Here is a 568,641-nt window from a genome sequence, read left to right on the forward strand (position 1 = left end):
GTTGGTTTGGGGCCCATTGTCCTAAGTGTAAAAATGTAACCCGTTCCGGCTGGTTTGCCAGACCAACTCTTGGACAGCAGGAGATGGAATTTTAACAAAAACCGTTAAGTCAGATCTTTTCATGAGTCTGACTTAGCAACTGCCAGCAGGAATTCCCTTCTTCCCTTTGGATGTACATGTTCTCCGGGGGTAACTTTCCATCCACGACGAAGCTAAAACAAAGCACGGACATACTCAGAGTCGAACCCCGGGATCGCCGGACCCCAGAGCTAGTCCAGTTTGTAACCGGGTCCATTTACTAGAAACCCCTGTTCCCTTCAAGTGGGCGAACCGCACGGCACGTGGGTCACCCCGCGATACGATCCGATCCGAGGCGCTCGGCCGCCTGTCCGCCGGCGCCCGCGTCGCCAGGCGATTGACGACGAGCGGCTGTGAACCGCCAAGCGCCTGACCCTGATTTCCCTCCCGTCGCTTGTGTTCCGTCCCGCTCATTTCCATAACGCCCACAATCTACAAAGGTACATGACCCCCCATCTGAATGGCGGACTCAAGTCGTTACTGATGAGGGTCGGGGTGCCCAGGCCCGGGCCCCCCGATTCCCTCCAGCCCGCCCGTCCGCCGCCAGGCCGCCCTGAAAACCAGCGCTCGACGGTCTGAACCGCCGCCCTGGGCTGGCACGCTCCGCGCGGGGCACCGCCCGGCCTCTCCCGTCCCCGCGGCGCCCCAACACCGCCCGCCCGCCCGATTCCCGGAGCAGGGCGGGGCTCGGCGGGGACACCCCGTGACTCCAGGCCCCGAGGCCTGCGCAGGCGCACTGGCAACGCGTCGCGTCGCTGCGAGAATCGCGGGCTCCCGCGAGGCGCGGGTTTCCGGGGAAAGAGGGTGGCCCGAGGGGGACGTCACTGCCCGGAAGGCGGGGGCGCGGGGAGGGCGGGCGGCCCAACGCTTTCCCTGGCGCGCCGGCCACGCCCCGGGCACCGGCCCTCGCGGTAGAATCGCAGCGGGGGGCCCCGGAGGAGCGCGGGGGCGGGGCGAGAACGAGGGGCGGAGGGCGGGGGCCGGGGCGGGGCGGGGCGAGCGCTAGGAGCGGGGCGGGGCGAGCGCTGGGAGCGGGCGGGGCGGGGGCGCAGGCGGCGGTGCTGGGGCGCAGGGGGCGGTGCTGGGGCGCAGGGGGCGGTGCTGGGGCGCAGGGGCGGTGCTGGGGCGCGGCCTGCGCCCGGAGCTCACAACGACGGCCGCGGCCCCGCGCTGCCAGGAGCGCTCCGGCCGGTGAATGGCGAGGCCAGCCACCGGCGGCGGAGGATGTTCGCCCCGCTGGTTGTGACGACACTGGTCCTGGTCGCCCGGGCGCCGTGGGTGTTGCCCGCAGCCGCAGGTGAGAGACGAGGGGTCCCCGCGCGGGTTCCGGGGTGGGCGGCGGCGGCGCGGGAAGCCACGGCCCCGGGAGGTGGTCGGTGCGGGACAGACGCCCTCCTGGGAGACCCCTGGTCGCCCGCAGCCACAGCGCTCGGGTGGAAACCGACCGACGGGCTGGAAAGTGACACTGAGAGCGCGGTGGCGAAGCTCCGTCCGGCCGCTTTCCCGGCCCCCCCCCCCCGGCCGCTCCCCCACGCGCGCCCTCGCCCCCGCGCGTCCTGCTGTCGAGGGCCCGCGGGTGGGGCGCGTCCCTGTGGGAAGTCGGGCGCCGGCGGAGCCGCGCGCTGCTCCCGGGACCTTCCCCTTCGCTTAGAAAACGGCGCTTCCCACGCGGGCCGGGGCGAGGGTCACGGGCTCCCTGCCGCGAGGTTCCTAAGGTCGAAAACGACGTGACCCCGAGGCGGAGCCCCGCGCGGCTTTCTGCCGTCCTTCCTGCGGGACTCGCTGGGCGGGGCGGCTGCGGCTGCGGCGCGCGGGTCCCGGGGCCTCCGCGGAGCTCGGCCGCCTGGCTGCCCGCGCGAGGACCGCGCCCCGCGTGGCCCCGGCGCGCGACTGCGCAGGGCCTGCCGCGGACGTGGGGGCGGGGGCGGCGCGAGGCGGCGGCGGGGTCTCGGCGCAGCCCCCGCGATTCCTTCGAAGCCTTGGGTTGGTTCATGGAAATTTGCGTTCAGCTCGTGTTTGCTTTAATGCAAGAAGTTCTCCAGCTTTCACGTAAAATTAACATTCGAGGGGGATGTGCACTGAGATCTGTAATGTGGTTTTATTGCGCTCCTAACTATGTGCCAGGCACTGCTCTTGGTATTTTAAAGCTATGAACTTCCTTTAGCTTTCAAAATAGCCACTGGGACCCATATCCTCATGAGACAGTTGAGCAAACAAAGGCGCTGAGAGGTTAGGTAGCTGAGAGGTTAGGTAGCTGGCCCGAGGCCAGAACAGCTGGCCAGTGGCTGTGTGAAGTCAGACCCTGGAAATCTGGCCTCAGAGCCCACCTTTCAATTAACCTACTTCCCCCCCCCAAAGGAATACTAACCATCGAAAGTAAATGAAACATTAACCCTAACTTGAGATCACAGTGTTGCTCTTTCAAGTATTCATACTTTTAACCTAGTGAATGCCCAGCTGGGGCCCTAGCCAAAGAAAACTATCCAAAATATGGGAGGAGATTTGTGTTTGTATGGATGTATGTGGTTTGGATATACGTCGGACTTACTGTGCCAGATTGTCGATGTGAAATGTGAAAGGTTGGAAGCAACCAGTTGTATAGCTAAAGGATTGGGTGTAAGCGCCCATTTATATAGTTTCCATGCTAAAAGGGTGAAATAAACTATTATCTAAAGGATATTGCTAATGTTAATAGAACAAAACCTGTGAAATCTAAAATTCTGGCTAATAATTCCATTTCCAAGTCTCTGTCCGTGTGTCAGTCAGTTCGCTGTTGATCTCTCATATAGCCCGGATGCCTCTCACTCCAGGGTGTCCTTCCTTTAGCAGAAGGATTGCATCCCCAAGGGAATCCCTGGTTGCACCCGTCAGATTTTCTCATCCTGTCTCAAGGCTCAGAATTGTAGAATTAGAATTTTCCAGACTGGATACTACAAATGTCATCAGATCTTTTGTTAACCTCTATAAACCCGGTCACCACCCTTTAGTTGCATGGAATCTATGAAATTCCAACCAGTAGGGTGGGAAGTAAGTTTAGAGGAGTGAGACAGGGGGCTGACTCTGTTCGTGGATGAAGTCTCGGAGAATATGAGTGTGAAACAGAAAATAGAGGGGGGGACACTCAGTGAGTACCTCCCCAAGTTAAAAAAAAAAAAAAAAATCAGATGTTTTCTCCAGTGTCCCCCCTTTTGACTCCATGCCATAGTATCTCCAGCTGGAACGCAGAGGAAGCAGTCCCAGTACAGAAAGTGTTCTACACAACGACCCTTGTGGTTGGAAAATTCTGCAGGGAGGTAAGGTGCTTCCCCTGAGGCGGCAGTCAAGGCTAGAATATTGTAGGAACCAGAAATAAATTTAAAAGCTGGTCGTTTAAAAATAGTTTATCTCAGTGAAAAACAGCACCTTAGGGATATTGAGGAAGTTCCTGCGAGCCCAGCATTATGCTAAGAACGCGGAAAGGTGCAGATTAACAGGCAGCTACCCTGACCCCGCCCTTCAGGCACTTACAGCTCCTTGGAGATTTGTGTTTAACACAAAGAAGCAGTTTTTAAAAAGGCACTTTATTCACCCAGCTCTGAGAGCCCGCTGGCTGACAGGCGGTGCCTTCCTAATATTTCGTCGCTGCGGTGTGGAAGCGAGCTGTGCTGGCGCCTCAAGGTCAGCAGGAGCTGCGGTGCTTGAGGAAGGTTTTCTAGAAGCCGTCAGACTTGAGCTGGGTCGTGCAGGATTTGGGTGGTCAGAAAAGAGGAGAAATGCGATTGCAGTTGTCAGGAGGGAAAGATGGTGGAAGAGAGAAAGCAGACCTCTAGACAGAGGTCCTTAAACCAGACTTGATTTTCCAGTTCCCGTAGGGCCTGGCTGACATAGTAAACATTCGTGCCTCTGTCTCTCGATTTTGTGCAGGGATTATTCACTTCCTGCAACGAGCTGTCAGCTTTGCAATCGCATCTGCTCAGTTCTCTGTCAGGGTGTAGGAAGCATGTAGTGTCTGTCTCTGAACGTAGAATGTGAAACCAACTGGAGGCTGTTGAACAGTTGAACCCTGTATCCTTTACGTCAGTGTGACTTCCAGTCCAAAGATTCTGTTTTTATGCAGAGAATACTTTTTTCAATTAAAAGACAATGCCTACTTTTCCCCCCTTTGTTTTCCCACCTTTATTGGGACATAATTGACATATAACACTTTCCATAGATTAAAAAAACTCAGTCTTTTCCGAGATGCAGAGATGTAAATAACTAGCAGCCTGCCTGTGCTGAGAGCAGTCACTAGGTGTTCTTAGATTTTTTTATACACCTAACTTTGTTATATGTAAATGTATTCATGCTTTAATCAGTGATGTGAAGGGAAGACTGACATTTTTTTAAATATCTGTAGTATGCCCTGGCCAGCTTGCCTCAGGGGTTAGAGCGTTGGCCTGCAGGTCACAGGTTCGATCCCCAGCCCTGATCAGGGTGAGTGCAGGAGGCAACCAATCGATGTCTGTCTGTCTCTCTCTCTCTCTTTTTCTTCCCCTCCTCCCTCCCTCCCACTCTCTCCAAAAATCAATGGAAAATATCCTTGGCTGAGAATTAAAATATATATATGTGTGTGTGTATCTGTAACTTTTCTTTTCTGGCACCTTTACCAGGGAGAACACGCCTGAAACCTCCGCAAGATGTAGACGTCGACATCGTGGATGAGACCTTCACGCTGAGGTGGAATGGGAGCCTCGCCTCCGCTGGGAGCGTGACCTTCTCAGCAGATTACCAAATGTACGCAGCTATGCTCACTGACCCGCCGGCATCACCGGAGGAGCTTTTATCATGTTAACCTCATCATTTCTTTTCAGATTTGTGAAGCATTTTGTTTTTTTTCACTTTTTAAAGAAATTTCATGTCTACATAATATTTATAACTTCGTTTCTGCAAATAGAGACTTAGTCGAATTCACCTTTGGGCACTGATGCGAACGGGGTTTGGGGGATGGTGATGGCAGGAGGTCAGTCCACAGCCACTCCTCCTCTGTTCCGGGGGCATCGCTCCTTTGACTAGAAGCCCGGGTCTGAGCTGGAGCATCGCAGGGACCTGAGGAATCAGAGCTCAGGAAGCGCAGTGCTTTGCTCTGGGCGTTGGCCTGTTGGCTGACCTGCTCCCTGCCCAAGAAAGAGCAGGTGATTGGCGATGAAGACCCAGGCGTAGGGCCTCCCGGACCAGAATCCGCCCTTCACCCAGGCCACTCTGCTCCTTCTCCAGTTGGTGGTCAATAAAATGGAGATTAGTAATCTCACAGCTTTAGTACATTTTTTAAAAAAATTTTTAATTGATTTTTGGGGAGGGGGAAGAGAGAAGAACATTGATGTGAGAGTAAAACACTGGTTGCTGCCTCCTGCAGAGGAGCGCCTCAGGAGTGTTGATGTTGAATTACGGTATCATCAACACCAGTTCTAGACTTAGAGCTCAGGTAGGTCAAGTGGAGGAGGTAACCGGCCAGGAATAACGCTAGTGTGTATTTCTGGTAATTTTTAAAACGGTTTCCTTTTTGAAAAATAAGGTATTGAATTTGGTCAGCTCCGAAATGATTTGGATATCACCCCTAGTTTCTGTTGTCATAAAGCATCTTTAAAATGAAGTCTACAATACCACCCAAAAAATCAGCTAATGCTAGAGCTGTGCATTCAGCGTGACAAAGATGCCTCTCAGAGCATAGTTTCCCTGCGTTCAGGGAGGCGGGGCTTACGAGGCAAGCGTTTTGAAATCACATGTTTGTTTTCTGCCCTCACCTGCACTCAGCCTCCCTCCGCCTCTGTAGCAACAGGTTCTTTCTGTTTGAGGCACTGGCGACAATTGATTTCTTCATGCGTTGGAAGAATCTGATATTAATCACTTAACCTTTTCGGTTGACTACATCCACTGTGAGGAATTTATTAGTGAATGTTACTTTAAGTTCTTTGTTTCTAGCAATGTGATAGAAAGAATGCGGGGATCAGCAGGCAGGGGGTGTCTGGGTTTTGAGGAGGGCAGAGGAGATTCTCAGGCCGTATTGGTTCTGAGGTCTTACGGCCAACGGACCTGCTCAGAGGAGGAGACCAGAAGGGACCACCAGCTCCAGTCCCCAGGTTCTCAGTAAGGAACAGGAGATCCAGAAATACAGAGTGGTTGGCCAGAAGTCACACGGCTATTTTTAACAAAGTCCACTTTTACCTTGTGGGTAATTCTTTCTTTGCTTCTTTGAAATCCTAAGGCAACCCCCCACAAGATTATAGAACCGTATTACAGAGTAATCATGTCAGAGTTCATGCCTTCCGTGATAATAACTTGGCATTATCAGGGTGAGAAATGCATTGAAGAAGTGGGATGTTACACAACACGTGAGCAGGCCAGTGCCCCGGGCAGGAGTAACTGGGTAAAGTGGCCCCGCAGCGTTGGTAACGGGGCCCCCAGGCCTCTGTTCGCGAGCAGAGCGCGGCCGGCTCGTCTGTGTTTTCCGTTTGCTCAGCTGTTCACTTGCTTCCTCACTCAGACCCGGGACGGTGGATAACTGGACGGAACTGCCTGGGTGTCAGCACGTTACTGGTACCGAGTGCGACTTCTCTTCGCTCGAGATGAACGTCTATGAGCAAATCAAACTGCGAGTAAGAGCGGAAGAGGGACACAGCACCTCCCCGTGGCACGAGCTGGAGCCCTTCATCCCGTTTGAGCGAGGTGAGGCGCTGCGGGCGGGTCACGCCGTGTCCTTCGTTAAATGTCGCCAGACGGCGCCCTCCCAAGCCGCCCGCCGCGTGGCCAGCAGCCCCCCTCTTAAAGCAGAGCTTCACTCCCGCCTGTCCCCTTCCTCTCCCCTGGCCCGACTCCTCTGCTTTCCCTGCAGTCTGCTGCTCCAGGCCTGGTCGCGGGACCCTCTCAGGAGGCCTGTCCCCTCGTAGCAGTCGCATAACACTCGGGGAGGCTTCCTCGCCTTTTTCATTGCGTTCTCGTGAGTGCCCGCTGGCACCTTTCAGGCGCTGCCTGGTGTATGGTTTGGTGACTGACGGCAGGAGGCGGCGTGAGATACATTTTGCCCTCCCCTAGTTAGCCAACGTTAAGGAGATCTGAACACAGTGTGAAACAGCGCTGCTCTTCTCGCTAAGTGTGTGGTTGGTTGGTTGGTTTGGGGAAAAACAGTTATTTTTTATAACAAGTATTTGTCATAGTGGTTTTATCATTTTTAAGAAATATTTTAAATTTTTACCAGTTTTAATATTTAATACGCTAAGTATTGAAAGACATAACCCATGTAAAGAAAAGCTCCTTGGGACCCTCAGTTTCTTTAAAGGGAGCCTGAGAGCGGAACGCCTGAGAGCCCCCGCGCTGTGCGGAACGCCCAGGGCTCCCTGCACCTCCCTGCTTCTCCCTCACCCTCTTCGCCCTCTGCGTTCGGGCTTCGTTCCTCATCACTGCGCTAAAACCACTCTTCGAGGTCACCAGTGACCTCCACGATGCCAAGTGGGTTCCCAGTCCCCTCTGGGTCCGTCCCTCTGTGGCGTCGCTGTGCTCATGGCTCCCTTTCCTGGAAGCCCTCGCCTCTGCATCTCGAGGGCGCTGCTCTCGCTGGGGCGCCTGCTCACCCAGACCCTCCAGTGCTGGACTCTCAGGGCCCAGGCGTCGGCCTCATCTGCACTCGCCCCGTGGTCAGCGGCGGCTGTCACCGCCCAGAGTGCAGTCTCCCGCCCTGTTCCTTCCCTGCACCCTAGGCTTGTGCCACCAGTTCTGTGGTCAGCCTCTCTACTCGGATGTCCAAAGTCATCTCCGATCTTCCCCCTCAAAACTGGCTTGTCTGTGGTTTTGTCCGTCCCTGTTAATGGCGCCACCTACTTCTTTGCTCAGGCCAAGAGCCTTGGAGTCCTCCTCGACTTCTCTTTTCCTGACATCTTTCATTCAGTTGGTCAACAGATTCTGAGCGTTCACTTTCAGAGCGGATCCTGGTTCCGATGCCACGTTCACTCCCTCTGCTCACCTTCCCTGGGCCACTGTCGTTTGTCATTGGACTGCTTCCTGCCATAGCTGCTGCTTGCCTTCGCGCTTCCTCAGGCCTTGACCGGGGTGCCCTCATGGTACTCACTCCTCCAGTCGCCGACCTCAGGTTCCTTAGGACCTGGCCGCAAGCCACCTCTCTGACCTCATGGTCCGTCCGCCCCCGTCACTCCAGGCCCTCCTGGCTCTTGAACCTGGTGAGCACCTGCCCACCGTAGGGGCCTCGCACCCTAGCACCCCAGCCTGGGACACACTTTCCCCCGGGAGAGCCGCATGACTGGCTCCCTCGTTCCAGTCGGGTCTCAGCTCCAGGTCTTGAGGCTTCCCTGACTGACTTCGCTCAAACAGCTCTCGCTCATTCTCTGGCCCTTCATGAACTTCATGTTTCCTCGTAGCACGCCTGACACACACGTGTATGTTTGCAGAGGGCCTGCCGTGCCCCCCAGGAGAGTGATCTCACGAGGGATGGTCCGTCTCACCCTGTCAGGCACAGGCTGAGCAGTCAGAATTATTTGTGGAGTGTGCGGCATTGTGTTAGTGAAGATACACAGTAGATGTTTTGATTTTCACAGCTCAGATTGGTCCTCCAAAAGTCCATTTAGAAGCTGAAGACAAGGCAATAATAATAAACATCTCTCCTCCCGGAGCAAAAGACAGCATCATGTGGGAACAGGACGTTCTGAGCTTTGTGTACAGCGTGGTCAGCTGGAGGAGCCCGTCAGGGGTGCAGGTGAGCGTGGTCTTCGTCTGTGTTTGACGTGGGAAGAAAATGACACGCGTTAATCCTGAAACGTGGCTGTGTGCCCCTCTAAAGAGCAGACTTCTGTTTTTTATTACAGATGAGGAATGAAACTGTTTATCCCAGTTTTAAAATCTACAGACTCTCACCAGAGACGACGTACTGTGTGAAAGTTAAGGCGGGCCTGCCCCTGGAGAGGAACGCAGCGACCTTCAGCCCCGTGCACTGCGTGAACACCACAGGTGGGGGGGTGTCCAGAGGCCACACCTGAGCACGCCCCTGGCGATCTGTTCACTGTGGCGTTTTCCCGTAGTCGCCGAAGTTTATATGATGGTTTAGTCGACACTAAAACGAAAGCACTTACGTAAGCAAAAAAGCTGTTCAGAATCCACAAAAAGGGGGAGGTTGTTGCTGGAAGAACAGTTAGTCTTCCAAAAACTATACCTTTATAGGTGAAGTGTTGAAACATGAAAACATCCAGTGGGTTTATTTAATCAGTCACATCTTGCCCATGATATCAAGGGTAGGAGCTTAGGTGTGTTTATCTTAATTATAGTAGCATACTTTGTTTATTTTTGTTGTGGCTTTTTTTGCTTTTTAACCTTCACCTGAGGATGTTCTTTCTGTTGCTTTTCAGAGAGAGAGAGAGAGGGAGGGACACCGACATAAGGGAGACACGTCGATTGGTTGCCTCCTGCATGCACCCCGACCGGGGCCTAGGAAAGCCTGCAACTGAGGTACATGCCCTTGGCCAGAATCCAACCCAGGACCCTTCAGTCCGCTCTAACCACTGAGCAACACCAGCCATGGAAATATGCTTTGTTTACTAAGTTAAACCATTGGGAAGGGTATGAAGGGAGGTTTTTCTCTCCTGCCTCCTTCCCCGATTCCGTTCGTTGGGGAGCAGCGTTGCTGGGCTCGTATCCGCGTGAACACAGACTTGCCTTTGTCCTGTTTGGTGTTTTCAATTCTAAAAATAGGATCCTGCTAGATAGCGTTTGCAGCCCTTCATTTCCGCCATCGTGTGGAGGACCTCGTATGTCAGCATGTGCACCTGGGTCTCCTGTGTTCCAAGTGGCTACATCGCGTGGCGCCCTGCACACGTGGATGCAGCGTGGCTGGCTGAGCCACATCGCCACAGCGTGGCCTTGGTCTTGCCAGTGCAGCTAAGCGTTCTTGCCACAGTCTTGCCTCACGAGAGTAATACGTATGCTTTTTTGTGTGTTCTGTCTTCCAGTTGAAAATAAACTGCCTTCTCCAGAAAACGTGCAAGTCGCTTTGAAAGGTCAGGACTTTGTCCTTACGTGGGATTACACACGCGAAGACGTGACTTTCCAAGCCCAGTTGCTGAGGTGAGTTCTGTCCCATGTGTTTGTTCCCCGCGCACAGTGTATTTAGCGGCCAGGGCCTCGGGCTGCTTTCCCCTGCTGTGGCGCCTGCCGGCCCGTGAGAGCAGCCACGATTGTTGGAAACGGGGCATTTCACTCCAGCTCCGGCTCTGCTGGGACAGCCGATGACACAGAGCTGGTCCCGTAACCTCTCCGGGCCTCCGTGTCTTCACCTGTTGTAAGGCGGGGGTGTTCTGATGACATGTAGTGTCCTTACCGGTTCTTCTTCTTGAAGAAGAGCTGTGATTCTGGTTTCGGGTGTTATCTCCTCGGCTGGAATGCTGGGCTCAGACCCTGACCTTCCCTCAGAGCTCATTCCTCTGTGAGGCTCGAGCCCAGGCCCTGTGGCCGGTCCGCTCAAGGTGGCTCCCCGTTTCCTTTATCATTTCAGTGGTTTTGGCAAACCTCTTGGCGATTACTCCAGTGGGAATTGAAGGAAGCTGGGAAGAACGGTGTTGTGGGTGGTTGAGCGGAGACTAGTCAAGTAGGGGCACAGCCTGGCCTGCAGGGTGGGAGACTCAGATGCGTGGAGTGGACAGAGGAGGGCGCCCTGGGCAGGGCTGCAGCCCTGGGGCAGCTCGGATTGAAGCCACGGGAGATGAGGTGGGGTAAGGAGAGGGGTTAGTTTTCTCTTGCTCTATAACAAACTGCCACAAACTCAGCAGCTTAAAAACACCGTCTACTGTCTTTCAGTGCCTCCTCTCAGGAGGCCGTGTTGGTGGTGTTTGCGAGTCTTCATGGTCCACACGCTCCCACCACGGCCACTGTCACCTAACGTGACGTCCCTGAGCGTGGACTCGGGAAGGGATGCCCGATGGCTCCCATGGCGCAGTATTCCCACATCTGCCTGCAATAAGTAAAATAAGACAAGCTGAGTTTTGAGTATTTGTTACTGTTCTTTTTTATACAATTTATTTATTTGCAAGTTTATAGAATTTAATTTTTAACGACAGCCATGTTTAGCAGCTGGCTCGCAGCATCCCTGGAAATTGCAGTTGTTCCAGCACAGGTCCGAGCCAGCTCCGCACACCACCTGCATCTCCCGTGGAGACAAGCTCTTGCCCACGTAGTGCCATTTCCCGGGGGGCTGTTTATCTTCACAGCCTAGCCCCTAACAGAATGTCTGGCCTGTTACAGGGACTCAATAAAAATGTTTATTAAATCAATGTGTTTGGAATTTTAAAAGTAAAACTTTTTTTTTTTTTTTTGGTGTTAAAAGTGCCTATTTAAAAAAGATACCTGGTAGCTATTCAGAAAAATGGGCACAAATACAGGACTGTGAACATGTGACAAGGACCCAGTGTGTTCTCCCGCGAAGTCTTCACTCGAAAGGAATTTACTTCGTCCGCGTGCGAGCGTCCCGTGGAAACAGCACGTCCTACTGGTCTGAGGAGGAGAAATTTGACGTTGAAAGGCTAAGTAAGCCGGCCGTTTTCACTTGAGGTCGTGGCCCTCAGCCTGGCGCGGAGCCGCCCCCGTCCCTGTCTGAGTTAACGCCCTGCCTCTGCGCGTCTTTCTAGCTGTCATCCCCCCTCCGGTCGTGACCCTGAAGCCCGCGGGCGGCAACGCGCTGCGCGTCCACCTGGGCGCCCAGGACCGGTCCGCCTTCCAGCACTACCCGCTGACTTACGAAGTTAGTTTTTGGGAAAACACGTCAGATGTGGAGGTAAAAAGACCAGTGTAATTTTCTAATTTAGAGTTATAATTGGGTTAAAAAAAAAAAAAGCTGGAAAACTTGTAGACTTTAAGACGAGGTGGACACGCCGTCCCCCCAAAAGCACGCCCGCGCCATTGCCTTCGTCTCCTTCCCCACAGGCGCATCTCCCGACCCCCTAGGGGCCCCGCGAGACCTGCAGACCCCCGACCGTCCCCTAGGCGCCTTTTAGAGAAAAGTCAGGCTTCCCCGTGCGCCGATAGCAGCCCCTCCTCCGCTCGTGTCTTTCCTGTAACGTTTCTAGAGGGCCAGAGCCGCCTGCCTCGGCCTTCCCGTCGCTGCTTCTATCCTAGGCCCTCCCTGTTTCACTGTCCCCAGCTTTAATAAAAGTCCTCTCAAAGTAAAAAAGTAAAGACTGTGATTAATTCATGTGTTTACAATATGAAAAACATTGGCATTTTTCCATGTTTTGCACGGCAGTTATAATTCACCTGCATCGGGGCCCAGGTGGTTTTCAAAATTCAGAGCCCTGAGCCCATTCCTGCTCAGTCAGAATCTCTGCGGGTAGAACGCAGGAATTCCAGTTTGTTTTGTTATTTTAATTGACGTTTTGGAGAGAGAGGAAGAGAGAGAGAGAAACATGGATTCATTCTTCTATGTGCCCTGACCAGAGATCGAACTCACAACCTTGTCACAGTGGAATGACGCTCTAACCAACTGAGCTGCCCAGCCGGCCAGGGCAGGAATTTGCGTTTTTAACATGGTTTCCTGTAGCCACCTAAGCCGCTGTTTCTCAGCACTGTTACTGTGGATTGGACCTCTGTTGCGGGAGCTGTCCTCCACCTCGTGGGATGCTCCGCCTCTACCCTCTGGGTACCAGAGCTCCATCCCGGTGTGCCGACCGAGAATACCTCCAGACATGCCAGACACCCCCTGGGGCCGGGCACCTCAAAGGGGCAAAAACTGGTTGTGAGGGGCCAGAAGAATCTGAGCTCTGACAATGGTGTGTGGCCTCCGGGGGAAAGATGTGCTCCCCGCAGAGTCTCAGCCCTCCCTGTTCAGCTCCAGCATGGGGATGGGCCAGAAAACATCATCTGAAAAGGCTCTTTGTGAGGGCAGTATTGAAAAGGGGTTCACAAGCACTGGCTTAAACACTGAAATTCAAAAACACTGGCAGAGATCATCCACATCAGGCAATCCACATTATCCCTGGGTCGCTTTTTCCTGTGGAATTACAAGCAACGACTCAACCTTTAAAAATGTTAATGCCATTGTGTTGGTAAATTCTTTAACTTCATTTTCTGTTGGAAATCTAAGAAAATTCTAATTACATGGCTGCTTTCATTTTAACTGCCTGAACACACTAACCATAGCATAATTTAGCCCAGTAAAGATTATGGTCAGTTCTCAGTTGTCCCTAAATTTGTGTTTCAAGCGACCAAATCGTCTGGCCTTTGGCGAGGTGTGTTACCTCCCAGAGACTGTTTCCTCCTCTCCGAGGTGGGGTTGTCATAGTCGTTAGGTTTATGGGAGAGTGTTTATAAGATTTAAAATGAGGCAATATGAAATAATGCCTAGCACGTTGCTTGACAAGTGGTATTCAGTAGCTTTTAGTTACCATTCTACCCTGTGCTGGGTAATTCATCAATAATTACAATACTAACAGCAGCTCATATTTAGTGAAAACTTATTATATTATCAGTTATGTGCTAAGAGAAATTTATATGAACTATCTCAATCATTCTTCAAAACAACCCCGCCAGACAGTACGATCGATTAAATTACTGTCCGGCAAGTACTTGGGATGGAGTTTTTGCCGCTATGTCTCTGGCTGGGCTTCGGACAGTGGCGTGTGTGTGGATGTGAGGTGAGCAAGGCCCTAAGCGCGTGCGCCTGGCTTAGCGTGGCTCTGCGTCTCCCGCCCGCCCAAGGAGTGCCCGCTCCACGGGGCTCTGGTGCAGGGAGCGTGAGCGCGGACCTGACCCTGAGCCACAGCCCGCGACCCACGCGGGTGAGGAGGGGGATGTGTGGGGGCCGGGGGGCTCTGTGGCACTGCCCGCTGTTCTGTCTCGGAACACACTGCGGTGGCAGGGCCTGGCAGCTACAGACGGGAGCGGCAACTGCCCTCACGGTAACCCATCTGACGCAGGCCCGGAAAAGGCCGCAGAGCCGCACGTGACTAAACACAGGCGGGCTGAGGCCGGAGCCCCTGCCCTGCGCCGTTTCGGCCACTGAGCAGGGGTAACGCAGCGGCAGCGAAACCAGACCCGCGTGTGCTCACTGAGATGGGGCAGAGCTGCCTTAAAACAGTCGTGATGCTTTTTGGCCGCAGCGTCTTTAACTTCTGACTTGGCTGTAATGCGCTGTCCAGGACGAACTTACGTTTCCTAAGCCTCCAGCGGCTGGGCTTGGGGGGCTAACCTCAGGCTGAATGTTCTACGGAATTCAGAAAGCGGACTCCCCCGTCCGATTCCGCGAGTGCTGATCGGTGGTGTACTTGCATTTCCCAGAGGACAATTACGGAGAACGGAGCCGACTTCCTGATTCCGCACCTGAAGCTGCTGACCGTGTACTGCGTGAAGGCCCGAGCGCTCCTGGAGGACAGCGCGTGGAGCAGGCGCAGCGTGTTCAGCAGCCCCGTGTGCGAGGAGACGGGCCCAGGTCAGCACCTGTCCCGCATGTGTTTAAAAACAGCTCAGTTCATCGAAACCGCCCAGGGCCCCATTCTCCCTGCAGACAGACGCGGAGACGATGCTCTTCGTGAACCCCCCCGAGTTAAAAGCGACCTCCGAGCTCAGGCTCTCAGTTTTAGAAAACACCTGACACTCCAGGTCACTGTGTTTCGAATGCTTTATATTCCACCCAGTAGCCACGTAATTAATGTCCTGTAATTATTACCCTTTAGCCTTAAATGAGACTTTAAAATTTTTTCCGCCCGGCCGGGCGTGGCTCAGCGGTTGAGCGTCGACCTGGGATCCAGGAGATCGGGGTTCGATTCCCGGTCAGGGCACAGGCCCGGGTTGCGGGCTCGATCCCCAGTTGGCGTGCAGGAGGCAGCCGATCAGTGACTCTCATCGTTGATGTTTCTCTCTCTCTCTCTCTCTTCCTCTCTCTGAAATCAATACAGATATATTAAAAAAAAATAAAATAAAATTTTTCCCATGCTCCTTAATATAGTTGTGCTGTGGAAATCAGTTAGTTCTGCTGCGAACTGGGTTTTTCGTGGGAATAGCTTAGTCTGTCTGGGTTTTCATTTCTGGCGTAAGCCTGTAGGTGCCTTGTTACCAGCGTCTGTCCCTGTGCCGGCCACATAGCGACACAGCTTGTGGGGACCTTTGTCACACTGTACCCGTCACCAGGGCCTCTGACAAACGCCATTCCCAATGGCTGCTGTGGCTCAGTGCCACCAGAGATGCTTCTGAGGATATTATTTAATAGGCTTTTTTATCATTTAATAGGCTCCTTCACGCGGCTGTATTTCTTTTATACAAACTCTCCGTGCTTTGGACTCGTTTGTGTCGGAACGTGACTTGACGCTAGGCCTCATGCATTTGTTTTCAGGAAATGCTCCCAGAACCTGGCTGTTAGCCGTGATTGGCGCCGTGCTCGCTGTCCCTCTTGTCGTTTACACTGTGATCCTCCTCGTGAGACTGGTCAACTACGTGTGCTTCCCGTCCAGTAAACCTCCTGCCACCATCGACGAGGTCAGTGCCTTCGCTTTGCCTACGGCTGGGTTTCCCTTAAAACGAATGGGAACTATATTTGATTTCAAGAGAATAGTCACATTTTTTGCTATTTAGAAAATTCTAATACAGACGGACTTAGGTGCTTCCCTTCAAGTTCCCGTAAGTTAACTCCGGGGCGGCTGTTGAACGGGAGGTAACGTGGAAGAGTGAGGCTTGTACTCAGCCTGTTTCCTGGCCGTCCAGCCGCCGCAGCATCTGTTTCAGAAGTCTGCGCGTTCACGGAGAGTAAAAGCTGTCGTCAGAGCAGAAACTGTCTTCCACGGGGTGCTGTGGATGGCCTCACGGAAAGCGAAATAGCAAAACAGGAGTGTCCTTCCCCGGCCCCTCTCAGTTCGGGGTTTTGGACGCTCCTGTGAGGTCAGGGTATTTGATGAACGCACGAAAGGGTGAAGACGGGAGCCTAGACTGCCCGGGGGCCTGCTCCGAGAGGACAGTCAGAGCTCAGGCTCTGGAGCCGGAGAGACGGCAGGTGAACCGCGCCGAGCTGGGGTGCGTTTGCACTTGCAGCCCTGTGAGCTCGGCGCCCCTCCCGGCTGCGAGGGGGCCCAGTAGTTCCTCCCACGAAGCCGTGAGCGGCAGAGATAACCAGAGAGGCCGGGCCCCTGGTTCCTGTTTCGCTCTTTACGTCCCTCAGTTTTTAACGTCACCCTATATACTCTAAGACTCACAGCTGGTATTTAAAGAACTTAAACCAGCTGGTGACAGCTATTCCTAGTTGAACAGGGAAAATTTATCATTTGTGCTTCTGGATCTTTGTGGGTTGGATATAAAGTTTCTATTATTTCACAATGAAATGTCCACAGTCCCAGGGCTCTGGCTGGCCGGCCTCTCCGGCCTCTGCCCCCGTAGCACCTCCCGTCTTTCTTGGGTCCCCTTCGTACACCTACCAAAAACAATACCAGATACGTGTGGCCTCACTAACGAGGGTTTTATTCTGAGCATGGTCATGCTCTCAGCGGACTTTCTAATATGAAACTAAAGCTGTTAGAACTGGAAAAGTGATTTCTATTATTTTAGGTAATTTGTTTATATTCTTTTCTTTTTTTAAATTAGTATTTCCCTGAAGAGCCACTGAAGAATCTACTGCTTTCCACTTCTGTGGAACAAGTTGAAAAATGTTTTATAATCGAAAATGTAGACATTGTCTCTATAGGAGAAGCCAGTCGAGTCAGTGAAGATCCCAAAATATACAATTCCCAGACTAGCCAGGACTCGGGAAACTACTCCAATGAAGATGAGAACAGCGGCAGTCACGCGAGCGAGGAGCTGGGGCGGCGGGAAACGGTGACTGATGCGCTCTGAGTGCCGCGCAACGCGCTGCGAGCTGAGCCGCTGCTGCTCCCGGCGACGCCCGCAGGATGCTCCCTTGTTGGAAAAGAAGAAACACCCTCGGGTCCCAGGCCCCAAGAGGACGGGCGAGCACTTCACCTGTTTACAAAGGAAGTTCCAGGGACCAGGACAGCCCTCCCGCGCCTCCCCATTGCCGTGTCCTGAACGGCCAGTCGCTGGGCCCGGCCCAGGGGCCGTCCCTGTGGCGAGAGCTCGGGGCGGCCTGGGCTCCTGTCCGTTCCAGCTTCACGGTGCTGTGTGTGTGACTCGTTCTCCAGTCCCAGAGACAGGGCCGTATTTTTCAGGAGATGGTCAGGACCTTTGGTCGTTTCTTCTGATGCTGAAGCAGACCCTAGGACAGTTCTTTAGAGAAGCCGAATAGCACTGCCACCGGGAAGTCCTCTGAAAGAATAGCTTACTCTAGAGAACACCCTGCCCCGGCCGCTGGCTCAGTGGGTTGGAGCTTTGTCCTGTGCCCGAAGGTCACTGGTGTGATCCACAGTCAGGCCACGTGCCCCAGTCGGGCTTGATCCCCAATGGGGGGCGTGCGGGAGGCAGCCGATCGATGTTTCGCTCTCACGTGGATGTTTCTCTCTCTCCCTGTCCTTTCCTCTCTCTCTAAAAATCAACTTTAAAAAATTTTTTAGAGAATATCCACAGATGCCAGAAATGTGATACTGAAATTTTTCAGAGGATTCTGTCCATTCACCCGAGGAATGCCGGCTTCTGCATCACGGTTGCCTGTCCTTACACAGTTCGGGTTTAAAACCAGGTGATCTTTACGAAGCAGTGTGAGTTCCTGATTCACACCTCATTAGAACAGTAGCTGCTGATGAGAATTTGCAATCACTAAGGTTATAGAGAAAAGGGAAACTAATTAGAGAAGCTGCTCAGAGTTTTTAAGGTAGGGGAGCATGTAGAGTTTAGGAACAGCGTATGAAGGAGCCTTGGGACCAGGAGACTCTGCTGGTAACAAGTGGAGTAATTCAGAAGGAAGGACGCAGGGGACCGCAGTGAAAACTGCTCTTCCTGACACACTGCGGGGCTGTTTGCTTCATGGCTGCTCCGTGTCGCTTGGTGCCAGGCCAGCTTCTCTGCACTGTCCCTCCCTCTCTGCCAGCACATACTAGGTACAGTGCCAGTTGTTTAATATCCAGGAGAGGGGAAAATGTAACTGGGAGGAACATCTATTGTAAAAATTATGTAATGCTTTTAAAAGGCACCTACAGCTTATCGTTATAACGCTTGACATTTGGGAGTATTCATGGAGATCTTTCATAGGCAGAGAGTCTGGAAATTCTAGGGCAAAATTGTCAATGTCACCAGCGGCAGCAGGGACCAGGCAAAGGAGATGAAGCTGCCTAGAGCCTGCTGGGGCGTGTGCACGACGTAGGGCCAGTCTTCTTACCCAGGAGTCTTCCCAGGTAGCAGCTCCCCCCGGGCAGGGCCGTGACTCTCCCCACGACCTTGGCACATCTGCCGCTCCTCAGTCCAAGCTTCTGCAGGTGTCGGGACGAGGGAGGCGGGGACCCCCTCTGAGAGTTCCCTGCTGGGGAATCCCCACAGTGGCCCAAACGCTCACCTTTTGATCTCTGACCAGAGGCGTTTAGTGGCCTCTGTAGGGTGGAGGTTGGGAACATGCATGACCCCATCACCACGGGCATCCGTGGTGCCCCAGGCCAGAGGCCTGTCTAGCACGCAGGCGCTGGGCTTACCAGAAAGCTGCTTCAGAGCACATCCCTCAAAAGAGGGAAGCCTCAACGTCACAGTTAAGACCCCAGTGCGGTTAGGTCCCTAAGACGCGTGGGAGCTCGGCTTCAAGTTAAAGACCCTCCGCAGTTCTCGAGACACAGGCGCCTGGGCGGCACCAGCAGACAGCGTCCCCTGGCGTCTGCCTGCCTTCGGACGGGCCACTGCAGCGCCCCCCCTCCCCCGCCCGCGCCCGCTTGGCCCCGTGCTTGCTGCAAGCTGGCGGGTTTCTCCCGAAGCACCCTGCGCGTAGGAGCACAGTCACCTGCCTCGAAATCGCAATGTTGAGAGTTCTGGGAGAGGCTGGAATCCAGGGATTTATGTGGAAGGTTTATGTCGTCGTAGCCACAACTAACGCTGTGTTGGCACGTAATGTAGGTTAATGTGTGTAAATGGTGGCACAGCTCTGTGAACGCACCGTGCACACTTAAGCCCACGTGTTCACCCTCACACCCACGTGTGCATGCCCATCCGGGGGGCCCAGGTCCACTGCAGGGCCAGGAAGCTTAGGTATAGATCCAGTTAGAAATCAGCAGTGCTGTTCAAAACTTCAGCATCTGGCCAGACCTACAAAATATTTTAAAAATACAACCTAGAGCTGCCTCTTTCCTCAGCTGCGTGGCCTCGACAGCAGTGCCCGGGAGCTCTGGAGAACTTGGAGACATGCCCACCTACCCCCCATCCCCGTAACCCGACTGCCTGGTGTGTCGTGCGTTTGCTTTGTCTGGCGTCTGTCTGCCCCATGAGGCCGGTGCTCCGAGTGCAGGGCCTGCACATGGACGGTCTGCAGGAAAGTGACTGAGTGAAGGAAGTAGAAGACCTGAAGCCACTGCAGGTCTCTGACAATGTCTGTGTCTACTGACTTGTGGAAGGAAGGACGTATTAATGTTTTCAGGGTTTCTATACAAAAATCTGTATCAGTAATTTTTTTTTTTTTTTTTTTTTTTTGCCTTAAACCCTGTTGGTGTAAATAGTTTTATATAATAAAACTGGGGCAAAAGTCTTCGATTTTGTTGTGCTTGAATTTAATAAACTTTTAGTCACCAAAGGTGCTGCAACTGGGACCTTCCCAAGGTTTTCACAGTAGAGGGGCTGAAGCCTGAGCCTAACACCCCGAGGCCCAGCGCCGCGCGTCCCGAGGGAGCCCTCCTCGCCCTGGGCAAGGGGCCCAGCTGCCGTCCACCGCGGGCTCGGCGGGCTCGGCGGGCTCGGCGGAGCGCAGGCCTGCGAGGTGGGTGCGGTGCCTGCTCGGTGCCAGGAACTCGGCTGCTTTCCGTTGCAAACATGCCCTCCCAGAACCGGCTCTTCGAAGGAGGCCCCGGCCCCACCCACGTGAGAGCCCATCTCCACCATCTAGACTTGAGTCGGAGGCTGAACACGATGGGCATTCGGCTGGGGGCCCTTCCCTGTTAGTGTTTTCAATGAGCTTTCTCAGCTTTTATTCCAAACTGGACAGGGAGGCAAATATTTAATAAGTTCATCTCTGAAGCCCAAGAAACGCCCTGCTCCTGACCAGCGGTGCCAAGTGCCCGTAACGGGCCGTGGTCCTCCCTCCCTCTTCCCGGGTGCAGATGCGCATGGACGTTGCTGGCGGGGTGTTTTTATTGCGGGGGAAATGGGAACACTGCGCACCCGGCCTGGGGGGGAGGGAGAGGCCATTCGGGGTCTCGCAGCCGCCGCAGTTTCCCACCCTTGGGCCGGGCCCGCAGCTCGCGGTCAGCACAGCACCCTGGGGACCAAGAGGGGCCGCAGGCGACGGGGGAAGGCGGCGGGGCAGGTACTCTGCTTCGAAAGAAAAGGGGGGTCGAGAAGGGGGAAGGAGGAAAAGTGTTCCTCTCAAAAGCCGGTGCGAGTGAAGCGTTTCCCCTCCCAGCCGCTCTCCCGGCCCTGCCCATCCCGCAGGCACCCCGGGTCCACGGGAGGGAGGGGAGGGGAAGGGGCGCGGGGGCGTGGAGCAGCTTCCTCTCCCGCTGGTAGAGAGGTGAGACTGTTCCCAGTTTTTATAACGCTTCAGTCCTCTGGAGTTTTACTTACAAAAACATGATCATGAATTTTATAGGATAAAATACACCGCCCACCCCGAAACCTGCCCTAAAGGCCTCCACGTGGACACACGTGGAAGCGTTCGTGCCCAGCGCCCGTGAGCGCTGGTCTGGCACACTCCCTCGGGGAGGCTTTGTGGCCTTTGCCCACACGCACCCGCTAGGTGGCGAGCTCCCCGAAAGCAAGGCCTCTCTTCTCTCTGCAACTGGCTCTTGGCAAGCGGTTAATAAGGGGGCATTGAAGGGAATACATTAGCCAGATTCGCCACTAGGGGGGACAAGTCCCCTGCTGAGATTCTCCACTAGCTGGTATTTAGAAAACGACTCCTAAATGGCTGTCAGGAGGAAACATGCCGGCTGTGTGCAGAGTCGCTGGATTTAGCCAATGAAAACACAGGATGCCCAGTTAAATTGGAATTAAATTTGAATTTCAAGTAAGTATTGTTTTAGTTTAACTGTGTGCCAAATATTGCATGGGACATGTTTATACTAAAAATATTTTTTGTTGTGTAATGCTTTGAATACTCTGTCATTTTACTCACAGAAAAAGATGATTATGAATTTTTTAGTATAAAAGTCTATCATTCCCTCTTTGAAACCTTCTAAGTGATTTCTACCACATCAACATGCAGATGTCATCCCTGTGCCCCGTCTGTAATTTCAGATAAACAACAAAGAACTTTTTAGTTTATGTCCCTTCCAATATCTGGGGCATACTTATACTAAAAATAGTATTCATTTGTTTACCTGAAATTCACAATCAGCTGGATATCCTGTATTATAACTGCAGCCCTGATGACGTTAAGCTTCAAAAGGACTATGAGACTCTCCCAAATCCACAAACCAGCACAACGCTTTATACAGAAATTTATACCAGCTGCATTACACATAACGTGCTTTATTACCATTTCAAACAGTAAGAGAGTTAATGTTACAAACATTATACAGGGTGGGGCAAAAGCAGGTTTATAGTGGTTCATATGGAAAACAATAATGAATAACACAGAATAAACTCTGTGTTTCACATACAACTGTAAACCTAATTTTGCCCCACCCTGTATAACCAGAAAAATAAATTCTAATTTGAGGCCACGGAGAAGGCTTGGGGGGGCATCTCCACCCTGCGGGTACGGGCCTCCCTGAGGAGTCCGACCGGCTGCCAGCAGGTCCCCTGGCTCAGATCACTGCCTACTTCATACCAAGGTGCTTCCATGCTAGTGAGTCCCAGTTTGGATTTCTGAACCAGAGGGCTTGCAGGTCTGTAATATAATAACTTTGTGCCTTTTTTTTTATATCTATATTTATATCTATCTGTGTGTGTGTGTGTGTGTATATATATATATATATATATATATATATATATATATATATATATGTCTTTATTGATTTCAGAGAGAGGAGGGAGAGGGAGAGAGAGATTTTAGAAACATCAGTGATGAGAGTCATTGACCGGCTGCCTCCTGCACGCCCCCCACCGGGGATCGAGCCCGCAACCCGGGCAGGTGCCCTGACCGGGAATCAAACCGCCATCTCCTGGGTCCCAGGTGTATCTTTCTCCATCCAGGGAGGGTGGGGATTTTTTTTAAAGCTCCTCAGTCCATCCTGCAGGGTGGTCAGGGTGAGAACCACCAGACCAAACGCTCTAAGGAGCAAAGGAGACCGTTGTTTGTCATCAGATCGGTTTATTTAGCAGAATGTGTGTCAAAACTTGAGAAATGTCCAGACCCCTGTAACGGAGAAGTTTCTTTGGCACCTCCCAGTGTTGGCGAATATTTTGTTACAATATTCCTGAGGTATGTGTGAATTTAAAACTAAACGTAATCTTCAACCACAAAACCAAATCCGACTTATAAATTATAGTCAAAACTGCAAAATTAAATAATAAACTAAGGCCAAAAAAACCATTAATTCAATATTCAGAATACTGTTGTTTTGTTGAAATTAAATTGCCGCCGCAGAATGGGTCCAGTCAGAGTGCAGGATCTTCTGCGTTCGGCTTGGCTCACCTACCACACCCCGCAGCGAACCCGTGGAGTCATCTCTTCTCTAAAAAATCAGACTGTGATGAATCTCTGATCACACAGTACATGGTTAATACCATTTGACCACATCTGGATGAAACAGATCATATTTAAGTCTGTCTCTGTTCATGTCCCATTTCCCGGAGACGATCAAAGGAGACCCTAAACCCAAGCACACAGTAGGTTCACTCTTCCGACTCCAGAATATGCTTATATTCACCTTTTAAAGATTACCATCTAAGTGAAAGCCAGGTTTTAAATTTCTGTAAGCGAGTTAATAGGCCCACGAATAAATCTTAAATTGGAAAAACACTGGCTCGGAACATACTTTTTTAATGGCATGCCTCAGTTCTTTCCAGCGGGCTCCGCGCGAATCCTTAGCATCCTTACCTTCAGAAAACACCCGCTCAAGGTGCGGTTATGCCGGGAGCATCCTGAAGTTCTGCTTGTCAACATCTCACTTTGAGCAATGAAATCAAAATAAGACTAGGGCTGGTCACCTCGCCTGACTCAGATGGTCTGGCTGTTGGTTTTACTGAGCAAGATAAAAGCAGTCGAGCAAACACTTGGCCAGCACCTTCTCTGCTACAACTTCCTCTGCCTTTTAACGAGCAGGACTTCGGAGTAACCGAGTCATGGAGAAGGAAGGGCCACATCCACGGTAACAAGCTTGGGGGATGGAAAGCAGGGGGTCCTGACTCTGAGACCAGCTGGACCGGAAAGGAGACAGCCCTGGCGCCAGGGCGTGGCCGCTGCCCCGAATCCCCGCTGGCTGAGCTGGCTCACTGAACCCCGACTCCCCGCCTACTGCCACCTGTTGAACGGGCGCTGAAGATGGGGAGCAGTCGGAGGGATGACTAACGCTGCAAGTGCCTCCGCCCCCACCCGAGGCCAGGGAGCGGCCAGGGAGCGGCCAGGCCACACAGGGCTCTCCCTTGAGGTTGTGGCTATGGTGCAATGTGGGGACAGGGTCTGCAATCACGTCTTCCGTCTGTGTCCACTGAACCCAACAAATGGATCATAAATGGCCTATGAGGTCTCGTCTTTCTACAGGTCACGGTGACACGGGCTTTGTTCCACGGACTCAAGTGGAAAAGATTTGCTAAGGCGTGAATGGAATGTTTACCTTTCATCTTAACTACTTCACTCAGGGGCCTTATGAAACAATGCTAAGCCTTTTATAAGACAAAAAGGAGGAAATTACTTTTCCCACAATTATAGGCAGATTAGTTTGTTAGGTATGCTCTAGAATTCTCTGGAAGCCCAGCCGGCGCGGCTCGAGGTTGCATCCACCCTGGGATCCAGGAGATCAAGTTCGATGCCGGCTCGGGGCACGTGCCCGGACTGCAGGCTCGACCCCCAGCAGGCGGCCTGCAGGAGGCAGCCGGTCCATGACTCTCTTCATGGTTTTTATCTCTCTCTCTCCCTCTCCCTTCCTCAATTTGAAATCAATAAAAATCTATTTTAAAAAATAAAATTCTCTTAAAATTTTCTTCTCAACAAGCCAAGAAACTGAGTGTCTCCGCATGTTTTCCTTGGAGGGTTCGTTTTAGGCCCAATTTTGATGTTACGGAAAATCTCGCTACTTGCATCTGACGGACGTCTGTTCAGTCACGTGAGGACTTTGTTGAAGGTTTGCTGCACTTTCTGACCGCAGGGCATGACCAGAGGCGCAGGGGACAACTGCCTCGTAGAGGAGAAACGCCAGCCAGGTCCCTAACGGGCACCCTCGGGCCCCCCCTTGCTCCCAATCACACGGCCCACCTGAGGTCCCGTCCCCCCCCGGAAGAGGTGCCCTGCGTCTCCAGCACGGCTGGGAGCAGGGAGAGCCTCGGAGAGCTCACCTAACCTCCCGCTTTTCTGAACATACACAGGAGGGCAGAAGGACTCCGGTACATCCCGTGACTGTCCCGCTGCTAAACCACAATTCAGCACAACTCTTCAGGCTGTTTCGGGGGCAGGACCTCAGCCACCTCCTCTGCCCGCCTGGGTTTCTCTCTGTACATCACACCAAGTTACACGGGCCCCTTTCTGTTGCTCAGAGCTCTTTCCGTCTCAGGGGTCTCTCCCCCAACTGTGGCCCCGCTGCGCCTCCTCACCAGCGCTCACCGATGGCCGCTTTTAGGTCACCTCCCCAGAGACCAACGGTCATCTCTTCTATTACCCAATAATGTTCCAGCAGAGATTAATGAAAGAAAATCCTCCATGAAAAAGTTTCTATTTCCAGAATGTTACATGAAAGGCAGGCCAACAGATTTAGCAAAGCGGCAGGGCACAAAACCCATACACGAAAGCCGGCCACAAACCTGCACACCAACAGCGAGCGGCCTGAAAAGGAATTTAAGAGAACGGCCCGCCGACCATAGCACGGAAAACAGTAAAGCAGGAGCCCAGCCGAAGAGGCCAACGACTCGCGCGCTGAAGGCTGCGAGCCTCGGCCGAAGGAAGCTGAAGGAGACACAAGTAAATGAAAAGGGATCCTGTGTTCATGGGTTGGAAGACAATGTGGGGTTTAAAAGTCCTTTACTATCCACAGTGACCTACAGATTCGGTTCCGTCCCATCGAAACCCCCAATGGATCTTTGTGGAACCAGCGGCGGCTGGGGCGGCTCAGTCGGCCGAGCGCTGCCCCTCGCACCCGGAGGCCGCCGGTTCGATCCCAGTCGGGGACCGTGCCCAGGCTATGGTTTGGCCACCAGCCGATTGATGTTTCTCTCTTCTGCTCTCCCTTCCTCTCTAAAGATCAACAAAAACAGATTGTAAAAAAAGAAAATGTCAAACAACTTATAAAAAAAGAAATTAAACTGGAAGAAACCTCAAGAGTGACTGTTGCCAGGGGCTAAGGGGAGGGGGAAATGGGGAGCTGAGTTTCAGTTTTGCAAGAGTCCTGGAGATCTATTGCCCGACAATAAATATGGCAACACACTGAGCTGTGCACTTAAAAATGGTTAAGATAATAATTTTATGCTGTGTTACCATGTTTTTAAAAAAGAATTATCTATGGGGTTTTTTAAAAGTCTGTAATGAATTGTTTTGGAAACGAAAAAAAAATCAGGATTTGTGTGTGTATGTTTCTTTTTTATTCAAAAGACTCAGCCGTTTTACAGTCCGGTTGCCCGTGTTTTGGCTTTGGCTGTTGAAGAGCCAACCTTCACATCTTTACACGTTTCTCATGGGGGGTTCTTTGCCTTTTGTTTCTTTCTGACAGAGAGAGTCAAGAGCCAGCTTGGGTGTTTTCCATTATCTTACTAAAAACACTGGGAAAACATCTGAGTCACTTCCAAAGTGAGGCCACGTGAGTAGGAAGGAAACACACTTAGAGAGCCCGAGATGAAAGGCTGGTGACGGAAAAACAGGTGTCAGGATTTTAATAAAAAATAAATGTAGGGCAGACTTACAGTCACAGCTTCATCGCTGGTTCCTGGTACATCATTTCCTCACTTCTCTAAGGGGGAGGGAGTCTGTTCTCTTCCCCGCCCTTATTTTAGCTGCAGGAAACTCAAGGACTGAGACATTTTATTATGCGCTTTTATCACGTTCCGGTCTCTTTGGAAGCCAGCAAGCGATTAGTCACCGGCTCTTGCAGACGGGAGTGCAGCAGGACTTCCTCCTTGCCCTGCACACGGATGGAGGGCGCGGCCTTGCCGGTCGCTTTAAACATTAGCCTGCACGCCCCCTGAAAGACTGTATAAGCCCCACACGCCCTCACGCATTTTCATGGGCCACTAAAATAGTCCCTGATGAGCTTAAATAGCTGCAGAGGAGGTTACTCTCCAGAAGGTTGTCAATGGTAACAGTTAAAAACAAACGGGCCTTATCACCCCTGTAAACGCAACCAGTGGGACCTGAGGCCCCAGCAACTGACCCCCCCACTTCAGAAAGACAGAAGCTCGTCTTTATCGGGTCTGAAGTTTGTATCCGTCCTTCCCCCTGAATTCATGTTCTTTTCCCAAAGATGTTTATCTTAATGGAATATATTTATTGATCACCGATTGTATATCGTTGCAACAAAAACATGGATAAATTGATATGCTATTTTGTTTTTTATTTTCTAGACATTAAAATAAACAACAACAACAAAGCCTCAGGGCTGAGAAGCAGGCTTGTAATGTGTCTTTTGCTTTACCGAGAGACGGGTCACGTGTCCACAGAGACTGCAACTCTGGCCGCAAAGCGCTGCAATACATTCGCCGGCTTCCTCCTCAGGATCAGATATTCATACGGCTCGGGACACGTAAATGGATTCATGACATTTTGCCAGACAAAGAGGTGCCCTCCCTGTAGAAGTGTTGCCTTCTACCAGGAATGCTGCAAGGGGGGAGAATCCAATGAGTGAGCAGGGAAGTTAAAAATTTAAAAGCAAGAACTTTCCTCTGGATTGAACTATCCTTGCAATGATTAGCAGTATACACTCGATCAAAACATAAATATTTCACGACTTTTGATAAATCATTTTTATGCATAAGAGGTAAAATTTCATTAGAAACGCATCTCTTATGGAAGTGGGTGGCGTTTCTTCATTTCCTGGAGTGAACGAATGTTGCTTCCCAGGTTGAGACAGGGCCAGACACTTCCCTGGGCCTGTTTTCCGTATTTTGGGGTGGAGCTTGGAGTTGGAGGAATTCCTGGAAGGAGTATGGATGTGTCACTGCCACCTGAGTTGTGAATTCTCTCCAAGTTATAAGTCAAAAGCTACTCTGAACTTTCATCAGAATTATTTCTGCTCGGATGCTAAGCATTCACACCTACCACCATCACAAAAAGAGAAGCCTTATGCAACTCTGATGGAGGAACCCATCACCCTCTGTGGAGAGTTTGCGCCAAAAAGTCAGTCCTGAGATGGTCACGCCTTAGATCCAGTTACCAGCTTGCAGGAACACGGGAGAAAGAAGTGAGCTGCGGAAGGAAGCAGATGTGGTTCACAAACCCTGGCCTGCGCACAGGTGACCTGGTTTCATTAACACATCGGCTGCAAGGGAAAGGAGAGAGAGATCGTCCACTTTCAACTTTGGCTTAAACAAGCAAACTTCAGAGAAAGAGAGAGGGAAGTTTATGACAGGCATGGGACAATTAAAAATTTAAGCACTAACTGCCCTTTTATTATATGAATTATTAATTTATTTTAGGTAATGATATCATGGTTCCTTGTATTTTGAAGACACATAATACAGAAACATTTATAGATGATGTAATATGATATCTGGGATTTAATTCAAAATAAGACTGGGCAGATTAAACATGGCAGTGGACTGAGTGGAAGCTACACTGACACTCTCCAGGGAACAAACTGGAATTATAACTAAACTATAGAAAAACCATCCTGAATAATCAACTGCAACTGAAGACAAGCTGTAGAGCACCCTCATAACCAAGGGGGAAAAGGGGAGACCCCATAGAGACTGGTAGGAAGTGCGGAGGCGAGAGGGCCAGCTGGGCTCCCACAGGCAGCAGCTGAAGGCCTGGAGGGAGATCTCAGCTGTGGGGGCTCCCCCTGAGGACTCTGGGGCCTAAACCCCAGGCTGGGTTTCCCAGCCCAGAGCACCGGAACTAGAAAGGTGCCACATAACATCTGTCTGTGAAAAGCAGCAGGTTTCTGTCTGCCAGGGAGAGACGGCTAGAAATGCAGGCCCCCTCTTAAAGAGCCAACACAAAGTTTCTTGTGCAGCCACTCACCTTGGGCTCCAGAAGAGGGAGGGCAGAGTGGCCTGGAGCTGTGTAAGGAGAATCCAGGGATGCTGGGTCTGAGAATAGAGCTCAGAGAGCACCCCTCTGGATTCCTGGGCCGAGTCATTCCCCCACACTGCAGAGGCAGACACTTACCTTCCAAGCAGCTTTTGCCCGAGGGGGAAGCAATTGCTCCACCCTGCTGGAAAGTCTCTCCCTCCACCCTGTGGAGTTTCTACAGCCCGAGGCTCATTAAGAGAATCAAATTAATCAGCCTGCAGGCAGAGATAGACCTCAGAATACTTTGAGTCTTTGCCTGATCTGCTTCTGGACCCAGGCCTTAGAAAAGCAGACTTTGGTGTGCATCTTTGGTCCTGTCCAAATGCACCCAACCCTAATAGAGGGGACCTCAAGTCGTGGGTTCTTGATAACTCCAAATAAGGTACTCAAAGCCAGTCACAAATAACGTCTGACATTGGCCTGCACCAGAGACCTTCCAAAAAGACTGAGAGTCCTAGCAGGCCTACCTAACACATAGAAACAAACCCAAACAGGCAGACAAAATGGGGAGTCAAAAAAACCAAGCCCCAAATGAAAGAACAAGAGAAGTCTCCAGGAAAAGAGCTAAATGAAATGGAGATAAGCAATCTGTCAGATACAGAGTTCAGAATACTGATTGTAAGAATGCTCAACAGCATGAAAAAAGATATGGAAACTATGAAGGAAATGAAGCATGACTTAGCAGAAATAAAGAATACATTGGGCCCGGCCAGGCGTGGCTCAGCGGTTAAGCATCGACCTAGGATCCAGGCGATCAGGGTTCGATTCCAGGTCAGGGCACATGCCCGGGTTGCAGGCTGCAGCCGATCAATGACTCTCTCATCATTGATGTTTCTATCTCTCTCTCTCCCTCTCCTTTCCTCTCTCTGAAGTCATAAAGATATATTTAAAAAAAAAAAAAAGAACACATTGGAAGGATTAATCAGCAGATTACAGGAAGCCGAGGATCAGATCAGTGAATAAGAAGACAGGGTAGAAAAAAATCACTCAATCAGAGATCCAAAAAGAAAAAACAATTAAAAAACTGGAGAACAGTCTAAGGGAGCTGTTTGACAACATGAAACATAACAATATTCACATCCTAGGAATACCAGAAGAGGTTGAAAGTAAGCAAGGGTTAGAGAACCTGTTTGAAGAAATAATGTCAGAAAACTTCCCTAACCTGGTGAAGGAAAAAATCACACAAATTCAGAAGGCACAGAGAGTCCCAAGCAAGAAGAACCCAAAGAGGCCCACGCCCAGACACATCATAATTAAAATGCCAAAAATTCAAGACAAGGAGAGAATATTAAAGGCAGCAAGAGAAAAACAATCTGTTACCTACAAAGGAGCTCCCATAAGGCTGTCAGCTGACTTCTCATCAGAAACTCTACAGGCCAGAAGGGAATGGCATGAAGGACTCAAGGTAATGAAAGCAAGGATTGAAACCAAAACTGCTCTATCCAACAAGAATATCATTCAAAATACATGGTGAAATAAAGAGCTTTCCAGACACAAAAAGGCTAAAGGAGTTTATCACCACCAAACCAGCATTGTAGGAAATGTTAAAGGGACAGCTGTAATAATAAGAAGAAAAAGAGAGAGAAACACAGGCATAAAGAATTAAAATGGCAATAAATAAGGACCTATCGGTAATAACCTAAGCACTTTAAGGGAGAGATCAACAGCAATATAGTCATAGCCGTGGACTTTAACACCCCACTGACTTCACTGGATAGATCTTCCAGACAGAAAGTCAACACAGAAACAGTGACTAAATGGCACACTAGATCAGATGGGTTTAACTGATATTTACAGAACATTTTATCCCAAAGCTGCAGAATATACATTCCTCTCAAGTGCACATGGGTCATTCTCAAAGACAGACCACATGTTGGGACACAAAACAAGTCTCTACAATTCAAGAAGACTGAAATCATATCAAGCATTTCAGATCACAAGGGCATGAAATTAGAAATCAACTACAGTAAAAACACTCAAAAACATTCAAACACATGGAGGCTAAATAGCATGTTATTAAACAATGAATGAGTTACCAATAAGATCAAGAAAGAAATCAGAAACTTCCTGGAAACAAATGAAAATGAACACACAGCGCCCATCAGAAGTGAACAGTTTATTCCCTCAGCTGCTGAGTGTGGCCAGGACACACCCTGGAGGGTACTTTCGGGGAGTGCCTTGCCGAGGAGCTGCCTCGCCCACACTCAGGGTTGCCCACCTTGGGACACCTCTAAGGATCCTCCCAGCTGCAGGGCTCCCTTGCACAGAATTGATCCTGAGCGCATTCCCACCACACCTCCTGCAAGCCAGCCTCCTCTCAGAGCCAGCTTCCCAGGAACCCACTCCGCAACTAAGGGAAACAGGATTGGCCACGGCGTGATTGTTCTCGAAGCTGGGCGTGGGAGGCAGCGTTCAGAGATGGCCCACAAGGTCTCCACTCCTGGCGTAATGCCCTGCATGATCCCCAGGTCTGAGACTATGGTGGATTCTACTCCCATGAGTAGGTCGTATTCTTTAGCACAGTGGACCTTGAGGTAGGGGGATGTTCCTGGTGGGCCTGGACTTTATGAGCAGAGTTTTATCAGGCTGGTCACAGAAGAGTAAGTCAGAAAGGAGTCGGCACACATTGCAGGCTTGAAGACCGAGGGGGCCACATGGAGTGTGCATGGCCTGCAGCCACAGGCTGACAGTCAGTGTGGAAATAAGGGCCAGGTCCTCAGTCCTACGATGAGGACCTGAATTCTGCCAACAACAGAATAAGCTTCATGGAGGATTTTTTTTTTTCCTCCCAGAGCCTCCAGACAAGAACTCAGTCCAACCTACACCTTGATTTCAACACTGTGGCATGTGGAGCGGAGAACCTAGCCATGCCCGCGTGGTGTGGGCGACAGACCTGCAGGCTTAGAAATGGGGAGAATTCATCTCAGATGACCAGTTCCTTTCCGGGTTCACGTACACATTTACCCCGAGCAAGAAGTGTTCATTTGACTTCATTAAAATCATATCTAGCCCGGCTGGGTGTGGCTCAGCGGTTGAGCATTGACCTAGGATCCAGGCGATCAGGGTTCGATTCCCTGTCACAGCACATGCCCGGGTTGCGGGCTGCAGCCGATCAATGACTCTCATCATTGATGTTTATCTCTCTCTCTCCCTCTCCCTTCCTCTCTGAAATCAATAGATATATTTTTTTTTTAAATCATAGCTATATGGAAAATAATAGCTGAGTTTTGTTTTTTTGAGAGGAGTGGAATTGGCACAATGTAGCATTTCCTTCACGTTTGTTTTTCTCTAACACTACACTGGGCTGTACCCTGAGCGCCCCCCGGCCCTGCACTGGCCGTGACGGGCATCCACTTCCTCTAACCCACGTCTTTGTGACGATAACCATCAAGAAGTATGTGAACTGAAGCTGGGTCTTCCTACTTCTGTGGTTGTTTGTCACTTCAGGGAAAGGAAGTTGAAAAACCGAAGGCCGAGAGCCTTGGCTCGTCCTGCCAACCGCCTGTGCCCCGGTGCGCCCACGCCGTGCGGCTCCCTCCACCACCAAGCTCAGGGGCGTCGCCTTAGACACATCACAGGCTTGGGACACACGGTGCCCTCCCGCCGTGTCCTCCGTGTTAAACAGGTCTGTGGAGAAGCGTGACTGCCCCTGATTCTCTGTGGGCCCGTTGGCCCATTGGCCTGCTAACCCACTTCCTCAAATGTATGTGTCCTGCCCTTTATTTAGAAAATTTCCCCTCGATGAAGCAGCCTGTGTCGAGTTACACTTCCCCTAACGCGGGACAGCGCAGCTTCTCTCGTGTGGACCTTAAAAAGCAAAAGCTCAGTAGCCACCAGAGCGAATGAATTGCCGGCTGCGCCTTCTAGGGCCTGAGGATGGTGGTTCAGAATCGCCATCGCGCGTTCCTCTCTCCCCAGCGCCCGAGCCAGGCCATTCGCATTCGGGCACCAGTGAAAGAAAGCGGGGCTTCGAGGCCCGGAGGCCGCTGAGCCCCGCTCTGCACCCGCCGCTGGGTGAGCGGGGCGCCCCCGCACCCGTCCGCCCGCCGCTGGGTGAACGGGGCGCCCCCGCACCCGTCTGCCCGCCGCTGGGTCAGTGGGGCGCCCCCGCGCACCTGTCCACCTGCCGCTCAGGGCTCTGCCGCCACCACAGATACAATGTAACATGTCAGAGTAACACATGGGATGTCGCTGCTACCAGCAGTTTCCACAGTAGTTCATGGTTCCAGGGTTCTCTAGACTTTAGAATCATGTGCTTCAGACACATTCCCTTCTTTTGGAAAGTCTTCCATTATAAGATGAGAGAGGCTGATGCTGATCTGAAATCAAATCAACCACGGCCATCCTCAGGCTTCCCCATCGCAACGAACAGCAACTGCTTCCTTCCAGGTGCCGAGACCAAGCACCCTCCCCGCCACCATGCCTCACCCAACATCTGTCAGGAAGTCCTGTCCGCACTGCCACCAAAATACCTCGAACCTGACCACCTTTCCCACCTCCACAGCTGCCACCTGGTCCAAGCCGCCATCATCTCTTGGTAGATGGTTGCAACTGCTTACAAGCCAGCTGGCCGTCCCGTTTCCTCCAGCCATTTCCCTCTTCAATCATTTTAGGGAACCCTTCCGTAATGGAAGGCAGATGGCAATAGTCTGACCCCAACCCCTCCTGTGGCTCCCTTCTCAAAGTAAAATCCCGAACCCTTCCAGTGGTCCGTGAGGCACCTCATCGCCTCTCTGAATTCCTACCCGCCTCACTGCCTCAGGGCCTTTGCACTTGCCAGTTGCTCTGCCTGGAGTGCACTCTCCCCATACTTATCCCCATGGCTCGCACAGGTTTTCATGCAAACGTGATTTTCTCAGGGAGGCCTGTGGTGCTCACTCTCTTGAATTGCACTCCCCCCCCACGCACACACACATTTTCCCCTCTTTCCCTGATTTATCTTTCTCTTTAGAGAAAAACAACTTTTTAACTTTTGTATCTTGTATATTTTCTGTCACCCCCCCCCCACTAGAATGTTAAGTTCCACATGAGCCGGTATTTTTGGGGTTTTTCTTTTAATCTCTTTGAGTCAGTAGCCCCAAAGCTTAGAAAGTGCCTGGCGCACAGTAGGTGCTCAATAACAATTAATGATTAAACGAATGAACGAGCAAACAAGTGAATGATTTATTCACCATATCCCAATGTGGTAAGAAAAGCAGAACGTGTTAAGCCCTGTCTGTTGACTTGGCATGACGTGACAGGGAGCCACGCGCAGGACGGGGCACAGCAGGCGGGGAAGCTAGGCCGTCACAGCGGTCTCAGCGCGCTACGTGCCTTCGAAAGCTGTGGCAAATGTGGGCAGCATGGCACTGTCAGCCTCCAGACCTCACCGCTCTGACAAAAATGTTAAGCGTTTAATGAGCTCGCGTTAAAAATTCAATTTTGACTCTCCAATCTGGGTGTTGTGAACTGCATGTCTGTGTCCCCCAAATTCACGTATTGAAACCATCCCCCCCCAGGTGATTGTACTAGGAGTTGGGGCTTTTAGAAGATAATTAGGTTAGAGCAGGTCCTGAGGGTGGAGCTCTCACAGGTGGGGTTAGTGCCCTTCTAAGGGCCAGCAGAGAGCGTGCCCCTCCCTTTGCCACATGAGGACACAGTGAGGATCTGGCAGTGTGCAACCAGAAGGGGTCCCTCACCAAAACTCCACAGTGCTGACCCCCTCATCTTGGGCTTCTAGCCCCCAGAACTATGAGCTTTAATAAACGTACTCTCAGAAGCCACCTGGACTTGTGCTGTGAAACCTTTCCTACCCGAAGTCAAGAACCCACACACTGCCCGGCCGGCGTGGCTCAGCGGTTGAGCATCGGCCTGGGATCCAGGAGATTGAGGTTCGATTCCGGGTCAGGGCACAGGCCCAGGTTGCGGGCTCCATCCCCAGTGGCTTGCATACAGGAGGCAGCCGAGCAACGAATCTCTCATCATTGATGTTTCTCTCTCTCTCTCTCTCTCTCCCCCTCCCCTTCTTCTCTCTGAAATCAATAAAGATGTATTTTAATAAAAGAACCCACACACTGCCGGTGGGCCCTAGGTGGACCCACCCCTGGCCCAGACCCCGTCCAGTGACACTGTGAAGGTGACTTGGTGGACACACACTCTGAGTGGAGCCGGACATGCCAGAGATGCTGGTACAGGGCCAAGTCGTCTGTTCTCATACACTTACTATTTATCCAGTCACTTCACCACGCTCGCTGATACTCAAAGAACTTTCAGCTGAGTCTCCTGAGTGTTTCAAAACAGTGGTTCTCAAAATGTGGTCCCAGAAACCCTCTCAGGGTGTCTGCAAGGGCAAAACGACTTTCATTATAGCACCAAGAGGTCATTTGCCTCTTTCACATTCATTTTGTAATGAGCGTGCTGTGGAATTTCCCAGTGACGGCACTGGGTGCGATCGAGCACCTACTGGGTGCAGGGCCGGCAGAGGGGCCCAGCCGTCTTCCCGTGGGCCAGAGGGTCAGGGGCTGTGCCAGTGCCAAAGAACAGCTCTTTTCTCACCAAATGCTTTTGGTTTGGGAAAGTACAATTACTTTTCATAAACTTACGTTGTGCTAACTTGTAAATTAGTTTGTTAATTTTTAATGAATTAATAAGTAAATATTTTAAACTTTTTTCTGTCTTAATTTCTAACATGGTAAATATCAATAGCTATACACATAAAACCCTCATAAACAAAAGTCGTTTGGTATCCTCTGTAAATTTTAAGAGGGCAAAGGGGTCCTGAGGCCCAAGGGTTTAAGAACTGCTGTTCTAGGAAAAAGTATGGTACTGTATGCAAATAGTGCTAATTTTGTTTCTTGTTTCCAATAATGATGCCTCTTTTTCACTTTTCTTAGCCAGAACTCCCAGGTCCTCATTCTACAATTGCTGCGAGGGAGGAGGGAGCTAATTTGGGCTGATGGGCAGCCTTCTAAGGTTTCCCCGAGAGCTCATGTTCCCCAGCTGGGTCCTGGTCTAGGAAATGTTGGCAGGTGCTCCCACCTAACAGTGGCTTGGGATGCCCGGCTCTGAATGTCTTGAGATAAAGACTTTGCTTTTGGTATTAAAAATAATACTTTTTTTTAATTGCTAGTGACTATAGGATTTTCAGCAAATCTTTCTACCTCTCTGAACCTCTGTATTTCTCATCTGTAAGCGAGGCTGTTGGACTGAATCGGTGCTTCTAACCTTGGTTGGTTGACATGAAAATCACCTGTGAAATCAAGGCGGGAAAACTTTCCTTGTAGAAGAATTCCAGCCACTAAAGGCAACATTAGCACGGGAATCGTAAAATAAGCATTTTGCAGAATAACTGATTCAGGAAAGTCTCCCCATGGATGTTCAAGCTATTCAGTGAAAAGTCAGGGAGCAGAACATTTGCACTGTGACAACCTACTGCTCCGCCGATTGCTTACTAATTCCAAAGGGGAAAACGGACAGACCTGCCTTAACTGCACGGTCACCAAATGGGACCCTGGCACGGTGGAATCAGCGACATGATGTGAAACTATGAACTATCCTTGCCTAAATGTGTAACCAAGAGGCCGATCCAAGTCTTGAGGGGCATAAAGCTTAACAATGTTGGGAGCCCTGCTTTAAGAAAAAGAGTACACAATAGTCACACAAGCAAACACTCACATAGAATAAGAAAATAAAATTACAAGTTACAAATCTCGAAAAGGGGGTCATATACTATGGACATCACAAAGCCCAGGGAAATGATGTCGTATTTGCTTTAAATAACGGCCTGACACACCTCTGTGACACTTTTCCCTCCACTTCTGTTGTCTGACCCCTTGAGTAATATCATTTCCGCAGAAGAGACGTTCTCAACAGCCAAGGCAGGGGTCCCCACCACCCACCCCCTTGACTCCGAGGCTCTGGGCACGAGCCTGGCCACCGCTAGTCTTTACACAGGCCCAGGTGTTGCTAAGGTGCAGCCGGAGCTGAGGACAACCAGACGGGCCATCTCCGGGCCTCCCGGGTCCCCCGCTACGACTTCTGCTGTAACACAACAGAATGGAAAACAGAGCCTGGCAACAGACAGGAAACCAAAACTCCAGGGCGACAACCAGCTCTGTGACCCAGAAGATCCACATTTGGGACAAAGGGACAAAGGGTGGGGAGAGCGCCTGGGCAGTGCGGCCTCCCCCGGGCTGTCTGCCTAGATTCTCTCCTTCAGGAAGGGCTGGTCTTAAGGCAGCAACAAACCCGGGGATGATGGGCCCACGGGGTTAAATCGCATGGCCCTGTGGGGCACATGGGTGGAATGGGTGACCCCAAAAGTGATGGTCTGAGCCTGTCAGCAGTCCCCCCCCATCGCTCCTCCTCCCAGATGCCTGCATCCCTTAACTATCTCCTTTCTCCACGGATTTGCGGGTTCTGGACCCTTCGCACAGAGGGTCACATGCCGTGTGACCCAGACTGGCTTCCTCCGTTGAGCAGAGGCCTTCAAGGCTCGTCCCTGCTGTAGCAGGTGCCAGCGCCTCGTTTTTTATTGCCAAATAATTTCCGGCAGTTTGCTATCTACTCACAAGCTGATGGCTAATTGGGGTGTTTCCACTTCCAGTGATGAAGGTATTAGCTGCCCACTTTTTTTTTCTTTTAATCCCTACCCAAGGATATGTTTTTATTGATTTGAGAGAGAGGAAGGGAGAGCGAGAGAGACACATTGGTGTGAGAGAGAAACATTGATTGGTCGCCTCCCATAGGTGCCCCGACCGGGGATCTAACCCCCAACCTTCTGGTGCAGCTGAGCCACCCGGCCAGGGCTCAGCTGCCCACTTTGGATTCTCCTGAAGGCCCCCCCAGTGTGCAGGCGGCATGTCCTTCACAGCGGACCCAGGCTAAGGCTCCCCTTCAGCAACTTGGGCCCCGGGCCCACGGTTCAGATCCTGTCGGTCCTCACCCCTGCAGACACCCAAGGCCCCACGTCTTTCTTCCATCAGCCTCAGACGAGCTCTCCGCACTCCATCCATCCCCACAAACTCCATTAACACTGAACTTCACGAGTGAAGAGCCCCAGCCCCTCCTTCTCCGTCTCCTCGGTATCTCTGCAAGTTAGTCGGTCTATTTCCATCTCCCAGACTGAGGTGTCCCCTAAGCCCCAGGCCCGCGTCCAGCCAAAAGTGTCCTGCCCAGCCCCCACTGCGGCCACCGGCACGGTCCTTGAAAGGTTGCCTTGCGTCCGTGTAGCTGAAGGGACCACTGCTGATGTTGGCCCGTTGACCTCAAAGTGGACCTCAAAGCAAACACTTCCACTCCGGCAGGAGGAAATGCCACAGCCTTAATCTAGTGCTGACCCCACCTCCCAAAGTTAAGATCCAGCCTCCTCCCGGGCCCATGCAGCCCTGTTCCACACCCCTCGCTCCCCACTCCCTCTCCCCCGGATCCCCAACAACCCCCGACCCGCCTTCTGTGTCTGTGAATTTACCTGCTCTGGGCATTTCACGTAAGTGGAATCATACAATGGATGACTTTGCACTGGCTTCTTTCTCTCCACGTTCCCAAGGTTCATCCATGCCACAGCCTGTGTCAGTGCTTCTTCCCTTTTCACGGCTGAATACTATTCCATTGTGCGGGTAGACCCCGCGTGTTTATGCGCAGCTGTTATGTTTCTTAAAGATCTGAACTGAGCTCAGACTTGCCCCCAGCCCCTCCCGGAAACAAGGTGGACCTCAGCAAATGCTCGTTCCTGCTGCTGTTTTTAGCCCCACAAGTAAAATATTAATATGTTCTCGTGATAAAACAAATACACTTCAAACAACACTCATCAAGTGAGGAAGCCCCGGGGACCCGAACAGGCTCCAGCAGTTACGAAGCAGGCGCCAGGTCCGCTCGCGGGACACAGAGAGCTGGGCGATGGCCGTCAGGTCGTCCGCATCTTTAACCCCTCCGCCGCTCACCCCTGCTCCCTTAAGCATGCCCAGGTCTCCCTCCACTTAAATAGCAAACACAGCTCTCCTTTGGCCCACCACTTCCTCGGCACACGGCCCGCGCGCTTCGTCACCGCCTGGGCTTCCTCTCGCCCCCGCGCTGCTTAGTCCCTCCCGGCTCTGCGCTCTGACGGCCGCTGCTGTCCCAGCCGCCACGCCCGGGCTTCCACCGGGCCCCTCCGGTCCTTCTCTGCAGTGGCTGACCCTGCTGGCCAGCCCACCCCTGAGAACGGTCCCATCCCTCACCCCCCCCCCCCCCGCCTCGTCCTGGCACCAGGCTTTCTCTTCTCTCCCCTTGCTTGATCGCGGGACCCTGGAGGCAGAAGCTGCATCGTCACGACGCCCTTTGGAATGTCACAGGCCTTATCAGCGCTCAGTAAATATCTGTTGATGTGGAGTCACTCGAGCTGTTTGTGTACATATGCTCCCACGAGACGGGTCCCCGGCCCCTGCTCCCCGCTCTGGACGCGCCCAGTCTCGGTGACGTGACCGAGACCTCGCACTTGCCCCCTGGCCGGTGCGGCTCGGTGGATTGGGCGTTGTCCCGTGCACCGAGAGGTCACCAGTTCGCTTCCCCATCACGGCACATGCCGGGGTTGTGGGCTCAATCCCCAGTAGGGGGCGTGCAGGAGGCAGCCCATCGGGGTTTCTCTCCCTCCCTCTCTCTCTCTCTCTAAAAATTAATAAAGACATATTTTTTTAAAAAAGAAAAAGAAAGAAAGCCCTCGCTGTTTTGGCTCAGTGGTTAGAGCATCGGCCTGTGGACGGAAGGGTCTCGAGTTCGATTCCCAGTCAAGGGCACGTACCTGGGTTGCAGGCTTGACCCCCGGCCCTGGTGGGGGCGTGTGCAGGAGGCAACCAAGAGATGTGTCTCCCACATCGATGTTTCTCTCTCTCTCTTCATTCCACTTCCTCAGTAAACATCAATGGGAAATACATCCTCGGGTGAAGATTAACAAACAGAGGCCTCTCACCTGCTCTCCCGTGGGGCCTCGGCGTGTGCCGAGGACTCCGCTCCTTCAGGGCCTGACTCCTTGGCACCCCAGGGGGTTTGGGGCAGGAGAGAGCGTGGGCCTGGCTCCGAGGGGCGCGGCGGGCTCGGCGGCAGCCGGGGACGTGCGCAGAGGCTTCGAGGAATGGCTTCCTGAGCTCCGCCTCCTCCTCACTGCTTATTGCTACTTTCGCACTTAGCTCAGTAACCCTTTGATACTGTGTGGTTATAACAGAATAACCACATGTCGCTCCGTCGGGGAAGGATTCGAAGGGCTGTCACCGCTGGTAAAAGTGTCTTCTCACCTCAACCACACCGGCGGCGCGGGAGCCAGATGGCTATTTCCACTGAGTGGGTGGCGCGCAATCTGGGCGGGCGCAGGCTCCAGGTTCGCCACCCGCCCGACTCTGGGCCGCGAATCTCCCCTACCGACCCCTTTCCTGTTCGTTCTAAACCAGCCTCGACGGACCCAGCTCGCGAGGGCCGTCCGATGGCCGCCGGGAAGTCCAGGCTGTGTGCCCGAGTGTGCCCAGGGCCGCCCCAGGCCGCGGCCTTGCCTCCCTGCGCCCTCTGGCCCTTCCCTGGCTTCAGCGGCACTGTTTCCAGGAGGACAGCCCTGCGGAGCAGGCGCCTGGGGCAGGTGCTGGTCACCAGCGTCCTGTCCGGCAGCTCTTCAGGGCCACGGCCCCCTTCTCCTCCCCAGCGAGGAGCCCAGACCCTGTCAGGAGGTCTGTCTTCCCCAGGGGCCTGGCACCCCGGGTCTCTCCATGGCCCCCCAGCCCACTCCAGGCCTGAGGACGGAAGAGCAGCTGTTTCCTGGGCGCACTGGGGTGGTTCCCGGAGCGAGCCACCATGCCCTGGGCCACCAGCTGGGAGACGGGCTCTGCTCCACCAGGGGCCATCGCTCTCACTGTCCCCTGTCCCTCCGGGGACTGCCGAACCCCTCACTGGGACTGATTTCCAGGCCGTTCTCTGCGCTGCTGACGGTGAAACGGGCCTGAGTTACACTGAAATATGTCCCACGGGGTCCCCCATGCCAGCCCCATGTCTTAGCACCTTTTCGGGGGTCCATCCCTTTCCGGGGGACACAGGACTCTTCAGGGTTTTATACTCCGCACGGCCGTGGTGGCCCCGAGAGCTAAGGAACCGGTAGCTGGCAGCCACGCCGCCCCCGAGGTCCTGTCGCGAGCCTGGCGGAGGGATGGGCACCCGCGCACACTTCCAGCCCAGCCACCTTCCTCGGGGGGCACGGAAGCCACCACCCTTGTCCCCACTACACCCAACACACCGCCCACTGTGGCTGCCCTGCTGAGTTTATAAATACCAGAGCTCCTCTGTGTCCCTTATTTTTAGGTGTCTGGAAACAACGTGTCAGGACACAGGCTCGCCGGCACCGTGTGCGATGGCAGGTGTCCCGGGCCACCGGGCTGAAAAGCAAATGCGTTGTTTAGAATCAGCACCGCTCGCCTCACCTGAACCCACAGAAAGGCCCTCCTTCCACGGATGCGGTGGTTCCCCCGCCCCCATAACCACCGGCCTCTGTCCCCTCATCCGAACGCGCTGGCTTCTTCCGGAATCAGTGTTTCCCAAACTGTATTCTTTGATTTCAAAAAAATGCCGGTTGCCTCTCACTTTTGAAAGGCCTTTTATTTTTAAGTTAATAGCTTTAACATGAAGGAGATAAACAGCAATTTAATTTGTGGGCTAGAAACAGTCTCTTCCGTTTTGCCTTTGCCCTGATGTGGGCACAGTTGAGTTGTGGGTGGGAGGTGAGGGAGGGGAATGCTTGTGACGGGACAGCCGGTAGGTTAGAAAGGTGGGGGCCTCCTTCCCCCTGGTTGGGAGGGTGCAGTGGGTGGGGCCAGGCCCTTGAGTGGCAGGCGGAGGGGAAAGGACCTGGATGCGGAGGCCTAGGTCCTCTGAGAGCGCAAGCAGCGGGCTCAGGAAGGCGGGTCCACCCCAGGGACGATTCCTGAGCACCTCGGCTCGCTTACAGCGGGGTCAGCACCAGCCGGGCATCCCCGGAGGCCTGGAAGGTTGCACACGGAGCCCGGTGTGATTTGATTGACATAGCAAAAGTGATTCAGTGGTTCTTGTTCTGAGGTTGTGCACCCACCAGCGTGGCTCCCCTTTCAACAGATGCGCTCCTGCTGCTGAAAAGGCTTATCTGGGTCCCACGTGCAGGATGCCTCCAGTCATCCGTTTTGCTCACTACTCTTCTCTCTGGCTCCCTGCTCAAAAGACGCTCTTTTCTTGTAGATAAGTATTAAATTGATAGAGTCCAAGGGTGTGTTGAAGCTTAAATTTAGCTACAGTGCTTTGGTCTGGGCCGTATCTCAAACTTCTAGAATGATGCCCGGACATCGTGGGGATTGAGCCCGCACCCGAGGTACTTGCCCTTGACTGGAATCGAACCTGAGACCCTTCAGTCCGCCAGCAGACTCTCTAACCACTGAGCCGACCCGGCCAGGGCCTCCTTGCCATCTTACAGGTGCTAAGAATTTGGGGGTTTCAAGACGTAAACTGTGGTTACTTCTCAGCTATAAGATTATGAGGGAGTTTTTTCTCAGTATTACTTTTCTGTATTTTATAGATTCACCCACACTGAGCACGTGTTATCAGTATAACAAGGAACATAGCAGTCACGAAAGCGTGTGTGTGTGTTCGTTAAGTTTAGAAGTCCCGAATCAATGGAAATTCTCTTCTAAGGCCGCTCACATGCTCAGGGCCCAGCCAAGGCCGAAGCGGCCGCTGTGGGAGCAGAAGTCAGACTGGAGGCAAACGCAGGTCTTGTAAACACCTGTCCTTAGGGCAGACACGACCGCAGAGGGGCAATAGCCAGGTTTTTTGTTTGGTTGCTAGGAAGCTGTGTTTAGTGCCTATGTGGGCCTTTTAGACTACACAGGGACACACTGCCCCCCTACAGCACACTCTGTCTTAATTTCCTAGGCGCGTGTATTTGCCCCAGGGCTGTAATTTTTTATCTGATATTTTTGTACCATGTACTCTTGTTTCATTACTGGTTTTTGCGTTAAAAATGAATACGCACGTTTGGTACAGACAGCCAGGCGGTACATTTATTATTCTCAGCTGCCTTAGGTCTCTAAGAAACGGGAGGCAGCCTTAGCTTTTCCCACGAGCGAGCAGAGGAGTTGAGCTGGGTGCTCACGGCCCCGCCCCACAGCCGGTGCGCTGGTCCAGGTGATGGACAGCGTGACAGCCCCCCAGCTTCCCCCGGGGGCCTCAGTTCCCCCAGAGGTCTTGTCAAGGGGAATGTGACCCCGGACGAAAGTTGTCTATGGAGAGCGGGGAGTTCAGTGAAGAAGCTGCCGTCCTGTAACCTTTCCCTTCCCTGCTGAGACCACGGAAACCATACTCGCTCTCGGCCCTGTTCCTGGCACAGGGCTCCCGACGCCCTCGTAGTTCCCCGGGTGATGTGAGCCCTGGGAGCATCTTTTGTTCTAATATTTGGCCTTTGACCCTGGTTCCTGGTTCAGAGCTCCTGACACCCCTGTAATTTCCTGGGTGACAGGAGTGTCTTTTGTTCTGATGAGGTGACTCTGGGTGGGCTCCTAGATGGGGGCTGGTCCTCACAAAGTCCACGCCACGATCAGAAGCTCGGGATCTCCAGCCCACCCCCACTCCTTTGAGAAGGGAGGAGGGGGGTTAATGATTGGCCCGGCTCCGTGAAGCCTTTATAAAACCCCAGTAGCATGGGGTCTGGAGAGCTTCCAAGCCGGTGAGCGCACCCAGGTGCCGGGAGGACGGCGTTCCCAAGTCCACGGGGACAGAAGCTCCCGGCTCGGGCCCTCCCAGCCCTCGCCCTGTGTACCTTTATCTGGCCGTTCATCTGTACCTTTATCAGGTCCTCAGTAAACTGTAATGTGAGTCAGTGTTTCCCCAAGGTCTGGGAGCCGCTCCAACAAATGGATTGAACCCTGAGGGGGGTAATGGGAACCTCCGATATGTAGCTAAGTCACACAGAACTGTGGGGAAGCAGGCGACCTGCTATGTGTAATTGACATCTGAAGTGGGGGGCAGTCTGGTGGGACTGAGCCCCTAGCCTGTGGGGTCTGACATGACCTCCAGGTAGATGGGGTCAGAATTGGGCCCAACTGTGGGACACCCAGCTGGTGTCATGGAGAGGTGCTTGGTGTGGGGAGAACCCACACAATGGTGACCAGCAGTGTCAGAAATGTGTGGATGTGCCTGTGTGACAGACAAACACAGCAGGGAAGGACTGTGTTTTTCCCGACACACCTACCAGTAGATGGCTAGCCAGCAACACCCAGGTCACGGTCCAGCTAGTGCCTTTTTACAATCAGAAAGCCAGAGCCTTGCTCATGAGTGAGTTTATATAGATCACTCAAGGGTTACAGAAAATTCTCCACCTGCCCGCACCCCCAAAACAATGGTAATTCTTCTCCCCCTCCTTTTAAGTTGGCTTTTACACCAGCCAAGTCGACAGAGCACTGAATTTATCAAGGAAGAATGGATAGCGGCCCCAGCAAGCCCAGCCCCGTGAGGGCTGTGGCCTGTGGGTTTTGAGGGACAGGGCCCTGGAGGTGTGTGTGCTGGGTGAGGGGTCAGTGCAAGACTGAAGTGGTGTGAGAGCCCAAGGTTGAGGTGCTGAGCACAACCACCCACCTGTCTGGTGTCAGTCGGGGCCGCCCCTGTGAAGGGTGGACTAATGGCCCCAAAGATGTCTGTGCCCTAATCCCCAAAACCTGTGGCTATGTCGCCTTGCTAGGCCGAACGACTTTGTGGGTGTGATTAGGTAAAGGGCCTTGTGAGGGGGAGATTCTCCCGGATGATCCAGGTGCGCCCAATGTACGCATGAGGGTCCCTGTAAGGGGGGGGCCAAGGGTCAGGAAAGGCGACGTGTGCATCGATGGGTGAGCGGATAGAAGATGTGGTGCGTATGTGCCACGGAGTATCACTCGGCCAAGGAGGGAGGGAATGCTGCCATTTGCAGCAACGCGGATGAACGTGCAGAGTTACACTCTGCAAAACGAGTCAAAGAAAAACAAATGCTGTAGAGTCTCGCTTACGTGTGAAATCTTTAAAACGCACACCGAAAACACCACCACCCGAACGTTACTATACCATCAGTTACGTCTCAGTTTTTAAAAAAAGAGTAAAGGGGATATGACGACAGAAGCAGACGGGAGAGATGGAGAGTAGGAGACAGCAGGCGGCTGCTTGAGGACAGAGGAAGCACGCCCATGCACATGCACACATGCACACCACACACACAAGCACGCACACCACTCACGTGCACACACGCATGCACACACACACACACACACAGGGTAAGGAAGCAGGCAGCCTCTGAAACCGGAAAAGGCCAGGAAGCAGATCCTCCCTAGGTCTGCAGAAGGAAGGCAGGCCTGCCAGCCCAGTTTGGGTTTCCGACCCAGGACCGTAAGATAGTACATTTCTGTTTTAAGCCACTAAGTCTGTGGTAATGCGTTACAGCAGCCAGCCAGAGAAAACGCCGCAGCCCCAGGAACAGGGCCCGGGAGGCCTCCACAGGGCACAGTGTTGGGCAGGGCCACTGAGTCGCTGTCTCTAAGCTAAGGGCTCCCAGCCAGGCCCCCTCATCACCGGGGGTCCTTCATGGAGGAAGTGAAGGTCCCCAGTCGGTCTCAACACTTCATGGAGCCCAGAGAAGGCTTCCTGGATGAGTTAAAATATCTAGTTTCCCTACTGATGGCTGGAATTGGGCCCCTCGGTGGTAATGTGGTTCTGCCACCAGAAATGCTGACTGGCACTTTCTAAGCGGTTGTAAAACAGGAACAGAACTCCCTGACTTGATTCACTCGGGTGTCCTGTGTGGCAATGCCAATAGATTTCCAAAATGTCACCGTTGCTGTTTCCCAAACCACCTGCATGAGAGGAGAGGAGCGTCCATCGGCTGGAACCCCCGGGGAACGTTCTCACGTGGGCCCTAGAAGCTGTTGTGAACTCTCACGTGTAGCGGTGACAGAGAGCAAGACCCCGGTCTCGGTCTGCTCCAGCTGCCATAACAAAAGCCAACCTGGGCGGCTTAGACAACGCACGGTTCTCTCTCACAGTGCTGGGGCTGGAAGTCGGGGATCAGGGTGCCAGCAGGGCCGGGTTCTGGCAAGGGCCCTCTCCCTGGCTTGCAGGAAGGCCACTAATCCCATCATGAGAGCCCCACACTCAGGACCCATCTAACCCTGGTGGCCTCCCAAAGGCCCCCCCTCCAAACACCACCACTGTGGGGGCTGGGGCTTTCCCATACGAATTTGGAGGGAACACATTCAGTCCACAACAGCTCTCCCACACACACACGCACACGCACACACGCGCGGGAGCCCCTGTTCTCCCAAGTAGATGAATCTACAGTATACACAAGAGGCCCCAGTACACACTGTCCAAACACAAATAGTAAAGGGAATCACAACAAACAAGATAAGAATGTATCTAAAAAGTATTCGTATATGTGTTTGCAAAGGCAGTTAGAATAAAACATATTTTCAACTTTGTGTTTGTAGGACGTGTAGCATTAAGTGCTGTTTGTTGTATAGGGCTGGTTTCCCTCAAAACATTCTTCAACCCTCGGGGTCTGAAGGAACTCCCGATGGCCCGCGGAGGTGAGATGTCCCGTGGTTTTGGGCTCAGAGGAGGTGTGTAGAGGAAGGAGGCTTAGCACAGGCTGTGAGGGAGCCGGGGCGCCGGAATTTTCTGGAAGGAGGAGTACTCACAAGGCTGAAAATTCCCTGAATATAGCAAGAGTGTCTGAAAGGTGCCAGGCAGGGAGAAAGCAGGCCACACAGCACCTTCCCCCCTTCCACGGCCTGCGCCCAGGGTGGAGGGAGCCGTACAGCCCGCAGATGGCCCGGCGCCCGTTCTTATCGGAGGGAGAGGGCTTGGCAGTGACTCATGGGCTGACGCCCCCGCCTCGCCTGTGCTATCTGTTCCTGAACCGCTGACACCCATGTCCAACCTGCCAGGGTTTCCTGTAAGTCCCCCAGAGGGCAAATTTAAACACAAGAAGATAATGGCACGATCTTAATTTTTCTGGAAAACGGGGATCGATTTGCATTCCTCTGATTACAAAACGCTAGAGGCTTCATTACACGAGTCCTGCCCCAGGACCCACGGAGGAGCCTCCAGCCCACCCCTTCTGGTTCCCACGGGAGCTCCCCAAGGCCCTTCACCCTGTCCCCGGAGGTGCTGGGGCTTTGCCAGGGGCCTCTCAGGGTCAAGACTGTCACAGCTTTTCATTTACCTGAAGTGGAGGCGTGTCTTCTCTTTTTCAAGGGGCTAAAGGACCAGTAAAATTTCCTCCTTTCCGCTAGGCTCCCTTTTCCCGGCCACGTTGCAGTCGGGCATGTGTCTCTGTTTTCTGCAGGAGTGACCCGCAGAATGTAGTATTTCCCACTCCTGCAGGGTCCCTCACAGCAGGGAGGGCAGGAGAACCGAGTATGTCATTTGGGAATGAGGGCTGAGGCTTTATGGTGGCCCTGCGGGGGAAGGAGAAATGTTGGGAGACGGAAGAGAGAAGACAGGGCCCAGGCTCCAAGGACCTGCGATGAATTCGCCCTTTACTTGGGTGCCAATCCCTCTGACCTCGCAGCCGGCATTTCTTGGAAGAGAGGATTCCAAGTAACGAATCCAGCTCCGCTGAGCAGCGCTCTAGGGCCTGCTGGGTCCAGAGCTCTGCTTGAATGTGGGGGGACACTCGCCCCCTACCCTTGGAGGCATCGTGTCAGCGGAGATCAGTGCTGATTGAGACCTTGTCAGACACTAGAAGACGGTGCTGGGGAGGCGAGAGTTCTCAGGAAGTGGAAGCTCGGCAGGAGGCTGAGTTTTAGAATCTAGGCTGTGGGTGTGGGGAGGCGAAGCCGGCGAGAGGTGAGCGGAGCAGGGAACACAGGTGGGGCGGGTGCGTGGGAAGAGGCGGGTGCACGTGACTTTCCGAAGCACATCTTCAACAAGACTGGCAGCAGGGTCTTGTTGGGGAGCCACGGGAAGAATGCGGCGGGGTGAGAAGCGTGGTCTGAGGTGCAGGGGCTTCGGAGCTGCTTGGGGCTGGCCGGGAGCCCCCCCCCCCCCCAGCAACTGGCTGTGTGATTTGGGGGCAAGATCGGCCAGCTTTAGATGAGAGAAGCAGAACCACCAGGCCACAGTGCGCACGCGTGTTCGTGTGTGTGTGTGTGTGTGAGGCTGATACAGGGATTTGACCTTAGGCGACTGCGGGGAGTGGGCCAAAGTCTGTGTGGGCCGGTGTCTGGGACTGGAGCCTGAATTCTCAGGTCAGGAGGAAAAGGTGGCCGGGAGGCCGAGAATGCAGGGACAGGTGGAACCGGTAGCTGAGCTGGAGCCCCTGGGTCCCTCCCCAGCTCCAAGCCTCCAACTTGGACGGCGGCATGGGGCATTCTGCGGGAAGCTAAACACGCACCTGGCCCGGGAGTCAGGGAAGCTGCAGCAGAGGAGCCTTGGGCCGGCTGCAGTCCCTGCCACCCGGGTGCCAGCAGGTAAGTCACAACGTTGTGACCCCAAGGCTCATGCCCTGCCCAGACCTCTCGAGCACAGAAGAATAGGGTTGCACCTTGACTTCACCTCCCAAATCTGTACAAACACATGTCTCCCGGCCCATGCCGACTCGGAGCTCTGCTGGGGGGAGAATTCTAGGAAGTGCAGTGATAGCCTAAATGGGCACAGTGCAAATCCACCACAGGAAAAGCTACTTCAACTTCCAGCCTCAGTCTCATCTGTGAAATGGGCATTATAACCCCCTAACTGTAGGCCTGAGTGATGCACCCCTGGCTGTCACCCAATGTTGGCTTTTCTCTGCTCCCCTGAATTGCCTCCCAAGGGAGATGAGGGGAGCACTCTAGGTTATTAGCATGAGGACAATACTTACAGACGATCAATTGGTTGGAAATGGAAAGGGCTGAGATGACTCGGGTTTTGTAAGGGTTAAGTCTGTACTATGTGGGAGCCCTTTTTATATATATAAAAAACACGCAGCTAAGAATATATAAAATAAAGCGTTTGTTTAGAATGAGAAAATAAATCACAAAGTACAAATTTTTTAAAGCCGCCCAAAATTCAGAAATGTAAAATATTTATAGGCCTGGTCAGGTGTCTCAGTTGGTTAGAGAATCATCTCAAACACCGAAAGCCTTCGGGTTCAATTCCCGGTCAGGGCACATACCTAGGTTTTGGGTTCGATCTCCGGCTGGGGAGTGTTGGAGGCAGCCGATCGATGTTTCTCTCTCACATCCATCTCTCTCTCACCCCGCCCCCCGCCTTTCCTCTCTCCCTAAAATCAATAATAAGTGAGGCTCAAAAAATAAAAAAATTAAAAATGCACATCAGTTCATTACATCACACCTGACAAAGCTCATAGCTAAGACTCTTTCACCTTCGTTCTTTGCTGTAATCTTTGTCTCTACATAGGACCACCTTTTGTAACGTGCTCTCCAGAAAGTTAATTCAGTCTCTCCTCTGGATCGACTTACTGAAATGTGTTCTTCATATTGCTGGTTTAGAACTTTCTTTTAACTTCACAACTTGTTGTTGATATATAATGTCAAGACATTTGTCAAAAAATAAAATAAAATAAAATAAAATAAAATAAAATAAAGTAAAGTAAGGTAAGGTAAAATAAAATAATAAAATAAAATAAAATAAAATAAAATAAAATAAAATAAAATAAAATAAAATAAAATAAAATAAAATAAAATAAAATAAAATGGCACAGCCACACCAACCTTGCCCAAGGAAGTATGTTAGAGGGGAAGTTGAGGGGAAGGAGACAGGTCCCAACAACTGGGCTTAAAATCTCTTACTTTGCAAATTTCACAAAAGCATATGACCATGTGAGCACAGGGCCGGGCCCCCTCCAGAGCTGCCAGGGAGATTGTGCAAGTGAAGGAGGGCCCCTGCGGTTTCGGCTTCCAAGTTTCACAGTGACTCTGCTCCAAAATGGAGAAGCTGGGGGCCGGGGGGCATGTAAAGGTTAAATTCAGTAACGCAGGGACCGCATGAGGCGGGTTGGGATGGCACCAGCACCACCCACCCAGCTGACTCATCGGGCTCCCCGCAGACCCGGGCACTGGATGCCAGGCATCTTTCAGGAAAAACTTGGACGGGATCGGTTCCCTGTCCCCGGCAGGGCAGGGACCTTGGCAGAAGGCTTGGCTTCAAATGCCCTGCAGCCAGGAGGCGCGGGAAAATGGAAACGCCAACCACCAGGAACTGGCCTTCCTGCCCCGGCCTGTTCGGCTCAGTGGTTAGAACGTCAGCCTGCAGACCGCAGGGTTGCGGGTTCGACTCCAGTCAAGGGCACATACCTGGGTTCAGGGTTCAGATCCTGAGCCCCAGTCAGGGAGGAGGCAATGAATCAGTGTGTCTCTCTCACATCAATGTTTCTCTCTCCCTCTCCCCCCTTCCCTCCCTCCCTTCCACTCTCTCTAAAAAATCAATGGGAAAAATATCCTCAGGTGAGGATTACTGAAAAGAGAGGGAGAGAGAGGGAGAGAGAACTGGCCTTTCCATGATGAGCTGCTTTGGAGTCGGGGACAGTGACTTGCTTTGGGGATATTGTGTCTTTGAGGGGACAACAGGACCCCCATCCAAGTAACAAAGTCCTCTCAGGGCCCCCGAGGGCTTCTGTGGGGACAGCTGCAGCCCCCCAGGTCCTAGCAGAGAAGCCCCTGAGGCAGGAGAGGGGGCACCACCCCCCTCAAAGGCCACAGGCTTCACTGTCCCTGCCCCTGAAAGCGCGACATCAAAGGAGGTCACAAGCCCTCCCTGGCCTGGGCTTCGACAAGACATATTTGTTTCCTGATTTATTATAAAAGTAAAATACGTGCACTGGTGGGGCGCAGACAGCCCTTAGCCTCGGGCACCCCCCCAGGGGCTCGAGGGCGCCCCCCGCCCGCCGTGGTCGCTGAGCACGAACCTGTCCCGAGGCCTCCCTGCGCGTCCTGAGGCCGCACCCGCTGTGTCATCACCTGCTGCGACCAGGGGGCAGCGCAGAGGAGCCCACCTGCAAGGAAATGCCCGGAAAGGCCGGGAGCCCCGGGGCAGCGCGCGTGGGGCCCACGCCGCGGCCAGCACCCCGGCGGGGCGCCCTTCCCTGCGCGGGCTCCCTGCGCCGCGTCCCGAGGGGGTCGCGGCCCATCCGGGTGGCACCCAAGTAGCTGCCGCGCGCCCGGCTCCCGGGGTGCCCCCCCCCCCCCCGCCCCGGCGGTTGTGCAACCGGAGGCGGGCCCCCTCCCCGCGCGGCCCGCCCCAGAGCCCCTCCTTCCTCACCCGGACCTTTGTCACTAGCCCCTCAAAACCTGTTCTCAGAGAAGGGTTTAGGGGCCGTTAAGGAAAAACGTTTAACTGAAGGACGGGCGCTCGCCCCGGGCGACCCCAGGGGTCGGGGAGGAAAGGGGGGCGCGGCCGGGATCGGGGGCCAGCCCGGGCCTCGGGCTTCCCCAGGTCTCCCCGGAAGGGTCGCCAGTCCCCGCGGGCTCCCCCCGCGCCCCCCCGCCCCCCCCCGTGCGCCCCCCGCCCCCCGCGGCCCCGCGCCAGGCCCAGGCTGCGGGCTGCGGCGCCCGGGAGCCGCGCGAGGGCCCGCGGCGGGCGGGGGGCGGGGAAAGTCCCGGGCGCGAGGGGCGGGAAGGGGCGGGGCCGCGCTGCGCTCCCGGCCGCGGCCGCGCCTGAGCCGCCGGCGGACCCCGCGCCCGGCCGGGCCGCACCCTGAGCCGCTGCGGAGCGCGGGCCGCGAGCCGGGCCATGCGGCCGCCCGCGCTCCTGTGGCTGCTGCTGCTGCGTCTCGGCGCCGCCGCGCCCCCGGCAGGTAAGCGGGCGCCCGGGCCGCGCGGGGCTTCGCCGCGGGGGGGCGCGGGGGCTGCGGGCGGCACTGGCGGCCCCGGGGGAGCCGTGGGCGCCGGGGTCCCCGACGCTGCCGCCCTGGGGCCCTGGCTGCCCCCGCGCCCGTGACGCGGCGCGGCCGCCTCCCGCGTCCCCAGGAGGGACAAAGGAAGAAGGAACCGGCCCGGCGGCCGGGGCTCCTCCTGCCCCGGGGGACCTGCCGCGGGCGGTGACCTCGGCCCGGGCGCGTTGGGTACTGGGTGTGACATCCTGGGGCAGGTAGTGGGGCAAGACCCAGAAATCCCCGGATCCCCGGGGGGGGCGGGGGGGCAGCCGAGCCAGACTGACCGGCCCTGCGCCCAGACAGACAGCCCCGCACCTGGCTCGGCCCCTCCACACCTGACCCCCACCGGCCGTGGTAGGAGCCAAATATAAACAGTTTTAGGAAAAGAAAGGAGAAGGGGCGGGTGCAGGTGGGAGAGCTGCTGTGTCTGCGTTTCGCTGGGCTGTTTCCCGGGAGGGCCTGGTGTCCTAGGCTGGTAGCACTTACAGAGTCTCAAGACTTTAGAGGTTGTTCAGGTTTCTTTCTTCCAGCAGCATCTCTGGCAAAGGCCCTTAGATTCCAAAGGTCCTTGATAAGAGGAGCCTCGCCTACAAGGCCTGTCCTCGAGCCCAGGGGATTTCCTCGGGGAGTCTGCCAGTTGGGTCTGACTCCTGGCTCCACCCCTTCCCAGCTTCAAGTCCTGAGCAGCGGAGGTCCGTCTGCACCTCCCTGGGCCTCCTTCAGATGAGATTTGGGGGACATTTGGGGACTGACAAAATGTTGATAATTGCCCGAGCTGGGTGACCGGCAAGTGGTGGCGCTTTAGGCTCTAGAGCTGCTGCTGACTAGTGGCGGTCTGGGAACTGTTCCTGACTGTCCCCTGAGCCCAGAGGTTGAGAGAAGTATTGGAAACTGCAATCTGACGTTGCGACAATTACATAATAAACGGGTAGTAGAAAAAATTCCTACACTTTTCCACCATTTGCAAGTGTCCTTTAGTAATCATGAAATTGTTTTTATGGTCAGAGAGAAAAAAAAAATAAGAGGATTGGAAACAAAATTTTTAAAGGGAGACTTACAGTCTCTCCCCCTTAGAGCTGTTTCAGGGATTATATGTGTCAAATATTGGCCCCGACCCAGTCTGTGGTGACACTTTAAGGGGTGGCTAGAAAACTAATCAGCATCATTAAAGTGCAATAAGTCAGCTGACTCTCTAGTAATTTAGTTACTAAAGCGTTGAAGTAGTTAGGCTTCTGTTTGTAACTGCTGTAGCTGCTGCCGAATTTTCCAGTGGATTGGGTCGGTACGTGTGCCACGAAATTTTATTACCGTGATTTGCCAACTTGAATATACAGGGCTCCTAACGTGCTTAGAAAGACAGTAAATCCCCAACGACATAAAAACCATGCAAGTGAGTTTATGTCCAGTAACTCCCGTTTGGCCATAATTTCAACAGTGGAAACTGCTAATTAGCTGGGATGTTTTGGGCAAACTCCATAAGTGGTGGTAATGATGAGCCTGTATGGGACCACTCTCCTAGGTCAGCCAGGGTGCTGCGTGCTTCATTTACATTCTCTTAATTTTTCCAACCATTCTTTTGAAGTAGGTAACAGCCCCTTTTCCTCTCAAAGAAACACAACCATCGTGTTTTTTGGGAGAGACAGATGGTCTGTGTAAATAAGCCCACGTCCAGCGTTTACTTAAAGGGAGCCACTTCCTGGTTATCGCTGGGGATTCGGAGGACGCGTTTTGACTTCTCCCCTGCAGGGTGCTGGGGTGGGCTCCCTGACAGTCATCAGAATGATATCCAGATCCTGAACGCTTTTCCGTTGTCGAGATGAGCGATGAACTTTAATGACAACGGTACTTTGTTAGCTGTGTGCGATGTGTGCTAGACCGTGCTGGTAAGACTCAGGATGGCCTATTCTTAAAGCTCTATAACATCTCAAACCCCTGGTAGATCGGAGGGGGCGGGTTGGGGTAGGAAGGCGGAACCGAAGGAGCTGGGGCCATGAGGTGCAGAAGACACACTTGCCACCCAGGTTCTCTCTTCTTACTATGAACAATTTAGGAACCATTGCCCTCGCTGCCATTACCCCCGTTTTACAGATGAGACAAGCGAGGCACAAAGAGGTTAACCCTTTGCGGTCATATTAAATTTGGACATGGGTGTCGTACTGGTCGGAATTAATTTCCATTGAAAGAGCAGTGATACATAACATGCAAGATTATGAAGGATAAACAAGAGAAATTATGAACTGATACATGAATGGAGTTAAGATTCGTACGGTTCCTTGCTGTGGTGGCTGAGAGCAGACATACGACCAGAATGGTAAAAAAGCTTTGGTGGCTGAGAGTAGACAAACGACCGCAAAGGATAAACAACTTGCCCGAGCTCCCACCGGGCGTGTGCGGCTTTGAGCCCAGGAAGTCTGGTTCTGGGACCCCCTGGCATAGGCAATGCAGAGACAGGGCATGGGTCCTGGGCGGGGTGCGCAGGAAGCAGCTCTGACAAGGGGGCACCTGAGCAGAGACCTGGAGGGAGTGAGGTGCAGAGCCTGGCACGATGGGAGAAAAGGCCCAGGTGAAGGGAGGTGTGAGGCGCTATGTCCAGCATCTCCCAGAAACAAGGGGACCCCGGGGGCTGAATACAGCGAGCGAGGCCCAGGGAGGCCGGGCCGGGAGGTGCCGCGATGACTCGACGAGCCCGTGGTTAGTGACAGCGCCGGCGCTTCTTTGGAAACGCGCAGCTCTCGCCACATTTCTCCTCCGAATGTGGTGAGACGGGGGATTCCAAGAAGCCCCACGACAGAACAAACCTCGGTCCCCTCTCCACACCTCAGTCAGAACGAAAGTTGAAGAAAGTGGGAGACTTTCTGGACATGAAGCTGTCACGGGGCGGCCGCCCGGTCCCGGTGTCGGTGGGGGTGGAATCCCTTTCTGCACCGCTGGGCCCCTCGGGGCTTCCCGTCTTGGGAGACGGGTCCCAGGCCAAGGAGGAGGCAGAGGGGACCCCTGCGGACTCCTCCAGGCACGGAGGTGGACAGGCAGAGTAACGGTCCCCAGAGACGTCCGCATCCTAAGCCCCGAGCCTGTGACTGTTCCTTTATGTGGCAGGTGGGACTTTGCAGATGTGGTCAAGTTACGGATCTTGGGATGGGAAGGCAACCCTGGAGTGCTGGGCTCCGTGTGCCCAATATACTCACGAGGGTCCTTGAAAGGTGGGAGAGCCGGACCCGCGAGATGGCAGCATACGGTGGGGGCAGGGGACCCGGGCCAGAGGCGGAGAGCAGCTGCTGGATGCTGGAAAAGGCAGGGGACCATTTCTCCCTTAGAGCCTCCGGAAGGAACCAGCCCGGTGAGGCCCGTTTTGAACTTCTGGCCTCCAGAACTGAGAGAGCGTAGATCTGGGTTGTTGGTGGTGATTTATTTCAGCATCGATTAAAAAGTGATGGAGCCAGTAAAAGGAGGTCTCTGAGAGTCTCCGATGGGCACTCACCCCTGGGGCGAGGCACAGCCCTCCCTGGAGCAGGACTGCTGTGCTCAGTTCAGCTGGGGGACCACCTGGGCGCAGCACCCCCCCCACACCCCGGGAGCAGATGGGTCTGCCTTGGCCCCGGCTTCCAGGAGGCCTGGCGTGAACTGGGACAAGTGTTGCTGGTTCAGTAATGACCTGGAGTGAAGCTCAGCTGAAGCTCGTAGCCATGGAGACGACTCCGCGTAAACTAGTGGATGGGACTCCGGGGTGATGCAGTTTTCAGAGGCAGCCAGCGGTCAGTCAGCCCTTGAGTACATGAATATGTGGGCTTGGAATTTCCTGCTTTGAGTTATGGAGCATTTTTAAACTTGTCTTCCTGCCACCTGGGCGTCTCTCCTTAATCTTTCCATCTCAGAGAAAGTCTGTCATTATCGGGCTTTCTTCGGTGAGGGTAGGCTCTGAGCCACCAGTCTCTGGCCGGGTTCCTGCCTGGGGGGTGGAACTGTGACTTCCAGGTCACCCCAAGGAGGGGTTCTGGTCTTTGTGGTGGTGGTTCCCTGGGGCGTGTGCGGTTCACCAGTGGTCGGTCGTGTGCATGAGAATCACCTGGGAATCAGGTGGAAGATGCAGGTTTCCTGGCCTGGGGTGGCCTGAGAACCTGCAGCTCAGAGACGGTGACGCTGGGCCCTTCACAAGCGCAGCAGCTCTGAGGGAGCCCCAGGACCGGTCTCACCTTCCCACATGCCCTTGGGCTGGGGGGGGGGGGGGGGGGTTAGTGGTTTACCACACACTGCCTTGGTACTGAGTCAGGGGCTAATGCATGTCACATGGCCACCGACTGAATCTGCACCCCAGCCTGTGGGGTGTTCCATTGCTTATCCCTCTTCCTGAAGAGGAAACTGAGGCCTGCCTGTTAGGTCCCCTGCCCGGCCATCGCTCTCAGTAACGATGGGCCAGGCGTTCCGGGCCGGCCAGACTCCAGAGCCCAGGGCCTGCTCGCCAGAGATGGCAGCCCCACGCCCTCTTTCCCACAGACCGTGTCGACGGTGCCACCTTTAGTCACGGGTGGGGTTGGGGACGTGCCCGGGAGATCGGGTAATGCCATTTCTGTACTGGGACAAAACCTGAGCTGTGTAAATGGGTTGGCAGCGTGCATTTTAGTAAGTGTGTAATTGATTTGTGTCCTTTGCCGCTCCCTCTCTCTCTCCTGCCTCTTCCCCCTTCTATTCTGCGTCCCTTTCAAGACCCTCCTTCCCAGCTGCCTGCTCCTCAGAACCCGACGATTCACCTGTACAACGCCAAGCAGGCTCTGAGCTGGGAGCCGGTGTCCCTGAGCAACGAGACAGGGCCAGTGGTGTACCAGGTGCAGTTCAAATTGTAAGCCGATGTTTCTGTGGGTCCTTCCCGGGAGCTGTGGGGGGCTTGTGGATCCCCAGGCCAGTTGCCTGTTGCTGCCTCTTGGCAGGATTGTAAGCAAATCCATGGGAAGCACACCTTTCTCTTGTACTTTAAAACCTCCAAGGACAAGCCCAGCCGGTGTTGCTCAGTGGTTGAGCGTCAACCTATGAAACAGGAGGTCACGGTTCCATTCCTGGTCGGGGCACATGCCCGGGTTGCGGGCTTGATCCGCAGTAGGGGGGTGCAGGAGGCAGCCGATCAATGATTCATCGTTGATGTTTCTCTCTCTCTCCCGCTCTCCCTTCCTCTGTCTCTGAAATCAGTAAAAACATATTACAAAAAAATCTCCCTGGACAGTGATTTCACAACCTCCCGCTTATCACTCATCAGAGAGCTCCGCTGTCTGACCACACAGCTTCTCAGTTCGGTGGAAACTGATGTTCTCCTGCTAAGGGTAACATGCTAAGTGAAAGGAGCTGATCACAAGGGATCACACAGTTATGATCCCGTTTAATATGAACTGTCCAGAATAAGCAAATCCATAGAGATAAAAAGTAGGTTAGTGGTTGCGTAGGCCTTGGGGGGTTGGAGAGAACAGGGAGGGACTGCCAGTGGGTGCAGGGGTGTTTGGGGGAATGGTGAAAATGTCCTAAGATTGATTGTGGTGGTTGTATAGCCCTGTGGGATACACTGAAAGCCACTGAATCCTGCGTTTTAAATGGGTGGGTTATGTGGTGTGTGAATTATATCTGAATACAGCTGCTTTTAAAAAATCAGCTCTGAAGAAACTGCTGTATACCATGGACTAGAAAATTCTGGGCAGTGAAATCCTCTCTTTCATTCTAGCCCTAAAAGCAAGTGGTCTGACATCGATGGGAGTTCCACCAAGCCCGTCGAGGTGAACTGTTCGAAGATCACCAAGACAGAGTGTAACTTCACCCCGACCAGCCTCTCCAAGGGCTTCCTGCCCTATTTCAACATCTCTCTACGTGTGCGAGCTGAGCTGCAGGACCGCACCTCCCCCTGGGCCCTGGTGCCTTGGTTCCAGCACTATCGGAACGGTAAGAGCTGGGGTGCAGAACGGCCCGCGTCGTCCCCAGGTCCCCTTCGCTTCCCTCTTCACCCAGCTGTACTGGCTCCGTGTGCCTGGGTCCTGCCTCTCACCCTAAGTAACCAGCAAAGAGGTGGGCTCGGAGGTCAAACCCAGGTATTGGCTGCGGACGCTGGTGCTCAGGGCGTGAAATTCGCTTAGACCCGGGGCTGGGAAACTACAGCCTGCAGGCCAAGTCCGGCCTGTTCCCGTAACAAGGCTTTATGGGAACGTAGCCACGCCGTCTCCTAATGCATTGTTTGCGGTTGCTCTCGGGCCGCCACCTAAGTGGTTGCACCGGGGACCATGCAGCCTGCAAAGCCTGCATTTGCTCAAAAGTTTGCTGACTCCGTGCTGGGCGGACGCCAGCATGTTGGCTGCGCTCATCGCCCTTCCCTGTGTTGGCACAACTTCTTTTATGTTCTGGAAAGACTTTAATTCCGCCCTGAACAGTGCCGGCCACATAGTAGATACTCGGTGAATATTTGTTGAGTGACTGAATGAAACGCGTGCTCCCAGAAACTGAAAGGGGCCCAAGAATCGTCAGATCCCAGCTTGTATGTGTGTTCCTTCAAGGATTTTATTTTATTTTTTAATCTTCACCCAAGGATATTTTTCAGTTGCTTTTTCAGAGAGAGAGGAAGAGGGAAACATCCATGTGAGAGACACATCGATTGGTCGCCTCCCGCACGCACCCTGATGGGGGCCGGGGATCGAGCCTGCACCCCGAAGTACATGCCCCCTGAAGGGTATGAACCCCAGGACCCTTCAGTCCAAGGGCCGACGCTCTAACCACTGAGCCAAGCCAGCTAGGGCTGTTTATGTTTTTTAAAGGGGGTGCTATCGTTCAGAGATCCCTACTGGCGTGTTTACAGATAAGATGATGTAATAGCTGAGATTCAAGCGAAATTATCCAGAGAGTGGGCGGGGCCGGGGCAAGGTGGATGGGGGGGGCAGGAGGAACACACTCCCCACGACACGATGGTGAATTTGAAGTTGGGTGACCAGTTGTGAGCCTTTGTTGCGATCCTCTCTGCTTTCTGTGTCCGAAATTTCCTGTAATCGAAGCTGAGAAAATCGTGGTGCGCGGAGGTGACGCAGACACAGAAACAGCAGACGCGCAGTCCCTGCAGGCCAGTTGATGCTATGGACAAGTCTTTTGTTCCCGAGTGGAAAGCCGTCACCCTGCGAGCAATAAAGTGTCACCCAAGTGAGAATTAGTTTAAAAGAAAAGCAGCCATGGTGGTTACCGACCGCTGCCCGGAAGAAAGCGGAGGCAACAGAAGCAGGACCTGTCGTGAGAGTTGTTGGTCCCGTGTCAGCGGCTTGTCCTCCAGCCTGAGCTGGGCAGCAGTGGCCTTGGTTAGTGGCTGGCGGCCTGTCACGCCTGCCCCTTCACGTGGTATTGCCCGACCCCGTCGCCGCTGTCTCCGCTCACGGCGGAGTTGGGATGAGTGACCAGCTGGGATGGTTCACCCAGCGCTTGGGGACGTGAGGACCTGGCGTCACGCAGACCTGGGTCCAGATCCCACCTCCGCCACTTGCAGGCTGTTACGCTGGGCTTCCGTTCCCTCTTCTGGGACGTGGGGGGGCCACCTCCTGTTGCTCCCTCTGTGTGGACACACAGAAGTCCGTTGCCGCCTGGTTTGTAGAGGTCATTCAGGACACGGGAGCTGCTGTCCACGGTCAGTGCCCCCGAGTCGTCAGTGCGCTGAGAGAAGGCAGGTTGTCCCTCGAGAGATGAGCTTGTCAGGTCCGTACAGATTCCGGATCCGGGGCTCGCTGCAGAAAGACAGGTTTTGGGGGCTGACATTGCAGCGACTAAGTGCTTAGTCACAGCTGGCTTCCGTGCCCCACGCCACTCCTGAGGGTAAGTCACAGGAAAGCCTAGAGACTATGCCCTGGGGCGGTGGCCCTGGGGCTGGGCCCTGTGGGTCACAGGCTCCCCAGGCTCCAGCCACTTCACTGTGAAAAGGGGAACTTGGGAGTGTGTGTGGTAGGGTCCCTGAAAGAGTTCTTTGTCACTCGTGGCCAATCCTCTCACGTCCTCTGGCTGGCGGCGGGCCAGCCTCTGCCCGGTCTCCGTCTGGATCAGTTCCTCCAACAGAACAGACGAGCTCCAGGGCACAGGCGTCCAGGAGAGGGGCGAGACCGTACGCCAGACTTGGCCTGGGGGAGACGTGGAGTCAGGCCATGGCCACGAGCCCAGAGCCGCTCCCAGGCCAGCTCGGAGGGCCCAGCCTGCACCGTGGCCCGGGCTCCCCGCGTCACTGTAGCGTAAATGCCTGCTTGATGACGCAGCGCTGCTCACTGTAGCTGCGTGAGTCACGGCTCTCGCTGGCCTGTGGACGCATGGAAAGCCTTCACAGGTAGACTTCTGGTGGCAGCATTTCTCGGGTGTGACAGTTCAGTACCGTAGACAGTAAGCTGGGAGACGGATGGTTTGGAAGGGTTGTGACCACCGCTTTTTGTTCATTTACATAGAAATATGACAAAATACAAGGTGTCCCAAAAAATGTGTAGACACGCCTTAAATCATTATAAAGGCAGCGCTTATTAAAATTCATTTCATTTTCACAATTGAGCTATCAGCTGTTAAAGTGTGTATACATTTTTGGGGGACACCCTGTGTATAGTAGGTAAGGCCTAACGAGATCTTTTCCCCTCACATGAAAGTGTGACATTTGGTTGACCTTCCTGTGTGTCTCTCGAACCCAGCAGCCTGTCAGCTGGAAAACCAGGCGGCATTGCCGACGGCCAGCATGGCCCCCGGCTGGGACACTGCCTTCCAGCTGGGATGGCCGGCCGTCCTGGTTGGAAGCCGTGTCTCTGGGCTCTGCTGAGTGCAGGGGCTCTCGTCACTGGCCGTGTCCCTGTGGGGCTCTGGAAGTGTCCTTGTGGAGTGATAAGAGGTCCTGGCTCTTGTGGCTTTTAAGCCAAGGAGGCTCCTGTACCTGCCTGACATGGGTCTTCTCCTCTTGCATCTGAGCTGCCTCCTGGGGGCCCAGAGAGGCTTTGTCTGGGCTGCTATGTAGACGGTGCGGGGCCCCCTCCCTCCAGTGAAGGCAGAAGTCCCTGTGCCAGATGGTGGCCCCAATGGGCTGTCCTCCCTGTGGCCTCACAGTCAGCCTCGTGCCGGAGCAGCCTCTCGGGGCCTCGTGTGCCCGAATGCGGCCGCACTGCATGGGAAATGTGTATTTGCGCATACAGGCCATATGTGTAACAGACGTTTTCTGTATATTCACGTCATATATAATACGCTGTAACAGGTGTATATATACCGTATATGTGTGTGTGTATATATTTACATAGTTTTGTTTTTATTTGTGATTGCATTTCAGTGACCATCGGGCCTCCAGAAAACATCTGGGTGACGCCAGAGGAAGGCTCCTTGATCATCCAGTTGTCCGCTCCCTTTGACGTCCTGTCCTCCGAGGCCACGTTTTTGTATTATGTCTATTACTGGGAAAAGGCAGGGGAGCAACAGGCAAGAGCATTTTTTTTTTTTTAATGTTGATTTTCTTTTCTTGGAGTTTCTGATACAACTTTAAAATGGCCCTGGCCAGTGTTGCTCAGTGGTTAGAGCATCCGCCTCAGCACCAAAGGGTCTCGGGTTCGATTCCCGGTCAAGGGCATGCACCCCGGTTGCAGGTTCAGTCCCCAGGCCCCTGGTCGGGATGCGTGCAGGAGGCAGCCAGTCGATGATGTTTTCGATGATGTCTCTCTCTCATCGACGTTTCTATCTGTTCCTCTCCCCCTCTCTCTAAAAATCAATGAAAACATATTAAAAGAGGAGAGAGGGAAGCAGCTTGTCTGTCTATTGGGGTCATTTACATGGGACGGTTGGTGTTTTTTCCATAGGTCAGAGGTCCCTTCAGGAGCAACTTCATTGTGTTGAAGGATCTGAAGCCCCTGAAAGTGTACTGTTTACAAGTCCAGGCACAGCTGTCCTGGACGTTATTACCGGTCCTTAGATCCGGGCATTTAAGCAACATTTCTTGTCACGAAACAGCAGCAGATGGTAAGATGTGCCTTCCTGTGCCCTTTTGGAGCTGGGAAAAGAGTGCTCCTGAGACAGGGAAACCGGGGAGCACGTGTTAGGTGAAGGGTGCTGGGAGGGGGAGACCCGGCGGGGAGGCGTGAGAAGGGCGCGCGTGCTGACGCCCAGCAGCCAGCGCTCCGTTTCGGGGCCGCCTCACTCGCTACCGACCGGGCACGGGGGGGGGGGGGGAGGGGGGACACACACCCCTGAAACAGCGGGCAGAAGGGAACTGCCCGATGTCTGTGCCCCGTGGGGCTCGTCCCCCCGTTCACTCTGTGTTATCCCCTTAGCCTCCACCAAGCCCCAGCAAGCGGTCCTGATCGCCGTGGGGACCTTCCTGTCGCTGGTGGGGCTGGCAGGGGCCTGTTTCTTCCTGATCCTGAAGTACAGAGTCCTGATCAAGCACTGGTTCCACTCCCCGCCGGGCATCCCGGTGCAGATAGAGGAGGTACGTGTGCGCGCGTCCTCGTGGGAGGCATGTCTCGCCCCACGCCCCCGCTAGCACCGCACAGGACAGCAGGGGGCAGAGCTGGGGACACAGAGGTTCGAGTTAAAAGTAGTGCAGGGTTCTCTCTGTCCCGTGTGCACAGCAGCCTGATTCATAACAGCCAAGGGGGGGAAACAGCCCAGTGCCTGTCGGAGGGTGAGCGGATAAACAAATGGGATGCACTCTGCACACACGGCGGAACATTATTCAGCCTCGAAAAGGAGATTCCAACACCTGCAGGCCGAGTGGATGAGCCTTGAGGGCATTATGCTCAGTGAAATCAGCCCGTGGCAAAAAGACAAAAGCCATGTGGCCCCACTTGCCTGAGGTACAATAGTCAGGTTGGTAGGGACAGTGGAGAATGGTGGCTGCAGGGGCCGGGAGGGACCCAGCAGTTGCTGTTCTGAGTCTGAAGTCTCAGTTACGCAGGATGAGTGAGCGCCAGCACCCGCTGTCAGCACCCGCCGTAGTCAGGACCGCATTTGCGTTGCTCACGTCAGTTAGGAGGGCACAACTCGTTAGGTGTTCCTACCACAAAAAACAAAAAACCCTCAAACCTTGCCCGGTTAATAGTCTCGGGGGTCTGGGAGTTCTCCTGCGTCCGTGGTCCCCCTGCAGCAGAGCCACCCCGGTCAGTCAGGTTGCTGCTAGTTGTCCCTCTGGGGTTTGAAGCTAAAACCTGAAGTCTTTCGGTTCACTTTCCTGGGAAAGTGTGAAAATCATCTCTCAGAGGCCACTGATGTTACGTGAAAATAACGGATCCGATTTCACTTACATTTTTGAGGTTCCTGAGGGCCCATGAGCTGTTCCCTAGTTGGCCAGCTCCAAGTGCCAGCGTTTCCAAGCGCCAGGCACTGGCTCCTCTGCACCCTGGTGAGCTTGAGGCTGAGCCTGAAGCAGAGGCGGGCAGGAGAAAGGACAGTTGGGCACTGAGAAGTGTCACTTTCCAGCCTGTCACTTTCTCCACTCTGTCCTCAGGGCCCAGCCATTAACCGCCGGCTGCCAGCCAGCAAGCCCGCTCTCTGTCCCCACTGTTGCTGACCGAGGTCCCGTTACTCCTTCACTGAGAACTAGAATTGGAGACCTTTAGGATGAGTCACCCACAGGCCTGCGCCCAGGGCAGCAAGGCAGGGCAGGCTTTTCCCAAGAGTGACGGTGGTTGGGCCCTGGCTGGTGTCAGAGCTGTGAGGCAACAGGCTGGGCAGTGGTCAGGGTTTAGAAGTTGTTTCCTTGGTGGACAAATAGGAAGTTACCTAAGACATGATGGTACCAACTAAAATGAAAGTCTAAGGTCTGGCGTTTTGAGCTGGTAAACTAATCACGGTGTTGGTTTTCAACCTTTCCCAGTATTTAAAGGACCCGGCTCAGCCCATCCTGGAGGCCCTGGACAGTGACAGCTCGCCTAAGGAGGATGTCTGGGACTCTGTGTCCGTCGTCTCGTTGCCACAGAAGGAGTAGAAGATGCTCTCCAAAGCACTTTGAACTAAAGCACTGGTCTGCCCCAGCCTGTGGGAGCAGGACTCTGAGCCGCCGGCACTGCTGTTCCCACCAGGACTTCCCGAGCCCGGGGCCGTCCCTGCCTGGAGACACAGCAGGCCCCCTGGGGAAGAAATGTTTGTTTGTTGTTTTTTTTACGAACTTTCTAATCATACAGTTTTCTAGAAGGATTCTACAAAGACATCCCCCCAAAATGAAGGTTTCTCTTAAACACTAAAAAGGAATGAAATTATGTTAGCCAAATGGCTCTGGCGCCCTGCTGGTGTGCTGTTCATCGTTGGTTGGACCTGGCTGACGGGACCGGCCCCTCTCCTTGACACTCACAAGTGAGCTGAGGCTCCCTGGGTAGATTTCGTCACTTGTCCTATCAGGGACACTGAGTGGCCCTTCACATCCCATCTCTCAGCTTAAAATGTGATTCATCCTGTAAATATTTTCATAGTAATTTAACTGTTTTTCCAAACTAGAAATAAAAGACTGAAACAACTCTTTAAAAAGTCTATGTGAGGCTTTTCCTCTCCACTTCGCCACCTTATTTTGGCCTATATTCTGCAAAGTTTCATGTTTTTTGAATTAGTGTATCTAAACTTTGGTTTAGTAACACCCCAGCAGAGCTAAGTTGGCCTTGTGGTCACTCAGCAAGTGACTTCCTACGTGGGCCACCTGAATCCTTGAAAAGGTGTACTGGGGATTTCAGAAGCTCCATCAGCCTCGTTTCATGTAACAGTCACATGGGCTGACCGAGGCAGGGCTTGTGGGCAGTAACACGAATCAGCTGGTGACAGTAACACCCGGCACTCAAATCTGCTGACTGCAAGTTCTGATGGGCTCTCTTTTTCCGAGGACATGGGCTAAAACTCATTTATATGACTCTTAGAATTTAGGAAATGGATGTGTAGCTTCACCAACACCCTCGCCACACACACACGCAACCAAAGCAACACAGTGGCTATAAAGTCTGCTTTAGAAAGAAGCCCCTGCTGGCAGCCTGACCTTCACAATGGGAAGAAGACAGCCAACTACAGGTATATTCCCTTTCTCTCTCTCCCCCTCCCCCCCCTTGCTCTCCCTCTCCCTCTCCTTCCGTCTCTCCCTCAGTTGGGGGTCTGTGCTGCTGGTGGGGAATTGGCTCTTGGGCCGACTTTCTGACAGCACGGTGTATTGTGCCATCCAGGGTGACAGGAGATAAAAGGACACCCACCCACAGCGCGCACCCAGACAAGTCCTGTGAGGCATCTACTTGATCTCTGAGGTGCACCTTGAGTTGGCACCGGTTTAGAGGAAGAGTTAGCTGGTTAGGTTAAGGACCTGCCTGGGATTAAGAAACTCCAGGTAGAAGAGCTCCCCCTGCTGGGTTGGGGGTGCAGCCTGTGGGGAGAGAGAGCAGGTTAAGAGTTTGAGCCCAGCAGAAAGGGGGATAGGTCAATTCTGCCGGAAAGTCAGAAATGTTTAAAGTAATGCCCTGTGTGCCGCCTTGTGTAAAAGGGGGTACAGCTTGCTGGGCAGGCAGGCTGGCTCTGGGGACCCGGTCCTGACAAGGCTGGATTGGGTTCGGATGGAACTGAGCTAGTGTCCTGGGGCAGCAGGTTGCAGTGGCTCAGTCTCAGAAAGGCCCTTCTTAGTTGAAGGCAGTGGTTTAAGTTGGTGACAGACTCAGAGACCAAGCCAAGGACCAGCACTGGGTCCAGGCACCCTTCCAGGGCCAGGCTCTCCAAGGTTATTGCCTTACAGGGGAAGGGCCGACACACCAAACCGGGCTCACCAAGACTCCTGCAGACCCTCCGCCATCCTAACCCAGTAACTCCACCATCCCCAGTAGGTGTGGGGCTGGCCTATTAAACAGGAGGGGAAAGGACAGGATTTTTTTGAGTAAGATACTTTTTTTTTTATAGTATTTTTCAATGCTGTAAAGCACGTTCATGTGGCAAGTGCTTAGTGCTGGGTTGGTGTTGACTTCCTGCTTTTGGTATCTGATTTAGGGGAAACAAACAGGCATATTTAAGGGTAGAAAGGCCTCACATGAGAGCATATTGTCAAACACCTCAGGAAAAAAAAAATCTACTAAAGATAATGTAGTAAAAAGGTGACATTTGGGGAATCTCAAGGTTATTCAGGAATTCTCTGCACATAAATCTGAGGTTATTTCAAAATAAAGACTTAGTCTCCTGACTTCATAACAGGAGGTAATTCACTTAACATTGTCCTGAATCACTCTCTGGCATGTGGATTAGGAAGTTGGAAATGAGCTGTAATGCCACTGTTCCCGAGAGGTCTCCGGTCTCTGTCTGGACTTCGGGCGGGAGCAGCCCAGATGCCCCAGGTCAGAGGTGGGCTGCTGTCTGCACTGGCGTCCAGCAAGGGTCTGGGAAGCCTGCCCTGCCAACCCACCTGCAGAAATTTAAGACAGCCTATTTGCTACAGCTGAAAGAATTGAGGAGGCATAGAGTGTCGCCTGAAACCCTATGTAAAACGATTTAACCTGCTACAAAAAAGCAAGCACTGGAAGGTTCCAAACAAAAAACCAGATATAACTTTTTTTTTAAGGTGGCACGGCACCTTGTGACAAAAGGTGAGAAAGCCATCCCATGGGGAAGGCAACAACCCTTCAGGCAGGGCCATGGGAAGGGGGGGGGACACATCTACTGGTCACTGTGCTGCTCGCAATTCCAAACACCACAAATGGGCAAAGAGCTTCAGGGCCACGTAGCTAACAAGGGGCAGTGCCAGATTTAGGGAAAAGTAAACCCACCTAAACAGAAATGGGTAGAGCCCCAAGAATCCCAGCTCCCAAACCAGGGATGTCTAGCACGTGAGGCTGGCCACGGGCTTTCCCTGAGGCCGGTGGCATCCACACCTAAGCTCCCTCCCCTCTTAATTCCCTGCGTCCTGCCTGTCCTTCTAAAGCCACCATAGCAGCCGCTTCCCCAAGTTCTATTTCTCAGTGCTCCTCCCGGGGGCGGGGGGGGCATTTCCAAGTCTCGGGTGTGGAAAACATGCCATAACGGACACCTACAGGAAGCTCTCACAAAAGACTTTAAGGGAAAAAATGTTTAACCCTGTTCAGCCGGTGTCCCAGCTTCCTGACCACGGCCCTTTTCCTGGAGGAACTGGGGTCTAGAGCAGCCGGGGAAGCGCAGGGGTTCCCGTGGGGGGGGGGAGCCTGAGTCACCATCCCTGCCCCATCAGCCTGGGGCAGGGGTCTGACCCTCCCCAGACAAACATTCCCCCTCCACTCTGTGTGAAGGGGGCAGGACTACGCAGGGGACACAAAGTTGCCGGTAAGTGTCTGTGGTCGCAGTAGAGCAGCAAAGGGCCTTACGAAACGGGGCCTTACGACAGGAAGGCGTCGCCTGCATCTTGCACCTTCCACGTCTTCTGGCGCGGGGCGGGCTAGCACACGGTCTGTGGCAGCCTCGGGGATCGCGCAGGTCCTTCCCACACAACCACACCATTCCCCCAACTTTACCACGGGGCCTGGGCCTGGGCCCGTCTGCGGACTCACAGCCCGTCCTGTTGAAGGTGGCCCACAGGGCCTGAGGGGTTTCCCGCAGTGGAGGCCAGTCTCGCAGGCCAGCATTGTGTCATCAGTGTCGTGGGGGGTGGGGGGACAGTCACGGCGCTAGAACATGAACGCTACCAGGTACGGGAGACTCCTTTCCATGCGGGACCAGGTCGGGACAAGCCTGGGGAGGTGCTGTCAGGATGAGCATGGGCGCCGCTCGGTCTGCAGGGGGTCGGCTGCCAGCAGTCCCCATTCTCGCAGGTCCAGCTGGCGGGCAGGTCACGGAACAGCCCCCTCCACTCCTTTCGTAAAGACAAACGGCTTCTTTGATGGAGTCCATTTGAACAGTTAAAAAATGAACAGCTCACCAATTTTTTAGAGTTTGCTTTCTCCAATAGATTTAATAACAGGATGTGCGAGGAGTAATTATTTATTGCAACAGGTCACAGGAGAATGGAAAAGGTCGTTAGTCTTACAGTGCGTTGGAAGCAAGACAATTTCACTGACATTCTGCGGGAAAAGCGACACCAAAGAAGAGCATTAAACAGGACGGCGCCTGGCCGGGGCCCAGCGGTCAGCGCCGCCTCGCGGTGCGCCCCTGGTGGGGGGGAGCCACGGGAGGCCCGCGGTCGGGGCTGCGGGTGATGCCACTGTCATCCTGCCTCTCGCGAAGGCTCCATCAAATCCCTCACCCTAAGCCGCAGAACCAAGGAAACCAACAGCAGCAATAAAGGCCCAGCGAGCCATGGAAAGCTCGCAGGAACAGGCCCAGGGCAAAGGCGTGTTTCGAACCCAGCAAAGGAGGTGTTTGGACGATGAACTTTCAGGGTAAAGACCTATCTGCAGGAAGTGCTCCCCCAAAGCTCGAGAGCTGGGGCAGAGGCCTGCAGTGGGAACTAAGCGGATGAAACTCCTAATTTTTCACCAGGTGGCGAGAATTCCCTTTGAAAAAAGGGCTTTATCATGAAACTAATTATTCCACTTTTGTCACGTGGCTCATGCAGTTGTCTCGGATTTGCGAGGAGCTGAATCTGCAGTCAGAGAGCGGTCGAGAGAACCCAGGAGACGGAGCCTCTGAGCTGCTTTTATGAGACGCCTGCTGCGGAGCCGCCCCCCAGTCTCTCCACGGCAACCACACAAAACCCGGCTTTCCTCCCGAGCACCACCCCTCCTCGAACACAGTCACAGTGAAGGAGCTGTTCCTAAAAGAGGCTCTCAAACGAGTCCTTCGGGCATTTAAAAAATCTTCATATAAAAGTACGCTTCTTTAATACACAAGAACAAACATGTTTCCTTTAAAAAAATCTCATTTTTAAGACAAAATAAATTACCACTTGCTGAAATACCCTTCTTAATGGCTCGGGCTTATTTCAGATACACGGAGCTGTGCTTTCTCGAACATCTCCGGAATTTGGAGATGCTGAAACAAAGTCGCTAACTCTACAATGACATGATGCAGCCCTGGCTCAGGAGCCAGGCGAGCCCTAAGTCGGGAATGAGAGACTGGCACTCACCATCCATCTGCATGGTCTTATGTACATATTAACAATCTATTCATTAAAAAACAAACAGAAAACTCATAAAACTATTTCCAAATTCAGAGCATAAAAGTGGAAAGAAACACAACATTTAATGTACAGTCTGTTCCATTTGGCAATGTGTAAACTATATTAAAAGATAAAAAAACGTATCTACAAATAGAACGTGACAGAGGAAAGTGTGACTTAGGAGGTGATCTCAGGTCCACAGCTCTTCAGTTCTCCCAAATTTGTAGATAAGAGTGCTATAAAATAGTAAAATAAACCATGAGGAAAAGCACACGCAACGGGCATCAGAAAACTCACTTTCTAACGTGCGTGGGAGACCCGACGCCTCTGCCTCGGCTCCTACAGTGCAGACTGCGGGCGTGTCTGCTCTGCCCTGCCCAGCAGCCGGCTGGCCCTGCCGGCCAGCGTAGCTGACAGCTGCCCTAAAGCCTGGAAGTTGTGGGACGGGAACTTGGGGGGGCTCCCTTCGCAGGGCCTGTGTCTGAGCTGCGGCGACTGAAGCATCCGACGGCCGCCCAGGCTGCAGCCCCGCTCACTCCACAGGTCGGCGCTGCGCAGCGAGTGCCGCCGGCGCTGGGGACGCGACCGAGCCAGAACCAGACGGGTGCGCGCTGATGGAGCCAAGAGTCTACTGAGGGAGACCGTCAGGTCCCCGCTGCAGAAAAAACGCTATAAAGGCGGGTACGTGGTCCCAAGAGAGCGAAACGGAGGGTCTGACCTAGTGAGAGGCCAAGGCTTTCCTGAGCCAGCGGTGGCTGAACTGAGCTGCAAAACAAGAGCCGGGATTGTCCCGCAAAGTGCGGGGGCAGGAGTGAGACGGGGCACCCTGGGGCCGGGCGCTGGCTGTGGATCGGAAACATCAGCCGCGCAAGGGGGACAGAAGGGACCCAGACACGTGCTTTAGACACCGGGCCTCGCTGGCACATAGGCCATAGTGTGTGTGAGTGGAAGCAGCAGCCTGGGTCTCTCCGGGGAGCAGTGACGCCTGAGCATCGGGCGCCAGGTACCGCCTGGTGCTTCAGTCAGCACCTTGCTGACCGGCTATTTCGAGCCAGAACTCGCCCGTGCGACTGGCTACTTTTCCGCTCTTTTAAAACTCTACGTTGCTTTCAGACCTTAAAATGACTGAAATTAACGTAAGTGCAGACGCGAGTTGTCTCGTGACCCGTCAGCGAGTTAAGGTAATAAAGAGGGAGCAGGCTCTTGCGCAGCAGAAGGCCCGCCTTCCATGCACTGAAACTAATCTAAGGGATTCACACGCGTCCCATCGCACATGCTGCTCTTACAAGAAAGGTGACATTTCTGCAGGTGTTCTAAGTGTGGTGAAGGAATCAGGCAACTTACCTTAAAAATATAAGTGCATTTTGAAAGAACACCGCCAGCCCTGGGTAAACATCAGTATCTGCACAAAGCACAACAGGAGGTTACAGAAGGCCCTGGCGGCGACAGTGAGCGCCTCCTGGGACGCGCTCGGCGCCTCGCACAGCACTGCTGCGACTCCTTAACTCTAAGGCGCCAACAGTGAACCTGAAATAAGAAAATGCTCGTCTCATTTGCCCAAAACGAAGGGCGGCTCTCACTCTGGATAGGAGAGAGTGAACTTGCCCTGGCCGGTTTGGCTCAGTGGGCAGGGCGTGGGCCCGCGGACTGAGGGTCCCAGGGTCCATTCTGGCCAAGGGCACGTACCTCGGTTGCAGGCTCCATCCCCGGCCCCGGTCAGGGCACCTGCTGGAGGCAACCAGCTGATGTCTCTCTCTCACATCGATGTTTCTCTCTCTGCCCCCCTTCCACTCTCTCTGAAAATGCAATGGAAAAAATACCCTCGGGTGAAGATTTTAAAAAAAAAGACAACAAACTTATTAGGTTTTCTTTTTGTCTAAGTAACTGCTATGGTTCTAGCTATGGTAACACTGGGTATAAATATTACATAGCAAACCCAGCCAGCTATGGACCAGCATCCACAATCAAATGCAGCCACATTCACTGGAAGACGGATTAAGTGGAACGAAGACTATAATGAGCCCACGTCTCTTAGGTCTGGTGTTGCTGCCAAACTGGTAACGAGAAGAGTGGCTGTGAGCACTCTGGGGTTTCAGAGCCGTGCAGGAGGGACTGGGGACCCGCACGGCTTTCTCGCTTTACTGCCACGCCCTCAGGAATGGGCCCCTAGCGCAGAGCCTGCTGCCCGGGGCAAGGGAGGACGTCAGGAGCTCTGGAGGCGGCTTCGCGTCCCAGCCGCCCTCCCGCTGACTGACCGCCCTGCACCTTCACACGGACTCGCAGCGTCAGGGGGCCTGAGAATGAAACTAACCGACTCCAGGGGGAGAAACAGACCAGGCCGAACATACAGGGCACATCTGAATGTCCCCTATGAGCAAAGGAGGAGCAGATACTTACTCTGGGTAACATATGCACCAAAAAGGATCCACATGGAAGCAATGAGTGACCCGAACATCAGCATGAAACCAATGAAGAGCCAGACTCGAGCACCTGCGTGAAGAACAGGCGCGTGAGCTTGCCTTCGGCAGCTGTCCCAGGAAGGCGAAGCCCTAGAAACGCTGCTAGCCTAACGCTGCTGTGCGCGCACCTGCTGTAACGGGTCGGGAACGAAGATTTTAAAAAACTAAAAGGGAAGTGACCCTTCTCCTGGCTAGAGACCTAATAGCTAACTGAACTAAGCTAGGCAAGCTCCACGAGTAATTATTTGACTAGGTCGATGAGTTAAACCCTACCTGAAAATTTACCCTGCTGTATATATCATCAAAGTGACCGCCTATTAGAACCAGCAGATGTCGCTCAGCCGGCCGTCGCCGCGCAGGAGCGAGGCCGCGAGTGCGTCAGGGCCGGTGTTCAACGCCTGCCGTCAGAGACGGTGCGACACGGGGGCAAGCCCACCGAACAGCCCGCCCTCGATGTCTGAAGCCCCCAGAGCCCGCACTGGGTGCCCCGCCCAGAAACACGCAGCTGCGCAGGGAACAGTCATGGACTCAGCGAGGCTAGAAGCACGGACTCTGGATCCAGACACCCGGGGCAAATACAAGTCCTGCCTTTAAGCTAAAAATTCAGGTAAGTTACGATGACATTTTCCAAAGAAAATAGTTCCCAGTAACATTAGCCTTTAAAGAAAAATCATCACATTAATTATCCTGTGCTCTCTGCACGTTTCACTCGCTAATACGTGCTTCTCGGTCTGTGCTCTCCCCCAGTCCCGACCCCACCTGCCGAGGCCGGGGCACAAGGCTTGGGCACACGTGTACACACGTGCGCGCACACACACACACACACACACACACACGTGCACTTTTAACTTAGGCTTGCCTGTCCTTTGTCACCGGCCCCCTAGAGGAGCGTGTGCGTGCTGGGGACCTGCCGAACACCGTGCCTGGACTTAGCCACATTGTGCTGTGCACTTAAAACGTGCTCGGAGCAGATCACATGCGAAGGGCTCTGACCACCAAAAACAAATTTTAATTAAAACTCTTTTTAAAAAGCTAAGCTCTTCAGAGTTCCTTTATTTGGTGTAAAGTGTTATGACTCTTACTTTATCACTCCTTTTATATGAAATTCTCGAAAGGGCCACGCTATAGGGAGAGAAGGCAGGTGGGTGTGGCGGGGGGGCAGGATTAAGCACAAGGGGTGCGAGGGAACTTTCTGGAGGAAAATGCTCTCACCGTGATGTGGTGGCAGTGACACACGCCATACGTTTGTCAAAACTCACCACACCGTACACTTTAAATCAGTGAGTCTTATTTTATATTTTATATAAATTATGCTCAATCAAGCTGACACATACGCATGACTACACCAGACAGAGACCAAAGGCTCCTCGCCTAGAAAGAGCACCGCAGGGTGGCTGGCGACCGGGCGCAGAGCCGGACGGTCAGAGCTCAATGCAGAGCTCAGTCGGGCTCCACCGCTCCCTCGCTTGTGAATTCGGACGAGTCACTTAAGCTCTTTGTGCGTCGGTTCCTTGGTCTAACAGTGGGGACAGTGAGAGCCCCTGCCTCGTGGGAGCATGGTGACAGGTGAGTCAGTGTGTGTAAAGCATTCGGGACAGTCTCTGGCTCACACTAAGTTTTCTGTAAGTATTTCCTAATATCCCTAATCATCTTTCAAAATCCCCACCTAATCTCCAAAACCCTACCCCAAATTCCAGCCAAGCCACAAGTGCCCCGCCCGGGCCTCGGAGGCTGGAAACAGAGCTTCCCGCCCGCGCTTCCCCCGGAGCGCGACTCCGCGGAACAGGCTCCCGGGCTCCGGCGAACGTGTCACACCCGAGGAAAGGGAAAGCAGCGCTGAGTGGCGATCCAAAGGAACTCACGCTCCAAAAGGACGCTTTCTAGGTGGACACACAGCACGTTCCCTGAGGCTGCGCTGGTGCAGCCTGCGGGTGGCGACCGGGCCAGCAGGGCGGCCAGGGACCGCCGCCGAGTCTGAGTCCCTGGGGCCCTCGCTGCGCTCCGCGTCCGCAGGCGGCGCTGCTGGTCATCCCCGGGGTGTGAGACCCACCCGCCACCAGCCCGGCGGAGCAGCCTGGAGCCCACACCACCGGTTCTGCGCGGGAACCGTTTCTCTGTACCCTCTGGGCAGTATTACCTGACACAAAGGGCCACTCCCAGCAGAAACTTCCACTTTCTTAAGGATTCAAATAACACTAAAACTTTCTTTAAAGTCAACTTTTACACGCTCCGCGCGATCGCTGCCAGTCCTCGGGAAGGCTCCCTAGAGGCCGCTCTGCCTGCTGGGGGCCCTCGTGGGCCTTTACCTGATCTTCCCAAACAGCCGCTTTCGTAGCTGTCGCCTCTCACCTGAGCATTGGACACGGCGTTTATCCTGGAACGACACACAATCATCCATGAGCTCCCGTGGGGCTGAAATGGTCACGGGCTTTACTTACCATGCAGAAGGCAGGCATTCCCGACCGGAGTCAGCACCTGAGGAACCGAACATTCCTGCCAACTTAACACCCTGGCCGAGGCAAGTGCTCGGCTAGTCTTTCCTAAGTACGCCCAGGAAACACCCTTAATTTTAAGAGATTACATTACTGGGCCCCAGAGACTAGGAGAGGGCCATTCTTCTGGTTTCTCTGCCTGGTGTACATTTATATGGGCGACTCAGTGTGTGTCGGCCCATTTACGGTTCTCGCTACAGGAGTTTCAAGGTTTCTCTTTGTGCTGAGCGATTTTCTCTGATCCACTTGGAGAGCAGTCAGACCCTTTATTCCACTGTTGCAGTGTAAGTGCTTCTGTGGCAGGGATCGCCTTTTCTTAGCACCCTGAACGAACGTAAGTACTTCCATCTTCTACACTTTAAACTTTTAAAAAATTCCTGACAGAAGAAAATTCTAAAAATCTTCATGTCTAGCATATTTTTTAATTATCAAAAGACATCCATGCCCTGGCTGCTGTGATTAGAGTGTTCATCCCATAGACAAAGGGGCTTGGGTTCGATTCCCAGTCAGGGCACCAAATTCTTACCATCAAACTGATGGGTTATTATTTATAAATCAAGTTTGATGGAGTGATTACTATCTACAGTGGCTCAACATTTAAGTTAAGGGGAAAACTTTTACTTTGTAAATAATATAAAATAAAAACTTTAAAATAAATTTTTTTAAAAAGACATCCATGAAAAGCTTTCAAACTCTTTTATGAGGTGAGATAACAGATAAACCTGAAAATGACTTAATAAAAAAAAAGCTGCCCTGGCCAGTTTGGCTCAGTGGTTAGAGCGTCGGCCTTCAGATTCGATTTTGGCCAAGGGCACACATATCTCGGTTGCAGGTTTGGCTCCAGTTGGGGCAAGTGCAGGAGGTAACCAATGTTTCTTTCTCTCCCCCCCCTTCCATTCTCTCTGAAAAGCACTGGAAAAAATATCCTTGGGTGAGGATTTAAAGTAATAATAATAATAAATTAAATAAACAATAAAAAAATTTAAAAAGCTATTTCCCTCTTATTTGAGACCGATTCTGCACCTCTCCCCCCCCCCCCCCCCGCCAAATACTGGCAAACACAGTGAAGGAACCCATTTTTAAAAACAACCCTCCATGGTGAAAGTAGAGGGTAAGACAATGCTCACTACTAAAAACCTGGAAATGTAACATATCTCATTAACTCTGAGATGCACTGATTTTTAAAATTCACCATTACTTTTTAAACTGTCAAGAAAGAAAAAATGTTATCAACTGTAATTATAAGATACCATGGACTATAAAAAGCACCCTGATATTCGGAGATATTAAAATATAAAAAATAACCTTGGGACTAATAAAATACGGTAAATAACCTGTTTAGCCAAATCTGAGGAGGAAAATCACAGGCCGACCTTCCCAGGCGCTGCGACGCTCCCTGACTGAACTCAGCAGCCAGTCCTCGTTTTCACAGCTCAACAAAATGGGGATGTATTTATTTATTTACTTATTTAGCAGTTAAAGAGGAACCCATCAATTAACTTAAAAAGTTATTCCAGGTAGCAGACAGCATGAACCCTTCAGGAAAACTCCGTTTTTAGGACCTCCCGGTACTCACATGAAGAAGGCCAGCGTGGAGAACACCCCGCAGGTGTGGAAGGCGTGGTTCAGCTGCCCCGGCGCGGGGTACACCACGGCCGCGTCGATCATGACCCACCAGCCTGTGAAAAACTGGAGAGCGCCTGCGTCAGCGAAGCAGCGCGGGCCCGGCCCGGCTCACAGCTGCTCTGGGACGTCCCTCTTTCTCTACAGGCCACATGTGTGGAAGGGAAGGTAGTTCTACGTCGAGTTTTGGATGTTGGAAAATAAAAAATAAGAACGCTTGTTTACGTAGCCCTCGTAGCATGGGGCACGGGCCTAACCCGTGAGATCTGTGCAAGATCCTGAAGCTCCGCTCTCAGCGCGAGACGAAAACGGGGTGGCCGGGGACGGGCCGTCTGCTCTGCCACCCAAAGCCCGACTCTCAGCCGACTTCCCACACCCTGCTTCCCCACCCCGGGGTGTTTCACCCTCTCTGAAGATCCTCCCTTGATTGATATGCCCCCTGCTTCTGCTTCCACGAGTGAGCTGTCCGCGCCCACGTCTCCAAAGCTATTTAACCCACTACGGGATTCACTGTGTAACCTGATTGAACGTAAGTTTGCAAACTGTAATGCTTTTATGTGAACTAAGCTGAATGCACTTAAATTAGACAAGTTGCTAATGAATTTCATAAACAAATTAAGTGCAGATGAGACGACCATAAAGAGCGAGAAAAACTTAGAAACACCTGAAAGAATTCTGTGTGCAGGATGCTTCACTGTTACTTTTAGGTCCTGCTGTGCTTAATTTATTTTTTTCTACTGGACTTTAGGTATAGAACTATATACTGAAAGAGATGAATTTTTTAAATGTAATAAAAACTGAAATATGCTTCAAAAAATGCAGTTGGGCCCAGCTAGTGCGGCTCAGCGTCGATCCCCGGTCAGGGCACAGGCCCGGGGTTGCGGGCTCCAGCCAGTCGGGGGCCTGCGGGAGGCAGCCGGTCAGTGACTCTCATCACCGATGTTTCTCTCTCTCTCTCTCTCTCTCTCCCTTCCTCTCTCTGAAATCAATAAAAACATATATTTTTTAAGAAAAGGTTTTACAAAGTCAGATGAACCCAGGACCTACCTACCCCATTCTGTTCTGTAACAGCATCTAGAGCTGTGGTCATTATTTATACAAACAGCAAAATAAACAGCTCTGAATGGGCAGTCACAGCTCAAAGAAACCGCGTTAACTTTTGGGGTGAGAGGTGACGCCTAAGAGTGCCCGGGGCCCCCACTCACCAGCACGCCTGCTACCACGGAAGCCACCGTGTTCCTCCTCTCGCCCCAGTCGACGCACTCGCACTCCGGCCAGCGGACGTTATCCAGGAAGCCGGCCATCGCCACCCCGCGCGCACGGGCTTCTCATTCAACACTGTGCTCCACAACTGCAAAGACAAGAAGGGAAATATTTTTAAGAAATGAAATGTCTCATTCCTCTCTTAAGGCTTTAACACAAATTTACTTTAGGTCCAAAACTACTACAGTTAAGAAGAAAAATTAAACGAATCTCCACTGAGATGTACGCAGGACTGTGCCGGGACACGTGGGCAGGACTGTGCAGGGACACGGGGGCAGGACTGTGCCGGGACACGTGGGCAGGACTGTGCCGGGACACGGGGGCAGGACTGTGCCGGGACATGCAGGCAGGACTGTGCTGGGACATGCGGGCAGGACTGTGCCGGGACACAAGGGGCAGGGCTCTGCCGGGACATGCGGGCAGGACTGTGCCGGGACATGCGGGCAGGACTATGCCGGGACATGCGGGCAGGACTGTTCCGGGACACGGGGGCAGGACTGTGTCGGAACACGGGGGCAGGACTGTGTTGGGACACCAGGGCAGGGCTGTGTTGGGACACCAGGGCAGGGCTGTGCCGGGACACGGGGGCAGGACTGTGTTGGGACACCAGGGCAGGGCTGTGCCGGGACACCAGGGCAGGGCTGTGCCGGGACACGGGGGCAGGACTGTGTTGGGACACCAGGGCAGGGCTGTGTTGGGACACCAGGGCAGGGCTGTGCCGGGACACGGGGGCAGGACTGTGTTGGGACACCGGGGCAGGACTGTGCCGGGACACCAGGGCAGGGCTGTGCCGGGACACGGGGGCAGGACTGTGTTGGGACACCAGGGCAGGGCTGTGTTGGGACACCAGGGCAGGGCTGTGCCGGGACACGAGGGGACTCACTACTTGCTATAAGGGAGCATGACAGTTTCACACGTCTGCAAATTCCATGGCGCTTCTCCCACTGAGAGGTGCACCGACGCCCCTCTCCCTGCCTGCGCCCAGTAACAAGGGCCTGGGGCTGAGCTGCAGAGAAGTGAAGCTATAGAACCCCCGCCCTGCAACCCCAGACGCATCACAAAAGGCGACGCTGTTTGCAGCTGGTCCTCCGAGTGACGTAAAACATCCAAGGCCACAGTGCTGCGAGGAGACCGCGTGCAGGCCTCCGGCCCCAGCTCCAGGTACGGTCCCAGCCAACGGCCAGGATCACTGGCAGACGTGAGCAGACCCTGCTAGCGGAGGCCACTCCGGCCCAGCATCGGCCCGGACTCCAAGCCGTCCCCGAGGCCCCAGGTGTGTGGAGTCGAGACACATCCTCCTGGCTGTGCCCTTACAAACCCTGACCCGCGGACACCAGAGCAGAATAAAAGGCTGTTCCGGAGCTACCTTAAGGCAGCAGCAGAGAACAGAATTCTATTCAACAAGAGAGAATGAACTGACACACAGAGCCACACGGAAAAAAATCTCAAAAACATAATTTAAGTGAAAGGAGGCAGACACAAAGCGCGTACACTGTCCGATTCCATGGAAATGAGCCTGAGGAGAGCGAGCTAACCAGGGTCCCCCACAGGGCCCAGGGCTGCGTATGGGAGCTTGTGGGGTGAAGGAAATGTTCTACACCTTGGCCAGGAGAGGGGTTATGCAGATGCACACTTGTCAAAAGTTAAGTGTACACGTAAGATCTGTGTATTTTATAGCATGTAAAAGTTTACCCACATTGAAGTCTTGGCCTGCATGCATTACGGGCACATTTTATCAGGACATTCTGCAGACATGGAAATGAACAGTTTTCAAAGATTAAATATTAACTGGCTAAAAGTAAGTATAAGGAAGGTCACCGTGAACTTAAGACAACATCTGAAGTTTAAAACAAGTCTTATTTCCTCTTATAAAATGAACTTCCCCTATACTAACCTATTAAGTAGTTCTACAGCTATTTATAATAAACATACATAGCTATTTCCACACACTGATCCCTGCTGGGCTCAAGTTGGAGGGTCAAAGAAACATCAAAGTAATACAAATAATTACTATGAAGGAAACGCTAACATTTTAAAACATACTGAAATTTAAAAGCTGAGCAAAGTTAATTAGATTAAGAGGAAGCGAAAGGGGCAGAGCAGGGGAAGTGCATTATCTACACGCCCTGAGGCCCCTCAGGCTCCCACAAGGAAGAATTCGCTGGCCCCAGAGAACCAGGGTGCAGCGGGGTTCGGAATGGGTCTGGAGACAGGTAAGGGCAGATCACAGTGCAGACTGACACAGGCCGGGGGGCCTTGGGGCTCCGCTGTGGTTTGTGATGAGAATCGGCCGAGGGACCTGAAGGAGAAAGGAGCTGAGGCCCCAGCCCAGTCCCCAGGGCGGCGCTTAGGCAGGAGGTGAGGGAGAGCGGAGGCCGACTTGCCTGCGGGTTTCGTGGTTGGCGTTTGCCGAGGGATGAGCGTGTTTTATCACGGCGCGGTCCTCACCGAATGGAAACTGACAGCAGATACAAACCCTGGCTCCCCAGCTGAAAGTGGAAACACACACACACAACCTTTAATCCAAGACAACGGGCCTCTGGAGGCTCACTGAAGGCTGCAACCAGTCGGAGAAAATCTGAACGTTCACTCATAGACTCAATGTTAAAGTAAAATAGCTTACTTAATGCAGACCAAAAAAAAAATCTGCGTTGGAAAAACATTTAATGGCATGAAGAAATGGCAATGACTAAGTGAAAAAAAGCAGGCTGTTAAAACTGTACCAAAGCATTATTTCCTTTTTAAAAAAGAATTACTCTACGTATCTAAGCAGAGACATATGTAAGAATGCTGCAGGACCAATACCGGTGCCCTCACAGATAATCATACACACGGCGAGGGCCTCGGGCTTGTCTCGCTTTTCCTTAACGATCCTCACAGTCCGCTGCACGGAGCATGAACTACAGCTTCTTAAATATGACGTTTTAAAAAGTGACTGTAATTAGCGCAATGAGCTGTGATGCTTCTTACCCATTGAGAAACCTCTTGGATAATGTGCTATGTGACTGCTTTTAATAAATTTACGAAGATTTTTTTAGGTCAAGGAAATTATTGGTATGTTCTCCCACAAAACGGACCCTGGGACCGATTTTTTAAAAAGCCAAGATTACTGAACTGAATTAAGGATTACTGGTCTGGCCCACAGACCTTCTCATTCGGCAGCTATCATCCCTGATAGAGGTAACTCCTCATGAAAGAAAATCTGAAATGTCCTTTTTAGAGGACATTTTAAGTGATTCAAATGTCAAACTTTCATTTCCCAAAACTCAGCTTACATAGGGAACCAAAGGACACTTTCAGAAGCAAAGGAGAAACCACCAGACGCTTGAACATACACGCGTGGTCGGAGCAACCCCACCTGCACCCAAGTCCCAAGCACGTCCAATTCAGAAATCTTTCCTTTAGCCAAACTTCTGTGCTACCATCTGTTTGTTCGCCCATCTCTTTGCTGGGTGTTAAATGTTACTAGTGTTGGACACTGAGTATATAAAAATGATTAAGACAATCAATGTAGAGAATAGTCTAGTTATAGACATTGTCCGAAGAACAAATAACTACATTACGACACGTGCTATATACATATATACCAGCGATTTTTCAGCCAATGGCAGCAAGAATTTTTAAAACATGCAACACCTGACTCTTCAGTCAGGGGCAATGACCTCTTTTCCCTGAGACTGTCAAGTTAAAAAATAACAGCCAGCACAACAATAGCCGTCCAGTGTAATAAGTCAAAGTTATACCTCATTTTTTTCTGTCTGGTCAACAAAAAATGTATCTTCTGGTTTGCCACAGAATTTTAGTAATTAGTTTATGTGTGCCATGAGACAAAAAAGGTTAAAAATCAATGGCATATACTGTGGGCTATAAAACAAAAATGCTATAATAAAAATATGAAGAAACCGTTATAGGACACTACGTGCTGGGAGGAGTTTAGGAAGAACAAACTTTGCTGGGTTTTGAAGCATAAAGAGGAGTTTGACAGATGAAAAAGAAGGAATAAAATATGCAAAATTATGTGGGCTCCGAAGAATAGGACAGGGTTTAAGGTATTTGAACGACAGATGGTGATGAACCTGTTTGGGACAAGATCATAAGAGTCTTCAGCCCACTCAAGTCTGAACTGTGCCCTCTGAGGCAGGGATGAGCAGGCTTTCTGTGAAGAGCTACAGTGCAGCCCCGCGGGCGCGGCGCGGCTGGTTGGAGGGCAGTCCCATCGCGGTTCGATTCCCGGCCGGGTGCACCCGGGAGGCAGCCGATTGATGTGTCTCTCTCACGTCCATGTTTCTGTCTCTCCCTCTCCCCCATCCTCCCTCTCTAAAAAAATCAATTAAATAAATATAAATAAATAAAAATTAAAAAGAACCACATGGCATACATTTCCAGTTTTGCAGACCAACCGACCTGTCACAGCCACTCCACTCTGCCGTGTAGCATGAAAGCAACCGTGACACACGAGCACCGGAGCGAGTGTGACTTACAAAGGAGGCGGGACGCTCGGCGGCCCTGCAGGCCCGCTCCAGGCTGTGGGCGCGGGGAGGGGGGCCCATCAGCACCCGCGGGGCTCCAGAGGGTGCTCGCCGCCCTCCTTCCCCACAGGCAGAGGGGGGGCTGCGCTGGGGCCGCTGGCGCGGGCTGAAGAGCGAGCTTTGGGTGAGGGAACAGTGACGCAGTCCCGGGGGCAGGGAGCAGCTGCGTCAGCCTCACTCCGGCCGCCCGGCGCCACCGGGACAGAGCCACTACAGGAGGGGGCACAGGACCTTCAGCGCAACGCACCTGCTGTGACTGAGGACGCCAGGTGGCGAAGGGCGCGGACACGGACACGGGCATGGACACGGACACAGACACGGACACGGACACAGGCAGCAACCACTGGGAGAGGGGCTAAGGCAGGAGGACAAATTAGAGGCGCCCAGTACTTGGGTGGCAGCTGAACCGTGGACGGGCCCTGACTCCCTCCGGGCCGCACTGGGGTGGCAGCTGCCACCGTGCCGCGTCTCCTTGGCACACGCTAACTGCCCGGCGCGTCCCCCGGGAGCCCGGGGCTGCGGGGAAACAAAGATGAACAGAACTCAGCCCTCAGCAGCGGGAGATGAACAAACAAGCAGAGAAAGCAACTAACACCTTTGTGAGATTAAATTCCAATGTGTGTCACTTAAAAAAATCTGTTATAAAAAATCAGAAGCTGAACAAAATAGAAGGATCAGTCCAGGTATTAGGTCTAGGCAGGCAGAGCCAAGCAAGCTGACAGAAAGGAAACAAAAAGGAAACCCGCATCTTCCCCACCACTGCTCCGGTCACAGCTGTTAGTCAGGGGCCTACAGGGTACAGACCACCCGCGCCACACCCAGGCACCCTCCGTGGGCCGTCCACGGAGCCCTCGGCGCGCCAAGGCGGCCGCTCTGACCGCCCACGTTACTGAGAGGGCTGGGGAAAGGTTAACTTGCCAAGGTCACACCGCCAGCCGGAGGGCGGCCAAGGCCCCGCCTTCTGATCTGATTCCAGAGTCTGGGCTCACGGCCGCTATTGCCCTGCACTGCCGCCCACCCCACAGCCTCACGGGGGCTCCCGTTTCAGTTCAAGCAGAGACGCTATTTTCCCACCACCCGCAGGGAAGAGAGCAGGAGGAACAGCCCCAATGCAGAGGAGCCCGGTGTCACCTGGAAGCCGAGGAGCGGCCCGGTGGGGGCCACTGCGTGGTGACTGCTGCAGGCGCAAGCCTGGCCAAGGAGTCTGGAGGACAGGTTTTCCCCTGGGCTGCTATAAACCCGGGTCCTAGGCTCTCACACTGGGAATATTTTATAGGCCTAAATCCAAGTGCATGAATCATTCAGACAGCTAAATACTTCTGGAAAAGATACTTTACATACTTAATCTCAGGGAATGCTTATTCGCCTTCTGACTTGTGAGTTACACAGAACAAGAATAAAATGCAGGTAAGGACCACCAATTTTGGCAGAAGATTTAAATCTAAAAGTCAAAGTAAAGGACAGGGGGCATAGATTTTTAAAGACTTTAATTTTAGAACTATATGACTTCCCTCAGTAATATCCTTAACAACTTTTATTCAAAATGTGGGTTATTTGGTAAATTCCCCCCTCTACTGCTTCTCTATGTAACTGATTCACAGATTTAAGTACCCGGTCCCAGTCCAGCTGGTGTTGCTCAGTGGTTGTGCGTCGGCCGACCCAGGCACCAAGAGGCTGCCAGTTAGATTTCTGGTCAGGGCACATGCCCGGGTTGCAGGCTCGATCCCCAGTAGGGGGCGTGCGGGAGGCCACCGATCAATGACTCTCTCATCATCGGTGTTTCTCTCTCTCTCTCCCCCTCCCTTCCTCTCTCTGAAATCAATAAAGAGAAATTAAAATATATATATATAGGACACGAGCTGTTGTTCCCCTGTCCTAGCTCAGGAAACTGGCAGCCAGACACTTTCCTTCCAGACAGGAAGGTGGAAAACTATTCAGAGAAAGAAAACTTAAAACAAATCATGATAATCTCAGAGATAAGAGAACACAGTGCACCTATTAAACAAGAATCGGATGCTATGCGCCTTCTTGGCCTTTTGGCTAAGATCAGGGAAGAACAGGGTGCTGTGGTAAGAAACGTTCAGACTAAAAAGTAGCCTTTGGAAATTAAAAATGTGGTCATGGAAATTTTTTAAAAAATCCAAATACATGGGCTGGGAAATAAAAGTTAAGAAAATCTAGCAGTAAGTAGCAAGGTGGAAACCAGAAGAAAACAAGTAAGAAAGTTAGAAGATCTTTAAAAGGTTTACATCTAAATAGCAGGTGTTTCAGGACAGACTACAAAGAAAACAGCAGGGAGAAACATAACAAAATAGTTCAAGAAACTTCCCCAGAACAGAGGTTTTAAAGGGCCTGTCCAATACTCAACCTGATGGGTGAAAACAGACCCACGCTAAGACACATCATTTTCAATTTTAAAACACTCCGAAGTGTAGATTCTTTACGTTTGCAGAGAGAGAGAAAAAAATAAGTCCCATACAAAGGAATTCTCAGCAGCAGCACCAGAGGCAAGATGACCACGGGGCAACAAGGTCACAATGCTGAAGGGAAATTATTTCCAACTAAAATTCTATTACCAGCCATAATATCAATCAAGTATCACGGCAGATTCAAAACACAGTCGGACAGGCAAAGTCTCCCAAAAATGTTACTCTTGTCAGGAGCTGCTGGAGTTTGAGTGCTACCAGGTCAATAAAGAGGGCACAGGAAAGACCCAGCACAGGAGAGCTACGGAGAGGCCGCTGTGCCCCCGGCGAGGAGGGTGAGCGGCCGGACAGGCGCCCCTGTCCCAGCTGCCGCAGCAGCTTTCTCCCTCGGGGACTGAGCGCCCTGAACTGGCCCAGATTCCCGCCCGCCTCAGCTGGGCTGGCCTGACCGCGGTCCTGGGCTGAGGCCGCGCCCTCTCCTTGAAGCCCTGCAGCCTGTGTCAGCAGGGGACCGTCGCTTCCTGCACAGGAGGGGTCTGCCTCGACCCACCCTGCTAACTGCAGGCAGGCCCGGGGAGCGAGCGGCCCACCTCGCCGACCACATGCTCCCCTGGACCAGGGTCCTGCTGTCCTTGCAGAGCGTGGTCCTCACTGGCGCCCTCCGGGTGCCCTGATGGTGGTGAACCTCGTTTCCCGGGACCCACTCCTATCGCTGCCCACGGACTCCCTCAGAAAGGGCCCCGTAAACAGGCAGGGAAGCCCAAGCCATTCTGTTCTGCTCAACTTTTCCTGGAAGCCTCCATCTAATGGTGACAATACAGTCCTTTCCTCACGGTCAGGTTTGGGCCTACAATTAGGAAACAAAATTTTAATCTCACATTTAAAAAGCTCTAGCATGTTCTATTAAGCCTGTTTGGATCTCATCTGCGATGGGGGGGGGGGGGGGGCGCGAGAATTTTATTACCACAGTTTATTTAATGAAAAACCCAATGTTAATAAAGGCACAGTTTATAGTCCTGTAAGGTTTGAGTTTAACTGCAAAAATTAATATGATGTTTAGATTTTATAGCCTGGTAGAAAAAATTAATCCCAAAGATATGACTTTGTTGCTCTTTGGAACAGTAGCCAATTATATGTAACTCAGCAATTTTATTGAGACATTTCTTTCCCTATGTACTACATAAATACCTAATCCTTAAATCCTCTTAAAGCCAGCTCTCCGAGGCACCCTCAATAACGGGGAAAGCTTTGAAACATGCTCGCTACCTACTTGTACGAGAATTTTGTTTTTAATACCACTCTTTCAAAACAAAGTATACTATTTAGGATGCGTGTGTATGTGTGTGTGCACATTTATGTACATATGTGTAAATGTATATGTACTTATACATTAATGTGCAAAGATTTTTTTTCAATCCTTACCTGAGGATATGTTTTCACTGATTTTAGAGAGAGAGGAAGAGGGGAGAGAGAGAAACACAGACGTGAGACACATGGATCTGCTGCCTCCTGTACAAGCCCTGGGACGGAACCCACAGCCTAGGAATGTGCCCTGACCAGGACTCAGATCCACAGCCTGCTTGTGTACCCGACGACGCTTCGACCAGCTGAGCCACCCAGCCAGGGCTGTGAAGCTAATTTTAAAAAGAGAAAGATTAACAGAAAAAACCAGGATAGAGGCTGCTTCTGGAAGAAAGATGCAAATGTTCTGCTTCTTAATCTGTGGTAGATACGGTGATGATCATCATAATAGTATTCTTTAAATAAAATATGTGTATCTGTTCTACACATTTCTTTTGTACCTGAGACACATTTTGCAATAAAGGAAACATTTAAAAAGAGAACATGAGCCCGGCCAGTGTGGCTCAGTGGTTGGTGGCCGACCCATGAATGAGGAGGCTGTGGTTCCATTTCCAGTAGGGCCCACGCCCAGGTTCTGGGTTCGATCCCCAGTAGGGGGCGTGCAGGAGGCAGCCAAACCATGTTTCTCTGTCTTCCTTCCTCTCTCTAAAAATCAATAAATAAAAAATTTAAAAAGAGAGAACAAGAAGTTCTCTCCCTGTGGACATGCGAGTGGATGACCACAGACGGTATCACACAGGACATGTCGGCGAGTGTTTTCTCTCCCCGAAGGCCCCCTCGTTTATTCTTGCCAAGACAATCAATGAGTCAGGATAACTTTAAGTCAACACCACATGGTAACAAAGTTAATAAATTTGCCATTATTTAACCTGGTCCTCAAATTTTTCTTTTCTTTTTTCTTTTTTTAAAATCCTCACTGGAGGATATTTTTTCCATTGCTGTTCAGAGAGACTAGAAGGGAGAGAGAGAGAGAGAGAGATTGAAACATCAATGTGAGAGCGACACATCGATTGGTTGCCTCCTGCTCCAGCTGGGCCAGGGACCGAGCCTGCAACCGAGGTCGTGCCCTTGGCGGAAATCGAACCAGGGACCCTGCAGTTAGACGGCCGACACTTTAACCACTGAGCCAAACAGGCTAGGGCCTCAAGATTTTCTTGATTCAATCTCTAAATATAAAAGGTTACACAGCTTCTAAGAAATTGCATTCAGATCAAACAGAATTAGCTCCTGCCTTTAAATTGTTATAAAAAGATTCCTGGTGAAAAGAACATTACGTTTTTACTGATCTGTTAAAATTATCTACTTGAAACTTATTGTATAATGCCAAAAGGATTTACAGGCAAGGCTTTTAAGGGCTAACACCCAGAAACCACCAAAATGTCCATCAACAAGGGGCTGATAAATATATTGAGAGTACTCCAAAAAATGGCATCTTAAAAACGAGGTAGGTCCACAGGACTGATACAAAAACGCGTCCTTATATTAAGCCAGGTGCCCAACAGTATTATGATATGACCCCCTTCTAGGGAGTGGAATTCAGTATGAAAAGGGGCAAAGCGAAGAAATAAGGAATTCTAACTTTTTACTTGATGTACTTCTAGGCTGCATACAGTTCTTACTTGAAATTCTTCTGTGATGTTAAAAGAAATTTACGACCTGAACATATGGCTGTAATCCGTTAAAAGGAGCAAATAAAGATAAAACGGAAGGATACATTAATTTTTATCTTGGATCCAGAAGTGCGGTCAGGCGAGCCCGGCGGGCCGAGGCTGCCCGGCGGCCGGCGGGGGGCGGGGGGGGGGGGCGCGCCTCCGCAGGGCACAGCTCCGCCCTCTCCCTGCTCCCGGGAAACCTGCTTTTCCAGAGGCATCGACGCTCGGAATAAATTCTGATTTTCACTTTAAGAAGGAGGAGCCACTAGGCTGTACACTTGAAACTAATACAAGTAATAGTGAATGTAAACTGTAATTAAAAAAAGAGAGAGAAGGCAGAGTCTTGCAACATTGTTACCGGTAAGAATGTTTAACGTTTCTTCTACGTCTGAAACCTACGCAGGTTTGAAAGAAGAGAAGGCGACTGAGGAGCGACTGCAGATGATGGGAGAGAAGCGACTGCAGATGACGGGAAAGCGGCGCCGAGCCTGGGAGCAGGAGCCAAGGGAACAGTTCGGAGACGGGTCGAGTTCGGCAGGCGGGTCTGGGACAGGAGGTGGCCACTGCGAAGGGAGAAACTCACGCCTTTGAGGAGCGTAACGCTGATGACAGTCATTCCGGTCGGAGGCTTGAATTCCCCCGACACACACACGCACACGCTAGGCTTATAGGTCACATATCTACCTTTCACGTCCATTGACTCAGAGGCCAACTTATGGGTGAAGATGAAACGGTCCCCGCCGCACACCTGCCATCCCCAGCGGCAAACCTGCGCCGCGACCTCTCCGAAAGGACACCCAGCACGCCGAGACGCCGGCTCTAGAGATCGCCGATCCCCTCTCCTGACGCCACGCAGACCGAGTCGGAAAAGTTCCTCCACGCTGACAACGAGCCCAGCAAAGGTTCAGAGCAACCGGGAGGGACCACGGAGCCCCGAGCCGGCCCCGGACGCCCCGTGCGGGCCGGGGAAGCTGGCGGGCTCGACCCGCGAACCCTCCCAGAGCCCGCGGGGCAGCAGTCCTCGGGTCAGGGCGCGTCACGCCACGGCCGGCCGGGGGGGTGGGGGGGGCCGTGGCAGGGCCGGGGGTGGGGCGGCGGGGGCCCCAGTCCCGCAGGCCCGCTCCGCCCGGAGCCGCCGCACCCCGCAGGCCGGGCCCGCGGCCGGGGGCGCCTCCCCGTGCGCTCGCTCCCCGGAGACCCGCCGACCGCACTCACCGGCTCCGCGACGCCCACGTCGACCCCAGGGGCGCGCAGAGGGGAGGGGGCTGCACCGCGGCCGCGCGGGCTCGACTCCGCTTCGCTTCAACCCCGGAGCCGCGAGCCGAGGGCCGGCGCGGGGGGAGCGCCGCGGGGCGAGGCGGGGCGGGGGGGAGCGCCGCGGGGCGGGGCGCCGTGCGCACAGCAGCGACCAATCGGCGCGCAGCAAGTGGCCGTTTGGGGGCGGGGCGGGGATCGGGGGCGGGGCGTGACTCTAGTGGGCGGGGCGGGGCGAGGACTGGGAGCCGGGCCTCTGCGCGTAGCCGGCGGGACTCCGCGCGCGGCGCGATCCGCAGCCTCTCGGGCGGGCGCCTCCAGGGCTGCTGGGCGGCCGCGGCCGGGCTCCAGGCGGTCAGGTGCAGCGCCGGCGGGATCACGTGCGTGGGGAGCCCCACACCAGAAGGCGGGGCTCTCTTCGCCTTTCCGGGGCGACCCGCCCAGAGTAGGGCAGGGGCTCCAGCTGGTCCTAGGAGCCCCAGGTCTGCACAGATGCCCTTTGCAGTCCCCGCGCTCGTTTATGGGGCCTAGAAAGGTGAAGTCACTGGTCCAGGACTACTAACTAGTACTGTAACCCGAGGTGTCCGACACAGCACACCTGCCCTGACGCTTTTCCCGGCCATCCACCCGGATTTTTAGCTTTCTTATAGTCAGGTCTCTTCCTACTTTAAAGACACAGGCATCTAGGTCCCCTCCTAACCCCCTGGAGGGGCGACTTATGAACGAGGTCACGGTTCGATTCCCCATTCAGGGCACATGCCCCTGGTGCGGGATTGACCCCCAGTATGGGGCGTGCAGGAGGCAGCCCATCAATGACTCTCACTGATGTTTCTATTTCTCTCTCCCTCTCCCTTCCTCTCTCTGAAATCAACAAAAACATATGTTTTTTAAAAAGACTAATATTACACTTGAAGGGTAGTAGCACATATGAAATATGTTTATCATTATCATTAGTTCATCAGTAATGCTTATTGATGAAACTGAGATTCACGTACGTCTGCTATATTAGTGATCTATTGCTATATAGCAAATTATCCCCACATTTGGCAACTTAAAACATCAAACTTGTATTCATGATTTTGCACAGTTTCTAAGGGTCAGGAACCGGGGAGCGGCTTAGCTGAGTTATTCCGGCTCAGGATGATCGTGAGTTTGCGGTTCATCTGTCAGCTGGGGCTGCAGGCACCTGAAGGTGTGACTGAGGCTCACCCACCTGGCTGCTGGCTACAGGCCGCAGCTGCTGGGCACGTGCCCCTCCACATGGCTGCCTGGGGCATGGCAGCTGGCTCACCCCAGGTGGGAGACCCCAGAGGGGGAGAGCAGGGACCTTCACCGTCACTTCTGCTGTATCCTACTGGTCACACAGACCAACTCTCATACACTGTGGGAGGGCACTACACAAAACGGTGACTATCAGAAAGGGGGGAAATTGGGGGGTCATCTTGGATGTTGGCTACAACACCCAGTAACTTAGTAATATTTGCTTCTAAATTAAAACAGCTCTCCAGTCTCCTCTGGTACATACTTGCGTTCCACGTAACACGTGCAAACTGCGGTAAGTGGTAGGTGTAGTACTGGTCCAATGCCGTCGGCCATGGTTCCATCAGTAATGTTTTCTAAAATGGGGTACAATTCTTGGTAAAATTCCCAAGAAAATGAAGGCAGTTCTCAGAGTAGCTGCATTTGTGGGAGGGAAAAAAATTAGTGTGTTTAAAATCACGCAAAAATTATGTTGTGTTTATATGTAAATACAATTCCATTCTAGGCTTAGGTGATTACAAGCAGACTTTTCACCCAGGTGAATGTCTGGTGGGACGTTTGGATGTTGGGGAGGATGTGGAGAATTTCCTCTTTTTGGTCCACTGCCCTGCACATTGTGAAACTCCCAGCCTGCCTGGCCCCACCTCCCAAATGCCTGTGGTCCGGGTGAGGTTGGAAATATTTAACAAGAGGGTGACTTGACTTCCCATCAGAATAGATGCCAGCCAGCACAACTTACTGGCCCAAATGGGCTAAATAGAAGCTCTGTCCCTCTAATAGTTGTGGAGATTGCCCCAGATCTCCCAATGTCCTCTAGAGGGCAGTAGCCTCTGCTGAAAACCACCCGGCCGGCCCTGCCCAGCCTCTCCCAGCGCTACACCTCGAAGGATACAGCACTCCTGCGGGCGGAGCTGATTGTACTCGGCTGACAGACTAGAAAGGGAAGTTCAGGAAGGTCACATAACCAGCGAAAGGAAAACCTGGATCTAAATGCAAACCTCCCGAGCTCCCTTCCACTACACCGCATTGCCTGGAGCTCACTGGGATTAGGGGCAGTCAGGGCGGCAGGGACCTCGAGGCAAATAAAGGACAAGAATGACAGTCCAGCCCTGACTGGTGCGGCTCAGTTTGTTGGATGTTGCCCAGGGTGCACGGAAAGGTTTCTGGTTCGATTCCCAGCCAGGGCACTTGCCCAGGTTGCGGGCTCGACCCCCAGTAGAGGGCGTGCAGGAGGCAGCTGATCCATGTTGCGCTCTCACAGCGATGTTTCTTTCTCTCTCCCCACCTCCTCTCTAAAAAAAATTAAAAAATCTCATCGTATATCAGTAACCGTGCTGGATTCTTTACATACATCATCTCACTGAATCCTCACAATTGCCAGTCATTGTTCCTGTTTACACCTGAGGAATCCGCAGCTCAGTGAGCTTTGATACAGGATCGCACACCCACAGAGGGGCAGAGCTGAGCTCAGGCAGTGTCCACATGCCCCGTGGGATACATTCCTGTGTACAGTTCCTGTCTATCTCAAAGCCATGAGAGTCCCATGATCTCCCAGTTCTCAGTAGCAAACAGCAGTCCCCATTCTTGCTGGATGAAGGACCCACAACCGTGAGCAGGTCCCTCATGTAATAATGCTAAGCTTATGGGGGTGCATTTGGATGTGTCTGTCCTGTTGAGACCTGCAGGGAGGACCTGTCACTGAGTGGGGCTGAAGGACATGGCATCAGTCATCTCAGGAAGGTGTGGGTCCTCAAAGAGAAGCCATACTTTTGAAATTGATCTTGGCAGGAAAGAAAATCCCTTAGACGTTACTTGCCTGGGTCTAGATTTGGGTGAGTGGGGGCATTCTTCGGGCACCAGAGGGCTGTCCCAGAGTAGAAGGATGTTGGGCTCTGTCAACGCTGGGCTCAGGCAAACTGGAGAGGGCCACAGGCCAGATGGTCCCATCCCAGGGACTGTCTTCCCTTCCCCTCCATCACTGCTAAGCCTTGAGGAAAGTTGTTTTTGATGTTCTAGGCTGATCTCAATCAGGCCAGAGGAGAAGAGGGAGCCCAGTGTCCTTGACCTGGCACCAGGGTGCTGGTGGCACCAGTAATACCAAGGGAAGTATCTAAGGGTTACACTGAAGGCTGAGGGGCCCATCTACTCCTGTCATTTGCTGATTTCTGATTATCCAGATGCTAGAAAGGTGGGCTCCTTCTAAGGTCTTCAATAAATGCAGACGGAATGAATGGGACACTGTTGAAAGAAAAGGCACTACTTCTAGGAACAGGCAAACCACCACCTGCCATCTGAGGGTACTGGGAATGTCCCAAGAGGTGGCTGAGGCCCAGGGATGGGGACCTAGGCAGTCAGTAGCAGGGAAGTATGTTAGGAAGTAACAGGCCCCAGCCATGGGGACAAGTTACAAGGAACTTTCATCTTCGGGAGGGGCACCCCTGAAGCGAGGCTATGACCCGGCAGAAGGGTGAAGAACATCCATAGTAATGCAATCGTGTACCAAAGGACTGAAAACTGTGGTCTTGAGATACCAAACTGCTGAGGCCAAGCCTCAGGCACACAGACCACAGGCAAAGCCGAGTCATGTAGCTGGGGACAAAGCCACCGCGACAGAGGCTCTCTCCAGGCTCAGGGTGGGGCCGGGGCCCTGGGCCCACAGTCTGAAGAAAGGGGCAGTGAGAAGGCCAGGAACCAGGCAGAGCTTGATGGGGCCAAGCAATGAGTTCAGGAATCTCCATAGATTACTGCTCCCCTGAAAAGCCGACAAAGTTAGGAGGTGAAAAAGCATCAGAGAAGGCCAAGGCTGCGCCAGAGATGTGTCACGTTCCAATCCAGCCAACTCCAATGAACCGGCCCAAATCTTCTGTCTGACCTGAGGCTCAGTTACTTAAATAACTAAATCTGTTTTTACTTGAGTTACCTTCTTAACAACAATGATCTATGTCACAGTTTTGATCTTACCCACATAAAATTTAATGAAAAGACATTTAGGTGGTCAGCCAAAAAGGTGGTTAATTATTAGCTGCTTACACAACAATGGGCCATTGAGTAATCATTAAAATTAACTTTATTAATGTGGACAATGGTTACAAACATAAAGTGTGCTGTGCTGAAATTAAGGACTTACTGGAGTTTTCTGATAGCTTCTTCTTCCCATTATCCAATATGGAAAACGGTTTCCTTCCTCTATGTCCCTGCAACGCAGTTCGGGGTCACACACGGAATTCCCTGTGCAGCAGCACTCACAGAACCGCAGCCTTCTAAAATGTTCTGGAACGGAGCTCTCCTTAGAAAGCCGTGAGTTGTGCTGTTCGCAATTTTGTTTAGAGCAATGCTGTCACTCTAGAAGCCAAATCACTCATTCAACAAAATCCCCACGTATTATAGCAATCAATGTCCCATCATTTAAGCATAAAACGATGCTTAGTTGTACTTTTAACTATCACATACTTTACAAAATAGCTGTTCTTCCGAAATGAGAGCAGCCCATGCCACGCTTCTGCATCGCAGCCACTGCACGGTGCTCTGGACTAGAGGAAACTCACCTGCTCCTGCTGACCGCTCTCCATACCCTTCTAGTTGCCCATCCTGTGGCTAGAGCAAATACGCAAACCCCAGAAAGTCAGATTGTTCTGAACGTGGAGGGGACACAGCCACCCCATGAACGACAAACTCTTGTCATTCGCCAAAGGTGCAGACTGGTGGGAGATGCAGACATCTCGTCATTTACTGAAGGGTTCCTAAGACAGGAAATCAGACCCCTGAGAGGGGAAACGAAGATTTTCATGTGACTGAAAAAGGCTCTGGGGAGTCCCACCCATGACATAGCGAGACCTCAGGCAGATTTATGTAAACCTAACATCTCAACCTCTGAGGACAGATGAAGCCAGGAGTGAAATCTTGTTTCCATTGAGCCCAAGGGTTTTTCACTCCTGAAATGTCAGAAAACACACTCGAAACTCTTTAATAGTGGACAAGGGAGTCTATTCCTAGAATAGCTAAATCAACCAACTTGGCCGATAGATTTTTGCAGCCAATGGATCATGAAGTTAGTCAGGAAAAAGTACAACCCACATATGTATATGTGTATTTTTAATTCAGTACCCACAGAGAAGCCCTTTATAAAAAAGGAGAGTGCAGTAACTCCATAGGCTATTTCCTCACCAGCATTTCCTCCCATGGAGCGTCGCAACAGGCTTATACTACTTTTGAGCTTTAATAACCTCAGGTGTGTAAGTGCAGCAAACTTGCAAAAACATACATCATTTGGAGGTTTACTTGCCTACATCCCATACTGGTTTAGTTTTATGACTTTTAATAACATATTTTTGTTTTTCTGTTGTTGTTTGAGTGCCTGTGTCTGAAGATGGCAAATGGTTGTAAGAGTTTAAAACTGCGCTAAGACGTTTGGAATACCCAGTCTGAGTCCCTCACGGCTGACGAACTCTGAAATGGGTTAAACTGTTTTCTCAGAGGTTCTCTGCTTTCCCTGCTGTACTCCCAGGGCGAAGCTGCTTGAACATACCTGAGGCAGTTTCTTACAGCTTTCTGCCTTACACATTACGGGAGCTGTGATGAGTTTTGTGAAAAGCACTGAGGCACACAGTTCTCAAACTCCTGCGTAACAGCCACAAGTCCCAGCCTCTATGTGTGATGTCACTACAACTGAAAATGATTTGGGGTAGTACTGTGGACACTGAGATGGTCAGATTTTAATAAATTTCCACATATTCGTCCAGTTGAAAAAACCTGTCTTGACTGCAGGTGTTTTCTCCCCTTCTCCCCAATCAACGCTATTTGGGTTTTTATCTGTGACTTGTTTTGTTTTCATATGGGCCTCATATATTTCCTGGGCTCTGGCAATTTCCTTCTGTGCATTGAAATGGACTTTTTGCCTGGTTAGGAGGGGAACAATTAAATTAAAATCATTAATTCGCTTGTTTAGTTTTCTGATGTTTTCCTGAAATTGCTCACAAACTTGGTTCCACTGTTTCTGTTCGGTGGGAGTCATGGGATTCCCAAGTTTTTTCCTGGACACTAAGATTGCCTCTCTGAGCTGATCGATAGTATCCTTTATTTCCTTTTGCATTAGGATCCACTCTGGTTGGTATCCATTATCTATCAATATTCTGTTCAGGTTGTGAGTCATGGGATCAATATATGAACAGCCAGAAAATTTCTTTAGAGGTTTTCCTTTCCCGCTGAGGTTGTCAAAGTCTCCTTTTGCCATTGACTCCTGAATGAGATCCTCCACTAAACGCTCTATTGCTTGAGTTATCTTTTGTTCTTTACTCTGTCTCACGTCTTTAACGGTTAGGCTATCAGGGAAATACTGGCTGTGCAGTTTCTGCTTTTGATATTCCATCACTTGCTCCGCCGCACGGTCCGCTCTAAACTGCCTATACTGCTTCTCCCGCTGGCTCGGAGTTCCAAAGCCAACGCCTTCGAAACTTAAATAATGCCGGTGTTGGGGTGCCGTGTACTTGGTGTTTTCGTCGTCGTCTGCCTCTTCCGCTTTATTCTGTGTGGCCCTTGCTTGTTCCGTCACGTGGGAAAGCACCTTCCTGTAAGCTTCTTCGATCTTTATAAATGTTGCAGAATCGGCAGTGGAGGAGCCACCGTCTGGATGGTACTGCTTGGCAAGCTTACGGAAAGATTCCCTGACGTCCTCCGCAGAGCACCCTTCCTCCAGGCCCAGCAGCCTGTAATATTCTCGCATCTTCTTTTTCGACTTATGAGTTGACATCCTATTTCCAATGACTCCGAGATACGGAAGCATTGTCACTCGGCTAGGAATCACGGCAGCATTTATCAGGCGAGATCTTAGGATGTGAGCCATCGTCACATGCAAGGTGTTCATATTTGTACCCAGAGCTCTTCCTAGCAACGATCTACAAAAGGACAACAAACATAGGGTCGAGAAAGCTGTATGATCTGCTAATTTCATATTTGCAGCAATAAGGACAATGTGGGCAGTTCTTTCTAAGGTACCAAAGTTATTATTATTTTTTTTTGGAGAGAGGAGGAGAGGGAGAGAGAGAGAAATATCCATGAGAGAGAAACATCGACTGGCCGCCTCCTGCTCGCCCTGTGCTGGGGGCCAAGCTGCAGCCTGGGCATGGGCCCTGACCGGGAATGGAGCCGGTGGCCTCCTGGTGCACAGGCCGAGGGGCGAGCCACTGGGCCACACCACCCGCCAGCCTGCCGCAGTTCCTGTCGCTGTATTTCACCAACGTAAGCAGGGGCATGGGAGCTGATGAGGTCCAGCATGAACGCCCTGTGATATAACCCGGGCTCTACTCGCTAGCACACAATTTTGGAGCAGGCGAGTTCTTAGCGATCAACTGATGCAATCTTCTCATTTTAAAAGGACATGTACCCTGGCCGGTGCTGCCTGATGGCTGGAGTGCCCTGCAGCACCCCGACAGGATGGAGTGCCCTGCTGCACCCCGACAGGCTGGAGTGCCCTGTAGCACCCGGACAGGCTGGAATGCCCTGCAGCACCCCGACAGGCTGGAGTGCCCTGCAGCACCCCGAAAGGCTGGAGTGCCCTGCAGCACCCCGAAAGGCTGGAGTGCCCTGCAGCACCCCGACAGGATGGAGTGCCCTGTAGCACCCTGACAGGCTGGAGTGCCCTGCAGCACCCGGACAGGCTGGAATGCCCTGCAGCACCCCGACAGGCTGGAGTGCCCTGCTGCACCCCGAAAGGCTGGAGTGCCCTGCAGCCTCCGGACAGGCTAGAGTGCCCTGCAACACCCCCAAAGGCTGGAGTGCCCTGCTGCACCCCCAAAGGCTGGAGTGCCCTGCTGCACCCCCAAAGGCGGCGGCGGGCTCCATTCCTGGCCAAGGCGCGCCCCTCCGGTCGCGGGTTCGAACCCCGGCTGGGGGGCTGCGCAGGAGGCCACCCACCCGCGTCTCCCCGTCACGTCTGCGGTCCTCTCTCCCCCCAAAATAAACACAAACGTGAAGCCCTGGAGGCTGAGCAGCATGAGCGAGTCCGAGCGCGCGGGTCTCGGGGGCAGCGAGCTGTCCGTCCGTCCGTCTGTCTGTCTGTCTGGCCAACTTCATCTGCACCCCCGCCGCCCGGCGTCTCGCTGCCTCCGTCGTCTCGAGGGGCCGTCCCGTGGACAGACCCACCCGTGACGCGGAGCGCGCAGCCCGCGGGGACGCCGAGACGCGGGGGCACAGGCGGCGCGCGGGACCGGTGCGCGCGTGGCGGCCGCGGGAGGACGCGGCGGTTTAACAAGCCACCGACGCGCGGCCGCCAAGGGCGGGCTGCGGGGACCGCGACCTTCCGCGCGACTGCGGTCAACGCCTTCAGATGCGGTTGGCAGGTGGCGGTCGTGCCAGCGGGGCCGTTGCGGGGGAGCGGTCAGGCCCACGCGGGACCCCCCCCACTCACCTTCACCGACGCGGGGAAGGCGCTGCGGGGCTCCCGCCCCACGCCGCGCTCTGCGCATGCGCGCTCCCCCGCGCGAGGGTCTCCTCCGGACGAGACCACCTGCATTTGTACCCTGAGGGCACTGGCGGGGCGGCGGCGGGCGGGCGCGTGCCCCGTCGGGACGGGCGTCCTACTTACCAGGGGACCCTAGGTCTCTCGCCAACGAATTCTCCCCGAGAGGACGCGGGCAGGACATTTCGGGAGGCCTGGTCCCTCCCCCGGGGCGACCCGGGCCGCCTCCGCCCCCACCTCCGGCGGGAGGTGGTACGGTCGAGGGGGATTGTGGGAGATGTAGTTCGCCCGCCAGTGCGCCGCGCTCTGGCCCCGCCGTGCGCCTGCGCGCCGCCGTGCGCCTGCGCCTTCCGCGAGGGAGGCGGGGACTGAGCCGGTGCCGCAGGAGCGTCCCGGAGGCCGGGAGGCAGGTGCGCGGCGTGTTGCAGGTGCAGGGCGTCCGCGTGGGCTGGGACCCGTGACGTCTTCTTTTTATTTATTTTAAATTTATTGATATTTTGAGAGATAGAAAGAGGAAGGGAGAGAGAAAGAAACGCCGGTTTGTGCCACTTCATTGATGCTCTCGGGGAGCGAGCCTGCAGCCTGGCTCGCGATGCCCTCGCCACCCGAGCTGCCGGGACGCTGCAGGTCTTTGTGTCCGGAGGGCGCGGGCCCTCAGTAACTGGTTTTGGGGAGGGGAAGACGAGTCCGTTTCCCTGAACAGCCCCTTCCCGGCCTGCAGACCGGGTCCCCTGCGCTGCGCAGACGTGACCGAGATCCACGCGGCCAGGAAGGTGCAGGGGCCCCGGGCTGGACCCCGAGCTCCCGCAGTGCAGCCAGGACCGAGGGGGCAGCTGCTGGGGCCTGAGGACACCCCCCAAACGGGGCTCTCCTGGCTTCAAGGGCAGCCACCGTCATGGGGACTTACTATGGGCAGGTGATTTTTTTAAAAAAAGGAAGAAAAAGAAACCTGGGAGTGAGACGTGGGTTGAAAAATCCTGTTTCTTTCCTTTGCTTTTCTCTGCGAGTGTTGTATCTGTAAGAGGGGGGTACCAGTAACCGCTAAGTGTGTATTTAGCTCTGACTTTTTGCCAGGCACTGTGCCAAGCGCTGTGAGGACAGTCTCCCAACCTTGCAACAGCCCTTGGAGATCGATGCTGTTGTTGCCCCCGTTTTACCTATGATGAAATACTTGCATCAGACTCGCTGAGTTTCCGCGAGACTTGCACAATGTGTGTAAACACTTGCACAGGACCGTGTCTGGCACATAAAGAGTGTTTTTTTATGACTGTGTCTCCTAAAAAGAGCCAGAAACAGGGACTAGCTGTTCTACGCTTCAGAGTTACAGACAGTGTAATAATTTGTTCCCTTTTCTGTAGGTGCAGAGAAAAAGCTTTAAATTCTGATCCAGAGGGATTTCCTACAAGCAAACAATGAACATAAAAGAACTCCTGTGTGAAAAAAATAGTGTTTCTACAAGTGTTAACTCGTCTAGTCGACGTCTTAAACACAGCGTAAAAGAAAAAAAAAAGGCATCAACACGGTTTACAAACCGCTCATACTCGTACAGCGCTGTGTATTCCACAAAGCTGTCATCACAAATCCCATTTTGATGTTTGCATCGTATAAGTAAGTACACTTTAGTCCAGGTAGTGTAGTGACTTCTTTAAATTGTTAAATGGCAAGGCTAGGACTAGAATTGTAAGTCCATTTCTCTTTTCAGAGGCTCAGTTATATTTTTATTATTATTTTTTAAAGTATGTTTTTGTTGATTTTAGAGAGAGAGGAAGGGAGAGGGAGAGACATCGATGTGAGGGAGTAACATCCATCGGCTGCCTCCTACATGCCCAGTACTGGGGATCTAGGCCCTGACTGGCCCTGGCTGGGAATTGAACCGGCAACCTCTTGGTGCTTGGACAACACTCAACCAGCTGAGCCACACCGGCCAGGCCAGAGGCTCAGTTTTATAGTGTGATTCTGTACATGTAGAGGGTGAACTGGAATCTGCGGAATTGTCCGTAAAGAGCACTTTCAGCTGCAGGGTGTACGCTAACTGACTTGGGATTATATTCCTCATGTACAAGAAATGTGGATGTAGGCAGTTTCTGGTATTGACTCTGCTACCAAGAGTTGCCGCATTTGCTTTACCACTCGCTCTCTCCACGTAGGTACTTTCTCCCCATAGTCACTTAAAATACTTCAGTATTTCCTCAAAGCAAGGACATTCTCTTACATCACCGTAACACCATTACCAAATTCAGCAGATCTGACAGACACGGTATTATTTAACGTATAGGGTTTTGTTCCAGTTTCACCAGTTGTCCTGAGGCCGTCCTTTAGAGAAACACACAGGATGGAATAGCGTTCCTATAATTCTCAACAGCATTCCTTCAGCTTTAAAAAAAAAAAAAGTCTTTATCGATTTCAGAGAGAGGAAGGGAGAGGGAGAGAGAGACAGAAACATCAATGGTGAGAGAGTCATTGACTGGCTGCCTCCTGCACGCCCCCTGCTGGGGAGGGAGCCCGCAACCCGGGCCTGTGCCCTGACTGGGAATGGAACCGTGATCTCCTGGATCCTAGGTCAACGCTCAACCGCTGAGCCGCACCAGCCAGGCCCATAAGGACTTGTTTTAAATGGAAGCGTGTTGGGTTAGAACAGCGTTTTTCAACCAGTGTGTGCGCAACATTTCTTTTTTTTTTTTTTTTACTGATTTGAAAGAAAAAGAAATACCAACATGTAGAGAAATATTGGTCAGTTGCCTCCTGTACTCGTCCCCACTGGGGATTGAACCCTTGACCTAGATATGTGTCCTGACCAGGAATTGAACCAGCAACCTTTTGGTGCCCAGGACGACTCTCCAGCCACCTGAGCCACACCAGCCAGGGCATGGGCCGCAACAGTTCTTAAGGCATGTAATACCTATTTAGTCAGGAGCACAGGCCCCTTTTCCCCTTAGATTGTCAAACAAGAAAATGGCACCAGCCAACACGGAATTCACATGCCACACAGTTCACCTATTTAAAGGGTACAATTCAATCCAGTGGATCTAAGCAATGTTCATGGGGCGACAGAACTATCAGCACAGTCAATTTTAGAAATTCTCATGTCCCCAAAAGAAACCCTGCACCCTTCAGTCATCGCCCGCAAATACCCCTATCCCCCCAGCCCTGGGCAAGCGCAAACCCAGTGTCTCCGGAGCGGCCTATCCTGGGCCGTCCCTGTAAATGGGATCAACTACGAGGTCACATGGGCCTGGATTCCTCCACTCAGCCTAAGGCTTCGGGTTCATGTCGCAGCGTGTCTGTACCTCACTCCTTTTCATGACCGAGTAATACTCCCTTACACGGCTAGACCACACATTATTAACAACTCAGTAGCTGATGGGCGTTTGGATTGTTTCTACTTAGGAATTTTTAAGTGTTAATTTACAATGGGCGTCAGATAAAGGAAAATGGCCTTATGTTGTAATACAAGGTTTATGGGGCTTGAGAAAGAATCGCTACGAGATTGTCCCTTTTAAGCAAGAGTGGAGGCGGCAAAATTCATGTATTGATTAGTTGGTCAAAAGCAGCCCAGAAGGTAAGAAACCAACTTTAAAAAGAAACCTGGGGTTTTATGAATCTTCCTGGATCTTTTCCTGTTGTACCATCTTCAACTGTGGAGCCGACCTTGGTCTCAGGGCTGCTGACCACGGTACCCGGCGTCATGTGAGAGGCAGTGTGACTCTGACCCCGGCTGAGAGCAGTTGGGTGACCTAAAGGTGGCCAATCAGATAGCCCTACCTGGGACTTTAAGCCTGGACGATCGACCCAGAGACAGGTAGCCAGAGTGTGGTGTTGTTTTTTTAGAAAAGCAAGAATTTACTGGCTGCAGCAAAAACACACTTAGGACAGTGAAACAAGGGCGGGCATAGAAGCTACAGGAGGGCCTGGGCTGGGCTGCTCTGGCTCGCTGGGAAGTCAGAGAAAAGGGGGCCTTGGAGGCAGGTTCCTGGGGTTAGCCCTGGATGACCTGCTGCTGCCCATTGCTCCCCAGGTTCCAAGTCTGTGACGTCCTTTGGAGTTTAGGGGATATGTGCCCATGGAGGGAGAGGGGGAGGGGGATGGCATGGGCATGCCCCTGGAGGGACAGCATCCCGAGTGCGTTTGGTTGTGGGGCAGCCATAGGTTCTGTGCCCACTGGAAGTGGGGCCCTTGCCGGCCTCCCCCTGGGGCATGATTTGGGCTGTGTCTGGCCACTTAGCACAGAAGAGCCAAGAAAAAAAGTAGTGACTAGCAGCACATTATTAAACATAGTATAAGTAAATACTACTATGTTGTACTTCAGTTATTTAAAAGTTTGTAGAGCAGTTAGTAGTAAAAACGTTGCCCTGACCGGGAGGTGCTGTTGGTTGGATTGTCGTCGCGTACACCAAAAGGTTGAGAGTCGACCCCGTCAGGGCACATACCTAGGTTGCAGGTTCAGTCCCTGGTCTGGGTGCATACAGGAGGCAACTGATCGATGTCTCTCACATTGATGTCTCTTTCAGATCAATAAAAACATATCCTTGGGCCTGGCCCGTGTGGCTCAGTTGTTGAGCATCAACTTAGGGTGCAGGAGGTCAGGGTTCGATTCCTGGTCAGGGCACATGCCTGGGTTGTGGGCTCGATCCTCAGTAGGGAGCGTGCAGGAGGCAGCTGATCAATGATCCTTCATCATTGATGTTTCTCTCTCTCCCTTCCCCTCTCTGAAATCAGTAAAGACATTAAAAAAATATAAAAACAAACCGTATCCTCAGGTAAGGATTAGAAGAAAGAGTAAAATAATTGAGAGGGAACATTTAGAGATGGAAATCTCTTAGAAATGAGTAACATTCCTCTTTAAAACATTTGGATCTCACACTGGAATCCTTTCCGATTGTTGTGTGTAACCAGCAGGGCCCATGACCCGTGGGACACGCCCCACACTCCCCCCCGCATCTCTTTCTACCTGAACAGTGTGTGTTTTACTCCTGCTGCCACAAACAAAGACACCTATAATAAAAACGTTTGTGTTTATTACATCAGTAAAATAATGACATGGTTTTACTGTTCTTTTTTTTTTTGCGTTATGAGTTTTTCATAGTTTAAATGACCGTTTCTCTTTGAGTATCATTATAAACACGTTGGACATGTCCACACACAATACTCAGCTCCTCACAAACCAGGCAGTGGGGCACCTTCTGAGTGGACTCTGGTCTGTCAGTGCCGTCCCTGCTATTTTCAAGCGTGTTCCTGGCAACCAGATATTCAGACATATTTTGGGTCTTCCCAAGATATGGCATTAGCTGTCTTGCCTGGAGTCCAGGGTCCTCTTAGTGGAGGTTAGTCTCAAAGCAAGGGCTGGGAAGTTTTATTTCTGAAGTCACAGCTTACACTGGTCAGTGACATCATGGCACTGGCCTCTACTTTTAAAGTATGTGATTTTATCAACAAGCAACATTTCCCCTTAGGTTTTTAACTCTCTGTAAACTTCACAGCAGTGTATGGCGTATATGTAACAGGTGCTTAACGTGGAGAGAACTCTCCAGGACCAGAGCCGATCGTTTCTACAGCAAAGGGACCTGTGTGAAGTGATGCCCTTGGACCTCCCATTTACTTGATGGCAGTGCTGACTACAGTCAACGTGAGGAAACTGTTGTCAGCCAGCTGCCCAGGCCTGGGGAACTCTACCAGTACCAGAGGGGATGTGGGTCAGAAAAAGAGGGTAAGAAAGACTAAGAGCTTTGGGATCTTGTTTGGCTAAAAGTGAGAGGCATTCTGAATGACAAGCCTAATTCTGAACGAGAAGGTCGTGAACAGGTGAAACCTCAAGACCACGGGGGATAATATGTACATGTAACCTCAGTCTCGCTCGTCATGAAGCTCTGTTCACTAAAAAAGGTCAGGCTGAGCACATGATAAAAATCCACCATGCGAACAGCAGGCTTCTTCCCGGAGCTGGGCAGCGTCATTCCTCTTGGACATAACAGAGCCTGCCATCGTCCCCAAGCCGGACAGCCCCACTGGCCACCAGCTGCAGGGCTGCGGGGAAGACCTTATGTTCTGCCAGTTTCACTCTCTCCGACAGAGTGGCAGCAGTGTCGCCCCTCTTCACCGGGACAGCTTCTTGTAAGATGATCTGTCCGGCGTCCACATCTTCCTGAGAAGGAAGCAAAACAGTGAGCAGGGCTTTCCAGCCAGTGCAACTTCCACCCGAACACCGGCGATACTTGGGTAGAAAAAGACATACTCACAGAGACAAAGTGCACGGTGCACCTGGTGACTGTGACGCCCGCGTCCAGGGCCTGCTCGTGGGCGTTTGAGCCCTTGAAAGAAGGGAGCAAGGACGGGTGGATGTTGATCATTTTCCCTGGAAAGTAAAGCACAGGGGTCAGAATGGAAACATGCTGTGCATGGGTAGAGGAGTGTGTGCTTCCTGCCCAGGAACAGGACCAGAGGGGCAGGGTTTCTGTGAGACAGAAAGGAGGCAGAGGGAAATGCAGGTTCTCATCTGAGGAGGCCCTGGGGGGGCGCAAGCTCCTGCTCCGCACAGCTGAACACACTGAGGGACAGGTCCCTACAGTGACTGAGGCTGGACAGGGACGTGATGGTGGGGTGTCCAATGTGGACCTTGGGCTCTTTGAAGAAAATTCAGCTTGTCCCTGGTGCACATGACTAAAAAGACATACAAAGTCCTTGCAGTGTCCATGTGCCTGACTTGAGACCAGTGGCATGTCCACCAGCCAGACTCTGGCTTGGTTAGTCCTGCGCCTCAGTCACCAGGCCCTGCCTGGTTCATATTCTACCACACGCTCTGTGGTTTGTTTCTGGGGAAACAAACTTTGGAGAGAAAACGCATTATTGCCCACACGTGCGCACAGAAAGCACACCAGGATGCAGCCGGAATGTTTGTGGGGAAGGCAGTAGCCCCGGGCGGTTTGTTCTGGGCAACGTCTTCCTCGCCACCTCTGGGAGCCGCCTGCGCTTCCTGAGGAGAGGGTGGGGCACAGCCAGTCACTTTCTTTGGCTTCCAAACAAGTACAAAGGTCTCTCCCGAGCACTGACTCAGACGATGAAGCACTGTCCTTGTGGTGCTGGGGACAAACCTCGGCTGCTAGAAGGGCTGGTTACAGCAGGCAGAGGAAGCTGGCGCAGGGCAGGTCAATAAATCAGCGCCGGGACCCTCTGGGCTCAGGCGCAGGAAACGACACAGTGCCCTGTGCCATAAAACCAGCGTTTCCATAAACACATCCCGGGACTGTTGGGAAGTTAACGGCCCCCCAGCCACTTCCACTCGGTTCCCCAACCTGGTGTCAACCCCGTGCTGCTCACCGTTCCACTTCCTGACAAAGGGGCCGGACAAAATCCTCATGAATCCCGCGAGACAGACGATGTCCGTGGAGAACTCTTCCAGGACTTGGTCAACTGCACTGTCAAATTCCACACGGGTCTGATATGACTTATGATTGATTACCTGGAACAGGAAAACAGAAGCACAGTCTATTTCGATGAATTACCAAAAAAATTTAAAGCTCAGCCTTCACACAGACCAGTTGCTCCCTCTGCCACACGCGGTATGAAGAGGTAAGGAGCCGACGGGGGAAGCAGGAGGGCAGCCCGCACCCACCCCAAGCCCAGGAATCCAGGACAGGAGCCCCGAGCCCCAGGTCCTGGGGGGCGGAAGATAAGTTTAAACAGCCTGCGGGAAAGACACTCTAAGCGACGTACGCGGGTGGGGATGCCGGCTCTCGCTGCTCTGTCCAGCCCGGCCACGCCGGCTCTGTTGGAGACAACGACCACGATGTGGGCAGCACTGCTGGGCTCCTGGGTGCTGTCTATCAGAGCCTGGAGGTTCGAGCCTGAGGAGGGGAAAAGCACAAGCAAGCTCACACCTCTTAAAGAGAGGCCCGTGCCATTTAAACATTTCCAATTACAGCTGCCATTCAGTGTCACATCGGCTCCAGGTGCGCAGCATAGTGGTCGGACACTACAAACCTCACTAAGTGGCCCCGCACGGGTAAGGCGAGCACCCACCTGGCGCCGCTCGTAGGCATCACATTACTGCCCATGCTCCGTGCTGGACGTCACGTCCCCGTGACTATTCCCTAACAGCCACTGCGTACTTCTCAGTCCCCTCACCTTTGCCGCCCAGCCCCCCAACCTGCTGCGAGGTGACATTTGGAAGAGAGCGGTCAAGATTCCTGGGTAAATGTCTTAGAAAATATTGGCAAAATACGTGAGGTGTCTAGGCTCCCTTCCTCCTGGGATTGTGGACACACAGCTTATGGAAACACAGGCGCGCCTGGTCTTAGGATATGTGGTTGCTCTTTCAACAAGAAGCATGGGGGAAATATGTGCACACTTATCATACAGGGAAACACCCTCAGACGAGGGACAGGGCTTGTGGGGTTCAGTCTTCATAAGCTGAGCAAGGCCTTGGGTTCATTAGTGAGTCTTAATGACATTTCTTCATTATAGATCTCCCCGAGTGCCCCAGATGGACCCAGCCAGCGCACCCGCCTCGGCCGCCTGTGCCCGCTGCGCAAAGCCACCCTCTAGTCTGGAGTTTGTTCACTCTGACTACACCACCCAGGCAGGCCTCCCATACTGTTCAAGGCATTTCCTTCCAGCTTCTCCACACTTCTCTACGGTCCACCTGCAGTAACTCAGAACCCATAAAATTTAGGGATACTACGTATTTCTTTGAATATCTTGCTATAAAAAAGAATTGTCACACAGCATAATAAGCATTAATGATATAAAAACAGTGTACTCTCTGTGTCTATGTAATGATACGACTGTTTTTTTATGTAATTCATGAAATGTGATGTTTTTCATCAGGAAATACTGAACTGTGTAATATTTGTTTGCTCTCTTTTAAATTCCTGACAGCAAATCAAGGTAAATGACTGCGCTGTCCCTTGAGCAGGACTACAGCGTTCATTCAAACGTGCTCTGCTCTACAGAAGCAAACAAACCAACCAACCGCGAGGCCTTCACCATAGGCTTCTTGCTCTACCATCAACTTGGGCCTCAAGTATTCTGAAATCTCAGAACAGACTTGTAAAGCCTTCTGGGAATGTAACTCACAGAAATCATCAGATACGCACTTAATATGACTTATGAGAACGTCAATTCACAGCAACGTCACTTACACTTGCGGAAAGCAGTCAGCTCTACCCATCTGAGAGAGTGATACTCTTGTTATCTACTCCTCCATCCCAAGTGTCAGACATAAATTCCACATTCTTCTTCTTATCATTAGCAAGTGAAAAAATCCCTTCTACTATTACAAGACTTTCTACTATTACATGACTACAAAGCCATGATGCAAAAGCAGCGGGATTTTCCATCCTGTTTTTTCTTTCAGAGCCACCTCACACGCTTGAGAAAAGTGGAAAGTGTGAGGCTGCAGAGACGACCCTCCTCCAGGACTCCTCTCTGTGGGCCCGCTCTACTCTGCTGGTGTTCTCACAACCTGAGGGTTTTTGCTGGGGAGGAAGGGGTGAGATGGGGTGGGGAGGAAGGGAAGAGCATTTCTACGGCGCTGCAATAAAGAGGAAGCCACATCTCACCTGTTCCAGATATTAAGACAGCCACTCTTGCCTTTCTCGGTGGGACAGAGAAGTGACTTCTCACGGTGCCATTCTCCACCACCGACCCTCGTATCCGCATGGCTTCAATCAGGTGCCTGACTCTCACCCGAGGGGAACCTTCATTTCAAACACACCCAGAAAAGAAGTAAAGAGCCATGAATTAACAGTGGTGATAGAAAGTATTTCATGAGAACTTTAAAATACTGTATTTTATTCTGACACTAAGATATGCAAGGGCTAGAGTAACAGTATGTGTTACTTTCACATTCCTCACTCATAAAACCTTCCTTAAGGTGAACATATTACCTACTTCAGCCTAAGCCCACGTGGACGTTCTGCTGCCTGCCAGGGTCCTGTCCCCACTCCTCCCATCTCCCATCCACGATGGTGCCAGGAGCTCCTGGCCTCAAGGGCGGGCACACGACCCAGGCAAAGCCATTCAAAGATCTGACACAGGACGTTGGGAAAGAGAGGGCCTCTTTCCTATTGCAAAGTGAGCCCAAGGATGTGGGCTCAAGACATTTTTTCTGATACGTGGAGAACCTGCCTGAAAATGAAACCTACACAATAAAGGAGAGACTCAGATAAAAAAAAAAAATCACAAGTCCTGATACCTGTCAGCCAGTTCTGAGTGGGTTTTCTGCCACTGCCGATTTCTAGCAGTTGTCAGTGTCCCTGTGTAATTCATATACTTGTCGGGGTGCTCGCTCGATACTCCTTGATCTGAGCGGAGCCACAAAACAGCCCAAGACAAGGTCTTCAGGAAGGGACTCCAGGGACCAGAGAGACGATGGAAGAGGGGCAGAGGAGCGGGTACAGGAGTGTGCTAAAACCTGGTTCCCAGTGGGCACTGGTTCCCGCTTCCCTAGGACCCTCAAAGGGGCCAGGTAGACTGTGCCTCAGAACTACTCCCTTCTTTTGTCCCTGAGGTGGGTTCTTTCTCACTAGCTCCCACCCCACTGGTCAAGGCTCCTGCTGCGGGGTGTGGTGCATATGCTACTGCTACGGAGAGGTCTGAGCCCTGCGGCAGAAATGAAGAGGTATGTGGTGTCACGGGCGTGGCTGTTGTCATGTTACAGCTGTGCCCTGTGCCACAGCGATGCTGGGGTGAGAGGTGGACAGAGCGTGCGTGTGAGGCAGGACACAGATACATTCAGGATGATGCACAGAAGAGAATTAAATGAGGAACTGCTACCTTCAGGGCAGGCCACCACCCTGCCAATCACCCAGGCTTCTTCCTGGCGTTGCTGAATGTCCCTCAGAACCTGCTCTGTCAGGTCCTCCGACACCACGAGGGCAGCCCCGACCCCACAATTAAACGTTCTGGCCATCTCTTCTTCAGAGATGTGTCCTTCCTGCTGTAACCACGAGAAGACGGTGGGGATCCTCCAGGTCTGGGCATCTGCAAACAGGCAGGAGTTGTCTGATTAGCCTGTGAGGTTTAGCTGGGCCTTAGCGATGACCAATGCACCACAGGCAGGATGCTAAACCAGGCGCTTGTGTTCGGATTGAAAGGAAGCGCATGCACTAATGAAGTCATGTTACACAAGAGGTTTAAGATAAATATCCTATGTCTGCCTATTTATTTTTAAAAACTTAGACTCAGTTCTATTTTAAGACTGTACTCTCTATTATCGCAAATAATATAACAAAAATTTCTCTGGCTTCTAGTTATGGGATCTGATTTACAAAAACTATACTGAATTAAACACTTCACAATGATGCTCCTAAGAAAAGAAAGCCACTGAACTTAGCTTTTAATTACAAAATGGGGCTGACCATCCACTCCCCTTATTTACTTGGTGCATCTGCGGGATAATTAGTTTTTTAATGCTCTAGAGTTGATATATTTAATTGATTTTTTTCTAGGGAGAGAAACATTGGTTTGTTGTTCTATTTATCTATGCTTCATTGGTTGAGTCTTATATGTGCCCTGACCAGAGATCAAACCTGCAACCTTGGCGTATCGGGACGATGCACTAACCAGCTGAGATACCCGGCCAGGGTTAGAGTTGATAAAATTTTTAAGAGGCGTCATACATCTATGAATTTTCTCCCCTATCAGTTTTTGTTTTGTTTTTTAAATATGTCTTTATTGACTTCAGAGAAAGGAAGGGAGATAAATATCAATGAGAGTCACTGATCAGCTGCCTCCTGCACACCCCCTACGGGGGATCGAGCCCGCAACCCAAGCATGTGCCCTGACCAGGAATCAAACCATGATCTCCTGCATCATCGGTAGATGCTTAACTACCGAGCCATGCTGGCCTGGCAACAACTCCTCTTTTATAAGTCAATTACATGAGAGGGTTTCATGCCTTACAAACACGGCAAATAAAGCAAAAAAAGGTAGGAAGGGGTCAGCCCTGTTCTTTCCCCAAGACAATGATAAGAATTCCCACATATAATCACATGTGCACTAATTACCCACAGGGTTTTTCCCCTAGGGTATTTTTTCTCCTAATGCAGCTCACCTAAATCTACCCCACATTTCGGAGGGAGTACTCTGGGGATGTTCTCTAGCAGCCCTCCGCCGGTGATATGGGCAAAGGCCTTGATGTGTCCTGAACGCAAGACAGGTAACAGGGAGGGGCTGTAGATTCTGGTTGGAGTCAGAAGTAAGTCCCCTGAATATTGGAGAGAGAAGACAAAAACTTAGCAGATGAACATAAAACCAAAGCACATAAAACCCACGGAATGGAAGTAGAGAATGACCGTGACCTTGTACCATAATGCCAGTTCTCTAGTAATGTCCAGACAAGGCCACGGGACACTGTCACTTATTCCACTCTAGGTAATGAGACTAACCCCCTCAGTGGCTGCTCAGACAGTTCCAAGCAGGAGACTGAAACGAAAGCGCACTCACCTAAGGTCTGGTTGCCACAGCCATCGGGCGCTGGAGAGGAGTACTGAAGGGAGGACTTCGCTACAATCTTCCTCACAAGGCTAAATCCGTTGCTGTGCAGACCAGACGAAGCTACTCCGATAACCACGTCCCCTTCAGCAACACTCTCCAGGGGACGCAGTTTCTGGTCCCGCTCCACGGCCCCGACGGCAAAACCGGCCAAGTCATAGTCCCCGGGAGGGTACATGTCCGGCATCTCTGCCGTTTCCCCTCCTGGTGGGAATACAAAAGAGCGAGATTACAGTATTTACACACCTGCCCGGGCAGTAGGGACAGCAGCCACAATTAAACGGGAAGCTACACCCCACACATGCAATAGTGTACTGTTAGCCGCCTAGCAGGACTTTCAACCGAGCACGATTTCAGGGGAAATAGCACTAACTTCCAAAAAGGGCGAGCACACCTCCAAACATCATTCCTTTCATGAGAGGGATCTCAGCTGAATGTAATGTAACTTGCAGAGCAGTTGAGCCTCAGCAATGCTTTCACCTGTACTTGGTCTTTACAATCGCTCCGTTCTAGGTGACAGTACAGGCTGAGAGTGATCAATCAGCCCGTCTAACTCCAAATGTCCCCGCGTAAAACGGACCCCACAGTTCACTTCATGATAATATTGTAAAGACAGGATCTAGGCACACAGACTCCAAATAAGAAACTATTCTAAAAAATGGCTGAAACAATTTTTGGCCTCTGGAACAGACCTGTCCCCAGAAATGGTGACATAAAAGAGGTAATTGTGGTCCTTGTTCAACCTACAGATTTATTTTGTTAAAATTTTTAACCCTCACCTGAGGATATTTTTTCCACTGCTTTTCAGAGACAGTGGAAGGGAGAGAGGGAGGGAGAGAAACATCAGTGTGAGAGAGACACTAATTGGTTACCTCGCACATGCACTCTGACCTGCGCAGGCGACTGAGTCTGCAACCGTGGTCGGTGCCCTGCGCAATAAATGAACCCGGGACCCTTCAGTCTGCAGGCCGACGCTCTAACCAATGAACCAAGTTGGCTAGGGCCCTACACGTTTATTTTGCTCAAAATTCTCATATATTTAAGCAATGTTTCCATAAATCTTGGACACATTTTGTGTTCCTTTGGTGGGAAAATAAGACTCAAAATGCAAAGAACCCACCTGCCTGGGCTGCAGGGCCAGTAAGGAGGGAATGACCCCCACCCTGTCTGTCTGAGAGGCCACTGAGAAAGATGGGATGACAATGGTGCCAAAGGTTAGGGAGACAGGGGAGGCCTGGCCTGTAAAGGGGTATGAATCTGGGAACAAACACGCGAGGAGGGGCTTCAGGACACCAGGGTCTAAGTTCTATTTTATTTGCCTCATCTTGTGATATGTGGTCTCTCACGCTTGCTGTACTGGTACCGATCACACTTACACACAGGGCTGAAGTACAGCAAAGCGGATGCATGATTAAGGAGGGGGAGCATACCGAGGAGGGCACACCCAGCTTTCCCGCATGCCTCTGCGATCCCAGCAACAACAGCTGCAGCTGTACTGAGGTCAAGTTTTCCACAGGAAAAGTAATCGAGGAAGAAGAGGGGCTCTGCTCCTTGGGCCAGGATGTCATTCACACACATTGCAACCAAGTCTTGACCAATGGTGTCATGTTTGTTGCACTGCTGGGCAATCTACACAACAGAACAGCCACGTGAGATTAAGCTCCACATTGTAACTTATCAGTTTAGCAGCAGAGGCTAACAAATATTACCACTTCTGGCTGGCTGCTCTGAACACCTCCAGACGAAAGAACACTAAATTCTGATAGGCGGCTCAGTCCAAAGTATCCCCTTTTAGCCCCTAAGTAACCCTTCCATCTGGATACAGCCTCAGCAATATTGTGTTAAAACACGTAGATATTTTAGTCATATTATAGGGTTATCTGGGATGGTTCTCTTTAGTGCTTGTACATCAAAAGGGGAAAACAGGTACTTGACATAACAGTAAATTCTTTCTATGTTCATACAAGGTCTCTATGTGCAAAGGTGTTTAATTACCTTTAGTTTCGTTCCAACACCATCTGTTCCACTAACCAGGAGAGGGTCTTTGAAACCGGCTGCTTTCAAATCAAAAAGACCAGCAAAACCTCCGAGATCGACATCACAGCCTGTGGGGGAGGAAATTCAAAACCTGATGTGTTTCCACTGACCAGGTGATGGTGAGTCTGCAGAACACTTCCGATGCCTTTCCTGGGAGCACCGCGAGCTTAAAGCACTGACTGAGGAGTAATTAAATATTAAAGGGGCAGACATGTCCTTTCGAGTTTAACATCATAAATGTGTTTCTTAATAACAGAGACAAGGAAGCAGGAGACTGTGGGTCAGCCTGGCACAGAACTGGGTATTAATTTGGAACATTTTTCCTCTGTAAACTACAAAGCTCAAATCAGTCCACAGTGTCTGTCAAAGTCAACGAACTAGGAAAGGATAGGATCTGACTCACCTGGTCTGGAGGTGGCTTTTGCTAAAGGTTTGATTTTCTTGACGAGCAGATTTCCAGCTGCAATGTCTACCCCAGATTCCTTGTAAGTCAGGCCCCTAAAGGATTAAAAACACAAAACAAAACCTAGGACATAACCTAAATGTCAGGGAAAACGATGTACTCTTACGCTATTATGTAAAGCAGAAGATATCCCTCGTGATTCTGGCATCTGCTCACGTGCTGGGCCCCTCCACAGACGTTGCTATAACTGGTCCAGGGCAGGCCTGGAGACTGAAGTGTTTAAACCACCTGCCCAGGGGAGGAGGCTCTGTCATCCCTACTGCAGACTTCTCTAACTGTATTCCCCCATTAGCACTGCTCACAGGCAGCTGGATATACTGACGCTGCGCCACAGCCTTTCTCTGTTCAGTTTGGTATGGGAAGGGAAGGAGCGTCAAAGCAAAGTTGGAAAAGTAAAAATTAGGATTCTAAGAACTCTACAAAGAAATCCCCAAAGAATGAAACCGAGTTCTTGCTGCAACAACAGAGAATTGTAATAGTTTCCTTATAGCTGAAGACAGTTAACAAACAAGATAAAAACTATGAAAAAAGTACAGTGAGGTAACGGCCTCTGGTGCATCACCTTCTCTATCAGGCAAACACCAGGGAGTGGTACATACGTTCAGAGATCAAGTTTGTGAGGAGCACCGTGGATTCGGTAGTCTCGCCCTACAAAAGGTTTAAAAAAACCTTCATCTTTAATTTAAAGAACTCAGACTAGTGTTAAGATTGCAGTCCCTTGAAGTAGGGTTCCACTGGTCATTTCAACGGAATCCACTCATTTTAAAATAAAAAAATAAATTTTTAGCATGGTATTTTAATGTTATTTGTAAAAAAAAAAAAAAAAAAGCCAGTATTTTAAAAACTTGCCTATCAGTAGCAGTACAGCTTGAATTAAGTTGCTAAAAACTTATTTTGTCCTAAAACTTATTTCTCATAGATGAACTCGACAAAGAATAGTAACTGCGATATACAATTAAGAAAACAAAACACCCACACTTGCAATTAAAAGTTTATTGATTTTTACAAAGGAATAGTTGTACATGTCAATAAATGAATCAATAAGGGTGAAAAACCCATCTCAGTGATAGACTTAAACGCAGTGACAAGATGACTGCCAAACATATGGTATCAGCAAGTTAACCTGCAAGAGTGGATGACCAATCTTTTCATTTTGAATTCTTTGACAAAACCAGGAATTAAGATATAACTAAATAGCAATATTTAAATATATGATAGCTCGAGGAATAAAAATCCCTTTCCCTGTCTTTACTGATGAGTAACAAATGGCTGTATATATTTAAAGTGTACAATGCGGAAAAGTCTTTAATACCACTGTGATTTTACTAAACTTCTCAAACAGAAGGAGCTCCCATGAGGTTTTTTTCTATTTCATTTGAATATTGTAAATGGTTTGGATTCAAACTAAATGCAAATCAAAATCAGACCCACCCCACAGGGAGAAGACTACAGAAAGGCTCAGTGCAGGGCTAATGGGATTTTCTGCATAGCTCTATGTGCCAATTTTGAAGCTGTGCTATCAGCACCCGGGTGAGAAATTTACCTGGGCTGCTGGAGGAACGCTATGGCCTGATAGCCAATGTCCTTCCTATAAACGGCTCCCTCAAACTTTATAGCAGCCAGTCCTTTATTGGCTCCTTCGAGGGCTGAGATGAGATCTTCCCGGATGGCTGTCACCGTGAGGACTCGACCTCCGTTGGTCACCACTTTGCCATCTTTCAGGGCTGTACCTGCCTGGAACACCTCCAGCCCTAAAGCCTGAGCCTCGGCAACCCCTGTAAGAGAGCACATTCGACTCACCATCTGCAATGACAGTATTCTACACTGTGAGCTGGTTACTAATTTCCAGAAATTTTCTTTAAAATAAAATCTTTACTTCACTTTAATGAGTCGTCACAAGAATCCTATCAGGAAGGAATGAATGCAATGAATAGTAAACAGACACTTTCTCCTAAGGACAGTCTGTTCTGTGCTATCATAAGTGTCATGTAAGAACTATTATTTCAATGAGGGAGGAAAAAAAGAAGCTAAGCCCTAAAAAGTTTGAGATTTCAAAGTAGAAAGTTATTTTTTCCCAAGTTAAAAAAATCTAAACATCAATGAATAATTCTGGATTTGATGGCGTCTTTTACTTAAAAGTAATTTCTCTTTTATCATAACTACCCAAGTAAAGGTTCCTAGGTTCCTTCCTTCAAGAACCCATAGGACCACTGCCATGCAAAACACTTTCTTAATCTTTCCCCCAATAAAACAACTGTAAAACTTTAAGACAAATGTGATTTAAATTAGATTTTAGATGTAGTCTAAAATCCTTGGCTTGATTTTGTTTTGAATTATTTTTAAAGCTCTCATATATATATAATTTTACACTTAAAACGAACATGCACAGTTTATACAAAGATATAATCCTTAAATTTTTAAAAAAACCATTCTTAAATCCCCAGGTTGTTCTTTACTGTCTCCATTTCTCTTTCATTTTTAAAAATATGTTCCTATTGATTTTTAAAGAGAGGAAGGTAGTCTGTTAATCTATGCCTTCCTCAAAGTGTTTTGAATTCCTAACTGCCCAGGTGCCATGTGTGGGATTCACAGGGCAATGGACTTCTTGTCTGGGCAAGATAGTAAATAGGGTATTTGAATCAAACACACTATTGAAGTACCAAGGGAGGCCACGCCTGCCAGGGACCACGGAGGCCTGCCTTTGGGTTTATGGCACTGGAAGTTACTTGGCATTTTAAACACTGTTCTATTTAACATCATTTAAGTAGTTCCTCACCTTCTGTAAAGAGAAACAGAAGAGAAGGCTATACTTAAGAAAGCATTTGAACTCTGCCATCCAGGTGACTATGGGGTGGGATGCAAATGGGGGATCCACTTGTGATTATTCCGATATTATCCATCTGAAATTTACCTCGCTGATGTAATCACAATAATGTCACTCTAACCCCATAGAGTCCCATCATCTTCCCGGTGCTCAGCGAGGCCCACCTCAGTCTTTCTTTTCCAGAAAGGGAAATGGATTGCAGTTCTTAAAATATAATAATTTTGGACATTTGAACACCCACATTCAACAAGCAACAGGTGAAGAACCCCTTGAAGGCTCTGACAGCCTAAGAACATAGGGAAAGAGCATGGGAGGGAAGCCTGCTGCGGGCCAGGCACCTGCCACACTGAAGTCAATCTCTCACTCCCCAGACTCACCTGTTATCTCCGCACCCTTGGTGTAGTCTCCTGGATACCCCTGACTTGCCATGACAACAGTTACGGCCACACGGTTTTCAAGCCAGACAGGCGGAGATGCGCAGAGCAGGCCATCCAAGGTAGACTGAACCACTTCATAGAGATCACTTTTAAGAAGTGGGAGGATTACCTGGAAAATCATAATCAGCAAGGCAACAGGGAGGAGTTTTAGCTCTTAGACATTTTATTCACTGGGACACCAGTAAAACCTGCACCTCCAGGTGACCCAAGAACAACGTGGGAGGGAGGGGCTCAACACCCACAGTCAAAAATTCCCATATTACTCATGACTCCCCCAAAACTCTAGTCATCCCTCGCTATCCACAGGGTATTGGTTCCAGGACCTCACTGCAGATTCCAAACTTTGGATGCTCAATCCCTTTACATAAGGCTGTGAAGATCAATGCACAGTCAGCCTTCCTCATCTGCGGATGCACAACCACAGACTGAAAACACTGTTTCTAGACGAGGGAGGATGGCTGAAGCAACAGATTCAAAACCCAGGAACAGGGAAGGCTGACTGTGTATTTATTCTTAAAACTCTGCCTGTAAGTGGACTCTACAGTTCAAACTTGTGTTGTCCTGGGTCAACTGTGTTTCTCAAAGGTGATCATTTCAAGGCCTATAAATCCTGAGATTAAAACATGCATCTTCTACAAAGTAACACCTTATACTGTTTTTAATTATTACTCACTTGGCACTCGGGATCACCGAAGCGGCAGTTAAACTCCAGAACTTTTGGGCCATCCTTGGTCAGCATTATACCAGCATAGAGAACACCTTCATTCGAAAGGAAAAAATCTACATTGAAGACACTGTATTGTGACTGACAAAACATAAATGTCTAATACTTGAAAGTATGGAATATCAACAAGCGCCACGACAGTGGTCAACAAAAGGTGGTGAAATAAGAAAATGGGAAGTGTGCCGAAGCGGTGAAGCTGCCCCGTGAACAAAGCCCACAAACATCAGCGTGCACCTGTGTACGGGGAGCCCTCCTGCTGCATGCCGTCCACTGTCCTCTGAAGAATGGCATTTTTAATCTTTAGCAGCAAATCCTTAGAAACCTGGGGCACAAGCAGAAGTATGTAAATGTAACTGGTATTTAAATTAAAAAAAAAAATCTATTGATTTCAGAGAGAGGAAGGGAGAGGGAGAGAGAGAGAAACGTCAATGATGAGAGTCACTGATTGGCTGCCTCCTGCACCACCCCTGCTGGGGAGCGAGCCTGCAGCCCAGGCATGTGCCCTGTCTGGGAATTGAACTGGGATCTCCTGGATCCTAGGTCAATGCTCAAATGCTGAGCCATGCTGGCCGGACTGTAACTGGTATTAAAAAATTATTCTGTGAGCAATACCACGTGGGGCAATGAGAGGGGACAAGGAAAGCTAGTATTTATTTAGTACCAGATATACGGTGAGCACTTTAAATGAATAAACTTTTAAAATCCTCATACTGACCCTATCAAGTCAGTATTTAACTTTACTCTTATGAAATAGGAAAGATGACATCTAAAAGTTAGAAATTACCATAAACTGAAAAGCACTAAGAGCTCTTTGAGAAGACCAAGCAATTCCTCCTGAACTCAGCCGAGCCTCTGGGACGTACCTGAGGTGCAGGACAGTAGGCCCCCATCCCCCCTGTGTTGGGGCCATGATCTCCCTCCAGCAGTCGCTTGTGGTCCTGCGCTGGGGGCATGGGAGCCACGGTCCTTCCATCAGTGAAGCACAGACACTGCACAGGAAAGAAAACGGTCCACTTACCGAAGGTGCCCAGAGTACAAAATTAACTAGTACGTGGAAAGTGAACCCTAACTCTTCCTAGAAGAAGTGTTTTCTTCTTTTAAAGTAAAGTGAGTTAGAACATAAATAACCCTATGCTAACTACATCAAGAATCGGGTTAGGTAAAAAGTCAAGCTACTCTCAAAACATTTCAACCTTTCTCCACTTTACATAATGTTTGATACAGTCCAAGTCCCTTACTGAGACACTGGGGGTGATTAAGAGAGGATACATTTGTTTTTCATTTGCACCCCAAGTGCTAAACATATACAGTCCTCTGTAACTGCTGGTTTACGCTTTCATGTGAAAGCACCGGGGCAGAGCAGGTGTCTGGGGCTCAGAGGTCAGCTGACAGCTCCTCGCACTCTGAGGGCCCAGGTGTGAGTATACTTACAGAAACCTCTTCTCCCTCAAGGAGTTCTTCAATGACAATTGTTTCTCCAGCTGCTCCAAATGCTTTATCCTTATGGTAGATTAAAAAAATAAAAAAGCAAATAGTAAGCTCTTAACATTTACTTCACTGGCTGCTGTCATGTTCTGCCATTTGTACTATGAACCAATACATGGGTATTGTAATTTCTCTTTCCCTTTCTGGAAGCCTCCAAGGGACATGAGTGTTTCCTAATTTTAAAGTGGCAATGACCTGGAGCCAGCACAGGTACAGGTGAAAGGGCTCACAAAGAGCCATTTCACCATTACCATTTAATTCTAATTTTTGATGATGATTATATCTGCTTGCCTACAATAATTATACTAAAGAATGTCTGTGAAAGTAGATTTCTACAAGGAGGGGACACCTACAGCAACCCAGACGGATCATGAAAGAGAAGCAATGTATATTAATTCGATGCTTCACTTCTGAGATGTGGGACACATAGGGCAAAGAATTTTGTCCTCGTGCATGTTTGAGAATGTGTTTGTATTTTCTGCCTTTCGGCAGCAGACAACAAAGGATGCCGCAGGAACGTGCTTCCAAAGAACAAAGCTGTGCAGGGTTTAGCATCGGCATAGGTCTGCCTTAGAGATGGATTATAACACAAAGTCTTATGAAAAATAACTTACCTGTGTGTTTGCTGCATACGTTTTCCTTCTCTTGAGGAACATTTTGTAAACTTAAGAGTAGAAAGCTATAAACTCTATCCAGTGTGACAAGGAAATTATAAATGTTTCCAGAGGAACCAGCTTACCTGCATGATCTCCTGCACGGCTCTGCAGGCCTCTTCTCTGCTCTCTGCCACTATCACCCCTTTCCCGGCGGCGAGGCCGCTGGCCTTCACGACCAGAGCAGGGAAGTCCGCACTGTGGAGAGAGGGTCACCTTCAGCATCCAACAAACCCTTTCAGTTTAAAAATGTAAGCTGCTTTGGGTTTTTATAAGGATATGCTCTAACAACAAGAGGAAAGCAGAAAGGAACAAATGACTGATCTTATCAACACCATTTTGTACTTCCCTCCAGGATCCTTTCCCTATAGATCGCTTTATGGCTGTGATCACACGGCACACATCACATTGGCAAAATCTTTGGAAGAATAAAGCAGTTGTACAGTGGGTACAGAATCATCTTTCAGATACAAAGTAGTGAAACCTACTCTCAAGTAGAAGACATGGCTGTGTAAGAATAAGACCATTTCTCCAAGGACACAGTTTCTCCTGTTGAGTGAGACTGGAGATCTGAAAGGACACTAACAAAGTCCTTACCCAAGGCATGGGGCTACTAGGAAATAACACTCAGTGCTTAAGAGACTCTGTAGGACTCAAGATGAATAAAGAATGAAATTGACTCAACTAAAGGGAAAACATACCCGGTCACAGGGAGAGGTGTCAATAAAAAAGGGCAAAGTCACGCACCTGCCCACATTCATGAACAGGATGTCTGAGTTTGTGATCCAGAGCCGAGCAGTGCTGGCACAAGGCCACCAAGTGATGCTTCCTCACTCTGGTTAACCATTTATAAATGAAACCAATATCCTTTTTTTCTAAGCTGCCACTGTGTATGTCAATTTGGCTGTGAAACCAAGTGTATCTCTTTCCCTAGAAACTATTCAGTAATAAATATAAAATTCATCTCTCTACAAGACAATACAACATTGTACTATACATGCATAGAATCCCATTTTCTTTTGATGTTGGAAAAAGGCAACCAAAATAGAATGAGTCCCCCTGCCCCCCCCCAATTATATTACAATAAACTGGTGACACACAAGTGACCCGGATATTTAACTATGATAATGAAATAATTGCCCTTTGCGGTCGCCCTCTGTCTACCTCATGATGAAGCTGCAGGCCTCTTCAGGTTGGGTGAACGCTCTCCAGCGTGCAGTTGGGATTCCGTGTCGGTCCATAAACTCTTTGGCAAACCTTTTGCTGGACTCCAACTGAGCCGCTTCTGCTGTGGGGCCAAAGCATCGCACACCTGCGGACGCCAGGCTCCCGACAATTCCTGTGGAGGGAAATGAGCAGCCTCCAGTGAGCCAAGGTCTATGGCACCTCTCCATTCTCAAGAAGAATTAGGATTAGACTAAATCCACATTGAGATACAGCAGATGACTGCTGGTAAGATTTTCATGCTGACTATAGACTATGAACAAAAATGCTACTAACGTGTGATTTAAATCCAGCAGAAGTTAGTTGTTATTCTCAACATTTGGGTTATTAAATAGAAACCAGAATAAAAACATAAAAAGTGTTTCCCATGACTGCAGATTTGATTTATCACTCATCACATTTCTGATACCTAAGGAGAAATAAAAGGTCTTTTCCAATGCAGCATCACATTAGAAGCCCTTGTCTCTAAAATGAACTAGATTAGATGCTGTCCAAGCTCCTCTGGCACTGGATATTCTGTAATAAGAAAGAGAAGTGGACTTTACCGGCAGCCAGAGGTGCCTCTGGTCCAACAACTACGAATTCAATGTTCTCATCTTTGCAGAACTGAGCAAGGGCACTGTGATCACTGGTGGAGACAGCTGCAAACAGAAAAAACAAGCCCACCTCAGTTACAAAACACTCTTTAAGTTACTAAGTGTCATACTGGAAACTAAGTGCCATACTTTGTTATGCCTATTAACTTGGTTTTCCGTTACTGGTGCAGAGGAGTTTCCCCATGGACAGTGGGAGCAGAGAAGAGCGCAGCAGGCTACGCAACAGAGCTCAGTTCTCTGCTACTGCTGTAGCTGTTAGACAAACACACCAGGAGGTGTCCCCAAGAGCTACCACGTCCCTTCTCGACTGTGGTGTTTATGCCTCGAGTGCGGACTGTATAGTAAATAAATGTGTATCACAGAATACACTCAGAAACTGGTCTTTGACTGTCACTCATTCAAGATGTACTGAGAACCACTATGTGCTGGGTGCTGGGTGAAGACATTAACACAAACAGGGTCCCTATGCTTAGGATGCTTACATTCCACTGTGGGAAAGTTAGGTAATAAATATTTAAGAAAAAAACAAACCAACTGTGAACAAATTAGGCAAATTTGATATGAGGTGACGGGGGGGCTATTTCTGGTTGAGTCAGGAAGAGTCTCCTTGTGAAGAGAAGCTTAAGCTAAGAACTAAAGGATTTTAAGACTGTGCTCACTTCTCCTACCTACAAAAAGACAGGCAAACCTTCTTTCCTGATGGAGTTCTAAGTCATGAGCAGTGGGATCACCACCCTTAAGTTGGCCGAAGTTTCCAATTAGTCCGCACAGTAGGGCATTTGTGACGTGCAGGTGACAAGGATGGGGTACTGTGCACCCTGGGGTAGTAGCTGCAAACACCCTGGGCCGAGCACAGCCAAGGACCTCGGCTTAGCGGAGGGCGGCAGAGGAGGAGGGCACACCACGCCCGTCTCCGCAAGCGGCAGCAGCCTCACGACACTCCTCGGGGATTTTCACGGGCCGGCCTGCACAACATCCATTGCTTCTAAATGGAACGTGCCAGTTCTTCAATAAACAGATACAACACCTCAGCCCCCATCCTAAGATCCCAGGGAAGCAGACATTTTCTTATGTATTGTTTCATCTTATTTTTGGTCCTGTGTACGCAGTTCTCCTCTCCATACAACACTGTGTGCCACGCAGGGTACCAGGCATAGTGCACACAGTGCAGAACAAGACAGGTGAGCTCCTCGCCCTCACGTAGCTTATATTCAAGGGCTTTATGTTCTAGGGGGGAATGAAGATAGAAGACAGACAAGAGAAGAGTAAAAATAGAATACAGACAATGGTTCATAACTGAAAACAAAATGAGGTGGACCTGCTTTACTCAGAAACTTAGGAAAGACCCTGAGAGGAACCTGTAAGTTGAGTCCTAAATAATGAGGCGCCAGTCATACCAGGGGTGGGAACAAAGACAAAGTCCAAGGCTGCTCTGTTTGGGAAACTGGGAGGATTTCACAGACAGAGCAGTGAACAGGAAAGAAAGGATAGAAAAGATAAGCCTGGAAAGGCAGGCAGAGGCCAGATCACACAGGACTTTGTAAGGAACATCAAGGAGGCTGAGTTTTATTCTAAGTACTATGGGACGCCACTGGTGAGTTTAATGTAACATAAGAACTGGTCATTTTTTTCCAGCTGAAGACGTACAGCTTGAGCTGTATTATGGAGTTAGAATTGCCAGAACTTACATTTAATAGCATTGCTCAACTTTTTATGCGAAAAAATATACATCAAAATGCCTTTAGCCTATATCAGGCACTACTGACTTTTTAATGGATGTGTTTTATAAGGTTTAAAATAATTTAAGGTAAGAAAATGGTATGCTCTGAACAATAGTATACCTTAAATTTACAATATATGGCAAGCATTCAAATTACCACATAAGTTTTAAGGTTAAAGAAAGCACTCAAATCTAAATAGCAACTGACCATACAAAGAGCAGATGTAGCTGCCATCTGTTACAATAACTTATAATTATTAATCATCACTCCCAACTTGAAAACATGATTACCAGCGTTTGAAATCTTCTGAGAGCAAGCAGTGCCTGCATTTCCGGGGGCAACCAACACCTGTTTGACGTGATTGGACTGTGCAAGTTTCCAGGCCAGCGTGTGCTCTCTTCCTCCACTGCCAATTACAAGCACTCGGGCTGCCATGCTGTTTGCAGACAGGACTCCAAGAGGAAAGCGCACGCTGCAGGAAGAAAACCACAGGTGACAGTTCATACTTTAGAAATCACAATTTCTAAATATGACGTATAGCAACAATCCATTTTTGAAAACTTAGGATTCGTAATTTGAGAAATGTGACTGTATTCCTAAAGTACAGGATTTTTAAAAGGAGGCAGACTGGCGAAGGGAGCTAAGTTAAGGAGTGAAATAATGTCTTAACTCTTTATTGGATAAAAAAACAACACAGCCTGACCAGGGTGGCTCAGTGGTTGAGCATCGCCCTAGGATCCAAGACATCCCAGTTTGAGTCCTGGTCAGGGCACATGCCCGGTTGTGGGCTCCACCCCCAGCAGGGGGCGTGCAGGAGGCAACCAATCAAAGACTCATCACTGATGTTTTTATTTCTCTCTCCCTCTGAAATCAATTAAGATATATTAAAAAATTTTTTTAAAAAACCCTGGTGTTTTAAATCCAGACCAGGATTTAAAATAACTGTTTTTAAACCTTGAGGTCGTATAGATAAGACTTTGAGGGTCATAGTCTCGGTCACAACTACTGAACTCTGCCACTGAAGCATGAAAGCAGCCAGCGACAACACATAAGTAAATGAACCTGGCTACGTCCAGTAAAACTTACAAAGGTTTGTAAAGACTAACCATGGCTGTGTTTCAATAACTTTATGTATGGACACTGCAATTTGAGTTTTATACTTTTCACGTGTCGTAAAAACATTCTTCCCTTAATTATTTCCAACCACTTAATGATGCTAAAACCATTCTTATTTGGTGGGCTGTACAAGAACAGGCGGCAGGAAGGATTCTGACCCTTGATTTAAGAAGTTAGTGTAATATGTTAGAAAACTGGTAGAAAAGGCAAAAACCAAATCTGAACAATCTCACATCAGTTCTGGCATTTGATTCTGAGCAGGATGGGGACAACAGCTATCTCTCAACTGAGGTTAGCAGCGAGACCCTGGCATGCTCTATCTCAATTTCTTCACATCTTAGAAGATGGAAGAAAAACTTGCCTCAGGAGGTGAGGATGAACTGCTGTAACATCTATATAAACAGTACAACTTCTGACATTCAGCAGTAGTCAGTGCTACCTTGTTATATTTTATTGCCTACTTTTATCTAAACTGATACTTCAGGGATAGAAATAAATTCCAACAGGAAAAAAAAAAAGCCAAAGAAACAAAAAATGTGTCCCATTAATTTACTAATTTTCAGAAGACAATTATGTAGCAGGCAAACTGATAACAGAAAAAAGAAAACGGCAGTCTTTAACTTCTTATGAGACACTAGGATCACATAATGGCAGTCTTTAACTTCTTATGAGACAGTAGGATCACATATTCAAATAAAAATCTAAGCTGATGATATAAAAAAGTAACACGTTTTGAGCGCTTACTTTGTGCCAAATGCTACATTCCAAGTGGTTACCATGAATTACCCCACTCGACCTTCCCAATTCTATGGGGTGGACACTGTTCCCATCCTGCCTGCACAGGGGAGAAAGCGAGGCATTAGGGTCAGGAACGCGCTGAGGGGCGCAGAGTTGGGGGGGGGGTGGAGCCTGGGTTGCAACACGAGTTTTCCATCGGATACTGTAGCAACGGCAATCACTGAAAACCCGAGAGAGGAAAAAATTACTAAAAATGATCTCCGAGAGGGAAAAGCTATTTTAGTTTAATGGGAATCACAGATCTGCCATGTGAACTGAAACCTCTGAAATACACATCGCTTTAAATTTAGGTGGAACAAGAGGGGGAGCGAAAAATCCACACCACGCGGGGTTCGGAGGCCTCGGCGCCAGTGCCTCGGTTCGGGTTGAAATTCTGTCCCTTACTCGCTGGACACCTTGAGGGACGTAGCCTTCCTGGGCCTCCGTCATCTAAGTGAGGAGCCTAACAAGAGAGCCCGGTAAAGCCTGGGGTTCAGTGCACTTGCTGAGTAATATAAAGTAGAAAGCAATTGGGAAAGTGCCCTCAGCTGCTGCAGACAATGGGTGTATAACAAAAAAGAAAAAGAAAAAATGCAATCTAGGTTTATAACCTAAAATCGCATGAAAATCCAAACAAACCCTGGATCTTAGAAAGCAAGGAAAAGTGATAGATCCGATGCAAACCTCAGTTAAAAGGGGGGGAGAGAAAAAAAGCACATGGCGGACCCCCACCCACGGCATTTAAAAACAAGATGAAAATCCCTACAGCCAAACCCGTTCCTACGGTCTCGTTCAACTCCCGACACGAGGGGCCCGCGCCGGACGCAGACGCGCTTTACGCCGCGGCGGGGACGGCTCGCGCGCCGACCCGGGGGATGCAGCGCCGCGGCCGCCGCACTCACGCGCTCGCTCAGCGCCGCGCCGGAAGCGGGCCGGGGAAGGGGGGAGGGGAGGATCCCGGCGCCGCAGCCCTGGCCCCGCCCACCCGCGGCGGCCTCGCACACCCATTGGCCCGCGCGCCCGCCGTCCCTCCCGCGAGGTAATCCAGTGTGATTTCCTCCGGTTCTCGGGCGCGGCCCGGGGCGTGCGGGGCGCAGCCGCCCATTTTGCGCCTTGACGATATCACACCGTAGCATCCAGTGCCACCCAACGTCTCTGTTCCTTCTCGGGACCCCCCCAGCTCGGAGGAGGGGAGCCCCTGAAACGCTACATCCACTTAGCTAAGCGTGTGTTGCTAATGAGTCGGAACGGAGCCGGCACGGGGAGGTCTCGTGACGCGCCTGGCTACGGACCAAAACACACTAGGCTTTGAAAGCCGGTCGCTGAAGACCTGCCGCCCGTTGCTTAGGCCCCCCGCCCCCCCCCCGATTTAAGATGGCATGGGAGACACGGGGGCAAATCGCGTTCTCCGCGTTGCACCACAGCGGGGGCGGGCGCTAACGACTGCTTTCCCGGATACAGCTCCCTGCTGAAGCAGCTCGGGAATGTTTGGAGACCCCTGTCAAACGCCACGCGGCCCTCTTGCCCCCTTTCCTCACGCAGTTTAATCTCGGGCGTTCAGGGCAGAAAGCCTCTACAGCCCCCCCCAAACGCCGTTGGGGGGGCTGACAAGCTGACAAAAGTCGCCTCGAGAGACGGCTCCTGTAATGGCGCCTGCGTCAGTCACTAACATGGCGGACAGAGTCGTGCGCGGCGCAAACGTCAGCAGCTCTACCCCGGCGGCTCAGAAACAGCGGAGGGGAGCCGGGCCGTGCTCACTGATTGGCCCAACGGCGGAGCGTGCGGATCCGGACGTTCCCACCGAAACCAATCAGGACGGCGACACACGGAATTGGCCGCTGCGCCTCCTCCCGGGGCATTCTGGGAGCCTGGAGGACTAGCGAGGAGGAGTTGAGAGAACGGAGCGGACGCCATGGCGACCAACATCGAGCAGATTTTTAGGTCTTTCGTGGTCAGTAAATTCCGGGAAATTCAACAGGAGCTTTCCAGGTAGGCGCTTCCCAGTCTCTTCTGCTCCCAAGGGGCCGGTAGGGCCCCGCGTAGCCGTCCGTGCCACCTTTATTCAGGGACGCCGTCGTTCCCCGCCTCGGGCCCCGCTACGGCCCCGCCTGGGCCTGGGATCCATTTTCCGCCCCCCCCCCTCCAATCCGCTCCCTTCCCAGCGCGGAACTTCCCTCTTTTCGCCGTAACCCCGACTCCCTCACCCCGAACCGAGCTAAGACGCTCGCCCCTCTCCCGTGTGATGGCCCCCTGCCCTTCCGCGGCGGCGGGCCTGGTGGTGCGCCGGCCACGGCCTAGTTCCTCTTCGGCTCCTCCTCCGCCGCGTCTCCCCTCCCCCCTCTCGGCCTCCGCCGATTTCGCCGGCCGGTGCCTGCGACCGGAAAGGGTCTCTACCGGCCGTTTCTTGAGTAAACTTAAATCCGCTTTGTCTTGCGAGCTTTAGACCATCTCAGGATTGGGATCTTATAATTAGATTATTTGGGCCCTAGGGTGCTGTGCCGGCCACCAGGCAGCATTCTTAGTCGGCTTCGAATTCAAATGAAAACGCCTCCAATTCCTGTTAGCTGCTTTGACAAAATATTGAGATGGAAGGCGACCTTGAGTTACGAGTAATTTCTTAATTTAGGAAGTGGAAAGCGGGCTTTGTGTGTAGATAGAAATTTTTATTTGCTCCCCTTGCCCCAATGGACGTATTTGAACAACATAGTACTTTTGCCACTGCTGGTAGACTTCCATCCTTGGCCCCACAAAATTCAATCGGGAAGAGGTTTGTAAAGAAATAATTGTTTACTCAGAAAGGAAGCTAGCGTGGGTCATGTTGTTCACCGGTTGTCTTAGTGTTTTTGCTTTGCATAACGTAAATGTTTGTTCCGAGTTCAAATGTTTTTTCTAGTTGTATTTTACAAGTTGAGAGCGAGAGCAATTCGTTATGTTACAATCAGCCGAAAACACAGTTGTAAATTAAGTGTTCAAATTAACAGTTATGTGATATATATATATATATACACGTTTATAGTATTGTTAGGATTAAGATTTTTACAGGATATGTTGTTTTTTAAGTGGGAAATAATATCCTCTCATTCAGTTCGTTGCTTTTCAAATTTTTGTTACACGCTCGTGCTTTTAGGATGAAAAGACCTGAGAAGAGGGAATATGTGTTTTTTGAAAACTTGAATAGTTACATGCAATAAGTAGTTGCATTTGCTTATTGTAATGTCTTTTATATCTTTTAAAAGTCAGTTTTTATATTAGGAAGTAATTTTGGTTGTAAAAAATTTAGAAAAAAAAATTGAAAAACCATTACAGTCATTGTTCTTTGTCTTTTTTTCTGTGCATACATAAGCATGTACGTGCTTTGTGAAATGTGATCATCTTGTTTAGTGTTTTTTCACATAGTACATTGTGAACAAGTTTGTCTTTTATCACATCCTCAGTAGTCCTTTGGGATATTGTTCTTGGTTCCATAGAATTCTGTTTTATTGGTGGATGTTTAGGTGGTTCGAAGTGTTCATTTGTTTTCAGTATATGAGATAAATATCCTCATATTAAGATGTTTACTTTCTCATAGACTTTTTTTTAGTTGTACCTTTGTGATTTTAAATCCGTTGCTTTTTTAGTGAGGTAATTATGTGTAAGTGCTTAGAAAAAGTGGAAAATAAAGAGTTCCCAAAGGAAAGTCTAAAAGTCTAAGAAGAATACTAGATGAAGCAATTTATTACTGGAGGAATATTCAGCTTTTCAAGTAACATGTAATACATTATCAGTCTAAAAACATTTTGATTATTTGCCATTTAAGTGAGCTTTGTATCCCATTTTTCCCATCTATTTGTCAGTTTTGGTAAGGAGGCTGACATTTAGATAGTTAAAATAACTTATTTGTTGTAGATGGATGGTGAAGAGTATGAGCTCTGGCTTTGAATACCTGCTTCACCTCTTGATAGCTGTGTGACCTCAGCTAGGTTTCTTGTTTTCTTTGTGCCTCATATTCCTCATTTATAAAATCAGAATAGTAATGTTGATCTTAGAGTTTTGTTAGGATTAAATGAGTTTTAAAACCGTAGAGCCTTGTGATACTAACAGTCAGATGTTAATTTTTATGTGATTCATTGTACTAAACCAAATGTTCCTTAATAACACTTAGTTAACTAGTGATTTTTTTTTCTTGGATTGTTCAGACTTTTTATCAGGTAGTGGGGCATAATTGTTTGATCTATTTTTGTTAGATCTAAAATTTAAGTAGGTTAAGGTGGAGGTGGTGTTGAATTTATTTTTTAAAAACAATTCTGCAAATCACAAAAATAGTAAAAATGACTGGATAAATGACATGGTCTTATGTCTGTTCAGGTTCTTCTGTGTAAAAAAACACAAAACAAATGAACAAACAAAACAAAAACACTCAGATACAGAGAGCGGATTGGCGGTTATGGGAGAGGGTTTGGGGGAGGAAGGAATGTGTGAAGGGCGTCAGTTGTATGGCGGAGGATGGTAACTAGAGTTTTGGTGGTGATCACTTTATAGTGAGTACAGATGTTGAGTTGCAGTGTTGTAACACCTGGAACTTACACATATATACATGCATATACACTAATTTTACTTTAATTAAAAAAATATTTTTCTGGTCACCTATTTGTTTACTGTTGGTATAAGTGAATTGTCACTTGTTTTCCATGAAACTTTTTAATCTCCAGAAATTTAATACTAGGCTTTTTGATAACTGGGTAAAAATTTTATATAAATATATACACATATATATGTGTGTGTGTGTGTGTGTGTATATATATATATATATATAAACTTTTTGTCATTTGATTAACTGATGTACCCTTTTTACTTGATGTTTCTGTGGCTAACTTTATGTTCCTTGATACTGTTGATTGTGATCCATGGACAGGTGTGGCTTTATGGTGGCTATAGCTTCTAATATAACATTAAGTCATATATTTTGGGGGGGGAATTTTTGATTGTGATCTTAATGACTTTTCTTTCCTGAGATAAATATCCAGGTAACCGAAATCCAATTAAATTTATATTTCTGTATTTTATTTTTAAAAAAGATGAGCTTAGAAACCTCTTTTAAAGACTTTTTCTTTAACAGTTCTGAAAACTTTAATTGTGTAAAAATAAAAATGTACCAACTATAGGTAGTGTAAAGGAAGTACTACTGGTAGAAAATATATGAAAAAAAGTGGCGAAATGTGTTAACATAAGATTATTTTAATAATTGAGTTATAAATGTTAATTTATTGTATGGTATAGTAAAAAAATATTAATGAATTTTGATAATTTTTCTTGTCAAGTGGAAGGAGTGAAGGCCAGCTCAATGGTGAAACAAATACACCTATTGAAGGAAACCAGGCAGGTGATGCAGCTGCCTCTGCCAGAAGCCTACCAAATGAAGAAATAGTTCAGAAGATAGAGGAAGTACTCTCTGGGGTCTTAGATACAGAACTACGCTATAAGCCTGGTAAGTTGGAGATAATCAGCCATCTCAAAACTTGAATTTTTAATGCTTAACAGTATTATTGCTCGACTGCATGGTATTTAAAATGTTCAGTAGACCTGAAACTTGAGTAAATTTAAGTGTTAGTCTAAATTGGTTTACTGAAAACTTTGTTTGACGTTGAAATACGAGCAATGATGCACTTGTTTGCTTTGGTGGTGGAATATGACTTTATCTTGTTTGGTTTAGTCTTGGACCTTAGTGCCAGGATTTTGAAAGCTGGTTTTCATTGAACAGTTGTGTAAATGTTCATTTTGAAAGGTACAGGGGCCTGGACCACATTTTTAATGACTTTAAAAATGTCATTGAAAAACCTGGGAGGTTTTATTTTAAAAACCAGGTGTAGAGATTGCTTTGTTTTTACATCCACACCTTTTTAAAGTGCAGTGAATGCAAAGGAATCATTGCTTTGATATTTAGCATTTTTGGAATTGATTAAATAATTGATGCTTAGAAATGAAAGCGTTATGATGAACCACAAAAATTAGAATATCTTCATTTAGTTTTAGAAAATGTGTGATAGGATTTTTCATTTAAAATTTTTTATTATTTTTGGTATAGGGTATGATTAAAAAAAAAAGCATAGACTTTGGCCATACTTAGATTCATCGCTCTAGCAACTTTTTCTTGGTTGAGGTATAACTTCGCTAACTAACAATTTGATGCATAATATACAGTTGGTACAAACTGATTAGTTTCTCTTTGGACTAGGTCTTGTTACATGTTGCTTTATTTTTTTCATAACCTTAATGGTCTAGGTTTCTAACCAGCTTTTTTCTGGGATGACCAAGATTTATCTAATTTGATACTGGCATTAGAGTAAATCCCATCTGGTTATAAAGTGGAATATAAACCACTTTCTCTTCAGATATAAATTGAAATGTTCTTAAATTGCATGTTAAGGGCTGTAAGACTCTTATGTTTTTAGTAGAAACAGTAAAATTATTTCTTAGTAATTTTAGAAGATTATTGTGGGAAAGGATGCTATTTTTATTAGGATATAACATGGTTGTGATAAGGTAAATTCAAGTTCTGTATTGATACCTTACATTTGTTACTCAGACCTTCATACATGTAAGAGCAATCATCAGCATTTAGTGAGGGCTTACTATGTATCAGGCATTATTCAGTGTACTTGGTATATTTCAACTCACCTCGTCCGTTAACTCCGGATGACAGAGTGTTAGTAATTTGGCCCAGTCCATTTATCTAGGGAGTGGTGGATTGATTCAGCATCCAAAAGCAAGCCCCTTGTTCCAGATCCAGTGCCATGTTGCTTTTTGTATAAATAGGGGTTATAAAATACAACAGTTATTTAACCTGCATTTTTTTTTCATTAACAGGAGATAATAAAAATTTTAATACAAACCCATGGGGAATTCACCTAAGCGTGAGAATTCCATGTTGGTGTTTTTTAATAGGAATTCTGACAATTGATAGTATGAAAGATTCATTTCTAAGTGTAGTTTAAAAGTAATTAGCTATAATTTGAGAGCTGCAGAAAATAATTGTTTTAACTTAGTTGAAACATTTAAATGTAATTCTAGAAGTTTTTGTTATAAACTAAGAACTTTTAAAAATGTTTTTGTTGTTTTTTAATCCTCGCCCGATATATTTTTATTGATTTTAGAGAGAGAGGAAGGGCAGGGTAGGGGGCAGAGCAACATCAATGTGAAAGAGAAACATCTATCGGTTGCCTCCTGTGGGCACCTGGACCGGGAATTGAACCTCAACCTTTTGGTGTACGGGACCATTCTCTAACCAACTTGGCCACCTGGGCAGGCCATAAACTAAGAACTTACAGTTAACCCAGACTTTAGTTGTAGAAGTATTGGAAAAGTGTCAACCTTCAGGTAATTGGTTTATGAAAAATAGTTTATTTGGTAACTTTTTATTTAACAAGAAGTTATTCTGTGATGTCTTAACATGGAATGTAAATCTTGGCTTGTTTGATTTGTCTAAACATACTTTGAGGAATGTTTGACAAATAAAATTAATTCCTCTTAATTTCAGACTTGAAGGAGGCCTCCAGAAAAAGTAGATGTGTGTCTGTGCAAACAGACCCTACTGATGAAGTTCCCACCAAAAAGTCAAAGAAGCACAAAAAGCACAAAAATAAAAAGAAGAAAAAGAAGAAAGAAAAGGAAAAAAAGTATAAAAGACAGCCTGAAGAATCTGAATCTAAGCCGAAATCACATCATGAAGAGAACATGGATTTAGAATCGGACTCCTGTTTGAAGTTTGATTCTGAGCCATCAGCAGTGGCACTGGAGCATCCTGTAAGAGCATTTGGGCTATCTGAGACCAGTGAAACTCCTGCAGTTGTGCTAGAACCTCCTATAGTATCAGTGGAGGTATCGCAGCCACACACCTTAGAAACTCTGAAACCAGCTACAAAAACTGCAGAACTGTCAGTTGCATCTACATCAGTAATCTCTGTACAGTCAGAGCAGTCTGTGGCAGTAACGCTGGAACCACCTATGACAAAGATTCTCGATTCTTTTTCAACAGCACCGGTGCCTACTGCAACAGTAGTGCTAAAGTCATCTGAGCCAGTTGTAACAATGTCGGAGTATCAGATGAAGTCTGTGCTGAAACCTTTGGAGAGCACACCTCCAGAGCCATCAAAGATCATGTTGGAGCCTCCAGTAGCAAAAGTGCTAGAGCCATCAGAAATCCTTATGGTATCATCACAGACACCTACTGAGGTACATCCTGAGCCAAGCACATCAACAACAATGGATATTTCAGAGTCTTCTGCAACTGAAGACCTAAGATTGCCAGTGCAGCCTGTAGAAGTACCATCGGAGACTGCAGATTCATCTATGACAAGATCACAGGAGTTGCTGGAGCTGCCCAAGCCCACAGCATTGGAGCTGCCGGAGTCGTCGGTGGCCTCAGCGATGGAGTTGCCGGGGCCACCTGCGACTTCCATGCCGGAGTTGCAGGGGCCCCCAGTGACTCCAGGGCTGGAGTTACCTGGGCCCTCTGCTACCCCGGTGCCAGAGTTGCCAGGGCCCCCTTCTACCCCAGTGCCTGAGTTGCTAGGGCCCCCTGCGACAGCAGTGCCTGAGTTGCCGGGGCCCTCAGTGACATCAGTGCCACAGTTGTCGCAGGAATTGCCAGGGCTTCCAGCACCATCCATGGGCTTGGAGCCACCACAGGAGGTATCAGAGCCACCTGTGATGGCACAGGAGTTGCCAGGGCAGCCTGCGGTAACAGTAGCAATGGAGTTGACGGAGCAACCTGCGACGACGACAGAGTTGGAGCAGCCTGTGGGGATGACAGCGGTGGAACATCCTGGGCAGCCTGAGGTGACAACGGCAACAACGTTGCTGGGGCAGCCTGAGGCAACGATGGTGCTGGAGTTGCCAGGGCAGCCAGTGGCAACAACAGCACTGGAGTTGCCAGGGCAGCCTTCGGTGACTGGGGTGCCAGAGTTGCCAGGGCTGCCTTCGGCAACTAGGGCACTGGAGTTGTCTGGGCAGCCTGTGGCAACTGGGGCACTGGAGTTGCCTGGGCAGCTCATGGCAACTGGGGCACTGGAGTTCTCGGGGCAGTCTGGGGCAGCTGGAGCACTGGAGCTTTTGGGGCAGCCTCTGGCAACAGGGGTTCTGGAGTTGCCAGGGCAGCCTGGGGCGCCAGAGTTGCCTGGGCAGCCTGTGGCAACTGTGGCGCTGGAGATCTCTGTTCAGTCTGTGGTGACAACAACGGAGCTGTCAACGATGACCGTGTCGCAGTCCCTGGAGGTGCCCTCGACGACAGCGCTGGAATCCTATAATACGGTAGCACAGGAGCTGCCTACTACATTAGTGGGGGAGACTTCTATAACAGTAGGAGTGGATCCCTTGATGGCCCAAGAATCCCATATGTTAGCTTCTAACACCATGGAGACCCATATGTTAGCGTCCAACACCATGGACTCCCAGATGCTAGCATCCAACACCATGGACTCCCAGATGCTAGCGTCCAACACCATGGACTCCCAGATGTTAGCGTCCAGCTCCATGGACTCCCAGATGCTGGCGTCCAGTTCCATGGACTCCCAGATGCTGGCGTCCAGCTCCATGGACTCCCAGATGCTGGCGTCCAGCTCCATGGACTCCCAGATGTTAGCGTCTAGCTCCATGGACTCCCAGATGTTAGCAACCAGCTCCATGGACTCCCAGATGTTAGCAACCAGCTCCATGGACTCCCAGATGTTAGCAACCAGCACCATGGACTCCCAGATGTTAGCAACCAGCACCATGGACTCCCAGATGTTAGCAACCAGCACCATGGACTCCCAGATGTTAGCAACTAGCTCTATGGATTCTCAGATGTTAGCATCTGGCGCTATGGACTCTCAGATGTTAGCTTCCGGCACCATGGATGCCCAGATGTTAGCGTCTGGTACTATGGATGCCCAGATGTTAGCATCTAGTACCCAAGATTCTGCTATGTTGGGTTCAAAATCTCCTGATCCCTACAGGTTAGCTCAGGATCCTTATAGGTTAGCTCAGGATCCCTATAGGTTAGGTCATGACCCTTATAGGCTAGGTCATGATGCCTACAGGTTAGGGCAAGACCCTTATAGATTAGGCCATGATCCCTACAGACTAACTCCTGATCCCTATAGGATGTCACCTAGACCTTATAGGATAGCACCTAGGTCCTATAGGGTAGCCCCCAGGCCATACAGGTTAGCACCTAGGCCCCTGATGTTAGCATCTAGACGTTCTATGATGATGTCCTATGCTGCAGAACGTTCCATGATGTCATCTTATGAACGCTCTATGATGTCTTATGAGCGGTCTATGATGTCCCCTATGGCTGAGCGCTCCATGATGTCAGCCTATGAGCGCTCTATGATGTCAGCTTATGAGCGCTCTATGATGTCCCCTATGGCCGAGCGCTCCATGATGTCAGCTTACGAGCGCTCTATGATGTCAGCTTATGAGCGCTCCATGATGTCCCCAATGGCTGACCGATCAATGATGTCCATGGGTGCCGACCGGTCTATGATGTCATCATACTCTGCTGCTGACCGGTCTATGATGTCGTCGTACTCTGCAGCTGACCGAACTATGATGTCATCTTATACTGCTGATCGTTCAATGATGTCTATGGCAGCTGATTCTTACACTGATTCTTACGCTGATACATATACAGAGGCATATATGGTGCCACCCTTGCCTCCTGAAGAGCCTCCAACAATGCCACCATTGCCACCGGAAGAGCCACCCATGACACCACCATTGCCTCCTGAGGAACCACCGGAGGGGTCAGCATTACCCACTGAGCAGTCAGCATTAACAGCTGAAAATACTTGGCCTACTGAGGTGCCAGCATTACCTCCTGAAGAGTCTGTATCCGTGCCTGAACCTCCTGTGAGTCAAAGTGATATTTCAGAGCCTTCAATAGTACCTGCTAATTATTCTGTATCAGCATCAGAGCCTTCAATGTTAGCCTCAGAGGCTGCTGTGACCGTTCCAGAGCCACCGCTGGAGCCAGAGTCTTCGGTTACATCAACACCTATAGAGTCTGCTGCAGTAGCAGAAGAGCATGAAGTTCCAGAGAGACCAGTGACTTATATGGTATCTGAAACTCCCATAATGTCAGCTGAACCAGCTGTGTTAACATCAGAGCCTTCTATTATGTCAGAGGCAGCAGAAACCTTTGATTCCATGAGAGTTCCACGACATGTTGCCTCAGAGGTATCTGTGTCTCTTCTGGAGCCTGCAGTAACTATTCAGGAGCCATCACAGAGCACTCTAGAGCTGCCAGCCATGGCTGTCTCAGGGCTACCCTCTGTGGCTGTCCCGGAGCCCCCAGCTATAGCTGTCCCAGAGCCCCCAGCCGAGGCTGTCCCAGAGCCCCCAGCCGAGGCTGTCCCAGAGACCTCTGCTGAGGTTCTGGAACCCCTGGCTGTGACTGTCCCTGGGCCACTGGCCGTGGCTGTACCAGGGCCACCGGCTGAGAGTGTCCCAGAGACCCTGGCCTTGGTTGAACCAGAGCATATTACCAACCCTGTGCCAGTTGTTTCTGCTCTGGAGCCTGCTGTGCCTGTCCTGGAGCCAGCAGTATCAGTCCTTCAACCTAACATGATTATTTCAGAACCATCTGTTTCTGTCCAAGAGTCCATAGTGACAGTGTCAGAGCCTGCTGTCTCTGTCTCAGAGCACACTCAAGTTATACCAACTGAAATGGCTTTAGAGTCTACACCAGTGATGCTGAAGGCTAGTGTTGTGAAAGGAATAAATTTATCTGATGATCAAAATTTTGCTCCAGAGATTGGCATGCAGGAGGTTCCCGTGCATTCAGCTGAAGAACCACATGCTGAAGGACACCTGAGGAATGACTCTCACGAAAGTGAACATGGTATAAATAGAGACCTTGATATAAGTAATCATTTAATTGCTAAAGAGATGGAATATAGTACAGTATCTGCTGTTGGCACTGGTGCTGTTGAAGAGAAAATTTTGCCTGTCAATGAGACTAAACAATGCCCAGTATTGGATACCTGCCCTAGTGTTGATGAAGCTGATGTGGGAGGAACTCTATATCCTGCTGGTCCCCTTGCTGTTGAACCTGATACATTGGGAACAAGTAAGGGTATTGAATTTGCCACAGCTTCTGTTCTTAGTTCAGTTAGTAAATATGATGAAGTATCTTTAACTACTCCAGATACTGAACATGACATGGTAATTTCCACTAGCCCCAGTGGTGGTAGTGAGGCTGACATAGAGGGACCTTTGCCTGCTAAAGACATTCATCTTGATTTACCATCTAATAACTTCATTAGTAATGATGCAGAAGGACCATTACCTATAAAAGAGAGTGACCAGACATTAGCAGTTGCTCTCAGCCCTAAAGAAAGTAGTGAAGATAAAGAAGTACCTCTCCCTACTAAAGAGACAGTGTCTGAACCTGGGTTTTCTGCCAATATTGACGATATTAACGAAGCAGATTTAGTGAGACCATTACTTCCTAAGGACATGGAACGTCTTACAAGTCTCAGAGCTGGTGTTGAAGGACCTTTACTTGCAAGTGAAGTTGAACGTGACAAATCTGCTACCAGTCCAGTTGTCATGAGTATACCAGAAAGAGCTTCCGAGTCGTCTTCAGAGGAAAAAGATGATTATGAAATTTTTGTAAAAGTTAAGGACACACATGAAAAAAGCAAGAAAAATAAGAACCGTGATAAAGGTGAGAAAGAGAAGAAGAGAGACTCTTCACTAAGATCTCGAAGTAAGCGGTCCAAGTCTTCAGAACACAAATCGCGCAAGCGTACCAGCGAGTCTCGTTCTAGGGCAAGGAAGAGATCATCTAAGTCCAAGTCTCGTCGCTCTCAAACACGTTCACGGTCACGTTCAAGACGCAGGAGGAGGAGCAGCAGGTCAAGATCAAAGTCTAGAGGAAGGCGATCTGTATCAAAAGAGAAGCGCAAAAGATCTCCGAAGCACAGATCCAAGTCCAGGGAAAGAAAAAGAAAAAGATCAAGCTCCAGGGATAATCGGAAAACTGCTAGAGCTCGAAGTCGTACCCCAAGTCGGCGGAGTCGGAGTCACACTCCAAGTCGTCGAAGGAGATCTAGATCGGGGGGGAGAAGGAGCTTTAGCATTTCTCCAAGCCGACGGAGCCGCACCCCAAGCCGACGGAGCCGCACCCCAAGCCGACGGAGCCGCACCCCAAGCCGACGGAGCCGTACCCCAAGCCGACGGAGCCGCACCCCTAGCCGACGGAGCCGCACCCCTAGCCGACGGAGCCGCACCCCTAGCCGACGGAGAAGATCAAGGTCTGTGGTAAGACGACGAAGCTTCAGTATATCACCAGTCAGGCTAAGGCGATCACGAACACCCTTGAGAAGAAGGTTTAGCAGATCTCCCCTCCGCCGTAAACGATCCCGGTCTTCAGAAAGAGGCAGATCACCTAAACGTCTGACAGATTTGAGTAAGTTATTTTAAAATTTAATGGTAGTCTAATAGAGAATGATTTAAATCTGAGTTTTTCCTGCTCTTTGAGTCAAATGGAATATTTTGGATTATTGGTTTAGGATAAATATTTCTCTCAATTTTTATAATTAGCTTAGCTTGTGTTTGGAAAATGGGATAAGTACATTTGTAATTTAAGTTAAAAAGACCTGGAGTGTAGTAGAACCAAAGTTGTCCCATACTTGAGTGTTTTATTTTGCTTGACCCATCTTCCGTAAACAAAAATGGAGAGAAGCCCAGTTGAAGACAAGGCTAGTATATACTCAGATTGTTGTTGTATGCATTCCGACATAAATCTTTACAAATAAGCCTAAGGTTACAGTGTTTCTTTTTAAATCAGTTACATTTCTTAAAATGGCATTATAGGATTGTAAATGTTTGTGAAGGTAGTTCTAATGCTATAATCAGTAGTGGAACTGAGTAGGGAATTTTGCATGTGGGGAGTTACTTACCTGGGGTGACACCAGCAAAATAAAGTGAAATTTATTAAAGTGATTTTAATAATCTGCCTTTCTTCTTTAAAAAAATAAAGTGCTCTAATTTCTCTTGGTTTTAAGAAGCGCACAGGGATGAATAAAGAGTGTTGGATAATGCATGGCTACGTGCAGAAATAATGGGCAATTACTATCCCAGTAGTTGGACATTTCCAAAGTTAGTGTTGTCTAAAGAAAAAGACCCTAACAGAACAATAAAGGAGAATACATTCAATTCAGTTCAACAGAAGGTTTTTGAGTTCTGTTTTTAATTCAGAGTTAGAGGAACAGTATGTAACTCCTGAAGTGATTACAAGTTACTAGAGGACACATGGATAAAATACATAAATGTCTTTTTTGCCAAATAGTTAAACTGCCAAAAAGAGCAGCTTGTTATGGATGATTGCTGTAAGTACTGGTGTAGGTAAGGCACTTTGGAAGCACAGTGGAATGTTAAATTATGACTTAAGGCTTGTTAGAAAAGGTGACACTTGAACTTAGGCTCAAAAGTAGTTTAAAATGTAAAGATTTGAAGGAAAGTAAATTTTTTTTGTTTTTTTATTGAGATACATATTTTTCATTTTTTTTAGAGGGAGGGAGGGAGGGAAGAAAGGAAAGAAAGAAAGAAAGAAAAGAAAAAAGACATCAGTTGGCTCCCTCCTGCATGCCCCCTACTGGGGATTGAGCCAGAAACCCTGACATGTGCCCTGACCAACTGAGCCATAGTGGCCAGGGCCAGAAGGAAAGTAATTTAAGGGCATGATAATTTTGGAAAATAAAGTAGGCTTTGGCAGGTATGTATCTTAGAGTGTTGAAAGGTGATCATTATAGTTGTATAATTTAAATAGTATTTTCTATAGCATTTGAATGGGAAGCTAAAAGACTTTTCTTTTTTAAAAAAATTTTTTATTGATTTCAGAGAGGAAGGGAGAGGCAGAGAGAGAGAAACATCCATGGACTGCCTCCGCATGCCTCCTGCTGGGGATCGAGCCCGAAACCCGTGCATGTGCCCTGACCGAGAATTGTACCAGCGACCTCCTGGTGCATGGTTCAGCCAGTGCTCAGCCACTGAGGAACACCGGCAGGACAGGGCTTAGTTCTTTAAATATGAGGCATTCTCTTAAAAACTTTGAATCAAAGAGTGATTTGATCACAACTGTAAGTTAGGGCAGAAAGTTAATGTTTTCAATTTTGTTAGCATCTGAAATTTTAGATAATACAAAATATAGTCTTTTAGGAAAACTGTTTCTTATATTTTTCCTCTTACAGACAAGGCTCAATTACTTGAAATAGCCAAAGCTAATGCAGCTGCCATGTGTGCTAAGGCTGGTGTTCCTTTACCGCCAAACCTAAAGCCTGCACCTCCACCTACAATAGAAGAGAAAGTTGCTAAAAAGTCAGGAGGAGCTACTATAGAAGAACTAACTGAGGTAAGCTAGACAGAATTTGTTTTCATTCTTAAATGGATTATTCCAGTGATGTTGACTCTGGAGCGTGCCAAAACCCAAATTGTGGGCTGAACTGATAATGGCTGGCACCGAGTGGCCAAAACCCGAAATACAGGTGTGGCAGCGGCAGAAGCTCTGTTTAGCAGGCCATTATCCGGGATGGCTAAGCTCCGCTAGCTAAAAGTTACTTCCCATTACTTTTGCTTTCCAGTTTTAGAAGCCAAACTGACTGAGGAGTGGGACGGTTCGTTTGAATGGAGGAGGTGTTGAGTGAGCAACAACCAGAAGCTCGCCTACAGTTTCGTTTCCATTCACGACGTGTTCACTGATCGCCACGAGTGTACTGCATATACGCAAAGACACAGACAATCTTCAGAAATGATCTTTTGCCACCGGAGCTTGGAAATTAATGAGAATAGCTGGCCATTGCCTGAAAGGAACTTCTTTCGCATCATCATTTCGGGTTTTGGCTGTTTGGTACCAGCCATTGGTGATAATGGCCGGCCATTATCAGTTCTTCCTTGCGGTTCGGGTTTTGGCAGTAACATATATTTTAAACACTTATTTTTGTTCTTCAGAATTTGATCTTTTCAATTGAGGCTTGTTTTTTGCTTTGTTTTATTAATATTATTTTGTTTGTTTTTGGGGTGGGGGGGAGGATGCTGAAATATTGCTGCTAGGATCCAGAAATACCACACTGTTTCATATATTGAAACTTGCTATCGGCTAGCCTTATGCCAGCCTGCCACTGTCAATATATTCTGTTCCCCTTGGTTACAAGCTTAGTATACTCTGTGTTTTTGGCTAAATGAGCTTTTTATCCTATTGTAATATTTTCAATTGATAATGGATGTGACAAATTCTGCTTGTAAAGAGACAAGTCCACCCAAATTTACTCTGACCTTTTTATAAAACCCAGTAACGGAGTCTGTTCCTTGCTTCTCAGGAAGGAATTGACTGTTATGTGTCAGACCTCATCAGGACACCCTCTCCATCATGCCTTATTTTCCATTCCTGAGTTCTGTTCCTTTAGAGGCTCAGCCTACAAGACATTTATGGAGAGATGTTACTATCTAACCCAATTGCAGTGTTTCACATCTTTTATTTTGTCATACCTTTGGGGATCAGAACGTTTCTTAATCTGTTTCATCACTTAGATCTATTACAATATGAATTACTTTTTTTAATTTAAGGACCTAGTAAAGGCTTTTATTGCTTGCTTATCAAACCCAAATTCCTTATCCAAAACCTATGAACACAGTGTTTCCCTATGTTTTTACTCTCTGTCCCTCCTGTTCCTCTTAAGTTTCTTCTCGCTTTTTGCCCACCCCCTAACTAGGGTCACTTCCTTTCCTTTCTCTGCCAGTCCTTGTTCTCACCTGTGAAAACCGGCTTAGAACCAATCAAGGGCTATCCCTTGATTATCAAGTTCTGCCTGACTCTCTTCTCTCCTAAGCTTTTGTTCTCTCAGCACTTATGGACTCAGTTTGTATTATATCAGTTTGCACTTGTTCCTTGTGTTGCTCTGTAAACGCGTTCCTCAGTTATTTCATGTGTATGTATTCTGTCTCCTAAACTAGATTGTAAGCTCCTTGGGAGCAGGGACCATGTCTTCTACCTTTTTTTTTTTTTTTTTTGTATACCCTGGACAGTGCCCAGTACAGTGCTCTGCACATAGTAGGTGCTCAATAAATGTTGTTGACTGACCAGCTCTAGAGTGTGTTTAAATAATAGCCAATAAGCCAAGTTACCTGTCTGTAACCTATCATTGAACATTGTTTTAGTTTTGAAAGTTGATTTTATGTGGTTTTCATTCTTTAAAGAAATTACATTTTATATTTACCTAAATTGTAAGATTTACCTTGTTTGTTTTTACTTTTTAAGAAATGCAAACAGATTGCACAGAGTAAAGAAGATGACGATGTGATAGTGAATAAGCCTCATGTTTCGGATGAAGAGGAAGAAGAGCCTCCTTTTTATCACCATCCCTTTAAACTCAGTGAACCCAAACCCATCTTTTTCAACCTGAATGTGAGTACTGGTGTTTATGGGTGAAACAGCACAGCCTAGGGAGCTATTGAATACTTAAATAAGACTCAGTGGAATTCAGGTTTTAACTTTTGAATTAAATCCTGAGAAATAAGGAACAAAATTAAGAAACTTTATTTTTTCAGATTGCTGCAGCAAAGCCAACTCCTCCAAAAAGCCAGGTAACATTAACAAAAGAATTTCCTGTGTCATCTGGATCTCAGCATCGAAAAAAAGAAGCAGATAGTGTATACGGAGAGTGGGTTCCTGTGGAGAAAAATGGTGAAGAAAACAAAGATGACGACAATGTTTTCAGCAGCAGCCTGCCCTCGGAGGTAAGTAGGAGGAATATTATGTGTTTTCTGTTTTTATACCTGAATCTGCCATTTTGCTGTTATTTTATATCTGATTTGGATTCTGTTTCACTCTTCTTAGGGCCGGGGTAAACGGCAGGGCCGGGTTAAACGACAGATGAAACAACCCGCAGCTTCTCATTTGACAGTAACTCGATGCAATTCACTTTGTGGAACCAAGCCACAAAGTGAAAAGCATCGAATTGCAGAGAACAGTGTTGTCACATCCCTGCCCAACATTGGGCCCTCCTTGCACTTGTGGGAAGGTAGCCCAAGGTACAACTACTTAGCTTCCCGCTTCGCTTCGAGGCTTTATAGCTCTAGATTTTGGTGGTAGCAAATGTACTGGGCGGAGGGATTGAGCGGACAGAGGCAGATCCTCAGGTTCAACACAAGAAGTGGATTGGAAAAGGTCATTGTAGGCTGATGTGAGCATCTTGGATACATAGCCCATTGCCCTTAAATAATGGTTTCTTACTGTTCCTCTGGGATGTTTGTCAGATAGCCTTTAATTTTAATCATTTTCCCTTCCCTGTGCTACCTTGGCCCTTTTGAATTCTTGTGTTTAACCTAATGCTCAGCCTTGGTGTACTCCATTTCCCTTCTCCTTTCTCTCTTTGCTACTATTGAAAGTTGGAGAAGTGGAATTCACACCTTGACATTTCACGAGGCTATAGTTGTATCTTGTCATGATGCAGTAATAACGCCAAGTGTCAAAACAACCCCATTAAAATGCCACCTGATTAAATAATGTGCTGCTAAATATAGTGCACATGAAAACAGCAAGACTGTATATATATGTAAATATATATATATGTATCTTTGTATGTATCTCTGTATCTGTACCTTTGCTGTATCTTTTAATAAACAGTTTACTTTTATTTAACTTGTTGTGCAAAATCACGCTTGGGGGATACGGGAGGGTGGAGATTTACTAGGGTGGGGGGTGGGAGTTTTAAAAATACCATAGACTAGTCATCACCTCTTGCCCTTCATTTCTAAAGCCCAGACATTTGTCCAAGGACTGTACTAGGTATCTGGTGCCCTTACAGTGTGGCAGTCCTTCCCCACTTCCTTTTCTCGGAGTTCTGAGAGATGGAGGTCAGAGACTTGTACTCTTCACTTTCAGCTTCCCTTTATTGGCCATATGATCATCTCCCACTAAACATCTCCATTATTACAAATAAATCAGAAAGTGAACAGAACCCAAATCAGAAACCTTTTTTGACAGTATTTTCCCCAGAGCTATTCACAGGTGACATTGTCACTGTGTGGGGGAGGGTTTTGACCTGTAGCATTTTAAAGGAGAACGAGTTGTGTGCAGTGAAGCTGGTTGACATGGTAACTAGCTGGCACACTACAGTCACCGGTGGTGATCAGTGTTATATAGGGTTCGACAACTGAAGCAAGTTATGCCATCACCAGTGAGGTGGGGGTAGCTGGTTTGGACAGTATTTTAGTGAAACCAGCTGAGTAGCTCAGTTGCTAATCCCCAAATCCGGCTACCTGCACACCTGAACAGGGAAAGGGTAACTGATGTTTGCAACTGACTTAAATCTTGTAGTAGCTGAATATAAACCATGATAAGAGGGTTGAACAGATTTACTTCGAAATTCTGATTCATATGCTTTTAATTATTTCTTGCAGATTATGCATTTAACAGAGTTGGAAACAATTTTGTAGGGAGATTATGTAAGAAATACTTTCTGATGGAATGAAGCCCCCCATATAAATACTACAGAATTCCAAGGGGTTTTCCTGAGAAGATAGTGACCATAACTATTTCAAGTGCTTAGTGAATCATGATGACCATTTCGTTTTGACTGGGAGTTTATATATATAACTTATTTATATGTTTATATTTGAAATTTAGTACTTGGCCAATTTGAGCCTTAACACTGATGGGGAGGGGGGGTGCCTTAGTCTGGGCATCAAAAATGGTTGTCAGAGTTTACTTAAAGTTGAGAAGAATTATTCCAAGGGAATCCCAGATGGAAAGGGTGGATATTCAGATTTTATAGTAAGTAGAAAGGAGTGTTTTATTAAAGCAGGTGGGAAACAGCTGCTGTTCATCAAGCCACACAAACGGAGCTGATCTCCTTTGGTAGAATGTACACAACTCTTTGATATCAGAATTCTAAGCTAGTTGCTTAGAAGATTAGGGTAAACTTTAAGCAAAACAACCCCAAGTTTTAGGAGGAAAAGGGACCAGGGTGTTTTGCCTCAGGTCTCTGTACTTTTATGTAGCAATAATATTAAACACCTAGAGGAAATGTTCACATAAAATGTTTAGTTCTAGTTATTAAGCTGTGTCTTACAGATATGCTGTGTTTTTCAAATTAATGTTATATTTACCAGTGTTTGTGGAATACTATTAGTGACATTTTTTGAGAGCATTGACTCTTGATTCCCTGTTGGGTAAAATTTTTTAAAGTCAGTATTTTAACTGAACAGTATATATATATTTTACCTATTGGTCTTTTTCATTTCAATAAATATAAATGAATTTTGTGGTTCTTTAATTTTGAGCATAAAACATTGAGGCAGAGGTCACAGATTTGATCTCAGTTTTGCTATAATCCTTAATCCCACCCATTTGATCTCAGTTTTGCTATAATCCTTAATCCCACCCATTGTCTTGCACGAGTGCTCTTTGACATAACTATGAGTGGATAGACGTGGATGGATCAACAAATCCATTTCTTATGGATTGTCAACTCATCAGATTGTGTGCTCTACTGCCAAAGCAGCATCTTAGGAAGTAGCCAGCATCATCTGCAGTAAAGACTGACTACAGAATTTTGATCATATTTGTGTGAATTTGATTGATAAGCAATGAAATAAAAAAATGTTGGAAAACTAATATTTAAAAAATTGTTCTCGGGGGCATTAATTTTTAGTTATAAAGTTAGCAAAGGCTTATTGGGTAGAAGATTTAAATGTAATCTCTGACAAAACTTCCTTGGGTTTGCTATGAAATATTTTAGAGGTCCAGAAGTGCCTCTCCATTAAGGTCTAGTGATTACTTACATGTGAAGATAATTTTTTGTCTTAGGCTGTGTGTTTGGTTTTTATTACTGAAGAATATTTCCATATCCCAGTAAAAATCTCAAATGTTTAGAAGCTCTAAATTTAGAAAGTTTTTAGCTGAGTTCTTGGGGCAAGATGAAAATTTCCATTGGAAATTGAACACATAGTCCCTAGCATACTGGAATGTAAGTACAGCCTTGTTTATTCTCTCCTGAGACACAATTAACACTGAATTTTCTTGAGCCATTTAATAGGTAATCTGTTTTTTCTGTTATAATTCATTTTAGGTTAAATGTGCACTAGATTATTTTATTTGATAAAAAGATTCATAACTCACTTCTTAAAACCAATCAAACACATTCACAACTGAGATTCTGTATTTAGTGCAGCTTTTGGTTTTGTAGCTGTCATTTTGTTTTCTATGTGAATTTTTGTATTAATTTTTGCTAACTATTTTTCAATCTTGTTTTATATATAGGTCATGTTTTTTCTTTAGTTCCATTCTAATTAAAATTTTCCTTTTATACTGTCTTAATTCGAGATATCTGCAATTACCTGTGTAGAAAATAATTTTCATTTTATATCCTTTCATTGTCTTTCTAAGAAATATTTAAGATACTTGTTCTATCTGTGTAAACAGTTGGGTTAACAAAAGAGGGAAATAAATTGACTTAGAAGGATTTTTAAATGAGGAAGGTAAAGAATGTACATGATTATATCTTAAGGTCCTGAAATGCATGTTACATGGTCCTAATTATGTTAAATATTTTACTATTCCTGACACCTTTTTAGGTTATAGAAGAAGTAGTAATCTGTTGTGTCAATGAAGTAGAAAGATTAAATAACTCGGACAGGTTTTTATTAATGCGAGAATTGGAATTAGGACACTCTTATGTAGTTTTCATATTTTAGAACAAGTCCTACTGAAAAGGAAATTAAACATTTCTCCTCCCCATTATAATTCCTAGGAAATTATTATACAATCATAATTATACTTTAGATAATTATACATTCGGTAGAAAGTCTAGAGTGTATCAATTGAAATGGCTTAGTGATGACAGCTCGGTATTCTATGGGATTTAAGTTTTCCCCCAGTTTTTAGAAGGGCGCTTCAGCACCATTTTGGTGCCTTTCACACATTCCTTTTTTTGAGCAACATTAAAAGATGGTTAAGGCTCTAAAGCTTCACTGTAAGTATAGTCTACTCTACACTATGTATACACATGTGCCAACATGGTAGTCATTAGCCACTGAAAAACCAGTCCCTTAATTGCACCAGTGACATTTCAAGTGTTCATTAGCTGTCACTGTAGAAAATTCCTTTGGACAGTGCTGATCGATACCTGTGATTTAATTTTTTTAAATATGCTTTTATTGATTTAAGAGAGGAAGGGAGAGGGAGAGATAGAAACATCAGTGATGAGAATTGTAGATCTGCTGCCTTTTGCACGCTCCCTACTGGGAATCAAACTCAAAACCCAGGCATGTGCCCTGACTAGGAATCGAACCATGACCTCAAGGTTGATGGGTTAACATTCAACCACTGAGCTCACTGGCCTGCCTAGGATAGTTTTGATTTTATACTGATATGCAGTGTTTGGCCTAGTCCTTGAATATTAATGCTTTGGGGACTATTTAGTTGGCTTTTTATGCATTATTGTAAATCCTGAGTTGCCTTGAAAACTGGGAAATGTCCTTTTTGATGCAAATGCAAACTCTTAAGGGTCCTTAAGATGTTAAGATAATCCTCATTCATTCTGAGCATATTTCTTCACATTTTAAAAAATATGAAATTAATAGTCGAATTATTGTTAATAAAGTTTTGACATGAATTTGCAGCTCACTTGGTAAGCATGTTGAATAAATGAAAGTGTATAACCTCAGGGAAAAACTAGTTGTAGTTTTATCTAACAAATTTATATTAAGCATCAAGGTTGCTATATTAAAGTTCTTTTCGGAGTGAGATGTAAATTTAACAGAAAATATTACTGAGATTTGAAAGAAGTTTCATCCTGGTATAAATGATGAAGCATTAGGTTACCTGCTTCCACAATAAAGGCTTAAAGAGAAAAGTGTGAAGATGTAAGATGTCTTCAGAAGAATGAATTCACAGATAGGTATATTCAGTTGGTTTCCATTTTGGAAAAATTAGTTTTATTTTAGAAAAGTTGGAGTTTTCAGAGCCATCTTAACTGTGTTTGTGTGGCTAATTTACAGTTGGAAATTGGGGATCTGGGCTTGGGAATCGTTGGTAGATATATTTCCCCCACTATCGCCTGAGTTTAGGCTTTTAGAATAAAAACCTATTACTTATACCTAAACACCATCTAACATTTATAGATAGTCGTGAAATCCAAAGTAATTCTGGTAAGGTTAATAAACAGTACTTAAGATATATTTGGTGGGCCTTTAAAAATTACATCATTAGATGTTTTAGAAAACATCTAAGGCCAAAGGAATATAAATTCTGACCAGGAAGTTCCAGAAGCCAGAATTACACTAGAAATGAAAAGTGAACATATAAAAAGTTCTTTAGTGTGTTAGGTCTGGCTTTCTTATAGGCCCCAGAAATATTCTAATCAGTATGGATAATTTAAGTTGACTTAAGAAATTAAGATCTTCATGAGATCTATAGTTTAATAAACAATATAGAATGGATTCAGTTTAATTTTGCTTTCATTTAAGACAGTATAAGAAAAAATTTTGTTAAAGGAATAGGTGATTCAGCAAGAGAGCTCGGAATGATGGGGTGATTTTAAGGGGTTCTGAAGTTAGGAAAAGAGGTAAGGTTAGTAATCCTTATGCATGAGATAGAATTATTTTCTCTTAGCCATACACTTTTCTCTACTGTGTAGGTCTTAGTTTGAAATGAAGTCTTTTATACACAATATACAATCAAATTACAGGTAGCTTTTTTACTTAACTTTTTTAACAAATTCTTAGCTGTTAATTATTTTACTGTCATACCCATGCAGGTACTTACTACTCATTCTTTGTATGTGACTGTAGGGAAACCTTCCCGTGTCATACAGCATTTTCCAGAAATGAATTTTCTTGCGTGAAATAACAAGAAAATATTAATGGGTTATGTTTTGTTAGAAGAGAAACAAATAATTAACCTTTAAAAGACGGCATTTAAAAGACAGCATCATACAAACTCCATATATTTTCCAGGATCAACTGTACAAATAATGGTTTCTTTCCTTTTGCCTGTAAAAAAGAACGTATATGCTTAGGTTTCTGAGTATTTAACCTTTAAAAGACGGCATTTAAATTCCGTCAGCATTTAAATTCGGCCAGCGGGACCCACTCCTTGCCGGGAACTAAAGTTCCCTTTCATCGGATAAAGGTTAATAACTGGTGAATTGATACAAGTCAACCTGCGCTCTTAATCTTAGAACAAAAAACATCAGATACTCACTCGATGGGTTTTTCCTTCTGTGGTTGAGCCTTCCACAAGCCTGACAAATTGGGAATTTGCTCTAAAGATTACCTTGAAGAATTTTCCTGGACATTATGAAACATTCTTAAGAAGTTAAATCATTAAGTCACCTGCTTAGCATAAGGTTTTTACAGATAGCATATGAACTTTGAAAGGAGGACCTAAGACGTTTCAAACATCTCACTTTAAATGTTTTTTATGTGTCCCCGCCGCTCCCCTTTCCCTGAAACATTTTAACTGGTCATAGATGTACATAAAGTGAAAAAAAGATTCATTTATTTACATAGTATGTTCTTTGATAAAATGGAGCTCTTAACACCAAACTGAAAAAGGCGAGATGATCTGCACTTGAGCCCAGGAGAGCGTGTTGACGCGATGGTTTTCTGCTTGCTCATTCAAGAACCTTGCTTCTTGCTTCTGAAGGTTATGCTCATAAGTAGGGTACAATGAAAACTGCTAATGAGTATAAAATTAATGCTTCAAAAATCGTTTTAAAAATTCCCAGTTTATTGAAAACAACGTTTTTAGTGACGGCTAGAGATTTTTGTTTCTCATGGAATTTTCTATGATTGTAATTTGATTTTGATACAGTAGAAAAGAAGAAGTCAGTCGGATTTTGCTTCCCCTGATACTTTGTCACTTACCTGAAATAATCCTTATCTACTTCCCAGGGTTACTTTACCATTTTGAGTCTTCTGCCTGCTTTCTAAGACTGTTAATATATATAAGACTGTTATTTTGTTTTTGGCATGTAGCAACTAAAGATATGAGCGCTTTTCAGAACTTAGGGGTTCCATTGTAATTTGAGATAATTATGTTTTCTTTCTTAGCCTGTGGACATCTCTACAGCAATGAGTGAGCGGGCTCTTGCTCAGAAAAGACTCAGTGAAAATGCATTTGACCTTGAAGCCATGAGCATGTTAAATCGTGCTCAGGAACGGGTATGTAGCAGTTTTAATATCTAAATGATATTTTCACTAACTAGATTGTTACATAAGCAAAATCTGTGGCATGCTGTTGAAATGTAGGTTTTCGTCTTGAAAATCCAAGGGAAAAGTCTTCATTAGCTTATTTTAAATGAAAGTGATTTGAGGCCTCGTCTTTCATTCAGTAAACGTTTTTTGTGTACTATGTGACAGGAACTGTTTCTTGAGAAAATAAAATAGAAAAGATTTCCTGCCCTCATCAAGTTTATAATCTGGTGTGTATAAAAATAGCTAATTGCCCATAATAGGTCTTTGAGATGTAGGTAGTGTTGTGAGTTCCTGCTTTCTAGCGAAGGAAACTGAGGTAGAGTGGTTGAGTGATGCCCAGGGTCACAAAACTATTAAGCCAGCCTGGGTCGAGAGTCACATGATTTAACAATGGACAGTGTTTCCGTGTACCTTTCTGTGGTAGATCTATCTAGAAACAATAAGTACACATTCATACAGATGGGAAATACATTGCTGTACAGTGTCAGGTATTCAATAAATACACTTTGAATGAATGAAGTTCGCAATAAATGTTGATCAGCGTAGTACACGGTTTTTAAGAAAGCCATTTTATGTGTTTGAGGGAATAATTTTCTGTGTTTCTTGAAGTGTGTATCTAGAATTTGTGTGGATTTTAATACTTCAAAGAGTAATTAATGAAAAACTCAAGGTGTCATGACATTTATTAGGATGCATTTATATGAGATACATAAGCAGATGGCAGGGATCCTCTGCCATCTGAGCTCTTTTCTATATTTTTCATGTATCCTTGTGGTGGTCTGAAGAATGACTGTGAAAACTGCTTTTTAGTTGTTAAATCTGTATCTCAAATCATGTTACTAATGGGATTCATTGAATGTTATTAAACTGCTGCTTTGAAATGTTTAGGAAAACAATTTTAGTTATGTACAAAATCAGTAGATGGTCCTAAAAATGGAATATTTAAGCCTGTTACGCAGCGTTTTCAGAACTAAGTTAAACCATTTCATTTAGTGAATTAAGTTGCTAATACCAGTGGCATTTTAACTAGGTGAGTAGTTTTACTTAGTTAATTGAATTGCCATCATCTCTCCAGATCGACGCCTGGGCTCAGCTGAACTCCATTCCTGGCCAGTTCACGGGGAGCACGGGAGTCCAGGTCCTGACTCAAGAACAGTTGGCCAATACTGGTGCCCAAGCCTGGATTAAAAAGGTACCTGACATAATGCACACACAAAAGTGTTCAAGTAGAAAGTGAAAATTTTTTAGAAAGTATTTTATTAAAAACGCAGGAAGAGGCCAGTGACTAACCAAACCAAAGTTCATGAGTAAATTTGCAGTGTGTATATACTCCAGGATGGACACTGAAGATGGACAGGATTCATGAGACAGTGGCCAGTGTGTAAATGTGGCTCAAGAGCCACCCGGTGTATATCCTGAGGTCATTTCTATTGCTGCTACTGGCCTTTGGGGGGTGGTCTTTTAAAACTGTGTTTTGAATGCTCACAATGTGTCTCAGGTGCTGTTCCGAATACGCCACAGATCCTGTTGGACTACTAATCTTATGATTTCAAAGCGGTGGTTCTCAAATTTTTTCTCATCATGGGATACTTTATTACAGGTTTATTTTTGGTGGATCACTGCCCCCAAGAGCCCTCTACCGCCCTCATTTCCCACTCCTCTCCTCCTCTGCCCTCTTCCCTCAGTGCCCGCGCCCTCCTGTAAGCTCCCTTGTCCCTACCCGTTGCCCCTCTTGTGATCTTCAGCCCAGGTCCCTGTGGTTGTCAGCTGTTGGTACAGCAAGTGGTTGGGAGGCCCCAGTATTAGCACTGCATGTGGTGATTTTGCCATGGGACTGGAAGGCTGGGGAGGGTGGCTGGAGGGTGGGGTGGGCATTGCCAGAGGGTGAGTGGGGTGGGATGGGATGGAGAATACTCTGTGGACCACCACTTAGGCCCTGGTGGCCTTTGGTGGTCCACAGGCTCAATTTGAGAACCACTGATCTCAGGAAAAAAACAGGACATATGAGACCTAGATTGAAGGGAGAGGACGGACGCCTCGTGCTGTGAAGATGTAGGTGCTCCTGGTTTCAGATCCCTGCAGTGAGACCTGGGAACACCACCTACGGCTGCCTCATTGCTGGGGGAGTCTTAGGTGGTTCAGAAGGGCTTCTGGGGAGATGCGTTCTGGTGAAGGGACGTGGCTGGCTTGGACGGGTGGGGGGTTTGTTTCAGGAGTACGGCAGCACAGCAGTGCTGAAATGGGGAGGCCGCGCGGTCTAATGGCTGGGAAGGGTGCTTTACCCCGATGTACTCCTGACTCCTTTGTGATCGTGGGCAAGTAATTATGTGGAATTCAGTCTCCCGAGGGTGACATGAAGGAAGACAAGTCCTTTATTCCTGCCTCTCAGGGTGGTAATCAGTAATGTGATGGGTGCCTGTGGAGAATCGCCGTGAGTGCTAGTGAATGCGAGCTTATTTCTGAAAAAATGAGATTTTGGTTGTTTTTGAACTTTTAATCTCATAACATTTATTTCAATTTTGATAGCATTATTGCTGGTGATCCTCTTATTAACAAAAAAATATAAAACACATTCTCATTTTGCCTGCCATTTTTGGGTGGAAATATACACTCTTAATATGTGTATATTGAGTACACAGATTCATTAAAAAATTACAACACGTAGCTTGCTAAGGGGTTGGTATTGGAAAAAGACGACGAGAATCCAGCAAAACATTTTCGTTTGAATTAATTTTGGACTAATTATTTCAGATATGAAAGTGATTCGTGTAGTAATTTTAAAATCTTTCATCTCATTGGGAAGAATTATAAATTTACATCTATTTAAGTTTTAATTCTTTAAAACTATTTAATACTATTAATCTTGATGCTGAATACTCAGTATTTCAGGAAGTGGGACTTGAAACTTACATGAGTGTTTTAGACACATAATAAATTAGTCGTGTACATTATCAGCCAGAAACTTTTGAATGTGATTCCATTGCAAAATTTTGGTCTAAATTTGTGTATAATGAACTGATTCATAATGCTTCTAAACATCATCGTTAACTTTTAAAAAATGAATCTTTTACAGATTCAGTTGGTTCCCTGTAAACTTTCTCTTAAGTTTTAAAGACTTTCCAGTTTTGTAGGCAGTTGACAGATTTTTAAGTAATTTATATCAATTTAAATATAAATCATTTTGCTAAATTATTGATAAAGCTGTGTTCATCTGACCAAATTTTTAAATAATTACTGAAGAAAGCAATGCTTTCAGGAAAACTATTTGTTACTTAAAGAATATGTGCTACTAATAACAAGGAAGGAACATTTTATTTGTAAAAATGAGGTCAAATATGTAAAAGTTATTAGGCAACAGAAAATTTAACACTTATCTTCACTGTTGTGTATCACAAAACTGTCTACTTGTGTTTAGAAAACTTTTTAAAACGATCATTTGGCTTTTCTCGCCTTGCAACAGCCCGGCACGCGCTTTCTGTTGAGAACTGCTTGGAGTGCCAGCACTCCCCTTACTCTTGCGCAGTTTGTTGCAGTGTATTCTTAGATGATAAAGGAAAGCTTATCTTTTTTTTTTTTTAGTAAAACATTTAAAAATGGTTATTTTTTTAAATGACCTGGAGACTATTGGTTACTGTTATAGTCTCATTAATCATTTTTTTGGTGAACTGTTGAAACAGATGAAAATATCAGAGAATGGAAACAGAATTGGAAACCTGGGTTATTTGGGGATTTGTATTATACTCTGCACAGTTGCCCTTTTTTTTAGGAGTGTTTCCTGGAAAAGAGGGGCCGGTGAACCTGGAAGTAAGTAAAAGTCATTCTAGGCGTGTAGCAACAAGGCAGTTGATACCCAAGCGTCAGCTAACTTTTCTCTCAATACATCAACACTGCATGGCCTGCACCAAATAAGGAACTGAACCAGGGGTATGTTTTTACCTCCACAGCTGCCTCCTTCCATCAGAGCACCTTTTTGAACTTAATGTCTAGTCACACAAATCATTGGCATGTTTTCTCCCTAGCATGTAATTAAAAAGCTGGGGGAAAATAATACACAGTTTAAAACTCAGTAAGCAAGATTTACGAATTTTGGTATTAACTTGTCTATACAGGAAAGTGATTAATGAATACTATTTCTAGAGTCACCAAAATTTTTGACCCCCCTCTATTGATAAGATAATGACTTCTATATATTTTCTGGAGAATATAAATTTGAAATTTAATAAGGGGAAATAAAGAATGACTTGGAGATGTTATGTCATAAAAATAAAAAAATAAAAAATAAAAATAGATATATATAAAGACGAACAGAATTCAGTAGTAGTTTGTTCTATGTACACGGATGCCCTTAGAGGCATCGCATATTTCTTAATGTGTGAAAGTAATTGACTGTTGACCATGCTAATGTATATACTTGTGCATCTTGTGACATTAAGTGCTTTGCTGCTTTGATGGAAATTATGGTTCAGTGGGTTGGATACAAGAGAGATGACTGTTCACAGAATAACCTGTGAACTTTCACCCCTCTGTATGGAAACTTGTTTCAGGGCCAAATCCTTGTAGCTGTCTTCTTGCCCCGGTCAGTGCCAGCCCTACTATTCACAACACTGCTGCTACCGAGGCCTAGGTATGTAAACGTTTAAGGAGTTTTTTAAGTCTTTTAACATCAAGCTAGGTTTTAAAGGAATTCAAATTCAGATTGGTATCATAACAGGGTATTTTATGTGATTGTCTTCCATTTCTTACAGTGTAAGTTGATTTTAAAGAGCTATGGTTTTGCTTCATAGGGATTTTCTAAGTAGAATATTTGTACTTGCTTTATGGTAGAATGGGGATGAAAACTTTGGGTGATAACAGTATGCTTCTTCAGTGTCCAACTATTTCTAAAATGATTTCTGGGCTTTATTTATTAACTAGGTACACCTGGGACAATTAATGACTGTTTTAACATTGCCTTCTTTTTATTTTGCAAGCTAAGAAGAGATACCAGTGAACCTAAATAGTGGACGAAAACAGGAGTGTTCTAATTTTTTTTTTGGAGGGGGCACGAGGGCCACTGTTTTAAAACTGCCATTTATTTGCCTTATGTGATTTTCAAAATACTATTATGTTAATGTGGAAAAAATTAGAACATACACACTACAGTATGTATAAGAAGCATTTAAATTTAATTGCTATAACAGATCTAGAAGTAAAATAAGATTTCTTTTTTAAAAAGTTACACTGATTTAACAGTCAAATTCTAACTGTAAAATGGGGACGTTTTTACCTTTCTTTCTTTGGATAGGATCAGTTCTTAAGAGCAGCCCCGGTAACTGGAGGAATGGGAGCCGTTTTGATGAGAAAAATGGGCTGGAGAGAAGGAGAAGGACTGGGAAAGAACAAAGAGGGGAATAAGGAACCTATCCTGGTGGATTTTAAGACCGACCGAAAAGGTAAGTTTTTTTGGGGAATGTTTTATTATGCCTAAATTCTCACCCGAGGATATTTTTTCCATTGCTTTTCAGAGAGAGTGGGAGAGAGAAACATTGATATGAGAGAGGCATCGGTTGGTTGTCCCCCACTTGAGCCCTGACCAGGGCAGCGGCCCGGGGGAGGGGCTGTTGAGCCTGCAACCGAGGTTCGTGCCCCTTGGCTAGAGTCAAACCCGGGACCCTTCAGTCTACAGGCCAATGCACTAATCATTCAGGCAAACTGGCCAGGGCCATTTTGTTTTATTTAGACAAGGAATATACTGTTTATTTCTAGGATTTTATTTATTTTTCTTTCCCAGATATTTTATCCCACATACTCTCTTTGGTATTAGAGTGCTGTTTTGTCTCCACCTTAAACCCTCTTTTCAGTGGAGTTCTTTCGGGCTGGAGAATAGGAGACCAGCTGCCTACAGTAGTGCTGCCTCTTTGTATTGCCCTGTATTTCTGCCTGTATTTGCTACTGTCCTCTGATGCCTGACATCTGTCTGTATGGCCTGTGTGTAGTTCAGAGACAATAGCCAATTTGTATCTTTTAAAAATAATTTCTTCTCTTAGAATAATGTCCTAAGTATAATCACATGGGAATGTGATGATTGGAGCTTAAGCCTGACTTAAAACTCAAATTTATTTTCCTTATCTTTGTAATCAGATAGAAAGTTCAGTTGAAAGTAATGCAAATAACTTACTCTTTCTTAATGACTATGGAAACCGAATAGCTCCAATTAAATTATATTTATTTAAAAATTGTTTTGCATCAGAATTTCTACATTGTCATCCATACAGAACACTGAGCTGCCATTTGCTTTCAAATTGGCGGGAATATATTGTAATAATGGTACTCAAAAATAGCCTGGAAATAACAGAATCACCCTGTGATGTAGCATTAATTCAGGCTTTAGATTAATTAGGAAAGGGAATTGTGGTAGTTATGTCACATTGCCACCTTATTGCTGTACAAATTGAATAGATTGTGTCATAAAAAGATGGTTTATTTCAAGAAATAATTCCAGGGAGCATTCTCTGGAATTGTACCATGGACTGGGTTTGGGAAAGCATACCAGGAGAACTTGGAGTTGGCGAAACATTGGTTTTGGATTGTAACATAGCTAAACCACTTTGAAAAGGGAGGGTGTGCAGTTATGGTGTGTCTGTCTTCTGAGAACATCTCACATTTGATAATGCAGGGGGGAAAATTAGCCCATTTATCGATAGAGACATCATTTCTCACTTTTTTACGTGTGTGACACCTAAAATCCTCACTTTTTGAGTAACATACTGAGAATCATTTTTTAAGGAATGGGCAGCCTTTAGAAATCACTTGCAGTAAATAGCCATTACTTTCCAAACTTACAAAGAAACATATCTGGAGTAGTTGATAATTATGGCACTTAATTATATACATAGTCACATAGTAAATGCTTGTGTTTTCTGAACATTTTATTAATTTCCAGTACCAAGGTGTATAAATATATAGATTTATATGTTGAAAAAAGCAATAGCCCAGATTGACATAGAAACAAGGGTAAAGGGAATGTGTTATTTTCCTTCGAAGGCATGGATTGTTGTTCCTACGGAGGGAATTGTTTTGTTGTGTTACAGTTTATTTAGTGAACATTGATTTTTGCTTTTTTTAAAGGTCTTGTTGCTGTAGGAGAAAGAGCACAGAAGAGGTCTGGGAACTTCTCTGCTGCAATGAAAGATCTGTCAGGTGAGGGGACACTGGAATTCTTCTTGCCTACGCTTACCTTCAGTTCATAATTGGTTACCACAGATGGTGCAAAAAATGAGTAACTGGTTTTTTTTTTCTCTGCAGGCAAACATCCTGTGTCTGCCTTGATGGAAATCTGTAATAAGAGAAGGTGGCAACCACCTGAATTTCTCTTGGTCCATGATAGTGGCCCTGACCATCGCAAGCATTTTCTCTTTAGGGTAAATATGAATTTATGCATTAATTGTACACATTTATTAGTTTGATGACTTTTAATGTTAGAGGGTAAGGGATAAATATATGATCACAGGATTGATGTAGTGTTTGTGGGTTGGGAGTTGTGTATATGAGGGTAGAGCGATGGGGTTTTTAAACATTTAAGTATGCTTTTTAATACGACTTTTTAAAACCCTATTTTAAAAAATGTTGGAGGGAAAGATGTGGGGAAAATCTTGTGAACAGTTTGTTGCCATCTTCTAGTAGAACATGGGGAATTAATGTAGCAGTTTTATCAGGCCTTTTTTCAATTTGGAGACCTGCTTTTAATTTGCAGTCCCTTTTCCCAAATGATTTGCTATTTCTGGGCTGAGGTTAATTTGACTTACATAGTATGGGTTTTATATTTTAAATTATTTTTCTAGCATTTAGTGAATAAAAAGCTAATAGATATTAAAGTTTGATGCTGTTCTTATTGTATGTTTTTCTTGAATAGGTATTGAGAAATGGAAGCCCTTACCAGCCCAATTGTATGTTTTTCTTGAATAGGTATTGATAAATGGAAGCGCTTACCAGCCCAGCTTTGCCAGCCCTAATAAGAAGCATGCTAAAGCCACAGCAGCTACTGTGGTTCTTCAAGCAATGGGCCTTTTACCAAAGGACCTCATGGCTAATGCCACTTGCTTCAGGAGTGCCTCACGTAGATAGATTGAGGTTTTATATTAATCATTTCAGATAATTTTACTCTGCATCAAAATGTATTTCCTCCTTAATGTTGTAAATATTTGGCAACTTAAGACATTGTGTAAAAAGCAATCTGTACAAACATCTCCTGGCTTTGATTTTTGTACCATGGAAATTGTATTTAACCATACAGGGTTTTGGTATGTTTATATTGTTTACCTTAGTGATGTATTTGTTTAAGTGGCTAACATCTAAACGATTGTTTGAAGGCACCCGTAATCTTCAGTGTGGAATGTTAAATTACGCTTTTATACTGTATTTTGTACTATGATGTAACTCCCCTTATGGCTAGGCTGCTGTAACACTTGCCTATAATCAGTGAAGGGCTGTGCACCTTGTACTAGTTCACAATGGGTTCTGCTGGACAGATACTGGGGCCAGTGTTATTGAGGTAATCAAGCAAGATCTGTTCCACAGGGCTGAAGCCACCATCTCCCCTTAAAATTTTGTAGAAGTTATAAAAAGAAAGTGGTATGTTGTGTGATGACCAGCACTAAGTCCTGCGTTCCCGTCAAAGCCACTTGGGCCATGAGAAGGGAGTCAAAATGAAGTCCTACTAGAATTCTACTGCAGAGGCCAAGTACATTTAGTATGGCAGTGAGTTGTGATATAGTTTTACTTTGATGTGCATTTTGAATTTCAGCTACACCTAGATAGACGTAAAATGATAATTAAAATGCTGTAACCAACTTATCTAATAAAATCGGCACCCAGCCACTATTTTGTTGACTGAGAGAATTTAAGTTTATGTTAATTTTTAGGGTCTTATAGAATATTTCATGTGTATTACAGTGGTATTCATATGCTATGTCTCTAAACTTTATTTTCAAAAGCTTAAGGCCCAAATATAAACTTCTCTGGAATAAATGTGGTGTTTTATTTTCTGGATTATATAGTGAACACATACTTCACTAAATACTATTGTTTCTTTACCCAATGCTTTTGATTTCTAAGCACTTTTATTTAAGAAGATTTGCACTACGCGCACACACACACACACACCCTAAAAGCATATTAAATACTACTTTGCCATGACAGCTGAGCACATTTTACAACTCAACACTAATCTGTTCTACATGGAATACAAAATACCCTTAACGGAATGAACATGCATTAAATACATACACACACGTATTTGAGAATAGAATAATTATACATCAGTAAGAAAGCAACTACGGTCAACTACGCATCAACAATCGGTGCAGTAGATACTGTCTACGTTTGGTTTCTACCTTTACAAGCTAGAACTTGCGTGTCATCCTAGGTAAATCGTTAAATACAGTTTTGCCCGGATGCCATGAGTTACTTGACGTGTTAGCCTCAATTTCCCATTTGAAAGGAAACCCTGATACTGATCCAGTTTCCTATTCAGTTGTAATTAGGTTATAGGGATCTAGAGCTCTCATTCAAGTTATTTAAGGTTTTTAAAAGTTTGACATTTCATATCTGAATGTCTAATCAAAAAAATGGTAAAACCAGAAAATGTTGATTTAAAATCTTAACGCTACTCCTTAGTGCATGTAATAAACGTTAAAGGTTAATGTTTATAAACATCTGAATATCTTAAAAGTTCTATTCCTTTTAACTTCCAAAATGAAGTTTAAAGCCAAAGGTATAAGAATCTTGAATTTCCTTGCCCGAGGCTTTTTTCCTCAGATTCCTTTTAGGCTTACTTTGGTGTTCAGGATCTCCAGCTATAAATGTAGTCACTCATTTCCACATTCCGTAAGGATGACTTCCCCAGCACTGGTGTTTGACTGAGCTGGTCCAGAGTCTTGGGGTGCAATCCACAGTTAGCAAGCTCCTCACGAACAGTGTCCTGTGGGAATTTGTATACCAGTCAGTAAACAGCACATGAGCCTTTCTGAACTCAGTTTTTAATAATTACCATGGGAGTTCTGATACCAATGCCTCGGTCCTCTATTCTTTATCAGTAGAAATTGACCTTAATTTTTGCATAATTTTAATGATAACTTCTAAATAAAAACACCCCAAATTAAAGGCCATATGCCTATACTAACAACGGAGGAATCTGGCACTATTAAGTTTTGGTTGGATCTAAGAGGACAGTGAAAATAACGTGCCTTTTGGGGGGGGGGGGTTCTCAAGTCACTGCTAAGTACAACGGCCTGAATTCATAAAATCATCTCACAAAACCAACTTGCAGAGAGACATGCTCCCTCCCTCTCAGTAATCATAACTGAAGATAAGTAGCAACTTGAAACAAAGGCTGGCCCATCACAAATCACTTCCTCCACCTACTTGGAGGAAACCAGCTGTAACTGTCCAGCTGTCCACTTACCTGACCCAGTACTTGATCCCCTGGTGGGCAGATGTTAAACACAGAGGTCGGCTCGTGTGTATACAGTCCTGCAGAAAACGAGCCGCTCTGTGAAGACTTGAGTAGCATGGTCACAGAATGTAGAGAATGAGGCATGACAGGACCTGTGATCTCCAAACTAAATTGATCTCTGTATCCAGAAACAGCTTGTGTCTTCACATTTACACTTCGTGCCTTCCAAAACATTGAAGGAAAGAAAGCATGGTCATCGTCTCTTCAAGCTTTTGTCCCAAGCTAAATGTGCTCACTACTCATTTGGGTTTTCCTCTCTCTAAGAGTTATGGAAGGAAACTAGTTCATAATGCATCAGAAGAATGTTACATGAATAAAAATGTTTAGTAAATTGTCTCCAGCATCCTCTCCTCCAAATTTCTATATTCTCGAGAGAACTACTTTTTCATTTGGTACTCATTCTGACTTAGTTAATACACTTCCAATATAAAATATTGGGGGGAAAAAAAATTGACTACATTGCTAACATTCAGATATATTTATAATTTTTTCCCAACAATATGGATACACAGGCACACTTGCAGGTACTGCGGGGTTTGGTTCCACACCACCGCAATAAAGCGGGTACACATACCGAGTTGTAATCTTTTTGCTGGTGGAGGGTCTTGCCTTTAATTTGTAAAAAAATGCAACACCTGTGAAGTGCAATAAAATGAGGTCTACCTGTACAGTTATTCTCACGATCGTTTTTGAGATCTATAATTCAATATTCTTGACTATGTTCTTCCATTGGTTAAGAAATGAGACAAGTGCCCTGGCCAGTGTGGCTGTTGGTTGGAGCGTGGTCCGGTACAACAAAAGGTGGTGGGTTTGATTCCCAGTTGGTTCCCGTGTGGAAGGCAACCAATCCATTTTCTCTCTCACATTGACAGTTCGCTCTCTCCCTCTCTCAAAAAGAAAAAAAAAAAAGACAAGCAACTTTTCCTTATGACAAAAAAGATTAACACTAAAATGCTTGCTGCCAATTAGAGTTGGTAAGAAAAAATAATTTTCATATAATTCATATATTTTCATATAACTCCTCTGATACAACTTTACATCAAATAATTTTTGAATGGGACTGGGAGGAAAGAAAAAAAAAGCACCATGTAAAAATGCTAGGAGTTATTAAAATTTCAAGGATATATCCTATCGAAAAAGGAAAAGTACTTTTTAAGAAGCTAGGTTACTTCCAGTCAAGATAGAGTATATGAACAATGTGCTCAACCCCTCCCACAACCACATCAAAATTACAACTCAACTACAGAACCACTGTCATTCAGAACCATCTGAAATCTAGCTGAACAGAAGTCCTACAACTAAGGATATAAAGAAGTCACAGTGAGACTGGCAGGAGGACTGGAGATGCAGAACGGGCTGGTCCCAATCCATGTGTGGCAGATAAAAACTGGGAGGAATATCTTGGCTGCAAAGGTCCCCCCTGAAGATCCAGGGGTCCCAGCCCTACAGCAGGCCCCCAGTCAAGGGGTCCAGTGCCAGGAAGAGAAGTCCCCATAACTTCTGGCTGTGAAAACCAGGGGAGATTGTGGCTAAGTGAGACGGAGGTTGCTGGAGTCCCAGGTATTGCTCTTAAAGTGCCTGTACATAGATTTACTTGACAGGCTCACTCAATCTGAGCTCCGGCACTGGGGAAGCAGCTTAAAAGGCACCAGGGACAAAATGGGGAGGAACTGAACTGTCTTCAGGGAGAGGAGTGGAGGAGCAGCTCTCTAGGGACAGAAGTGCTGGCAGAGGCCATTGTTCCTTTGCTGAACCCTCCCCCACAGAGCCTGCCATCAACCTTTCTATCACTGTTCACCCCACCCTGGATATTTGTCTAAAGAAACAAAAAAACACCCGGCTGGTGTGGCTCAGCGGTTGAGCATTGTGCTATGACCCAGGAGGTCACAGTTTGATTCTGGGTCAGGGAACGTGCCCGGAAGGCTTGATTCCCAGTAGGAGGCGTGCAGGAGGCAGCTGATCAGCGACTCTTTCATCATTGATGTTCCTCTCTCCCTCTCCCTTTTTGAAATCAACAAAAATTAAAAAACAAAACAGAAATAAGAAACCAAAAATAATAGTTCAAAATTTTGTATCCCTATGGTTCATAGCAGCATTAACAGCAGCCAAGATATGGAAATAACCTAAATGTCCATCGACAGACAGATAAGTGATTAAAGACGACTTGGCACATAAACATAATGGAATCACTCAGGTATAAAGAAAGCATAAATCTCGCCATTTGTGACACACGGGTGGACCTAGAGGGTATCATGCTAATAAACGGGACTGAGAAGGACAAATAGCACCTAACTTATATGTGGAATAAAAAAACACCAAAACAATAAAAAAACCAAAACAGAAACAAACACAGATACAGAGAAGAAACTGATGGTTGCAAGATGAGAGAGGGGTTAGGGGGACGGGTCAGAGGGGAAGGGATTAAGATGTACAAACTGCCAGTTATAAAGTCACTGGGATGTAAAGTACAGCCCAGGGGATGCAGTCAATAATATGGTAATAACTGCACGGTGTAAGATGGGTCCTAGACTTATTGGGGTGATCACTTCCTAAGTTACAGAAGTATGTAATCACTATGCTATACACTTGAAACTAATATTGTATATTAACTTTAATTGAAAAACAAAAAAATTATTTAAAAAAAAAAGAACCTAGGTTATGAAGATTAGTGTAGAATTTCTTTTTCTCCCCTTTATTACCTTAAGCATTTGCATTGTGGCACCTCGGAAAGCTGTCGGGGATAAGAGGGTTGGTGGAAGTCCTGCCTGTGGACCTGAAGTAGCCACTAAACTCTTACAGTTGATCAAAAAATTTAGCAATGTAAAAGTGTTTGTTCCCTTCACCAACACAACAGACTCAGGTCTGTGATCCATTTGTACTTCATGTTTCTCTTTGCGCCTGAAAATGACAATCAAGGAAATTGCAAATACAAATCCTTTACCAATGGGAAAAGCAGTTTTCTTGATTCGGAATCACCTGGGACCCCTTTTCTCCATTCCAAACTGGAAACGCTCTTGCTGTCCCATTGTTACTGCTTAAATCAAAATGACTTTTCTTTAATCTGAATTTGCTAGAAATTGACACCTAACAAAGCTTTCCTCTCTAGTCAAAAAAATGTTCTGGCCTGGCTGGCGTGGCTCAGTGGTTGAGCATCGCCCTAGGATCCAGGAGATCGCTGTTCGATTCCTGGTCAGGGCACATGCCCAGGTTGTGGGCTAGATTCCCCAGTAGGGGACATGCAGGAGGCAGCCAATCAATGACCCTCATCATTGATTTTTCTCCCTCTCCCTTCTTCTTTCTGAAATCAATAAAGATATATTTTAAAAAAAGTTCTGTTCCCCTTACAAACTTAACCAAAATGGACTGTTTTCGCTTTTTAAAACACAGCTTGGCCCGGCCAGGCGTGGCTCAGCAGTTAAGCATCGGCCTAGGATCCAGATCATGGTTCGATTCCCTGTCAGGGCACATGCCGGGTTCTAGCTCGATCCCCAGTCGAGGGCCCGCAGGAGGCAGCCGATCAATGACTCTCTCATCATTGATGTTTCTATCTTTCTCTCTCTCTGAAATCAATAAAGATATTTTTTTAAAAAAAGAAAGATTTAAAACATAGCTTCACAACTGTTCATAGTTTACTGGTAGTTAGGGATTTGTTATTTAGTATCATGATGGAGAATTAATTTTAATATGATCTTAAGATAATTTAAAATTATGGTCAAATAAAAGTGCCAGTCAGTATTACATTGCTCACTAACTTAATTCAATGAAGATCAATTCTAGCTCAAGCTAATGAAAGGATACAGCTTGATGGAGAATGTGTCCGGTTTCTTAATCTTGTCTCGCACGCCCATCTCCTCCAGCCAGGAAAAGCTTTCTTCTTCATCTTCATCACTCACCGCTTGCTCCCTAAAAAGAGCTATCGTTAGAGTTCCCATCTCATGAAGCTGTTTCCTCTACAAAACTACTGCATGAGTCGGTAAGTTGCTGGGTGACATAAAAGGTTAATCACATACTCCCCATGTCCCGAGCTTGTTCCAGATGCTTTCTTCTTCTCATGGCCGTTTTCTTTTATTAAAGGCAGAGAAAATTCAATACCTACACGAGAAAAGAAAAATTTAACTGAGTTTTCCTTAGTATATTCAAGAGAATTTAACAGGTGTGCCCTACTTTTAGAGTATGAAATATGAAAATGTGAGTCTTTACACTTGATATATTAAGGCAGTAGCTTTCAATTTGTATTTTATGTTTTCAATTACAGTTTACATTCATTATTATTATTTTTTTTACATACCCACATCTCCTTGAAACAAAAGGTCCAGGAAACAATACATTCTCACTACATGTGGTATTCTTTCATAAAGTAAATGCTGCTCTATTTCATTTTTTAAAATAGTGCTGATTGAACCCAGTAAATATACTTTATGGTCCATTCATAGGTTGACCCAGTTTGAAAACTGCTATTAAAAGGGGTAGGTAATTTGCACTCTAAGGAATTTCTAGAGGAATATATTCAGACAGGGACTTTCCAACCCAGTAAGTGTTTAGAGATCAGTAAGGGGAACACCATTAACTTAAAGCAATATGTAAGGAACAGCTTAAATAACTGCTATAAAAAGGATCAGAAATAAACAAAATATTTCTTAGAATTATATAGCTAAAACTAGTAAAAGACAATTCAACTAATAAAAGATATTTTTAGCTTTCAAGAAAAGAGTTTACGGGGGGGAGGTGAGCGGAGGGGATCAATGGGGGCAGATAAAGGGAACATCTGTAATACTTTCAACAATAAAGTTAAACAAAATAGTTTACTATATAGTGTGCTATTCTCATTTTAACCTATAATTTACCTTCATTTTTCATAGCTTCTCTTATACCTCTAGTTGTAGGAGATATGAGTGCTGTGATTACATCATTTCCTGCTAATCCTGCTGCACGGAACAGGATAGTAAATTGATAGGTACAAACGTAGAAATAGGGGCAAAGTTTTGTCTTCAGTAGGTTATATAGAGAAGTGAAGCTCACAGACCTGTGAAGCAAAAAGTTTTCTTTAGGTAATTAAACATTTAACTCCACATCTAAAATTTAATATTATATGATCCAGTTGGATACTCACCCTGATTTAAAACACAACACAAATAAGACAGATAAAGGTTTTCATTTTTGCCATTACATACAACTTGGCTTTTAAAGAACTGAAACTGGTCATGGGACTCCCTAATGAGTTCTAAATACTTAAACAGTGTTTACTACTTACACGCTAACATTTTTTCTTTAAATAAAATTTCATTGTTAACTTGTTGATAACTTTCTTTGAGCAGCTTCTGCTGAGAAAGGAAGCAGCCACTGACAAGAATCTTAAAGAATTATGTTAATGCGTATTTATCAAACACTTAAATGCATTTCACAACTGCATAAGAAATGAGTAAGAGCTAAAAAGTAAACAATTTAAATGTTGGTTATTAACAGATCCAATAAAAGCATTCAGGAAGGATACAGAGATCCTTCTACCACTAAACATTTCCACATCATAAATAAAATGAGAGAATATTGCTAAAATGAAAATTCACTACTGGGTCGCACAAGTTTTTACAAATCTTACCAGTCACTCATTAAAGCATGTTGCAGGGTTTCATCATTTGACCAAGGGCTTGTGTTTGCAGACATTTTCCGATCCGCTCCGATCCGAGGGAAGAGGGAGAGCCAGGCAAAGGCGGGGTGGAGCCAGTAAATGAGGCTCTGCTGGAAAGCACATCGCAGCTCAGTGCAGAGCTTGGGGTCCTGAAATCCAGACAGTGAACAGGTTTGCCCCATCTGAAGTAGAAACTTTCATTAAAAAGACACTGAATATACCAAACACTTATCCTTACTGCTTCTTACAGTAAAGTGTTAGTAACTGTACAGTAAAGTGTTAGTAACTGTTACAGGGGCTAAAATGTAGTTTATTCTTATTTGGGAAAACCTTTCTAGTGAGCAATTAGTCTGTTAAGCCACATATTAGAAGGAACACTTAAACATAGGCAGAAACATTCTTCTGTCTCTACCATCCTCAAGAACAGTGAAGTCTTTTTTTTTTTTTTACCAGGAAGGCAGGGTCTCTGTGTGTGTGTCTGTGTGTGTAAAAAGTAGCCAGTAAAAGCTGGTAACTCGAATCCCAAATCATCCTAACTCATTTACTGAAAAAGATGTACCAAGGCCTCTTTTAGGTAATCCCTTTTAACCTAGCTTAAGTTGATGAGCTTCTTGAAAGTAATGCTATTGTATTTCTCTAAAAACATTGTACAACTCATTAACTCTAGTAAATCTACAACACACCATCAGGCAGGTTGCAAGTTACTGCCTTTAAAAAAGTGTACATTATGTGAGAAAATTAGTAAAATAAATTATCTGTCTTTGCAACTCTACTCAATTGCTTTTCATTTCTTTTCCTTTTATTTTCTTTTGCAAAAGGCCTTAGAAAAGAACAGTTTAGTTCAAATAATGCCTCCCTGCAACACTATTTCTCAGGACAGGTCTCTAACTTTAACGGGCACTTACTGAATCTGACTAAAAACTATAGCCTGGCCAGGTGTGGCTTCGCGGTTGAGCATCAACATATGATCCAGATCTTGGTTCAGTTGCCGGTTAGGGCACATGCCTGGGTTGCAGGCTTGACCCCCGAGTAGGGGACATGCAGGAGGCAGCCAATCAATGACCCTCATCACTGATGTTTCTATCTCTACCTCTCCCTCTCCCTTCCTCTCTCTGAAATCAATAAAGATATTTTTTAAAAAAGCAAAAAAACCTATATAAAAGCATCATTTTGGAAATACATAATTTCCAAGTCTTTGAGTCTTAAAATGTCAAAAGAAAAACTTAATGGAAGGAATTATCTCTACTTATTAGTTTAAAACATAGCTGTTTTCTTTCAGAATTACCTGTATACTTTGAGGCAGAGTAACTTCTGTTGCTCTGCAGTGCTGGATAACACCCTGAGCCTCTTCCTGTGCTTTCAAATGATCTGCCCAGGTAAAGGGTTGAGAAGAGGTGAAAAGGAGTCGAGTTTTAATACTCCAGTCCACAGGTAACTCTGTACTTTCTGAGGATGGAATATCAGATTTGGAGAATGATCCCTGTGGAGTCTTTTAGAAAACAAAGAACACAAAAATTAGTAGAGTAGCAAGAAAAAAACCTTCAATCTACAGATTTCATTAACATATATACAAATCATTGAAATGTCAAAATTTTAGAAAATGTGTAATAAATAATATAGAAAATATACTGGACACCATGAAAAAGTCTGAAAAGTGAGCTACATTAACTGTTAACAGTAGCTACCTCTGGGAAGTAGGAATTTTTTGGAGGTGGTGGTGGAGCTGAAGATTTCACTTTTTAGTGTATACAGTTCTATATGGTTTAGAACATGAAAATAGGCATGTGCTATTTCCATGATCATAATTAAAGCAATAAAAACAACTACTGATGTTGCTATCAAAGCAGAAATCTCCCAAGTATTTTAAAAACACCCCTCAAGACACTGAAACTCTGAAACCAGGCTAAGCGGGTAACTTAGGTAGGGCTACTGAAGACGTATTTAACAATATTCTCCACATTACAATGACTTTTTTTAGGTGACATCATAAAAAAATAACAGGAAAAGGGAAACATTTCCAGAAGACCCTGTGAAGGCCATTTGCGTACAAGGAAGGGAGATGGGCGTTGGGGACTAGCCCGCTGTCATTAGGGCCACTGGGCACCGGCTGGACCGTCACCACAGCGGTATCTGGGACCGAAATGGGGCGCGCGGCGGTGTCCGCAACGTTCGTGTGCGTGTGTGCGCGCGCGGCGGTGTCCGCAACGTTCGTGTGCCTGTGTGCGCGCGCGCGCGGCGGTGTCCGCAACGTTCGTGTGCGTGTGTGCGCGCGCGGCGGTGTCCGCAACGTTCGTGTGCGTGTGTGCGCGCGCGGCGGTGTCCGCAACGTTCGTGTGCGTGTGTGTGCGCGCGGCGGTGTCCGCAACGTTCGTGTGCGTGTGTGTGCGCGTGGCGGTGTCCGCAACGTTCGTGTGTGTGCGCGTGGCGGTGTCCGCAACGTTCGTGTGTGTGCGCGATGGTATAAACGTTCGTGTGTGCGCGTCTGTGTGCGCACGTGCGTGCGTGGCGGTGTCCGCAACGTTCGAGTGTGTGCGCACGTGCGTGTGCGCACGTGCGGTCCTGTCCGCAGCGTTCAGTGACCCACATCCTGGGGGGGTTCCGGGGATCTGCAGGTTCCGGGAAGGGGTGAGTTCGGAGGCGGCCGCGCCGGAGCCACAGCCGCGGGGTCCCGAGGCGCTGGAACGCTGCGGGGCCGGCTCACCCGCCCCACCTCCTTCGGGGTCCTCACCGCACGGCCCGCGTCAGCCAGGGAGACGCGCGCAGGGCTCCCCGGGCGGAGCCCGTCTGCGCGGCGAGGACCCTGGGGACCCTGAGGGGCTTCACCTGCAGGAGCTCGGCGGCGGCCGTGCTGTCGGGAAACTGCTCCTCCGCGAGCGGCCGGGGTCCCGGGCGAGCGTCTGCGGGCTGAGGCGGGAGAAGCGGGCTGTGAGCGACGCGGGGCCCCCGGGGTCGGGCGCCTCGCCCCGCAGCAGGTCCCTCCGCAGGGCCGGGCCAGGGCGGCACCCGCCCCGCAGCCGCACCCGTTTGTGAACGGAGGGATGTCGCCCCGAGTACTGCTGCGCACCCCCAGTGAACAGCCATCTCCACAGGCTTGGGGTGAGCCCGGCCCCAACGCCGCCCGGGCTCTGGCTGCGGCCGCCCTGTGGGCGGCCCGAGGGCTTTTCAGCTCCAGCCCCCCGAGGGACGCTGCCCAACGCCGGCCGGCCCGGGCCCCTCGCGGGCGCCCCGCGCGCCCCTCCCTCCCCACGACCACCCGCGTCCCCGCTCCCGCCCAGGCGGCCCCCGCAGGGCCACACTCACCGGGCCCGGCGCCTGCTGCTGGCCGCGGGGCGGCACGTCGCGGGGCTCCGCGGGGGCCTGCGGCCGGTTGTCCAGGCGGGCGAAGGGGTTCCTGCCGGCCGTGCCCGGGCCGCCGCCTCTGCCCGCCGCGGGGTAGGGGCGCAGGGGCAGCCCGGCCGCCAGAGCCGCACGGCGCGCCGCCGGCTCGGGCCGCTCCCCGCGTGCGAGGTCGGGCCCGAGGCTCCGGCCCCTTTTCCGCCGCAGCCGCAAGGTCTCGGGCGGCTTTTTGAAACTGGGCGAGTAGCCGGGCACGGAGGCGGCCATGGCGCGGGGCCGAGGAGCCGCCGGCCGCCCCGCAGGCGCTTCCCGCGCGCGCCCGCCCCGCCCCCGGCGTGGCCCCGCCCCCAGCGCCGCGCGTGCGCCCTGGGCGGCCCCGAGGCCCCGCCCCGCGGCCGCGGCTCGAGGCGGGCGCGGTTCCCAGGCCCGCGGAGCCCGGCGCCGCCCGGCGCTGCTGCGGGGCCCTGGCTGCCGGTGGCCCGGGCAGCGGGCTGCACTCCCGGCGGGCGGGCAGCAGGGGTGAGCCGGGGGCAGAGCGCCGGGGCGGGGCGGGCCTGCGCGTCCCCCCCGGGACCGGGCGGCCTCGGCCGGTCGCCGCCTGCGCCCGTGGGTCCCGAGGAACCCCGAGAGAAGGGGCGCTCGGACACCCTCGGGGCCCAGGGCTAGGTCCCGGGCGGCGAGCACCCCGAGCCGGCGGGGGCGGCGCGCGACCCGCAGACCCGCCGACCCGCCCGCGGCCGCTGCGGGACTGGTCCCTCCACGGGGAGAACCTTATAGCGGAGGCAGATACGGAGACGAACGGAACATGCCCGTAGGTGTTCATTAGAGGCTGGTCTTGCATTTGGACATTAATTTTTTAAACACGTCAGACATTTGAAAAAAATGAGCATATTGTCTCATAGCAGGAAAACATGCTTAAAAAGGGAACCACTGGCTTTTATCTTCCTTGACTGTTCCGAACAAATTCCAAGGAACGGGCGTCCAGTGCTGGAATGGGTTCACTCGACAGGTCTGGGAAGAACAGAATTAAAACTGAACAACTTGCTTTTTCCTTCCTTGCCTCTTCTGAACCACTTCCATGGAGGCTCTGGCCGCGCGGGGAGGAACCGGCTCGTCCAGGCGGGGCCTGCGGGGGACGGAGGCACCAGGTGAGCGGGCGCGGGGCGGTCGCCCACGGCTGCTGCGCTTCAACTGTGCTACTTTAAATAACAAACTTACCCATTAGTATTTACACCATTACAAGTGGCTAAAAATTTTAAAAATGTTTTTATTGATTTTAGAGAGAGAGGAAGGGGGGAGAGAGAGGGAGGAACAGAAACAAGGACCAGCGCCTCCTGCACGCCCCGGGGACTGAGCCCCAACTTGGGCAAGTGCCGAGGGGAACAGAACCCAGAACCCCAGACCTCGGTGCGCGGGATGGCAACCAACGGAGCCACACCAGCCACGCCAAAAGGGGTTAAATTTTGAAGGGGAAAAACACCTACTTTACCCACTCCCTTTTTTTTTTTTTTCCAAACATATCTTTATTGATTTCAGAGACAGGAAGGGAGAGGGGGAGAGAGAGATAGAAACAGCAATGCTGAGAGTCACTGATCAGCTGCCCCCTGCACGCCCCCGACTGGGGATCCAGCCCGCAGCCCAGAATCTAACGGGGAATCTAACCCTGATCTCCTGGATCCTAGGTCAATGCCTAACAGCTGAGCCACCCCCGGCCAGGCCCCACTCCCTCTTTTTGATAAACAGACCCCAAAGTTATACGTTTCCCTCTTCTCAAGCTATGGGTTATTTCAGGTTGCTTGGGGTGGGGCCACGAGGTAAGTAAGGAACGGAGTAAGAAAACCTCAGGAGCCACTTCTGTCTTCCGGAACACTTCCTGGTGTGTCACTACACTTTGAGAAATGTTAAGGAGCAGCTATTGAAACACAATAATAGAATATGGAGGCGATAAGTGTGCTGTGAAAGCTGAAACAAAAATAGAATTGCCAGCCTTATCTCCTCCAGAACAGGAAAATAAACGAGTTCAGTGATTTGGTAATTCGGCGTACCTGAAAACACCAGTTGATAACTTCTCCATCACATCTTTTAAGATGCGTAGCTGGAAGGGTAGTTAAGGTGGCAATGTAAAAGACAGAGGGTTAAATAAAACCATTCAACCAGCAGAAGATGCTAGGCAGGTCACATTTTTCCCCTTTAAGTTTAGCATTCTCAGAAATTAAAATTTTAAGTTACAGAAATTCTGTAAGCTGTCAAGTTTATCTCTAAAAAACTGATATGAGAGAGGTGGTAACAAAATAGAGCCTCAACTTCTAAGAACAAGTGATGAGAGAAGCAAGCCTAATGCCTGTCCTGAGGAGTGACTAGTGTGCTCCCAAATGGATGGTAATGGGATGGTGTCAGGGTTTCACTTTAGCACCACTTTATGCTACTTTTAGTTAAAAACAATTTTAGCACTTACTCCTCTTACTGTGGGTGCACATTTATTTACAAAATGGGTAAGACTCAAAGTTTGTGCGAGGAAAGTTCATGAACTGTGTGTGATATATGTCACTGAGAGAGTCAGAAAACTAAATTTTTAAAAAATTTAGTCATTTAGTTGAAATTCTAATACTAGAATTGAGAGTCTGTGTAATTGCTAGTACTTGAGAACTAGTTATGATCACACAATTGGAAGGAGAAGTGTATGTTAAATCACAAGTGGCGACTGGCTCATGTGTGAACTGCCTGAGGGGGGCTTGCATAAGTGAGACTAAAGTCTGATTCGGGACTTGAGAAAAAGTAAATGAGAAAATATGAACACTAGGTCTTTTTAAATAAAGACCTAAAGAATACAGATTCACTTATTCATACTATAAAGTCTCTTTCTACTTCTGTTAATGAAATTGCCAACAGTATGTTCAAGAGAGTACATGTGTGCCATGTACATTTATGATTTTTGAAAATGTAACATTTCATTTAAACATTGTCAGGTTTCAACATGGTCCATGGGTTTGCTAAACAGGTTAAAATCATCTCTGGTGGGGAAGGGAGGGCAGCTGAGAGAATTAAGTAACATAGGCAAAGCACCCGGCCTATTTTCTGACATGTAAGACTGAAAGCATGCTGTTACTTTTAATACATGTCGCTGTCTATTGTTAATACATCATGGGTTCCTGATTATTATAATGTTATTGGACATTTAAGTGGCTTTAAATTGAAACTCAAAATTCTTCTAGAAAGTTCAAAATTAAGTTTATTTTCTAAATTTAATAGGAAGACATTTAATCAGAAATACTTTAATCTCATACACTCTACATTAAAGGGATTTTCTAGTTTTGAAGTGTACCCTTTAAAACTCAACATATACAGTAAACTAATGAAACACTAATTGAAGGCTCTACACCCTCTGTGTTGCTCCTAGAGGAGGCTGCCCTTATAGACATCACTCATGTGACTACACACTTACCAAAGCAAGTCACAGAGTCAGTGAAGACAAGTGTGAGGCTCTTTCTTCATGCACAAGTACACTCTGTTATTACAAGAACTTATTTTACCCAATTTGTTAAAAATTTTACCAAGTGCAGCTACCTTTAGGATAGCCACCTTAGAAATAAAAGATTTATTTGTAAATTGACCTTGCTCTAAAGAGGTTTGGAATGCCTTTCAGTCTCAAGACAACTCTTACCCAAACTAGAATGATTTGGCTTCCTTTACCAGATTTGTCTCCGAATAATTTTCATTTTAAAAAATCAAACCCACCCTCAGTTTGTGAAGATTTCCTAGCATTGATAACTTTAAAAACGCCCCACAAACTTTTTTTTCTTCTTAATTTTTTTTTTAACCCTCACCTGAGGATATTTTTTCCATTGCATTTTCAGAGAGAGTGGAGGGGGGGGGGGGGGGAGAGAAACATGGATGTGAGAGAGACACATTGATTGGTAGCCTCCTTCATGTGGTTCGGGGCTGGGGATTGAGCCTGCAACAGAGTTACGTGCCCTTGGCTGGAATTGAACCCAGGACCCTACAGTCCATGGGCTGACTGAGCCAGACCAGCTTGGGCCCCACAAACTCTTTAACTGAGATAAGTATTCTGACAGGGTTCTCACAAGGGCACCATCCTAGAAGTAAGAATGCCACTCTCAAAGTGATGTGGAATTTCCACAATGTGAGGTCAAAACCGAAACAAAATCTCCCATGGAACTCTGGTTTATCTCCCACTCAGATGACAGCGAGACGGCCTGGGTGAGACTCCTGCCCTGCCCACACCAGCTGCATCTCTGGGCCTGTATTAACCTTTCTACACTTCAGTTCCTTCATCTGTGAAATACGGGGGATGATAACAGTACTTACACCTCCGAGGCAGTTTGAATGTTTGAATAAATTAATGCCTACCTAGCACTTGGAACACTGTTTGGTATGGTCAGTGAAAGTTAGCTGCTATTATTTACTGTTACCACCATCAAAGGACTTAATGCTGAGAGCACAAGATAGATTTCAAGCCAGAAGCTTGCCAGCAGGAGAAAGGATATAAAGATACTTTCCTTGTCGTACATTTGACAAATTCCAGACTTCGTCATTGAGGAAAGCCACTGTTGCTCCCTTGAGGAAAAGGTGGTGGCTATCTGGAGGATCCAACTTGGACAGAATGCACAAAGACTGGTCAGTACAGAGTTTAAAAGCAGAGAGATGGCTGGCACCTTGAGCCAGAAAAACTACACAAGTTAAATAATACCCAAACCACAGACAATCAGCACACAAACTTTAATGACAAGATGTACGCCATCTCTGCTTTGCATTTCATTGTCCAAAACGGTGAAACGGCAGGATGAGATGCAAGGCCAACTAGAATCCTGATGAAGTAGCAGCAGAGTGCGTGTGAGAGAAGATTTCTGGCTGCTGCGTACCAGTCATTTTCATGAGGACATTGGAAAGTCATGAAGACTGGTATATGAGAATTATGGTATTTGCATATCAACCATGATAAGAATAATTTTTTTAAGTTGTTAAATGTAATTTTGGGAGACAGCATGTATATACACATATATAGTATATTCCAATTTGAATAACTAGGAAATTGTGATAATTTTATACAGAAATATTTTGCTAAGTATGTCAATACTTGGACTAAAAAAAATCCTTGCACTGGTCAGGTGGCTTGGTTGGTTGGAGTGTAAACCCTTATACCAAAAGGTTGCAGGTTCAGTTCCCGGTGAGGGCATATACGTAGGTTGCGGGTACGACCCCAGTTGGGGCATATATAGGAGGCAATCAGTTGGTGTTTCTCTTTCACATAGATGTTTCTTTCTCTCTGTCTCCCTTCCTCTCTCTCTGAAATCAATAAAATACATATCCTTACATGAGGATTAAAAAAAAAAAAAATCCTATTTGAAATACTATTAAATTCAGAAGCAATACATCCAAACCACTGAATAAAAGGTTTTTGTTTGTTTTTTAAAAAACGTCCTTATTGATTTCAGAGAGAAGAAGGGAGAGGGAGCGAGAAACGTCAATGATGAGAGTCATGGATCGGCTGCCTCCCGCACGTCCCCTGCTGGGGATCAAGCCCACAACCCAGGCATGTGCCCTGACCGGGAACCGAACCAAGATCTCCTGGATCCTCCGTCATGTCAACCGCTGAGCCGCGCTGGCCGGGCTGAGTGGAAGTTAAATGCACCCCTATGGGAGGCTCTCTTTCAGCACTTTCTCTGTGTCCTCACCCGGGGATATTTTTTCCTTTGCTTTTCAGAGCGAGTGGAAGTGGGGGCGGGAGAGAAACATCGATGTGAAAGAGACACATGGATTGGTTGCTTCCCGCTCACACGCTGACCGGGGCTGGGGATCGATCCTGCAACCAAGGTACATGCACTTGGCTGGAACCGACCTGGGACCCTTCAGTCCTCGGGCTGACGCTCTGAGCCAAGCCGGCCAGGGCCTGCGTCAACATTTTGGCCAACATGTAGCTAAAGTTTAAAAAACCTATATTTCTTTTCTTTTAAAAAGGGTATAATTCAGCATTTACACTAATTTAGTCCACCTTGCTTCAAAGGACGTAGGCTTTATTCTTTGTTAACTGTACCCTTCTGGTGGAACAGTCACACTCTACTGTTTCTGGTCATACCTGCAGGTTTTCTTCTGTTGTTACCCAATGGCCTCCGATGCCCAGAAGTGTGAGGATATCATGTTTATGTGGTAGCAGTAATTTTACAGCTGGTTCATCATCTTTACTATACAATCTCACTTACAAGGGGAAAGTTTCAAAAAAGAGAGAAGAAATATGTATTTCAGTCATCTGATGAAAATTTATTCTTCAAACAAGTTCTCTTTACTTTTTAATGTAGGAATGAAGAAGCATTTTTCTTAGAAAAAGTCAACACAATGTATTCAGACACCTTAAAATACACTTTTTGCATTAAAACCGGTAATAAAATTTACTCCAGATTTAATTATAAGTGAGATTTAACTAAAGATAAAAGTCTTTTCATTTGAAAACCAGGCAAGGTAATACAAGGTATAACTAAGTTTGATAGTTTTAACCATAACACCAATTGCTTAATACTTAGAAAAGTTGACTTCTGATTAAGGAACTCAGAGACTCAAGATAGTCATACTTTGACATAATTGTTGAAATGTCCTCTTAAAAAGTTAATGAAGTATACATTCGCTTCCACTGAAAGATTTCTGTGAGTTAATTTCAAATCTTGAAAATATTGGCAAAAAAGAAATACATGACAGCCACATGCAGTTGTATCCACCTATGGTTCTCATGGTAGAGGTTACATTTTAACTAGGATGCTTTTGTAGACTTGAGAAACCTGTCCTTCAGGTGAGATGACTACCGAAGTGTACAAATTAGGGGTTAAACAGATATCTGTTAAACTACAAAAGTTCAAGGAAGGTGAAAATTGAACAAAATTCTGTGTGTTTTCCAAATTGAGCCTACTGAAGTCAGCCATCCAGTAGAGGGCTGTCTATAGCAAAACTGACTGAACAAGCATCCGGCTGAGACTTGACTAACGTGTTTCACGTGGGAACCATGGGAGAGGTCATGTCTGGAGACTGGCGTAGGGCTACTCCACCTCCAGTGCCTGTGCTTAAGGCAGGCATGCCCTCTCTTCCAGACAGTTTACAATGGGGATCAAATGAAGAAGCCCAATTTAAACACAAGAATTAAAAGCAAACCAATACCCAGGCCCTGGCCAGCTTTGCTCAGTGGTTAGAGCTTTGGCCCACCGACTGAAGGGTCCCAGGTTCGATTTCCCCCAAGGACACATACCCTTGGGCTGTAGGCTTGATCTCTGGCTCTGGTGTGGGAGGCAACCAATCAATGTTTCTCTCTCTCTCTCTCTCACCCTCCTTCCCTCCCTCCCACTCTCTCTGAAAAGCAATGGAAGAAATATCCTCAGGTGAGGATTAAAAAAAACACCCCAAACTAAACATCAACTTAATACATCTGTTAAAGATTATTTCCTGGATATACAAATAATTTTGTTTTTGTTTTTGCCCCCTAAAATTCAGCCATTACACTAAAATTACAGATGACTGATTAGTAAAGTACCTACCTCCAGCATCCAGGACGATATCTACTCCCAGGCCACCTGTTTCTTCTAAACAGCTTTCAGCAACATGCGCTTTCCCACTGGACACATCGATCACTCGGGCTGTAAAGGACAGGAGGTCAGGTCACGGTACTTTCTCTAGTGATCAACAAACAGTTCGGGAAAAGAAAAAGCGAATAGACATCTGTCCTCTGAAATGAATTAAGTGGTTTTAACAATTACAGAATCCAAATTACACTCATTCTCATATAACCCAATATTGAGTAAGGGTCGATTTAAATGACAGGACTGGTATATTCAGTAAAATAAAATATAAGCATTTTGTGGATAATGTGTTCCAAGGCTAGTCTATTTACACAGAAGACTGTTCTCTCTGGCTAAGAATATGTTGCCAGAAATGAGAATCTATACACCACAGAGGTACATATACATTAAGACATGGACCGAAAGATTATTCCTTTAAGTATGTTCAGATTTAATAGAGTTTAGAGTTAAAAAGTACAAAAATATTTGCATGATGTGATACTTCTCTATGAGAGACTGTTTTGTTCTTTCTCAATCACAGAAACCGCCCGCACCTCCCCTTCTTGCTCCTCAAAACAAAGAAAAATCTTGAAGGTAAGGAAAAAAACATGATTATTTTTAGTACAGTGAGTGAAAATTAAATTAATTTTAGCTGGTTACCTTGAAGTATTAATAAAACAAGCCAGTGAGAGAATTAAAATAAAACTCTCAGAATTGGAACTGGCAAATGAAGACATGTCTGTATTTCATTTTTATGTCTTTGAACACCTCCTCAGAGAGACTTCCTCACAGCTGCTTGGGTCTGCGGTGAAGTCCAACAGTGATCTAAGACTCGGGGTGGGGGTGGGCATGGCGGGGACACAGCAAAGGGGACCTGAAGCACTTAGGAAGGGCAGGACTCACTACTACAAAACCTTTTCCAGGGGCTGGGTGCAGGAGGGCAAAAGGGGGGGAAATGGGGTCTTCTGTAATAGTGTCAACAATGGAAAAAAAGGAAACCTTTCCCTTCAGTAATACCACTCATGCGTTTTTCCCCCTATTTTCCTCCTCCAGCCCCTGCCTCAACCTTCCCTCCATTTCTTGGTTCTCTCTGCCAGAAGCATAATGTAGCAGTGGACACAATACAGCTTTAATGCTGGACAGGCCTGCTTCAAACCCACTGCAGCCATTCCTCTGCCTGTATATTCTGAGGCGAGCTAGTTAAATTCTCAGAGATGGTTTCCAGCGAGCCGTGGGGCTGTTCAGGACTCTCAGTGACGTCATCCATCCAACACTCGGCGCACTCTGCTTTCCTGCCTGCCGTCAGTGACACCCCGCTCATCTTCTCTCTGTCCATTAAACTCTAACGTTAATTCTGTAACTCCAGTCTATTAAATTCCCTTCCTTTCTTTTCCTTTCCTTTTCAGTCTATTTCCTTTCTCCACTTGTTGCTGTTTGGTACGGTCAGTCTTTTCAAGGGCTCCCGAGTCTCCACCACGTCCTGTTCATCATAAACTATAACTGACTGTGTGTCTATGTAAGTGGCTCATCTCCTTCCCAGTATATCACAGAAAACAGACAACTTTAGAAGCATATCACTGGGTAAACGAGGTTGAGAAACATACAAAGGGGTGCAAAAGTATATCGATTTATTGACTAAAAGCAAAGAGGCACCAGGTATTTCTAAATTGTTTCAAAGTTCACCTCATTCAAACTTGGCTAAGCTTATATCAGTGGGGCAAAGAAGAAAAAACATGGAAAAATGTAGGTTTAAGAAATACAATAATTAAAACTATCACTGAAGTAAACTTAGACTTAGCAGAGATACTAAGAGCATTTGAAATGTGACTTTCACTTGGGATTTTGTGCTTTGTTTTACAAGCACAATTTTTAAGGTGCTATCCATTAAAAATTTCGTTTAAATTCTGTGCTGAGCAATATCACCCACCTAGAGAAGGCCTAAGTCTCTCCAGGTACTGCTTGTCTTCGAGGCTGCACGCTGTTGAGATCACCTTGGCTCCTCGGTGCTGTGCCAACTGAATAGCTATTGTCCCGAGTGTCTGTGTGGAAAAAACACACAGTAGGCTCACAGACGTAGAGCAGAGGCCACCTCTAATTTATTTTATAGGTTGTTTAATAGGTGTAAGACTTCAGTGCTACTTCAGTATACTTTCAAATGCTACCTGATAGAGGAAAACCTACGGACAAGGTTAGTAGGATGCACCATCTGATTGCCTGTCTTCCTCAGCAGGGGGAGAAGAAAGCTGCACAGGCCACAGGCCCTTACCCAGCCTGAGCAGAGCCCGTGATTTCAGGGATGGAGGGCTGGTTAAAAACGGGCCTTCAAGGGCGTTGTCACCATGAGGATCTAAGCTAATTACATGATGCACGTGCCAGTGCAGCGGCCGCTCTGGGAAGATCAAGGCACTTCACACGCTCCATCCTTTCTTCCACTGGCCCATGGGGTAAGTTCCGGGAAACTGCTGTCCCGATGTGGGCATCAGGCTAAGCCACTGCTGAGGACAGTTCTGGCTTTTTTCAAAGAAAAGCAGCAGGGAGCATTTCAGCAACAGCCAGATAGAAAATAAAACTATGAACTCACCCAGGTGTGGTAACATTTTTAGATTATAATATATTCTTATGTATTTGCTTTTAGTGTTGAATTATTTTTTGATGACACATGTAAGATGTTTAAATTAGCACAGTTTTTACCTTGTGCGAGCCATCTGTAAGTGCAACACCATATTAACGTAAGTGTAAGCGTGAGGGATATGACATGAAATTGGTAGGGGCTCAAAGACTTCATGAGCAATTTCAGGCTTTGTGTAACTGGCATGAAAAAATTGTTTGTTCGCTTTTTTAATGTACTAGTAGATTCAAAGGAAGATGGAACTAACCACAGGAAATCTAACTTTTATCTCTTACTGATAAAAGTTGCTTATTTTAACAAAATAGGAGTTTGATTAAAAAAAAAAATCAGTGAATAAGCTACTGGCAAAAAACATATAAATGGATGTTCCCTAAGTTTACTGTGCTTTGGTCTGTTTCTTAGCAAAACTATTGGCACCTACACTTGCTCCATCCATTATCAGCACCGACTTCCCCGGAGAGAGATGAGAAAGGTAATGCAGAGCTGTATAGGCTCGGACTCCATCCCGAATTGTTCCAGCAGCTTCTGTCCATGTAACTTTTTCTGGCTTGTGAACTATCACAAAGAACAGGAAACAGTCAGTTAGCAAGTGCCACTGGTCTTGCCTCCTGCGTCTGTCCATTCCCCTCAGTCACACTTCCACCATGGCCCTGACCCCGGCTCTACTCCTACAGTGCGGTTTCCCTGCCTCCATTCTTGCCCATAAGCCACTCACCCCAGCAGCCTCGTCTCCCTCCAGAGACACCACTCTTCCTCTTTAAAACTGAGATACAACTGACTTCAGAGGTCTCCACCATTCCAACTTAATTTCTCACTTGTTTCCGTAGGTTAGTACTCAAGTATTCATTCCTAAACAATATACTTTAGCTTTGCCTGTTTTTGAACTTTATCTAAATGAAATCCTACCCATATGCATTCTTTTCTGTCTTGCTTTGCATGCTCAACATTGTTTTTAAGACACATCCTTTTTGGACGTGTGGTCTTTTCTTTTCTGTTGTTTACGGCATTCTCCTCTGTGAGCGCACCTCCGTCTGGTCGTCCGCTCTCCAGCCGAGGAACATCTGTGTGGTGTCCAGTTTGGGGCAGTTATAAACTGTGCTGCTAAGGATGCTCTCGTAGAAAAGATCGTGTTACACCAGTGCACACATCTTCTCTGGGATATTTACTTAGGAATGGAAATCTCAGGTCCCAGGGTGTTGTCTTCGACGTCCCCACACGTGCCCCAGTGCTCGTGTAAGTTTACTCTCCACAGGGTTCTCGCTGCCGTCAGCATCCTTATCAACCTTGGTATTTTTATACATTTTTATAATCAAATGGGTGTGGAGTAGTTTCTTCCTATGACTTTAATTTGATTAAGTTGAGCATCTTTCTCTGTTTCTTGGCCATTTGTTCAAGTGTTTTATCAATTTTTCTATTGTGCTGTCTTTTTCTTATTGATTCTAGGAATGTTTTATGTATTCTAAATGCATTGTTTATGTTACAAATATTATTTTCAACTTTCTCTTTTCAATCTTTTTAACAGTATCTTTGAAAAATAGACACATATCAGAATGATCTTTTAAAAACATAAATAACATCCTAACACTTCTCTGCTTAAAAGTCATCAATGACTTTCCGCTGGACTGGGAAGAAAGCGCAGACTCCTAATATAGTTTAAAGCACTCCACTGATGTGCCCATCAGGCTGCTCCTTATGTTTAATTATTTATTTTTTGTTTTGTTTTTATTTTGTACACTGAATGTTATCCTTTCACAGTACACAAAATCCTTTCCCACTTAACCTAAAGTCAATTTTATAACACTTTTCATAGTCTTTACAGCTCTTTCAAATATTTTTCCTCTAATGGCAAAAGTCAGCATTGCTTTTACCAACAGCTAGTGCCATCTGGTGGGGAAGCTGAGCACCCAGGCAACATGTAGAGAATGTTACAACCAGCAAGGTACAGACATAACAGAACATACTAAGCAGAGTAACGAGTCATGTGCTGCAAAACCATGTTTGTCACCAGTGGATCACATATATGATGGTGGGATAACATATAATCCCGTAAGAATATAATGGAGCTGAAAAATTCCTATGGCCTATTACAGAACCCACTCCTCACACATCGCTGGTGATGCTGGTGTGAACACACCTACCCCACTGCCAGCTATATAAAAGCACAGCACATACAGTATGTACAGACACCATACTGGGTATTGACAATAAACAACTATGTTACTGCTATATGGGTTTAATATATTTTTATTGGTAGAGTGTGCTGTTTATTAAAAAAAAAGTGTGCTGTAAACAGTATGCTGTTACACCTGCAGCAGCCCCATACATCTTGTGTTTACCGTCTCTTGATGGCATCATTTTCTCTTGTGCTGATTTAATCTCATGCTTTGTACAGTAACGTGCTGTATAGGCTTGTAGCCCAGGAGCAATGGCTGTGCGTACAGCCAGGTGTGTAGCAGGCTGTACCATCCAGGTGTGTGCAGGAGCCTCTGTGATGTTTGCATGACAATGACCTCCCTAATGACTCATTTCTCAGATCGTATCCCCATCATTTAGTGGCTCATGACTGTAATTAATTTGTCTGAGGCCTTGCGGCTAGTAAGTCTGAGTGTCTGACTGAAGCACATCTGCTATAACAGTGTATGCTCAAGTTACAAACAATTCACTTACATGGAATTTTGGGGAACATGTTTGATCATAACAATTGGGGCTACCATTTTTATTAAAAAAATCAAACAAGTGGCCCTTAAAAAATGTTAACAGTAATAACACTACATTTATGATCGCCAAAGGCTCTGAAATGGCACTGTTGGATAATGCTAAATTATTTTCTAATGCATTTTTCCCCGTTTACACTCCTGGTGCATAAATGGTCCTGCTGCTCCACACCCTTGCCGGCCCCTGGAATGGTCAGACCTTATAACTTTGTCGTCCTGTAGATGCATAATCACATCTCTAAGTGGTTTTAATTTGCTTTTCCCTGATCACTAAGGAGATGCAGCAACTTTTTAGGATGGTGTCATGAAGTGTGTGTGTATTTATATTTATTTTAATTTAAATATTCAAGTACATTACTATAAGAAAAATTAAAAACGAACATTTCAGTTTAACTGAACACTTGTCAGAAGAGTTTAGCAACAGAAACCGAAGACAAGCGTCTTCATTCTTTTCTGTCTTGCCCTCGACATGTTTTCTAGATTTTTAAATTTTTTAATTTATTGATTTTTGAGAGTGAGGAAAGGGAGCCAGAGAGACGCTGACTCGCTGTCCCACTTATCCATGCGTCACTGGTCGATTCTCGTGTGTGCCCTGGCTGAAGATCGAACCTGAAACCTTGGCTTGTTGCGACGGCACTTTAACCAACTAAGCTACTACTTGGCAGGCTAAAACATAATTTAAATTAACATTTCCAATTTCAATTAATAGCAAAGAATAAAAAATTCAAAAATTCTTATTAGGAATACAATTTTAGAGAGAGACACTGCTTTTCAAACCTCTTACCATGAGCTGTGTAAATGAAACTTAAAGGTCTCTCTACTGTTCAGTATGAGTATGAATTTTATGATACTAAATTATAAGCTAGAGGTAGTCAGATGACCAGCCAACAGTTATTTCCTGTGTAAACTCACAGTAGGTACAAAGAAATGATGACGACCCCACACACCCCACACACCAGCGAGGAGAGACCCACTGAGCTCCGAGACCGAGCTGCCACATACCCAGGTAGTGCTCGTGCACTCTCACCGCTTCACAAAGCCCAGGGTCTTCAGAATCCAAGGGTAAAATTCCTGAAAGTTGAAACATGACACTTAAGGGAAGCAATCCATATACAGTGTACGTTTTGTTCAGTGGGATTCTGAGGAAGAGGCCAGTGATCACCAGTGAAGGGACGAGAGACCCCCGAAGCACAAGGGAAGAGGGTGTTGCACTTTGTGACGTGAACACTGTGTCACCTGTGCTATCTTTTCCTTCCCTTTTCTCCCACCTCTGAGTGGTGGTCAAGACGACTGCTGATATATAGGCAGGTCAGTCCTGGGGACACCTGGATTCCTCATTGAAACTGTCCCTGGTGCCCAGCCACTTTCCACAGCTGGGTCTGGAAGACACCTGTGTGCTCCCAATAAAATCCGCTTCCACGTAAGCTAGTCTTTTGGTCTCTTACAAAAAGAATCTTGCATAATACAGTGTCACTGACCTCTTGGGCAGGTAAAAGAGATAAAGACAGGAAAATAAGTTCTTCAAGAAAATACACAAGTCAAAGGCAATATCATAAGCTAATGAAAACATTCTGACAAACCTATTAACAGCCTCAAGCATGTAATAAAGTTAAACATTTTCTAAGTTTACATGAGTAGCTTCCTATGAATATTTTCTATAGAGAAATGGTAATTTTAAAGACTACTACTAAAGTCATACTTTATATGTTTGTGTGAGAGTCTGGGATATACGTATAGTGCAGAATAGTATTAACTACGGATTTAAAAAAAACAGTAAATGAAATATTTTCAGGAAATTCTAGTTTTACAAGAGTAGTAAGGGAGAAGTCTGGTAAAATTCAAGTTGAGGTGTAAAGGGAGCTTCTGTAGAGCCAGGTGGGTCTTGCAGACCTGTGACCTTTCTCCAGAGTCTTTGGTCTAGCTATAGACTGAGGTCCTGTCAGCCAGGGGCTGCGCCAAGCACAATAACAACTATGGTCTTCTTTTCACCTCTAATATTGTTCCACAGCCAAATACTGAAAAGTTTTCAGTGTTCTGCTACTGAGATCAAACTCCCAATTCTCTTCATCAGTGGACTTTTGGGAGCAAATTCCAAAAATCAGGAAAGTACTTGTATCTGAAGCAGGGTCACAACAAACTAATAATTGTACAGGAAAAAGAAGAGATGATAGATAGTAAAACAGACAACTTACCGACTACTTCATCATCTGGTTGAAAGAATGATACTTTACTTCCAACTAAAGAGTAGAAAAAATTAATAATTAGTATGAGGTTTTTAAACAGAATTCTTATTTAACTATTAAAATAAGATCAATGGGTTTATAAGAAGTTACTAAGAGAAAAGGCCAAGAACTTGTAGGACATTTTGATGGTCTACAAGGACTGTGGGATAGAACACTTCGAATCTGGATTCTCGCCCTGGCCAGGTAGCTCAGTGATTAGAGCATCGTCCCGATACATCGAGGTTTCCGGTTCAACCCCCGGTCAGGGCACATACAAGAATCAACCAATGATGCATAAGAAGTGGAACAACAAATTGATGTTTCTCTTTCTCTCTTCCCCTTCCTCTCTAAATTCAATTAAAAAACTGGATTCTTTACAAAATTCTCTACAAAATCTGGGCCATCTGGCTGCTGACAGGAGAAGAATGTCTCTTTAGATGAAGGGATAAAGGGGACAGTCCACTGCACACTCCTGTGAGGGTGTCACTGCTCCCCACTCCTCCTGTGGCCAGCCCAACTTCCTGTCATTACTTTAGTCCCAGAATCTCAGACATACAACGGGAAATTCTGGTAAGAGTTGTATATAAAATACTTTGATTTGGAATTAGGGAAATAAATTCAGAGTGGTGCCAAGGAATTTTTGGAACTATAGAGAATCGACAGTTGCATTCTCCTCGCACTGTAGAGAAAAAGCCTCTACCATCAGTCAGCTCTTTAGAGTATTTTTGTTCAACCGGTTTTAAGGGGAAAGGGGAGGAAACCAGCCAGCGCCACCGAACGCCCACCCAGGCCAGCGCTTTCGCGTTACCACACTGTGCCACGGCCCCCAGACAGGCAGCACGAGGGACAGCGAGGCCGCGAAGGGAGCAGAGGCCTGGGGTCTGCAAGTGGGCCCTGGCCGGTCTGTCATCAGAATGGCCCACCACTCATTTCTGGCACGCAACAAGGAACCCTGAGTCTGGTTCCTACTCCGTCCTGCCACTGTTTGTTTCTCTGGATCCTTCCTGGGCCCTCTTCCTCCAGTAGTGGCTCTGATCCATTGCGCCTTCCTCTTTCCCTTCTGCTACTGACCCTCCTCCTCCTGGGGTCACGCTGGCCCTTTTTTCTTGGCTTCCTTCACACTCCTTTTGATTGCCCCTCGAACAGTGGTGTTCCCCAGGGTCCCACGCCATGCCCGTGTCTCCCCCCCGGGTCTGCCACCTCCCGGGCGAGCTCATCAGCTGTTACTGCACAGCCTGTCCGCCAACAGCTCTCAGTCGTCCACTCCCAGCAGAGGCTCCCACCTTGGAGCCCCAACTCGCAGTCCTGCTCACTCGGCATCTCCAGGGGATATCACTCCGGCACCCCGTGCTCCACAGCCGTAAATCTGAACGCCCAGTCTTCCTCCTGATCAGATCCTCTCCTCGTATCAACTGGCGGCACCAATTCATACGGCAGCCAGAATCCTGTCACTCCTGGCTCCTCCCTGTTTTTAATTCCCGTTCCAGTCAATTATTAAGCCATGCTGACTGCCACCTCAGCACGTCTCCTTCGCCTCTGCCCCCAGTGCCTAGGTTATGGACTCTGCCGTCTCTTGGCTCTTGGTCTACAACCAACCAGGCCTACCACCTCCGCTTGGCTTGCCTGCGAGCTCCACTTCACGTGGCTCCTCCAACAGCCTCCCCGACAGCCCAAGTCCGCGAGTGAGGCTCAGCACGGGTCTGGCCCTTCCCTGCCCCTGCCCCTGCCCCTGCCCCTTTTTCTTTCTTTAATACTCACCCAAGGGTGTGTTCTACCTGATGTTTAGAGAGAGAAGAAGGGCGGGAGGGAAGGAGGGAAGGAGAGAGAAACATCGGTGTTGCCTCCTGAACACACCCTAACTGGGGATCGGACCTGCAGCCTAGGGCTCTCCCTGACCAGGGGTCGAACTGGCAGCCTTTTGGTGAATGAGATGACATTCCAACCAACCGAGCCACTCAGCTCAGGTATGGTTTTTTTAAAATTAATATTTTATTAACCTGTCATTTCTTTTCCTTTGTTTTTCTCCTCCCTCCCTCCCCCCTCCCCTCCCCTCCCTCCTCCCCCCTCCCCTCCCTCAGGACATTTTTTTCCATTGCTTTTCAGAGAGTGGAAGGGGGTGTGGGGGGAGAGAGAGAGAAACATCGATGTGAGAGTCACACCGATTGGTTGCCTCCCTGCAACTGTGGTGTGTGCCCTTGGCTGGAATCGAACCTGGGACCCTTCAGTCTGCAGGCCAGCACTCTAACCACTGAGCCAAACTGGCTAGGGCAGGGCCTGTCTTATTTTGGGGGGAAAGGAGTCAGTGCTCATATCATCATTAAAGTACTTGGTTCACTATCTTTTATTTTTCTATGGTTGATGTAGAATTTCCCTGACAAAATGTTTCTCTGTGCCAAGTATCTTACCCCCAACACCAAACTGTGTAATTCCTTTATTTAATTCCTACATACATCACATTACTTGCTTCTATGCCTTTGCTCAGGACACCCTCCAGCTGAGTGACTCTCCTCCTGCCTGTCCCTTAATGTCCCACTAACTCAAGAATCCTTCCTGTTTCTTCTTGCCAGGTTGGGCATGTGTCCTCAGGGCTTTCACAACACTCCACTCGCGCGTGCATCCGTCTCTGCCCTAGATTACGAACACTTTGAGGGCAGGGACTTTATCTTATTTACCTTCATATACCAAGCACTTAGCAAGTGCTCATTAAGTATGGAATAAATGAATAAATAAATTACTCATCTGTACATTATAATTTGTATTTTTATTTTCTAACAGTGTGAGTAGAAGAATGAAATTATGATTTAGCTATGTTAGAAGATTACACTGAGAAAGAATATCAAATATATTATGGGTTAAAATTACAGGCAAAACTCAAACAGTCTAACCTGTTACATTACTGCCCACTTGCTCACTCACGTGTGCAGACGGAGCAGCGCACACTCACTGATCACAGCTGCCTCGCAGCAGTGAATATGAATAGGCGGTCTATTCAGAATCAAATTATTTCAAGTACTTAGCTTACTGTCCTGCATGTTAAAAACATTATTTACTAAATAAGATTTAAAAAAATTTTTTGACTTAAGGGAATCAAAAAATCTTACTGGTTATTTCTCCCCAAACCCATTTTTAGATTAGCAAACTGCTTAACTTTTAAATGCTCAATTTCATGCAAACTTTAAAATTTAATGTGAATGTAACTTTTGGCCCAGAGCCAACACACAGAAGTAATTTATGCTGGTTTGTAAACAACATTGGTCATTCGAGTCAATGTGATTACTCACAGATTGAAATACATAATCCCTAAATATTTACTAAAGTATAATAAGCTCTTTAATTATAAAACATAAGTTCTATTTTTTTTTTAACTTATAAAAGGAAAACATTTCTGTAGAATTAAATTCCGTATTTGAAGAGGAGTGTGTGATTTCATCGGCCAGTACCCAATTGGCTATCATGTAATTCTTTTTTTTTTTTAACATGTCTTTATTGATTTCAGAGAGAGGAAGGGAGAGAGAGAGAGAGAGAGAGATAGAAAAACATCAATGATGAGAGTCATTGACCGGCTGCCTCCTGCACGCCCCTGACGGGATGGAGCCCGCAACCCGGGCATGTGCCCTGACCGGGAATCAAACCGCGATCCCCTGGATCCTGGGTCGATGCTCAACCGCTGAGCCACGCCCTGCCAGGCCCACGTAATTCTTTTACTTTAGAAAATATAGATATTTACATCTGAAAACTTACCATCTAACACGATGCCAGCAATTTCTCTCCCAACAGGAAAGAAATCCTTCTCCATCTTCATTTCTGCCAGAAGCTAAATCATGACAAAGGCTGTTTATTGTCAAAACCAATCCTGGCTTCTTACACAGAGGAAGGCAAGGGCACAAATCAAACCACAAGACAGCAAATATGACTCAGTTGCTGGAAGAAAGACAAAGCAATACCTTCACAAGGCAGGTTTCTCTGGAGAAGAATTAGGTGATACGCAGGACTTAGGGATGAGTATTGTTTCCATTCAAAATCATCATTAACATACTCTAACATCTTTCCTCTGCCAAGTATGAAGGGAAATTATGGCCCAAGTTTACCATAATTTATGACCCAAGTTTACCAGCCAACTCATTAGATGGGTGAGGGGCCGTTTGGGGAGGGTGTTGAATTAAGGGGTATGGCTCATGAGAACAAAGGCTCTCCGTTCCCACACCCTCAAAAATCATCTGCATGTTCCTCGCAAGTCTTGGGTTAAGGAGCAGGTGGGAAGAGGTGATGGATATACATAGAAAAATTGCCATGTAACTTCAAATTGGAATTTCTTTTTTTAAAGAATAAATCATTTATTTTTCAAAGATGAGTGCTTTGTTATATTCTGGACAAATTAAGCACTTGGCTTTTGAAGTGACAGAGTATATACAACTAAGCCTATAGTTTAAGCTCCTGCCATTTACACTTTTACAATAATACTAGAGACATGAAACATATTTGTAGTACCACAGTATTTTAGGAACAGTAAGTAAAAAGAAATTGAAGTAATTCCCTTGTATATATTTTTATTTTTCAATATTTAGATCTATATAAGATCTATATATACCTGATTGCCAGAAAAATCTCTTTCAGTGTGGAACTTTGACACACAGAATACTGGATGCTTTACATTATTCCTTTTATGCACACTTCCTCAGAGCTATAATCATGGTTACAGCAATTGCATCCTTCCTCCTTCACTTACCATAAGCACTGTCATACATCTTACCCATTTTTGAAACTGTTTAATAGTTGTGCAATATTTCATTGAATTGATTTTACTATAATTTACTATTTCTATTCGACATGAGATAATTTCCTAGACTGGGATTTTTTTTCTCTTTTCCAATTGCTGTATCTTTTATTTCTTTTTCTTGCTTTGTTGCACCATCTAGGGCCTCCAGGATACCCAACAATGTTATATAGAGATTGTGACAGAAGCCCTGTTTGTCTTTTTTTCCCTAGCCTGGGATTTTAATAAATTTTTCATAGGTTTAAAAAGAACACCTTGAAAGGGCTGAGCACAGAACCCTGCAGACAATGAGTAGTACCACTATTCCTGGTGAAAGGACTGTACAGCATCTCACTAGTTCACTTCTCAAGTCATGCTCATGGTATAGAGTTGCCCAATGGAAGCCTATGACTTTGCTCTGTAATTTCCCTAAATGTGACTTTACTGCAGAAAATCTTTAGATTCTTAGAAATTATGGTAACGTTATAATCCAGGCAATAATTTAAGGGGCCAATAAAACTATGGTATTAATTTTTACAAAACTGAGTAAATGGACCTACTATATTTATCATAGCACTTTTTTTTTAAATGTCTATTGATTTCAGAGAGTGGAAGGGAGAGGAAGACAGATAAAAACATCAATGATGAGAGAGTCATTGACCAGCTGCCTCCTGCACGCCCCCTACTGGGGATGGAGCCTGCAACCCAGGCCTGTGCCCCGACCAGGACTCGAACAGCGATCTCCTGGATCCTAGGTCGACGCTCAGCCGCTGAGCCACGCCAGCTGAGCTATCGTATCACATTTAACCACAGTTTACCATTTGAAAACTTCCCATGTGTTTCATGGTCAATAACGGATGGTTACTGCGGGGGTAGTGAGAGGCTGGGATGTGTATGCACGAGAGAGAAAGACAACAAGAAATGACAAGAAGAACATGAGCTCTATCTACAGGCATTACCTAGAAATATCTATAGAATAGACAGTTAATAAATTAGTTGATTAGATTTCTATATTTTTACTACATTTATAAAAGTATTTTCTTCCTTGATTATAGGCCTTAGTAATTATAAATTCTCAATCTTTCGCAATGTAAAGGACTTTACAGGTATTTTCCTATAGTAATATAAAATGCATGACTTCAATTAGACTAATAATTTAATATGGAAATATACAAATTCACATTAAACTTTTTCCCTAGTATTCTGTTCTTCTAAGAGTGATAATAATTTTTTGGTACTCAGAAGTCAGCTATCATTATACTTGGAAACTAAATATACTATGACTCTCATTTGACTTTTGGCTCAAATAAAAGCACCAATACCTTTGTATTTATGTGGCTCAGAGCACAAGCTTTAACTTGAAGTTTCACATAGTTATCCTCTGTAACAGGAAGATTTTCCTAGAACCAAGCGAAAACAAAATGTTACACATTCCTTTGAGACCAGGCCTTTATGTTGGAAAATTTTCATACAAAACTGAACACAATTTAATGGGCCCCAAATCTTATAGCTAACTTTAGGGATGAAAACCAAGTGCTATTTGTACAGTATGTCACAGTTATATATTTCCCCGTGTAATCAGTTTCTGGATCATGAACACAACCTAGTTTCCTCTGTTATCTTTCACTAACTCCAAAATCATGTTGGTCAGGAGTCGAAATCTCAGACAGCTTGGCTGTTACCACTGGAATGATTTGGGCTTGCCACAGACCTTTCAACCAGTCACCAATGTATGAAAATTCCACTGGCCATGCTTAAAGAGGCCCAAACTAGAAATCGCTGAAAGCTCAGTGAACACGGCAACTCCGCAAAGCTCCGAAATCAGCGTGGAGAACAGTGCTTCCCCTCACTGCACAATTCGAGAGAACGTATTTTCTGCAATATGGCTACAACCTGGAAATTCACTGCATTGTGGTATTCAAAGTAAGTTGAGTTAATTTTGCAACATTTAAGACAATTGGTTCTGTTTTCCTAGTATCTTTGTACCACCACCCCGGGGGAACTCATTTAAAAATATAGTTATATTACAGAATTGACCACCACTGTAACATAAGATTAAAGGAAAGTAATTTGTAGTTTCATTTACGTTCCACTAACAGATCATTTAAATCTGGGTAAATATACTTATCTTGTTTCATTTAATGACAAGACAATTTTGCTTACCCTTTCTTGAAATACAAATGTTATTTCTTCATTTGTAGAACTCTGTTGAAAATATAAGCCTTTCATAGTCACCTAAAACAAAAACAACAAAAGAGAAAATATACATGAAGTAAACAAATGAACAGAATGTCTTCAAGACCAAATGAAAGCAAAACTTAAAAAATAGTGCTGGCGAAGAATAAAATGACAACTAAAATGTAGCTTTCAAACAAATAGATTTAGATAACAGTGCCTGAAGTGACCACCTAAGAGAACATGCCATAGTCCGTGGGCACACCTCTTAACGGAGAGGGGGTTTACAGTTCAGCTCTTCACATAAAGGTGAGCGTGGGCTTAATTCCACTTTGCTATTCAATAAAAACTATTAGATGTACTTGAGGGCAAGAAAACTTAAGAGGGTCAGAGAGCTCACCTGTGGTTACCAAAGGTGTCGTTTAAAAGGCATTCAGTCCGGCCCAGCCAGTGTGGCTCAGGGGCTGAGCATCGACCTAGGATCCAGTAGATCACGGTTTGATTCCTGGCCGGGGCACATGCCGGGTTGCAGGTTCAATCCCCAGTAGGGGGCGTGCAGGAGGCAGCCAATCAGTGACTCCTACTGATGTTTCTCTCTCTCTCCCTCTCCCTTTCTCTCTCTGAAATCAATAAAGACATATTGAAAAAAAAAAAAAAAAGGTGTTTAAAGCCTTACAAAAGACCATTGAAAAGGAAGAGGTCCTGGCTGGGTGGCTTGGTTGGCTGGAGCATTGTCCCCCACACCAAAAGGTTGAGGGTTTGATCCCTGGTCCGGGCACATACAGGATGTTTCTCTCTGTCTCTCAAATCAATGACAACATGCCCTTGGGTGAGCATAAAAAAAAAGGTACACGTGGCCATCAAGACACTCGTCAAAACTGTGCCCCGATTCTTCTGTAACAGTTCACAACCATTTAATGGAAGGACTGAACCTGTAGTCTGTGGACTTCTTGAAGCATCTCGAAGGATTCCAGTTGTTTCTTTAACTTCCACAGTAACTGAGTGGCGAGACCGTTTTCTTAAGTGTGACTGTCACGGAAGGTGCGGGGCGCCGTCCAGCCGGCCGACCTCCGCAAGGCGAACGGGGACGGCAGCGGGAAACAGCACCGGGGCCCCAGGAGCTTTCGTCCCCTCTGGCCACTACCCATCCTGAGCACGCTCAACACCCAGCTTTAACAGCACAGATTAGTTTCGTCTGTTTGACTTTAGATAAATGGAATTATATTCCTTTACGCCAGCTTTCTTTTTCTCAACATGTTTGTTTCACCCACTTGTTGCTGGCAGTTGTAGTTCGTTCATTCTCACTGTTATAGCGTATTCCATTGTATTAATTCGTTACTATTTATTAGTTCCACTATAAACAGGCATTTAATTGTTTTCAGTTTGGGACTTTCACAGGTTATCCTGTTAAGAACATTCTTGTACATACTTCTTGGTAAATGTACTATTATTTACTTATTTTTTTAATGTTTTTTTAAAATTGATTTTAGAGAGGAAGGGAGAGGGAGAGAGAGAAACATCAGTTGGTTGCCTCCGATATGCGCCTCTACCTACCGGAGATCGAACCCGCAACCCAAGTATGTGCCCTGACCAGGAATTGAACCTGCGACCCTCCGGTGCACGGGCTGATGCTCCAACTAACTGAGCCACACCAGCCAGGGCAAAAGTACAATTGTTACATTTACTTTATGAATGAGGACACTGAGTGTCACAGAGGTTAAGGCACACACCTAGGTCTCAGCACCAGCTGGGCCAGAGCTGGGTCAAACCAGGTGCTCCCAACTCCAAAGTAATTCCTCTCAACCATTATACTTAATGGTTTTCTACTGAGCTGCTGACATTAGATTTTTCACTAAAAACCAGAACCCTATATCCTTTAGTTTAGGATTGACAGTTATTAAGTACTTGTTGGTAAACTGGCTACAGAATTTGCAGAGCCCAGTGCAAAATGAAAATGTGGGGAACCTTGCCCAGAAATTATTAAAATTTCAAGATGGTGACAGCAGGGCATGTAACTAAGAGTGGGTTCCTTCTGAGCGTGAGGTCCAGGGCAACTAGAAAGGCCCGACACACCCAGCCTGAGTGTTAAATCTCAGAGGATCTACTGGAGCCATATAGAGGGCTTTTACTAGTACTTCAGCAATCACTGCTGCTTTCTAAACATGGTAATCAAATTCTGGAACTAAGAGAAGTGAATACACATTTAAAGCATATACAGTTATGTATGTAGCATGTACCAACAAAGCATACAAAAACAGGGTGAGCGAGGTCAGGTGATTAAATGAATTCTAACCCTCTGGTGAGAGAAGGGCTGTGTGTGCATGTGCGCGGGTTTGCGGGCGCGTGTGCAGGGGCGGGGAAGAGGCGTGCATCCCCTGCACACGGACCCTTTCCCCTCCTGCGTGGCTCTCAGGGCTGTGCGAAGTGCCTCGCCCGCGGCCCCTGTCCACCTGCCCCCGCTTCCCAGCGCATCCCTGTCTGGTGGTCATCCTGCCTTCACACCATATGGGCGCCGGGCTCAGGGCTTCCAGGCACTGCTTGTTCGCCGAGGCCACGCCGTACTTACTCTACAGATCCTGCCAAGTAAACAGCTCAGCCCACTCCCTCCCTGAGATCTCCCCCAGGGACACTCAATCTTCCCCATCTGTTCCCTGCTCCTAGATTTCATTACATACTAACAAGACCCTGCCCTGCTCACGTACTCACTAGCGGGGTTTCCCAGCTATTGCTTGGGAGAATCAATATCCATTATCATTAAATAATGAAATCTCTGCTCCTGCTCGGCCGAGCTACTGGAGTTGCCTTTGGAGAAATGGAACATTTACACAGCAACACCTTGATTTCAAAGCATCTCCTGTAATTCTGGAAGCCACTGTTTTCTCTGCCCACTGCACCTGAAAATGTGGGCTGTCTCCCCAGTCAGCAGTCACATGGACCTCAGACCATAGTACCCCCATTTCAAAGGCCTGGGAAGATAACTGCACTAAAGCAAATATTATATACATAACAATGCCAATATTTTCAGTCAGATCATCCTAAATCATTCCTCCAGATTTTAGGTTAAAATTGGCCTGGCTGGTAGAAAAAAAGGAATGTTTCGTTGGCCCAATAAAAAACCATGCGGGAACAAAAATATCCTCAAAATTACAAAGTAAAGAAAGTGATTTTACAAAATGGCAAGAAAATTGAGGAAATATTGTTTTGCAAGCACAGAAAATACTGAGTTCTTGACACTAAGAAAATGGTAGAAGGGATGGTATTCAAGACTCATGTAGGCCATATTTCAAAAAAGTATTATTGAATGTAAAGATACTTGCACACAAGAAAGAAAATAACCAAACACCTTATAAAAAATGTAAATTAAAATATATAGCACTTATCATGCCATTTCCAAGAATGAATGCCATGTAGCTTCAAAATGATACGTTCTACTCTAAACTTTCCTTTATCAAAGAAGTACTATAGAAAATATTTAAATGAAAACCTGTTTAAAAATGTGGGAGGATATGCCCTATAAAAAGCATATCAGCCTATGGTTTTAAACAGGTTAATTTTTCCAAGTACATTAGATTTTAAATATATTTGACACACATCTACAAATTAAGGGTTGTTTGTAATACTTTATATACTTATAATGGTCCACATTAAACCTATTAAAAACCTGGAGAAACAAAAATCAAGACACCTGTTTTAAATAATTTTTGATACAAAGCAGAGGACTTTGAATAAATTAAACATTTTCTACCAGGAACACTTCAAGAAAGTAGTAAGTAAAAGTACTGATCTTTTAAGGAATTCTAAAAAGAATCAATGGGAAGACATTTCCAATGGCTCCATCTTAGTTATAACAGCAACATGAACTCGACTTGCTCTCCTGCTACACTTAATCCCCTAAGGAGCTCATCTATTAATAATTGTAAATAAAACCTCTACAGGTCATTTCTTATCTACACTTTCAGACCAAAAGTGTTCTGAGTATCAGATCAACCTCAAATTTGAGAGATAGAAAACTGGACTAATCTTTCTCCAAAACAGTACTTTGCTGCACCAGTCTCCAATCATCCAGGTTCTCTTAGAGTCAGTCATGATTCCCCCTCTGTACGAAGTTACTGACCCCACGCTTCCCTAACTTTTGGCGCCTGGGCTCACCTGCTCATTTTCTGTTCTGATGGGCGTTGGCACAGCTGGCGTGCTGAATGTCACGCCAAAAGCCTGGGCCATGGCCGCGGCCGCAGACTGGCCTCCTTGCTTTCTCTCATGCAATCCACCCGTTACTCTATGGACAACTGAATTCCTCAAAGTCCAAATTCTTTATATACTCAAATTTCTATTGTTCCCCAACACAAACTTTGCAATACTGTGGCCACTTCTGGTTCAGGACTCAGTTACAATATTTCTCCCCTCCCCTCATTTTTGTTCTAAGGAAAGCATAGAAGTTGTCAAGCAGCTAAGGCTACAGGAAAACAGGTCAGTCAGTTCTCACCTGTGCCCCGTCCTCACCACTATGCCAGGACGGTGCACTGCAGGACGACGCCAGCTGGACTGCTAGGGAGAAATCATCACTTATATGGAACAGGTGACCTGACTGAAGGATTGTAAAATATTTGTTGATTTGCGAGAGAAACGTCAATTTGTTGATCCACTTATTTATGCATCACTGCTTGCTTTTTGTATGCACCCTGACCGGGTATTGAACCCCAACCTTGGCGTATCAGGACGACACTCTAACCAACTGAACTACCCAGCCAGGGCAACATTAAGTTTTAATAGTGTTCTTACTAACCTGTGAGACTTTTCATACATAGCCACATATCAGGTAAAGAAGTATGTCAAACCATGTGCCCATATATTTGGTTAAAAAATATGGTCATCAAATCGGAGTTAACTAGATGGAGGTCTGGTTTCAGTGCCATCCTTTGCAGATTGTGAAGAAGGGTATTCCTAACTTGATAGCGCAGCTCTGCTTCCTAGAGGGGGTGGGTGCTTGGCCTTCACAGCTGGAGGACATCTGTACGCTGTGTAGGCAATCATCACTAGAAGTCGGGACACTCTGAGGACACTTTGCCTAAGCAATGAGCACACACATGGCACACGATGACCATAAGATGGTCACAGGAGACACAAGATGGGTTCACACCTGGCTAGACCCTAGGAAGCATTTCTAGCTGATGACATGTTACAAGAACCTTTACTTTCACCTTTTAGGTGTATAATTTACCCTTAAAAATGCATGAAGTCGCAGAGTCCCTGTCACTGGAGGGGGGGGGGGCTGAGATGGCCACACTGAACTCTCTTCTAATTGTTTTTATGTTTATGTTTAAATGTCGGTTGATTTCAGAGAGAGGAAGGGAGAGAGAGAGGGAGGCATCACTGAGGAGAGTCATTGATTGGCTGCCTCCCACAGGCCACCTCTAGGGGATGAGTAGTGGGTGGTAGGGGGTGGGATGGTCCTTACCTTAAGGATGGGAAATCTTTGGTGCAGTTCCTATTCAATGTTGGGCCATTTAGTATAGTAACACCCAGAACAACAGAAACATAACTTTCATCTATATTTCTAATTAGCATCCTATTTTCCCCTAGTGTACTCTGGGGAACAAAGAAGCCAATGGTGTGATGAATGAGTCTTCTCTTTATTCTGGCTTAAGCATGTGACCCTGGGACATGCAGGTGCTGAAGAGGCCTATCGGCAACTGAGGGGTCTCCGAGTCTCTGCCACACTTTGCCTCCTCTCCAACTGACTTACCAGTCTTCTCCACTGACTGTCGCTATTGCAGTTGGTAAATGCCTATTTAATTTTCCAATTCACTACAGCATCTTTTTAAAAAACTTTTTATTTATTGATGTTGGGGAGAGAGAAAAAAAGGAGGGAGAAGGGAGGGAGGGAAGGAGAGAGCGAGCAACATTGATTTGCAGTTCTACTTATTCACGCATTCATTGGTTGATTCTTGTATGTGTCCTGACCAGGGATCGAACCTGCAACCTTGCATATTGGGATGACACTCTAACCAACTGAGCTATGTGGCCAGGGCCTCACTACAGCATCTTAAAGAAACCATTTCTTGCTTCAGATGCAAGATAAAAATTGTAATTTTGATTAAATATTTACTGATAAATTCACAATCGAGAGAAAATAATTTACAATATGTCACATTTATTATAATGTATAAAATAAGAAGAAAATTACTTTGGAAAATACCATATTTTAGCATGTGTGGACATATGTATTTTCACTCTTCAACTCACAAAAGCTCTGCTTAGTTCCATGTACTACTGTTTGTTGGGTCTAGAAACATCACAAATAAAGTTGTCTTTGGAATATTCTACATGAAGTTCACAAGAGCAAGAAAGCATTCATCTTTATCAATTAAGAAAGGGATTTCACCAAAAACAAAACACACGATTCCATAGTGAGACATTTTAAGAAGCCCTAAATTTTCCCATCTTTAGGGAGATATACAAGTGAATCAAGACACAATACTGCCACCCAAAGTATAGTACTTGTCCAGAGCCCTAAATATCTCAATATTTTTAACACTCTTCAATCCAGAACTTTGATTTTTTAAAAATCCTCATTAGAGGATATTTCTTCCATTGCTTTTCAGAGAGAGTGAAGGGGGGGGTAGAGAGATAGAAACACTGATGTGAGAGAGACACACTGGTTGCCTCCCGCAGGTGCTCTGACTGGGGCTTGTATCAAGCCTGCGACCAAGGTATGGGTGCCCTTGGCCAGAATCGAACCTGGGACCCTTCAGTCTGCAGGCTGACGCTCTAACCACTGAGCCACGCGGGTTAGGGCCAGAACTTTGTTTTTGAATGCACAGCACTGAGAGTTGTAAAACTACCAAAATATTGCACTGCAACTGCCAGGCAACTTGACCTTGTACAGGGAACCCTTTCTGTTTCAAATCTGAACATCTCACCCCCTGCCATAAACGGGGGCAGAGGCGTCAACGGAATGAAATTAGTGATAAAGGACAGTAACCATACACTGCGGTGGTTAGAAATCATAACCGACCCAAGTTTGAACGCTGGTTCTCCTACTTGCTAGCTACATGACTTCGGGCTTCGTAGTTACGACAAAGGGTTGCTGTAAGGATTGAATGATACATGCAAAGCACTCTGCAAAACGGGCGTTCAATCAGTGTTGGCTAGTTTTGCTATTATTTCTGTCAACTGGGCAGAGAACCTCGATAGTTCTGAAGCCCATCTCAAAGGGCCTGCGGCTTGCCACCCGCGCCTGAACCCCTCGCAGTGCCCGCAGCGGGCAGTGGACCTGGCTCCGCGCGGCCCCGAGCGCGCGGCGCCAGCCACAGGTGGCCGCGGGGCCTTGAACTGCGTCTGGTCGGAATTCGGACGAGCTGTGAACGCCGGACACGCATCGCGTTTCAAAGGCAATGAAGAAAAAAGAATGTGTGACATCTGCATTTTAAAATACTTGGTTATGTGTTGAAATGACATTTTGGATCTTCTGGATTAAATGAAACACGAATTAATTTCAGGGTATTCGATGCGGCCGCCACAAAGTTTAAAATAAGGTAAGCGGCTGGCATTCTCCGCCTCTGGACGGAGCAGGGGGCGAGCCCCGCACCTGGGGGCGCGGCAGGGACGCGGGTTCCCAGGCCCCGCCCCCGCCCCCGCCCCCGGCCCCCGCCCCCGCCCGCGCCCGCACCTCGACGCGTGGCGAGGCGGTTCCTACGCCGCCCCGAGCACCCGCTGTTCGCCTGAAGAGGGCAAACCTGGCCCTAAAGTCACATAAATGCGGCCTTTTTTTTTTTTTTTTTAAGGTAATTGCTCCAAATAAGGAAAGTGAAGGAGCAGGAAGCGGCGGCAGAGAGGAGAAAGGGAGAAGAAACAGAAACACCAATTTTAGGCACAGAAAGAGGCGGGCGGGCGCCGCCAGCCTGGGGAGCCGGTGGGGGCACCGCAGACTCTGCCTCCCTGAAACGTGGAGGGAGATGCAAGCGGAGAAAAGCCGCCAGGACCGGGGACGGCCGGGGGACCGAGCCTCCCCGCCCCTCGACGTCCTCAGCCAGGAAGCCAGGCCTGGGCCCGAGGGCATCTGAGGTTGGGGTGCGGCGCGAACCGCCCCCCCCAGAGACGGACGGTTACGCGGGGCGTCTCTCGATCTTTCGTCCAAAGCCGCCTTTCCTAAGACACACGACGCCCTCACCCGGACTCACCTGCCTTCGAGAGGCTCTAACCGCCTGCCCCTTCGCCACCGCCACCTTCGAGTCCTTCTGCAGAGAGCCCGCCCCCGCTGGCCCAGGCGCTACTCCCATTGGCCAGGCCGCCCGTCACTCGCGGACTCCCCGGAGGCCGTCGAGAACGCCATAGCAACGGAACGCAGAACTACATATCCCGGCATGCTCTACTCAGAGGAGAGGCGGGGCGCCGCACCGGGGCTACCAGTAAGTGGGTGAAGTTGTGGTCACCTTGATGGGTTCCGTTTTATGCAAATTCAGTTAAAGACCACACCGGGTTTCATTCCAAACGTGTGCACTACCACCTTCCTCGGGCTGTGCTCCGTCTCCCTTTTGGCCTCCACGTTACTCTTCCTTAAAAATCTTCCTTAACTAGATTAGTTGAATGCATACTAACTAGTGTCTCGCATGGCAAAGGACAGATGCACTGAAATCGTGGAACGAAATCTCCATACGCCCTATAGGTGAAGCCCCAGACACGAAGCCTGTGGTTACGCCTTCTGGAAGGGGGGCGGGGAAGAAAAAAAAAAATCCTTGGCTTGCAACGCCCCCCTTTTGAGCTTGCTGATTGGTTTACTGGGCTGTCACTCCATCCTCCTCCATTTTTATTGGTTCCCTGTCCATTGGTTCCCGAAGTGGGCGGTGCTAGTGGCGAGGGGCCGTCAGGACGTGCGGACGCCTTCTTCCGATTGGCAGGCTGTTTGTCCCCACCCACCTGTGGGCGGAGACGGAGGGGCGGGGCGGGGCGGGGCGGGCCGCGGAGCCAGATGAGGAGATAGGCGGGAGCGAGGGAGCGAGGGAGGGAGCGAAGGAGGTAGAGAGGAGCGGAGGAGCGGGAGGGAGAGCAGCTTGGTTGCTCCGTAGTACGGCGGCTCGCGAGGGAGAGCCCCGAGCGGACTCCGGGACGCACGGAGCGGCGGGCGGGGATGGTGTGCGGGGCTGCGGCGCCCGCGTCCCTCCCCGCGGCGAGCGAGCTGCACTGATTTGTCCCCGGGGCGGCAGCGCGGACGCGCCTGGAGATGAGGTGAGGAGCGGGCTGCGCGGCGGCGGCCTGGCCGCGGGAGGCGGCGGGGCGGGGGTCCGCGCGGGGTTCTGCGCGATGGCCGCCCGGGGCTCGCGTCCCGGGGGCCGCCCTTCAGCCTTTGCCGCGCGCCCGGGAGGCGCGGCCTCGGCGGCCCCTCGCCTCGTCCTTCCCCATCCTCCCGGGGGCGGCGGGCGGCGGGCGGGCGCCGGGAGGCCGGGGGGCCGCGGCGGGCCGAGGGGGTGGCGGCCGCGGGACGGGCTTCGGGGTGAACGGGCGTCCGCAGCCCCGGCCGGCCGAGCGGGGTCCCTCCGTCTCCAGGGGGCCGTGGGGGCGGCCGGTCCTCCGGGGCTGACCTCGCTGCCCTCGGCCGCCTGAGCGCGGCGCGCCGGCCAAGCCTCGCCTCGCCTCCCCTCCCCGCCCGCCTCCCGGGACCCGGCGCTCGCGGGGAGCGCAGCGCGCCGCCCGCCTCTGCCGGCCTCGAGCCCCGGCTCGCGCGTCTGCCCCTCGCGCCCGCACAGCCGGGTCCGTGAAGGGCGGCCCGCGCCTGCCGGCCTCGGCCCGCGGCAGCGCTCCCCGGGCCCGCCGCCCCTTCCCCGTCCGCGCGCCCGCGGCCCCCGCGCCCGAGCGGGGAGCTGTGGCCGGGCCCCGGCGCGGGGGAGCACCGAGGGCGGGGCGCGCCCCTTCCCTCCCGCTCGCCCTGGGGGCGGCCGGCGGCTCGGTGGGTTGCGTTTCCGGCGGGCACCTTTCGCCGCGACCCGTCGGGCTGCTGCCCGAGGCGGCGGAGCCGGCGGCCTCCGGGCAGGAAAGTTTCCTCCAGAACTTGGCCCTCGCCGCGCTCGTCCGAGGGCAGCCCCAGCCCCAGGTTCCAAAGATGCCGACTGCGGACAGAGGCGTTTCTTTGTGCTTCCCCGTCGGCGTCCTGCTCCTGCTACGTGGTCAGAGCCTACGGATCATGAAGACAAGGACGGTGGAAACTGGATACTAAAAGCAAGGGCCCTGCGGATAAGTGCATCCGGGAAGCCTCGGTTCTGCCCACCGGGGCGCAGTTTTACGAATCCCTTTGGACAGGGGAGGGACAGGCTCGGAGACCCCCCGGACTAGGTGTGGACGGGAGCCGAGGGTGGAGCGGGCCGGGACCCCGCTGGCCGCTGGCTGGGGGCGCTGCTCCTACCTCTAAAAGGGGCGTGCGTCGGCGGGGCTGCCTTTGTTAGGACCCGGCCGAGGTGCCGAAGCTCACACGCCCCCCAGAGTTACGGTTTCTGCCTGTCTGTCTCTGAGAACTATGTTTTTTCCTTTAATTCCATTTTAAGGTTGAAACACTTACATTGTTTTATTGTGTTTGCTTGTAGCTTATAATATATATATATACACATACATATATATATACATATATATGTATATATATATACATATAAATATGTATATATATATACATATTTTAAATATTGAATCCTTTCTGCAGGAGGTCTGTAACAAACCCAGGAACTTTTAAGTAGTCTGAGTTGAGAAACAAGGGACACGAGTGATGGCATTAACTATTTTAAAACTCCTTTAGGTAGCTCCAATACGGAGTTTCTGATTGAACTTTTTTTTTAAAGGTATTTTCAAACCTGAGAATGTTTATTGAAATTGTGGAGGCACATGGTACCTTCACAAAACTCTTTTATTATTCTGCCTGAGTAGGAGAGGAAATGAACCAAATTTTGATGTACTTTGGAACCCTTTGGATTGTTCAGATCCTAAGCATTGTGAAATAGGGCATAAAATGAGTGGTAGCAAGTTCTGTGAAATGTTTGTCTCTCTTAGCATTTTCTTTGCTTTTTTTTGTACTTGGCTGGCGATTTCCTTTTTTTCTTAATGCTTATCTCTAATCTTGGTAGTAGAACTCAAGTTCATCTTTTCCCCAAATGCCTGGATTGATTTAAATCTCTTGTAAGAGGTTAAGGAGGAAGTGCTGATAAATTCCTGTAGTCTAGCTCATCTTTTTTTAAATTTGCTAGATTTTTGAATTACAGCAATTAATTAATTACAAGAGGGCTGGGTTTATTACTCAGTTCAAATTCCACTGCTGAGGAGCTTTTCTCTTCTGAATGATCATTCCCTTCTGAATGGCTCCAGTTACTGGTGGGTTTCTGTAAGTCTGGACCTCAGATCACTTATAGCAGCATTAAATGAGGTTTTTGTTAAAAATACAGATTTTTGTCATCTCCCCTCAGAATCAGACTCAACTTGGAAAACCAACCACTGTTGTTATGCTTCCTTCTCGCTGAGTATCTCCTAAGACCATCTCTTGAAGTGGTTGTAGCAAGTTTTTCAAGTAACAAAGTGTTTTATACCTTAGGCTGCTAATTAGAACTGAGGATAACCTTCAAGTGTCTAATGTACCTGTGATAAACCTTTCAGTCAGGCAGAAACTTTGCATTCATCGTAGTAGCCCGAGTGCCTAGAATAATGTCTGGAGGAACTTGGTTAAATATTTATGAGCGAACTACATTGCATTGAGACCACATTTTAAAACCTTTACTTGTAAAATTATTTTTATATCACTTAGTAGTCACTGATTGTAGAAATAAGAGCCACAGGTACTATACCTCAGCCATGTCTGTAAATTTGATTGGCTCTGAAAGGAGACAACCTTTCCCTAGCATAGAATGCTCACAGTGATAAGCTGGAAAGCAGGCTCCTAGCAAAATACCTGCTTAGAGACTCAAAATGTAAACTTAAGTCACAGTGTAGTGGTAAATTACTGTGTTATCACTATATCAAAATACCATTTTATAAGCTATGATAAGCTCAACATAATGCTATAAAAATTGGTTTCCAAAAATATAGAAAATTGGTACGTTTTCCAGTTTTGTTTTTTATACAAATAGAATCTGACCTTCACCCCATTCTTTTAGAGAATACCATGGGCCCCATAAGTGACAGCTTCCATTATGTAATCGAGGGTGCTGGGTAGTTAAGAGTGCAGCCTCCAGAGAATATTGGGTTTGGCCACACATAGTGTGTGACTTTGATTTAGTCATCTAACCCCTCAATGCCTCAGTTAAAAATGGGAATAATAATAGTAGATAAAGTTTATATACTTCTAAGTACTTGAGACCACAAACCTTGTCATCACTTTCAGCCTAATTGTACATTTTGGAACCATGTAATTGTTAGTTTATGATGATCAGCTAATTTCCCTTGTATTTTAAAGAACTGCATGTTTATGGTCAAAAAATTAAAATACAGGAAAGTAAAAAGTAGAAAACTATAAAATGCTCATAAGCCCACTACCTGAGAACATATCTCTTCAAACCTCTTTTGTGTTGTGCATGTGGCTGTTCATACATCATTTTTTGGTAACAAATACGGGCTCCTGCTATATACATATATAATTGTATTGTAACCTGTTTTTTTTCCTCTCAACATCTTATGAATCTTTCCTTGTCTGTATTATCAGCTATAATAGTTTCGTAACGGAATTTTATGGATCTGTGATAATTTAACCAATTTCTTTTTATTAGACATTAGTCGTGCCCCCCAATCTCATTAATTCTGCAGTGACTGTCCGCCTACATACATCTCTGCTCTGTATATACTTATGAGATATTTTTCCTTAGAGAAGTTTCCAGAAGTGGATTTGTAGGTTCAAAGTACATGCTAAGTTTTAAGAGTTTTGATACATATTTCCACTTTGCCACTTTGAAAGGTTGTAGCAGTTTATACTCTTACAGTGGTGTATGAGAGCTTGGTTTCTCTCCCTCTCCTCTTCTTGGAATGATTTAGCCAGTGACAAACCTAGTGAAGTGTTTTTATTTTTAGGAAAAAGAGTAGGACGCTGATGAACCTGTTTAGTAGTGGGATGTGGAAAGTCAGAAAAGTCATACACCTGTAAGAGTAGTAGCTAACATTGATCAAGTCTTTTTGCTGTTAACTCCCTCAGTTTTCATAAAACTCTCATGCTTTAGATGAACACGCCTTAGAAACAAGTCCCAGCAGTGAAGTCATTTAGAGAGCCAGCAAGTAGCCGCACAGATCTGTAACTCTAGGGCCCCAAACCTGGCCACAGTGCTGGACTGCCTGTTTCCCGGGCATGCTTTGTAGGGATTGGGGTACTTTTTACATTCCCAATTTCTGTTTTGGAATAACCTAGAGGTTCCATGGTAAGTATTAACTTATAAATTAGGTGGGGACAGATTTGTCTCCCTCTTATTGAGGAAGTAGTCGCATAAGTTAGCTCGCAAATCCATCTTTCCCGCTGTTTAGCATTCAGCTCCCAGAGCAGCTTGTTAGACTTGATTCCGTCTTGGTTTTCCTGAGGTGTACCCCGCATGGAAAACAGGGTTAGAGTCCTAGAGAAGACCAGTGAGATTTGAAAGGCAGTCCACTGGTGGTGTGGACTTGCCTGGGAAACATAAGACTACCTAGAGGAGTGTGATTAGGGAGACAGTGGGAGGCTGGCAGACATTTCTGCTTTCTCCAGTTTGGAGATTTAAAGCGGCCTGTGGAAGTTCACTTCAGGAATTTGCAGGCCTCACTGTAGAGAGATGTCATGGATCCTCTGGGAGATCACTACAAAAAAGACTTGTTAATAAATAGTTTATTAATAATAGATCATTAAAAAAACTATTAATAAGTGATGTTCGAATAATAAAGTTTTGTTATGAATGTTAGTAGTCCTCTAACAAAGTGAATTTCAGCAAGTTAATCTATATGAATTCACCGATGCTCTTCTGATCTTTTTCTGGTAGAATTGATGATTGGCAGTTTAGCCTACTAGCTCGTTGCCCAGAGAGCGTTGGTGAAATTGTATTGGCTTCAGCTCCCTGGCCTGAGTTTGTGCTACCTAGTGAGGTAGGACTGCTGGCTCAGTTTTAAGCTTGTCTCCAAAACCCATGCTCACTGTTGTGAGGTGCAGGGCTTCACCAAGGCCCTGCTGAATGGTACTGAGTACATTGCACTTCTACTGGAGTGGGACAGTCAGGAGTCCAGCTGAGGGATGTGACAGTTTTGGATTCAGCTGAATCTGAATGTGGAAATTACAAGGTCATAGCAGTTGGTCAGAGTTGGTTTTTTTTATCCTTGGTGGTTAAAATTAAACATTCTCTCCTTACTCCAGGAGGGCAGTGCTTTTGCTCCCCCGTTGCTTTGGTGAGCACTTTGACTTGCTTCTCTGTCAGTGATGGTTTTATTTACCTTGGCATTTTGTCTGCAAGTCCTTCTGGTGTCTAGTGACGTGTGTGCAGGATGTGTGGATGGATATAGCTCGTGGAAATGAAAGAATGCACCTGGCTCTGCCCAGTCTCATTAAGGAGACACTAATTCTTACAGTAAAAGTGTAGAAACAAGATGCCCTGGGAGCCATTCATTTTGTGTGTGTGTGTGTGTGTGTGTGTGTGTGTGTGTGTGTGTGTGTGTGTGTGTAGAAACAAGATGCCCTGGGAGCCATTCATTTTGGGGGGGTGGGGGGGTGGTGTGTGTGTGTGTGTGTGTGTGTGTGTGTGTGTGTGTGTGTAGGGCTAACTACTTCTCCAAGACAAATTTCCTGAGCACTTTTATTCTAACAAGAACAGTGTGTTGTATTATAACCCATTTTATAAACACCCTCCCATTCCTGTGCATCATCTGTAAGTCTGTTCATCGTGGATCCAGCGTCTTATAAAAGTCAACTGATTTCCGCTGTAAACTTGAAATAATTGATTTTAACAGCAAGTAATCTTTCAGTTTTTGGAATGTTTGGAAACTCAACTGCTCCATTCTTGCAGAACTGGAGTATACATTTTGGTCATTGATGTATAAGAGCTGTATAGCTTTCAATGAGAGAAACCTTGAAAAATCGACCCAAAAAACCAGTGTCATTCCTGGTATAGAGCAAGTTTCAATAAGTAAAAGACCCCTTTCTTTATTTCTCCTCTCTCACTTATAAAAATATTATTAATTAATATTAATTATCAATAATGTTACGAAAATTCAGTTAATAACACATTTTCTTAGGCGGTACTTATTTCCAGACACTTGCATGTAGTCGTTACAGTTGTTTCCATATTATTTAAGTGATGAGAGAAACTGAGGAGGAACAGAGTCAATAGAGCGGCTGCTGTGATGTTAGCTCCACGAGGGCAGGGAATTTTGCCTCTGTTGTTCCCTGCCTTTGCCCAGGGACCAAGGACCCGGCCTGCTGCGCAGTGGCTACTCAGCTGTTATTTGCTGGTGTCTTGAATAGGTTATGTTCGAGGACCTGATTGTCTGGAAGTCAGAGTCACCCAAGTGCAGTGAACGTGGGATAAACAGTGAGGAGTAAAGGAGACAGGGCCTGGTGGATTTTTCTTAAGAGTCAGTGGAAGTAGGAAGCTAATGTGAGTTTTAAGCGGGGGAGTCCCATGATTTGCTTTTGTTTAAAAAGACCATTCTGGATGTCTTCTGGGAGGGATTGGAGGAGAGAAAGAGAGAAATGTTGAACTGGCTCCACTTTCAGTTATCTGTGGATGTTAACGTTTCTTTTAGCCTCGTACTTTTCTTTACCTGGTACCTTTTCTTTACTTCGAGGATAATATGATTTCCTCTTTGAGGTCTCAGAGATGAGGTCAGATGAATGGTGATTTGTATAACCTTTTTTGAGTTTCCGAGGAAAAGAAACCCCATAAACTGCTATTATTATTTATCTAATAAAATAAAACAATGTAAAATAAAGATGAGGAATTAGTTAACTTTTTAATCATTAAATTAGTTGAGGTTATGAATAGGAGAGATTTTCTGTTTACATTTCTTGGTGAACATAACATTAAATATATGGAAATGAATTTTTAAAATAGCTGTTTTATGAATTGAGTGTCTATAAAAGCTATTCACTTTGAGAAAGATCTGTTTTAATTAGTGTCCAGGGGAGTAAAATACTGCAGTAATTGTCATCTTGCATTACTTCCTTAGTTCAATTAGTTTTAAACCATAGTCAGTATCTGTCGTTGTTTTGATCTTGTGAGATGGAATGCTATTGTCGTTGTGATTTGGTAACTTAAAAATGTCTTACTACAAAAGCAATGCATGTTTATTCAAGAAAATTTTTGGAAAATATAGATATGGAAAGGAAAAAAGCATGCCCAACCAGGTTTGAGGACTTGACCCAAACTAGCCCAATCAGTGTTCCTTTCTCAGAAATTCGAAATGGGCCTAAGAGATATGGATTTGACCTTGACGTACTCACGGGCCATAAGGTAAGGACTTGGGAATTAGAGGCTGTTCTGTTCCGCTGCTGTGTGTGGGGACAGAGAAAGGTGGTTTATAGGTGGAGAGGGTAAAGCAAGTGTCTGGAGAGAGGCAGAGAGAATCCTGCGGAGTCTCTGATCGCTTTACCCCCCTCCTCCAGCCCTTTCCTGGGCTGGCTACTCCTGAGTTCTGAAACGCTCCTGTACGCCTAACATCACTCCTCCTTCCCCGCGTTTCCAGCTAGGCTGGTTTCTGTTACTGGGATGTCAGCGTTCTCATTCTCACACTAAATTCTTTTTACAATTGTACCTCCTCTCTTTTATTTCTTGACGATTGTCTTAGGAAGTTGTGAATTGTTTATTATTTTCTCCACGTAACAACATCAGAATTAAGGATAGCAAAGAAGCACAGAGGCACACAAATTTAATCTAATTTAGGTAATCACAATTTTATTAGAAAGGCCGTTTTGCAGTTGTGGGCACCACCTCTGACCTCTCTTACACTGCTTCAGATTTCTAGGTGAGGGCAAACAGGAAGGAAGATATTTTGGATATTTACTTCCAAATGTCCTAGAATGTTAGTGGTGCTTTTTCCCTTCATATCCATATAGCATTTTGACCTCACACAAAAAATGATACTGAAGACATTTGCAGTGTACAGCATTGTGTGCGTCTGTATAGGGGTGAGTCGGAGATCATCTGTTCAAGGGTGCCCTGTTCAAACCACTCACACCAGACCCTTAACTTGAATTTCTAAATATCAAGCAGTTGAATTACAGTGTAATTTATCTGGGGCTAGGCTTATCCTTAGATTAGCGTTCTGTTTCATGGCAACATCATTAAAACTCAGTGCGAAGTTTAAGTCCTCTATCCTAAGGAGTTGGGTGGGAGGGGAAAGAAAAGAAAGTGATAGGAAGAGAAAGAAAGGATTGTAGTAGAGAGAGGAAGGGCAGAGTTCAGTGCTGCAGTTCCTTATTCATAACTGAATTTGTCTGAACTTTTCATTTGCAAGTGGAAAAAGCACAGAGTGTCTTAAGAAAAATGGAAATGCATAGACTCACATACCTGTTAAGTCCAAGGGTTCTGATTGGCCTGGCTTGATCACACGCCTGAACCAGTCGCCTGGCCCGGGGAATGCAGCACTCTTACTGGCTATCCTGGGCCTTTGGGCCTCCCTTTTGTACCAGTTGGTGAGGTCAGTACTTAAATTCTGAGGAGGGAAAGTGGGATCAATTACAAGAAGAAAGAATTCTGGGCAGGCAAAACACATGGCCAGTATGCTCCTCAGATAGTGTTCATATGGGAAGGGGCTGATGGTGACCTCTTTTTTTAAATGAGGACCTTTTAATAAAACAACAATAAATCAAAGCAACCAAAACCTATGTATGAACTTTTTCCTCAATAAAGCTGCTTTTTATTTATTCTTTTTAATATATCTTTATTGATTTCAGAGAGAGGAAAGGAGAGGGAGAGAGAGATAGAAACATCAGTGATGAGAGAGTCATTGATCGGCTGCCTCCTGCACGCCCCCTGCTGGGGATGGAGCCCACAACCCGGGCATGTGCCCTGACTGGGAATCAAACGCCCATTGCCTGTATCCTAGGTCGCCGCTCAACTGCTGAGCCACGCCCAGCCGGGCAAAGCTGCTTTTTAAATTTAAGTACTCTACGTGCTGCCCACAGAAATTGTGTCTTTTCTCATTAATTTTAAAACAAAATGTATTTTACTATTTTGTGATTCCTCTAGATAGAATGAAGTTTGGGAGACTCATCTGTGATCTGTTAGATCACCTGTAGTTTAGAACTGTGGACATTATCTGCACCAGTTTGACGACTTCTCTAACTGTAGATTTTTTTCAGTGCCTAAACATTTGTCAGTGTTCTCTCTTAGCTCATAGTTGGGGCCTTCTTAACTTTAGGTTCATCTGGAACTGCTGGAAAAACATGCACATACTGGAAAAGTTGGAGCTGGAAGGGGATATCCTTTCTTCAGTCATTTGCTTTTTTTTTTATTGGGCTCCAGGAGAGAGATAGCAACTTGACCTTTTTCAGAGGGCATGGGCCTATTTTTTATTTTTTGTTCTGTGAGACTGATAACAGTAGGTGGGAGAGCCTATGGTATCTTGAAGAATATGTTGCACTGATTTTTTAAATTACACATCTGCAGTGTAATTTAATTTATTTCACAGGTTCTGATTACAACAGTTCTCTCCAGAAACTAGTTCCTGGACCTTCTTCCTTTTATCTCAGATTGTCAGTTTCCTCCTAGTTCATTTCCTTCTATCTGCAGCTGGGACCTCAGAGTAGATGATTTCAGCTCTTTCCTTGTCCTGTTGTCCTGTCATTTCTACCCTGCAGACCTCAATCGCTACACCAGCTCAACGCTCTGTGTTCTGTTTCCTGTATTTGTGCTGCTAACAGCTGAAGAAAATGATACAGACGTGGGCTTTTGATCGTTTCGCATTTAGCTGTGTTCTGCTACATGTTCCTCCTCAGCTTTCTTTCCCTTCCTCACAGACATTGAACAGAATTTGCCCCTTTCCTCAAGCCTCCCTGCTCCTCCTCAGAGGTGTCTGGACCTTGGCTCTCAGGAGTGAGTCTGCCTCCTGTTGTGGCCTGCTGCTCACTTCCCAGGTAGAGCTTGTAAATCTGTCTTGCTCACACTTACTCTTTGCTTCTTGAGATAAGAGGGAGAAGGAAGAGGTGTGTCCCCTTCCCCTGGTTGTAGATTCTGTCCTTTTCTGTGTCCTTTGAGACTTACTTGGTGCCATTCTCTTGGGCTCCGTCCCTTCAGCTGTGCCACAGCTGTATCCTGTTTGACTGCTCTGTGCGGTAGAAGCAAGGACAGTAGAGACAGGTGCCTGTCCTCACTCTGTATTTCACTGGGACAGACATACATCTCTGCCCCATCACATAAATAAATGATCCCAGCTATTGTAAATGATGCAAAGAAAGCACTCACGAGGACCTAATCTAGTTCTAGAGTCCAGGAAAATGTGACATTTACTTGGGGTCTGAAGTATGGAGAGGAGTTAATCAGGGAAAGGAAAGAAGTTTTTTTCAGGCTGAGGGGCCAGCATTCAAGCAGGGCCTGGGCATAAAGGAGCACAGTATATTTGAGAAGGAAGCCGCCGTGGCTGCCATGAGGAAACTGGAGAGAGAGGTAAATCCAGACCATGCAGGGCTTTGCAGGCATGTAAAAAAGAGTTTGGGTCCATCTAAAAGCCCCGATCTAAATTATGCTCATCCTCTGTCCCCTGTGTCTTCTGTGTCCTCCTGTCCTCTGCTCCTTCCTCCACATCTGCTCAGGTTTGTCTCACTTGACACTGTGCTATCTCGAACTGTTGGCATCTCACGACTTCCTCTAACAGCCGTGTTTCTTAAAAGAGTAGTCTCTGGTGGCTGTCTTTTTACTTGTTACCTGTGGCAGTCTAGTTCTGAGAGAGGATAGTAAGAAGTTAGGAAAATCCCTTGGCAAGTGAAATGGGGAAACTGAGATAGATAGCTGAATAAACTGGCCAAGCAATTTACAGCCAGGTAATAAATCTCAGGGTCTTATCTTACACATTCCGGACCATGCTGGGGCAGACCCTCTTCATTGACATTCTTTGAAGGTGAAACTGACCAGAGAATGATTTATACACTTATTTTGATACATCAGCATATTAAGGGACACACCTGGAAAGCTGATAGTCTGTTGAGATCCTCCCCTGATACCTCACCTAAAACTCCCGCCTTTAGAAAACATAAAAACCTTATCTCTCTATAGAGCGTGCCTGTGCCTTCTTTCTTCAGGCTTATGTCTTTGCTTGCTTTCTCCTAAGCTCTAAGGATCCCCATGAGACTTGCAACTAGGGGAGCAGTGGGCGGCAGCAGCTTGTCCCATGCTAAACCCCTGAACCTGTCTCCAAGGGCCCTTCTTTTGCCTCTAACTTGTTTGCTGAGCCCACACAGCCGAGCTGGCTCACTTCTTCTGTCTCTGACTTTCTTTCTAAAAGACCAAGGCAGCCCTCTGAGCAGCCTGCATGAATCTTCTCTTTGAGTGTACTTTCGCCTTGCATGCTAAATAAACTTCTTTTGCACTAGAATTCTTGGCTCTGAATTCTTTCTTTGCTGAACTCAAGAACTGAAAGCCAACATTGCCTGTAACAGTTCTGCCTCTGCCCCTCCATTGATTCCCATGCACAGTTTTCCATGCATTTGTTTCTTGACCTTTCTGTGACATTCAGCACATTCTTCTTTAGAAACACTTGACTTCATTGACTTTCTGTGCCTTACACTGTATTTTCTCCCCTCTCTTATATCTGGGACTTCTCAGTCTCCATCGAGGAATCCTTATTCTTAAATGTTGCTGTCCCTAGAGCTGTTTTTTTCTACCCTCTTTTGACTCCACATGGTCTTCCAGGACAGTTATCTGCACTCCGAGAGTTTTAGCTACCAGGAATAAATCCTGTTATGCTTGCATACCTGGACGCTGTCCTTCCCTCTGAGTTCTAACCCTTTATCTAACTATCTGCTGTATTCCTGGGGCTCTTCAGAACCAGTGTGTGTAAAACATAGCCCAGCTACCACCTTTCTTCAAACCAACCTCTTTCTCTGCCTGTATTTCCATTTTGGTGAATGATAGTGTTATCTACCCCTTTGTTTATTCTTTCAGCAATTATTTATTGACTGCGTACTATATATATCAATAACTAGGTTAGGTGCTCTGAGCTATAATAAAATATATGTATAGAGAGAGAGTTGGTCTTTGTCTCTGGTTCCTGACCCAGCCCTTAAATCCTTTGGAATTTCCTGAGTGGTAGGGGTGTCTGTATTACTCAGATGAACCCCTTTAGACCTTACCTGAGTTTATGCTAATGAAGTGACTTTCACCTCCCTCTCCCATAACTGCCACCACCACCTGGAAGGAAGAGGGACTGGAGATTGAGTTCACACACATGGCCAGTGATTTACTCAGTCATGCCTACGTGATGAAACCCCATGAAGAATCCTCGAACGGTGAGGTTCGGAGAGCTTCTGGTTTGGTGGACGTTTAGGTATATGGGAAGGGGCGCACTGGTGTGCCACAGAGTATGCAAGGCCATAGAAGCTTTGCTCCTCCCTCTCCTACACTTTGCCCAATGAGTCCAATTTGGTTGTTTCCAAGTTGTATCCTTTATAATAAAACTGTAATCGTTATTATAGTGCTTTCCTGAGTTCTGAGTTGTTTCTGATGAATTACTGAACTTGGAAGGTGGTTGTGGGATGCCTCAGATGTGTAGTCTGCCTGGCAGAAGTGCTGGTACAAGACTTGTAGCTAACATTGAGTGGGGTTGAGCCCTTACCATTTGGAGTCTGCATTAACTCCAGGTAGGTAGTGTCAGAATTGAATTGAATTGTAGACACCCAATTGGTATCAGAGAACTGCTGTTAGAACTCAGACTCTGACTATGGAGTGTCTAGATATCTATATACAGCCATGCACTGCATAGTGACATTTTGGTCAATGATGGACCACATGTACGACGGCTGCCTCACAATAAAATCCTACCCTGTGGTTTCAGATGGTGGTATCAGGACCCTTGTATACTCTTAAAAGTTATTGAGAACGTCAAGCAGCTTTTCTTTGTGTGCATTTAAAAAATCTATTTGCCGTATTAGAAATTATAACAAATTTACAAAATAGTTATTAACTTATTGAAATTGTCTGTAATAAACCCTTTGCATGCTCACATAAATAACAGTGTCTTTTTTTTAATGAAAGCTAACTGTTTTACAAAACAAAATAAAATTCAGTGAGAAGGTTGGCATCGTTTTACATTTTTGCAAATTTCTTTAATGTCTGGCTGAGTAGAACTGGCTGGACTCTCATAGGTGCTCCTGTAGTCAGTCTGCTGCAGACTGTTTTGGTTGAAATAGTTGAAGAGATCTGGCCTTACACAGATACGTAGTTGGAAAAAGCAGGAGTCTTTTAATGGCATTTTCAGAAAATCATGGTTATTCTTTGATACTATACCAAAATTTCAATGGGTGGTTTTTTTAAGGGTTAGCCACAATATGGAATCTGAAATCACGTTAGTGAACTTTTCCTACTGTTACAGTAAAATCCATTGATCCATCTTGCAATTTGAATGGATAGTTTACCCCATGTAACATGTATTGGTTGGTTATTTGGAAAATATTGGTTCGCTGAGTTATGTAGATCTTCCAAATGTTGATACATTTGATTAAGAAATATCACAAAATCCTATTTGTTAATACTCCCACCTGTCTTCTTAGAAAATTCTCAGAATGTTGAGAAGCAGTCTCTCTCATAATGGCAGAAACAGCTTTTCCATATTTCTCATTTTCACTCAGCTCAGGTTTTTTCATTGGCATCCAGCACTCTCCAGTTGCTTTTCTGGAAGCAACACGTTCACTTCATTCATGAGACACCGTCTGCCAAGCACTCAAGTCTGAATAACCATAGTTTTTCTGATGCTATTCTGCCAAATAAAAATTGTATTCGCTGAAAAAAGTGGTCAGTTCAGCTTGCGACCCATTTGCACCAGTGTGTCTGTGTGCGTCATCCGTCCCCGTCGGTGCCTTGGCGGAGCTTTGCGACCCCTTCCCCTTCGTCACAGGTAGTGGGCACAGACACTCGAGCTGAGACTTAATGAAGGAATGCTTTCTGATGACTCACCAAGCACATTCTGAAGTGAAACTTTTTGTAACGAGTGTGTGGCGGTGGAGAATCCAGTGCCCGCCGGTACGATTGGGTGCTGCCGCTAAGGTGGCAGCAGCTTACCCGCCCTGTGTTTGTAGCAGCCCAGTGTAAACACAGCGGAAGGGAACGTAATGTCAGAATATGACTTTGATGATAACTCTGACCTTCCAGACCTCCTGAAAGGGTCATGGGAACAGTAGGGGTCCACGGCCACACTGAGAATTGCTGCCCAACAGGTTAAAAACTAAACTTCACGCCCAGTCTGAAGTTCGCTTTCTGCGCCACCCCTGTCCACCTGTCTGGTTTCTTCCTCTTCTCTTCCATCTGTACCTCACCTTCCCTGACTCTGGTCACCCGCACCTCAAAATGCGGTCCTTTTGTCTCATCCACTTACCCTCACATTTCATTTCCCTCAGCCTAGATATTCCTTCACCCTCCCCTTCTGCCTCCCACCTTGTCTGACCCTTCTAAGCCAACTGACATCACTGAGCTGAAAGTTCCCACCCCAGCTACCGGTCACTTTTCCCTCCATTCCCATCTCCCTCCCAAACTTTTGACTCTACCTCTTTCCGTCTATTTCTTGGTCCCTCTGATTTACAGTTACTTTCATAATCCTGTCATAACAGGAAAGTGTTTCATGGCCCTCTTGTGATTTAAATTTACTCATGCTAATGTTTTATGTGTTGGACCTTCTTAGCCTAAGTGAATGAAACATTTGAACAAATAGATGGTGGGCTAGATTTTGGAGCCTTCTGCTCTGTTAGAAATGGCATTATAGTTAGGTCAAGCCCAAGGAACCAACTAATTTCCCTTAATAACTATATGAATGACACCCGTTTTCCTAGTCAGGAAGCTCTCCTGGTATTGTCCAGCATCTGTGTTATATGCAGTTGAGTTCATCAGATTAGTGACCTTTGAGGTGAGAACAGAGTTGTGCTTAGCTTATAGTAAAGTATGCTTCTGGTGTTATCTGATCCACACCCATCACCCTACACTTCCGCAGGAATGTTGAGTACCTGTGTGAACTTTCACAGATCCACAGGAATGTTGAGTAGCTGTGTGAACTTTCACAGATCCCAGCAGAAAATCTGTGTTCCACAGCTCTGTGAGCCAGCTGGGAAATATCCTAATGTTACAGCCCCTCACATTTGCTACCCTGTGTAGTGATGAAAACATCACAAACAACATATTGAGTGGCTGAACTTAAATAAAAACAATCCTTGCATTACCACAAAAGTAAATAGGAGCACTCTAACATTGTTAAGTGCCATTTGACATAAATGAGCATTTATTGCCCCCCTGGCGTGGCTCAGCGGTTGAGCATCACCCTCTGATCCAGGAGATCAAGGTTCGATTCCCGGTCAGGGCACATGCCTGGGTTGTGGGCTCGATCCCCAGTAGGGGGTGTGCAGGAGGCAGCTGATCAATGATTCTCTCATCATTGATGTTTCTCTCTTTCCCTCTCCCTTCCTCTCTGAAATCAGTAAAGATATTTTTTTTTTAAAAAAGAGCATTTTTCAGGAAGACACATTTCAGCACTGTTGTCTACCTTTTAATTCTAGAAGGAGCAGGAGTTTTTTATAAAAGATTGTTCTAGAGATGGCCTGAAGTTTCGAATTCTGAGGTCCCATGACTCTAGGTAGTTGCACCCATGCTAGATGTTTCCGGCAGTTATGCCTGCAATTAGTCCTCACAAATAATTTTGTTCATATTGGTTTTATTATGAAACACATTACCTTTTAGATTTCTTCTTGAGTCTGTGATTCAGTTTACAAAGCCATTAACCAATATATAATTATTCTGTAAATTATGGGTTTGAGTTAGATGGGCCTTTAGGCCCTGGCTTTGGTGGTAACTGTAAACTCTTATAATTGCAGTCAATATACAACCCAGATGCTCTTGGAAATAGACTGCTGAGTCAGAATATCCTGAACAGTTTTTTGTCAGATTCAAAAATGTTAGCAAAGATCTAAGAGGGAATGATAAAATGACACTTGCCCATCTGGTTTGGGGATTACTTCTTTGTGATATTCCTAAACAGGGTTAGACACAAATTCTAGAACCAAGAATTACTTAAAGATTTTTGCAGACCGTGGGAGTTAGAACTTGAAAATGACATAGCAGAAAGTAGCTATGAGCATTTTCTAAAAAGTCCTTGGTTAGGCAGCCAGGCAAGGTTTATTATTATTATTTATTTTTATCCTTACCTGAGGATATATTTTTACTGATTTGAGAGAGAGAGAGAGAGAGAAACATCGATGTGAGAGAGACACACTGATTGGTTGCCTCCTGCACACTCCCCAACTAGGCCGGGGATAGAGCCTGCAACCGAGATACTTGTCCTAGGCCAGAATTGAACCCAGGCACCTTCAGTCTGTGGGCTGATGCTCTAACCACTGAGCCAAACCATCCAGGGCAGCTATTTCCCTCTTTTACTCTCATTCTCTGTAAGTGCACAGTGTAGTTTTCCAGCAGCTCTATGACATTTGATGACATCCCTTTGATGGCTAATGGTTTATGTGCTTATATTTGTGTTTCTTTTAAAAATTTACTTTTAAAAAGTTTTCTAAGGTAAGCTCTTTGGGATCCTCAGTAATTTTTAAGAGTGTAAAAGAGGCCTTGCCAGCGTGGCTTCGCAGTTGAGCCTTGACCTATGATCCAGGAGATCGTGGTTCGATTCCCTGTCAGGGCACATGCCCTGGTTGCGGGGGGGAGGGGGTGGGTCGATCCCCAGCAGGGGGTGTCCAGGAGGCAGCTGATCAGTGATGCCCTCTCATCATTGATGTTTCTCTCTCTTCCTTTCCCTTTTTCTCTCTGAAATCAGTAAAAAATATTTTTAAACAAAAGAGTGTAGTAGTTTCAAGGCCAGAATGTTAGAAAACCAGTGTCTTAGTAAAAGCGTTATGTGCTAGTAATAATAATAATGATAATAATTATAAAGCATGAAGTGCCTGTGTTATGCATTTTTGAAAGTAGAGGAAAAATAAATTATAAGCCAAATGATGTTTGGGGGGGGCAGTCATTTTATGTCTTTAATGCTCAGAAGTTACTACATTTGGAGCCATGGTGTTCTTTTCAGTACAGATATTGGTGATGGGGGTCTTTGGGTTCAAACAATCAAAGTAAAAGTCAGCACCTCTCTAAGAAAGTCATTTTGCCTTGGCGTGGGCTCCTCCAGGCTTGTCGTCACTGAGGCGAGGGCAGGTGCTTGGCCAAGAGGAGTAAGCCATCCATAGCCTGGAGCTAGAAGGGATGTTGCCAAGAGACCTGTATCCACCCTGAAGGATGTCTCCGTCTCCATCTTTGGTTCCTCGTCCTGCTGTCTGCCTTACTTCCACAGGCCCGTCCCTTTCTACAAGGTCCACGCTGGGGTGAAATGGAAACTAGGGGTGGGGCCTCACCCCAGGATATTTTTTATTGATTTTAGAAAGGGAGGAAGGAAGAGCGAGAGAGAGACATTGATGTGAGAGAAACATCGAGTGGCTGTCTCCCATGCGCACCCTGCCCAGGGATTGAACCTGCATCCTAGGTATATGCCCTGACTAGGAATTGAACCCACAACCTTTTGGTGTATGTGATGACATTCCAACCAACTGAGCCATCCAGCAGGGCAAAACAGTCCTCTCTTGCCCAGCCGGCATGGCTCAGTGGTTGAGCTTCAACCTATGAACCAGGAGGTCACAGTTCGAGTTCCGGTCAGGGCACGTGCCTGGGTTGTGGGCTCGATCCCCAGTGGGGGGCGTGCAGGACGGAGCCAATCAATGACTCTCTCATTATTGATGTTTCTGTCTCTCTGTCCCTCTCCCTTCCTCTCTCTGAAATCAATAAAAACATTTTAGAAAAAATTGATCATACAGTAAAATCTTTTTAAAAAATCCTTTGTATTTATATGTAAAATGGAATTTGATTCTAAGCTCAGATGATTATAAATGGAGTTTTTCCTCTGCATGAACGTCTGGGGAGACATTGCAAAGCCACATGGGACAGTTCCTTGTACGGAGTTGTTCCTAGTGGCCTGTTGAATGCCAGTGCTCCCAGTGAATGTGACGACACACAACTGCGCACATCCCCAGCCCTCCACTGGGACTGGCGCATACCTGTTGAGAACCACTGATCAGTGGAATCTCAGCGGGTTAAAAATGTTTTTAATGTTGGAGATTGCCTGCAAATTCACCACCCAGCATAAGCAGTACTGATATTTTGTTCTGTGTTCGCCTTGCCTTTTTTTGTTATTTTTCTCTTACAGATAATTTTTTCCCATTAAAAAAATGGGATCATTTATAAACTACTTGTTTTACTTGACTTGATTCTACTTGATTTTATCTAATTCATGTCTCTTCTTTTTATCATAACAAAATCATTTATATTCTTGATTTGATTGTAAAATTAGCAGTCTCATGTTACATGCAAAGAAATGCATGCTCATGTCACTTTTAAACATTAAAAATGGTGCTAACTTGAGCAGAGTCTGACATAGGGTAGAGAGAGCCCTAGAACAAGTAGATAGTTATAAAGTACTAGAGATAATGTAAGTAAATTTCCTGCCCCTGGCGGAGGGAGATCCCTATTTGGGCGGAGGCTCATTTTAGGTGGGCTGTAGGTTTCTGGAGGGCTGGATGGCTGTCCGCCTCCTTTTTGTCTCTAGCGCTAGCTCAGTGCTGGCTGGGGTCATTAATCTTACAAAGACAGGGCAAACATTTTTGTTGTTGTTCTGTGAATAAACTTAGTTTTATTTCTGTCATGGTTATACCTTCATCACAGGTAAATAACTAGATCAAACATCAAACCTCAATAAATCTTGCCCCAAATGGGATAATTTATTAGTTGAAATTACAACATCAAACCTCAATAAATCTTGCCCCAAATGGGATAATTTATTAGTTGAAATAAAGCTATTTCTGAAGCTTTTTAGCACATCTGATTGCTGTATTTATGTCCAGATATGGCCTGAATATTGCTGTTACTCAGGATCCTGTTGATTGCTTGTGCAGCCCTGCCTTTGACGTGTGTAATTGAGTGAGTTTGCATTTAGTGTGTTCCTTGAGGAAGCTAGGTCTGTTTACCTCAGAGACTGGAAGGTGAAGTGATGTCTCTAGGACTTGTGGGCACCTTTAAGACATCTGTACAGGTATGGTTTTCTATCATTGGTGTTCTTTCTTTTACCTTTGGCAGTTTTGTTTTTCAGCTGTTAAGATTCAAGATGTGGTCGCTCAGTCTCCTTGAATGATTTCATATGTTACAATTGGAACTTTGAAATATATAATTTGAAAAATGATTTGACTGTTTTTAGGAGAGTTTTGGATTCTGAAGACATATAAGCTGAAACAGTGGTTCTCCAACTTGAGCCTGCTTCAGCACAGCCTGGAGGATTATGACAAAACAGATTCTTTAGAGGGCCTCCCCTATCCCCAATTCACTACACCTGGGGCGGGGCCCACACTTTGCATCTCAGACAAGCTCCCTGTTTATACTGGTGCTGCAGGTCTGCAGGTCAAGACCTATAATAAGAAGAAAGGTTTGGGCCTGGCGTGTTTCGGGAGAATCCCCTTTGTGCTTGGGAGATACTAGAATTATAAAGAAAAACTGGTTTTGGAACATGAAGAGAAGGAAAACATAGGCATAAACTTTGAAAGTTCTGTGTGAATCCTTGTAATGGCTGTTAAAATGAAGATAACAAGAGAATTGGAGATAGTTAATGTAAAAAAGGGTTCATTTTACCTTTTTGAAACTAAGGGTGATGTATATTCATAATGGACAGTGTTGTAAGTACAGAAAAATTTCTGTTCCAGAAGTCAGGAAAATTTCCCCAAATTATATTTTACCACTTAGAGAAATGTTTTGTTAATTTTTTGGTAATTTTCATTCAGAATCTCTTTTATGCATAGGAGTGTTGTTTTTGTTTTTCCCCCAGTGAAGTTTTTATTATCAAACAGTATAGGCCCAATAGAATGAATGAAACAGATAAAAAAATGCTTTCTCTCCAGACACAACCACTGTTAATTCCTGTGCTTTATTATCTCTTTATGTGAACTTACCTGTTGATATGTATTATCCTGACCATGTAGTTTTATAATCTGATTTTTTATGGAATATCTTTTCATGTCATTAGATGAAATTCTGAAGCACCTTTTTTAGGTACAGAGTATCCTAATCTGTAAAACATAATTTGTTCTCGAATCCTTTCCAACGACCCACAGTCCCCACCCTTAGGATGAATTCCCTGAAGTAGACGTGGCAGGACAAAGAGCATGTAAAATCTAAGGCTATTGATGTATTTTACCAGATTGTCTCCAGAAAGGGCTTAGTAATTGCTGCTGAGGCTCCAAGTCTACACTCATTGCCATTTTAATATTTGCTAGCTTGATAGGTGAAAAATAGTATCTCCTTGTTTTAATTCAGTTCTTTTGCTGATAAGAAGCGTAGCACTTCTTTTTATGTGTTAATTGCTTGTTTATATTTTTTGTCTTTTGAATTTCTGCTCTTGCCCTGTCACATTTTCTTTTTTAAAAATTTAGGTGAGCTCGTTACACTAAGGGATATTAATTTCTTGTGTCATAAACTTCAGAAGTTTATTCCCAATTTTTCATTTGCTTTAAAAAATACTTGTATCTTTCTTTTATAGAATTATTTAAGGCCTCCCTCTTCCCTATCGTCTGTTATTTTTCATTTTTAAGGGTTTCTGCCTATGGTGTACAATGAGAAAGTCTCTCTTTGAGGCTTTATAAATATTAACCTACATGTTCTTGTAGCACACTTTCAGTGTTTCATTTTTTCACTAGACTTTAAATCAATGTATTTATTTTGGTATGAGCAAATAAATTTATTCTAGTGTGAACAAATGCTATTTACATTTTCTTAAAATGTAATTATTTGGTCACACTGTGCAAACATTAGGCAAATTTAGGTAGCAAGTTGGAGATAAACATTAAGTTTCACACTGCTTTGAGGAGCACTGGGAATTCCAAGGAGCCTTCAGGGCTTTGCCTTGGGGGGGAAGGAGGGCAAAGCTGAGCAAGTGTATCTCCAGCTCCACCTTCTCCCAAGAACTGCAGATTTAGATGGTCCGCTAGGCACCTACTAGACGGATCTTCTTGGCACCAGTGATAGGCTGTTCAAAATTAACATGGCCAAACAGCTGCGTGATGCCCTCGCCGCTCTCATCGCACACCCCAGACCTTTCCATCTCAGTGAATGGTGCTGTTACCCACCCATTGCCCAGGCCACAGACTTCACACTGCCCTTGGGTCCTCTTTGCCCACCTTATGTGAACTCCATTGTTGAGCTCTGTAGGCTTTCTGTCCAAAATATACCTCAAATCTGACTACATCTCATCATGTCCACTGTTAAAATAGTCCGGGCACTGTCCCTCACTCTTATGCGTGTCCACCACAGCTTCCCCACTGGTTTTCTTGATTCCATTATGCCTGCCTGGAGTCAGCTCCACACAGCAGCTTCCACAGTGAACAGATCGTGTTATTCCCGCTGCACTTACAGTCCAAGGCTCACTTTAAGAGGTTCTTGGGGTCTTGGCCTCTTGCCTCCCCAGTTTCCTCTCCTCCTATACTCCCCTTGTTGACTGTGTCCCAGCTGAACTGGCCTCTTTCTGGTTCTTGTTCAGGATCTTTTCTTTTTATTGCCTTTGTTGTTTTTAATCTTCACCGAGGACATTTTTACTGATTTTAGAGAGAAAGGAAGGGGCAGAGAGAAACATTGATTAGTTGCCTCCGTGTGCCCCAATGGGGGATTGAACCCTCAATCTAGGTATGTGCCCTGACTGGGAATCGAACCTGGAACCTTTTGGGTGTATGAGATGACACTCCAGCCAACTGAGCCACCTGGCCAGGCCAGGCCAGGTTCTTTTCTTTCTTTGGGTCTTTACACTGGCTGAACTTTCTCTAGAACTTTCTAGAAACTACCCTGAATGTCTTCTTAGAGAGGCTTTCCTTGACTACTCAGGCTCACAGAGAAACCCCAGATATCACCTCCTGCCATGCTCTATCTTATTACCTTACCTTTTTGGAGCAGTTCTTTGTATGTGGCATGGTCATATTTATTTGTTTTCCTCCCATTCTAGAATGTAAGATCCCCGGGGGCAGAGACTCTGCTCCCTTTTGAATTCCCTGCGCTTAGCAGGGTACCTGACTCAGGTAGTACTGGGGTAGGTGCTCCGCCGCCATTCGCAGAACTGTTCTCACCCCATGGCCCCTAGCCCCACTCTAATCAGGGCAGCTCAGCTTTCTGTCTTGAGCTTCAGTGTAAGGTTTTGTTTACAGAAAGTTTTCTTGGTTAACAAAAGTTTGAAGAGAATTTCCTTCAAAGAATTTACTCTAAGGATATATGAGGAAGAAAAGATTTTAACTTGATGCTGCTGTCAGAGTGTTCTACTTCATAAATACATTGGTGGTGTGGCTGCTGACTTTTTAACCGGAAGGGACAAATCTGAGCACAGCATAATGACTTTAAACATTTCCTGCCATGGGTGCTTTTCTTTACATACTGAATTACATACCATAGATCGTTTGTATCCTATAATTAGGGAGATTATGAGATTATATTATTTTATATTTACTCTTCTTAAAGAGTCCTTCCTGAATCCCAAGCCAAAGCGTTTGTACAGCTTTCTTGTGTAAATATTTAAATATTTACGATCTAGGTGTGCTGTTCATACATATAAACATATGTTCCTGTGATCTATATATATTGCATAGATTCGTGTTCCCTTGTTGCCCACTGAAGTGTAAACACTCTAGTTTATGACTTCTGCTTCCTTTTAAAACTCCTCACTGCATGGGGACTCTGATATGTACCTGGTTGCTGCTTTAAATATTGATTTTTGTCACAGTTGTTCTATGACAATTTCAGTAATTTAGTTTTAAGCTACTCTGTTAATTAAAAACTCACTTCAGTTGTGTTTTAAGTTTTAACCAGTTGGTACAAAGAAATTGTCTTTAGTTTTTGCTTTATGTGTTTTCATATTACAGTATTTGGAGTATAAAATTTTACAACTGTTTTCATTGTAGATTATATATTTTATGAAAATGAAATTTCTTTTTTTTTAAATCACATAAAGCTTTTTCCTTGAAATGGTATTTTACTAAGTGTAGTAACTATTCCTTTTTGTGTTTTTTTGTAGATCCTTAGCCATCCCTTTATTTTCAATCTCTGTCTTTTATTTTAGGTGTATTCTTGTTATCCTGGCTTGCTGTCTTTTCACAACAGCCTATTTTCTTTTCTTAATCCTCACTGGAGTTTATGTTTATTGATCTTAGAGAGAAAGGAAGGGAGAGAAACATGGATCGTTAGTTTCTTTTGCAGCTTAGTTTCAAACAATTTTATAGAGTAGTTCCTATAAATTGCACCTTTGTATATAAAATGAAAATACTCTTGGTCATTTTTGCCATACAAAAATTGTTTTTCTTAGCAACTTACATATTTACTGTAGAAAATTTGAAAAATTTGCATTAAATACTAGCAAAGAAAAGATGGTCTTCTCTCTGGCTACTCAGGACCACTGTGGATGATGTTTGTTGTATATCCCACTGCATTTCCTCCTCGACTTTCTTCATTGTTTTTGAAGGTTGTCAGTGTTTATAGTCCTATTGAAGTCACTTTCGTCCTTGCGAAGTCTCTCTTGCTTAACTTACAAGGTTGTGAGTCAGCCATTGAAAGGGTCAGAGGTGATGGATGAGTCCTACAAGGCTAATTTAACTTTCCCTTGTTCTCTCTCCCTTCACCCCTCGATTTCTCCATAAGAACTAGTCAGTCTGTCCCCTCAAGTTACACCCTGTTCTCACTCCCTCCTTCACTGTGAAGGGGATGGAAAGGAGCAGAGGATTGAGGGAAGGAAGGTGGACGCAGGCCTGGAAAGCAAGGGGTCAAGGTGGTTCTCAGACCAGACAGCCTCTGGAGAGTCAAGCTCGTTTTCTTTCGTTCTTGGTATTTTTCTTCTTTTACTCAAGACATAACTTTTTTGTATATTGGAATTTGCAGTCTTTTAAATGACCTCAATGTCAGGAACTTGATAAGTTGATTTTAGTCCTGTTATCTTTTTGTGATTGATAGGCTCAGCCTAGCCGTTGCTTGAACTTGCACTGAGCACCCTCCTTAAGGTTGGATCATTTTTAGGTAGCAGCCCGTTGTGTAAGTTCACCATGCCTTCATCTTGTGTATCATTAACCGTCTTCCCTCCAAGCTTTGGAAACCTGGCTGAACTTGAGACTTCTGGCGTTCACAGAGCCACCCTGCTGAGGTGAAGGCGAGTATTTGTTGTCTCCATATAGAACTGAGACCTGGTTTATCTCCTGTAATGCACAGATTGGATTCCTTACGTGTTACTAAAAGATACCTTTTGTGTTCATTTTACAAAAAGATCTGATCAAGGCTGTACAAGTGAGAGCAGAGATGACACTATTAACCAAAGTGTTTATTAAACTCTTTTGAGTGAGACCTGTACTTATGTAAGTTCCAAATAGTTTGAAATAGCCAGTGTTGACATGGAACAGTCACCAGCTTTTGAATTTTGATGAATTTCTCTGTTTTAATGTTGGTAGTTGCTATCCCTTTTAGAAACATCCACTCTGCCAGTTAGGTTAGGAATGTGTGCAGAACAACAGCTTAAATAATGGGCGTGTTTGCTATGGAAGCAGATGCCTCTGAGTAAGCCCCCAAATCAAAGAGGAGAAAGGGGAGGAGGCCCTGTAACATCTGTTAGAGACGCCTGTGAGCCCGCAAGTTAGTCTCCATTTCCCAGCCTTGATTTTGTTTTAATTTCCCGTTCTCTTAAAGCATTTTGATTAATTTTGTTAGTAGAGCGCTGTAATGTCTCAAAGAAATGTGATTCTTAAGAACTTTGAGTTTCCATGTGACTACTTATCTAATCTAACATCTGTTGCCTGTGAGAAAAGTGTCCATTTAAGATCATCTCACAGGTCCGACATTAATCTGGATTGTCAGGTGTCTCTAGTCATTTATGGAGACCTCAGGGACCTTGACGGAGCTCATCAGAGCACTGATTCTGTTGAATAGAAGACAGGGCTTCCGATGTCTTTTTGCTGCAGTTCTTAGCACAATCCAAAAGAATGGTTTCCCCAAATATGGAATAGCATAATTTATGGGAATATTTATTAATATACTAAGGTAAATTGTTAAAAGTTAGCTTAATTTAGTTCAATCTAAGGTTAGCTCTTAGAAACTGATGTAAAAGATAGTTTAAAATGTGCTCAGCTTTATCTAAAGCCTGGGTTTTGGGGTAGAAACCGTTGCCCTAGGGTATCTCATAGTTTCCTTTAATTATTTCAGAAAGAGTATCTGTTACCAAGAAAAGAAAAAAAAGGGAACATTCATTCTTTTAAATTAGGCTTAATTGCAGTGACATATAAAGGAGAAATCATTAATCTAGAGACAGGTAATTTCTTGATTCAGGCTTTTACTCCTGTGGAAGCAACAGAAACACTGTAGGATCATCCTAATTGTTTTAAAAGCAAAGGATTTTAAAAATTCTTGCTGTATTCCTTTTGAATTCTCAGTTAAGAAACTTTTCTGAGTTGGTAGCCTATAGAAACAGGCTGATTGAGAGACATTTACTTTCTAAAACTAGCTTTCTTTTTCTCTGTTTAACCTTTTATTTTTAAAAATTCAGCATATACAAAAGTGGGCGGCAGGGGTGGGGTGGAGTAGTAAGCTCCTAGAACCACATCCATTTTCCAGTCAGTAACTGTTAACTCTTGGCAATCTGTTTCATCTATCCCTCCGGCCCCCTCTGGGATATTTGGAAGCCAGTTCCAGCCATCATATCATTTCATTCAGGTGGCTTGCTTTTGATCACTGCGGTAGAAGCCATTTTCCCTCTTGGCATTAGCACAGACACTTAGGACTGAATAGAATTTATAAGGAGACAGACTCTGCATTGAAGAGCTTACCTTTTAAGAAAGGAGCTCATATTTTCACTGGATACTTTCTTCAAGTTTCTCTTGTCTTTCAAATAAGGGCGTATTTGCAAAGTTTTAAGTTCTTATCTGTTTGGAAATTCCTGTAGCAAGTTCAGGTTTAGTCATCCTGTAACTGCCTTGGCTGTGCCTTATCTAAATAGCATTGAAGGCAAGAAAGAATTATTTCACTGAGAGTTGGCATTGAGAGGAAGTCAGATATATTGGGTATATTTAGGAAGTCCCCCTTAATGCTGTAATAATATACTAGCTTTTAGAGGTGCCTCATTGTAATAGCTCTTGGAAAGCACAAATAAAACACTTAAAGGTGATCTTTTTTCCTAGCCATCAGTGGGATAATTTAATTCCTATTTTGAGTCAAAATAAAAATTTCTTTCAAGTACCTGGGATCTGCAAGTATTGGCTGACTCATCCTTTGTTGTTAAACCTATTAGTTTCCCAGGCCAGTGTGTCTTTTGTATACTTTGACCTTGCACTTTAAACTGAATTCCTTTTGTCCTTTGAAGGAGGCACAAGCTGTCGGCTTATATTGGTCAGTGTGAGAAATAGAATTTTCACTTTTCTCTATGATTTATAAATTTCAAGTGGCTTTGATAATGCTCATAACAGTTTCTCAATTCTAAAAATAGTAGGTTCAACAGATTAAATAAAGTGAAGTGTTTTCCTTCGGAAACTAATGCCAATTTTACCTTGTTAATTCTTAGTTTAGCTCTTGAGCATAAAAAACGGGTTCACTTTTATATTCTACTTTGTTACAATTTATAGGGTAATTGGTGACTTGGCTGTATGTTCCAGGATGCTGAGTGCTGGATTGAGCTGGACCAAGAATCTGATTTGCAGTGATAACGTGTCTGTTTTTCCTCAGTAGCTAAGCAGAAGTAATTATGTGTGTATTCTACCTCTTTCACGGGGGTGTAGTTAGAAGTACTGCAATTAGATTTTTTTTTTTTTAAATTTGCAAAAATATTTGAGCTGCTTCACAGGTTGGTGGTATTTATAAACAAGGTGTCATTGCCCCGGCCCGTGTGGCTCAGTCGGTTGGAGCATCATCCGTCTGTGCACTGAAGGGTTGAGATTTCAATCCCAGCCAGGGACGTACCCGGTTGTTGGGTTATTTCCCTGTTGGGGTGTATATGGGAGGCAACCAACTGATGTTTCACTCTCACATCAATGTTTCTCTTTCTCTCTCCCCCTCTCCCTTTCTCTCTCTCTAAAAATAAATAAAAAATAAATAAAAGCAAGGTGTTAACATCTCATTTTTCTTGATTTGTGCTTTGACACTAGAAGCATATTGCTTTTTGTCTTTTCTCGGTACAGTTTCTGATACATATTTTGAATTTGTTCTCTTAAGGTTTTTAGTAGCTGGGGCACTATAAAGTGTTCTGTGCCCTATTTTTAGTTGTTGAGTCTGGATAGATGGCTGAGTTAACACCAAGAAGTTGAAGTGAGCTAAGTGTTCACCTGTGTATCCTTCTGGCCTCTCCCCTTTCAGGACTGAGTTACTGTTCACAGTGACGCATTTCACTGTCTGTGGCTGGGGAGTCTGAATCAGTTTGCTTGCTGCCTGTTTGTCTTGAACTCAATTTTTGTCTTATTTCCCCCCGCTATTTTGTATCTTAAATTTCAGGATGGGTGATCTACTTGGCTAACTACTGCAGGGGAGATTAGTGCTGTCTAATCAAGTCAGAATGAGATCCTTCATATTATGTGGTGTGAACTAGAGCGAACAGATCGGAGACTGGAGCTGGGACAGTAGACTCCCTAGTTTTTCTGGGCTCCCATTGTATGTTTATGGGTGAAATTGTTTTCTTTATCTGGTTTGGGTTGAATTATTTGGAAAAAATTCAGGACACACATCAGGTATATTTTGTAGAATATTCATTTTCTTTTGTTCTTAACAATATTTGGTCAACCTTATACTTAGCTAGGTTGAAGAATTTTAAACATAGTAGTTTAAGAATTTTCCAGTCTCATTGGGATGCTTATATGTGTGAGCTTCTCACATAATGAGATGATCTGGGACATACATAAATTTTGATGTTTCTAATTTATAGAGCGTGGGGCCTAAGGGTTTGGGGTAGTAGCTTTTCAGGGAATAGGACTCTTTCTCTTTCTCTTAGGGTGGACTTCTTGGTTACATTATTACGTTGACCTACTCAAAGGGTTGTTTCTGTTACATTTGGAAATGAATTAGCTCTTATGAACAAATGAGATGACTCAGTCGTCAGGACAGCATTCCAAATATATAGGTAGGGCCAGTTGTCAGTGGATTGTGAAGTGTTTGATGTCATACACCTTGAGTTGGCATCCTGTGATAACTGCTTTGCTTTAAAGGTCCTTAAGAAGCAGTAATAACATACTTTGGTACTGAGTAAGTAAAATAAACAAGAAAGCCTCTGATGTTCAACTGAATTTGTTTGATTTTAAGGCCAACTAAATGAAGTCTGTTTCTAAGCAAAACTGTGCTGTGTGCAGATAAAGAGGAACCTTCTAAGCATTTTGAAAACTGCTTCCAAAATAGCAAGTTTCTGGAATGTGATTACCTGTTTTAATTCATAGCTTTCTTCTTGAAAAGGCATATGTTTAATCTTCAGCTTCCTCAGTTGGACTGTGTTTTATGTATTTCTGTGAGAACTCCAGATAATTGATTTGCAGATTACATGGCTACTATAATACCATGAGATTTAGGGAACTAGCTCATTTCTCTTGTATTCCTTGGAATATTTTGGGGACCATAATCAACTTTGAAAGTCATAATTTGTTGTTTACCACTTTGGAGAATTGAAATTGGTTCCTCAATTTGTAGGACTACACAGTAGCAGGAATCTGACTGGGAAAAGACTCCTTGTTTAGTTCTCAGTTTATGCAGGTGACTACTGGAGGTGGGAGGGTGATCACATGGAATTCTCATGCTTGTTTCATTCATTCATTCTGAAACTCATTCAGTGCACATTGTTTGTATGCCTATAATGGGGTCACACCGTGTAATAGATTCTGGGAATTCAAAAACAAGTCCTTGCTCTTTAGGGACCATGGTCCTGTCCAAGAAACAGAGTAAGCAGGCAGTTTACAGTGGATCTAGTTCTAGGCTTAGAGCATGCACAGGGAACAGCAGAGGAAATCCACCAGACACTGTTCTGTGAGTTTTACCTACAGGAAGACTCACTGAATTCTCCTTGTTGTTAACGAAAAAATGGTTCTGACGCTTGTTAAAATGGTAAAGAAGACTTCATTCACGACTGTTGTAATAGAGGAGAGAGATCGGATGAACTCTGAGTACAAGAAGTGGGGATGTATAGGCCAGGAGCAGGGTGAAGAGGCCCGTGCGTGGAAAATTGCCAAGAGGAGACGTCAAGGGTGGGGGGATTTTTGCTAAACTGACCTAACAGGATTTGGGGTGTAAATATCAAAGGTTGGGGATGAGGAACTTGATCAGATCCAGAGTATGATTCAGCAGGATTCTCGCTAAAACTTGGCTAGGCAGGCTGAAGACAGGCCGGGGGTCAAGGCCAAGGCCTAGTTGACAACAGGCCTCAGACTAAAGTTTGGTCATGGAGAGAGTCTTTATCACTTAAGCCTTTAACGTGAGATACAGTTATAACCTGCATTTGGTAGATAAAGAATCTCAAGCTTAGAAATAGTCTAAGCAACTCACAGAAGGCCCACAGCCAGTCAAGTACCAGAGCTGGATGCTTGCTGGACTCTTGCAGGATGCATTCCATCTGATGACTTGAAACTCTTGATCACCCCCTGGACTGTGTGCCCAGCCTGTAATGGCTCAATTAATTTTGGTAACCCGTTGTGAGAATCAGTAGGAGTTTGCCTGTTCTAGAGTGACTCATGGTCTTGCTACAGTAAGTACTGTGTGGAAGCCCATGATTTCCAGTGGAGCAGCATGCTCATGTTGCAATGCAGAGTGACATTTAAATGCTAGCAGCTTTGTTAGAACTTCAAATAGTTGCTGTCACTGTTCAGCTATAAACAGCTCTACATTTGATACATATTCAGCACAATAGCATTTTTTAGTCAGGTTTCTGCATCTCACCTATTGAAATATACCCACAGAAGGAAGAAAATATAAAAATTAGCATTTCAGATGTTCTGAACATAAGTGATTTTAATAGCCAATAATCTGTTTCTGTGCAAAACTTCAAATATGGGTGTTATCCTGTAAGCTTTACAAATTGGTTGTAAGTGAAGTACAGCCACTTTTGTGTGATTTTACCCAGTTGCCCAAGAAAAAGAAAAATTAAGTAGCTTGTATAGTGGCTGCTTCAGAGGTCTATATTAAGAGGAAGACCTTCAGCATGAAGGTAAGGTTCTGTAGATCACAGGATGTTGTGGAGGCTGCCCTCCACTCCTGGGTTCCGGTCCCCTGTACAGCATTTCTTCTGTTCTCTCATCCCTGTTATGTTCCTGCCATTCAGAATTACCCACTCTTCCTTGGATGCATTTTGTACTGTTATATGGTGCTCTGTGCGTGCCCTTCATGCTGTTCTTTAGTCTAGAATGCTGTTCCCTATGTAGTTCTACACAGCTCCTAATTGCAGTCACACTCATCATTAGTTATTCTGCAGAGTGGCTTGTTCTCACACTCAGGTGGGTAGCTTTTTTTATCTGGGCTTTCACAGCAGGTGGAGGATTGCAAGGTAATCTCATTTGATACAATGTATATGAAAGCAGTAACTATGAATCAATTGTACAAGTTTAAATGTTAATCATAATATTTATAACACTTTATATATGTTTTAATGATTTGGTATATTTTCTTTCAGCGTACTTAAAAAAAAATTTTTTTTAATCCTCACCTGACTATATTTTTATTGATTTTTAGAGAGAGAGGAAGGGGGGGGAAAGAAATGTGGATCAGTTGCCTCTTGTATGCACCCTGACTGGGGATCGAACCCTCAACCTAAGTATGTGCCTTGACCAGGAATCGTACCGCAGCCTTTTGGTGCTTGGGATGACACTCCAACCAACTGAGCCACCCGGCCAGGGCTGTATTTTTTAAAAACAAAAATATGGTAGACATAATACCTTGCATAAAGTTCTGTACTTTTGATAAGCATTTTTAAATGTCACGTCATTGTATAGATCTAACACAATTTACCTAACTATTCCTAGTCTGTTGAACATTTAAGAGTATTTCAGTTTTTAATCAGTAACAATAAAGTCACAGTGAACATCTTTGGACATACACATTTCATTTTGGATTCTTTTCTTAGGGTGGGTTCCCAGGAGTTGAGTTATTAGGCATGTGGGCACAGGGGATTTTTCCTAGTCTTGGCACATACATTGTCATGTTGCTCTTCATAGGAGTTGTAACAGTTCCCCTCCCAGCAGCAGCGTGGGAGAGGGCTCTCTTTGCTATACGGCTATAATATTGGAAATCTGCAATAATAAACTTATTTATTTTGAGTTCTGTCTTCATTCCTTTGTGGTGTTTCATCTTGGGTTGACAAGTAAATTGGTTCAAATTCCCAAGTAAAATTTCCTTTTGTCAAAAACTTTGTAAGATTCATTTCAAAAGTTGGTGTATAAAGGAAATAAGAAGAGCTTTGTCAGAGAGGGAATAAAAGGTTAGTTTTGGAATGTCCGCATCTAGATGAATATTAATCTGAACTGCATATTAAGTGCATTAACTTTACTTCCCTTCAGTAACAATAGTTATCATTTCAAAAATCTTTTGCATGTTTTTTGGAATTGTAAAACTTAATAGCTCTACTGGGTTTCACAACACTGGAATTAAATTCAGCCACCTCAAAGTGTGCAGATGTGTGCCTAAATTGGAATTCTAGATAAATTAATTATAATCCACATTTTGAGTATAAAAATTGGCTTCTACAAAGTTTTCATCTTATGAGAAGTTGAATCTTTTTTAAGAAAAATACAAAATCGAGAAAACCTGGGATTTCCTTTTTCAGTTTTATTCCAGATCACGGTGCATTTGTGATTTTTACAGAAACTTCCAAGCTTCCGTTCTGTGTTTTAACATTACAGCCGGATCTACTTTAAAAATTGAATGAAATCCTCAGTAAATGATGACTGAGATTCTTTTCAGTTTTTTCCCCCCCTCAGGCTTCCATGTATTTCAGTGTATCTCAGTCGAACGAGCTGAAACTAAAATCTGAACCAGCCTCGAACACAGCCTGCTTTCCCCTTGGCTGCCTGTACTGTGTTTTGGTGACGCTAATGTCATTGTTTGGTTTCTTAGTCCTAGAACTTCCAGTGGTGATAAATATTGTCCTGCACAGAAGTCCTCTAGGTCCCCTAGCATGGTGCAGCTGGTTTTTGCTAATGACTGCATTGTCCTTTGCACTCATTCATGACTCTGTGACTCTTCATTGATTCGGCAGCACGGCTCTGCCTTGGACTTCCCCCTTTCTTTACAATTGGTAAGTAATCATCAGCTGTAGCCTGAGATAGCCAGTGTCAGTGTTGGATCAGATTATCAATATGTAGCTATGTAGATTTCATTTATCTACTGTTCAGACTCTTAAGTCTTTAGCAAAGAACCTAAGAGATTAAAACACAATCTCCCTTGAATTTTCCACTTGCTGGCATTGGGAGTTGGTTGTATGAGACAGGAGGGCCTGACTGCTATTGCTGTCCATTGTGACGCTACGTCTGTGAGGGTGTCAGAGATGTGAAATATTGCTGGGATCTCAGTTGTGTGTTTTTATCAGGGCTTGCATTTATCAGATTTATTTTGATGATATACTCAAATGTAGAATATGTTATAAGTTCTAGCACATGGTGGTTTTTATATAGCACGGGTTTCATCTCTTATTTACTGTGACCTGTTGACTCATTAATTTGTACAGTTGCAGCTGTTACACTCTTTTTGTTGAGTCGGCTTAAAAATCTGGCCGGAGGACTTCCTGCTTTCCCGCTCTTTTTAGTGTTGCAGTTTTGTTTTGCACAATTGGTGCTTTCTGGGTAGTTTCTTGACCTCTTTTCTAAAGCGAAATGTTTTCTCTAAAACTTCTCTCTGCCCAGCCTTGACCACTGTTCCTCTACATGTACTGATAATGCCAGGTTGGTTGCTGGCTGTATTTAGAGGGGTGCAAGTTAATTTTCTAGAGGTAGAGGTGATAGTAGAAAGTAGTACACTGTGTTGACTTAAGACACAGTGTGATACCAGTTCTTGTGCTGCAGTATGCAAATTTATTTTAATGTTTGCTTTTAAGTGTGCATGTGCCTTGTATGGAAAATTCAGTTTTTATTTAAAGAAAACCTTCAGCCCGGCTGGTGTGGCTCAATGGTTAAGCAGCAACCCATGAACCAGGAGGTCACGATTTGATTCCCGGTCAGGGCACATGCCCAGGCTGTGGGCTCGATCCCCAGTCAGGGACGTGCAGGAGGCAGCGATCAGTGACTCTATCATCATTGATGTTTCTCTCTCTCTCCCTCTCCCTTCCTCTCTCTGAAATCAATAAAAACCTAATAAATAAAAAAAAGGAAACCTTCATCCCACCTGCAGCTGCAGTCTGTTAGAATCTGATTTCTTAAATAAGTTAGACAAACTCTAGTTAGTGACTTACTTTTCAGGTGTTACTTTGCAATTGGTGTAGAAGTGGAAATAAGCATCATAGAGGGGCCAGTTAATTTCCGTTTACTGTTAAAATAAGAACTTCCTTCCCTGTCCTTTTGTTTTCTAAGCCTGATTTTTCAACATTGTAGCTCTGTTCTGCTGCCTGATGAATTGTATTTCCTATTGCATATATTAAAGTAAGGGTGATTTAGAACAACTGAGGGTAAAATCTGTTTACTGAGCTGCATAGGTAGATATCCTGGCATTTCTTTGTGGAAAGTAAGCCGGAGTAAGTGGACACGTCGTCTGAAGTGCCAGTGAGTGTTGCCTGGTGATGTGCTGACAGCTGGGCCTGACAGTGATTGCTCACCACTGGTCATTCCGGACCTGTCCCCTCTCACCTCTGTCCCCTGCGCCCCCACCCTCCACAACAGAAATCCGGGGGAGTGCCTGTTCTCTTTTAGAGGACAGCTTCAATGTTCACTGCAGTTTTTCGGACAGAACATTGACAGTGACTCTTTGAACTTAGTCATAAGGTTCTCTTTCGTTGGGTTCTTTACCCTTCATGAAGTTTAGAAATCTCTCACTTGTGAACTGGCTGTACATCCCTTACAGGTCATCTCGCTCCACCTCAGACAGCAGCACAGAGAGAAGCCACACCGGAGGGAGGCCCATGACTTAAGACATGACAGTTGGGCATTGATCAGCTTGGCTGTATGTTTGGGTTTGTCAGCTCCTTTGTCCTTTTATTGCTTGGCTTTCAGTACCTCTTCTCTGTGTTTCAAAAGAGCTTTGTGTACCTCCTGTCCTTGTGTGTAACCTCACAGGAGCGAAGTGGGCGTGAAGCAGCATCAGGCTCTTCTAGTTGTTTCTGTTCCTTCCAGACTTTTTCTTAAATAAGAGAGATTCCTTCAGTTTTCCTTTAAGGTTTTCAAAGTTTGAATTTTTAGAGACGTTAAGGCCTTTAAAAGGAAAGATACAGGGACAGCAGTGTTGTTGTTGGGTGAGTCCTTTCTTATCCCCGCCCAAGAATGAGGGTGTTTTTCCATTGATTTTTAGGGAGCGGAAGGGAGAGTGACATGACAGGGACACATGGATTGGTTGCCTCCCACACACGCCCAGACCGGGGGTGGGGGGTGGGGGTGTGTCGGACCTGCAACCCAGGTATATGCCTTTTTTTTTTTTTTTTTAACATGTCTTTATTGATTTCAGAGAGAGGAAGGGAGAGGGAGAGATAGAAACATCAATCATCAGAGTCATTGATCGGCTGCCTCCTGCACACCCCCTGCTGGGGATCGAGCCCGAAACCCGGGCATGTGCCCTGACTGGGAATTGAACCATGATCTCCTGGATCATATAGGTCAGTGCTCAACCTCTGAGCCACACTGGGCTGGCCAGGCCAGGTATGTGCCCGTGACTGGAAATTGAACCGGAGACCCTCCTGTGCACAGGCTGATGCTCTAACCGCTGATCAGGGCTTGGTGATTCCTTTTAATTTTTATTTTCTTTCAGGGGTAAATATGGGTAAAATTGTACCTAAATCCAGACTATCACAACTCTGAAGTGTCATATAGTAATACGATATGACTAGAGTGTGGTTTATCTTAGTGTTATTGAGGGTATTTTTAATATCCTTTAGGATGTTTAAAATATATGTATATTTTCATTTTCTCTCACATTTTCACATTTCTGTTCCTTTCTTTCCTCTCAATCTTTTATTGATGCCAAATTTCTAGACATTAAATTTTCTAGTCTGTACCTCCAACCCTGTAGGTTCTTTAACCTAAAACTAAACCTATTGAGCAACTTTAAAATAAAATTTTAAAAAGCATTTCTTTATAAGAAATGAACTTAAAGTTTATTATCTTATGCTATGAAAATCTATTTCAAATAAATAAATTATCCTGAATGTTGGGAAAGGGCACCATGATCTGGGAAGAGACAAAATACCTTCTCTACCAAGAGGACACTCTTAGTATTGGGACCGCATGTTCTCTGAGAGCAGCAGCATAGGTCAGTGGTGACATCCAGCTGGGCCTGTCTGCTCCTGTTACCTTTGCTTGTCTCTAATTTATGTAAGAGGATTATAGGATTTATGTGAGAGTGAATGGTCAATAATTAAGTGAAAAACATAATGCATGTTCATGATCTCTCTTGGTCTTTAGGTCATTAATTCTAAACTAGCCCTGTTTTGGTGTATTAGAAACCTGCTAATTATTTGAATTACATAATTGTGAAGATTCCTTTTCTGTGGGTGATTATATATTTGAATTTCCTCATTTCATCTCACATAGTTTTATAAATACACATTTTTAGAGGTTTTCTTTAAATACATCAACATTTGCGATTTTAATGTAAATGCTGAAATTAAGGATCAGCGTTCCTTTAGCTTTCTATAATTGGCTCTCCTTCCTGAAGCTGAAGTGAAGGAAGATGAAAGACTTCTCAAACATCCTAGCTTTTGGCTTAAAGATCCTAACATTTACCCAAACTTTTAAAAAGTACTGCTGTTTCCCTGTCTCTTGATTGCTCAGTATATAGTCTGTCTGTTTTTCTAGTTTTTATATGTAAGTATAGGGGTGTTTACCTTACTCTAAAAATTAATGTTTATAAAAGGTCTTAAGAACTTGGGGAAATTATGCATTATAACTTAGAGTGCAAAAGAGAGAAACAGTTGTATATTTATAGGGAAAAGACTAAACAGAAATATAAATCCCAAGCTGGTGGGAGGGCTGCCTTTTCTGCCTGTAAGAACTCCAATTCAGCAACCTCCCCCCAACATTATATCAGCTCCTTGCTGCTAGTCTTCCCACCCTCCTCCTGGGCAGTGGTCCTGCCTCCTTACTTCTTCCCAGGCAGTAGGGCCAGGGACCCCAGAGAGAGTTGCCCTTCTCTGCTTTGCTCTGGGCAAGTCCCTGTGTTGTTTGTTTTTAGCATAGGTGACCTACCTTACCCTGTTTCAATCTCATCATATGCGTGGAATTTCTGCCTTCATTCACTTTATTTTATCTTTTCTTTCCTTTTCTTTTTATTGCCCTGGGCTTTCTGTAAGATGTCAAATATATATATATTTGTCATATATATATGACTTTCTACTTCCGTTTGATAAATGCTTACTTACACTAAAGGAAGCTTTGCTTTTTCATATAAGAAGTAAAAGCTCTTCGGACTTATATGTCAAAATGCTTAAACTTATTTCTCCCATTCAGTTTCCTCTGTGTCTGCTGACACTTAAAACAAACAAACTTGGTTTCTCTTTGTCTCCTTTTTGTTTCTAGCGCTTTCATTGCTTGGAACAGTATCCTCTCGCTCCCCATTCCCCAGTTCACCCTAGTTGGTTTACCAGGCTAACTACTGTGCTTCATGAGTGTTCAGTGAATTTCTTCATACTGAAAGACTGATGTCCTCTTCTACCATTTACTAATTGTGTAAACTGTTGCCTTAGCTTCCACATCTGAAAGATGGGTTAGTAATATTACTTAGCTCATAGGGTTAATAGAATTGGCTAGTATAGCTCAAATGTATTAGCAAGCATTTAATAAAGTTTTAGTTAATTATTTGTTGCTTGCATTTTACATTGTTTGCTGCTAATGGCTCTTTCTGTGTACACATACACACACACACTTTCTTTGATGTGCATTTCTGTCCCCTATCTAATTGTAAACCCCCCTCCCCAGTTTTTTAAAGCATCATAGACAAATAAAAGCTATATACATTTAGGGTGTACAGCATGATTTAATGCATGTACACATTATGAAATGATGGCCACAGTAGAGCTAGTTCACACATCCACACCTCACAGGGTTACCATTTTATGTGTGTGTGAATGTGTGATGAGACCACTCAAGACCTCTTCTTTTAGAAAATATCAGGTATACAGTACAGTATTATTAACTTTTGTCACCATGCTGCACCTTAGATTCTCAGAGCTTACTCATCTCGTAACTGTTTGTATCTTTTGACCAACGTCTCCTCATTCCCTCCGCCTTCCAGCTTGTGGCAGGCACCATTTTATTTGCTGGTTCTACAAGTTCGACTTTTTTTGATTCCACATATAACTGAGATTATACAGTGTTTTCCTTTCTGTGTCTGGCTTATTTCACTTAGCATAGTGTCCTCCAGGTTCACCCGTGTCGTAAGAGGCAGGATTTCCTTTTTTAATGGCTGGGGAGTTGTATTGTATATGTACACACATTTTCTTCCTCTGTGTACCTGTTAGCAGACACTTAGTTTGTTTTCATGTCTTGGCCATTGTGGATAACGCTGCCGCGAACCCTGGAGTGCGCATGTCCCTCTGAGATAGTGATCTCATTTCCTTTGGATGTGTGCTCAGAAGTGAGATTGCAGGATCATATGGTAGTTGTATTTTCTTAATATATATTACAGGAAGGCGAGTGACAGTTGCAGGTGTTATGCTGACCTGAGCTGTCTTCTCTCCAGGTTGCTTCTGCATGCAGTTGGAGATCCTATGGCTATAACCAGCCGCAGCCCTTGCAAACACGCCACCTGTTTTCATTTTTTTGAAGAACCTCTGTACTGTTTGCCATTGTGGTTGTAGCAGTTTACATTCCCATCAGCAGTGCACAGGGGTTCCCTTTTCTCCACATCCTTGCATTTGTTACCTCCTGTCTTTTTTATAATAGCCACCCTAACAGGTGTGAGGTGATATCTCATTGTGGTTTTGCAGTAGTGATGTTGAGCATTTTTTCATGTACCTGTTGGCCATTTATGTCTTATTTGAAAAAAATGTCTGTTCAGGTCCTTTGCTCATTTTTTATTTGCTCATTTGTGTTATTTTTTCTTTTGCTGTTGAGTTCTGTGAGTTCATTGTAAATCCTTAACAGCAAAGGTGATGCCAGTAAGTCCTCACCGAAGCTGACTGTGTAATTTTGGCAGAGTGTAGACCAGGGGTGGGGAGCCTTTTTTCTGTCAGGGGCCATTTGGATATTTATAACATCATTCGAGGACCATACAAAATTATCAACTTAAAAATTATGAAAAAAGCTCCTAGATTTATTGAGTTTCGAGTCCCACCTGTGGTTGCCTTGCAGGGCCAGACCAGTATGGCTAGCGAGCTGGACATTTCCCACTCCTGGGATAGACCATTATCTCTGATTCTGGGAGTAGAGCTTTAAGATGCCATTTGATTCCAGGTAATATCACTTAAAAAAAACAAAACAAAACAAAAAAACCTATGTAAAAGTAAAGGGTATATTTAAAAATAAATAAATTAAAGTAAAGGCTATTTTGTTTTGTTGACAGTGGCGGCTTGATAACCCTTGAGCAACTGAAGTTAAAATTGTTAAATTGAAGGGTGAGGCACTTAAAATGTTTACTCTTTCTTCCCCCTGTGCACAAGTCTGTCTGTTAATTAATCCAGGTCATGCAAAGAAGCATCTCCTAGTAGAGACGTGACATATACAAAATTGGGGAAAAAGTGTTTTAGTTTTTTTCCTCCAGTGGGGTTGGGGGTGGGCACGTTGGATTGATAGATGAGGCTGCGCTGAACTGGCCTTTCAGCCTTCCCACCATGTATGTAAGTAGCTGCTTTCTGCCCAGCCTATCCTTCAGGCACCCCTAAAGCTCACTCTGAAGATGACAGAAACAGACATGAACCCTTCAGATTTGGAAGTTGATTCTGACACTGACATGAAGGCAAGCGTTGCTTTCATAAGAGAGAGCTTTTGGAAATTAAAACTATCATAGTTGGAAAAGAATTCCAAGGGTAGATTGGAAGATGACATTGAGGAGGCGTATTTACTGTGTTAAGTATAAGGAAAGATACTCAGCGAGGGTGGATTTTTTAGTTGAGGAAGAGGACTGCTTGGTTCCACATTGGCCGCACGTGAACAAAGGATGCCTGGTGGGGACTTTGCCTGGGTTTGGGTTCCATGTTCTGGGCAGACATTAGGTAATATGCATTGTGTACAGGGCCGCAACTGCAGACAGTATTTTTCATGGGTGGAACGCAGGCCATGGAGTTTGCTGTCTCTGCTCAAATCCAGCTTGGTCACCAAATGTGCGGTATTGCTCTGATCACTTCACCTCTCTGATTCTCATTTCCTCATCTGTAATACGGGCAGGGGGGTAATTACAGGACGTGTCTCACAGGGCTGCGACGACAAGGAAAAGCACCAAGACCAAAAAATTGCCTGGTACAGTGGGCAGCATTTTCCAAGTGCTCATTAAAAAGAGCTACTGTTAGCCCCGGCTGGTTTGGCCCAGTGCTTAGAACATCGGCCCGAGGACTAAAGGGTCCCAGGTTCAGTTCTGGCCAAGGGCACGTACCTTGGTTACAGGCTTGTCCCTGGCCTTGGTCGGGGTATGTGCAGGAGGCAACCAATCGATGTGTCTCTCTCACATCGATGTTTCTCTCTCTCTCTCAAAAGCAATGGAAAAGAAATATCCTCAGGTGAGGATTAAAAAAAGAGTTATAAAAGAGCTGCTGTTATAACCACCAAGCAGATGTCCTAGTATATGGAGATGGTGAAGAAGGTCTTTTTAAAAGTGACAGATGCAGTACTGGTGATACACTGGGCCATCCTGGGCGAATGGTGTCACTTTTCAGACCGAAGTTGCCACAGTGTCTTTCGTCAACATTCCCCAGGGCCCATTGGCACCAAGAAACTGCAGAGAATGAATGAATGAGCCCCCCTAGTTGTAACTGTCACAAAGCTGAACCCTAGCTCTGGTATCAGCCTTCTGATCATGAAAGACACAGCATGTTCGTGTGTTTAAAGTACGTAGGAGTGAAGTTTTCATAAACTTAAATGTTTCATTTCAATTACAGGCGTCGATTAGCAAGGTGAAAGTGACAGAACCATGGCTCAGTTTCCAGCACCTTTTGGTGGTAAGTTTTTAAAGATTTTCCTTTTTAAATGTACTTTGGAACCATATATTAATAACTTAGTATTGTGGCAAATTTCAGATACATACATAAATAGAATGAATAGTATAATTAACCCAGCTTATATGTACCCATCGCAGAGTTTCAGCAACTGTCAACCCACAGCCAGTATTGCTTCATCTGGATTCTTTCAAAGCAACTCTCAGGCATCAAATCATTTCATTCACAAATATTTAATACATGTTTCTAAAAGATAAGAACACTTTTAAAGGTATAATCACAATACCATTATCCTATCTACAAAATTTATAGCAATTTCTTAATATTAGTGTTAAAATTCTGATTCAGCCATTTTTTTGTTATGGTTTGTTGAAATCGGGATCCAAACAAGGTACATATGTTGCAGTTAGTTCCTGTGTCTCCTGAGTGTCTTCACTAGTGAACTCCCCTTTGTCCCCTCTGTTTTTTCTTTGCAGTTTGTTGACATGACCAGGTCGTTTATTCTATACTTTTTCTAAAGCCTGAATTGGAAGGGTGACATTTCTGTTTCACTTTATCTGCTTAAAACATATCAATCTGCATAAAATGGTTTTTTTAGGCAATTTTTTTCTAACATTATTAGGAAAGTGTTAAATAATTGTTTCTGTTTGCTCGCTAAGTATTTTTTTCAAGTGAGAGTGTGGCACATTAGTGGCCTACTCCGCTGTCTGAGGCAGGCATCATGAAGAGAGTAGCAGGAGCAGAGCACTGTCGCTTGGATCCCCCTGTAAAAGTCCCTGTGGGATTCTGGTACGGAAGTCTGGGAAGTTTTCACAGCCATTAGCGTTACTTATCTTGTGTTTTGTTTTCGCCTTCCTTCTTAATTACTGGGCACGGTTTCTTTCTTTTTTGCTTTTTTTTGGCTTGCTTTGTTTTAGTTCAGGGATGAATTCTGACAGGGAAATAACAGTCTCTTCTAGGATTTGCTAGACTGTAAGGCCTATGAGGGAAGGGATCAGGTCTGTACCCGTCAACATTTGATCCCTAATGTCTGGCACAGTTCTTGGCACTTAAGTACAGCCAATAGCTATGTCTGCAGTGACTTGCCGCTCTGCCTGTCCCCACCGTAGCAGACCCTGCGGAGAGGTTAGCGGCAGCATGCAGGCATTTTGCTTTGTGCTGGGCTCATTCACATTTGTATGAAACATACGTGTATGGTCTGTTCCCATCTTTTGGGAAGTGTCTGAAGTGTTGAGAACCTTCTGCCTGTGTAATCTAGAGTTAATTTTGGTGATTTGTTTGAGAATCAGTCCGAAGTGAGAAAGATCTCAAAAGTGGGAACCTCTGCTCAGTCTTGAGCTGAAACTGAAGGAGAACCTAAGTCCCATTCTCCTTGGTTTGCTATTTTTTTTAAAACCAGCCTTAGTGAGGTGTAATTTACATGCCATAACATTCACTGGTTTTAACTTACAACTTCAGTGGGGTTTTTGTAAATTTACAGAGTTGTGCAAGCATTACTACAGTCCAACACTTGAGTATTTTTTATCACCCCCAGAGATTTCATGGAATCACATCAGATACTAATTGTGAAGCTTAACGTCTTTCATAACTTTCGCTTGTGGCATTTAAGATGTCTGAAAATGCAGTTAAATTAGTCTGTTGCTTACATTCATGTAAATAAATGATGATTAACTTACTATATCTTCATACAGTGCTGCTAACTATAGGATTATAGGACAGTGTTTATAAACAATTCGTGCCAATTTCTTCTTTGGGTGGGTGAGGCTTGGTTTACTCTTAATTTTTTAACTTTGTGTGCCTAACTTCCAAGGAAAAACAGGCATTCATTATCAGATCGTTTATAACATTGACAGACTCTTAAAGTACTAGCAACTAGTAAATGTGAGGGCCTGTTTCTTCTTTCTCAGTCAGTAACCTGTGTGCCTTTCTTTGGCTTCTAGGCAGCCTGGATATCTGGGCCATAACTGTGGAGGAAAGAGCGAAGCATGATCAGCAGTTCCATAGTTTAAAGCCAATGTCTGGATTTATCACTGGTAATTGGAGTCCATATTTTTACATTGTTACTTCTCAGTAGTCTTAGGAGAATCTATTATGCAAGCTAAGGTGGGCTTACCTGTGACTGAGGGGGATTTACCCATTCACCTTGTCCTTGAGCCTGTATTTTTATAATTGCTTTTCCAATAATGCATTGAAGCTCTGTTTGCAATCTTAGTGGACGTCAAGCCACTTGTTCCTGGCACATCATTGATGCGAATTAGTTAAGATCAAAGGGCCGCAATTCTTTAAGGAAGGTAGCACTGGACTCTGGTCCTTGGGCTAAAACACTTGCTTAATTCTGATCTTGAACTGGTTTGGGAAACTTAAATAAATGAACAGATTCTGAACATTTGAAAAGGGAATTCTCTTATTCCTGTGTCCCTAAAGTTCCTTTGGAACTTTGCCTTTTCTATTACCTTTCCTGTTTGGTTCCCCTGTGGGAATTGGCTTTGGGGAAAATGAGACCCAGATTTTTTGTATGTGTCTTTGCCTCATAGTTCTCTTTAACTTATTAAATCTTAATCATGTGATTTTTAAAAATTGTTGTTACTTATTCCCTGTAAACATATTAGAAGCACAAAAATTTGAAGTGTAGATATTGGAAATGGCAAAGACCTTTTTAAAAAGTAGAGGTGTGGCTCTCACTTTCCGGAGGATCCCTGTAGATGTGCTTAGTCACGTGTGTGGCAGTTACCACCTTTGTTGAGATAATTTTTTTAAAGCAGTAAGTTCTAGTGTCAGTGCTGATGGCTGCATGTTACTGTTGCATATGGATTTACACTTGGCTGTTATCATGTATTCAATTCAGTATTTGCAGGATTACCAGCCTCTTTCTTAGTTTTGCAATTTTATTGTCAGAAAATTTCTATTGTTGGTCAGCTATTGTTTTATTCTGAAACTTTTCCCACTTAATTTACAGGTGATCAAGCTAGAAACTTTTTTTTCCAATCTGGGTTACCTCAGCCTGTTTTAGCACAGATATGGTAAGTTGGAACTTCGTATAAGCCGAAGATAAAATAAAATATTCCAGTAATATAATTTCTTAAGCTATAGAAGGAAACTATACACCTCTAGTCTGGAACACCCTGTACTTCTCACTAGAGAAAGACTTTGAAAAGTGGAGTTCTCATGTGGAACTAAAAAAAAAAAAAGTGGTGACATTTGCCAGGTAACAAAAAGTTGAATTTCCAGTTGAGAAATCTACATTTTGATATTTATCTACCTATTTATTTTAGCTTGACCCATCTTCATCTGAATGTCCCACATTTCTTGCTTAATTATGGAATGGTTCTGTATCTTTCATTGAATAGAGTAAAAAAACATATATTTGAAGGTTAGTAGTGAAGTCACCAGTGAAATAGTGAAACAGCCAGTATTTATTACAGTTTTGTACAAGGGAAATGCATAATAAATATTGTTGAATTTCTTGATTAACTATCAAAGATAAGCATTGAGTCTTGAAACCTCAGGAAGGAAAGAGAGTAAGCGGCAGATGTAGTTTGTGTTCGAGGCTCGTGTGGGAGCCATGCTCTCCCTCGGTGTTTGGTTCTTTCTTATAGTAATGCTCTGCTTCCCTGGTTTGCTGGTGTTGTGGGGGCAGCTTGCTGTTGTAGAAAAAGCACGATTTATAGGCACAAGTCTTCATTTGAATCCCAGCTGTACTACCTTCTGACTTTAGGATTTGGAACATGTATTTGTTCTCTCTAATCCTGGTTTTCTAATCTAGAAAATGGGATGAGATATTTTCCTTACAGGGCTAAGAGGATTGGGAGAGAAATTTACATAAAGCACTTAGTGTGGGGCCTGGCATATAATAGGCCCTCAAAACAAAACCCAAAAAAGGTAGCTGCTGTCGGCACAGGGAGCTGGGTATTCCACATAACTAAGTTGTCCGGCTAATTGCTTGTCCCTGTAAATGATTGACCTCTTTTATTTGTAATTTAATGGAAATTAATAAAGATTGACATAATTCCTTGTTGCCTTCAAGCAGAAAATAGTCTGAGCTTTGATTTTAAGTGTCATCAGTATGAAAACCATTTACTATGTTCTGAAATAGCAAAACTGTCGTGGGAAATGTAGGTAGATTGGTGTATGAATATATTTGAATTGAAACTAAATGACACCACATTTCTGTGCTTTTTTTGGTGTCTATTTTATTTTCTTTTGCCTGGTTGTTAGCATATTGGCTGCCAGACTGTCTCTTTCAACTAGCGAGCCTTCTGGTTCAAACCTCTGATCTACTTTGAGCTTGGAAAATCAAATAACCAGGTTTTTTGGAATTACTTCTAAAATAAAGTAGAAGGCAGAGAGAGAGAGGGAGAAAAGGGGAGAAGGGAAGAACAGGAGCACTGACCTGTCAGTTGAGTGCCGAAGTTTAAATGCAAGAGACTTGTGACCCTGCTTTGCTTTGTGTGCTGGCAGATGATTGTGTTTCACATCATCGATCAGGCTCACTCACTAGAGCCTTCCTTTCCCAAGCTTAACTTCCTCCGTTGAATTCTGCTTTCACGCTGTGTTCCCAGTGTAAGAAGTTCATTCAGGAAGCAGTCTCTTGATGAGTACTCTGCTGCAGGAAAGTCTCACCTCACGTGTATTCACTCAGCAGTGGAAAGATGTTTACCAGGTGCCTACTCTGGGTCAGTGAACATTGTAGGTGCTGGGACATAGCCGTGAACGAAGCAGACAAAGCCCATGCTTTCAGAGAAACTGCAGCCTAGTGGGAGGAGGTAGTTAATAGCACTATAAAAATTGTCACATGGTAGTAAGTGTAATCCAGAAGAATGAGTATTATGTACTAAATTCTACTTTTTTAAATTGTTAATTTTTCAAACTATTTTATAGGCTTAGTGGATCAAAGTCATTTTTCCAACTTATTATTTTTATAGTGAATTTTTTTTTAACAATACAGATGATGAATTGGCAATCAAAAATGTCCTTTGTCTTTATTTTTTGTGTGACATTTTGTTAAATAAACTTGTGATGGCATATCTTTTTTTTATCAAGAATTTTTTTTTTTTTTAATCAAGAATTGCTGTTGGGGATGTGGGGGACGCTCCTAAGTATCTTTTCCCAAATGAAATCTTTGAAAGTAACTGTAAATTTCACATACCGTGGCTGTCCTCAGATGATGGGCTAGTACAGGGCCCAGCGTATGACTGGTCTTTCCGTACCAGCTCTGTTTCTCACTCACTTTGTAAACCGAGCAGTGCTTGATGTCTTCAAATTTAGGTTTTTAAATTTATAAATAATAGCAGCTGCCCTAATGAAATGGTTTTGCCTTTTTTCTCTCATGCTGATCTTGTGTTCTCATGTGGTTTTTCTAGCGGGGTCCCAGGGGAGGCCTGTGCCTCTTTTGGTAGACAGAGGCATGGGCTTGAGGCTGGAGCTTTTGACACTCCCTGTGTCAGTCATCTGGGCAAGAAGAAAATCTTGGATTGAGAATAGACCTCAGTTCAAATATATGAGTGATGTGGACTGCCAGGGAGTATGTGTTAGAAACTTTTATAATTTTTGATCTATGTAGAACCTATATTCCAGTTAACTAATTTGTGACTTTTGAGCTTTAACCTACTAATACTTTAGGGCTGCCTATCTCCAGTCTGATTTCCAGTTAAGAATATAAGAAAACCTGAATTCTCGGAAGATGGAATCAAGTCAGTGCGTGTAGTGCCAAAGATGATACACCTTCCTAGAAACTGTCTTACTAATAAGGAGCTGGAAGGAAACTGGCAAACATCCTAAATCCTCTTGGCAGCTCATTACAATTGTTCCAGCCTCGGCCTTGTGAGAGGGAGAGGAGGCAAGGGCATGGACAAGGTCTTGAAGGTTCTGGGAAGTAAAAGAGGGCGAGTGAGGCTTTGGAATCAGAGGCTGTAGAGGCCACAGATGTGGAGATTAAAGGCTTTTAAGGAGAGAGCTGGGGGGGAGAGGGAGCACCACCTAGAAATGGGCCCTGAGAGGGAAGGAGGGAGCCAGAGGCACAAAGACAGAAATTCAAACAATGTCGTGATGTGGGCATGGGCACAGGGCAGACAGCTCTAGATCTTGGGGCACCTCGGAGTCCCCTCAGCCCCCAGTAGGATCAGTGTGCTGAAGCCAGGTACCAAAGTAGGGCACCCTGGGCTCGCATTCCCTTCCCTGCACCCTCCATCCTGAATCGCCACCTCAGTTCACGGCCTTGAGCATCTGTCTATCCTGCTGCAGGGAGCCATGCCCGAATCCTCTCGTTCCCTTACCCTTCACATCCAGCCCACCGGCGCACACTTTCGATTCCATTTTCAGACTTTAGTCCCAGTCTGGCCACTTCTTTCTGCCTCCCTGTCCACTGTCACAATGGGTCATTTCACCTGGGCCCACTGTTTGAATGTCCTGACTGGAGTCTCTCTTTCACTCTTGCCCATTTAGACTCCAGTCTCCAAACGGCACACAAACAGTCTTTTAAAAAAGTAAATCCACTTATTTTATTATTATTATTTTTTAAATATATCTTTATTGATTTCAGAGAGAGGAAAGGAGAGGGAGAGAGAGAGACAGAAACATCAATGATGAGAGAGTCATTGATTGGGCCCACAACCCGGGCATGTGCCCTGACCGGGAATCGAACCCTGATTGCTTGGATCCTAGGTTGACGCTCAACCGCTGAGCCACGCCCTGCCGGGCTAAAAAAGTAAATCCATTTAAAACTCTCCAGTGAGGGGAAATGTAGACTCATCGCCAAGGCCACATGGCCCAGTGCGGCCTGGCTCTTGCCTTTTCCCCTCGCTTTTCACCACCATCCCCTCTTTTCGTGCACTCGTTTCCCAGACCTTCTTTCTGGCCTTATATGGGCCAGGCTTCTCTGGTCAGCAATGCGGTTCTTCTGGGTTCTCACATGGCTGGCTCATCGCCCTTCAGGTTTCATTTGTGTCTCACCTCCTCAGAGACGTGCTTCCTGACCACGAGTCCTCGGTTGTTCCCCTGCCACCTGTGCCTGCCCGTCACTGTCCTCTCCTTGCCATCACCTGGTTTCGTCTCCCAGTTGCACGCACCATCGTGTGGAATAAGCTTACTCATTTGCTGATTAATTTTCTTGTTTAGTGTGTGTAATAAAATATAAGCTCTGAGGGCAGGAACCAGGTCTCCCTTTTCCACAGTTGTAACCCCAATTCCTAGGTAGTGCCTAGGTCTCTTGAAGAGTGGACCCTCTACAAAAAACATTAGTTGGATGAGTAACAAACGAATGAATGACGACTATTTTGGATTTATATGAACAGTGTGAGATGAGCACCCGTGACCAGTGTGTATGACGAGGTGGGCTCCTGAAGGGATCCACAGGTGCCAGCTCTGGGCAGTGAAGGAGACAGGCTGCGAGGGAGCCGGTCTACTTGATTCCTGTCCTAGGAACTGCCACACTGGTGTCCTTCGAACACCAGACCCATTGAGCGGGGTACGAGGCCTCTTCCCAGTTCTTGTGTTTACAGACTGAGGATATATGTAGTACTCCATTCAGAAGTTACTAGGATTCGTTTTTCCCCTCCTCCCATGTGACCATGTTATTTATTTAAAATGCTGTTAGGTTTGTTTTTGTTTTTATTCAGTTTAGGGATTGCCTCTCATCTTTATGGACTTAATTTTATTTTTTAATATATATCACATTCAAGGTTCCAGAAGCCAAAACTGTACAGAAAAGTGAACTCAGAGAAGCGTCCTGCCCTCCCCTAGCCTTTCATCCCTGTTCCCACCCATTTTATTAGTTTCTTAGTCTTCTTCCTAAGTTTATTTTTGTGGGGAAAAAGAAAAAGCAGGTTCATAACATATTATATGTGTGCATATTGACATTTAAATTATTTCCTCTTCTTCCTTTGAAGTAACCTTTTCTGAGTGTTCTTTTGTTCTTTCTTTTCACTTAGCAGCATATCCTAGGAATCACTCAGATTATTCCCAGAGATCGTGCTCATTTTTTTTTTATTGTTACATAGTACTCATCGTGGGAGATATATCCTCATTTGTTCAACTTCTGTCTTGTGTGTGCACATTTAGGTCATTTCTAGTATTTTGCAGCTACATATCACGCAGCAGTGGGTGAGCTAAACCATGTGTATTTGTGTGTTGCTGGAGGTCCATCTTCAGGGTAAATTCCTGGGAGTGAACTGCTACGTCATAGAGTAAATGCATTTGTAGTTCTGCAGATGTTGACCGATTTCCCTCCATTTAGGTGTTGAAGCACTTTTCCCACTGACAGTGTATAAGAGTGACATGTGGTTTATTTGTACAAATCGAACAGAAAACAACCGCTAGTGTTCAGCATACCTGTGGTCCCTTTCTCATCTCAACCCTGCCAGTCCTTATGCACAGGTTTTAGTATCAGGCTAAGCATTGTTTTTAAGATCAGTTTGTCATAAGCAGCAATTGGTTGATTTACACTTTGTAAACTGCTTGGTGGTTTAGCGTTGTTGTTTTTTTAACTTTGAAAGTTTTGTGAATCTAATTTCAGTATTCTCAGACTTTTCGTTAAGCTTTGGGGTGGTTATTAGAAACAAGTAAACTTTGAAACAACTGTGAATGGAGAGGAAATGGATGGCAGAGCTGAAGTAGGCTTTGCAGAGAAGCCTGGAGAATAGTCCCAGCTCTATTCCAGCGCACTGTGGTGGAGGGCAGGGGGAGCTGAGCTGTGTAGGCGGAACCACTGCATTTCCTCCGAGTCCTTTAAGATTTCACTACGAAGAGTCTCAGCAGTTAAGTTTTCTTAGTTGAGAAAATTTTTAGGAAAGACCACACAAAATTCTCAACTATTTTGGAGATGCACTGGGTTTTGGCTTAAATTCAGGCACCTGGAACTCGAGGACCCATATTTCCTCTCCTGCCCCACTGAGGCAGTGGAAAGGTTGTTAGTAAGCAGCTTTTCTGATTAAGCCATATCCAGAAAGTCTTTTCTCCCCTAACCTGCTTGTTATCCCACATTGGATATTTGTGTTTCTCACTAGAAGACACGTTTGGGGGCAGTGGTGTAGCACTGGAAAGTAGAGCTCTACCTGCCTGGTTATTTTATTTTCTAAGTATGTTGAAGTTGATTAACGGAAACTTTAATTTTTTTCCCTGGAAACTGTTTGAAATAGCTGAATAACTTTTACATATATTTCACAAAGGAAATTTTACAAATATTTCACAAAGGAAGGAAAGTTCACCATTTCATTTTATTTAACTTCCTTTATAAAACCTGAAGAGCACAGAAGTAAAACAGCCAGAGACGCAACAAATCAAAACAAAATCTTAACAAATGGAATTTCACAATGTGTGAAAACTATGACCAGCTTGAGTTAATGCCAGGAGTGCAAGGCTGGCTCAGAATGAAGAAACTCTCTCAGCGTTATTATGTTAGCAGCGAAGACGAGAAAAAAACGCATGAGCAGATGACCAGTTGCTGATTGGGTGTGTGATGAAAACCACAGTAACCATTTCTAATAAGTAGGAAAGGGAACTGCTTAAATATGTCAGAATACTTCTAAAATCACTACCAAATTTCTAAACCATGAGACCTACAGCTGTTTCATTTAAACTCAGCTAAGCAGGGTGCTCACTCATTTAATACCATTCCTCCTCTTCCTTCCTTCCTTAAATCCTTACCTGAGGATATTTTTTCCATTGCTTTTCAGAGAGTGGAAGGGAGAGAGAGAGAAAGAGAGAGAGAGAGAAACATCGATGTGAGAAAGACACATTGATTGGTTGCCTCCCATACGCTCCCCAACCGGAGTGGGGATCAAGCCTGCAACCAAGGTTCATGCCCTTGGCTGGAATCAAACCCAGGACCCTTCAGTCCACAGGCTGATGCTCTAACCACTGAGCAAAACTGGCTAGGGCACCCACCATTCCTGTACTTTCTTGGTCTTAGAGACAGTAAGACCAGGAAAGAAGAGGTATAGTATAGATATTGGAAGAGAAAGTTAACTCTCTTTTTTTGCTAGTTATGTGATTTTATACTTACCAAACCCAAGATGTTTTAGTTTAAAAAAATTAATAAGATCTATAGAAGGTTGGTAAGATAGCTGGATATAGCATGAATGGTTATTAAAGGCAAAGTTTTTCTTTGTACTTTGAAACAAGCACTTAAATCTGGAAATAGGGGAAATATTCCATTTAAAATAGTGACAAAAATACTAAAATTTCTAAAATACATTTAACAGAAAAGTAACTGTATGAAGAAAGTGCTATAACCTTATTGAAGGAAATGTTAGTAGAACTGAACAGTCTATTTTTTTTGGTGGATAGGTGATCATAAATATGTCATTTCTCCAAAATTAATTAATATATCTAATGCAGTTTCAGCTTGGATCCCAGTAGGGTTGTTTGTAGAATTGATAAATGGCCTCAAAGTTCATAGGGAAAAAGGAAGTCTGTGAGTCACCTAACAAAGTTTTTAAAAAAAATAAAAATAAAAGCCTGAAGGTATCAGAATGTAGCATAGAGCAAGTGTGATAGGATCATGGTCTTATTGACAAAATTGTTCAGTCAGAACAGATAATCTGGAGCAGGTCTCACTTTATATGAACATTTAGTTCAGTGAGGAAAGGATGGATTAGTTAATAAATATTGCTGGGAAGTCTTGTGTCCATCTGGAAGAATTAAGACTGAGCCCTGGGATAACATACCACACAGACACACGCAGTTACAGTTGGTTTAAAGATTGAAATGTAACAAAATAATCTCAGAAAATAAAGGACTAAAAACCTATAAGCTGTGTGATAGAAATATTTTATATGTAAAAATGTAACCTTCTTACAGAAAAGATGCCATACACAAAATGAAGAAATAATGTCTTAAAAATCTTTCAACAGTTGACTGATAAACAGTTCATATATAATATACAATGAGTTCTTATAAATGGGCTAGAAAAAGACATGCAGTCTGTCAGGAAACCTTGCAAAGTATGTGAATGAGCAATTCATGTATGAATCCAGATGACAGAGAAACATATGGGAAGCAGTGCTCAGCTCACTGGTAGTGAGTGGAATTCAGAGTCCACTGGGCGGGTTGCTGAAGGGGGTCATTGACGGCCGGCCGGCGGGGGTGGTTCTATCCCAGGCAAACGGGAGCTTCCTGTAGCTGTGGGGTTCCGTTTCCTGCTCTGTGACCTTTTTTTATTTTCCAAAAGAATAGTGTTGACTTACAATTTTTAATATTTTTAGATACTTTTAATCTTTATGCTTTTTCATGTCATGCTTTTTTATTGTTTCATATTTTCTCTTTGAGCTAACTCTAGCCATACTATTACTACTTATTAGTTATTATAGGATTATTTTCTGTGAAACTTAATTTTCTTTTTTGGACACTCCTTGGATATGTCTCGTTTAAAAGATTGCTAGTCGTGGCATTTTGATTGAAGTACCTGGTCTTATCACTTGATGCTTCAAATAAAATTTTCTCAAGATTGATTTAAAACAAATCCTCACTCTTTTACTATCTGGACTAAAAGAAGTGAAATCGGAACGAACATTTTCATGCAGAGGTTAAGTCCTGAATACGCACAGCGGTTTGCATCGTAGTTTCCAGTTGCAAATGCAGACCCTTTTCATTTGGGAGAATGAACTTGACATCAAAGCTCATTGCAAGTTACACTTGAGCATTTTTGTTTGACTACCATTTTCAAATAGTAAACACACTTGAAGCTCCCTTGGTTAATTTCCATAGCTTTAAAAGCTAGTAGAGGTAGAGCATGGCGCTGCACATCATGTCCCCGTGGTGAGGTTTGTAGAACCCGCAGAGTTGGTCCAGTCTAGCTGCTTAGCTCCAGAAATAAGCTTTCTATGCCAAGTCCTTTTTCCTAATACTTTGATTGTGACAGAATTTACACAATAAAATTCGCCCTTTTAACGGGTACAATTCCTTGGCTTTTAGTCTGTCCACAAAGTTCTCAACTATCACTGCTTCCCAATTCTAGCACGTTTGCATTGCCCCTGAAGGAAACCCTGTTGGTATCCAAAGTCCTCTCCTGACATTCAGACTGAAAATCACCTCGTGTCATATAAGTAAAGAACAACACAATAGAAAGTATTTTCTATTTATATAAAGTTTTGTCAGTGTTTCCAGCTTACTCCCCGTAGCTTGGTAAATGCACTTTGGTTTGTGTTGCTTTGTTTCTGCTTCATTCTCCCCAGGATTCAGGGGCTGATTGTTTTGTGTTTGTGTGGGGGGGGGTCACAGTCGTGTCCCCAGTTTTCTCAGCTCTGCCCTTGGTCCTCAGGGCCCTAGCTGATATGAATAATGACGGGAGAATGGACCAGGCGGAGTTCTCCATCGCCATGAAACTTATCAAACTGAAGCTCCAGGGGTATCAGCTCCCCTCCGCGCTGCCCCCTGTCATGAAACAGCAGCCAGGAGCTCTTCCCAGCGCACCGGCGTTTGGTGAGTTTGAAAAGGAATTGGTTCCTGTATTTCATTATATAGTTTAAAAATAAATGTTTCCCTTTTGCCCCCTCAGTTTCTAGCATGTGAGATTCAAGGAGGTAATTCTGTCTGGAAATGATGGTCCTAGAAGGAAGGTAGTGCTGGGGGAGGGGCAAGCTCACACTCAGACCCCGGGGTGAGCTCAGAATGGAGCAGAGGGCAGAGTGTTGGGGAGCGGGACGCTGCAGCAGGGACACCACCTCGGCTGCTGCGGCTGATGTCTTCTCGGACTGCATTCTTGACCTCACATTGTCACAGGCTTCCTTTTGGTTTTCTGTTTCCAAAGCATCTCTCTTTTCCCTTGTGTATAAGTAACTCCTTTGAATTATGGTATCTCAAAATATATTTTTAAATTCACATTATTGAGGCAATTGACCACATTAAATTCTCTCAAAACAAAAAATAAACAGTGTTATCCCAATCATAAACATAATTCTATAAAATATTATCTTTTCACCAGATATTTTTCTTAAAATTCAACCAGTAATTAGTTGACTAAGATCACCAACTGTTCTGATTTCTCCTCTGTTCTCAACCTAGACTTTATTTAGGTTGATTGAAAGATTACAGTAATCAGATGGAACACCTGATTTATGGGGAAGTTCTCCCGGATGTATCTGGTGACGGGATGAAGTGAAATAGATTAGGGAGGGGCAGTCAATAGTGACTCAGGTACAGTTAATGATAAGCTGAGATAAGTAAATGCTGTGGTTTTAGTTGATAGATTTACTATTAAAAACAAACTACACGGTTGCCTTTCTTTGCTGAGGTTTACTACGCGGTTGCCTTTCTTTGCTGAGGTTTAGCCACGGGACTGGTTTTTATAAGGGGAAAGGTGCATGTTCTGAGTAGGCAGGTAGGACAGTGATCCAGGAGAAGGGAAAGCTCAGTCACGTGTGGGCCACAGCCAGGAAGAGCGGAAGCGAGCAGTGTGGTAGGCTCTGAGGGGCCAGGGCCTTGTCCATGGTGTGTTCAGAGGACCTAGCCCTTCATTACCTAGTGCTTTAGTGGAGGTTGCTCAGAATCTCTGAAGGTCCTTTGGCCACCGTTCAGTCAGGACCCATGTGTTACAACAGCTTCCCTTCCGGAGCTGCAAGAAGAAACCTCAGTGGAGAAAGGGTCAGATAACCAGAGGCATCCTGTTTCTTCTCTCTCAAACCTGGAATCAGTAATTCCTTCTCTGACATTTAATATGCCTCCTCTTATTCCATTCTGCTATAGGAATGTCAACTAGAGATACTGCTGATTTATTTTCCGGGTGTGGTGGCTTCACTGCCCAGAGGATCTTTCGGTCATTTAAGCAACCTGCCTCTGTGGGCACCTGGGATTTCGGATCTGACACCCTGCCAGTCAGTGTGTAGCTCTTCCCCTAGGCTCCCCCACCCACTGCTTTCATCTCATTCCCACCACATCAGATTCTCAGCAGACTGATTTCAAGACGATAAGTCATGTGGAAGTATCAGAACATAGGACAAGTGAAAAGTACGTGGTCCTGATGAGGTTTTCCCATGTTACTCCAAGATCTGCCTTTGCTGGTATTTTTAGTTCCACGTCTCAGCTCCACCCAGGGTAATTTTTTTTCTTACACTTCTGGCTCCTTGAGAACAAAATAATTTATTACTATTGTCATTGTCTTCTGATAATATTAACCATTATCTGGCCAGGCATTTCCTAGCCCTTGCACAGTGAGCCTTCACATGTAGTAGTTTATTTGGTACAATAATAGCCTTAAAAGTATGCAGACATCATTAGCCCTGTTATATAAATGAGAGAACTAAGATTTCAGCAAGCCGAACAGTTTACTTAATTGAGACCATATTTGTACAAAGGGAGGTAGACCTTGTCCAAATAGTTTCCCTGCAGGCTCTCAGCTTCCTATTACCCTTTCTCTCCCCACCTTCATTATCACCAACCCCCCCCCCCCCCAGTGATATGGGGCATCCCTCTTCTAGGGTTCTGCTTGGAAATGTGGACGGTGTGTGGGGTTAAGGCCAGGAGTCATTTTGTTCAACCCCCTATGTTTAAAGAGGAAGTGGGGTGCAGTGATGCTGTGACCTGCCCAAGGGTGCCAGCTATAGTCGGGGAAATGATCCTTCTCTTCCTTCAGTGCATTTGCACACAGCGTAATCTTTTACTCTGGACCCAACTCTTTCCCTCCCTCCCTCCCTCCCTCCCTCCCTCCCTCCCTCCCTCCCTCCCTCCCTCCCTCCCTCCCTCCCTTTTTTAATATATCTTTATTGATTTCAGAGAGAGGAAAGGAGAGGGAGAGAGAGAGAAACATCAATGATAAGAGAGTCACTGATCAAGGCCGCAACCAGGGCATGTGCCCTGACCAGAAATCGAACCCCAATCGCCTGGATCCTAGGTCGACGCTCAACCGCTGAGCCAAGCCCGGCTGGGCTGGACCCAGCTATTTCAAGAGAAGTTATTTTTCTTTTGTTGGATTTTTAAAAATTGTATTTATTTACTTTTGGCCAGAGTCTATGGTTTTATTGAAGTAAACCAATATTCTTAAGCCCCAACTGTGTGTCCTGGTTGCTGGGAACATGGTGATGAGAGCACATCATGGTTCCTGTGCTATGAAGCTTCTTGTGGATTGGGGGAAGCAAGCAAGTAGATAGATAAACAAGGGAATGTGATAGAGACCAGTGGGACAGGGTGGTCAGGGAAGAATTCTCTGCTATGGCTTTTGAGCTGACGTAGAGATGAGAGCCTTGTGAAGACCTAGGGGAGAAGACCTCCAGGCAAAAGGAACAGCAATCACAAAGGTCTTAAGAAAAAACTAGCTTGGCGTGAGAACCAGTAATGAGAGCAAGGTAGCTGAAGTATTGGTGGGCCTTAGGGAGTTAAGGCAGGAGCCATATGGCCCAGGGCCTGATAGAGCCACTGTCAGGCCCTGGGATTCCTTTCTCTAAGTGCATTTGAAAGCTCTAGAGAACTTTTAAGTAGGGGAGTGACCTGACTGCTAGACACTTAGAAAATAATTGGTGTTATCTGAAGACTGATTGCTGGGGGCAGGAGATACTGGTGGTCTAGATCTGGGTGGTGAAAACCAAAGTGGAAAATGGGAAGGACTAGATTCATTATGTCTTGCATTTTGGAGGAAAAGTCAAGTTTTTTCCATGTTAAGTTTGAGGGGCCCAGTAGAGCTCCAAGTTGAGATGTTGAGGTACTAAAGGAGGTGGACAGTTGGTGTTCTGGTGGCCAAGATAGCATGTGTTTCAAGAAAGAGGGAGCTCCATCGTTGAGTTTCTCAGAGTGAGTAAGAGTAGCAGGGAAGTGGTTGGATTTGACAAGGTAAGTTTCTGGATCACCTGACAAGTGGTTCCATTGGAGTTGTAGGGACTGACGCCTGATTGGAGGGTTGGGAGGGGAACAGAGCTGGAGGAGCAGGTGCTGGAGGTGGCATGTGGGGATGGGAAGTGCTCCCACACTGTGAGAGAAGAGGGGAAACTCTGATTGAGGAGAGATTTTCAAGAATGAAGACTTTGTACATGACTCTTCCTGGTATTGTTAGCTCTGTGCAGCCATAGGCGCTCACACACATTAAAACGTGGTTCTTGCTGACGAGTCTGTATAGTTATCAGATTTTCTGTGCGATGGCTCTATACACATTAAAAATAAAAATGAAGACATAGTGTAGTCAAGAGGGATGGCTTCCAAAACACACCCTTAGGTGGGTGTATTTATTTAGAAGTGTACAGAAAATATTCATTCAAAAGTAACCAATCAGTTGGTAAAAGGACATAGTCTGCAGTGGCTGTTGAAAAGCCGAGTAGGTCACTTACAGTGGGGAAACTGGGATGTCAGAGAGTAGTGGCGATGACAGTGCCTGTGGTACAAAGACCCGAATCATCTGGGCAGTCTGGTTCCTGTGAATTCTCAAAACTGACCCAACAAGGCTTCCTTTCCGGACAGGGCCCCACACTGAGGAGAAGTGACTGGGTGCAGAGTTAGCATTGAGTGGAGCAGCGACACAGAGACAAAAAAGGTCCAGACTGAAGAGGGGGAGGAGACTGGAAGTCCCAGGAAGCAAGGCTCATGTAAAACTGGGTGGCAGGCGGTATCCGGCAAGGTCAAAGCCCACACAAAGTTATTATTAGAAAAAGGAGACTAAAGAGCCCAGTCACACCCCCGGGACCAGGACAGCACCCAGGACCTGCTGTTTCAAAGTGGGCTGAACGTAAAGCACAGAGAAAATGGTGCAGGTCATGAAGACCAGCGCAGGTCAGAGCTTAAAACTCCAGAAACAGGTGACAACTCAGGAAAGAGTGAGAAATAAAAAGTCACTTCAGAAATGAAATCTAAACTCAAAGCCACACGAGAAAGACTGTCTGAAGAGAAATAGGAGGTGAAAAGAGGAAGATTTCAAAAATCAAAAGGAAATGAAAAGGAGAAAGGGTCGGAGAGAAAGTGACAGAGACCAAAGGCACAGGAAGCCGACCGTGCGGGCAGTGGGCGTCCCTGGAGGAAACCAGCGCAAGGGGATGGAGCCCTGCTAGACTAGCTCAGGACAACTGTCTTGAAATGAAAGATTTGAAACTATTTTAAAGAGTGTGTAGCATGTGCCTGAGAACATCAACACTAAAATATAGTAAAACAGAAAAACGCATTGCACATGTAGAAAAGAAGGCACATGACTTATAGGAGAGGAAATCAGGATTTGTCAGATGTGCTTACAGCAGTGCTTTATGTGCCAGAGAGAAACAGGGTGACACATTTAGGATCCTCAAGGAAAGAAGGAACCAAGAATTTTGTGTCCAGAAAAACCACACCAACCAGTGTTTCCGCTCTCTGGACACTAACAGCATCATGTGATTCAATTCAGTCCCGACACTGACTGCCCAGAGTTAGCTGCCGAGTCCGCAGGTTGAAGCGCTTTGTTGCAAGGCTGTCCCACATGAGTCACAAGTCATGTCCCCCAGGGTCCCCATACTTCTGTGTGACTTGACTACAAAGTCATAAACCCTTCTCCCTTTCTCTCTGATTTGCTCTAACAGCTCACAAAAATTGGGGAAACTTAGTTACATTGACAGGTTTGTTATAAAGGATATTATGAAGGGAACAGACGAACAGCCCGATGGAGACTGTACAGGGTGGGGTCCGGGAGGGGCCTGAGTGCAGGACCTGTGAAGTTGGGGTGCACCACTCAGCACAGGGATGTGTTCACAGCCCGGAGACTCTCCAAGCCCTGCGGTGTGGGGGTTTTCAATGGAGGTTTCATTACGGAGGCATGATAGGAGCAGTCACTGGCATTAATTACCTCTCAGTGTCCCCCCCCCCCCAGCCATCTCATTAGAGTACAGAAAGACACTCATCACTCCAGAGATTCCAAGGGTCTGAGGAGTTCTTGTCAGGAACCAGGGACCAAAACCAAGTATTAAAACAAAAGATGTTCCTATCAGTCAGGAAATTACAAGGGGTTTAGGAGCTCTAACAGGCACAGGAACTGGATGAAGACCAGAGACATATTTCTTATTATATCAGTGTCACGAGCTGAGACTGAGGAACAAAACAGGAAGGAAGCCTTCGCTTTAGTTCTATCATTTCTTCATTTTTTGGTTGGAAAACTTCTGTAAGGGAAACTTCCCCATCAGAAGGGGGGTCAGTAAGTAAAGGAAAGGCAGGAAACAGATTTATTTTCCCCTTTTATTTACTAGTTTTCAAAATAAGTTGATTACCTGTGGTGATCAATTAGGATTTGTCAGTTTGTTTTTAAAAGCCATTATGAATTCCTGAGTTTAATTCTCTTTGGTGGCTTTCAGTTCATTGCAGTTATTATTCTGGTCGATCCTTAAATTTGGCCAGTACATCCCATTTCAGGTTGGGTCTTGATCCTTGATATACTTTTTGGTGCTCTTCAGAATGATTCATCTGAATTCATATTTTAAATGGGAATATATTACAAATGGAAAGTGATTTTCTTCAAGCAATCCTGAGTTAATTGTCGTCAAATGTTGAAATGTGACTCGGTGTGAATTTTGTTGGCATTTCTTCCTTTGTAGGTATAGGAGGCATTGCCAGCATGCCACCGCTCCCAGCTGTTGCACCAGTGCCAATGGGAACCATCCCAGTTGTCGGGATGTCCCCACCCCTAGTGTCCTCCGTCCCTCCAGCAGCAGTGCCTCCCCTGGCCAACGGGGCCCCCCCTGTTATACAGCCTCTGCCGGCATTTGCTCACCCTGGTATGTGGCCTGATGAGTCCACAGGCTGAGTTTTCACCTCACATTCTCCATACATCCTGTCTTCACTTTCTGATTATAAGTGTATTTTATTCCAGAGGAAAACACCTTCATTTTTCCATGTAATTTCTCATTTTTTTCATCATATCAAATGGGATGTGTGGGGCTAGAGGGAGGAGGAAGGGGTTGGGGCGCTCTGGGCACCACTGTGTGCAAGGTGAGCTCAGCAGCTGGAACCAGGAGCACGATTTCACTTCAGGGGCTGGACAGAAGCGGCTGAAGTCTGAAGCGTGTTTGAACACTCTATTTCCACGTGTCAGATACCCCCTTTTCCAGCTGCTCTGAATTGCTAATAAGCAGGCCAGTCCCTTCAGAGTAGAATTATGAGGGGGGGGCATTGCCAGGCAGACGGGGAGGAATTCTATCAAATGACTGAATCAGGCAGTGTGTACACCCCTAATTGAAGGGAAGGATGAAACAGTTTCTGGTTGAATTTCGAGACTTTATCCAAAGTTGTTTTCAGTTAAAAGAAAGCATCGAGTATAGATGTAGATAGCCTTGGTCTAACAAGTCTCACTGAATGCACGTCGATATGGAGAGTATATTTTTAAGTATTTGGGCGTGTCTGAGTAAGTTCAGTGCTGATGACTGTGGGGGCTGAGCATGACACTGAGCCATTATCTCTGTGCCCAGCCCCTGGATTTGTTACGTCTGTCAGGATATGTATGGCTTTAAGTTACAGCCAGAGAATGTAAACGTGCCTCCTTCTTTTAACCTTTTTTAATTTTTAAAATTTCTTTTAAAGATATCTTTATTGATTTCAGAGAGAGGAAGGGAGAAGGAGAGAGTTGAAACATCAATGATGAGAGAGTAGTTATTGATCGGCTGCCTCCTGCACGCCCCTGACTGGGGATCGAGCCCGCAACCCAGGCATGTGCCCTGACCGGGAATCGAACTGTGATCTCCTGGATCCTAGGTCGATGCTCAACCACTGAGCCAGGCCTGGCTGGGCTTAACCTTTTTTTTTAATAAAAGATTTTTTTGCCACATGTAGTTTGTTTTTCATGTGTGACCTTGACTTCAGAGGCGCTGGCAGCCGAGAAGGCGCCTGCAGTTGTTTTCCCAGGAATGCCAGTGAACCCACATGCCGTCTTGTTTTCTTTTGTGGCTGATGGCAAATGTGGCAGGACATTAGGCATGGATGAGGAGACTGGCTAGGGCTCCGCGTTTTCCCCCGACACACAGCTAAGCAGCCTCAGTGAGAATCAGACTCAGAAGCTGGCCTTCCCTACATCCCGTGGTATCTGGACCAGCCCGCAGGTCTGTGACTCCTGGCTCTTCCATCTGGAACTCGCTTCAGCTCCTCAGTGCAGCCAGGAATGTGCTGTCTGCATATTTAGGCTATTCCTTCTCTAACTGTTGACAGATCCTATGAAATATGATAGTAAATGTCTAATGAAAAGGGAAGTTTTCTGGATGTCAACAGTACTGCTTGTCAGGTGACTCAGCAGGAACAAGCAGATCCAGAAACCTTTCGGCAGGAGAGCGGGAAGCAGGGGGGAAAATGATTCGGAGGAAGGAGGAACAATTTTAATGACTGTGTTTTAATTTCTGTAAATAGGGAAAAGTTTATCTTTGTAGAATTAAAATTATTCAACATTTATTTTTACAGCAGCCACATTGCCAAAGAGTTCTTCTTTTAGTAGATCTGGCCCCGGGGCACAGTTAAACGCTAAGTTACAGAAGGCACAGTCATTCGACGTGGCCAGGTAAGTGTGCTTGCTCTTAAATGGCAGTTCAGTTAAAGTCATTATCTGATTAACTCATAAATGGGAAAATGAATGAGCTGTGTGTATTCTTTATTTTCTGTTTTGTAGAATGGCAAAAATCTCAATTCTGGATAACGTTACTAGGTTTTACCATTTATTTGTTGCAGAGATGACAGAATCAAGGACATGACATTTCCTTTAAAGGTTGCGTTTTAAAGAGGATAGGTAGTAGTAAATGTTTAAAACGCATCAAATAGAACTCTAGGTGTAAGGGTTGGGAAGCAGGTAAAGTATTTTCTGTTAATCGTTAAAAGTTTATAAGTGTTTTATATGAAGATTAGAGCCATAATTGGCCTTTAAGTTCTAGCTCAGGTAATCTTATGTAGTCCGCATGAATTATTAGTAAAACCTTATTTAAAGTCGATTTTTATTAAATGAATTATTCAAATTACTAGACAGTTGTTATTAACCAAATATGCGCTCAGTTTTGGCAAAGCTTACAGGATTTTTTGCTTATTTTTGCCAATCTTGGTTTCATATAACCTTTCATATTTTTACTTTCTTTTACCCTTACATTTTCCCTTGCATTCAGCTGCACTAAGATGAAAAATTAAGCTCTCTTTGTAAGCCACTTCAAAACTTATGGAATGAAAAGTGAATGTAAATGAAAACGATTCCATCTTCCCTTGTTTCAGTCCTCTAGAAACCTTTCCCAAGTGAATCAAGTCATGTTTCCACTGTAAAGAGAAGGTGCTGGATATAATTAAAAAATGCATCACCTTTTAAAAAATGATTTAAAGAAAATCTGTAAACAGCACTGTGCCAAATGCTTTATGTACATTTACTCACTTAATGCTCACCTCCTTCCCCGTAAAGTGCCTCTTGTCGTCTCCGTGCTACAGACAAAGAAGAGGTTCAGAGACGTTGACTTGCTCAAGATAACATCACTCTTTTTTTTTTTTTTAAATACCTTTAGTGATTTCAGAGAGAGGAAGGGAGAGGGGGAGAAAGAGATAGAAACATCAATGATGAGAAAGTCGTTGATGGGCTGCCTCCTGCATGCCCCCGACTGGGGAGGGAGCCCACAACTCAGGCATGTCCCCTGACTGGGAATCGAACTGTGATCACCTGGATCCTAGGTCGATGCTCAACTGCTGAGCCACACCTGGCCAGGCAAAATGATATAACTCTTAAGTGAGAGAGCTCCGAGTTGAACTGAGCTCTTTCTGATTTTAAGGCATGTGTCCTTAACCATGGAAGTTTGCTGTGGTACACAGATAATGTGGTACACAGATGTTTGTGTTGCACTTAGTTAAGGTTCTGTGCCTAAGATTCAGGAACCTTTGTTGAGCATCTACTTACCAGACACCTTATTAGTCCCACTCAACCCCCACACCCTCCTGGGTAGTAAGTATTGTCTGAGAATTGTGACTTAGGAAATAAACTGGAAGAGGCTGTGATCTTCACCCATAGCTTTCAGCTTACTACTAATGGCAGAGCTGAGATCCAAACTCAAGTCATCTAACACTAAACTCCAAATTTCTTATTTTTTCTCCAGTGCCATGCTGAAGGGTTGCGTTTTCTCTGACTCTCCACAAGGGATTTTAAATCTGTCTTAAAGTTGACTTACGACAAGAGAATGAATAATCAGTATTAGCAAACATTAATGCTATTAAGACAACTGTGCTTTTTAGGTAGTCATCTTTTCAATAATTTAAATTTCTGGCAAATTCTTATAATGTGGCATCTAACTTTTTGGATACCTGTTGATGAATTTTTAGTCCATTTAAGTTCTTAGGAAGTTGGCAGAAAACTATACCTTGATAAGTATAATCTGGGACCACTTCTGTGTGTGACACCCTCTACCCCGGGTGCAGGCAAAAGATAATTAACTTCTGACAAGTAGGCAGGAGTTGGAATCAGCAAAATATTAGTTTAAAATGAGGGTGTTATTACAGAAGTACACACAGCAGAATAGATGTCGGTAAGTGTTTTTTATTAAAATGTTTATGAAAATTGAAAAGGTAAACTTGTGAAGATGCTTTTCATGTGATTGGGAGCCATTTCCTGGGCTTATGGAGCACGTATAATAAGTGTAGGTGTGCAGATAAATGATTCAACTCCTGATTACAAGTTTGTTTTTACATGTGAGAAGTAGATATTTTTGTTGACATGAAAGGAAATGGCAAATGGGGCATTATGTGTGGTATGTCCTGGAAATGGAATGCCGCTTTTACTATCATTGTGTTTAAGCTACTGGGCTTTTAACCAGCCACAGGTGCCAGTGTGATGCTTGCGTGGGAACTGCTCCATGTCTGGACCTGGGCTGCGTGCTGGCCAGGCTTCCTCGGCAGGGCTGCACACCGCTGCAGCCAGAAAGCTGGCTCCCTGTGTCCTGCCGCTGGTGTACCAGGGCCTGCGAGTGTCCTCTCCTTTCTGGGAAAGTCTCCATTTGTGGGAATTGAAACTTCCCAGGATGGAATGATTTCCTTTTATTAAGAAATACATCCTGTATTTTGGTGTGTAGAAGGTTAAACGTTTTGAAGAATTAATACCTGTAAAGGAATTTGTCTGCTATCAGTTTTTCTTTTTAAACCAAAGGAGAGGTGTTCTAGAAGTTGAGAAGAGCCTGGATATTATTGGATCCGAGTTCCAAAGAGATTTCCCACACTTTCGTGGATATGATCTCAGTGGATTTTTTCAAAGGAGATTCTGTCAACTGCATCAGAGGGGTAGAGCGGGCTTTAGGATACTGTCCAGAACCTTTCTAATGAGGGATTAGACCCTTTAAATTATTAGGTTGTGTACATAAGTTGTGTTGTGCTTGCCATTGATTCTGGAAAGATCATATGCTTGCTTTGTATCTCTTTTGAAAGAGGTATTTATAACCTTAAAAAAGGTGGACACATTCATTACAGATCATTCAGAAATTGTGGTTCAGAAGTGAAGGCAAGGTTAAAGCTGGTTTTCTAGGGCTCTCGGTGACAAGAGAACCTCAGGGGGCTGTTCCTTGCTGCTCATCCCTTCCCTCTCCTTCCTCTTTCCCCAGCGCCCCTCCGTTGGCAGAATGGGCTGTTCCCCAGTCCTCTCGGCTGAAGTACAGACAGCTGTTCAATAGTCATGACAAAACCATGAGTGGACACTTAACAGGTATTTACAGAGAAAAATTAACGTAGCCAAATGGGATGTTTGTTCTAAATGTAGATTGTTTCTAGATGTTGGGCCAAAGATAGTTTCCAAACCCTTTCTCTGTCTGCTCTTTTTGAACAAGGTTTTCATTGCGGTTCATATCCTGAGTTCTCACCCACTGATAAAGCCATAGCTACTGTACTCTTTAGTGCCTCAAACTTTTCCCCCATTGCTTCTTGATAAATGGAACAGAGACCGCGGACCCTCCTGCACGCTGAGTGGCTCTAATATGCAGATCAGAGCACTAGCAAAGAAACACTGCTGTGGACAAGCTGGTTCAGGCTCTGAAGCCCAGCCTTGTAGGTGAACTTGAACCTGCCCACACACAGACAGTGTTTAAGGCAGCATGGAGGGGAAAGGTAGCTGCCTGGGGAGTTTGGAACCTTGCTCTGCCACTATCAAGGTGGAAGCCCCTTTACCTATTTGGGTCTGATTTCTTCATGTGTTCGAGGCCAGAGTTCAGTTATGTGATCTCAGTGGATTTTTTTCAAAGAAGATTCTGTCACCTGCATCAGAGGGGTAGAGCGGGCTTTAGGATACTGTCTAAAACCTTTCTAATGAGGGATTAAACACTTAAAATTGATCAGCGAGTTATGAAGAAAAGGACAATTTTAACAAAAGACAGTAGAGACTCTGATAGGAACATTCAGTGCAGAAGGGAGCAATGTAACTGCACATTAACAAATCCAAAAGGGAGGGCAGGAGGGCCCATTTCCTGGGGATGGAGAAGCACTGGTACGTAACTCAAAACCCATCGTTTCAGATTCTCACTATCTTTTTTTTTCTTATCACTTACAATTGCAGTTTTTACTTCTAAAAGAAGAATTTATCTTTGTTTAAAAATGTCATGATTGGGGAATTGGGCAAGACTTTTGAAGGGTTCTGATCTAATCTTAGACCCCTGCTTCCCCCCACCATCCCCATAAAAGATCTCAGCAGTCATCTCAAATAAGCATATATTTGTAACTGAAGGGGCGAATTACAAGTCTCCCCAAGTTCTCTGTGTGCCACTCTCTGTATGTTGTTTCTATACACCACGGAAAACCAGCCCAGCTCACCCAGGCACTGAAGGACTGTTCAGTAGTGTAGTTGTCAGTACTGTCTTACGTGGCTTGTTTGATACTAGTGCCCCATACACACCCAGAACTACCTTGCCAGGAAATCTGAGGACATTTTTCAAAGCACTGTTGTATTTGCCATGAGCTGATTAAAATAGTATTCAGATGTAACATTGGTAGAAACTCTGCCTTGGCAGGGTGTGTGTTTTATCACTGAAACGCAGCATCTTCAACCCAAAGATAATGACCCAGGCTCTTGAGTATGTAGAGCGTTTACTGTCTGAGTCAGGAAGTAAAATGTGAAATACACTGGGAAGAGCAGCTTCTGCTGACCTTTATCTGCATACTTACTACACTTGTCCTAGCAAGAATTTAAGGTGGGAATTTTATTTTCAAATTAGATCTTTGTATAGTCATCCCAAATAGAATAATTTATTACAGTAAATTTAAAATAGGAATAAGCAAAATTTAGTTTGTTTTCCCTTTGAGAAATAATATATGAGCATGTTTTAGGCTAAATAAGACTGTTGATGGAAGCAGCGCTGGCTTGATGAGGTGGGTGAGATACAAAGACCATTGTCACAACCCTGAAATGATTGTATGAGTCCTGAACCCCCAAAGCAGTTACCCATTCAGCTTCAGGATGAGAGGAATAGTTGAGAAAAGCCCTCAGAAAATAAAGAGGCCCAAGTAAAATATATAATTTAATATTCTTAATCTCTTCTTCTTCTTCCTTCATTTTTTTTTTTTTTTTTTGTAGTTTCTGGTTTGAAAGGAACTTAAAACTTAAAGCATTTTTACAGCTTGCACATAATTGTAATTTCTTTATCTAATGCAACAGTTCTCGACCTTGGAAATGTGATGTCCTGGTGTCCTGAATACCAGTGTAGTTTAGGAGTGCAGTACAAGTGTTAATATCAGTTAGTGGACAGTCTGGGTCATCCTCATGCTGTCACTTCCACTCAGTCGCATTCTCCCATGCTTCAGAGACTCGCACGTACCCTGCAAGCTAGCTGCCCTGTGCTGTGGCCTGTGGCAGGTGCCCATTGTAATGGACATGGCTTTGTTTCAATAAAACTTTATTGACAAAAACAGGTGGTGGGCTGGGTATAGCCTGCAGGCCATGGTTCACCAATCCCTGTTCTAGATCATTTCCTTCGTGTCAGAGATGAAGGGGCTTTCTCTTAGAGAGTGAAAGTAGTTTTGTGTCACATTAGGGGGTGGGAACAGTCAGGACTGGAATCCTGTCTTATGATATCCAGGTCCAGAGCTAGTTCTTTTCATTTGTTGTTACACTTTTTATTGGGAGTTGGTGAAATTTTAACTTTTTTTTAAATAGTTCTGAAGTGGGGAGAATTACTACAAGTATAAATTAAGGCATTCACTGAAGTTTTGCTAATTCAACTTTAATGCTGCCAATTCTAAATACAATGTTAGAGACTAAATAAAATGATCAGTGAACTTTGATTCCAACACATCACAGAACCTTTAAGAACTTTCACATTAATTCAATAAAGATTGTTTATTATTCTCAGATGTTCTCAGTACACACACACCAGGAGTGAATACATGTGTTCACCAAAACTTAGAATGTTCATTATTCACTATTGCTCCAGACTGTGGTATACTACATCGCAGTTAGGACTGTGTTCTACAACAGTGTATGATAAATACGTTGAGCAAACTGAGCCAGACACAGCATCGACACACTACGCCGTTAGAAATAGGCTACTCTTGGAGGGGGGCACAGTTGAAAGGCACTCAAGAGGGACTTTTGGGTGCTGCTTCATTATGCTGCTTACTTGACCATTTCCAGTATGAAAATTAATTAAGCTACATACATGTGCACATGTAAAACTATATAGGTATGTATTCATGTGTGCTTTTTATATGTAAATAAAAGTTAAAATATTGTCAACCATATTGACTACCATTTGTTGAGCACTTTTTATGTGCTAGCACTGTGCTAACCTCCATGTTATGGTTCTTATATGATGGATCACAGACTTGGAAATCTGGAAATGAGAAAACTAGGGCCCAACAAGTGAGGAGACTGCCTGCCCCGAGTCACCCAGCGAATTCTGGACTGAACAGGACCAGAGCCCCCAGCCTCGGGTTCACAGTTCACCAGTGCTTTTTCTGACGTTTCCTGGAGCTTCCTGTGCTGGAACCTGGCGGTGGTGTTCAGAGATCCCTCACCACTACTGCTTGATGTGGGAGATGTCCACTTTTGTGTTTTATCATGAGCTCTATGAAAAGTGAAGGAGCTAAAAGAAAAGTATGTACATAGGAACGTTCCCAACACGGTTACTGCAGCTTTCCATTCCATGGTCCATCAGTGATCCTGGGACCATGCACCTCACGAGTCAGTCAGTTCCTCCCATGATGATTTAATGAAACACTCAGAGCTCCTGTTGTAGCCTTTGATTCCGAAGGCTAGTTTAATTCCAGAAGTGAAGATATTTACAAGTTTTTAAGAAGTGAGAGCTGATTTTGAGAGCAGAGTTGAAATTTTAGGAATTCTTTTTCGTAGCTGTGATATTAGTTATTTGTGCAACCTGGAGCAAGTCACTCCTTTGTTGTGAAGTCTATATACTGAAATGGTGAGAAGAGGTCTCGCTTAGTTCCTTTCCTCCTCTAAAATTCTCTGAAACTCCTGAATCAGTCTGAGAGTAGCCATGGTGGAGGCAGCAGGTGTTGGTGGAAGGCTGAATTTAGACAGACTACCTTTCAGCTTTGTAAAGAAAAGCCTAATTCTAGTAGAGAGGGTAATCTGCACCAAAGGGTAGGTTCTAGTTCGAAACTTACCTCTTCCTTCCTCACTCATCCTCTGTTTAGCCAACATGTATTGTGTGCAGTTGCTGTCCTGCGTGCTTCTTCCTTTTCCCATGGGGTTTAATTTCCTTTTTAAAAGCCCTTGAGTAGGAGCACCCGTTGTGTGAGCCCTGCGAGTGCCTGAGGTTGCACAGCAGGTCTGTTGGAGCGCCGCTCTTCCTGACAGCGCCCATTTGCTGACTCATCTTTACCCTCTCCCTGCTTCTGCTTAGGTCCCCAAGCAAGAACTATTCTCATGCAATCAAGTTTACCCCAGGCGCAGCTGGCTTCCATATGGTGAGGAATGAAAGTTCCCTGGTTTGTATAAAGTGGAAACTTTATTTCTTAAATCGGTATGGCTTCATCAGATTACATTAATACCATTATTTATAGGGAGCAATGTGGAATATGCTTAATTTTTCAATGACTTGTAATGATTTCCTGTCTTACATTTTCCCTTTTTCTTTTAAATCCTCACCCAAGGATATCTTTACCATTGCTTTTCTGAGAGAATGGAAGGAAGGGAGAGAGAGGGGGAGAGAGACCCATCGATTGGTTGCCTCTCACATGTGCCATGACCGGGGCCGGGGATCGAGCTGCAACCGAGGTATATGCCCTTGGCCGGACTCGAACCTGGGACCCTTCAGTCTGAGGGCCAACACTCTCACCACTGAGCCAGACTGACAAGGGCCATTTTCCCACTTTGATTTTCAAAAATGCACAAGCAGAGAGATTAATATAATGAATTCTCAAGAACTCATAACCTAGCTTAAATAAGTCTCAACTCCTGGCCAGTCCTGGTTCTCCCCTCCTCTTTCCCGGTTATTTAAAGCCAAGTCTGTTACATCATCTTCATCTGCTCGCCTTTCAGCTTGTATCTCCAAAAGAGATGGACTTTTTTTCAACATGACTATAATACCAGTAATCCACCTAAAACTTTTAATAGTAATTCTTAAGTTAATCAGATGGTGTTCACATTCCTTAGGTTGCCTCATAATTTTTTTAATGGCTAATTGAAATAAGTATATTTTGCAACAATTGGTTGATACATCTTTTAAGTCTGCTTTCACCTATAAACTCTCCTGTATTGTTCTCTCCTCTCACCCACTCCCCTTGCTTCTGCACGATGGAAAGATATACATTTTTTAATGTTTTTATTGATTTTGGAGAGAGGAAGGGGGGGAGAGAGAAACATAGATTGATCGGCTGCCTCCTGTACACGCCCCGACCAGGGATTGAACCCGAAACCTAGGTATGCACCCTGACCAGGAATAGAACCTGCCACCTTTTGATGCATGACACTCCAACCAACTGAGCCACACCAGCCAGGGCAAAAGATATTTTAAATAGTGAGGATCAGATCATTATTTCAGCAGGTTTGGGGGGAAAGCAAATAAGAATCACACTGCCTTCTAATTGGGTTTCCCTAGGAGTGGCTAGTGGTGGGGTGTGGAGAGGAGGAGAGGCCAGGCATGCAGGCGGGGTTTCCACTCGTGCCTCTGTGCTGGTTAAAGATGGAGTGTGGCACCTGGAAAAGGCCAGGCCAGAGGGGCGCAAAAGAGATCAGCAGTAGCCAGGGCCTGGGGCAGGGGAAGGGGTCAACTAGATGCAGGGACTTGGAGTGGTGATGAAACTGTGCTGTGTGTCGTGGTAGTTACATAACCTACAGTGTTTGTCAGAACTTGTAGAACTGTACTCTAATAAGGGTGAATGTTACTGGGTAGAAATTTTATGCCTTTACAAAAAAGAGTTTCTGCCATCTGAGGAAATTTCAGGTGTAAGAGGAGTTTCTTGATTTAAAGCGTAAGCCCAGCCAGTTTCCCAGCCTAGCCTCCGGCCGTCCTGTGGAAGGCCTCGTGAACAGCGTTGTTGACCTGTATCCTCTCTCAGTGTCCAGAATTTAAGTGAAATCACATTCTTGGACTTGCTAGAAAAAAATATCTTTACTTAGCTACTGGAGCAAGTTGTTATGAAGAACTGTGGGGATTGAATCCTGAGATTAAAGAGCAGACAACACTTTAACTCTGGCTAGAGGCCATAAAGACCCACCATGTAGGCGTAGGTCAGGGTTTGGCCAGCTAAGCCCTGTGAGCTGGCACCTGTTCTTGGAAATGAAGTTTTGTTGTAAAAACAACCCTGCCCATTTGTTTATATATCACCTGTGGCTGCTTTCCCGATACAAAGGCAGAATTCAGTGCCACAGAGACTATGTCCTGCGTAGCTTGAATATTTGCTATCTGACCCACTGTTTTGCTGAGCATAGTATTTAAATACTGACAGAGTGTAAGTACAATGCATTTTAAATGGGCTTGCAGCAATTGAGAAGAGTCTAATTATACCATAGGTAACATTTGTTGGATGCTAAACGCCATTTCAACTATATGGATTGTCTCATTTTTTCTTTGCAACAGTAGTATGAAATAGGTACTATTTTTATAAACCGAGGCACAGAAAATAGAACATTTAGATTACTCATGCATGAATAGTAAGAAACATGCGTTTCCATGAAACCAGATTACAGTTAACTTTTTGTTGACTAGGAATCTTTCTGACATTGATCAAGATGGAAAACTCACAGCAGAAGAGTTTATCCTGGCCATGCACCTAATTGACGTAGCGATGTCTGGCCAGCCACTGCCACCTGTCCTGCCTCCAGAATACATTCCACCTTCCTTTAGGTAAGGAACATGTGGCTCTTACGAGAGACTGTGTGCTGAGTGTGTGGATTTCAGACCTGGCTTTGTGAGCCGTGTATTTCGTAGTCATTTTTATTCGGGGCAAGTAACTCAGATATCCATGAGTTCAAGCAAATCTTATCTAGGTTCTGTGTTCATCTTGGGCACTCTCCTTCAGTACCGAGGGCACACAGCAGACCACAGACACGTTGCGGGTTGTGTTCCAGACCATCACAGGAGGGGGCGGGTATCACAATAGAGGCAGGTGTCATCTTTTTGCTGGTGGAGGGTCTTGCCTTTTTCAATTTGTAAAAAACGCAGTATCTGTGAAGTTCAATAAAGCGAAGCACAGTACAACAAGGTCTGCCTGTATCAGTAAAACATTGAAAGATTGGTGAGTTTCATACCAGTCTGTATAATTAAAGCTCACCAGGAATTTTAGCCCAAGTGAGACTGTGTCAGCCTGTACACAGAAAATAAAGCAAGGAGATTCCGCCTGTGAATTCTGCCCATTTAAGGGAGAAGGAGTTGCTGGCGACGTAGAAATTATAATCAGGAAGGTAATTGGAACGTTTTCCTGGTCCAAGCACAGCCTCAGTGGGGATGCCCAGAGTGGACCACAGTCCAGCTGGGAAAATCTGAAGTGACCGGTATCCTCCCCCTGCGCACACACCCACACTTGCTCCCAGACAGCTACCTTAAATGACAAATACGAGATCTTTCAACACATAGATTGAAAGGAAGAAAGGTAAGAGTTTCTGTACTAATCCCTTGAACATCAGGAAAGACAGCAGAAAAGTGTCCTCAGGAGTAAGGGAGCCGGAGCCATCACTGTCGGCATGTGTGGGGAACAGGCAAGCTGAGCAAACTGCCTGCAGCCACAGTGTCTGTGAGACCCCCAGTGCTAGAAGCTGAAAGAGTGCCGTTAACATGTAAACTGAAATTAATAAGTCAGCCACCTGCTGTAGAGTGTAGGCATCCCCTGTGATGATGAGAGAGAAATGGAGAGACTTTATAGAGGAAAAGGGATGCTCTCAGCGAGCTGGTCTCTGATCTTCCCTGGTGGCCTTGAACCTTCCCTTAAGGGCGATGGTAATAGCAGCGAACGCTTGCCATGTCCTGCCCTGCTCTAGCCACTGTGTTGAGAATTGCCCTAATTTTGGTGGTGGCTCTGAACATTGGAACACGCTTACTGAGTGATGACATTCAAATCTTTTTTTCCTCACTATGCCATGATATATGGCATCATCTTTTAAAATTATTTTTCATAATTTACTCAGTTCCACCTGGACAGCTTTACGTGAATTTGTTTCTTTTTTCTTCTTTTCCACAATTACAGAAGAGTTCGATCTGGCAGTGGTGTCTCTGTCATAAGCTCAACCTCAGTGGATCAGAGGTTACCAGAGGAACCAGCTTTAGAAGATGAACAGCAACTAGAAAAGAAATTACCTGGTAAGGCAGTCTTTGTATTTGAGTTATATCACATCAGAGATTTTTATCTCTAAGGCAGAGAGAGACAGAAATAAACCTGGCAGTGACATTCTTGCTGTGTTCCTGTAACTGACCTTAGAAAGGAGACACTTTCAATATGCTTTTGGATTTGCATATATGCATAGAAATGAGAACATTATGTACTCTGTGAATGCACCCTTTTTCTAGCTTTTACATTGAAATTGGATTATTTACTACTAAAGAAAAAGCTTATAATTGTTATCTATATAGCACTCAAGCTAATAAGCTTTAAGGAGATTAATTTAATACCACTGGAAGTAGGAAGTAAGATCACTACTGTTATTTTCTCATGTTGTTTGGGAGAATTGGAAACTCCTTAATAACAAGAAACTATTTTAAATGTAACATGAACCTGTCGTAGGTAATCCTCATTTTCAATGATAGCCCCATCCTACTATTAAGATATTCTGAGGTGGCTCTGAATTATTAGTGATGTGATGACAAGTACCACATGATCTCACTTATATGTGGAATATAATAAACAAAATAAACTGATGAACAAAGTGGATCCAGAGACATAGAAGCATGGAACAAACTGAGGGATCTCAGAGGGAAGGTGGGGAGGGGAGATATGGGTGGGGAGAGATTAATCAAAGAACTTATATGTTTATAAGCATAACAATAATTTAAATAAATTAATTAATTAATGAAAAAAATAAACAGCTTTTCATGAAAGGCAAGATTTTCCAGCTGGAATGGAAGCCTGTATGTCAGTGACAAACATATGCACTGAATGTCAACACAACAGTTTGAAACATTACAGGAAGCTCCTCAAATGACTCTGTTCACTGTAGGCCTGACTGGCCATACTGTTGAGATACATGTAATTATGAAGGAACCACAGGCACAGCTCCAGAGCCGGGCCCCATAGCAGGAGACATTGCTGAGCTCCTATAAAGAGGCAACAAAGTAACTCATTCTTGAGTAACTCCAATAATCTCAGTGTCACTGCTATAGTTTCAAAGCACCAAAGGGCAAATAAAATAAAAATGAAGAGAAAAGATATTCTGAGGTGGTTCTGAATTATTAGTGATGTGATGATAGTTGCTACTAAGAAGTAAGTGAAATGTATTATGGAGTCTCTTTGTGTTAAATACTTTCTTTGTCAGTGTCGTTTTGCTGCATTTAAAGTGCTCGGGGGGTTAATTGACCTGCTCAGGACACTAGTTCTCCCAGTTTCCTCTTTAAACTAGTTTGTTCACTGATAAGCCACTTAGTGAAAATGTTCTTCGTCAAGTGTGTTGAGTGCAGTGAAGAATCTAAATGTTAATAATATGTGGTCCATGCCGTCTAGAAGGTTATAATATAATTGAGGGTTTAAGACAGCCGTGTAGACAGTCATCAAAGCTGTGCGTGCATGTGATAAACTCCAGAAGACAGAATCACGCATGCACAGCAGAGCTTGCTCACGGCCAGTCGTCATAGACTGGGGAAGCCAAGGAATTCAGTCTCTGGAAGGGACACAGTTCAGTCAGACTTGAAGGGGAATGAGGTTATTACAGGTGGGGTGAGGAACATTTCAGGTGGTGACAATGGGAGTAAAGACTCAAAGGCAGATAAGGACAGGAATCCTTAGAACTTGGAATTTTCTTTAGCTGTTGGTAGTAGACATTCATTAAAGTTTTAAACAGGCAGTGACATCATCAGAATTTTTTGTTTGTGTATTTTTTCTCTTAATAGCCATTTGTTATGTGCTTCCTATATACCAGAAATAAGGCCAGATATTGGAATTTAAAAAACCTATAGGAAATTTAAGGGTGTTTTTTTTTTTTTTAAAGTAAAATTCACATAACATAAAACGGATCATTTAAAAGTTCAGTGGCTGTCTAGTCAGCTTGGGCATAAGAAAATACCCAATTTTCTTAGTGTGGGTGGCTTATACAGCAGAAATCTATTTCTCACAGTTCTGTGGGCCAGGAAGGCCAAGATCAGGTTGTCATCCAGTTTAGTTCCAGGGGAGGGCTGTCTTCTTGGCTTGTAGATGGCTGCCTTGTTGCTGTGTCCTCACGCCTCACGTGTCCTTTCCTCCTTGTGTGCCCAGAAAGCTCTCTCTTCCTCTCCTTATAAGGCCAATAATGTCATCGTGAGGGCCCCACCCACATGACCTTATCTTAAACCTGAACATGAAGGCCCCATCTCCACATACCATCACATTGGGGGTTAGAGCCTCAACATGAATTTGGTGGGGCCACGTTCAGTCCATAACTGGCATTTAGTACATTCACAGTATTGTGCAGCCAGCAGCACTACCCAGTTCTGAAACTTTTTCATCACCCAAAGCAAACCCCTACGCATGCACACCCAGTCTCCCTTCTCCCCAGCCCCTGGCAACCGCCAGTCCACTTTCTGTCTCTTTGGATTTGCCTGTTTGGGATATTTCATATCAATAGTGTGATACAGTGAGTGACCTTTTATGTCTGGCTTTCACTGAGTATGATATTTTTGAGAGTCGCCCACATTATAGCACGTGTCAGTACTTCATTCATTTCGGAGGCTGAGGGGACTTTCAGTTTTAAGGTGACCGAATGAAAGGGCTGCTGCCTCCTCTGAAATCACTCAAGGAGCAAGGACGAGAAAACAGACGAGCTTGCTAGCTTTGGTATCTATTGCCTAACCACAGTGTGCGAGGAAAGTCCTCTAAAGCAGTGGAGGCCAGACAGGAGTGTGGGAAAATGCCAAGAAAGGATGCTCACAGCTCCAGGTCTCAAGACAGAGTGTGCGGGGCAGCTTTTGAAACAGATTGTGATGAATGGGAGTGCGTGCGGCACAGGCGCAGTGAGAGCTCCCCTCGTCTGGGGCCGGTCCAGGGAGAAGCATGTGAGGCAAACAAAGTTGAACAGTAGACACCACTGAAAACATAGTAAGGGACATGGAGGATGAGGGTTTTCTAAGAAAAAGTAAAATAAAATGGCTATAAGTAAAGGGTTAGCCAGGATTAGAGAAAAGAATGAGTGACTTGGGGATAGCGTGAAATTCATAACTGGTGTTCCCAAGGAAGGAAAGTGAATCGTGGAATTGAAAAATAATTGACTGAATGTGATCTGCATAATGATTAGGACACAGCCTGTTCTTGAGTGTGAAACACAGGATACTCCCCTCCCCCTCTGCTTTCCAAAATCGTCTTGTTAGAACAGATCAGTGTTGTAAGCTAAGGGGAGAGAGCGTCATGGTACTGAAGAGATAGGGGTCAGTTGCTGAGTCAAGGTCATGGAGGAGACTGATAGAGCGACCACAGAGAGGAGATTGCTATAGATGATGCAGAATTGCTGTAGAAAGATTCTTCTGGAAATGGTGTTTTGAACACCGTGATGTGCATTCATCGTGGAGGGGGGAGTGTGTACGCAAGGACGCCAGGTGGACGGCGTTGTAACAGTGCCTACTAACAAGGCACAGGCAGAAGGGACGCTCGGAGCCCTCGTGCGCGTTTATACTACAAATTCAAATGTGCCATTGAGTGTTTCTTTCCTCAGTGGCATGTTGAGTATGACTTTTCATAATTGTGTTTCTTGTTTCAAAGTGACATTTGAAGATAAGAAGCGTGAGAATTTTGAGCGCGGCAACCTGGAACTGGAGAAACGGAGACAGGCGCTGTTGGAGCAGCAGCGGAAAGAGCAGGAGCGCCTGGCCCAGCTGGAGCGGGCGGAGCAGGAGCGGAAGGAGCGAGAGCGCCAGGAGCAGGAGCGCAAGAGGCAGCTGGAGCTGGAGCGGCAGCTGGAGAAGCAGCGGGAGCTGGAGCGGCAGCGCGAGGAGGAGCGGAGGAAGGAGATCGAGCGGCGCGAGGTGGGCGCCCCGGAGCCTCGGAGCGCGTTCGCGGCTTTCCTCCCCCGTGCAGCAGTTCCAGGCACTCGGAAGCTGTGACACCCGCGTCGCCGTCTCCCTCCCGCGCCTTTCCATTCCCCCAGAAGGAATCCCTCACCCGTTAAGCAGTTACTCCCCTGCCCCCTTCTCCTCAGCCGTAACCCCACTAACTGGCCTCCTGCTGCCCGGCCGTTTCCTGTAAAGGGCGTCATGCAGCACGTGGCCTTTGTGTCTGGCTCTCACACTGTTCTCAGGTTCATCCGGGTTCTAGCATGAATCAGTGTTATATTCCTTTTTACGGCTGACTGATACTCCTTTACATGAGCATACCACCTTTAATATACCCATTCATCATGGGTATTTGTGTTCTCTACCTTTTGGCTACTATGAGTAATTTTGCTATGAGCATTCGTGTACAAGTTTTTGATAAGACAGCCTTATAACAAACCACTGATGTCGGTTAAGTATTTTTCCAGGCTTTTTTCTCTTCATTTGTATACATGTATGGAAATATGAAGGTTTGTGTGTGGGAAGGTTGGGGATTTAGTATAACTGTTTTAGCCACTGTAATAGTATCATACTAATATTATTCTGCACCCTTTTTTTCACTTTTAAAAACATGTCTAGTGAATCTTTGGTATATTCTATGGAAGGTTTCCTAAATTTGGTGCCATACCTGGTTAGGGGCTGAGCCAATCTCGGGTCTGCCCTTTCAGCTTTAGTGTGTTGCTACAGAAGCAATGCCCTGAGTCTCCTGTGGGAGTGAAATGTTTTTATAGATGGGACATTTTTTTCTTCTTTTTTTTCTTTTTAAATCCTTACCCAAGGACATGTTTTTATTGATTTTTTTTAGAGAGAGAGGAAGGTGGGGAGAGAGAGAGAAACATTGATCGGTTGCCTCCCATATGCTCCCTGACTGGGTATCAAACCTGCAACCTTTTGGGTGTACTGGACGATGCTCCAGCCAACTGACCCACCCAGTCATGGCTAAAGATGGGGAATTTTTAAAAAATTAATACTTCGGCCCTAGCCAGGTTGGCTCAGTGGTTAGAGAGTTGGCCTGCAGCCCGGCCGGGCGTGGCTCAGCGATTGAGCGTAGACCTGGGATCCAGGCGATTGGGGTTCGATTCCCGGTCAGGGCACATGCCTGGGTTGCTGGCTCAGTCAATGACTCTCTCATCATTGATGTTTCTGTGTCTCTCTCTCCCTCTCCTTTCCTCTTTCTGAAATCAATAAAGATACATTTAAAAAATAAAAAGAGTTGGCCTGCACACTGAAGGGTCCTAGATTCCATTCCAGGCAAGCACATGTACCTTGGTTGCATGCCCTCCCTCCCTTCCTCCCTCCCTCCCTGAAAAAAGCAATGGAAAAATGTCCTCAAGTGAGGATTTAAAAAAAAAAAATTAATGTTTTGGTTTCAACTCCTGATGATTGCTTTAGAAAACTAAAACTGATAGGCATAAGCTGCCTTTTATTTAGGCAGACACACACAGATACTAACAGGATTTTAATATCCAGCATGGGCACCCAAAATATAGATAGCCTTCCCTTCAATGTAAAAAAAAAATCAAAAAAGAAGTTTTAGAGTATTTATTCTGTATTATTTAATAGGCGTTTACCATGTGCCAGGCATTGATAGTCCTGGGAGATAAGGTGGTGGACAGGTACTCTACCTGCCCTCCAGGCCCATACAAGATAGTTGGGTTACAGATACATGGGAAGCAGTTACAATAAAGAGCATCAGGGGCTTTACAGGTACCCTGCCTAGGAGCCCGCTTTGAAGAGAGCTGACATTGCCAGAAAAATTACAGAACCTGCTGTGGAAAAAAGGAAAGGAATGATTAGGTTGATGGAGGCCACAAACTTTTAAAACTTGAGATAAATACAAGTTTACCCCACTATCCAAAAGTAGAGTGTTCCTGTGAAACCTCTCGTAAGCTTAAATAAATGGTGTAGAAGCAATGTCAATTTATAGGGAGAATTTTTTAGTGTTCCCAGACCCCAGAATAACCTACCAAATCATACCAAATATGCTTATGTCCAGTTTTATACTAAGTCTAACACCCTTACAAGCTCCCTTAGGTTTTCTGGTACCTTAGGACAGACATACCTAGCTAATGGTACACAGAGTAAACGGAGAAAAAGCGCAGGTACTCACAGACACAGTTCCCAGCTCTGGGCTGGATGCCGAGATGCCGAGTGTCCTTCCTGGGAAGGAGCTTGGCGGGGCTGGTCACTGCTCGCTGCTCCAGGTGCGCTGCCTCCATAATGGCTCTCCACAGAACAAACGCTGGGCACTATTTTCATTTTTTGCCTTTTTTTCGTAAAAGCGAAAATCATCTCATTTTTTCCAGTTAGTGAAAACAGGCACGAATGTAGGCCTTTCCTAAAAGCGAAGTGGCATTAAGAGGGGTAGACCTATAGTCACTTCTCATTTGGCAGAAGAAAGTTTTTGTGTGTTTTTCCTGTTCTAGGAGTTTTGGCTTGATTTTATTAGATTTAAGACATTTTCCTTGCTCTTTATGAGTCAGTAAATAAGGAGGAACAATGTTATTTAGTATATCAAGCATTCTTGAAGGCTTGAATTCCAATGGTCAGATAAGCCTGTCTTATCTTACATAAATATCACAATGGCCTTTCTGAATGTTCTTGGTTTCCCTTGGACAGAATGCTGTGTTTGTGTAAGTTTTGTTTTGCTAGTTTGTAATAGAATTCTTCTAATGTTTAATAATATTTCATCCCCCCAAGTAAAGACTTATTAGCTGTTAACATTTATTAAGAGACACTGTATAGCATACGAACTGAAAAATTAACAAATGGTCTGTTTGTGTGTCACAGGCTGCAAAACGAGAACTTGAAAGGCAGCGACAACTTGAATGGGAACGAAATCGAAGACAAGAACTATTAAACCAAAGAAACAAAGAACAAGAGGACATAGTTGTGCTGAAAGCAAAGAAAAAGACTTTGGAATTCGAGTTAGAAGCTCTAGTGAGTGATGTTTGATTGTGCTGCGGGAATGTATTAACATCAGACACTTTAATAGGTAGTAATTCTCACTGTTTTTCCTTTGTTAAAGAATGATAAAAAACATCAACTGGAAGGAAAACTTCAAGATCTCAGATGTCGACTGACCACCCAAAGGCAAGAAATCGAGAGTACAAACAAATCCAGAGAGCTGAGAATTGCTGAAATCACCCATCTGCAGCAACAGTTACAGGTGAGAAAGTATGTCCCTTAAAAGCTCAGCCAGCCCTGGCCAATTTGGCTCCATGGTTAGAGCATCAGCTCTTGGACTGAGGGGTCCCTGGTTTGAATTCTGGCCAAGGGCACATACCTCCGTTGCAGGCTTGATCCCTGGCCCCAGTTGGCAAGTGAGCCAGAGGCAATCAATGTGTCTCTGTCACTTCGATGTTTCTTTCTCTCTCTCCCCCTTCCACTCTCTGAAAAGCAATGGAAAAAATACCCTCTGGTGAGGATTAAAAGGGAAAAAAAGCTCAGCCAGCACCGTACAATTACCATGTACTAGGCTCTGAGAAGTCACGATGAAGTAGATAAGGTCCTTGCCTGAAAATAGGCTGCCAAGTAAACAAACTCAACACACATTGGCTGAGTACTGCTGTGTGCCAGGCCAGGTGCTCATAGGCCCTGAGGGTCCAGCAGACAGCAGAGGTGATACCCTTGCCTTCATGGAGCTCACCTTCTATTTGCAGGGCAGACAGACACTAACAAAATAAGTCAGGTGTGCACTCTGGAAAAAAGTGTTCTGCAGAGTGAGCAGGGAAGAGACAGTCTTGGGGATGGGGAGGGCTATGATTTTAAATAAGGTGGTCAGGACAGGCCTCTCTGTGAGGGTTCCATTTGAACAAAGACTTAAGAGATGAGCAGCTAAGCTGTGTGGATGTGTGGCACAGTCGTCCCTAGGCAGGGAAACAGCAGTGAGAAAGTCCTGAGGCTGTAGTTGGTCTCTAAGACACAAGTTACAGCAAGGAGACCGCTGTGGTTGAAGCAGGTGAAGGCTAGATCACGTAGGACCTATAGTCCGTCACAGGACATTGGCTTTATCACAGTAATGACGTGAAAAAGTACAGCATAAGTATTTTAGGGTGTTTGTGAGAGAGATACATATAGAGAATAGTTGGGGACACAATAGAGTTCTACTCTGATTTTATTACCTATGCAAAGTTGACCACCAAGTTGTCATAATATCACAATATCACCTGGTCTGGTTTTGGTTATTGAGTTGGAAGAGCATGAGATTCATGTAGCTGTTCTACATGTCATCACCTTTGAACTTCGTGACTTTCATCGCAGCTTCTTTTCCTCAGTATGATGATTGTGACATTATCCATTTTATTGAGTGAACCAGTAGTTTGTTCTCATTCATTACTGAGCAGTATTTTCATATTTATCTCTTCACCTGTTGATTGACAGGTTCTTTCCAGTTCCAGACTTATGAATAAAACTGCAGTGATCATTTATTTACAGGTCTTTATGTGGAAATCTGTTTTATGTTGGTTACATTTTTAAAAATTTATCTTTACTGTTGAAAGTTTTATAGATGTCCCCTTTTCCCCTCCCATTGACCCCCTCCACCCTACCCCCACCCCAGGCTTTCAGCACAATATTGTCTGTTTTCTATTTTCTAAAAATGTTTGTGTTAAAATAGTATTTCCTTTTTTAATATTTGTTGGCTTTCACCAGTGAAGCCTTCTGTGCTAAGTGCTTTCTGTGTGGTAACTTTTAATTGAAAAATTTATTCAATAGATACAGGGCTAATGCAGATTTTTTGTTTCTTACTGAATATTTTTTTATCATTTCTACCTTCCAATGACTTTACCCATTTCACCTAAGTAATCAAATTTATTTGTATAAAGTTGTTTATAATACTCTTATCATTCTTTAGAAGTCTGTAGTATCCGTAGTGATGCCACTTCTTTCCTCCCTGGTTGGACAGTTTGTCTTGTCTCGTTTCCTCTCCATCACTTTCTCCTCTCCATCACTTTCTCCTCTCCCTTTTCTTAATCCCCTCTCTTCCCTTCCTCTGCCACCTTTTCTCCATCAGTCTAGCCACAAGTTTGTTGTTTTACTGTTGTTGTTTTTTAAAAACCCTTTATTTTTTTCTCTATGGTATGTTTGTTTTGTATTTCATTTTTTGAGGCTTTTTATTATTTCCTCCTATCAATATTGAGTTCAATTTGCTTATTTTTAGTTTCATGAAGTGGAACCTTACATTATTGAATTTGGACCTTCATTTCTAATATAAACATTTTAAGCCTTGAATTTCCCTCTAAGCATTGTTGTAGCCATATTACACAAATTTTTAATCTGTTGTATTTTTTAATATATCTTTATTGATTTCAGAGAGAGGAAAGGAGAGGGAGAGAGAAAGATGGAAACATCAATGATGAGAGAGTCATTGATCAGCTGCCTCCTGCCCGCCCCCGACTAGGAATCAAGCCCACAACCCGAGCATGTGCCCTGACCGGGCATCGAACCCCTATCGCCTGGATCCTAGGTCGACGCTCAACCGCTGAGCCACGCCCAGCCGGGCAGTATGTTGTATTTTCATATTCATTCCATTAAAAATCTTTTTTTATTTCCTTTGTCATTTTTTCTTTATGAGTTATTTAGAATTTTGCTGTTCAGTTCCCAAATATTTGGATGTTTCCCAGATATCTTTGTTTATGTTATGATCCTTTTTGATCTTTTAAGTTCATTGAGACTTACTTTATGGCTCAGCATACAATCTGCCTTGGTGAATATTACACGTCACTTGTAAAGAATGTGCACGCTGTTGTAGTTGGGTGGAGTGTCCCATAAACGTTAGCCAGATCGAGTTGGTTCATGGTGTTTGTGTCTTCTATGTCCTTATTGGTTTTGTGACTCCCTTCAGCTGCTGAGAGAGGAGTGTTGAAATCTATCATTTTGTACATTTTTGTTTCTCTTTAAGTTCTGTCGGTTATTGTTTCGTGCACTTGGAAGTCTTGATCAACTGGAGATATTAGGATATGATATAACGTCAATAGTATCAGATGTTCACTGCCACACATTGTCTGAAAATATTTAAAAATGCACACACTTGTAAACAGTACATTTCTCTATATTCCAGCTCTCTTTCTATATCTTTCATTAACTCTATGAGAAGTTTCATGAAATATTCCCTTGGAAAATGTAGGCCTGAAGGCCATGTGCTTATTTATTGTTGCACTGAATACTCTGTGACCAGACACACTTATTATTTACGACCGACACTTAGCATGTTCATTTATTGATAATAAAACACAAATCAGGGTTCCTGAAAAAGTAGTGCAGTAGAAGATAACACCTGGTTTGATGAAATCCAGGTACCTGGTAGGTAATGAGATCTTGGTTCCTTTTCCTTACTGGAATTAGTGGCTACTTACTGTGCAAATGAGTCAGGTAGCCCTTCATATTGTTTGACTTATTTTGGAAACTTAGGTTGTCACATTTATGTAAGTAAAACTATCTGAGTGATCTGAGCCAAGCTTCTTCTTGATACTTAATAGTTTGTACTGGTTCAGGAGAGAGACTTTGGCATTGGGTAAGAGGCCTTGCCTTAATCTAGGGGAGGATCAGAGAAGCTCGGTGGCTTTTGGGAAAGTGATCTGTGTTGTATATTGTTTTGTCCAGATTTTGAGTATGTGTGTGTGGACTGTTCATATGAGAAGATGCTTCCAAATCCTCCCTGTTAAGCTGATAAATCTCACTACTATTCAGATAAATGATACACAAAGATTTGTAACACCCAAGCCAGTCTGTATGTAAAGATGGTTGTTCCAAAAAGGATTGGTTCCTAACCTCTGATGAAAAAATTTTAAGGTGTTTCTATTTTTCAAACCAAAAGTCAATATACAGAGATCTTTTTTAAAATTCAGGTAAAATTAGAAGTTAAATGTATTGTACACTGGAAAGGCTGTCATCTTACTGAAATGCATAGAAACTGTGTAGGATAGTTTCAGCTGAACTTAAGCAAATACAGTGCTTGACAAGTTATCCACAAAAACTCCAGATAGCCTTATACCGTGTGATTTGTTTTTTTCCTTATGTCAGTTGAAAAAATAGTTCTTTCAAGACTTTCTGTGTACCTTTTAAATTGTGGCCCTGTCCTGAGTGTAGAAAAACCTCTGGCAGCTAAGATGCCAATTGTTAAAAATCACTTTTATTTGTGTGTGTGGTGAGCCTTAGTTCAGCCCTATCAAGTATCAGAGTTCAGATTAGAATAGCTCCTATTAACTACTACTGAGTCAGTGCCCACACCATAGGGTCACTGCACTCACAGTGGATCCCAGCACAGCTGAGAAACTATTGCTTTATTTTCCCTGCCAAGTACATTTTTTAAAGCTTATAAATAAGCCGTAAGACAATAAAAATTTAAGGAATATCGAGGGAGCTATGACTGTCTTAATTTTATTTCAGTGAAAAGCACTTGGCAAACAGTGAGCTCCTTGGAAAAAAACAGGAACCGCCCTAACTGGTGGTTGAATGCAGTCCCCCACAGGGGACGGCGGAGGAGGCTGGGAGAGCCTCTGAGGAACGGGCAGAGATGTCTGTCCGGATGTGCAGCCTAGATACGGAAGTTTTCCACGTTACTCATTGTAGTTTCCTCCTCCTTTCCCAGGAGTCTCAGCAGATGCTCGGAAGACTTATCCCAGAAAAGCAGATACTCAATGACCAGTTAAAGCAAGTTCAGCAAAACAGTTTGCACAGTAGGTGTTTACTTTTAAAGTCGCCTGCCCTTTTGCTTTTTACTAACAAGAATTTCCTTACCTGAAAGAATATTAAAAACCGTTTTTTCTCACTTCCAGTTTGTTTTTCTTATCTTGCAATGTTTCTCTAAAATAGGAGATTCACTTCTCACACTCAAAAGAGCCTTAGAAGCAAAAGAACTAGCTCGTCAGCAGCTCCGAGACCAACTGGATGAAGTAGAGAAAGAGACAAGATCGAAACTCCAGGAGATCGACATTTTCAATAATCAGCTGAAGGTAATGGTTCTGTGTGTCCTACATGTGTCCTGCCTCTAATTTCTCCAGCAGCCAGATGATTAAATGGTATTTAATCCCAGGCACAGACTCTAAATTGCATTTTTCTCCTTTAAAATGTAAGACTGATTTTGGCATCTGTATATTACGGCTAAGTGAGTGGCCCCAACATGACGTGCTTTAACCGTATTTCTGTGTATCTCTATCCCTTGTCTCTTACAATGACGTCAGGTGGGGAGTCCAGAAACTAGGCTGCGAAGGCGTCATCTTTTGATGTTCTTTGAAGACTCCTGAAAAAGGACTGTTTTCTCTTTTAAAACTAAGACTTTTTCTGCCACTTTTTACCTTCAGGATTGTCCTTGAGTGCAAATCTTTATTTTGTTACCTCATGTTTTAAAAGTTTACTATTTAATGGCATAATTGCTTTGTCTCCGTCCAGAAATGGTGTGTGGTTTTGCCACATTTACACAGTAAAATTAAGAAAATGCCAGAGCTTGCAGGGAGTTGGAAGGGTGGGCATCCAGCCTCTCTGATCTGGTGCATTCAGTTTAACTGTACAAACTTACCATCATCAGAGTGTTCACTCTTACAATAAAACCAGAAAGCCAGCAGTTCATTTCCCATCAACACTGATCATGTACTTTAGATTTAAGTAGATGGTGAATTTTTTAGTAATTATGTTTCTATATGAAATTGGATTTTTTACTTTTCAAATATTCATTTTCCTTTTCTAACTTAAAATCCTTTATAGTTGACTTTGGCTAATTTAGCTTTTGTAACTAGGAAAAAGTAAAACTCTTGTTCTTCTTTACTAAAAATAGAAAAAATTAGAAGCATATTTGAAATGTTTAGTTGACCTTTGGACTGAGATTCTAGGCCAAGTTCTCTATACGTCTGAGTCTGTGGTTTGCGCCATTCTTTTCCCCCAGAGTAAGAGGCGGCGACCGTTCCTCGGTTGTGCATGTCCATGAAAGTGCCTTTAGGGGAAATTTGTTTGAACCAACTTAGTGATTTTCTTCACTTTGCTCTTGTGCTTACACCAAATGTGTGTGTGCGTGTGTGTGCGCTCACGTGTGCTGTGTGTGCTCTCCATCTGTGTGTTTGAGGATGTGTGGTGGGTAAGTGTGTAAGCACCACTGTAGGTTCTCCATCTCTCGCCTAAGCCCAAGAAAAATGACATTAACTCTCACCGTGGTGGGCCAATATTTCAAGCTTAACAGTTCTTTTTAATAGTTTCTTGGAATGTAAACTGTTAAGTATTTGGGTATCTCCTGGATGCAGGCAATAGTCCAAATTTCTGCGTTAATCTGAAGACTCCTCCTTTTAGAAATTTGGCTCCTGAGCCCGGCCGGGCGTGGCTCAGCGGTTGAGCATCGACCTAGGATCCAGGCGATCGGGGTTCAATTCCCGGTCAGGGCACATGCCCGGGTTGCGGCCTCGATCCCCAGTCGGGGGTGTGCAGGAGGCGGACTATCCATGACTCTCTCATCATGGATGTTTCTATCTCTCCCTCTCCTTTCCTCTCTGTGAAATCAATAAAGATATATTAAAAAAAGAAAAAAAAGAAATTTGGCTCCTGAAACAAAGCTCACATGTTGGAAAGTGGTACTCCATGGATGATTTTTGACAAATGCCTAGACGATTTATGGATGACGTGTCTTTGTTTTTCTAACTTATCACCCCAAATCAAGAATTACTTGAGAAAGGAAATAGGAATCTTACTGTAGGAAGTACACTTTGATTTTATAGGTCTGTAGGAAAGGGGAGGGTGGAGGAAGGAGAAAGCACCCTGAAACACTGAGGCTCCTGTGCTAGAAACTCCTGGATTGGCAGCCTTGCTATTTATGCTGCCTTTTCTATGAACTAAATTTTAACTCTCTTGATGGTCAAATGAAATATTCAACCAGTGATTTAACCAGAAATAACTGATTATTAGTAATTATTACCAACATGAATTAATACTTCTTAAAGTAGTTTTAGTTCAGTTGATCAGGGTTGTTTACCTTAATTTTCTGCTTTTAAAATGTATTTTATATGCAGCAAATATTTTATCATGCTACGAAGTCAGTGGTATTCTCATATGTTTAGACACGTCAGTTTAAAATTACTGATTATCTGTGCCTTTCTTTTTTTACCTGATTTTGCAGGAAAATTGAGACTCTCTTTTGGAGAATCTGTGTCTAAAGGACAGTGATTTTGATCATTGGCTTTTTTAACATGCAGTGCTCAGCTACAGGTATAAAGTGATGATACTAACAGGCGTCAAATAGCATTACCAGTGGGGTCGTTTGGACAGTAGCACCTGGCTCCTTGCCCTTGACAACGTTCCTAGTTTCTGTAACAGTTTTCCTTAGCACTGACAGCCTAATGCCTGTGTTTTAATATCGTGACTAATAGAGCAGCGACATACAGTAGAGCGTACAGTTTCCAAGGCTTCATTGAAATGGGTACCAGGTCAAGAGGACCCGTAACGCAGAGAGCAGCTGTGTGTTTCATGTTGAGAAGTGGAGCCCCCGTTGGTTACCTGTCAGTTGTTGTGCTGGGCCAGTCCTGATGGGGATGGTGTGTCTAGCTGAGCATTTCTTTCTCCTAGTCAGTGGCCATGGGGAAGTTGGTGGTGCAGTGTCTGGCAGGTCTCCTGGGCTGCGCCATCCACTTAGACTTCTTCCTAAAGGTCTCCATGCCCTTCCCAGGCAGCGAACCCCCCCCCCAGGCTGAGTGTGATGAGCATCTCCAGCTCTTTGCTAGTTTCCCCTCACAAATTCAGAATTACATTCCTAATGTACTTGGGAAACCCAGGCTTAAATTAGACCAAGGGGCTATTAGAAACATACATTTTGCCTGTAATTATATCTGTCCTCGAAACCACTCCCAGGAACTGAGTTGTTGAGATGAGAATGGTGAAGGAGATCTCGGCTTGACTAAGGCTTTTATGCTCTCGGTTCAAGCACTTGCTTTCATGGCAGCTAGTCATTGTGAAGGCAGAGAAAGGCACAATGTTTAGCAACCAGGGAAAAGAGAAAAGAGCTGGAGAAAAAACTGCAGAACAGAATGAGAAGTCGGGGAATGCATGGGAAGGGAAACAGTGAGGAAAGGAAAAGACCCAGAGAGGGGAGGAGCAGAGATGGCAGGAGAAGTCAACGTGAATCCAAATAACACATCACTTTCTCATAGCGGCAGAATGATGTTCAGCTCTTTCATGGTTTGCTGTCTTATTTTGTTCAAGATTAAATTTTACTTTCACCTGTAGGATTGTTTTGAAAAGATCTCTTCTGCACAAAAGTAAAATTCCTCAACTCTCATTCAGTGTTCCTGTGATTGTGGAAACTCGACATAGATTCCTTGAATGTAGAAAAAGAAGCAGAACACTCCCAAGACTCAGAATAGCTACCAGATGTTGCGTGTTACATTCTGTGCTGTCCCAGCAGGCTTCTCTGGTTGGCTGGGTCGAGTTTGTTAGTTATAGTGTAGGTTGGGTTTTTTTTAAGATTTAAAAAAATATTTAATAAAAGGTGATTTGAGAAAGGGAAAAAGCAAAACTTGATTTTTAATTTTTTTAAAAATCCTCACCTGAGGATATGTTTATTGATTTTAGAGAGAGTATGGGAGAGAGAGAGAGAAACATCGATTAGTTGCCTCCCGCACACGCCTTGACCGGGAATCAAACCGTCAGCCCTTCGGTGCGAGTGACAGTGCTCAACCAACTGAGCTACCCGGCCAGGGCAAAACTCAATCTTTTGAAAAACATGTTTTAATTCTCTTGTTTAGCCAAGCCTCTGACAATTGTATCCTTTAGAATGGCATGCATTTAAAATAATGGGGTATTGCTTTGTAAATAAAGCTAAGACGTTTTGGGAAAACTCAGATTTTCGGGATGAAATGGAGTCAGTTTTCTCTTTCTGGTGATATAAGAGAGACTTGAGGAAAGATTCTTAATTAGCTCTCCTGTTGCCAAGAGGACAAGATTTTCTCACCCGTTTCCCTTTCTGTCCACCTGTCTCCTGACCCCTTCACACTTGCGTACACACCCCAGTGCATTCCTTTTGGCTCTTCTGTGGCACTTAGGATACATCGGCTGCCATGGAATTGGACTTCTATTTGGTTGACTATTGACTTCAGATTTAGATCTAATATTTAAACATGTCTTTAAATATTAGTATACCCCTTCTTAGAATTTAAATAACCAACCAATATGTTTTTATACTCCTACTTTTAATGTATCGAGAATGAATATGTTTTATAATTTTGCGATAAGTGGAATATCAATTTACCTTGATTTTGGTACAATTTATATGTTTTGAAATACTTAGTTATTTTTCAGATTTTTCAACACAGGTACAAATTCCCCTGATTGGCTTTTAAAAATAACTTTCACTTTGTTTTACAACCACTTAATTGGGATAAGTTACTATAATTTAAGACTCAAAAGACCTTTTAAAAATTCTTATGTTGTGTGCTACATAATATTCCTGGGTGAGAAGTAAGTGATGTTTATTTATATAAATGCACTTCTCTGTAGGTATTAAATTTAGACAAAACAACACCTGATGTTTCTGATACTGGTACCTAGATAAGTTTTCTATGAGGTCAATTTAATATTAACCATAAGAAGATTATTATAAATATAAAAGATGTGTCCCTACTTTGATTTATAGTGTTGGCTTCATGAATTTCAAGTAATTAAGACATACTTGGTTTCCTTTCTTTTCTGAGACAGACTGAGGCAAAAACCAGAAGCAGAATAATCCTTCAAGAAAGCTGCACGACCAAATTAGCAGTAAATTTCCATTAACTGCTGCTCTTTCATAGGCCCCATGTCGCTAGTTATTTTCTCTCTCTTCATAAGCATGTGTGCAAAGTAATGTTTATGAAAAGGAATCAGCTGGATGCTTCTTTATATCTCAAGTGATGTCACTTCACCTACTACATCTATTCGTGAGTGTCTCTCAAACCAGATGAGGAGAAACACCCAGTTTCTAAATCAAGTTCTTCTGTGTTCCTTGCTCAGCCACAGAGCAACTGTCGTCAGTGAGCTTGAAAGTGGGCCAGTCTCTCAGGGCAGAAAGTTGGATCTTCTTGAGCATTGAATTTGTCAAGCGTATTGCTTTGGAAATGCTTTGGCTATATGCCATAAATGCCCAAAGATGTTTTCTGGTGAAAATATCTTCATTCTCTAGGGGAAATACGTGACTTTTCCTCCTTGGTTGAAGCAATAAAGTTAAAGGCAAGCTGATTTTAATCTAAATACAAGACAGAATCTTTATTTGCCAATCATTTTCTTATTGTGGTTCATAGCAAATGTTTGACCAAGGACCCCTTTGTGAGTCAAAGCCTTCTCTGCAGGATCATGCCCACGTTTTGCATGCAGTTGAGTAGTGTTCATAGACCCCAGTTAAGAAACTCTGATGTATCTTAGAATTCTGTAGACATTGGTGATAAGAATCTTACATGTACTTCCCATTTTATAGGCTTTTTATTTTTCCCATGTATTTGTAACAGGTAGCTAAAACTTCTTGAATGAATATTTAATAATTTCATATTTATTAAGAAAGGTATTATTTTTATTAGGAGATAATATTAAATTATTACACACTATATCTGGTGTAAAACATATCATTCCCTTGAACAGAACTCATAGACGAAAACTCAGCGAAGTTGTACACTCCATACCGTATTGTTAGAGAAATATCCAGCCAAGAAATAAGTCCTTCGTTTTAGGAAGAGCCATAAGTGAGATTTGATTCTTATCAATTTCTTATTGGTGCTGTTTTTATCTTATTTCTAATAGAGAAATAATTGTGACAAGATATAATAGAATTTGCAGGATCCCTTTAATGAGGTTGACCACCAGGAAAAGTTGATAGAATTTGTGTGACGTTTTTCTGAGGTACTTCCCCCAATAAGTTCTCTTATTTCCTAAATAAAGAATTTAATGACAACAGATTTGTCACCTTAAAAATGTTTTCTCTGAAAGAAATTAAAGTAACTGTCGTTGTATTTAAGGTTTTTAAACAGTATTGAAAAGGAATGAAAGAACAGGGCAGCCTCTGCTCCACATGTACAAGGACTTAGCTCCACGGGCCCTTGTCAAGCACAGGATGCAAGTCATCAACTAGTTTTTAGTACATAGTCCTTCATTCCATAGATTGCCTTCTCATAAGTTCAACTTTTTAAAAGTGTTATCAACTTAAGAATCATAAATTTTCTGCGTATTTTGGTTCATGCCACCTTAAACTCCAAAGTCTAAGAAAAGAGGGGACGGCTAGAATGCCTGCCTGTTGCGGCATCTTGATTGTCTTACAACTGATCGTGGATCTCAGCAGATGGCAAGAAGATGATAGAAGAGCATTGCAGTCTGCAAATCTGGATCATGAGATGCCAGAGCCGTCTGTGACTCTATTTGACATCTGTTACTTTATGGCTCCTGCAAGCTCCATTTCCTTGGAGGTACTTGAAGCTGCAACTTATTTAGACATTTCCAAAGATAGGTTCAGCCTGCCTATAATACTGACATACAAAAACATAAATGTGCTTTAAAATTTTTAAATATCTTCCTTCATGTATTTGATATGTTTAAAATTGTTTTTCTAAAATATCTCATTAGCATGATTTTTTTCTGTAGATTGTTTAAATTTACTTCTATTGCTTTTCATTTTCTAGTGCCTCCTAATACAATATTAACTTTACTTCCAAATAGCTTGACTTTGTGTCTCATAATTATCTATCTATAAATCACCATCTGGTTGCTAGAGACAGTGCGGAAAGGAAATGTGCAGATGGAAAATCTGCATGCGGCCTGTGGTCTACCTGGTGCTCTGTACGCCTCGGCCGTTTCCGTTCTAAAGGGCCGGCGCTTGTGCAGTAGCTGTGGTTGAATACTTTGAATATCACTCTACCTGTGAACACATTTTTCCTGGACAAAGTAACTTTTCTCTTTTTTAATACATAATCAGGTTCCTGAGCATCAAATGAAAATGTTATCCCTGCCCTGTTTTCCTGCTCCTTTATGTTGCATTTCAGCTCAGAGTCACTTTGCTTACTAGTTATACCTTTTGGGGTTATTTCTGCAATAAGAATAAAACCCTAAATGAAAGAGACACTGAAAAAAAGAATAAATTTTTTTGTAATGAAACATTGTCTAAAAATGTAACATCTTAAAACCCTGCAGCTTAGCCGCTCTGATCCAGCCCTGGTTTGTGTCGGAAACCTGGGGTTAGAATGCGGGTTTCTGTGTTCCTAGTCCCATACCTGCTCATTGTAGTCTGTTTCCATAAATTATCTTTCTATTTCAGAGTTTTCTGCACTTGAAGATGGAATTTTAAAATGGGAAGTCAAGTAAATCTTTCCGTCACTCTTACCCTTCCCTTTGAAGGGCCTTGGCCGTTCAGGCTAGTGGCGGAGCAGGCCTCCCATCTGTGCAGGTGCTGACTGGGGGCCTCAGTTGGTTCATGTCACTCCACTGCAGTTTGCCTTTTCATGTAGAGATGTTTATTAACTTGAGCCAAGGGTACAGAATCTGCCAACAACAGAAATTGGCCCATTTTATCTACTTGTCTTTGAAATATCAAATTCAAAATATTAATCACATTTTTCATTTATATGATTAGAGAATACTATTTATGCTTGATTCCAGATTACTGTGAAAAGCAATGCTGCTGAATTTTTAAACACACGAAAGTTCTATATCTCATGGTGTGACAGTGATAAAGAAGGCAAAGTGGAATTCTTTCCTGCTACCGATTTTCTTCTCTTAGAACTTTAAACAGTTTGAGTGAGGCTTTATCGTTACTCTCCAGTCTCCATTCTTGGCCTTCCATGCCCCCTCCCTAGCTGAACTCCTGTCCTAGGTCCCTTCATAACTTGTAGATCATGTGCCCAGGGTTGCTGCCGTAGGGAACAGTCCACCAGCTTGTGCCTTACCAAGTTGCCTGTTCCTGCTGCATCCTGCCTGGATATTCTGGGCTCCTCTGCGGGGTTACCCACTGAAGCCCCTCCCTTTCCCCTGTCCCTGGTGCCTCCCTCCCTCCAGTCCCTGTTTCCCAGGACCAGTCTCCCCTAACCCCCTGATGTGCAGCTAAACTTTTCCCTGTAAGCTCGCTGGTCCCTACTAGGACCTGTCTGAGTCCCTCATAGTATACAGAATGCTTGTGCGCGTGTTCTGACTTTTTCTTCAGAACTGTTTAGCCAATAGGAACAGGCTAGTCTAACACAAAGGGCTCTTGTCTAGGAGTAAGTGTATCTCTACGCTGACCTTCTGCAGGTAGTGCCTCCACCTGTGTGGTTCACTCTCTGAATGAATCTGAAGGGAGGAACTTAAGGCAGGAAGAAGACCTCCCCCACCCCCCATGTGGACTTGCCAGTGAGTTCCTAAGTCTCACCGTGCAGACCCTGGGCTGTCCACTGCGGACTGACCCTAGTTAGCCAGGCCGAGAAGTCACTGCGGATCCACTGCTGGCTCTACGGGATACTTTGCTATCGGATTATTGTTGATACAGTAGGAGGAGTTCTGGTGACTGAGCCTCAGAGTGGCCATTTGATTCCTGTGGAATCCCAGGGTTTCCCCTTTAACTACTGTTTCTTTGTTCTTCATATTTTTGCATGTTTAAACTTTAGACTTGAATATTTTAATATTATAAAAAGCATTGTATTTTCAGTAGCCTGGGAAGGAAATTCCTGTTTTTCCTGGGGCTAATGTCAATAGGGCCATGGCATCTACGGTGGTGATCATGAAATTACAACTTTCTACCTCCCACCTGACTGCTGGTTGAGTCCGTGGCAGTGACAATGTTACACGGCTTTAGTAAGAGAAGATTCTCTGAAAGAGGTTATTTGAAGAAAAACAGGCCCTGGGTGGGGAGAATGGAGGGTGCGGAGCAGAGGGCTGGCCATTTGTTTGAAGGTAGCTTAGCATAAGAGGCAGGTGAGGTTTGAATGGAGACACTGGGCGGGGGCATTTTCAAAGCCAGTGGAGGCTGGTGTTGATTCATGACCAGAAAGACCTCAAGGTTTCATTCGTGGTCCCGTATGGTAAAACTGGTCAAGTTCCATTGTTGCTGAGTGTTGAGCCCCTAGCAGGGCTTCTAGGGCACCCCGTGGAAAGTGGTAGTTTTCCAAGGTAATGTTTTTCACATCTGAAATGTTCTTTAAGTGCCTGGGCTTCTGCACTGTGTCACGTGCCCATAGACAGTGGCAGTGCCTGTCACCTCATGTGTTACCCATTTCTTGATTTTTATAGGAATTAAGAGAAATACATAATAAGCAGCAACTCCAGAAACAGAAGTCCCTAGAGGCCGAACGACTGAAACAGAAAGAGCAAGAGCGAAGGATCATTGAATTAGAGAAACAAAAAGAAGAGGCCCAAAGGTGAGTCTTTTCAGGTGGCCGTGGACCCCCTGGGAAGGAACTGTGAGTGTTCACCGTTTGTCTGGCTTCTCCAAGTGCTTCCGCACCAGAAAGAGCCTTCAGCCTGCGTGTGTGTGTGTGTGTGTGTGTGTGTGTGTGTGTGTGTGAGAGAGAGAGAGAGAGAGAGAGAGAGAGAGAGAGACAGTGTGTGTGAGCACAGACACGTGTATATAAGTCTTTGCATATATAAGTAGTCCCAGAGTTTTTGGTTGGTTCCCAGAGCTCTCTTAAGTTACTACTATGTAGATAAATGGAATTAAAGAAGGAAATTGGGACACTTGGGGTGCTCAGTTGCATGCCAATGACCAAACCCCTTTTCCGGTTCACAGGCTTTTAATAGTGGTGGCCAGAGCGGCGGGTTTGCCGCAGAGGGTTCCTCCAGGACAGACAGCACTCTTCTTTCTCCTCTCCAGCTGCAGATTAAACTTTGGGACAAAGAGCATTTGCTGCTGCTGCTCAGGAGACAGACACATTTTTGTTAGTTTTTGTTTGTGTATTTGTGTTTGTGGCTCTTATTTGTAACTTTCTGTAGTAAATTGTAGACTTTTTTTACTTTTGGTGTGTCTGATTTTGTTATTGGATAGTTGCTTTTTAAATTTCCATTAATTTTAGATGCCAGGAAACAAAAATAACCAAATATCCCAGTGATATAGTATAAATTATAAAAGTTGATTACTGAAATTAGACTAAAAAGATGAAGAAGCAGTTACTTTTGGCATGTCATTGACTTCCATGCCCTGAGCTCAGTTAACCCGCCCAGTGATGCATGTTTGGTTTTGGGTATGTGCAATATTTTGAGTCTGGTGCTTTGGGTTTGTTTTTTTTCCATGCCAGTGGGTAGGTGGGTAGGGTCTCAAACCAGTTTAGAGGACAGTTTTATGGTTTTCTTATGGGTAGGATTAGGATTATGCACCAAGGAGTAATTCCTCATATGTGTGAGTTAGCTCTAACTCCATCCTTCCGTCCTCTTCAGAGTATAAATCACCTTCATTGCTCACACTGTGCTATGCTGAACCTTACATTCATGCAGAGTAGAAAGAAACACCAGATATCTTAAGACAAAAAGGTTCAGTTTTCTGCTTGCAGTTATATGATAAATAGTATCCAAAATAGAACTTTAGAAATGATGTGGTTGGTGACTGACCATATTAGTAGAAAATGTTATAAGCACATTTTATTGTGTTTTTTTGTTGTTACGATTAACAATTAATCACCCTTACTGCTCCAAAAATTTTTTTCTCCTTTTTTAAAAGAAGTTTTAAAAATTGTAAGTAAGCTGTGGCTGAGTAGCTCAGGTGGTGAGAGCATTGTCCCCAATATGCCAAGGTCGCGGATTCAATACCCAGTAAGAGCACACACAAGGAGCAGCCAATGAATGCATAAATAAGTGGGACAACACATCAGTTCTTCCTCCCTCCCTCTCTCTCTCAAATACATAAACATTTTTAAAAACTCAAGTTATTCTATTTTTTAAAATTGTACATACATTAAGTTAAAAAAAGATCTGTACTAAATTTTCACACTCATACAGAGTAGAAATAAATGTATTTTTTAAATGGAGGATGAGAGTTTTAGTTATTCATATTGTGTTCCCCTGGCAGTTCCTGATTGTAGAAGACGACCTTAGTGCGTTGGCCATGTCACAGGATGGTGGGTCAGGTGGTGGGCGCTCAGACCAGGCTGCCTGGGATCGAACCCTAGGCCAGTGTGGCCGTGTGACCTGGGACAAGTCAGTATCTGCCTGACTTTTCCCATTTGTAGAATGTGGATGGTACTGAAGCCACCTACCCGGTGTGAGGCAAAGGAGTTCACAGGTGTGTTACTAGCATTACACCCTGTATTAATGCTCACTGGCTTCACTTGTAGTACGGTCATTGAAAGTGCTTTCTGATTTTATAAAACGTTGGAACAAGAGAAGAATCACTCCTAGTCTTTTTCTGTGAGTGTCAGGTTGAGGCCTTATAATTTTCAAGGCCTACATTTAATCGCAGTTATTTCTTTGTGTCAGCTGATTTGAAAAACAAACACGAAATAGTTAAATTCAGTGAAATACTCAGGAATTACTGCTTTGTGATGAACGGTTACTACCTCACGGGCTCAAAATGACCTGTTGCTTTTACCTTCAGCCTGGGAGCTGCGTGTGCGTCGAATGTGGAACCTCAGTGTCCCATTGCTCGTGGACTCACGGAAGCAGTGTTTCATTTGCAGTTAGTTGTACTTTTCTCTTCGTGCAGGTTATGTCCTCGTGTGTTTTATGGCTTTGTTGTTGGCTTTTGCTTTTCTTTTTGCAGTTATTTACCAGTTTTAGAATCGAGAAGCATGTTTATTACTGTTCTGATCACTTGAGCTGCATCAGAAGTGCTCCCTCTGTGTCCCTCCAAATCGTGGCTTCCTCTCTCAGAGCGGGGGCCCTGCGAGCCCTTGCTTCCTTGATTCCGGGCGCGCTGTCTGAAGGCCACTAGCGTCCCGTTGACTGGATGGAGCTGTTTCTGTGCTAAACTGGAGTTGTTTCCTTGACAGACGAACTCAGGAGAGGGACAAGCAGGGCCCTGAGCATGCACAGCAGGAGGACGAGCAGCAGCGGCCGAGGAGACTCCGTGAGGAGGAGAGACTCAGGAGGGAAGAGAGCGGCCGGAGGACGGACGAGGAGGACGGCGGCGGGCTGGAAGCGCAGGACCGGGCGGGCCGCCGCTTCCCGCAGCGCCAGGAGCCAGCTAAGCCGGCCGTGCACGCACCCTGGCCCACCGCAGGTACTGAGGGCCAGAAGCATTCTAGAAAGGAAGTCATCTTCTCTCCCATCTTTCTGAGAACTTCGTGCCTAATCATGCCCTGTCCTGACTATATTAAGAGAGGTGACAGTGTCAGGCCCCTACTTTGGGAAGTGCAGCTGTTCATTCTGTAAGGTCATTGGAATCTGTTTAATTCTGCCGCCTCCATGCCAGCCTGGGGCTGCCATCACACTGGCATTGAAAGTCTTTCGCAGACAACAGTGGCATCACTTTCTTTACCAAGCCCCATCCGGACACCTGGGTTCCAAGTAGAGGTCATAGCCCTGTCTGCTGCCCCTCCAGTTCCCCAGCTGTTTTCTCTGGGAATTTCCGGGCTGTTTCGGGAGCAGGAAGATGGTACCTTGTCCTCTTGCCTGTGCTGGCAGACACACACTGTCCTCAGTCTGCCCTGTGTAAAGCAGTGTTCTCCACCTTTCAAAGAGTGTGACTGTTTTTTGCTCTTTGATCATAAGTTGCCTGTTAAGTAGTAATAAGTGGAAAACTTTGAAATAGCTAGAAAACATCCCCTGTAACAGATGCAAACTAGGATGTAGTTTTAAAATTCTTGTGTGGCTGTATATAACATTGGACCACACTGCAGATAATACTCAGCTGAACAAAGTGATTGCCTCTTTCCTTGTATGGAAGTCACACTGGTTTTATTTGTTTGATCATCAGGGTGCTTTCTGCTGGTATAGAGAAAGAAAAGAAAAGACAGAAACACACTGTTCTGTACAGGTTTGCTTCCTGTGGGCGCAGTGGGCGGGGATGGGAATGAGGGATCCGAGTTGGGTCCGCCACCCTCCCTGCCTTAAGGTGCACACTGTCCGGGGAGAAAGCCATCAGATCCACATGGGAGCGCCGGGCCATCCGGAGGTGCAGAGATGTTTTCATGCTGTTTTGATAGGAAAATCATTTCACTGTGATTTGATTTTAGGCAGTTAAAGTTCCTTTTGTCTCCTAGTATAAGGACTTTTTCCTTAGTGGGAAATATCGTGTGTCACCCGGTTTCTAGGCCATGAGTAGATAGTATCCTCCCCTTACGCTTGCAGAGAAAATAGATGGGCCAGCATGTTCAGAGGGCCATGATTGGTTACTGTCACCAGACTCCAGACTGTCCTCTGCTCTCATGCCTTTTGAAACTTATTTAAAATCTAAGTTATTTTCATCTAGGGTCCATCCTTAGGCTCACCCCTTTCCCTCACCAGGGATGATCACAAACAACTGGTCTTGGTAACATTAGTATGTGTGTTTTATAGGACTCCATTCAGTGCCTAAGACATCAGCATTGCCCTGTGGTTTGATGCGGAGAGCTGGGCTTCTGGGCCTGCTGCCAATGTGCTTTCTTGTTGGCTGCTCTGGACCTGGGGTCCCATTGGAACTGCTGTATTATGCAGGCCACGCTGGGTGGTGCGTGGCCGTGGTGCTTGTAGGTGTGCGGTGCTGGGCCTAAGCCAGGAGGCAGAAAACAGGGCCTTAGATCACTGCACTTGGTATTGGGGTGACCTTTGTTTATAGGGGTCCACTAACTCTGTCTGGTGAGTCTGGGGCTGACATCAGATTCGCTCCTTTTGGTGTTCAGAGTGTTTCAGAGAGCACTGGAGTGGGCGTGGCTGTTCAGGTGCTGAGGAGGCGTAGAGGAAACATGAGTTATTTGGCTTGTTGTGCATATGTGTTCTATGTAATGTTTTATTTTTGCCATGCCCCTCCCCCACTTGTTTTGTAAACAGAAAAAGGCCCATTTACGATTTCTGCCCAGGAGAATGTGAAAGTGATGTATTACCGAGCACTGTATCCCTTCGAATCCAGAAGCCACGATGAGATCACGATCCAGCCAGGAGACATAGTCATGGTAAGCATGACTCCAGTGGCAGTGTGACTTCTGGACATGGTTAGCACTGTCCTTTCTTTAGACTTTGGCAGTTGTGAAACTGTCAGGGAGTGTGAAATGCACTAGTCCAGCACCTGGGTTTTTGTAGTAGAGGCTTAATCTTCTACCTTTTCTTTTGGAATGAAAGAGACATTTAAAAATGTATCCTGGCATCACTTTAACACAGAGCTGTGAGAGAAACCGGGTTTGTATCACAGCCTTAGCATATTTTTAAACCTGTAAAGATCTGGTAATTTTAGGGTTTAGAGCACTACTTACATACCATGAGTAGTCTTTAAGGAATAGTTTTACATGCAAAATACTTCAGCATAATTTTCATAATTGCCAATGATAACTTCTGGGTCTCTGGGTCAAAAGCATCTTTCCCCTCCCTTTGATTCTGTAAATTTCGAATAGCATGAAGAATAATGAATTAAATACAGTTAATCTGCTTTCTTAATTAAATATAATTTTGATTGTAACTAAAACTATAGTAACTGGTTTAAGAAAGAATAAAGCAGTGTGGTTGACCTAAATTATTTTCTGAAAGAAAACCATCACACCTAAATCTGGTTATCAACTTAATAAGTGTCTTAGCAGTAGCCCAGCTTTGTGTTACTGTCAGCATTAAATAAACGAAAAGGATGGGAATGGGTCGGCATTTCAAAAGAACTGGGAAAGTTGAGAATTGAAATGAATATGTTTCTCATACCAGGACTCTGTCTTTGAAGGATAGATGGGTGTGGTACTGTTACTCATGCATTTGGGGTGCACCTCTGATCTGTGTAGAATGTATGATCTTTAATGGGCCAAAATATAAAGAAAGAACAGAAAATTCATTTCCTATCATTTTTTTGACAGCTTTTTCTCTAGTTGTGGGCTGGAAATAGGGGAGCCAAGGCCAAAGGGCCAGAATCCTGCTGAAATGTCAGTATCGAGTGTACTTACGTTCGTTCCAGCCTTTCCACAAACAGGATTTGAGTGCCTGGGCGCGTTGGGTGCTGGCCTTGCCCACTCTTCACAGGAAGAGCTGGTTCCCCTGAAGACGGCACCTCTCTGGACACGGGGGTGATGCCATGGCCGGCTACAGCTTCTCCACCTCCTCCTGCTTCCCTCACACTGCTCACCTTTGAAATATCATGCCTTTAAAGCAGATTAATTGTAAAAGATAAATACCATGCAATAGCAGGAATCTAAAAATTACGAAAGTATACAATGCGACCTCAGATAGGACCTCATTACAGAGTTGGCTTATTACACTGTATTTTAAAAAAAAAGCCTAATGTTTTTGAAATTGCATTTTGTTGCAACACATGGCGCAGAAAAGTAATGTTGTCTTCTTGAGATAAGGGAGTGTTACAAATGTTACGATAAGGAAACGTTACGGATGACCTGCATTTTAATGAGAAAATATTGCTAATTTTTTGAAACATAGTTTTTGACAACGGTACTGAGCCCTTTTCCTTAAATTGGCTAGTTGAATGGAGTTCAGGTACGTGTAAGAGTGAACATTTCATAAAAAGCCTGCTTTGCTTGCTTTCCTGGTGAGGTTCAAGGGGAAAAGGGAAGTGCTCTGACTGCCGGGGGTCTGCCTCTTAGCAAGCGTCTTGTTCCTTTAAGTCACTAATTCTGTGTTAGTACATATATCTTTGGGTGTTGTCATGGTAGTAAAGGTATGTTTGGAGTTTGTGAAGTATGTTGTGCTTACAGCGGGAAGGAGACAGGTGCGCAGGTCCTCGGACCCGGCTTCCTTTGCCAGGTGCCGGGGAAGACTTGCTTGAAGGCTCTGTATCCGGCGAGTTGTTTGGTCAAGTCTCTATTCAGGCTATTGACAACAAATAAGTTCAGAGTAGGTTAAACTTAAAAGATAAAATTCTAAAAATATTTTTTAAAGGTGAATGTTAGAATAATTTTATGGCTAAGAAATGCCTTTGTAAGTTAAAACCAGAAGCCATAAATGACAAAAATGGACAGATTTGACAGTATAAAAATTAAAACGTGTATATTACAAAATACATCAGAGACAAAAGGTTAATATCCATATTACATAAAGACACCAAAAAGTTAATATGAAAGAAACCCACAACTTAGAAAAGTTGGCAGAGGATATGTAGAGACAGTTACAGATGAAGAAAAGTAAATGAGTTAAAAAAATAAATGAAAAGATACTTCATTTCATTGGTGATCAGAAAATGCCAGTTAAAAAAAAATACAGCATTTTTCATCTCTCTACTGAGCAAGTTTAAATATTTTATTTATTTTTTTAATATATCTTTATTGATTTCAGAGAGAGGAAAGGAGATGGAGAGAGAGATAGAAACATCAATGATGAGAGTCATTGATCGGCTGCAGCCCGCAACCCGGGCATGTGCCCTGACCAGGAATCGAACCCCGATTGCCTGGATCCTAGGGCGACGCTCAACCGCTGAGCCACGCCCGGCCGGGCTCTACTGAGCAAGTTTAAAAGTTTGATACTGTTTAGCTTTGTCAGAGGATAGGAAAGGGGGTACAATATACATTGTCAGTGTGGTTATATGAATTGGCTAAGTCCTTTGGCAATACCTATTCAAATTTAAAATTCTCAAAAATTCTGGTATTCTCCCTCCTCTAGGCTGGTTTCTGGCATATGCCCAAATATATGTGTACCTGGATGTTCACTGCAGCGTGTTGGTAAAAGCAAAAAGGGAACAACCCAGTGTTGTTTATCAGGAGGGGAGTGGTTTAAGTAAATTACAATACAGCTAAACAATAAATACAGCATAATGAAGATGTTTAAAAAGTTATGTACGTCTATATATACAAATAAGCTTTCCAGTAAGAAAGCAGAGCAGTGTAGAGAGAGTAACTGAGTTTTGGTTAAACAAAAGATTGTGTACCTGTGAGTGTTTGTATATGTGCAGTTAACCATCTTGAAATACAGACATCAAACTGTTAACTGTGGTTGCCACTGGGCAGTGAGGAAGAGGCTTTTGGGTTTAATCTTATCTACTTGTATATTATTTTTATATTTATAAATGTATGAACATTTGTGCTTTTTAGTAAAACACTAAAAATAAATCCAGCTTCGACAGGTTTAATAAATAAAACACTAAAAATAAATAAAAACAGGATGTCCACCTGGGACTGGAATGGTGTTCGCTTTGCCCCAGACATTCCAGATACGTAGGGAAATGTAGGGAACGTGCAGTGTACCACTAGGCATGGTGCATTGGCTTGCGGAAGGGACAGGAGCAGTGTCTTCATTTTATGCTACAAAATGTAACATGACACCCCCCCCATGACATTCAGCTGTATTACCTTCCTGAGGTTAACAGTCAGTGCAAAAAAAGGGAAATTGACAGTTTTTTATTTCATGAAGTTTGCAGTTAAGAAACGTGAGCGTGAAAAATATGTAGTTAGAACATTACTGTAAGCTCTGGTTAAATAATTAGGAGTTCACTACTTCTGTGGGCACAGTAATCATCAGATTCTCGGATTGCTTAAACACCTTTGAAAAATAGCCAACTATGCCTGTTAGATTTTAGCAGTCTGACAGTGTTTCCTTTTTTAATGTAGGCAGTCTTGGAGGGGACTTTAGGAAAATATTTTGCCATTGAAAAAAACTTGACTATCAGCCCAGTTTTCCCCCAAAATACATTTTTTTGTGGTTAACAAAAATGAAAGTGCTATCACATACATAGTCTTATTCTAAATGTTGATAATACAAGGAAATATAAGGTGCTGTCTGCCATTCATGTTTGAAATCTTTTTTGAAAAACAGGGAGAAACCTATGGAAAAGCCAATGTGCAATGAAGTTAGCAATGAAGGCTCCCTAATCCTGCCAGGAATTTCAGAGGCCCAGGAATCCATGAGTTGATGTGCTCAGACTTCTGAAAGGAAGCTCCTTAGTGGAGTTTGACCTTAACCAAGGCATAGATACTTTGAAATCTGTGGCCTGTCTTCTAGTCTGCAGGTCCCCGCGTTTGAATAAGTGAAATTTCACATCTGTAACGTGTTGGAAGAGCATGAGAATTAGCTGAGGTTTATCTTAACACAGGCTGAGCATCTTGTTCAGCAGCTATAGATGGCGCAGGGCCAGGTCCATCACAACTGCTCAGGGAGCTTAGAAACAGAACCATTCCAGGGCTCACCCCCAGAGACTATGACTCCACACACAGGGTTAGAGTCCTCTCCGGGTGATTCTCTTAGGGAGGTACTTTAGGAATTACCCATCTAACCACTGATAAAACCAGATCTCTTTCTTGTCAGGACTAGTCCTAGATTATTTCTGGACGATACCTCTTCGTGAAATAGCCCGAAAAGGAGGCTTCTTCAGCAGGTGTCAGCCATCAACATTCTCTAGATTGTCTGTGTTCTAACTTAGTATTTCTCTCAAAATAGTTTAAACTCATGTCTGCCTTTTCTTCTCTTGATGGAAAATTTGTCTTAAAATGTAGTCAGTACCTTTTCTTTCCTGCTTTCCTTAGATTTTCACAAACCTAACATCTGAGCAAAGCTTATTTAGTAATGATTAGTCCTAGCATCAAGGCTGTTTGGGGATCAGTGCACGCGTGTGGTTCCCGGGGTGGCCAGTCCACTCGGTGCCTGCTTTGCGGTGAAGTTTTGCTGGCCCACAGCCAGGTCACTCGTGTGCATATCGCCACCAGCTGCCTTTGTGCTGCCCTGGCAGAGCTGAGTAATTGCGACAGTCAGAGGAAAGATTTGCCAACCTCCAGATTTGAGCTTCAGAAAACAGTTATAATGTCCTCACCCAGCAGTTTTGAGGGAAGCTGTAAACTTCCATGTGCAAATTCACGAAACACGGGCTGTTCCCCGACTCTTCAGCTCTTCCTGGCTCAGGAGCTGGTCTGAGTCTGTCCGCACTCTAAACCCGTCTGCTGCTCCTGGTCTTTGTCATGCCTGCGAGGGGAGGGCATTTCTGTTTCCCTCCTTTGTGACAAAGTCAGTGGTTCCAGAGATGTTAATGCTGCTTACTGCTGACATGGCAGCCAGGAAGCATGGAAACATTGGGCTCCAGCCACGTGTGCTTGAACCTGACTGCTGGCGTATGCGTCCTCCAGTGTACAGTGTGTAATTACTAGCAGCTTCTAGATCTGTAACCTCTTCCCAGGCATGTGGGCAGTATCTGGGGTTCATACTTCCCACTTGATGCTCCAGTATAATGATCCCAAATGCTTTGAGGTGATACAGGGGGTGCTGGTTAAATGAAACTGTGTTAAGACCACCATGTTAATCTTTCAGATCCCCCTGATTTACGGCCACCAGTAGATGAATCTACTTTCTCTATGAAGAAATACGCCTTACGGCAGCCACATTACAGAGTATGCCTAGCTTTTCTTGTTCTGTCCTAATCTTACATAATGTTTTCCATAACTGGATTGGCACTTGGGTAGTTTCCCAAGTCCAGGAAGAAATGTTTCTCATTTTCATATGAGAACCTCTGTGCTTTCTCCAAGTGGTTCATTTGACTTAATGTGAAGAATGAATTTTATTATAGTCTCTGAACCTTAAAATTAAAATTAACCATTCATAAAAATTAGTGGATTCCTATAAGACTAAATCAGACTGATTTGGTCAGAGTTGACCAGTGAATTCCCTTGGTTAAAAGTGAAATAAATGCCTTGAAGGGTGGGATAAGCTTCTGTTTGCACAGATGGGGCAGCCTCTCCCCTTCTCAGCATTCACAGCCCTTTTTAGGGGGGGCGCTCTCTGTCCTGGAGGGACAGGGCTGGGTGTGATCAGTTAACTAGGGTGAAGCTAGGCCTGCCCACTGTGTGGGACATTCCCTGGGCCTTCGGATTCAGTTACAGATGGGTGGGCAAGAAATCTGTTACCCAGAGCAGACCCCGTGTCCCAGGGGATCGTAAGGTCTCATTCATGCAGCCCACATTCCAGGAGTCCAGCTTGTACAGAGCAGCAGGCGTTCCAGGCAGGCCGTGACCAGGGACTGAGTTCCAGGCCCTGAAATTCCTACTGGCCAGAGGCAAACCAGAGGTTCCTACCAGGCAGGTCTCTATGGCAGGGAGCTCCCATATGGAGAACCAGGGATTGTTACTAAAGGGAGCGTCAGGTGGAGACCAAGCTTTTAGAGTGAGCAGAGGCCTGGAGAAGGGGACCGCATTGCAGAGCCTGGACAGTAGGAGATGGTGCTTCAAAATGTCTATCACTGAACACTGGTCACATGCCAGGCAGTGCTCTGAATATCGACCAGTCCTCAACAACCGCAACACACAGGCACTGTTATTGTCCCTGTGTGCAGGTGAAGCTGAGGCAGCAGGAGATTTAACTTGCCCAGAGTCACCCAGCTAATGAACTGTAGGACGGGTATTCAGGTTGGGCGGTTGAACTGCCAGGCTCTACCCTCTGTCAGCCCACTTCCCAGTCCTGAGGCTGCGACCATGTGGCTCCCGCTCCCGACTGCCTCCTGCCTGATACCCCCTTTGGTCCTAGAATGAATGGAGGGACTGGAGCTTGACTGTTGAACCTCCTGAGATGTAGGGAGACCCTGGCACAAGGTGGCCTCCAAACAGCTCTGTTTCCATAGCAAAGCAGCTGCAAAGTTAGAATGTGTCATAATATCCCCAATAAATATAAACGAGGAAGGAAAGGCATGTAGACATTTGAGTTTGGTGTAAAATAAGATCCAAGTGGGGAAAATGTCATCTAAAAGCTTCTTTTAGAGACACAGTTGGGGCTACCAGAAAATGGAAAATTAGAACAAAACTGTGGGGGAGTTGAATGAAAAGTGGCCCATGTGTCTGCATCTGATTCAGTGTTAGCAAGAAAGGCAGGGCTGCAAAGCAAAACAGAGCCTTGGAAGCCGCGTTGCACTTATCTCAGGGAACTGCTGTAGGGAGAGTCCTCAGCTTCAGACGTTGCTTTTAGCAGTGACGACAAGGGTTCCCTCAGCCGGGGCAGCAGGCAAACAGGCATTCCCTCCATACCGAATATTTTGTAAATACAGTAACAAGTAGTAAGCTGAGTATTCCACTTTCTCCACCCCATCCCAGACATCTTCTAACGCAAGTAAGCGAATGACTATTACACCTTATTACTCTACACAGAATGCAGATAGATGGTTGGTTCCATAGTTGTTTTGCTTTTGTTTGTTTGTTTACTGAATATTTGAATGGATTAGAAAACTGGTATTTTTGCCAGGTTTTCCAAAATCCTTGTTAAGACCCTGCCTACTCATTTCTGTGATTTCTAAAACGTAACATTAATGTCCAGTGACATGTTAAGTGTATCACCTCCTCAAGGAGTAGTGTGTTAGGGATTCAAAATAAGATCGGGTCTCTGATAGGCCCTTACTTGACTTACAGTAATCAACATGATTTTCTAACAGTGAGTGTAATTGTCCTCCCAAATCATTCTGTTGCTCATAAAATAGTGGGGTGACTTGTAAAAATAAGGGAATCATTCTGCTGGTTTCGCATAATCCTGTTGAGTCAAAATTGAAGTACTGTATGTGCAGACAGTGGAGGCACTTGGTGTAATAAGTAGCCTCTGAAATTTTTAAATAGCAAAATTTTTTATTTTCACTGGCATTTCGTGAATATTAAAGTTGAATTTGTACAAAAGAAAACTATGGGAGCTTAATAAAAGTTGATTGTCGCTATAAATAATTAATTCCTTAATGTTCTCATCATGTACCTGTGCAGCTTTTCAACAGCTAAGCAGCAATTGGCTTTGCTTCCCATGGGAACTGCTGAAGGCTGTGTTTTCTCTTTCTTGTCCCTGCGCTGAGGAGCCCTAGTTATTAGAGATTTGTAGAGTACTAAGTTTACATGGATTGCACTCTTTGCTTTCTGCTTTAAATAATCACCTGTTGCATTATTTGTAATAATAATTAGCTGACTTCCTGAGTGATGAAGTGTGTCAGATCACATTCCAATTCCAAATACCTCTAAAATACAAACTGTGGGCACTAGGACTTCAGCGTGTTTTGTCTGAACTGTTATTAGAAAAAGGGGGAAAAGCTAAAACAGCACCAAGGGTAAGACCTTGACTGCTAGCACTTCCTATTGCCCACAGCCAGGGCTCAGAGACCGTGTCTGCAGACTCTGGTGCAGGCTGAGATGCAGAGCCGGCTGTGCTGATCAGTGTCACTCTGCCAGGCCCGGGCTGTGTTCTGCGGCGTGTCTGGTGTCTATGGGCTGGTTCCGTCCCACTTGAGTTCAACCCTATGGCTCTCCTGCAGGTGGACGAAAGCCAAACTGGAGAACCTGGATGGCTCAGAGGAGAGCTGAAAGGCAAGACGGGGTGGTTTCCTGCAAACTACGCAGAGAAAATACCAGAAAACGAGGTTCCTGCCCCCATCAAACCAGCCACAGACCTTACCTCCACCCCCGCACCCAAGCTGGCTGTGCGGGAGACGCCTGCTCCTCCGGCAGTGACCACAGCTGAGCCCTCCGTGACCCCCAACAACTGGGCTGACTTCAGCTCCACGTATGTGTAGCTGTGCTATTGCTGATGACCTTTGAAATCCCCGCCTAGTGACCTTTTCCTTTAGGTTGTCATAGTTTGGGTCTGTGCTCACATAGGCACAGACTCCCTTTCGTCTCCACTTTCTCTGACTAGTCTACGGGCCAGAGGTGGCTCTGTTCTTGGAACGGGGTCTGAGTATATCATGGCTTCACAAGGACTGCCTGGTGCAGAGTGAGGCCCGTTCTCTTGTCCGACCATCTCCTCTGGATCTCATTCCTGTGGGAGAAGTGGAGAAATTCAGTTTCCTGCAGTCTCTCTCATCCACGCCAGTCAGCAAGTATGCAGTCCTTTCCTGCATGGAAATAGCCCCTGTTGGCCGGACAGAAACAGAAATCTACTTCAGTCATGTGACTGGGAGTAGGACAGAGAGCTGTTTCCTTTACAGCTGTCCTCTCCTCAGTCTCACACCAGTGCACAGAGAGGAGAGCTATGTACCCGTGGTCTTCAGGAAATGGTGTTAAAAACAGGTATCAGCGGAGGTTGGAACGATGGCTGAAGCCACTGTCCACACTTCTGGTTACAGGACCGTGGTTGAGACATGCAGTTGTTTAAAAATACCCTACGCCAGCATTCAGGTACAGGTGATTTGAATAAGTGAGGTTTTTCCCAAGTCTCATCATTTTTCAGAAGACACAAATTGAAGACAAGGAGTCAAATGCTGGAGAAAGATCAGAGGAAAGGGGAGTGATGACCAAAGGTGGAAGGAAGTGCAGGGAAGGGTGTGAGGAATAGCAAGTGTTTCCCACTTAGGTTTTCATGTAAGAGGTTGAGCGTCCTAAACAAGGTCCACCTTGTCTAATCTCTGCTTAAAAGCAGCCTTCCGTTGGTGTGAGTCGAAGTTGAAACTCTCCCTTCCTTTCTTGATCTGGACTGAGAAGTGCTGACTTTAAACTAATGCGCAAGCTAAAATAGAAGATAAATACTGTGCTTTCCAGAGCCCTGTTTGGCTGTGGATCCAGGCAGTGTGACTCTTCCTCATTAAATGTTGCTGTGCAGTCCCTGCTATAATTACTGGTATCTTATTTTCCAGCCCCCAAGTCAGGACGTGCAGTCCAGCAAAGGAATTGTCTTGATTTTCAACTGTTTTTATGTCTTATAAAGATTTAAAAAGTAAATTGCACATAGATCTACACTCACACAGATGTAGTTATTTATAATTTTACCAAATTGAAAGTGTCCCGGAGATCAGGACAGCTGGTGTCCAGGTGCTTGTGGTGTGATGGATGGGACTGAGAAATGGTGTTAAGGTGCACTAGCTACCAAGCCAGCACGTTTTCATAATGTTTTTGCTGGAAAGGGAGAGTTGGCAGCAAAGGGAGAGCTTGCTGCTGTTGTTACAAGTGACAGTAGTTCAGGGGAGGATGTTTCTCTGGTGCTCTAGTGTTAGAGTATTTTCCCATCCAGTATTTCATGTGACCCCCTCAACCAACCTCAGTGGCAGAATAATGTTCCCATTTTATCAGTGAGGATGTCAAGGTGCAGAGAAACTACCATAATTTGCCTGAGGTTTGTTGCCAGTGTATGGAGCTCAGACAGACCCAAGTCCAGTGCTCTTTCCTCCCCTCCGCATTCTTGAACTTGAGAAAGCCTGTCCCTGTCTTGGGTTTGTGTTCACTGCAGGGAAAGTTGGTGCATTAGGAAGTACCTGCTACTCATGGTGGCATCTTCTCCTTCCAGGTGGCCCAGCAGCACAAACGAAAAACCAGAAACAGATAACTGGGATGCCTGGGCAGCCCAGCCCTCCCTCACTGTTCCCAGTGCCGGCCAGTTACGGCAGAGGTCGGCTTTCACTCCAGCCACAGCCACGGGCTCCTCCCCGTCTCCTGTCTTAGGCCAGGTAAAGCAGTCAGTGGGTGTGTGGGGATCGACAAGTTCAGCAGATGCTGCGGACGGTGTCATGTCGACGTCAGCCTCGTTAAATGCATCTGGGTCAACTGGCGTCTGGGTCAGCTGGCGTCCCGTCCTGTCTTCCTGGCCACCTTTCGGGAACCCAAGTCTGTGTGGGTAGTGAGGGAGGGGAAACCTTCCTGCCTGGCTCGGTCAGGGGAGCGGCACTTAGGAAGCAGCATTTGAACAGTGGGTAGATCTTATAGGAAATGGCAAGGGCTGGACACCGAACAGAAAAGACCACGAGCAGAGGCTTTAGGATCAACAGCAGAGTGTGTTTAGGGAAAATCACGGGTCAGTCCATTTGCTAGACCACTGAGTGTTTAATTGGAAACCGTGCTGACGGCAGGTTCATGGGAGGCTCTTCAGTGCCCTATGATGAAAGAGTGATTTCAGAAAGGACAGAGGTGGCTTTTCTGAATATTTCTATTTTTATTTAATACAGTAAAGATAGAGGAACAAAATTTCTCTAAACAGTTCATCAGATCAAAGGAGCAAATGGCCGTCTGGCAGGCACAAGGGGTCAGGGACAGTTTCTGGTCTGGGAACAACCAGATTGAATGTGGGCTCTGGGCAGATTGCTGTGGAGGACATGGGGACAGCACCACCAGTTACAGTGGACAGAGGCACAACACCCGTGGGATCAACAAGGAAAGGAAAGAGGTCTGGGATTGAGAAGAGATTTGACCTTAAACGAGGAAGGCAGGAAGAGAAATTGACAGAGGGAGGAGTTGGGTGTTAGACGTGTTAAGTTCAGGGCGAAGGTGGGACACCCCAGCTGGAATGTAGGCCAGATCTGAGGACACGTGAGACCTTCGGAGGAGAGGAGTGTAGGAGAAGATGGAAAGTAACTATGTGTGCTGAGCTGGAAGAAGAGGAGCCCTAACAGTGCCCCTTTTCTTTGCATCCGTCCCAGCTGTGCAGTCAGCACGTGTGTGTATGGCTCTCAGTCGTGGTTACCCAATGGAGGGGGGCTGTTTCCAGAGAGGGGTGATGGTGCCCACATCAATGAAGGTTGTGGCCATTCTCTATGGCAGGCAGGACGTGTTTGTGACTTGGGACAGAGCAGGATAAACCTGGCCGCAGAGGGTCAAGACACGAATGGTTTGGTGAGAAAGGGGGACAGTTAGTGAAGAGAAGGACATGATTGGGGTCTGTGGGAACACATTAGGGAGGGAGCCAGGATTTGCTTTCTGGGAGAGGGAAGGTAGAGAAGTTGGAGAAAGATCAGGAGAGGAAGAAGTGGAGGGTGTGCTCCTGGCAGCAGTCTTGGGAGGGGACCTGAGTGCTGCAGAGGACATGCAGTAGGGATTCGGCGAAGAGGGGTGAGGAGCTACTGGGCTGAGCTGCACCCGAACCGGTATGTGGTCACCCATTGGTCAGCCTTCTCCAGCAATGCTTCACAGTTTGGGGCCAGAAATAACAGTATTAAAGTCCGCTGCTATTGTATGATTACTCTGTCTCAGCAACACTATGGGTGGAAGATCTTACTAGACACCCTTTTAAAGAAAGTACCTCGGTTTCATAGATGTGGATACTGAGGCCTGGAGAGATTAAATAATTGCCGTGGTCACAAAATTAGTGACAGACTTGGAATTTAAATTGAGTCCATGTTCTGCCCGAGGCCTGGCTGGGTTCTTCAGGTGTATCCATGTCGGAGGACAGGGTCGGCCCAGGGAAGACCTGTCAGGTGTGAGATGGACAGGGTTGGCCCAGGGAAGACCTGTCCGATGTGAGATGGACTAGACAGGGTGGGCCCAGGGAGACCTGTCAGGTGAGAGGTCCTGAAACACCCTCAGGGCATAGTTGAAATGCTGACCTGGAGTCCATTCGTGGTAGAGAAGTAACAGGAGTAGCCAATGGGATCAGACAGCACAGATCTGCGAGAGCCACGGCTGTGAGGGCTCAAGGTCCCTGAGAGTGTGGGGAGGGAAGTAGGGAAAGAACAGGTGCTTCTGTGGGTGTTGGAAGTTCAGAGAAAGCACCTCCGATCCGAGGATATAAAGGAGTGCAGTTGACATGGAAACAGGTGTACGAAAGTGAGACCCCCATGAGGATCAGGCTGTAACCACTATCCCCACGGTGCTGAGATGATCTGCCTGTCATGGACCCTCCGCATATCAGACGTAATCATGATTAAACGTCAGTGTGAAGGTATCTTTGAAGGCAGGCAGACTGTTCTGAATGAACCTCTGGGCATCATCCTGTTCCTGTCCGTTTATGTAGCGTGTAATTGAACCTGACATGGCATTTTATAGTTGTGTTGCAAGATATTATAATGGTTCTGTGTTACGGTTTTAAAAAGGTAATAAATGCCTCACCCTGCCTTTCCAGCCTCCGCTCCTCCTCCAGTCCTCCATGAAATAGGCTGCTTGCGCCCCCGAACGGTGCTCCTCTTCCCGGACCCTTTGCAGAGCTCCACCCCACGGCCTTCCTCTGCTCTGTGCCCTCGGCCTACAGTGCCCGTCCTCCGAAGCCCTAGCTATCAAGTCCTTGTGCTTCAAGGCCCGGCTGCCTGCCCTGTGACACTGTCCCCGTTACCCTCAGGCAGAGCCCATCCCTCTCTCCTCCCTGTCCCCACAGTGACTCATGGGCCCCTGTAGCTCAGTTCACCTGCCCGGTGCTATTCACAGCTGTTTGCATCTCTTCCTCATTATTTCTGACTTCTTTGCTAAGAAGACCACACACTGTCCCTTTTTATCATTCGTTACTGTTAATAAAGAGTTTACCCCGAGTTATTTTGGGGAGGCAGAGTTGGCATTTTATTCATGCTTGTAACCTCCTAATGTCTTGCAGAGGGATGTCCAATCAATGGTGATTACATGGATTCAGGCTAGACAAGCCCGCAGGGTCCAGTGAAGGCACCTAAGCGAAGGTGTCAGTCACTCACCCCTGGGGGTTTTTAAGGTTTCTGCTCCAGTGTTCACCTTCCATGTCAGACTGGAAATGGGGTGGGGGTGCCCCAGGCAACTAGAGAGTTAAAATAGAACCAGGATGTAAAAGCCACATGGACATGTGCAGCAGAGTAAATGTGACCTGGCTCATTTAGATGGAGAGTTCTAGATGGCCAGGCAGTGGCTTTGGGAATGACCCACAGGTCTCACCACACTTGAAAATAAACAGTTCCAGAGAAACTGAAGCCTCTGTAACTCTGGGGCCCTCATGCTGTGTGCAGGATGTGCTCACTGGAGATGAGCCCCAGTGCCCATGTGGCCCGCGCTGCAGCAGATCTCACAGTAACAAGCCCTTTCTGTTGTTTGTCACAGGGTGAGAAAGTGGAGGGGCTGCAGGCGCAAGCCCTGTACCCTTGGAGAGCCAAGAAAGACAACCATTTGAATTTTAACAAAAATGATGTCATCACTGTCTTGGAACAGCAAGACATGTGGTGGTTTGGAGAAGTCCAAGGTCAGAAGGGTTGGTTCCCCAAGTCTTACGTGAAACTCATTTCAGGGCCCATAAGGAAATCCACAAGGTATTTCTGTGTTTATGTGCTTCTATTAGATGAAAACAATGTTAGATGTTCAGTTATTGTTTGTTTGCATAGTTTGAGTTCTCCTGGATCTTTTAATTGTAGAAGGGAGGGGACATGTGAACACGCAGGCGGCCTCTTACAAATAAACGCTCATGTTTTCTCCCTTTGGGGAAAATCCTGTGAGTCTTGTGTTTCATTAACTTCACAAGAGGGATTCTCTCTGAGAGCTGGGACGTTCATGTGGATTTGTTGGTGGTTATGCCTCTCTTCTCACGCTTAGTACCCAGTACTGTCCCAGATATGCACGAATACTTAGAAGCCCAAAGCTGTTGGGGAAATAATTGGAAGAATGAATTGCCTTTTTCATTAGGAACCTTATCGTGAGGAACCTTAACGAGGTTGTTGTCTAAATCATTCCAACCTTAAAGGTGTTCAAAACAAATTGTGAGCTTTAAGAAGGGAAAAATACCAAAAATACTGGCGGGGCATCTGTCAGTCATGCTCTGAAATAGACCAGCACGCTGGCTGTGTGCATCACAGCAAGGGGCTGAGAAACGAGACTGTGGGCTTGAGAACCAAGCCCGAGCGCCTACCGCGTGTCCTAACAATGCATCGATTTCAGCTGTAGACTGTTCAGAGTTTTCAGCGTTAAACAGTTTAAAAAAGGAAATCAATTTCATTTGTACTATTTTCTGTGAAGATAAAAATTGAAATGCTTTCCCCTCCCTCTTTCAGCATTGACTCGGGCTCTTCAGAAAGCCCCGTGAGTCTAAAGAGAGGAGCTTCCCCAGCAGCAAAGCCAGCCGTTTCTGGAGAAGGTAAGAACCCGACTCTAATTGTGACCTTTAGGGGCTGAGGAAACTATATAGTACCACAGCCATGTTTGAACAGGAGTGGATTTCACTTTAAACTAGATTGCATTGATTTATGTTTAGTATATTAAACTCTCAGGTAAAATGAAGGTATAGCTCTTTACAAAATCAAAACACTTCGTGGAGACTTTTAAAATACTATCAGATACATTGATCATAAAATCTGAGTCTCCTCGTTATATTTATGATGAACCCTTTGACTTTTGAAAGAGGTCCATCAGAGTCACTGAGGGTCCAGTGTCCTGAGCACCTCAGTACCTAAATTGTAGACATGGCTGTTCTCTGACTTGGATGAGGGTGTTGTTTTGAAACCGTATCTCACAAGCCAGTAAAGCTGTCCCAGCGACACCAGCATCACCTGTACTCCCCCAAATGGAAGAGAAGTTCAGTTTCCAGGTTCCACGGAAATAACCACACCAGATTATTTAGGCCTAAAAATTCATTTTTAGTGTTTATTACACAAACAATCAATTGCTTTACTTCCTGGTCTTTGATTCATGACCTAGCCCTAAGGGTTGGATAGTCCGATGTAGGATGTGGACCTAAAAATGAACAAAACCCACATTATTCAGGCTGTAATGGAAAAATCTCATGTGTTTTCTACATAGCCACTGTCATAGTACTAATTGAAGACAGGCTCCCACATCCAGATCCGAACATGCTCACAGCTAACAAATGGCTACCCAACTGTATAGTAATTTTCTTGGGTTCCTGGAGTAAATTTTATGAGGATTGAGTGTTTTGTGTAGTTTGTGTGCCACCATGAGATTGTTGTGTTCCTTAGAAGCTTTGCCTTATGAAAAATAAAGTTATTAAAACAATTGTTTCCACAGAGACAGTAAGGATTAAGGTTGAATGATATTTCAGATTCATAGTAACAAGGTTACTTTCTCAAGAGGAATTTTAGAAGTAAAATTTTTTAATTTATAGGCATAGTTATAAAACCTGATCATCACTAAACCAAGCCAGCGTTTTGTTGCATCCATTTTTTGCTGTTACCACCAAAACAATCATCAGCATAGTTCTCTTTACACATTGTTACCATCCTAATGATTTTTGTCTGCTGTCAGGAGAACAGGGCAGAAGGCTCTTTTAAACACCCCCAAATTCAGTGAGTTTTACTCAGTTAAGTCTCACCGGGTGCCCAGGCTCATACCTCAGCTCCCTTACTTGGTAACCTGATAATTGTGGTCAGACCCTACCTTCCTCAGCTGTGGGGTGGACATAATGACCACCCTGTGAATTAGGAAGTTATTACAAAGATTATGAGATAATACGTTGTGAGGTTTTAGAATAAAGGGCCATAAATGTCCACTGCTCTCAGTTCCTTTTGCTTCATTTCCTGGTGATGCTGGAGCTGCTTCAGGAGCCCTGTGGAGGACATCGGGTTGTTTGAAACCTACCAAGGCCTCAGTGAACAGGTCACAGGTGAACCACACGCATCCGAAAGCTGGGCAACAGCAGAGTTCAGTTCTAATCTCGGTGACATTTATTTCATCCATTTGAAATGATTATCAGACACGTGAGGAAAGAGCACTGGTACCTCAATGGTGTGGGAGGACACTGGCTTCTGAGATTCTGAGAAAAGCTGTTTACAAATATTAATGAGCTGCTTATTAGTACTGCATTAAACATAATCAAATTTAAAGTCAACCAGGAGCCAGATTAAATAGGTTTTCAGTTTGGGTAGCTCTTAAAATAGCAGCTTGGGAACAGCCAGAGCCCTGTGTTAAATGCCCAGGAGGAGGGTCTCAGTGGCGGGTGCCACTGTGTGTCATCCTCACGTCCCCGTAGATCCCTCTGTGCAGAGGACAAGGAAAGCCACGGTCCTTCCAGCCTCCTCGGGATCTTATACCAGCTGCATGGCTAAGTGTAGCTGGAGTCATGCTTCTGAAGTTCGTAGGCATTTTGAGAGTAACTTCAAAATTTGTATCTGTTTTTGAGAAAGTGACTCTTAAGTGCAGGGATCACTGGGAAAAGTATTGATTGCCAAGGATCCCATCTTAAATGGCCAGGCATGAGCTAAGGAACAAGTAACCGAGCAAAATGGTAAGGGAGGGGTGAGAGTATTGAGAAATTGGGAGAGCACCATGTTAATGGAGAAAGAACATCCTTATCAAAGCTGCCAAACTCAGATTCCTGGTGTGGGAAACCATCCTCCACGGCACTGCTGAGGTGTGCGCTGCCAGGCCGAGGGCAAAAGCCCGGGCATCTCCTGCTCCCCCGACATTTCCCTGACCTCGTGTCTGCCCTGGGCCCAGGGTAGCACCGCGGAAGCGGGAGCCGCCCCTGGAGGCTCTCCCGAGTGTGCAGCTGCCCACACGAGCCCAAGCACAGGGGGGCTTGGAGTTTGGTGTTTGCTTCACTCCCATTAGCGCCCCCGGCAGGGGCTCTTCCCTTCAGCCCGACTCCCACCACAGATCTCTGCCTGCTGATGAACGTCAGACTCTGTTGCTAAGGCCCATCATCTGAGTTCTAGCAGGAAACACACAGCACCCATCATAAACATGAATTTTGGGGGTAAAGTGTGATTTTTGTTATTGATTAAAAAATATACAAAGGCGTAGGATAAATGGAGAAAAAGTAGAAGAGGAGATCTTTTACCCTGTAGGTAGTGTCTAGAATGGTGTCTGGTAGTCTTTTGAGTGTGTGACTTGGTGCCTAAGCCTCAGTAGAATCAGCTGTTTATAATGGAAGGAGAATTCCTCTGGAAGGCACGCCCTTCCCACTCCAGACAGCAAGGAACACTCGCTCCTATTCCTCAGACTGAATTACAGGAATAATAAACATAAGAAACTTGTTTGTCTTTTCAGCTTGCTAAAGAGGCTTGATGATTTTCTGGGGTTGGCTGGACACTGTTTCATCATCAGCCATCCTTCCTGCGTATGCACTTGAGTGACAGGCAGATGCCCATTTTTAACAAAATGATGTATAATTTTAACTTTGTGTTCTGACAGCTTCCTCCCATCTGTGTGTATGGCACAGTAGGACATAAGTTTTCAGTCAGGCACTTTAATAATGAAAACCTTGCCTTATTTGATTTGCATGAAGGATATACTGTATCTAAAAGTTTTCTAAAATTGTGACTGGATCCCCTCAAAACTGAAATGCAGACATTTGATGTGCGCGCACCAGGAATTTGCCTGTTTCCGCATGGAACCCAGTGCCCGGCACATGAGTACTCAGTAGCTGTTAAAGCAGATGTAACAGTCATTCCCATTTTGGGAAGAAGCTATGATGCTAAACTGTAGCGCACTCTGGGTACTCCATGCTGGTGGAAGTGCGGTTGGTGTCTCGTCCCTGCGGTGACTGAATTTTCACATGCAGTTGGGAACTTGTGGCCTGGGGTGTCTAGAAACTCTGTATTTTATCTGTAACTAGCCTTTCTCTTGAATGACTCCCCTCCTAACTTCCTTATTCATAAACTTGCTTTTGCAAAGCTGTCTGGGATTTCTGTAAACAACCACGCTCTCTCCGTGTCTCAATGTTTCTCCCCACCAGAGTTTATTGCCATGTACACTTACGAGAGCTCTGAGCAAGGCGATTTAACCTTTCAGCAAGGGGATGTGATTTTGGTTACCAAGAAAGATGGTGACTGGTGGACAGGAACAGTGGGCGACAAGTCCGGAGTCTTCCCTTCTAACTATGTGAGGCTTAAAGATTCAGAGGTAAACCCACATTAACTGTTTCCTCTCCCTTTCTGTGTAGTCATTCTCTCCGCAGGGAGTCTCGGACGGTTGAAGGTGGAACCCTTGGTTGGGTTTTGCTAAGTTCTGGAATGTGGCAGCCGATACAGTGTGACCTGTAATTTTGAACTTGTCATTTGGTGCTGCCCGGTAAGCCTCGGCTTCCCACCAGCAGAAGAGTGCCCCGGGCTGACGGAGGCTGTGTGACAGTGCGCCTGCACAGCGGGGGCGATAATATTCAGCGCCATCCCCACTCCTGCCTGTAACTGACTTAGGACTTGGAACAAATGCTCTTAATTAGGTCTTCATGCCCATTGCTTTGGGACACCCCAAGAAAGGTACACAGCAGTGTCTGTCCCACGTAAAGAAAAGTACTTTGGTGATACTGCCCCAGAATATTGGTAGTAGAGAGTTTCTAAAATTTGTGTTTTTTCCTACACAATAGGAAGACACAAGATCCAAGAGATTGTTACACTTTTGGCCTTAGTATCTCCATTGATGAGGGTCTGAATTTATTTTAAATGCTGTCATTATTGTAAATTGGAAATGGCCCCCTTGTTGTTAAAGGGGGTTCTAAAAATTCAGTGACATAAACTGTCGTCTTAGATAGTACAAGAGATAATGCAAATTTACCCAAGCGGTGGGCTACTGAGTTTGGGAGCCCATCTTGGAGTGGCCAGTTTCAGGTTAGTGTGAGGGTGTAGGGGTACCCTTATCATCATTTGACAGCATTGCTTATACATAAACCAACAGGAATGGGCAGTCAGTTCCCAATTACATTCTCTCTCCTCATACCTCCTGTCACGCACCTAGAGCGCCACCTCCCCAGGTGTAAGCTGTGGACAGAGCTCTCTGTCTCCTTTGAAGCCAGGCGCAGGATGCACCTTGGGTTCCTCCACAGCTTAGTGGCTTTGGGAGCCAGGCTGGGCCTGGTGACAAGCTACAGTTTCCACCACTGGCTTTCTTGCCTCTCCTGTAGGTCCCAGGAATAGCTTCATTTTGCTGCGATTGTTTTCTTAGGGAGTGTCTCTATTACCATTCTGTTTTTCGTTTTCCCTTGCTGTGGTCTTGAGAGTAGTTCGAGTCCCCAGAGGGTTTGCAGAGTCGGCTTCCCTGAAGAATCCACAGAGGCAGGAGGGAAGCCCCTCTCCCTGTAGGACAGCCCAGCAGCCAGTGGATCCGATGAGAGTCACACAGATGATGTGGGAGAGGCACTAAAAACTAAAACTCACTGTGTTACCATGCATGACAAATTTCAAAGTGACCTCACCTTTTGGACCAGTTAAAACACAAAAGCCATTACTTACATTTGAATAAATTGTAGTTTTCTATAAAACACCATCTGAAGTCAGTAAGTAAAAAAATACACTGTAACTTTTTTAAAGATAAGCTGAGGTGTAAGGTGCTTCTTAACCACAGTCCTAAATTATTAGCCCCAGAACTAGCAGCACTAAAGATTTGGGACATTTAGCTACATGATTTCATAATAGAAAAATCTAAAACGTCAGCCTGTTCATCCTACTTGGACAGAGTTCTGTATGTAAGGAAACATCCTGCCAAAGGTAAAAACCAGGCCTCGCCTGGGATTCCAGAATCGCTCCACGGGCACGCCCTCCGCTGCTGGAGAGGGGCTGGGCGCACAGCCTGGCGGCTTCCCTGCTGCGTTCTTGGGGGCGCAGGGCTGACCTGGCCTCTGGTGTGTCCTAGCTGATGTGCTGGCCGTGGTACTTGACAGGAGCACATCGGAGCTGCTTGAGCTCTATCATTGGGCATTGCCAACCGTGGTGTTCTTTCTGTGGAATGTCCAGGGTATGTTACAGGCCTGCCCTGGGAAGGGAACTGGTCATTGAGAAACTTGTTTCACTAGTTCCTTTATTTTGCTGTGCAGCCTATACAAATAGCAGGGGAGACTGGTATGTGTGACTTTGTTAATACAGAAAGCATAGTCAGAATAAAAATCTTAACTCCAACTCTCCCCATTTAAATGGTTATTAAATTTCAATAACCAAAGTAAAGGGGCTGTGATAAGCTGCGTTCTTGGGTAAATTACATATTTTTACTCTTACAGTAACTCATTAAGTTTATTAAGCTTTGTGTTTTAATTGAAAGGTAGGGACAAAGGGTGAGAATTCAGAATAAAACATTTTTATGACACGCCACAGCCTGGCCTCTGTCCCGGCTCAACGTCTCTGTGGCTGACTTGGCTGGCGTGAAATTCTGTGAATGTCCATAAAGGAATTCACCCCGGGACACTGGAACACTTAATAATTGAAGAAAATATACTCTGCTTATGTGGACTACATCCTGCATCGATAGGGAAATTCAGTGTTTAAACAGTGTAGGATTTGGGTGGACAGCACACAAAGGAGAGGTGAATGGGGTGGGGGAGGGGGAGTTGACTCGCCACTGCAGTTTTTTTTCTTTTTTTAAAAGAAAACTCTAAAGGAAATGTAGCAAAATATTAATATTTTCATGTATTAACTCTGGGCATTGGGCTCACAACTGTCTGTGCCTTTTACATGTGAGATATTTCATAACTGACCGCTTGAGCAGGAGCACGAGTGTAGTGTTTCTGGACGTGGGCCAGTAGATTGCTAGTGTGGCACTCGTTTGACGTGGCCCAGGGACAGGACATGCCTGGGCCACATGCTGTCAAGACCTGAGCCCTCTGGGATCCTGTGGGGCCACCTGCTCTCCTTTTTCTCAGAGAAGAGAGCAAAAGCTGTGTGCTGGGAGCACTTCTGCTGCCCCGTGTGTCCCTGATACTTGTCCTCCCATCTGGAGACACAGTGTTGCTGTGTTCCCGGGGATGAAAGGGGGGTGCAGGGGCTCAGCCGGGGGTGTCACCATTAATCGTTTTTTAAGTTGCATGACCAAAACTCTGCAGTATGCAAATGAGACCTTTTGCTCTGTTTTAAGGGCTCTGGAACTGCTGGGAAAACAGGGAGTTTAGGAAAAAAACCTGGTAAGTTACAAACCCTGATGCTTCCTTTTCAATGTTTTGAATGTGATTGACAGTTGCTCCTAGTTTTTGTTTATTAGGGCCAGAAGCCTAAGAAAAGACAAAAACTCGTTCCTAGGAGTGGTGGGAGTCCTCCTTCCCTTGGAATCATTAGTAACGGACACATGGTCATGAAATGTGTCTGTGCTGCGCACCCAGGGACCGAGGAGATCGCCACACAGCCTGGCCTCTTGGGTCAAGAAGCAGGGGTTCTGGCAGGATGGTGGGCAGTTGTGGGATTTGGGGTCAGCTGCTGCTTGGTCATCATCTTGCGGGGCTCAGGATGCCCTTTCCCTTCCTGACGGCACTTGAAACAAAATCACATGTTCTATTAATAGAAGCAGGAGCGAGAGGAGCAGATGTGAAATCAGGTGGTCACGTGGCACGTCCAGGGAATTAGGTTGGAGAGTCCCCGCTGTGCCCAGGGAGGTGTGTGTATCTGGTGCTCAGCCCGGATGGCCTCGCCTGGCAGGGAAGAGGGATCCAGGCTGCGTAGGGTTTTGTCAGAGTCGGGTATTGGAGCCTGGCACAGATCTCTGCTTAGCTGTGAGTCGTCTGCAGGTTGAGTTCCACAGGCTCCAGGTGGGCTTAACTATGCACGGAACCCCGTGAGCTGCTCAGGGACACAGGGCAGAAGAGAGGGTGGGGCAGGTCGCTGGCTATGCAGGCCCTATAAGGAGCAGGAGCATCTGGGGCCAAATAGGTCACTGTGCTGGACTTTGTCCAGACTGAAAACTTGGAATCTAGAGCCAGTCCTTGGTGTGCTCGGCGAGGTCTTGTCGTCAGCACAGGTTTCCAGCCAGAGCTCTGGCAGAGCTGGGGTGTGTAATCTGGGCTCCTCTCACTTTCCACGCTCTCCAAAGCATCTGGGGGGCCCAGGCCTGCACCCCCAACAGCCTGGCACTCCTAGCGTGGTAGCCATCTGTCTGCACACCAGGGTGACAGGTTGCTTGCGTACCCATAGAGGAGGAAATGCGGTCACAGGACAGGGCCCCTTCACCCCTCTTTCTGTCTCTTGACCCATCCCTGCCTGCCTCTTTCCCTCGGCTGTGATGGAGAGGGAGCAAGGGAGAGGAACAGGACCATGTGTCCTGTTTGCTTCTGGAAGTTCAGGAAGCAGTGGCTGCAGTGCACCAGGATTCAACCAGCCTGTCCCAGTGCATGCAGACTCCTCGGCCCCGTCTGCAGTGCTCCCTGAATTGTTCCCATGACCTTTGTTCCCATGACATTTTGTCAGTAAAAGTACAGAACTATTTACATTGTTTTCTGTGCTGAATTGTTTTTGTGTAAAATTCCCACCTCTACCCCAGGTTTCTCCTTTAACTTAAAATAGAAGCAGGAAACTTGACATTGCCCGATGTCAGGGATCACCCTCAGAATGTGAGCCGCCCAGAAACACCTCCTGGGTCAGGGGAGAGTCTAAAGCTGCAGGTGACTGGCAGTGCCCCATTCCCAGTGGTTTCTTAAGGAAACAGGGTTTCCCTCCCTACTGTGCTTGGCAGGTGGGAGCTTCACTAAAGTGTTCCCTTATTGGGCCAGTGATGACTGTGCTGAGCACTGCAGGGCAGGGGACGAGTGAGGCCCAGCTGTTGGCATCGGTGTTCGTGGTCATGGGGGAGGGTCAGTTGTGGAGAGAAGCTGGTAAGTTCTGAGAGTTGACCGAGGTCCTAGAGTAGACTGGGGCCTTGGATACTGCATTTGTGATGTCGGTCGTGGAATGGGGGCTGCTGAGCGAGCCTTCCTCGTTTAGTAGAAAACAGGCCCCATAGGTTGGCTTTGATGGTGTGAACCTGGGAGGTGGCTGTGTCTTCTTAGACTGTCCTGACTGTAACAGTGCGCGATGTCTGATCTTGTTTTTCAGAAATTGCCCAGGTGATTGCCTCCTACACAGCCACTGGTCCCGAGCAGCTTACCCTGGCCCCTGGCCAGCTGATTCTGATTCGAAAAAAGAACCCAGGTGGATGGTGGGAAGGAGAGCTGCAGGTGAGTATCCTTTTGTTTGAGTCCTCCGTCCAGATGGGAATATGCACTATCACAAAGGGGTGCTGTTTCATTGCAAAGCAGCCCTGCGTTTAGACAGGGAGGGACACACCATAGTATCTGGATCTGTTTGGTTCCTCAGCTTCAGACAGCCAGGAGCAGAAGTTTGAAAGCTAGGAATTCTTCTGAAGATTTATCCATATCTGTTGGGCTCCTGAGTCAGATAGTGAGTCTGGCACAGTGAGAATTCATGAGGAGGGATACCTGCCCAGAGTCACCCCTGAGGCCCTGGCATTTCAGGAGCAGAGCTCTCCATCAGTGGCTTTACAAGGCCCAGTGGCAGGTTTCTGTGTGTTCAAAGCTACCTCTGTGCCTCAAAAGGAGTTTTAGTTCCCATGTGTGTGAGTGTGTGTGCGTGTGCACACGTGAATTGTTTTGGTCTCTGTTTCAGGTGGGATGCAGAGAGTAATCACAGCACCTCTCCCGATCCCTACCTAGTCTTTCCATCTCATAGAATAGTGTCAGGATACAAGTCTTGGCTCACCAGCTATATTACAAGTTCCTTGGGCACTGTCCTGTAAACACTCAGTAACTGGATCTTGTCTTGAATTAGAGTGAAGGGGAAGGAATGGCTGTGAAAAGTGTGGCTGTGGCCCTTATGTGGGCCTGATGGTTTTTGAAAACAAAGTCAAGTTTAGACTCTTGTGTTCTATGCGTATTGCGTGTATTTTGTATCTGCAGTCAACTGTTATCCATAAGAAGAGTGCAGACTGTGTAAATCTTGTCTTGTCACTGACCTTGAGACTAGCCTGTGGCCCTAGGTGGCCACTTTACTTATCTGAGTCATACTACTATCCTTCTGGAGTTGCTGTGCAGATAAATGCATGTAAAGTGCTTAATACAGGCCTAGCACCCAAAACGCACCCAATAAGTGTTTGTGCTATTAATATTATTCCTAAAACCTACATATAATGTTGATATTAGCCATAATCTTTTTTTAAACTTTTATTTAAGATTTTAAAAAATTTATTGATTTTAGAGGGAGAGAGAAGGAAACATCGATTTGTTGTTCCACTTATTTGTGCATTCATTGGTTGACCGGGGATCAAGCCTGCAACTTTGGCGTATCGGGATGATGCTCTAACTGATTGAGCTACCCAGCCAGGCTTAGCTTGCATTAGCTAATATTAACAGCTAAGAGCTTACATACATGTGCAGTTTTCTGTCCTGTACACACTGCTTTAGACCCTGAATTGTGATCCCTACAGCCCAGACCATGCAGGTACCTCTCAGGCTTCACTGACTTGCTACAATTTGAATTTGGCACCAATGTCTTCGGTTTGCAGTGTGGCTACCGTGGATTCTGCTGTGAATGCCACTTGTCTCCAGTTCTGTGCAGACCTTGATAGGTGCTTATCACAGAGACTGTCATGAGAGAACATGAGCCTTTCACACATTTTGATACAATTATTTTTTTCTTAGGCACGTGGGAAAAAGCGCCAGATAGGCTGGTTCCCTGCGAATTATGTAAAACTTTTAAGCCCTGGGACAAGCAAAGTTACTCCGACAGAGCCCCCAAAGCCTGCAGCTCTCCCGGCAGGTAAGCCGTTTACCATCCCACCTGCAGAGGTCCATGCGACCCCATTAGGGTCCATGCAGCTTCTGCAGTAGCTTACGTTGTTGTTCACATTGGCTGTGAGGGCTTCTTGTACCCAGCTACTGTGTCTCGGAATATGTTTTTCAAAAGCACGGAATATCTAAGCAGCTCTGCCGTGCTGGGTACAACAGAGCCCTTGTGGGAACTGTCCTCCTAGCAGAGTCATGAATGCCATGGCATTAAAGCCAGATTTTTCTCTTGATTTCCTTCCAGCGATTTAAACTGGGATTTGGGCTGGGGGATGAGGGGACAAAGGGGGACTTCTAAAAATAAATGGCTGGGATCTGACTAGGTCAGGAGAGTGAGTGGGAGGCCACAGGGTCTGCTGGCTGTCATGTGCTGTCAATGAGACTGAAGTGACTCCCCGGTGACCTTTTCTGTGGATGAGAGGGGGGGCTTTACTCACTGGGCAGGATGCTGCACACACTCCCCTGAGGGACAGAGGGCTCCGCGGCTGAGCGGGCCACTGGTTTCTGGTTGAAGAGACCAAGTTAGATGGTTTGGTAGCATTTGAGATGGGTGAGGGGAGGGGAGCAGCATTCTGCTCTAGGTCTTTAAACCCTCAATCCTTGGGTGGCATTTGTGGAAAATGCAGACTTTTTGTGCCAGCACCTGTGGTTAAATGTGTGCTATGTATCCCAGTGAAATAAGATGAAAACTTGGCAGTCTTTGCAAGCAGCGCAGGATTGGCAAACGATGTGGCTGGTTTCCGACCCCAGCTGGGCCCCTTGAGCTGCGGCTTTGTGTGGGTGGAGGGTGTGGTGCCAGCAGGGTTGCCTGTCCCTTCAGAGGCCTGGCTGTGTCCCCTTCATCAGGTTGGTGGAAACCCACAGAAATAATTTGCTGATGTGGTTGAGTTAGCTGGAGAGTTTGAAAAACCTAAACCTACATACAAGCTGGCTACAAAAGATTAATTGGGGTTGCAACCTAACCATGCAGACTTAGCTGACGTGTAGGAATGCCAGGCGATGAAAGCAGTTTACCCTGCTAGGAAATGAGGCACGAGAGCTTGTTCTTGGTTGTGGAAGTTTCTTTAAGACAAAATTTTGAGGCGCGAAGGTGCAAGAGAATAAAACACTTTATTTTGCTTTCACTAAGGTTGGGAATTTTTAGAGGTCAAATGACCATTACCTTCCACCTTGGAAACAAAACCAGCACAGGGCTGCTGTTGTCAAGCCCCCTTGCTGTGCGCCTGTCCCTGCAGCGGGCTGCCTCTCAGTCAGCATTTTGAAGGACTCCCGCTGCTGAAACAGAAGCACCTGCATGAAAGCACCCGAGCATCACTGTAACTTTCCTGCTGACACGCATGAAAAGAGGAAGGTGCTCTGAAAACCAGGGCGTTGGTGTGCAGTGTTGGCCGCGCCTCGGCTTGGCTCCCACTGTGCAGAGGCAGGGAGCGCCCTGCGACGCGGCCCCGGCGGGAGGACGGGAGCGCGGGCCTGCCCGGCGCCCAGCCGCCCGGCCGCTGTGCGGGCGCAGCGCTGACCCGCCCCTCTCCCGCAGTGTGCCAGGTGATCGGCATGTACGACTACGCCGCCCAGAACGACGACGAGCTGGCCTTCAGCAAGGGCCAGGTCATCAGCGTGCTCAGCAGGGAGGACCCCGACTGGTGGAAAGGCGAGGCCAGCGGACAGGTGGGGCTCTTCCCGTCCAACTACGTGAAGCTGACCACGGACATGGACCCAAGCCAGCAATGTAAGTGCCGGGCGGCTGCGGCCCTCCGCTCCGTGCCTGGGTGACACATGCAGCATTGCCCTGATTCTGCCGCGTTTGCGGGACGTAGCTGGACCGTGGCTGCCTTCGCAGCCTCTCTGAAGACCTTCCGTAGTGCGAGGCTTGATCTTGTGGGGTTGCTTTTTGGTTTTGGTTTTCCATCCCCCGCATAGCATGTCCCTGCCCTTCCCGCCCCTCCTTTTTTAAACCGTTTTGGCGCCATGCTGTTTACATGCCTGACTCACTCCCCTGGCCTGGATTTTGCTCATTGTTTTGTTTGCTTATGTGTTGTTTTCCTCCTTTTTCTAGGAATCATATGTTGTCCATCCCCCCCTCAGGCTTGAAAGTCCTCAAAGAGACCCACTATCCCATATCACTGCCCAGAGGGATGCTGGGAGATGCAGCCTGATCATGTGACTTCCAGCATGATCACCTACTGCCTTCCGTGTAGAAGAACTCGCTGCAGAGCAGTTTACCTCATTTTCCGTAGTTGCATGTGGTGGCAACGTGGCGTTTTCACAGGGATAGAGGCAAAAATTAAAACACAGGGTAGTGGGTCCTTTTGTGGCTTTCCTGGCGACTCGAATTGACTCCCCCCACCTTCGCACAGGTGCTTTCAATAGTCTTAAAATTATTTTTAAATATATATTTTAGCCTTTTAATAAAATAAATAAATAAATTACTTCTTTGCTATTTTGGTTTTGCAAAAAGACCCACTATCAAGGAATGCTGCATGTGCTGTTAAAACGTCCGAGTGTCCGTAAATCTGAGACTTGATGTATTTCTCACTCTGCCCAGTGTTACCAACTCAATTGTGTAGTTGGGGTTTTCCCTACTGTGGATGTGCAGGGTTCAGTATCCCAATTAAACATGGTGTTGTGCTTGTCTGTGTGTTCAGATGTACCTGTGAGCATGTAATCATATCCTGTACACGAGAGAGTCATTCCTCCCACGGCAGAAGTTATTACCTGTACGATGCTGATCGTGCTGCATTGGTTTTATTTTGCACAGTGACCTTGTAGCCACACGCAAAAGCACCTGTGTTTTTGTTTGGTCTCAGATTTATCGGGTTGAGTTGGTGTTTTCTGTTTTGGGTTTTAAACTTTGCGTGTTTTCATGCCATAACTCAGTAGACAATACCATCGAGGGTGTTACGAGCAACAGTATATATCCAGTCTCTTCCTCATCTCTGTTGTATGGAGTTTCCTCCCAGTTACTTTTCACGGAATGACATATTTTGAACAAGTAATTCTCCTGACAAGAAAGAATGTATAGAAGTCTCCCTGCAATTAATTTCCAGTGTTTACATTTTTTAACTAGACTGTGGAATTTCTACAGATTAACATGAAATGGAGCTCACGGTCCGTGTCTGTGTAGAGGTGCTGTAGCTGAAGCCTGTGTGTCTTTTAAACACTAGTGGGAAGCTCTCAATAAAAATGCCCGTTGCTGACAGCCCAGAAAATGGGGTGGGGAGCCTCAAGCACAACCTAGCAGTTCTAACAATGACTTTTAAACTGTAGTGACCTGTTTTTACGTCTCTCCCTTTGAGGCCCTGTGCTGGCTGTGTAGAGCCCTCCCCCACTCCCGTGGCACTGGGGGGACCGCTCCCTCGCGTCCACCTGCGTGCACATCAGTATTTTCATGGATACGATTGTAAAATATATAAATATATAAACCTGCGGCTTTAACAACTGTAATTCAACTTTTGAATTAGTTACATGTATAGATAATTAAATTCTTCCTATAAAAGTTAGACGGACTGTCTCTGTGTTCTTGGTGTTGGAACCTGACAGTGGTGATGGGGACACACAGACTAGGTGTCAGCAGGCGGCACTGCCCACGTGATGATGACGACTGTGTTCTTTAAATACAGATGTCAGGACATCCTCACTGAGTCCTCCTTGAACCACCCTCCCTGTCACCTGCTGCCCACCCCCCTTGGTCAGTATGTAAACGATTGCCCCTTAGAAGCCTGGTTTTGAACAATAGGACCACCACCCAGCTTAGTGGTTAACTGTCTCATCGGGCTTTGGGTGTATGTTGCTGATACATCGACAGGGGTGTGATTGGACTCGGGATACAAAACGTTTCTCCAAAAGAGGGATCATCGTAAGGGTCTGTTGACCATTCAGAAACGGGGGGTAAGGATGGGAGCTCTCCCTGCCATGCTGCTCACCACTGTCTGCGCCCCGCACACTTCAGTCTACCACCTGCGTGGAAATAAGCCATGTCCACGTCACGACACTGTTTGCCTTGTACCCATGCACTTGACTCCGTCACGAACTTCGCTTATTCGTCCTCTGCTGCTGCTCAGCGGAAAAGTGATTTCCTTCAGTACAGCAAACATTTTGGGGAGATCCACAGGTGTGGGCACCCCGCCGGGTTCTGGGGTGAGCGTGCTGCTCAGTCAGTAGAGACAGGGTCCCCGTCCTCATGGAGCTCACATTCTGGTGAGGAGCCAGCAGAAAACCCAAGTGCGGATCAGTGTGTGTGGTGTGCGAGTGAGGTAAGGAGCCACGTTCCCAGTGAGGGGGTCCGGATGCGAGGCAGCAGGGAGCAGTGGTCAGAGTGGGATGGGAGGGAGGGGTCAGGGAGGGGTCAGAGAACCTTCCAGGAGGAGGTGACATGGAAGCTGAAGCTTGCAGGATAAGCAGGAGCCCAGTGAAGCATGGAAGGGGATTGGCTGTTCTGGGTAGAGGCCCAGGGGTGGGCAGAGAGAGCTTGGTCTCTGTCCCCCAGGCCCCCTAGGGTGGGGCACTGATCAAGGCCCAAGCCCCATGTCTTGCCTGGGACCCCTTCATCTGCATGAGCCAGTGTTTCCTCCAGCCTTGCGTTTGCCTGGAAGGGATACAGTTGTCAAGGTGGGTAATGCTCTCTAATACTCCGTACAACTCTTTGGATGACACCCTCTTGAGAGATCCTTCCCCGGCTCTGTCCTGGGTTTGGGAAGCTAACAGTTGTCCCCAGGATGCTACTCTTCTCTGCACGTGGCCTCCATAGTGTCCACCGGAGCCAGGGCCTCTAATCAGAGGAAGGCCACGGGCATCTGCTGAGGAGAGGCCAGGGTGCTGCCGAAACCCTAAGGTGCTCAGGACAGTCCCCACCACAAAAACAACTCGGGCCCCACACGTCACCAGTATCCAGGCTGAGAAACCCTGGCCTCACCCGTGGCTGCTCACAGCCCAAAAGGCTGCCCTGCTGGTGGCTGCTTGGACCAAATGTGCCGGGGCATCATCGCCGTCCTCTGGTCAGACCTCCCTCCAGCATGGGGTGGGGGAAACCCTCCCAACCCCCGATCTCAGTTGGGGAATGGGCCCAACAAATCACAGTCCTGCTTCCTGGCAAATGGAAAGCCATCTCAGAAACAGTGAAAATTCATTTTTTATTCCAGCAAAACTTATGAGTCAATTCTTTTTAGTACCAAAATTTCTCGAGAATTTTTATGGAAACTATGTTGAATGCCAGTAGTCCCAAAAAAGGTACAGAAAAAATAGCCCCTTCTTCAAAATGTCTAGTTTTGGGAGCTGGTAGGATACGGAAACATAAGGTTGCAGGTCACGATGGCCGTTCGTGACCACTCCAGCCAGAGTTCCCTGGGCCTTTCTGTAAGAAAACACGTGAGCCAGAGCCCGGGCCTGCGTCCTGGTGTGCGGCTCCTCCACACGGAAGGTTCCCTGGCCTCTCGGGAAGCGTCCAGTCTTTAAGTGGAAGACTCCAGGCATTTTTAAATGGTAGAACTTGAGCCACAGAAACTTAAGGTTTAGTTTGTAAAAAATGAGGATCAGCTATAAAATCATGTGGTTACAACTTTCTATTAAGCTCCCATGTTGGTTTGTCAACGGGCCGAGTGTGTGAGGAAGAGAGAGACAGTGATTTGCAGGCAACTTCAATGTCCGTGTCTGTAGCTTGGTAACAGTGGGTTGAATGGTGAGGTCATGGCACCGCCAGCAAGCAGACAAATGCCGCCCTCTAGAAGGTTCTGGCAGAGGCGGCAGCTGCTGTTGCCACATCTGGTTGGCACGCGGGTCAGGGATGTCACAAGCCTGAAAGAGGAAGTGTCTTCCTTGGGCTCGGCCCATCGTGGTTTTAGAGTTGGGCGAAGCTATGTCCTCTGACGTGGCTTCTCCCAGCAGGCCCGGTGGCGGGAAACCACTTTCATCTGCCCCTTGGCATCAGGAGGCTGTTGCACTCAGTCTTGCACAACTCGATTCCCTTCCAAGTCCCATGCTGCCCCTTCCCCTCACACACACACACACACACACACTCCAGGCCCCTCCAAGAAAGTACACAAACGTCTATGCGGGGAGGGACCAGGCAGAGGTGCCCCCGCAGATTATTGGGTGAAGGTGGGTTTTTGGGGAATGGTGGGCACCAGCCCTGCGCTTTGGAGCTGAGAACACGGAGGGTCTGGGAGCTAGTGACAGTCTCAGGAGCCCCCAGACACCCCGGCCAGACCTCTGTCCCATTGTCCCATTTGAGAACAGCCCTGTCTGTACTGGGGCCTCAGAACTGGCCCCGTGGGGTTCCCACCCTTGTGGGGCTGCCTTCCTCCCTCGAGGCCCCCTCACTGCCGGGGCAGTTCGGAGCTGTTGGGAAGGACCGCAGCACCTCGCTGCCTCTCCTCGATGCCCAAGCTCAGGACTCATCCAGGGCCCCCAACCTTCAGTCTTCACCCAGCTGTCAGGCAGATTTTCCAAAGATGGGCCTGCCAGAGACGCCCTGCTCCGTGCGAGCTAAGGCCGGCGGGGCCCGTGGGATGTGCCAGACTTTGACCTCTGTGTCGGCGGGGTTGGCAGGCCTGCACAGCACCCACAGGAAACCTGTCACAGGTGCATTGGCTGGCCTTTGTTTCCCACCCCTGTGCTCTGTGGCCCGTGTTCTCTCAACAACAGAGACAGACCACTCAGCCCCAATGGGCCAGAGCTTTCGTTGTCTTTAAAGAAACCGCACCTGTGTCACTAGGGGAGCTTCCCAGAGCGCAGCCTCCAGATCAGCCACCCAGCTGCTTAAAGACCAGGGCTCATTCTCTCCTGCCCCACTGTGTGCACCCCGACATACCCCACTGTGTGCCCTGATATGCCCCACTGTGTGCACCCCGACATGCCCCTCGGTGTCCCGAGCTTTGGGCCTTGGACGCCTCTGCTGTTTGCAGGGCCTCCTGCAGAGCGCAAGCCCCACAGCCTGCCGCATCAGAGAGGGCACAAAATCAGGATGCACTCTCTTCTCTGGGGTGTCAGCTTGGAGTTCTGAGGTCCCATGGAAAGACCCCCACAGTCTGAACCCCCAGTAAGTCCTCCACTGATGTGGTCCCTGGAGGGATCCTCCACCCCACCTCCCCGCTTCCCCCTCCCCACACCGTCCCCACTCTGTGTCAGACCCATGAGACCAGGAGGGGCACCGCCTGCCCGTGTTCCCCTGGCAACCAGCCCCTGCCCCTCAGAGCCTGTGGCTGAGAAACGGAACCAGGCGATGGGCCCCGCTCAGCGCTCTCCTGAAGGTTGTAGAAACTGGGGGAGGGGCCCCAGAGCACACAGAAGCAAAGTCGTTGCAGCTGGTGGGGGGTGGGATAAGGGATGGGACCGAGCAAGACTGAGGTCAGGGCTGTAGCGGATGGGGTGCCCCGGGGAAGGCCCCTCTGGAGATGTGACATGGACCTTAGAGCTGGCTGCCCAGGAGTCCGGAGGCAGAGATTGCGGGGGAAGGGCCTTCTAGGCCAGGGGAGCGGCACATGCAGAGGCCCTGCGGGTGGGTGGGTTCCTTGCCCCTCTCATAAGGACGCCCCCCTCTTCCCACCGCCTCTGCTCCGCACGCTGTCTCCCAGCCCCCTCTGCGCACCACAGGCGGATCCCCGTCCTCAAAGGCACCTGCAAGGCCCTGCTTGGCCTGCTCCGCCCCCCACAGCCCCTCCCCTCATTTATACCCATCTTTGCCCAGCTGCCCCTTCTTCAGGGACCCTTCCCCACCCACGGCCTTCCTTTCTGAGTGGGCGGCCTGACCACCAATAGCCGGCCCCTGTCATCTAGAAACCTCTCCAGTTCCCAGCACCAGAACGTGCTCCAGGTGCAGGGCCCTGGGAGGGGACGCCGGTGCTTGAAGAGGCAGGGCCCGGGGCCGAGGGCTGAGCAGACCTGGACTCAGCCTGTTCTCACTGGAGATCCGTGACTTGGCCCTCAGAGCCTGGTCCCCCAGGGCTCCAGGCACCTGCAGGTCCGACAGGACGCAGTACGTGGGCCGGGGTCCCTGGGACCCCACCCTCCAGCCCCACCCCGTCGGGTCTGAGCCAGCAGACCTCCCCTGTGTGCTGTCCCCAGGGTTCTGTGTCAATCTGAAGCCACTGGTGGCCCGGCTGGAATTGCCCTCTGTGTCCCCCCTCCGCCCCCACCTTTCTCTGCCTTCGGACCAGCTCCACTGACACAGTGACAGAAGTTTGCTGACTCGTCACGTGAACCTGAGCAGATAGGCCGGCGCATGGACACATAGGTGCTCTCATCGCCCTAATTAGACTGGGAGCTTCTGGGGGGAAGGCCATTCCCATTAAGACGTACGCAGTGCCAGCACCAACAATCGCGGTGACAGACCTCCCCTTGCAGTTCATCATTACATGCTGCCCAGGCCCCCGCTAGGTTACGACCGGGGGCAGCGTCCGCCTACCGCCCAGGAGGCGTGTGCAGCGGGCAGTCCTGGGCCGCCCTCTGCTCCCACAGGCTCCTTCCTCCCCACGAGGCTGAGGGGACAGGACGCCTCGCTGTGGTCAGTCCCCTCCGCAATCTCCCGCCTGTGGCCGAGGCCCTGCACAGACCTGTGGGCGGGAAGGCACCATCGTTTAAAAGACAAACTCACACTAGAAGACCCGAGAACAGGACGTGAACTTATGAATCATAAGAACTGGGCTCGTCAATCTTACACCGCCCTAAACACGACAGATTTAGGTGTGTGTTTGGCTCCTGCCTTCTCCCACTAGAACGGAAGCTCCCTGAAAGCAGGACCCAAGCATGTCTGTGCCGTTGCTGAAAAGGAGCAGAGAGTGTCACGGGCTCAGGCTGTTCCTTGTGTCCCCGAGGGGTCAGCTTGCCAGGTTAGGAGACCCCGGGGACCAGGCTGCTCTTGGACCCTTGTGAGGAAAGTCCCACTGGGATAAGAAATAGCCCTGCCCCCTGGGCCACCCAGAGCCCGTCTGGCCTCCAGAGCTTCCTGTGGGCCAGGGCCGCCCAAAACTGGTCAGCCAGGGTCACTTTTAGAGGTGACCTGGCTGCTCTGACCCAGCCTGAAAGCTCCTAACCGCCCTGGGCTCCGAGGACAAGAGCGTCCTCTCAGCCTGGCCTGGCAGGAAGGTACGTAGGCGGAAGTGTCCCCAGCGCCCCCTCTGTGAGAGCTGGTGCCTCCCTGTGGTTTTCCATCTCCTAGGACATCCTGAGCACAGGTTTTATCTCTGACAACGGAAGTCACAATCTATCTCTGGGCTCCTCTGCCTGGTCCCTACAATGAAGGCGGTGAGTGGAGTGACCTTTGAGCCCTGGCCCGAGAGTTGAGGATCAGAAGGAATCAAGTGTCACGCCCCTTCGAGTAGCTGCCTGAGCGACCTGCCTCACGGGGATGCAGCGCAGCAGCTGGAGTGCCTGGGCACCCGGGACAGGCGTAGCTTCCGAATCTGCATCCGAATCGGCCTTGATTTCCAGGCAGTCTTCCTTCTGATGGAGTGGGCCTCACTCTTGGCTGCCCATCGGAACCACCTGGAAGCTTTACAATTATGGACACCTGGTTGCTCCTGGTCTGGGGCACAGTAGGGACACACTGGGCTTCTAAAAAGCTCTTCAGGTGATTCCAACATGCAGGCGAACTCGAGGGTCACAGCCCTGGTCCACCTTCCACACCGCTGCCATGGTGATCTGTCTCAAATACAGCCCAAAACCTTCCCCAGCTCTGCAACCAACGACAAAGACAGCTGCCTCACTTGGGCCTTCAAAGTCCCTCACTTCGGACTGTCTGCCCCACCTGTTTGGGGCTGAATTGTGTCCCCCTCAAAAAAACTCGTATGCTGAAGCCCTTACCCTCAGTGCGTCCGAGGGGGACTGTATTTGGAGATTCGGCCTTGAAGGTCATTAAGGTGAGGCCATTAGACTGGACCTTAATCCTGCCCCACTCGAGTCCCTATAAGAAGAGGAGAGTTGAGCACAGTCACCGGGGATGATCACGTGTGGAGGGAAGGCCACGCGAGGACACACAGAGACAGGCGACTGCCAACAAGGAGAGAGGCCTCCGAGGAAACCAGCCCAGCCCTTGACCTTGGACTTCCAGCCTCCAGACTGAGACTAGAAGTTTCTGTTGTCTGAGCCGCCGACTATGCAGCTTTGTTACAGCAGCTCGAGCTGACTGATACGCCACCGTTCCAGCCAGGCCCAAGGCACAGCCATGAGCAGGGACTCTGGGGTCAGCTGCCATTCATTAACTGAGACTTCGGCAAGTTACTCAACTTCTCCGTGCCTCAGTTACCTTGTCTGTTCCACGGGAATGACAACAGCAGCTACCACATCGGGGTTATAGGCGAGGATTCAGTGAGTTTCTGTAGGTACAGTGCTGGGACCCAGGGGCGCTCACAGTAGCGTTCAGTGTTAGCGCTCCTTGCTCCCCGTGTTGACTTAAGAAATGTCCAAACTCGTAGAGGGTTTTCATGAGTTTATTGGATCCAAAACTGGCGACAGTTGCAGGGAAGCAAGACCTCAAGTGCTCCGCAGAACGAGTTTCGTGGTTTCTTTTATGCACTTGGAATGAAGGTGGGAACATAAGGAGGATTCCCTGGAGGTGGGAGGAAGCAAGGTGGGGATTGGACTACAGGAGAGCTAATAAGATTAGGTCCTCTCGAGGGGGCCTGTGCCCTGGAGGGGTGCTACTTCTAGCATTTCCAAGGGCGTTACCCGCCTGCATGAGGACAATGGGCGGGGCTGGCTTAAAACCTTTCACTAAAGAAGCTACACGCCTGGGGCATGGCCGCCCACCAGGACCTGCCCCGTTAGGATATCACAGCACCTGTTTTTCATCCACACCTGTTACCCCAGCACCTGCGTCCCTCCTCCCACCTGTCCCTGGGCTCCAAGCACCCCTCTCTTACCCACCTTTCCTCCGACGCTCCCTCTCGGGGATCCCTCCCCACTGCCTGCCCGGCCTCTCAAAGTCCAGCTCCGAGTCTTCCCGCTCCTCCCTGGATTCCAGCAGTTTGTACTGCTAACGCCCCGTCTGCCTTGCGTACCCAGAGGATTAACTTGCGGCCCCTGGTGAGGATGCCCGCGGTGCCCAGGAGAGCGCGCACTGAGAGCAGACGCGCAGGAAGGCAGGCACTCATGTTTGTGGGAAATAAAGAGATGGCTTATCCCCGAGTCACTTCATTTTCCCACTTCTCAGTTGTTCCCTGCCGGGCAGCCACGTGGACTGGACTCCCCTTCCCGGAGAAGGGGAAGCTTGTCTGGAGCCGCGTCGGCATTTTGAGCTCTAGCTTATGACAGTGCAGCTGAGCAGAAGCCCAGCCTCAGGGCCCGGCGAGCCCCCAGGATGGGCTGGAGCGGATGCTGGGCTCACCTGCACAGCCCGCAGGCCTCCGGGCCCCTCAGCTCCCGAGAGCCCCCTAAAGACCCGGCTTAGGGGTTTGCACCTCTTCAGCCTCAGGGACTGACAAGGTGCCCATGACTCGGCCAGGATCAGAGTCATGTGGTAGGAGTGTCTGAGCCTCCAGCAGACCAAGGCTTCCGAAGGGCAAGGACCGTCCTGCTTCCTTCCTCACCCAGTCTCAGCCCCGGCAAGGTCACCGTCCCACAGGAACACACAGGCCTGCAGCTCTGCAGCTCAGAGAATGGGGCTTCCAGACACCGGTCACAGTGTGCGGATAGGGCTGGGACCACAGACCCTCCCTTACCTCCTATCCACTGTGGCCTCACCTGCCTGTCCTAGGTGACAGAGCACCCGTGCGTGCCAGTCTGCCTGGGGACCGAGGGCAGCATAGTTAGAATCATTTTCCAGGGGCGCTAGGCTGGCCTTTGGGGATGTAGGCTCACCCAGCAGGAGAGAACTGGGCCCCAACGCCAGTTTCCTACAGTCAGGCCAACCCTGGAGAAGCCCTCAGTGTAGACGGCAGCTCCAGGAATGGGTCCTGCTGACTGGGACCATTTACCCAGAGCATTGGGGCCGAATGTCCCCAGAGACACTGGTGTATCCTTCCCCTTAGAGATGCAGAACCACTGCCTGAGCTCCTGTCTTGCTGGTCAGCACCCAGCTCTCTCCTCTGGTCCCTCCGAGCCTCTGCATTCACCTGCCCCCTGGCCCCTCACTGCCAGCATGACAGCCTGTCCTCCTGGCCATGCGGACACCCAGCATAAATCAGGCCTCTGGACAGAACCCTCCTCCCTCGGACCAAGAGCATCTACCTCCTCAAGCCCTGAGCCCTGCCCTACATGCAGCTGCCAGGCCCATGCTGTCCTATTTTAAATTTAGTTTCCTGTTGAGTCTCCCCGAGGGCTGTGAGTGTCCTTAAGGCCAAGGACATTATCTTGTTTGCCTCTGTGTCTCTTGGACTTCATAGGAACTTGATAAATATTTATTGACCAACTTATTGTATATTTTGGCCCTTTTGTAACAGGAGCACGTCCAGTTTATTTGCTTTGCCCAGTGGCCAGCCTGCTGTGGGGCTGGCTTGGTTTTCAAAATATGGTCCTTTTTGGGAAAGAATGTAGAATGATGGGGCAGGGGCCAGAGAGGGGCGACACTCACTTTTTACCCTAACTACTCTGTATTCTTTGACCTGTTTGCAAGAAGCACTCATCCACATATTATTTTTGTAACAAAACAGTTTGCTTAGATTATGCTGTTCATCTGAGCACTGTCCCATTAAGGGGTCCAGATGGCCTTTTGGGGTAAGTTTTTCCCATACTTTTCTCCAGTGCCCTGGACTCTAGTCCTTTCAAAGGAGCATCACAGCTCTTTGTAATTGTCCATTTTGTAAATGTATCTGACTGTATGGAATTATAAGGGACAGCACAGAGGTCAGGAATTTTGCATCGGCTATAATTGGGGATCATTCTTAACCTCCTAGAGTCATTTGTAATATTATCTCAGCTTGGAATGGATTATGGTTAATTATAAGAATCCCTATGCACCGAGATGCCCAGGAAAAGTTATCCGCTGCCCTGTAGCCTCTTGTTTTTCACCAGGAAAGGGAGCCAGCAAACCATGTTTATATTGGTTCCCCAAGGAGAGAAGGACCACGGCCCTCCCCCCTAAAGAAAACTCTTCTATTTGAAATGATTTTTCCATTTACCCTGCTCTGAATAATGGACTTGTAAAACTCTGGGTTTTTTTAAATATTCAATTTTCAAAGGAAGGATTTTTTTAGTTCCAAGTGCCCTTTTCAAGTCTTTACTGGTTCTCTTGGTCCTGCATTTACCAGCAAGAATTTTACAAATGGCGTCACCCTGTGGGTCAGCTCAGCAGCTGAACAGATGATCCCAAGCCAATGTCGTTGGTGCATAACGCCCAGTTGGCGCCTCCCAGAAAATCTTTGCTTTTGCCTGCGCTCTGGGGCTTGGAGAGGCCGTCTGGGTTACACCCCTGTCTCCAGGCCAACTGGTAGGTGGTCATGATGGGGTGTAATTTGCTGGAGCAGCAGCCATACTCCCTGGCCCCGCCTTGCACACCTCAGCTCCGCCAGCCCTGGGGCTGCTGGGTGGATGACCAGGCAGTGCCCTTGCACCCCGACGCCGTGGGCAGCAGGCCTCCATTTCGCCCTGAACTGGCCCTGGCACCTCGGGTTCTTGGCCCAGTGGCCCGAATCCAGCCTGGACCTTCTGCTGTTGCTCGGCTTTGAGCTTCAGACCTGCACCGTGTAAGACACAGAAGAGCTTTGGAAACCCGAAGCAGTCTGGCACCTGTCATCCTCCCTCACAGGCCCTTGTTTCCAGTTACTCCGTCACTCTAAGTGTGTCCTCGGCTCGCTCGCACCACCCGTGCTGCAGAGTGTGATCCCAGCCTGGTTGTGTTGTCACCTTCCAGTAATGTAACTATTTCTCAATGGGATGCTGTTGGCATTTGGGGTGGTCAGTCCTCTGCCCTGTGCACTGCAGGTCACCTGGCAGGCCTGGTCTAGCCCGCTGTATTCCAGCCATCAGCGCTGGTTGTTATGACCACCAGGAACCCATTCTCAGCCTGGGGTTTGGGAGCGTGCAGTACCACCTTCCACCTGACGGGGCAGCACCACCTTCATCCAGTGGGAGGGTAGTACCAACTTCATCCTGTTGGGGGCAGAATCCCCTTCCAATCAGTGGGAGGGCAGTACCAGCTTCATCCTGTGGAGGGCAGCATCACTTTCAACCAGTGGGAGGGTAGTACCAGCTTCATCCTGTGGGGGGCAGCACCACTTTCAAACCAGTGGGAGGGTAGTACCACCTTCATCCTGTGGGGGGCAGCACCACTTTCAAACCAGTGGGAGGGTAGTACTACCTTCATCCTGTGGGGGGCAGTGCCCGCTTCCAATTAGTGGGAGGGCAGTACCACCTTCATCCTGTGGGGGGCAGCACCACTTTCAACCAGTGGGAGGGTAGTACCACCTTCATCCTGTGGGGGGCAGCACCACTTTCAACCAGTGGGAGGGCAGTACCAGCTTTATCCTGTGGGGGGCAGCACCACTTTCAACCAGTGGGAGGGCAGTACCAGCTTTATCCTGTAGGGGAGGGCAGTACCATCTTCATCCTGTAGGGGGCAGCACCGTTCATTCTCTGGGGTGTTGCAGTGACCCCCACAGTTGAGGGCCTCCGAACCCCAAGGTTCTTCGCTGTTCGCTCTGCAGGGCAGGCACCTCTTCTCCCATCGTGAATCCGCAGCACCCAGCAGGCAGTTAGGACATCAGTAAGTAATTGTCGAATGAGTGAGACCCATGAACAAGCTTGAGGAGGGCCTGTGAACCCTGTAAAACCGTGCAAAGCGTGTGTGTTGTGTGCGCCGTACACGTGCTTTCTGGGGCGAGAGCATAGTATCCGTCAGGCCCACCAGGGGAGAGGGACCTACAAGGACACTGGGAAGACTGGTCCCACCTGTGTGCAGTCGGCCCGAGGCTGGTGTCCCTGCAAACATCTCCGCGCGGTGCTGGCGAGGTGGGGTTGTACCCACGTGCTGATGCGCCCGCGGAAAGGCACGTCCTGAAAATGCCACGGAGCTCGCACGGTGCCTGTGCCAGGGGCTGCTTTCCACACTTTTACAAGAAACGGCCTAGTCCTGGGCCGCTGACTCGCTAGGAGGAAAGCGTGTAAGAAGGGCAGGCCCGGGCGTGTTCCTCCCCAGCTCCAGTATTTCTTGGGTGGCTTTCCTGCTGAGAGCCAGCGGAGCTGATGCCCGGGCTTCAGCTTCCCTCCAGCGGACCACGCAGCTGGCAGAGGCGGCCCCATGGGCGAGGGAGCGGTCCCCACGCGCTTCCTTCCTGAGCTCATGGCTGATGCCATGGTTTGAATAAAGCACAACTCACGCCCCGAGGCAGGCAGAGCGGCTGGGCCGAGCCTGGCCCGCCTTCCCGGCCCATCGCAGACCTGCGGGGGGTAAATGCGAAGGTTCCTGCCCCGCTCACGGCTGTGACCGTGAGTGAGGCCTCGGGTGGACAGGCGTGGAGGGCGTTCCCCGAATGATGGCGCATCCTTGCCGCTTTCCTGCGATCCGCCTGCCCGTCCGGGGCTCGTCCTGTCTCGGGTGAGAAGCTGCAGCATGGCAGGAAGGGCACTGGCCAGGGGAGGGGACCGCCGAGGGCTGAGCCCCCAGCCGGAGCTCATCTCTAGCACCGGGAAGCGTTTGCCAAGACTCCTACGGTACCGTTTGCCCAGAGTGCTCACCCCGTTTGCAGAAGCTTCCAGCCTACAGGCCAGATCAGTCAGGAGCGCAGATAACGCCCCCGGGGGAAGATGGAAACTCGAGGAGCAGCTTCTCAAACCCACGTGCCTAAAGGAGTCACCTGGAGAACGTGTCACGTCACAGAGCTCAGGACCCAGCTCCGGAGAGTCTGATCTTCGGGGGCTTGAGAATCTGCGTTTCTAACAGGCTCCCAGGTGACCCTGATGCTGCTGGTTCCCGGCACCCTTGAGAACACCTGGTCCTGGCGAGGGTTTCACGCTGGGCTCCCGTGTGGGAGAAGGGGTGACAACCACAAGTGACTGGGACTCCCTGCGCCCATCCCCAGTCTATTTCACAAATCTGGTTTCTGGGATTAAATGAAGCACCCCTGAGAAAAGGGAGGGGGACCCCTGGCCTGCAAGAGGTTCTCCCCAGAACCGAGCCTCCCCTCCTCGTTCCAGTGTGTGCGCCACGGGGCAGCCTCCGCCAGTAACCAAACCTCCAGTAACCAGCCAGGTGAGCGGAGGCAGGGCGAGCGCCGCCTCAGCCGTCTCAGGCCGAGAGCCGCCGCCCTGGGCGCCCCGTTTGCAGCTGGGTTTCCCCCCTGCCTGCAGGCTCGCTGCCTGGCTTCCACAGGCTGGGGCGGCGGCCTGGTCCCCGAGAGTGTACCCGGCCCCCAGGCCCATCGGGAGCCTCAGCACAGGGTGACCTTATCCCTGCCTGTGGCTTGGACCCAAAACCAGGGTCCGAGGGTAGCTAGAGCCCCGAGTCCGGAGTCAGCGTGTCAGGGACGGGCTCTTGGCTTCACCACCCAGCTGAGAGATCTTGCCTGAGGCAACCGCGCCAAGCCTCAGTTTCCTCGCCTGCAAACAGGAGACAACTGTAGCCTCTGGTGAGCGTCAACACCGCCATCGGCGTCAGGCTCCCGTCCCGGCCGGGCACGGGGAGCCCTCGGGAAACGCTGGACGGCTCTTCCGAAGGCTCCTCTCTCCGCGCGATTTCTGCTGGAGCCGCGGTGAAGAATGACCATCCCGGGTGGCCGAGAACCATAGAAACGGAATTTCTCACAGCTCTGGACACGAGAAATCCAAAGTCACGGTGTCAGCAGGGTCGCGTCCCTCTGAAGGCTCAGGGGGGATTTGTCCCAGGCCTCTGTCCCAGCCGCTGCTGGCGGCTGGCGGTCCCTGGCGTGGATGCATCACACTCGTCTGCCTCCGTCGTCACAGGGCGCTCTTCCCGCCTGTCCCCGTCTCACCTCCTTGTAAGGTGACGAGCCGCATTGGGTCCGGGCCCACGCTGGTTGACTATGACCTCACCTTAAGGTGAGGCCCTCTGCCGCAGGCTCGCTGTCCGCTTCCACAGGCTGCGGGCAGAGACCCTATTTCCAAATAAGGTCACACTCACAAGTACCAGGCGTTGGTACTTGAACGTATTTTCAGGGGTGGAGTGGGACACAAGTCAACCCACAACACTGCCCGGGAGTGAGACCACAGGGCCCAGCAGCCGTGAGCCCAGGGATCCCCACTGTGGAGCTGTGTGGGCCCCCAGACTTGAACTAAACCATCCGACGGCTGTGTTTTCCAGGGTGTTCAGACCTCCATCTCTTGGATATGTTGACCCCAACGGAAAGAAAGCGGCAGGGATACATCCACGAGCTCATTGTCACCGAGGAGAATTACGTGAATGACCTGCAGCTAGTCACCGAGGTAACAGCAGCTGTGGGTGCGGGGGTGGGGGCGCTGGCAGGGGGCGGGGATAGGAGGGGGCCTCTGCCCAGGAGGCCTGGGCCCTGATTCCCAGCTGGAGATGATTTCGGGTATTTGGGGAGCATGTGAACGGTCAGCCACGCAGGAGCGTCTTACCCAAGAGAAAGCAGTTCAGTCTCACCCGTGGCCAACTCCGAATCCCACCCACAGAGGGGCTGAGATCGCTCACCCCAAGGGGCAGGAGTCCGGGTGGAGTTGAGTGGGCAGAGATACGGTGAGCTGGGAGTCTAGGCTCAGCCACCAACTAGTCGGTGCACAGGGCAAGCCACCTGCCACTGGTTCTCAGGGCGGCACCTGGAAACGGCAGCCATCTGGCTGCTATCTCAAGTCATTCCTCGTGCTGCGTCTCGCCCCTGAGAAAAAAAAATCTGTGTCCTCCCAGGTCCCTGTGCACCCCTGTCCCAGGTGAATCCTTGTTTTTCTCTCCTCCTGGGTGACCCTTGAAGGGCCGGCCTTGGCCACCTGTCCTGCGGATGGGAGATGCAGAGGAGGGAGCCCTTTGCCCACACACCTGGGAAGGTGCCACGTTAGGACACAGGGTTTGCAGAGATGGTCATCAGGGTGACTCTCCAACTGAAAAGTCCCGTGATAGTTTAGAAACCCCTCCCCCACACCCCCTTCCCCCTACCAGCTGTGAAGTCATCTCCTCTGATAGTCTGAACACCCAGGGGAGACGGCTTGGCCCCATAGGGCCGAATGAGAACAGGACGCAGGACGGGTGGCTGGCCCACAAGGCCACCGTGAACACGTAGAAAGCTTTGGTGCAAGTGAAAAAATGGTGCCCCTTCCTAAGGAGACTTGGCTGTCACTAAACATATAGTCTAGGACCTGTGTGTCGCCCCCTTAGCTATGGCCCCTTTGAGCAGAGGCCTGGCATAGGGCAGGTGCAACATTGGCTTAAAGACTCATGAGTAGCAGGGCTCCCGGCGTCCTCTGGCCGAGTTTCCTTACAGACAGGCTGTCCCCGTGACTCGTTTGTAGGCAGAGGCTCACCGCCAGGGCTCCGATGAGGTCTGTGATTCAGTGCAAGTCACCCAACCATGCAGTGTGGGCCGGCCCACTTACGTCCCCGAGCCCAGGCCAGGCCGAGGCCCCAGCAATGCAGCCTGTCCCCATGCACCGCCGCGGCTTCTGGTTGGAGGCCTGGCTGCACTTACGGCCGCGAGCACCTTTAAGCCCCCGCTGTGCCCTGTGCCCGCGCCCTAAGACGGTGGGAGGCTTTGTACAGGCCTCTGGCTGTGTCCTGGGGGGGTGAAGGCCGGGCCTCCACACTTCAGTGCCCCCCCCACTTGCAAAACAACGCAGACCTGATGGGGACCCCCGCCCCGCATCTGCTTCCGAAGGCGCAGGAGGGCGGGCGCTCGGCCGGGGCGCAGGCCCAGCGCCCTTCCCGCTCTGAGCCGCCGCGTCTTGCTAACGGTCCGCTTTCTGCACCTGTAGATCTTTCAGAAACCGCTGCTGGAGTCTGAGCTGCTGACAGAGAAAGAGGGCGCTATGATTTTTGTTAACTGGAAGGAGCTGATTATGTGTAATATCAAGCTGCTGAAGTAAGCCTCCCCTCTAACCCGCCTGCTCCGCCCCGCGCCACACCGCACCCCGCGGCCGGCCGTGCGTCCCCGCCACGCGAGTCCCCGCCACGCATGAGCCCCTGTCTCCGTCTGCTCTTCTCCACTCACAAGCACCGTCGCTCTTGTTGGCTGTGATGCTTCCCAAACACGCCCCGTTTCTCACCGCCTCCCTGTTCTGCTCCTACCGTGGTTCTAGAATTTCCGGAGCTGGGCCACCCTCTGATCGCTGGCTGGCTCCACCCGCTCACCCGGTTCCCAAGGGCCAGCATTGGTCTCCTGACACATTCTTGGCCCCGCAGGTGGAAAACGGTGACACTGGCCACTGGCCGCCTTAGCAGTCCTCAGGGTAACTGTCCCAGACGCTGGCCTGAGCGCTGACGACACTCTGTTCCTAGTCTGGCTCTCAGAGGCAGCGGCAGGGCCAGGGATGGGAGACCTGTGGTTGGAGCCGACTCACTGTCCTTCCTCTTTGAGCCTCAGTTCCTCCACCTGTAGGAGAAGATTGGGTTACAACATCACAGAGGGCCCTGCCAGGCCATCAGGTGACTGCACCTGCTGGGACACAGGGAGGAAGGGCCTCGCTGTCCCCCAGCCCAAGAGAAGCGCGGCCCGGGGAACTCGGTCCTTCTTGGATCTCCACGGTCCCCTCGTCAAAGCAGCTTCTCCTAAATGTGACCCCTACTCCCTTGAGGGTGCGTTTGGGAGGGACAGGGAGGGAGGGGCTCGGAGAGCTGGGGGGGAGCAAAATGCGCACGTCCGCTCTCGGCTCCAGGGCAGCGGTGGCCGACCGGCGGCCGCAGGGACGTTTCAAAGGTGCGGACCCGATCTTTAGCCAGGGCCCTGACCTCTTTCCTCTTAGGCTGTCAAACAAAACAGATGGCAACAGTCAACCCAACAATAGCCATTGATGTGGACGAATCAAAATTATACCTTTTTTGGGGGTCAGATTGGCAAAAAATACATTTTTGTGTGTGTGCCGCAGAGCTTGTGCCGTGAGAGCAAAGAGGTTGAAAGCCGCTGCGCTAGAAGACGCATGACCCAGGAGGGGCCGGGGGCTTCAGAGGGAGCCTGTTCATACCCCCTGGAGGGAGGCTCGTGGGCTCTGAGCGGGGTCGGGGCGGGACTCGGCCACAGACCCCCGCTGCCCGCCAGCTGTGTGCCTGAGCAGGCCACTTCCGTTCCCCGGCCTCGGTGTCGTCTTCTGCAACCAGGGACAAACGTGATACGTACCATTAGGGTCCTTATTAGGGTGCAGGGGCCACAGCAAGTGCTGGGCTTGGGCCCGGGGGACCCTGGTGGCAGGGGCTGAGCACCCACCCTCGCCTTGGAGAGAGTTGCCTCTGCCCCTGGGGGCCGGGGGTGAGGTGGGCCCTGAGCCTGTGAGCACTGAACCTAAAGTGCTGGGGCCAAGTTGTTTAAAATGGACACAGGTTTTCTTTGGAAAATATACCTACAGGCTCAAGAGCTTTTTGCTTGGGCAGCTGGGGCTGGGGGAGGCGGCAGATGTGCCCCGATGGGGTCGGCCTGAGGAGGGCAATGCAGCCGGAGCCTGCGGTCTTCCCTCCCGCCCGCTCCTGTCAGGGCCGGGCCTGCAGAGGGAATCGGAAACTTGGTGACAGCTGGGGACACGAGTCACACAGACTGCGAGCTTGTGTCCCAGCTGCCCTGTGGGGGACGCCCAGGGTCCCACCAGAGGTCCAACCCGACCAGTCCCGGTGGAAGGAACGGAGAACCAGGAGGCAGGCATCCAAGTTTTTGTTCTTCACTGAGCAGAGCAGGGCGGAAAGATCTAGAACCTTTTTATGTTGCGCCCCGGGTGCGGCCCCTTGGGGCAGCTGTCAGAAGTGAGGCACGAGAGAGGCAGGGCCCCCAGACCCAGCTGCGGGGACTATTTATCCGGGTCCTTTCCCGCCTCCTCTCGGGAGAAAAAGAAAAGAAATGAAAGAGCTTCTCAAAACCAGTGTTTTTCTTAACTATAAAGTGTTCGGCTTCCCTTCTTTTTAATTTAAGAAGTGTAGACGCAATTTTATTTTAAGCAGAAAAAAGTAAAAATAGAAGCACATCTTGGGGGGCAAAGACGGGATGGGGGAAGGGAGACTCAGGGCTCCGGTCGGCAGTGGGGAGGGGAGAAGGGGCCAGGAGAGCAGGGCCGCATGGAGATGGGGCGAGCTGCTCTCGGGGGGACAGGGCAGGGCCCAGAGCGGCTGCGCCGGGGTCCGGGGCTCCGTGCCCGCTGTCCACGCGCAGGGCTCACGAACGTCAGCCTCTGGGGGCTCATCACCTGGGTTCAAGGGCTGCCTCTGTCACCTGTTAGCTGTGGGACTTTGGTCACGTCATTCCATTGCTGCGTGCCTCAGTTTCCCCAACAGTTAGGGATAGTATGTAATGTATGTAAAAATGTATAGACACATGGGACATGCTGCTCAAGGCCAGCTCTCCCGACGGGGCGCTTGGCCTGCAGGCTGGGGCGCTGGGAGCCTCGCGCCCTCGGCCCCCCCGAGCACCCTCGGCCCCCCCGAGCGCCCTCAGCCCCCCCGAGCACCCTCGGCCCCCCGAGCACCCTCTGGCCTGCTCTCCGGCTGGCTGACTCCCACGGCAGTTCAGGGCCTCGGGTCCGGAGGCCTTTGGATGAGATCAAGAATCAGCTCAGCAGAGGGACGGCTGCGCTGCAGCAACTGAGCCTGGTGACCCTGGGCCTGGTGACACCTGTGTCCAAGCCCATTCAGGCCCGGTCCTCCCAGTCTCACCTGTGCAGCAGGGCACCCCAGGAGCCCCCCAGGGAACCTCGCGGGCGCCTGGTCCCAGGAGGGCCCTGCTAGGTCTGCCTCCTCCCGGGCGGCCTGAGTCTGACGGTCTCCCTGTCACCTTCCTTTTCTCCTGTCTCCCCATCATTTTAAAAAGGAGGTGAGTGGAAGTACTTGCAGAGAGAACGTTTTGCTCCTCAGAGGAAGGCAACGGAATGAGGGGATTTCTTCCTGTTTCCGCCATAGCAAGTCTGTAACATGGTTACTCAGAGCCCCCAAATCGGTGGCATTGCGCACCGGCTCCCGCCACAGGCATGGCCGCCGGCCATCCTGAGGGCACCAAGCTGCCACTCCTCAGCCCGGGCAGCCAGCGCTGACCTCTCCCCACAAGGGCACCTGCTAATTGCTCAGACCCTGACACTCTTTGTCCCTAAAGTTTCTCTCCTTGGCTTGCTTGCCTAGTCCAAGGATTTTTTTTTTCTTTAACTAAAAATGTAGGAGAAAGAAAATAAAGGCATCTGAAGTTTTTTAAGACTAATACTAATATTGCAGAACCTCCTTGGAATTGTATAGTCCTACCCATGGCCATGAAGGCAGTCAAAGGAATTCACAGTGATATCTTCCCACCCTTAGGTTAAAATCATATAGCATAACATCCTGATCTGTCCATCAATCTATCCACTCACCCACTCACCCATCTATCCACCAATCAATCCACCCACCCACCTATCCACCCATCCACCCATCCACCCATCCACCCACCCATCCACCCATCCACCCATCCACCCACCCACCCATCCACCCATCCACCCATCCACCCACCTATCCACCCATCCACCCATCCACCCACCTATCCACCCACCTATCCACCCATCCACCCATCCACCCATCCACCCACCTATCCACCCATCCACCCATCCACCCATCCACCCACCTATCCACCCATCCACCCATCCACCCACCCACCCACCCACCCATCCACCCACCCACCCACCCACCTATCCACCCATCCACCCATCCACCCATCCACCCACCTATCCACCCATCCACCCATCCCCCCCACCCACTCATCCCCCCACCCACCCCCCCATCCACCCCCCCATCCACCCCCCCACCCACTCACCCCCCCCTCACCCCCCCATGGTCAGTAGGGCAGGCGGAACACACTCATGGCCTCATCTGTGGCCCTGCCCTCCCAGTGCACTGCTGTCCTTGCCGAGTAGAAGCTCAGTGTCCTTTTCTAGATTCCAGTGTTGGGGGTCACCTATTAGAGTTGGAAGAAGGGTGGGATGCGCAGCCCTGGCTACCATGGCCCTGAACACTCAGACTGCAGCTGGACCCCAGAACAGACACCCCCCAAGCCCCCCCCCCTCCCCCCGTCCCTTCTTGGCTTCCAGGACATAAACCGTCTGGGTCCATTGGTCTGTTCTCATTCACAGGCTTATGTCTTCAGAACCCCTCTTCATCAAAGGAACTTCAAATTAGCCACCGGGATGGAGCAGGGACTGGGGCAGATGGTTCAGACCATCCTTCCTACTTGGCTTTGGGGAACAAATAGGATTATTTTCCTGTGGTAACTGATTTACCATCTTAGTTATGTTTTGTTGAGTCTGAAAATGAGCCTGCATGTCCCTGGAGCAGGATTGGCCCAGAAACAGGCTCAGCGCCGGGGCCACACCAGCTGGGTCCTTCATCACAGATAACCTGTCAAGTGACACATTGACACAGGGACCCTGTCTGAGTAACCGAAGAAATGATCCCGTATTAGTCCATAAGAAAAACTGATTTATGCCCAAGAGCCGGCAAACAGCCATCATGCCAAAGAGAAATGCTCGGTGACACCCCCTATAGTGCTAGACTCGTGTCTCTTTCTGCCCCTGCTTCCCATATAGGCCCTTTAGTGGCCTTCGGGCTTTTTCTGTCCGGCTGGAAGTGTGCAGTGTCCCCAGCAGCCAGCGTGATGGCGGGGCCTCACCTGTCGTGTCTCCGCACAGAGCCCTGCGAGTTCGCAAGAAGATGTCCGGGGAGAAGATGCCTGTGAAGATGATCGGGGACATCCTGACGGCCCAGCTGCCCCACATGCAGCCCTACATCCGCTTCTGCAGCTGCCAGCTCAACGGGGCGGCCCTCATCCAGCAGAAGACGGACGAGGCCCCCGACTTCAAGGACTTCGTCAAAGTAAGGAGCCCGGGCTGGGCGGGACCCCGCCCCCGGGTGGCTGTGCTCGGGCACTGGGTGTGTCGGGGGCAAATTCAAATGTCTATGTGCACATTTCTGCTAAAGACTGACAGGGACCGACAGGGACTGAGGTCTTGGCTATACCACAGGGGTGGCACTAGCGGGCAGGTGTGGCTGTGACCACAGGGGCGGTGGGGGGCGGGGAGGCTTGGAGAGCAGGGCCAGCCCTGGGCCTGGGAGCTTTGAGCTGCTGTCCAGGCGCTGGTGGTGGTGTCTGCACTCAGGTCTGAATTTCCCATCTGGTTTGTCAGGCTCAGGAGGGCTGGTGGGTCTCGGGTTTCCTATTCTGACCAACCTGAGTGCCCTCCAGCGTCCGCTGGGCTCTGCCCTTCACCCGCACAGGGAGTGGCCGGTAGTCCCAATGAGCCCTTTGTTCTTTCCCCATTGGTTCTTCTCGATGGGCTCAAACTCCAGGCAGCCTGTGGGGGTGAGTGTGATGCGCCAGGACCTCTGCCGCGGGGGATAACAGGGGTCTAGAGACCCAGGTGTCTGCGAGGGGACGTTGGGATGGCGCTGCTGGAGGCCCCAGGCCCTGGGTCTGCTGCCCTGGGACTTGGCCTTGGCCCGGGTGGGTCCCTGCCTGGCCCCACAGCCTCTCTCAGAGGAAAAAAAATAAGAGAATGAAATAACTTCTGTTAAGTAGGTTCATCGTTTTGATGAACAGATAGCAAAATAGTAATGGCGACGGCAGGCTTGCCTTTGCACCCGATGCGCCTGGGGGCAGGCCGTTCCCCTGCTCAGCGCTGGCGCTGGGAGATTCCGCCCGCCGTCACTTCTTGGCCACAGCATCATGTACATTTGCTCTTCCCCCCCACCCCCGGCATTTCTCAGCGTTAAATGCTGCCATTTGCTAGCCAGTAAGTCGGGCATTCTAGTCATTCCAAGAGGAGAAATGTTGCTAAGAGGTTGGGGGGGGGGAGCAGACTGGAGAGCAGATGCCGGGCTGCTGGGTGCCACGGGCCACCTGGGGTTTCAGCCAAGGGCGCGTCCTCAGGCACAGGCTGGACGAGTGCATCACTGGATGCCCTTGGACTTCAGGGAAATGCTGACTCCAGCCCAGGGAGGGGGCTTGCTGCCCCTTCTCGCTCCCCCCGCCCCCATCACTCTCCCCACCTCACCCCTGTGGGAGTTCGACAAGCCTTTGCTGACCGCGGGTGTCCCGCCGTAATGACGTCCTCGGCTGGAGCAGGTTCAGACGCCGGCGGTTCCCGGGGCCGGGGGCCCAGGTCACGGCATAAAACCAGAAACTTCGAGAGCTGTCACCATGCAACCCCAGGGACTCGTAGATAGGATCGCCTTCTGGGGATAGAGGGACTCTTGTCCTCCAGACAGAACTGGCAAAAGTGGTGGAAGAAAGAGTTGAGGAGTCCTGGGTGGAGACGACCCACCGGCCTGAAACCCATCTTGACCCCTCTGTCTGAGCTCCGCTGTCCCCGACTGCCTGGGGCTCCCAGGGCGTGTGCAGGTCCCACCCGAAACAGTCCATGACCTCCAGCCCCCCCGCCCTGCATCCAGGGACTTAGGGGGATTCATTCTGACCCTATAGTCTGTGACCCTCCTTGTTCCTGGGGGTGTTAGGAAGTTTTTGCAGATATCCAGGAGAAATAGTCTCCAATCTCAACTCTGAGTGAGGAACTGTGAGTCTCGAGGAAGGAATCTGGAGAGCAGGGGCTCACCTGGCGGCTGAGTCACACCTGCAGGACTCTGGTCCTCCCCCTGGGCAGGGCCTTGTCCTGGACCAGGATAACCGGTCAGGCCCTCCCCACTCCAGGCTCCCCAGGGGTGGTCCAGAGAAATGAGACACCGCGGGGGTGGGACATCCAATAGCATCAGTCCCTGACTGGGTTTGCAGATTTCTTTTCTTTTTTTAAAAATGTTTTTATTGATTTCAGAGAGAGGAAGGGGAGAGAGAGAGAGAAACATCAATGACGAGAGAGTCATTGATCAGCTGCCTCCTACACGCCCCCCACTGGGGATCAAGCCTGGAACCCGAGCATGTGCCCTGACCAGGAATCAAACCTCGATCTCTTGGTTCATGAGTCAATACTTAACCACTGAGCCACACCGGCTGGGTCCGATTTCTTAAGGGCATTAAAGAAATCTATTGTTGCAGAGGTTGGCAATGGACCCTCGCTGCAAAGGGATGCCGCTCTCGAGTTTCATACTGAAGCCCATGCAGCGGGTGACCAGATACCCTCTGATCATCAAAAATGTGAGTACAGCCTGTGTTTCAAGTGCGGGAGTGCGTTCTCGGCATCCAGGGCGCCAGGGCCCTGGGCACGTCCCCAGCCAGCACACCGCCATCTGTTGGGTGGAGGTCATATACCAACAGGGTGTGGAGGCATCTGCGTGGTGACTCGGAAGGAGGAGCTGTTTGTTGTGAAAGAGCTAATAATACGTGGAAAGAGCTAATAATTCATGGAAAGAGCTAATAACGCGCGACCTTTAGCTGCGCCACCAAGTGGCTTCTACCTTGTAAGCTGGAAAGTGAGAGCTCAGACCTTGATTCTCTCCCTGGTACTGGCACGGCGACTTTAAGCCTTGACTTTTCTGAGAAGAACATAGAAATCGAATCCCTGCCGCCTTCGGGAAGCCGCTGTGAGATACGATAGTTGCTAGCTGATGGTGGTGGTCCTCCTGCCACTTCAAGAAGCCAACACCAAGAGGAAAACAATCAGGGCTTCAGAGTCCCCATCTTACACGTCCCCTGAGCTGGGATTGTGTGACCACAGGGGACAGCTTCCCAAGAGGTTTCAGAGCTGGTCCCTCGGGGGGGAATTTGAGGCCCAGATCTGGACCTGGTGTGCTCACTGCCGCCCTGTGGTGATGCCTTTGGGTCTCTCGGTGGCAGTCTGGAAATATATGTATGCATAAATATTCAAACACACATTTACATATGCACAAGTGTATACACATTTATTTGGAGATCAATCTGGGTGTGTAATTATGCATATTAAAACCCCAACTTCGCACCAGTGCCTCCTGTTCTGACATCGCAGTAGTGATTCTAGGCCCCCTCCTTCTGTAGATTCACAACCTCCTTCTCTGCGAGAGGCCTGGTGCTCATTCCCTCCATATGTTTGATAATTTGCTCAGTCCCCTTATACGTGACAAATCTCCCTCCCCTGCAAGTGGTCTCCTTGTTCTTAGGGTCTTTCCCCATAAGGATCGCCTTTAGTGCCCTCCAGGTCCTTGGAGAGCCTGGTGGTAATGCTCTCATTTATTGAGCACCTGCTAAAGCCCAGGTACTTGGCAAAGTGCTTCACTTGTATAAATCATTGACTCCTCTAAACAGCTTTATCAGGAGTGCTAGCAGTGTCCCCATATTTCAAGAGGAAACTGAGGCTCAGAGCACGTGTGTGACTGGCCCATGTCACGCTTGCTGGGGCAGAGCAGGGACTCCCACCAGGAGATCCAGCTGCAGAGCCGTCATCACAGGCGCTGGTTGGGTGGTCCATCCAGGAAAACAGCCATCTGCACCCAGGCCCCGAGGTGCACAGACACCTGCTGCTGTGCTGGGACCCAGGACAGAGGTGCTCTCCTGGGAGAAATCCATGCGGGTGCATGACTGCCCTGCTTCAGCCACTGCCCTGTCACACCCCAAGTGTAAGTAATGTGGCACCCCTGTCCTGCAAGGGGGCCCTGACACAAAGGAGTGGCCTCGAGCTCCATGTCCTCGCAGAGGTGCGTGCTCACTGCCGCAGTGACTTGTGTCCACCATTAGGAGGGGTCTGAGCTGTGAGCACCTCCGCTGGCCAGGCCTCTGGGACAGCGAACCTCGGGCCCACCCTAAGGTTGTGCCTTCTGGTCTCCCCGTAGATCCTGGAAAACACTCCCGAGAACCACCCCGACCACAGCCACCTGAGGCTCGCCCTGGAGAAGGCGGAGGAGCTGTGCTCCCAGGTGAACGAGGGGGTTCGGGAGAAGGAGAACTCCGACCGGCTGGAGTGGATCCAAGCCCACGTGCAGTGTGAAGGCCTGTCTGAGGTTAGCCGCCGGGGGTGGGGGTGAGGGTGGGGGTGGGCCCCGACCCTTGAGCCCGGCCTGCTGAGCCTCTGCAGCCAGCCCTAGGGGGACAGAGCATGGACCGCCCCCTCTCCAGCCCACAGCTTGCTAGTTTCTCTCTGGCTGCTTCTAATCTGCTATTTAACCCATCCACTGAGTTTTTAGATTCTAGTTATTTTCTTTTCCGTTTCCAGCAGTTCTACTTATTTTCTCTAATCTGCTGGTTTCTTTCCAGTGTCGTATTCTTTGCACAAGTGGCCATGCTTCTCACTTACTTCCTAACACATTTTAAACATAATCCTGTATGTTTCAAGCCTGATAATTTCCGTATCTAACGTTCGGATCTCACTCTCGTCTGCTGTTTCTGCCAGCCCTCGCCACACGGGCGGTTTCTCTGCATGCGCTGTGATTTTTTATTGTGAGCTCAATGTTCTTGGGAACTTCATCGGTGGGATCTTTGTGGTCTGACGTTGTGTTCTTTCCGCGACGGTTGCCACCAGTATCACCCTAAATTAAGTATAGAGGGGTTTGAGGGATCACACTAGTTGTGTGACTTGTGCTTCAAACTTGTGTTGTGAGAGCTGCCTTGTGGTTACACATTCTCAGGGGCATTTTTTCCCCCCCACTTACACCAAGGTCCAGTTTTCTTGCTCATCCTGTGCTTGAGTTTGTCGCTCTTCCTCTGGGGTTCAGCTTTTCGCAATCTCCTGTTGGATCCTTCACTCATGAGCCCTAGATACGGCTTCTGTCTTTTGCACCCCATGTAGCCACTAAAGTGGAAGCTCAAGGTCACAGATTCAAGAGGGACTCTCATGGCCAAAGCCAGCTCAGGGCTTATCATCCAAGGTTTGCATTTTTATTCTGTTTTTGGCAGCTGAAAATTTCTTCTTTTTTTTAATCCTCACCTGAGGATATTTTTTTTCCATTGATTTTTAGAGTAGGAGGGAAGGGGTGGGGGGGAGAGAACCATCCACGTGAAAGAGACACATCGTTGTTGTCACAGCTCCCGCTTTGCCTGCAGGGTGTTCATGGGCACGTTGACTTGTTTCCTGACCCTGCTCTGGACACTTACCAGTGATTAAGTTTCAGTTAAATGCTGTTCTTGACATTCTTGTCCGTTCCTGATTCGTGTGTGTTCAGTGTTGGCCTGGCCCACTGGAGGCCTTAACCTTAGAAGGTGAGTGAATGTCACCACCCTTTTGTGACCCAAGTTGCCTTTTCTTGGTTTTTGTCCCCAAGTGGCTTGACCTCTCTTCTGGCAAGAAAAAGGGCTAGAATGACTTCCAGGCACCCATTCTCATACGAAGGGTGAGAATATCCTTTGAAGGCTCCAGCTGAGGTGCCCCCTTTAGCCTTTTGGGTCCCTCAGAGCCTTGGTGGGAGGTTGGAGGCCTCCTTCCTTCTTGTACCTGAGAGCGAGGTGGAGTGGCCACTCTCCCCTGGTGCCCATCAGGCTCTGGTCACAGAGGCACCACTGATTCTTCCTCCCACAGTGAAGTCAGCCTCTCGGGGGATGCATGTCATGAACCTCGTCACCTCCCCACAGATACTCTCCTCAGGGAGCTCTGTAAGGTTCATACTTCTGGAGAGTGCCTCAGCCTTGAAGGTCGCTGGGCGGACCATCTCCCCGGAGCCCGAATGTGGGCACATGGGGACTATGACCCCTGCCTGGATCATATCACTGCCTGGGCACAGCTGTGGCCTTCCCCCCTCTCAGGCTCCCCCTTGCTGTCAAAAAAGGGGGCCTTAGTGAGGTTATTTCTACCTCAGTCTTCCTCAGCCCTTCAGAACCTGCTCATATGCGTAGTGTCTAGGGGGGATGATAGAGCCCAAGATCATAGAGCCAGTGGCTGGGGTGTGTGTGATAGAACACAAGATCATAGAGCCAGTGGGGGGATGACAGAGCATAAGATCATAGAGCCAGTGTGTGTGTGTGGGGTGACAGAACAGATCACAGAGCCAGTGTGGGGGGGATGATAGAGCACAAAATGGAGCCCGGTGGGATGACAGAGCTGCATTTCAGCACTCAGGGCCATCTTTAAGGTTTGGGAAGTGGCAGGAAGAGTATTATCCTCTTCATGTTTCAGGACCAGAGTTGGGTGGGGTTGATTTGCACCAACAAGTGCCTATTCTGCTTGGCTCTGAGGTGTCACTCAGCACCACTGAGTTTCGTACTGCCCAAGTTCTTCCAACAAGTACTTAAAATTTTTTTAAATTAAATTTATTGGGGTGACATTGGTTAGTAAGATTATATAGGATTCAGGTGTACATTTTTATGATACATCATCTGTCCACTGCATTGTGTGCCCACTGCCCAAAGTCACATCTTCGTCCATCACCATGTATTTGACCCCCTTTACCCTTTACTAGCCCCCAACCCTCTTCCCCTGGTGACCACCATCCTGCTGTCTGTGAGTTTTTGCCTTGTTCATTTGTTGCTTTCAGTTTTACATCTCACATGAATGAAATCATATGGATCTTAACCTTTTCTGACTTATTTTGCTCAGCACAATACTCTCAAGGTCTTTGATCTGAGCCTCAGCTACAGATGCGCTGAGGCCCGGCCCCAGATTCTGATGGAGCTCACACTTTCAGATGCAGAAACCCCAACATCAAAACATCACCTAACTCCATCCTATCTTTTTGGCTTTGTTTTCCTTTCTCAGCAACTTGTCTTCAATTCAGTGACCAACTGCTTGGGGCCACGTAAGTTTCTGCACAGTGGGAAACTGTACAAGGCCAAGAGCAACAAGGAGCTGTATGGCTTCCTCTTCAATGACTTCCTCCTGCTCACCCAGATCATAAAGCCCCTGGGCTCTTCCGGAACTGATAAGGTCTTCAGCCCCAAGTCCAACCTGCAGTACAAAATGTACAAAACAGTAAGTTGGGTTCTAGATTGCACTGGCAGGGTTGGTGTCAGGGGAGGATGTCTCCAAGAGGAGTCAGAGTATTGTCAGGATTGGGGCGATGGTGTGGAGGGGAAGGCGAGGGTGACCCGGGTTCAGGGTGACTGATGGTCACTTCTAGTACAGACACACCTCCTTTTCTTGAGCTTTATGTTGTTGAGCTTCACAGAAATTGTGTTTTTGACAAGTTGAAGGCAAGAACCTCCACCAGCAAAACGATTATAACTTCATTGCGGTAGTCTGGAACCAGCCCCAGAGCATCTCCGAGGTGCCTGTACTACCAGGAAGGGAAAAACGGTCAATGTGATTGATGAACATCCATTAGCTGCCCAGTGGCTACTGCGGGTCCCCCAGCCCTGATGCAGGCACACCCTGCCCTGACGGGGCTCATGGTCAAGTGTGCAGATGAGGCAGGCGTGGGGAAGGTGCCCACCTTTTGAACATTCCCAGGTCCCCCTCCAAACTTTTCAAGGTAGCTTGAAACACCTATACCCCGCACCTTTTCCAGCCAATCTAAACAGTCCCCATGTAGAGATTTCCCTAAGCTGTTTATTTCACCTGCTCCTACCTGCATGGCTGTGTGTGTGCTCTTGTCATGGGAAATTGTTTTTCTAAATTTGTCTCTGTGGGGTGTTCTGATAGATGAATTTTCTCTGAAGCAACAGGCGGCTTTACTTTAGAACACAACCACAAACAACGTACACATGTAGACTGTCCCTAGCAACTCTGTATGAAAATCTCTGGAGGGAATCGCTTGGAGATAAAGCTGATGGAGGCTGTTTGCCGACTAGGATATGCTGCAGGAAAAACAGATCAGTTCATATTCTGAAGGACTTAAAAATACCTGCAAAATGGTGTGTGTGTGTGTGTGTGTGTGTCCATGTTTATAATTTGTTACACATGAAAGCTGGCATTAACACAAAATCATTATCCGGGTAGAGTTTACTACAACAACAAACAAACACACACACACACACACACACACACACACACACACACACACACTAGTTTACTGTACAATGTACATACACCTGCGCACGCACAGTCACACGCGGTCTGGCTCACGTGTCCATGTGTACACGCGCGCACACACACGCAGAGTTGACTGGCACTCACGGACCCGTCTGGTTTTCTAATGCCCGAGCATTATTTTCCAGCCCATTTTCCTAAATGAGGTTCTAGTAAAATTACCCACCGACCCGTCTGGGGATGAGCCCATCTTCCACATCTCCCACATCGACCGCGTCTACACCCTTCGAGCAGAGAGCATAAATGAGAGGTAAGCCCGGTCCCCTCCCCGGCCCGCACCCCGGTCCGCCAGGTGCAGCACCACGTGGGGCATTTAATTACTCAGCAGGTGCCCACGCTCCCCAGCTGCGTGCCACCCTGTCTGGCTGCAGGGGACACGGGGGGTCCCAATGCTTCCTTCTAGAGCCCCGAGGAGGTCTGACACAGGGCACGAACGTCTGCAAATAAGAGGAGCTGGAACTAGCGTCGCTTGAGATTTTGGGGTAGAAAACGTCGGCCTCCTCTGAGACGGCGCCGCAGGTCCCCCGCGGGGCTCGCAGGCCGTGAAACGCGCCCCTCGGCGGCGGCTCCCTGGGGCGGGCGTTCTGCGCCCCGGGCGTGGGCACGTTGCTCCAGCCGCGTCTCCAGGGCGCTGCCCCGGGGCCGAGGGAGTCAGACCCGCCCGGCGGTGACTGGACCCACGGCCACGACGTTCCAGGGCCTGGGCCTGGGCCTGGGCCTGGGCCTGGGCCTGGGCCTGGGCCTGGGCCTGGGCCTGGGCCTGGGCCTGGGCCTGGGCCTGGGCCTGGCGCGGGGACACGGGGACGTCGCCCCGGGGCCGGGAGCTGTGGGCCGGCGGCGCCGGGACGGCGGGGAAGCGGTTTTCTCGGGGACAGCGAGGCGGCCTCGGGCACCCACAAGGCCCGCCCTTCGCCTGACCTCGGGGCGCGGGCCTCCTTCCCCAGCTCGGGCCGAGCGTCCCAGGCAGAGTCCTGGGAGCCGCGTCGGAATGACCCGAGCCTCCCCCAGTCCTGTCGGCACCTTCTGTCTTTTCCTTCCCAAGGACGGCCTGGGTGCAGAAGATCAAGGCCGCCTCGGAACTCTACATCGAGACGGAGAAGAAGAAGCGCGAGAAGGCCTACCTGGGTGAGGCGGGCTTCCCGCGAGACCGGGGCCTCCCGCGAGACCGGGGCTTCCCGGGAGGTCAGGGCTTCCCGCGAGACCAGGACTTCCCGGGAGGCCCAGCTTCCCGCGAGACCAGGGCTTCCCTGGAGACCTGCAAGGCCAGGGCGTCCCCCGGGGCCCACAAGACCAGGACTTCCCGCGAGGCCAGGGTTTTCCGGGCGGCCAGGGCTTCCCGGGAGATCAGGGCTTCCCGCGAGGCCAGGCCTTCCCGTGAGGCCCGCGAGGCCAGGCCTTCCCGCGAGACCAGGGCTTCCCGCGAGACCAGGGCTTCCCGCGAGACTAGGGCTTCCCGCGAGGCCGGGCACGGGGCCGCTTGTGGGCCGCGAATCCCTAGCGTGAGGTGCGCCTGAGGGCAGAGGCAGGAGACCGGCGGCAGTGAGGGAGAGAGAGCGGGTGCGGAACGGGGTGCAGAGTGGGGCAGAGGGCAGACCCCGGCGTAGGAAGCAGCACTGGGGAGGGCAGGGGAGACGCGCCCTCGAGGGCGCAGCACGGGCGAGGCGGCGCGCGGCGAACAGGCGGGAGCGCGCGGGTGGAACGAGTCCCTGTTGCCCGCCCCGCGCAGTCCGCTCCCAGAGGGCGACGGGGATTGGACGGCTGATGGTGAACGTGGTCGAAGGCATCGAGCTGAAGCCCTGCCGGTCGCACGGTGAGCACCGGCCCCCCCGCCCCCCGCGGCCCTCGGTCGGAGGCGCGGTGGCCGTCGCCCCGCATCCCTCCAGGGGGGCTGTCCGAGCACTGGTGGGGAACCTGAGCTTCGCCCCCTTACGCCCCTCCCGCGGGTCCGCTGCCCAGGGCCCGAGTGGCCGCCGTGTCCCGGCGGGCATGGCGCAGCCTGAGGCTGGCGCGAGGAGCCCACGGCCCCCCTTCCCCCCCCGCCCCCTGGGATTTGTGCTCCGCTGAAGTACGAGGCTGGGAGGGAGCTTCCCCTGGACCCCACGCGTGGCCGCCGCGCAGAGGGTGGGGCCCCCTCCGTGGTGACCCCCCCCGGCAGGAGTCATCCGGCCTGTCCCCCCCCAGGGAAGAGCAACCCCTACTGCGAGGTGACCATGGGCTCCCAGTGCCACATCACCAAGACCATGCAGGACACCCTCAACCCCAAGTGGAACTCCAACTGCCAGTTCTTCATCAGGGACCTGGAGCAGGAGGTTCTCTGCATCACCGTGTTCGAGAGGGACCAGTTCTCCCCAGACGGTGAGTCCTCCCTCCCTGCCCTGCCTTCCTGGGCAAGCGTGTTCTGCCTGGAAACCCAGGGCCAGGCTGGCCTGGGCTTCCCTCCAGAGAGGTGAGGTCAGCGCAGGAGGAGGCTGCCCTGTGCTGGGCATCTTAGAGCAGGTGACAAAGCTCCCCAGGCAAACAGTGCGGTCCTGTGCAACCCCAGAGCAGCTGGCCCCAAGGCCTCAGCCCCGTTCATTAGTCCCTGGCCAAAGCCACAGTGATAAAACTAGCCAGCCGAGCAAGACCGTTGGCGGCAGCAGGTGTGGTAGGATCCGTGGGTGTCCTTTAGTGACATTTCTGGCTAATCAAGGGGATGGAATTGTGCTGGGTGCTTCCTTCCTTCCACCGGTGTTTCTGTTTCTGCTCTGAGCCTACAAAAGAATGGGTTTGGCCAGTGACTCTAAGGAACTCTCTTCCTTTTCCTCAACTCAGTAAAAATCAGAAGGTAAGTTTAAAGATGACAGTCTCGACTTAACTTTGTTCCCAGGAGGATAATAACGGGCTGGGCGTGAGCGTCTGATGCTAGCATGGCCTGCGCAAGGCTCAGGTCGCTCTTTCAGTACCTTCATGTGGATTTTCTCACTGTGCGTTAGTTGCTGCTGTGCTTGTGTGAGGATGGTCACGAGCTGGCTGGAGGTCAGAGCCTGGCCAGGCCCGTCTGACTCTCGTCTGGGCTCTTCGCTGTCGGTTTTCATTCTGCTGAGTGAGGGTTTGAGGTTAAATTGAGCTTCTTTTTAAATAGTGAAATATCATGACACAGTGGCAGCTGCACTAGGGCGTATGTTGAACATCCTGATATTGTTCTTACCTAAGAGATTATTTCCATGAAATGCACGTGGGGGCAAAATAAACTCGAGTCTTCCCACTTGGAAAACCTCCCAGGTTTTCAACGGGAGTGTTGAGGGAAGGCTGTTAACTGTACAGAGTGCCTGGGGCACAGGACACTGCAATAAATAACATGAATAGATGAAGGAGGTGATGGTCCGGAGGCCCCTTTAACGCCATCACGAAAAGGTGTCTCCCAAAAATGTATACACTCTGTAACAGCTGATAGCTCAGTTTTGAAAAGGAAATGCATTTTAATAAACACTGCTTTTATAATTATCCCAAGTGTGTGTATACATTTTTTAGAGACACTCTGTATCTGCACAGCACCTAAAACGTTTAAACGTGTTCTCATCCCTGCTCAGGCTGACATACAGTATTTGATGGAAAGTGGTGTAACTTCACAGAGAATACTCCTTTGACAGCCTCTGGCAGAAATGACCATCCAGTTTTTGTCCCAGATGTAGTTGTCTGTCTTCTGGGTGACTTCCTTAAATTTCACATACATTGCAAATTGTGCGGCTCATGTGACACCTGCTGTTGCATCACCTCCCAGGCAGCTTACCACCCTTTGGAGGCCCCAGGTGTGGGGGAAGATGTGGTGTGTGTTTTCACTCCTTTTAGACTCCTCCATGCCCTGCTGTGTCCCTTTCTTTTTGCTCCATTTGTCATCTAGTTCATGGGTTCCTGTAAGCTGACCTTTTCGAAGGGAGAGTGTAGCGATTCACTGGGAAGTTCCCAATATGCCAGATGCCTGCCTTGAAGAGGGGGGATCCTCCCTCTGAGCAGGTCTGTTCGTTCTCTTTTCAGATTTTTTGGGTCGGACAGAGATCCGCGTGGCCGACATCAAGAGGGACCAGGGTTCCAAGGGTCCAGTGACCAAGTGTCTCCTGCTGCATGAAGTTCCCACGGGAGAGATTGTGGTCCGCTTGGACCTTCAGCTCTTCGACGAGCCATAGGGAGCAGCCCAGGGTGTGCGTCAGGGCTCCAGCCAGGGCCAGCAGATGCCATCAGGAAATGGTGTTGCTTCCTAAGACCATTTGGGTCAGCCGCAGGGCAACGGGACAGTGAAGAAATGCCCCTTAATGATTGTAGGAGTAACTCTCGACAATCCTTTTCCCCAAACAACTTTCCATCTTATGAAACAAAACTCTCTTTTCCTCTCGCCTTGCTGCAGGTCTCATCTCAGCTTTGAGGGTCTTTGCAATCCTGTAGCTCCCAGCAAGGTGTGGTTGGGAGTCTGGCCTGTCCCTGGGCCTGAGGCATGGTTCTGGTTACTGTAAAATAATTTATAAATGCAGTGTCTGTATTTTTGGAGAACTCATGTAACCCTCCTATTTCTTACCTCCACCAGCCCCCCCGTAGGCTCCTTGACCTAGTCCTTGGTGTGTTTAGAAAAAAATTACTGTGGTCCCACCATTGCTCTAGAATCTCATCCCCCCATTGGATCTTATTTGAACTGCTGCCTTGGATCTGATCACTTGGAGGTGGTCTCCTGTTGGACACTGGCTCACTTTTGAGGAGCTGGTCCATGGAAGATTCCAGCAGGTGGGTAGGTAGGGCCTTCCAGTGTCTTCCATTGATAGATGTCAATGAAAATGATTGCTGGCTATGATCAGGTGATTGTATTCTGATTCCAGGAAGCGTGGAAGATGGTTAAGGATCTTATTACCTACAGTTGTTCTCTGCTGGGTTGTATCACTGTAGGTCATTTGCTAAGGCTGCTTTACGATGCCATTGGGTCCTGGTTGCCAGCCCAGTTAAAAACTCTTTGGCTGGGTGGTCCTGTGATGTTTCATTACAGTTGTCACTGGTGGGCAGCTCTGAGCCTGTTCTTGCTCAAATATGCTGGATCCTGACTGTCATGGGAAATGTCAGTAGTTGTCTTTGGTACCTTCCCCAAAAAGGCATCTCCAGGGCATGAAAAGAAAAATCGACAATCTGGAAGTAGGTGGAAAAATGTGAAGGACATGCATCATGTGGAGGGTCAGGCCTGGGAGCTGCAGCCCCGTAAGTCCAGGAGGAAGACCCAAGAGTGCCCCCTACTCTATGACACAGCTCCCCTCTCGGTGACGGAAATCCACGTGCTGGCTGCCAGTCAGGATGTATGACCATGTGACAAGCTGTCTGGTTTGAGTTCTGTGATTTTCCCCCTTAAATGCCAGGCAGTGGGCTGGTTAACGAGATAATAACCTGATTTTTTCATGAAATGTGTGGGTAATGTTTTGTCCACATGTTGATGTTCTCAGAATCCCGGTTCACTGGGGTCATGCATGTCCTTTGCACATCCCCTTGGTCCTGGAGTCTAGCCTTCCCGTGCCGGACAACATCCTCTGTGATCGTAGATCCTTAGACTATAGGAGTGTAGAAGCGCTTCAGTGGTGACAGTGGCCACACCGTGCAGAGTCTCCTCTGTGCTGGGAACCGAATGTGTCACTACTTCCTGCAAGAGCCCTGTCACAGCTCAGGCAGTTTTTAAAATATGTGTGTTGGAAAGGGCAACAACGTTTACATTTCATACTTTAAAAAAACACTTTATTATTTATTGGAAATAGTGTAGAATTTTGTATCAAGAACAACAGACATAAGTATTTTTTGAAACAAGGAGACCCCTTTAGTTTAGAAACTTTCAACTTGGACCCACTCTAGGCCGGGTTGAACTCCAGGCATGCCTTTGTTTACCATCTCATAAAGGGAAACCTGGTCAAGATACTTTAAGTTTCTATTTCGTAATGTTAAGAAACTTTTAAATTAAATCCATAAATAGATGCATAACTCATGCTTTCCTATTTCTGTAACCAGTACAGGCTGTTCCCTGCGTTTATGAAGGATGTTACTGCGGTAGGGAGGTATAAAGGGTGGTGTTGGGTCACCATTCCAGCCCTTTCCCTCTGTTCTTCCTCTTCTCATTGACGTTCTTTGCATGTCCACATTGGGCATCGCCATCTACTTGGGGGTGTGTGGTGTGCACAATGACACATGTTGCCCTTTTACGTCCACGAGGCTACCTGCTCAGTCCTGTATGGGTGTAGCATGAAAAGGAATGTGTGAGTCTCTTTCTCCAAGTGACTGTGCTGAGTGTCCCCGTGCTGCCCCCAGGGCAGCAGTTCAGTGTGTGGTCTGTACTGTGGCTGGTCGTCCTTTGGGGTGAGTGTGGCTGGTCCACAGATGCTGCTGTGACTTGTGGCATGTCGGGGGTAGAGGCAGGTAGGAAGTGCATAGAGCCTCCAGCTCTCTGTTTCTTCCTTCTGCCTTTTTGGCTGCCTGGCAGTGCCCCTCACTGATAAGTACCTGTCACCTAGCTCTCTGCTTTCTCAAGACAGGGTTTCTCTAGGCCTCTGCATCCTGCATTCTGACCCCCTGCCCTCTAGACACCCCTGCCCACTTCCGTCTTCTCTGGGCTGCCTTGGCCTCCTGTAGCCTAGCCAGGGGCTCTTCTCACAGGGCTGGGCCCCAAGGACAGGAGCCCTGAGCTGAGGCTTCCTAGACCAGCAATCCTGAAGGGACAGTCCATGTCCCGGTCCCTCTGGGGCAGGGTCTCTGGTTGACACTGTCTCAGCATGTAGGTAGGCACCATCTTCTCCTGGAATCAGGAGAGCTGTGACCATGACCGTTAGGGGGATGTAGTTCATTCAGACCCAGGACCCGCCTGTTTGACGCTTGGATGACCTGTCCCTGTGTGCTGAGGGCAAAGGAGACTGCTGTGCTCCCAGAAAACAGTGATGTTAGAAAGAGCACACGTTTCTGCTTTGCTTTGCGAACAACTTAAGCATGACCTATGTGTATGAAAGTAGCTGATTTCATCTGGTTGAGGAGCATTGAATTTAACTGCTGATTTACCTCCCAGAAATGGGTAAGTGGACCACCTGCGTTGTGTCTTGTCTTGATGGTCTGGTACCCAAAGCCCAGGTGTCCTCCTGTGAGAGTGAGGTCAGGAGGATGAGGGATGACTGCAGGTCTGCTGTCTGTGCAGGAGCTGGCAGGGTGAGCACAAAACTCCGGCTCACACAGAGCAGGGCATCCTAGAATCTTGGGGGCTGGAGAGCAAGTGGGAGTGGACCAGGTACTCCTGGTTTTAGTGAGGGGGAGCCCTTGGAGTATATTGTGGAGCTTACCAGTGCTGTGTGTGAGAAGACCTGTCTACTCCAAATCTTTTTTTTCTGGTTGGTTGGGCCTTTCTGATTCATGAGAGGAAAGTTTGTTTTGTGTGTGCAGCAGTTCTAGGAATTCCCATTGGAAACAGGATGTAGGTTTTTCATCTTTTTCTTTTCTTATCCGGTTGTGTTTTATTTTCAGCTCCCTTATCTTCAGAGTTGGAATGAGCTTTGCAGCAACACTGGCGCTTTGAAAGGGACAGCTGAACACTGAGGTGGCAGGGTCGTCTCAGCCTCGGCAGTGGGCTGTTAGTGGGGGGTCTGCTCCCCGGAGGCACTGGCTCTGCAGGTTTGGAGCCTCCCGCCCAGAGGGGGGCCATGAGCACAGATCAGCTGGTGTTGTCCTCCTGCCTGCAGGTGCTGTAGCGTCAGCGGGGATCTGAGGCACCCCAAGAGGAATTTGGTCAAAGCAATGCCTCCTTCTCTTTGTTCCCTGGGTGCTTCTCCTCACTGTTGGGAACAGCTCCATGAGAATTCGACCCCAGCCGTATTCTGTGGGGTCCTTACTTAGCATTGTGTAAATAGAGGAAAGTCCTAGAACACTGTTTCCTCCCCCTGCACTGTCAGATCCAGGATGACCACAGTGCAGAGCCTGATAACTTCAGGAGCCAGATATGTGCCTGATGAGCCCAGAAAGCTTACCCACTGAAGGAGAGAAAACACCTAGCAGCTCCCTGTCTTGGGAGCATTGAAACCTGGTGCCAGCACATTGGAAAGTCTTGTCACTGGGTTACATCTCTCAGTGACCTCTCGGTCATGTTCATTCAGTGAGTCTCCATCTTGAGCCAGGCCACCCTCCCAGGGAAGGGAGGCTGGGGGGGAGGAGGGGGCTGCCTAACTGTAGATCTAATTTTAAGTCATTTAAATAACATTCAACAGTTTGTAAAATTTCATCTCCACCTCTAAAGAATTATTGTAGCCACATGCAGATCCATCCAGTTCCTCCCTCTTCCCTCTGGCCCCAGGGACCAGGCAGTACTTACCACAACAATTTTTGACACTCTGTGGTTGCTGTATTTCAGGGTTAACGTGTCTCTACGTCGGGGTGTTTTGTGAGCTGTTTTTAATAAGATTCTGTTCTATTTCCTATACCAGCTTATACTGTTACTACCACCTGAATAGTGTCAATATTTTAGCATTCAAAGCCCACCACTAAAACTGGTTAGAAGTGGGCTTGTTCAGTTAGCCTTGAAAAACTTAGGCATTTCTTTGATACTGAGCATTGACCAGTAAGCAGGGTTTCTTTTTATGCAGTGGTAGAAATGTATATTTTTCTTCTAGGAACCCTGGTTTTGTACTTTTATCATTTGAAAAAAAAAAAACCTCCTGTGCGTCTGTTTCTAAAACTGTGTTTCTTTGCGTTTCTCCTCTTATGCCCAATCCTTCACTCCCTTTTGTTTCTATGTCTAAACAGAATGTGGGCGCAGGGCAAAGGGTGACACAGGAACCAGAGTGAGGAGCCAGCCGCGGCCTTTCTACCCACTGCTGCCACTAGGGGCGATCTCCCTTCGGAAGCTTGTAGTTCCCTCTGGTGGATCCCAGGGTTCTGGCTCCACCTACTGCAGCTCCAAGACATTGCTGGTGTGTGAATCACAGGACCAACTTGCTGGTGGTCTGAGGCTGATGGAGGGAGAGGGCAGGAAGGTAGGGTTGGGTGTAGGACTTGAACCCAGCACTCCTGGTAGTACCTAGTGACAGCCTTCTGCTGCTGTGGGGGTTTGGGGCTGTACGGGCTCATTAGCCTTCCTTACTTCTCTGAATCTGATTTGCTGAGCGCCCCTGTGATCAGGTACAGGGGCCTCAGGTGTACTGTAGAGGTGTCCACTGCTGGGCTGACCTCCGGCTGGCTGGGGTTGGCCTCCGCTCCCCAAGAAGGACCTCTCTCTACGGACTGGGTGACAGTCTGCTCAGAGTCTATGATGTGCAGAACTGTTGGGGGATGCAGAAGCCCCTGTGGGATGTGTTTGTGAGTGTGTGTTTGCATGGGCACCGGGGAGGCAGGTTGTTTGACCCTCCCATAGTCATGCTCAGGACGTGCTATATAATTTGTGGACCGAGTGCAAAATGAAACTGCGAGGTTCCTTGTTCACAATTGTTAGTAATTTAGAGGTGGTGACAGCTGAGAATTAACCAGTGTGGGCCCCTCTAAGCACAGGGTCCCTGTGGCTGCGCAGGTCACATGCCCATGAGGCCACACTGTATTTTCAGTCATCAGTTCTTGACTCGGTTGGGGCTTCATCAGATGTCTTCTGACTGTAAAGCCTCCCTGGCAGGTTGTGGAGAGCTTGGCTGATAGACTTTGCTTTTATTTCATTAAATGGTCTGGACTAGTCAGAGGGGACAAGCCCCAAGCCCCTTGTTACAGATGCACCCGGAGACCAGAGAAGGAGCCACCTGCCGCCAGGGCTCCAGTCCCGGGTGCACCACAGGGCACCAAAAGGCCTTTGAACTTTGACTATTGAACCTGCTAATTTGAAATAAAACCCTTCCTTTTGGTCTTTCGTCACCCACTGGTGGCTTTTCTCCCGTTTCCTGGTGGGACAGGCCAGCTTTTCCAGCCTCTGCCTTCAGAGTAATGGGGGAGTAGAGGGCATGCTCAGCACCCCTTCCCCAGGGGCTGGACACTGGCTCCTTCATCACCATCCCCTGGAGAGAAATGTCCTCCCTGTCCTGCTGGGCCAAATGGACCACAGATGTTGGGGAGGGGGGAGGGCACCTGCTTCTGAGCAGCAGCAACGTTCTAGCTGAGCTCGCCTCATAGGATCCCACCTATGGCTTTTGAGTAGGGTGATGTCAGGAGAGAGGACAGACCCACTGCATGAGGAGTCTCACATTCTGAAGACCATAGCTCCTGGAGGCAGGATCGATCATGGAGTTGATCCTGCTGCCCCAGGCTTGTTGCTTTCACAGGCTTTTCCTTGCCCTGGGCTGGCCGCTCCAAACTTTTGCAGGCCCTGCTTGCTCTTTGCAAACCAGTCTCAGTTCTACACACAGAGCAATAACTTGTCCTCTGTTTCTCAGTTCTGTCTGGGATTACAACGTTCATTAAGTAAAACTGTTGACAGAATTGCAGATTCATCTGGATTTGTGTCACTTTGAACGAAGAAGCAAATTATGACTTTGTTTCTACGTGCAGTGCACCTTCCAAGCTACTTAAAGTTCAGAAGCGTTCCTAGAGGCACTTAATGGGTATCACGTCAGCATTCGTTTTCTTGAAGGAATATTTGGATGCATGTGTCACCAAGCAACACTCTTAAAATGTCATCTGCTAATGACTCACTGTCAGAAAGTAGACATTTCTAGCCAGATCTTTGGTAATACTTACTTCTACACATGCTTTTAAAACCTACATTGCCAATAGCCCAAGTATCTTTCAACTGTGAAACCAGCTTCAGACCTTGTCCTCTGAAGCCCCGGCCAGCTGAAATCTGCCCCTTGCTGGTCCCTACCCCTGCCCCTCTCAGCCCTGCAGAGACAGGGAAGTTGGCACTCACAGGATCCATGCTGTGTTGCCTTAGCTACTTGAGCTCTGGACCCTCACGTGTAGGCTGTCGGCCTTTGTGTAAATACGTGTATGCAGATGAGAAACTGCCGCAGAAATGTCCTGTGGCTGATCATCTCCCCCCCCCCCCAGCTCCTGGTGTCCTGCATTTTGTGTGTCTCCAGCTAAGAAACGTGCAGAACCCACTCCACAGAGCAAAGAAATTGAGCTCTACCTGGTTCCTCATGCTGTGTGTGTGGACTGTCCATGACTAAATGTGTATATGGTGTGTAAGAGGTATGCTGTCAAGTGTAGCAAAAGCTAGCAGATTCCGTAGTAAAAAATATTTAACTTATTGTAACGTGCTTTTTCATTGAGAGATTATTTTTCTGTGTATATGAGAATATTTTAGGGATCTAATTTAAGTGCATAAAACTATAGAAAAATTTAAAACCTATTCTAGGAGTAGAAAATGCTTGATCAGATCATGGGGGTGATCTGACTCCAGGGCCAGCCACTTCTGCTCCCTTTCTGGATGGAGCAGTACATCTCATCAGTATTCGCATTGTCGGTGGAATTTCCCGGGCATCTCCCCATCTCCACTGTTGCACAGCTGATGGGTTGAAGGTGAAGCTTGGGTTTCTGATGAAGCTGCTCCTGGCATCACAGAGCAGCCTCCTGGTGCCCGTGTCCCTGACAAAGATCCCGGGGCCAAGAGGCCTCCTCCCCTTCCCTTTCCTTCCCCTTCCCAGGAAAGGGTCGAAAGTCCAGACTGTTTCTGGGGCACAGGCCTTCTCTACTTGGCCACCAGAAATGTCCCTGCAGGCCAGCTAGGGAGGAATGGAATGCAAAACCCCATGAAACGCAGTGTCTAAACTCCAAGAGATGCATTCAGGAGTCATTTGGGAAGGTAGCCATCTGGGGGCCTGAGCCTCTCTCAGCAGGTGGTGAAACTAGCCAAGGTGAGACTAGTCAGGTCCTGGTGTGATGGGGTTGTTGCATGTGGATCCCTGTTTGTGGAAAGTTTAGGGCCATAGCTTGAAAGGACGTCTGGGGAGTGAGAGGTTTTCAATGTTTCTGTCCACAAGCTGCATGCTGCTCAATGCTGCCAACTGCAGAGAAATCGCTTTTTGGTGGACTGAGATCTGTGAATGCTGGAGTCCAAATGGCTTCCTGGACTCTAGGGGCATGGGGAGCTGTGCTTTCCAGAAGCTTCCTGGAATCTGTGGTCACACAAGTAATCTGCAGTCCCCTCAAGGAATTGTCCATGTGGATGTAGCTGACTGTTCCCAAAGGCAGAGCTGCTTGGAGAGCTTCTTGTTCGTCACCTGGGGAGGCTATCCCAGGCCACCAGGACACCTGAGCTCTGGTCCCTCACCTATGCTCTGGTACCAGCATAGGTCCATTCCCTTCTCTTAGCCCCATACCCTCTTGACTGGGGCAGCAGTAGGGCTGTGGGTGGGAATGAAGCAGCCAGTCAACTTCCCCCTGGTGGTTCCAAAATCGGGACAAAAGCCAGCTGAATACGGCTTCACTCCAGTTAGGAGACTGTATCAACCCTGATGTGAGTTCCTGGTGTTTCCGGTGGTCCCAGGGCTGGCGGTGAAGGGCTCCCCTCACAGCTCTGCCCCGTAGGACTCAGCCGCCCTCCCTGAGGAATGTCCTGTTGATTGTAATATACTTTTGTTGCCAAATATTGGTACTGTTTCATTTTCCATAAAGGGAGACTATATTGTCTGGTATGTAATGTCAGTGGAGTTCTAAAAATTACTAGACACTGTTGTAAATTGTAGAATTATGTATTTGTCTAAAATTGGATGAAGGGGGGTCCAAACATTAGGCTTCTTTTCTGTTTAAAGAAGCTGTGGTTAGCTTTGCTGTTGGAGTGTTTCTTTGGCACCTTATTGTGTATGAAATGTTAACTTTTACCGATTCAGATCATGGTAACTGCGGGTTTTCTTTCTTCTTTCTTTCTTTGAACCAGTAGTGACATCAGTACAGATCACTATTCCTGTGTATCTTAAACTAAAAACAGTCTCTTCCAGGCAACCGTGGTCATTCTGACCCATGGGTTAAGTTCACACAGCTCACGAATAAAATGAGGAAAGCCAGCTGTACAGTGGGTTCTTTTGGGTTCTTTCTGCCCCACCTCCTTTCTGGGCCGACAGATAAGGCTACAGTTGTGGAAGGAAAATTATGCAAAAATAAACTTAAAAAACCAAACCAATACCCTTTCAGCTCTCCTGTGCCTTCTTCAGACAAGTGTTAGCATGAAGTTGGAATCGGTTCCCTGTCTGAGGACTTCCAAGATCATGAGAAGTCCATGTTGTGTAGCATGAGCAATGGTGGGGCTGTGGGCGGGGGTTGGGGCAGGGCAGGGAGCCGGGACTGGCTCACAGACGCTCAGAGGGACTCTCTGGCTGACCAAGAGGTGGTCCCACAGACAGCTCCGCACACTCAAACCTCCACTGCTAACTCCAGGTGCCGTTAGCAAACCAGCACTGAATACTACTGTCACCTGTTTTCATGGATGAGTGATGGCATTTTCTCCTGTTCAGGTTTTAAGGCAGTTCCTCCCAGTTTCATCCTGATTTATCTAAGATGATCAGATTATTTCAGTTCTCTTTGGCTTGGACACTAGTTGAATTGTTATAGTACATTTAAAAAATTGACCCTAAAACAACATATCTGCCATTTTTAAACCAGTAGGTGCTATTTTTGAAAAACAAAAATTTTATTCCATTTTCTTGGTCATTATTTAAAGTTTTAAAAAATAAGTTACATGTCATTAAAAACAAAGAAAATAATAAATCACTTTCCCAAACTGTACCCAGTTTTCTCTGAGACTGACGAGTCCCCCGGCACAGCCTGATGCATGGAGGAATCATATAAAACCTGTGAATAATACCTGTTTAAGCAAAATTAGTAGCCAACATAATCAAGGCACTATTTTATCCTAGAATATTTATTGTTTTCCCTCTAATTACAGAATTCACACTTGTTAATGCAGAAAATTCAGCAAGCACAGAAAAACACAAAATAAAATCACTTAATGGAGATGCTCTTTCACAGAAAAATAGATGTTAGCATGTGATGCCATTATTGCTCTAATTGTCCTGTGTGTGTGTGCACGTTACAGATGCTCTTGTTATTGTTTGTGTGTGTGTTTTTTTAATATATCTTTATTGATTTCAGAGAGCAGAAAGGAGAGGGGGAGAGAGAGAAACATCAATGATGAGAGTGTGTCATTGATCAGTTGCCTCCTGCACGCCCCCAACTGGGCATTGAGCCCGATCTAATTGCTGATATGCATTGAGCATGTCTCCTGTGAAGGCAGTTCAGTTACGTAATTTATATACATCATCTCAATTTTTTTTTAATCCTCACCTGAGGATATTTTTTCCATTGCTTTTCAGAGGGAGTGGCAGGGGGTAGAGAGAGAGAGAAAGAGAAACATTGATGTGAGACACATCGATTGGTTGCCTCCTGCATGTGCCCCAACCTGGGCTGGGGATCGAGCCTGCAACCGAGGGTATGTGCCCTTGGCTGGAATCGAAGTCGGGACCCTTCAGTCCACAGGCTGATGCTCTAACCACTGAACCAAACTAGCTAGGGCTCACTTGTTTTTATTGCTTTAAATCCAATTTCTCTCTCTCCCCCTCTCCCTCCCTCCCTCTCTTTCTCCGTATATATGTGTGTGTGTGTATGTGTGTGTGTGAATACAGTCAAGTTGTGGAAGAATCTATATATGTAATATATATACATACATACATACATATATATATATATATATATATATATATAAAATACATATATGTGGACTGCCCAGTATTCCATTGTCAGTTTACCCTCATTTCCTAAACAGTTCTGAATGGCTACATGTTTAGGTTGCTTTCAGATGTCGCTTGGTGAAAAGCGCTGTGAAGATCACTGTGCACAGGTCCCTGGGTTAGTCTCCCGTGACTGCATAGGGCGCTGTTTGAGGCATTTCATCACTCCCCCTACCTCCAGTGCTCAAGCAACAGGAAGCTCATTGGGCTTGATTCTGAAGAATTTGGGCGGTATTACAGCAGGAGGGGTCCCTGGAAGATGAATGGTCCATCGGCTGCCACGTGTCTCAGAAGTTGCTGGTTTATGGGTTTACTATGTGTGATGCCTATGAGTACAGTGTGGACCTCTGCAGTCAGGAGGTGGGTGGGGAGGAGGGCAGGTGGGTCTGTGGGAACCTGGAGTGCTGGCAGGTAACAGACTCAGCTGCTGAGACTTAAGAGGCCCAAATCCCGTGGCTTCAGGGAGAGAGGTTTATTTCTCCCTCGTGTTAACAGCCCAGAGGTCTGTGATCAGGGCTGGCAATGGCTCTGCCCTTGAACTCACCTGGCTTTGACCTTGATGTGTGGCTGCCTCAGCTCCCATCACCCCCTGTGCCCAGCCCGAGGACAAGGGGCCAGCTCAGAGGACAGCAGCAGTTTCCTGAGGTCTGTCCAGCAAGGCCACACATCCTGTCCCTCTCCATCTGCTGGGACTTAGTTCCCCACGATCAGATACTGCAAGGAGGCTGGGAAGTGGATTCTCTCGCTGGGTGGCCCTGTGCTCGCTAAACATTAGGTGCCTGGACTGGGGCCACGCAGCATTCTGGTCACTCCCGGCTCCTGGGAAAGTACCCAGAGGCCCCAAAGTGGTGTCTGCCTCAGGTGTCACACTTGGTGACTACATGGCTGGTTTGCGATGAGGAAGCCAGTATTTCAGCCGATGTGACAGCGAGGAGGGCAGTGTTGCACTGGGTGGAGGGTACCGGTCCCAGCCCAGGGTAGGGAGTGGTCCCAGGCTGCTCGCAGACCTGCAGAGCTCCTGAGCTGCAGAGGGCCGGCCTCGGCCCACCCAGGGTAGCTCTGCAAGGAACCAGCTTGCTGTCCAACACACCTGGAGGGTGACCAAGCACGGCCACCTGAGGCAGTTGTTCTCTGGAGGACTATTTTCTCTGGGTCAACAGGAGGGAAACTGTAGGGAGCAGCTGACCTGGGTTAGTGGGTGAATTGGGAGCATCTGGGGACAAGTGGAGGAGACACAGGGACTCAACTAAGACTAGCTTGGCTCGTTAGCTCCAGTGATGGGCGGCTGGGGTGCCAGGTGTGCTGAGTGACATGGTGGCACAAGCAGCAAAAGGGGAAAGACAGACCTGGCAACCCACCAGCGGTCCAAGCTTGTGGTCCCAAGCAAATCTCCAGGCCACCCAGTCCTCACCTGTAGTGACTGGTGCCTGCCCTGCCTGCATCACTAGGCCGTCAGGCAGCTGACGTGAGACGCCCATGAACTCAGAGCACCCTGCGACCAGGGCTGTCACGTCAGGATTGAGGGCCCTATACTAGGGAGGGGCTTCCCCCGAGGGCTGGTGGGGCCAGTCATAATGAGCTTTGAGGGACCAGGAGTTCTGAACACGCCCTTGGAGGCAGGAGACTTTGCAGGCAAGACAAGGTGGGCTTTGTCCAGTGCCCACTACGTGTCATTTTAATCAATCAGTCCTTGGGGTCAGATGGTCCGGAGAAGTTAGATGTCACCGAGCCTGTAACTAATACCACTAAGAGCAGCTTTGCACGTCTGAGGCCTCTGTGAAGCTCTGGACTCTCACCTTCTCTCTCAGCCCTGGACGTGGGCGTTACCACTTCCATGACAGTTGGGAGAGACCCAGGCTCAAAGTTGGGGTGTGCCGCAGCTGGAATGGCAATGGCCCCTCTGGGTGGCTCTGAGTTATGGCCTCCGCCACCAGGCCTGTGTCCCCGTGGGGGAGCAGAGCAGCTGAACCTAGGTCCTGGGCTCATTTAGGGCATCACTCCTCTGACTCACGGGACTTTTGGAGACGGTGGAAGTTGCAGGGCCTGGCTGGTGAGAGGTTATCCAGACTTGTTGAGTGAACTTTGTGGAGGTTCTTCCTCTCCCCCAGGTCTCTACAGTCCCGGAGGGGTCCTATTCCGGGGGGTCACCCCTTCACCGTGGCTGCGAAGGTTCTGGTCCAGTCAGGCCTCCTTTGTGAGCTCAAGTGCAGCAGCCACACCTGTGCCAGGTGGTCTCTGTAGAATCTTCTCAGGCCATTTCAGAATAATTGGAATTATCACAGAGGCCAAAGGTTCACTTCCTTTTGGCTCCCAGCCTGCTGTCTGGCTGGAGAGGCCTTAACTGGCAGGACCAATGGGCACTTGGGCCAAAGAACAGTGACTTCTGGCAGTCAGGGCCCCTTCCCCTAGAGCAGCTGCTGTCTGGGTGGGGGAGGAAATGTGGCCATTCAGAGGGGGTGGAGGGGGAACAGCAGGTGAGAAACTGCTCGGCTGCCTCCCCTTGCGAAGTGCACAGCTCTGACATGCACCTCGGCCCCCACTGAAAGCTGGTTAGTGCAGCTGCCTTTAGACTCTAGATTCTAGAATGGAGACATCTTTTTGGCCAGAATCTCTGAGAGCCTTTATAAAACATTACTGCCTTTATACTTACTGGGATACCATGGAGGGCAAGATTGTAAGACAAATTCCTTTGGGTTCAAACCAATTCAAAATGCATATGACGGAAACATTTGTTAGCATAATTGGATGAGTGTCCTGACTGGTGTGGCTCAATTGATTAAGCGTCGTCCTGTGCCCCAAGAGGTCACCAGTTCGATCCCTGGTCGGGGTAATGTGCAGGAGGCAGCCAATAGATGTTTCTCCCTCACATCTCTTTCTCTCTCCCTTCCTCTCTCTCTAAAGTCAATGAAAACATATTAAAAAAAAAAAAAAAAAAAAAGAAAAACCGGATGAGCACCAACCAGCCGTTTGCAGTGCTTCAGACCCAACCCCATGGCCAACACGGACCACAGGGCACAGGGATGGGGTGGATCCAGCATTGGAGAGGTGGCAGGAAGCACGAAGCCGCAGAGAGTGGGGGGCAGCTGCCATGCCTGGCCAGCACATTCTGGGTCCACAGAGCCACTTCCAGGATCTTTGACCAGAGATGGGCACCCATAGCTGAGACTCCCAAGACCTCGCTGGCCAGCCTGGTTCCCTGGTGCCTTAAACCCTTGCAGGCTCAGCACTGCCCCAGGCTCTGGGTGCAGAGGCCAGGGAACCGAGGTGATACATTATGCCCTTAATAGTATCTGGCACAAAATGGGTTTCAACAGAGGTGAACTATTTTCCCTAATGGACACGAGCTTCCATAAATTCATAAGAATCTACACAAACTAGATTCTCCAGCCAAAGGGCCCTTAACCTTTAAACTGGGGAGGTACTGAAAGAAAGGTATAAAAATAAGGCTCCTGTATTTCCACTTTAAAAATATAAACACAGTATGTTCTGTTCAGGAAGCACTTTATTGCTGCTCCAAGTATAAGGATTTTCACTGACAGAAAAATCCACACTTAGAAAACCTCTCGCATAGCCTTGCTCAGCTTCTGGATCTTGGTTTTTGCAGACATATCGACGTATTTCTCTCCAATACGGACAATCATCCCTCCCATGATGGACGGGTCAGTCTAGGATAGAACACAAGTTGGAAATGTGAAAAAACACAGACGTTCCACTAACCAAACGGAACGAGGAAAAGTGCTCTGGAAAGTCTATGTGCTCCATAAACCTGAGACATGATTGTAACCAGAAAACTGGCAGGAGTGAAATTGTGAGTGGGATTAGTAATCATTTAAGCTGAAAATATAAAATTTCCATTATAGGCAAATTAGTATATATAGCAAGATCTAATTTCTCACCATCTTAAGTGTCAAATTAACCTGAGGAAACAGATCACATAATTAAAAACCTACCTTAACTTCCAGTTTCAAGACTTGGTTTTTACTCAGGAAGCTGTTCAGGACCGTTTTTAATTCAGAAAGAGTGGCTTCATCCAAAGGCTGGAAAGGACGAAATCGTCTTTTAAATTTCAGTAAAGCACAACAGAAACTTCCCAGCGTAAAGGAAAATTACCTCGCACACATCACCAAGACAGGCCTTGGGAATGGCTGTCGCTGTTGGGGACCCGTCTAGACTCATCAGTGCTGGTGCTGAGGGAGTGTGGGAGGGCCCTGCCTCCCAGGACACCTGGGGAGCTCCATGGGGTTCATTGCTGCCCATGGTACTAGCGGTGCAACCGAGAAATGACTGAGGGGAGACAACCCTGCCATGGCTAGAGTCCATTGTTTCCTTGGATGATGAGCTGCAGTGTAACCTGGATCTTTGATCTTTAAGACCCACGATCACCATGCACTCTGGTGTCCCTCTCCACTCCGAGACGCACCACCGAGGACGCCTGGGCAGCTGGCCCACTGCTGCCATCAGCACAGCTCTGTAATCTGTCACACAGGGCAGGCAGCCCCACATTTGGACTCCTCTTGCCCGACTCTTACTCCCAGTCAGGTGAGTGTGGAAGAGTTCGCTGAAGGAAAGGCCTTTGACCTGTCACGAGTCCTACCCACTCATCTAGGAGTCCAAAGGCAGCAAAACCACCTTTACATCTTTGCAAACATCAGTATCTTTGGTGGTGGTGGTGAAATCTGTCAGTGTTCACTCAAAGTGTTACCTGCTGAGACCCTGAGGTCAAGGGCCCTATAAGCCCACCTTCCATTTGGACGGGTGCTGAGGGCGAGGCACTTTCTGTGCCACCACGTCCTTCAATCTGGATGACCCTGGAGGCCAGCAGCTGTTACTCCCACTTTATGTGTGCGAGAACTGAGGCTCAGAGTAGTTAAGAAGCCCATCCAAGCCCACCAGAAAGTGAGAACTGGCACCAATGTTTGAAATCAGTCCATTTCTAAAGTCTATGCCCTTAGTCACTAATCAAGGTACATGTTTTTTTGAAACAGTGGAAACTAATCACTGTAGAGTGACTTGCACTGGTGCCTGGGCATGGGGACAGCGTGGCCGTCGAGCTGTGATGACTCTCAGTAGGGCGTGTACTAAAATGTCCCTGCAACTGGCCCTGGCCAGGTTAGAGCATCGCCCTGAAGTGCTAATGTTGCGGGTTCCATCCTGGGTCAGGACACGTACAAGAATCAACCATTGAATGCATCAATCAGTGGAACAAATCCAGGTTTCTCTCTCTAAAATCATTTAATAAGATGTCCCTGAAACTGTCTGTGGGAGACGTAGATAGAGCATCATTTAGACACTGGAAATGGTCACTCATGAAGTCAGGTGCTGCAGACACTGAGTAAACCTACCACGCTCTATTGTTTGTGATAGAACAACTTAATTTCCCAGGGCTTATTTCCTCACCTGTAAAATAGAGATGATTATACTTGTACTGTGCATGGACCTTTGACATTAAATAATAAATTATAAGAGGACCCAGCACATGGTGGGTCTCAGGACTTGGTGGCTATTACTACAGCCCAGTCCACAGGTCAGGAAGATCCAGGGCCTGTCTGCACCACACTCTCCCACTTACACCCCAAATATTGGGAACTCTAGTTTCAGTAAACTAACCTACATTGGAGCACAAACCACTACTTCCCAACACCTCTTAACCCAGCCTACAGTCCATATGAATAATCATTGGCTAGAAAGGCACTAACCAAAGCGCAGGCTCACAAGCTGGGAGAAAAAAGCAAACCTCCCATGTGACAAGTCACCTTTCCCAATTTCTTGATTTTAGCCTGTTTTTTCTTTTTTGTTCTGCAAAATGTGACACATGGGATGCCAAGGCGAATGCAGCAGCCACAGCCCCTCACTTACAGATGCAGTGGTCACTGTGCACGGGACTTCTCCACGGTGGACGCTCATCATGGTGGAAAAGGCAGAAATGACGCTGGGGGTACTGGTCAAGCGACCATTCTCAGCAAGCAAATCTGGGAAAGTGAGGGCGTCTCAGTAACATGAAACTCACTTAAAATGGTTATCACAAGGCATATACTCAACCCCCAAACAAAATTTATGGCCTTAAAATATATTTAATGTTCTTCAAGAATGTGGAAGAGATGCAATTGTTATCCAATGGTGGTTTTTTTTAAAAAAGACTGCGCCAACATGCATTTAAATAGACAAGGGGTGTGTCTTACACAGATTTACAAATATATTTATATATTTTTTGCTTAATACCTTTACCCTTTTCAGCCAGCCCCCCAACCCCTCCCCCCTCTGACAGCTGTCGGTCGGTTCTCTGTATCTATGAGTCTGTTTGTATTTTGTTCAGATTTTACACATAAGTGCAATCATATGGTACTTGTTTTCCTCTAACTGGTTTATTTCACTCAGCATAAACACCCTCCAGGTCCATCCATGCTGTTACAAAGGGTAAGATTTCCTTTTTTACGGCTGAGTAATAGTCCATGGTGTAAATGTCCCACAGCTTTTTTATCCACTCATCTACTGATGGGCATTTGGGCTACTTCCAAATCTTTGCTATTGTAAATAATGCTATGAACATAGGGGTGCATATATTCTTTCCAATTAGTGTTTTGGGTTTCTTTGGATATATCTCCAGAAGTGGGGTGGCTGGGTCATAAGGCAGTTCTGTTTTTAATTTTCTGAGTTAACTCCATATAGCATTCCACAGTGGCTGCACCAATCTGCATTCCCACCAAGAGTGCATGAGGGTTCCCTTTTCTCCACACCGTCGCCAGCACTTGTTGATTTGTTGATGAGAGCCATTCTGACAGGTGTGGGGTAATATTTCATTGTGGGTTTAATTTGCATCTCTCTGATGGTCAGTAATGTTGAGCATCTTTTCATATGTCCACTGGCCATCTGTCTGTCCTTTTTGGAGAAGTATCTATTCAGGTCCTTCACCCATTTTTTAATTGGATTGTTTTATTGGTGTTGAGTTGCATAAGTGCAAAAACTTTTTAGTTTGCTGTAGTCCCATTTATTTTTTGTTTCCCTTGCCCGAGGAAATATATCAGAAAAAATATCGCTAGGAGAAATGTTTGAGACTTTACTGCCTATGTTTTCTTCTAGGATTTTTATGGTTTCTAGTCTAACATTTAAGTCTTTAATCCATTTTGAGTCTACTCTTGAGTATGGCGTAAGAAGGTGGTCTAGTTTCATTTTTTTGCATGTATCTGTCCAATTTTCCCAAAACCATTTATTGAATAGACTATCTTTGCCCTGTTGTATGTTCCTGCTCTTCTGTCAAATATTGACCATGAAGGAGGGTTTCTTTCTGGGCTTTCTATTCTGTTCCTCTGATCTATGTGTCTGTTTTTATGCCAGTGCCATGCTGTTCTGATTATTCAGGGTCTTTGTGGTTCCACATGGATTTTTGGAGTATTTGTTCTAGTTCTATGAAATATGCCATTGGTATCTTGATAGGAATTGTGTTGAATCTACACACTGCTTTGGGCAGTATGGACATTTTAATGATACTAATCCTCCTGTCCACGAACATGGTACACGCTTCCACTTATTTGTATCTTCTTCAGTTTCTTTGGTATCTTACAATTTTCTAAGTACCGGAGTTTTACATCCTTGGTTAAATTTATTCCTAGTCGTTGTTTTTTATGTGACTGTAAATGGGACTGTTTTCTTAGTTTCCCTTTCTGACTTTCTGATAGTTTATTATTGGTGTATAAAAATGCAACTGATTTCTGGATATTTTGTATCCTGCTACTTTATTGAGTTCGTTTATCAGTTCTGGTAGTTCTTTGGTGGAATCTTTGGTGGAATCTCTCTATATAGTACCATGCCTTCTACAAATAATATTTTTCCTTTTTAGTTTTCAACTGGATGCCTTTTATTTCTTCTTCTTGCCTGATGGCTGTGGCTAGGACTTCCAGGATTGTGTTGAATAAGAGTGGTGAGAGTGGACATCCCTGTCTTGTTCCTGATTTTAAGGGAAACACTTTTAGTTTCTGACTATTGAGTATGATGTTGGCCGTAGGTTTGTCGTATGTGGCCTTTATTATATTGAGGTATGTTCCCTCTATTCCCATTTTGCTGAGAGTTTTTATCATAAGTGGGTGCTGAATTTTATCAAATGCTTTTTCTCCATCTATTGATACGATCACGTGGTTTTTGTCCTTAATTCTGTTTGTGTGATGTGTCACATCTACTGATTTGCCAATATTGTACCAGCCTTGCATCCCTGGAATAAATCGCACTTGATCATGGTGTATGATCTTTTTAATGTATTGCTGGATCTGATTTGCTAATATTTTATTGATGATTTTAGTATCTGTGTTCATCAGGGATATTGGCCTATAATTTTCTTTCTCTGTAGTGTCTTTATCTGGTTTTGGAATTAGGATAATGCTGCCTTGTAAAATGAGCTTGGGAGTCAGTCTTCTCTCCTCTTGAATTTTTTGGAATAGTTTGAGAAAGATAGGTGTTAGTTCTTTGAATGTTTGATATTTTGATCACAGCTTGCAATGTGATTTTCATATTTATGTCACAGATTTTAATGTTTGGCTACAAATCCTCAAATTAACACTGTCTATATTAAAAAATGATGACCTGGATACACTTTCTTTGGAGCTTGTATTCTGAGTCGACCATGGGATTTGAAAAACAATCTGATGAACCAAAGAAGGCAAGTGTCTTCAAGGACAGAGGGACAGCCAGGCTACAAACCATTCTGTTGATGTGAATCCCACTGGTGGCCCCACAGGTTGAAATACTATGAAATTAGATATTCTTACATCTCAGTATCTTTAGAAAGTGTTCCTCAAACTTTAATGCACAGATAATTCACCTGGGGAGACAGTGAAGGTGCAGGCTGGAGTGAGGCCTGAGAGTCTCAATGCCTAGGGCAGGTGATACTCATGCTCCTGGCCTACAGACTGTGTTCCCAGTAGCAAATATGCAGAGACTTGGGGAGAAAGATCTAATACTTACTGATCAGGTTGGACGTGAGGGGAGAGAACTTCTCTCTTGTGGTCATGTCATTCAGGCTTTTCACTTTAACAGAGCGCTTTGCAAAGGGATTCAAAATCGAAGCAGCCATTTTGGGTTCCTTCAAGATTTGCTAAAAGTGCAAAAAAGTAATTTCTTAAACTCCTTAGAGCATAAATGATCCTAGCCACCATACATATACTTCTTATGAATCATGTATTTCATGAATTCAATAAGCACTTTCAAAGCACAAAGAACATTTTAGGATCAAATAATTTTCTCTGCCTTTAATAATATACCACAGTATGATTTTTACACTTTTTCTTGAAAAACTTAGACACTTGATGAAATATCTTAAAATTAATTTTTGCTTTTTAAGAGAAACTATTAAAAAAAGTAAGCAGACCAAAGATCCAATTCATTGCACATTTTAATGTATTTAATATAGGTATTGCTTGAGTTTTTCACATACTAAGAGGATATTAGCAATGCCAACACTCAAGTGCAGACCTAAAAAGGTGCCATTCCCCTGGAGGGGTCTCTCTGCCTCAGGCTGGCCCCAATCCTGTGCTACCTCTTAGAGCTCAGGAGAAACAGCCCAGCCTAGGAGAACTCTATCAGCCTTGGAGGGAGAGTGGACAAGAAACAGGAGTGCAGGTACCATGAGACCACTGTCTCCACTTTGTCAATCACAAATGTCTGGATTCTGGGGCTCACGGCTGCTTCTATTTCTGTTACACTCCTCCATCTACCTTTCAGTTCCTATATGAGCACCTTGTCCCTGGTGCCTGCCTGAGTCCTGTCCCTGATCCACTGCCATCTAATGAGAAACTGCAATGTGAATGGCTCCAAGCAACATTTTCCCAAGAAAATTGCTGGCCCATTCATGTTAAAAGCACTCTGGAATCTGGGTTGTCCAATGGACAGTGACACCTTGTAGCATCCTCTCATTTTCACTTATAGAGTCTGGAGGTAATGGCCTCCTTTCTACCTCTCCATGTCTTCACTGACTTCCAGCTTTAGTCAAACCCCATCCTAATGTCTACAACCCAGGTCATTCTCTCCACTGTGAACACCACTGTTGAGGTTTAAAATGGGAATCCATGACAAGTAGTGGGTGACCCTCATCACCTCCAAAAAGGCCTGTGTGACATCTAGTCTGCTTTTGCTATGACCCCCCCATGTGTCTCCAACAGTCAAGCCGTGGCTCTATGAGGACTGTAAGGGTTGATCCCATCAACACAGGCTGTAAATATTTATATAACTAGCCTGTGAGGTTTTTATCCCACCAAATGGTAAAACTAAAAAAAAAAAAAAAAAATCTTTAGAAATCTATGGATTAAAAATTATAAGAAATTCTTAAAACAATAAAAAAAGAGCACAACTTTCTCCGGAGAGTACGTACTAGACTGTGTTTCCCTCTCCTCCTCTAATGCAGAACTTACTGCCAGAGGTAAAGCCAGAAGTCAAAGGAGGGGACGCAAGGAAACGTGTGAAAATTACAGCAGAGTCTCCTACTTAAGTTACACGTGGGCTTTTGTTAACTTGGTTAATTTCTTCTTTTCATGTTGAAAAATAAAAGGAAAACTCTTTCCCTGCAGCCTCCCGGTCTGTCTTTGTCAGTCTGCTATCAGTGTGGAACTCACACATCTGTACATATTTTGCTGCCCAGCATGCTCTGCTCAGTCATGGCCCCTCACATCTTGGGAATAAAATAATAGTTAAAACCAAGGAAAGGCTTCATAACGAAAATAAATTCCCAGGAAAACAAAACCATATACTAAAGACTACTTTGGAAATACTGGAATACAAGCATGGATTTTCAAAGGTGTCTTTTAATTCTCAATTTTTCTTATATTATCAGCTCCTATTTCTATTTCTTCTCTTAGCCTAAGTCTTGGTTTCTAATATTAATATCCTTATATGTACATGTTTGTACCTATTACACAATAGATTGAGAATAATACCCAGTACTATCACTAGCAACATGAATCCAGCAAATAGGTTTTTCTCTCTCTCTTTGCAGTTCTTCTCTGAGACACACCTCATTAGGGATGCACAATCAGACAACTAAAGGAAACAATGCAGATTTAATAAGCAATGAGCAGGAAAGCTACTTACCGCTACTCTCAAAAGCTCCTTTTCCACTTGTTCCAATTTGTTCTGTTTGGATGCAGCAGAATAAAGAGCAGTGGCATAGCGACCTTCCACACCATATACCTGAACAGGAGGCTTTAGAAAAGGGTGGGTCAGGGGAGGAAGGAAAAGGGAAATCAGTTAGGATCATAGTACAATGTCAACAGCAGAATTAAATAGTTATGATTTTAAAAACACATCTTGTACAAAGCACAGAACAGTTCAACTATGTTGTCAGAGAGCTATCCTGAATGGCAATTCTCAAACAAATTAGAAATATTTCCTTGGCCATGTCTATCAATCTTTAAGCTTCCACTTCCTCGTCTTATAACGAGGGCCTTTGGGGACACGGTGTCTAAAGTCCCTTTCAGCTTAACTATCTAGAATCAATTCCGTTAATTTTGGGATGAGCTTTGCTTCCTTTGAATGCAGTACTATTTGGTTTCAAGTATGGGAGGTTTTTAACACTGACAGAAGTTTTGAACATGTTAGAGTCATAAAAACAGGTGTTTATGAAACATATACCAGCACACTTCACACGTGTCTCAGTAAGCCTGTGAATGTCTCTCTCACAGCCTCCCCAGCAAAGCTCACTTCGGTGGAGCCTTTAGCAGTTTACCATGAGCCTCAAGCTTGACTTGTGGTTTTCACAATAAACTAGACTTTCTCTGCACACGGCCCTCGGTGTACGGCCACATACTCCAGGTGGTGCCGCTTGGCCATATAGGAGAAGCTCAAGCTCTGAATGAGGTTTAGTTCCAGTGCAGCTCTAGGACCAAGCTGAGTAACCTGTGAAGTCTTCCCATCACTGTTCTGAGGTTTTAAGAAATTCTCCCATTTAGAGGTTATGTATGGGCGTGTCACACAGCAGGCATGCAACATTATTTGTTCTCTAGCACCATGCACACAGCACGTTTTGGGAGCCACAATTGTGCAGAAAGGTTTAGGCAGGAACTATACAAAAGTCCAAACCCTGACGGTGTTGCTGCTCATCTCTGCTTTATAATGACAACGAACAAGCTGACCTACCCGAACCAGCTTGGCAAACGGCCTGGCCACAGACGTACTGAAGCACCGCACCTTTAAAACAAAGGGAAGCAGGTCAAACTGAAATCACTTGAGGAATTTCTGCATTTGAGCCAGTAAGTCATTTCGAATATGACTCTGGCATGGTTACTTTCTTCTGTTTCTTTGCATCATCACACGGATTATATGAGGGTGAGCTGTTCTTTACCGGGAGTGAACCTCCCTGTGCAGAACCATCTCCAGTTGCTTGGGAAACTGCCTTTGCACTGATGTGCCCGTTTGCTAGGACAGGCTGAGTCTGGCACTCCAGAATAAAGAGAAAACACGAATTTCCATGAAATGCATGTTTCAAAAAACTTAAAAGACTTTTAGCATTTATATTACCACCCTTGAGTAGGATTTTAATGCAAAGTGGCAGGATTCCAGTCATGATTTGCAAGGGAGGTGCCTTCCCAGAATCCAAATGCTGTCTGAAAACAAGGCTTATTAGCCAGGGGTATGAAGCAGAGTCCGCTCCGGTCCTGAGACCGTCTCCTCCAGGGAGGGACGGCGGTGGAATCCCGTCTTTAAAGCCACCTGCAGGGGCACAGGTCACCTTCAAGTAACCCCGACTCCGCAGTGCCTACCACAAACCTGGCTGTGACGGTTAGAAGGCTTTGTAAGGCGTATGAAGAGCTACGCGAGCTGTCAGAGGTCGCCCCGGGTCAGGCACCGCGTGGGCCCGCAGCGCCAGGGGCACGACCCTCCGTCTCCCGCGAGACTCCGTGGGCTCGGGTCTCAGCGCTCCCCTTTCCGGGCCGAGCAGCCCAGGACGATCATTCAAACGTTTCTGTCTCATTTTCCTTATGAAAATGTGGATGTGCTTTACAAACACCCTTAGCACCACCGTGACCGCCGACGCGTCTCCTCACGACGGAGGGGATCTGGGGCCGGGCCGTGTCCTTGGCTCGCCCCCCGGGGAGGCCGGGCGCCCCGCTCCCGGGCCCTCAGCCTCTGCGCCCCGGGGCCGAGCTCGGAGCATGCCGAGGTCAGGCTCGCACAGCCCCGCGCCCCGGCCCGCGACGCCCCGGGGTGCGGATGCGGGGCCCCCGGGCATCGCCCCCACTCGCCGGGCCCTACGGCCCTGGACGGCGGCCACGCTCCCCCAGCCGTGGCCGCGCCGTGGCTTTCGGGGCGTGGCGCGGGCCCCCCAGGAGGGAGCCTCCCGCTGGCTGCCGGGGCCTCCGCGTCTCACCTGCCGGGAGAGCCCGGACACTGCCGGGGAGGCCATCTTCGCGGGCGGCTGTAGGTCAAACCCGAGCCGGGAGGGAGGCTCTAGGGCGCATGCGTGCGTCAGCGTGGCCGCTCGGCCCGCCGGGAAATGTAGGCGGAGGTCGTCAGGCCGCACGCGCAGGCACCTGGCGCGGGCTGGGAGCTGTAGTCCCTGAGGCGGGCAACACTGTAGGGCCGGGCCTGGGTGCGCCGCGGTGGGGCGCAGGCCCACGCTGAAAGGGAAGCCCTCGCCTAACGCAGTGGCCCCACGGTGGACCGGGTCTAGTTCCCACGCTTCAACTTCTCCACTTAGATCAATACGGCGCCTTTTGTTCCGTGTCACGGTCCTCTCTAGGTTCTTCACCCCTTCTTCCACCCCCCGTGTGTTCCGAGCTCAGTCCCTCGCGCTGTTTAAAAACGAGCGCGCGGGCCAACCAGCAGCCCCGCAAGAAGCGAACCTCGGCCCCCGCAGCAGCCCCCGCGTCCGGCACTTGGGACGCGCCTGCCCCTCCCTGGCCCCGCCGCGTGTGACCCGAGGGAGCCGCTCTCCGCGGGCTGGGGGCGGGCGCTGGGGGCGGGCGCTGGGGGCGGGCGCTGGGGGCGGGCGCTGGGGGCGGGCGCTGGGGGCGGGCGCTGGGGGCGGGCGCTGGGGGCGGGCGCTGGGGGCGGGCGCTGGGGGCGGGCGCTGGAGCTGGCGCTGGAGCCTTGACTCCGGGCGGGCGAGCTGCGGCTCTCGGGCCTGAACTAGGGCCCGGGGTGGGCAGGTGGGGCGCTGGCACCGAGGGCCCGCCGTCAGCCGGCGTAGCAGCGGCCTTGCCCCTCCGGCCCCCGGGGGGCGCGCCCACTCCCTTTCCCGACCCGGAGGTGCCCGCCTGGAATAACGGGCTCCTTGGTCAATTAAAACGTCGTCCGTTTTTCTCTGCTCAGATCTATTCTGTGAACACAGGGTAACTCGTTAATTTACCTTTGTAGAGTGCAGTTTTTCTCATCATTACAAAAACTTGTAAAAATGCAAAAAAGTGGAAGGCATGTAGCTGCCCTTTTCCCGCCGCCCGAAGGCAGCTGCGGTCAATACTTGGACGCGTCGTCTCCCACGTGTTTCAGGCGGTGTCGTCTGAACTGCCGGGCTTGTATCGCGGTCCTTTTGGTGGCCTTGTACCAGTTATGTGTCTTCTCTGTGCTTCAGTTTTCTTACCTATAAAATGGGTATTATATGTAATAGCACCTGCCTTACAGGTTGTTAGGAAGGGTAAGGAGGTTAATATATATGTAAAGTATTTAGAACAATTGCTTGACACGGTGGCACTCAATAACATTAATTCTTTATTTTGTGTTTGTGAATCTGTATACGTAGTAAAAACAATTTGTATATAATTTAGTATCTTGCCTTTTCCCTTAATACAGGAGAAAAAAGGGTACTAAATTATATATGGTCTGTGAATACATGCTTACAATATAAGCGTATTTCCAAGTTATATAATTTTCGTATACACTGAGGAAAGAGTGATGACAGGGAATATATGAAGTGGAGTCACTTTAACCTGCTAAATTTGCTAACATGATGAAGGTTAAGGTCTGAGGAAGGACCTGATTCTTACTCCAGGAATCGAACCCGCGACCCTTCGATCCACAGGCCAATGCCCTAATCACTGAGCAACACCAGCCACAGCTGGGCATGGGATTGAGGGATGCCAGTGGCTGCTGCTTACATCTTGGTGACTTAGACGATCAGAGGAACCCAGAAGATGCCTGATGCCTCTGCAGTCAGCCTCTTTCCCACCGGCTCTGGGATCGTGGGCACCTGCTGAATTCTCACTGTAGGCAAAGCACCTCGATGACAGGCTGGGGTCCCACACGCAAGCTCTCACGAGGGGCCAGCTGGCGGAGTAGAGAATTTGGAAAGAAAATAGTTTTGTCCCATAGAAGAAAGGAAAAGACTTAGCATTCTGCTTTTATACAATCTTAAACTGTTTAAAAATTAGTTGTTTTAACAGCTGAGGCCAATGGGGTCAAAGGGACTTGCCCAGGGCCACAGGCCAGGGCTACCGTGGTAGCAAAACCCAGACATCTAATCTGGACTTCTTTCTTTTATGCTGACTTTCAGTTCAAAATGAATATTTCTCGCTGTTTTATTTTCTCTGCTAAGATGCCATAGGCTGACGCGGAAAACCAGCAGTGAGGCGTCATGAACCCTCAATTGCGTATGTTTAAAAAAGTGACTTTCCTCTTGACCCAGAAGGAACCCTCTAAAACTCAGAGATCTGGGTGAAGGTAATGTGCAAAATATTCACTGTACTGACTTTAAAACCACAGAAAATTGGAAACAATGTCCGAGGATGGGAAAATGGTTTTTACAGTGGCACACTGTGCAGCTGTTACAATGAAATTTGCAAAATGTATTTAATGACATAGAAAAATATTTAATGACACTGAAGAAAAAACTACAAATTATTTTCCGTATTTTTCTGCAATGAGAATGTATTGCTACCATAATCAGGAAAAAAATAAGGAGAGGACACCACGGTGCTGCCACGTCACCATGGTGCCCATAGAGGAGGGATCCTTCGCTCTCGTTCCTGACAACACCCAGCCTCTGGCACAAAGGGCAATTGCTTCAGGCTACGAGTTCCATGAGGACCTGCCATGCGAGTTTCCTTCCAGATTAGCTTCAACATATACGCTGCCAGCCTGGAGGCCTCCCTCCCTCCCTCCCCCCTCCCTCCCTCCCTCTCTCCCTCCTTCCCTCCCTTCCTTCCTCTCTTTCTTTATCTTTCTTTTCATTTTTATGCCTTTGTCTCATTTTTTTAAACATTTTTTAAAAAAATTGATTTTTAGAAAAAGAGGAAGGGCGAGGGAGAGAGAGAAACACCAGTGATGAGAGAGTCATTGATCGGCTGCCTCCTCCACAGGCCCCCATGGACCCCACTGGGGATCGAGCCCGCAACCCGGGCATGTGCCCTGACCGGGAATCAAACCTCGATCTCCTGGATCCTAGGCCGATGCTCAAGTGCTGAGCCTGCCGGCCGGGCTCCCAGAGGATATTTTCTTCAGCTTTGCAGAACACACACTGCAGACGGTGAAGGGTGGCGATAAGGCCTTCCCTAAACACGATATTGCCCTGACAGGATAGGGGAAACGTTGGCACATTCATGCCTTTATTCATGTCAGAGTGAGCTCTGCATCAGGTTTCTGTTCCTGTCCTCTCTGATCCTCTGGAAAAGGCCAGAGCCACTTCCTGTCCTGGGCCACAAGCCTGTGGCCCTGATTTAAAACCTCATATGTAGTTTATTTCCCATTTAACCTTGAGAACAGGGAAATGACTTTGCCAGTGTTCTACACAGGTCTCTGTGGCATCTCCCTGCTTAAGGGGCTTTGGGGTGGTCCTGCTGATCAGCAGAGGCCCCTGAACTGGGACTGATTGAGCTTCAAACAAGAAAAAGTGTTAAAGAAAACGGGTGAGGGGACTCCAGGCACTGTGACCCTATGTCTTTAAACTGTTTATCTTTAGGATCTGGTGCCTCTGTTCCAGAGGGAAAATGCGCATAAAACATGTAACAAGCAGCTTAGCGATTTTTTTGTCTCTAGAAAGCTGCGTTAGGAGGGCCTGCAGCATTGACGGACAGGATCCGGAAGGTGACAGGGAGGACCTGGCACTATGGGAACCAGTCGCCCACCCGGGCACTGGCCTCTTCCCTCCCCTTCTCCTCCAGGCCTGCAGGTGGTACTCACCTTGAAGCGGTCACCTCCCAGGCCGGCAAGGTCACTGCTCTGGCTCAGCCTAGCCGGCGTTTCTGAAGGATCTTCTCCACACTAGGGGGAGCCATCTGCTCACGTTGTAAACAGCCTGTGGCCTTGGAATGCATTTCTTTCTAGAGCTTTCTCCGTTCAAACCTCCGAGTTCTGCTCACATAAGCCAGTAAGAATCAGAGTATTGTACGATTGACAAACAAAATGCCCTCTGAGAGATGCTCCAGTCCAGGCTCCTTGCGTTTCAGGGCCCACCCAGGTAGAGGTTCTTGTTCCTGTCACCCCCCACCCCCCTTGTAACATTTTCAGCTGCACACTGGCCCCATCAGCCCCCACCCCTTGCAGCAGCCCAGGTTTGGGTCTTCAGGACCGCAGTTTGGCATTTGCCTCCACAGGCTCCATGAAAAAAGGCTCCTGGGTTGTAGCAGACCTCAGATTTCCATACCCAAGTCCCTCTTTCTGGGTTTGGGACAGTTCAGGGGAAAGTTATGCCATTGAATGGGCGCCCTGTTCTGGGAGATGGTGGTGATGGAAGGAGCGGAGGAGGCTAAGTACAATGCATTCTGTGCTTGTTGATTAGATACCAGTGTGGACTGTAAACTGGGAACAGCACAGGGTGTGATGAGTGCAGGGCAGCTCCTATGTGTTGGCTTCTATTTGGTGGCCCTGGGGCCTGGGGGCCTCTCTGGCCGGGGTTGGGTCAGTGTCCGCCTTCCCTGCACAGAGGAGCCAGGCTCCACGGCCCCACAGCCTGGGTTGGGTCCCAGCCCTGTCGCTCACCAGCTGTGTGGCTTGGGTGAGTCCCCTAACCTCTGTGCCTCAGTTTCCTCACTGAGAACGGAGCTCAGGACAGTACAGGTCATGTGAGTTAGTACCTGCAGGGCGTTTAGCTGGGTGCTGGCGCCATCCTCAGGGTGAACTTGGGCTGTTTCTCACCCACTCGAGACGGAGGATCCCTCCACATGCAGAGGCAAGAGGAGCCCAGCCTGGGCCATTCTTCCAGGAATTGTAGTCCCAGTTTTCATCTCCTTTCTGAGCTGCGACTCAGGAGGCTGGGGGAGGGTTAGGCCTAACGCAGCTGGGTCCCCGGGCACCTGCTGCTGCGGGGGGCGAGCCAGAGGGAAGGCAGACGGGCGGTGTCCGAACATCAGCTCTCAGGACATACCGTCAACAAGCAGGCACCGAACAGGGTTTGCTTAAAAAGTAGTTGATAAAGGTGGGGGCACAGTAAGGCCTTACAGGAGTTCAGTGTGAAAAAGGAAATTATATGGTGAAAAGGGAAATGGTACATTTTTCTCCTTTACACGATTATTTTGCTGTAGTAAAAGCAGAAGCCGCAGTCAGGGCGGGGAGTGCTCCTGGATGCGGGGCAGCGTGGAGCCGTGGGATGTGCGGAGCGGGGGGGGGGGCCCACCGTGGGAGGCTCTGCCCAGGAATCGTGGAGAAAGGTTGGGGCAGAGCCATCGTTCAGTTGTTTTTATCAGAGAGGGTTGCTTGCTTTGGGGTCCCTGGTAACAGGCTGGGGCGCTGCAGGTCAGTACAGGGAAGATGGGTGAGGACACCAGGGAGCCCAGTGGCCACAGCCCACAGAGCAGAGCAAAGGACCTGGAACAGAGCAGACTAGGTGACTTGAGAATAAAGGAAGCTTTTTGCACCCCAAGTTTAACAGCAGCCACAGTTCTGTAGCAGATGACTTAGTGTGGCCTTGCAGATGGTCCTGGTGGCCCGGAAGTGGTAAGGAATCTGAGGCCTCTCATTTTGCTGAGCACCTCCTGGGGGACATTGGGCTGTGACATATTTCTTTCATACGACTGCAAGGCCCGATAAAAGCACTGTGTTGTTTTTAAGCAATTAGGAAGTTATTAGTGAGGTGGTGTTTGGAGACTGAGGCCAAATCTGCAGGAAAACAGAATGGCTTAGACCCTCTACCTTGTATGGCTTGAAATAGGATAGATGACCATCCCCTAAGTCGTTCACTCGGGCAGTAATTCATTCAACACGCATTCGCTGCGTTAGACATCGCAGGCAAGACTGGCCGCCTTCAAGGAGCCGCGGCCCAATTCCCTCCGAATCAGTTTTTAACTTAAAGAAATCACCTTCCTTGCTGTATTCAAGGAGAATATTGGGATATATAGGTCTTCATCTAAAAAATAAAACTGAATGGCACATAGCTGTATAAACTCTGGGCTTTCTTTCATCTATAAATCTTCAGATTTGTAGGAATTCCTTCTCTGTCTGAGTCCCAAAGAGGCAGTGCGCTCCTCCCATCCTATCTTGGCAACTAACTGCAACAATGAAAGGGAAAGAAATGACAAAAACAATCATCCTGGCAGGCAGGGCATCACTGCACAGCTCTCACAGAGGCTGTCCATCAGAAAAGGAGTTGGGACATCTCAGTGCCACTAGCTCAAACAGGTCCACCTGCAATGACGACGAGAAGACCAGTGTTCTTGCCTCTTGTGACCTGTGACAGCGCAGAGCACCCTAGAATCAGTGGAGTCCATGGAATCCAGGCTTCCTTATTTGTGTCCCAACTCCAAAGGTTTCCTGAGAACATTCTAGAAGCAGTCTCTCATGGGGAGTAGCCATCAATCCTGGCTCCTGATTGCAATCGATTTTGGAACTTACAAACTATAGCTGGCCCAGCTGGTGTTGCTCAGTGGTTGAGTGTCCACTCATGAACCTGGAGGTCACGGTTCAATGCCCGGGTTGTGGGCTCGACCCCCAGTAGGGGGCGTGCAGGAGGCAGCTGATCAGTGACTCTCTCTTGTCATTTATGTTTCTCTCTCTCTCTCCCTCTCCTTTCCTCTCTCCCTTCCTCTCTCTGAAATCAATAAAAACATTAAAAAAACTACAGCTGTCCGCCTTAGACATATGAATTTGAATGTGCACGAGCTTGAATTCTCAATGACTGGATGGGATTAAAAGAATCATGGCACATCTATGGTGGACTGCCATGCTGCCATTTTAAATTATGGTGAGAAGAATTTGCTGAGCTGAGGAAATAGTCGTAATGCATTTCTAAGTTTAAAAAGGATGACTCAAAAGAGTGTTCAGTCTATAATATGGTATTTTTGTTAAACATCTCATGTTTATATGCATCATAGAAAAGGCCAGAAGGAACTGCAAAAACATGTGAAGGGCATTAACCTCTGAGAGGTGATTTTTGTTTGTTTTTTCTTTGGTGCTTTTCTGTGCTTTCTAAAGTTTTAAGTATCAATCATGTATTGCTTTTATACTGAGGAAGATTCCATCATAAATGTTACCATTAAATGTCCCCTTCAGGGACAACATGATGAGGAGCGAAGAGACCAGATACATGTGGCTGCTCCTCCCATCCGTCCGTCCGTCCATCCATCCATCCATCCATCCATCCACCCACTCATCCGTCTGTCCATCCATCCATCCATCCACCCACTCATCCGTCTGTCCATCCATCCATCCATGCATCCACTCATCCATGCATCCACTCATCCATCCGTCCGTCCGTCCATCCATCCATCCATCCATCCATCCATCCATCCATCCATCCATCCATCCATCCACTCATCCATCCGTCTGTCCATCCATCTATCCACCCACTCATCTGTCCATCCGTCCATCCATCCATCCATCCATCCATCCATCCATCCATCCATCCATCCACTCATCCATCCATCCATCCATCCACTCATCCGTCCGTCCGTCCGTCCGTCCACCCACTCATCCATCCATCCATCCATCCATCCATCCATCCATCCATCCATCCATCCACCCACCCACCCACCCACCCACCCACTCATCCATTTGTCCGTCCGTCCATCTGTCCGTCCATCCACCCACTCGTCCGTCCGTCCATCCATCCATCCATCCATCCATCCATCCATCCATCCATCCATCCATCCATCCATCCACCCATCCATCCATCCATCCATCTATCCACCCACCCACCCACCCACCCACTCATCCATTTGTCCATCCGTCCATCTGTCCGTCCATCCACCCACTCGTCCGTCCATCCATCCATCCATCCATCCATCCATCCATCCATCCATCCACCCATCCATCCATCCACCCACTCATCCACCCTCCCACCCACTCATCCATCTATCTGTCCACTCATCCATCCATCCGTCCGTCCGTCCGTCTGTCCGTCCATCCATCTATTTCATCCATCCACTCATTTATCTATCCATCCATCATCCACCCATCCACTCATCCATTCATCCATGAGTTTTGTTTAACTTTAAAATTGTTTTCCCATCAATTTTATTTAGCCTTTTTTTCTGTTTATTAAGAAAAAATGTCTTGCTTTGGGTGGGTAGCTCAGTTGGTTAGAGCGTCGTCCCCATATGCCAAGGTTGCTGGTTCGATCTCTGGTCAGGGCACATACAAGAAGCAACCAATGCTTGCTCATATAAGTGGAACAGCAAATAGATGTTTCTCTCTCTCTTTTCTCTCCCCCCTCCCCGCCAAATCAGTAAGTAAATTTAAAACGTCAAAAAAAGAAAAAAAGAAAAAGAAAAATATCAAGCACCCACTGTGTGCCTGGCACTGCCAGCTTAGGCACTTGGGCTGCAGAGGCTCAGTTTTCTTAAGTCCGGTGCAAGGCTCTCACATTCCAGTGAGCAGCAGAGGCCGTGAGGAGCGTGTGGCAATGCAGACTCCCTCCGTGAGGCTGTCAGGTAGCCTGGGTGGGGCCTGGGGATTTCCTGTGGTAAACGAGCACCCACTGTGGTTCTGACATGGGCTATTGCGTGCTACCCTTTGAGCACCTGTGAGGAGCAGGCTCTTGAGCTTAAATAGCTTAACATCTAAAGATGCAGAGAAATGGTGGAATGTGAGAACCTGGTTCGTTGGTTCCATCGTAGAATCTCTACTAAGCTCCCCCAGGACGTCCCTGGGTCTGTGATCCTTAGCAACACTTTCTTATTTCAGCATGTGACGTGTCTATTTGGAATGAGTCAAAATATACCCAGCCAGGTTGCCAGCATCTTTGAAGGTCATTTGAAGGTCTCTGATCCAGAGAGCAAATGCGCAAGCAGCGATACGAATTCTAACAGTGGCCACCGATTACTAAGTGGTTCAGGCACACTGGGCTCTCACCTAAGCACTTTATATTCATTTCCTTATTTAACCCTTCCCAAAGCCCATAGGTTACCTATAGACAACATCAGCCCCATTTTACAGATGAGGAAACTGAGGTTTAGAGAGGTTAATTAGCATGCCCACAATTACATGGCCTGTAAGTCGGCTTGTCCCCCAGAACTCTGGGCTCAACTGCTGTATTCTCCAGCCCCACACTCTACAGTGGCCACGGTGCAACCAGTGGGTGTGAGGCACCTCCAGGGCTCAAGGGCATTGGCCAGGGCCAGGCAGTATGCCGCTCGGCAGCCCCAGTTTAATGTTTTCTTTCCTTTTTAACTTTTTTTTTTTAGAAGGTGGTATAGGATAAATTTTATTCAAAAGCATTTACATCCACACATTTTTTTCACAGAATGTTTTTCTGATGTGAAATTATTATCTAACTTCAACCTTCTAACTGTGCCCTTCATGGTCCCAGCTACTACAAAGTTAAAACACTTGATAAAATGCAGAAAACAGCCAGCAGCTAGTTCCAAAGCACGTTTTAAGGCAGGCCACGGTTCTCCCAAAAAACACATCCTTGGGGCAAAGCGCTTATGAGAACTTCCACCGGAGCCCCAGGCGTGTTTTTTTTTTTTGCTCTTTCGTGTGTGTAATATGACTTGTCATTATTATGATTATTATTTCAGTTTTTAAAATTTTATTGAGAAACAATTCATACATGATAACATTCATGTTCCCTTTTAAAATGTACATGTCAGTGGTTTATAGTCTATGTGCCACTGTCACCACTAATTCAGGAACATTCTTGTCAGGACAAAAAGAAGCTCCACGCCCATCGGCAGCCACGCCTGTCTCTCCTCCCCACAGCCCCTGGCCAGTTATGACGATTTTTGATGGTTACATCTTTTTCTCAGCGATTAGATTCCCAGAGCCCATGGAACTCATCCGTCTTCCCGACACAGTAGGTGCTCTGTGAACGATTTGCCCCGGTGATTAAGCTCTCAGCCTTAGGAGTCTCCTATTCTTTTCTGGTCAGTTTGATACTTTAAAAATCATATTAAAGGGCTGGAAGAAGCAGGCACACAGCTGAGTCCCCTTGCCTCCCTTCCACTTAGGAAACCTGAACTCAGAGGTGTCAACCAGATAAATGTTTTATTGACCTTAATTTTAATTCAGTATGATTTAGGGGAAACACAGGGGCATCTTGGGTCTGATATTATAACCCGAGCATTGACAGTTCAGTGATATTTCATGTTTTCCCAGCTCATAAAGCGACAGTGAGGAAGTTGACAGCTCGGACTGTGGGAAGAGGCGGGGCAGGGCTGAAACTCCGACCTGCGTGGGCCTGAATCGGTTGTTTACAGAGTGACAGGCAGGTCCCGCGTCGGCTCAGACGTGGCTGCCATTGTGCCTGGGAATCTGCAAACCCAATTCCCTCTCCTGGCAGAACATGAAAGCTCAAGATAATCCCCTAATCCTGTGGCATTTCCTAATCCACGCAATGCGCTTTGCAGCTCAGCATTTTTCACTTGAAGCCACACACTCTTTGGAGATACACATATTTTGTTTACTCCTGCAGTGTCTATGGAAAAACTTGCCAGGTTGAAAGTCCACAGCGGCTACCGCAGAGGAGGACGGTTTCGGCACCGTGCCCGAGTGACCGCGCTCCCTCCACCATCTCCACTTCTTTTCATTTATTTGTTAATTTAAAAAAAAAAAATGTTTTTATTGATTTTTAGAGAGAGAGGAAGGGACAGGGAGAGAGAGATAGAAACATTGATGAGAGAGAAACACCATCGATTGGCTGTCTCCTGCAAGCCCCCTGCTGAGGATTGAACCCGAGACCCAGGCATGTGCCCTGATGGGAAGTCGAACCAGTGACCTCTTGGTTCATGGATTGACAGTCAACCCCTGAGCCACACCGGCCCGGCTTAACGCTACCTTTTAAACTAAACGCGGAAGTCTGATCACAGTCTGCTGAGATCTAGGGACAAAAAGTACAAGCCAGAGTTGGAAGGCTTTCACGGAACAAGTTCTGCCCACGTCTCCACAGAGGGCCCCCAGCGTCTGCTGCCGGTTCTGGACAGCCTGCCCCACGACCGACATCCGAGAGGCCCGGGGTACATGGAGACTAAGAAGAACCTGGGCAGGACCGTCCCGGGGCTGCCCCAGTGAAGGGGGTGCAGTGCAGGAACCAGGTACCTCGGGCCTTCCCAGAGCAAACCTGTTGAGATTCAGTGCATGTAGGCAAGACATCCAGGCCCATCGGTAACCCACCGGGCTCCCCCTCCGCGGCCTGGGCAGCCGATGGGGTACAACTGGGTGAGGAAATAAAGAGCGTGACTTCAAAGCAGAGCAAAATGTCCGCAGAGGCAAATCCACAGAGACGGAAAGCAGATCAGGGGTTGCCAAGGGCTGGGGGAGGTGACTGTTAATGGGCATGGGGTTTCTTTTTCGGGGTGATGGAAATGTTCCGGAATTAGATAGTGGTGATGGGGACACAACTTTGAGAATACGCTAAAACCTGCTAAAGTGTGTACTTTAAAAGAGCCAATTTAATGGTATTATCTCAGTTAAAAAAAAGAAAGAAAAAAAAAAAGATTTGCTGCCAAGCCTCCCAAGGGGTTAGAAACGAGAGCGCCAGGGAATCCTGCTGGAAGTGGAGACGACATAGCGAGGCATTTGCTCGAGTAAAACCAGCCCCGGCCCCGCCACGGCCCTGTCCTCCGCGGCCATGCGCCCTCTCAGACCTTCATCATTCGGCCGGGATCCTGGCGCTAAAGGATTTTGACAGCTGGAAAGGACCTTTGAGATCCTAGACCAGCTCTCGCATTTGTCAGGTGAGGACCCAAGTCCCCGCAGGTGTGATACGCTCAGGGCTGCTGGCCAGTGGCTGGGCCCAAAACCCAGTGTTCCCACTTGACATTTTCCACAGTCGTTTCCCTCCCTCTCCTTCCGTCTCTCTGCTCAAATATGCTGGGATATTCCACAGACCCGACTCTTCCTGAGACACAGATCTCGCATTACCTCCGCGCTAAAGAATCCTTCAGGAGCTGCCTGTGGCCCTCTGTCTCCTATTTGCCTCTTGGCTCCCACGCTCCCTAAGTGAACTGTCCTTGCCGGCCCAGCACACAGTGTCCTTCCCGACGTCACGCCGTCGCTCACATTTGGTTCCGAAACGTTGTATATGCTCCGCAGCTAAACCCACGTGTCCTGGAGGCTGAGATCATGTCTGACGCACCGTGGGCCTTGCGGCACAGGGCACAGTGCAGCTCCCTGAACTCGACAGGGCTCAGGAAGTATTTGTAGATCAGTTGATTCCTTTCAAGGCCACGGCTCGTCTTTGCCCGGATGGACCCAAGGAATATCTTAGTTGTGGCATGGCGACCACGGTCAACACTGCCGCGTGACGCGCAGGACACGTGTTACAGGGTGAATCCTGAGTTCCCGACACCAGGGGAAACTCTTCTCTCTCCGCTTTTTCTTGTATCCCAATGAGATGATGGACGCTAGCTGAGCCTTTTGGGACACTCCTCACAGTATCTGTAAATCTTAAATGTACAGTGCTGTGTGTCAATTATGTCTCCATAAAACTGGAAAAACACAACAAAACAAACGGGCAAAAGTCACTGACTTAAAAACAAAGAACCGAACATTAGTCTTGAAATAAACTTTTTATTTAGTACAGAAATAATTAGGGTTCATTGTAGAAGATTCAGAAAATCCCGAGAAGGTTCCAGAAGCACCCCGATCTCCCAGCCCGCCCCCGGGGTACCCGCGGGTCCCTGTGGTGCTCGCAGCCGTTTCTCTGTGCACACGTATGCACCACGGGTGTCCTGGTGGCAGAGATGCCATCCTGCTCCTAGCACTGGTTTGTAACCTGCTTTTAAATGAACCGAAAGATGAAAATTTCATAGCACTGCATCATTCAGTGGGAAAGACTCTGCTTCCATCAGCCGAAATGATTCATTCTGACGACGGGGGGATAGGGCACCTCAGTACGTGTTTCGCTTCTTTGCTTTTCTTGGTGCAGGAAGGGGTAAAACAGACAGAGTGGGAAGAGTTCCGAGAACTCAGGAACACATGTTCCCCACTCACGGGGTGCGTGGGGGAGCGGCTTCATCATTTGGGGTCTCTGTCTTCTCACCTGTGCCAGGGGGCACTGGAGAAGGCGTCCCTGCAGGTCCTTTTCGAGCTCCAGAACTTTGTGAGCTTCGCCTGAAGTTCCTCCCTGTCCCCTCTTTGTCCTTGGGCGTTTCTGAGCCCTGCACGTGCTCAGGAAGGCAGGGAATGTGAGCGCTTCCCCCCGGCTTAGGCCAGCACGGTACCTGGCAGAGAGTTAACGTTCAATAGGAATTTGTGAATGAGTGAATGGATGAGACACTCACGGATGATGTCCTTTGTCACGGGCATCACTAGATCACACGGTCCTTTTGGGAAGCACCAGATGGGAATTCTATATTAGGTTCTTGGAATTGGGATAAAAATACAAGTAACTTTTGTGCATTAATTGATTAATGGAAAGTATTTTCCATCCTCAGGCTCCCATTTGGTTCTTTCTGTGGCCCCATTAGGGAGTCCTTACCAATTCCATCCCACAGGTAGTGGATGGCCAGGCTCCACTCTGGCCTCCTGGCTCTGGTCCTGGGTCCCTCTGCTACTGCACCCCACTACTGCCTTACTTCAGACACCCCATCTTCTCCCTCCACAACCATTCCGGGAGCTTGCAGCAGCTCTCAAACATCGGTGTTCTTAGAATCGCCTGGGGCTTAGCAAACCCCACTTTAAGTAATCATTCGGGGTGATTTTGATGCAGGTAGTCTGAAAAGCACACTTTGAGGAGCACTAGCTTGAAGTATTTCAGATTTAGTATGTTGTCTAGCAGAGGAGGTGGCCGTGGTAAGGCCGTTACAATCTTCCCCAAGCACCAGCTTGCCCAAGCTTCGGTTTCCAAGGAGACCGGGACGAACATACACAGTTCATGTTCATCGCGGGCTTGCTGTGCCAAGAGCTCTCCCGCGAGCTTCACATACATGACTCTGTCTAATCCTCCTGCGAGCCGCGGGGTGGCTCCTATCACTGCTCCGTGGCACAAGGACACGGAGGCTCAGAGGAGTGCATCTGGCTTATGTACACCTGGGCGGGGTTGACCGTGGCATTAGGTCACCCAGCCTCACTCCCGCCGGGGTAGGAAACCTAAGTGTCGTTTTAGAACAGCTGGGGACGCTGGTGAGTGGAAGGGTAATTCGCAGTTTGGCTTCTACACTCATGTCCGTTCCCATGTGTGACTTGCTCATGGCGGCTGCGAAACGGAAAAAAGTGAAAACGGTGAAGCGGGCGGCGTCCCCGGGACAGCCCCTCTTCCCCCGGGCGGCCCTGGAGGCAGCCCCTCTTCCCCCGGGCGGCCCTGGAGGCAGTCCCTCTTCCCCCGGGCGGCATCCCTGGGACAGCCCCTCTTCCCCCGGGCGGCCCTGGAGGCAGCCCCTCTTCCCCCGGGCGGCCCTGGAGGCAGTCCCTCTTCCCCCGGGCGGCCCTGGAGGCAGTCCCTCTTCCCCCGGGCGGCATCCCTGGGACAGCCCCTCTTCCCCCGGGCGGCCCTGGAGGCAGCCCCTCTTCCCCCGGGCGGCCCTGGAGGCAGTCCCTCTTCCCCCGGGCGGCCCTGGAGGCAGTCCCTCTTCCCCCGGGCGGCATCCCTGGGACAGCCCCTCTTCCCCCGGGCGGCCCTGGAGGCAGCCCCTCTTCCCCCGGGCGGCCCTGGAGGCAGCCCTGGCGCCCTCGGGGTCTCAGCCTTTCACCTCAGCACCCGCTGTCCTACCAGGGAGACCGGCCGCTCCCGCCCGCCAATGTTTGATGATACTAAGGAATTAGTGGGGTTTTGCTTTAGGTGTGACCCTATCACGGTCACGTTAAAAAAGTGTTTCTGTTTTAGAGCTATGTACTGAAATAGGCACGGGGAGAGACTGCGAGGTTGGATTTCCTTCGGAATAACCCAGTTTGGGGAGGGGGCAGGTGCAGCAGGATGGGGTTAGGGTGGTGACGGGGCCGGTGCCGCGCAGGGCTTGTTACCCGACGCCGCTGGTTTCGGGCGCGTACGTTTGAGCATTTTCATAGTGAAGAGCGAAAGGTGATTACCTGCCTCACGTCGCTTACGCCCTGTACGTGGATTTCACAAGGTTAACAAAAGCCCTCGGGGTTAATAATGGATTAATGTGCAGTTGCTTCAACAGAGCACTTACGTTTTTTAGCAAGGATCGTCAGTGTCTTAACCCGAAGAACTTGGGAATTTCAGGCCCTTACCGCAGCCCGATGGGGGAAGTATTTGGTATCGGCTCACGTTTTCTCCTTCCCTAGTTTACCTCTGTGTAGAACTGGTCCTGAGCCCTGACTTCGGGGACATTTTCGATAATCAATACCTTTTCTTTTGTAGTAACGCTCTATAATGCTAACCTAAAAATAGAAGGCCTTTCAGAATGAGAGGCAGCAAGCATTTATGAAGATCAATAAGAATGTTATTGACCTGTTGGGGAGGCAGGGATTCAGGCAGGGGCCCAAACAGACCAAGGCCAGGGGTGCTGATGAGACGGCAGGGGGACGGCTGCACCCCCAGGAGGAAGCCTTGCTACGGGCGCAGATAACGTGGCACAGTGACGCCGATTCTAAACACTGTTTTTACTTTCGCTCCAGTAGTCATCAGTGCAGTACTCATAACAACTGCTTCTTGTTATCTTTGCAAAAAACCCCCGCAAGGTTGCTTAGGCCAAGTCCAAAGGTTAGTTTGCCCTGTTTTTTACATCCCAAGGTTCGAGGTGTAAGGCGTGCAAGGCAGTTCCCCTGGGATGGCAGCTCCGGCTCCACTTTAAAGCGGCTCCGTTCACACAGTTGTTTGCAATAAGGACGTGGTGTCACAGAGCATTCCCGGCGCTGTCAGTTGCAGCCCCGAGACCTTGTTACTTTTCCATGAGTAGACGGGACGTAGTGTGGAGCGTGGGGGCGCATAGGGGTCCCAGGGGGTTAACTAGGTTTAGTTATTAGGCTGGGTGACGAGCCCTTTCCTTCACCCGTCTCTCCTACAAACAGGCAGCATGCACTGAGCACCTACTGTATACCCGATACGTGCTGGGTTGACATGACACAGGGAGGCGTGACGTGGCCCCGGACTTTGAGGCGCTCATACTTTAGGAGGGAAAACAGCAGTTATGTGAATGAAGGGACCCAACGTTGTCCTACCCCGAAGCTGCCTTTTTGAACAGTATTGATTTTAAGCTGTTTTTTTAAGAACCTTTGACCCTCGCCCCTGCCCCCCCTTTTCCTGCCCAAGGGATTCAAACAGGGAGGAACGCGTGCTTGAGGAAGGAGAGTTTAGGATGTTGCTGTAGCCTGATTTGAAGTAAGGAAGCTGAACAAGGGGCCTTAGAGCCGCACCTGCCGGCTGGATACCCCGCGCCCCAGGTTCCTGAGTCACCCAGTAGGAGTTTTCCTGCTGTGTGTGTGTGTGTGTGTGTGTGTGTGTGTGTGTACCCCTCTTCTTCAGCTACCTGGATATCACCCGTTCTCACTTCTCAAATCTAACACCCCATCCCTCCACCTTTTTTTCTTTGTCCACAAAGTCTCCCCCCCCCAGTGTTGCCTCTTGGTCTTTGGAATTCTCTGGCTACTGTGAATTCCCCGTGCGCATGTATTAAAAACTTTTATTCCCCCCGTCAGTCCGTCTCTGTTGATTTGATAAGTAGTCCAGCCAGAAGAATTTAGGAGGTGGGAGAAAAAGTATTGAGATTCTCTTTTTAGGCCCCACAGAATAAATCTGAGAGTTCAAGGGCTTCGTGGAGAGGGTGAGACTCATGAGGGGTCACACAGAGCAAGCAGGGGTTCAGCACACACCCAGTTATGGTCGGAGTCAGGACGGGACCCAGGGATCCTGCCACGGTCGGGTCCAGCCCAGTGTCTGTGTTGCAGCTGCAGGTCCCCGTTTCCATCTGAAACCTTCATTTTCTTTGTCCCTCCGAACGCCTGCGGGATTTGCCTTAAAGCTGTTCCCTACGCTGCGCGCATGGGGCCCAGTCTCTGTCCGGGTGCAGGCTGCTGGGGAAGGCGGGGTGGAGGGCGCACTGATGCCCGGCTGCGTCCACCTAGGACACGGCGGGGTGAGCCCGTTCCTCAGTGACCAGGTGGCGGCGCCCTCACCCGGGGGGCCCTCCTGGGGACTCTCCCGTGTTTACCTGTTCCCGCAGCCATTACTCACCTCTGCCCACACCCCCTCACACTTGCACACAAAGCCACCGAGTGACTTTAAAATGTTTTCAAAAACCTCCCCCTCCCTATTTTGAAATGTCACACGCTGCGGTGCTGAGAAGAAAGAAAGCATGACTCACGCTGACAGACAGCAATCTGGAGGTATGCGGGTGAGTCAGCCCGAGGTCTCCTCTCTGCGAGAGAGGGGCCCGGGATTGAAGGAGCGTCATGGGACCAGCCAGTAAAATTCCACTACTTCCGAGGCCGACGTGGGCATAATTTAAACACCTTGGGCTTTTTCCAGCCCCAGCCGAGTGGAGGGCTCTGGGCGCCCTCCAGGTTGATCTCTGCAGGAAATCAGGAGGAATGATTATGAATAACTGGAATAAACCCATTATCATGTGTCCATGCCCAGTGCCATGCTCAGCCGGCCCTGCTGCCTCTGCGAGCCAGCCAGGCTGCTGCATTTTCTTGGAGGGCACTGGGTTGCTAGGCAACAGCGCTGGCAGCATCCGTCAGGCTCAGCCGTCAGCGCCAGAGTGTGGCCTGGTGCACGCTCGCTCCCCTCCCCCAGCCTCTCCTCTCCCCCCTCCCCAGGAAACAAGGGGATTTGCATCTCGGGGACTGGAGCCTGTGTCAGGTGATTCTGTGTATAAAACACCACCTTGCAGCCCACGAAACACAAATACGGTTTTTGCTTATTGCAAAACAGGGCATGTGACGTCGTTGAAAATACAGACCTGTTTGTGCGCACTCCTTACGGGAGCGCAGGCACCATTTAAAAGCCTGCGTGTCCCCGACCCTCGCGTGCTCCGCCTCTGAGTCATTTTTTTCTCGCTGCCTGTCCAGCATCTTGTTTATACTCTGTCCTGCCCATATCCGCCCCTCTCCCTTTGTTCTGTGGTCTCTGGGTGATGGAGTTGTTGTTTGTGTGGGGACAAAAGGGAGCCTTTTTCTAGGTGGGATTGGGCCCTGGGTGTGACAGTTGGAAGCCGCTGTTTGCAGGGCCTGTCGCTGAGGCAGTTTCGTCACCGAGGCAGTTTTGCTTCTGGAGGGGCCCATTTTCTGGGCAGGGTCTCCACCTGGGCACTGTGGTCTGGGCCTCATACTTCCTTCGGAGGGGCAGCAGGCTGAGTAAGCTGGTCAGGTGCCAGAGGCGGAGTGGTGGGCAGGATAGAATACCAGCTTTGGGGGCTACACAGACGTAGTCCTGTTTCTTCCCCAGCCAGCTCTGGCATCTTGGCAGATTCTCTCCCCATTTCTGGGAAGAATGCTCATGGAAACCACTTCCCGGGGCTATTGGGAGGGCTGCCTGGGACAATGTGTTAATGTCTGTTAATTTATTCAGTCTTTGTGTTACCTGCCTTTGATGAACATCGTGGGCAGATATCACAAAGACTGAATGAATCACAGCTTATCCCAGTTGGAAGAGTATTTAAGATGTCACCTGGTCCAGCCCAACACGGAATCCAAACCCCCGGCTTCTGCCGGTAGAGAAACAGGGGATAAGGGTGGGCTACAAGCTCTCAGGTCCTGGCCCAGTGGTCTTTCTTCCTGGCCAGTTATGATATCTGTTGCCTTCCTTAAAGTTATCCCTTGGCTTTAGGGCCTTACAGGGGACGAATGTCCCTCATTGTAGAACAATGCCATTTAATTAAAAAGAATATTCTTCCCTTCATTGTACTTCCCTGCATTGTCACCTTTGCCATAAATCAAGTGACCATATACATATTGGCCAATTTCTGGATTCTCTATTCTGTTCCACTAGTCTATTTGTTTTCCCTGTGACAATATCACATTGCCTACTGTTACTTAGCTTCACGATGAGTCTTGATATCAGGCAGAGAAAATCCTTCAACTTCTTCAAGTTGGTCATGGTTCTTTTTATCTGCTGGGATTTTTTGTTAGGATTACATTGAAGCTCTAGGTATGTCAAATTGTATAGAGTTTATATATTAGCAATTTAGAGTCTTCCAATATACGAACACGGGCAGAGCTCTTGCACAGCTTCCATTACATAATACCTAGGTAGTTCATGATTGTTGATGCTACTGAAAATTCCTCGTGTAGGTTCAAGGTTTGAATGTACATTACCCATTTGGTCTGGGAATTCCCAAGCTGAGAAATTAATATAAAAGTTGTTCTAAGTAGTGATGATATCCCTGCCATGTCTGTCAGATGCAAATAAAAACCTCCCTAGAGGGGTATGCGCTCAATCCAGGAAGCTGGAGATTGCTGCAAATAGAGGCATACTAAATATGAGTTCACAAACAAAAATTACAAAACACGCAGTGACCCAGTCACCATGAGCGAGAGTCAGCAAGTGATGCTACTGCCAGATCAGGTCCCAGCAACTTAAGCTAACAGAACTATCACAGACTGTACCATAAATATATTTAAAGTGATTAAAGACCAAAAAGAAGGCTTTGAAATGTATCACGAGAACAAGACATTAAAAAGAATGCAGTGGATTTAGAAAGGAATCTAATAATAATAAAAATTAAAACAGAGTCATTAAAATTAAAAGTTCAGTAGAGAACTGAAGAAGAATTGAGGAATTGGAAAGTAGCGCAAAGGAAATTTCACAGAGAGATTGGAGATGAAAAACATTGCGAGGGAGTGAAGGGACAAGCAGGGCAGGACAAGAAGCACTGGCATACGCATCATGGATTTTCAGAGGGGGAGGAGATAAATAATGGGGGAGAAGCAGTTCTCAAAATGATCATGGCTAATACATTTTTAGAATCGACTGAACACCTGAATCCTAAAAATCAAGAAGCCCAATAAGACCGGAGCAGAATTAAACAACACAAAATATCAGTAGTGTAGAGGGAAAGGGAAAATCAATAAAGCTGAAACAATCCAATATAGAAAATGAGAAAAGAAAATAACAAAGAAAAGGTAGAATAGGTAGGAAAGCACAAAATAAGTAAATATTATATGAGTAAATATAATACACATAAATAGGAAAATTATTCAGTGAAAAGATCGAGATGTTAGAATAGGTTAAACACATGTGCGTGCGCGCACACACACAATCCAGCATGTCCCTTATTTCTAAGACTAAAACAGAAAGATTGAAAATGAAATCATGTGAAAATACACACCAAGAAAATACTAATCAAGAGAAAGCTAGTGAAGCTATGATAATATCAGACAAAACAGCCTCTAAGTGTAAAACAGTGCCATTAGGGAGGAAAATAGTCACTGTATATGATAGAAGGAACCGTTCATTAAGATACAGCCATCTGGATCGCACCTAGCAAGTTTGCTTTAAATATCTATAATGCAAAATGTACGTAATTGTGGGAAAGATTGACGAACCCACAGGCATAGTGGGAGATTTTAACATACCTCTCACAGTAATTGAAAAATCAAGAAGACAGCAAATTAGTAAGATCACAGAAGATTTGAACAACACAGTGAGGAAACTTGAGCAATATAATCATATCTGCGATTCTGTACTCGGCAATAGAGCACGTATGTTCTTCCTAAAGATACGAACAACTTACAGGAGTTGATTGTATATTAGATATTATTAGGCCATTTAATGGAAGGTCTGAAAACTTATAAAACTATACTGTATAATATTTGTGGATATATTATATATATATTAAAAGCATAACATGTGGGAGCCATGAACCCCAATTTCAGGCTGTGGGTTTTTCTGGATATGGAAGGATGGAACGGGACGAGAGTGGGACATACCAGGATTCTCAAGTGCTTTTTAGTATCCGAAGTGCTTTTTATTTATTTTTTATTTTTAAAAAATATGCTTGAATTATTTTTGAAAAATAACTTAAGTATAAGAAAAGATCGGCTTCCTGTCCTGGTCCAGATGGAGTAAACCCTCTAGGCCTGTCTCTGACACTGATTACAACTGAAAGCCTGTGCAGAAGACGAAAATCTTTGCAGACTCTGAGGAGTCTGCAAAGTAAGACTGATTGGAGTAGGGAGTGATCCATTCAGGGGTGAGTCACTAATCTTTCCTGTCCCAACTTTGATTGGAGAGCAGGTTCGTCGTGGAACTAAAATTCAGAGGGAAACCCTGTATTTGGCCAGAAGGGAACTCCACAAACAGAGAAGGCAGAGCTTATGACCTAAACCCAACTGGTGTTGCTTGTTCTCCAAAACAAAACTAGGCAAAATCAACATCTTCTAGAGGTTGTTTTTTAAAAATGGGATCTAATGTCTTACAGTATAACATTTAAAATGTGCAAGATACAATGTAAACTTACTTGACATCTGAGAACCAGGAAAATGGAGTCAAGGATGTTAATCCTGAGATGTTGGAATTATCCAATAAATACTTTATGGCAGTGATTAGGATCATGCCCACAAGGTAAAGGAAACATCCTCAAATGGAAAGAGAGAAGTGGTCAGCAGAGAAAAAAGGAACCATAAAAAAAAAAAAAAGCAATGGAAATTTTAGAAGTAAAAATGATAATATCTGAAATAAAAAATTCATTGAAGAGATTCAAAAGCAGAATGGAGATGGCAGAGGAGTCAGTGAATTTCAAGACATTAAAAAAATACAACCTGAAGGACAGAGAGAAAAATAATTGAAAAAAAATGAATAGTCTCAGGAGCCTGCGGGACACAATCAAAAGGTATAACATTCTTGTCATTGGAGCACCAGTGAGAGAGAGGAAAGAGACTGGAGCAGAAAAAATATTTGAGGAATTGATCACTGAAAATGTCCCAAATTTTTTGAAAAACATGTATTTGTAGATTCAAGAAGCTCAGCGGATCTCAAATAGGATGAAATAACAGTGTAGCACGCCCAGACACATCCTAAGCGGTTGAAAACAAAATGTAATGGAAAGATCTTGAAAACACCCAGAGATAAGTAACACATTATATACACACACAGGAACAATGACTCATATGACTGAGGAGTACAAACCATGGGGGCCAGAGACAGTGGAACAACATCTTTCAAGGGCTTAAAGAAAAAACTGTTCATCCAGAATTCTATACCCAGAGAAAATAACCCTCAGAAATGATGGTAAAATAGAGATGTCCTCAGATTAAGGAAAAGTAAGAGAATTCTTTGCCATCAGAGCTGCTTTAAAATAAATGCTCAAGGGAGTCCTACAGGCTGAAGATAAATGATACCAGAGGTCAAACTTGGAACTTGAGGAATGAAGGAAGGGCAACAGAAGTGGTAAATAGCTCAGTAAATACAGGAGACTCTTTTTTCTCCTCTTAAGTTTTTAAAATAACTTATAAAGCAAAAATTGTAACATTAATAGTGTCCTCAATATATTCAGAAATAGTACATAGTTATGACAAAACAAACAGGCAGAGAGCAAAAGGCTGTACGTGGTCGTAAGGCTTCTGCATCTTACTACAAAGTGGTAAAATAGTAACCTGAAGTAGACCGTTGAAGGTTGGAAACGTACAATGCAATCTCTGGAGCAGCCCCTCGCTGTCGGTGCTGTTAGAAGCTTCTCTGGGCGTCTGGTCTCTCCAGCGGGACTGAAGCTCTGGAAGGGTCCTTTCCTCTGTGTCCTATGTCGCCTCTGATGACGCCCATGTTTGTATCTCCCACTGGGACCCCCTGACCCCCAAATTCATATCTCCAGCCGCCCACTGAGAGCCCCTGTTGGAACTCCTCACAGGCATCTTGTCCAAGACTGAGCTCCTCAAGCTCCCTCCAGCTGCTCCTCACGCAGTCCTCTCCACCGACGACACCTTTATACCCTTTATTCAGGCCAAAAACTTGGCGTCGCCCTCGATTCCTCTCCCATGCCCCATAGATAGTCGGTCAGCAAGTCCTGTGGGCTCTCCCTCCCAAATGCACCTGGAATCTTATGGATTCTCACCTTCTCCCTGTCCCACCTTGCTTCAGGCCGCCACCATCTGTCACTTGGACAATCGCCACAGCCTCAGGTGAAGTCCTTCAGATCCTTCGCCTCTCCGATGTCACCTGGTGCTGCTGTGCCCTCGCCTACCCCACTCTGCCATGCTGAGCCCTTTCTCCTCCGTAGACACACCAGGCATGCTCCCCCTCGGAGCCCCTGTACTGCGTGTGGTTCCCTCTGCCAGGAAGTCTTTTCCCTGCTCACCTGCTTGGTTCATCCCTGTCTCCCTGAGTCCGCACTCAAGTCCCGTCCTTGGCGAGGTCTTCCTTGGTCATCCTAGTTAACACTGCTGCTAAGCCCACCTTCCTGACCCATTTTCCCCCATAGCTCTGATGACCCTCTACTAGCCTATGTATTTTTTCTTATTTCCTTTGTGTATTGTCTACCTCTTCTTGCTAGAATGTAAACTCCACGAGGATAGGAGTGTTTGCTTTATTTGTGTCCCCAGCTCCTGGACAGCTGCTCGGGCAACCTGGGCAGTTGCATTGAGCCTCGAGCTCAGAGGGCCCTGAGTTTGGTTTCATGTTCTGCCATCTTAAATCTTGAAATCCTTAATGACTTACTTTAAAAAATTTATTTTTTTAAATTACAGTTTACATTCAATATTATTTTGTGTTGGTATCAGGTGTACAGCACAGTGATCAGATAATTACGTACTTTACAAAGTGGTTTCCCTGATATTTCTGGAACCCACCTGGCACCATCCACAATTATTACAATATTATTGACTGTCTCCCTGTGCCGTTCTTTACATCCCCATGAATATTATGTAACTACCAATCTGTGCTTCTATCCCGTCACCTGTTTCACCAAGGACCCCAACCTCCCTCCCCCCTTGGTGACCATCAGCCTATTCCCTGTGTTTATGAGTTTCTTTCTCTTTTGTTTATTTTGTTCAGTAGATTCCATGCATAAGTGAAATCATATGGTATTTGTCTTTGTCTGATTGACTTGTGTCACTTAGCAGAATACCCTGTAGGTCCACCCATGCTGTCACAAATGGTAAGATTTCAGTCTTTTTTACGGCTGAGTAATACTCCGTTGCCTATATGTCCCACAACCTTTTCTCACTTGTGTACCGATGGGCACGTGGGCCGCTTCCCTATCTTGGCTGCTGTAGGTAACGCTGCAGGGAACAGAGGGTGCGTATGTTCTTTTGAATTAGTGCTTTGGATTTCTTCAGGTATTTACCCAGCAGTGATATCAGTGGGTCAGAAGGCAGTTCCATTTTCAGTTTTTTTGAGGAAACTCCATACTGCTTCATGACTTTTGAACAAGTCGCTCCCCCCATTTTCACTTTAATTGTGTAGCTGGTCCTGGCCAGGCACACAGTCGGCACTCAGAGAATAACTCTTCCAATGTTGAGTGTGGTGGCTTCCTAAGCAGATGCGACCTAAGTAGTCGCTGATCAGCGTGACTGACCGGAGGGAGAGCTGATCATTCATTCTTCATTCAGTCACTCATTCTTCATTCATTCATTCTTTATTCATTCTTCATTCATTCATTCATTCTTCATTCATTCGCTCATTTTCATTCGTTCGTTCATCCATTCCATATGTCTCCCAAGATATTCATCTGAAGAGACTGGGAGTAAGATTTCTGCCCACTGCCTCGTGTCTCATGCTCACATTCCAGAGACTTGAGGTATTTTAAGAATCATAACCTGCCGTTATGTAGGTCTCATAGTCCCATTTCAGACGGGACTGAAATGTTAAGTAATTGCCTGAGGTCGTGTGGCTGCTGGAAGCTGCGTGACAGGACAGCTCCTGTGTCCCCGGCCTCCACCCCCAGGACTGCTCCCATTCATGCCCCCGCCCCCCAGGCTCGGCCCCTGCCACCTCTTCTCACCCCACCCTTCTGGCTTTCGGGGTGGGAGAGGACCTGTTCTCAGTCAGTTATTTCTTATTGAGGATTAATCTATGTGTCACCTCTCCCAGGTGCGGTGGCACTTTTAAGTCACCTCTGCCTAAGGAATGCCAGGCAGTGCTCCACAGGGAAGGACCGCAGGAAGCAGCTGTGGGGGCCCCTGGGTGCGGCAGGGACCCCAAAGCCCTCAGTCACCCCAGGTCGCTGGCCCCAAATCTGTGCACACAGCAGGCCAGTCCCCAGATACAGAATGGGAAAACTCCCACTTTGAGCTCAGGTTCTAGAAGCTGTGAAATGCCAGGAAATCATCTGAGTAGTGCCCTTTACGAGAAAATGGAAGCAGCTAATCAGAGGATGAGATTTGTTAGATAAAAATGGCCATGCAGGTGGCAACACAAATTAAAACCTCTTAAGGATGAGCAGCTGACGTCTCGTGGAGGTGGGGCGGGTGGTTAAGTCAGAAGTTCTGTCTGCATCTTGTGGCACTTACGCCCTAAAAATGGGAACCAGCCCTCAGTCACAAAATACACAACCAACCAATGCGCTAGGAGCCGGTGAGAGAGGGCAGCTCCTGTGCTTGAGTCTTGGTGGCCTCACTTGAAAATGGGGTGTGCCTGTGTAGAAAGGACATCTTACCTTTTGGGACGGCGTGGATGGACCTAGAGGGTGTCACACTGACTGAAATAAGCCAGTCAGAGGAAGACAAGTACCACATGACCTCACTCATATGTGGGATCTAATGAACAACTAAACTGACGCACAAAATAGAAACAGACTCATAGGCGCAGAGAACAGGCTGACAGCTGTCAGCAGAAAGGGGGGGGGCTGGGTGAAAATGGTGAAGGGATTAAACAACCTCCCTCCCCCCCCCAAAACCAAAGCACAGACACAGACAATGGCATGGTGGTGACCAGAGGGAAAGGGGGGTGGAGGGAGGTGGGAAAAGGAAAAGGGGGGATGAATGGTGAGGGAAGGAGACGTGACTTGGGGCGGTAAGCACACAATACAATATACAGATGACGTATAATAGAGCTGTACCCTGAAACCTATGTAGTTTTGTTAACCAATGTCACCCCTATAATTCAATAAAAATGACAAATGCTAAAAAAATGAAAATGGGGTGTGCCTGACATTCTCAGAATTTATAAAACTCTTAAGTTTTGAAATTATAAATATAAGAAATATATAAGAAAATAATGTGTGTAATATGATAATAATATATCAACATATAACATATATCTTACATATAAAGTAAATAGAAGTCATAAATATATATCCTGCAATGTAAGAATATAACAAAATAAGAAATATAACTATTGGAATTACACTGCGAGCTTGCTTTCCGCACGCAGACCGACCTCCCCTAGTGCATAGGATGCTTTCACTGGCAAGTCAAAGAATCTGAATCAAGCCCAGCTTAGGACAAAAGGGGTTTCGTTGATTGATTGATTGATTGCTTCTATCATTAAAAAAGACACGGATGGGCTCGGGGATGAAGGGGGTCAGAATCCCTTACCTCCCCTGTCGCCGGCTCCGGCTGCAGACCTGTGTTCTTCTGCCTGAGGCCTCTGGGGCTCGATGCCCATGGGGCAGAAGGGGCCTCTCTCTGCCAGCTGGGACATGTGAGTCAGGGACACATGAAATCATGGAAGAGCTGGATGCTCCACTTGACCATGCCCCTCCCATGGCTTTCGACGTGGACAGGAGGGATGGGATAGTGTGCCCCCCCCCCCCCCCCACGGCCACATCGGTCACGCAGGAACAGCCCTCAGGTCCTTCTCTTCCCCACTGGCCTGCGGGCTCCTGGAGACCCAGGGCCATGTGTTCATTTGCCGTCCGGGGTGGCGCCCAGTAGGAATTCAATTAGCGTGACCGTGAACTATTGAACCGCGGGCAGAGCTGCGGATGGTGACTGATCCCTGGCGCCTGGAGAAACCACAGTGCGGGACACACACACACACACACACACACACACACACACACACACACACACGGCGACTCAGTGCGGGACACACACACACACACACACACACACACACACACACACACGGCGACTGTTCGGCTGTGCTCTGGACTTTCACCCAGGGCGCATGTTCCCCGGGGCCTCAGAGGAAGTGTTGATGTGAACGTGTCATTTACTGGTTGGAGGCGGCCGAGGGGACAGGTGGATTATACCTTCCAGGTTTATATTTGAAGAAATTCAAAACACGAGTTGAATCCTTTCCCCACCACCTGTGTACCTATGGCACCTTGGGCAAGTGTCTCGATGTGTCCGTGCCTCAGTTTCTTTGTCGTGAAAATGGAGGAGCCTGACCGGTGACACTGCCTGGTGGCCCCACCCATCCTGGCCGCCCCCCCATCACTCTCTGTCCCCCGTCACTCTCTCCCCAGTGAACTTTGCAGCAGCCAAACGGGACTTCCCTTTCCCCCCTTAAAGAAGAGTGACCAGCAGTGATACCAACCACAGAGGACTGTTGGGAGAATTAAATGAGGTAATGTGTAAAAAGCACGGTCACCTGGTATAGGCCTCACCTTGCAGATGCTCAGAATAACAGCTGCCGCCCTGGAGTGTGACTCAGGCTGTGGGAAGGGGCCCGACGGGGCGCAGGGCTCGCTTGGCAGTCACTGTACCTGTAGAAGTACAGGCTTAGCTGCTGTAACAAAGAGCCTGCAAAGCCCAGAGACTCAGCCAGACGGAGACTGATCGCTTTCCACCACGGAACAGCCCAGGGTCACCCTTCCGGCCTGTCCACCAGCTCTGTCCTTGGCATGTGTTTCCCATCTCTGTGCCCGAGGAGACTGTCCGGTTTTTGTCATCTTCCAGGGGGAAGGGACTGGGGGTTATACTCTCAACTCTTCGAGGGCAACATCAAGACGCGGCCCCCGTCACCTCTGCTAACCTCCCCTAGTCACATGACCACACCCATTGCAGGGCAGGCTGGGAAATGTATTCTTTAGCCAGATGGCCATGTCACCCGCGCAAACGTTGCACTACAGAAGAAACTGGGGGACAACCAGCAGCCTCCCATAGTCGCTGAGGGCCTCATACAAGGGCAGGCATGAGATGACTTCTCACAGGGCCCTTTGCTGGATTCCCGCGGCAGCAAAGCACTTACGGAGCCAAACTCCCCACGGACCAGAGGGGATCTAGGAAATGATTCAGGCCCCCGGGCTGACTCAGGCTTCGAGCATCCTGGAGAGAAAAGCGCCCACACACCCACCCATTCGGGGCCCGGGGTCCAGTTTATAATAAAAATAATAATGACTTTGGCACAGCGGGCTTCCTGAGGGTTAATGAATGACTGGCCTGGATTAATAGCCCAAATCGCCGCCCGAGGTCTAGCAACTCCTTCCCGCTTCATATTAATCTACAGGAAATTCTCCGTATACCCAGCTATTGCTGCCTGAATCTCACAGAATAAAAATGAATGGACGCTTCATTGGAACTTGGAAAAAACCTCGGTGACCATTGTGTGTGGCCACCAGGCCATCACCGTTTTTTTCCAGGCCCATTTCCTGTATTTTCTTTGGTCCCCTCTCTGGCTTCGCTTCGCTGTGTGGCAGCCGTCACAGCCGCAGCTGGCCCTCCAGATTAGCCTAATCCCCCTGCTATTTATAGCCACTCCGTGACCCTCATCACTTTGTGGTTCCCCGTTTAAATCCGTGCTCCCCCCTAGACTGGGAGCTGCATGTGGTCAGAGACGAGCGGCATGTTCCCAGCTCGGCAGAGCCTGGCCGCGGCCCTGCGCCGTCGCTGTTTGTTGAGTTGAACCGGGTAGAAGAGCTGCTGCATTTTAAGCAGCTTCCATCGCCCGGTGGATTCCGCAGCGCGGGCCTGGGGTCTCGACGCTGAGCCGGGTGTAAGACGGTGCACGTCTCCCTCATCAGCGTTTGATCAGCTCCCCAAGAGAACAGCGGGAAACAGAGAGGCGGGGTGTAGATGTGGGTGTGGGAGAAGGTGCCCGACGCCATCAAACTCTCCATGGTGGAGAGAGACAAGTAACTGGGGACTCCCTTGCCTTGGGGACTCCCACTACGTGCCTGGCCCCCCCGATTTCTCTGCCAGTAGATGTCGTTGACGAAATAAGCACATTTCCCTCGGCAAAGTCCCCTGGCTTAGGGAACTGGAGTTTATGGATGGCTCCCGATTTTCCGCCTTGCTATTTAAACTCCTACCTCTTGTCTGGCATTTGACTGGCACCTGTGAGCCTTGCCAAGTGAAAGGTGCTAGCCCTGAGCGAAGATGTCAGCAGCACATCTTGTCACTGTGGCTTAGTGAGCCGAACGGAGCAATGGCATTAGCGGGACCCTGTCTCACAGAGGATGGCCACCTGGGCCATCTGAAATGTACCTTGATTCTACACTGGGACCCCAAGGTGGGCTTCAGACAGCCCCCCACCCCCTAATTAAAACAAGCAGCGTGGGCTTCCAGCTAGAGAAAGTTCCTGGCATCGATGGAGGCGTTGGTGGCTTTTAAACCAGGGGTGGAGACTGAGTTAGAGAAACAGGAAGCCTGGCACAGGGAGGGAGGTTGGGCAGGAGCGGGACTGAGGGCTTAGAAAATGCTCGTTTCCTCCTGTTGTCCGTATAAGAGCTGATAAGGTGGTTTCAGAGTTTTGGGGGAGCCTTGGAAAAGAATGAGGGAGTTTAGTCAACCAGAGGGACCTTTCCAACTTCGCTTTCTCAGAGTTTGCTACATGGTCTGTTTGCTTACGAAGAAGTCAAAGGTGCCAGAGGCAGGAGCGAGCCCCTGAGAGGAAGCTCCGAGGAGCCGTCAGCCCCTGGCTAGGGGTCTCTGTCACCCCAGGGCTTGAAAGGAGCTGTGGTCTCGCAGACCATTCGCACCGTGGCACCGTGGCCAAGCAGTATGCGCCTAACCAGACATGTGTTTAGACGTAAACGTATAGATCATTACAAATAGTCGAGGGAGTAGGGTGCAGCCAAGTTTTCATGGATAGAGAAACATTGACTAGCTCAGTGACAAACAGACTTCCATGATGAATTACATTCTTAGAAGATGATAAAGGAATAGAGACTTGTAGTTCTTCCACTGAGAGCTCTGTAAGTCAGAGCAGCTTCCCTCGGCCCCTGCAGGAACGATCACCCATCCGATTTTGTACTGAGTAGCACCTGAGCCTGCCTTCATCTCTCTCTAGGCCTCAGAGTCCTCATTAAGGTAAGTGAGGTGCCTTCCCAGTCCCCATCCTGGGGTTTAAGTGAGGTGCCTTCCCAGTCCCCGTCCTAGGGTTTAAGTGAGGTGCCTTCCCAGTCCCCATCCTAGGGTTTTTGGAGCTAAACACGAGAGAGGAAATTCAACGTGTGCCGGTGAAGCAGGTCTCAGGACATGCCCTGGCACACAGGTGACCGACGTCTACTAGTAATGACATGCCCACCTTCGGGTCACACCCTGAACTTGCAGACTGTGGAACCGGAGCCCTGGATTGTGTCCGTCCTGCCCACATTCTGTTATTTAGCAGGGCACACGGGACAGCACCTTTGTTTTCTCTGAGCCTCTCTGTAAGTCCACTGTTTTAGGTGAGCACGTGGGCCCCGCAAGGTTTTTCTGTTGCGATATGAAGACCACATCGTGACCGGAGAAAACGGAGGCCCCAGACTGAGTTTACTGACGTCTTTTAAAAATTACGGGGCGTAGTCAAGTTTTTACTGGTGCTTCTCAATTTTTCACTGGGCAGTTTGAGGAATGAATACAATTCATGATACAATCTCCCTCACCCCTCTCCCCTCCTGCTAACAGCGCAGGGAAACTGCCGCCAGGAAAGCCCCGGCCCCTAGCGGAGGTGCCCCTGCTGGCTTCTCCCTACCACTCGCCCTACGTCTCCCACCAGGACTTTCCCCTCTTTTGGACCATCGGGGGGTAGGGACTGTAAGCCAATGCCTGGCTCACTGACCGGCAGGAGAGCTTTTCCAGTGCCTGGGTTCCCGGGGAGTCCTGGGGAGCTGCAGGGCTTCCTCACATGCTGGCTTCAGTGCTGACACACATTTGGAATCAATCCCCTTAACAATCAGTCAGCTCGATCAAAGAGGCTCAGAATCATCAAACATTTAAGCTGAATGGTATCTCCCAGATCATCTGCTTAGAGAGGGGCGGAAGCCTGGGCTGCTGACGGAGGGATGGGGGTGCCGGTGTCAGGACCAGAGGCTGCCTCTGGGCTCAGGATCCCCAGGCAGGAGTCTGCAGTCTGGCTGCCTTGGTGCTGAGTGGGGACCAGAGCCAGCCCTTCCCTAGGGACAGGGTGACATCAGCACCAGACACCTGCCTTGAGAGAAGGAAACTTCCTCAGGAAAGCAGGTGTGGCCTAGTGTTCTGATTCCACCTTTATCCAGAACAGTGCCAGGAGGGGACACCAAAAATTCAAGGCTTTCGTTTCATGGAATAGTGGGATTTAGGTAAATTTTAAAAATGTATCATATATAGAGTAAGTGGGTTCCTTCAGCAAATACTGTGTTCCTGCCATTCAGTCATCCCACAGGCATTTATTGGGCGCTTAATAGTGAGCGGGGCGGGTGCCCGCGGGCAGTGATGCGGGCCTGGCTGGCATCCTCTCCCAGCCTTCCTGTGCACCAGTCTCGGGGGCGGCCTTCCTCTCCCTCTGTCCCCCCCTTCTCCCCCAACCCCCGGAGGTGCCTGCTGCGCAGTGAATGGTGATGGGTGGCATTTCTTCCACTTTTGCCAGAGCCTGCTCTTGAGAATCTCCGACCTCTCTGCAAAGCCCGCCGCCAAGAGCTCGTTTGTTTGTACATCACAAGAAGTGCCACTTCCTTCATTCTTCCCCAGCTTATTGTAACCCTGATTCTGAGCCCCGGTTTCCAGGCCGTTTTCAGGTTCCCATGTTTTCCCTGGGGTTATATGTACACCCCAGGGGGCTTTTAAGGGCCAGGATATGTGTGGGGTCCCTGGGCTCTTGCTGATGTCCGCGGCCCACAGGCTGCCGAGGGCTTCCCCAGCCGGAAGCTCTGCGAGTCCATCTGCTCCGCGTGTCCCGCCCACACCTGGTGCATGGGACCCTGTCACTGCTCCTGCCCCTCCGTGGGGACCAAGGCCCCTTCACCTGGTAGTTTTCCCTGGGGTCCGGGTGCCCTTGTTGGGCGCTACCTGGGCAAAGAGGCCCAGGATACCCCTGCCGTCAGATTCCACGAGGGGGCTTGTCCGGCCGTTGGCCTGAGGTGGGTGTAGGGCCCTTCTCATCGGGACCCACCAGCATCTAAGGCCACCTGTCTTCCCTTCGGTCCTCTCACTCCAGGGAGCTTTACTTAGACCGGGATACTTGCTCACTGGGCGTCCTTCCAAACCATCATCCAGGGGTGACTTTGGTCCTTCCCATGTCCCTTGGAATCTCAACAGCCAGTGGGCATTTGGTTCTCACCTCCCTTTGCTAATGGGCTAGGCCACCGCTTCTCTGTTCAGCGACATCATCCTGGCGCCCGATATAGACCCGTGAATAACTGAAACTCCAGGAGCCCGGAACGTCTCTTTAGAAACAGTGATCTCTGTCGATAGATTATGGGTGATTTTTTTCTTCATTATCATTTTAAAATTATACACATCGACTTGTTATTTATTAGATGATCTCATCCTAATCAGTGTTTTTAAATAGCAGATAAATGTGCTAACACAGCGGACCCTGGAACAGCACGGGTTTGAACTGCGCCGGTCCACTTATATGTATAGCCCCCCCAATAAATACGGTAAATTACTTGCCCTTATGATTTTCTTAATAGCATTGTCTTTTCTCCAGCTTACTTTGTTGTAAGAATACAGTCTGTAATACTCTAACATACAAAAATGTGTGTTAATCGACGGTTTATGCTATTGGTAAGGCTTCCGCTCAACAACAGTGAAGCTCTGGGGGAGTCAAAAGTTATAGGAGGATTTTTGGCCATGTGGGGTGAGCGCCCCTAACCCGTGGGTTGTTCAAGGGTCAACTGTAATTTCAATATTTATGTCTATGGGCTGCGCCCCATCTCTGGGCTCCGATTACAGACGCGGTGTCTCCACTCCGAGGTCTCCCAGGCACCACCAGTTTAAAAGTCTAACATGGAAATCTCGAATCTGCGTTCTTCCTACTCCTGCCCAAAAATGTTTAAAATGCTCTTTTCTGTGTCTTTGTCATCTCAATAAAAGGCCCCCCCAAGTCTCACCTTGGATTTTTGAGTCATCCTGGTCTCCGTGCTCAGATTTCCCATCCAGTCCTTGTGTAGCTGAGTCATGTTTCCTCCAAAATAGGTGCATCCACGCGCCCGCCACCAGCGGCTCCGTGCCACTGTCACCTCCCGCTGCGCAACCTTCAGACTTTCCCCCACTCGGGGTGTGGTTTTCTCCCTTGACCCCCAGGGAGACTTGTGATTTTTACCCCCGTTGAACGAGCAGATCCCTGAGGCTGTCCCCCTGGGCACACGGGGTGGCGTCAGGAGAGGATCGGCCCTGCTGCACGTGTCCTTGTGACTTCTCACTTCTGGCTCCTATTTGGAGACTCTATTTCCTTTCCCTGCCCGTGGCGGCCTCGGCTGCCCTGGAGGGTGGCTGCTGGTCCCATCTCTAGAGGTCTGCCCTGGGCCCCTTAACGTCCATTTCCCGTGTGCCACGGAGCCCCAGCCTGTCCCAGACGCCCTGCTGATTCCACGAGGCCCCGGCCCCTCCATTCTCATTCCTCCTCGCCCTGCCCGCCTTTTATCGGGGTTATTTCCCTTCTCCTTGCAGATGCTGATCTGATCGTGGCTGCTCTCGGGGTTTTGTACATTTTTCTCTTGTCCCAAAGTGTCTGTATTTCACCTTTATTCTTGAAGGGCATTTTTCATCGGCAGAGGATCTAGGTTTTTCTTTGGCAAATTATACATTCTCTGGCCTCCACTGCGGCTTTTCGGAAGTCGGTGGGCTGTGTCCACGGCTTCTCCAAAGGCCATGTCTCTGTTTCCTAGGGCTGCTGTGACATTTTCTTTCCCTCCCTCCCTCCCTCCTTCTCTTTCTGAAAATAAGGATGGTCCTGTTTGGGATTCATTGGTCACTGGACTCTGTGGACGAGTGTCCCTCCGTCATTACATTCAGATATTTTCTCTGTGACTTTCTGTCTCCTTCCGATACTTCAGTTAACTGTACATCAGGTCTGCCCACCGTGTGCTCGGCGGCCCTGTCTGTCTGTCTGTCTGACCGTTTGCCTCCTCACTGCAGCCTTGACCTCGCTGCGGCTTTAGTTGGGGCGCAGGAACTCTCTCCTCAGCTGTGTTTCAAATATGGTCAGAACCCTCTCCGGGGTCCTTACTTTCAGCGAATGCATTTTTCACATCTGGAACTTTCTTCTGAGTTCCTTTTTTTATATCGACCGGGACCCTTTTTATTGTTCTAGCTCCTTGTTAAAAATGTAAAGCTGGCTATTATTTCTTTGAACACGGCGGCCAGAGCTGTTTTAATCTGCCCGCAGCAACTCAGCCGCCCGGTCTCTGCGTTTCCCTGCCCGTGGGCTCTCCCTCGCGGCGTCGCGCTTTTGGTCGTCTGGGTGCCGTCGGATGTGGCCGCTCCAGGTGTTTCTGAGCGGACCCACGGGGACGCCACGGGGGCTCCTGAACGTGACCCGTGCAGTGTTACCAGCGATCCCCACGCCTCGCTCTCCTGCCGGGCGAGCCCCGGTGCGGTCACAGGGAGGCCTCTGCTGCCCGCCGGCTCTGCGGAAGCCGCCTGGCTTTGCCGTCGGTGGGAGTTGCCTCCCGCAGGCTGCAGAGCGACGCCCCTCCTGCCGGTTGTGCTCCAGGGCTAATCTCTGCGGGCCAGAGCCACCCGCCCCCTGAGGCTCCCAGAGCTGAGGCCCGGCCGCCCGTGGGAGAGTGGCAGCTGGGGCGGTGGCCGTGGTGGCACCGAAGCTGCTGGGGCCGGTGTTGAGGATTATGGGCGGAGGCAACGCCTTCCATTCGCACTGGAGGCCTCGGGCCATGTGCCACCGGGACAAATCCTAGTCACAGAGACCAGAGTGGGCTGTAAATAGGACAGTCCCTCCCTTTTGAAGATAGCAGCGTGGTTTTTTAGGGGGTGGCCAAGCTTGTTGTTCTAACTGCCCTTCCTTCCAGGCTCCCACCTGAGCTGTTTGGAGCAGGCAGATTCGGCTCTGGGGGTTCCCCTCACTCTGCCCCCCATCTCAGACACTCGGGGACGCAGAGGGGCTGGGAAGGAGCGGGGGGCCTCGCACTGAGGGGAGCCGTGGAGCTGTCTTGTAGACCACAGAACCTGCTTCCCTCTCTGTCTCTGTCTGTCTCTGTCTCTCTGTCTGTCTCTCTCTCTCTCTCACACACACACTCACACACACACACACGCACGCACGCAGATCTAATTTTGGCCTGAGCGCCTGTGGGCTCTTCTTCGGGAAAGCACGGGAGCGCTTTCGGGGCCCCGGGTTCCACCTGGTCAGCGCCCTGCGGCCTGGCCCTGGGAGTCCCGCCTGCGCCCACCTCTGAGGGCGGTGCCAGTGTCCCGTCCCCGCTCTGCCTCCTGTTTCACTCAGTGGGCCGGGAGCAGCCCAGCCAGCTGTGAACTTGTGGGGAAGGGCCCAGAGGCCCCCCAACACCCCCCCCCATCCCGGGCACTCAGGAATGTCCCCGGGACACTGTCCCCTTGGCAGCCCTCCCGAGACCCACCCTTGGCTCTGTAAAGACAGAGTTTACCCCGTTCTAGTGACAGGATGGGACTCCGTTATTCTAATGTCACCTGAATGCCCGGGGAGTCACATCTTACGCTCTCATGGAAAGCTCTGCGTGTTGTCGCGAGGAGAGGTGTCACCGTGACTGATTCAGTTTGAGTGGAAACTCGTTCCAAGAGCCAGTGCGCTTCCCTGGTCTTCCGCGTAGCCCCGTCCGCTGGGGCTGCCAGTCGCGAGTCGCTGCGGTTTCTCGGGGAGGGCTGCACTGCTTTCCTGGCCAGGCGTTGCCCACTGATGGCGCCCTGAAAAGGAGTCTGATTAATATGCAGTTTGACATGACCTGCAAATCTCAGAAATGCTGAAGAGAAGACGAAGCACAACTTTGCAAAGTCGCTAGAATGGCCATGGAGGAAGGGACCCATGGGACGCCACCCGGGCCCTTTTACAGGACCCGAGGCCCAGAGAGGAACGGTGGCTTCCCAGCGTCACACGGCGGGTGAGCGGCGGCCTTGCTGTCGGAGTCCAGGTGTCCTGACCCCGAGCAGCCTCACCTGTGGCTGGCGAACACAGGAAAACAGTGTATGTTTGCATTTTTGTATCACCCCAGCACAAAGAGCTTTATTCCACAATCACCGGGGTCCCGCGTGCCACGCAGCACGCATGTCCTGATTATGTTCCCCACGCCCACAGTATCTCACACGCAGGAGTCCGCTGCTCACTCGGCTTTGAGGCTCTGAAGGGGTCCGTAGTCCAGGGAGGAAAATGGATTAACTGAGCAGCAAGGGGGTGATTCAAGGCCCTGGGGGTCCCGCCCTAGTCACTTGATGCCGACTGCATCGTGGGGCTCACATTCACTCTCTTCTTAGGTCGTTCTGTGTTTACTGAGCACCTACTGTGTGCCAGGAGCTGGAGATAGAGGGGTGAGCAAAGCGGAAAAAACCCTTCCTCGCAAAGGAGGGAGGAACAGCAGCCAAGCGAGCGAGTGCACTGGCGCCAGGGCGGGAGGTGCCGGAGAGAAGGGGAAGGAGGAGGGAGGTGCCCTTCAGAAGGGGGCTGCGGGAGGCCTGGGGCGCGGGAGGGCACCCCGTGAGCGCGCCGGGAGGAAGAACATTCTGGGTGGACCGGAGAGTGTCCACCAGAGGCCAGGATGGCCGCAGCTGCGGGGGGCGGGGGGTGGTAGGAGACAGGTTCTCAGAGGTGGTCACTTAGGGGCGCAGAGAGCCTGGAAAGAGCTGGACTTTTTAAAAAATTGTGGCAAAACATAAATAACATAAAATTCACGGTCTTAACCATTTTTAGGTGTGCTGTTCAGTTGTGTTAAGTGCATTCATGCAGCTGTGCAGCCATTCTCCAGGACCGTGTCTTACAGAACTGAGACTCCGTACCCACCAAACAACAATTCTCGTTCTCCCCACCGCCGGCCCCTGGCCACCGCCCTCCTCCTTTCTGTCTCAATGAACTTGCCTCCGCTAGGGTTACCGTCCACACCTGGAGTCAGGCAGCGTCTGTCCTGTGGTGTCTGGCTCCTTTCACTGAGCGTGGTGTCCTCAGGTTCATCCGTGCTGTGGCATGTGACAGGATTTCCTTCCTTTTCAAGGCTGAAGAACATTCCGTTGCATGGATGGACCACATTCGTTTATCCGCTCATCTACCGATGGACACTTGGGTTGCTTCCCCCTCTGGGCTGTCCTGAGTAATGCTGCTGTGAACACGGTGTACACAGGCCTCTTTGGGGCCCTGCTTTCAAAGTCTTTTGTGTGTATACCTGTAAGTAGAATCGCTGGTGGGTCACAGTGCTGACCCTGGCTGTAAGGACACTGGGATGCACTTGACCAGACCTTTGGGGCAGTCGTGGGGGCAGAGGACAGCTCTGGCCAGCTTGAGGAGTCCCTGTGGCTCCTGGACTGACTGAGTCCGGTCCCTTTTCCTTGCTGCCTCTTGCTGGCCCTGGGGGCAGAGGAGTGGAACTGGGAGGTGTGTTCTCTCCTCGCCACGTCTCCTGGCAGCTCCTGCTCCGCTGCACTGGGGCTGCTGGTCCCTCTGGGTTTGCTCTGGACAGAGGACAGCCCATTGTCTTAGGGGAGAAGAGGCGCCCAGTTTATATTCGGACACACAACCTTGAACCCTTAATAACTCACACAAAACCCACAGTAACTCATTTACATGTGACCAACTGGACCGCGTTATCCGGTCAATGTACCGGTTACTCTCTATGCTCAGAGAGACGGGAAGAGTGTGGGGTCGGAGATCCTCGGTCTGGCCGTGTGACCTTGGGCCCTTACTGTCCGTGTCCTCTCCTCGTACACGGGGGTCACTGAGAGGGGTCAGTGGGAACACTCCTGGGCGCCGTCTCTCATGTGGCAGCACTTCACCCCATACCACCCACTGCCCTTCCTGGTGGATGTCCGTGGAAGAAGTGGAGGCCTGGCCCAGAGCACCCTTGGTGCTGGGCCCCACCTCGGGAAGAGGTCGGGGAGCGGGCCCTGTCTGCTGAAAGTCATCTTGGATGGAGGAATGTGGCAGGAGAGGGTCCTGGCGCCTGGACACATTCCATTTGTGGTCTTCAGTTCTTCACAAGCTATTACAGGAAGCGATGTTTTCAAAAACAAAGTTGTCCCTGGCCCAGCGGCACCGGGTCATTCCATGCAAACAGTCCTCACAGCCAAGGGAAGGCCCAAAATATGCGGGCACATGAGCACCGGCTGGGCACGTGCAGCCACATAACTTTCACGGCCTCTGCCCGGCAGTTCCGGGGGGAGCCCGGGTCTCCCCAGGAACCGGCCTCCAGGCCTGCGTGGGGCCGTGGCCTCCCCGTGGGGTCGGTGCTGGGCTTGGATTCTAGAGCCTGAGGACCCACCGCCAGCGCCTCTCAGACGCCCACATGCATGCGCCCCCTTTTCAGGGAAATCCTGGCCCCATCCCGAGTGCTGATGCTGGCCTGGCCCGGATTCCCCTGAGATTTGTACAGAGATGTTAATCTGGGTAAGCGAGGGGAGGGCCTCAGGTGCTGCAAGGGTCCAACAGTCTCCAGGTTTTACTTTCTTACTGTGTGGTCTTGTCTCTCAAACTTTATTTTTAAGCCAACAAAAAAGACATGTCTAGTTTTTGGTGCATGGCCAGACCTGAGCTGCTTGCTAAGAAAATGTCAGCTTATCTCAGTTCTCAAGGTCGACATTTGGCACTGAATTCTAGGGGCAGGAGGAGAGAACACACACACACACACACACAGACCACACACACACCCCACCGGTGGGGCTCTGCAGGGAGTTCTTCAGCAGAGCTCGCCCTCCTCGAGGAACAGCCTGGACAAGTATTTCCCGGGGCTCCCCTCGCCCAGCCACCCGCTACTTGTCTGGCACATTTGGTGAATCTTTGGGCAGGTTTTACCCAAAGATTTGGTTTGCTAGGGCTATGTAGCAAAGCACCACAAACCGAGGGGCTGACAAACAGAAATGGACTGTCTCACAGTTCTAGAGGCTGGGTGTCTGAGGTCGGGATGTGGGCAGGGCTGTTCCTTCCGAGGCTGAGGGAGAACCTGCTCCATGCTTCTCCCCCAGCTTCTGGTGGTTGCTGGCCGTCTTTGGGCTCCTTGGCTCATAGATGCGTCACCCCGATCTCTGTATTCATTGTCACATGGCATTCTCCCTGTGCACATGTCTGTTTCCAAATTCCCCCTCTTTATGAGGACGCCTGCCTTATAGGATCACGGGGCCACCTACTCCAGTATGACCTCATCTTAACTAATAACATCTGCAAAGACCCTATGTCCAAACAAGGTCACATTCTGAAGCCCTAGTTTAGGACTCAGCACATGAAGTTGGGTGACACCGTTCAGCCCATGAGACCAGGAATACAAGTGCTCACCTGCTGGGGCTTGCTGCCCTCCGAGGCTTTGGACTCCAGAGTCAAGACTTAGGGCTCGTTGACCACATGCCTTGGTAACCAAACAAAATGCCCAGGATTTTGAGCCGGTTAGGGCCTCAGTCTTATGAGAAATGCAAAGGTAAGCAAAGACCTGTGTGTCTCTGAGCCCTCAAGAAACATGGCCGGTCATAATAAAACTTGACAGTCACCCGAGTCATCATTTCCATGCTGACAACCGACAACCTTGAGAGGCAGGTCTGGCAAGAGCTCTTATCTCATTTCCCCAAAAAGGAAGTAACTGATGCAAACACTAGTTGAATTCAGAACTTGGGTCCTCAGACTGTGCTGGGCCTCTCAGGAGGCGGGGCCAGGTATATGGGGGTGCGAGTGTTCATGGAGATTCACCTCTGGGGCATCTAGAAAGCATTCATGAAGGAGGTGTCACCCGAGGAAGGCCTTGGCTAAAATCTGAGAGCGAAGGGAGCTTTCTGATTGCAGGTGACAGTTATGTGCAAAGGGCTTTCAGCCGGAAGCCTGAGCCCAGGGTGTGTCACAGCTGCACAGTCCCTGCGTAGAATGGGGTGACAGAGTTTCATCACCAAGTCTGTGTTACCCGTTGCTACGGCCTGAATGTGAGCCCAGGGTGTGTCACAGCTGCACAGTCCCTGCGTAGAATGGGGTGACAGAGTTTCATCACCAAGTCTGTGTTACCCGTTGCTACGGCCTGAATGTTTGTGTGCTCCCCAAAATGTACCTGCTGGAATTCTAATGCCCAATGTGATGGTATTTGGAGGTGGGGCTTTGGGGAGGTCATTCGGTCGTGAGGGTGGAGCCCCCATGAATAGCATTAGTTCCCTTATAAAGGAGACCCCAGAGAGAGCCCTAGCCCCTTCGACCGCGTGAGAACACAGAGAGAAGTCTGCGACCCCGAAGATGGCCCTCGCCCAATGCGCTGGTGCCTCATCTTGAATTTCCAGTCTCCAAGAACTGTGAGAAATAAATTTCTGTTGTTTCTGAGCCACCCCACCTGTGGTACTTGTTAAAGCAGCCTGAACGGACTAAGACACTCACTGTCACTCATTTCTCGCCCATTGTCGTGAGCCTCGCCGCATCTATTCAAAGCATAACAAGGACAAAAGAAGTGACTCGACACTGGTGTGGGCTGCATTGTTTCCATCCTGCCATGAATAATGTGCCTGCGCCTCAGTTTTGTCATCTGTAAAATGGAGATAACGCCTGCCCGTAAACCATTAGCCGTTACCATTACTGTTGCTGATGCGATTGTTAGAAATGCCATGACCTCCGGGGCGTGACGCATCTCCCGTGGACTCCAGACCAACCCGATCAGACTGACCTTCCAGCGTGTCACCTGTTTCTCCGGATGCACAGGTCCGACAGCCTCTTCCCCGGGGTCCTCAGGAAGCGCCCAGAATGCAGGTGCCTTCATCAGGGTCCACCCGAGCTGCCGGCGGACTCCGTTCATTGCCGTGGTGACCCTGCGGCGCAGTGGCCCTCTGGTCTTTTCCTAAGAGCTGCGGCTTGTTGGGTGCGCCCGGCGTCCTTCGTCGCGCCAGCCCTCAGAGAGCTGAATGGGGGAGAGGGGAATGAAAAGACAGATAAAGTGAAACCATTGTGTTCCCACTGGAACTGGCAAGGAGATGGAGTTTGGGAGTGGAGGCGCTGGAGGGCTAGGTCTGCGGCTGCTTTTATTAGCGCCCAGGCCGGTTAGGAGGGGTCCCTGCAGTGGGCGCGGAGGGACAGGCTGACCCCGCGTGTGCAGGACAGGGTGTGCCCAGCCGACGCGCATGGCGCCCTGCCAGCGCCTGCACCTTCATGCGAGGCACAGCAGCTCGCCGTGACGCCACGGCCACGGCGGCCCAGAAACCACCCACAGGTTAGACCCCGCTCGACGGCTTTTCCTGGGAGGTGTGTTTCATTGTGTTCCGCGTCCGGGAGCGCAGGGGTGGAGGAGTGATGGAAACAGCGTCTCCGCCACAGTGTGCACAGAGCAGAGCACCCTGCCTCCTGCCTGATCAACAGTAATAACTCGGGAGGCATCGGGTTTCCAGGGCGGGCTCCCTTTTCTCCTGTTTCATCCCAGGGGAAAACGGGCACGCGGTCAACGTCCAGATTGCGTCGCACTGGGGACGATTCACCCGAGTGCCAACCCAGGGTGTTTGCCCCCACATTCCTGATGGGGGCAGGAGGGCGTGGCGGGTAGGGACTCCCAGAAGGTGGCTTGGCGTCCTGGCACCCACCTGTCTCGCTTCAGAGGTGATCTGATGGATCACCCAGTCACACCTGCTTTTGGACAGGAAGCTCCTGAGGTGGCTGACGTACCCCGGCCTCCGGTTTCTCCCGGCCTGTTTGACTTACGCCATCGGGAGGTGGAAGCGGGAGGGGAGCCGGCGGGGGCTGCCCTGTGGGCGGTGCGCAGAGTTGGGCACAGGGGTGAAGCTGGAGGAGCACGTTTGAGGGACTGAGCCGTGTAGTCACCAGGCATGTCTAGATGTCCGTAGATGGAGCACCCAGGTACGGTTCAAGGTGCTGGGGATACAACAGGGAGCAGCAGGGACCCCAGCCCAGCCCCGCCCTCCCGCAGGTATGCGGCTTCAGGTTATTTTAGGCCAAAGAATGAAAGCTGAGGAGAGACGGAGGCGGGAGGGAGTGCTGGGTAAGTGGGCTTATTTCACTTACACCCTCACTCGGCTCAGCCGTCGGCTGCAGCGTCCGCTGACCGCCTCGCCTGGGCAGGGCGCGTGCAAGACATTGGGGCGCAGAGACACCCAGGCCCGTCTCTGCATCGAGTTCAAGCTTGGGGCGCGGAGGCGGGGACCTTCCCGGGCGGCGTGTCAGAGCTCTGGTAGGAGGAAGGAGCCCACCCTGCCGGCGAGGGTGTGGGGGCTTGCTGGAGAGAAAGGGGGTGCAGGTCTCTGTCCTCAGGGATGACCGCGGGCTCTCGAGATAGCCCCGGGGGAGAAGGCGCGGGAGGAAGAAGGGAAGACGCCCAGGGGCCGGGGGGATTCAGAAGTGGCTCTGGGCAGGGAGGGCTGAGGGCGGCCGGCCGGGTGACAAGTCGGGTTTGAATTTAATTTGCAGCTCGATGGGGCCACGGCCAGGTTCAGGAAGCAACGTGATGAACATTACATTTGCGTGGACGGTTCCTGCGGGCTTGTTCGGGATCCTGTCCTTGAGCAGGGAACGCCTCCTGGTGACCCGGTCAAGGCCTCAGTCGGCAGGCCCGTAATTTGCTGGGTTTTAGGAGAGCGAGAGGCTGGGGAACGATCGTACAGCAAAAGTATTGGCTGAGCTGAGGTTTGCCAAGACACTCGAGGCTCTGCAGGCCACTAGCAGAGGCGAAATGACAGTTTTTGGGGGAAATGAACACTAAGCAGCGATGCCTGAGAGAACTCGGAAATGCTTTGTCCGCAGCGCATTCTGGCTGACGAGGAGATGAGACAGCACCCGAGTCAGGAAGGAAATTATTAATAGCTGCCACTTACTCAGAGCTATTTATTGTCCGCCTCTGGGGAGGGGGAGATGCAGAGGCAGGTGCCCGCGCTGTGCGGGCCTCGGCCACGCTCTCCCTTCCCCTCTCCCTTCTCTTTTCAAACTGGAAAGCGGGCTGTGCGCCCCAGGGGCCGTGGAGGGGCAGGGCCACCCTGGAGGTGACCGGGGAGGGCACGCACCACAGGCTTTCTTGGTATATTTTTATTCTCGTTTAATTTTTTACTCCTCGTGACATAGTGAACCGGGAGCTCCATCGTGCCTCTCGGCCGTTGCCTCGGAGCCCTGGTTCTCAGCCTTGGCAGGTGTCAGGATCCCTCAGACGGGAGGCTGAGAACGGCGTGTTCCCAGCCGCCACCCCCTTCCTGGGCATTCTGTTTACCTCCATCTGGGGTGGGAATGCCACGTCTACACTCTGTAAAGTTCCACGGGGCACTGAGATGCCTTTGCAGACAGAGGCACTGACATGGACCAGGCCCCTTTGTGTTTCGGGGTTCCCTGTGAAATTGTGATGAGCCCCAGGATGGTGGAGCTGCTCTGGACTCCTCATGGCTCCGAGTGAACTGCTTTCCAGGCACACAGTGGGACTGGCGAGCCACGGCGGCGCGGGGAGGTGGTGTTGAGGGGAGGGCGATGAAAGAATGTTCTGGAAGGGGTTTGGAGCATGGCAGCATTGGTGCCTTGTGTCGTGGGAAAAGGGGACAAGGCGAGACGGTCTCGGTGCTTGGAGAGGCTTCCAGGAAAGAGAAGAGAAGGTGCCAACGCCCCCCAGCCTGGGCCCTGGGAGCACGCTCACGGGCAGTGTGTCCCCTTCCCGGGTGGGTGGCGCCCCGGCCCGTGGAGGAAATACCTGGAAAGAGCCCTGGTACGGCCGCCTCGGGCTGGTACTTTTCCGCTCTGCGCGCTGACCTGTGCTCTGGGACTCGGGACGACGCCTGCGTGACCCTGTCAAGTGCGGGGCTCCCCAGAGGGACATTCCAGCCTTGGCCTCACGGAGGGCGGGTGGCTCCAGGGGCCTGTAGAGGTCAGCGCAGAAAGTCCTCCTGCGTCACCACCTTCAGTTCTTCTCAGTCTGTCTGCCCATCTTCAGCATTCGTGACAAAGGGCTCTTTTTCCGTGTGGCCTTCGCTTGCCACCTGCCTCCCAGCTTTCCCGTCGCCTTCAGAAACAGCTATTTTCACAAAGGAGCACATATCTTCAAACAAATATGGATTCGGCACAGGAGCCTGCCTCCCCCAGGTGACGGGGTCCATCCCCGGATGTGGGGTGCATCGCCCCAGCCTACTCAGCTTCATACCTGCTTTGTGCTTGGGGTCATGAGGGAGATGAAACCACAAGAGACTCACTTCACTTCAAGAAGAAGATTAAATGAGATAGGATTTCCTTTATTTCTCATTAAATAATCTGAGGATAAGCCGTCTAAGCCACCCTTTGTGTCAGGGACCCAGGCTCCTTCCGTCTCATTGCTGTGCCATCTCCTGGGCACTTTGCCCTGTCCCGTGATCTGCGATGTCCCAACCATTTCCTGTCCCAGGCAGAAGGATGCCCGTGAAGGGCGTGATCCAGAAGTCACACACATCACTTCCATTCACATCCCCCTGGCTGGCTGTTAGTCACACGGCCACACCCAGAGGCAAGTGAAACTGGGAAGTGTAGTCTTTATCTGAGTGTCTGGAAACCCAACTAAAACCTCCATTATTTATTAGAAGAGTAAACAATAAGCTCCATGCATGTGTGAGAAGGCTGTGCATTTTCTAACTGTTGGGTATAGAATTCTGCATTGGCCGTTAGGGCAAACTTGTTAATTGGGTTGCTGGTTTTTGTTTTCCTGATCTTTCAATACCTGAGACCAATCAAGAATTAATAATTGAAATCTCCCTCTATAACAGTGGATTTGTCAATTTTCCTGTGTATTTCTGTGTTTTTTTTTTGTATTTTGGGACTAGTTAACTAGAATCATTCATATTTAGAATTGTATCTCCTTGGAGGACTAACCGTTTCATCACTATTGAGTGATCCTCTCAGCCCTAATTATGCCTTTTCTCTTACAGTGTATTTTATCTAATATTGATTTATGTCTACCTTTTTTTGTTCTTTTACTTTTAACCTTTTCATGTTTTAATGCTTTAAATATATCTTAAAGATAATGCGTAGGTGGATTTTCTTTTTAAAAATCTAATCCGACGATTTCTATTTTAATTAGCAAATTTAGGCCTTTATATTTATTTGATTTTGATATATTTAAACTTGTTTCTATTGTCTTAATTTTAATTTCAATTAAAATATTAAAAATTTTGTTTCTATTATTTAGAAAATTTTGTGTCTATATTTTCTTTTTCAAAATAGCCTTAGCATGCCTCATGTCCTTTGAACATACCTTCCCATGTTAATATCCACAACAAAAACTGTCCAAGATGTATTATTCCCCTTACTTCACATATTTACTGCAGCCTCCTCTGGGTTTGTGCCTCATATTTGAGTGTTACTCCTTCAGAAAATGTTTTTAATGGGAGTCTTAGCGTGGCCAACTTCCTCCAGCCTTGAACACCTGAGGACACTCCCATCACATCCTCACATTCAAATCACAGTCTTGCCAGGAATTCTAGGTTCAAAGTACTCCTATCATTGCCTTAAATCCAATGCTCCATCATTTTTTTTCTTTTCATTCCTTGTTGTGGTTTAAAAATGTGATGGCCATTTGATGTTTTTCCTTTGCAGGTGACGTGCTCCTTTGGAGAGATTTCAGAATTCTCTCTTTAATTAAGTTCAGTATTCTTAAATTTCACGCTAATGTGTGTAAGCGTTGGAATTTCCTTCTCTCTCCTTTGCAAGTCCACGCACCCTTTTATTTTGAAGGTATTCTCTGCTGCTCATTTTCTGGGTCGAGATGGGCCTCAGGGCAGCCACCACAACTTGCTCTTTCCTCTTGGGTCCCTAAGGACCCCCGTGTCTTTCTTCAGCAGCCCCGCCCCACCTCGGTCTCCATGTTCCAGCCACACGGGCCCTTCCCGACGCTGCAAGCTCATTCCTGCCCCAGCTGTTCCCTCTGCTCAACACCCTTCCCCAGACCTTCCTGGGGCTGCTGCTTGTCATTCATTCCACAGTCTCAGTGTCACCTCCCCCGAAAGGCCTTCTCAGGTCACCCTTGTGAGTGGTCGTCCCCACCCCAACAGGATGCTGGGCCCCATTACCCTGTGTTAATAGCATCTATGACCATCGGAGCGATATTATTTATGGGCTTGTTCTCTGTGCCTTCATTTCCCCCCTCCCTCCCCTAGACTGTAAACCCACAGGAGACTCTCTGGTTTGGCCACCTGAGCACCTCCCCGCCTAGAACTTTGACGGGCAGCAGGCACTGGGTGGTTAGCTGAGTGAATCCTAAACCTGTCACTGCCCTGAGCTCAGTCTGTTCATTTAACGAAGCTTTACAAATTATCATTTCAACCAAAATGTGGAAATGACTTCGGGTGTTCTCCAGAAAAACTAATTCACGTGGAAGCATTACAAAGACAAGGTGCCTCTGACAGAAGCAACAGGGGACTCGGCTGGATCCCAGCTCGCATTTGCAGGGGTGCGTGTGGTCCTGGGCTATGCCATGGTCGCCGATCAGATTTGTAGAACTCATAAAAGTTCAGAATAAGCTTTTTCTTGCGTCCTTGCTCTAAATTCCTCTTTGGTGCCCAGCGGGGAGCTGGCAAGCAGCAGCTGATAAGGGCGTGGGGCGGGGAGCGGCAGTCTTGGACCCCTGCCTCGTTAACATCCTGACACCTGCAGGGAGACAGCAGCCCTCAGCACCTGCCCAGGCTCTCCACGCGACCCTGGCACAGCGGCCGGATGCCGGAGGCCAGGCTGCCGCACAGGAAGGTAAGAGACCTTCGGTGGAGATGCTGACAGTGGGGCAACTGGAGCCAGGGGCCAGCTGGAGAGTGTGCCAGGGGTGGCTGGAAACAGGGCTGTGTCTCCACGGAGGTTTCCAGGCATCCTCTGACCTCACCTGTCGGGGATTTTGCCACTCTCACAGGTCTGAGTGATTCAGCCCAACACAGCTGGCAAGCTGGAGGGGCAAGGAGGCGCTTCCCCTGTGCTGTGGTGTCACCAGCCTCCTGGGTGGTCCCCGGGCTCCTCGGGTGGTCTTGGGTGGTGGAGGTTGGCATCCAAATCGCAAGTCAGACTGAATCAACTTTCAAGGTGCATTTTCCACAGGAGATGAAAAGATTCTCATTGAAAAGTGTGAGGCGAGCGTTCTAACAGGGCCACGATGAAGGTTATTTGTCTAGAAAAACACCCTAAGATATATTTGGCATGCTGGGAAATGAGGGGGTGTCAAAGGGTCAGCAAGGCAGCTCCGGTGTGTGGGTAGCTTTTGTGGTTTTGGCTTCACCGGAAGGTCCCAAAGATGGAGCGATTTGGTGATGAGTAGGAGGGTGTCTGGTGTGGGTCACCCTGCAGATGGAGCTGAATTTTAATGTCATTAAGTAGGAACCCTGGGCCTGCTCCGTGCCAGGCTCCGTGCTAGGTGCCCCGACAGGAGGCCTCACAGTTCCTGGCTCCTGGACCTTATGATCAGGTGGGCGATGCAAACAAGAGTCACGGCCCTGTGAGGACGGGGGCAGCTGCCTCTTTCTCAGCTGGAACCAAGGGTTTAGAGTCCCAAGATCCAGGTCAAGTTCCTAACCCCCAACCTCTAGCCATTTGACTTCGGGCCAGTTATCGAATATGCAGAAGCCTTGGTTTTCTGAATTATAATATGAGACGATGCTGTCGTTCCTGTCTGTGTCGTGGGTTGGCATGAGGATCTGATGGAATGGTTTCTGTGAAACCCCTTTGGAGCTCATAAGGAGATCTGTGAATTATTGTTGGGACCACTGAGAACTTGGTGTGGAGTTTTCAGTGATAATCTCTTGCTGTTCACTGTTACGTTGTGACGCTACTTGTTGTCAATGGAACGTGAAAATCTGAAAAACTCTGCAGACACACAATGTCCACTGGGGAAGCCACTGGCCACGTGTGGCCGGTGAGCGCCTGGAGTAGGCTGAATCTGAATGGAGACATGCACTGGAATGTAAACTTAGTGAGAGAGAGAAAAGTGTGTGAGATACGTCACTGAGAATTCTTATATTAAGTGACAATATTTTCAAACAATATGTTCAAATATGTTGAAATGATAATCTTTTTGGATATTTTGGGTTAAATAAAAATGTCACTAGAAGTAATCGAATTACTTTTTAGTGTGACTATGAGAGCATTCTAAATTACATATATGGCTCCCATAATTTTATTGGAAGTGCAGCTACAGAGGCTTTCTTTGGAAACTGTATTCTGTATACAGTACACATAATTAGTCATATAATTTCAGAAGTATTTCAGGTCCCTCAAAGTCCCATGCATGGTACTCAAAAATGACTATTTTAAAGGTTGCTTTTCATTTGCATTCAAAATATGTATGAAGAGCCCTGGCTGGTGTGGCTCAGTTGGTTGAGTGTCGTCACATACACCGAGAGGTCGCTGGTTCGATTCCCCGTCAGGGCACATGCCTGGGTTGTGGGCTCCATCCCCGGTAAGGGGCATGCAGGAGGCAGCTGATCAATGGTTTTCTGTCATCGATGTTTCTCTCTCTCTCCCTTCCTCTCTCTCTAAAATCAATAAAAATATTTTAAAAATATGTACAAAGAACATTCCTGTGAAATAGATCACGTTAGTGAAAACCATCTGTGTTCGTCTCTGGAGGAAACGGTTCATCGCCATTATCGCCAAGGAGGCTGCATGGAAGGCCCGCTCTGGGCTGCGTGCTCTCGGTTGGAGACCAGCAGATCTCAGGTGACAGACCTCAGCTGATGCGTGACCATGGCTGTGCGCTGGAAGGACTCCCTGCAACGGCGCTAACCAGCAGGTTTCGCAAGTACCACGTGGACAGCCACACTCCTCTCCCATCCCAGCTTTCCCCCTTTCGTGGGAAAAAGATGAACAAAAAGGAAAGACCATCCTCTCGGTCCCCTTTATAGTCCATGCCCCACTGAATTCACCCCAAGTCCTTCAGGGCGTCTCCATGGTCTGTCATCGGTTGAGGAAAGGAGGCTCAGAGCAGCTCAGAAACTTGCCAACTTCACGGGTAGAAAGAGAATTGGATGCACATGCTTCCCAGGGTGGGTCTGGATCCACCACGTGGGAGGACTCCCAGAGGCCGGAGGAAGCCAGAGAGGGGGCGTGGGCCCCGCCCCCCCTGCGCCTCACTTCTGTTTTGTGAGAAGGAAGCCGTGGGTTTGATTGTGAGAGCCAAGCACCCACGGCCCAGTTGCAGGCCGTTTCCTGTGGTTCTCGGAGGGCCACCTCTCCACGCTTCCTTTCAGAGGAAACTCCTGCCCGCTGCTCACCAGCAAAAACAAAACCTGGAACAAACAGCCGAGCACCAGTCTCTGGAATGCGGGCCATGGGGGTTAGAGGTGGTTCCCTGCCTACGGGAGCCAGTGAAACAGCCCGTCTCCATCCACAGAAGGTGGGCTGGGAAAGCGGTTCACCCCTGAACATCTCTCTTGGGGGCTCTGGGTTAGCTGTGGGCTGACGGAACTCGTGTGGGTCACCTCGGTGATGTGGTTGCAAGTTGGCCCGGTCCCCAAGCAGGAGCAGCAACCTCGGCCCAAGTCCTAGGAGTGGGCCGAGCAGTGGCGATACACAGGGCAAACAAACAAGAAAGTCTTTCTTTCCGAGAATGTTTCCACTGCAGTTGGGTTAGAAAGTGATCCAGGGAAGATACAAACCAGCCCTTTCATTTAGCAAAATAAAATGCCTCTCCGCTTGGTAATCTGCGCAGGGGAAGTCCCGGCCAGAATCTTGTTTTGGAAGGTTTTGTTTAATTTCCCACCCCCACACCTCTCTTCCCACTGCCAAGTGTCAGCCTGGGCAAGAAGAGAGGGGACAGTGGCCTGGTGGACACTGCCACGTGGTACGTCCTTGGAGAGTAGCCTTGGTGGCTTTTATATTAAGTAAACACGGGAGAGGGTGAAGTGTCGATGACAGGAGGTGTCTGCGTTTCCTGGGGTTTTGCTCCAGGTTTAATGAATGTAGATAAATACATGGAGTGTCTCAGTTTTCAGGGCTGTGTTTTTTTATTAAACACTGCCACTCTTCCCGGAGAGGGACTGGACATTCCTGACACAGGGTTTGGCAGGTCTCAGTCACAGGGGCTCCAATATGGCCTTAGAAACCAACTCCACGTTTGGTCTGACCGTCCAGCTTCGTCCCGGCCCCAGTGAGGGGAGCATCTCGGGTCTAGGCGGAGGGCCATGCTCCAAAAAACACTTGCTGGGTCTCCCCAGGGATCCTGGTTCAGGAAGGCCAGCAATTTGCTCTTCAAATGACCTTCTCTTCCTTCCTTGGGAAAGAGCACATGGAACGAACATGCTCGGGGTGCTTCAGGTGGCCCCACGAGAGTCTGACACAAGCGAAGGAGCCTCCGCATATGGACCACGTGAGGACGGCTCTGTCCCAGCCCCGTGACGCCTGACCTCCATCAGCTAATCCAACCGTGGTGCAACTGGTGGCACCTGCAAAATAAAAAATGAAATTGGCTTTAAGGTAGAAATATATTACGTTCAAGGCTTGAGGCCATGTCTTCTTATTAGTGCCTCATTCCGCATTTCTCAAAACGTGGTCCAGAGACTCCCCCCCCCACCTTCCCAAATCAGAATCAGGGCACCTGTTTCAGTTGCGGATTTCGGGGCTCCTAATCACCTACCACATACATGGGAGTCAGAGCCAAGAATTTGCGTTGCACCAGCCTCCTGGGCAACCCTGATATGCCCCCGAGTTTGGGAAAGACCCTCAGCATTCTCAGGCCCGCACGATGCGGTGGCAGTGGAGTGAGACGGTGTCTCTGCGCTGACATCCGCGTGACCCTGTTGAGTTTGCGGGTCTACTTTAGGGAGAGTCTGGCCCACAACATGCAGGGAGTCCCTCAGGCCTCTGAGTCTGCCGATGGATATGTGCAGCTTGTCCGTCGGCCCATCGTCAGCCCAAGGACAGTACGTCCAAGGAGTCGTTTCTGTGTCTCCCGGGAAGACTGACCTTCGGTGTATGTGATTACAACCTGCTGATAAAGGCAGAAAACCCCGACACAACTATTGGGTTGAGTTTCTCATTTTTCTGAAGCAGTTTTTAATGCTAAAAAGGCAATTCAGTGGAACCTGCTGTTCACAACCTTACACGACAGACGACACGCGTGCCTCTGACTCGCGTACCGACTCATGCTCACGTCTGAGGGGCCCGGCCCCGGGGACACGCTCTCTGGACGCGTCCGGCATGGACTGTCCACAGCCCGGCAAGACGTTGTTCCGGAGGGGACACTGGTGTTAGATCCGTGGAACGAGGGGTCAGACAGAGCGCTGACCAAGTTCAGATACATTGGGGTGGATCTAAACTGCTTATTTTAGGACAAAGTGAACTTTTCAGTTTTAAACTTTTTAATTTTAAACTCTCTGGCTAACATAAGCAAAGTCTGTTACATTGGACATCAGTGGACCTTTAACCAAATAGTCCTTAATTCTGCAAAATCCCTCGGACTCTCTGAAGCCCCCCGAGCCACGGCACCTAGTGACCACGAGGACACCAAAGCTGAACCAGAGCCGCAGAGCTCTTACCAGCGGGGGAGGCTTCCGGGCATCGCGGAAGCTCTCGGAGGTCACTCGGTTAACCTAGAAACACCAGCGTGACCCCGGGGCCGTCGCCGTGAACAAAGAATGTCTCTTCCCTCGCCCTGGAGAGTGGAAAGAGTGTAGCTAAGAAAATCTGTGAGCGTGAGAGGAGATACACTTACCGCTTTTTGCTGGGGCTTCGGCCGGGAGGTCACATGAAGTCCAGCCCTGCTTCTCTCGGTCATGTTCTCAGGTCCCCGACCACTTCCCATCTGGCATTTTCCTTTCACCCGAGAAGCATCTAGAACAGTGATTCTCAGGGTGTGGTCCCTGAACCGGCATCCTCATCGGGAAACTTGTGAGAAACACAGGTTCTCGGGCCCCCCCGCGGCGCCCCGAGGTGAGCCCCGAGGTGAGCCCGCCCGCTCCTCGCTCTCTCACACGCTCTCCGGGCGAGTCGGGGCTGGGAAGGCGCGGGGCCCACCGGCCACCGCGAGGCAGGACTTTCCCAAACTCCCCACGTTAAACGTGCAGCTGTCCCCAGCTCTAAGCTCTTAGGCCCACTCTCCTGTGTGTGGCGTTGATTGGAAGCACGTCAGATATTTACTGGATGAGTGAATTTAAAAAACACTCACATATTAAATTAAAATTTAAGACACTGGCAGCTCCTCGCTGGTGGGAGTGCAAAATGGAGCGGCCGCTTTGGAAGCGAAGCTGACAGCTCCCGAGAAGCCAAGCGTTCTCCCGTCAGCCAGTCCGGCCGCCGCGCCCCTTGGTGTTTACCGGAGGAGCGGAAAACCGATGGCCACACAAAACTGCACGTGGACGTCTGTAGACGCTTTATTCAGTTACCAAAATATGGAAGCGACCAAGGGGCCCTTCAGCAGGTGATGGATGGAGAAGCCGTGGTCCATCCGGACAGTAGAACGTTATTCAGGACAAAAAGAAATGGGCGATCCAGCCACCAAAAGGCATGGAGGGGAGCCTTGCGCGCACGTTTCTAAGCGAAAGAGACTGACCTGAGAAGGTTACTCTGTGATCCTCACGGGCTGACCTTCCCGAAAAGGCAAAAGCTGTGCAGACAGTGAAAAGATCGCGGTGATCAGAGGTCAGGGGGCGGGGGGCGGTTACGAGGAAAACATCTTGTTTCTTGAGGGTAGCAGTGGACCCGGCTAGAATTCTGTATTTTCAGCCAATGAGATTTAAGCCGGTGTCGTGGGGACGCGGCTTCCAGGAGAGCTCGTCAGTAGAGGACCGGGGGGGGGGGGGGGGGGGGGGGGGGGGGAGCGGAGTGGGAGGCATTAGGTGGCACGCACCGTTTGTGCACCGTCTGTGCTCTGTCCTTTGCTCCCTTCGGCCTGGGACGCTGATTCGATGCTGGAGGCAGAGCTGCCATCTTGCGACCATGAGGTGACTGCAAGTGCAAAGGCCGGGGCGACGGGTAGGACCGCGGGAAGCCGGAAGAAACGTCGGCTCTGGACGGTGTTGTGGGGCTGCCACCCCAGTCCCGAATGGCTGCCACCGGCCACCGGACTTTTTAATGTGAGAAAGAAACCTCCTCATTTGTTGAAGTTGATATTTTGGGAGCTCCTGCAACTTGCAGCCTGACAGAACCAGCGGTGTTTTCGGTCTCCTTAGAGTACAGCCCAGACCCCGAGGTCCTGCAGATCCGGGGACACGTTCTGCTCCGTGACTTTGGACACACTGCCTCTCGGTTCTCAGCTTGGATGTTTCATCTGTAAAATGGACCCAACCATGGTTCCCACGCTGGACGCTGAGGGGTTACTTTGAAACCTATTTTAAGGCTATTAGCACAGCGCCTTGCACGTAATAAGGTCTGAATGGATGATAGTACTGCCTGGAGTTGCCCCCCACTGCGGATGTGGGGGACACGTCATACACAAGACCTTTAAAGCAAACAGAGCAGGACCTGGCTGCATCCAGCCTCGGACACTCCGAATATTATAGAACTCCTGGTTCATTGTTAGGAGAAAAGTCGAGGTCTGTGCGGTGAAGTGGGTCCCCCAGGCCTAACCCCTGACTGTTATTCACTCACTTAGCCCCTCTCCCGCTTCTGGGTGCTGCTGCCTACAGATCGCTCTAGGGAAACTACCCCCACCCAGCATTCAGCCCCTTAAGGAGCTAGACAGTCAGACAGAGAGACCAGGCCACGATTCCTGCCCCCAAGGACGTCCCCTTGGACTCAGCTGACCGCTGAGTGGACGCCCAACCTGAACGGACACACTCTGTTGGCTGCTCAGAGGCCGAGCCAGAGTCCCCATGGAAAGTTCCTCCCACAGAGCAATGGCCAGAGAAGAGCACAACCCTGCTGGCTGGTCGCCCCCACCAGGGGCCTCAGAGCTGCCCGGCGGGCTGGTTCCGTGCCACTGATCCAGGCATCCCCCCCGCCCTGCGATGGCCGTTTTGAACATGCTTGTCTGGCCTCAGAGCTCCTTCCCCTCCTCATTCTCATGTGATGATACTGCTTCTGAATTTAATGATAAAAATGGAAACAGTCGGAAGAGAACAGGTTCAATCTCCCGGGGATGACTGTGCCTTCCTCCTGTTAGCGGGGAGCCGCCCCTGCCCCTCGCAGAGGCCTCCCTGACCCGCGCCAGGGCCCGGGGCCTGTTCGTCTCCAGGACCTTGCTCCGGACACTGCTGCTCGTCCACCCCGATTTAATTTTTTTTTGTTAACCTTCACCTGAGGATATTTTTTCCATTGCTTTTCAGAAAGAGTGGGAGGGAAGGAGGCGGGGGGAGAAAGAAACATCGATGTGAGACAGACGCACTGACTGGTTGTCTCCCACATGTGCCCCGACGGGGTGGGGAGCGAACCCGCAACCCAGGAACATGCCCTTGACTGGAAATCAAACCTGCGACCCTGAATCCTCGGGCCGTCGCTCTAACCGCGGAGCCACACCGGCCGGGGCTCTTTGACCCCAGTTTAGAGAATTGTTTCGATTTCCACTCCGCTGTGTGTAAGGCGCTGACCACAGAGGATCAAAGAGAGGACGCCCACGGGGCGAGATCACAGCCCCTCTCACCCGGGAGCGCCATCAGGGCTTGTCTGTGCTCGGGGCCTGGGACGGACTCTCCGTGGTGGGTAACTGGGCAGCGGGGGCCGTGGAAGTCGAAGAAGAAAGAAACGTGCCCTTATTAACAGGAAGACAGTCCCTGGCAATCATTTTGTGCCACGCGCTCCGCGTGTTTATTTCACACGGAAGTGATGTGAGCTCAGTGTTTGCTAAAGGTCGCAGGGCCTGTGACGTGTCAGACGGTGGTCAGTGCCGGCTCCTGAGATGGACTCCGGTGGCCCAGGTGCAGGAATGATACCTTTGAGCACACCTGGGACTCAGAATGACATGCAGATTCTGTTCTCTGCCGTCCCACCAACCTCGGGAAACTGAGGCATCCTCGGAGGCTTGCCCGGCTTGCCCAAGGCCGCATGGCCCTGGTAGACGGCAGTCAGGACTTGACCCGGGAGCCCGCCTGGCTCTAGTCTCTGCTCCTCACGACTTGACCACAACGTGCCATAGTCCTCGATTAATAGTTCCTGAGCTAAGGGGTTTGAACCTGAACCTCCTGAATCCTAACCCAGCGCCTCTGCCTGCGGCCCACAGCGACCACCCTTTCATGGTCCAGAGGGACGTGCAGCGTGTTGCCCAGGGCACAGCTGGCGAGGAGGGAGAGCGGGTGGCCGGCTGACTGGTTTCTGTAGAAACTACTAGAACTTTTCAGAATTTAGTCATTTAGTCTCTGCCTGCGTTTTTCTCTCTCTCGGGACACGGCCCATTGCCCTGGGGAAACTATAATTTCAGTAACTGATGATAACATCTGTCTCTAGACCTTGAATCATTTGCAGAGATGTGTCGGGAGCAAAGGAAGCCTTCTGGTTTCCAGCTTTACTCAGCCCCGCCTACAGGCTCGACGCCTGCACCCAAATGCAGTCTCCAACCGGCTGCTGCACCCACGACCGCTCTCCAATGGGAGGGGCGCCCCCCCCCCCGCATGAAAATTACTTTACCTAAAAAATGGGGTTGGATCGATTTTGTTTCAAAACCAGATAAAAGCATTATACATTTTATGCACACTTGGCCATCTCTCAAGATCGGGACAGGGCTAGTCTAGAAAGGAGGTATTTTCTGTTTATTAAGGCAGGTTTTCAATTTTCTGGTCGAGGGAAAGGAAAAAGCGACACCTCTCCGACCGTTGCGGAGCCTGGGAAAGTCAGGATCAAGGTGCCGGCCAGCTCTGCTCCCGGTGGGGCCCTCTTCCCGGCCCGCGGGCGGCCGCCTTCTCACTGCGACCTCACGCGGCCCCGCGCCGACCTCGCACTGGGGAGGGAGGTCTCATCCCCACCTTCTTAGGAGGCCGCCAGTTCCGTCAGATTGGGACCCATCTTTATGACCTCACTTAACCTCAGTTAGCTCCTAAAAGCTCTGTCTCCAAACACAGTCACACCGAGGGTTAGGACTTCAGCATAGGAGTTTGGGGAGACACAACCCGGTCCACAGCACTCTCCCCCATCCCCGAGCGCCGCGCCGTGTGACCCGACACCGTGAAAGTGTGCGAGGCGATTGTGCGCGCCCTGCTCAGTCGGGTTGTGCGTCCGCTCTGAGCACGCCTCCGCGTGGGGCCCCCTCGAGCGGTGGGCTCTGGCCTCAGGCCTGCGCACGCTCGCGTTGACTGTCTTTTTCCGACGATTCCATACGGTAATAATAACGGCCGTTCCCTTTCAACAGTTGCTTAAAAGGTACCAGGTGCCATCCCAGGAGCCTGCATCTCTCGGCATTTCGTTTCACCGTTTAATCTTCGCGATGGGAGAGGCAGTATGGTCGCCGCTCCCCTGCTGTGGATGCGGAGGCTCGGCTCAGAGGAGCTGAGCCACTGCTCAAGGGCGCCCCCCGGGAGTGGCTCCGTCTGGATCCGAACCCAGCGCGAGCTCCGAGGCCTTCGCCCAGCCCCCCTCCAGCCTCCCGTGGGTGAGGACAGTTGTGCTTCACGAGACTTCGTCCGGCGTGACGAGGAGCGGTGGGCGGGCGGCTCGGCGCAGCCTTTCGATGGCCAGGAAGGTCGCCCGTGTGGGTCCAGCTCTTCTTTCCCGTGTTCGTTTGTCCTTGCGGGTCACGGCCGAGGCAGAGGGGCACCTTCCTGCAGAGCCACTCGTGATTTAAAGCATTTCGCTCTTACGAGATGTGTAAACGTTCCTGAGGAAGACCCTTCTGAGGAGAAGGGGTGGAGGGAGGGCCCTGGCAGTGCCCTTTCCCATCCCCTGATCTGTTTGAATGGCCGTCTTCTCGCATCGATGGGCGGGGCTTCCTGAGACACCTTTAGGGCTTTTTCAAGTGAGAATCCCCCCCGCTTTTCAGACGCCCGAAGAACAATCTGTCACAAAGGATGTTTTCCTTCCCTCTCTGGGTCCTGTGTTGCAAGCAGTATGTTTTTGTCGTGATTAAGGTCGCTGTCTCAAAGGACTGCAGCTGCTTGCGCGATCCGAGTCAGACGCGGGGCGAGGAACCGAGGGGCTGCTCTTCCTCCTGAGGGCTCGGGGGGCAGGCTTTGGGCTGCGCAGCCCCACGGGGGACAGCGATGGAGGTGAGGGCACCCTGGTCCCTAGCGACCGGCTGAGGGGGCTGGGCTCTTCCCCCCTAAGCGTTTACACTCACAGAGAGTTTTCCAGCTTCCTGAGAAAACCGTTTTCCCAAAAAAGATACGTGTTTATCCTCTGCGGCCTTTGGGTGACAGAGCAGCGCATTCTAAGGCCTCCTCGCTTGCTTCCGTCGTCTGTGCCGCCCCTTCCCGTAAACTGTGTACTGAGGGGTCCCCCTGCCTTGCTCCCCCCCCCCCCCCGCGGGAACAGGAGGACTGGGGGAACCGGCCGCAGCCACCCCCCCGTTGGCCCGTTTAGGGGTTAGAGGTGTTTGTGCGGAGAGAAACCCAAGAAAACAAAGGGCATGTGACTCCCAGCCCCCGTCCCCACATGCCACGGGGCTGGTGGGCGGCATTTGCAAGCCTTCAAGTTCCCGAGGTGGGCGTCTGTATGGGGCCGAGTGACAAAGAACCTAAGAGGGTAGGAGCTGGCGCGGGGCAAGTGGAAAACTACCAGGCGGGGTCCAGCCGGGCGCGCTGGGTCCCTCCCTGCCCTGCAGGGAGCTTGGCTTCGCCTGCCCCCTGCGGCCCCGGGGCCCTGCGGGGTCCCCGGCTGGAGCTGTGCGCGCGGCCTTCAGCCCCCGGTGAAGGCTTTGGGAGATGGGAATGCGGGAACCGGGTGGGGCAGGGGTCTTCGCACGGTAAACAGCCAGTGTTGGGCGGCGGAGGGCGGCCAGTGCCCTCGAGTCGCCGGTCTGTGCTTCCGCAGAGCAGGGCTCAGGACAGTGGGCACTTCCCGGGACGCACCCTGGTTCTGGGGCGGAGGGAGCGGGTGGGGTCGGTCTGCAGGTGGGTCTCCTGGGAACACCCTGAGCCGGAGACTTAATCTTTATGGGTGTCTGCTAAAGGGACAGTGATACCGGCCCCTCTCAAATGGGGCAGGGGTGAGACAATGCCGCGGAAAACACGAGCTCACCGTAAGCACCCCGGGAGCTCTTTCCGTGGCTTGTGAGGAAGAAGCTGGGGGCGGGGGGCTAACCGGGGAAGGAGGGGTGGGCAGGGGGAGAGGAGACGAGAAGCGTCGCTCTTTTCAGGTGAGCTGAAGGGCAGCTTAGATTCTCACGTCCTGCCAACATTATAGGCTCCAACCAACTGCCCCTTTCAGTTTAACTTACTTCTCTCCCAGCCGTCCTGGGAGACACAGTTTTACGGCAAAGGTGTCCCCGTGGGCCCTCGCTGTGCAGGCAGAGCAGGGGTGTAGCTTGCTCGTTTGGTTCGAGCTGCAGGGCGCGGCTGTGGGTCAGAAGCCCTGGGTTTGGGCCTCGGCCCCGCGACTGGGCTGCACGTGACGCTGGGCATCGCGCCTCCCGTGTGCCGTGGCCTCGGCTTCCTTGTCTGTAACACCAGGGTTTTAGCTGCAACCTGATGTCTCTGGAGGGCCCCGGGGCTCTCGGTCCCGCGCTGGGGGTTTCTCTGCTGCTTCCCGCGCCTCTCCTGGGTTTTTATTTCAGGATCCACTTCTTAAATTACTCAGCGGGGGAACACAGGCAATCGGCGCTCTGCTGTGTTTCCACAGGAGAAAAGATGAAATGGCCTGAACGTCCACTGGGGGGACCAGCCGAAGTCAATCACGACAAGTCAATCGCCCCCGTGAAACTGTTCCCGGCGGTCAAAAGGGGTGTTTACGGAGCCCCTTCTAACGAAACGCGGACGTGCTTTTGTATGGTGTCACACGGAAAGGGCAGGAGACGAGCGATCCCTCTGCCGTGACAGCCGCCACCTAGCAAGTGAACAAGGGTCTGTGCCGACGGGACACGTCCAGTGTGCTTAGGCTTTTCCCTGGGAGCCTCGCCTTGTACATCTACCCGAGCAGCCTGGGCCCGAGGGGCCTGAGACGCTGGAAGGGGCCGGAGGACATGGCGCGCAGGCAGGCCGGACTCCAGGCCCTGCCTCGCTGCGTCCGAGCGCTTTCCACGCCCGGTGCGGGGCCCGGTGACCGGGGGGGGGGAAGTGTGCTCCCCAAGCACGCTGGGTTTAGTGTTCCTCTCCCTCAGTACTCTTGTGTTTTGTTTTTTTTCCATTGAGGAGCAATTTAGATCCAGTTAAACGCACAGATGTGAAGTGTACGTTCCATGAGTTTTGATCAATGTCTGCGCCCGTGAATCAGCTCTCAGCTGAGATGCGGGACAGTTTCCTCACCCCCGAAAGCTCCCTGTGTTCCAGCCCGTCCTGTGCCTCCAGGCGCCCCCTGTTCTGATTCCTATCAACACAGATGAGTTTTGCCTGCCCTGGACCTTCCCACAAACGCGTCGTAGCGCTGCTCTTTTCCCCCGGCCTGGCTTCTTTCGTTCGGCATCCTGTTTTTAAGGTTCACCTGTGTTGCGGGTCTCAGCACCCCATCCCTGTTCATTCCCAGGTGGAACATTCCTGGGGGAGACGGAATATTGGCCTCGTAAATACCCGGGTTCTAATCCCCAGAACCTCTGAATCTAATTTTATGTTGCAAAAAGGGCTTTGCCGGTGTGACTAAGCTAACGCTCTGGACATGGGGAGAGGAGCTTGGACAACCCAGGTGGGGCCTACATGGAATCACAGGTGACAGGGAGGAGGGAGAGTTGCCCACAGAAGAGGAGGCATCGTGAGGGCAGGTGAGCGGAGCACTTTGGAAAGGAAACCCCGGGGGCCGCAGACGCTGGGAGAGGCGAGGAAACATTCTCTCCTGGAGCCTTGGGAAGGAACCAGCCCCCCACACCTCGCCTTCAGCCCAGTGACACTGACACCGGGCTTCTGACCTCGGGAACTGTAAGAGGATCCCTTGGTGATGTTCTAAGCCACCAAGTTCGTGGTAACTCGTGGCAGTGGCGGTAGGGAACTAATACAGTTCCACCGTGTGGGCACCACAGCTTGTTTACCCGCTGGCCCCTTAATGCGTCGGGGTTGTTTGCGGTTTGGGGTTAATTCTGAACAAAGCTGCCAGGAGCAGCCGTCCACAGTCCTTGTGTGGACACGGTCTCGTTTCTCGTGGGTAAAATATACCTCGGAGTGGAACTGCTGGGCATAGAGTAGACGCGCGTTTAACTTCACAGGACACGCCACGTCCCCACGAGTGTACCATCTCGCACGTCCACCAGCAACGTACGACACCTGATCCTCTTAGAAAGAGAGAAAGGAACAGACAGAGAAACCAGAGGACTGGGCCACTCACCCAGAGGCTACGGGGCGGATTCTTTCTGGATGATTCGGGACCCTGGTTACTTCCGCAGTCCTCAGCGGGAGCTCTGGGGCAGATTTACGCCTGGATGACTTTCCTTCCTTCCTTCCCTTGGAAGAGAAATGATTCACCTGCCCAATCGCCCTTCCGTCGACCTGGTGCCTTCCGTCGGGGCCGTCGACCAGACTGTCTTCACGTAATGGAATTTCCTTGCTCCTCTGATGAGAAAAACACCAGCGGCCCAGATGCCGCCCACCACAGCGGTTGCTAAAACGCTCAGAGAAAGGAGACTGGGGAAGGGGCGGGGGAATCCTGCTGGGTCTGCCGGTGGGTGGGTTTTTTTGGGGGGGGGTGTAGATGGAAGGAGTGTATTGCTGTTTTTGCTTTTGTTTTTTCACCTGAAGGAAACTTGCCAGGGCCACTTCCAGCCCTGACCCTCTAGATTGCAAAAGCCTCCCGGGGCTAAGTTCAAGGACACAGCCGTGGCTGTCTTCCAGATGGGATCTCGGGGAGCTGAGTGTTGATGCCTCGAAGAGGACCTGGAATGTGGGGTCACCTGGTGTATCCCCCACAATTCTCAAACTTGTTCAGATCATGGAATTTTAAGAAATGGTTCATCCACTCGCTAAGACACGCCTCCCATCTCTTTCTGCTTCGAATCCCTGTGAAGGAACAGCTCGCACAGCGCGTACACGTCCCCAGTACACGTCTCCCACGCGCGCCAGGCTCTGGGGCATCGCTGGGAACTGCCGAGGTCACACCTGGGTAAACCCCGAGACCTCCTGTGGTCCGTGGGCTGTTCCGAGAATGACGGGAACTCGCGACCCTGGCGGTCATGCGTGACCCCCTGGGGCCAAGGAGAGTCTTGCACAGTAACACGGGCGAGGCCGGACCCATGCTGATGCCTAGCCCTGGAGCTCAGGATGGGCCCTTGGCAGCGACTGAATGGAGCTCCCCTGCCGGGCGCGGCGGGGTGCTGGCCCGGGAGCCCGCCTGCACGTGGTGGTATGAGGACCCTCCCCGCCGAGCGGTCGCCACAGCTGCGGCATGTGAGCTCAGCGTGTGACCCGGGCACAAGTTTGCACAGGAGTGGAGGCCCCGGGGTGCGGTGCGTGGCCCCAGGCATCTGGACAGGCCCCGGCTGGGTGCTGAGTGAGAGGCGGAGCTGCTCGGCGGACTCGCCTGGGCACGGACGGTGCTGCCCCGGTGGAGGCTCCCGGGGGCTCCTGTGCTGAACTCACCTCCCCGGGCACTTGTCCCAGCCACGGCAGCACCGGCTTCACCTCCGTCACCGCCATCTCCTCACACCTGAGAGGTCGGTGGGGACGCAGAGGGGCGACTCCGCCCAGGTGCCCGCCTTCCCCGTCTCTCCCCAAGCTGGGCGCCCTGACGGCCCGCACCCCGAGTCCTGGACTGTGCGAGCAGCGTGGGCACCTGCACGCCCTGCTCTCTCCGGGTGGCGCAGAGGGTGACGCCGGGGGAGCCCCGGTGCAGGTGCAGAAGACGGGGTCGGGATTTCAGCCGTAACTGGGGCGCAGTTATATTGAGAAGGTGTGTGGGGAGGTGAGCGCGACAAGGACCGGACGCGAGGAGGGGGAGCCCTGGTCTTCCATCCTGGGGAGTAAACAGACGACGTGCCCAAACTGACAGCGAAGGGGTGACAAGGCAGACGCGCCGTCCTGAGCTCAGAGCCGACGGGGGGTGGCTGCCTCCGAGGAGCTGGCAGACTTTCCCTGACAAGCCTCCGCAACAGTTTAGCCCTTGAAATTGCCGCGCGAGAGCCACAGAGAGGAAACCAAGCTTAAAAAGTTAAACTGTGGTTAAGATTTGTGTTTATTGACCGGGAAACGTTTCTATGATTTACTCCTGAGTAAAAAAGCAAATTTCATAACAATGTGAATAATATGACGCGGCGTCGATTCTTTTACAGTGGAAAGAGGAAAACACCGTGAACCTGCGTACACACTCGCGTGTTTACCTAGGGATAAAGACGGCGGGTCTGCTGGCCGGCGGCTCAGGTGGCCAGAGCATCCTCCCGACACACCCAGGTCGCTGTTTCGACCCCCGGTCAGGGCACATACAGGGATCGAGCAACGATGCATGAGTCAGTGAAACGACAATCCGTGTTTCTCCCCCTCTTTCTAAAATCAATCAATAATAACAAAAACGGTGTATTCAGATCCACGCTAAACCTTAAACAGTATTTGTCGGGGACAGAACCGGGGGACGAGAGAGGGAACTGATTACCATGGTCTCCACGTCTTTTGCATTTTTGACTTATTATGACTGTAAATTACTTTTGTAATAAAGACTTAAAAGTGGCCTCTCTTTTGCAACCTGACAATGCAATTCTAAGTGTTTTTAGTTTCCTAGATCCCTAGAAGGCCAAACATGAGACCATTAAAGAAAAAAAACATAAAAGAAATAGATGTTAAAATTAAGTGCTTTTCCATCAGGCGTGAAAATACTTTCTAAATTAAGAGAACAGTCAACCAGGCGGCCGCGGCAAGAAGACGAGGCTGTGGATGGAGCCGCTGACTCTGGCGAGTCCTCAGCTCCTCGCCTGCAACACGGAGGAGGCCTCTCCCGCTTCCTCCCGGGCGACGGTGGGGTCCCCGGAGGCCTTGTGAGCGCAAGTGCTTGGTCCCTGTTGGGCACAGGGACGCGGGTGACTGTTCCTGGCCGGGAGGCCACGTGTCCCAGCAGCGTGAGCGAGTGCGTGGCTGTGGCAGGAAATGACACTCGGGGGAGATGAGCACCCAGGGGGGAGGCTGGCACCCAAGGAGGAGGCTGGCACCCAGGGGGGAGGCTGGCACCCAGGGGGGAGGCTGGCACCCAGGGAGGAGGCTGGCACCCAGGGGGGAGGCTGGCACCCAGGGAGGAGGCTGGCACCCAGGGGGGAGGCTGGCACCCAGGAGGAGGCTGGCACCCAGGGAGGAGGCTGGCACCCAGGAGGAGGCTGGCACCCAGGGAGGAGGCTGGCACCCAGGGAGGAGGCTGGCACCCCCAGGGGGCGGACACAGGACCCAGGGGGAAGCTGGGACCGCGGGGACTCTGGGCACCTGATTTGACCCGGGAAAGGCCTCCTGGCGGGGGTCAGATGGGGGGGGAGGGGGCCTGTGCGGCCCTTCGCGTTTGAACGAAAGGCAGCAGGCTGTCCCAGACCTTCTGTGCTCTGCCCACGGCTGGGCGTTCAGAACATCCATTTGTCCGCGGCGGTGTTAGGTTTCTGCCCAAGGAACACGAGTTAAAATTAAAGTCAACATTACTGCGATCGAGCTGATCTCATATTTCTCCTGCCTGGAAATACCTACAATTCCTTAAAACAATGTTTCAATTTACCCGGAGTCCGGTGGCATTTTCAAGTGTAATGAAAAACCCGCCCTCCCCTTCCTGCCTCCCACTCGCGGCGCTCAGGAGACGGCGGCACACTCGGGCTTCCCGTCGAGGGGAGGCTGGGCGCCCCGCGGAGTGGGCACCCCTGCGTCGCCCAAGCCAAGCGCGGCCACCCGCCTGCCGGTAACTCGGGCCGGGCCGTGGGAAGGAGGTGGGCGGCCATGGCCGAGTGACTTTGTGCCGTGTCTCCGTGCCCACCTGGTGTGCCCTTGAGTGAGAAGGGTCAGCAGGCCGCTGTGGATGAGCCCCACTGCCCCGCACGCCCCCCGGGCGCCCGCGTTTGCCCCTGCGGTCGGGGGACGCTCGGCAGGTTCATCTCAGGCTGTTAACATTGAACTGCTTTCACGCTGGTCGCCAAGTAACCGTTGTCTGGGCTGTTCCTGACCCCCCAAGGGCCGCGTCCATTCTCACTCCTGTTTCTGCACGGACTGTTAGATCATTGTCGCCCCTGTTTATGGGACAATTGAAACAAATTCCCACCCACACAGGTGGTGCAAGGTGCCAAACCTTCCCTTGTCGGAAAGGTCTCCGTGGCTCTTTTCAGGTGGAAGGGGCCCTGACCAGTGTCTTCGTTCAGGTGATTGAGAAAAGCGAGTTCAGAGGAGACACTCTGCTGACGGGGCCGGAATTCGCGTCGGCCGGCTGGCTGGTTGGTTTGTTCTCGGTGCTGAGAAAGGGCCCGGGGTAACTCAGCCAGATGAAACGAGCAGGCCCGGGGGCGTAAGAAAGATGAAGTTTGCGCAGTGAGGCCGAGGGCAGCCGGTCAGCGGGAGTTCGGCGAAGGTGGGGCCCCTCTCTCCAATGTCAGAGCCACCAGGATGTTGCCTGTTTGTAGGGTCTTGGGAACTGTCGGAGGCAAGGTTCAGAGAGCAGTTCCAGCCGGAGCTGTTGGTCCTGGGCCCCAGCTGATCATTGTAAAAAAAAAAAGAGAGACTATCTGAAAGCCCATATTTCCCCCATCCCAACCACTGCCTGCCCCTCCCTTCACCCTCCCCGGGAACTGCAGTTAGCAATGTGATGTGTATCTTTGCTAGCCTTTCCAATGCCTGTATATAAACTTATGTGTTAATGCTTAACGTGAACCATAGTCTCTGTCATCCCCCTTCTCACTCACTGTATAGCAAACAGCCTCTCTAGTGGTCGGGGTGTTGTGCTCCCAGGTCCCGTTCAGAGTCAGGCACCCATTTTCCCAGCTGCCGGGAAGTCGATTGGTGGTATTACAGCTGAGCCTGTCCCCAGGAACTGCCCTTGGCCAGTGACACCTTCTCCCAAGGGACAGCTGTATCCAGGGACCAGGCCGTGTAAGGTCTAAAGGTCCAGCCCTATGAAAAGCCCTCCAGGTCCTGAGTCTCTTGCTCCTGCACAGGGATTGTCCCTGAGGATGTTTCCCAGTAGACTCCAGCCTGCGGACTTCGTTCAGGTTCTGTTTCCAGGACCCAGGCTAAGGCGATGCCTGATCTCAGCATCTGCAGGGCATTCATCCCATTATACAGAATCTACCACACACACGGGCACTGCCTAATTCCTTTCATCTCATTTCATAGTTCCTGTGTTCTAGTCTTTCTTGCTGTTTCCTTCTAAATTTTAATGGGTTTTATTGTATTTTCCTAGACTAATAGCTTCCTTTCTACTTTCTTTCTTCAAGAGAAACTCTGTCCAACAGAAATATAGGGAGAGCCACATCTGCCATTTATAGCCTTCCTGCAGTCACAAAGGCGAGACTCATTGGGGATCATCTGAGATTCTGATTACCACAAACACACAAAAGTTCAAAAAAGTGAAATTTAGTTTAATAATGTTGCTTAATCCAATATAATCAAAATAGGATCATTGCAACATATATTCAAAGTAAAGGACATTAGGGTACTTAAGCTGTCTATTTTGTTGCATTCTTTGAGCTCCGGTATGTATTTTACTTTCACAGCAGGTCTGAATTCACAGGAGCCACATTTCAAGGATGTAAGAGCCACGCGTGGCTAATGGTCACTGTACTGACTGTGCCCTTCCAGGGGTTCGAAGGCCCCCAGCAAACACGGTGAAGTGAGGCCCTCCCAACCTCCTCAAATCCTCCCCTTCAGAAAAGCAACAAGAGCGCTGGCAAAAGAATGTCAGAATCGACATTTTCAGAACTCTGGAAATTAACCAAAGGCTTGCAGCAACCCGGGGAGCATTTATTCAAGAAAAACAGCTGAGTGGTGGTAAGAACAATGGGCTCTGTGTCATTTTAACTTGCCACGTTCCCATCCTCTCCTCCCCAGCAACACAGTGGCCTTGAAACGCACCCGCCAGCAACCTCGGTGGGCAACCTAGAGTGGGGGGCTGGAGCCCCCGCTAGGCCCCGTTCTCCGAGGACTGCCGCTGCTCCCTCTGCCTGATGGTTCCTTGGAAGACCCCCCTTGCAAGGCTGCCTTAGTTTGGTCTGACTCAGAGCTCTTCTAGTACAAATAGCGTTTCCCCAGGGTGTGCACTGAAGATAATCAGAAGGAATGCAATTACAGAGCACCCCGAGGTGGTGGGTGAAGGCTGGGACAAACAAGAGGCTAACCAAACACTTGCCAGGAAGAGCTGGGGGCTGTGAAAATCCACAGGAGGCTGTGAAAATCTCTGACACATTCCTGGGAATTTGGAAGGCCTTGCAAACACGAGGGCTGTGTTCCTGTCCAGGGCTATGTGTGCGTAGGAAAGACCTGAGAGGGCCCTAGCTCTCCCCACTGGGTAAGCGGAAGTTGCAGCGTGCTTGGCTGAATGGAAGGGTGTCTCTCAAAACACGCCGAGAAATTCTTGGCAAAGACTGGGAGCCTTATTGGTTCCAATGATCTAAGGAAGTCTCTATTGAATCACTGACCACCAAGTTAACACATCAGAGGCTTCGGTGGCCTCATACAGCAAAGAATATATGCTTTGCAGAGTTAGCTCAGAAAAGTCAGTACACAAACCAGTGAACACATAGCAACAACAAACAGCAACAACAAACCTGGGATGGGATCCGGTTTCCAGAGTTGCTACATTGTATTGTTTTAAATGTCCAGTCTTCAACCAACAATTATGAGACATGCAAAGAAACAAGAATGAATGTTCCATAGAGAGGAAAAAGAGCAGTAAAAGCAGTCTCTGAGCAAGCACAGACTTGAATTCACCACACAAAGTAAATGAGTTATGTTAAATATGTTACAAAAACAACAAGAAAACCAAGGCTAAAGAACCTTGGGGAAAACCAAGGCTAAAGGGGAAAGAAAGTCTTGCCTATAGAAAATCCCAAGGAGTCCACAAATATACAAGATCAATACATAAAAATTAACTGTATCTCTATACACTAGTGATGAATAATCCAAAAATGATATTAAGAAAACAACTCCATTTGCAAAGGCATCCATAAAGTACTTAGGAATAAATTTAACAAAAAAACACAAGACTTGTACATTGAAAACTATGAGACGTTTGTGAAAAAAAAAGCTAAAGAAGACCTACTTAAATGGAAAGACATCTGATGTTCATGGTTTGGAAGATGGCAGTACTTCCCAAATTGATTTTAAGTTTCAACAGAATCCTTATCAAAATCCCAGCTGCTGCTCTTTTGCAGAAATCGACAAACTGATCCTAAAATTCATATGAAAATGCAAGAGAGCCATATCAGCCAAAACAATTTTGAAAAGGAGAAAAAAGTTGGAGGATTCACATTTCCCAATTTCAAAACTCGAGCTGTAGTCATCAAGTTTGTGTGACACTGGCCTAAGGCAGACATATGGACAATGGAATAGAATTGAGGATCCAGAAATAAACCCATACATTTGTGGTCGATTGATTTTCAGTAAGACTGTAAAAACAATTCAACAGATGGCCTGGGACAGCTGGATATCCACATGCAAAAGGATGAAGTTGGATCCCTACCTCACACCATATTCAAAACTCAACTCAAAATCAATCAAAGACCTAAATGTAAGAGTTGAAACTATAAAACTCTTAAAAGAAAACACAGGCATAAATCTTTATAACCTTGGATTAGGCAATAGTTTCTTACACATGACACCAAAACTGCAAACAAAGAAATGCCCTTTGTCTTCAAACACCACCTTTCATAATAATTCTCAAAATGTATCTCTAGTCCTAACCTCTCTTCTAATGTCCATCTGCCAACTTGACATCTCCCCAATTCATATGTTGAAACCTAATCCTCAGTGTGATGGTGTAGGGAGGTCAGGCCTCTGGGAGATGATTAGATCACAAGGGTGGAGCCTTTGAACAGATTAGTCTTCTTATTGAAGACACTCCTTGCCCCTTGACTCCATGAGGACTCAGAAGACAGTTTTCTATGAACCAGGAAGAGTGCCCTCCTCAGAACCCCAATCTGTGGCACCTTGAGCTTGGATTCCTGACCTCTGTAATTGTAAGAAATAGATCCTTGTTGTTTATAAGACTATGATATTTTGGTTACAGCAGTCTGAAGACTAAGACGGGGGTGAAAACTAGAGTTTTTTGGGAAGTCCCCTCACGTTTTCTGTAATATCGCCAATGTCTTTATGTTTTTCCTTCTGCAGTGGCTCTCTAAACAGGCTTACCTGTCCCGTTGCACGAGGCCAGTGCACTGTGGAATTGTAGTGACTCCCGAGGTCAGTTGTCTTTCAATTGGATCCACATCATGGCATGTGGGGACCATCGTCATCGGGGTTTGTAGTAAAAGGTTGGGGCTTTTCTTAGTTCTAGTTAGTAACTTTCTTCTCTATTTTAGTTTCACTTTTCTTATTTCTTTATCTATAGTTTTTAAAAAATGAACTGTAACTTCACAGTTTAACTTTTATTAGTAAACGTATTAAACCCATACCTTAATTTTTATGACCCTAGAGATGACAGTGGAGACTGGTGTAAAGGGTGATGCTCTTTTATTTTTCAGCAGTTGGTGTATGAATAGTTCCAGGTGTGCTTTTATTTTTCCTATCTTAAAATGTTACTTTACTATTTTATCAATGAAACTTGTTCTTAAATTCTTTTTGTGACATTGCTGTAGGATTGAATTTATATGGATCATAGAAATGATGGATTATCTCTCGGTCAGTATTTGTTTTTTAACTGAGCCCTTCTGTGTAACTATCACCATCTGAGTGCTATAGGAAACTTGGAAATGTATTTGTCTTTACCTTCAGGACACACAGTTTGATTAGAGGGCACAAAACAAAACAGAGAAAGTGTGTGATCAGAACAAATTTGGGATCTAGAGATAAAAATACATAGATGGTTAGGGAAGTAAGAAATCAGTGCAGGATGAGATAGTCATCAAATTCTACACGGCGAATGTGAAACTTGTATGGTAGCTTAATAAATGAGTGTTATTTAAAAAGACAGAGAAGTGAAATTTTGTTTTCCTGATGAGAGAAACAACAAAGGAAAACCTGTTTGTGTGACGGTAAAGATTCAGGCCTGATTATATTTAAAGTAGACCAAAGAGTGGGAAATTCACAGAGGGACACCACTACAGACCCTACAGGCATCAAAAACACGAGAGGAGATGATGAAACAACTTTATGCCAACAATGAAAAGGGAAGTTTCTAAAAAAACCCCACACATCTAAGTAGACTCAAGTAAAGATATTATCTGGATAAGTATTAGAGGAATCTATTATTCAAAACCTTCTCTCAAAAATAACTCTATTCCCTGAAATCTTCAATAGTAAATCTGAACAAACATTTAGAGAAGAAACGGCACCGATCTTATACAAACAGTGCCAGAAAATAGATAGAGGAGGAATTCTCCAAAACTTGCTATATGAGAAAAGTATGTCCTTGATGCCAACACCTGACAAGGACATTACAAGAAAGGAAAATTCAAATCAGTTGTACTCTGGAACCCACAAGCAAAAATCCCAAACAAACACAGGCCAACCAAACCCAGCATTATGTAAAAGATAATATAATAACCAAATGAAATTTGTTCTAAAAATAACATTAGAAAATAAATCAACGCAATGTGCCACATTAATAAATAAAAACACTGTGACTACCCCATAGTCATATCCTAGAAAAATCTTTTGATAAAATTTATTATTCATTTAAAAAAAATATTCTTAGAAATTGGGAATGGAAGGGAATTTCCTCCATCTCATCAAAGTTACTTAGGAAAAACAATAACAACAACCTTATAGCAAACATCATCCTTATCGGTGAAATGTTGAAGGGTTTCCCTTTGAAAATGAGAATGAAACACAAATGTCCACTGTTACCCCTATTTAACATTGTACTGGAGCTCTTAGATCCTGGCCCGTGTTGCTCAGTGGGTGTCAGCCCAGGAACCAGGAGGTCGCCGGTTCGATTCCCAGTCAGGGCACATCAATCCCCAGCAGGGGCGCGTGCAGGAGGAAGCTGATCAATGATGTTTCTCTCTCACTGGTGTTTCTACCTGTCTATCCCTCTCCCTTCCTCCCTCTCTAAACATCAATAAAAACATACTTTAAAAGAAAAGAGAAGTACAAATTAAAAACCACAATGAGGTTCAACACACCCGTGAGAATGGCTGCAATGAGAAGGACTGATAATACAAGTGTTGGCGAGGCTGTAAGCAAAGGGAAGCCCCTGACACTGCTTAGTCATCTGGAAAACCAGCTCAGCGTTACCCCTGAAAATTGAACACGCACGTGCATTATGACCCTACAATTACACCTGCTTCTCTGCCCAATAGAAATGCACGTGCAAGAATGTCCAAGGAGAGTCCCCAGCAACCTCCAACCTTGAACAGCCCCACTGTCCACCAACAGTAGGGTAGATAAATAAACTGTGGCATACTCATACAATAAAATAAGGTGAGCAATGAAAACGAATGAACTTCAGCTGCCTGGAGCACGAGGGATTAATATCACAAATAGAATTTTGAAGGAAAGAACCCAATGCAAAAGAATGCAGACTGTAAGTTTCCATGAAACTCAAAAAGCAAGTAAAACTGAACTACAGCGTTTAGCAATACAAGCTTTGGTGGTAAAACTTTTTTTTTAAATCGGGAAGTGACTTGCATAAAAATCAGGAAGTGTCTACTTTTATCATAGAGGGACGGTGATGGAGATATAAAGGAGACTTCTGGGGCACTGGTATATTCCCTTTCTTAAACTGGTTATATGGATGTTCACTTTGGGATTAACCATTGAGCTATACTTTTTTTTTTAAGTTTTTTTAAAAAAATATATCTTTATTGATTTCAGAGAGGAAGGGAGAGGGAGAGAGAGAGAGACATCAATGATGGGAGAGTCGTCACTGATCGGCTGCCTCCTGCACGCCCCCAACTGGGGATGGAGCCCCCAACCCGGGCATGTGCCCTGACCGGGAATCGAACCTCGATCTCCTGGATCATAGTTTGATGCTCAACCGCTGAGCAACACCCAAATGGGCGAGCTATGCATTTTTGTTTTTTCCTGTCTATAGTTGGGCCTCTGTCTGTCTGTCTGTCTCTCTCTCCCTCTCTCACACACACACACAAATTCACACACAGTTAAAAAAAGAAAAAAGAGGGATGATAAACTACACTGAGATACATATAATTTATGGCATGCTGAGATGCCCAGTAGCAGCTTTTAAGGAAGAAGTAGGTTTCTGCATAGGGACGCTGGAGAGTTTTGGAGACATCACCACCGAGTGGGCAAGTGTTTGATGATAGCATGAAGACCCCACCCTAATAACATCCAAAAATGTCGCCGCTGACAGGTGACAGGTGGGTCACGTTCACAGGAACTGTGTCCATTTCTGAGCGTTTAGTTGCCTAGTCTGAGAATTGCATGTGTTCTTATTTGTTTAGTTCATCAGATCTCTCAGGCTTAAAAGTGTAACGGGCAGAGTAGCTTCTGGGAACCCTCAGGGGGCATGTTGGTGAAACATCACAGCATGGAGCAGACATAGGATGGGAACGAAGCCCCAAGAAGACAGCCGAGGAGCAGCCGAGAGGGAGAAGTGCCGTCACCCTGAAGACCCAGGTGTGAGTCACAGACCCTGTCGCGGGGAGCGCAGGCATCGCCCCCACATCCCATCAGGCGCCCACGCACTTTCGTGCCCAGGACACAGTCCCCTGAGTTTGCCTTCGAAGCGAGTGTCGGTACATCGCAGGGACGCCTGACCCATCTGCTTCCAGAAGCGCGGAGCCGGAGCTCCGTCTCTCCGTCACGATGCCCCCGAGCAATCTGTTCCCCACCGGTAGCCGGTGCTCCCCTCAGCGTGGGAATGAGGTCACCTCTGTCCCTGCCTTCAAACCCGCAATAGGACAACTTCTTTGAAACGGCGCTGCTCCAGCCATGTTTTCTCATGTAATCCTCCAAGCGCCCCGATACTGGAGCTGCTCCCAGGCCTCCACCTCACGGATGTGGCCGGTGCGATGAAGGCAGGCCCCCCACGTGCCCCTAGCTGGTGCGGGGGGCCCCTCCCTCCCGCTGCCTCCCCGGCGCTTTCTCTGGTTTGCTTGTGTGTTTATCACTTGCTGAGATTTGTTTGCCTTTGCGTTTATGGTCTCCCTTCCCACTGGAATGCAAGCTCCATGAGGAGAGGGACTTGAACTTTTTACTGTCCCATCCCCGGTGCCACACTGATGCCTGGCACATAGTGGGCTCTCAGCAAAAATGTGTGCAGTAGGCACCAAACAGATGAACTCAGTGCTACTCTCTCATGAGTTAAATGTTGCAACCCAAATGGCTAAGAGAGTTCCTTGCGTTTATAATGAATTATATAAAAAATATTTTAAATATCATATTAACACCAAGAATGATATATGTTCTCTTTATATATTTTATTTATCAAACGCTGAGTATGCACCATGCATTGTTGGGCACGAGTGATAAAGATTACCCTTCAGGAGCTTACAAGTCGTGTGTGTGTGTGTGTGTGTGTGTGTGTGTGAAGGCGATACAGGCAAGTAAACAGTGTCACCGCACCGCGTAGTAAACACAGTGTAGAGGTGAACACAGGTGCTGGTGGCTCGGAGGAGGCCAGGTCACCTGAGAGGGGTTGGGGTGCGTGTTAGTTTAGGGAAAGCTTTCAAGAGGAGCTGAGTCAGGAAGGACGTAACTATCCAGAGAAATGGGGACAGCTGGTCAAAGGCAGGGGAGTGTGGGGCACTGGGAGGAGGCCGGGGCTGTGGGTATGACCGTGTGGGGCGAGCAGGGACGCCCTGAGAGGTTAAGCAGGACGGGCTGGGAGAAGAGCCCTTTGCAGGGGACCCTGAGTTTCACGACGTCTTCTATCACCCCGGCCGCGCCGGTTCTCGGCGTCCACCCCTGCAAGCACAGGCCCGTCCGACGCGGGGCCTCCGCAAATGTTTGCTGAGTGAGGGAAGAACGGGTGGATCTGGAATGTCAGCCCGTGACAGAAGACATGGATGCCAGCAGGGTCTAGAGGGTGCCCGGGCTCCGCGGGCGTGAGCAGAGAGCTCGGAGGAGCCTTTCCAGGGCGGGGCTGCAGTGGTCCTGGAGGCACATGAGAGAGGTGCCCCGCAGCTGGCCAGCAGGCGGTGGTGGGACCAGGAGTATGGCTTAGAGGAACCAGCGCCACATGCAAAAGGACCCTGCCGCTGAACGTCACTGCAGCATGAAAGACTGTCCAGTGGGACTGAGTGGGCAGTGAGGGGGAGCGTCGGGCCGAGCCAGCAGCCCGGAGCCCAGCAGGAGTGGGTGCTGGAACTCCCTGTTTATGCGGTGCCCTGGGTGAGGCGCAGGCGGGTGGCTTCCGGGAACCGTCGGAGGGGGCAGCTTCTGTCTCTCAGTAACTTTCCAGCCACCTCCCCGGGGAGCAAGCTTCCCCATGAACTATTATGCCCCTGGGGTCCTGGCCTCCGCCTGTGTCCCTGCCGTAACTGCCCACCTGCCTCTGCTGTCCGGCGCTCGGGCCATCAGCCGTCGGGGCGGGGTGGCTGCAGGGAGGGCCGGTGCGCGCCACCTGGACGTGGGCGGTTACCTGTCTAGACACATTACACACTTTCTTTGGCACAGGTTCCCACAGAAATTGGGCCTTTCCGGCCGCCTCCCGTTCCTCCTCCTTGATCCTCTGACCTCTCGCCCTGGCCCTGGGAAATTCTGTTGCAGCTTCTTGGGTCCTGAGAACACAGGGTCCTTGCTATGTGGGCCTCAGTTCTGGTTCTAATCCGAGGCCTGCTTGGCATGGCTGGTGCCCCTTTTGGAAAAGCGGTGCCAATGACCTAAGGGGCCGTAGACGGTTCCAGACAGCCTGCTTTGGGAGGGCAACCGAAGGCCACGTTCCCAAATGCAGGAAAATCTGGTGCCCAAGACAGTCACCTGGGTTACGAGATTGAGGCCTGATAAAACGCGAACCCGAACGTCCAGAGTGGGATACAACACAGTGGGCTTTAGTAATGGTTACAGAGATTCATGAAGAACCTGGAAACGCTGCCGGCTGGATATCAAGGGGAACAATGGGACACAAAGTGATATGCGCAGTGTGATTAAAACCATGTAAATAAAAACACACCCGTAGGAAGTCTAGAAAGAAACTCTCAGGTGTCAACGGTGGCCAAGTTTGGATGGTGGGATTATGGGCATTTTTTTTCTGTTTCCCAAGTTTTCTATAATGAGGTTATATTGGCCTTACAGTGGAAAATGCATATAATAACTTTTGAAAACCCTGAAGCCTAACTTGGCAGCTCCCTGTGTCCTCGGGGGTTTCCAGAGCCGGGGTCTTCCTACTGATCTGGAAGGTTCCCAGGCCGGAACCTTCAGGGCAGGGCCCCCACTGGGAACCCCTCCTGGGGGGGGGCAGGCAGGGCTCTGTTCTGGGTTGTTAGCGTTTAAAATGTACAGAAAACGATTAAATACAGGTTTTAAAGCTCCACACAGGGTGAGCCGGGGAAGCTACCAGAAGGCTCTCGAGGCCCATTCCCACGGCCGGATGCTGACCCTGGTCACAGAGGCCCTGGGGGAGGCGGGCGTGAGGGTGGGCGGCTCGGCGGGCACAGCGCAGCAGGAGCAGGCTCCCAGGCCTCAGGGATATAGCGTCATTAAAGACGGGGGGGGGGGGGGTGTATCACGGGGTGTCCCCTCAGGGAAGCTCAGCAGCGGCAAGCTGGCAGATGGCTGGCCCGGGGCTGCATGCCAGCCCGGGCAGGGTGACCCTCCTGACAGACCAGGGGCCTGGGTCCAATGCCCACGAGGGACGCGGACGAGAGCGTGGGGGAGGGGAGGGTGCTGGAGCGGCGGGGGCTCAGCCACGGGAGCGGCAGCCAGCGTGGGCATAGCTCGCTCCGCAGGGTGACGTGCTGGGGGAGATACACCAGGGGCTTGCAGTGTCACCGCTGTGCACTGCTGTGGCCTGGGAACGGAGACTGCCGCCTTCCTCCACTCGCGCTAGGACGAAGGGCCAGCATTTACCCGAAGGGGTGCCCTGTCTTCGAATTCCCTAGAGTGTTTATTTTTCCGGCCGTCTGAAGGGGAGGGCACATGGGGACAGAAATAGCAGAGACCTATGTCCCAAATGGAACCCAACGCCCCAAGGTTGAGGCTCCTCAAGCTTCCAGCATGGGCCCCCTTTCCCTCTGCTCTCTCTCCCTGGGGACTCAACCCAGCCCAAGGCTCCAGGTGCCCCCCACGCAGGGACCCACAGGGCGACATCACAGCCCCCCCCAGACGAAAGCCCTGCCTCGTCCTGCCAACAAGTATTTCCTGAGCACCACCTGCCTGCCAGGGGTCGTACTGGGGCCAGGATCCAGCAGCCGCGGGACCCCGCCCCGCCCTGGGGGGGTGCTTTCTGCTGACGCCCCACAGGCGCCCGAGTCCTGCTCTCGAAGGCGACACTCCCCGAGCCAGGCCCTGTCTTAGACGCTGTTCCCGTGTAGACGTGCTTCATTTTCAGCGCAGCCCTGTGAACCTGGGGCTATGACTTTCCCAGTTTTTAGACAAGAAACTGATAGCGAGGTTGAGGGGGGGCCTGACTGCCGCTCCGGAGTCAGCGGGGATGGACTTTCCCGGCTCCCTTGTCCAGGGAGCAGAAGGCGATCGAGGCGCAGCCATCCCTCTGCCTGCAGTCCGGAATCCCCGTGAGCGACTCTGACCTGAGGGCAGCAGGGGTCACTTACGGTGCTCGCCAGACCCTGCCTGCCCTGTGGCCGTGGCCGGCCGTCCTGCTAACCAGCCCCCCGGATACTCTTGGATCCTGGCCAGCACTCTGGGCTCTGGTCAATTCTGTGATTCCCTTAAATATAATTCTGATACATTTCATTTTTGTCGGTAACATTAGAGTCTGTTTCTGCTGCTCGAGGCCGGGAGCCCTGAGTGAACTCTTGGCATCTTCCTGCCTCGGTTTCCTGCGCACACCTACGGCTTCGGTTCACCCGGGCGCCTGAGCAAGCCTGTCCCCTCTCCCGCGGGAGCCCTTCTGTTCCTGAATTCAGCCCTCCGCCTGTGCTGACGCTTTCCCGCCCCGGGCTGCGTGCCCTGTTCCTCTGCGGGGCGCCCACCTCCCAGGCCTGGGTGCTTCACCGGCCCGCACACGCTTCCACTCAGGCCTCCCGCAGACGCGCACCCGGTGCTGCCTCCACTGATGCGTCTGAGGCCGTGAATCTGCGACCAGTAACTCGGGCCACAGAGGGGTCTGTCCGTTCAGGGACGCGTCTCCTTTCCCCGTGGCCCCCAGACGCTCATCCACTCTGTGCCAGGCGATGGCAGAGAAAAGGGCTCGCTGCGCCCCGAGATCTTCCAGTGCTGAGGGAATGGAGGCCGGGAGGTTAACTCCTACCTGGTCCTCAATACCCTCCACCTCCGGCCCCGCTTCTGTAGACTTGGCTCCTGTGATTCTTTTTCAGAAACTTTCTTCCTGCCCAGCTTCGCTCCTTAAGGTCCCCCTTTTCCGACCCCAAGCACACAGCTTGTGCGTGTTCTCTCCGCCTTCCGTTCACCTGAACGGTGCCCCTCCCGCTCCGCTCAGACCCGCGTTCCACGTGGAACTTGCCCAGGCCGCCCGCGCCCAGAGGAAGCCCCCTTTGGGAATGTGCCCCTCTGAACTCTTCATTAGGTGTTTAATCACCGTCTTTGTGTACGTTTTCTGTTTTTCAGAATTGATGCTTAAATCCTGTTGGGCATTTTAATTTTACACATTTATATATCTTCTCTCTCTCTCTGGTTTATAACTTCTTGAAGACACCGGCCACTTCTTACCCGTCTTTGCATCTCCTGTGGAACTTAATAAAATTCTTTCCACGTAGACTTTTTTTTTCTTCTTAATCGATTTGAATGCCAGAGGTGGGAGTGGGCTTGACCTCTCACCCAGGAATTTGGGGAAAGGGAAACAGGGGACAAGAGGGTAGAGGTTCGTCAGGTCAATGACCTAAAATGATTTGCTTCCGAGCGTAATAATGACATGAATAATTTATAGTTTTTGAATTATAAAAATAATTTTTTATAATTTTATAAATTATAAAAATTATATTTTTTACAATTCTTTTAAAAAAAAATGTCTTTATTGATTTCAGAGAGAGGAAGGGAGAGGGAGAGAGAAACATCAGTGATGAGAGTCATTGATCAGCTGCCTCCTGCACGCCCCCGACTGGGGATCGAGCCCGCAACCCGGGCACTTGCCCTGACCGGGAATCGAACCCCGATCGCCTGGATCCTAGGTCGATGCTCAGCCGCTGAGCCGCACCGACCGGACTACAGTTCTTTTGAGGTATAACTCATACGTGATAAATTGTACATATTTGAAGTACAGTTTAAGTTTTGACATCTGTATCCATCCTTGAAACTATTGCCCTACCCAAAATAATAAATATACCCGCCCCCCAATTCCCTCCTTGTGCTTTGTAACCCCTTTTCTCCCCTTCCACCTCGAGCGACCGCTGACTTTCTATCACTGTAGCTCGGGTTTTCTAGGATTTTGTGTAAATGGGGTCACGCAGCAGGGGCCCGTTTTTTGCCCGCTGCTTTCACGCGGCGGGACTGAGGTTCAGCGCCTGTTGACTGTGCCGCTCGCTCACTGCGTGTCGTGGCCGCTCGGTCCTCCGCCGCCCGGGCCTCCCGCCCTTTATCTGTGATGGTCACTTGCGTCTGTGCAGGTTTTGGCTGTTACAAATAAAGCTGCGTGAACGTTGTGTACAAGTCTCCGCGTGGACACGTGCTTTCATTTATCTTAGGGAAGCTCGTTGGAGAGGAATGGCTGGGCCACAGGGCCCGTCTGTCTATAACATTTTAGGAAATTGCCCGAATGATCGCACTTCACATTCCCATGAACAATGCAGGGGAGATTTGGTCGCTCCATCACCCCTCCAATATTTGGTCTTGTCTTTTGAATTTCAGCCACTTCAATAGGGAGGCAGATCGTTGTGATTTTAATTTGCCTTTTCCTAATAACTAATGATGCTGAGCATCTTTTCATGTCCTTATTAGTCAACGTCTTTGATGACGTGTCTGTTCATATATTTTGCTTATTTAAAAAATTAGGTTACTTTCTTACTATTGACTTTTTTAAAAAGATAGTCTTTTAGTTTATTACATAAATTACTAATACCATCCCTGGGCTTTTCATTAATTGTTTTGTAATTTTATTCAACAATTATGTTTTGAACATGCAATTACCATGTGCTAAGCAATGCATGAGAGGCCGGATTTCACCAGCTCAACTTTCACGATCGACCTTTCACGCCGCAATTGCGCAGCAGGGTCTCCGCGAGGCGGCCTGCCAATGACAACCACACCGCTTCCCGGCGTAGCACCAGTTCTGTGGTGGAGGCATCACAGGCTGGCGATTCAGGTCCTGGCTCTGCCACCCTTGCTGATCAATAGATCTGGGGCAGTTCCTTCCCATCCTTCAGCATCTGTAAGACGGGAGTAATGTCGCCATGTCATAGGAGGGAGGGATGAGAGGCGATGCTGATATATGCAGAGCGCCTGGTCCGAGTCTGGTGCCTATAATAGGTGCTCCATGAGTAAACCTATTGCTATTATTATTAAAGGAAGCAGGACCAGACTTTTATTCTAAGGATGATTCTTGGAAACCCTAATATCATGTATTACTAATATCCCCTTTTTTCAAATGGAAAAAAATTAAGCTCAGAGAAAAACCCTCCATTCGTGTAACAAACTTGTTTAGCACTTACTTTGCCCCAGCCCCGGGGCTGCTCTCTGCAGATACAAGGACACAGGGGACAGGGCGTCTGCACTCAGGGACCCACCGTCCCCCAGAGGAAACACTCGGGAAAGCTCAGCGCCCCGAAAGAGGGAAGCCCGGGGTGTGGCAGCCATTATTGACTTTCGGGTTTTGAGTTTCTCTGTATATTCTGGACATAAATCCTTCGTCAGACAGGTGGTTTGTCAACATTTTCTCGTGGGCTGTGACTTGTTCCTTAACTGTGTCTTTTCAAGAGTAGACGTTCTTAATTTTGATGAAGTCCAATTTACCAATATTTTCTTTTATGAATTTCGCTTTGGGCACTGCAACTAAGAAATCCTTACTTAACTCATGGTCACGAAGGTCTTCTTCTAGAAGTTGTATAGTTGTGTGTTTTTACATTTAGGTCTATGATTGATTTTGAGTTAATTTTTGCAGATAGAGTGAGATATTGACCAAAGATCATTTTTGGGGGTATCTCCACTGTGCTCAGTCCTGGACCAGGAGCAGCCTGAGGGTCGTGTGGCCTCGGGACTGATGGGGCAGTGGATCCAGAGGGGCCGCAGCGAGGGGTCTGAGCGGCATCTTTTCACGTCTGTCCTGTACGTGCAACCGGGTGTGATTCATGTGGTGACAGGTGCTAAAGCTACACACATGAGGTGCCTCTGATCCCCACTGTCAAGGGGAGGCAAACGGGGACCCCCACTTTGGAAAAGTTGAAGCGTCGCCCACTCTGGGAGGCGGCCTTCCACTCCGAGCCACGGCCCTGGAGGAACTCTTTGCGCGTGTACATACGCGCCCTGGTCCACATGTACCAGAACGTTCCCCGCAGTGTCCTTGAGCAGCTGCCCACAGAGGAAACAGGCCACCCTCAGCAGCAGCACAGACGAGCGGTGCTTTAGTTGGACAATGGAGCGGAATCAGCTGTAAAAATAGATGAACCGCAGCTACACTCGGTCACCGGGATGCATCTCGTGAGCACAGTTTTGAGGGGGGAAAGCAAGACATTCAAAGAGCAGGCAGAACGAAGCTATGCTCAGGCAGTGCTGCCTCGAGGATAGGACATGAAAAAGGCAAGGAAAGCAGGGGGGGTCGGGCTGTGTCGCTAGAGAGGCGCAGACAGGATGTGGAGTTCTGGGGTGCACGTTAAATGATTATTCTTTAAATGCGCCATACATGTTTCATGCAATCTCTGTCTGTATTTCTCATAATTAAAAAATACTGGCTGGGGCCCCGGCTGGTGTGGCTCAGCTGGTTGAGCATCGCCCTGTGCGCCGAAAGGTTGCCAGTCGGATTCCCGGTCAGGGCACGTGCCCGGGTTTCGGCTCAGTCCCCAGCGATGGGCGTGCAGGAGGCAGCCGATGGATGTTTCGCTCACATTCATGTTTCTCTCTCTCTCCCTCTCCCTTCCTCTCTCTTTAAAAATCAATAAAAATATTTGAAAAAATACAGGGGTGGAGGGGTGACTAGGAGTAGGCTGGGTAAAGGGTGTGGAGTGGGCTCCAGGCAGAGGGCAAAGGGCAAAGGGCAAAGAGCGGCTGCAGGGCTGGTAGCCGGGCCCCACACGCCCCACACGAGGAAGAGCCTCGCTCACAAAAGCCCGGCTGGAGTTTGGACTTTACCCTGAGGGCAGTGGGGAGCCACTGACGTACTGAAACTGTGGGAAGATGGAATCAGATTTGCATTTTCAGAAAAGTCCTTCAGCCACAGTGGGATGAGGTGGGTCACAGCACCCAGGGGAGTAGGGAGCTGGGAGAGAAGGGGCTCCTGGTCCTGCCTGTCACCTCTGTGGCACTAGCCAGGGGCGCAGCTGCGGCCCAGGCCACCGGCTCTGCTTCCTACCCCAGGGGCTGGTCTTCCTTACCCGCAAAGCACTGCCACGTGCGTGGGGACCTGTCATTCTCACCGGCCAGTCGTTAATGGCAGAGGGAGTCTCCCATCTGCTTGCTCTCTAACGTCGGTCAGCCGGGGGCACCACTGACTGATTGAGGAGGAAGAGTCATGCTCCGTCCCAAAGGCCATCTCACTGCGACACTGAACATTGGAGCAGGGGGGAAACGGAAAAACACACACACCAAAAGGCTTTGTAAATAACTGATCATTGGCAAAGTTAACCCTTCGTGGGCATCAGTTACTAACAGCACTGTGTGCGGTGATTGGCTGCCACAAAAACCACTTGTTGCACTGGCGCTAATCCTGTAGAGTCCACATGGTTAGTGAAGTTTTCTTAGGGATTAGGTATTTAATATTAAGGTCAGTGTGGACTTCTTTATTCAGGCTGGGAGCTAAATCCCCAAGGTATTTCCTGCATGGTCTCCCAAGGCCTCAGGAAACCCACGCTAAGCGTCCAAGAAGGTTCATTGTGGGAGGTGTCACCTAATAGCTCCCCATTACCTTGTAATTTTAATTGCATGTAAGGAATTTTTTTTTTTCTTTTTTGCAGCGTAGATAGCTGCTGCTGTTGTTGCCATGATGTTTAAAAAAATATGGGCTATCTGAAAAAAGAGATACTAATGATAAATTATATCCTGATTTGATCCATTCTGAAGTATAAAATCTTCCTCATAGCTGCTTTGAGGGGGCTGGTTTCCTCCGGAGTCCTTCTCCGCTGCAGAAGATCACGTATGTCCTGAATGTGCTCCCTGCTGGAGCCCCTCTGCCTCCCACATCCTCTTACCTACCTGTCACCTTCTTCCTCAGTGACAGGAAAGTCCAGTGAGGTTCTGATCAAGGCCACACTCGGTTTGGTCAAGGCCGACTTACCCGGAGCCCATGGGGGCTGTGTAGCTATGGGCATAATCTAGGGTCTATGGGCTTTGCGCCTTTTATGAAAAGTCTGTTCAACCCCATGTGATTATAAGGGCATTTTCCCCGTGGAAATGGACAGGGCCCTGCAGCAGGGGGGTGGGCGGGGTGATCCTCACAGAGGGCTGGGCTTTGAGGTGATACTTATATATATGTGGACCTTACCGGGAGGCGTTCACCGGTGGCGTCGTGACACTCGCCTTCCAACAGTCCTTCCTCGGGTGGCCAGATGGTCTGGGTGGTGGGTTCTGCACAGGCTTCAGGATTTTCACAATCTGTCTTCTGGTTAAAGTCCTGAGTAGGGAGATTATTCAGAGCGATGCTCCTCAGAAGATTGTAATCTTGCTGTGAAAACTTATGAGGGTGAGACACCTGGAGAAAAAACTAGGAACACACTGGATTGTAAAATAGCCTTGGAGATACCACCTCTGGGTGGGACCAGAACCAAAGAAATTCAGTTTCTGGAGAAGAAACCCAGGAGCCACTGCTGACATTTGCCTCGATAGCTCCCTCCACCATCTACGGCCAGATCCTGCAGCCTCCACGCCCTGACCCTAACCCTGACCCTAACCCTGACCCTGACCCTGACCCTGACCCTGACCCTAACCCTAACCCTAACCCTAACCCTTCCATTTCCACCAGTCCCACCCCCTCCTCGGCCTGGCAGTGCCCTGGGAGCTCACCCCTGCCTGCTCGCTTGCCCCTTTGAATCCTTCAGGCCTGGTGGCGCACCCCTTGGGTCTCCCCTGGAGCGACCACCCTGCTGGTTTATTGTGCCAGGTGCTCCCACTGCCCCCCGAAGTCCTCTCCAGCCCCTGGCCTCTGTTCCTTTCACTAAACCTAAAGTCCTGCCACGTGTGTTCTTCTGGATTTTGCCCTTGTTGAGAAAAACCGTACGGCTGTTTAATGCCTCCGACGTTATTGACATTTGACATCAGGAACACTTGTGGGTCCACAACAGGCTGCTGGGGACACTTTACAATAATGTTGAGAGAAAAACGAACTCCTTCAAACGTGGAGGTGCAGGGAGAATTCTGTCTTTTTTAAGTTATAAGGTTACAACATATATTAGGCATTCCTTTCCTGTTATTAGGACAACATCTACAAACATCCCACAGACTTTTTGGAAGGGAGGGTAGGCAGGAGTGAGGCAAGAAATATCCCATTTAGGCAAAGTTTGCTCTACCTTTTTTTAAGTGGAGCCCAAATCTGAGCCACCCCCTGAAAAAAACAACAACCCTTCACTGATCAAAATTAGAAAAATAATTTGAAGTTGGTGGATTAAAAGAGAGGAGAATGTTTAAAGAGCTCCCCAAATGCCTGGCCTAGGAATGCACCGTACACGCAGCGTTTCGTCCTGCAAGACGTGGCCGATGGCGCGGGCGGGCGGGCGGCGGGCAGGGCGCAGTGAGCTGGGTGAACAGGGCCGCGGGCGCACCTGAGGCTCACCCAGAAGACACAGAGTCCAAGGCCGTCAGCACGGCCCGAAGGGGCCGCAGGGTGGGCGAGGGTGTGTGTGTGGGGGTTAGGAAATACCCGTGGGGTCGCTGGCAAAACATTTAGGAACAAAATCAGTTTGACGTGTTGTGTCTTGGGTGCGGACCGCGGGCAGTCAGCTCTGGGACACTCCCGGCCTGGGCAGTGAGACTCGGCCGAGCGCGTGTCCCCAGCGACGGAGACTCACTTTCCCAGGCAGCAGGTGAGAGGCTGCTGAGACTGACGGCTTAAAGTAGGCCTCGGTTCCACCGTGGGATTATGTTCCCCATTAAGGAAAAACATTCACGTTGTCCCACGTCTTGAGGGTTGCCCTGAGAGACCAAGTTGCACAAGTGGATTGATGATTTGTGTTCATCGCCCTCTGCCCGGTGGTCTTTAGAACTACCCCGGCAGAGTCCTGGAGGCTGTGCTCACTGCGGATTCGTTCGTTAGCAACAGTAAAGCTGGTGTCACGGCCCACGCGTAGGGCAGAGCGTCGGGTAGACTCAGGTGTTTTCTTCCCTCCGGGTTGTGCCAGCCCAGAGTGTGTGGCCTGGGATAAATAATTCACTTTGTTTTCTATGTATCAGATTTCATACCTACAGGTTGGGAGAGGGCTTATTTTATACACTTCCCACCTCCCACCGGGACTCCTACGCTGGGCTGGGACCCTGGCAGGAAAGATCAGTTCAAAGTTGGCTGAGCGTCGTCCTGTCCACCGAGAGGTTGCCGGTTCAATTCCGGGTCAGGGCACATGCCCAGGCTGTGGGTTTGATCACCTGTCGGGGTGTATGCGGGAGGCAACCGATCGATGTTTCTCACATTGATATTTCTCTCTCTCTCCCTCTCCCTTCCTCTCTCTCTAAAATCAATAAAAACATATTAAAAAAAAGAAAAAAAAGAACAGCTACATTCAGGGACAGGAGGGGAAGCAGAGCTGGAGAAGGGACCCAGGAGGCAAAGGGGAACCCCAAGAATGCAGGGTTCTGGATGCCAAAGAAGAGACCCTCAAGGCTGCAGGGGGTCCCAGACCCTGACACTTGGTGGTGAACAGGCCAGGGCGAGGGCACAGCTGAACACAGGTGGCAGAGGCTGGGAGGGGGTGCAGGGGGACTGGATACTTGGAGAAATGCGGCCGGAGGGGAAAGGAAGGGTGGCAAGTGGCGAGGGCAGTGGGGCTGCTGGGCTTTTCCTGCCTGGAGGAGACCTACACGTGCTTGAGGCACAAGCAAGAAGCCTGTGCCGGTGGAGATTTTGGCTGCTCAAGGGCGGCCCACTTCTTTGGGTGCCGGGAGTGGAACTGGGGTCACCAGGCAGAGAGTGCACAGTAGGCCCTCGGTAGGAGTTTGTGGACGGACGGATAGTTACTGGGTCTGCTTGGCCAGCGGACGCGGAGGTGCTTGCCGGGAGCAGGGTTAAGTGTGAGGCTCTGAGTTCTGTGTGACTTGGGGGAGGCTGAGTGTCTCTCGGGTCTCCCTGCCCTCATCTGTGAAGTGGGGTGACACTTTGCTGTGGGGACTGAACGCCAACGCACGCAAAGCGCGTAGAACAGCCCCTGGCTCACAGTGGGCGCGCAAAGCATTAGGTTCGGTAATAAAAAATGACAGCTGTCCTTGAGCATTTATGATCTCGGGTGAGCCCGCGACCAAGCCTCATTATACAGCAACGGAAAATAAGACATTAAGGTGATCAAGCCGACCCAGCGCGTACACTGAGGTTACTTTTTTGAAATAGGACCAGATTTTGACTTCTGTCCTTATTTTTTTCTTTCCTATTCCCTCTCTTGAAAATGAAACAAGGTTTCCAGTTAAGCAAATCTTAAACACAACCATATTAAATGTCTTGGAGACCCTAAGTTACAGAGTACTTTATTTCGCATGTAACTGATACCTGCCCATTTCCTTTTCCCCAGCTCCTGCCAACCACCATTCTGCTTTCTGCTTCTGTGAGTCTATGTTAGATGCCTCATAACAGTGAATATATATACATATACACACACATATACATATATATCACATAAGCATTATATATGTTATATATGAACATCCTTCTGTCTCACATAATGCCCTCCAGGTTATCCATTTTGTCACAAATGGCAAGATTTCCTTCTTTTTGAAGGCTGAATAATATTCCATCGTGCCACATTTTAAAAATCGGTTTTCTTTATTTGCCCATGAACATTGACACTGCTTCCGTGTCTTGGCTGTTGTGACTAATGCTGCAGTGAGCATGGGAGTGCAGATACCCCTTCGAGATCTTGATTTCAATTCTTTCGGATCTAGAACCAGAGGTGGAATTGCTGGACCGTGAGGTAGTTGGATTTTTCATTTTTTCAGGAGCCTCCACACTGTTTTGCATAGTGGCTGCACCGATTTACACTCCCAGCCACAGTGAGCGAGGGAGCCTTTCCTCCCAGACACTTACTATTTCTTGACTTTCCCGTTTTTTTTGGTTTTGTTTTGTTTTCCTGGAGTTTTATGGTTTCATGTCTTATGAATAATTCGTGAATCCATTTTGAGTTGTTTTTTGTCTATGGTGTAAGACCAAGGTCCAGTTCCATTCTTTTGCACGTGGATGTCCAGTTTCCCATCACCATTTATTGAAGGGACTGTCCCTTCCCCGTTTGTTCTTGGTAACCTTGCCCACGGTCAGTTGGCCCTACATGCCTGAGTTTATTTCTGGGCCTCTATCCTGTTCCATTGGTCTGTAGGCCCGTTTTTATGCCAGGACTCTACTCTTTTGATTACTATAGCTTTGTACTGTAGTTTGAAATCAAGCAGTGTGATGCCTCCAGCTTTGTTCTTCTTGCTCAAAATTGCTTTGGCAATGCAAGGTCTTTTTGGTTCCATATGAATTTTATGTATTTTTTCCCCCCCATTTGTGTAAAAATATACCATTGGGATTTTGATAGGAATTGCATTGGATCTGTAGATTGCTGTGGGTAGTATGGGCATTTTAACAATATTAATTCTTTTAATCCACGGACACGGGCTACCTTTCCATTTTTTTTTGGTATCTGCTTTAATTCCTTTCATCAATGCTTTATAGTTCTTAGTGTACAGATTTTTTACTGTACACTAAAAACTATAGCTTATTCCTAAGTTATCAGAATAATTTTTAAAATTAATACATGAAACACTGCAGTAATGTTTTATATCTCTAAATGCCGAGTATGCATCGTATAAAATTTAAAAATCTTTTCTGGTGCAGTTGGCTTTGTGGTTACCGTAGGAAGACACTGGGTTTACAGCAGCATCCCTTGCGATTTATTACCGATTATTAACCCCCCCACCAGCATTCTGGGGCTGTGCTTTAAAAAGAAACGTTGAAAGGGGCAAACCAGGGTAGCTGCCCTCTCTCCTCATCAGAAGAAATGGGATCAGCCGGTGGGTACCCACCCGATTGGGAGGGTTAGGGGTGTGAAGGCATCACGCAATTGGACTAACTTCCTTAGGCCACTTGTGGGGTTAGAGGGACAAGTCAGATCCTCCTGCGCCCCGGGGAATGAGGGAAAAACCGTGGGGCTCCAAGAGGAAAGGCTGAAAGTTGCCGTCAGCTGTGGCACTGCCCTGGTCTTAGGCTCCGCGTGTTATTTCTGGGTCCATATTTTCTTATTCCCAAATTGGGCAGCGGTGGACACGAGGGACGGCTGAAACAGGGACCACCCGGGAAACCTGTAGCTCCCTTCTCCAGGCCCAGAAATGCCTTGCTTCCTTCTGTTCCTTAACGATGTCCTAGTCTTTTTAACGAAGGGTGAAATGAGTCCGCACTAACCAGGACACTGGTATTAATACCTGTGCGGCTTCTCTGTGGGAGGACGGGTGATGGCCAAGTCCAAGAACGGAAAATAGTGAAGGCAGACATCGCAGAGAAGGCTGCGTTCAAACCATCCCTCCCTGCCGAGTAGGCGAGACGCAGCAGGCCTCTGGGGAAGGTGACCAAGGGGACTGTGTTCTCGTCTTGTATGGAAGCCCCCTAAGGGCCGTCACCACCTTAACCTGTGCGGTAGGAGAGCCGGAGGCGGGGCCCGGCGTGGGCTGGGCCTTCCTGCAGCCTGCGCCCACATTTTGTTTCTGGTCTTGTGCTTGGCCTGGGGCTGGTTACATCGGCTTTGCTGCCCGCGTGTCTGGATCCCTAAAGTGGGGTTAGTAACAGTTGCTGCCTTCGCGCCGCCGCGGGGAGTCTTAGGAGACAATGTAACAGCCTTAGCGCGCTGCCCGATACATAGTCAGCGCCCCGGGCGACGCCTTATCCTCACCGCACTTTTCAGGTGGACGGCGCTTCACCCAGAGGCCCTCCTCGCGGGGCGAGCCCGGGCGGAGGCCTGAGTCCCCGCGGAGTGGAGCCGGGAGAACGCGCCGGGTACAACCGCCGGCAGAGCGCGCGGCGGGAGGCAGGGCTGGGCCCTCGCGCAGTGTTGCGGGCGGCTCCCCGCCCTCCGGGCCTGGCGCGCTCCGACCACACGGTCGCGGCTTCGAAGCTCTTGGCGGGTGCCCCGCACAAACGCCAGCCGGTGCGTGAGCCCGAGCACCAGCCGGCCCTCGCAACAGCACGCGGGCCGCGCCGGCTCCCGCGCGCGGGCCGGGCTCACTGCAGGGCGTCGCTGCCCCGGGCCGTGGGTGCCCCCTAGTCCCCTCTCCGCAGGACCCACACAAGGTCAGGCAGCCGGCGCGGCGGCCCGGCCCAGCCCACTGCGCCGGGAAGGGGCCCGCACGCGGGCTGTGGCCGGACGTTGAGCGGCAGGCCGCCCGGGCACCCCCACCGGCCTCGGCGCCAGCGCGGGGCGCGCGGTCCACGCGGGGACGTTCCGAAAGCCCCGCGCGCAGCGGGGGCGGGGAGCCGGTCCCTCCCCCAGGGGAGTCGCGGGCGAGGGGCGCGCGGACGGGAGAGCGGCACGGCGCACGCGCACACGGCGCCCGCCCGCCCGCCCGCCCGCCCGCGCCGGGTCGGGAGGGGGCGTGGAAAGTTCCAGCGGCTTCCAGAGCCCGAGGCGGCGGGCGCGGCGGCGGCGGGGCCTGAGGGGCCGCGGAGCTCCGTGGGCCGCTCTCGCCGAGCCCTCAGGGCCGCCCCCGCACCGCCACCCCTGCCCCGCGTCCCGGGGGCCGCTCGCCGCGGGGAGCCGGCGGGGCGGGGCGGCCGCGGGGGAGGGGGCGTGGCGCGGGCGGGGCGGGGCGCGCGTCTGCGCAGCTGCCAGAGCCCTTAAGCCCGGGCTCGCGCGGTCCGAGCCCGCTTTCGGCCCGCACCTTCCGCCCGGCAGCCGCAGGTCCGCGCTCCGCCTCGGCGTCCCGGCCGCCGCGCCGCGCCGCGCCCGGGGATGCCCCGCTACGAGCTGGCTTTGGTCCTGAAAGCCATGCGGCGGGTAAGTGACCTTCCCCCGAGAACCGCCCTGCGCTGCGGGCGCCCCGCGGCCGCTAGGCCGCCGCCCCTCGCCCTTCCCGCAGGGCCGGGGGAGGCCGGGGCCGGGGCCGGGCGGGGGGCGGGCGTCCGCGCCGAGGGGCGCGTGTAGGCCCGCGGGCCAGGAGGCCTCGTGCGCGCGGGAGGCGGGGGTGTGCCCGCGTGGGCGAGGCGGCGGGGGGGTGTGCCTCGCGGGCAGCGGGCCGGGGGCCGGGGCAGGGCGGGCCGCGGGGCCCGTGGAAGGCCCCCGGGAGGACACGCGCCAGCGTCGGCCCCGCTCCCGTCGTCGCGAAGCTGCCTTGAGCCCGGCGCCGCCGCCGCCCGCCTGCGCCCCGCCTCCGCCGCCGCTCGCGCCTGCCGGCCGCCCGGAACCGTCCGCTCAATAAAAGCTCCCGCAGCGTGTCGCGCAGTTGCCCGGACCACGGCCGCCCCGCACCGCCCTCCCGTTAAAAACCTCGACTTCTCTTTTTCTGACTTCAGCGACGGTCCTGCTCCCGGTGCCCTTAGCCCAGGTTCATTCATCCAAGTTGCGACCTTTTTTGCGCCCTCCGGAAGGAGCTTTCCGCCCCTGCTTTTGATTGAGCTTGAGGGAGGGGACGGGAGGTTCGGAGGCGTGAAAAGCGCACCTGCAGCCCGTTCCCGCAGGTAACGGTGCGGCGAGGACGGCCCGCGGCCTGGAGGCAGCCCTTCGCCCCCCCGCCCCCCCCCGTGCGGGGGCAGGTGTCCCGCGAGCCGGCGCTGAAAGCCCCGTTCTTCCGTGAATTCGGTAACGTAGAGTGTGGTGTATGCTGTGTGATTTTTTTTTTTTTTTTTTCCCTCCTCTTTCCAGGTATAATAAAAAAATCACTACGCCTGAACTTTGGAAGCATAGCTTCCTACAGCGCTAGAGACCTGGGCACATTTTATGTTTGAATCACGTTTTGGGGCAATTTTGAGGAGCAGGTATTGCGAAGTTCGCTTGAACTTAAGCCTGGATCGTGGTCGAGGCTCTATGGAAACAGTAGCAAGCGCAGGGCGTTAGGAGATGGCTACATTCTTTGCACGCTGCAAGGCGGAGAGGACACCGCTGCCTCCTGATCAGGTCTGGCGAGCCTGGTGGCGCGTGCCACGGTGTCCCCAAGCTGGATACCCCAGAACTGGGGAGAAGCTCAGATGGTGGTGTTGAGCCCCTGGGGCCTTCCCCCCTTCTTGGCCCTCCGTCCCCCATACTTGGAGGCACTGCTTACAGAGAATAGAACAGTGAAAAACAGAGCACGTGATTGGAAAGGCAACATTTTTAACGACATGGGGATTGTTTAAGCCCTTCTAAATTTTACCTGTGCTTTTTAGGAGATACCATACGACCTGAGAAATGCGGTTATTGAAATTTCTTTTGTTTTACCTTGTTTTAAGGAGGAAACAGGTGATCACTGGAGAGTCAGGGTATGGGCATGTTCCATAAACCTTTGAAGTGAGAACTTGAGGCTCTTTGTATTTAGCATAGCTGCCAAGTGCATTGGTTAACATGCCTGCAAGTATATTAAATGTATTTCCTTTAGCAGGCTAATGTGTTTGTTCTTCTATCCAGTTTTTTTATTTTGTTTTGTATGCTATTGTATGTGGAGCATACATTTTTTTTTACACCCTGGTTTAGATAAAAACCACATGGTACAGTTTGGTTAAAATGGTAATTCAGTACCTTCCTTGAAATTCTCACAGGAGGGCTGTAGGGAAAAACCTTAACGCGCAATCAGGGTGAATGCCTCCCTGGAGGAGGAGGCCCCCCTGACCACTGATAGGACATTGTAACAATGTGAACTAGTGTTGAAGAGTTCCTTGACCTAAATAAAGTAAGATTGAACAACAACAAAAAACTTTTCATTTTTTTGTTTACAAAACATTTTTAAGTAAGTGGTAAATGTTAAACACAAAGACTTGCTGCTCCTGGACAATTTTGCTTTCAGTTTAGGAAAATAGAATTCTAAAATAGGATCAATATTTGGGGGAAAATGAATGGAAAAAGTTAACACTACGTTTATTTAATGCAGAATGCCACTGTAAGCTTGCACACCTTGGGAGGCCTGGGAAGGCTCCGTTTTAATCTGCAGCACTTTGTGATCCCGCCGTGGGAAGCCTATTGTAGCTCCTCCATTTGGAGCTGCATGTTTTTCGATTCTAAAATACCTCTTACAGCATACTGCTTTGACGTGATGGCTTATTCCCCACCACCCTTCCCCAGATCATGTATATGTCTTGGAGCTGAGGAAATAGGCTATGTTAGACAACTCTTAGAACGGAATTGGAAGTTGAGAGACTGGAGTTTTTCCAGCCTTGGATGCCCAGAGGTGCTTTTCTGTTTCTTTTCTGGGGTACTCTGTAGACCTGAAGAGCCTTCCTAGTCTCTTTGGGAGTGTATTACTCCTCTCCCCCATTGCTTTATTTCCTTTGACCCGTACTGGACTTCTTATACCTGAGTGTAAATATGAGAGTTTTTAAATGTAAAACGCAGACACTATGTTGAGGCTCTCACCACATCTCTCGTGTTGAAGACTCACAGTGTTGTAGCACAGTCACTTGTGGGGGTCCCCATTGAAAGATTTTAGGGCGTAGTACAGATAATGAGCTCTTATTGAAGCTGCAGTTGTGTCTGTCGGCCACGTAGAAGTTCCAATGCCGTCTTTCGCAGTCTCTGCTGCTGTTGCCCCTCCACCTTTGTGCATTCACGAGTGTAGAGACCAGCTCCACCCAAGGAGGAATTTATTTGCCGGTGCCATTTAGCTTAAATTTTATTTTAATGGGTGGATATAGAAGTGTCATTTCTACTTTCCCCCAACTTTTAATGTAGCATGAAGGGTGAGTAAAAGTGGGGCTACATTCTGAAACTGGACACAGTAAATAGTGGGTGTTGGGAAACAGGTCTTTGCTTAGACCAGTCTTAGACCATATTTATAGAGGAGCCTCCAAAAGAAAAAATTTGGAAAGTATTGTTATCCCTGTCTGTGTCAGATAGCATCGGAAGAGGCGTATTCAAGGGTGGAAGGAGGTAGCTACAGAGAAGAGCACAGGCCGCAGGTTCAGGGGTCTCAGTTCAGCGTGTGGAAGACCTTTTCTAACAACTGAAAAAGTGGGTGCCTGTGAGATGGCAAGTTCTCTCTCCAGCCCCGTCTGCTTGCAATGGGAACCTTCATGTAGACAGGAGGGGGTCATGTATTTGGTGGGTAATGTCTGAGAAAAGGGCCGATGTCCTTTGATTTCACTTTGAACTCAGCTTTTAAAGGGTGTTACTGTATTTAAGTTCAGCCACGTAAAAGACCGAGTTGCCAATACGTGGATGATAGAGCCACCTACTGTGCAGGGAACCTAGGGAACACTAAACTGTGGGCAGTTTTTACGCTGGGAATGGGTTCAGGAAGCGGGTTGTGAGGTGAAAGATCTATACAGAGCACTTCGTTCTCTGGCGGCTTAGTTTAGGAGCATTTCAATTACCATGTTTCGTTACATTTGCCCAGAGGTGGCATATTTGGAACTGTGTAAGCCCTGGGAAAATACTTTTTCCTGAGCCTTCTCAAGCTACCCGAATTTTTACATGAAGAATTAAAGGTTAATGGTTTAAGTAATAACTAGCTTAATTGCTAAATGAATGCATGTGTGCCCAGTAAAATAGCATTTATATACCCTCTGGTATATGTTTTTCTAGTAGGACTAAAAGAGCAGATACCTACTTTGGAAATCTTAAGTTCTTTAAAGTATTTCACAAGTTATGTTTAATATTCCTCATTTACTTTTAATGTTGAAAAGCAGATTATGTTTTAAATTTTAAGATAGCTCGTTGAAATAGTTTTTTGTAGACAGAGAGGTTTATGATATAATCTGAGCTTAATTCACCACCTGGGTGTTATAAGTCCCGAAGTCGAACTGTAGTGATATCCCAGTTCCAACAGCACATTTTCTCATTGTGTGGGGAAGAGTCACTTCTACTTTTCAGCTCAAGCCTTTTTGATTAGGAAAGGTGGCAAAAGTTTTGTATTTGTTCTAGAGTTGTATCCAAGTTCTGAAAGCAGTAACTACAAAATGTTTGCATTTTAGACACCTTTTGACTTGTAGGGTGCTAATGACCTCAAATGTGGGACTGGCCGAGCCTAGCTCACTGTAGCTTACTCGACTGGCAGCGTTCGATGGCTGGGAAATGGTGACATTTCTGCTCCCAGGTGGTGACAGACAAAAGTTCAGATGGAAACATCTTTGTTCTGGCCGTCAGACGGCTGGGTCAGTCTTTTTTCCTTCTCGTGGGCTTAGCATGTATCTTTAATAATCACCCTTTGTGTTTTGTCTGCTTGAAACCGGGCAACTTAAAATACTTATCCAGTAATGAGAAACTTGAGCTTTGTGGACAATGTTAACTTTCATTTGGTATTCAAGTTTTCTTGGGTTACAGCCTGTTGCTGCAGCGAGTGATTGAAGAAGGAATCCTGTTCCTGCCCCTGAGCTACGGCCGAGGTACAAGGAGTGGCTTGGGGGTAGGAGTCCTTCCTCACCAGCATGGTTTGTATTTGAGAAGAATGCCTGTCACCAGGTGACGTTCTGCGCTGATTTTTTTCCTTAATTGTTACTGATGACTCACACGTTCGGCACTGATGTTTATAGGTTTTTAAATCTAGGTATTTATATGCAGACTGCTATTGAGTCTTCTCACCTTTAGATTGTAAAATCGCATTAAAGAAAATGAAGAGTTTGAAGGAAATGAGGGACAGACTCTGAGGTAATGTTTGTTTTCACCGGTGCCTTTGCTGTAATTGTAGTACAAGTGTAAATTTTCTGTTCCAGACCAGGAGTCCCTCTTTTTAGGGAAAGGCGGTATTTTTAAGCAATGGATTATTCTCAACACATAGTTGTCTCTTGGAATCAGATTTAAGGAATTAATAAAAAAAATAAAATTTTTTTTAACCCTCACCTGAAGGTATGTTTTGTACTGATTTTAGAGAGAGAGGAAGGGGAACAGAGCAGGAGAGAAACATCCATCGGCTGCCTCCCATCGGCGCCCCAGCTGGGCATTGAACCTGAAACCCGGGTCCGTGACCTGACTGGGAATTGAACCTGTAACCGTTCGGTGTATGGGGAATGGCGCTCCAACCAACTGAGCCACCCCACCAGGGCAGGAATTAGTCAAATTTAAGAAAATCATTCAAATTTAATGAATGAATGGTAAGTTGTTAATTTATCTAAAGAAAAAATACCTTCATCGTTTTGGAAAGGAATAGTTACCCCAGTTCACTTATCCTTGTTGCTCTAATTTAGAGTAGGAGTTGGCAAACTGTGGCTCACAGGCCAAACCTAACAGGCTACCTGGGTTTGTATGGCCTGTGAGCTGAGAAAGGAGTTTTACATTTTTAAATAGTTGAGGGGGAAAAAATCAAAAGAATATTTTATGACGTGAAAATTATGTGAAATTTAAATGTCAGAGTTCATAAATACCAGTGTCCTGGAACATCACCCCGTTCATTTGTTTATATTTACTCTGGTCCTTTACAGAAATTTGCTGACCCTGATTGAGAGTGTACAGACACAGTTCAGCATTTCTCTTAGCTTCTTATGGTGCTGTTTCTGACATTTCTGCCTTGGTTCCTTTCTTTCCCTCCTCTGTATGTTCTGTGCCTTTGACCTTCATATGGATGACTTGCCTTTTTTGGTAACAAGCTAAGAATTCTGGTATTTTGTACTTTACCTGTGTTGGTCATAGCCTCCTGGATGTCCTCTGGGCACTGCAAACTCAATGTGGTTCAGATTTAATGAGTTATCAACCCCAAAACTTGTCCTACTTCTGGTTATGGGTTCTCTGTCTTCTGTCACCCGGGTGTGAACAAATCCCAGCCTTCGTGTTCCTGAGTCTCAATCCCGTACAGTCTCCTCTCTGTCCCACACAACCACCCGTTCTTGCTTGATTCTTGCTGTTTCTTAGCTGGTCTAACATGATGCTCAGGGGTTAACGCCTGTAAATATGCCCCTTGGGAGTGCGAAAAGATAGGTTCTTGAGATACTTTAAAAGGATTAAATTGAAATGAATTTTTAACAGGGCAGTGATACAAAGTATTGTATAGTGATGCCTTTCTGATTATTTCATTGCCTTCACTAATTGATTGTGTCCCTAATGCTAAGTTACAGCACACCTGTCTCTTTAAAAAGAGACATTCAGACAAACCCGGCCTCCAAGGCTGCCTCTGACTGGACTCCAGCCTTTTCCCCCAACTTCCTCTAAATGTCTCATTCTCTGTACCGAGGAAACAGAGCTGCTGCAGGTCCCATCAGTGCCATGCTCTCGCATTTTCTTGGCTGCTTGTGTCCGCTGCTTTTCTTGGAATGCCCTCCCTTTCCACGTTACCCCACCATCTCCATGAACACCCGCCTCAGTTCATTTTAAACGACTGCCAGAGACCTGCCCGTTGCAGTACACACTATAGCCTCTCCTTTGGACTTGCGTGGTGTTTTCTGTCTCCGCATGAATCGCCTCTTCCTTTGTATTACAGTTAATTGGTCACTGTTCCTTATTTCCTTTGCTAGATTATACATTCTTGAGGGTCAAGTCTGTTTCATCTCTGCCCTCTGCTCTGCACATCAGGTCCGTGCACACTTAGCTGCCTTACGGGGTTACTGGCACCTCTCGGACGGTGCTTGGGTGTGAGGCAGCCTGCTGACCTCCTGTGCTAGCGAGCGGCTTTCAAGCCAGTGCACTTTGCTTGCACTGGGCGAGTTATGTTTGCCGGAAGTTGTGTTGGCTTCTAACACTGTTTCATGGCAGGTGACCTTGTTTTTACAATTGAAATATCAACTGTTAAAGTGAGTGCAGACTTCCCCTCCCCCCCCTCTGAAAGCCAAGTTGGATTCTCTGGAAAGATTTGATAAAGGTGAGTCACTAAAATAATGGCTGTAGAATTAGATGTGGCTGCAATAAGTAAAAGTTGGAGATGAAGAATAAAGGTTGTCCAGGAGGACTCTGTATGTAGACTGCTTAACGAGGATTTCTTACTGAAAATGGAAATTGGAGGTGATGCATTTGTAGATGTGTAGACCAAGCAGAAGGAGCGTCGGTCTGCGAGGAACTTCACGTCGTTGCTCCCATTCTCCAGGTGCTTCGGCCCCGTAGTACAGTTGGCAAGTGAATGTACAAATATGTGTTAAACTTAAGTAAAATGTTTAAGGTACGTATGTATGATTTTTTTGATTTTCTGCTTCAACTTTAATCTCTTTTCCCCTATCACTTTTGGATATGAAAGCTTCTGGTTCAGTGAGTGCTCTGGTTTTTGTTATCCTAAATAAATAGAAGAACGTAAGGTCCTTAATGAAGATACTGCTTGTTGTGTTATGTTGGAGTAAACAACTGGCATGGGACCCAAGAAGGAGCTTTGGAGATGGGTCACGACCTGGCGCCTGCCTCCTAGGGATGTAGCCTGTTGGTAATAGGACGTTGGAGGCAGTAGGTGTTCAGTGTGTCGTTAAAGTTAGCTTTGTGATCTCAGGCAAGTTACTGAACTTTATTGCTTAGTTTTCCACTTATATGTTTTGATGAAGAGACTCCTAAAGATGAATTTCTTTTATGTAAGTTATTTTAATCAGAATCTGAGACTGAGTCAAACCAGGAATATAGTACGTAATACATGTTTGAATTAATGAACATGAGCCGTTCTACCTAATAGCTTGCATGCTAATTAAGCAAGGGCAAGCTTTTGCATCTCCATGATGTAGAATGTATGAGGGATCCCATGAACTCTACCAACTTAAAACGACCTCCATGTCAGACAGATGTGTGTCATTGATTCAACAGCCGCTGGCTGTTGCCGGGCACTGGGCTGGGACTCCTCATCCGGGCTTTGTGCTCAGCTCGTCTGCCCGCCTCGCCTTAAATAGCCAGCACTTAGTAAGACTTAAGTGTGGTTTTTAGGAGAGAAGGTTGGAAAACATGAAGAATAGGGGAAATCTAAAGAAAAGAGTTACACACTTTAGATAGGCTGAGTGCTCAGGTGACCAGAGGCAGTTGTGGGAGAAAAACAGTATTTTAACTTAGTGTTTGATTGCCAGCTGTACAACTGCTAAAGCTTTAAGGATGACCACTTTTCAGTAGAACCAACAGATGGAGCAGATGATAGAACCTGACTGATTTCTGCTGCTACATGGTATTTTCAGTTACTAGTTTACTTTTCACTTTTGATGCAGCAATGTATTAAAAAACTACATTTCACCTTTTAATTGGTGATTCTAAAAGATTTGCTTCATTTCTATTGGTACAGATTTTATTTTTTATCAAGGAATTAAAATAAAACAGTATTTTACTTTATAATGTTGCTGGAATATATATATTTCATTAACATGCTTAATTGATTTTTTTAGTAATTGTCTCGTAAGCCAGGAGTACCTGCGATTCAGAAAGCCCCAAATAAAACCTTTTACAAGAGAGTATGCATGTTTTGATACGTACTTTACTGTCATTCTTTCAAATCCAACTTTATTTCAGACTTAATTTGTGACTTTTTGTATCTGGTTATTTTACTCTGAAGCTGTGTAGTGGGATATTGGGTGGCATAGGGTATTGGGCACCGTGTGAAGCAGACTGAGAAGCGTGTATGAGTGTGTAATAGATGAAGCAAGTGTGACCAAGAAAAATAGCAATGCTCGTGACTTTTACATCATTGCGTTCTCCTTGGGAGATGGCAAAGTGAAGTGTAAATGTATTCATGAGTTAATAAAAGCTGTTTAACAAAGCTTCCTCAGGAATGGATTGTGTTGAAGTCTTTTTAACGATTGTATTTTAAACTGGGTAAGTATGAATGGATGTCATCAGTCTTAGATTACTTCGTCATAGTTTGGAGTGTTTTAGTTCAAGGCGGGCCTGTGGCCGGGGAAAGGGAGTGTGTGCGCTTGTGCTTCCTGATCCTCGGGTCTTGACCTGGGGGGTGAGCCTGGTCTGGCCAGCTCATCCTTTCCCACCCTGTTCCTAACCAGAACTTCAGATTTTACAAGAAATCTGATTTTTAAGATGTTGGCAACTAATTCAAAAATACATAAGCACCATGGACCAAATGAAATGTATTTGTTGGTTAGATATAGCTAGCATCTTATAATTTCTGATTAGATCATTGGTTTTAGGCGTTCTTTAAAACATCCTTTAAAACGTCCTTCACTGCTTTGAGCTCTGGAAGTATGATGTAGTGTGAACTGTCGGACTCCCCCTTTTTCTCTGGATGTCCAGGTGCTTATACCAACCTCTTTGAGGGGGGTAAAATTTTTTTGCTCAGGGTATGTCTATGAAGTTCACATTAGAGTATATGACCCCTGGTTTTAGAAAAGTATTACCGTGGGAAAAAGTTAGATGCTCTTCTGGACAGGGTGTAGAACCGGGGATGCCAACATACTTTTGGTTTTGACCAGACTTCGTGTTTTCATAGAATGGAAGCCAAGCTATTATTACCTTGACTGACTTTCCCATTTTGTCTTTCTCACTTTCCCACTCATTCCAGATACGTAACAGCAGATCACAAATAAAGAACTCAGGTCAGTTTGTTCATCCTACCTTTCCAAGTCCAGGTACATTGGTTTCTTCTGTCTCCTTGGCCCCCAATCATTTTTACTGCAATTGCAGTTCCCTAGTTAAGGGAACTCCTACCCACTTCAGTTAGAGGTTGGTGTGGACCAGAGTTTTAAAATGAAATTGCGGGAGAAAGCATGGACCTAACAGAACAAAGTCTTGACCTGGAACCCTCAGTGCTCATAAACTGGCGTTTGCCTACTTCTACCCCAGAATGAATTCTGGTTTTGTCCCTGTTTGGAGTTAAGTTTTTAAAGCATTCTCCGTGACCCCTATCCTGGCTGTTAAAGTGCTCTAGTTTGTCAGGTGAAGAATCCCAAGTACAGCCGTAGCAGCCGGATTGCTGTGGATGTGTATAGTCCAGTGTGGGGAAATGCTCATAGCCATCACTGGCTGCGCCTGGGTCTCACTCGGTGCCGGGAGGCGCCTTGTGTGGGAACCCCAGTGCAGCCTGCCTTCTGCCAGAAGGGTGGAGAACCAGATGCCTGCCCGTTCAGATGCCCTGTGTGCACATTATGAATATAAAACATCATTCAGTACTGCTTTAGATTCAGATTTAAAGGTGAGTTTCTGTTGTTGAGTAAAAAGCCAGATTTTGGGGTATGATCTTTGCCAGGCAGATGGTATAGGAAAGGTGTATTTAAGTGTCCTTTTTAAAAACCGCTTGAACCCGCTAGGTAAATATATGACTCAGTAGTAGGCTGTTTTGATGTTATTTTTTGGCTCGTGAACTGTTTATCTTCTGTTTTGTTAGCATTTATATGGGAAAGCAATTGTGTGAAGTATGCTGTCTTGATAACCTGAGGCACCACATTTCCGTCAGGGATGGTCTTAAGTCTGGAAGACTGATGGCACTGTTGGCCTCAGGAATGCCATTCTCACCTGTGGACTGACAGCGAGGAGTTTTTCCAAGTTCAGTGTAAGAAGATGAACGTGAAGAAAATATCATTTTCTTCCTAATATCATTTTCTTTATTAATTAGTTTATCTGATTAGGTTGGAATAATTGGAAGCTGTAATTTCAAGACCTATGTTTGATATCCATGAAAGAAGTTCTGATCCCATTTCTCTGTAATTTTATACCAACCTACTTGTCCTGTCTTTGAAATACAAGAAAAAATTTAGCTGTGTTTTGTAATCTACAATGCCATGCCTCAGTTTTATGTTCACTTCTTGGGTTCACTGCAGACCATAATTTCTACTAGCTCTCCCAAATACTGACAAAGTTACCCTATTAATGTGGAGTTATATTTTACTTCTTGAAAATCTTATAGTCCCTGAGCCTTGGGGAAAATTAGACAGTTTTAAAATTTTCCAACCTATGCTTGAAATATCCCAGTTTCAGGATCTTTTATTTATGACTTGGCCTCCTTGGAGGACTGAAATCTGGTCTGCCAGGAAGACTCTGCTGTTTACATTTTCTGGCCTCAGTCACATGGAAAAGCCAAAACTCTGGTATCTGTTCTAGGAATGGTTTTTCTAGGAACATGAAATTGGAACCAAGTAGGGTGAGAACAGAAGATGTGAAGGTGAACCACAAAGTTGACCTGGTTGGAGGTTCTGCCTCCATAAACCTTACAGCCTGTAAACCTGATTCCTGGTGCTGGTTTAAGCAGGGCTGTGTGTGTTCTGTCATCTGAAGGGTTAGATAGTGTGATCTTCGTTTTACAAACGAAAAAACAAGCAGAAAGGTGCCCAGGGTCACCCAGCAGCTCAGTAAGCGCCGAGCTGGAGCTGCCCTTGGATCGGGAGAGGCGCCCGCTGCGGGGCGGGCGGCGGCTCATAGCCGTGTGAGTGCCTGCCGGGTGCCAGCCTGGCGTGCGTTTGGGGACATGGGGTAACCTGTAAGCAAAGTTCCAGCTTTGGGGGAGGCCACGTTCTAGGAAGGGGACAAGCCAGCAGATGCTGTGAAGAGAAATGATAGGCTAAGGGGGCAGAAACTGGCACACTTCATTTTCATTGGAGGGCTTGGGTGAGGCAGCGGCCCGAGGGGGAGCGCGGGCACAGCCGTGCCGCGGGCGGGCGGGCCGAGCACATGCTGAGGCCGGGGGCGGCAGGCAGGCCTGGCTCTGCGTCCTCAGGGAGCCTCTCCTGAGAGGACCGCGGTGCGTGGTAATTGTCCAGCGCGGAATTTTCCCCACAGGACTTTCTTATCTAGTGACTTCCCTTGATTATGTTGCTGTGAGGTACATGTTTTTCCCATTTTACGTAAGAGTTGAGATGTAGACCTGGGCGTACGTAAAAGAAGACCGTTCAGGGAAACTCCGTCACCCTGCTTGACAGTGAATCAGCGTTTGCCAACCTTGCCTCACCTCCATCCCCCCTCCGTTTTTGCTGGATTATTTCATATTTTTTTAACTTTAAATATATAAACCTTTAGAAGAGTTGCGGGAACGGTCTGATGAACACCTATAGGCCTTTGCCTGGACCGCTAGTTGTTAGAATTACCCATCCGTCCTTTCTCACCCGCGTGCCTCCCCTGGCGCAGGGCCTCCGTCCTGACAGAACAGGCATCGCCCTGAGACTGGCACGGGTTCAGCGCTGTTACAAGGCGTTTGACTTACGGTCAAGTTTGTTGCTGTTCCGGTTCTTGGACCCAGGGTTCAGGGAAGGACCACGCCTGGCTGTTGAGCCTCCTTGGTCCAGAGCAGTCCTCACGCGGTTGTCAGTAATGACAGCCGCCCGCCGCCGAGTCTGCACCCACGGGGGCAGAAGCCCTCAGTCTGGATTTGTCTGGTTGCTTTCTCATCGGTGAGACCCTATGGGCAGGATTATTACAGGGGTGTGAGTGGATCAGACCAGGAGGCCTGTCGGTTTGTCCCGCTGCTGATTTTAGGGGGGACACCGTCAGGCTGCTCATGGCAAACACCTTTCCTCCTGTGGAAGGTGTGATTTGTGGAGTGGTAAACTTGAGGCAATATTGTTTTCTCCTCAGTCTTCCACTGGTTTTAGCATCTGCTGAGGATTCTGAATCAGTTATTGCTGGGTTGCTGTAAAGCAGATGCAGATATAGAATTTCACCTGTAAAGATTGAGTACGTGTCTGAAAGATCAGGCCTTTTTGAAAGAGCCATAGTGCCTTTACGCAGCCCCTAACGTCTAATCCACGTTCAGATTCCCCGCATGGTCTCGCTGTTTCTCCGCAGTTGGTTTGCTTGAATCTGAACCCAGACAAGGTCCAGACCGGTGGCTTATTAAGTGTTTTACTTGTACAGTCGAGCGCAAGGGAAGGACGTCTCGGTCAGTGACACTGCGCACACGACAGTGGGACACCAGGCAGCCTGGGTGTGTAGTGGCCCGGCCGTCCGGTGCGTAAGGGCCTCTCTGATGTGTGCCCGACGAGGCATTTCTCAGAACCTATCCTCACCCAGGCGCATGACTGGAATAGCTCCCCTCCCTTCCTCTCTTTGAATTTGGTTTTCCATTTCCTGGTGTTTATTGTTCTTCTGTTCTTGGTATTTTCTGTAAACTAGAAGGTAGAAAAATTTGATTAGATTCGGGTTGTGGTGTTTTGCAGGAGTGCATAAGCGCTTCTGGGTGCACCCTCCCATCAGGAGGCACCTAGGTCTTCCCTTAAGAGATAAGATTAATTGTTGATGGGTGCAGGCATTGTCATCTATCCATTCTAAAGCCCCCCCCCCAGTCAGCCTTTTATGTAAGCATAAAAGGTGGTAAGCATTGCCTAGGGCCATCAGTTTGTTAGGGGTCCAGAGGGTGGTGGTCTAATTGCATCGTTCCTTCTGTATTGATTAGCTAGAGTTTTTCTGACATGTTTATTTCTACTTGTTTATGTATATCTTCCTGGAGAGTGTTGAAAGAATATTCTTCACCTTGACTTCACAGAGCACGTTTCTGGATTCCCTTAGTGATCCTCTGGTGTCCTCAGTTTTATCACCTGTAAATTGGGGATAATTATCCTGTCTACCTCCTGGGATGTGTGTGAGGATTGAATGAGCTGATACCATGTAGTGTAAAAATGGTTCCTGGCACTAATGTTGGTAAATAATAGATATTATAGTAACCTTTTCTGTCTCCTGGGAACGTTTAACTCTTCAGATGTAGTGGAGAGGTAGAGAAGGGAGAGGTCTTCTTAAGTCAGCATCAGCAGGACGCTTGGACCTATGTAGAGTGGGCTGAAAGGAAGTCTACTTGCCCACACTGACCTGCCTTTCTGACTGCCTGGAAATGACCGCAGTATGGAAATAACCACCGTGTGAGGAAGGTCTGCACCTGTCATTGCTCACTGAGGTGGATGTGACAATTGCAGTGGAAATATCTGGAGCATGTTCTGAAGTGGAGCTAGTACAAGCGGGCCATCCATACGGTGGGTAGTTGGGCTGAGATGGCTCTAGATACAGATTTTACTGCATCACAGCCCATTGAGATTTTTATCTGAACAAGGGCATGCTTGCCTAGGTTGATGTGCCTCGTGGTCACTCCACACACCCTCGTTGGGGTGTTTGAGATTGCCCATCACTTTGGTGGGGGAGGAAGTGCTCTACTCCTTGGCCTCTCAATCTGCCATCTCTTATTGTTTTAAAACTTAGAAGCCCACTGTGGATGATAGTGTAGGGTCTTGGAAGTTTAAGACTGTTGGTCAGGTACTTAGTTGTTGGAATTTGACTGATTTATTGAACAAACATGTGAGCACTGGCTGTGTGATCCTGACACAGACCATGTAGGTGAACAACACAGACAAGGATCTGCCCTCACGGAGTTTACAGGCTGGCAGTGGGGAGACCAAACACAAGTGAGTTTTATAGCTAGAGGGTGTTGAGTGCTATGGAAAATACAGCAGGGCAAGGAGGAATCGAGGTGTCAGGTAAGTTACTTTTGAGCAAAGATTTAAAGAGGAGCAGGTCAGGTGAAATCTGGCTGTGCCCTGCGAGGAAGCAGCGGTGCCCAGGCCCTGAGGGGGGTTGGTACCGCATGCTTTGTGAATGAAGGGGCCATGGCTGCATGTAAGTCAGTGCCTGCAGTGGGCCGAGAGGCTGGGGCAGTTAGGACCTGGGTGCGAGCTGTGGAGATGGCAAGTGGCCTGGTCCTGGGTTTTTGAGGTGGAGCCAACAGGACTGATTGTGTGGGCTGGGGAGAGCGGGCAGGCCGAGCGAGGGCAGTTGGCACTCTGGCTTGAGCCGCTGTGAGCAGGGAGTTGCCATTCTCAGAGGGTGAAGGGGCACAGGTCAAATTAGTTATACTCCCAGGCGAAAGGACAGGTGGGCTCAAACACCTCATGCAGTGAGAACAGTGGTCCGTAGGTTTCACTGCGAGAGCTCTTCATCTGTGGCTCACGTACGCCAGTTCTTTTAACCTAATGTCTTAGAAGGCAGGGAAGGATGGGCCTGGATGGGTTCACATAGCCCCTGGTAGCAAAGTCAGGTGTAAAAGAGAGTTGGAGACTTAATTTTTTACTAAGAAAGAGAATGAAGGCCAAAGCCTTGGCCTTGAAGAGTGAGGACCTGGGTAAGCCCTGGTCTTCGAGCTAACTCGTCAAGGTTTTCTGCTCAATGTGTTTACTAACCTAAGAACCCAGTGCCTGGAACGACTTCTTGTTTTGAGCCTCTTTACTTTTCTCCATACGTATATCCATTTACATAGCATCGTACGTAAACACATGAGTAGAATTTTGTCCTCTGTGCTGTTTGTAGTCTATTTTGTTAACAGTGTCCTTTTCATTGAAGGTAGCAGTGTGTGGTGACTGAGGGCGGACGCTGCGTAGATGCAAGTGCCATTGCTGTCGTAAACACAGACACCCGCAGCTTATACGGCTCCTTGGTTCAGTTTTCTCACCTGTAAAGTGGTCATAATAACTGAATTGACCCATGACTGTTGTGAGGATTAAAGTGATGCACAAACACTGTAGGCCCAGCACCTACAAGGTGCCAGCTTAGGTCAGTAAGTGTCAGGTTTTAATTTTTCAGTCCCTTGTTGGTAACGGCTTTGATAACCAGTCTTTATGAGCAGGCAGTGCTGGGCCTCCTTGCTGACCGGCTGTTTCAAGCCAGAACTCACCGGTACAGCCCACTACTTTGGTCAGCAAGGTGTTTAAAATCACTTAAGTTATCTTGTGCCCGTCAGCAAGGAGTTGAATCCTTCCCGTTAGGAGTTAACGTAGACCTCGGTCATCGGGATCACGTGGAGCGCTGGCCGCGTGCTGTTGCTCTCCCAGTTCATCTCTCAGAGAAATAGGTTATTGGAGTTTGTCCCACATTCATGGTCCAGTGTCATCCACATGAAAGTAGCTTCAGAGTTGGCCCCACACCCACACGGTCTTCATTCTCTGAGACGTCTGTAAAAACAACAGGCCAAACACTGTAAGCCAGGCTTCTAACCTGATGGGAGCAGGTTTAAATGAGTGTATCTGGGGAATGTGTATTGTGTATGAAATGAGACACTATAAACGTTTTGTATAGTGTTGTCCTCAGTTCCATTTGTAATTTAAAATTGCCTGGAATTCGTATCAGTTGTATCAGGGACATTCATTTTGCTTTAGTGCCACTGATAGACCACTGTCGTGTCCATGCTCTAATTTTTAAAGTGAGGGAAGGTTGAGGAAGGTCCTGTCTAAGTGCGTAATACTCTGTCCCAGGCACCGCTCCTCTGTTCCACTAGTGGGATTTGCTTTACTGGATCTTGAAGCAAGATTACAAAAGTGAAACGTAAAAAGCCTGTAAGTAGAATTTTATATAGGATTAATTTTTGGGGGTATTTTACTTGAATAAGTTGGTGTAAATAGGAACTGATAGTTAGTGAGGTGGCTGGGAGCCTCTTCAGATATTTGTGAGGGAGCTGTATCTGCAAGACACCAGTTTATCTAGTTCTTTTATCTGTGGTGAGGACCCTGGTGTGCCTGGGGTCTAGTTGACAGTTTAATTTGAAAGAAGCCAGTATTGTCCCTTCTAGTTTTTACAAGTTGAAGGTGAAGTGACATTAATTGAGCACCTGCCTGCTGTACGGGGCAGCGTTGTGTCCCCTCCGCATGGTAGCTGTTCCGTGTTGAACCGTCAGGAGCTAGGCGGTGGTTCTGTTTTACAGGCGAGACAGTTGAGGCCCACACATTGTTACTGCCTAAAATCCCGCAGTCAGGCGGTGACAGAGCCTGGACCCCCAGCCCTTCAGGGCTCATCTGCTTTCTTGACCATGCCAGCTACTCTCATAAATTTTCAGAAATGCTCTATAGCCCTTAAATTACTGGCTGGTAAAGTGAATATTTTTCATTGGATCAGAAGGTGAGCAGGACTTCGCAAGCCTGTTTTTGACAGAGCTGCTTTGGACCTGCTCAGATTGTCCTTTGAGTGTGTATAGTTTTTAAATCACCTCCAGAGCTAAAAATGCTATTGTTTGGTCACTTTTAGGGTCACTGTTAGCCCAAGTGCCTCGATGGAGTTGTTATGACCTGGATCCCTGATGGCTTTAGGTGTTTTTTTGTTCTCTGGTTTTTAAGACAGACTTTCTTTGTAGAGCAGGAGTGGGGAACCTTTTTTCTGCCAAGGCCATTTGGATATTTATAACATCATTCACGGGCCATAACAAAATTATTAACTTAAAAATTAGCTATGAAAAAGCTCCTAGATTTACTGAATTTCAAGTCCCACCTGCAGTTGCCTTGTAAGGGCCAGACCAGATGATTTCGTGGGCCAGGCGGTCCTCTCCTGTGTTGTAGGGAGTGGCCATACGTCCTGGATTTTATACATGGTCCCAGAATAGTACCCTAGTTTGGAAGATAAATTAAATGGTTGACCTAGATATTAGAAGAAAGATGTTGGATTTGGTCATTGTTACTAATTATAATTTGGCTGTATTACCGGAAGGAATTTAATAGGTGATTTAAATTTGGTCTTACCTGTTTTCCCCTTCCAGTTGTTCAGACATAGCAAATGTGTATTTCTCTGTTTGGATTAATTCTTCAGTTGTAATTTAATTCATGCGAGTATCTGAAAGGGTACCAAAGTTGTATTCTAATTTTGTGGAAAATTATCAGTAAAACATTACTTCCTGGGAAGGAAGCCTTTGAGAGTGGGAGACAGGTCTGCTGTTTCAAAACACCTCTCTGTTCAGTATTTGGCTAAGTTTGTTCTGTCCATTGCCACTAGGGGACCGTTCTTTATACATTCAACAGATATTACTCTCACTATAGAAATAGTTTCCTCAAAAATGTACTGCCAAGGAACCAGTACTTAGTACTATACCCATTGCCCCACATTCCTCACTGGAGATTTACTTGAACTGTGAACCAGTTTAATCCTAGAAATAAAAAACAAGTAAAAAGCTTCATTTTAGCTGAAGGAAAACAATTTTCCATGTTTATTGTTTCTAAAAATAAAGGAACCCTGGATAGGGTTCATTTTATAGTCAGCCCTCCATAGGTTTTGCCTTCCCAGATTCAACCAAATGCAGAAAATATTTGGGGGAGAAAAAGTTCCTGGAAAGTTTCAAAAGCAAAACTTCAGTTTGCGATGCCCTGAGCACTAGGCTGACTCCACGTGAACGGAGTGACCTGTGGCCTCTGTGCAAAAGTAGCTCGTATGCAAGTAGCCCCTCACTTTAATATAGAAGCAGTCCCCCACCTCCATAGCTAGGCACAGCTGTTTTGTTGTAGAAATGTTTGCTGCTTTAAAAAGAAGGGAAAAAATATGTAAAACTTACATTGTATTTTTTATCTGGAGCCATTTTTAAGGAACGCACACTGTATCTCCTAAAGGTCTGAAGTTCAGCATGTGAACTATCACAATATTCTGTTTTTCTATGAACTAAATTGACCTATTTTTGGGTTGTTTTGTTTTGTTTTCCCTTTTTCAGTCTTTACCAGGTGCTGGTCTCTGGTGTTTTTTGTTTAAATTGGAAAAATCTTAACCCTTCCCACAGACCAGCATGGTGCCCAGCCGGGCCTGTCGGCAGTGGCTTCTGAAGAGCGTGAGGAAGACCAGGCGGGAAGCGCTAAGCAGCCCTGGCTGGCCCTGCCGCCCCCGCCCCGGGCAGCGCGGCTCCTCAGAGAAGCGAGGGGAGACCAGCGCCCCCTCACTCGGGGAGCCCGCGACCCCGGGAAGCAGGCGGCGAGGCGTCTGGCTGGACAGGCCGCTTGGCGGGAACAGTCCTGGTGCCAGCAGAGCTTCATGGGGGCAGGAAAGCAGGGGCTCGGCTCGTTCACTCCCAACAGCTGCCGGCGCAGGGGCTGCTACGAGACATCCCACCCAGCGCCCTCCAGACAGAAACCACCCGGGCGTTGGTTCCTTCTTGGAAACACAGGGTCTCCTGCCACCACCCTGAGAAGAGTGACAGCTGAAAGGCCCTCTGAGCAGGGAGCGAGGTTCTCTGTGAGTTGAAACACAGGCCGAGGTACAGCCCGGATGTGAAGGCAGGTTTCCTAACTGCCAGCAGCAGTTCTCATTGTAATTAGGGACCTGACCCTCACCCTGAGGCACCCTTCTAAATAACTAATGCTTATTGGTCATCTGATTAGACTCTATTAAAAATTAGGTGGTTCTTTCTAAAATATGCCCAAGTATTTTTTTTAAGAAACAAATTTTTTGGGAGGTGGGGGGGGTAGTAGTCAAAGAAATCTGACCACCTTCAGGATTTTGGCAAGTATGAAGTGATACAAATCCCAGCTTTTAGTGCTCTTTCAGCTTTTGTTGATGGCAGTTTTATTTATGACAGTCATTCACTATTGACACTGACTTTTAGGAGGAAGGATTTTTATCATTTTTCTTCGTATAATTATTGTAGTGTTTTGTGCTTAAAAAAGGCGTGAGGATGGGATCAAGGCATTTCGGTCTGGCAGCTTTATGAATCAGACCTGTTACCTAATTCGGCATCTGGCGTGAGGCAGTATTTCCAGCTTCTTCCCTAGCCAGTGAAAGGTGTGTGTTTTAGTTTTTAGTACTATGGTCTGTTTTGAACAGTTTTGAAAAGAGGTAGTTTTAGTATCATTTATAGGACTTAGTTTGCTCTTGATTTTTAAGGAAGACGCCTAGATTTGTCACAAAGCATGTGCTTTGTCAGGCGTAGAACATTTCACTCTGAGTTTGCCTTAGCATGGGGAAGCCATTGTTTGAATAACAATGTTTTTCATGTTGCTCTGTCGGCTACAATGATAATTAACTTGGAAGAATCAGAATTTGTCTCTTTTCCAGGAGAAAAACCATCAGATTCATACACCTGATTTGAAGTAAATGTAAATGTGTTTGCAGAGTGATTTCCTTAATCCAGGCTGAAAAATACCTGATTCTCTGACTGAAGATGATTTATGTCTAATGGTTGATAAATGTCTGTTTTGTTGAGATTTGGAAGATACAATAAAAATGAAATTATTTTCCAGTCTTCCAGAAAACTCTCTCCTGCTCCCTCCTCTCCTTGCTTTCTCTACTTTTCAACAGGAAGCATTAAAAGAAAAAAATTCTCAACAACATCAAACCTGCAGCCCTTTTACCCGCTCAGAGTCTCTTGAACTTTTTTTTTTTAAATCGGTGTCTTCTATCAGAAGAATAAAATTTTAGGGTTGTTTTATAAATTTTATGTTCCTGCTTTGTGTGTGTGTCGAATGTCTTTTTTCCCTTTAGGGCAGGTGTCATCTCACAATTTCTGGGTTCCTGTATGGTAATTAGCACAGATGTACACTTTCAGTAGGAATCTAGGAAATTTTACAGCATTAGGTTTGCACAGATAAGCAGTCCTTGGTTTTCTGTTTGGGGTAGATGGTAACACCCAGGAAGAACCACCTGTCCCCTCCAGAAACTTAACTGGCTGTCATGTTACTCATGGGATCCACAGTATTTGAAGATTCGTTTGGTGCTCTTTATGAATAATTAGTGCTTTTTTCCCTTTTTAAGGTGCTTTCAGATCTTGGTGCCTGTTCCAGTCTGAGACACCACAGTAAGAAAGAAGGGGCAAGGCCACGGTAGACAGTTAATTGCTAGAGAAGTTAGGCCATTTAATTACGAGGTTGATGAATTTTTGTTCTTAGCTCAAAATGATAAATATTTTCACTGACTCTCAGTATCAGCTGTGATAGTATAGATTGCTTTTTCCTGGTGAAACAAAGTATATTTTAAAAGTTGTGTCTTTTTATAAAGAATGTCTTGTCGCGCCGTTTGCTAGACTGAACGTGTCCTCAACGCTTGGTGAGACCTTCCTCTAATTCAATCTTTGTCTTTTGTCTTTGCTGCCTTGCAGGGTTGGTACAGTAGGCTTCACTAGACTTAGCTGCAACTCAGAATTTCTCCTCCAGCACCTGAGTAAATGCTGATGGTCTTGTGGAGAGTGGATTAAGAGTACGAGCTAAGTTCTCAATCCCAATTAAGAAGCGGAGGAAAATTTAAACTGTCTCCTTCAAAGTTTATCACAACCACCACCATCAAGACAGCAAACCAAAGGACAAAGACTTTGACCTGCTCTGTTGCTCTGTGTAGTCCAGTTCACGTATGGTGTACAGACTTGGCTGGGTTACTAATGAGTAAATAAAAAGCTGGACGCTTCTGTCATTGGACACCTTTATTCACAAAGTTACCAAAATGAGGGCTGTACTGGAGACGGCAGACATTGCCATAGTGGCCCTGTATTTTATCCTGGTCCTATGCATTGGTTTCTTTGCCATGTGGAAATCTAATAGAAGCACCGTGAGCGGATACTTCCTGGCCGGGCGCTCTATGAACTGGGTAGCGGTTGGTGCCTCTCTGTTTGTGAGCAACATTGGGAGTGAGCACTTCATTGGGCTGGCGGGATCTGGAGCTGCCAGTGGATTTGCAGTAGGTGCGTGGGAATTCAATGCCTTACTGCTTTTGCAACTTCTGGGATGGGTTTTCATCCCGATTTACATCCGGTCAGGGGTGTATACCATGCCTGAATACTTGTCCAAGCGATTTGGTGGCCATAGGATTCAGGTCTATTTTGCAGCCTTGTCTCTGATTCTCTATATCTTCACCAAGCTCTCGGTGGATCTGTATTCAGGTGCCCTCTTTATCCAGGAGTCTTTGGGTTGGAACCTCTATGTGTCTGTCATCCTGCTCATTGGCATGACCGCCTTGCTGACCGTCACCGGAGGCCTTGTTGCAGTGATCTACACAGACACCCTGCAGGCTCTGCTCATGATCGTTGGGGCCCTCACGCTTATGATCATCAGCATGATGGAGGTTGGCGGGTTTGAGGAAGTTAAGAGAAGGTACATGTTGGCCTCGCCCAATGTCACTTCCATCTTGCTGACGTACAACCTTTCCAACACAAACTCTTGTAATGTCCACCCTAAGAAGGATGCGCTGAAAATGTTGCGGAGCCCAACGGATGAGGATGTGCCTTGGCCCGGGTTCGTCCTCGGGCAGACGCCGGCGTCAGTGTGGTACTGGTGCGCCGACCAAGTCATCGTGCAGAGGGTGCTGGCCGCCAAGAACATTGCGCACGCCAAGGGCTCCACTCTGATGGCTGGCTTCTTGAAGCTTCTGCCGATGTTTATCATTGTGGTCCCGGGCATGATTTCCAGGATACTGTTCGCCGACGATATAGCTTGCATCAACCCTGAGCACTGCGTGCAGGTGTGTGGAAGCAGAGCCGGGTGTTCTAACATCGCCTACCCGCGCCTGGTGATGCAGCTGGTTCCCGTGGGCCTCCGTGGCCTGATGATGGCCGTGATGATCGCAGCTCTGATGAGCGACCTGGACTCTATCTTTAACAGTGCCAGCACCATATTTACCCTCGATGTGTACAAGCTCATCCGCAAGAGTGCAAGCTCCCGGGAGCTGATGATTGTGGGGAGGATATTTGTGGCTTTCATGGTGGTGATCAGCATTGCGTGGGTGCCAATCATCGTGGAGATGCAAGGGGGCCAGATGTACCTTTACATTCAAGAGGTAGCAGATTACCTGACGCCCCCCGTTGCGGCCCTGTTCCTTCTGGCAATTTTCTGGAAGCGCTGCAATGAACAAGGGGCTTTTTATGGCGGAGTGGCTGGCTTTGTTCTTGGAGCAGTTCGTTTGACACTAGCCTTTGCCTACCGGGCCCCAGAATGTGACCAACCTGACGACAGGCCAGGCTTCATCAAAGACATTCATTACATGTATGTGGCCACAGCACTGTTTTGGGTCACAGGACTTATTACTGTAATTGTTAGCCTTCTCACGCCACCTCCCGCGAAGGAACAGATTCGTACCACCACCTTTTGGTCTAAGAAGACCGTGGTAGTGGAGGAAGGCTGCTCACAGAAAGATGAACCCTACAAAATGCAGGAGAAGAGCATCCTGAGATGCAGTGAGAATAGTGAGGCCGTCAACCACGTCATTCCCAATGGGAAATCTGAAGAGAGCATTAAGGGCCTTCAGCCTGAAGATGTTAATCTCTTGGTGACCTGCAGAGAGGAGGGCAACCCAGTGGCTTCCTTAGGTCATTCAGAGGCAGAAACACCAGTAGACGCTTATTCCAATGGGCAAGCAGCGCTCATGGGTGAGAAGGAGAGAAAGAAAGAAACCGAGGACGGAAGCCGGTGCTGGCAGTTAATAGATTGGTTTTGTGGCTTTAAGAGTAAGAGCCTCAGCAAGAGGAGCCTCAGAGACCTGATGGAGGAAGAAGCCGTCTGCTTGCAGATGCTGGAGGAGCCTCCCCAAGTGAGACTGATACTGAACATTGGGCTTGTTGCCGTGTGTTCACTTGGAATTTTCATGTTTGTTTATTTCTCCTTATGAGCTTTTAAGGATATGATGAGACACTAACTTAAGAAAATACTGGTCTTTGAAAAAAAACTTACGTAACCGTTGCATCTCTCAGGCATTGTTTACGCTGTAGGTTTTAGCCAAATTTTACTTAGCAGAACATCATCTGTTTGCAAGACTTTATTTTCCCAGAGACGGATGAAAGTAAATTTTCAACCTAAATGAAGCAAAACTTGTTTAATAGACTGAATTGTGCAAATGTGGTTTAAAATTTTTCATACCAAAGTAAGACCAATTATTCTCATAGAACATGTAGAGCAGATATATGCTGAGATACCACAAAAAAGTGTACTGTTGGCACTGCCAGGTCCTGGTCGATCTTCCTAACCTGAAGCAGAAGACTTTCTCATTTCAGAGTTTTTTTCTGTCTCTGTAATCCCTACTACCATTTAAAAAAACTGAATTTGTAGACATTGTATAATCAATTATGTACTGAAAATCTAACTAATGTGCTAGTGAGGTACTTGTTTCAGGACAAGTTAGTTAGTTGCCAGGTTCGTTGCTTGAGCATGAGCCTGTGGATTCTGATGGCCGGGAGAAAGGAAGACTGTCTTGTAGCTGTTCTCGCACCACCAGCATATGCAATGTTGGGGGAAAGTGTTCCCGTTCCTTTCTTCCTGCTTTGAAGTTTCAGTGCACCGTACTCAAATGAGCACCAAATCCGTCCTGATAAAGTTATGTGTCATGATTGTCTTGTTAATGATTGTGGGGGAGAACATTGCTGATGATCTCCACATGCATTGACTAAATTAAGGTGGTTTATTTTGTCTGGGAATCACACAGGCCCTATGCATTGTTGGATCAACTTATGCTAAACAGGTGGTTGCTTATACTCCACTAGTTCTCTAGATGTGTTCTTGTCATTTGGAAACATTCTTTATTAGCCAGTTGCCTTCCCAAGTAGATCCAGTTGGAAGATAGTCCAGAAATTGGAAGAAAAGTGGACACTGCTTTTGTGCTGGGTTGCCCTGCTGGATTAGATCATGATATATCAAACTTGCGTTTTTAGAGGGAAAATTTAATTCTGAGATCATATTGTATCCTTGATAAGTCTTTTTCTTGATATACCTTTTCAAAAGACTTACCATCTGTACCCAGCCTCTACATTTTTGCTTAAAAAGTTAAGTGACTCACAGCATGAGGATGTTTGAATGCAAACTGGCAGTCAGTAACAGAAAGCTCAGCATGCTTTGCTGTGGGTGGATTGCCAGTGTGTCCTTATAGAATGGAGATAGCATGTGCGAGAGGTGCCACGAGCAGGAGCTCTGGGTTTAGCAGCGTGTTTTCTGGAGGATGTTGCAGGACTTGTGCGGTTATAGGACCCCTTATCTTGACATGGCCTGGTACACAGTTGCAGCCTTCGTAGATGGGAGTCTACGTTCCCGGGCTGACCCCCCTCGCGAGGACAAGGGTTCTGCAGAGGATGTTAGAGGGAAGCTCTGCAGATGATGTAGTTCTGTGTCTGTGCGCAGCACCCTTTTTCCAGCTCCATGACAGATGAAGGAAACTAATTGTGTATCTGCTTTCTTTGACTTTTCTGTACTCTCTGATACTTTTTAAATTGCATGATTTTATTAAGCTTATATTCTTTAGGGAAAATTATTACTTTTTTAGGTACTTTTGTAGATTTTGAATAAAAACTCAGTCCTAATGACTTTGAATTTTTTGTACTCTCTAAACCAGTTTCATTAATGATGGACTTGATTAGTTTAAAGTTGATTTAAAAATTACCGGGTAGCTTAATGTCTTCCCTTCTCCAGGCGGCTTCCAGATGGACTGAGTCTGTAGATGAAAAAATAACTTGCGTGAATAGCATGGTTTTTGAGAGTTTACAGTGCCTTGTAGAATTTTTTTCTCAGTTTCATTGTTACGGTTTATGAGTTGGGGGCCAAATAAATTGGGACCCTCCTTCCTTCCCTTATATGGAGGCTGAGGCTGTGACATGTCCAAGGTTGCAAAGTCACTGGGAAGAACAATCAGGTGTCCATACAACCAGGTTTGTTTATGGTTTGTCCTTTACTGAAAGAACTGTTCCTCTTTTGAGACAACCTTTTGGTATTTGGGGAAATAATAGGATCTTAGATTTTCAAATTGGCATTCAGTCGTAGGAACTAAATTTTCTTTGACCACACTGCTGTGTCTCTCAGCAGTGAGGATTGCCGTGCTGGCTGGGCAGCCTTCTCACCCTTTTTACTTACAGCGTCAGTGAGTAGGTGGTGTTTATGTAGATTCCCCCACCCCTTTATTTTGAGTCCTCATAGTTTGAAGTATTAGGGTCCCCCCACCTTCTCTCTGCTGTCGTCTTAGTATAATATGGAAAATGCTTCATCTTGTGTCTATTTGTGTGTATATAGCAGTAGGTCAAGTTTATAGTACTAATGCCTGTAAATAAGGAATGACTATTAGCATATCCATGAGGATTGTTTATTCTTAGCAGTGTAAACATCACTTTATTTAGACTGAAGTCCCTGAAGCTTGTCCTTGTTGCTTCTCAGCAGTAGATAATGTGCTTGAAAGGATGTGAATTGCTGACAGCAGCTTCATTTCAGGGGTTCATTCTTCGGTCTAGATTTCATTAGAATGGATGTTCATGGAATGATATGTGGTCTCTTCAGATAGCAACAGTGTTCATTCTTCACACTAACTAAATGGGTCCTAAATGATATTGCTCTCTAGACATTAACATGTATATATTTTTATATTGGCTCAAGCTAAGAGTAATAGTGACTAAAATAGTTGAGAGTCAAAATGAGGTGAGGACTCTGGTCTTCACAGGTGGAGACAATGTTCTTAGCTGCTGTTAATGGTATCTCCCAGTTCTTAGATTTTTGTCCTCAAAGGCCATCTTAGTCTCAAGATCTGCCGAGAAGAGCTTATTACTCTGGTGTGCAGAATAATTTTTGGGTCCTTTGTGGGACCTCTCATTTCTCTATTCATCTAAGAATTTTTTGTCCTGTCACCCCAAGGTAGTAAGCGGCTTCTGAAACACCGGAGCCAGCCTTTCCCCGGCTATCCTTTACCTTGAGGTTAGAGAAGCATCGAGCAGTAGCAGTGGTGCTGTGTCCTTTGGCTGCAGATTCCGCAGATCTTACCCCCCAAGGCTTCCTTTTCATTGGCTCTAAGGATCCATTGTCTTTGTGCACAAAGAGGGTCACAGTAGCCATAGCTCTTAGGGATGGCACCTCAAGTTATTAGCAGGGACCCATCACTTTTTGAAATGTCACATTTTGAGGAGTGGAAAGGTGGTTAACAGCTTTCTAACCTGAGGCTAAGTGGGGGTCGGGGATGCTTCAAAGTCTTGCCCAGGGCTCTTGGTGTCTTTAAGTCTCTACTTGTCTCAGCCCATTGCTTTCTTCCCTATACTGGGCGTGGCGATTCCTGCCCCCCCCCCCCCCCCCCCTTGAATAACATTTAATGTAGCCCTTGGGTTGTCTCATTCTTTACTGCCCTGTAGACTGGCTGTATGATCAGCTAGTAAGAGGTTAAGCCTGTCTGTTCCCTCTTGGCAGTGCTCGCTGCTCTTTCCTTCTGCTTGGCTCCTGTCCGAGTCAGGTGCAGTGATGGGGAAGGACCACATGGGTGTCCAGTAGTGACACCTCACCATTGCCCAGGTTTGGGCTGAGAGGTGTATAAAGACCATTCCTATTAAATTACATGAATGCAGAGACTTGCCAGGACAAAATTTTCCTGAGGAATCAGAAACACTATTGAGTGAGATGCTGAGAAGTACCTGGGTGATACAGTTAGCAGGTTGGTGAAGGTCAAACACTAGCTTAAAATCTGCAGACCTAGAATTAGTTCTCGAGCCTGAAGCGGCTTGGCTCTCAGCTAGTTTAAATCCCTCCCCACGTAGACTAGGATACCAGTGACTAAGATCCAGCCTGTTAGACCCTGATTTGAGGTTAGATATTGTAAAGTGTGAATTTATTAACATATGTGAGGTTAAAAATGACATACTTAAAGTGACACTTTAGTAGAAAAATGCTTTTAGGCTTCAGTAGTCATAAGATTTGTTAGCCAGGTGTTAAGTTGCTTAAGTCATTTCAGGGTTGCCGTTAGCCTGAGTAGGTTGACTCGTAGGGTCTGTTTCTGTCTGTGTGTGTACCCACCATTCAGAGAGACTGGTCTTCCCCTATTTCTCTTCCTTCAGATTGCTTTAATTGTTCACCTGTTCTTTGACCTTTTGTCACTCAGTTCATTCTCAGGCTAATTGCTATGGGGTACAAAAGGGCTGCTTTGCCCCAGTTGTGAAAACTTGCATCCAAGTAACGATTCATCAAATAAAGATGCGTTTAAATAATACCACAATTCTATCAGCCTAAATTGTTAATTCTCAAGAACGATTTTCTCAGAGTTTGTGTTCACTAATAATAAAAGCCCAAATTTGGTGTTTTATTCTTAAAACTCCTTTTTTAAAAATTGGGGAGACAGCAGTAGTTAAAATTCATGAGACCCAATGGAGTTTTGATGACAGAAAGCCTTGTTCTTGCAATAATCAAAGGTGGAGAGCTGGACTGATCAGGTGACATGTGGCGAAACCCCCTTGTGTGAGTTAGGTGAGAAGTTGGGTTACACGAGAAGCAATCTTTTGATTCCTACACTTGTTTAGACTTGGTTGCCGTGGCTCAGGGCTGCGAACCCCTTTTCCTCCGTTGGGGGCACTGCCCTCCGTTTGGTGTGCTTTTGCCCACTCGCCCCTCTGCTGGAAGACAGGTGTGCGGCTGCTTTGTCTGCTGAGGCTCAGTAACTACAGGCGTGGCCGGTGCTGGGCCCACACCATTGTCCACTTAGATAAGTGGTTTTTCAGACTTCTCCCTCCAGTGCTGGGATAGGGCTTCAAACTGCTGATCGACCTTCAAAGGAGAGAATTGGTGTGAGAACTGGTGTCATTTATGTTTCTGTTTGCATCTTTATGAAAGATAAGGTTTAGTTTTTTGTTTTGGGTTAGACACCCCATTTATGTGGTCTGACAGCCTTAACCTTTGGCATATATAGTCTTTTACTCAGAAATAAGACGTTTAATGTCTCTGTGCCATTTCTCCTTTCATGAACCTTACTTTCTAGGGGAGCACGTAGCCTGAAGCTGTTGACTTAAACCATTCTCCTTTCTCTGCCTAATGACTCTGTTGGTTGGGTGTGGTTCCCGGATACACGGCATGTTTGAAGGGAGGTGCGAGAGGAAGTCAGGACAAACAGTGGTCTCGGGTCCCCCTTCGTGGTGTAGCAGCGGTTTTCCCTCCTCAGAAAAGCACTGCACTGTAATTGTTGCCCGTGATAACCCCTCTCCCCGCCAGTTCCAGACACTGCAGTCAGAGACCTCCATAATAAGGGAAATACACATTTCAGTGATGTTGGCAATAGCACAAGTTGGCAGTAGATAACCACAGCCTTACTGGAGACTCGTGTGTGTCCAATGTTGGTACCCTAGTGCTGTGGATAAAGGAGTGTTTCCCTTTTTTTTTTTAATGGCTCTGGACTAACTAGTCTGGAGAATTTTTCAATATATCAGTGTGACTGAAACTTCTTTAAGTGGAATGTTCCTTAATAACTCACATTCTTGTTACAGTAGGAAACAAGCTCGTTGCTGTTCCTGAAAGGCCCCTTGAGAGGGTCCCCCACCACAGCCAGCTCCTGGGCTTCGCGTTGTGATTGGTGCCTTCTGCCCCCCGTGTTGACTAGTTTATACCTTTCCCTTTCCTGGTTGAAAGTGGTTACAGTTTCTCTCTTCAGATGTTGTTTTAGCTAGCAAAGGAAGTAGAAAAAAGTACGTTTATATTTACATACCTTATGTGCAGCCTTTGTTTAGGTTCAAGGAGGCCAGGCAGCTCTAATTGGTATTGCAGCCTAAATGTTATTTATCATTTTGTTTCTTTTATTTCCTCAATTAAAAAATAAGGTTACTTATATTAATTCTGTGAGTATATTTTGACTTTATCATTTTCCAGTGTAGGCTTGATAGGTGTATCAGAGAACTTTGTATGTGGCAGCAGTTTCACATTCCATGGTAGGGAAAAGCGCAAAGGTCCATAGAAAGCACAAAATCACGTCCACACGTGTGTCCCCACGTGTAGAAAGCACAAGAGGAACAGTGTTCTCAGTATCCCACAAGTGCCAGTCACAGGGCCCACCAGGTGCTGGGGAGTTGTTAGGATGGGGGACCACAGCATTGAAAGCCCGAGACAGTGAGGCATGGGCCCTGAATGACAAGCAAGTCAGTAATCTGAATAACTGTGTTTCTTTGGTGGAGGGAGAGAATACAGATGTCAAGAATGCTGCAGGTCTGTCTGGGGATTACTAGCTAAGATGGGGTCTGTGGGCTCTTTCCCACAGTCTGGAAGTAAAGAAACAAGGACAGACTTGGCTTTTGGTGGGTGAAACAGTTTGACAAACTTGTGCTATAGAGCTCTTGGAGGTTTTATTATTATTTTTTTAATCTTAAAACTTAAGGATATTTAACCTTCCATCAGTAGTACCCGGAAAACATGGAGAAATTTCATATTTTAACAGGGCAAATACTACTTGTCTTTAATCTTTGTGTGGGTTTGTATGGAAGACGTGAAGTTACCTTGACTTTACGTGTGCTTGGCTGCGCTTCGTGTTAATAGAGCAGAATTTGGTCCAGGTGCTCTAGCACCAAACTCATTCCGAGGCACATCTGCCAGGTGAGCTCCTCTGCTTTTCACAGTGGTGGTAAGAATCCAAAGGATTCTCTTGCCGTCCCACTACCTGCTTCAAGACTAGATTGTCCCACTACCTGCTTCCAGACTCGATGAGATGAAATCTGTGAACAAGTGGGCAAAGGACAGCATTGTGTTTTGTTCCGCTTGGCATTGCCCTTATCTTACCCTAACTTTCTCTACCTGAGTAGTCCTTGTTTATCAGGAATGAGTAAGTGTATCTTTGTCTTGGGTTTTGCTCAAATGTAAAAGATAACACTCCGAATGGGGGAGAAGTCACTCCTTTGTTCCCACTCTGTGTATTTATCTTCTTAGGGGAAGACTGGTCGGCTGGTAACCTGGATGAGGTTAGAGCTGGTGCACAGTGTGGCAGGTGGAGGAATTGGGGGGAGGGTCTCTTCAGCAGAGAGCGGCCAGGTGTGTCCCTGCAGCATCTCCAGATAGAAAGTCCCCAGGCTTTGAGGGCGGGGGGGGGGGCAGAAACGCAGGACTGAGGAGAGGTGTGAGGAGTGGCTTTGGGCCGGCAATATGTGATAAGGCCAAGCAGTTAGAACCTGTTAGTCCATGTGGTATGTGTTCTGTACCTTTAAATGTTGTTTTTAAATTTAAATGTTTGTAAGAACTTAATGCTTTTCAAGATTTTTTTGTCAGACTCTCTTTTGTTTATAATTCCATGGAAAATTGCTTTAATTAGCCTAGGTGAAGTAGTCCTAGCAGTGTAAATATGTATAATTAGAATTTTCTGATTTCACTGTGAGATCTAACTTTTGAGTGGCAAACAGATCAACAAGTCTTTTGCTCATGGATTTTTCTGTGGGGTGTTAAAATACAAAAGCTTTATTTTTTTTAATAATGACATGTCACGTTAGTGTCAGATGGTGGTGTGGAATCTTCCCCTGCGTTCCCGCCAATACTGCTTCCGTTTATGGATTGCCAACAGAGTTCAGAAATAGAGCGGGGACTCACCCATTCTTTGCTTACCCATTCCCGTTTTCTCTTGCCCAGACGTGTTGGCAATGACGTATGAACTGTGTTATGCTTCTCTGTGCTTTTTTGTTTGATAAGGTGGATATCAAAAATAGTTGCTGTGCAAAAGTTAGTAGTCTTCTTCAAGAAGAAAACCAATTCCTTTTTTAATACCCTGTGAAATTGCTTTCATTCATTTGTTTATTTTTAAGCCAAATGTCAGCAGAGTACTGCTGCTTTTATCTAGTAACTTTGATATGTAAGTATTAATGCATTTTAAAAATACATTGAAACATGTTTTTCCAGTGTCCTGCCTTTATGCTTTGTTCAGATTTTCTGTTAGAGACCAGTCTGTGCACTGGGTGTGTGTGTGTAGTGTGTATTGTGTACATGTGTCATTTCATCAATTATTCATTGTAGACCAAATGTGATTATAAATGAAGTTGCTGAATTATTGGTGAATTTTTTGTAAACTGATTTCCAGTGTACCCTTCACTGTCTACAGCTTTTTTTTTTTTTTTTTTTTTTTTTTTTAAGGTATAACTAGTTGGGTCCATCTCATACAATGTTTTTAGTTGCAAGCAGAAGGTAGAATTTGATATAAACCAGGTTATTTCCATATTGAAAGGAATACAATTGAAATTGTAGATTTAGGATTGTTAACCATACCTGACATTCTAAGTTGACTATTCTAACCTACTGTATACAGTCTGATTTCTAAAACTGTAGACATGTATGATCTTGGTTTATGTTTTTAAAAGTTACTGTTTAAAAAATGAAAAAAAAAATTGAAGCAGATCTAAAGAGCTGTCAGTTCTCATTGCTGACTCTGTAAAATACACTGTTCTTCGTGTATTGTGTGTGATTTTGCCAGCTGCTGCATTAGCCTTCAGAAGTATTTGGAAACTTAAGATGAACTACATTTCTTGCAAGGTGTATATTCCTTTCTGTGGTATTTTTGTCCTGTAACTGAAGTATAGTAATTATTTTATGGAAATGTTAGCACTTATGTACCAACTTTGAATAAAATGAAAAATTTATACCTCTGTGGCTGAGTGTTTTCAGTACGACACGTGGGCGTCGGTTTCTGGTGGTGAGTCCCTGGCTGGAGAGGTCGCACCTCAGTTCCTTTGCTTTGGGCTCTGAGTGGCTCGTGCGAGATTCTCCTGCCGGTGACCCTGTCGCTACCCTGTGAGCGTGGGCGCTCAGCACTGGCGAGAATCAAGTCACAGGTAGGCCACTGAGTATATAAAAGTACTCGTAGTATTTTTGAGTTCTATTTTGGGAAGGATTTCAAATTGTAGGAAAGTCGTAAGAATAGGATGAAGCACCCAGGAACCGTCCCCCGGACTCTACAGTAGTTAACGTTTGGCACTCCAGCTCTGTCACGCTCTCTGATCGCACGCTTTCCTGAGCCGTGCCCTCTGGCCGCTGAGTACATGGGGGCGTATTTCTTAAGACAAGGACAGTCACCCATCTAATCATCATACAATTATCACAATCCAGAATGTAACAGTGATACATTTTTTTAAAGTATTTATTCAAGTGTTGCTCTTCCACTAATGTCCTTTTATAGCAGCTTTGCTCAGAAGCCGGTGCATTGCGTTTAGCGTTTGCATCTGCCTCCTTCAATCTGGGACAGTTCCTCAGCCTTCCTGTCTTTCATGGTATTGACATTTTTGAAGTTTAGAGATCAGTCATTCTGTGAATGCTCCTCAGTTTGGGTCTGTTTCCTCATGATTAGATCCGCTGTGGATTTGGGCAGGAATACAGCATAAGCACCATGTCCTCAAAGCCTCACGCTGGGAGGCGTGCGACGTGTTGTCCCGTTGTTGTTGACATTAGCTTTGACGCTTGGTTTAGGTGGCGTCTACCGGGTTTTCCCACTGCCAACTTGCTCTCTTTCCTTTTAGTAACAAGTAATTTATGGGGAGACGATTGGAGGCTATAAATAACTTATTCCTTGTTAAACTTGAACCCGTACCTTTGGCATCCATTGGTAATTCTTGCTTAAGTTATTATTACTACGATAGTGTAAAACTGCTTTTTTAAAGTGTTTTTATTTATTTTTTGGCTAGGCTGAAATCAAGAGCTTCCTCTTTTCCGCATTTATTCATCACTACGAACTCATGGATTATTGTATTTAGTGGGTTATAATCCATCACTGTCATCATTTTGCTCAGATGTTTCCAGGTTTAGCTGGCAGGGCTCCCTCCCGGCTAGTTTCTGTGTCCTTTGGGACACATCCCCATAATTTCTTGAGTACTTGTTTGCAGCACAAAAAGGTGTTGGGGTTTATCTTACACCCCCGCCCCAGTCGGGATCGGCACTTCGTGGGAATGGCATTTCGTAAACCAAGGTCTGGGCGCTTGTTCCTCAGGTGGACGCCCTCGTCACTTCTGGGCCCTTCTCAGTACAAGAGCTGGGAGGTCCGTGTGCACACCCGGTGTCTCCAGTTCTAAACCAGCAGGTTTCTCCTTTCTTACCACCCTCCTGTGTTTGTGCATCTCCTCCAACAGGAAATGCGGTAATACTAACACACTCATTTTTTAAATCCCACAACTTCTTAGAATTAAATTTTTGCATGTCTGAAAATGTCTTTATTCTACTCATTTGTTTGAAAGTTTGGCTGAATATAGAACTCTGGATTGGGAAGTGTACTGGAGAAATCTGTAAGCATAAGGCCATTTTTCCTTAGCTTCTAGTCCCTGTGTTCTGAAGTTTCACGGTTATGTGTCTTGATAAAATATTTTTTTATACTGGCCTCAGTGGGCTCTTCAACTTGGGAATTCACTGTCCTGTTCTGGGATAACTTTTCTCCTGTCTCCTTTTTTGTTTTTGTTTGTTTTTTTAAATATATCTTTATTGATTTCATAGAGAGGAAGGAGAAGGGAGAGAGATAGAAACAAGAAACATCAATGATGAGAGAGTCATTGATCGGCTGCCTCCTGCACGCCCTTGACTGGGGGTCGAACCCACAACCTGGGCGTGTGCTCTGACCGGGAATCAAACCGGGATCTTCTGCTCAACCGCTGAGCCAGGCCCGCCCAGCTTGGCGCTCTCTTCTTTTTTGGAACCATTTGTTCAGCTCCTAGACTTTCTGGACTGGTCCCATTGTTTTCATACAGTCCTTTGTCTTTTAATTTTTCTTTTTCTTTTTTTTTTTTATACTTTCTAAGGGGTGTTTCTAAACTTTCTCTTCTTATCCTACTGAAAAAGAATTTGTTTTACATTTCTATCAGGTTTTTAATTTTCAAGAGCGCCTTTGTTCCTCGACTTTCCCTGTCTCGGCGACGCTGTCTCCGCTCATCTCTGAGGGCCTGGCCTCCCTGCCGCACTGTCCGCTTGCCCCAGTTTCCTCTGGGTCTCAGTTAGAGGCTCGTTGACCTACGTTCAGTAGAGACTGGAACGCTCTGCGTGTGGCTGGGGCTTGTCGGCTTCCTCGCCTGCCCTTCGCCTGGCTGTTGACGGGAAGATGCCTGCAGCGTCTTTGGAAGGGTCGGATTCTCCTGACTGAAGGCCGAGTGGCCTCGCCGTGCTCGGAGCAGCCGGGAAGCACCGGGCCCGGGCTCTGTGTGCGTGGTTCTTAGTCCCGCTGTGGTCTCACCTCCCGGCTTGTAGCTGTGCCCGTGCCCTCTGGTCAGAGAGTAAACCGCCTCCTGTATGCACCTAAGGGCCCGGCTACCCCTTGAACTTTCAGACAGCCTTTTTACTTCAGTCTCCCTTCACCTCCACTTTCAGAGTCGGTACCCAGCGTTGCCGATTCCCAGATCTTTGAGGAATTCTAGTGTAAACGTGGCTGATTCTTGGTTTTCCCCATTGCTGCTTTTCTGTTTTCTTCAAATTTGCATTGCTGTTGTCCCCTCTTTTCTCCCTCATTCTTACAGGATTGTACCTTAAAAACAACAACTAAAACCCTTTAGAGTAGTTCTAGTAGGTTTCCAGGAAGGAGCATAATTAGGTGCTTGGGTTGAATTCCCCCAACTTACTGGGAAGTCCTGGCACCCACGTTCACGTAGCATTTGCAAGATGAAATTGGAGCCTGTTGCCCATTTCTACCCCTCCCCAAAGAACATGTGACATTCAGAAGCAGTTGGAATTTTAAAATTCTGCTTATTTCTTTAAGTGCAGAACTGATGCCCGTGTTTTGAATGGGCGTAGACGGTACATGTTTGATTCTTCTGTACAGCATGTGAAAACTACAGCCAGAACATACGTGCTCAGTGCACGGACATGAGCGTGCACAGTGTAGGAAATATGGGCGGTTAGTGTTATTTGTGGTAGTTATGTCTGCCCCTTGGGGACGGACATGGCCGGGTTCCTGTGAGGCTCCGGCAGGCCGATCTCAGCTGATCAGTGCATAACCTGGTTTTATGAGTGCGTCTGTTTAAAGCCATCACATTTCATACATGTTGCAAATAGTAAACATTGAACTCAAGGCCAGTAGCCCCCTAACCTGGGCCTGAATGAAGCTATTCTAACACGTATTTTCCCCACAAAGCACGTCACAGCCTCCTTGCACTTAGGATCACTGGGCAGCACTTCAGCACCACACTTGGGCCATTTTAACCATTTTTAAAAGCACAAAATGTGAAAAATGCGGCACTCCTTAGCCCACGGAAAGGAGCCTTGCTTGTGGTAGGAGAGCTGAGACAGGAGTGCAGGACAGCCCTTTGTTGGCCTCAGCTGGGAGGGAATGCGTTTTGGGGGCCTCAGATTCTCTACGACTCCAGGCTTCTGCTTGTCTGCCAACGACCGCGAATGCAGTGGAGGGTTGATTGCGCACAGGCTTACAGGTTTTAGCTAGTAAGCAAATTGGCATATATGGATTCCACAGATAACAAGAATGAGCTGCAGCTGTAAAGCAAACGCCTGTATGACCAACCACCAGCCCCTCTCCCAGGAGGTTCAGTACACTTCAAGGAAGTTCCGATTTTTAAGGGTTTTCTTATGACACCAGATCTGCCCGACTTTCATTCAGTAGCCCCAAGTTCTGCTTCGGAAGTTAAATATTCAAGATAAATACATTAAGTCTCAGATTTCAGCATAGTCTTCTCCGTTCTCTGTGGTGCACAGCAAAGGACATGGGTTTCAGACCCTTCACCGTCTGGGTCTTTTGTTTTTCTCTGGACAGTTCGGAGGCAGTTGATGCCGCCTTTCGTATGTGGCCTCCAAGTTGGATACAGTCCTCCCGGTGGACACCGCTGCCGTTAGACTGCAGGAGTGAGGACGAAGAACATGAAACGAGGGCCGCCAAGCCTGTGGCGCGGCTTCGGCTCTCCCGACTCTAACCTGACATCTGATTGGCCGCCTGTGGCAGGTTCTCTGTGAGGCCCTCTTGCCTCCACGTGGAGCTTGCTGACTCCGGTTCCAGAAGTTTTCATCGCTTCTCACAGACCAGGCTTTATTACTATAATATTCCCTGTACACTCTAGAAGTTGAATGGCCAGTTTTTACTACAGCCCAAGAATCTTTAGGAGTTTGGAGGCACCTTTGAGTCTCCACTGTGCCTTTGTTTCTGTCTCTCATCTCTTTATATTCCTGGTTCCTAACTTGCATCTTTGTTTTGACCGATCAGATGTGCTTTACCTTCTTTGTGCATCTCTGCCCTTGTCCCCCCCGCCCCCCACCAAATGTTGCTATTTTCCTGCAATGAAGATCTTATTTCTCTTTGAATTTTGTGACTTGGTTTAACCCTGTCTTTCTTACTGGTTGAATTAAGTAAAATTGGCAGCTTTTATCTACCATTGTTCCGTTTATTCGCTGACTTACGTATTCGTCGAACATCTGCTGAGCGCTGTGTGCCAGGCTCTCTGCACCTCCAGGATGCAGCCTTAGTGGGGTGAGAGACTGCTCCTGAGTGGTGACCCCCCAGCGCGTGCGGGATGAGAGGCGGTGCTCACGGTTCCCGAGGAGAGGTGCCCCGTGGGGAGCAGCTGAATCCGAAAGGGCAGTTTCACTCCGTAGCGGCTGCTTCCATACCCCTCCTCCTGCTCTGCAGGTGGTGCGGCCCCTTAGGTGCCTTCCCCCCACACTTGAATTAAGCCCCACTGCAGTGGCCCGGTTGGTGGACACACCTTTGGTCTGTTGTTCAGCAAGATAAGCCAATCTGACTGTTTTCAAAGCCCCAGTTTCTGATTCTGTCAGTGCATATTTAAAAAATTTCCTTTGCCCAGCCGGCGTGGCTCAGTGGTTGAGCATCAACCCATGAACCAGGAGTTCAGGGTTCGAGTCCTGGTCAGGGAACATGCCTGGGTTTCTGGCTCAGTCCCAAGTAGGGGGCATGCGGGAGGCAGCTGATCAATGACTCATTCTCATCATTGATGTTTCTCCCTTCCTCTCTCTGAAATAAAAAGTAATATATATATTAAATAATTTCTCTTGACCCTGTCACCTAACATTTTTGCTAAACCCATACACGGATGTTTAGAAGACTCATTGGATCTGAATAGAATTTTCTGGCAACCCTTTGTTCTCTACTCTCGGGATCTTTGCTGCCCCCCCCCCATCTCTCCAGCCTCTCCTCTCCCAGGAGGCTGAACGCCAGGCGACGGCAGGGGCTGAATTGAGCAGGAAGGGGAGCAGTGAGCAGCACAGCCCGGGGACGTCCACCTGACTCCGGCGCTCACTATCAGTTTCATGAGCTTTGGCATTTCATTTACTTGCTGTCATAGTAACCAGGACTCCTGCCAGTCTTTCTGTTTCCCATCTTTTATTCATCTGTGTGCATCTGGAGGGGGATGGGAAGGATGGAAAGGAGGTCTCCCAGTGAAAGGATTGTGCGTTTGGGGTGCCCTTCAACTAGGAAGCATGGGGGGCCTTAATTTTGATGATGTTGCCAGCTGTGGAAGTGGTACGAACTGCAAGTAGTCACCTGTTGGACTGTCCTTTCTCCATTTCACGTTCAGGGAGGGCTCCATTGTATCTGTGAGCAAAGTGGAGCTTTTATGACCCTTAGAGTTGGAGGAGATTGTTGCTGAAAATCCTTTATAAACAGCAGTTCAGCCAGAATCATCTATCTTTGGGGTGATGAGAAGCCAGGCACCTTCCTACTAGAATGTGGTTCTCACCTTTATTTGCACCTGGGCGCTTTAAAAATTCTAGTGCCAAAGAGTTTTGAATCCCCAGGCCAGCTGAGTAGAAATGCCTGAGGGTGAGACCCAAGCATCTCATTTTTACAGCTCCCCAGATGATCCCAGTGTGCGCAGGGGAGTGCCTTGGCGTTTCTGCCATGGTCCTTCGACTTACCAGATCATGAAAGGAATGGTCACTTACCTGCAAGTGAGCCCCCAAATTTGACCGTAAATGATCTCTGAATGGTATTCCTAGACTTAAGACCTCAGAAAGAAATGGATTAATTAAGGAACAACACTGTTATGGTTCAACTACAGGTGCTGGTAACCTCGACACAGCACCTGACAGTGGTAAGTTCATACAGGGCTGATCCCATGTGATCAGGACCGTGCTCTGTGGGTCACGTCTTCTTTTTAATCCTCACCGGAGAGTATTTTTTCTGTTGCTTTTCAGAGAGAGCGGAAGGAGGAGAGAGGCAGAGACAGAGAGACAGAGACACACATTGATTGGTTGCCTCCTGCACACGCCCCACGAGCCTGCAACCCAGTCCGTGCCCTTGGCCAGAAAGGAACCTGGACCTTTCAGTCCGCAGGTCGACACTCACCACTGAGCCAGACCGGCCAGGACTCTGGGTGAGCTCTGGAAGTCTGTTTGCTTCTAGGCAATGCTGGTATTGACAGCTGAGCATGTGCTGGCTGCAGGGGTCCCTTGGGCGCCCGCTGCATCGAAGGCTGAGGCGGGCCCAGGGCATCCTGCCTGCCTCCGGCCGGAGCTGCTCTGCCGCCACCTGCCGCTTTTACACCCGCACCGTGAGCCGGGCTGAGCGCCCGCTGCCCCGGTGCCGTGGCGGTAACCGGTGCCGAACGCAGGCGTTGTGCTCCTGCTCCTCCGGTTTTGTTTTTCTCTCATTCTTCTCTGGGCTCCTTATTTTCATCACTGACCTAAAAGAACATTTTAATGTTAGATTTCTCAGGTCCCGGGACTCTCAGTCCTGGTCACATGGCTCCTCTCACTTCTCCCCTCACCACGGTTTCCCTGGCCCGCCCTGGGCCTAGGACCAGAGATGCCTGGGCTCCTGACTGCGGGTTCCCACTCCCCCGATCCCGAGGTGCAGCAGCTCGTGATGCTGCGGCTCTGCCGCACTCTTCCCGTCACCGCGGGAGCCGTCCTCTGGTTGTCACGCCGTTAGACACTGCGTGGGTGCGGAGCCAGCGGAGGAGCACTCGTGCCGAGGCGCGTGGTCAGGGCGTCAGCAGCACCCACCAGTTTCGGCACCTATTGGAAGAGAGCCCTGGCAGAGAGTTAGGGGAAGAAGTTCTTAAAACTCAGTTTGCCCCTTTCATTGCTCATTGTAAAATAAACCAGATGACGGCAAAGTGTTAAAAAAAAAATAGGACACTCATTACTTAGGGAAAACGGGTAGTATTTTGCTGTGTACTCATCCAGACCTCCTTTCATGTGTGTACACAATTAACTTTTTTCTTCTGAAAAAACAAAAACCTGTGTAGGTTGATTACACACGCTGATTTCTTTATTAAAGTTTTGCGTTTTTTTCTTATTTTTTAAATCCTCATCAGAGGATATTTTTCCATTGCTTTTCAGAGGGTGGAAGGGAGAGAGAGGAGGGAGAGAAACATCGATGTGAGAGAGACACGTCAGTTGGTTGCCTCCTGCACAGGGCTGGGGGTCGAGCCTGCAGCTGAGGTACGTGCCCCTGGCTGGAATCGAACCCAGGACCCTTCAGCCCTCAGGCCGCCGCTCTAGCCACTGAGCCAAACCGGCCAGGGCTTTTTGAAGTATTTTGATGTCAACATAGAAGACTGAACATCCTATGTTTTAATGGCTGCATAGTACTTGTTCAGTCGGTGAAAGCAGTGCTGAGAGGTCTTCTGTTCAAGCAGCTGTCTCCATTTACTCCCTCCCCCTGCACGCGGCGAGTGTGCCCATAGCTAGATCTTGTGCGTGGGCAGGGCAGCTTTGGGAGTCAATTCCTAGACGTGACTGTGCGATGGAAGGTATACACATTTTAAACTAATATTTATCGCTAAATTGTGCTCCAGAAAGTTCACATTTTTGCCATTGTAGGCGAGTGAAGAAACTTAAATCTTAATGTTCTAGTAAAAAAACTGCCTTGAGTGGAAAAAAGCGGTGGCTTCCACCTATACAAGACTCGGTGCCCAGGTTGATTCTACCCTAAACATGAATTTCGTCCGAATCTTCCTCCCGTCCTTCTGTCGTGTTAGCCCCACCCACTTGCGAGCGCCCTAACCGACCCGCCTGAGTCTCCTGGAGGTGGGTGTCCCGCCGTGGGGCCTGGCCGGAGCCCGCGGTCCGACCCGTGCTCCCTGCGCTCCCGCCTCCTGCTGCTGACTTGCTGCGTCCGTCTTCATGTCCCTGTCACACATTTTCAACCTGCAGAGACGGTTTCACATCCCCGTGGCTACCCTTTTGGAGGTGGATTTCACAGTGAGCAACTGGGAAATGCTTGTCTTGAGGAAGACACTTGGAGAGGATTCCAGGCAAATAGTAGGTGGAGCCCTAGGAGATGATTCTTCCCAGTGATGGCTTCATAAGGTCCACCCTGTCCTCCTGATGCCCACAGGATTTGGTCTACTCTTGAGAGACCGACCGTTCAGTTGTCGCTCCATTGCCAGATGTCAGGATGTACATGCCGCCTCTTCTACAACTGATTGTGCCACTCACGTTACTTCTGCACGTCCTCCAGCCCCGTAACTGTTCTCGTAAAGGTGATCGTGTAAAATACCATATTTGCGAGTGGTTTTCACCTAAGACATCCTGTAGCAGCTCTTAAAGCTCTATAGCTTTGACGGTTAAATGACCACTTGGTATGTCTGAGCTGTGAATCTACAGTATTTAATATAACATTCTTTTAAAAACTTGGGGTGCTTTTGTTTTTGCAGAGCACACAACAGTTTTTCACTGCATTGCAGTGTTTGTTACTTTCCTAGCACACCTTGTATACCTGGGTGCCTCTGTGCTCCCCCCATTCTCCCCCCCCAAGCCTGTTAAGTCTTTGTGCAGTAGTTACTCCATGTCTGTTATAAATGGGCTAGTAAAAATGATTCATGGGCATATAATGGGGCAGTTAAGCTCTCAAGTGTTGGCTGTCTTTGACCTTTGAAAAGCATCTAACAGTCACTTTTCCAGTTACCGCCAAGTTATACAGTTCTGAGAATGGCCTATGAATGCTGTCCATGCGAAACTTGTAGAGAGAAAATTCATTGAGAACTACTAACTTAGCACGTGAGGAAATGGAGGCACAAATTTAACATTGGTAAATTTTAATTACGCACTCAGGGCTGTGTAACTGATTCGTCAGTGGCTGAGCTGGGACCGGAGTCGTTTTCCTGGTTTCCATCCCCATTCATTTCGCTGTTCTCTCCCATAGTTTTGCAAGAGAGCGTGGTCAGTCCCCCGTTTGCCTTTCCAGCATCGTGTCCCAGTGACAGAGGCGGAGGGGGAAGAGCTGCTTGCGGATGGCGGGAGAAGCCCATCGGAAACACAGCCAGGCCAGCTCTCAGAATAGTTGGAACAAATGGTTTAATTAAATGAGGATTATGGCGGCCAGATCACTTGCTCACTGTAGCCTGTGGGTTTTACACTGAACCTTGTGCTGGGTTAAGCACAACTTTGTTTTTAAGTGTAAAAATTTTGTTTTGATGAGGAAAGTTGAAGTTGGCGACCTGGGTTGATTAGATCACGAGCATGGCGGCCGGCCTGGTGATTTTGTAGAATTCCTGCTGAATGCCGTGGTGATTTGAGCAGTCAGCTGATGTTTAGGTTGGTGCCTTGTGTGTCTGCTGGGTGACCCACCCATGGGGAATTCACTTTCTGTAGCTCAGTGGCCCAGGCTATGGTTTTATTCGGGTATATTTAGAATGAGTGGATGGAGGCCTCGCCGGCTTCCCTGAGCCCGTTACACTGCAGAGCAGAAGTTGGCCAGGAAGTAAATAGTTAGGCCTTGTTGGCCACAGGGTCTCTCCTGTACTCTCACGAAGGCCCTGTGGGCCCTGTGTAGTCGTCCGAGCTGTGTTCCTGTAAGACTATTGCACAAACAGGCAGAGAGCCAGGCTTGGCCCACGGGCCCTGGTTTGCTGACCCCCCATTTACAGTGCCAAGGTCAGTTATATAGAACAGGCTGAGCTCCCTAATAAACAAGAAATACTTCTACCCCACCTTCATCTTTGTTTTTAAACTTTTGAGTAATTTGAAATCACAGTGAAATGAACGTGTCTGTTCAAGCAGTCACAATTTGACCTTGACATACCAAAGTCAAACAAATGTGTTTTGATAATTCCCTAAGTAACATTCTTGTTAGGAAGCTAATATCCCCTTTTTTGGACAGAAGAAAATCTTTTCTTTCACAAGCCTATAAATACTTGAGTTGGAATTTAAACAAGACGAGGTATTGAGATGCATTCCTTTTTAATAAGGCAAACTAAAATTAGAATGTGTGATTTGGGTAGCTAATCGGAAGACTAGCAGTGATCAATCCAAGTTCTGTTTGTTTTCTGAGCTCTTGTCCTTTATTTGGAGAGATGTTCACCCGCCTCATCACAAGCTAGTTGATGCGATGCCAGGTCAAGGAATCACATTTTTAATGAAATGAAATACTACCCTGCTGTTAGCAATGAGGCTTCTGCAAAACTATGGAAATGTCTGTGAACTAATGAGATGTGAGGAGTTACAGGTTGCTGTGGACCTTCTACCAAGTTAGTGTCAATGGAAAGAGATTTTGGCCTGTTTTTATTGGTTTTAGGAAATTTGTTTTATAGGGTTGGTTAAAGATAAAAAGAATTTTCAGTAGGCATTTTTAAAATCTCTAGTGGACTACAATATGAAATGCAGGTAAAAATTTTATACCTAACCCTTAAACTAATAGTGCATTCACAGCATTTCAGCAGCGTTCGCCAGGAAGGACCCGGATGGGAATGGTGGATCTTCCTGGCTTCCTGGAGCGCACTTAGGTGGTTCTGCAGTTTTCTTTTCATTCGATCCAGAGCCACCCTTGGGAAGGCGTGCTTTCTGAGGCGCCCCCCTGCACGGCAGAATCTCTGCACTGCCTCCCTTCACGGTGCCCGGGAGGTGTCCCCTTCCTGCCCAGGTGTCCTCTGGCCTCCTCTCCTGACTGCTGTGTCACTGTCGTCCTCCCTGCATCAGGCTCTTGTGCAGACCGGCTCCTGTACCCTTAGAGTAGCATCTCGGGCCCAGGCTCCGAATCTGTAACCCTTCTTTTCCGTGTGTGTGAAGGTTGAGCATGTGACGCTAGAACACGGCCAGTTCGGGCATGTGGCACTCACACAGTAAGGCACATGCCAGCGTCGTCTTCATTGTTGAAGACATCTTACGTTTTGTCCTTGTGGCTGGTTCCTTCCCTTTCACTGTAACTTGCCCAGGTTTTCTGTTTCCTAGAACTCTTTGCTCACACGTGTTTGCCCCTCACTTCTGGCGCCTTCTCGTCATTGCTGTCTCACCTCCACCACGGACTCAGCCTGCCCTCCAGCCCCGTCTTGCCAAGTGACCGTGCGGCCACCACACTGTGGCTTTTCCTTCGTCTCCGTTCGCCACCTGTCACTCAGTTTGTACCTTTTCCATTTGCTGCCCCGGCGTCGAGTCCTCTCGTCAGCCCCCAGATGCTTATGCCGAGGTTCTCGGGCGCGCCCTCCGCAGTGCTCTCGCTCCGGGGCTGCCGGGGGTGTCATTCCACCCACCCTCTCGTTGAGCTTGACGTTGACGTCCTGAGAGGTCCACCCCGGGGGGCGTGTCCTAAACCACATTTACCTTTGCTTCCCTGTGGCTATTAGCACCTCTCCCAGCCGCATATTTTGGTGGCTTCTTTGGCCACCTTCCCTCCCTGTCCACTCTCCGTTAGCTGGGGTTGACCTGAAAAGCCTCTTGCGCCCATCTCTCTGTGCGTACCCCTGCAGAGAGATACCGGGAAAACTTCGTCCCAGTGGGTGAAGTCTTTTATCTCTGGATGATGGGATGTCTGTTGTTTGGATTTTTTTATAACAGGCATTTGTTATTGATAGACTTCTACCCAACCTGGAATCTTCTCAACCTCCCTTGTCCTGACTTCTTCCAGGGGCCTCCTCTCTCCTCAGCTCACTCTTAAGTCTCTGCTGCACTCGGTGCCTGGTTCGCTTGCTCTCTGCATCTCCCGCTGTCACCTTTGGGGCTTCCCTCGGTTAAGCCTTCGGTGGTAAAACCCCCCTCCCAGCTGACTGCTTTCCCCTCGCTGAGCGCCCTGGTCCCGGTGCCACTCGCATCCTGCCCCTGGTCTCGCGTGGGGTTTTATGTTAATCCCTCTATCAGACTGTAAGCTCCATGAGGGCAGAGATTGGGTCCTACTCATCTTTCCCCAGTCTGGTTACAATCTCCCAACTTTTCTTTGGGGGATAACCTCTTTTCCGCCGGCTGTGGTTTTGGTGGGATGGGCAAAGTGTCCTGCCAAGAGGATGCTCTTTCCCTGGAGTTTGAACTTGAGCCGTGGGATGCGAGGACTGACAGTGATTGGTGCTGCTTCGTCCTGGCCAAGGCGCCCTGAAGAAGCCGCTCCTAGTGCCTGCCTCCCAGACCCTGGAGCTGCTCTGCCCCTGGACTCTCCGAGGCCGGCTTCTTCAGATTCCCCTTCGTATCTGTGAGCTATCGCATATCTTTACAGTAAATGTCGGTCTCTCTCTCTGTCTCTCCCTCTCTTTTTCTCTCTTTTTAAAAAAAATTTAAGGTAGCCAAAGACAGTTTCTGTTGCTTTGACTCAGATTTAGATTTCCCCAGTAGAGCTGTTAGGATTAGAACTGACCAGACTGATCATTCTAGTTCTTACATGGATTCTGATGTGTTTTTTCCTTCTTTTTAAAAACAAAAACAAAACAAAACAGCCAGAGACCGCTGCTGCTTTGAAACGGACGATAGAGGCCCTGATGGACAGAGGGGCGGTCGTGAGGAACTTGGAGAACCTCGGTGAGCGCGAGCTTCCTTACAGGATCTCTGCCCACAGTCAGCGGCACAGCAGAGGAGGGTAAGTTTCTCACTGAACCTTTGAGCCATGTCTTTGGCCAGCTCTGTAAAGAATGCTGCTGATTCATCGTAGAAATTGTTATAATTTCATAGTCAGATCCCGTCGGGCCGGGGTGTCCAGGTACATGGCCCAGCAGTGTTGTGCCCCAGTGGATGGGAGGCAGTGACGCTGGCCCGTCACAGACTGTACCCAGCACAAACACAGGCCGTGCTGGGAGCAGCAGGCTAGGAGCTCTCCACTGGGGAACCTAAGCACTTTCCCTGGCGTTCCTTTAACTTTGGCCTTGAATCCCGTCGGGGCTCAGTGCGTTCTTCGCGAACGTGTAGGCTGCAGGTAACAGGCAGAGTGAGCTGCTTCGGGCTGCGCTGTGTAAACGGAGCCTGATCCCTGTGTCCGCTCGACCAGTGATCACAGCTTTCGAAATGGGATTGTTTCTCACAGTGTGCGGCCACTTCCTCAGACGTCTGTCGGGGGTTCGATTCTGTAGTGACAACTGTCCTTTGTGGAAACCCTTTGAGACCAGCGTGTCGAGTTGGCACGCAGCTTCCCTAGGCCCGACCGTGTCCCCTTCTCGCCCTGGTTCCTGGTTGGAGGGAGAGCCGTCGCACACGGCCGGGCTCCCGGGAGTGGGGTGGAGGGGGTCCGGGAGCCAGTCGTTTCCTCGGAGGATCCCGGAGGAGAGGCCAGGTCCCCCTCTGCTGCTCGACAGCCGTGTGGCCTCCGCTTCCTGCTCGCTGAGCTCCGTGGTGGCCCTCCCGTCCCCGCCGTCTCTGAAGGCGCGCTCTGTGGACGCACTGGGCGCTGCGGTCCTCGCGTGGAGCCCCTGGTCCGTGCAGGGCAGGCCGCGGGGTAGCCGGCAGGGTCTCCCGCTGAGGCCTTCTCGCTGCAGCTAAACCTGCTGCCAGCTTCGCCCTCGCCGGCTTCGCCCGCGCTAGTGGCCTGCCTTCCAGAGGCCTCGGGGAGGGCCGAGGCGTTGCCAGGCGACGTGAAGCGCACAGTGGCTGTTCCTCCTACACAGTCGTAACCGTGAGGGATGGAGGTTGTGTGTGTAATATTTTTTTAAAAACTGAACCACAGAGGGCTTTGGTTTTAACAGCCGGCTGTGAATCCTTTTGCCTTTTTGTTTGGCCGAGACTGACGAGCCAGGTTCTCCGGTGTCCGCTCCCACGTGCTTTCGGGGTGCAGCAGGAGGCTTTCCCGGGAGAGGGCTTCACGTGTGGAGGTCGGCGTGCCGCGGTCTGCGCATCACTTCTGCTGCTGGGCGGTGCTGCTGCTGCCGAGGACCGCGGTGTGAGCGGCTTTGTGTTGACGTGTTTCGTTTCCGGCCCCTGTGCGTGCGCAGTGCCGGGGTAGGCCGGTGCTGCTGCTTTCACGGGTGGACAGATTGGAGTCCTGGACAAACACCCGGACCTAGTCAGAGCTGAGACACACTCGCCTCCCATCCCGGGGCCTCAGGCGCACGCGCCCCCGCGCTCTGTGCCGCAGTCACTTCGTCCGTTTAGGTGAAGGGTTTATTTGTTCTTTTTCACTCGCAGCCTCAGCAAAGGAGAAGCAGCTTTCTTAAAGTGTATAGTGTGTGTGTTACATATAGACACGGAAGGGTGCCCAGCCCCAGTCGGGGAGGCTCCTGTCGTAAGCTTGCTTTTCTGGGATAAATCCATGCCTGGGATTTTTGTTTAAGGTGATGTTTTCCAGAGTGTTGTCTCTGAAATGCTAGTTACACAGATCTCCACCCGAAGACGTGGCGTCTGCGCTCAGTTAGGCGCGGGAGCCTTGTACGATCTAACCTTCCCAGGAGCCACAGCCCGCAGATGTTGCCAGCTCTTCCCGAACAGCCCTGGGGCCATGCCCTGCCCTGGCTCTGGAGCTTTGGTGGGCGCCGATTTCAGTCCTGAGGCTGTTGTGTAGGACCGTGTTTTAGCTGGCTGATGGGTGAGCTCGATGCCCTCCGAGACGTCACACTGATGTGCTGCGCTTGGTGTTACCTGTTTGTTGCTCTTACATTTTATGGGAGAAGAGGGATGCCCAGGTGGTATTCCTAGGTCTCAGCATGGTTCTCGTGATTGTCGTGGTTGCTGATCTCAAGGAGTTTTCAGTTGAATTGGGGACTTGGCCTGCATATGGCTCACCTCGCACCAGCCAGGGGGTGAGGGCAGGCCCCGCATAACAGGTTCCCTTGGCTTGGCTCAGCCAGGCAGGCATCTGTCAGTGACACCCCATCATGTAGGGTGACTGCCTCTGCCATTCTCCCACCCTCACCTCCTTTCCCCACACCCACACCCACACCCCTCCTGCACACGTGCCCAGTAGGCCTGAAAGACATGGTAGAAAGTGCTCAGGCAGGAGAGAGCCTCCTGTTTTCGGGTTACCCGAGGAGGATGGTGGCACCTTGAAAGTTGTACCTGGTGTTACTATTACAGCAGGTCTCGTATGCAGCTTACGCAAAAAAAACAAACACAATTATAGTTCAGACATTAACTTGGTCAGTCCCCACCTTAGAGGCAGGTGACTCACATTCCAGACATGTGTCTGTGAGTCTGTTTGTAACTGGGAACCTATTTTCCCATTGGAACAACTGATGGTTAGGCTCTCAGGCCGATCCACAGAAACTTACTTAACTCAGTCTCTGGGGGTGATAGAAGCAACAGGTCACTTACGTACAGCTGAGCACCATTTGAAAACCTGTTTCTAAAATGCTGCTCTGTTCCAGCCAGCAGCAGAGCAGAGCTGGGGCCAGGCCTCCTTTACCAGGGACGGGATGATACCTCAGGCATCATCTTAATAAAAACTGATTAAGAATGTTTTTCCAGGGGAAGTCACTTCCCACGTCAGTTGTCCCCCAGGGGTGTGCGTTTAGGAACGGGGGCATTGACCAGATGTCCCAGTTGCCGTTTGGGCCAGGCTGGTGCTTGGGGAGTTTGGGTCTTCTGGACCAGCTGTCCATGTGGAGGTTCCGGTCTCACTCACCTGTTGTCCCCAGGCTGTGTCCAGAAACTACAGAGGACGACTCGGAGCCAGGGTTCTTAGAAGACCTGGGGTTCATTCTCGGCTGTGCATGTGCTTCATGGAGGCCCCCTAGATTTTCTCTCCTTCGTATCTTCATGTGCTCCCCGGGCACCTTCATCAGCCTGGCAGAGGCAGGGTGCTGTGGAGCAGCCTCACCGTGCTCCTCGGAGTGTGAGGGGCGGGATCACGCGCGCAGGAAGGAGCAGTGGGAGCAGGTGCTCGTGTGGACCCTGCTGAGGCCTCACGCAGTCGCCCTGCAGAAGAACCTGTGTCTCCCCTGCACTCACTTTCCACTGGGTGGGGCTGGACTGAGACCGAGACCGAGTGGTTTCTGGTGCTGGAGAGGGAACCAGAGAGGCTGTGCCCGAAGTTCAGTGCTGGCCTGTGTTGTTTGTAAAAGATGCCCCAGGTTGGCTCTGCCTGGTTTCCCAGGTCTGATCTGACTGGTGAGCTGGGCTGACTTTGGAATGTGAGCACTGAGGAGGTCTTTCTTCTCTGTCTGTCCCTTCTCCCTCGTTGGCTTTAAAATGTGAATAGGGGTGAATTGCAAAGAGTTGCTGGACAGCATATAGATGCCCTTCTATTTACGGTACGAGAGTGATAAAAATAACTGGCTCTGGTGAATCAGTGGAATTTTACTGACTCGTTCCCCAAATGTGTCTACAGCTTACTCCAGGAGAGCTGGCACCCTCTCTGAGGAGACGGACTCTGCGTGTAGTTTCCCGGCAGCCAGCATTCATCCCATGCTCTCGGGCTTGCTTGGCAGCCCGAAGTCCAGGCCAGTGTCCCGACCCATCCTCGTGTGCGGGTGGTCCATGGTGGGCTCGCAGGGCAGGCTGCATGGCCCCGGGCGTTGCTTTTAGTGGCTGAGCACCATTTGAAAGGATCCTGTAGCAGGTTTAGTGGCTTTTCAAGTGCAGAGGCCCAGCAGATGAAAATAGAAATGGGCTTTTCCATTCAGGTGCCTTGGTTTGAAGGTAACTCACTGCCTCAGGGGAGCTGGATTCAACAAGGTTTGACCCACACAGTCCAGGAACTGGCATCCAAACGATCTGTTTTCTGTCTTCAAAAAGGCTCCAGGATGCTTTGGCTCCAAACCCCTCCCCCCACCCACTGCGAGCCACTGAACGCTTCAGTGGAAATTTCCACTTGTCTGCTGGGGGAAGGGGAGGCTGTGAGTGAGTGTGTGACTGTTCGACAGACGAAGAGTCCAACTCCAATTCAGGCAGGCGCTTTCTCTGGAAACTCGGAAATACAGGGTTGAGACAAATGAAACGAAAGGCAGATGCAACCTTTACATTTAGGAGCATTGCAGGAACATCCATTTCCTCCCTCGGCCACTGTGGGGAGCACATGGGGGGCTGATAGTCCTGGGCAGTCTGCACAGCGTGCGTGTGCCTGACCCAGGGGCCCTGGGGTTGGGACCCAGGCAAGTGCAGCAGAAAGGACCGAGCCGTGGGCTCTTGGGAAACTGCTGCTGCAGATGGAGTGCTCCTGGCGGCGCCCCTTTGAGCTTGGGCTCATCGGTCCTGGGGAAGCCGTTTCCCTGGGTCCTCAGACCCGTGGTTTCAGTCATGGCCGTGGGGAGTCTTATAGTGAGTCTCGAGAAACACAAGGTGGGTGTGTTATCTGTGAAGACCACGTGGACAGGTTCTACCTATGAAATAACCCGCTGTCCTTTCACCTGCTGAGCATGGGAATCTGTGACGAGAGTGCGTTTGTGTCAGGGACCTTCCTGTCCTCTCCTTCCTGGAGTCAGTCATCTCCTTGCTTCGCTTCTGCAGAGTTGGTGCTGCTCAGAAGCGTAGTGCTTTTCTGTAGAAAGGGGCGCTTGGCCGTGGAGTGATGGTGCCCACCTCGTAGGTGAAGCGATGGTCTGGTTGGAACCACACCCGGGAAACACCCCTGTAAGTGTACATGCCGCTGGGCTTTGTGCTTTAGGCGATGGGAGTGCTTGCACCAGCCCTGGCTGCCGGGTGTGCAGACACCTCACTTGTGCCACTGAGCACGTGGTGAAGGTTCTGGGAACGCATAATACAATAGATTTTAGGCTGCTAAGCTGCATAAATGGGGAATGGAAAACTAGCTATTGGGAGAACTAGATTACTTCTGTTTCTTATTGGAATGTCAGCTTTAGGGTATGTGTAGTGTAGGCAGTTGCAGTTCTATCATAATCTAAACTGTTTTCCCTGGAGTAAAGAGCCTGTGGTAAGGGTGGAGATGGGAGAGAGTCCTCGTGGGCTGTGACTTTGGGTCCTGTGTTTCGGTTCTGCCAGCTTGGGGAGGCAATGAAGCAGATGTTGGCATTTCACAGAGTTAGTTGAGTCCTTCCCTTTCTTAGGCCATGAGGAAGGTGGAGCAAAGGGCTCTCAGATTCCTCTGGAAACACTAGGCCCCTTTTGGCCCCTCGAACAGCAGCTTATCTGAATTTCAGAGTGGTTTCTCCATGGCAACCTTAAGCAGCATGGAGGGGGAGCGGGTGTCGGGAGTTTCAGGGTCATGGCTTCACCCTGACTCCGTTTTGCAGGTCTGTCACAGATCTGTGCAGTGCTGGGAAAGGCCCCTGCGGGCACCGGAAGTGACTGGACCCACAACTACAAGGGGTTGGTTCTAGGCCTCACTTTCTTCACGTGTGAAAATGGAAACGCAGAGCTACGCTGGGGCTCTGGTGTCTGTAGGGACTCACTGTCCGTCCTCAGGCCTCTAGTTAGGAAAGCCCAGCGCTCGAGCTGGCTGTACGTGGCTGCCACGGGGACTAGAGATGCTGGAGCCTAGGTTTCTGCCAGCACAACACCTGTGTGTGACTCCTCTCCCAGCTGTCCAAGCATCCCAGGAGGTAGAGCCACGAGTGCCCCCATATTCTCAGCCACCTCCTGAGGTTTGCCCACAGTTGATGTTAACTGGCCAGTTCCTTTTACCCAAGATAAACAGGTGAGAACAAAGCATTCATACAGGCAGCAGCCAGAGATGGATGTGGTCTCTCCTGAGTGGGAGAGCCACGTGGACCTGTGTGCTTGGGCCACTGAGGCCGGCCCATTTGCCCTGGACTTCTGCTTGCTTCTCTGACGGTGGGGAGGCGGCTTGGCTCCCTGGGAGGGTGGTGGGAGGGGCTGTCGGCTGGGGGTGGCTGCAGTAAGGTCTGTGCCTCTGAGCCACTCCCCCTTCTCTGTTTGTGGAGTTTCCTGTCTGTGGAAATTTCCATGGTGTGATAAGCGTGGCAGTTGAGGCTGTCTTTGCCCAAATGAGCCCCAGGCACAGATGAGCAGGTGATAGGCTTGAAATGACTGTCACAGCTGTGGTGTGGGCACAGACTCATTTGCATTTGGCCACTATGCTGTTTGGGTGTCGTTTAGAGGAGGATCATGACTGGTGGAGGGAGGCAGAGTAGGTTAAGAAAGTAAAGGCAACGGGGCTGTGGAAGCCAAGTTTAGGATTTCCAGGCCTTTTTCTAGGACTTCTCTTTATCCTTGAGAAACCTCCAGAATGCTGGTTGCTAGGTAGGAAGAGAGGCGGCTGACAGTGGGAACTGGAGTCTGGGGCTGCCTCTCGCTTTACGACCTGGAACAGGCGGTTCCCTCCTAAGCGGCAGGAGGGGGTCGCGCGGCCTTGTCTGCAGGGTCCTCCCCAGCACCTACCTTCTGTGATTCTGTAACCCGTTGGCCCCAAAGCTGTCTGCAGCTTCCTGTGCCCTGGAGGCAGAAGACCTGCTGTTGGAATCCTGGCCGTGGCCACTTAGCTGAGTGACCTTGATGAACCAGCATAAAGCTCAAAGAAAACTGCTAGAGTGGTAGCTGTCCCAGGGAGAGGGCCACTGGGCCCAACCAGCCCACACCAGCACTCCTCTTCCCCTTCTGACGGCCATGTAGGGTCCCGCTTCCACTTCCTGGCCGGCCACGTGGAGCTCCCGCTTCCACTTCCTAACCGGCCACGTGGAGTCCCACGTCCACAACCTGACCGCCCACGTGGAGTCCCGCTTCCACTTCCTAACCGGCCACGTGGAGTCCCACATCTACAACCTGACCGCCCAGGTGGAGTCCCACGTCCACTTCCCCTTCAGCCTCTTCCTCAAGCTGTTGAAAAGATGTGAAAGCACTTGGGACATGGGGAAGTTCCCTTTTAATCTCTTAAATAAGACATTTCTGATGTATTTGGCTTCTGGTTTCCCTCCTTGGGTATCCTTTTCGTCCCTATCGCAAAAGCAGTGCAGAGCTTTGGGGATGCTTCTTAGGATTGTTTGATGAGTGCTGGTGTATGGAGGATACTGTTCAGAATGACTGAGAATTGGTTTGTGGGCTGTTGAGTTGGCTGTTGGCAACTGTGAACACACTCTCTCTTAGAAACATGTTTATACTCCAAAGCTCGCCTACAAAAACTGCCTCTGGTGTAGCTGAATGGAAAATGGAAGAAAACAGTGCTTCCTGAGCCTATGTATGGTACTTGGATAACTTGAATCCCTGACCGTAAAGGAGGGCAGGCTGAGCCCACGAGAGCAGGCCACCACCCGTGGACTCCGGGGGGAGGGGACTTGGAGCACATATAGCTGGCAGTGGACACAGCCAGGTTACCCTGTGCCATACATGGTATTTCACCAGCACACAGGAGAGGAAGACGCTTCTAGAAACCAGGAGCTCAGAGAGGATGCATGTGTGTTCAAAGAAAACAGCCTGCTCTAGAAGAATGGTGGCAATTTTGGCAGATGGAGGTGAGGTCGTAACTTGTCCATGGTAGGTGGAAAGGACATTTTGATGAAACTGAATGCGGGACTATATGGATAAAATAGGGAGAAAGATGCTGGGGGCTGTGTTGAGTGAGAAAGTTCCCTGCCCTGGCCACCAAGTGGCCATAATTATTTGGAGACGGGGGAGTGGTAAATGGCTGGGTAGTGGAGGAGTTTACACCATTTTGGTTCATTTCTCAAGAAACCCTGGTGTCTTCATGAGCTGTAATTACTCCCTTGTCTCTGCCACGCCACTAACATGCCATATCAAGTCCTTCACCAGCTCCTGCCCATTCAGATTCTACAGACTGTTTTTCAATCATTATAGAAACAGAATTTAGTTTAATAAGGTTTGAAATACATCTATACCATGAAATCAGCCCAGCCAGGATAATAGAGATATGGGTTACCCCACAGTTTCCTCCCGCCTCTGCAGTCCTTCCCTCCGCTTGTTGCTTTCTTCCCTGTGGATTAGTGTGTATTTCCTAGACTCTTACTTAGATAGAGTCGGATAATATGTACTCTTTGACTCTAGTTTCTTTCACTCGATAAAATTATGAGATTTCTCAATAGTCTGTATCAGTAGTGTTTTTCCCTCCTGAGTAGTATGCCATCTGTGGCTATACCAGTTTGCTTGTCAGTTTCCATGTGGATGGATATTTATGTTGTTTCCGGTTGTGAGAAGTAAAGCTGCTCTGCACATTCGAGTACAGGTTGTCACGTGGACACGGGCTTTAACTTTCTCGGGTAAAACCCTAGGAATGGAATGGCTTAATCCTAGTGGCAGGGGTGTGTGTAACTTTTTAAGAGAGCGCCAGCTGTTCCCAAAGTGGCTGTGTCGCTTTGCATCCCACGGGCTGTCCGCTGCCTTCTCGCCAGCACGTGGTGTGGTCGCCCTTTGACTTGACCGGGCGGGTCTCTGGTTTCCACTCGCGCGTCTCTAACGACTGGTGGCATTAAGCACCTTTTCATGCGCTGCTTTGCTGTTGCGCAGCTTGAGTGAAATGCTTGTTCAAATTTTACACCCATTTTAAAAATGGTTTTTAATTAAAAATTTTAAAGTTCTTTATATTCTAGAAACAAGCCCTTGATCAGACGTGCGGTTTACAGATCCCAGCCTGTGGCTTGTCTTTTTGTTATGTTAACAGTATCTTTCAAAGAGCAGCTTTTTATTTTGATGAAGTCTCATTTATCCCTTTTTCTTTTACGGGCTGTGCTTTTGGTGTTATGTCTAAGGAATCTTTGCTTAAACCAAGGCCACAAAGGGCTTGTCTTGTGTTTCTTTTGATCTCATAGCTGTGTTTTGTTTAGACCCATGTCCCATTTTGAGTCTGCCTTGACCCCCCTTACGCCCCACGCAGCAGCGTTGTGCGTGTGGATGTGGAATGGCGGCACCGCTGTGCAGGGACCGGCCCTTTCCTCGCCGCCCGCCCGACGTCGCGCACGCGTGTGGACTCTTCTGCCGAAGCGTGTTCTTTACGTGAACACTGCGCTGCCTTGATTGTCTGCTTTATGCCAGCCTTGAAAGCAGTAGTGCTAGATCTTCAGCTACATTCTTGAGTAAGGTTAGTTCAGCTGTTTTAGGTTCTTTGAATTTCCGTATGAACTTTAGTATCAGTTTGTCCATTTCTAACAAAAAAGTCTGCTATGATTGTGATTGGGGTCCTTTTGAATCTATAGATCAATTTGGGGGAATTGACTTCTAAGTAAATTTGAATCTTCCTGCCCATGGACAGGGTGCACCTCTCCGTCAATGTCTTTTAGCGGCAGTTTGTAGTTTTCAGTGTACAGGTCTTGCTTGTCTTTTGTTTTATCCCTAAGCATTTTATATTTAATTTCAAGGTCTGATTATTTGTTGCTAGTATATAGAAATACTGTTGATTTTTTTTTGGTATATTAATCTTGTATCATAACCTTACTAAACTCACTTATTAGTGCTAATATCTTTTTATGAATTTCTTCATATTTTCTATATACCCAACCGTGACATCGGTGAATAAAGAAAGTTATAGGTCATCACTTTTATGATCCTCACAATGGACTAGGACCTAGTTTCATGGATGTTCTTTTTTGTTTCCTTGTTCAAAAGTTTCTGCTCTGATCCTCGCTATTTTCTCTTTTTGCCTTACTTTGCATTTAATTGGCTCTTTGCTTTCTCATTTCTTAGGTGGAAGCTGAGGTCATTGACCTGAGGACCTCGTTTTCTTACATAGGTGCTTAGTGCTGCAAGTTTCCTGCTGCTTTAGTGGCATCCCCCAAATTTTGATGTTTTCCTTTTCATTCAGTTCTGAGTAGTTGGTAATTTCCCTTTCGATTTGGTCTTTGACCCATCGGTTATTAGACAAATAGTTAGTTTCCAAGTATTTAGGGATTTTTCCCCACAGTTTTTTGTTTAACTCAGCTTCTTTAGATTTTCCGTATACTGGTCTTACCAGCTATTGCGAGGAGTGTTAAAAGCCTCCTGCTATTGTGGATTTGTCCGTTTTCTTTTCACCTGTAGTTTTTGCTTCCTGTATGTTGCAGCTCTGTCCCCATTTAGGGTGGTTGTGTCTTCCCGGTGAACCCATTGTCACCTATTGTCTCTTTTTCCCTGGTAATTTTCTTTGCTCCGAAGTCTACTATATACTGTGGCTACTTGAGCTTTGTTTTGATCCGTGTTTTTGCATGAACCATGTTTTCTGTCCTTTTACTTTCCATTACTTTTACCAGAATGACTTTCCCATTATCGAAGAGTGAGTGGCTGTGCGGGAAGTTTTCTCAGGAGTTTTGAACCCCTTTCCTCGGGACTGCCTTCCCTGGTGAACCTCCAGTTCTGGCCTCTCCCGCTCTCGGTGAGAATTCTCCCTTCCACGCTGACACCGCCACTTTCATCTGCTCAGGGTGCTGGGGTACAGCCCAGGCCTCCTCAGGGGAGTCATGGAGCGCGGTGGGCAGTAAACAGGTACCTGCTGTGTCGGTGCGGAGCAGGTGCCCGGGGAATAAAGCTGTGAGGCAGGGAGACAGGGATGAGGCTGGGGGCTCAGAGAAGCCTCCCTGACGAGGAGACCCTCGGGCAGGGACGTGATGGAGAACTGGGTGAAGAACACGGGGCAGAGGAACAGGGAACGGAAGGCCGGGTGGCCGGGTGGGCGTGCGCTTGGGAGGGCAGGGCTCGGAGCAGGGGACCCTGGCCGGCGGGAGCATCGCGGGACCGGGAGCTGCCCCTTGACAACACTGGTCCAAACCAAACAGCACAGGGGCTGAGAGGACGGCCGGCGGGGCGAGGACACGTCTCTGTTCCGTCACCCGGCCGAGCTGAAGAAGTTGTTATCGAAGCAGTGAGCGGTGCGAGGGGCCCGCCGCATTAGTCTCACCTGCGTGCGTGAGTGCTCCGCTCTTTCTCTCGCCTGGATTCAGGGAATTGCCTGTCCCCCGGCGCACCCAGAAGCTCGGAAGGCCAGCAGGAAACCGCAGGTGAGAGACGAGGGGCGCTGCGGACTGACAGCCATGGCCCACGGCGGGCCGGGGCCCACAGCGCCTCCCTCCTGGGGAAGGAACAGGCGACCTCGGGTTTGCAGACGGTCGCCCGAGCCTGCCCTGTCCCTCAGCGGGCCGTCCCTGTCATTCTCCCACCGCTGCGCCTGCCTTAGACGCCTTTTCAGTGCGCCGGTTTCCTGCGCGGTGAGGCAGCTTTTCAGTGCGACGCAGCCCCACTCGCTGGGTTTCGCTTTGTTGTTTTGGTATCAGATTCCAGAAGTCGTCTCAAGGCGACGTCAGGGAGCTCCCTCCCTGTGTCTTCTTCGGGTGTTTCATGGTTTCAGGTCGTACGTTCAAACCTCCGTCCATGCGGAGGTAATGCTCACGTGTGGAGTAAGATGGGGGTTGACTTTTATTCCGCGTGTGGCCGTCCTGTTTTCCCAGCACCATCTGCAGCGAGACTGTCCTTTCTCCACCGCCATGTTCTTGGCTCCCTGGTGGTAAATTAACTGACCGTATTTGTGTGGGTTCATTTCTGGGCGCTCTGTCCTGTTCCACTGATCTGTGCCTGCTTTTTTGCCAGCACCACACTTACAATTGCTGTAGCTTTGTGATACAGTTTGAGATCGGGGAGCACGATGCTTCCAGCTTTGTTCTTCTTTCTCAAGACTGCTTTGGCTATTTGGGGTTTTGTGTGGTTCTATATAAATTCTAGGATTATTTATACTATTTTATGTGAAAAATGCCATTGGAATTTTGGTGGGTATTGCATTGAATCTGTAGATTGTCATGGGTAGTATGGACATTTTAACAACATTGATTCTTCCAGTGAGCATGGGATATCTTTCCATTTATTTGTGTCTTCAATTTCTTTCATTAATGTCTCATAGTTTGTAGTATACAGGTCTTTTATTTCCTTGGTTAAATTTATTTTTAGGTGTATTATTTTTGATTCAGTTTAAGTGGGATTTTATTTTTATTCCTCTTTCTGATAGTTCAGTATTGGTGTATAGAAATGCAGCCAATTTCTGTGTATTGATTTTTATATTCTGCAACGTGACTGAATTTGTGTATTAGTTCTGACAGTTTTTTGGTAGAATCTTTAGGGTTTTTTATATATAATATGTCATCTGCAAATACTGACAGTTTTACTTCTTCCTTTCCAGTTGGCGGATCCCTTTTAGCTGCTTTCTTGCCTGATTGCTCTGGGTTCGACTTCTAACATACGCTGAATGAAGCGGGAGAGCGGGCTTGTCTCGTTCGTTCCTCTTCGTAGAGGAAACGCCTTTTAGCTTCCCATCCTTGCTCCCCTTCGTTTCCGATACCAGGTGTGGCCTTGTCATATGTGGCTTTCGTTACGCTGAGGTTTGCTCCCTCTATACCTTGGTTGAGAGTTTTATTGTAAATGAACGTTGAATTTTGTCAAGTGCCTTTCCTGTATTTATTAAGATGTGCTGTGTCGCACTGACTGATTCGGGATGTTGACCCACCTTCGTGTCCCTGAAATAAATCACACGTGATCGTGGTGTATGAGCCTTATAATGTATTGCTGAATTCGATTTGCTGATATTTTGTTGATTTTTGCATCTGTGTTCATGAGGGATATTGACCCGTAATTTTTTTTTCATGACGCTTCCTTGTCTCGTTTTGGTATCAAGGTGAGCTGGCCTCATAAAATGGGTTTGAAAGAGTACTCTTCTTTCTTTTTTAAGGAGAGTTTGGGAGGGACCGGTATTAATTCTCCTTCGAATTGGTTAGAATTCGCCAGTCAGAGCGTCTGGTCCTGGACCTTGTTGGGAGGATGTGATGACTGATTCAGCCCTCTTCTCATTGGGTCTGTTTAGATTTTCAGTTTCATCGTGATTTGGTCTTGGTAGGTTGTATATTTGTAGGAATTTATCTATTTCTTCTAGGTTGTCCAGTTTGTTGACTTATAATTCTTCTTAATAGTCTCTTATGATCCTTTGTATTTCTGTGGTATCCGTTGTAAATCTCTTCATTTCTGATTTATTTGAACCCCCTTTTTTTCCTGGTAAGTCTAGCTGAAGGCTTGTCAATTTTATCTTTAGTGAACCAGCTCTCTCATTGGTCTTTCCTGCTGTCCTTTTAGTCTCTATTTCATTTATTTCTGCTCTAATCTTTGTCATTTCCTTCCTTCTAACTTTGGGCTTCATTTGTTCTTTTTGTAGTTCCTTGGTTATAAAGTTAGGTTGTTTGACACTTGTTTTTTGAGGTAGGCATTTATTTGCTATGAACTTCCCTTTTAGAACTGCTTTTGCTACATCCCACAAATTCTGGTATTTTACACAGGCATCCCCATGTTTTGAAAGTTTGTTACGTAACTTTGCGTTTACAGAAGACCTACATCAGTGCCTGTTTTTGATAACTGAAAGAAATCTGAAAAGGATTTTCACTTTTATGAAAAAGGCAAAAAGCTAAAACAGAATTTAGCATTTGTTTTGCAGCAAACCATTACAGAGGCCTGCGCACTCTGAAGCAGTGAGGGTGGCACTGCCAAGCTGTGAACTGTGATCCTCTGTGCTTTATTTTGATTTATTTTGCATATCAGCTAGCAAGATGTTCCCTAGTTCTCAGAAAGGCCTAAGGGTATTAACATTTAGCATAAAACAGTATTTAATTAAGAGTTTTGATTGTGATGAATGAAATAAAAACATTGTACATTAAATTTTGGTTGTGGGAATGCTAAAAAATTTCCATATAAATTAATAATTGCGTCTTCTCTTGACTCCATTTTGGCTTACAAAAGGTTGATAGGCATGGTCTACTTTTGGATAGCAAGGAAAACCTGTATTTCCATTTTTGTTTTAATTTCTTCTTTGACCCGTTGGTTATTCAGTTGTTTAATAGCATGTTGTTTAATCTCCACATATTTGTGAATTGACGAGATTTCTTTGTGTAATTAATTTCTACTTTCATACCATTGTAGTCAAGAAAGGATGCTTGGCATTATTTTAAGCTTTTTAAACTTAGAAAATACTCCATGTGCACTTGAGAAGAATGTGTATTTTGTTGCTTTTGGATAGAATATCCCTTATATATCTGTTAAGTCCGTGTGATATAATGTGTTGTTTAAAGCAGATGTTTTCTTACTGATTATTTTGGGGAGGTCTGGATGTTCAGTACATCGATGTAAGTGGGATATGAAAATCCCTTACTATTACTGTATTGCTGTCTATCTCTCCCTTTAGGTCTTTGAGTATTTGCTTTATATATTTAGGTGCTGCTATGTTGGGTGCATAAATGTTTACCAATGTTACAGCCTCTTGTGGATTAACTCCTTTATTACGTAATCTTTTTCTTTGTCTCTTATTGCTCTTCATTTTAAAGTCTATTTTGTCTAAGTAGAACCAGCCTAGCTTTTTGTTTGTTTGTTTTCATTTGCATGGAATACCTTTTTCCATCCATCACTTTCAGTCTGTGCATGTCCCTACAGCTAAAGTGAGTTTCTTGTAGGCAGCATATAAATGGGTGTGCTTTTTTAATCCCCTCAGCCACTCTGTGTTTTGACTGAAGAATTTAGTCCATTTACATTTAAAGTAATTATTGATAGGTATGTCCTTGTTGCCATTTTGTTACATGTTTACTGGCTGTTTTTGTAGTTTCTATTCCTTCTCTTGCTCTCTTCCTTTGTAGTTTGATGACTCTGTTTAGTGGTATACTTACTATATTCCATTCTCTTTCTCTTCATGTATTTACTATAGGTTTTTGCTCTGTGGTTACAATGAGGCCTACATATGGCAACTTATATCTATAACAGTCTATTTTAGTTGATAACTACTTAAGTTTGATCCCATTCTATAGCTTAACATTTTTACATACCACCCCCACATGTCACCTTTTATATCTTTTATCTTGTATATCCCTTAATTATCATAATCATAGTTATTTTTACTTTTTTTGTCTTTAACCTTCTTACTAGCATTATGAATGATGAATCCACTTCATTATATATCCACCTTCCCAGTGAGATTTATTTAATGTTTTCTTGTTGCTAATTTGTGCCCTTACTTTTCAGCCTAAAGAAGTCCTTTTCTTGTAAGGCTGGTGTAGTGGTGATGAACTCCTTTAGCTTTTGCTTATCTGGAAAGTTCTCTCTCTCCTTCAAGACTCCGAGTGATAACTTTGCCATGGCACGTTCTTTTTCTTTTTTTAATCCCCATCTGTGCATGTGTTTCACTGATATTTTTTTAAGAGAGGGAGAGGGGAAGGGACAGAGAGAGAGAGAGAGAAGCACATTGGTGTATGAGAGAAACATTAATCTGTTGCCTCCTGTACACACTCCCACCGGGGATTGAACCTGCAGCCTAGGTGTGTGCCCTGACCGGGAATGGAACTGGCAACCTTTTGGTGCCTGGGATGACGCTCCAAACCAACTGGGCCACCCCGGCCAGGGCTGCAGCAGAGTATTCTTGGTTGGAAGTTTTTCTTTCAGCTCTTGGCCTATATTGTGCCACTCCCTCCCTTCTGGCCTGCAAAATTTCTACTGAAAAACCTGCTGATAGTCTTATGGGAGTTCCTTTGTATGTAACAAGTTGTTTTTCTCTTGCTGCTTTTAATATTCTCTCCTTGCCTTTAACTTTTGACATTTTAATTATAATATGTCTTGGTGTGGGGTCTTCATGAGTGGTTCTTATTTGGAATTCTCTGGGCTTCCTGCATCTGGATATTTGTTTCCCTCCCCAGGTTAGTGAAGTAATTTTTCAAGTAATTTTCTTTTTATTCCTTGTCAGTTTTTGAATGTCCAAGATAGTCTTAGACAAGTCCCAGGCCTTTCTTAATCTTTTCCCTTATTTGTGAAGTATAGCTGATGGTCTTACTTTGTCTCTTAGGTGCATTTAGTAACTTGTAAAATCATTTGGAAAATTAGAAGACAGCCTAATAGATGTTTTGACAAAAACATCAACTAATGGTTTGTTGAAAAGTTCAATATTGTTGAACAGCAGATTCTGGTTTTGCACTCATAATTTAACCATACTCTCTAGTATTTCCCGCTGTATGTAATGTCACAAGGCTTTTTTGCTACCCTAAAGTTTGTTTGGATTCAGATTTTCACACCGGGTAATGGGAAAGGACGTGGGGAAGGTAGGTTGGGCATGCCCCCACACTCTTGTTTAGCTGGTCAGCTGGGAGTATGTATTTGTGTACAGGTGATGTCTTCATCTGGGGAGTCAAATGAAAGCATTGACCAAAATAATGGAAGTGTCATATTTCAGAATGCAGGAATTCACAAATTTATATTTTATTGCAGGTATTTCTTGGTGGATTTTTATGCACCAACAACAACTGTCGAAAGCATGATGGAGCACTTGTCTCGAGACATTGATGTAATTAGACCTAATATTGTAAAGCACCCTCTGACGCAGGAAGTGAAGGAGTGTGAAGGGATGGTCCCGGTCCCACTTGAAGAAAAGCTGTATTCCTCCAAGAAGAGGAAATGAGAAGCGTCTCCAGAACTGAGCCTTATACTCAGTTCCCTCACTTTTGAGTATCATTGATTAATAATTTAAGTCTTGACCTTTATATAAAAGTGTGATTTGGGTGCCACTTGGTTTTCTGGGCATTTTTAGCTCTTACCCCTCTGCTGTGAGGTGGCTTGCTAGGAGCCCTTGGGCATCTGTGTGGTGCCAGCGCATCCTACTTGATTTTGTTAAAGTAAATATGTTTTTTTGGTCAGTGAGCTCTTTCTGCCCTACAACACTAACACCATTTTGAACAACAAAACTTATAAAACTTTTGGATTGTGTGCTAGTCATTCACTCTGTATAACCATGCAAAATAAAGTGCCATTCAGACTAAAACCATGCTGCATTGTACGAGTAACTTGATCCGAGTAACAAACATGATTTTTAAAAACTTGGGGAGGTGTTTGGTCTTCACCTGCCGCAGCACAGAGCACTACCCCAGCCTCCCAGCTCCAGTCCCCCAGAATGCCAGCAGCGCGGGGGTGGGTTACCTGGGTACCAGCCCAAGGTCAGAGCTGGGAGAAGGGGGAGGTGGGGCGCAGGTGTGTCTGTTCCTTGACAACTGGGCATTCTGTGAAATCAGCAACTGTTTTTTATAATCCTCACTTGAGGATATGTGTTTTTTTATTTCGTTTTTAATTAAGAGAGTGAAGAAGGAGTGGTGGGGGAGAGAGAAACATCAGTTGGTTGCCTCCCGTATGCTCCCGACTGGGGATCGAACGCTTTCAGTGTATGGACGCTTCAGCTGACGGAGCCCCCTGGCCAGGGCAGTGCCTTTTCCTCACCTCACAGCTGTCCTTGTGGTGGGCGCTGTTCTCTGTAGAGGGCCGTGTGCTGTGCGCTCTGGCCCGGGAGTGCCTGCCTCCTCCTGGCCGTCCGCCCGGCAGGCCTCTGAGGAGTGGCCCGTTAGCTCTGCTCCTCCTGCCTTGTGCACGCTACCCGGCCAGGCAGCAGCCAGCTGCTTCTGAGTTGCGGGTGCCCGGAGAGCGCGCTGGCACCAGCGCCTGGGCCAGGGGCTTGCTGAGCTCTCGGTTCAGGCGGGTTTGTACGATGACCGTCTCAAAACAGTTTTTTACTTTGAAACTTTTAGATCTATGTTCTAAAAACATGACCTAGAAATAAAAAGACAAATCTTGTTTAGAGGATTATTGTTTTGGCAGGGGACGGGTTGGTTTGGGATGTTATGTTTTTGCGACTAAAAACCAACTAGTCTTGCCCAGCCGGCGTGGCTCAGAGGTTGAGCGTTGACCTAGGATCCAGGAGATCGGGGTTCAATTCCGGTCAGGGCACAGGCCCGGGTTGCGGGCTCGATCCCCAGCAGGGGGCGTGCAGGAGGCAGCCAATCAATAACTCTCATCATTGATCTTTCCATCTCTTCCTCTCCCTTCCTCTCTCTGAAATCAATAAAGACATATTAAAAAACAAAAAACCCCCTCCGACTAGTCTTGCTTGAAATGGATGTAATTAGTTACCATCTTTAGCAAATAAAGTGCAAGATGCCAGTTCAATTTGAATTTCACATAAAGAGCAAATCCTTTTTTCCTGTAAGTATACTCCAAATATCGCATGAAGCACACTAATAGCAAAACACGGAGTGGTGTTTGAGATTCAAGCTTGCCTGGTGTCCCGTATGGTGCGGGGGCCCTGGGGTAACTCACGGAACGGCCTGCGCAGTGCCTCGGCGGGGACGGCCTGCTGCGCTCAGCACGGCCGAGGAAGGCTCTGGAGCGGCACCCCGGCCTCTCGGCCGCCTGCGTGTCAGCACAGCGAGCTGACGGCCTCGGGAGTCAGGACACGCTGCACGTTGCCTCAAACGCGTGTCCCCTCCGGCCACAGGAAACCAACCTAGACGCTGAGCTTTCATTCCTGGTAAGTTCAGATGACCTGTCTGCTCAGTGAGCCTGAGTTGACACCACTCTGAGGATCAGTAAGTGCTGCCTGTCTTTAAAAATCCTTCAGAAAGCCCCACGTGTGGTGTTTGCTCCCGTCCCGGCACACTGAGGACCCGGGCGGTGGCCTCCGTGGTGGGTGCTGGTGAGGAAGCTCCTCAATGTCATCAGAGCAGAGGTGTCTGTCAGCACCCAGGTGACAGAGCGTGTTGAGGGAGGAGCCACGTTGTGTGGAGTCTCCCCTTATATTAACTTGTACATTCAGGTCATGGGCAGGACAGGTGCCCTCGGAGCCGGGGGAGCCCAGCCTGGGCCTCCTGTTAGCCAGGGGGAGGGGAGCGTGGGGAGACAGGACGGGTGCCCGGGGGAGCCCAGCCTGGGCCCCCTGTTAGCCAGGGGGAGGGGAGCGCGGGGAGACAGGACGGATGCCCGGGGGAGCCCAGCCTGGGCCTCCTGTTAGCCAGGGGGAGGGGAGCGTGGGGAGACAGGCAGGATGCCCGGGGGAGCCCAGCCTGGGCCTCCTGTTAGGGTGAGGGGAGCGTGGGGAGACAGGACGGAGGGGAGACAGGACGGATGCCCGGGGGAGCCCAGCCTGGGCCCCCTGTTAGCCAGGGGGAGGGGAGCGTGGGGAGACAGGCAGGATGCCCGGGGGAGCCCAGCCTGGGCCCCCTGTTAGCCAGGGGGAGGGGAGCGTGGGGAGACAGGCAGGGCGGATGCCCGGGGGAGCCCAGCCTGGGCCTCCTGTTAGGGTGAGGGGAGCGTGGGGAGACAGGACGGATGCCCGGGGGAGCCCAGCCTGGGCCTCCTGTTAGCCAGGGGGAGGGGAGCGTGGGGAGACAGGCAGGACGGATGCCCGGGGGAGCCCAGCCTGGGCCTCCTGTTAGGGTGAGGGGAGCGTGGGGAGACAGGCAGGGCGGATGCCCGGGGGAGCCCAGCCTGGGCCCCCTGTTAGCCAGGGGGAGGGGAGCGTGGGGAGACAGGACGGATGCCCGGGGGAGCCCAGCCTGGGCCCCCTGTTAGCCAGGGGGAGGGGAGCGTGGGGAGACAGGACGGATGCCCGGGGGAGCCCAGCCTGGGCCCCCTGTTAGCCAGGGGGAGGGGAGCGTGGGGAGACAGGACGGATGCCTGGGGGAGCCCAGCCTGGGCCCCCTGTTAGCCAGGGGGAGGGGAGTGTGGGGAGACAGGACGGATGCCTGGGGGAGCCCAGCCTGGGCCCCGTTAGCCAGGGGGAGGGGAGCGTGGGGAGACAGGACAGATGCCCGGGGAGCCCAGCCGCCAGTGCAGGCTCCTGCCGCCTGCTGCGGGGCTCGGCCCCGGGATCGGGGCTGTCACTGCTTGTTCTTAGAGTCCAGACGGTGTCCAGCTTCAGCTTCCTCCAGACGCAGAAAGCTGCACAGTCTCTGAAGAGCCGGTCAGTGAAGAGGGTCCTTCAGAACCGTCGGCAGGAAGGAGAGGGGTCAAGGGGAGATGACCTGGGAAACAGGCGCCGACTGGCTCACGAGGACTTTCCTGGCGGCGCGGCCCGGCCCCGGCTCCGGCGCGCACTCTGCTCCCAAGCTGCGCCCTGCGCGCCTCCTCCGGGGCTGCCCCGACGGCTCCACGTGTCTCGGTTTATTCCGTGCGCCCCGCCGGCCACGCCCTGCGCCACACACGTTCTGCTCTGACCTCAGCCCTTCCAGCAGCTCTGTGAGGGGCTGTCATTGTCACCCCTGTGTTTTGGGGGAGGAAACACACTCTGAGAAATTTGCCCTTGACCCTGCAAGTCTAAGGGACAGCTGGTCTGGACTGGAGAGCCCTGACCCTCACGGTCTTCCCCACCCAGTGACCTTCCCCATCCGGCAGTGGTGAGCTCGCTTCTGTCCTCAGGTGATGGAGGCGCCTGGGGGCCTGGGGAGAATGAGTACCGCTCAGGTAGTGACAGTCCCCGTGCCCAAGTGTGGTGCTGGCACTTCCTCCTGTGCTGGCTGGTCCCCGAGAAGATGCCAGTGGGTGCTCCGGGTCACGGGTGTTGAGAAGCCCGGGCACAATTCAGTCAGGAGGAGGCTGGCAGAGGGGCACTGCTGTGCACTGGGCCACGGGCCCTCCCCGGAGACTCCAAAACGAAGCCACTGTCCTTTCTCCCGAGGTGCTGATTCCCACGTGACCCTCACCCGCCGGGATGCCAGTGTCTGCGGGGGCTTGGGCACCGGTTGTGTCCAGGCTGCTGAGGTCACAGGCACTGTTTGGTGGCCCTTTTCCTTCAGTGGGTGACAGCAGTGGACACAGCACCTGTCCTCACGGGCTGCTGGTGGGAAGGCAGGAAGGGGCGTGTGCTGCTGCTGGGGGCCTGCGTCAGAGGGGACAGAGGACAGTGCTGGGGAGCGAGGGGCAGAGGGCGTGGTCGGGAGCGAGGGGGAAGCGGGGAGTGAGGATGAGGCGCCCTGATGTGGCCTTCGCAGTGCAGACTCCTTGAGGCCCTGAGCTGGAGCAGAAGGGGCGGGAGAGAGGGGACAAGACTAGGTGCCCAGGGGCAGCTCTGGGAGGCTGGAGACCCAGAGGGTAGGAGGCTGCTGAGGCGAGGGAGCCAGAGCAGGGAGGCCGGTCTCGGCGACGACGGGCTCGAGGCTCCCTTCGTGTCCGCATCCTCGGGAAAGGGCGTCTTCCACGGACGTGTCACCTGGACTGTTTGCGGTCCGCTTTGGATGGGATCAGGCTTCAAGAAGTATTTTGTTTGCCCGGCTGGCATGGCTCAGCGGTTGAGCATCGACCTGTGAACCAGGAGATCGGGGTTCGAGTTCCGGTCAGGGCACATGCCCAGGTTGCGGGCTCCATCCCCAGTCGGGGGCCTGCAGGAGGCGGCGGATCCACGATTCTCTCTCATCATTGATGTTTCTCTCTCCCCCTCTCCCTTCCTCTCTCTGAAATCAATAAAGACATATTGAAAAAGTCCTTTGGCTTTTGGCGAGCTGGGCTCCGCGGGGTCTCGGGTGTGCGTGGGCAGCTGCCCAGCCCCCGGGAGACACTGGCAAGTCCCAGGAGCACCTGGGAGCCCAGCGCAGAGGGACCCAGCCCTGTGCTGAGAATGTCCACAGGGAGGGTCGGCGAGCCTTTCAGGTTTTCGCTGAAAGACGGGTTTGTGTTGACTGAATACATGTTGGATGACGGCTGGGGGGCGCTGGGGGCGGGAGCTGCCCTTCCACACCCGCTGGTGAGTCTAAAAGATGCGCTGGCCAGCGCTGCGGGGTTAACGTGCTTTCAGGAAGAGATCAGTATAGACTCTTCTTCCTCACAGCTCCACCAGGCAAATACACCCATTTTACAGGTGGGGCACCCGAGCCTCAGAAAATCAGTGCTGCCCAAGGCTACCAAGAGTTGGGATGGGCGGGCGGAAGGAGCACTTTGGGCCCAGCTGCTCTCGGGAGGTGGCACCGCCCGCCCCTGGAGCCAGGGCGTGTTCTGAGGGCCGGCTCTCAGCAGCCTCACCCGGCCACCCTCCCGCACCCGTGCCCAGGCCCAGACCCAGGCCTCGTCGCCGTGGGGGGCAGGAGAGTGGGTCTGGGGTTCCTCAGAGTGTTTTCATCTCCGGGCTTCAAAGGGAAGTCCTGAGAACAACAGAAGCCAGCGATCGCGTGTCCTGCAGACCAGGCCCCCCTTCTGCACACTCCCTGCTCCCTAATTTCCCACGAACCTTTCTCCCTGCGCATCACTCCGGGGCTGTGTTTACAGAACACACAGCAGGTGCTGCCCCGGGCAGGACGCGGAGACCAAGGGGCAGTGTCCCTGACCTCGGGCTCTCAGGCAGGGAGGCAGGAACACCCAGCTGTCTGAACACTGGCCCTAATAAAAATAACAGATTCAAACCACGCGCTATGGAAACAACTGGACTCTCAGTACATGGCCCAGGGCAGGGGCTCCCAGCAGACACGGTGGGCAAGCAGGTGGGACAGCTAGTGGAGCATGGCAGGCCGCGGGAGCGCAGGGTGTGTCTGGGGACCCCTGGGAGCAGGCGTGATGTGGGAAGGAGCTTCGAGTGGGGGCTTATTCTGGGAGGGTCCACGTTGCTGTCTGCTGGGGGGGAGGCATTTCGGGGCTGCTGAGTGTTTCTTGAGCTGAAAGGGCCGTTGGAGGAGCCACGGATGAGCGCCGTGCGTGCGAACCTGCCCTGACGCGCCCCGACTGACCAACCCCCGCTGCCCACAGGAGTGCGGGAAGAAAGGGCTACACAGAGCGGAAGCAGGCGTTCAGGTGTCCACCTGCAGCACACGCAGGACCGGGGGTGCCGGTGCCCAGCCTGGCTGCACCGGGCGCGCCCTGAGATGCGCGCGGAGGGCTGGCCGCGTGCATGGCCCTGTGCGCTGGTCTGAGCCTCTGTGGCCGGGAGGGGGAGGGGGTGGGTGTTTGGCCTGAAACAGATTAAGAGCTTCAGGAAGAGATCCTTCCCAGGCCGACAGTGGACGCGCTCGGTCCCGGGAGGGCCAAACACAGGGAACGCCATCTGCCTTAGGAAATGCAGGGAGACTCTCCAGAAGGTTCCTGGACGTGTCTGTCCCAGGACGTCTTGATGAAGGTGTAAACTCACCTTACTGACTCCTGACCAGCCTGTCCTGGACCTGAGAGTGCTGTTCCTGGCCAGGACCGGCCTTGGGGGAACGGGTGGCCATCTGCGTGGCGGGAGGCCTGCCAGCGGCCACTCTGCTGCGTCACGCGGAGAAATCCTACCCGCTGACTCTCTGCTCATCGGGAGCCTAATGGGGTGTGAGTGATGCATTTATGGTCATCCTTTCTCCCCTGAAGTGCGAGAAGGGGCGAGTGTGCAGATTCTGAGATAACTCGTTTAGAATCTCTCTCTTTAGGGATTGTTAAGAAAAATTATCCAAAACTTGAAAACAAGGCGGAGGGGCCTGTCCTCTCAATGTCACGCTGCGGCTTGTCCCGAGGCTCCCCAAGGACTTTAACTCTGGAAGACAATACGCCTGTGCTGGAATCGGCTGCTCGCCCGTTGCTCGATCCGGGCGGTGAAGTTCTGCGTCGACGGTGGATTTCTGACCCGCAGAAGAGAGACCCGTGAAGGTTATGGCTTTATTCCCAGGCAGGCCAGTGACCAGTTTTGCGTCTAACAAAAGGCCCCGCAGTCGCTCTCACGTGTCCAAATGCCAGTAAAGTCCACAAGTGCTCTTGGAAGCACCTTCCCTACCCTGCGGGCCTGCTCGCTGATGAGTCGGATAAAGGTGGCACCCGGGCTCACTTCCCCTTTGTGGGAGCCACGGGTTTACCCTCTGCAGTCACCACGCTGACAGCGGGGAGAGGCACGTTGGCTTCGAGAGCACGGCTGATTTCCACCTGTGTGGGTGTTCGGCCATTCCCTGAAGCCGGAGGAGTCCTCGGGGTTCGTCATTAGCGGCCCCTGGGTGAACAAGGGGTGATTAATTGGACTTTTTCCAACCTCAGCAGCTAACTAAGCACCATCTGCAGGGCTGGGGCGGGTGCGGCCAGAGTGGAAAGGAAGGGATCCTAGGTGAGGAGTGGTTAGGGCTCGAGATGCTCTCCCGGAGAGAGGTGGCATGCTGACTGGGCCATTTTCCTGTAGTTCAGTTGCTTTAAAAAGTATCCTCCCAGCCCCGGCTGGTGTGGCTCCGTTGGCTGGGTGTCATCCTGTGCACCCAAAGGCCGCCGGTTCAACTCCTGGTCAGGGCACATGCCCGGGTTGCAGGCTCGGCCCTGGGGGGGGGCATGCAGGAGGCATCCGATGGATGTTTCGCTTTCACATCGATGTGTATCTCTCCCCCCTCCTCTTCCTCTCTCTCTAAATCAGTAAAAAAAAATCTTAAAAAAAAAGTATCCTCCGCTCCGGGGAGGTCAGAAGCCTCGCGCGGCTGGTGGGAGTGGAAAGCGGGCAGCTGTGGGGGAAACAGCCGGCGGCTCCCCGGAGAGCCCGCCCGGCGGGGAGAGCCCGGGGCCCAGCGGGGAGAGCCCGGGGCCCGGCGGGGAGAGCCCGGGGCCCAGCGGGGAGAGCCCGGGGCCGGGCAGCCCGGGCCAGGAGGCTCCCGCAGCCGGCGCAGCCCACGGCGGGCACGGCCGCGTCCTGGACGGACGGACGGACAGGCGGGCGGCGGGCAGGAGCGCAGCGCTCGGTGGAATGACAGGGACAGATCTGGGCCCGAGGCTCCCGAGGGCACAGGCTGCGGGACCCCGTGGGTGACACCCGGAGGCAAGCGCAGGGCGACGGAGCTGCACCCGCGGGGCCTGAGCAGGGCAGTGCCAGGCGGTGGGTTGGGGCGCTTTGGGACGCAACTGCTCGGACCTTGGCTGCGGAGGTTGCGCGGCTCTGACCATCCTGCAGGCCATGGGCTCGGGCCGTTTACGCGGCGTATGGTCTGGTGGGAGCTGTGCTCAGCAAGGCCGTTTCTGCAGAAAGGAGGGGGCCACGGAGCTCCGTGCCGTGGGGGTGACGGAGGGGGTGGGCTCCGTGCCGTGGGGGGGTGACGGAGGGGGTGGGCTCCGTGCCGTGGGGGGGTGACGGAGGGGGTGGGCTCCGTGCCGTGGGGGGTGACGGAGGGGGTGGGCTCCGTGCCGTGGGGGGGTGACGGAGGGGGTGGGCTCCGTGCCGTGGGGGGGTGACGGAGGGGGTGGGCTCCGTGCCGTGGGGGGGGTGACGGAGGGGGTGGGCTCCGTGCCGTGGGGGGGGTGACGGAGGGGGTGGGCTCCGTGCCGTGGGGGGGTGACGGAGGGGGTGGGCTCCGTGCCGTGGGGGGGTGACGGAGGGGGTGGGCTCCGTGCCGTGGGGGGGTGACGGAGGGGGTGGGCTCCGTGCCGTGGGGGGGTGACGGAGGGGGTGGGCTCCGTGCCGTGGGGGGGTGACGGAGGGGGTGGGCTCCGTGCCGTGGGGGGGTGACGGAGGGGGTGGGCTCCGTGCCGTGGGGGGGTGACGGAGGGGGTGGGCTCCGTGCCGTGGGGGGGTGACGGAGGGGGTGGGCTCCGTGCCGTGGGGGGGTGACGGAGGGGGTGGGAGCCACCTCGGCTCGTGCTCCCAACCTCTGAATTTTGCTTTTAATGGGGTTTGATGGCGGGGATGGAGGCAAGCTGTGAGCTCTGCCTGGTGGGGACCCTGGGGGAGAACACAGGCCCTTCACGTGTCCGCCTCGTGCGCGTCCCCCTGAGACTTGCCGTCTGTCCAGGTCCGCAGGTCCAGGCGGGGTGGCGGCCCGCGCGTGGTCACCGCGTGTGCAGAACAGCTCAGCTGTGATACAGCCCAACTCTGAACACGTCACCCACAGCACGGCTGCGAGGGGGCCCTGGGGCCAAGCCCCCCAACTCAGCTCAGCTCCACCAGGAAAACCCCGTCCCCCCCGTCAGGTGGGAAAGAAAATCGGGCTCTCAAAGCCGGGGAGGGGGGGGGGATGCTGGCTTATATAAGGAGAGAGCCCCGCCCCTGGCCTCTGATTGGTCTGTCCTCATGCAAATGAGGACTCCAAATCCTCACAGTTTGATTGGTCCAAAAGGTATTGTACTGATTGGTCAGAATGGAGCCACTCTGATTGGTCGGTGAAGATGCTGCTCTAGCTGCGCAGCTGATTGGATGGGGGAGCCTCGGTCCTATTGGTTGAAATAGGATTCCCGCAGCTCCTCTATAAGGGCGCTCAGCGGGCAGGAAGCAGGGCGGCGGGCAGCTCGGACCCGTCTCCCTGAAGTGCGGTTTGTGTGATTAAATTTAGCTTTAAGTCCTAGCTCTGGAAACCATCTTTCTCTCTCTCCATATATAGATCCCTGAAGAGACTGAGTCTCTCTATCAAGAGTCTGCAACCCCTGAGGCCTGGACCTGAATGGTCACAGGGTCCTGACCCCTGCAGGCTAAAGGTAACACCTTCGCCTAAATTACCTTTCAGCTCCTGAGCCCTAAGGTGGGACGACCCCCTGGCTACTTTCCCAGGAGACTGAGACCAAACAGGGACACCGTTAAAGACCTCAGAACTGCCCTTAAGAAATGAGTCATTACCCTCACCTCCCACCACGACCAGAACTCCCCGCGTCTTGTGACTTTGCCCTATGTAATCTGTCACCCGCAGGCCGTGGGGAGCTGGGGCTTTCGAGATGAGCTTCCCATTCTCCTGGATGGAGCCATTCATGATAAAATAGCCGATCTTCCCCCCCTGCAGTCCTGGTGTCCCGTGTCTGGCTCTGCGGCCCCGGGTGGACGAACTACTTCTGCTCTGTCACAAATGTAAAACTCAGATTTGCTATATTTTGGGTTTTGATCCTAAAGCTGACAGTGCTCGAGACTTCAGAAAATAAACCAATTCGCAGAATTCCAATTTGGCGTATTTAAAGCTCCACAGGACCAGCTTCCTAGGAACGCTCTTCCTTTAAGCGCCCCACCCGAGATGAGGAGGGTGGCCCTGCCCACTGCACCTCCAGGCTCTGCCCATCCAAGGTCCGTCCCACCAGGTGCTCAGACGCCACCTCCTTCCTGGTACACCAGGGACGGGTTTGGTTTCCTTTGTTTTCAGGTGAAACAAAGGGAAGTTTAAAACCGAGTCAGTAGTAACTCTGACTGGGGGGTAACCAGGCTGATTAAATCACCTCGAGCTTCCTGGTATTTAGTGTATTTATAAAATCTGGCAACACCTTTATTTCCGAGTTGCCGATTGCTGTTCAAAGGCTCACTTAGTCCCGATGGACAAGACTAGGTCCCAGGGAGTAAAAGCGTGCGGGGTGAGTTGTCTCCCTCCTCTCTCTGCATTAAACGCATTCACAGCCCCTTCGGCCTAAAGACCCACAAGGTCTGTGACCTCGGCTCTCGGCTGCTCAGTGTCTCCAGGTCTTCACTCCCCGTGGGACGACGTGGCCCGTCCGTTGCAAGGAGAGCTGTTAAGTATCCTGCGGTGACTGTGGATTCGTTCATTGCTTTTATTTTTGAGAAGTTTCGTCCTATAGGTTTGGGGACAGTGCCCGATAAGGACTGAATAAATGATTCGTGACTCGTGTTCTCTTTGGGGGCACCTATTCCCACTATAGAATCTTCCTTTTTGTCCTATTTAAAGCGCTTGCTCTTCAGTCCTGCTCTCCGCATCGCTTCCACCCCCTTGTGTTGACTCGTGCCCGACGCGTCCCCACCTCTTCTCGCGTTGCCTTTGTGATTTCCTTCAGCTGTTTCCCGTAAGCAGCGTATAACCAACAGCGCTTCCCAGCTGTTTCAGGATAGTTGTCATTCAGTGGAGGAATTTGGCCTCACGTTTTGAGAGGTCTCCCATCTTTGGTCTGATATTTTCATCGTATCTCTTTTTTTTTTACTATTTACTGAAATTCCTTCTTGCCTCCTATTTTTTACTATTATTTTTTCTCGATTGGTCACATTTTTACGAAATTTCCTTCCTACCGGTCTTGTTCCCATCCTCACTGGTAACTGGACGTTCACCTGCGTATCTTGTTTTCTGATTTGATTTTCCTTAACTCACGGGGCCCCTGGGCCTCTCCCCGAGACCAGAGCGGGGGGAGCACACTTACTTAAATCCTCTCGAGTCCCAGCGCGTCTTTGCCTGGCCTCCCATAGGCGTGATTTGGGCCAAGCAGAGGGATGTTGGGCAGAGCCTCCGTCTCCAGAGCCTTGAGCCCGCTCACGCCCCAGCAGCCCAGGTGTCCCCGGGAGGAACCTGGTGCCCGTGGATCTCTCTGTCCTGCGTGAGGAACCCGTTCTCACTCCCTGGTACCTGGAGTTTGGGGATGTCACCAGATTGTGTCCAGGTGAGATTCGTGTTTTGCTTTTTAAATTATTATCATTAATTTTGCTTGGTATTTAGTGTTTACATTCTGGTCCAGAAATTGGTCTTTATTTATTACGGAGCATTTCCTTCTGTTTTTCAAGTTTGTTTCTCCATATACTTTTTGCTATTTTACTGCAGCTCTAATATTCAATAGGCAGTGTCCTCCCAGGATGCAATATTTTTAGCCTGCACTCCCTAGCTCTTAGATTTTTATTCATGATTTGAATTTCATTGATTTTTGGCTCTGTGCTCTGAGATCAGTCAGATAATTGATTATCGAGATCAGCTTATTCTCGGTACCGTATGAGAAAGCTCAGGGCTGAGGGCTGGATCTAAACTGTTAGCACTTTGCATTTTTTGTGATAATTGCTTGGGGATGGTTTACACCTGGAGGCCACAGGCTCCCAGACCCTTTGATGGGAGACCACCCTGGTAGGGGGGCAGCTTCGGGCGCTGTGACTGATCCCAGGAGTGAACCCGGTTTCTAGAGGAAGAAGCCGTGCTGACAGTTTTGAAGGGGGTTTCTCCTGTGACCCTCTCGGCTGCTTGTGGACTCGCTTCCTTTTCCCTTTGCCCCTGTGCCTGTCCCGCCTGCGGGCCACCCCCACCTCGTGCTCTGGGCCTGGCAGCCGTCGGTCCCCGGGTGAGCTGCCCCCTGCCCTTGGGAGCTGCTCACCTTCCCTCCGCGTTAGTGAGCTGGGCTGCTGGGCAGAGCGCCCGGCCCCGCGGCTTCAGCTGCAGGCGCCTGTGTCTCAGCCTGGAGGCTGCAGGCCCAAGACCCAGGTGGCGGCAGGTTTGCTTTCTCCTGAGGCCGCCCTCCTTGGCTCTGTCCTCACGTGGTCTTCCCTCTGGGTGCACACGTTCCCGGAGTCTCTGTGTGTCCAAATCTCTTAAGGACGCCGGTCAGAATGGATTAGGGCCACCCCAGTGACCACATTTAACCTTAAGTACCTCTTTAAAGATCCATCTCCAAGTACAGTCCCATTCTGAGGTCCTGAAAGTTAGGGCTTCAACGTATGGATTTGGGGGACGCAGTTCAGTTCATAACCACCTCTAAGGCTCAGTGCAGGCGTGGTCTGTAGTAGATGCTCAGTAAAGGTCAGCTGCTGGCTGAATGAAAGCCCCCCAATTCGTTCTTTCCCCATTTTGACTTGGAAGCAAGTTGTATTGCCTGGGATGGCAACAAACACTTTCTTAAGATAAATTAAATGAACTATTTCTTTATTGTTTATTTCACCCTTAGCCAGTCATATTTTGTGTAGAAAACTCTGAATTGGTGTGAATACATGGTCCTTTATCCCCCCCCCCCCCCCCAAATCCTTCTGCTGCCTGGTAAGGAAACGGGTTCCATGCCTGAGGTCAGATGGAGCCTCTGGCAAAAACTCTAGATTCCTCACAACAGGTGTGCGTGTTTGTCTGCGGGGATTTCAATCTGGGTTGTTGGGTGCTGGATTTACCTGCCTGGGGATTTAGCTGCTTGTTTCATTTCTTAGCACGCTTTCCTGTTTCATCATATTTATTTCTGTGCTCTGCCCCAAGCTCCGACAAATCTAAATATTTCAAAAAGCACAGAGAAATGCATTATACTGACATTGCCGGTTATTTGTGGTTCTTCTAATTCATAATAATGAAAAGATGGAATTAAATTTTTTTCCCTTGGCTATTTTTTTCTTCTGCATTCTTCATTTTCTGTATTTTGCTTTCAGTCTCCTCATTGAATTTTCGATCTCTGAAGCAGCAATTTAAAATAGCTACCCAACGGTGTATGTTTCCACAGCAGAGTCTGCTGCCAAGCATACAAAATGAATGGGTTCCTCACTCGGATGCTAAATGCCTCCCCAGCAGAGTCTGCGCCTACAGCTGAGGGGCATCTGGAACTGGACTGTGGGATGAACGTCCTCTCGATGGCAGCTCCCAGTGGATCAAGAGTTTCATTGAATGTCATAGTCCGCAGATGCAACCGAATAAAACAATGGGATCTTCTGCGCATGGCCTCAGGAGCCAAGAGGAGTTCCTGTCCTGGTCATTCTGAACTCCTTGCCGTGACCCCCGCTTTCCACGCTCTGGCTCTTTTCTGGCTCGTGAGCGTGACTCCACCTGCCGAGGCTCCCTCCTCTGCCCTCCGGGAGGCCCTCCCTGGTCCCGAGCTGGCCTGGGTGCTCTCCAAGGGCCCCGCAGATCTGGGCTCCTCCCTAGGATGCGGAACTGCAAGTGTCCAACAATACGTCTGTCCCTCCCTCTGCTACGGGTCCTTCCTGTGCCATGGACCTTTCGGAAGCTGATGAGGCCTGTGGATCTTACCTTGGACTTGTGCTTTTAAATGCCTGAAGTAAGCACACTGGGTTCCGGTTCAGCCCACTCCGTCTCCCAGTGAAGCTGCTCTAAAGTGGGGCAGGCTGCGTGGAGGAGATACCCGAAGGCTCGAGAAAGCAGACGGTAGCTGGCAGACTGGAGCAGAAGACAGAACCTGAAGTGCTTCTGGTGGGCTACCATCCCCACCCCCCCAGAGCCAATGGGCCTGGACTCAGCACAGCCTGAAAACTGGCAGTCAACCCGCTGCCAATGGGCAGAGCCCAGGAGAAGCCCCAGAGGGTGCAGGAAGGGGGTCCCCTAATGCTAGAAGGAGCAGAGAAATCGCTTTTTGTTTTTTGAGTTTTTTTCTGCCCCGTTCTCTCATGCCTCAGGCCCCAAGCAACCCTGTGGTGTGAGGGCCATGAGCACTCACAGGTGCCTACGCTGAGGGAGGAAATCTTCCCAACCTTCCCTCTGATTGGAGGAGCTGTGGTCCCAAGAGTGTTGGGTGGCCTCCCGATGCTGTTCTTTTCTCTTTGACCTCTCAGTGCTTTTCCCTGGGCACAGGTGCCATCGTGGGAAGTGCATAGAAGAACAGGCGAGGCAAAGCCGTGCTGTCTGGCCAGAGGACCAAACAGCTGAGTCCCCAGGTCCGGGAAAGTACCAGAGAGAGGGAAGAGCTAGAGAGAGCAACCCCATGAAGTCATTTATGAACTTCTGGGCTCCCCCCCCGAGATACACAGGAATAGACTCCATCCTACGCAGCATGCCGTAGCCTTTCAGAACTGAACTGGGCAAGACAGACCATTGCCCAGGTTTCAGAATGACCACTGGAGCGTGTGCACGGGGACAGGTCTGAAATCTTAGGAAACAGAACTTACGTTAGAAGCATAACCCATAGAAAACTTGTTGGGCCATTGACCTGAACTCAACCTGGTAGATTCTCTGTTTAAAAAAGAAAGTCAACATTCTCAATAGTTTTAGGCAAAATCTAGACTCTTGTAACATAATCATCAAATTTCCAGGATACAGTTAGAAACTACTCACACATGAGGAATTAGGAAAATCTCAGTTTGTATGGGAAAAGACAGTGAACACAGCCAGTGCTTAGATGGCATGGAATTTAAAGCAACCATTATAAAAATATACCAACATGTAGGAGCAAACATTCTTAAAATGCATGAAAAGATGAAAATGTCTCAGGAAAGAAATATGAGACCTAAAGAAGAACCAAAAGGAAACTTAAGGATACAAAACACTATAGCTAAATACAAATCTCACTGGATGGGCTCTGTAGCCGAGTGGAGACGACAGAGGAGTCAGCTTCAATATAGATCCATAGAAATTATAAAATATGAACAATACAGAGAAAAAGGTTAAAAATATGAAAGAAATATGATGAGCTTCATCAACCTGTGGGAAAATACCAGAAAACTCTTAACAGTCATGTCATAAGAGTCCAGAAAGAAAGGATGTGGTGCATACAAAATGTTTGAAGAAACAATGGCTGAATAGTGGCCAAATTTGGAGAAAGACATAAACTTACAGACTCAAGAAGTTTAGGAAACCCCAAACAGACAAACCCAAACAAATCCATGCCCAGACATGTCATTATCAAACTGCTGAAAGCTAAAGAAAAAAATTTTTAAGTAGGCAACAACACATTACTTATAGGGGAACATGATTTGATTAGCCACAAACACCTCCAGAAAGAAATGGAACATTTTAAAAGAACTTTCAACTCCTGATACTATATCCAGTGAAAGTATCCTGCAGGAATGAAGATGAAAGAAAGACATTCTCATGTGAAAGAAAACTAAGAGACGTCATTGTCACCAGCTCTATTGCTAAAGGAAGTTCTTCAGACAGATGGGAAATGGTGCCAGAAGGAAAACTGGAACATCAAAAATGAAGGAAGAGCAACAGAAATAATAAACACCTGGGTAAATAGACCATCCTTCTCTTCTTGAGTTCTTTAAAAGGTGCTTGATGGTTAAAAATGAAACATCGAACATTGTCTAGTGGGATTTTCCATGTATGTTGCTGTAACAAATATCACAACTACCACATAAAGGAGGGAGGGTAACGGAACTTATATGGTGGAAATATATCACTTGAAGTGGTAAATATTGAACCTACATAAACTATGAAAAGTTAAGCATGTTCCCTAGAACACTGACAAATTACACAAAGATATTTATAATAAAAATGCAGTGGATGAGTTAAAATAAAAAACTAAAAAATGTTTAAATAACTTAAAGCAAGAAAAGGGAAAATCCAGACACTAAAAATGGAAAGCCAAACAGAAAACAAATAATAAAATGGTAGACCTAAATCCTAAAGAGCAGTAATTACATTAAATGTAAATGGACTAAACACACTATTTAAAAGCTAGGTTGTCAGAACAGAGTTTTAAAATGACTCAATTATATATTGTTTACAAGAAACTCATTTTCAAATATAATGACCTAAGTAGGCTAAAAGTAAAAGATGGAAATATGCATCACTAATCAGAAGAAAGCTGGAGTGGCTGGAGTAATATCAGACAAAGCAACCTTCAGAGCACAGAAAATTACTAGGGATAAAAAGAAACACTACATAGTGATAAAAGGGTCAATTCATCAAGAAGACACACAGTCCTAAATGGGAAAAATACCAAATAAAAGAGCTTGAAAATACATAAAATAAAAACTAACCGAAGTAAAATAAGAAATAGACAAATCCACAGTAATAGTTGGAGACTTCAACATTCCTCTCTCAGTAACTGATAGAACCAGCAGACGACATAGTATAGAAAACTGGACAAAACTATAATCAACTCTAATTAATATTTATAGAACTCTCCACCTCCAAACAATAGATACATATTCTCAAGTGCACACGGAACCTGCCCAAGATAAGCCAGATCCTGGGCCAGAAGACAAATTTTTAACACATTTAACGAGTTTAAATCATACAAAATATGTTCTTTCACTATAATGAAGCGGGAGTAGAAATCAATAACACGATGACTGGAAAAATTCCAAACCCTTAGAAATTTAAATAATACACTTCTAAATAATCCATGAGTCAAGGAAGAAGTCTTAGGGGAATTAGAATATATTTTGAACTGAATGAATATCAAAATATAAAATTTTTAGGCTGCAGGTAGAGTAGTACTTAGAGGGAAATTTATACAATTAAAATGCTCATATTAGAAAAGAAAAGATATCAAACCAGTTGTCTAAGACGCTACCTTAAGAAATTAGAGAAAGAAGCACAAAATGAGCCCAAAGCAAGCAAAAAAAAAAAAAGGTAGGGAGGATGCGAGAGGAGAAATCAATGAAACGGAAAATTTGAAAGACAATAGAGAAAGACCAATGAAACCAAACCTGGTTCCTTGAGAAGTTCAATAAAATTGACAGCTCTCCAGGGAGGCTCCCAGAGAGAGAACACAGATGACCAGTATCAGGAATGAGGACTGCTGGTCACCGCAGACTCCGCTTGTAGACTCAGCAGTTTAGATGCAATGGACAAAGTCTGCAAAACCAAAAACAGTACCCCCCCCAAAACTACCCAGACTCACTCAAGATGAAATATAGGTAAGTCGAGTAGCCCTATAACTATTTTAGAAATTAAATTTGAACTTAAAAACCTTTTCTAAAAGAAATCCCCAGGCCCAGATGGTTTCACCAGCAAATTCTATCAACTATTTAAAGAAGAACGACAGTGAATCCTACGCAGTCTCTTCCAGAAAACAGAACAGGAGAGAACACTTCCCAAACTATCTTATGCGGCCAGCATTACCCCGATGCCCAGACCAAAGATGGTACGATACAAGCCCAGAACATACCCCTCATGAGCACAGACGCAAAAATCCTCGATAAAACACTGGCAAATACCCAGCAATATGTAAGCACCCGAAGAGATGGTCAGCATCACTGACCATTAGAGAAATGCAAGTTAAATCCAGGTGAGCTAGAACTACGTACCTAGAGTGGTGAAAATAAAAAATAGGGTGACACCAGGCACCCATGACGACGCAAAGCGATCGGAACATGCACAGCCAGCTGGGGATGCCGAACATCACGGCCGCGGTGGAAACCCGCTTGGAAGTTCCTTCTAAAGCTAAACACTCAGCGTCTGACCCAGCAGTCCCACTCCCAGGTGTTTGCCCAAGTGGGTGGAAAACTTACGTTCACACAGAAACCTGTCCCCGAATGTTTGTAGCAGCTCGGTTCATAGTCACCGAGGACTCGAAACAGCCTGCGCCCTTCGCGGGTGAATGGGCACGTCCCTGTGGAGCACCGGTCAGCTTGGTAGCTCCAAGGGATGAATTACTGACGCACGCGACAAGTTGGATGATTCGTGAAGGTGTTACGCCGAGTGAAAGAAGCCAGTCTCAGAAGTTCTCATACTGTATGATTCCATTTATATAGGAAAAAACCAAACTGTAGTGACAGAGACACATCAGTGGTTTCCAGGGGGAGAGGGGAGTGAAGACGATGTTGTAATTTCCCCCCCCCACCCAAGTTCATGAACCACTTTGGGAGAAGGTCTGTGGGCCCCCAGTTCAAAACCTATCCGGTGCTACCTGCTGTGTAGAAATGGTGCCTTTTTTGTTCACGCTTCATGCCCCGAGCCTAGCAGAGCGGATGGGCATACAGCACGCGCTCAATTATTTGTCAAATCAAAGAATAAATGAATGAACAGGCTCTGGGATGACTTGAACATAGAACAGTGCATTGAGAGACCCTGAAGACTTTAAGAAAAATGGACACATTTTTTTAACCCAATATATAGTCACTGTTGACCATTACGAACTGGACACTCTCTAATGAGCCTCCTGATGGCCCCTCTGCGGTTGGGCCGCTGTCCGAGTCTTGCCCTGTGCCGTGGTTCCCGCACTGTTTCTGAGCGTGTCCTGCTTCCAACCTGTATAGGGGACACAGTGGAACACACAGGTCCTTTCTCCAGAAGCATGCAGCTGCTGTCACTAGAGATGGTAGGTGACTGTCCCGAAGAATCGGAGACTTCTCAGGCCCCGTGAGGCCCGACTGGGCCGGTGCAGCGCTGAGACCTTGATGAGATTCCGCAGGTCGGCATCGTTCAGGCTCACCCCGGGGGGGGGGGGGGGGGCAGAGCCGGGCAAGCACGACCAGCTGCTCTGCATGGGGGGGCACCAACGGGAAATTTACACAGACCTGGGAACTTCAGTCCAAGCTGGCATTGGAACCAGAGAGCCCTCCTCGGGCTCCGCCAACAGGGGCCGGAGCGAACCAGTCACCAGAGGGGCGGGGGAAGCTGTGCAGACGCCATAGCCTGAGAGGTCCCTGGGAGGGCTGGTCCCAGGCCTGAATAAGGACTGGAAAAGGCTAACGACTTGTTTCATTACGTGCAGGCTATCGTGCCCTTGACTGTGAGAGCCGTCCTTGACTGTAAGGATATTTTTTCGTTGATTTTTAGAGTGGGGAGGGGGGAGAGAGAAACACTGATGTGAGAGAGACACACTGATTGGCTGCCTTCCGCACGTACCGCAGGGCCGGGGATGGAACCCGCAACCCGGGCGTGTGCCCTTGGCCAGGAATTGAACCCCCGACCCTTTCATGCAGGGGCGGATGCTCTACCACTGAGCCACATCGGCCAGGGCAGGGCCTGGTTCTGACCGTCCTCTGTTTGCCAGGGAATGTTCTAGGGCCCCAGTGAGAACGCGCTCGATGACTCCCTGGGCCGCACGGGGCTCACCCTGAGCAGTGAGGACAGACGGCGGACGGATGACCAGGAGAGGACCCGCGCCGTCTGAGGCGCAGTGAAGGCCACGCGGGGCTGGGACGCAGCCTCGGCCGGGCGGGTACAGGGCGTGTCGCGGGTCTGTGATGAGCCCCCAGATTTTGCCAGTTTCTGATTCTGCCAACGTGTGGGTTTGGGCCTCTGAGAGTCATCGCTGGGCTGCAGGGTGAGCAACTGTGTGAGGTTCTCCCGGGACTGAGGGGTCCCCGGGACGTGGAATGTGAGCCCTAAAACAGGCAGTGCCAGGCCCGGGCTTCTAGCAGCCGGCCCCCCGCAGGGCTGCTCCTCGGCCCCTCTGCTCAGGATCACAGTCCCGGGGTCGGGCGCTAGACCTGCAGCCGGCTGGCACCGTCTTCCCTCGCCTCCCGTTTCCACGCCAGGACGGACGCCAGGACTAGCCTGCCCTGACTGAGCTCCCCCTGAGCGCCTGTGGGGCTGGACGGTGGGCCAAGGTCCCACGGGGATGGAGACGGGTCCCACCCAGCCGAAGGAGGGCACGGCGGTGACGGGCGAGCGCAGAGAAGGCGGGCGGCTCCCAAGGCAGAGGCGGGCGCGGGGAGCTGCTCCAGCTGCCCGCTGTTTTTCTCAGATAAACAATAGGAAGCAAAGGCTCTGAACAAGAGCCGCGTTCTGTGTCTTCCAAACGGGTTAAGGGCAAAAACCACTCCGTCCTTCCTTGTGGGGAGTCTGTTAGTAAACCACTGTGGCTGTTCTCTAACGGAATGGGGGCCGAACCCCAGGGTGCAGATGCTCTGCTGACCATCGGAAATGCGCATTTTCCCTGTAAGGCCTGGGATGCTTGGCCTTCCCTTCAAGCAGGGGCCCGCGGGGAAGTCATTTTCGCGTGTGTAATGCAAATGCGTGGTTAGTTGTCAGAGGAGGATCTCCGTTCCCTCACGAGCCCGCAGTGAGCTCCGGGTTTGAGCTCTGCCTTCGGTTCAGGGCTGCTGCGCAGTGGCCCCCAGGACAGTGTCCTGATGCTAGACCACTGCGCGGGCCCTTTCCCTTCCCCGTCGCTGCCCCCGCATCGCCTGAGCACATGGCTCCCTCTTTACCACTGACTGTATTGACCACCACGGCCCATCTTAGGAGGACGTCGTCCCAACTAAAGCGATCAGGCTGTCCCCTCGGTCACTCCGTTAATCCCGTAACCCACTGCAACACGTTAGCTCAGATGCGCCAAGGAGATAGAGTGTGCGTGCGTGTGTGCATGTGTGTGCCTGTGTGCGTGCACGTGTGCATGCGTGTGTGTGAGCGTGCTGGGAGCAGTGGAAGAGCGCCCAAGAGCGTGAAGCACAAGCTGGAGTGAGCCTCTACCTTAGGAAGGCTCTATGGGCTGATGTTTGAAAGCTGAGCCGCCGATGTCAAAAATAGCCTCCCCTTTCTTTCCAAAGCGTGGCAGAAATAACCACATGCCTCTCTCGGGCTCCCGACTCTCGTCCCAGAGGGTTTTCTTGTAGAGGAACCAACAATTCCTTGGATGGAAACGCTGGATGGGCCAGGCATTATTTTGAGATTTGGGAGACGGCCGATTCTTGGCAGGCCCCGGTTGTTTTTCTGGAGAGCCGTCCAGTCGTTGGACGGAAAGCGAGAAAGCCGATCCACGCTGCTGGCTTCGGGCTCTGGGTGAGCAGACGAGACAAGGTGAGTCGCGGCCCTGCCGCCCCCGTCCCCCAGGAAGGCCATGGCAGCCGCGTCTGGTGTGGGATGCGGGACCTTCTCTCCCGGGAGGCCGGGTCCCTGCCCCTCTGCCTCGGGCTGCCCCCACGGGCGGGAGGCCTAGGCCATGCCCGCCTGTTGCCTGCACGGCCCACCGAGGGGCCAGAAACAGGAGGATTGCTTGTGGAGCGAGAACAGTGGCTCCATTGTCCGATTTTTTTTCACTTTTCGTCCAAATGCTGGGTTGCTCTGGAGCCCAGCTGCAGATACCGGGTTCAGCCTCTGCTCGCAGCAGCTTCCCCCTGTTCGCTGGTGCTGCTCCTTGCGTTGGAAAATTCCATCCTTTGATGCTGGGATTGTGTGTCACCCTTGCTGAAATCACAGACACAGTCCCCTTCAGTTGCTGCAAGGGGGAGACAGGCAGGGAGACTGGGAGCCCCGCAGCGTCCCCTGCATAGGGCGAGGGTTCCACAGGGTCAGTGGACCGGAGGGCCAGCGGGTCACACGCCCTCCAGGCCAGAAGAGCCTCCGAGGGTCCTGCCGTTAGGTGCAAAATGATGCCTAAGTTTTTTAAAATAATAAAACATATTTAAGCTTGACCTTGATAACGGAGCTGGGTGAGGTGTCGGAGGGCTCGTCGTTTCCCGTTTCTGTACGTTTGCATGTTTGGGGAACCCTGGATGATGGGAAGGCTTGAGGACGTATTTCCTTCTGTCATCTCAGGACGATTCCCGAGCCCCCGGGGGGGGGGGGGGTTATGGACACCGGCGCGTGGGCCTCGGCAGCGGAGCTGAGCTGAAGCCTGACACGTGCGCCGGAGCTTCGCGTGGCCCTGCTCCCAGCCTGGGCTCTCCGGGCCTTTTCTGAGCGGATCGTCTGCTAAAGGCTGCACACGGCAGTCTCAGGGACGCTGAAGTTCATGTGCATCAGTCAGTCGCCCGGCGATAATCTTCACTTTATCTTATAAAAAATATATAAATATGAGCCTTAAAAGAAGGTGGTCTTTTGTCCTTAAAAGCTATCCCTCCGAAGAGGCTCCTGGACCTCAGAAACTTAGGGTTACGGAAAGAAAAGCTAGTGACAATTATGTCCAATTTTGGTTCCCATTTATAAAGAACAAACGATTGTACACAAGTGATTATAAACGAGAGCCAGTTGATTTTTTTTTTTAAGCACAAAATATAAGATAGACATGAGGGCAGGAAAGCAATTTTCGGTGCCTCTTAATTAACTTCAACCTGTATTTTAATGTGAGCACCAAACAGCTGATAGAAATTAACACTTTCATTGCCTTGCTCCCTCCCCCATATCTGTTGGCCTTGAAATGGTTATCATGACGTATTTTTATTCAGTCACTATTTCCTAGTGGCTTTTGGGCATAGACACGATAGAAGTTTCTAGAAACAGGGCACATTGTAAGGTGTATGGGTTTCAGACACACAGCCCTGAAATTCAATGTTAATCCTCACATTCAATTAAAAATATTAAATATATTGAATACTAAAGATTATACGAGTATAAGGTTTATAACATGAGCATGTGGATAAAATATTTGTTACTCCTACTTTCTACTTTTCCATAATACACCTTCTTGGAATTTCCTGTGCGTGTCTCCCCGCTCCTGCCCACGTCCGATGCCGGCCACTGCTGGGCAGCCGGCCTCGGGCAGTGTAACCGGACAGCGCCTGGCGTCAGCGGCCCTGTGTCTGCCCCCTGCCCCGGCCTCTGAGGCTCCCTGGTGCACGTGCCTGTGCAACCTGGGGCTGTGAGCGAGTCAGCACCCCCTGGGCCGACCCTCCGGAAGGGAACGGGAGCCTGTGGGTTAATGCATTTCCTCCAGCTGCTTAGAGGGTCCTCACGGAGAGGAGACCGATCACTTGACCACCTTCTCTGCCCCCTTCCCTGCCTCGCCCCCTCCCGCCTTGACTCCTATCTGCTGCGCGACTCTCCTAAACAACCTTCCTTTGCACAAGTCCTTGTCACAGGCTCTGCTTTCTGTGAGGAGCCCAGGCCAAGACACTAACATGATACCCTGGGAGGAAGATAGGGCTAGGAATTGCAAAGGATCGGCTGCACTGGAGATCTCTCTGAGTGGGGTTCGGAGGGGTCTGGGAAACACTGGGCGGGACAACCCTGGCGATGAGAGCAGGTGGAGTTGGAATGGCCAGGCCCCCGTCCAGCTCTAACGGGTTCGCGAGTATCTGTCTTCCGGGAAGAGCGGGAGGAGAAGACCCCCAAGGCTAGCGGGGCCTGGTGAGCAGCTGAGAACCACCTGGGGGAGGGAGAAAGCAAAACCCAAAGCCAAACGGAATGTTTCCATGAGCCTTCAGAGACCCCACCGCCTCAGAGTCCCCTGCATGGGGGACTAATCGTAAGACTGCAGGTGGTACTGGCCTAGGCCCAGGACATTGCTGGTGGCCCTCTAGGGCCTGGCCTCTGTCTACCGGTGGAGGTGGGGACAGGACGGGCTGCTTTGCCTCCGTCATGATCCATTGCACGGAAGGGCGGCCGTGGCATCAGCCGGGTCATTGGCGGGACTCTCGGGCCTGAACCCCTGGCTACCTCCCTGCACCCCTCTCTGCCTGTGCCGTGTAGGCAGAGGTTCTCCAGGTGTGACCCTGGACACCACCTTTTTCTGAAGGCACGTTCCCTCTGGGGGGGAGGCCGGAAAGGCCAGTTCCTGGGTCCCAGCCCAGGTCTTCGGCGGCCTGTTCAGACCAGCCTTCCAGGTGACCGATGCTGGCCGCAGTCTAACAGCCGCTGCCCAGGGCCCTTCCCTTCTCTCCGGGGCTTCGAGCGTTGGTGGCTCCGATGTTGGTCACATCCTCCTGCCCAGAGAGTGGTCTCAGGAACCGAAAGATTAAAACAGAAGGTTACTCGATTAGCCCGGGAGGCGAGGATAGGGCTAGAACTGCGCAGGAAGCCACCCAGCCCGCGCCGTGCGTTTCGGAAGCCGGCTGTTGGGAACGCGAGCTGTTTTCCCAGGCGTGGAGCGCAGGTTCCCACGCCAGCACACACGGGCACGTTTGGTCCCGGTCCCGCCGAGACGCCGCTGCGTGACAGCGAAAAGAGCGGTCACGCAGCGCCCGGCTGTACTGACCGGTCGAAGGAGAGCAAGGCCTCAGAGGAAACGCAGGGAGAGCCCTTCCCTTGCGCCGGGGCTGTGGTGGGAGGAGGGGGTGGGGGCTTGTCAAGATTATGGAGGCGGCCGGCCTTGTCTTCAGAGCCTCATGATACTGTGGCACTCGTCCCTTCAGTTGGATTTTTCCCAAATGTGCTCCTGGACAGTTACCATCTCTCCCTGAAGGCAAAGTTCTCTCCAGGAGGGAGGGAGAGGATTCTGAGACGAGTGGGCAGGAGCTGAGAAGGAGACAAGAGTGAGGGAGCCGGACGGGCTGGGTTCTCGTTAACGGGAGTGTCCGTCCGCGGCGACGGAATTAAGGAATTAACGTGGCCGTGAGCAGCGAGAGTGGACGGGCAGGGAGCGGGAGGACCCCCTCCGACCAGAGGAGGGAGAGCAGGCGAAACCGGCCACGCGGTTCGGGAGCCGCTGTTCTGGAAGCTTCCGTCCCATCGCGTTGCCCTGAGCATCGGCCCTGTGACAGTCCCATTTCCTGTCTCCTTTCCCTTCTCTGGCCCCAGGTGGGCAGCTGACCAGAGGCCTTGACAGTGACCACGGATGTGGAGTCCGAAGGGGAGCGGGACCAGCCCCATGTCACCCAGAGCGTCCGCTCCGCCCGCGGCGGGACAGGTACGTGGTGGTTGTGACCACTCTGCATGTTCTCAGATCAAGTGCTTCCAGCTAGGTTTCCTCGGTGGCTCAGACACTTTCTTTTTGGGGCCACTGTGCATTTATTAACTTCTGTTTTCGTGCCATGCAAATGATTGTCACTGGTGTCGAATGGCTGGGTTTGGAGCAAGGTGGCAGCCCTAATGGAATTAATTAATTGAATTATCTAGCCTGACACATGGCTCCATGCGCCAAAGAGGGCTTGAGACTTCATTACCGGTGTCATTTATCTCTCTGTTTGCACCCCGACAATAAGTGACTTGTTCTCATTAACACTGGGTTGTCTTCCAAACGGAAGAAAAAGGGGCCCGAGGATCGGGAAGGGGGAAAACTCGACGCCTTTGTTTCCCACTTCAATATCCCGAGACACCATACAGACTCTGCGATTAGGTGGGCGGGCGGCCTCCCCTGCTGACTCCCGTCAACAGTTACCTCAGAAGGAAGCACCCGGACGCCTCCTGCCCTGGGGACAGATGAAAGGGAGCCTGTAACAGAAGAGGGGTCGGTCCCCGCCGAGCTCGGGGATCACAGTTGCCAAGGCCAGTGTCCAGACTGGGGGCTGGCGCCCCTTCAGGGACATCGCTGTGCATTGTGGCCACGGCAGGTGTCGGGCGCTGGCCGTCTGATCCAAGGCTTAGGTAACGGTCCCCAGCGCCTCCAGCTCCCCAGGGAGATTAGAGCCTAATTAAGCCAGGGAACAGGTGTAAACAGGTCTGATTCAATCTGGCCAAAAGAAATGCTGAGATTGGGCTTGATTTGGGAGCTGAAACAGTGAATTAACTGCAGCCGGAACACAGCTAATCCCTCGGTTTTGCTGTGACTGTGTATAAAACAGACTGGACTCGCTGGGAACACAGAGAGGGGTGTGCGCCTGGCCACGGAGGGTGGCCATACACCTGTCCCGGACACCAGCCTGGGATGGTCCAGGCTTCTGCCTGCTGTCCCTGCAAAGCCACTCACAGTGCCTCCTTCATTCTCAAAAAAAAAAAGGGCTCAATTTGGGCTATAAATTAAGTTGTTACTATATTTCAATGTCAATTTTAAGTTGACTTTTTAAAAAATATGTTTTTATTGATTTTTAGAGAGAGAGAAAGGGAGAGAGAGAGAAGGAGAAACATCGATTGGCTGCCTCCTGCACGGTCCCTGCCGGGGATGGAGCCTGCAACCCGGGCATGTGCCCTGACCCGGAATCGAACCAGTGCAGTGACCTCTTGGTTCATGGCTCAACCACTGAGCCACACCAGCTGGACAAGTTGCCTTTTTAAAAAATTTACTGAAAGAGTGGTATTATAGGTTGAGTTGTGTCCCCACAAGGATGTTGAGTCCTAGCCCCCAGGACCTGTGAAAGTGACCTTGTTTGGGAATAAAAGTCCTTGCAGATGATCGAGTTAAGATGAGGCCATCAGGATGGCCCCCAAGCCAACATGACTGGTGTCCTTATGAACGGGAAATGTGTACACTGAGACAGATGTGCACACGGGGAGGACGTCTCGTGATGATGGAGGCAGGTCAGGGTGGTGCTGCTACAAGCAGAGGAGCCACAGGTGCCAGCGACCCCCGTAGCTCAGCGAGAAGCCCGGAGCAGATCCCTCCAGATCCTCCCTCCCGGCCTCAGGAGGAACCAGCCCAGCGGACGCCTGACCTCGGACCTCCGGCCTCCAGACTGTGAGCCACACGTTTCTATGGTTTTAAGCCCTGTCCATTTGCGGGGTTTCGTTACGGCAGCCTCTCCAGCTACACCAAGCGGGTGCTGGTTCCAGAGCATCTGAAACATTCTCATTGCCCCTTGTGTGCAGGGTCCCCAGAGAGGAGCCGTCGGTGCCCCAGGCCGGGGTGGGAGGGGTCCGTGGGTCTCTGAAGAACCCGCCCGGCTTTCTGGTTCGGGCCTCGGGGAGGTGGGGGAGGCAGCCGTGGTTCCTGGATTCAGGAGCCTGCAGTTTGGTGGGAAGGGAGGCGATGCTGCTGGCCTTGAACGGAATTAGTTACATACGAGTCTGTGTCGGGCGTGCAGAGGGCGAGGGCCTCATGAGCAAGGGCTACCTGGGTAAAAACCGGGGTGGGGGACCGCAGGAGGCTCGAGGGCAGGAGGTGGGGAGCAAGGAGGGCACAGGGACCCAGAGAAACCAGCAGCAGGAGGCAGAGAAGCGGGATGGCTGAGGGGCCTCCAGCCCTTCCCTGGCCTCATCGCCTCATCGGAGGTTTGAAGCTCACTCGCCAGGGGCCAGACTGGAGCTGGGGGGCCGGGGCCTCCAGTGGCCCGGCCGTGGGAATGTAAACTCATCACGCTGATGGCCCAGGGCTGGGAGAGGTGGTGTGAGCCGCAGAGAGCACCAAGGCCCCACTTCTGTCCCTAGAAGTCTCCTCTGGGTGAATCTGAGGAACAGCCATGGGCTATGGCTAGAGGGGGAGGCGGGAGGCACCGAAAACTCCATCCCTGGTTCAGAAGAGGGGCCCTTCGGCCCCTGGTCTCTCTCGCCAGCAGTTTTCATGTGACCGGACTTGGAGAGGTCACAGGTCATGTCTGGAAGCACAAAATTCTTTCTAAGCATGTAATGGGATGCGACTGCCTGGAGCAGAACGGGGTGGCGGCCTGTCTAGGTTGCCTTCAGGGACGCGGCAGGACATTCAGGACATTCTTCAGAACACCTCTGTGACGGCCTCCTGCCCCAGAGGCCCCCCGTCCCACATCCTTGGACCTGGTTCCCATGGCCAACCGTGGGCGTCGTCTTGAGCTTGGGCTTTCGTCCCCTGGACAGGAACCTGAGGAAATGATGAAATCCTGCGCACACATCCCTGACCTCCAGCTGTGGCGGTTCCTAGGTGCAGCCCGATCGGGAGGGGCCCTTAACGGGCATTCTCAGGATGGGCTTCCCAGCTGGATGTCAAGGGCCCTGTTGTCTCCTCTCGTTGACTCCGGCTCTGTCTCCGCCGGGTGCAGGCCAGGGAGCCTGGTGAGGCAGAACCGGGCTCCGGCTTCGCAGGCACGGCCTCATTATGTAAGCGGACAGTTTCAAAATGAAAAATAACATCGTAGTTAAAGTTCCTCTAGGCTTCTGGGGTCCAGACTACTCTTGCAAAACTACCTTCCGATGAGCTGTAAGTGTCAGCAAATCAGAAACATGTGGATTCAATTTCCTTTGAAATACACCAGGGGAACAGGAGGCAGCGGGGCTTGGCAGCCAGCTGCTCAGGGTTTGCCAAACCCCAAATATGTCGCACTGTGTGAGAGCCACCACGCTGGCCCGGCAGCCTTCCCTGGCCGCCCAGCCAATGAGGTTCTTGCCTTCGTGCCATCTAGGTTTTCTCTAACCGCGAGGCTGTTCTCGGTCCATTCTAACTGCCAGAAGGACGCTCTTACCACCACCCACGTGCTTGACAGGACTCTGGGAGAGGGACCCAGGCGGTAGGGAGGCGTCAGCTTGGCTCCAGTCTCACCTGGACGAACAGGCCATCTCTGCAGCCATTCCGTGTTTTTAAAACCCAAACCTACTGTGAGAGAGGTTTTTCTAACTTGATTTCTAGATGGAAAAATATTTTGCTCTTACGGCGGGTGCTAGTATCACGTGCTAAATGCTTGTGTTAGGTTTCGTGGTCATCCAACACTCATGCCATAGCGTGAAACATGCCCATACACTGCGGGGACCACAGCCGCCCACCGTTAGGTTCTGAGGTGAGCGTGGCCCCACTGACCTCCTGGGAAGATAAAGGGGCAGTTTCACTAAGAGAGAAGCTGCACAGTCAGCAGCTTGGATACGGCCCCCAAGCCCCAGATTCTGGTCCCCTAATTCCAGAGTAAGAGTGTGCCAACAGGTCTGTGCCAACAACGGGCCCTCCGGTCTGTTATTTTTCTTTCTTGATATTAATGCCTCTCTTTTCTTCTTATATTTTCTATGTCCAACAGCCTCTTTTGCTTAGAATAATAATGTATATTAAATGCAAAGGGTGAATTGAACCTTAAAAAAGTAGTATTTGCATCTAAAACAACCACTGCTTTCGTGGCTGCTGTGTGTCACGTACGCACAAATGCTGATTCTTTGTCATCCTTGTCTTATTGAAAAGGTGGTTGAGGCAGCCCCACAGGGACAGGGAAACCTACAAGTCACACAGCTAGTAACTTGACCTTGGGCTGCCGGGCTCCAGAAATGGTGCTCTTTCCAATGCTTGATGCTGCCCATCACTGGTTATTTTTATGTGTCAACTTGACTGGCTCAGGGGGTTCCCAAATATTTGGTCAAATATTATTTTGAGTGTTTCTGTGAGGGTGTTTTTGGATGAGATAAGCATTTCAATTTTGGTATTCTGAGTAAAGCAGATTGCCCTCCTTAGTGTGGGTGGGCCTTGCCCAATCAGTTGAAGGCCTAAATAGAACAAAACTCTGACTCTCCTCCAAGAAACAGAAAATTCCTCCTGCCTGAGTGATTGAGCTGGGACATTGGCTTTTTCCTGCTTTTGGACTTGAACTGAAATATCAGGTCTTCTTGGATCTCAAGCCTACTGGCCTTTAGGCTAGAACTTCACCAGTAGTTCACCTGGTTTTCAGGCCTTTGGACTTGGACTGGAATTTCACCATTAGCCTCCTGGGTCTCCAGCATGTCAGCTCACCTTTCAGATCTTGGGATTTGTTAGCCTCTGTAATTGCACGAACCAGGTCCTTATAATAAATCTTTCCATCTCTCCCTCCCTCCCTCCCTTCTTTCTGTCTCTGTCTCTGTCTCTATCTCTATTTATCCTATCAGTTCTATGTCTCTAATACACCCATTTCTTATTTGATCCACCAGGCAATCCTGGGAGATAGATGGGTCAGGTCCTAGCATTGCTGTTTGCTACATGAGGCAAAAACAAGACCTGGAAAAGGCCTGCAAGTACACGTGCATGCAAACGCACACACACACACACACCACGTCAGGCCCAAGATCAGGATCCAGGTCCACTCATTCCTTACTCAGTGTTTCCTTCCAGCAGCATCCATGGAGCAGCCACAGATGGCAACCCTGGGCTCCTCTGAGCATCATTTCCTGCAGGCCTGGGACAGCAAGTCCCTTCTGCAGAAAAACCTGCCTCTGCAGGTCAGGCTTTCCCAGGAGCCGCTGCTCTTTGTTTGTTCTTCAGATTCCATAGTGTACATTCCAGCTGCAGGAAACAATCCGCAGGAAGGAATGAAACCTCCCAAGTTCCCACTTGGAGACAGTGAGCCCAAGGGAAGGGTCCTTGAGAGTAAAACCACGCTGCACACATGGTGCTCAGCGGGACGGGACACCTGGCTGGAGGATTTCTGTGTAAGCGAGGGCAACCCCTACTCCCCGTTAGCTGATGTGACCCCAAGGCCCGTCAGCACATCAGACTATGGCACTTGTCCTAGCTGGGTGCTCAGCCCGGCTCTGTGTGAGAAGCCACCCGAGCCTCAGGGTTAAGGAGGAATCACGGCTCCCCTGCCCCTTCCTGCCGGCACAGCGTGCGCTCCGGCAGCCTGGCAGCCGCTGAGCTCTCAGCCCTCGAAGGTTGTCCTGACTGTTCCCTGGAAGCCCCGCAAAGATGGGGCTTCACTCTCCCACTGCTCTTAGAAGTGGTCAGGCCCTAGCCAGTGCGGCCCAGTGGTTAGAGTGCCGGCCCACAGACGAAAGGGTCCCGGGTTCGATTCCGGCCAAGGGCACACACCTCGACTGCAGGCTCCATCCCCGGCCCCAGCCGGGGCACATGCGGGAGGCAACCAATCAGTGTCTCTCCCACATCGGTGTTTCTCTCTCTCTCTCTCTCTCCCCCACTCTCTGAAGAGCAATGGAAAAATATCCTCGGGTGAGGATTACAAAAATTTTTTAAAAAAAAGGAAGAAATAGAAGTGGTCGGAAGTCCAGGTGGTGGCTGTGGCCTCGTGCCACTGACCCTGCACAGCAGAGGGCAGCTCTGGGCCTGAGCAGCCACGAGGTCCCTGGGTCAGCCCCTGGCCCTCCCACCACAAACACTTCTGTGTTGAAACTGCTGCAGAAAGTGGATGGGGGGACGGTGCATCGCACTGAGGAATGACCCCCCCCCCCACCTCTCTGATCCTGCAGGAGCCAGGAAGCTGCGGTGGAGGGGGGCTGGGGAGGGGGAGGGCTGGACGGACGCCGCACCCCTGGGCAGCACCCCTGGGTGGCAGGTGGGACCTGGCGCTCCCCAGCACGGAGCTTGGGTTTTAATGAATGACATCTAGCAAGTTGTTGCCTGGGGACTGTGACTATAGTAGTCCCTCTTTATTCACGGTTTTGCTTTCTGCTGTTTCAGTTACCCTAGGCCCAAAATACTAAGTGGAAAATTCCAGAAATAAACAGTTCGTCAGTTTTAAATTGCACACTGTTCTGAGTCCATGGTGAAGACTTGTGCCATCCACCCCATCCTGCCCGAGGTGACTCATCTGTCCTGCGTCTCCACGCTGTAGACACTCCCTGCCCGTTAGTCACTTAGCAGCTCCTGGGTGATCAGATCGAGTGTCGCGTGCCACAGTGCTTGTGTTCAAGCGACTCGTTTTATGTCATAATGGTCAGGAAGAGCACGAGCAGTGACAGGCAATTCAGATGTGTCAGAATTGCTGGAAAGTGCTGCCTTGAAATGAAAAGGTCAAGAACATAATATATAAGGAAAAAGCGTAAGATGCATGATAGGGTTCGGTGCTCTCTGTGGTTTCAGGCAGCCGCTGGGGGTCACAGAGCGTGTCCCCATGGATGGGGCCGGGAGGGTCTGTAGGGATGGGATCCCCGGACTGGATAAGTGGATGGCGTTGGCATTGGCGTTGGCTTTGGCCAAGAGGACAGAAAACAGTTCTCATCCTTTGCTGAAGACCTTCTGTCTCTCCCAAACCCCTTGTCCTAGGACAGCGTCGTTTTCTAAAGGTCTGGTTTGGCTTCACACCGTGAACTGGGTGCCGTGCGCTGCAGACAAGAAACGAGCGTTTTCCATTTTAAAATGAGCCTAAAACTGACTCGTTCTGATTTCCGCTGATAATGGGCCGGTTTTCACACCGAATACTTAGCTTAGCTGCTTAGAACATTTAACTGTGGGTTTCCTGCCCTCCACGTAAAGTATGTGACCCGTGTCAAGGTAGAGAGGGGAGTGGGGAGGGGACAGTGCCGGGGGATACAAAGCATAGGCATAAAGTCATGTAGAGCTGTGGTTTCAAATTCTTTCAGGTAGAAATGACTTTTTAGTAGGAGACACCTCCCCTTTTATAACATGCGGTCTCTCAGAGAATCTCAGTATCTGCATACTGTTAACAGGTAAAAGTGTGTGTGAGTCTATGGCTTTGTTCTCGGGCTTTGTTGAGATATGGCTGCCAGGGCACATTGTGGAAGGTGAAGGTGGACAATGCGTGGATTCGGTGCCCTTGTTTCTCCATCTCTGTCTGCATCTCTGGAAGATTCCAGCAAAGCCAGAGGCCCCATCCCGCAGGGCTCGGCGGCCTGTTCCCTCCACGGCTCCAGCTCACCCGCTCCCTGCCCTGCGGCCGGGGGAGCTGGGCTTTGGGACCCGGCTGACCACGCAGGGGGCCGTGTCTTGGACCAGCGCGTCATCTGGGCTGCCCTGTGCGTTCACACTGGCCCAGTGCTGGGCTGTGGCTGGGGGTCTCCAGTTCCAGTGAGGGTCTGGGGCGAGCGGGCTGATGACAGATTCTAGAGACGCCGAGTCAGGGCTGCCACAGAACATTACGGCGTGTCCTGGTTCCCGTTAGATTCTGTACCCCGCAGCCCTCATTTTTGCTGCAAAAGGCTGTTGGCTTCAGGCTGATGTGCGGAAAGGCTGGTTGTCATGACGGGACTTTCAACTCAGGTGGGAACAAGAGGCAGGGGCTCAGGGGCGCCTGCGGGGGGTCACTGTGAGTTGAGTTCATTAGCGGTTTGCCTCTGAGGGAGCCCGCCTGGCGCCCCAGTTCAGCTTTGAGAGCGATTTCCCCAGTGCCCTGTAGCAGGGGACACAGTGTCAGCCCCCTTTCACTGTTCCAACAAAAGAAGGCTCTTGCAGGCCCCGTGGAGACGCCCGAATCTATCATTCCCGCCCCTAGTATCCGGAGCCCTCGTTGCTTTACTCAGAACATCCCTCTGCAGGCGGACTTCTCTCCCTTCTTGTCATCGCGCTCTGTCCCCCAGCTCCCCTCCCCCAGCCTGCAGTGCTGCACTAGCTTAAAGCCCTTCAAAAACGGACTCCGAAGCACCCCCTTCCCCTGAAATGCTCTGTGTCTTCCTCGCCCCATCGGCCCCAAACAGCACAAACCACCCCAAGTGTCACTCATCGTAGCCTTTTCCTGAGTAACACCAGCCGACAGCCGTCGGGCATACACTGTCTCCAGCACGTGCATTAAAAAGCCACTTTCGGACAGCAGCCCTGGGCGGCAGGTGCGGGAACCCCCCGCTGTTTAGACTAGAAAGGGGACTTGGCGAGAGGCTCCGCCACGCGACGGAGGGCGGGGGCCCGCAGCCCAGGCTCAGCTCCCACCTGAACTGTGCGTCGCCGCATGTCCCCGGCTGTTTCCTCGGAGAGGCCTGGGTCAGAGTGCTCAATCACCCCAGCTCTGCCACTCAGCATTTCTGGTGGTCCTCGTGGCCCCCCGCCCGAGGCCCTCAGCCTGCAGGGCAGACGGTGGCCGAGCCCTCTGGCCCTGGGCTTCTGCCGGTCTCTACCCACATGCCAGGGAGTGAGGCAGAGGGAACGAAAGACTAGGGCGTTTCACTTGCTCAGACACCTCTCCAGTTACCCTCAGTCAGGTATTTTTATTATTAGCACCATTAAAATTTTTTATTGAGGTGGAATTCACATAACAAAATTAAGCCTTCGAAAATGAACATTTCAGTGGCATTTAGCACATTCACAGTGTTGCGCAGCCACCGTTTCTGTTTAGTTCCGAGACATTTTCACCACTCCCAAAAGAAACCCCGTACTCGCCCGGCTGGCGTGGCTCGGTGGCTGAGTGTTGACCTGGGAACCAGGAGGTCACGGTTCGATTCCCGGTCAGGGCACACGCCCGGTTTTCAGGTTCGATCCCCAGTAGGGGGCGTGCAAGGAGGCAGCCGATCAGTGACTCTCTCTCATCATTGATGTTTCTCTCTCTCTCTCCCCTTCTCCCTTCCTTTCTCTGAAATCAATAAAAGAATAGTTTTTTAAAAAAGAAACCCCATACTCATTAAGCAGTATTCCCTTCCCCTCAGTCTCCAGCCCCTGGCAGCCACCACCTGCTTTCTGTCTCTATGGATCTGTTCAGGAGATGTGACATCAGTGGAATAATAATTTGTGGCCTTGTGTGTCTGGCTTCTTTCACTTGGCATAATGTTTTCAAGGTTCATTCATGTTGTAGGATGTGTCAGTACATCATTCCTTTTTATGGCAGAGTAATATTCCACTGTATGGATGCACCACATATTGTGGCTTGTGGCTACTGTGACTAATGCTGCCAGGAACATTCATATACAAGCATCTCTTCAAGTACCTGTTCCCAACTCTTTCAGGTATACACCTAGGAGTAAAATGTCTGGGTCGTATGCTAATTCTCTATTTAACTCTTTAGGAACCATTTAGCACCATTTAAAAAAGATAAGCTGATCTCCCCTAAATATATGAGTTGTCCAAGGTCACACGACTAATAAATGACAGAGCCATCACTAGGACCCAGGAGCTGATACTGTGTCACCTTCTGACCGCAGGGAACACCATTCACTCACCAAATGTCCACTGCAGGCCAGAGCCGGCCCTTGTGGCAGATCTAACAGAAACTCTCAGAAAGCAGCTTTGCAATGGCAGAAGCTTCAGGAGAAAACAAAGCAGGGGAGTATTTTAGATCATGAACCAACAGAGACGCTCCCACAGAAGTTCCATGAAGCCGTGCAGAGCTGTGCCCTGGTGCCTTGCCTCACATCTCGGGGTCCCTGCGGGGCGGTCACCATGATCTCCAGCAGACACAAGGGTCCACTTCTCTATCTCTGTCTCTCCATGGACCCTGGGGGCCAAAACCCGGTTTGGTTCTGAAGTTCTGATTGGACTGGGGCATCTGTAAAAGTCTGTCAAATGAGGATCTGTTGAGGGCATTGCCTGTTGAAAGGGTGACGGGCCAGGGCCTGGCTGGGCCCCACCTAAGGGCAGTGACAGGTGGGGGAGGGAGCAGGACCTTAGCGTGGGGAATCTTAAAAATTCCCAGTGGCTTCCAGAGAATTTTCGCTTTTTAGAGGCAAATTCTAATGTCTACCCTGGACTTCCCGGGCTCACAGGGCATTTTCTGTGCAGAAGGTGACAGACAAAGGTTTGGAAACAGACGCGGGCGCCTCCCTGGCCCCCTGACCTCATTGCTCAGAGCACTCAGCCGGGCCCCCCGGGAGGCTCCCAGACAAATCTAATCTCTGTCCCCCGCGGGGCACAGGCACCCTGCTCCCCGTGAGACGCCCGTGCGCTGGGCCGGGTGGAAAATTCCACGACCAGCAGCGGCTGCAGCGGCCCCTGGCGGCGGGAGGTGCGCTCGCTCCGCCCGGGGCCCCACACCCACCGGACCGCTCTCTGCGCCCCCCTCCAGCCCCGCTGCCAGACGCGGGCTTTTCTCCTGTTCTCGCCGCCTCTCTGCGAGAAAAAGCAAAGAAAAGCTGGGGGCGCCTGTAGTATTGCGGGGGGGGGGCTATGGTGTCATTTCCCACCCTGGTGACTTTATTTCGGGGTGCGCATTATAAGCCACGGCCCCCAGCCCCGCCTCGCACAGGCCGGGCGGGGACTGTCGCCCAGGCCCCCGCACCCAGCTCTGCTGCTCCAGGTGCGGGGAGAGCGCAGGGCGGGGCACCTTCCAGATCCCTCCACGCAGCCCCAGCAGGGGAGCCCGGCCGCGGGGTCCTAGAGTTGGCCGGGGTGCCTGCTCGCCCCGGTGCGGGGACACCCAGGCGACACCCAGACCAGCACCCAGACCCAAGGCAACAGGATTGCAGAGACCACAGAAAATCGCGGGCCCGCCCAGGAGGGAGCGCTGGCTCGGTCCGGTGCGGGGAGGGGGGGGTGCAGGTCAGAGGGGGAGGGGTGCAGGTTGGAGGGGGCGGTGCAGACCGGAGGGGGGGTACAGGTGGGGGAGGGTTGCAGACCACATGGGGGGATGCAGGCCAGAGGGGGAGCGAGGAGCGGGCCGCCGAGGAGCCTGCGTTCCAGCCCCAGCTGGGCGCGCGCTGCGTTTCCACGAAGCCAGGCCGTGTTACCAGATCCCTATCTTTCTGAGCCCCACGTGAATTATTGCAATAAATCCCCATTATTTCAGGGGCTCCAGGCCCGTCTCTGCTCCTCGAGATATGAAAGAACCCAGTGAGCACCGTCCAAAACCGAGAGCGCAGCCTGGGCCAAAGGCCAGAGCGCTTCTGCCAAAGACAATCACAGAGGCTCCTTCTGGGACTGGAGGGGGAGGGCGCCTGGGCCGCGACCTGGCAGGGGAAGTGGAGGAAAGGGAAAAATACAGGTTTTTCTTTCTGAAGGAGAGTGTGAAGCTTCCAGAAGAGCCTCCCGAACTGATCGGAGGAAGGGGCCCTCACCCCCAGCCCTAGAGCTAAGTGGGTGAGCTGAGCTCAGGGAGCCAGGCAACCCGGGTGCCGCGGTCCCGAAAATCTCCCAACTTCTGTGAGTCCACTTCTGTAAAGCCGCAATGACAATTCCTGAGGCTAAAATAAAATGAAATAGTCTGTGAAACTGTAAAGAAATATATAGGAGTGTTTCTTACCTATAGTCATAAACAATACAAAATCTATGTCTTTTTAGTTGAATTAACTTTGAGAAAGAGCCTCAGCTAAATGAATCCATTGATACAGGCATTAATGCATTCAGAGACTATTTACTGAGCACCTACTATGTGCCAGGCAGTAGGAGATTCAGACTGAACAAAACACAACAATCCCCGCTCTGGGGAAGCCCCCATTGTCCTGGGGAGACAGATGATAAACAGAATTAGAAACTACAGAGTATTTTAGGTGGCAACAAGTGATCTGGAGAAAACTAAGGCAGGAAAGGGGCAGGAGCATGGCCGGTGGGGAGTGATTTTGAGTGGGGTGCTGAGGAGAGGCCTCAAGAAGGGGATCTTTGAGCCTATCCACAGGGAGGTGAGGGGTGAGCCCCATGGACTTCTTTGTGGGTGCCAGCCAGTGAGATGGGCCTGAGGAGGGACTGTGGTCCTCCCAGTTGGAGGTACAGAACCATCCCTGGAGGTGGGGGTGAGGTCAAGGTCTGGTGGCAGGTGGCGGTGGGGGCAGGGGGCAGGTGGGGTGGGTGGAGCCTTGAAGGGGGCTGTGAGGACTGGCTTTCGTGGAGGCATTGGATGGCAC

General features: G+C 48.5%; 12 protein-coding genes, 1 long non-coding RNA gene and 2 other non-coding genes across 24 annotated transcripts; 8 read left to right on the forward strand and 7 right to left on the reverse strand.

The window, feature by feature from the left end:
- The first annotated feature begins 1,212 nt into the window (after positions 1 to 1,212).
- Positions 1,213 to 19,680, forward strand: IFNAR1 (interferon alpha and beta receptor subunit 1). The gene is made up of 11 exons (XM_087818460.1): positions 1,213 to 1,375; positions 4,707 to 4,830; positions 6,578 to 6,759; positions 8,640 to 8,797; positions 8,907 to 9,048; positions 10,044 to 10,158; positions 11,414 to 11,613; positions 11,715 to 11,860; positions 14,359 to 14,509; positions 15,410 to 15,552; positions 16,648 to 19,680. The coding sequence occupies exons 1-11, from the start codon at positions 1,303 to 1,305 to the stop codon at positions 16,894 to 16,896; spliced, it is 1,683 nt and encodes a 560-aa protein (XP_087674586.1). The 5' UTR covers positions 1,213 to 1,302; the 3' UTR covers positions 16,897 to 19,680.
- A 31,486-nt stretch (positions 19,681 to 51,166) lies between these two features.
- On the forward strand, positions 51,167 to 63,421 carry IFNGR2 (interferon gamma receptor 2). The gene is made up of 8 exons (XM_087818017.1): positions 51,167 to 51,230; positions 56,010 to 56,142; positions 56,719 to 56,721; positions 57,010 to 57,224; positions 60,595 to 60,740; positions 61,115 to 61,274; positions 61,586 to 61,743; positions 63,130 to 63,421. The coding sequence occupies exons 1-8, from the start codon at positions 51,167 to 51,169 to the stop codon at positions 63,238 to 63,240; spliced, it is 990 nt and encodes a 329-aa protein (XP_087674143.1). The 3' UTR covers positions 63,241 to 63,421.
- A 4,948-nt stretch (positions 63,422 to 68,369) lies between these two features.
- TMEM50B (transmembrane protein 50B) lies at positions 68,370 to 76,268 on the reverse strand. The gene is made up of 6 exons (XM_016213525.2): positions 76,108 to 76,268; positions 74,856 to 74,968; positions 73,094 to 73,161; positions 70,726 to 70,818; positions 69,673 to 69,730; positions 68,370 to 68,564 (listed from the first exon to the last, which is right to left on the reverse strand). Exons 1-6 carry the CDS (start codon positions 76,204 to 76,206, stop codon positions 68,519 to 68,521), a joined length of 477 nt encoding a protein of 158 aa, XP_016069011.1. The 5' UTR covers positions 76,207 to 76,268; the 3' UTR covers positions 68,370 to 68,518.
- A 15,463-nt stretch (positions 76,269 to 91,731) lies between these two features.
- On the reverse strand, positions 91,732 to 96,122 carry DNAJC28 (DnaJ heat shock protein family (Hsp40) member C28). The gene is made up of 2 exons (XM_087818463.1): positions 96,051 to 96,122; positions 91,732 to 94,539 (listed from the first exon to the last, which is right to left on the reverse strand). The coding sequence occupies exon 2, from the start codon at positions 94,506 to 94,508 to the stop codon at positions 93,354 to 93,356; it is 1,155 nt and encodes a 384-aa protein (XP_087674589.1). The 5' UTR covers positions 94,509 to 94,539; positions 96,051 to 96,122; the 3' UTR covers positions 91,732 to 93,353.
- Positions 96,123 to 101,096: 4,974 nt separating this feature from the next.
- On the reverse strand, positions 101,097 to 124,204 carry GART (phosphoribosylglycinamide formyltransferase, phosphoribosylglycinamide synthetase, phosphoribosylaminoimidazole synthetase). Of its 5 annotated transcripts, XM_016213493.2 has the most exons (23): positions 123,414 to 123,532; positions 122,615 to 122,705; positions 121,045 to 121,226; positions 118,983 to 119,078; positions 118,378 to 118,552; positions 117,300 to 117,411; positions 116,507 to 116,575; positions 115,939 to 116,064; positions 115,310 to 115,397; positions 115,025 to 115,110; positions 114,292 to 114,460; positions 112,634 to 112,865; positions 111,031 to 111,125; positions 110,586 to 110,695; positions 110,021 to 110,219; positions 108,543 to 108,794; positions 108,151 to 108,303; positions 106,872 to 107,078; positions 105,656 to 105,793; positions 103,809 to 103,939; positions 103,413 to 103,554; positions 102,335 to 102,450; positions 101,097 to 102,240 (listed from the first exon to the last, which is right to left on the reverse strand). In XM_016213493.2, the coding sequence occupies exons 2-23, from the start codon at positions 122,647 to 122,649 to the stop codon at positions 102,049 to 102,051; spliced, it is 3,105 nt and encodes a 1,034-aa protein (XP_016068979.2). In that variant the 5' UTR covers positions 122,650 to 122,705; positions 123,414 to 123,532; the 3' UTR covers positions 101,097 to 102,048. The 5 variants fall into 5 exon arrangements, with proteins under 5 accessions (XP_016068979.2, XP_016068981.2, XP_016068980.2 ...); XM_016213495.2 differs by lacking the exons at positions 122,615 to 122,705; positions 123,414 to 123,532 and adding an exon at positions 124,186 to 124,204; XM_016213494.2 differs by lacking the exon at positions 122,615 to 122,705.
- A 321-nt stretch (positions 124,205 to 124,525) lies between these two features.
- On the forward strand, positions 124,526 to 156,874 carry SON (SON DNA and RNA binding protein). 4 transcript variants are annotated; one of them, XM_016213489.2, is made up of 12 exons: positions 124,526 to 124,636; positions 127,945 to 128,111; positions 130,161 to 136,079; positions 137,863 to 138,023; positions 139,926 to 140,072; positions 140,216 to 140,404; positions 147,725 to 147,835; positions 148,944 to 149,060; positions 153,153 to 153,300; positions 154,976 to 155,047; positions 155,153 to 155,268; positions 155,813 to 156,874. In XM_016213489.2, the coding sequence occupies exons 1-12, from the start codon at positions 124,560 to 124,562 to the stop codon at positions 155,969 to 155,971; spliced, it is 7,383 nt and encodes a 2,460-aa protein (XP_016068975.2). In that variant the 5' UTR covers positions 124,526 to 124,559; the 3' UTR covers positions 155,972 to 156,874. The 4 variants fall into 4 exon arrangements, with proteins under 4 accessions (XP_016068975.2, XP_016068976.2, XP_016068977.2 ...); XM_016213490.2 differs by having other exon boundaries at positions 155,760 to 155,905; XM_016213491.2 differs by lacking the exons at positions 154,976 to 155,047; positions 155,153 to 155,268; positions 155,813 to 156,874 and adding an exon at positions 152,413 to 152,492 and having other exon boundaries at positions 153,153 to 153,242.
- DONSON (DNA replication fork stabilization factor DONSON) lies at positions 154,057 to 167,589 on the reverse strand. Its single transcript, XM_087818464.1, has 10 exons — positions 167,287 to 167,589; positions 166,810 to 166,890; positions 165,272 to 165,475; positions 163,957 to 164,135; positions 163,205 to 163,383; positions 162,371 to 162,452; positions 162,159 to 162,263; positions 161,060 to 161,258; positions 158,310 to 158,522; positions 154,057 to 157,826 (listed from the first exon to the last, which is right to left on the reverse strand). Exons 1-10 carry the CDS (start codon positions 167,587 to 167,589, stop codon positions 157,689 to 157,691), a joined length of 1,683 nt encoding a protein of 560 aa, XP_087674590.1. The 3' UTR covers positions 154,057 to 157,688.
- A 401-nt stretch (positions 167,590 to 167,990) lies between these two features.
- Positions 167,991 to 197,650, reverse strand: CRYZL1 (crystallin zeta like 1). 2 transcript variants are annotated; one of them, XM_016213504.2, is made up of 13 exons: positions 197,552 to 197,650; positions 189,360 to 189,431; positions 188,519 to 188,596; positions 186,185 to 186,257; positions 182,414 to 182,458; positions 181,224 to 181,292; positions 177,929 to 178,062; positions 176,806 to 176,917; positions 174,858 to 174,956; positions 173,417 to 173,535; positions 171,828 to 171,933; positions 169,368 to 169,413; positions 167,991 to 168,448 (listed from the first exon to the last, which is right to left on the reverse strand). In XM_016213504.2, the coding sequence occupies exons 1-13, from the start codon at positions 197,648 to 197,650 to the stop codon at positions 168,349 to 168,351; spliced, it is 1,152 nt and encodes a 383-aa protein (XP_016068990.2). In that variant the 3' UTR covers positions 167,991 to 168,348. The 2 variants fall into 2 exon arrangements, with proteins under 2 accessions (XP_016068990.2, XP_087674591.1); XM_087818465.1 differs by lacking the exon at positions 197,552 to 197,650 and adding an exon at positions 189,772 to 189,896 and having other exon boundaries at positions 167,994 to 168,448.
- On the forward strand, positions 171,211 to 180,614 carry LOC107537471 (uncharacterized). Of its 2 annotated transcripts, XR_015714700.1 has the most exons (4): positions 171,211 to 172,258; positions 174,814 to 174,972; positions 175,420 to 175,472; positions 175,932 to 180,614. It is a non-coding gene; the product is annotated as an uncharacterized LOC107537471 (long non-coding RNA). The 2 variants fall into 2 exon arrangements; XR_015714701.1 differs by lacking the exon at positions 174,814 to 174,972.
- An 842-nt stretch (positions 197,651 to 198,492) lies between the features above and the next one.
- On the forward strand, positions 198,493 to 358,321 carry ITSN1 (intersectin 1). Its single transcript, XM_087818469.1, has 39 exons — positions 198,493 to 198,596; positions 238,740 to 238,799; positions 240,737 to 240,829; positions 241,753 to 241,816; positions 251,050 to 251,210; positions 257,258 to 257,437; positions 259,107 to 259,203; positions 262,253 to 262,353; positions 266,498 to 266,561; positions 268,805 to 268,942; positions 270,279 to 270,391; positions 273,969 to 274,231; positions 277,088 to 277,237; positions 277,326 to 277,466; positions 281,889 to 281,976; positions 282,113 to 282,252; positions 291,485 to 291,612; positions 294,172 to 294,401; positions 296,150 to 296,271; positions 304,491 to 304,738; positions 306,455 to 306,614; positions 309,931 to 310,136; positions 310,872 to 310,954; positions 314,510 to 314,676; positions 317,614 to 317,659; positions 319,557 to 319,678; positions 321,158 to 321,275; positions 322,836 to 323,027; positions 338,484 to 338,605; positions 340,106 to 340,212; positions 344,972 to 345,155; positions 347,329 to 347,427; positions 349,035 to 349,202; positions 351,887 to 352,099; positions 353,284 to 353,405; positions 354,198 to 354,280; positions 354,882 to 354,965; positions 355,337 to 355,510; positions 357,170 to 358,321. The coding sequence occupies exons 2-39, from the start codon at positions 238,772 to 238,774 to the stop codon at positions 357,316 to 357,318; spliced, it is 5,148 nt and encodes a 1,715-aa protein (XP_087674595.1). The 5' UTR covers positions 198,493 to 198,596; positions 238,740 to 238,771; the 3' UTR covers positions 357,319 to 358,321.
- On the reverse strand, positions 236,328 to 236,454 carry LOC148092972 (small nucleolar RNA SNORA44). Its single transcript, XR_015714710.1, has one exon. It is a non-coding gene; the product is annotated as a small nucleolar RNA SNORA44 (small nucleolar RNA).
- On the forward strand, positions 254,747 to 254,866 carry LOC148092973 (small Cajal body-specific RNA 14). Its single transcript, XR_015714717.1, has one exon.
- Positions 358,322 to 371,308: 12,987 nt separating the features above from the next.
- On the reverse strand, positions 371,309 to 381,220 carry ATP5PO (ATP synthase peripheral stalk subunit OSCP). The gene is made up of 7 exons (XM_016218291.2): positions 381,170 to 381,220; positions 379,939 to 379,989; positions 378,895 to 379,005; positions 376,777 to 376,906; positions 373,681 to 373,793; positions 371,775 to 371,861; positions 371,309 to 371,489 (listed from the first exon to the last, which is right to left on the reverse strand). The coding sequence occupies exons 1-7, from the start codon at positions 381,203 to 381,205 to the stop codon at positions 371,376 to 371,378; spliced, it is 642 nt and encodes a 213-aa protein (XP_016073777.1). The 5' UTR covers positions 381,206 to 381,220; the 3' UTR covers positions 371,309 to 371,375.
- An 88,173-nt stretch (positions 381,221 to 469,393) lies between these two features.
- MRPS6 (mitochondrial ribosomal protein S6) lies at positions 469,394 to 531,545 on the forward strand. Its single transcript, XM_087818468.1, has 3 exons — positions 469,394 to 469,508; positions 514,408 to 514,547; positions 530,996 to 531,545. The coding sequence occupies exons 1-3, from the start codon at positions 469,464 to 469,466 to the stop codon at positions 531,183 to 531,185; spliced, it is 375 nt and encodes a 124-aa protein (XP_087674594.1). The 5' UTR covers positions 469,394 to 469,463; the 3' UTR covers positions 531,186 to 531,545.
- Positions 469,406 to 494,416, forward strand: SLC5A3 (solute carrier family 5 member 3). Its single transcript, XM_087818466.1, has 2 exons — positions 469,406 to 469,508; positions 490,267 to 494,416. Exon 2 carries the CDS (start codon positions 490,605 to 490,607, stop codon positions 492,759 to 492,761), a length of 2,157 nt encoding a protein of 718 aa, XP_087674592.1. The 5' UTR covers positions 469,406 to 469,508; positions 490,267 to 490,604; the 3' UTR covers positions 492,762 to 494,416.
- Positions 531,546 to 568,641: the final 37,096 nt, after the last annotated feature.

This window comes from Miniopterus natalensis, chromosome 6 (genome assembly GCF_054644295.1).
Source record: "Miniopterus natalensis isolate mMinNat1 chromosome 6, mMinNat1.hap1, whole genome shotgun sequence".
NCBI classification, from domain to species: Eukaryota; Metazoa; Chordata; class Mammalia; order Chiroptera; family Miniopteridae; genus Miniopterus; species Miniopterus natalensis.

What these genes read in the sequence shown, in the direction of transcription:
- IFNAR1 (XM_087818460.1), top strand. Translation starts at nt 1,303, where the DNA reads ATGTTCGCCCCGCTGGTTGTGACGACACTGGTCCTGGTCGCCCGGGCG. An exon ending in ATTTGACGTTGAAAGGCTAA is followed by an intron (nt 11,614 to 11,714) that starts GTAAGCCGGCCG and finishes GCGTCTTTCTAG; the next exon opens with CTGTCATCCCCCCTCCGGTC. An exon ending in AAAACACGTCAGATGTGGAG is followed by an intron (nt 11,861 to 14,358) that starts GTAAAAAGACCA and finishes TGCATTTCCCAG; the next exon opens with AGGACAATTACGGAGAACGG.
- IFNGR2 (XM_087818017.1), top strand. Translation starts at nt 51,167, where the DNA reads ATGCGGCCGCCCGCGCTCCTGTGGCTGCTGCTGCTGCGTCTCGGCGCC. An exon ending in CGCCGCCGCGCCCCCGGCAG is followed by an intron (nt 51,231 to 56,009) that starts GTAAGCGGGCGC and finishes GTCCCTTTCAAG; the next exon opens with ACCCTCCTTCCCAGCTGCCT. An exon ending in AAAAGGCAGGGGAGCAACAG is followed by an intron (nt 60,741 to 61,114) that starts GCAAGAGCATTT and finishes TTTTTTCCATAG; the next exon opens with GTCAGAGGTCCCTTCAGGAG.
- TMEM50B (XM_016213525.2), bottom strand. Translation starts at nt 76,206, where the DNA reads ATGGCCGGCTTCCTGGATAACGTCCGCTGGCCGGAGTGCGAGTGCGTC. An exon ending in CCGTGGTAGCAGGCGTGCTG is followed by an intron (nt 74,969 to 76,107) that starts GTGAGTGGGGGC and finishes GGCGCTCTCCAG; the next exon opens with TTTTTCACAGGCTGGTGGGT. An exon ending in TCCACGCTGGCCTTCTTCAT is followed by an intron (nt 73,162 to 74,855) that starts GTGAGTACCGGG and finishes GTGTCGTTCCAG; the next exon opens with GATAAACGCCGTGTCCAATG.
- DNAJC28 (XM_087818463.1), bottom strand. Translation starts at nt 94,508, where the DNA reads ATGAACACCTTGCATGTGACGATGGCTCACATCCTAAGATCTCGCCTG.
- GART (XM_016213493.2), bottom strand. Translation starts at nt 122,649, where the DNA reads ATGGTAACCACTTGGAATGTAGCATTTGGCACAAA. An exon ending in CAAGGGTGCGGAGATAACAG is followed by an intron (nt 112,866 to 114,291) that starts GTGAGTCTGGGG and finishes GCTCTCTTACAG; the next exon opens with GGGTTGCCGAGGCTCAGGCT. An exon ending in AGCTGGGTGTGCCCTCCTCG is followed by an intron (nt 108,795 to 110,020) that starts GTATGCTCCCCC and finishes TATTCCCACCAG; the next exon opens with GAGGGGAAACGGCAGAGATG.
- SON (XM_016213489.2), top strand. Translation starts at nt 124,560, where the DNA reads ATGGCGACCAACATCGAGCAGATTTTTAGGTCTTTCGTGGTCAGTAAA. An exon ending in ATTCAACAGGAGCTTTCCAG is followed by an intron (nt 124,637 to 127,944) that starts GTAGGCGCTTCC and finishes TTTCTTGTCAAG; the next exon opens with TGGAAGGAGTGAAGGCCAGC. An exon ending in CCATCTTTTTCAACCTGAAT is followed by an intron (nt 140,073 to 140,215) that starts GTGAGTACTGGT and finishes TTATTTTTTCAG; the next exon opens with ATTGCTGCAGCAAAGCCAAC.
- DONSON (XM_087818464.1), bottom strand. Translation starts at nt 167,589, where the DNA reads ATGGCCGCCTCCGTGCCCGGCTACTCGCCCAGTTTCAAAAAGCCGCCC. An exon ending in CCGCCGCCGAGCTCCTGCAG is followed by an intron (nt 165,476 to 166,809) that starts GTGAAGCCCCTC and finishes GTTTTCTAAAAG; the next exon opens with ACTCCACAGGGATCATTCTC. An exon ending in GGGATCAAGTACTGGGTCAG is followed by an intron (nt 157,827 to 158,309) that starts GTAAGTGGACAG and finishes AAATTCCCACAG; the next exon opens with GACACTGTTCGTGAGGAGCT.
- CRYZL1 (XM_016213504.2), bottom strand. Translation starts at nt 197,650, where the DNA reads ATGGGAGTAGCGCCTGGGCCAGCGGGGGCGGGCTCTCTGCAGAAGGAC. An exon ending in AGTGCACGAGCACTACCTGG is followed by an intron (nt 178,063 to 181,223) that starts GTATGTGGCAGC and finishes TCTTTGTGATAG; the next exon opens with TTCACAAGCCAGAAAAAGTT. An exon ending in GAGACTTAGGCCTTCTCTAG is followed by an intron (nt 174,957 to 176,805) that starts GTGGGTGATATT and finishes TGTCCTTTACAG; the next exon opens with CCCGAGTGATCGATGTGTCC.
- ITSN1 (XM_087818469.1), top strand. Translation starts at nt 238,772, where the DNA reads ATGGCTCAGTTTCCAGCACCTTTTGGTG. An exon ending in ATCTGCAGCAACAGTTACAG is followed by an intron (nt 277,467 to 281,888) that starts GTGAGAAAGTAT and finishes CTCCTTTCCCAG; the next exon opens with GAGTCTCAGCAGATGCTCGG. An exon ending in GCCTGCAGCTCTCCCGGCAG is followed by an intron (nt 321,276 to 322,835) that starts GTAAGCCGTTTA and finishes CCTCTCCCGCAG; the next exon opens with TGTGCCAGGTGATCGGCATG.
- ATP5PO (XM_016218291.2), bottom strand. Translation starts at nt 381,205, where the DNA reads ATGGCCTCCCCGGCAGTGTCCGGGCTCTCCCGGCAG. An exon ending in TGTCCGGGCTCTCCCGGCAG is followed by an intron (nt 379,990 to 381,169) that starts GTGAGACGCGGA and finishes TTTGTTTTAAAG; the next exon opens with GTGCGGTGCTTCAGTACGTC. An exon ending in CGTTTGCCAAGCTGGTTCGG is followed by an intron (nt 379,006 to 379,938) that starts GTAGGTCAGCTT and finishes CCTTTTCTAAAG; the next exon opens with CCTCCTGTTCAGGTATATGG.
- MRPS6 (XM_087818468.1), top strand. Translation starts at nt 469,464, where the DNA reads ATGCCCCGCTACGAGCTGGCTTTGGTCCTGAAAGCCATGCGGCGG. An exon ending in TCCTGAAAGCCATGCGGCGG is followed by an intron (nt 469,509 to 514,407) that starts GTAAGTGACCTT and finishes AAAACAAAACAG; the next exon opens with CCAGAGACCGCTGCTGCTTT. An exon ending in CAGCGGCACAGCAGAGGAGG is followed by an intron (nt 514,548 to 530,995) that starts GTAAGTTTCTCA and finishes ATTTTATTGCAG; the next exon opens with GTATTTCTTGGTGGATTTTT.
- SLC5A3 (XM_087818466.1), top strand. Translation starts at nt 490,605, where the DNA reads ATGAGGGCTGTACTGGAGACGGCAGACATTGCCATAGTGGCCCTGTAT.